Source organism: Canis lupus, chromosome 1, assembly GCF_011100685.1.
Source record: "Canis lupus familiaris isolate Mischka breed German Shepherd chromosome 1, alternate assembly UU_Cfam_GSD_1.0, whole genome shotgun sequence".
Taxonomy (NCBI): domain Eukaryota; kingdom Metazoa; phylum Chordata; class Mammalia; order Carnivora; family Canidae; genus Canis; species Canis lupus.
In genome coordinates this window covers 81606199-82182914 of record NC_049222.1, presented here as the reverse complement: position 1 = coordinate 82182914, position 576716 = coordinate 81606199, and the positions used below count along the sequence as shown (strand labels likewise).

The window sequence follows — 576716 nt, the reverse complement described above, 5'->3', positions numbered from 1 at the left end:
GGCTTAAGGAACTACTACTTTGCTTCCTTAATTATGTGCAATTATGTTTGCAGACCACGTTTCCCCCTGATGCTTTATGTCTACTATTCTATATAGGGGAGATAGGCTTTAGTCTGAGTTTATATGTACGCAGCCTTAGATCTACAACTTGCAGGATAGAGCTCACTCAGATGTCCAAAGAAGGCATCAATTTAGTGACTCACACTTTGCCTAAAAATGGAACCATTCAACCAAATATTGACAAAACTGCTTTGTTTTCATAGCATGCATTCTAAAAAAAAAAAAAAAATAGGGTGCATTCTAACACAACAAACGTGACCAGGACTTGAGCTAGGGTGCCCTCTGACCCTTGAGAGTTCATGAAATTTTCTATAGCCTCATCCGCTGTCCTGTGACAGACTCACACCCCTATCTCTCTGGGGACTTGTAGTCAGTGGCTTAGGAAGCATAGAAGGTATAGAGGAGGCTTTGTTGCTCTTAGTTATCTCTGACTTAAAACTCTAGCTCCCAGAGACCTGGTTCACTTTAAGGATCATCTCAACATAAAAGCATACTGCCCCCTTTATTTGCAACCATTCCAGGTGCAAAAAGCATGAAAAGCAAATGCCAATGTCTTGAAGATTTGACTTTACCTTACTTCATTGATTTAAATATTTATTATTCCTAAGAGAGAGTACTTCTATTCTCTCTCTACCAGGACTTTCTCTGATTGTCTTTGCCATCCAGTCGAGTCTTAGAGTTTGCTTGGCCTTGACTCTCTTCTTGGTCTATTTGATCTCTCCCTCCTCCCCAGCTGCTTACTTTGCCCTTCACCCTACTCCACCCCAAGTCCTACTAACTTCTTATGAGGGACAGTTTAATTCTCTTTCTTTGTAGACTGTGGCCATTGGGTACCTCCCCTCCACAGTAAAAGTGGTCTCTCAAGTTCTTTTTCTATATGAAGACAGTTATTTTTATAAGAAGAATTAAGATGTTAGCTATTAAAATCACAAGGGTTTTTTAAAAAGATATTATTTATTTATTGGAGAAAAAAGGGCAAGGGGAGCACAGAGGGAGAAGCAAACTCCCTGCTGAGCAGAGAGCCCAATGTGGAGCTTGATCTCAGGACCCTGGGATCACGGCCTGAGCCAAAGGCAGACGCTTAACTGAGCCACCCAGGTGTCCCTAAATCACAGTTTTAAATCTAACTACCCACACATCTCCATCCCACAAGCGTTTATTCAATACTGTAGTGCAGGAAATGTGCCAGGTGCTGACATTCCCTACTGCGCCAGTTATTTAGCTATTGTCTCTCATCTCCAAGCCTACCCTTCCCTGCTCTTCTCTGTGATGCTGGACCTGGGACTTCGCAAACCACATTTCCACTTTGCTTGCTGCCTATATGTTGAGTCCTGGTAATATGAGGCTCTAGTGGCAGTTAGCAAGGGTGGAAAAAGGAGGGAATTGCTCCTTTCCGCTTGTTCCTTCTGGGGCTTCCTTTCTGCTTGTGACTCCTGAAAGCATTGTGCAGGCAAAACTTCTTCACCCTGCTGTTTCTTCCTGCAGCAGCAGCTGCATCTAGTTAGAAGTTTTCCTAACGCTTTAAGAACCAACCTCATCACAGCCCATCTGGGAGATGCCAGCACCAGTTAGCGGGTACTCCCTGCAATCTGAGGTTTACCTCCACGGGGCTCACCTCTGAGTATCCAAGTGTTAATAATTCTCATTTTCTTCCCTTTGTACTCTCCAGCCTAGGCATGGTAGCTGCTTTCTGCAGTTGCTACAACTGTGATAGTTTGGAGTTCTCTTTCTACATCTTCAGTTATTAACATCTTTACACCTAGGTAACTATTCATTAGACTAAACTCTGTTTGTGAAAATAACCGGAATGGTTTCTGTCTCCTCACTGGATTTTGATTCATCTGCCCTTAAAGAACCAATAGTCTGAAGAAGGTTATCTCCTCTGACAAGGATGTGTACAAAGTAAGTGCAGGGAAGCATGTAGGAAAATGTTTTGGTTCAAATTTATAATATGAAACAATATGCGCAGGTATTGATATGCTAAACCGTATCAACCAAGAAAAACATTAAAAATGTCTTTGCTTTTATAAGTAACAAAATATACTTCTTAATAATAAAATTGTTAAAGCATGTATTTATAGTAGCATCACCTTGTGTTCTCTGCATGACTTCATCACAATGTGGCTTTGAAAAGTGGCATCAGGGGAGCCCTGGTGGCTCAATGGTTTAGCACCTTCTTCAGCCCGGGGTGTGATCCTGGAGACCTGGGATCGAGTCCCACATCGGGCTCCCTACATGGAGCCTGCTTCTCCCTCTGCCTGTGTCTCTGCCTCTCTCTCCTTCTGTGTCTCTCATGAATAAATAAATAAAATCTTAAAAAAAAAAAAAGAAAAAAGAAAAAGTGGCATCAGTTTGCAGATACGTTCTGCAACCTCAGTGTGACAGACTCAGTCCAGGAGCTAATTCCCCAGGATGAGCCTTCTCCAGACCATACTGTTTGACCTTCACTCTCCAGGAGTCAAAGAACAAAATTATCCCATCCTCCTGGGAAGGTAGGAGGCTAGAGAGCAAAGTGTTAAAAAACAATCAATCAAATAAAGTCAAAACTAATTGGATAGATTGAAGGTAAATAGAGTGTTTTTGGAAACTTCTGAATTTGACAATTCTGCTTATAGATATGTAATGTGGTATGAAGATATTGACTCTTTAAACTAGTTACAATAATAAAACTAAGTAGCTAGTGAGCAGCCAAAGTCAGAGCTCTTCACTGGAAGGATACTGGTTCACCTTAAGCCCTTTAAGATGCCTGGGTGGCTCAGTGGTTGAGTGTCTGCCTTTGGCTCAGGCGTGATCCCAGAGTCTCAGGATCAAGTCCCACATCAGGCTGCTTCTCTCTCTGCCTATGTCTCTGCCTCTCTCTCTCTCTCTCTCTCTCTCTCTGTGCCTCTCATGAATAAATAAATAAATAAATAAAATCTTAAAAAAAAAAAGTGTTCCATGAAGGTGCACCTTAGTGGCTCAGTCTGTTAAATGTCTGCCTTTAGCTCAGCTCCTGATCCCAGGATCTTGGTATCCAAGCTCCCCATTGAGCCCCTCATCTGGCTCCCTGCTCAGTGGGGAGCCTGCTACTCTCTCTCTCTCAAATAAATAAAATCTTTTTTTTAAAAAGTGTCCTATGAAATAGGCAAGTTGGAATAAACACACATGAGGGAATTTTGTATAGTTTTCTATTAGAACAGCAAAATATATTTAGAAATAGTAGTTTTGATAGAATCTTCAAGTGCTTTACAAACCAAATAGCTATTAAGGAGCTCAAGAGAAATTTGAGCACTATAGGGTCCATGCAAGATTTATTTTGATGTCAGAAAACAAGTTTTCTATTTCCTACTATTTGCTGCTTCAATATTAATATTTGTGGAAACTTTTTGAAAGTTTCTTTTTTTTTTTCCAAGATTTATTTATTTAATGATAGACACAGAGAGAGAGAGAGGCAGAGACACAGGAGGAGGGAGAAGCAGGCTCCATGCCAGGAGCCTAACGCAGGACCCGATCCCGGGACTCCAGGATCTTCCCCTGGGTCAAAAGCGGGTGCTAAACCACTGAGTCCAGTCGAGTCTTGCCATCCAGTCGAGTCTTAGAGTTTGCAACATGAAGAACCCAGGGATCCCCTTTTTGGAAGTTTCTAAAGGTATCTTTTTCATCTTTGTATCTCCATTGACTAATATAATACCTGACTCATGGTGAGTTCATAAGTTTTGTTGAAGAGGAAGAAGAATTTGGTTCATACATTCTACTATCCTGATTTAATGAATATTCAAATGTGTAGGCCATCTGCTTAACTGTTTAAAGAACAAAACCTTAGATAACTAAATCTTAGTAAGTTGAAATGGTTTCAAGAAAGACTGAGATTCAGCTACTTTGCCAAGGTCATTTAGCTACTTTGTGATGGAGCCAGGATTGGGTCCCAGGGCTGCCAAACTCACACGGAGCTCTTATCCACAGTGTTAAACTGCTTTGAAAAGTCTCTGAATCTCTGTGTGTTTTGGTTTTCACATCTGTTAAACTGGACAACGAATACCTACCTAACTAGGTTTAATTTAGCCAATAAATAAAATTCAGTTTGTTGACAATCAAAATTGAAATTCCTATTTTCAAAAACCAATTGAGAAATGTTTCTTAGTAACTGGAGACAGACTAAAAAAAGAACTCTCCTAAAAATTAGTATGATTTAGTAAAGGAGGCCAGCTGAAAGGGGGAAATTGTTTTGGACAACATTTTAGAAAAAGAGAAAAACTAGATCCAGGCAATATTTCTTACAACTTTTCAAAGGTACGTGATGATTTTAAAACCATATTTATAGAAACAATTTCCTGGCTTTAAAATTAATTTTGGTATTATATAGTATTTACTTAAAAGTAACTCCTCCTTATTTCAAAACTATTAAAAGCATACTAAAAGGAAAATTGTAAAATGATTTGAACATTATTTAGAATGAAATTTTAGAATATATCATGGCAAGAAGGCAAATCTTGAAACTGATGGTAATTAAAAGTTCATGTGAAAACGTGGACTCACCCAAGATGATGAGCAACAATGTGCCATATAAACTATAACTGCTCTCAGCACCACTGGCATATTTTTTTTCTATTTCTCTCTTGGACTCTCAATTCTTTATATATCCAACTGTTAAGCTGTATCTTTTCTTCAAAACCCAACTTAAAAACCAACTATTATAGTACCTCGTAGATTGCAGTAACACAATATTTCCTTTCTTTTTTCCCAAGGAATCTTACCAATTTTCCTCTACTCTCCTCTGGTCTCTGTTATTAATCTTCCTTATCTTCATTCTTAGAGCCTGTTAAATCCATAGCACAGTGTGCCTTGATTTGAGTTGGGTGTGTCACTGGTTCTTCTGCCAAATGAGCTGTAGAGTAGCATGGACTTCATCTTGATGGATATCTTTGTATTTCTCACTGCATGCTGTTTTCCACACAGTATGTACTGAATTAATGTGTGTGTGTATAATAGAATTACCCTTAGCTGGTCTCCTTCAAAGCTAATTTCTAAAGAGACAGGTAAATTCTCTCTTGTCCAATTCCATTTGTATCTCTTGATATCCATTCCATGTCCTGCAATTTGAAATTATGTGGGACCAATGGTCTCCATCTCATATTCTTGAATCAACGGGAGCGCTCAATTTAGAACATAACAGGTGCCCCAACTATAGGTAGGCAACTTGCTCCATAGCAGATTTAAACTGACAAGGAAGATCATTTTAAAGTTCTAACCCTAGACCTCTCACTTTGAGAAATTCTGGCCTTTGTTAGCATCATTCAAAGGGAAACATGGTACAATGAGAAGTGCTTGAGCTTTGAACCCCATATCTGAAATTTACTACCTCAATTACTTTAATGATAGTAATTGATTGAATATTTATAGTCTACCACTAATCCTCAAAATAAATGGAAGGAAGATAGTCTAGACCAAATCCCATCCCTATTTGCTAAAGAATCTGAGGATCAGAGAGTCAACTTTCTTCCCAAAGTGATGTAGCTAACTAATGGTTGCACTAGAACTGGAATTCAAGGCAATGAAACTCAAACCCCAACTCTTAACTTCCAGTGATACTGCTTCATTAAGTTCCTTAGCTTCTCTGTTTTCTCATCTTAAAAACCAAATAAATAATTTCTACCCCATTGGATTGCTGAGATAGCAGTCCAATGAACATTAGCTTCCTTTCACCTGGAACTGTGGAATTTCATCAACCTAAATCTATCTGAATTAAGATCTTTGGTAGAAACAAGGGAACCTTCTATGTAATGTCCTAAATTCTACCGCCTGTTTTTCCAACTGATTATTGACTTCCCAATGACCCAGGTGTTCAGTGGATGCAGAATTGGGTCTCCAACAGGGAGCAAGATGCCTTCCTTGGTCCTTAGCAATTTAAACACATTTACTGTGAATGATTGAGGACTTTAAAAGAGTCCCTGCCACATTTTATTGACAATAGCTTTTCTCTCTACAAATAGAAACAATGGTGTGAATTTACATATGTATCAAACCGAGCCAGGCTAGCTGGGTATGACATAGGTGAGGAAAACTAAAGTCCAGCAGGGAAACTGTCTTTAGTCTCACAAAGGAGAGGAAATCCTACTCCTACTTCCTACTGAGAAAAATAATGGACAAAGAAAGTACCAATGACCTATAGTACCCTCCTCTTTTTCCACAACAAACGGTCAACAACCAGTGACAATATTATGATGTTGATTTTTTAAAAAGCTGGCACATCATCAATTTTAATTTCTTTCTTCTTTCTTCTTCATATATGGTGAGATAAAGCCAATGAATATGTGCTTTATGATGAATCATTTCCTTTTGATCCTTTCCCTAACTCTTATTCAACTGAGACAACATGGAGAACATTTCCCGGGTTTACACATGACACAAACACACATACACACACACACACACACACACACACACACACACATAGTCCCTCTTGTAATAGATGAGAATCTATAGAATTTCTCTTAAATGTAGTATCTTCACTCACAAATGGTAGTTCTGCAAACATTTATCAAGCACTCCTTATATAAAACACAGTGTTCTGGGAGGTGTACAAGGAGAATAATGTTGCCCTGACTTCTCTAGAAAACCTTTGCAGGATGAAGTGCTCAAATGCTTCATCCAACTCCAAAGATTGATCGTTCTCATTCTGAAGAATGAAGGTAGAAGGTAGCTCCATGGAGCCTACAGCACATATATAAACATTGAGTTCAAGTTCTTAGAGATCAAATTCCTAAGATCTTGATTACATGTGTCAATAAACAGCTTAACACTTATTACAGACAAGATCCCAGGCAGAGTAAGGCAGAAACTCAGACATAGATGAGTCTGCTGTACTGCAGGTAATTTTCTAAGCTGTTCAATGAAATTTACAGGTTGAAATTTTTTCACAGCTTCTCACTGGGAAAAACAGTCCCAGAACTGATAACTTACCCCTCCACATGCCGTTTTTTTAGTACATTGAGTACTCTTTGCCATAAAAGATCAAAGTGAAGCACTTGACATCCATGCTAGTTTGCTCCTTGAGTTAAATAAGATTAAAATCTAGGAATGAGGAGCTTTTCTCTCTCATTTTTTTACATGTGATACCAATACAGTTTCTAAAAAGAATCCCAAGGTCATTACACTCTATTACTATCATTCTTGAAATAAATGTAATTGAGATTCCTGAATTTTTAAATTAGACAGCTCTATGTGTTTCATATCAGAGTTTGTGCTAAAACCAAGATTCAGAACTCCACAGTTGAATATCCACTTCATTTTATGTAATGATGTGTCACTGTCGATACATAAGTGTGCATAAGAATCTAAAATAAGAGTTTAAAATTAGGGACACCTAGGTGGCTCAGCGGTTGAGTGTCTGCCTTCGGCTCAGGGCATGATCCTGGTCCCGGGATCGAGTCTCACATCGGGCTCTCTGCAAGGAGCCTGCTTCTCTCTGCCTGTGTCTTTGCCTCTCTCTCTCTCTCTGTATCTCTCATGAATAAATATAAAATATTTTTTTAAAAAAAGAGTTCAAAATTATTTGTATAAATCCAAATGCTTAATGCCAGATATATTCATTTCCTATAACAGATTATCACAAACTTATTGGCTTAAAATATGGACTTTTGGAGGTCAGAAGTCCAAAATCAGTTTCACGGGGTTAACATTGAGATATTTGGCACAGTTGGCTCCTTCTGGAAGCTCTGACTGGAAATTTACCCCTTTAACTTTCCCTGCTGCTAATAGCCACCTGTATTTGGCTTGTGGCCTCTTCCTTCATCCTCAAAGACTGCTTCCTTTATCACACCACTTTCTCCTCTTCTGTAGTCAGATTTCCCTGTCTCCCTCTTGCAAGGACACTTACAATGATATTTAGGGCCTCCAGGATAGTCCCCCCAGTTTAAGATCTTTTATTCAAGCACATTTGCAAAATCCCCTTTGTCGTGTAAGATAACATATACAGATTCAGAGAATTAGGATGTGGACACTTTGGAGAGATACTGTCCTGCCTACCACAGGCAGGTGGCTCACTCATGATTGAGGGCTTGTATGACCTCACCCATATTTCCTAATAATAAAACAGCTTTTGATTTCATCAAAATGATGAAATCTTGATTTGTCTTGATTTGTTTATAACTGTGAGTTCTGTGGAGAACTACAGCTAGAGTAGCTGATCTTCAAGATCATAAGACAGGAATAAATAGAATAAAAGAGAAATTTGGGACACCTACCTGGCTTAGTCCATAGAGTATGTGATTCTTCTTCTTCTTCTTCTTCTTCTTTTTTTTTTGAAAAGCCCACTGGGGCTGCCCGAGTATGTGATTCTTGATCTCAAGGTCGTGAATTCAAGTCCCACATATAGAAATTACTTAAAAATAAAAACTTAGGGCAGCCTGGGTGGCTCAGTGGTTTTGCGCCGCCTTCAGCCCAGGGTGTGATCCTGGAGACCCGGGATCGAGTTCCACGTCGGGCTCCCTGCATGGAGCCTGCTTCTTCCTCTGCCTGTGTCTCTGCCTCTGTCTCTGTCTCTGTCTCTCTCTCTGTGTATCTATGAATAAATAAAATATTTTTAAAAATAAAAATAAATAAGAACTTAAAGAGAGAGAAAGTAATAAACTAAAAAATCCCATTGTATACCCTTCAGAATGAGGACAAGAAGATTTTATATCTGAAGAGATCCCTTTCTTGCCCTCAGTCTCCAAATGTTCAATTAATTGAAAGTACACCCAAAGCTGATTAAAAACCAGCCTGTGTTGAAAATCTTCAGGAGCAAACAAAACAAAAGCTACTCAAAGAAGATGAGAAGATGCATTAGTTCTTCATCCAAGTGGTTCCTCCTGGAACAATTTTTTCTTTCAGTGTTTGATACTGACATAATATAGAAAAATCAAATCAGAAATCTGATTTAGAACTATCTCCTAAAAAAGAAATTCGATTTTCCAGAAATAGTTAATTCCTGAAACTCAAAATGTGTCCTCAAATATCTAGACCAAGTGTTACAATCTGACTTGTCTGTCAGTATAACCATAAACTATATTGGAGAGAGCCCTTAACAATCTAATCTACAGTGAACAATAGATATTTAACTTGGCTAGGCAAATGCAAATCTATCACAAGAGATATCTTCATTTGACCTTTGAAGTGAGGATTACAAGGCAGGGAGAGTTTGATACTTCCAGCCTTTGGGATCTCATCCCTTAAGGGGTGGGGGAGAAAGGGTGAAGACTGGGGGGGAGGGGGAAATGTGACCTTAATCCCCGTAGGGTTGAGAACCCCAAGTATTGATATGCAGAGAAGCAGCAAGGAAAGGAAAAACTGTGAAGATAATTGATCCTCACTTCAATGAAAAGACAGAGGTTTACATTGTAACACCTGAGGATCTTCACATTTCCACATTTAAAGAAAATCTATGTGTGTGTGGGGGTTAATATTAAATGTAAATTTCTGGGTTCAGGTGCCAGAACTGAAGGCACCTGGAGTCTGGTGACTCCTTTACAAACCATATGATGGAGCAGATGTTGTCTGTAATAAGGCAAGTCTTCTTTATAAAATTGTGCAGGAGGCCATTTTATTTTCCAGAGGATTTATGATATGTGCTCAAGTAATACAGATCTGTGCATCTAAAACTTAACTTAAAGCTCAATTTTCCAAGCATGTGGAGAAAGTGTTTTGAATCCCAAATAGCATTTCCCCTCCAAACAATTTTATTTTTATTTATTTGAAATTTTTTTTTTTAGTAATCCCTATACCCAACATGTGCTTGAAATCGCAACCCTGAGATCAAGAGTTGTGTGCTCTACCAAGCAAGCCAGCCAGGTATCATGCACCCCCTCCCCCCCCAAAAAAAACAATTTTAATTATCTTTCCCAATAATAGAATGGGATGGTATACTCCATTGGTCTCATTAGTTGTGTTCTTAAAATACAAGCTCCATTTTTATAACGCAAATTGAATGTTAATAATCCTAAACTTCCACTTTGTAAAGAAATTGGTGTGCTTGTGTTAAAAGCAGATACCACAAAGATTATACATTATTTCCAGTAAACTGAGAAACTGAGGCACAAAAAGAATGAGTGGCTGACTCAAATATACCAGCAGACAATTCAAGCACAGTGAACCAATGTTTTACCTCCAGCCAGAACCATGAAAAATATATTAATTTCCCTCCCTGAAGCTGAGCAATTTTTTATTAAGATTATTAACTGCGAGTTTAAATGTTAAAAAAAATGTAATCCTTTTTAGTCTTCCAAGGCATTGTTTCGAACACTAAATTCCCTGGAAAATTACTTCAGTTGTGCACTTCTTCCTGTCCTATGTTGACCCAACCTTAGTTATCAACGGATTTTGGTTTATTTTATTATTTGATTAAGTCTCATCCAACTCCTCTCTGGCAGTCAAGGGAATCATCTATCCTGAATGGAACATTTAGATTTGCTACTTTTAAACTCAAGGATTAGCTTTGCGCTTGGGGAATCTTTGGGTAGCATCAAACCCACCCTACAGAATTCTGCAATTTAATTTCACTTATGAATTTAAAGGGCTTACAGCTGTCTTCACAGTTAAATCAGGATTTACGGAGATGTTGCCTTCCCCAGTGGCAGAGATAATTCCCCAACCAGCAGGACTTCTGCACTCCCTGAAGTAGATGTTTTGACCAAAGAGGGTGAAATTAGTACACACACGCACAAAACATACCATCTGAGACTTTCAGAAAATGCAGATCCAGGGGGGAAATCTTAGAGCATAAATTATTTCGAGGATTTTTGTTTTGTTTTGTTTTGTTTTGTTTTAGTGGTTGTTTTTTTTTCTAGATCTTAGTTGGAGAGGTTTGTGCTCCTTTGCATGCACAGCTGTGGAGTCTCTCTGGGGGGATTTCTTGCTCTTTTTCATTTTTGCATATCAGCCAAAAACCAAGACCTAAGCACCAAACGTAGTATCATAAGCCCCACGTGTGATGTAAGTGGATTCTCCAAAGGATGCTACACAAGCATCCTTTAGCAAAGGATGCTAAAATCCAAAGTGGGCATTGTAGCAGCTAGCCAGCCCCAAGGGCAGTGTGATGAGAGAAGCAGCTGAACAGGTAAGAACCAGAACTTTGTTTTGTGGTTGTGTTTGTTGTTACTGCTGTTTGTTTGCTTAATTCTCATTCTGGCTCTAACCATTTTTATAGACTTGGCCAAATTAATGGAATTTCTGTTCCATACTGGTGAGATAAATATCTGGTATGCAAATCAATAAACATCTCTTTGCTACGTGACCTTGGCTGAGCAATTTGATCTCTATGTTTTTATTTCTTTGTCTCACAAATTAATCTAAATAAACTCTAGGATTTATTCTGGTTCCAAATAGTAACAGTTAATATTACAGAGCACTTACTGTGGGTTACTTCCAAATACCAATCCCTTTAATCTTCACAAAATCTTAAAAATTAAGTAGTAGTATTACTCTCATTTAACAAGTAAGGAATCTGAGACAGAGAGGTTAAATAACTTGTCCAATATCAAATAGCTTGCAAGTAGCAAAATCAAAATTAAACCAGAAAGATCGACTCCAACCTTTATATTTTAATGACAATTCTATATCACCTCTCTAACATGCTATGGAAAAAAGTGAGGATGTGAGTTTTTATGCACTACCTCAAACTAGATCTCTCCAAAATGTAAACATTTTATTTTTATTAGCAAAGAATCTATTAACCTTAATCTTTGAATTCCACCCCAACCTGAATGCTCACTCCTCCCAAAGACCAATCCTATCTCTTGGTTCTACACCCTTAATGTCGTCTCTTAGTTTACATCATCTTTGATTCTTATCCTGGGTCTCTGCCTATGGTTCGGAGTAGGAGAGAAGCCATTGTCAATCATTGGAAAACTAACAGGAGCAGAAAGTTAAGTGTTGTGCTTTGGAGGATGCATAGGAATATCAAATGAAAGTCCAATGCGGCGGCGGGGGGGGGGGGGGGGCGGGGGGGAAGCGGGCGGTGCCTGGGTGGCTCAGTTGGTTAAGCATCTGCCTTAGCCTTGGGTCATGATCCTGGGGTTCTGGGATCAAGCCCCACATTGGGCTCCCTGCTCAGTGGGGAGTCTGCTTCTCCCTCTGCTCCTCACCCTGCTCATGCTCTGTCTCTCTCTCTCTCTTGCCCTCTCTCTCTCTCAATTAAATAAAATCTTAAAAGAATAATCAGGGCTTATGTATAAACAGACTATATATGTATAGGAAACTTAAGGAAACTACAAGGAATACACCAACCTGGGGTTAGTAGCAACAGAACTGTTACCACCCTCCTTGGGCTGAAGGGAAAGGAGTCATTACCAGAATCCTGAAGGAGAGTTTTGTTGAGCAGCCACCTTTAGGGGAATAATGACCTTGGATGGAACACAGCCAGCCTGAGGCCAGCTTGCAGAGAGAGGAAGAGAAATTAAATCCCTGACCTCACTTTTTTCTGTCTCTTCTCCTGAGAAGACTTCCCACTGGCCAAACCCAACAGGAAACCGGTAGACCAGGGAGTCAGGTTGTGTAATCCACAGAGTTGCCCCCTTCAGGAAGGAAGCAGGGTAGACACGAATGAAGAGTATACGATGAGGAGCAGATGCAAGATACCTGGCAGACCTACATCAAGCTGATATTCACTGAGAGAGCTGCTGTGGGTCCAGCAAGGTTATTTATCCAGAAATAAACTCTGAAGACCAACTGGTAGCTTAATATTACCTGTCCAAGCTCCAAGAGCCCTTAACACTTACCATATGGTTTGATTTTACCACCTTTTGTCTATACCGATTTTATAAGTAATTTTGAACAAATTTCTTTCTTTATGCTCTAGTCTAAGACTTAGAAGTCAAAATGTTATATATTTCCTAAGAACACTGTTTAAAATTTTCAGTGAAGTAACCAACGCAATTTCATCTCAAATCCATCCCTCCAACACACCCTGCAGCAAGCAGCAGGATATAGTAATTACTAGTTTTATTATCAAAGGATAGAGAACTTTCAAAGAAATGACATTCTACCTTCTTGTGGCACCCATCAATAAAGCACCTAGTAGCTTTATATCCTTTCCATTCAAAGCCCCTCTCCATTCTGTCAGTAGTGATCCTCTCATTATTTATTCAAAGAGGGGCATTTGTTTTGTTCTATTCTGGTCCCCCTGCCCCCAATTAATAAACCTTAAGAGCAAATAGATTAGGTGACTACAAAGATCATGCAGTAGAACAACATGGTGGTGGAAGAAATCTAGGAATTTAATTGATGTTAAACAGCAATAATACCTCACAGCAGCAACATCTAACCTGAGGTCGGGAATATAGCTAACAGAATAGTTTTTAGTGGTTCAGAAAGCAAGTAGAATTATGCATAGCCAGAGAGCTCTCCAGTTACAGAGCTTGTGTTAGTTCAAATAGGCCAAAGTAGCATTTTGGGGCATCTCTAACATCAGAGTGGCTAACACATAGAATCTTTTTTGTTCGGCCCACAAAATCTGCTGGAATCCAGCATCTTTTCAGATCAGCTCCCCTCCAAGTGGTGATTCAGGGATCTAGGCAGTTTTCATTTTGTAGCTATGTCATCTGGAATATGAGACGTTCAGCTTGCCACACAGGAGAAGAAAGAATTGGAATGCTTTAGCCCATAAGTGACACAGGTCACCTCAACTTAACAGCCTTTGGTTGGAGCTATTTACCTGGCCCTGCCTAACTGTTAGAAATGGGAAATGTGTCAAAGCACATGGATATTTGGTGAGAGGAAAGATCTCTGCTACAGTCTCATCTCCAGACTATTATTCAGATAGAGCAGAAGCTGCTGGAGTGGGTGTGGGGGGCTCCTTAAGGTATATTAAACAAAAGATACTTTCTAGTAAAGGAGCCTTGTTCTCTCTACCTTCTCTTGGATCTAAACTTCTTTACAAAAGAAAGTTAAAAATGGATATGGACTTGATAAGAGGTAGGATCTAGTATAGTAGGGAGAAGGAGGTGTGGAGAGTAGTTCCTAGGTTTTTGGCTTGCCTAACTGAATAAATAGTAGTACATCATTCCCTGAAATTAACCCTGGAAGGAGACCAGGTGTGGGATGAAAGAGGAAGATCAAGAGTTCACTTTTAGATGTTTTGAATTTTAGTTCCTTTGAGTAATTCAAGTGCAGATGACAAGAAATCTCTGTGATGTGTAAAACACCTAGTGTTTCTGGCACATCGTGCAAAAAAAATCAGTAACTGTTGTCATTTTTATTTTTTTCATTTGTTATTATTATTATCATTACTACTCTTATGGGCTTCCACAACCTGCACACAACTTACCCCTCCAGACTGAAACAATACTATTTGCTTTCAGATAAAATTTATATCTTATTTCCATCTAATCTATTTCCAACCTGGCCATCTTTTATAGCCCAGTTCAGATGTCACTGCTTCCATGTGCTAAGCTTTTTCTTATTCCCAATAAAATCTCTAGCCTCTGAAGTCCTGTAAAAATATGTGATTCTCAAGATCTGGATGTTGGCGTTATTCTAAATTGTGCTAGTCTCTGACCAGAATCCCTTATTTTTCCAGCTCTCACACTTGGTTATATTCTCTTAAACCAATTTTTGATGTTCCCTCTATTTTTCCTATCAGAACCCCCTCCCATCTTCCCTTCTTCCCCTATCCATCATTTCAACCACATTCTTATCAATGTGGTTGAAGTTCTATTTTTCAGTCTTTCTACTACAATTGCCTAGCAAAATCTAACTCAAAACCAATCATCCACCACCTCCAAGACTTTATCTAGGCTGTGAATACCACTGAAGAAAATGTCTCCTCACTTAGAGCAGTCAGTACATTGGAGCAACTCTACATTTGTGCTATGGTTCCTACACATGATTAGTTCCCTCCCTACTATCAAGCAATTCTTTTTTTTTTTTTTTACTATCAAGCAATTCTTATAAGTGTCCCTAAATTTCCAATCCACAACCTCTCCACCCCCTAGCTGTCAGCAGATGAGCTTGCTCCTGCAGGCCAAAAAGAAGTATCCAGATGAGGCCTCCATTTTCTGGTGCAAATGCATGAACACATCTGAATCCATACTCTCTTAATTTTCTTAGGTCATAAGAGGAAAAGGTCCCATCAATATAAGGCTGCTTATTATATAAACTCCATTTTCTACCTTCAAGTTCCCCTAGGAGCTTGATTTTCTCTCCTTTGTCACCAGTGTCTTCCTCTGTATGACTCCCTTCCACTATCCTTTAAACATGCTCAATTCTCTCCTATCTTTAAGTCAGAACAAAGTGTCCCCCGCAGGGACACCTGAGCATCTGATTCTTGGTTTGAGCTCAGGTCATGATCTCAAGGGTTGTGGGATCAAACCCATAGTGGGGCTCCATGCCCCCACAATGGGCTCGACACCCCACAATGGCCTCCACACTCAGTATGGAGCCTGCTTGAAAGCTTCTCTTCCTCTGTCCCTCCCCCTGCTCGAGCTTGCTCTCTCTCACTCAAATAAATAAATAAATCTTAAAAAAAAAATCTCCCTTGCAGTCACAAAAATATTGCTTTACAGTCCTGTGTCTCTCCTACTCTTCTCCCTTTCCCATCATTTGAGCTCAGCCTCCGTTTTATTTACTCTCTTGGAGATATTTGATCTTTCCTAAATCTCATTCTTCCCTTTCCTTTCATCATGTTGGGTTCACCTAGTTTTACTTTAACCCTTCCAAACAGTCCATCTCCATTATGGGCTTCTTTTTAAATGCTGGTGTGTTCTTTCTTCTTTCTTGGTGCTCTCTCTGGACAGTCTTACTACTCATGTGGCTGCAAATTACCACCTGTGCTGATGGTCCCCAGTGCATAAATATCTCAAGCCCAATTTTCCCCTTGAGATTCAGACTCACATATTCAACCATCTCCTGAATATCACTAATTGGTTGTCCCATGGGCACCTCAAGTTTATCAGGATTATCACATACTCATCACTTTCCCTCAAACTGCTCTTTCTTCTGTATTCTGTATCTTAACGAATGGCATTGTAATTTTTAGTACAAATCTAAACATCACATTTTAGTGTCTAAGTTCCTTAAGGAACAGATTGTATCTATTTGTTTACCAAAACAAATCACCTCCATCCAGCACATAGGGTGATGCTTGGCACATAGTAGGGACTCATTACATACTGAGGAAGTGAATTAATTACTCCTTGCTCTCTTTTATTCCTCATATTCAATAAATTACCAAATCCTGTCAATACTTCCTTCCAAATACTCTTAATCCTTCCTGTTACTGTGAATACTAACCTAGTGCAGGCCACTATTATTGCATTAATAGTCTCTGAATTAATATCTTTGCCTTCAGTCTTGTCTCCATCAACAGAGATGGCTAATTATATCCAATACTCACACTCCCTTCTTCTTTTTGTTGATTGAAGTGAGCACCATGCTCCCCAGCCAGAGACCACAATGCCCAGTTTCCCTGGCAGCTTTATACAATCAAGCTCCAATGTCACCTGGCCAAGGAGTTCTGGTCAATAACCTGAGAATGGAAGTGGCATGTGTACCTTCTGAACCACATTCTTAAAATAGAGATGTTTGCCTTCCTCTTCTTTCGCCTTTCAGCAGTCTGGATTGTGATGAGAAATAGTGATGAGTCAGGTTCATCATCACTTACAAGTAAAAACCTTGGGGATCGAAGGAACCACAAGATAAAAGGAACCCTATCCTCTTGGATTATTTGCCACCTCAAACTTTTATGAAAGAGAAAAAGAAATCTGTCTCATGGAAGCCATGTTAAAATAATGGAAGCTTCTGTTATAATAACCAAGCCAATGCCCTATTAATCCCTTCTTTTTCCCAGCCAGAATCCTTCTTTTGAAATGCAGCTAAAACAATGTTATTACATTGCAAATCTGATCAGAACTCTCCCTTTCTCTTATTTATTTATTTACTTATTTATTTATTTACAGTAATCTCCATGCCTAACCTAGAGCTCAAACTCATGATCCCTGATAGAGTGGCGTGCTCTCCCGACTGAGACAGTCACGTGCCCCTCCCCTTGTCTTATTTATTTTTGTAGACTACAGAGGGCTTAGTACATGATCTTGTCTATAGCAAACATTCAATAATGTTGATTATTGATTGATAAATTATGAAGCTCATTTTCTAGTGGAACCTAAGTTATGAAATTTAACTCTTACTTGTATGTGACATCACACATAATCACTGAATGAGATAGCAGCTTGAGGCTTCCTTAATTTCTGTAATCATCCTGGCTGGGCCTCATCACCCAGCTCCATTATCTGATGACTGATCAAAGAGCCAGTAATCTTTATGATGATGAAAATTATCCATAAAGGCAGGAAAGAAATACAATAAGAAATTAGGAGAATCAGAGGAAATAACAAAGAACTCTACTAAGTGAGAGGCAGTAAAAAGTCATTAGAAATTGATTCATACTTGGTGATGAAGTCTGTACTTCTGAACACTACAGATTGAGCCATTATAATATCTTGGGGTGCAACATTTCTACTGGAGGGATGATCATTACAAATTTAGATTTCTATTCAGCTGATGTTTGTTGAGGCCCTACTCTATGCCAAGAGCTATCCATGAGAAAATCTCCTAAATTATTCAATGTTTCATGCTCCACTCCCCCTTCAGGGAGGTAAACAACCTGAGTCTTAGTGGGATCTCCCAGAATAGGACTGTATTTGAAGTCCCCCCCACATGTGACCTCCTAAATTCTAATCCGCTCAACTGCTAGAGTTGCACTAAAATGGGGAGAGTGTCAGGGACTTCATCAAGTTCAAAGCTACCTTCTCCCCCAAATGTATGTTTTTAAATGATCTGTTAATTTTTCTACTTGTATAAAGTATTTTGTCTGATAACTCTGAGTTGTCAGTGAAATTCTCTCATAAGGTGTCATTTATAATGCAGTTGTTTATCACAAAGCACTCCATTACACTTGTCATTTGAAAATGAAAACCACATTTTTGTGTGACACACAGAACAAATTAAACCAGATGAATAAAGGCACCTGGGCAACTGATAACATTCAACTGGGTCTCAGCAATTCCCCATTAGTTTGTATTTACTTTCTCTTCTTGTTCTCTTTTTTTTATTGTTCAAATTTTACATGTCAAAGAAATGAGCTAATCTAGATGTAAAAGGCAATGAGGATCATTTGGTATCCAAAGTGTCCTTGTTCATAGTGAAGTTTTTAAGTGATGCAAGTTTTTGTTGTTTTCCCCAAGGATTGTAGTTCACAAGGCAGAGATGAAGTTTTAAAGCAATGTAAATAACCCAAATTCCCAATTGCTTTAAAAAAAAATTGCAGCTTGCTTTCTAAAAACTTATCTCAGTTTTAAACCCACTAAAGTTTTGAAAATTCCTGTTGTTGACCTGAGCAGAAGAAACACCTGAAGCCTTGAGGCAGAGTAGCTTTTGGAAGAAAAAAACACATTAATATTTCATGTGGAAGGAATTTTTCAAGGCGCATATCAGTTCTCCAAACCAGTGAGATCGCTCACTTTCATCGCCGGTATGTGTCTTCAGGTTTCTTTTGGTATAATTACCTGTAGTCTTATTTTTACTGTGTTTTACCTCATAAAGTATTTATCATTATATAGTAAAAATAATAATAATAATAATAATAATAAAGTACACCTAATATTTTCCCCCTGGACATTATAAAATAAGCATATTTTTGACTACTGTTACATATTCTTCGTGGTCATTTTAGTAGACACAATAATGGTTCCTCCAGAAGTTTATGTCCTAATTCCTGGTACCTATGACTGTTACCTTAGGTGGAAAAATCAAACATGCAGTTGTGATCAAGTTAAGGACTTTGAGATAGGGAATTATTCTGGATTATCTAATCAGCTGGGTCCTTAAAAGTGGAGAACCATTCCCAGGTGTGGTCAAAGGAGGTGACTGTAGAAGATTGGTCAGAGGGATACAACATTGCTGGCTTTGAAGAAGGAGAAGGAGGGCCATGAGAACGGTAGCCTCTAGAAGCTGGTAAGGTCAAAGAAACAGATTTTATCCCAGTAATGTTCAAACTTGAGGACATTTGTATTGTTGGTGTTGTATTATTTGTGCTATGCTCTGGTGCTGTACTCACATAATATTCCTAAAGAGCTGGACTGGCCAATTGAACAGGGCATAACTCAAGATGGAAAAAATAATAAACTACCAGTACTATATAATAATGCATGTTTCTAGGGATGCCTGGGTGGCTCAGTGATTTAGTGCCTGCCTTCAGCTCAGGGCATGACCCTGGAGTCCTGGAATGGAGTCCTGTATCGGGCTCCCTGCATGGAGCCTGCTTCTCCCTCTGCCTGTGTGTCTGCCTCTCTCTCTCTCTCTCTCTCTCTCTCTCTCTCTCTCTGTCTCTCATGAATAAATAAAAGTAAAAAATCTTTTAAAAAAAAGTAGCACGTTTCTAAATGTATAACAACACTAATGTGAACTTTCCAGAGTCAGATTTTCATTAGTAGCTGTGCAGACATGCTGGGGATATAACAATTCCCCTTGGAGCCTCATAGCTGGTTACTGCCATGGCAGACAAAAGAAGAAAAGTGACCTGGGTTGAAAAATACCAGCCACATTTCTCATCAGAGAACCATTCAAAATTTTGTCATCATTCTGAGAACCATTCAAAAATTTGTCAATGAAATTTGATCACCCTATCTGATTTTCAATAATCCACCAATGATAAGAAAGACAGCAACAATCCTAGCCCATGCTAAGCAACTGTCAAAGATTAAGAAAAAAAACAAACAAACAAACACAGCACTTTGCTCTTGGAGTAATAGATATCATTCCAGGACCAATACTGTACCAGCACAGGACAATGTTTATAAAAGGTTTAAAATTAGAAGCTAAATAGTGCCATGACTCAAGATGCTCAGAATACTTGAATTGAGAAATGTATGAAGAATCCATATTTTACTTCATCTGTAACTATCTGTTGAAGATTATCCTTGCATTACAGTACATATACAACATATAGTGTTCGAAGTTAGTCCTCTGACTCCAGAACTCATTGTTGCCTATGTAAGACATGTCAGAAGAGAAGAGAAAGTTGCCATAAGTGAAGATGGCCTGAAGTTACTTGTAATTCTTTCCCGTGGAGGTATGTGAAGGGCTGTCCATGTATTGCAGAGCGCCAATATGGTTTTTTGGGGGAGGATAGGACAGAATGTATACATGTATATGGAACACCCCCTCAAGTATGATTTTGCCAGCATTCAGGACTAGGTGTTGAATCAAAACCTTACTACAGCTCATAGAAATATTATGGAGTTGAAAACTCTGAAGAGGTTGGCATCACATAATATCCTTATTTGAGTTAGAATGGATTTTACTAGCATCAGTTCAAATACATTTATTGACCAAAATGGCAGACATTGAGTACAAACATTTTATTGATACAAAAAAGAAGCAGATTCAGCTGAATTTCTTCACTGCTGTATTTAAATCACTGGAGACTCTATTGTTGCAGAAGCTTAGACTTCTAGCTACAGTTCAGAGAAATCAGCAGTAGCAGTTCAAGAACAAAACATCTAGTTATGTGATTGAATTATTATCATACAACAGTGTTGGAAACAGAGTTTCAGGCTTAAGATGGCAGAATTTTTTTTAAAGCAATGCATTTGTAGTATAGTAAAGATATAGAAGGCAAGATCTGATATCCAAGTACTTTTTTGTAGTATTTGTCTTTTATAGAGAAAAAACACAAAAAAGCTTATGTCAGTCTTAAGGGTTCTATTCTTCAATTGCTTAGAAAAAAGGAAACTGGCCTGACCCATCCTGGTTTGGAATATAAAGCTTTCAAATCTAATATAGTCAAAGTTTCTTATGAACATTCATCTTCAAAATTAAATCTAAAAATATAGTCTTAGGGATTATCTGTATTTACATTGATACAGGTTTTATTGGATTTGTGACCAAAGCCACAATATAATAAATTCATTTATAAGTTTGCTTTCTCTTCTTGAAGCAGAATTACCAGCAGATTTCTGATTGTGGTGTGAAAGGCAGACAAAAGAAAACTGTAAGTACAACATACAACTAGCCTTAAAATGGTATAATTTGATACCACTGATTATACAAAAAGCATTTTCTTAATGTAGAACACTTGAGAGAAGCCTGACTCTAAATCTATAGCTATTGAAAAGAAAGGACATTTTATACAAAATTAGCTATTTATTTTACAGTAATTATATTGTATTGATGTTATCACTCTTCATAATTTTTTAAAAAGCAGCTTTCTTATTATTTCTATCATATGTGACCCTTCTTGCTCTAAAAAGATGGTCCTACTCAATTTAGATTTATAATCAGGTCTTCCCAGTCTAAGGATCACAGAATTATCATTCTTAGTGATACTAAACTTTCTCTAAAAAGTTGTTTGTTTGTTTTAGATTTATTTATTTATTCATGAGAGACACACAGAGAGAGAGAGAGAGAGAGTCAGAGACACAGGCAGAGGGAGAAGCAGGCTCCATGCAGGGAGCCCGACATGGGACTCGATCCCAGGTCTCCAGGATCAGGCCCTGCGCCGAAGGTGGCGCTAAACCACTGAGCCACCCAGGCTGCCCTAAAAAGTTGGTTTTTATATAAGTATTAAATTCTTATATTATTCATAGGAGAAATCTTATTTCAACATCAATGATTTCCATAAATTTCATCATCTACCAAAGACATCTTCAGAAGTTTAAAGGCTAATGGCCAAGTAGAGAGGTCTCAGATTTAATGATAACCCCTTACATTAAAATTTTTTACAGATTTCCACCTCAAACAAAACTTCACCAGACTTTGAAATATATAGGTGTCAATGCCCACTTATCATTTAAAAAAATATGTTAAGTAAATTTAGAAGCTAAAGTGGTATCTCTGAGTGCTTGGTATATAATCAATGAAATGACATCTCAACTGACAGGATCCCCAAAACGTTTGACATGGTGTCTCACGCAAGAAATGAAAAAACATACTTAAGTTTTTGTTTTCCAATGGCCATCAGCTAATTGAATAATGGTTTTACATTTCAGCACCTGCTGAGAAGGAGCGCTACCACTGAAAGGTGAAGAGCTTCTTTGTAGACAACAAGCCAGTGAAACACAGCACCACTGTTCCGTAGTGACAAAGGACAGTTGTGGTTCTTAGCTCTCTCCAGCTCCTGATCCCAGCTTTCCTTGGGATCTGGAGATGGGCAGCTGGTGCCAGATGTGTGCTGAAAGAATTCTCAGGAAACGCATGGCAATAGTTAAATTCACAGGAAACCTGATTTAAGTTACTGAGTGGCCAAAAATTTACTTTTGCCTATGGATGTGCTGAAGCCACAGCAGGGGACTACTTTTCAACTTGTTCCTAAGTGTTTACTTCCTTCTGTGAGTAATCATTATCATCATCATCAGTAACATTTTTGTTCTTACTCTTTGCTAGGTACTGTGCATGCATTATTTATTGGGTGTTCTTCTTATCTTCATTTACAAGTATAGAAAATGGTTTTAGATAGTTCCTATTTCACACAGGGGCCAAGTGGCACAGTGCAGTGTTGAACCTGGGCAGTCTAACTCACAGCCTACTATTGTATCCACTATTCTACCAACCACTCCACTCAATAAAGGAAAAAGTATTAATCATCATAGAAAAATTCACAGATTATAATTATGCCAGTGCTCTATTCATCACTACCAACTAAGTAACCATATCATCTTCTCTAAGAGCTCCTCTCTGTTTTATAAAATGTCTCATTCTTGCTCCAGGCATAAACAGTGGGGACTAGGGGAGGGTGGATGCAGAAAGAAGGGGGCCTTCTCATCACTAGTGAGCTGATTAATTTACAATTAGCAAAGGTTAAAAGGTCCCCTTCTGAAACTTTTGCTTGGGGGCCTAGAATTAAAACTTAGTCACTGAATCCTGTCTCTTTTTGGGGGAAGAAGATCCATCACTAGGTCTCAAGTTACCTCTCCACAGCTCAACTGAGACAGTCCCCTGATGTGGAGTTTCAGTGTGGAACCTCTACAGGTCATCTGATTCTCAAAAGTCGACCTTCTATTTTTTTCAACTGTGTATTATAAAAAAATTTAAATATACAGGGAAGATGAAACTATTTTAAAAAATAGTACAATGGACAGCCATAGTTTCATCATTGCCTAGAATCGATACCCATATACCTACTACCTAGTTGTTAACATATTTTGACATATTTAAATATATTTATTTATATATTTATTTATAATGGACCTTCACTACTTAATACTGTGGTGTAATCTTCCAAGAATAAGAACATCCTCTTACGTAATCACATATCTTTAACATATCTAAGAAAATTATTGTTCTAATATCATATAATACCCAGCCCAAATTCAGATCCTCCCATTTGTTCCAAACTTGTTTCATTTGGCTGTTTTTTTAAAACTAGTATTAAGACAAGCATTGCATTTGCTTGTTCCATCACTTTGGTATTTTTTATTCCAGAATAATTTTTCCCTATCTCTCCTTTTTTTGTGTGTGAAACCAACGTTTTAAAGAAACTAAGGGGTTTTTGTATGATGTTATACATTCTGTATGTGTTTGATTATTTACTCTTGGAGTTATTAATTTATTCCTCTAGCTCTTATAATTCCTATAAACTGGAAGAGTAAGGGCTTCAATAGATTTTGGCAGAAATACTTCATAGGTGATGCTTTTGTGCTTCAGTTACATGATGTCAGGTGTGTCATTTTTTCTAATCTTATATGAGAGCTTGCCTTTGTAAAGATATTTCTTGGAGCACCTGGGTGGTTCAGTTGGTTAGGTGTCCAACTCTTGATTTTGGCTCAGGTCATAACCTCAGGATCATGAGATGGAGCCCCTTGTTAGTCTCCATGCTGGCTGTGGAGTCTGCTTAGGAGTTTCTATCTCCCTTTGCCCTTCCTGCACCCCAGCTCACACATGTATGCTTTCTCTCTCTCTCTCTTAAAAAAAAAAAAGATATTTCTTTCTCTTTGAAATTAGCAAGAAATCTGTAGGATTATACTTTGACATCATTAAAATACACTATTCCACTACAACTTTTAATGGCTTTATAATCCATTGATGACCCTTCCATTTATCATTCCGTTTTCATTGACTGACTTTCATTCTTGTGTAGTGCTTGAAAGAATTATTTTTCTCCATGTGGTTATGACACCAACTTAATAGGTTCATGAGCTTTTAATTTGGGTGTTTGATTTCAGTTTGAGTTTTTCTTTTTAAATGATTTTACTTTTTCATATAAAAAATACTTAGAGTCAAAGTTCAAAGTATATGAAAATATATATACCCAAAAGAATTGAAAGCAAGATCTTGAACAGATATTTGTGCACCCATGTTCATTGTACCATTATTCACAGTAGTCAAAAGGTGGAAGGAATCAGTGCCCATCGATAGATGAATGGAGAAACAAAGTGTGGTACATTCACAGCCTTAGAATTCTTAGAATAATAGAATATTATTCAGCCTTAAAGAGGAAGGAAATTTGACATATGCTAAATGGATGAAACTTGAGGACATTATGATAAGTGAAATAAGCCAGTCACAAAAGGTAAATACTATATGAGCCCACCTATATGAGGTGTACCTAAAATTAAGAATTCATAGAAAAAGAAAGTAGAATAATGGTTGCCAGTGATTGAGGGAAGGGAAGAATGCGAAGTTGTTTAATGGATATAGCTTTAGTTTTTCAAGATGAAAAGAATTTTGAATATTGAGTGCATAACAATGTGAATGTAGTTAACACTACATGTAACATATAAAAATCAGTTGTATTTCTTTTTTTTTAAAAGATTTTATTTATTTATTCATGAGAGACATAGAGGAAAAGGCAGAGACACAGGCAGAGGGAGAAGCAATCTCCATGCAGGGAGCCAAAGCAGGACATGATCCCAGGTCTCCAGGATCACACCCTGGACTGAAGGAGGCGTTAAACTGCTGAGCCACTGGGCTGCCCAAAATCAGTTGTGTTTCTATATGCTAACAGTGCACTATTTGAAAAAGAAAATAAGAAAACAATCCCATTTACAATAACATCAAAAAGAGTAAAATACTCAGGAATAAATTTAACCAAGGAGGTGAGAGATTTATATGTTGAAAACTATAAAACATTGATGAAAGGAATTGAAAAAGAAACAAAAAATGGAAAGATAGTCCATGCTCATGGATTCAAAGAATTAATGTTGTTAAAATGTTCATACCATCCAAAGTAATCTACAGATTCAGTGCAATCTCTAAAGCTTCCAATGGTATTTTCAAAGATACAGAAAAAACAATCCTATTTTTGTATGGAAAACATATGGAACCCCCCCAAAAAGACCCCTAATAGCCAAAAAATCTTGAGCAAGAAGAACAAAACTAGAGGCATCACACTTCCTGATTTCAAATTATATTACAAAGCTATAGTAATCAAAGAAGTAAGGTGTTCACAAAAAAACAGACACTAGACTGATGGAACAAAATAGCCCAGAAATGAAATCTACACATATACAGTCAATTAATTTTTGCCAAGGGCACCAAGAGTACAAAATGGAGAAAGGATAGACTTTTCAATAAATGGTGTTGAAAAACTGGATAACCACATACAGAAGAATGAAATGGAGCCCTATTTTCCAACATAAACAAAAATCAGCTCAAAATAACTTAATATAAGAACTGAAACCATAAAACTCCTGTAAGTAGACATAGAGGGAAAATTTCTTGACATGTACATTAACAACGATTTTTTAAATATATAACACCAAAAGCACAAGCAACAAAAGCAAAAATGAACAAAATAAAACCTAAAAATAAACATCAAACTAAAATGCTTCTGCACAGCAAAAATAATAATAATAGTAATCAACAAAATGAAAAGGCAACCTGTGGAATGGGAGAAAGTATTTGCACACCATATATCTGATAAGAGGTTAATATCCAAAAGTACTCCTACAACTCAGCAACAAGAACAACAAGAACTTTATAAAAATAAATTTTAAAATGGACAAAGGACTTGAATAGATATTTCTCCCAACTAAACATACACATGGCCAGCAGGTATGTGAAAAAGGTGTTCAACATCATTAATCATCAGGGAAATGCAAATTAAAACCACAAGATAACATCTCACACCTGTAAGGGTGGCTATTATTATAAAAATAGAACAAGTGGTGGAAAAGATGTGAAATAAAGGGAATCCTGATACACTGTTAGTAGGAATGTAAATTGATACAGCTATTATGGATAATAGTATGGAGGGTCCTAAAACATTTAAAAATAGAGCTATCATATGATGCAGCAATCACACTTCTGGGTATACATGCAAAAGAATCAAAAGCAGGGTCTTGAAAAGAAATATACACTTCCATGTTCATTGCAACATTATTCACAATAGCCAAGATATGGAAACAACCTAAATGCCCATCAACAGATGAATGGATAAAGAAAATGTAGTATATACATAAAATGGAATATTATTATGCCTTTTTAAAAAAGAAAGAAATCCTGCCATTTACAACAATATGGATGGACCTGGAGGGCTCTGAATAAAATAAGCGAGAGTTGTAAAGACAAATAGTGAATAATCTCATTTTTATGTAGAATTTAAGATAATCTAATTCATATTTAGGAGAACTCTCACTTCCCATCCCTCTACCCTCCATTCCCATTGGTAATTATTTTTATTCATTTCTGATTTATCTTTCTGGAACTTCATTTTACAAACATAAGGAACTACACAGATGCATTCTTATTTTCTCTCCTTTCTTACGCATAAAGACAATGCAGAGTGTGAGGTGTAGAACCCTTTTATCCCTTTTCATAAAGATTATAATGAAGTAAATGGATTCATAGCTTCATATTTTTAGATGTTATATAAGTGTATCCCCTCTTATTGATGGAAACAGTGGACGTCACACAAACTTTCTTTTCTTTTTCTTTTTTAAAAGATTTATTTATTTATTTTGGCGGTGAAGAGTAGAGGAAGAGGGAGGGAGACTCTTAAGTAGACTCTGCATTGAGCGCTGAGCCTGAAGAAGGACTCCAACTCATGACCCTGAGATTACAGCCTGAGCTAAAACCAAGAGTCAGCTGCTTGATGGACTGCCCCCCCAAACACCGCCATACAAACTTTCTACAGTACAATCTCTGGCAACTTTTATTTTCACTGTCACTCAAATGGAGAAAACTGTTCCTGGTGCATTCACACACATACAACACGATATTTAGTCTTGTAAAGAAAAAAGATCTTAGATTTTGATACCAATTATCATCAATTTCTAATGGATAGTAGTTTCTTTCTCAAGGTTCCTACACTTGGGTCTGCTTTTCCCAATAACATTAATAATATAACCTTAAGAAAACAACAATGTGGGGATCCCTGGGTGGCGCAGCGGTTTGGCGCCTGCCTTTGGCCCAGGGCGCGATCCTGGAGACCGGGGATCGAATCCCACATCAGGCTCCCGGTGCATGGAGCCTGCTTCTCCCTCTGCCTGTGTCTCTGCCTCTCTCTCTCTCTCTGTGACTATCATACATAAATAAAAATTAAAAAAAAAAGATTAAAAAAAAAAAAGAAAACAACAATGTTTGCTATTCAAAACACATGCATAGAACCCCAAAATACATAAAGCAAAAGTGATATAACTGAAAGGAGAAACAGATAATTTTGCAATTATCGTTAGATAGTTCAGTGCCTCTTCTTCAATGATTGATGAAATAGAAAATATACAGAATCAGCTAGCTGGGCAGATCTTAATGATAACTGTTATTTTTCTGCTTAAGTTCTAGCTCTGACTACCAATGTTACTCCTAGATGTCTTGGCATGTGCATTCCATGTGCTCTGCATGGAATGTCCTTTCCATCGTCTTTCAGCTTCTGATCAGTTGAGAACTTGGAAAAATGAGAGCATGAAAGTTGCCTAACCAGCAGTATGGAGAACATGTTAAATAATCAAACAGTCACTTTCACAGAAACTTGTTCCAAGGACTGAGCTGATTGAAGAACATTACAAGCAACCCCATTTCCACCATAAAATACTCAGCATGGCCACCCTGAACTACAATGCTACAAGGACCTTCAAGGACCCCTTGAAGAATTAGAGTTGCTCCCTCTTTCAGTGTCCTGGAAATCACCCCAAGGTCTCCAGAATCCCATCAGGAAATGCAAACCTTTGACTTTAATGCTACAGGAATTCAGTCACGGTAGCAGTAGTGCCAGAAACTAGACTGGAAGAGGGTGCCCTAATGGAAGATCTAACTCTATGGTAATTAGGAAGTCCAAAAAGCTCTTCTCTAAATCACTCTGGTTGAAGTTCTTACATCTCAGACCTATTCCAATGATTCAGGAAATATAGAAAACTCTTAATGCGTCTTCTTTTGTTCTTATTAATTAGCAAAGATCAAGGACCAGGCCTAGAAAGAAATACCATGGAAGTGTATATATCAGTGTATGGGTCATCTGGGTCAACCAATGCCTGACTCATGATTGTGATTTGGCAGTGGGGCACACAGACACACATCACAGCTGTAGGTTCCCAACAGAATTGTCTACAAAGGCTGAGCAAGTACCTGGGGTCATGAGATGTCAACACTCAAGGCACAGTGATTCATACTTTATACCAGCCATGGACAGTTCTGAGGAAAATAGAAAAATTAAATAGATCTAGCTGTACCTTGGAAAATCAGTCCAAAACAGAAAGGATTTTTAAGATGTAAGAGAGAGATCTGTGGGGGCGCCCAGGTGACTCGGGTCAGTTGAGCATGTGCTTTTTGGTAGGGTCCTGATCTCAGGGTCCTGGGATCCAACCCCGTGTGGGGTTCCCCACTGAGCGGGGAGCTTCTCCCTCTCTCTCTGTTCCTCCCTCATCTCGTGCTCTCTCTCTCAAATAAATAAAATCTTTTTAAAAAGAAGAAATCTATGAATATCGACACTAAGCAAAAAGCAAGTTTCTTTACTAAGTATTTCTTAGAGAAGAGTCTCTTTTACCAGTTTCTAGTTCGTGACATTTTTGTAACTTGTCTACATGAGATTTCAAGCTCTGTATCTGATAATTTTTAAAAATATTTTATTTATTTATTCATGAGAGACAGAGAGAGAGAGGCAGAGACACAGGCAGAGGGAGAAGTAGGCTACTTGCAAGGAGCCCAATGCGGGACTTGATGCCAGATCCTGGGATTACGCCCTAAGTCAAAGGCAGATGCTCAACTGCTGAGCTACCCAGGCATCCCTCTGATAACTTTCTTAAATGCCTTTGGAAGTAGAAATTAGGAGGCCGGCACATTTCCTTAAAGAGAATAATAAATGAGTGACTTTTACCACATTTCCCCAAGTGACATATAAGGTAAGTATAAAATCATAAAACCAAGGAGTGTGTAAGCAGGTAAAACTCAGGCTGGAGAAAGTCATAGCTGTTCAGATTTCTAAGCTGTTGGGATCCTTTGGTTTCCTTCTTTAAATCTGTCTTTTCTAGAAAACAGTGAGACCCTTACCAACTCTCTCATAGCAAGGACCCATCCATTGGGTAGACTAGAAGGTTTAATTTTTTGTTAGACTGGATAAATACAAGGAGATTAGAGACGTCTTCAAATGTTAGGCAGAGCCATTGTCCGGAATGGAACATACCTGGCATCATGGGCTGCCTTTTTCCTTTGGAGATGCGCCAGTCATAGTATATAGACAGCAATGATAAAGACTCTGAAACTCCCATCCAAGGGAATACAGAGAGGAAATAAGAGCTTTTCATGGTTATTGAACGTAAACTACTGAGTTTGTCAGATGAACTCAGTACCTGCTACCTCCCTCCCCACAATCAAATCCTTTATTTTTTAATATTTTTGGTTCAAATGAGCCTGAATCTACAAAGTATGGAGAAAGGAGAAAGTGAGGAGGGAAACCCATACAGCAATTTTGTCCAAAAGCTGTGTTTATACTCCATACTTACTAGGTTTGGTGCTAAGAAAGAGTTTTCTAACAGCCAGTCTGTGTCATAAACCAGGCTGGAGCACTTCATTTTGGCCCTTGGGAGATTAACTAGCCACTTGAATGCTGATTTAGTGCTTAAAGGAGTAAAGACTTTAAAAGTCATGGGGCTGTAGCTTGCAGAGTTTTGAAAATAAATCTTTTCAGGCTGCCATGCCAGGCAGTACGGCCACACATATTTTTAAAGGGCCAAGGTTTTTATTCATCTCAAACAATTTCCGTGAATTCCCAAGTAAGAGAATGTCTTCAAATTATAAGTTTACTTTCCTCCTATAAACTTGCACCCCCAAAGAAACTATTTGTCACAACATGTGTAAGCCTATTCATTCATGGGAATACATCTGTTTCATATCCCAGCAGTACAGTGGGCTCAGAGACCGTAGTTTGTTATGGGGCAAGAAATTTGATTGACAAATGACATTAAAGGAAAGATCTGTTAATGATGATGAAGTTAAAGATCATTCTCCTTTTGCCTAAGAAAAATTTTTGTTCTGGTCTTTGCTGGTGGTAAAGGAAACCTAGTTAAAATCTCATTAAAGAACCATCCCAACATCACAAGGGCTTAAAAGAGAGACTTAACATATTAATTTGCAGAACAAAGCCCGCCCAAGCCTACAAACAATCTATTAGCACATTTGGCAATGCAGGGCTTTAACACCCAGTTATTACTACAACCTCAGGAAGCCAAGGCCTTCGTGCAGCCTTCCCCGGTGCCCCCCTTCCCCACTCTCACCCCGCCCCCAACCCCTTTGCACCTGGACCTTGGTTTTTTTGTGTGTGTGTTATGAAGAGGGTTATTTTGCCATGGAGAGAGGAGGACTTTCATGACTTCAAACATGGACATTAGATCAAGTTTTTATCTTCTCCCATAATCCTGTCTTTGATGTCACCAGACTGAAACCTCTCAGAATAGAAAGGGAGAGATGTGAAAAGCGGCCTAGTTAATTTATATGTTTAAGTGCTGCTACCCTAATTCACAGGGTAGCATTTTCATTGTCTTCTGCTTTGCATCCTAAAGGCAGGCTTACACCAGGCAATTATGAATGGCTCTTCTGAACAAATAATTGAAATTCACAAGTTGTGGGGTAGAGCTAAACAATGTCTGGGTTGGAGGTGTGAGGTCATCCATGTTCCCTAGGGCATTATTTAAGTTACAGGCACTCTCCTCACAGGACGAGTATTTGTCTTACATTAGCTGTAATGGCGACTAATCAGGTAAACTACATGTGCTAAGGACTAAATAATCTTGGGGAGTCGCTCCTCACAAGGCAATCAGGGATCTAGGGCTTCTGTGCCCTGTGAAAATAGCAAATGTTCCAGGAAATGTGGGGTTCCAATATGGCGATCCAGTTTCAAAATGGGAGTGAACATTAAATGGATTTAATGTCTGGAAAAAGAGTCTTTTGAAGGTAAGAAAAATGGTGGCCTAGGGAAATTCTAAGAGTTCTACAATTTTAACAGTTTAGCTTTTCTCTTCCATGCAGCCAGGCTAGTGTCATCTACAAAGGAGGCTCGGGGTGACGTTGGAAGATGAGTATATTTGCACATATGCATTCATGCTCACACACCCTCAGATGACTAATTAGAAATTAATTACTCCAAGCCCAATTCTGCCCTCTGCTGTGTATGTCCAAATTGCCTAATACAGTGGCATGTTCTCCAAGGAAAAGATTGATGCTGGCTTATAAACATAATAGGATCTTGCATTATCATGAGTATTGCAAAGTAGAATTCAGCAGAAGGCAGCACACACAACAGTCTTAGAATGGGTCCTGTTCACTGAACTTTTAAAAGAATCTCTTGTTAAGGAAAAGGGATTCTCATTTCTGAGGTTGTCTTCCTACTCAGGGCTCCTAATTAATGCCCCCGACCACAACCTAGTGAAAAAAAACAATGAATCTCAACAGGACTGTTATAATAAAAACAAACAAACAAACAAAAATGCTAATGAGGAATCCTGCCTTTTCTCCTTGTTTCTTAGTACCTATGGGCTACGGTGTGCAGTAAAAATGAAAAACATGCAAATTTAAAAGTATATGATAGTATTTACTGATGAAAATGGTGAATCATTTGGTCAATAAATGGTGATGCTTTTCTGGAAGATTCTAAACTCCAGTAACTACACCCGAGTGAAAGACTCTTTTTTTCTCTTTTTCTACTAACTACAAGAAAATTTGTTGTGTTCTTACAGCAAGATTTCCTGAAGCTAAATTTTAAAGCGATGAAAGGGACTGTCTCCTCTATCAAAAGCCTTAATTAATACTATGATCTTCTCATACAAAATTCTGTTTTCTCTTCTTTTTTCCAGAAAGTGTTTGATTTGTCAAGGAAATCTCAGAATAAAATGGAAGGATTGGACTTGCAGAAATTTATAGTCATCCTCACAGTTGTATGCATACAGGCAAGCAAAAATAAACAGATGCAGATATAGATTGTTCATTGCAATGTTGTTTGTAATCATAAATCATAAATTTTGTACATAACTCTTAACAGGGACTGATTTAAATATGGTACTTTATGAAATGGATGGAACCTTTAAGAAGAATGAGTTAGGGGTGACTGAGTGGCTCAGTCAGTTGGGCAACTGCCTTCAGCTCAGGTCAGGATCCCTGGGGTCCTGGGATGAGCCCTGTGTCCAGTTACCTGCTCAGTGGGGAGCCTGCTTCTCCCTTTCCCTCTGCCCAGCTGCCTGCTTATGCTTTCTGACTCTTTCTTTCTCTGTCAAATATATAAATAAAATATTTTTTAAGAAATGAATGAGTTAGATTCAGAGATAGTTGACTGACTTTAAAGCACTAAACATTGAAAATCTTATGGTGCTCCCCCAATACATAATTCCAATTTAAAATAAATTTAAACCATGAAACTCAGAACTCCTTGTATGCTAAATCAAAATAGCCTCTTTCTAGTTATTTTTAGATTCTGAAAGTATTTTGCAACACACTTGGTATAAATTTATCAAAGTTGGTTCCTTTCTTCCATCCTCCCTCCCTTCTTCCCTTCCTCCTTCCTTCCTTCTTTCCTTTTTTTTTTTTTTAAGATTTATTTATTTTAGAGAAGAGGGAGAGGGAGCGTGGGGTGGGAGAAGCAGAGGATGAGGGAGAGTGAGAGTCCTCCAGCAGACACCCTGCTGAGTGCAGAGCCTGAAGTGGGGCTCAATCCCAGGACCCTGAGATCATGACCTAGTTGAAACCAAGAGTCAGATACCCCACCGACTGAGCCACCTAGGCACCTCTTTTCTTCTCCTTTCCTTTCTCTGTCCTGCTTTGCCAGTGCCCCACATAGGTGCTCATCAAGCAATATAGCATTTGCTAGTTGTATATATATTTGTAGTAATTATGTGGGAGATGTTTTGTTTAAAAAAACAGAGGTTATGGATATCATACAGAGGATATCATATATAGTGTGGTAACATTAAAAAATATTAGTCGTAAATGCCTAGACACATTTATAGAGGTACCTATAAGCAATTGGTAGCAGAGGTTAAGAAACAGGATAAGATTGTGGGGAACATGAGAGAAATGGATATTCCTGTTTCACTTTCATACTATTTCTAAATGTATTTTATCATAAGAATGTACTTATTTAATAATTTGAAGAAAAATTAAAAGTTTAGGAAACTGAGAGTATAAATTTTTTTAAAACCCATTGGTGTGGATATAGCTGCCCAAATGAAGCCCCTAGACTTGCGGCTTTTTAACAACCAATGTTCAACCACCTGAATATGAATCAAAATCACATAGTGGGGACACCTGAGTAGCTCATGGTCTGCCTTTGGCTCAGGGCATGATCCCAGGTGCCAGGATCAAGTCCCACATTGGGCTCCCTGCATGGAGCCTGTTTCTCCCTCTGCCTGTGTCTCCACCTCTGTGTGTGTGTGTGTCTCTCATGAATAAATAAAGTCTTTAAAAAAAAAAACCAACAAAGTGAATTCTTCCAAGTCCAGCAAGAGGAACCGATTTACTCTGAAACAAAAAACAGAGTTTCCATTTTTATTATCATCTAGGTTTGGTTCCTTGGGACAAAGACTTTTATAATCCTCAGTTTTTCTGATTCAATAGAAGAAAACTAGTATTGGAAAACCAAAAAGCAGGACAGAACAGTGGCCAAGAGCAAGGCTATGTCAGAGAGCCTAGGTTTGAGTCTTGTCCTCAGTACTTACTTTGTGAACTCAGGCAGCGTTCTCTCTTCTTCAATGCCTTCCTCTGTATAATGGAAATAATAGCTCTCATTTATTTTTTTTAACAGATTTTATTTATTTATTCATGATAGACTCACACAGTGAGAGGCAGGGACACAGACAGAGGGAGAAGCAGGCTCCCAACAAAGAGCCTGATGTGGGACTCGATCTCCATCCCAGGATCATGCCCTGGGCCAAAGGCAAATGCCCAACTGCTGAGCCATCCAGGCATTCCAATAGCTCTCATTTCAAAGCATTGTTAGGAGCATTAAATAAGATGATGTACGATGATTGTACCTGCGCAGTGCACATAATAAGCACTTACTGATTACTAGCTAGGATTAGAGATTTTTTATCTTTATACATGCTAGATGCATGTATTCTCACATAGAGAATCTGATTGAATCCTCAAAGCAAGAGATAAGAGGTCCAGGACCTGAGTTACAGTCCATAAGGCTAGCCAAGGATCATTCTAGCACATATTTTATTCTTGGTTTTCCACAGATCTGAATGCATTTATTAAACAAGACCCCCCACGACTGAGATCCTATTTTCCTGTAGAAATTTCAGATGGATAGGCTTAGCACAGGAGACCACCTCAGGGGAGATGTGTCAGCAATATAGTATGAGACCTTATAGCTTGTATTTTCCTTAAGTAAATTTACCAAGACTCAGACTCAGCAACTTGGTTAGTGTTTTGTCAGGGGAAGTTCACTTTATTTGAGCTCCAAAGCCTGATGTATGAAGTGAAACCATGGGAAATATAACTGTGACGTAGACAAGGTAACTCACGTTGCGTGACCAGAGTGGGCTCCATGTGCATGATCTACACAGGAAACCAAATTAGAGGCCGAAGGTTGTTTGGTGCTTATGGACTCAGAGCTGGGGGAGTTAGATGTTGTACATTTTTACGAATGTTTTCCAAAGATTCCTCCTTGCCAAAATGACTGAGGAAGCTCCAAGGGCTGAGATTCCCTCTAGGATTGAAGTTAGGTGGGCTCCTTTTCTTTAGCTGATATAACTGTCAGCCCCTTCCAGACTGACACATTCTTGCCTTTAATATGTTAATACTGTGCCTTCTGTAAGGTCTGGGTGAGCATGGTTTTGGGGGGAGAACTTTTCCCGTCTCTGTGTACTCAACAATAAAACATTTTATAACTTAGTTCTCAAATGATAGATTTTTTTCCCCATTTTTTAGGATAAAAGACTGAGAGTTGTTCTTCTCAAAGCATCTGTAGTGAAAAACCAGCCCCTTCCACCCCAATCCACTATGGACTGATATTTTTTGTTAAATCCAATGAAAAGTCACAATTATGTCACTCTGCTATAAACATTTCTAGACTGTCACTATCACTTTTGGCACTTACCTTTTGGGATTGGTAACAGTTTGAGGACCACCGCCAGTCCACAAACCAGACTGTGGGGAGCACTGTCCTCAAAATACATACTTGGTTGAATCTTAAACTTTTTAATTTTTTTTTAAAAGAGTTTGACTTTTAAAAAAGATTTTATTTATTTATTCATGAGAGACACACAGAGAGAGGCAGAGACATAGACAGAGGGAGAAGCAGGCTTCCTGTGGGGAATCCAATGCGGGACTTGATCCCAGGACCCTGTGAGCTGAAGGCAGATGCTCAACCACTGAGCCATGCAGGTACCCCTTAAACGATTTTTTAAAAAAATAAACACTCATTTACTAAACATACATTTCTTCTTATTTCCTAAGCATACATCAGCAGGCTATTCCCCCTTCTCCTCTCAATAGGAGGTTCCTTCATCTTTCTTATCTCCACTTCTGGAAGTCTTGGCAAGTTTCTGAGGGCCAACTCAAGCAATAACCCAGCTGGACAATCATTTCTCCTCCTCAGATCAAAAGAGCACTTTGTTTCTCCCAGACTATACAACGTCTTAGTTTAGACTTCCCCATAAAAAGACTGAGTCAAGGATTCATATGCAAAGTATTTACGTGAGAAATGATTTCAGGAAACCCTGGTAGAAGAGTGGAGGGAATATGAGGGAGAGAAGGAAGGGAATACAGCCAATGAAGTGTTTATTACTTAGAATGAATATTCAAGCAGGATTCACATGTGTGATTTTCTTACTAGATAGATGTCAAATGAGTACAATATCAGCCTTCACACTTCAGAAGGTGTTAGTAGATAGATTAACTCTTAATATTTTCTTTAATTGAAAACAGACTTTGGCTTTCTTGCAATAAAACCCAAGTACTCCATTAAGCTGACTGCATACCCCTGGATGGTGAAGGTCCCTGGAGCGCTGAGTCCTTTCAGATGCAGATAGTAAGCTTCACATTCTAGGTGGAGCAGTGCTTCTCAAACAGGAATGTGTGTATACACCACTCTAGCATCTTGTAAAAATGTGGATTCTGATTCCGTGTATCCTGGGTAGGGTCCACGATTCTGCTTTTCTGTCCAACATCCTAGTGATGCTAAAGCTATTGGTCCTCAGACCATACGTTGAATAGCATTTGCCAATTTCTATGGTGTAAGTATTCTCTCCATAACGAATTTGCAACTACCCATTGTGTTAGCAACTGGCTTGTGAAATTCTTGAAAATTCAGCCACCTCTTGGGAGCTGGTATGACTTGGCTCCAGCTTAGCAGCAGACCTGGAGTTGAAGCCTTTGGAGTTGAAGCCTTTGGGAGTTGAAGGGAATATCTACAACAAAGATATTCAATGGGCCAGTAACCTAACAGATGATACAGTTAATTCTATTAATTGTGCCTTTGCTATTCAGTTTGGTTTAGTTTTTGTTGTTGTTTGTTTTTTTAAGTAATCTCTACACCCAACCTGGGTTCTAGCTGACAACCCTGAGATCAAGTTGCATCCTCCAGAGAGTCAGCCAGCCAGGTGCCCCTGAAGGCAATTTGTAAGAGACTTGACAGTCACTCTCCCGAAGTAATCATATCTATGCGGACTAAAGTAAGAAGTGGCTTCTCCATCCTCCAGGCAAAGGTGAGCTGCCACAGGGTTCTAGCTTGTTTCCTAGATCTCTCTACTTTTTGTTTCTCTAGTAGCCAAAAGATATCACATGGTTTAAATTTAAGATGTTGGCAAACATCTGACCTCTCTTTTCTTCGTGTTCATTACCAGCCAGTGTGGTTGAATACTATTCAGTTTCATCCTCTAGCACACATTCGTCTGGGAGAGCAATGTAGAATGGTTAGCCATTCAACAAATGCGTTAAGATTCCAAAGTGTAGGGGCACCTGGGTGGCTCAGTGGTTGAGCATCTGCCTTTGGCTCAGGTCATGATCCTGGGATCTGGTATCGTCCCTTATTGTGCTCCCTGCAGGGACCCTTCTCCTCCCTCTGTCTGTTTCTCTGACTCTCTCTCTGTCTCATGAATAAATAAATAAAATCTTTTTAAAAACCCAAAGTGTAGGAATTCTTAGGAAATATGTGTTGTAAATCCAGTATATACAAATACACACAAGGAATTTTATTCTGTGAAATACCATGAATTTTACCAGCACAGAGTACCAACTGTCCTATTAAATATAATGGACAAAACTCAGCCTTTTTTCTTTAAAAATGTAGCAGAGTGAAAATATCTCCAGATGGGTAAATAAATGACTTTGGGCTAACATATTATGAAATGAATTAGAAAAGATTGTGATAGTATTACTTTCGTTTTAAGATCAAAGGGGTATTTCCCCTCAGAAAGAGTCAATATTTGATTTTACAAATAACCACAAAATTGGAACAAAAAGTAATACTGCTCCAATAAAATTGTATGCAAGCATTACAAAATAGATTTTGCAGTTATCTGGTTGCATTTCATTGCTGGTTGGACAGGAAATTCAGGCTAGAAATCTTTCATTTCAAAACAAAGCTTAACTGAGTTCAAGTTGGTTTTTGCAAACAAGTATTTTTCATTTGAAAAATTGTCAAACTGAATTGACCATCTTTGTAACTTTCCATCTCCAAGACGCAAATAAATTGTCCTCTAGGTGCTTCTTGTATATTGTTACAAAACCTACATCCTTTTCACCTCCTTTATAGTCCCTTTTATGGCTATTAATTTTTAATTCTGGAGACATAGTCACTGTGTTTCTGGTTCTCTGGTGGGATATAAATGTGATTTAGATCCTGTTTTATGTATGCTTGGGGTTGATGGTTTTGATTGTATCTATTCCCCAAGAGAAAAATTGCTGGTTTCCACAACCTTTTCCTGGCTGGTCATAAAACAAATATTAAACAATGGCAATAAGCTATGAACCTCCTATAACCCTCCAATTTTCAATTAAATGATTGCTGATGAAGTATGGCTGATGCAAAAACAGATCCTGTAGAGAATTCACATGATGTACCCAATGTATAGACAACACATATTGCTTGGACCCCTGAGACCTACTATTGCAGGTACAGAATGTCAACTAGTATTTCTCAAGCCATACTTTTGTAACTTACAGCCCTCTGGCATGTTGGGAGCACAGACACCACCCAAGTATGTCTTCTCCAAATTGGATTTCAGATTCCCAAACACAACTAGTTCAGACACTTAAATAAACACTATAAATCTGTTACATTTAATATTTTGTGTAACCCCCAACAGCCATTTAATGTGAGGTTTGTGGAGGAGTAAATGTCTTTAAAACCTCCTGCTCTTCCATTATTTTTAGGAAAGAATCTACAGAAGAGAGCTAGCTAGAATAATTTAAAAACACAAGTATTCATGATATTCTTGAGTTCATCTGTTGACTCTGACTTAATAACTGATAATTTTGTTTACCGACCCATCATCCACTCATTGCTGTTGTGAGTCAACATTTACATATGTGATGTAAATCCATATCAGTCTTCTGCAACAATATCAGCTAAAATGTATAGGATCTTTCCTAAAATGCTGCAAAGAAATATGTTTAAGTGGGTATTATGATCAAATACTGTGTGTGCATATACATAACCCTCTGCACCTCCCCCCATAACCCCTTTATCCACAGTTCCACCTCTACCCCCCCACCACAAACACACTGTTAAGTCAAATAGGGATACTTTCTTTGCCATGTATCTGTAAAAGATCTTTTTAAAAAGGAAACTACTAGATATGTCTCTCACTCTTCTCAAATCCTTACAATGTATTTCTCCTCCCAAAATTATGTTAAATTTTTTTCTTTGTAGCAGCAAAAAATGTTCATGAACATAATTTAAAGCTAAATGGTACCACTTAAGTGGGGATCTTTTTACAGATTGCTACAATAATGAGCACTCATTTAGCCAATCCCAAATATACATTCAGTCTTTATCCATATGACATTAACCAAATGATAAACATTCACAAGGGGCAGAGGCCTTCCAGATAGAGTCAAATAATTGATTTGCAAAGAATCATAAAAAATTGATCTATTCAGAGCTGTGCCATGTTAAATAAACGTGGGATTTGGTTATGAGAAGAGGAGAGGAAGGTGCTTTGACTACTTATATATCATCATTTACCGAGAAAGGAAGGGACAGTGAGAAGGAAGGAAGAAGGAAGGAGGGAGGGAAGTAAGGTAAGAAGGAAGAATGGAGGGAAGGAGGGAAGGAGGGAGGGCAGGAAGGAATAAAGAAAGACCATTTTGTGAGGAGGGAAAAGAGAGCTGGTTTGGAGGTGGGGAGTGGATATCTAAAAATTCGTCCTGGCAATTTTTATACTGTCTACTAGCTGTGTCACCTTAGGAAAGTTAGTTCACTTCTTGAATATCTGTTTGCTCCACCAAAAACGGTAATGATAATACGCACCTTCCGGTGAATGAAATGAGAGTTTCATATAAGAGCTTTGGAAACCGCACAGCCACATAGGTCAATTCAGTGTGTTAAGTCAACTTCTGTTTCTCTTACATCCCCTGGGTGAGAAGTGAAAAGCCTTGTCTTCTTACTTTAGTTAAATCATATTTGTGATATGAGAGTTTTAAATCATGTCCTAAAAAGTTGGTGGCTTTAGACATTTGTCAGATCTTCTAGAGACTGATGTTTTTCAAACATCAATATTTATACAAATTGCCAGAGATCTTGTTAAAATGCAGGTCTGGGTGAGGGCTGAGCTTCTGCTTGTCTACCCAGCTTACAGGTAAGACCAGTGCTTGCTAACCCTGCTTGGTTCTTGATAACATTTGGGGCTGTTTCAACACGTCCATATACTGAGCACACGTTATTTATTGGATCAGAGCGCAGAGTTGTAAGTGCTGCAGCTGATGTCATTTGGGTTTTTTCCATGGTGATAAATACATCCTCTGGGAATGATTGCAGCCAACAAAGAGAACTGTAAATGGAATGACAGGGTGAGGCCAGCAGGCGGGAGAGTGGTCTGTGGAAGAATCTGCTGCTTCTCCTCCTTCTCCTGGCTGTCACTCATGATGAATGACTCTATGCAGAAAGATTGGACTCAAGTGCAGTGGTGACTTGCAATTAAATTCTGCATGCATCCTTTGCCATGCCCTTCATTAGCATACTATCCATAAGAGGTACCATAATTATGGTCCATAATACATACCATATCAAGGTGGAGACAAACCTTTATTTTGATAGCTTGTTACAAACCTGAGAGTCAGCCTCTCTTCTTAGGGACTTTAATTTGTTATGTTGAAGCATAAATTTTGGCTTTGTAACATCAAGATGAAGCAATATAAGAAATATGAATGCCAAATTAGCGTGAAAAGTACAAAGATCAGATGTTCTTCATTGAAGTCATTTATACACCATAGTCACCATCATTTTATCAATTTATTCATCCAACAAATATTTATTGAGTCCCTATAACATGCTAGAGGCTGTTCTGGGACTCAGGATGAAGCTGTGAACAAAAGAAACTCCCTGCCCTGATAGAGCTTACAGTTTGTATGAACAAATAAACACAGAACATGCCAAGTTGGGATAAATGGTATGGCAGGAAAAGATAAAGCAAAATAAGGAAGAAAGGGAAAGATGTGGGAGTTCTATTTTAGATGGGGGACTGGGAGTAGGAGTGGTAAAGGGCAGAAAGGACCTAAGGAAAGGAGAACAAGACACATGGATCTACTGCTGAAGAGATAATTAGGTAGAGAGAAAAGAAGGAATCAAGAACTCCAAGATTTCTGCCTCAAGCAACTGCAAGAATCAGGTTGCCACTTTAATGAGGACCTTATGTAAGTAAAAATGAACCAAGTATTAAAATATTCTGGGCACTATTCTTCTAAATTAAATTTAAAAATCAGTTTTAAATTGATAGGGAAAACTGGAGAAAAAGAAAATGAGCATGTTGTCTCTGAAAATCCAATGAGGTGATCCTCTTTAAAATATGTGCCAATGATATTTTTTAAGAATTAGAGAATAATGTTTCATATAAACCATTTTTTACATAAGTGGTAATTATTATTTTAAATACACAGACTTCTTTTTTAAAAGTTTGTCTAATTTGCATACGCATATTCCTATCATCTATTACATACATTATTTTTAATGATACTATGTATTTATTTTAGATCTATTATGAGCAATAATACCTCAATAGATCAAATCAATACTTCAAAGAGTTGAAAAGAAACATCATATCTATATATTTAGAAAAGCCTTCTGATAAAATTCAACATGGGAACTTCTGCTTCCAGGAATATAAAGTCGGGCAGCCCCAGTGGCCCAGCAGTTTAGAGCCGCCTTCAGCCAGGGGTGTGATCCTGGAGACGGAGGATTGAGTCCCACATCAGGCTCCCTGCATGGAGCCTGCTTCTCCCTCTGCCTGTGTCTCTGCCTCTCTCTCTCTGTCTCTCTCATGAATAAATAAATAAAATCTTTTAAATAAATAAGGAATATAGAGTAAACCCACTTTTCCCTATTCCTCCCACTAAATACAACTAAAAACCCTGGACATTATATATTAAAGAAATATTAAACAAATGAAAGGTAAAGAGAAGAAGGCAAACTGGCTAGAGAGGTTGGGACCATAGAATGGCACAGTGGTGAAATCTCCAGGTTTTCTTTTTACCTCATACATCCAGACTTAGAGATGAAGACAGTAAACCAGAAACACCAACGGGCACAGATGGAAAAAAAGTGACAACAAAGCCTGGTCTCTCTAGCCAAAGAACCATGAAATGGGGAGTCTTGAAAGATGCAAACTTCTTAGCTGATAACCTCCTACCTCAAGCAAGCATCACAAAGATTAACCCATCCTTACCCCTACCAGCAAAGACTAAGTGGGAAGCTTAGATTTCCATCTCTGTGAGGCAGCAACTAGTGTCTCAGCAACCTGCCATGCTGGGATCAGAAAATGCCACAGAAGGAGATAGGACTTTCATCCCCACCACTAGTAAGTAGGCCTTCCCCACACCTCTGCTACGTCAGTGGAGACCAAGAGGGGAGCCTGGACTTCCACCCCAACATGGTAGTAATGCAGAGCTTCTCCTCTCCCAGATGGGGTAACATCAGAGGATGCCAGTAACAAGTTAGGACTTTTCAGTAGCACAGCCACCTCCCCAGTGCTGGCATTGAGGACCATAGGAAGGGCCAGAACACATATCCCCTCCTGGAAGTCACAAAGAATCCTTGCAACTGAAGCTGAGTGGAACCAGACTTCTACCTTCACTTGGCAGTAATGAGGCAGCTCACCCTCGCACTCTGATGGAGTCGTGCCAGAGAATGTCAGCTGGAACAGAAGGCATAAATAAGATCCCGAGTCTTATAACACAATACGAAAATGTCCAGGTTTCACCTGAAAACCACTCATCATACCAAGAAGCAGGAAAATCTCAAACTGTATGAAAAGATAATAGATGCCAATAGAGATAGAATTATCTGGGAAATGTTTTAAAGCAGCTGTGATATTTGGTACCGTGGCAGGATACAAAATCAATGCCCAGAAATCAATGGCATTTCTATACACTAACAATGAGACTGAAGAAAGAGAAATTAAGGAGTCAATCCCATTTACTATTGCACCCAAAAGCATAAGATACCTAGGAATAAACCTAACCAAAGAGGTAAAGGATCTATACCCTAAAAACTATAGAACACTTCTGAAAGAAATTGAGGAAGACACAAAGAGATGGAAAAATATTCCATGCTCATGGATTGGAAGAATTAATATTGTGAAAATGTCAATGCTACCCAGGGCAATTTACACGTTTAATGCAATCCCTGTCAAAATACCATGGACTTTCTTCAGAGACTTAGAACAAATTATTTTAAGATTTGTGTGGAATCAGAAAAGACCCCGAATAGCCAGGGGAATTTTAAAAAAGAAAACCATATCTGGGGGCATCACAATGCCAGATTTCAGGTTGTACTACAAAGCTGTGGTCATCAAGATAGTGTGGTACTGGCACAAAAACAGACACATAGATCAATGGAACAGAATAGAGAACCCAGAAGTGGACCCTGAACTTTATGGTCAACTAATATTTGATAAAGGAGGAAAGACTATCCATTGGAAGAAAGACAGTCTCTTCAATAAATGGTGCTGGGAAAATTGGACATCCACATGCAGAAGAATGAAACTAGACCACTCTCTTTCACCAGACACAAAGATAAACTCAAAATGGATGAAAGATCTAAATGTGAGACAAGATTCCATCAAAATCCTAGAGAAGAACACAGGCAACACCCTTTTTGAACTCGGCCACAGTAACTTCTTGCAAGATACATCCACGAAGGCAAAAGAAACAAAAGCAAAAATGAACTATTGGGACTTCATCAAGATAAGAAGCTTTTGCACAGCAAAGGATACAGTCCACAAAACTAAAAGACAACCTACAGAATGGGAGAAGATATTTGCAAATGACGCATTAGATAAAGGGCTAGTTTCCAAGATCTAGAAAGAACTTATTAAACTCAACACCAAAGAAACAAACAATCCAATCATGAAATGGGCAAAAGACATGAACAGAAATCTCACAGAGGAAGACATAGACATGGCCAACATGCACATGAGAAAATGCTCTGCATCACTTGCCATCAGGGAAATACAAATCAAAACCACAATGAGATACCACCTCACACCAGTGAGAATGGGGAAAATTAAGAAGGCAGGAAACCACAAATGTTGGAGAGGATGTGGAGAAAGGGGAACCCTCTTGCACTTTTGGTGGGAATGTGAACTGGTACAGCTACTCTGGAAAACTGTGTGGAGGTGCCTCAAAGAGTTAAAAATAGATCTACACTAGGACCCAGCAATTGCACTGCTGGGGATTTACCCCAAAGATACAGATGCAATGAAACGCCGGGACACCTGCACCCCAATGTTTATAGCAGCAATGGCCACAATAGCCAAACTGTGGAAGGAGCCTCGGTGTCCATCGAAAGATGAATGGATAAAGAAGATGTGGTTTATGTATACAATGGAATATTACTCAGCTGTTAGAAATGACAAATACCCACCATTTGCTTCAATGTGGATGGAACTGGAGGGTATTATGCTGAGTGAAGTAAGTCAATCGGGGAAGGACAAACATTATATGTTCTCATTCATTTGGGGAATATAAATAATAGTGAAAGGGAATATAAGGGAAGGGAGAGGAAATGTGTGGGGAAATATCAGAAAGGGAGACAGAACATGAAGACTCCTGACTCTGGGAGACGAACTAGGGGTAGTGGAAGGGGAGGAGGGCGGGGGGTGGGGGTGAATGGGTGACGGGCACTGAGGGGGGCACTTGACGGGATGAGCACTGGGTGTTATTCTGTATGTTGGTAAATTGAACACCAATAAAAAAATAAATTTATTAAAAAAAATAAAGCAGCTGTGATGAAAATGTTTCAACAAGCAATTATAAGCATGCTTGAAACAAATGAAACAGAAAACCTCAGCGAAGAAATAGAAAATATGAAGAACCAGGGGCACTTGGGTGACTCAGTCAGTTAAGCATTGGACTCTTGATTTTTGGCTCTAATCATGATCTTGGGGTCGTGGGATAGAGCCCCACCTTGGGGGGGGGGTCCACGTTCATTAGGGAGTCTGCTTAAGGCTTCCCTCCCTTTCCCACTGTCCCTCCCCTTGCTTGCTCTCTCAAGTAAATAGATATTTATTTTTTTAAAAGGATGTTATTTATTTATTCATGAGAGACGCACAGAGAGAGGGACAGACATAGGCAGAGGGAGAAGCAGGCTCCCTACATAGAGCCCAATGTGGGACTTGATCCCAGGACCCTGGGATCATGACCTGAGCCACCCAGGTGCTCCCAAATCAATAGATCTTTACAATTTTTTAAAATATTACATATAAAAAAAGAAAATATGAAGAACCAAATGAATACTTTAGAAATGAAAATACAGTAACTGGAATAAAAAGTTCAGTGGTTGGGGGACAGAGGGGAAAAAAATCAGTGGACAGAAAGATAGAACTATAGGAACTGCTCTGAAGAACAGAGAGAAACAGACTGGAACGAAGGAGGAGGAGGAAGAAGAAGAGGAAGAAAAATAAAGCCTCAAGGACCTCTGGCACTAAAACAAAAGATCTAGCACCAGGTCGTCAGATTCTGGAAGAGGAGAAAGAGGGAAAGGCCCCAAAACAAGCTGCAGAAGTAACAGCTGAAAACTTGGCGAAGTTTCCAAGAGACATAAACCTACAGCTTCAAGAATTTAAGTGAATGCCAAAGAGACTAACCCAAATAAATCCATAAAAGACACATCGCAATTAAATTTCTGAAAATTGAAGATTTTTTTAAAAAGCTGTTTTGAAAGTAGAAAAATAACACCATACCTACAAGGGAAAAACAGAATTACAGTATATTTCTTATTAGAAACATGGAGACCCAAAGAAAGTAATAGAATCTTTTTCAAGTGAAATGAGCCAGAAAAAAACAAATATTGCATGCTATCAGTTATATGTGGAATCTAAAAACTAAAAAAAGTAAAACAGAAACAAAGCAGAAAAGTGAGGCTACTATGGGCTGGGGGGTGGGGGAAATAGGGACAATTTGATAAAAGGATCCAAGCTTTTAGGCATAAGATTAAGTTTTGAGGATCTGATGGATAACATGGCGACTAGAGTGGATAACATTGTATTCATGTAACTGAAATTTACTAAGAGAGAAAATTTAAATCTTCTACCCCTCCAAAAAAAAGAGTAAATATGTGAGGTGATTATGTTAATCAACTTACTAGGAGAGAGTCCTTTCACAACGTATATGTATTTCAAATCATCAGATATACACTTCAAATATCTTCTAATTTTGTCAGTTATACCTCAATAAAGCAAAAAGAAAAGAAGAATCCTTTAGTCCATTATGATAAACAAAAAGGAAAGGTAGAAGGTAAAGAACTTCTTTAGAGAAAAATGCCATCAAGCAAATGTAGGAAAAAATATAGAATTAGCAAATCACCATTATGCAACCACCTACATAATAATTGAGCCAAGCAAGGATCGTGAATGAATGTTAAAAACAATTTGATGGAGGGGCACCTGAGTGGCTCAGTCGGTTAAGCATCTGACATTGGCTCAGGTCCTGATCTCTGGGTCCTGAGCTCAGCAGGGAGTCTGCTTCTCACGCTCTCTCTCTCTCTTCCTCTGCCCCTCCCTCCACTCATGAATGCTCTGTCTTTCTCTCTCTCTCAAATAAGTAAAATCTTTAAAAATGTTTGATGAAATGTTGTCAGGGAATATTATACTCACGCAGTCTCAAGGTATGATGCTACAGAATCCTTATTACTTGTAAAGAGAAATATATATCTTTAGAGTGGAGAGATCTTGTGCACATTACCTTAATCAAGTCATCAATCTCGGCATCACCAATGATAGTACAAGCTGTTGTTATGTGCCTGCTCCTATGATATAATGGAAAGTGTATCACCCATATTGCAGTCCTACCACAAATGTTTAACTCTAAGATAATCATGAGTAGACAATTTTTCAAACCCAGATGGTGGAATATTCTACAAGACAGCTGTTCTGGACTTCTCAAAAGTATCATAACATGAAAGATAAAAAAGGCAGGAGCTTATTGTGCTAGATTAAAACAAGACTAAAGAAACTTAACAATTAAGTGCTATGCATAATCCTTAATTGGATTCTAGATTTTTTGAAAAGCTATACAAAGACATTATTGGAGTCATTGGTGAAATCTGAATGTGCACTATATATTAGATAATATTATTGTATTTATCTTAAATATCTTGAGAATGTTAATGGTAGCATGATTATGAAGGATAATTCATGCTGAAGTACTTAAGGTATTGTGATATTTGCAAGTTACTTTCAGAGTACGTATATGTGTGTGTGAGAGAGAGAGAGACACGGAGAGAGCACAAATGTGGCAAAATGTTGACAGTTGAAGAACATTAATGAAGGGTATAGAGCTGTCTTGACTATTTATTGATGCATATCACAGAAAACCAAACCTCAGTGGCCAAAAAAACAAAAAATCACTGTTCTATTATATTTCACCATCTTGTGGATCAAGAATTTGGGAAGGGCTTGGATGGATGATTGTTCTACTCTGTGTGGCATTACCTGGAGTCCCACTGTAGCTTTCAGCCACTGGATAGGCTGTTCCAGAGAATCCAGACCATGCCTAGTACGTTGGTGGGGATGGATGAAAGGCTGGATTTAGCTGGAACCTTCTATCTCTCCATGTAGTCCCACATTCTCTCTGTATTCTCTCCACCAGGGTAATTGAATTTAAATGATGACTCAGAGCTTCAAGAAACCATACCAGAAATAACCATTGCTCTTAAAAGCTAGGTGCAGGGGATCCCTGGGTGGCTCAGTGGTTTGGCGCCTGCCTTTGGCTCGGGGCGCGATCCTGGAGTCCTGGGATCAAGTCCCGCCTCGGGCTCCCGGCATGGAGCCTGCTTCTCCCTCCTCCTGTGTCTCTGCCTCTCTTTCTCTCTCTCTCTCTCTCTCTCTCTCTCTCTCTCTATCATAAATAAATAAACAAATAAATAAATAAATCTTAAAAAAAAAAGCTAGTTTCAGAACTGCTGCTATTTGGTGATATCAGGTGATATCTGGCCATTTTCTTCTGCTCAAAGAAGTTTCAATAACTCAGATTCGAAGGAAGGGGAAAGAAACCTTTGGTCTCAATGAGAAGAGTGTCAAGTAATTTGTTTCTATGTCTAGTCTTCCACAATAGTTTCTGTGGTTTTGAATATTTTCAAAATCAAAACTTAGGGTAGGGTAGGGAAACCTCAAATGAATGTATATGGCATTTTTTTGTATGTATGTTCATACCCTAAGCTCCTAGAAGTAGAATTACTTTTCACTTTCATAGATATTTCCAAGTTGCTCTCCGAAAAGAGTATATCACTTTATTTGCCTACCAAACATGGATGAATGGCTGTATTCTCCATACTTGGTGGTAGTTTTAAAATATATTTACAATGTGACACTCCTCTTATCATAAGATAGTCTAATTCTGCCAGGTGTAGTTATTTGCTTCTAAAGAACAAAGGTCAGCAAAGGTGACAGTGCATGATTTCCAAGGGTAGGTAGTAAAAGGAAAATCAGCTCCCATCTGTATCTCTATATTGTGACATGCACTCTGGAAGCCCTGAACTGGCAGATAAAAATTCTGGCTAGGAGTGGAGCAACTTTTTAGAGTGCTAACCCAGGGCACAGATATACAGATTTTTAAAAACCCAAAAACCATATAGCATAATATAAATAAGTATATGTAAATTCCCTATGCTGTATTTTTCATCCCCATGACTTATTACTTCAGCATAAGAATATGAAAAACAGATATTTATTTGAAATTATATATTCAGTATTATTTACTTTTATGCTAAGTAAATGCTGTTATTTAAAAATAAAACAGCAATACGCCTTGTTAGTGAAATTAGAAGTGATTAATAGTAGGACTAATTAAATAAGTAGTATGTGTGAGAAAATATAACAGTATGTTATGACGTTTCTGTCTTTTGATATAGTAATTTATTTTATTCTTTTTTAAAACTCTTTATTAGATTTACATTTTTTTCAAGTTAAATTATTGTACATTCTTAAGATCCACAAATGGAAGATATTTTTAAAAAGAGAACATAGGGTCACCTGGGTGGCTCAGTTGGTTGAGTGTCTGTCTTTGGCTCAGGTCAAGATCCCAGGGTCCTGGGAAGGACCCCAGCCCCAAGTGGGGCTCTCTGCTTAGCAGGGAGCCTGTTTCGCCCTCCCTCTGCCTGCTACTCCATCTGCTTATTGTCTCTTTCTCTGTCAAATAAATAAATAAAATATTTTAAAAAGAACATAAATACAATAGAAATAATAAAATAGATATATTTCATTAAAAAATGAAATGTTTCTTTCTGTCCCATGATACAGTAGGATATTTTTACTCTGTTTCCTTTTCCAGTAACACTTCTCCAACTGCCTGCCTAAAGCTTGCAGGACATCCTTTCTTTCTTTCTTTTTTTTTTTCTTTTATGCAGTGGTAAAATTGGCTACAGCAAAAAATAAGATATATTTTAAGTAATGGGGATGAAAAGTACAGCATCAGAAATATTGATAATAATATTGTAATACACTTAACCATGGTAAGTGTTTCATAATGTATAGAATTGTTGAATCACTAGGTTGTATACCTGAAAGTAACATTATATATCAACCATACTTCATTTAAGAACTTAAAAAATTTTAATGGGCAATGAAGAATTTATGGAAAAAATATCAATACTTGTTAGAAAGAGGCTACTACTAAAAAAGTAAAGAGATTACAAATATCCTAATTTCACCTTTTGTTTTTTGTTTGTTTGTTTTAAAGATTTTTATCTATTTATTCATGAGAGACACAGAGAGAAAGGCAGAGACTTAGGCAGAGGGAGAAGCAGGCTCCCTGCTGGGAGCTTAATGTGGGACTCATCCCAAGACCCCAGGATCATGACTTGAGCCAAAGGCAGATGCTCAACCCCTGAGCCACCCAGGTGCTCCTAATTTTACCTTTCGAATGGAGATCTACACAATTAAACTAAATGCCTTTCTGAATTTGCATTTTAATAAGAGAAAATTTATTTTCAATGTTATTCTTTACAAAACTTAAGACCCATTGTTGTCTTGGCTCTTTAATTAAAAGAAGAAAGAGAGAAGAAAGAAAGAAAGAAAGAAAGAAAGAAAGAAAGAAAGAAAGAAAGAAAGAAAGAAAGAAAGAAAGAAAGAAAGAAAGAAAGAAAGAAAGAAAGAAAGAAAGAAAGAAAGAAAGAAAGAAAAGATAAAATATACTTTGACTTGCAGTTCTGCTCTCATCAAGCCCACATTACACTAATGCCCAGTGTCAGTCCAATGGGATGACAGTCAAGTAATATCCTCCCAGCAAAGGCATTTAGCATAGAATACTTAGGATTTCACTTACATCAACAGCAGGATTTAGATAATAGTGACCTAATGATGGCCATCTCCTTTTCACTTACGGACTTGTTCTGGGGACCAGCTTGTCAGGGGCTTGGCACTTCATCATTATAAGCTATCCCTATCTAAATTTTCCATGATTTTTAAACACTCTGAAGCACATTAAATGTCATCACTAATTAAGGCCCTTTTTCTCAAGGCAAATGGTTTTAAAGCATAAAGCTAATTTGAACTTGTAAAACCAAAAGTAAATCTCAAATAAGTCACTGTTTTAGCAAAAAAAAAAAAAAAAAAAAAAGAAGAGAAGAAGAAGAAGAAGAAAAGAAGAAGAAGAAGAAGAAGAAGAAGAAGAAGAAGAAGAAGAAGAAGAAGAAGAAGAAAAGAAAAGAAAAGAAAAGGGAAGGAAAGGAAAAGATCCAGTTTAACTTGGTTGCCATTTTTCCCATGGCTTTTTTTTTTTTTTTCTAAATTTCTGAAGCAATCTGATTCCAAAACAAGAATTGTTGTGTTTTTTCCCCCACTTTAAGAGTTTTTGTTGAATCCTACAAATAATATCAATCAGTTGATCAGTCGGCTCATCTTTTATGAGTTGTCTTAATGACTTCTTCAGAAATCATTAAGCCAGTTTTGGGGAGGGACTGACTGGGTGAGTTCTGCTCTATGTGGCATCACCTGGAATCACTAAATGATAACTTAATTTCTATTTTACTGTAATCCTTTACTCAGTGTTCATTCTCAGTGTATTTCCTTTTTTTTTAGAGGGAGTAGCAGGCTCCATGCCGGGAGCCCGACGTGGGACTCGATCCCGGGACTCCAGAATCGCGCCCTGGTCCAAAGGCAGGCGCCAAACCACTGAGCCACCCAGGGATCCCCCATTCTCAGTGTATTTCCAAACTACATGGGACATTCTGTTTGTCTGACATTTTGAAAATCTGATTTTAGAGCAGGCAAACATTTTAACATCTTTCTTTTTTAAAGATTTTATTTATTTATTCATGAGAGAAACAGAGAGAGAGAGAGAGGCAGAGACACAGGCAGAGGGAGAAGCAGGCCCCATGCAGGGAACCTGATGTGGGGCTCGATCCCAGGTCTCCAGAATCACATCCGGGGCTGAAGGCGGTGCTAAACCACTGAGCCACCTGGGCTGCCCCATTTTAACATCCTTCTATGGCCAGCATCAACAATAGCCATCTTTGTATGTGACTCTGGGGGCTGGCTCCTTCTGTTTAGTTTTTTAGACAAGATATAAGCAATCTTTTACTTAATGTTTTCTGCAGTTTCATTAAAATCTTCATAGAAATATTTAAGAACTCATGATTTGAAACCCATTTTTTTTAAATCAAAGTACCTAGGAGATAGGAGGAACAAATTTTGTTTTTGTGATTCAACATGTCCATTTAGAATTTATAATATCAGAAATTAGATGAGGATCTTGAGTTTTCTATCTATCTATCATCTATCTATCTATCTGAGAGAGAGAGAGAGATCATGAGCAGAGGAGGAACAGAGGGAGAGAGAAAAGCAGACTCCATGCTGAGCATGGAGCCTGTTGTGGGGCTCAATCCCAGGACCCTGAGATCATGACCTGAACCAAAATCAAGAGTTAGACACTTACCTGACTGAGCCACCCAGGTGCCATGAAGATTTTGAGTTTTTAAATTTACATTTGCCTAGCCAGTTGTCTCTTCATTATTCCTCGAATAGCACATATTTTACCAACTCTGGTGGCTTTGTACTGTGTCAATTTAGCCCAGCTTGAACTGTGAATTATGCTTCCCATTACCCTTTAACTTGACAAAAGAGTTAATTTTTTAAGTCTTCCGGTATTAAATGACAGAAGAGTTATTTTTTTCTTAAGTCTTTATGGTATTAGACACTTAAAAATCTGGATTACACCATGCTAAATCAGGTTTTTTTTTTTTTTTTTTTTAATTTTTTTTTTAATTTTTATTTATTTATGATAGTCACAGAGAGAGAGAGAGAGAGAGAGAGGCAGAGACACAGGCAGAGGGAGAAGCAGGCTCCATACACCGGGAGCCCGATGTGGGATTCGATCCCGGGTCTCCAGGATCGCGACCTGGGCCAAAGGCAGGCGCCAAACCGCTGCGCCACCCAGGGATCCCAAATCAGGTTTTTTTTTTAAAGATTTCATGTATTTATTCATGAAAGACACAAAGAGAGAGGCAGAGACACAGGCAGAGGGAAAAGCAGGCTCCATGTAGGGAGCCCTATAAGGACTCGATCCCAGAACCCTGGGATCTCGACCTGAGCCAAAGGCAGACAGTCAACCACTGAGCCACCCAGGTGCCCCTAAATCAGATTCTTATAATATTTACCAGAAGATCCTGAAGCACATAGGACTTTGCCATGTTTCCTTGACTTTGGTATTTTAGCTACTTCAGGTTTACTAGCTCTTATTTTGGTGGATTTGTAGAAGAAATAGCAGGATTTGAAAAAAGCAGAGCTGTTGTAACACAGTCTACCATGTAATGAAGCTCCATATTTACTAGTTCTGTTCACTTATTCAAATTTTAAGGAAAGATTTGGTGTTTAGAGAAGTTGAAAGTGGTGGTGAATGAGAAATAGTGGCTTATCTCTGGCTTTTAACTTTCCATTTCCTCTTCATTAGGTGTGATTACGGGTGTCTCTTGGTTAGATCTGGCCTGTTTGCAAATGACAACCAAAAACCTGAGAAGAAAACGTAAAATGAAAAAGAAAACATGAAATTTCTTTTCAAAGCAATGAGTTTATTGTCAGCTAAAAGAGAATGCTATTGACGTGTTGGTTCAAGTGATATAATTGTCACTCTCAGCAAAGGAATCACCTCTCATTAGATTTAGCCTCATTTCTCGAATAAAACATCATCATAAATATGATATAGGATTCATTTCAAAAGATCAGACCTATTAAATCAGTACTGGAGACTGCTAGAAGATATAATTTTTAAGTACATTAAACACTCTTAAACACATGACCCCTTTTCCCCCCAGATACCTCTGAGAAAATGTAATTAAAATGTAGTCTGTTTTGTGGTATTTTCTTGAAGGGAAAACTCATCAGATCTTTACAACATTAGAATATTGCATACCACGAGTGTTTGACTTTATTCCACTGGATTCGACAATAAGTGCATAGTACTTATCTCTGCTTATAATGGAGAACTGAAATGTGTGAAGACATGCTTCAAATGATGAAGAAAATGTAAATGCATCTAGTTTAAGGGGAAATAGACTACTTGCTAATTGCTTCAAGAATTGAGTGATTTGGAAGACCTCAGGAGAGGGTTCATTTCTCTGATTTGCATACACTTCGCTCATGCTACCTGGCTTACTACAAATGCCTTGATGATGTGTGTGTGTGGAGTGTTCCTCATCAACACCAGAGATTGAGAAGGATCCAGTGACTCCAGGGACCAGAGAGCTTCCTCCTGCTAAAGAAGCTGCCCCTCAGTGATACCCAATCCTTAGGAGAGCAGACTTCATGTTTGATAAATGATCTGGTTTTCTTACAGGCCGTTGTTACTATTATTCTTAGTTTTTGTTTGCCAAAAACTAGTTGGCTTAATTTTCATGGTGATTCCAGAGAGCTTATTAGTTAACGTAGGACTTTATACTCTTGTAGAGACCCTCTCTTAGTCTAATAAAAGGGTAAAAAAGGAAACAATATTACTTTTATTCCCTTCCAGAGTTTTTAACACCTTGTGGTGTAAAGAATCCAGGACTCTTAAAACCACAACAATCAGGTGCAAACATGGTTTGTAGCCTGCCTTTTGCGCAGGTGGAGAGCACGAAGTCCCTTGAGGGAGATGAATGAGGCTAGAAAGCGAACGGTAGAAAGAAATAGTACAGAGAGGAGGAGGGAACCAGTGAGCACGCATCTGTAGAGAATGGGGACAGAGGAGAGCTGCAGAGAAGGGAATAAAATGAAGATGGAGAAGAAATTAAAAGACAGGGAATAAATGGGGCAGAAATAGGATAAAATAGAAGAAGAGAAAGGCAAGTTAATGGAAGAGGGAAACAGATTAAAGGAAGAAAAGAAGGAACTAAAAAGCCTCCATATTTGCCCCATTTTAAGTACACAGACTACGATAAAAATCATACCCTGTGTTCTAACGCAAGATTTTCTGAACTTCATAAACCTGTGTCTTCCAAATTGAGAAGATTAGCAATGCTTGAGAATTAAAGTACCATTTCCAGAGCAGACAAAAAAATATTTTTAAACAATGCCTCAAAGTAGCAGCTTCTAGATAGACATGAGGATAATCAAAATGTTAGGATTTTTCATTTATCTTGAGTACACAACCGTGATTTGAAACAGTGCAAAGGGTTGAAAAGCATGTCAAGGATAAAATGCACTTTAAAAATTAAGAGATTCATAAGGTTAACTTTCAGAGAAATCTGTTCAATATGAATGTAAAAATGAATAAAATATAAGGTCATAGGCAAATCACCCTGTTTTCATGAACCTTGATCATATAATAGAAGTTATATTTGTTACTGAAATGTGAATGGAGATGGAATTCAAGATAAGGTATTAATCATAATTAGAATAACTATGACAGGTCTGTGGTGACAAATACTTAACAAGTAGTAAGAATGCTTATTCATAACAAACCTCTTAATTCATTAAATTCTTCATTAAAAGGGCAACCTCTTAATAAGTTCAACATAAAGTTGGTATAACATGCTATTTGCATTTTCCCTCTTTTTATTTCCATTTTAGGGGTGTATTGTTAACAAATTGAGATAAATCATTTAAAACATATAATTACTTGGATATAGTCACATAGTAATTCCCTAAGCACTTGCGCGGTTATAAGTTGTCAGTGTGCATATTAATTTATCATACCCACCAGCCTCATCTTCATTGATTTGCTACTAGCTGTTAGAAAAACAGATTAAGAAGCACATGCTGTCCCCCTCTGAAAGTTTCATTGAGGCACAAGGAGGGCAAACACTGCTTTCCAATTAGAATCCTGCTGTTTGCCGGGACTTGACAATGACTAATTACTGTTCTAAATGACTTAATATGTTTGAATGCATGATTATTTATAAATACATTTTAAGATCTGCATAAAATAATCGTGCCTGTTTTAAATATGAAAGGCTACTTTTTGTGCGATGGCGGGCAAGGACCTGTTGAATGCTTGAGGTCAAAGGAAGAAAGACCTCTTATTGTTAACAGTAGAGCTTGCCTCACCAGCTCCACCCTGCAAGAGGAAACAACAGAAAAAGAGGGAGTTGTTCATGAGAAGGAAGTTGTAAGAGGATGCATGTCAGGTTTAAATCTCAGCTCTCCTGACTGTAAAACTTGGCCATCATAGGATTTGGGGAGGGATTTGTGGTTCTGAAAACATATAATTACTTTCTTAGCATTGTTGCCAGAATGAAAAGTTTAAAAAGATGTATAGTATGGCACATTGACCACTGCACGGGACAGAGCAAGCATTCGATAAATTTTCATTTTCATTGGTAGTGCTGGAGTGACAGTGACAATAGTAACAATTGTTAGCTATGGAGCAGGTCTGGCTGGAGAAGAATTTGTGGATATATGAGTCATTTTTGAAACATTTAAGGGAATTCTTTTCGTCATTAGGTACTTGTTGATAAGCTCCTAAATGACCAAAAGAATTAAATTATTATACATTATTAAGATCCAGGGATCTTAAGATGCAAGACTTTTTATTTTTTATTTTTATTTTTTTTAAGATTTTATTTATTCATGAGAGACATAGAGAGGCAGAGGGAGAAGCAGGCTCCACGCAGGGAGCCCAGTGCGGGACTCGATCCCAGGACCCTGGGATCACACCCTGAGCGGAAGGCAGACACTCAACCGCTGAGCCACTCAGGCATCCAAAGACTTTTTTAAAAAAGAGAACATAGGGGCACCTGGGTGGCTCAGTTGGTTGAGCTCTGTCTTTGGCTCAGGTCAAGATCCCAGGGTCCTGGGATCCTAGGGTCCTGGGAATGACCCCAGCCCCAAGTAGGGCTGTCTGCTTAGTAGGGAGCCTGCTTCACCCTCCCTCTGCCTGCCACTCTACCTGAGTCAAGCACTGTGCTAGGCATGCAAAATAAGATGGACCCTATGGGGGCACCTAGGTGGCTCAGTGGTTGAGTACCTGCCTTTGGCTCAGGTCTTGATCCTGAGTCCTGGAATCAGGTCCTGCATCAGGATCCCCATGGGGGAGCCTGCTTCTCCCTCTGCCCATGTCTCTGCCTCGCTCTCTGTGTCTCTCATGAATAAATAAATAAAATCTTAAAAAAAAAGATAGACACTACACACAACCATCAGATTGGTTTCCATTGCACTGTAAATCAGACGGATGATGAAACAAAGTGGATTTTGGGGTTGTTTGTCAATAAACTACTGCTTGACTTTAAAGTATTTGAAATACGCATGAGTAGAGAAACTATTATGTTAAACACCATGTTTGCACACCCAGGTTTAGCAAGGTTAACTCTTCCTGTATTTTGCACACACCTCTGTGAAAGACACCCCTACACGGGCCCCCACTGATTTCCCACCTCCTGGCATGCATGCCTTCCTGTAAACCCCCTCCCCTTGAGTGCAGGCAGGACCCATGACCTGCTTCTTACAGAGTATGACAGTGGTGATGGGCTAGACCTGTGATGGTGATGTTGTGTTACAAAAGGCTCCATCCTTGCAGACTCAAGTGAGTGATTCTTCTTCCTGGCTTGATGAGGTAAACAGTCTCACTGAGGAAGGCCACAGGGCAAGGAACTTGAGTCAGCTTCTAGGATCTCAAAGCAACCTCAGGCCAATAGCTAGCAAGATGCTGGGGCCCTCAGTCATGCATTCACATGGAAATAAATTCTGGTAACATCAGAATGAGTTTAGAAGCAGAATCTTCCCCAGTTGACCTCCGAATGAGGATATGGCCTATCTGACACCTTGAATGCAGTCTTGTGAGATCCTGAACAGAGGACCAGCTAAACTTGCCCAAACTTCTGATCTATGGAAACTGTGACATAATGAGTATGTACTGTCTTAAGCACTAAGTTTGTGGTAATTTGTTACATAACGGTAGAAAACTAATAGAACAAATGATATTACAAATGCATCAAAAGACAATGTGGCTCTCATTTTGGCTACACATTGAAAAAAAATTTAGAGCTGCAAGAGTTATTTGGTATACCCTTCTTGCCTTTAAAAGGGAAAAGAGGGATCCCTGGGTGGCGCAGCGGTTTGGCGCCTGCCTTTGGCCCGGGGCGCGATCCTGGAGACCCGGGATCGAATCCCACGTCGGGCTCCCAGCATGGAGCCTGCTTCTCCCTCTGCCTGTGTCTCTGCCTCTCTGTCTCTCTCTGTGTGACTATCATGAATAAATAAATAAATAAATAAATCTAAAAAAAATAAAAAATAAAAATAAAAGGGAAAAGACTTAAATAACTCTCCAAGAAATTTGTTAGTATCATAACAAAAGGTCCAACAATTCAAGTGTTTGATGAGTCTGCTGACTTAGATTTTTATGTTATCTCATCTGCAGAGCTAAAATTGATTCCATTATACTCTAAGCGTTTTTAATTTTTTTTTCTAAGATTTTTTAAAAAACCATATAAAATAGGTATTAAATTCTGGAATTGTTATCAATCACTTTGTCCTCTATGATTAAGAATTCTGATTATTTTAGTATTTCCTTTTCATGATGACTCCTTTTTTAGTTTTTATTTATTTATTACTTACTTATTTACTTTTAGAGACAGAACGTGAGCAAGAGGAGGAGTAGAGGAAGAGAGAAAGAATCTCAAGGAGACTCACCAGTAAGTGTGGAGCCCAGTACAGGGCTCAATCTCACGACCCTGAGACCATAACCTGAGCTGAAATCAAGAGTCAGACACGTAACCAACTGAGCTACCCAGGTGCTCCATCATTACGACTCATTTTTAAAAAATCATCTTTCCCATTCTTCTCTCAAATTTCCTATATTAGGTGTCTTCTATTTTCAGTTCTAGGTTCATTATTTTTTTTTTCTAGGTTCATTATTTATCCTTCTCCATTTTATTACTCTGGGTCCCAGGAGTTGACTTGTGTGGACCATACATGGCATTGGGTAGACTTTTCCAGTAATAACCATTCCAATTTCTTTAGATCTTTCTTCTAATATTTTAGTCTTTACGTATTATATGTTGATAGACTATAAATTTTGATTCTCTTACACACCACTGCCCCCCTACATATACTTTTATTCCTTTATCTAAACCAATTATATATAACCCTGTTTTTATTAGATAAATATTCTGTGTTTACATGATGATAAATACATAAATACTATTCACAGTGGTGTACATCAAATACTGACCTTTTCTGTCTTGCATACTTTTTTCATCCTGGATTTCATGATTGCATCATTTTCTGTCCATATTTTGCTCATGTTTATGAATCAATTACCAGTTCATTCCCAATCTTTCTAAAAGAAGAAAAAAGTCTTTTGATATGCCTAAATATATAAGATATGTATTTAGTTTATCTTTTTTTTTTCTGGGATATGTCCCACTTTCCTCCTGCTCCACTGTGGACTGCTGCACAATTGTAATCCTGAGAATCTTCTTCCACTGTCATCCTGAGATTCCTTTTACCCTTCTAGATCTAAATCCTCCATTTTTTAAAATCTCATTCTCTTTCTTTCCTGGTTTTCTTTCTTCTTTTAGTGGAATATATCTAAGATCTTTCTGATCAATGATGTATGAGAATAAATTTGGGGAGCATTCAATATCTGTAACCTCCTCACATGATGGATAGTTTTTCTGGGTATTGAAATCTAAACTGGAAGCCATTTCCTCAAGATTTTGAAGACACTTCTCCATTGTCTTCTAGTTTCCAGTGTTGCAGTATGAAATTCAAAAACATTCTAATAATTGGTCCTTTGTAAGGTGTTTTTGTTTGGTTGCATCCAAGAGCTTTCAGATTTTTCTTTTTCTGGGATGCCTGCATGGCTCAGTGGTTGAGCATCTGCCTTTGGCTCAGGGCATGATCCTGGTGTCTGGGATTGAGTCTCACATCAGGCTCCCTGTGAGGAGTCTGCTTCTCTCTTGCCTGTGTTTCTGCCTGTCTCTCTCTGTGTCTAAATAAATCAAATCTTAAAAAATAAGAATTTTCTTTTTCTAATGTACTAAAACTTCACAACTATGTGCTTTGAGGTGGGGTAGTTGGGCCTTTTTCCATTTGCTGTGTCAAATCTTCAATAGATTTTTCAGTCTGGACTTATGTTTTTCAGTTCTAGAAATTTAAAAATGTATTTCTTTGATGATTTTATCCCATTGCTTTTCTCTGTTCCTTCATGATGAAATGCTTAAAAGTTGTATAAATATAGGACCACATAGACTGAAGCTTTATTTTTCTTTTTTCTTTTGGTTTTACCATCTAGAATATTTCCTTGGATTTATCTTCAAATTCTTCTTTGAATTTTTAATCTCTCCCATGCTTTTAATTTTTAATATTCTTGTTGACAAAATGCTTTCCTTTTGTAGCCTCCTGTTCTTGTTTCATGGAAGGAGTATCTTTCATTTCTCTGAGGAAAATAATTATGGAGTTCTTTGAATGCTTTTTCTGCTGGGGAATTTTTTTATGCCCTCTGATTTCTTTTTATTTATTTCTTTTTATTTTGGTATCTGGCATTTACTTTGAGGCTTTCCTCAAGTGTCTGATGATCTCTTCCTGTCCAGAGTAAGGTTTTGAAACAATAATTGTAATTTCTATGTGAATGTGTGGAGCTTGAGGTTTCACTGAGCAGTAATCAGGTAATGGGTAAATGTGAGCACTCCCAAAATATCAGTATATATAAGTTTTTCCTTGGTCAAGTTTGCTTCCTCAGACAAAAATTCTCCAGCATTTATGGGGGAGGGGGGGTATATCTGTATGCCAGTATTCACAAATCTAGCATTGCAAAGGGATTAAGGAATTTATTGTTCTATATGTCAAATTTCTCTTGTTTTCAGTGTAATTCCTGTGAACAGTTGCCCTTGATGCTCCTAAGTCCAGAGCTTTTCTGATTCAAGTTCTTTCTTGTAAAACATACTGTCTTCTAACCATATGGTGGAGGAATATTTGTCTGGTTACTTGGGGGCAGAGTAAAAGAAGTAATAAGTGAAAGGGAGTCTAAATCATTCCTGCCCAATAGAAAATAACTTGTACCACAAATATGAGCCTCATATGTAATTTTAAGTGGTCTGGCCACATTTTTAAAAAGTTTTAAAATAAAGTGAATTATTTATTTTTATTTAAATTCAATTAATTAACATATAGTGTATTACTAGTTTCAGAGGTAGAGTTCAGTGATTCCTCAGTCTTATATAACACTCAGTGTTCATTACACCTTGTGCCCTTCCTAATGCCCATCACTTAGTTACCCCATCCTTCTCCTACCCACCCCCCCAGCAACCCTCAGTTTGTTTCCTATGATTAAGACTATCTACGGTTTGTCTCCCTCTCTGATTTCATCTTGTTTTATTTTTAAAGTGAATTAATTTCAACAATATTAATTATTTAACCTAGTTTATAAAAAAAATTGTCATTTCAATATGTAATCAGTATAAAAACATGAATGAGATACTCAATCTTCTCTTTGTCATATATTTTACATTTTCAGGATTTACATCTCAGTTTGGACTAGCCAGATTTCAAGTGCTCAAGAACCATACAAGGCTAGCAGCTAAGATAATGAACATTCCACTTCTAAGGAGTATGAAGTAAAACTATAAAACACTTAGCAGAAAAAAGGATAAAATCAGTGCAATATTCAGATATGTAAAGACTGCAAATAGATGTCATCAAAACTAAAAACTTCTGCTTCTCCAAAGACTCAGTTAGAAGAAATGAGAAGACAAGCCACCCACTAGGAGAAAATATTCACAACACATATTTGACAAAGAGCTTGTTTCCAGAATATACAAAGAACTCTCACAGCTCAATAAGAAGGCAATCTAATTAGAGGTTCCTATTGCCTGATCTTTTCAGGGTTCCCTGCTGGGCTTTGCTTGCTTTTGGAGCTTTCCATCCCTAGGAGTTTAGATTTCAGTTTTTCTCTGGTGTCCTAAGTTACTTAGCACTAATTATCTATCCTTCCTTCAATTTAAAAAAAAACTTCTTATCTCTTCTGTCTTTTCCCTCCTCTTCTCTTTGCTCTTGAGATTATGCATTCTTTACTCCTTTACTATCACTTTCTTGAGGTACCAAAAAGGAGGAAGATAAGACAAATACACATGTTTAATTTACCATATTTAACTGGAGGTCTTATCTTAGATGTACCTTTAACAAAACATTGTAATGCTTTTGTCTAATTACTTGTTTCCTCACAGACTGTGAATTCCTCAGCAGCAGTGATATTATTTTATTCTTTTATCTCCAGTACTCAGCACCGAATGGTTATGTGACAAATGCTTGTTGATTGAATGTCCATTTTATATGCACATATTTATTGTCCTTTATCCCTCTAAAATATAAGTTCCATGAAAGCAAGGATCCTAAAGATCTTCTTCACCACAGAATCCTTGTTTAAAACATTGCCTATTGGGGACGCCTGGGTGGCTCAGCCGTTAAGCGTCTGCCTTCAGCTCAGTGTGTGATCCTGGAGTCCTGGTATCGAGTCCTATATCAGGCTCCCCACATGGAGCCTGCTTCTCCCTCTGCCTGTGTCTCTGCCTCTCTCTCTCTCTCTAATCAATCAATAAATAAAATCTTTTTAAAAAGTGCCTGTTCATAGCAGGTGCTAAAAAATGATTGAAGGATGAATAAATGAATGAATGAGTTTATCCAACTTTGTAAGTTTTAGCACATATTTAATTTTTTCTATTTTACCATTTTGTTTAACTAGCAGAAATATACACAATATACATAATACATTTCCAGAGACTTAATTATATCTATACAATTTGCTGCTCAATGTCTCTAACTGGATTTATGTGCCTTGTTAGTTTGACTATTCAGAAATTATTGTGGTACCCTCAGTGACAGTAGCAAGTAGTTAATCTGATCAATTCATTAGTGTGATTCAAATAATTAGACATCAACTGGTCAAGAATTCAGAATTTTATTATTACAGAAATAATAAAAAAAAGAAGAAAGGACAAAAGGATTCATATGGACATGGCCTTCATTATTTTGTAGTACTATTTGTTAGGCATTGAAAGCCATATACTGTGGTACCTAGGTGCTTCAGTTGGTTAAGCATCTGCCTTTGGCTCACGTCATGGTCCCAGTCCTGGGATTGAGCCATCCGTCAGGCTCCCAGCTCACTGGTAAATCTGCTTCTCCCTCTCTCTTTTCCCCTCCCCCCAGCTAATGCTCCTGCTCTCTCTGTCAAATAGATAAATAAAAATCTTTAAAAAAAAAAAGAAAGAAAGAAGAAAGAAAGAAAGAAAGAAAGAAAGAAAGAAAGAAAGAAAGAAAGAAAGAAAGAAAGCCATATACTTACTTAAAAGCTACTCAGATGCTGTTTCAACACCTACCACAGCATAATGGAAAACATCTTACCTCAGCTCTAATAAGTTTAATTCATCTCATTGTGTGTTGTTGTTTTTTTAGATTTTCTTTATTTATTCATGAAAGAGACACAGGCAAGACACAGGCAGAGGGAGAAGTAGGTTCCATGCAAGGAGCCTGACATGGGACTCGATCCTGGGTCTCCAGGATCACACCCTGGGCCGAAGGTGGGTGCCAAACCGCTGAGCCCCCCGGCTGCCCATAATTCATCTAATTGTTATTAAGAATCCCACCCTATCCAAGGCACCTGGTGGCTCAGTGGGTTAAGCATTTGCCTTTGGCTCAGGTCATGATCTCAAGGTCCTAGGATTGAGTCCCACATTGGAGGCACCCTGCTCATCAAAGAGCCTGCTTCTCCCTCTCCCTCTGCCCCTCCACTCTGCTCATGCTCTCTCTCAAATAAATAAATAAAATCTCTAAAAAAAAAAAAAAAAAAAGAATCCCACCCCTTCCAACAGCCTTCTGCAAGACCCCACTGCGATTTCTTTCAGTATTTCTCAGGAGGATGGGGAAAACACATGACTATTCCCAGTTTACATTTCATCCCATTCACCCATTCACTTCAATCTCTTTTGCAAACCAAAACCTTTCCATTTCATTTATTTACATATACAAATGCCTCACCCCAAAGATTTTTGATGATTTAAATATTGTCACTTAACACTAACTTAAAAATTCCCTCTTTTTTCTTAGTAGGACTGAAATCATGGATACAAATATAAATAAATATTTACAGTAGTGCCTTTCAAACAATAAAGATCTTCAGAATTTTGTATCTTACATTAGCAGACAGACATAATTAGTATATATTAAGCTCTAAATCCTTGAAAGGGTAAACAGGCCTGAGAGGTCAGGACAATTGAGGTTTAAAGTTATAAGGTTGTGTCAGTTTTGTTTTTCCTAAGAAGCAGTTGAGAAACCAACAATGTAGAATTAAAAAAAAAAAAGGATCAAATATCTTAGGAATTCATTAAGATATTTCACAGATTCCCAAAACTATATTACTCATGCTTTTGAACCTGTTCTTTTCCTCCTTTATGAAATGATTCCTTCAATTCCAAAGTAAAGTTCACACTGAACTTGACTGTAAGATTGCATAAAATAAAATTTGATGAATTACATCTAAGAATAAGTTGTGCATTAAGAGCTATCTTTAAGAATGCTCATTTTAAAACAAAGGTGATTTATAATCCCACAATACCATGTATCCCACAATTTTGTCTTTGTTAGAAAATGGCCCAAATGTGGCTGGGCATAGATTGCACCTCTGAAGTGCTGCATTATCAAATCTAGTTAGGGTGTAAATTTTTTTGGCGATTTCTAGTAAATAAGGAAATCTTCTATCTGGAAGGCTTTCCTTTAACTTCGGGAGCCACATCGCAAATTCTGGTTCTTTTCTCTTTACAAGATAGGTTAAATCTCAGTTTCTTCTTTGAAAGAGGAAGTCTGGGGTTTTAAAACTTTGCTATGTGACTTCAAGGAGCTGCAGCAGAAATGCAAGTTTGGCTTTGGCGAAAGGGGGAGAATCCGGAGTTTATAAATGTCACAGGTATTTCCAATAAATTGGAGGTCACCAGAAAAGATGTTAGGATAATAAATCTAGCCTCTAAGTATACACTCCCTTTACCCAGCGGGGAGCCTCCTGGGATCATTTGTCTGCTGTTCATTATCTTGTCTGCATTATTCAACAGCTCTGTTCTTGCTCAATGGGTTTCAGAGAGCTTTTAACAGCTGCAGGAACCTCCAATTTTTACTTAAGTTCTTTTTCTCTTTGTAATAGGAAAAAAAAAAAACACCTTAAAGAACTGGGAAAGAAAGAAAACCTGTCTTTGATGCCCATGATCTACCTACATAATTGAACCAGTGTCAAAACTGAGCTTGTTTATTTATTTAACATTAACTGTATCAATGTTATAATGAAATACTTGGGATGCTAAAAGAAAACCTTATATTGAAATGCTAAGAATATAAGAGTTTAGAATATCTCAAACCATCTAAATTATATAACAAAATGGCATCTAAATTATATATATTTTTAAATCCCAAGCCACCTAAATTATACAATGAAATGGAAAAAAAATTTCAATGTATTTTCCTTTCAATTTTTTTTCCTTTCTACTAGAGTGTATTATGCCAAGCAAAGTCAGTCAGAGAAAGACAAATACCATATGATTTCAGTCATATGTGGAATTTAAGAAACAAAATCACTTAATTTCTTAGAGATGCCAAGGTTAGCTCTATTTTATGAAAAATCATCTTTTGTATAGGACACACCAGGGAAGTTTTTTTAAATCACAAAAAAATCTACTACTGGATTAAATGAGAAAATAAGCTTTGGAGGAAGGGGACGGGGGAGCCAGTTTATTAACTCACCAGGTAAAAACCTGTGCACTGGATTTGTTTCAATTAGGACATACATAGCTGCTCTCAGGTAAACTAGTTTTCAGGAAGATTGACATTATTTATGATCATGATCTAATTTAGTAGGACTCTCTTGAATCTAACTAACCTGAAGATGTAGTAACATACAGTATGATATTGTATTTATCAACTGGATGATGGATAAAGTGAGAGTTTTGGCAGTGACCAGAAGGAGGAAACCTACTTGAAAGTAAAAATACCTTATGACAAGAACTGCTAGAAATGACTAGAAGGAACGGACAGAGCAAGCATTAAACTGGCAAAGTGCTAATGGAAGTGCTTTGGGGACTTACCAAGTGCTGACTCTCACATAAGTTATGTGAGACTCAGAGGACCCATGAGTACCACCTAATCAAGACAGTGAAGCCCCACTATGATCAATGTGTAGTAGCCCCAAAATCTAAAGATAAAGAATATAAAAAGGCTAAAGTGAATGAAAGTTTCTAAACAAAACAGCATTTAGAAATAAATCTAGCACTGGGTGTTATTCTGTATGTTGGTAAATTGAACACCAATAAAAAATAAATTTATTATTTAAAAAAATAATTTAAAAAATGAAAAAAAAAAGAAATAAATCTAGTTGGAGCACCTGGGTGGCTCAGTAGTTGAGCATCTGCCTTTGGCTCAGGTTGAAATCCCACCATCCTGAGATCAAATCCCGAGTCAGGCTTCTCTCAGGGAGCCTGCTTCTCCCTCTGCCTACATCTATGCCTCTCTCTCTATCTTTCATGAATAAATAAATAAATATCTAAAAAAAAAGTCTAGCTCCTGTCCTTAATAAGGAACTATTTAGTTATCCAATGATAATGTGATTTGCAATTGAAACTACGTGACCCTCCATTTTTCTATAAAGGCCATGCTTTCAACTAAAATGTGTTCAGGATGAGAGTGGAAGGAAGGAATACTTGTGGACAAAATAAAGACATCTAAACTTGCTCCTGTGGCCCTGAGATTCTCTGATCTGCAGCAAGAGAATAAGGTCTGCAGAGGTGACAGTCCATGTCCAGAATGGAATGTCTTGATCTATGTATAATAACAAGGGACTGCAATTTCCTAGCATTAGATCATCATATTAAAAACCAAGGGAGCTTTTCAGCACCACCATTTGATCAGATTAAGATCCTTAGTGTTGTACAAAACACAGCTCGTTAGCCACCCAAAGTCTGAAAGCATCTCTAAAGTGGCATAGAAATGCTAAGTAGTCTCAGACACCTGGACAATGCCTGACATCCCAGTAAAAACCAAAGACCTCCTCAATTATCACGATATTTGTTAGTGCAGAAAATCTAGATAATAAGCTGACTCTGTGATTGGGAAATATGTAAATAAATGCCTGAAACTTTTATGCAAACCCTCCGTGGAGTTTTATCTGGGCCTCCCAAAGCACATTAAATACTATGGAAGCAAATGTGACTTTTGTCATTTGCTTTCTAAGATATAAGAATAGCAGTACAACAAAACTGTTAAAAGCTATACACTGCCTTTCAAAATTATTTTCTGAATTATTAAACATCCCAAATATGAAGCTACTTTCTGCAACTATTGGAATTCAGTACACAAAAGTTGCATTTGCTCTTGAATATCAGATTCAATTTTGCATTTGCTGTATGTATTAAATTCTTTTCTTAGTTTTGCAATTCTCATCATTGCCATTCTTTGGTATGCAGTCAGCGCATAATGAAAGGTTTAAAATGGGCCACCATTAAAGCAGCTCCAGCCCTACGAAGTGGGCACCAAGAATGACTTTGTGAAAATAACTTTAATGTTTTGTTTTTGTCCTTAATCTCACCAATGCTAGAGTTAAGGCTTGGTTTTCAACTGTCAGGGAAAAGATAAATAATTCACCAATATTTTCCTGGCTGATTTCGGTAGTTTGCCAACCACGACAACTTATATAACAGTAAGTAAAAGCCAGACTCTCCCAAATGTGGCATTTATACCCCAAATATCTTTTTAAAACCTTCCAATGTAAGAAAAGCGCTGATGTAATTAGGGAGAAAAGAGGGCAGTAGTTCCACCATTTAAGTATAAATAAACTGTGTGATGTTAAACGGACTTTTCTCTTTTGCAGGTTTACAGATTGCTTTTTACTCTCTGTACTTTTTGAGAAGATGCCCTGGCTTCAGGGTAACTGGAAACATCTTTATTCAGTTTATTGCTTACTATCAGTGGTTTCTGCTTCACTCCAACTTCCAGATCAGTCCATGAGAATCAAAGGGATTTTTTTGGAGGTGTATATGGGGCGGGGAGGGGGATGTCCTTGAGACAGTTTAATGCTTGCCTTTATCTATCTAGTTTGCCCAGAGAGTTTTGTGTGTGTGGAGCAAATTGTTGATAAAAGCAGACATAAAATTCTAATTTTAGTGTCCATAAATAAAGTCTTATTGGGACACAGCCATGTTCACTCATTACACATTGTCCCTGGCTGCTTTTGCAGTCGATGCCAGGGTAGAGTAGTTGCTGCAGAAACCATCTGCCCTGCAAAGCCTAAATAAAATATTTGCTCTCTAGCTATTTACAGAAAGAGGGGCTATACCCTATACTAAAGGTAATACGAATTTTATTCTATTTAAACAACTATAGCTCCAAAACTTTCTAGAAAATGAATTCATTCCTCACCATTGTTTAATCATTTGTGTATTTTCATTTCATTTAAAGAAATTTCTGCCTCTCGAAGAAATATATTGCCCATGTCAAACGTTTTTAAATTTGTGATTGCTAGAAGAATAGCACAAAGATTAGCACTTTTCTTCTCCTTATTTCTTGTCTTCGAAAAAAGCTCTCTTTTTATCTCTCCAAATTTTATAAAATTGACCTCTATAATAGTTGAGAAATTCCAAAACCCTTAGAAATGAATAAAAAATACTAGCTTCTTCTCAGGCAGTGCCAAGAGGACTATAATATATATACTTTCCCAAACAAGGCTGACAAACTTGGCCACTGAAGCAGCTGTAAAAATGGAAATGCAATCACAGAAGGAGTTATCAGCCTTATGAATTGAGGCGTCTTGACACTACTTGACATTCATTCTCAATTACCAAGTTCAGGCTTCTTGCCTTCATTGAGCAGCACTACAGAGCACCTCACATAAATGAGTGGATTCTGGGCAGCCATGATGGTGTAAGTAGCATGCTTCACTTCTTCAAAGGACTTGGGTCAGCCAACAAAGCTCTGAGCATTAAATTATTTCTGACAGCAGCCACAAGCTATTAGAATGTAACCCGCCTCTCTGTTTCAGATGTTTATCTTGGAAGAAATCACTCACATCTTTATTGCAATCGTAAAGTCTGTTGTAATGATAAAAATAAAAAAAGACATTTAATCTCTACCTACACTCTGGAGCAAAGCTCTGGATGTATTAATTGTCTTCCTTCACACTTTCTTCACTTCTACGTTATAGGGTAAGACTTGTAGAAAGAACAGAATGGAGAGGAGTCGCTATGGAATCAACAGGACGGGAGTTCAGGATGTATCAGATAACTTGTCTCCCTAAGAATAGAATATGGGTGAAAATGACTATAGAAAGTCATGTTTAGGGCAGCCCGGGTGGCTCAGCTGTTTAGCGCCACCTTCAGCCCAGGGCCTGATCCTGGAGACCCGGAATCGAGTCCCATGTCGGGCTCCCTGCATGGAGCCTGCTTCTCCTTCTGCCTGTGTCTCTGCCTCTCTCTCTCTCTCTCACTTTCATGAATAAATAAATAAAATCTTTTTTTAAAAAGTCATGTTTATCTAGACATGCATGGTTTTGTTGCAAAGCGTTTTTGGTAACCTCATGAATTATAAGATAAAGAAACACCTAAAAAAAAAAAAAAAAGAAACACCTATGTCTCCTTTGAGAATTTGACATTTTGTACAATGTTAGAACCCATAGGAATTTGTATTTTATGTACTCAACTTTTTATTGAACATCTAATATACACCAGACAATGTGCTAAACAAATACATGTAAAACTTTCAGTGGTGTTCAATACTTTTAAGGAAAGGAACATAGTACTTTGAGAGTTTAGTAGAAATGGTCTGCATCAAGTTAGGGGATGAGCAGGTGTCAAGGAAGCTTTCTCTGAGGAAAGGGCATTTTAAATTATGATGTGAAAGAAAAGATGATGATGCCAGGCAAGAAAAATGTTCCATAACCAATGGTCAATTCCCATTGGGAAGGAGTGTGGTCTTTTTGGGTGAGTGAACAGGTCAATAAGGTTTAGAGACATATTCCATCAATTTTGATCCAAAACATGAATGATATTACACTTCCCAGGAAGATATAGTGATTGAAATTGAGATTTTAACTTTTAAGAAAGAAGTGTGTTATGAGCTAAATTATTTGATTTGTAATTGTGCACTAGGTTGATTAAATCATGTGACTAATAGAAAAATTAAAGTTCTGTAAGATCCCTGACATAAAATCAACAAAATGGGTTCATTATCTGAATTTTCTCAGCTTTTCAGTATTATTCTAGTCATAAAAAGAGATTACAAGGTATGGGGATAGAAATTTGCTTCCTATCTGTGCCCACATTACCATGACCAAGATCCTTTGATTCTAGAAACCATTTCCCTAGGAAGGTGCTCAAGAAGAAGACCCAAGAGTTCTAGGGCCATGTTGCAACCTTGTTTCTTATAAAATCACATATGACAAGAAACCCCTTTCTTTCTTTCTTTTATATAGGGCTCTGACAAATAAATTACTAAGGAAAAGGCCAGCAATTCAATGGGAAAAAGTGAATAAAGGATTTACACAGGCAGTTTACAAGAAATACAAACAGCCTTGAACATGCAAAGATGTCCAACCTCCACTCCCAATGAAAGTAGGTCAAATTAAATTATTTTGAGTATCAATTTAAATGGCTCAATGAACAAAAGTGAAAACACTTGATAATGTTGAATTATGGTACAGTTTGGGGAAACTTCATCTTTACTGTTGATGAGAGTGCCAATTGGTACTCTATTTGTGAAGAAATTAACAGTGTGTATATGAATGAAAATTGACATATCTCTTGACTGGGTGATCTCCAATCTAAAATTTTATCTTATAGCTATCTCACTACTTAAAGAAAGAAATATATCCAGACACCTGGGTGGCTGAGTGGTTGAGTGTCTGCCTTTGGCTCAGGTCATGATCTCGGGATCCTAGGATTAAGTCCCACATTGTACTCCCCACAGGGAGCCTGCTTCTCCCTCTATCTCTGCCTCTTTGTGTCTCTCATGAATAACTAAAATAAAATAAAACAAAATCTGAAAAAAGAAATATATTCAAATGATTTTGAAGATATTGTGGTAGTAATTTTTGTAAAAGAAATAAGAACTGGAAGCAGCCAAATTGCTCAGCAGTTGGCTTCTGGATAAATAAAATACACTTTCCAGGTGATGAAATACTGTGCAGCCTTTAAAAGAATAAGGTAGGTGTAGCCCTGTTTACTGACATGAAAAGACCATCAACATATTGGAAATACAAAAGGCAAAATTAGTATTTTTCTAAAGGTAACCCAAACATATATGTGTATAGTGTGTGTGTGTGTGTGTGTGTATGTATATTATGGGGGCTGAATTTTGTCCCCCCCCCAAGTCATATGTTGAAGCCCTAACCTCTAATATCTCAGAATACAGTTAGTTATACTTGGAGATAGGACTATTAAAAGGGTAATTAAGTTAAAATGAGGCCATTTAGGTGGGCCCTAATCCAAACCTTCTGATGATGTCTTATAAGAAGAGGAAATTAGAACACGAGAGACATGAGGGACACACATACACAAAGGAAAGACCAAATGACTATATAGCCAGAAGGTGACTATCTGGGAGCCAAGGAGAGAAGCCACAGGAGAAACTAAACCTGCAGACGCCTTAATCTTGGACTTATTCTGATGCTTCTTTTTTTTTTAATTTTTTTTTATTTATTTATGATAGTCACACACGGGGGGGGCGGGGGCAGAGACACAGGCAGAGGGAGAAGCAGGCTCCATGCACCGAAAGCCCGACGTGGGATTCGATCCCGGGTCTCCGGGATCACGCCCTGGGCCAAAGGCAGGCGCCAAACCGCTGCGCCACCCAGGGATCCCTATTCTGATGCTTCTATGCCATGTTTTTTTTGTTTTGTTTTGGTTTGGTTTGGTTTGGTTTTTGTTTTTTGTTTTACCTAAAGCTGACAAACTGGTGTGTTCTGAACAGCAGGTTCTTTACCTCTCCTGGCAATTCATTTCATATTCTTAAAGTGAATTGCTACCCACTCATTAGTAATATCTCAGAGTCAGTATGTCTAGAGAAGAAAATGCTATCTGAGAGGTTTAGGTTATTCCTATAAACAGAATGGCTGTTTTCCCAAGTAGCAGAATTACCCCGACTAAGGCTTGGTGAGGAATATGGGACAGTGGAATCTTGCATGGGATAATTTGACTAAAGGACTTCTAAGGTTAATCTAGCATCAGATGCGATGCATGTGGGATTGTAAGAGTCCGAAATGAGAAAGATCGGCGAAAGCTGATATAGTAAAGAGGGGGAATATTCATAGAATTGTCAGAACTTGAGCCAAGACTTCAATGATGGACAACATTTGTATAAAAAGCAGAAAAGTTTGTAGGCAAGAGAAATATAGAGTTGTAAGGCCAAGTTCCCACCCTGGCAGGGTGAACACGGTAAGGCCATCCGCCCCAAGAACTTCTGCCAAAGGTGCAAGGTCCAAGACCAGATAAGTGACCAACACAGAGTTCTATTTCATAGATAGAGGCCACAGCAAAAGAATAGAGGGGTGAGTGACCACTTGGAGGGAAATCAGAGTTGTGCCCAGAGGAGCAGATAAACATTTCTGGTCTGAGAGATGAGGCAAAACCATAAGTAAAACAAACCCAAAAGTCAGAAGGCAAAATGATATAAGAGTTTGGGAAATGGAATGCAAGTCAGTTTAAGATAAAACATTCAAATGGAGGCCATGAAAATCTGACAGTGAAGTAAACTCATTTTTATACAGTGTTCTGGGATGGGTTTCCAGGGGTGAGGGGTGAAGGGCTGGCACAATCAGATGAGGTCTTGTAACAATTATTTTGCAGAAGACAAACTGGTGCCCAGAGAGGCTGGCTTGCCTATCATCATGTAACTTGAGGATGATAAGCATGCAGAGCAAAAAAGAAGATGAAACAATTGAGGATTTATGGTTTTTGTTTGTCTGTTTGTTTTGAACATATAGGAAATTGCTTGAACTACAATTAAGAGCGTGTCTAGGAAAATAATGGGAAGTAAAGTGGTTCTGATTTTGAGAAGCACAAAAAATGGCAGAGAGTAGACATAGAATGTTGTAAGAAAATATCAATTACTACAAGCTGAGAGGATGAAAACATTCATAAGAACAGAGAGAAAGATGCAAATAGGATGGTGTGTTGTGTGTGTGTGTGTTTGTGTGTGCATAATTATTTTTAATGGAGTCAGAGCTGATACACTCTCCCAGGGATAAAGCCCTGAGAAGGAAGGTGGGGAGAGTAGAATGTCACCCAGCTTTGTCCATTCAGGCATTTCAATCATCTCCTCAAAAAGAGAAATCATTTATGATTATACTGTACAAGTCTATTTATATCCTATTATTTTTAATTTTATTTTTAATATATTTGTACTGTATGATTCTATTATGGCATATATCATTGTGTATAAAATGACTTTTTATAAAAATGAGGACTTTTAAAATAAAAATGAAGACTTTTTATTTTTATTTATTTATTATTTTTTTAAATGAGGACTTTTTAAAGAACAGAAGCAACTATGAACTGTACATGTATTTGTAGTAAGAGGGGTGATACAACGGAAGTCTGTGGACGTCCTATTGCTTCAATGCCAGAAAGATGAAATAACTCTTATGAGAAGAGCTCTTTGAGGACATAAAACAGGTATTTGCCCTAAGGAATAAATGAGGACTGTAATTGACGTAAATAATTCTTTTTTTAAAGATTTTATTTATTTATTCATGAGAGAGAGAGAGAGAGTCAGAGACACAGGCAGAGGGAGAAGCAGGCTCCATGCAGGGAGCCCGAGGTGGGACTCGATCCCGGGTCTCCAGGATCACGCCCTGGACTGAAGGTGGCGCTAAACCTCTAAGCCACCTGGGCTGCCCCAATAATTCTTTCTTTAAAGTTAAAAAAAAATTATTTAAGTAATCTCTACGACCCAACATGGGGTTCAAACCCATAACCCCCGAGGTCAAGACTCACGCACTCCTCTAACTGAGCCAGCCAGGCGCCCCCAACATAAATAATCTTTAAGCTGTAGGTTTTTAGGTACATAGTTTGGTAATAAGATTCTTAGAGCAAGATTGGTGGTCAGATTCTTAGGGCAAGATTTTATTTGACCATTTGGAAGAAAAAAACACTGTTGGTCTTTAGTCTCGACAGGGTAGTCAGAATTGTCTTTACTGCTACAACTACTATTCTGTCTCTAGTGTTATTACTATAATTTTATCACTCCAGCCAGAGATGACTATCAAATTGTACTTTTAAAATGTTGTTACTGATAGGTGGTCCACACAGTATAGTAAGAATGATATGAATATCTCAGCATTTGCATAAGTAAGCTTTCTATAATGAAGCTCAGAATTTTTATAACATGCAAAGCTTAATAGAGTGCAATCTTATGAAGACTTCGCCTGAGCGTCTGACCATTTACTTAAATAACAGAAATTGCTAGTAATTTTTAAGTATGTGCAAAATAAATCAAAAGCTTAAGTTTCACAAGTTCTAGTAGCATAAAATTGCTTTATTTGTATCCAAAGCCTTAGAGAATCTATAGTTGACATGCCAACAAAATATCATAGGTGAAGTCAAATGGCCTAGGAGACCAATCAAAAACTCCTCTGTGACACAGTGGATCAAAGAACATTGAGGGAAGAAGACTGAAATAGAAATGGAGAAAAAATAGCAAAACTCCATAGTATTAATAAAACATCAACACTATTTGTAAATGTTCAGCAAATTATAGTCAGCCCTGGAAAGGTTTAACATAGGTAATGTGAGTCTTTGCCCTGAGCCTTGTGACCATATACAGTATATACTTCCCATTTCACCAAACACAAATATGGCTATTACAATGAAAAGAAGACAATTTCCTATACATCTGGCAGTTTCAATCATCATTTATAGCTCACAGGGGCAGAATTTTTATTAATTCAGTGTGTAGCATCTGCAGTCTACATCATTTAGTCAGAGTTCTGTTCCTGGACTCCTTAAGTGATGTAAGTGTCTACAATATTTCCAATTGTATCTACAATAAAGAAATAAAATTTCCAATCGTGTTTATAATAAAGAAATAAAATATTTTAATATATCATTAAAAGCTGTGAAGATATCATGGATTCTGTTGTGAAAAATTTACAGTAAGTATTCCAAATTATTATCTCATTCTTTGAATATTTTTATAGATAGGGAAGATAAAACTCAGAAGGATTATTTGGCAAAGTTGGAACTATAGCCTGTGCTCTCATTTCTAAACCAAATATGTTATTCATCGAACTATGTTATGTTCAAAAAAGCAGAGTTCCCTCCAACCTGTTTATAAAAGCACACTTTCACTACTATCCAGCATGGGAGTTCAGCCCCAACAGTCAAGTGTGGCAAGTGTCTGTTCTGCTTATTGATTATCTGTTCTGACTGAGTTTTTAGTATTTTAATATTATCCCCTTCAATATACCTATTCAGAGAGGGGCATCTGGGTGGCTCAGTGGGTTAAGCATCAGGATCTCAGCTCAGGTCTTAATATCAGACTTGTGACTTCAAGCTCCTCATTGGGCACCACGCTGGGTGTGGAGCCTACTTTAAAGATTAATTAATTAATTAATTAATTAATTAATTAATAGGCGGCACCTGGATGGTTCAATAATTAATCCTCTGCTTTAGCTTAGGTCATGATTTTGGAGTCCTGGGATCGAGCCCTGAGTTGGGCTCCCTGCTCAGCTGGGAGTCTGCTTCTCCCTCTGCCTCTCCCCTCCCTGCTCATGCTCTCTCTTCCTCTTTCAAATAAGTAAATGAAGTCTTAAAAAAAAAAAATAGGGCACCTAGGTGGCTCAGTCATTAAGCATCTGCCTTTGACTCAGGTTGTGATCCCAGGGTCCTGGGATTGAATCCCCCATAGGGTTCCCTGCTCAGGGTCTACTTCTCCCTCTGCCCCTCCCCGCCTCGTGGGGACTCTCTCTCTCTTGCAAAAATAAATAAATAAAAATCTTTTAAAATACAAAAAATAAAAGTAAATAAGAAAGAGTACAGGGAACAAATACATTCTGATTAATTGCATAATATAAACATTAGTCAAGTTACTGATTTTTGTTTAATGAAAGATATATGTAACTATTGAATCACTGAATAAACATTGGAATTTAACCAGTGTTCAGATTTATTACACAGGAATATTTAATTGAGAAGGCAATAAAATAGCAAGATGAACAAAATTTAATCCCTGAAATAAAAAGTAATTATTTTCATTGGATTCTATATGTAATCCTGAAGTCATATTTTAATATTGTATTTTATTCACTTTACATGGTTGTAAATATTCCCCGTCGCTACTTAATTTTTCTGATCGTATTTCAATGGCTGTATACCATGTATATAGTTTTGATGTTAACTATGGCATTATCACTTTAAGGTTAAATGTAGAGACACTTGGGTGGCTCAGCAGTTGGGCACCTGCCTTCAGCTCAGGTTGTGATCCCAGGATCTGGGATTGAGTCCCGCATCGGGCTCCCAGCGAGGAGTCTGTTTCTCTCTCTCAGTCTGTGTCTCTCAAGAATAAATAAATAAATCTTTTTTTTTTTTAAAAAAAAGGTTAAATGTAATGGTAATAATGTTTTTGGTAAACCTCTTATATTTGAACTTGTGTGATACAAGCCACTAAAAATGTTTTTTCAATTAGTTATGTGACGATTTAGGCTTTTGAAATCACTATAATCCTAAGGTGTGAACTTTTTTTTTTTTTAAGATTTTATTTATTTATTTGAGAGAGAGAGAGCATGAGCAGAGGGAGGGGCAGAGGGATAAGGAGAAACAGACTCCCCCTAAGCAGGGAGCCCCATGCAGGGTTTGATCCCAGAAACCCAGGATCATGACCTGAGTTGAAGGCAGGTGTTTAACTGACTGAGCCACCCAGACACCCCAAATGCCAACTAACTTATTTCAACTTGCAAAACATGAAAACATACCTTAAAGGTACAAATTACTTACATAATAAATACCAAATGGTTTTTATTTTTAAAAGTTTTTTAAAGATTTTGTTTATTTATTTGAGAGAGAGAGAGTGAGCACCAGTGGGAGAAGGAGCAGAGGGAAAAGGAGAAGCAGACTCCCAGCTGAGCTTGGGCCTCGACTCGGAGCTTGATCCCAGGACCCCAGGATCATGACCTGAGCCAAAGGCAGATGCTTAACCAATTGGGCCACCCAGGGCCCCAAATTATTTTGATGTAACATAAAACTTAAACCAATATGTTATGTGCTAGTTTGAGGATACTTTTACTTTTTTAATTTAAATTCAAGTTAGTTAACATATAGTGTATTATTAGCTTCAGAGTAGAATTTAGTGATTCATCAGTTGCATATAACACCCAGTGCTCATTCCATCATGTGTCTTCCTTAATGCCCATCATCCAGTTACCCCATCCTCCCACCAACCTCCCCTCTAGCAACACTCAGATTGTTAAGAGTCTCTTATGGTTTACCTCCCTCTCTATTCTTATTTTATTTTTCCTTCCTCTATGTTCATCTGTGTTTTTTTCTTAAATTCCACATATGAGTGAAATCATAATATTTGTTTTTCTCTGTCTGACTTATTTCACTTAGCATAATACTCTCTAGTTCCATCCACATCGTTACAAATGGCAATATTTCATTTTTTGATGGCTGAGTAACATTCCAGTGTGTACATATTACGTCTTTATCTATTTATCTGTCAAGGGACATCTTGGTTCTTTCCATATTTTGGCAATTCTGGACATTGCTGCTATAAACATAGAGGTGCATGTGACCCTTTGAATCACTATTTTTGTGTCCTTTCAGTAAATACCTAGTAGTGCAATTTTTGGGTCCTAGGGCAGTTCTATTTTTAATTTTTTGAGGAACCTCCATACTGTTTTCCAGAGTGGCTACACCAGTTTGCATTCCCACTAACAGCATAAGAGGGTTCCCCTTTCCCTTTATCCTTATCAACATCTATTGTTTCCTGACTTGGTAATTTTAGCCATTCTGACCAGTGTGAGGTGGTATCTCAGTGTGTTTTGATTTGTATTTCCCTGAGGATGAGTGATGTTGAGCATTTTTTCATGTGTCTGTTGGCCATTTGTTTGTCTTCTTGGGAGAAATGTTTGTTCATGTCTTCTGCCCATTTCTTGACTGGATTTTTTGTGTTTTGGGTGTTAAGTTTGATAAGTTCTTTATAGACTTTGCATACTCACCCTTTATCTAATAAGATATTTGCAAATATCTTCTCCCTTCCTGTAGGCTGTCTTTGAGTTTTGTTGATTATTTCCTTTGCTGTGCAAAAGCTTTTCTCTTGATGAAGTCCCAATAGTTCATTTTTTAAATTTTGTTTCTCTTGCCTTGGGAGACATATCTAGCAAGAAGTTGCTGCAGCTAAGGTCACAGAAGTTGCTGCCTGTGTTCTCCTCTAGGATTTTGATGGATTCTTGTCTCACATTTAGGTCTTTCATCCACTTTGAGTTTATTTTTGTGTATGGTGCAAGAAAGTGGTCCAGTTTCATTCTTCTGCATGTAGCTGTTGTTTGGGAATAGTTCTATACATTATTTTTGTGAGAGATAAAGATAAAATACCAACTTTGGTAAATTAAATTGAATGAATATGGAATAAAAAGAATGGAACCCTATTTGTGACCATCATCACGTTACTATAATATGTTATAATAGTAACATAACTGAAAATATTATTTAGATAGTCACGCTATCCTCGTTGTTTAATACTTTGATTGCCACCCCTGCTTCAGACCAACAACACTGTGATTTCATTTGAGGTCAAATCCCTTGCAAGCACAATCGACTGAAGCAAATTTTCATTTCACCAAACCATAACATGTTCCTCCAAGCCTGTTCATGCCAACACAGATCATTTAAGGGTATAATTGTCTGCGACTGGCACTCATGCAAGCTGTAACATTTTCTACCAGCCATTGGGTAGTATCTGGAAAGCAAAGAAACAATTAGATGCTACTGAAAGACAACTGGATTTGAGAAGGAAGGAAATAGAAAGCAAGCCAGCTCTTTTCCACTTCAAACAGGGAGTGATGAGGTTACAATACTGGCCATCCTCCCCTCTTCCAAAAATGTGAGACGTTGGGGAAAGAGAAAACACTGACTTGACTAATAGTAGGATGAAAGCATTTGGAATCTTCTGTTTAGAGAATCCAAATAAAATTAAGAGAATTTCAAGTAAAGGGACTTGGGGTGCCTGTCTAGTTCAATCAATAGAGCATATGACTCTTGATCTCAGGGTTGTGATTTCAAGCCCCAGTCTGGGTGTTGAGCTTACTTAAAAAATAAATAATAAACAAACAGACAAATAAATAGAGGGACTTAAAAACCATCAAAACTTGGGTCACCTTAAGCATCTCTTTAAAAAAAAATTGGGGGGGGGGGGCGGCCCCGGTGGCCCAGTGGTTTAGCGCCGCCTGCAGCCCAGGGCGTGATCCTAGAGACTCTGGATCGAGTCCCACGTCGGGCTCTCTGCATGGAGCCTGCTTCTCCCTCTGCCTGTGTCTCTGCCTCTCATTCTCTCTCTGTGTCTCTATGAATAAATAAATAAAATCTTTTTAAAAATGTTTATTTCTTTATTTGAGAAAGAAAGAGAACATGAAGGGCAGAGGAAGAGGGAGAAACTGACTCCCCGCTGAGCAGGGAGCCTGATGTGGGGCTCCATCCCAGGACCCTGGGATCATGACCTGAGCCGAAAGCAGACGTTTAACCAACTGAGTCACCCAGGCTACCCTAAGCATCTGACTCAAGCTTAGCTCACTTTTTTTTTTCTTTTTTTTTTTAGATTTTATTTATTCATGAGAGACACAGAGACAGAGGCAGGGACAGAGGCAGAGGGAGAAGCAGGCTCCCTGTGGGGAGCCCAATGTGGGACTCGGTCCCAGAATCCAGGGATCATGACCTGAGCCAAAGGCAGATGCTCAACCACTAAGCCACCCAGGCATCCCGATTAGCTCACTTCTTGACTTCAGGGTTGTGCGTTCAAGCCCAGCATGGAGCCCACTAAAAAAAAAAGAAAAGAAAAAAGACACCACCAAAAATTAAGGGAGATGGAAAATGACAATGACATAAAATATCATGGAATTGGCAAATCAAGGAGAGATAGAAAATCAGAAGGTGAATGGAAGAAAAAGGAATGAAAGGAATAAGCTAGGAGAGGGAAAACAAGTCTTAAAAAAGTGACCAGAAGCATGTCAGAAAATATAAAGCTAAATTAAAAAACTGAAGCACAAATACATTATATTTATGTGCTCCTTTTCTCTAATAATTAAATAAATGCGAAATAATATAGTAATGATGCATCATTTTGCCTAACCCATTGGCAAAAATTTAAAAGATTATTAATATCCAGTTTGGGCAAGTAGGTGGGTAAACAGTGTCCTACACTTTTGATTTATTATTTTATTCATTTATAAATAAACTGTGTGAAGGTAATGGGGAAAACCTTATCAAAATATTCATACCTGTTGACTCAACGATTCCCTTTATTGCAGAGATGCTTATACAAGTATGAAAAGATACATGTTCAAGGATATTCCCTGCAGAATTATTGATGAATATGAAAAGTCAGGTGAGAAAAACTGTGGATGAGCAGGGCATTAGTTAAATAATTTATTGTATATCCCTATAGGGAAATACTATCTATAAATCTAAAAGCATTAGGAAAATCTTGTATTAATAGAACACTGAATATATATTAGGTGAAAATGCCTGTAGTATTAGCAGCTTTAATGTAGTAGTTATTATACTACTAAATAACCATAATAAAAAGGTAGTATTTATTGAAAATTTATTTTGCACGTTGTACTGTCTTTTATACGCATTGTCCCCTAATTTTTGCAAGAACTTAATTATGCAAGGAAATGTCTTTATCTGCATTTGACAAGTAAAAGACCTGACATTCAGAGAAATTAAATAATTTGATGCTATTTAGGGCCCAAACTAGGTCCTGAACCCAGAGAAGCTTGGTTCCTAAGTATAGACTTTTACTGTAGACTCCCAAAGTATAGTATGATCTGGCTGTTGTCATTACTGTTTTTAAGAAAAAAATACTCTAGTAAATACATACAGAAAAGAATACAGAGTATTCACTAGACTGTTCATATCTTTCATCTGCTGAGGAGGAAATTTTGAAGTTACATTACATTCTTTTTTATTTCTGCAATGTCTGTGCCTTTATAATAACATATTGTTTTATAGTAAGAAGAAAATCAGTAAGATTAATAAATTGCTTGCTTTCTGAAAGTTAATTGCAAAACAGTATTATAAAATTATTGGAAATGTCTTTAAGCAGTATTCTCAGAACTTCCTAATCAAGGATTCCCCAATGCCAGTCCATGAGCTGAACACATCACAGCCACCTGAGGAGTATTTTATTGCATATACCTACTCCGTAGCCCCAAATGCCCCATCCTATCCAGTTCAGTATGTCTGAGACAGGGCTCTGGAATTTACATTTTTTAAAAGCTCCCCAGGTCATTCTGATACCCAGCCAGGTTTGGGAATCACTGTCTAAGAGAATGTGATTTATGTAGATCAAAAGAGAAAAGAGAGAAAGTGCACCATATGGTCTGTTAACTCTTTCTTTAATTTCATCTTAGACGTGGCTGCATAGGGTGTTACTAAATCATTGGTATGCATAATGCAGCAGATACCTATGCCCGAAAATGTGCCAATAGCTTTGTACATTGAAATATGACAATAACTCATGGTTATCATGGACTAGAGGAAGGGAAGATGTTTCGAAGGTTTTGTAACTGAGTAATTAAACAGGGTGGCATTAGTGCACAGATAGGCATCTAGACGCACAGAGCATGGTACAGAGCGCAGAAACACACCCAAGCACATGTGGGGCCTTGGCCTATTGAAGAGATGGCCACAGATCCCTAAGGATGGATGCATGGGCAATGAGCTGTCCCCATGGGGGAAAATTCATGTGAACAATTAGCAGAATGCCAGGAGCTTATTGGGTATGCAGATTTCTTTTTAAAGAGTGGTAGCTTTTTTTTTCAATCTCAATCTCTCAAATTCCTCTCCTTCCCTAACTGCTTGCTTTCAAGTGATTTCCTCAGCCTCCTTCAAATGCCAGTGTTTCTCTGAGTTCTTTCCTTGGTCACCTGCAATTTTCGTCACACTGTGTGTCCTCCTGGGCCAGCACATCCATTCTCATGACTTTGACAAAGTCCACATCTCTTCTATCTGTTCTTTCCAGGGGAGGTTTCCGTCCAAAGCTGGTTTTTCTAATGCTTAATGGATCTGCGAGTCACCTTACACTTAACACACCAACTCGTTATCATCTGCCACTGCGGCTTCCACCGTAATCACAATCTCAGCTAGTAAAATTACCACCCAACAGGTCTCCCGAGGTAGAAAATTGTGAGTCGTCCTTAACTCTTGCCTTCTTCCCATCAAGGGATCACCAAGTCCTATAATTTACTCTTCAATATTATCTGTTGCCACCTCTCCATCCTATAACCTGTGCCTTAGTCCCAGTTCACAGCACGCTCATCTCTAAATTACCAGTCTCCTGTATAGTGTCCCCACTTCCCACTTTCAGTGTATTCATCATATTCCCATGGAAAGCAGTTTGGCTGAAAATTAAGTGGGGGGAAAAACCCATGCCTGCTATTGCCCTTCTAAAAGGTCTGGTAGCTTCTGCAGATATCTACCTAATGAAGTCCAGATCCCTTGCTTGGCAAGTGACAATAGCAGCAATATCGTACATTGAGAGTACCCATTTTATATATGAGCCAAATGAGGCTCCTAGAGGTTAAGAATCTTCCCCAAGTTGACAGAACTTGTAAGTGGCAGAGCTGGGATTTCTGCCTACATGGACTCCAACCCTCAGTCCATGCTCAATTCCATCTTTTCCTTGACTTAATCCCTCTGTCTGCAGATCTTTCTCCTCTAATAAGCTGTGAAATCCCCAAAGACAGGAAAAATGTCTTATTCATCTCTGCATCCCCAGTATCTAACACTGTAACTGGCACAGAATAGGTGCTTAGTATATGCTTGTTTAGAAAAAGTGTGAGAGGGATGGTGTAGAAATGGCTTTATCCTCCCCGTAGTAGGGATGTTCTAACCTGAACTCCATGAATGAGCTCAGGGAATGCATTTTTCTAGGATAACAGTCCATAAGGTGCATAAATCTCACAAAGCCTTCTGTGACCCCCAAATAAAAATGTTTGGAACTATTTCTCCAGAGGAGAACCAATGAGCAGATGTTACTGTGAAACCAGTTTCAGATCTCTGCAAAGAGGAAATTTATAACAAGGAGAGCTGTTTGAAAATAAAATCTTTACAGCAAAATGTCAAAAGCTCCGGATCAGTGGAAGCAATCAAGCAAAGGGCAGATAAACATGTCTAAAGATATAGAAAAAGGAATCCATAGTCTGGGGGTCTGGAAGCTACCCTAGGAAAATTTCCACACTCCACCTCTGTGATTCTGTGATTCTAAGATGCAGTCCAAACCACATTTATCTTTTCTTCTTTAACTTCGCAAAGTTTTTTTTTTAAGATTTTATTTATTTATTCACAGAGAGAGAGGCAGAGATATAGGCAGAGGGAGGAACAGGCTCCCTGCAGGGAGCCCGATGCAGAACTCCATTTCAGGTCCCCAGGATCACGACCTGAGCTTGAAGGCAGATGCTCGACCACTGAGCCACCCAGATGCCCCTTTCACAAAGATTTGATTACTTTTAGAAGCATCACGGCATCCTTCTCAGTTTATTAATTTCCAGTATTCACCTTAAATGATTATCTTTAGGTTTCTTTGCCTTTCTTAATAAAACTAAACAACTCACATGTAAATTCTGTCAACATCTGCAGGGACTAGGTAGTTCCTATTTTTCAAGTCTGATCTTCTTACTCATTATGAAGCCTGACTGCTCATTTGTCATATATCTTGCTTCATGGTTATTGAGATTTTAGTTTACATTATTTAAAACTTTGAAGCATGAAGTGCAAAAATAACTGTTCTGCAGACCTAATCCCCTCTAATGCATGAATGACTTTATTGAGTGTGGTTATCTTTTCTCCTCTAAGACATTTACTTATTCCGTAATCACTGCTGACATAACAAAAACTGAAAAATATTTACCTTGCCTCTCTTTAACAGATGATACAACGAAAGTCAGTTAAATGGCACGTAGGAGATCTTCTCAGTATCTTTTTCTTACATTTATCTCGTTCTTTGTATCTTCAAGTGATTGAAAGAATGCCATGAATTTTTAAAAGGATGGATGTGGGCAAATGTGGGGGTTATTCATAAAATAATAATAGTAAATGTCTACCATTTTGTTTATTCCCTGAAGTCATCGTTGTCTACTTAGAAACATTTTAAAAAGCATAGTCTTTCATGAGGAGCAGCCCTCAGAGTAAATAAGTAATCCTTTTTATTGATATATTTTAAAGTTCTGTATCCTTGTGTTATCAAGATTCCTTGTTCCACTGTTTCAAATAGTTGATCTTTCGTGACGACCCTTCCAAAATGATAAACCAGCTGTAAAATGGATTATTTCCTCGCTTTTCAGTGCCAGAAGTAGTAAGTGAGGCAAGTGTAAATGACTTTCATTGTTTTTGTTGACACAAGTCAAAGAAAATCCTTGGAAAGAATATTAACTCTGAAGGTTAGATGGTGCCCACGCCTGGTCGATATTTGCTGCCATCTGCTGGTCAAAAGAGAAAGCTGCAAGGAATGGATAAAGGTGTAGAGGGAATTTGATCGGGAGTGTGCTGCGGCATTTTATGTAGGGTGGGAAGGGGTTAATTATCCAGAATGGTGCTTGTGAAAATACTGGCCACCCCAGCTTCTGAACCAGCCCCTTCTCACTGGCAGAGGGGAGATAAGGGCCAGGGGGCTGATGGGCTGCCTGTGCACAGGATATGACAATTTGCTCTGGTCCACGTATTTGGTCACTGACACCTTGATTTCAAACTCCTCCTCCTCCTTCAACTTCAATTGCAAAGCAATGAAATCCATTTCTTATTGCATGATGTAACATTTTCTAAAATGTTGCCCCCGGGGAAAACTGGCTTTTCTTCTTCTTTTTTAATATATATATTTTTAAGATTTTTTATTTATTTGGTGGGGGGATGGAGAGGCAGATAGAGAGGGAGAGAGAGAATCCCAAACAGACTCTACACTGAGCACAAAGCCCAACACAGGGCTCAACCTCATGACCCTGAGATCAGGACCTGAGCCAAAACCAAGAGTTAGACACCCAACCGACTTGCCACCCAGGTGCCCCAAAACTGGCTTTCTTCTTGATCAGAGATTTCAAATATGATTAGATACAGATTACAAAATTTAGATAGAATTTTATAAAAATGTGGGTTTTGATTTTAAAATAAGTAAAGTTCACATAAAAATCTGGATTGTCAGCTTCCCTTGGAAAATTGAAACATCAGACCATGTGGACTCCATTCCCATGTGGTTAGGGTAGGCTCTGGCTGTGTCTGTGAGAGGAGGACTCCTCTCCTGTTATTTCTCCATAGGAGCGCCGCGGTCAGAGGTCACCTATTAATCTTGCCATATATATATATTTTTTAAGTGGATATTTTTAACTTATGTGGGGCAGAGCCTACTGGTCGCCTACTCTTGCATCAGTTAGTAACTGATACCTATATTATCAGGCATCACATGGACCCAACTAAAAATTATATTTCCCTTATTTTCTTGCAGGGAGACAAGTATCAAAGTCTATGGGCTGGGCTTCTGGGACTATTTTTTTAAATGTATTTATCTTTTATTTATTTTTTTTAAAGATTTTATTTATTTATTCATGAGAGACACAGAGAGAGAGAAAGAGAGAGAGAGAGAGAGAGGCAGAGACACAGACAGAGGGAGAAGCAGGCTCCATGCAGGGAGTCCGATGTGGGACTTGATCCCTGGTCTCCAGGATCAGGCTCTGGGCGGAAGGTGGCGCTAAACCGCTGAGCCACCTGGGCTGCCCTTAAAATTTTTTTTAAATATTTATTTTATTTATTTATTTCAGCGAGAGCACGAGTGGGAGACGGAGGGGCTCTGAGGGAGAGGGAGAGAGAATCACAAGCTCGAGATCATGACCTGAGCTGAAACCTGGAGTTGAACACTTAACCAACTAAACCACTCAGGCATCCCTAGGAATATTTTTTAAAAATGTCTGACTCAGCCACAAGAAAATTACTTTTTCTGCCCTTCCATCCTCCTATTTTCTGCCTGAAGACAAGATGGCAGGAGCTCCCACAGCTAGCTTGGATCCTGAGCAAAAATGAGGTTGGGGGTCAGGAGCTCAACATGATGAAAAAAGAACAAACTCAAACCTCTGATAACCATGGAGCTACCTACCATTCCAGCCCTGGACAGTCCCCAGTAGAATTCTTTCAGTTGAGAAGAAAATCAAACTTTATCTTGTTGAAGCCACTTGTTTGAGTTTCCAGGTAAAAGCAGCTAAACCTGATATATCATATCTTTAACAAAACTAGGACAATGAGAGAGGGACTGAGAAGGCTGTGTGTTTCAAGAAATAGAGGAGGTTGCACCAACTCTGCGGTACTAGATCTTCTAACACTTGTAGCTCAGGTTTCTAATCAGCTGGGTTTACAACACAATTAACAGGAGGGGTATGAAAATTAGCTCTCTGAAATTCTGCTCAGTGAATGCCTTTTGCTCCTTTTGTTCAGGTGCTGTCTAGGTCAGTTTTCCTGGAAAACTCCATGCAGGAAGTTTACAGAGAGTGCTCCCAAGAGGGAGGAAGGGAAAGGGAGGGAAGAGAATGGATTAGAAAGAGAAGCCCAGCTGCAGGGCAGTTCCAACAGCTGATCCCCTGAAAGGTTCTGGAGCTGAGACAGCCTTGCCTATGTTGCACTGCAGCTGGACAAGGGGGCTGAGCCTTTGACTTCCCGCATCAGCCAGTCACTGGATGTGAGCTGCCCCTGGAGAGGAGGCATGCACGTGCAGGAGGAAGTGCTCTCCTGCACACTGGCAGTGCTCAGGGTGCGTGCAGTTCGGCTGTGAACCATCTGGGAGGATCAGAAGTTGCAGGAATGAATGAATGAGTCTTGGTCCTGAGAGGAAGCAGAAAGGTCCCTTCCAGCATCCTCCTAGTCAATTATGTATTAGGGCATAATTCATGGATTTTAAGTGTTACATCAGCCTCACTGATCAAATCAGCCTCATAATCAAAAATGATTATTTTCATTTCCCAGTGAATTGGGACTAACAATATTTTTGGCCCTTTGTTGTGTACTTTTGGATCAAAGATAAGGCAGGCTTACACCATTACTAGGATTAGTGGCTGTGAATCGTCAAGCTGAGTAATAATTCAGTGTGCTCTGCCCTTTTAGGTGAAGAGAATATTACCTGTAAAGAGTCAATGAGCAAAACTTATTCAAAGTACTGTATTTAGAGGGGCAGATGTTCAGGGCAGATAGATACCCATCATGAAAAGCAGCTGGGGACCAAGGAGCAGATCTTTGCTCAGGGCAGGTGCCTCTCAGTTGCCTCCCTGAAGTTTCCATAAGACCTTCCTAATCCCTGACAAGTCCCTTACCTCCCATCAATGATGGCTGGCATGGCACCCTCTGGCTTTCCTTGCAAAGCTCTCAGCTGCTCTGTGGACCTGCTGCCCTAATGATTCTGATATCAAGATAAAAATCACTATTGAAGTAGCTTGTTTTTTAAGCAAGGTGAGCTTGCCCACCATATGGGTGTTAATTACAGATCCATGTTAGTTCATTGACTTAAAAGGAGGGCAATTGAACGTATCCGTGGTTTCCACTGATCCCACAGCAATGCTCTTTAATTGCTTGCATAGACTAATGGCTTCTGTAATGCTGAAAATAAACCTTTAAAGTAGGTCATTTGGGAAAATAGAAATTTAAAGATTGAAGAGGAAATTGCGGTTGAGTTCATAGCAATTAAGTACACAGTTTCATAAACAGTATTGAAAAGGGTAATTTCAAAAGTATTCATATATTAAAATATGTATGTACACACTGTACACATATAATTTAATCCTTTACCAAGATTGGGCTCTAGTAAGACTGAAAAATAAGCTCGGTTAAATAGAGTTCCTTTATACGAACCGGATGCAAACACTTTCTCAGATTTACATGACATTGAATGAAATTCTTGACCAAGAAAATGTCTAGATTGGTTGAGATTTGTTAAAATCATTATAACTCTGACCGCATGTTTTATCTTTATTGGTCCTTTTAAGGTACACATACAGCAATGTGTAAAAAGTTAAATGTGCAAGGATTTCTGATTTTATGTCAATTGCACGTCTCTTCTGCCTAAGTGTAGTCAGGATAATATACTTCATAGAATTGAGTGAAAATGCTCCCGAAGAATAGGGACTCTGCTTTGTATACTCAGCACCCAGAATGTTTCTCCTGCATAATTGTAGGCAGCAACATATATTTGTTATATGAATAATGCATAGATGGTGAAATCAGCTACCTGGGGACCAATTCACCTTGATACCTCATAGGGCTGACATCATAGGAGTGGCTATGAAGGCATAAAGCCAGGATGGCTAATGAGATGACTGAATAAAAGGCAGAATCTAAGGGAGTGAAACGAGCCCTAGGAAAGCTCATCATGTAGGGAAGGTTTTCTTTCTTCAGAGATAAAAGCCTTGGCCCTTGAGTATTTCTGAGAGATATATTCACCAAGCCAGATTAAATGAAGTCATTTGATCTAAAGGTGCCTGAGTTGGCTCAGTTAATCTGATCCTCAAGATAGAGCCTACTTTTCTTTTTCTCTTAAGGCCCTGACTTTTACATCCAAAATGATTTCTTAACATTGAAGGCAGGTTTCTCCCCGGGTGGAATCTCTCATCAGTGGAATCTTGGTGTATCCTTTTGTGCTTCTTTCAGTGGGGATCAATCCCTTCCTGCCATTCTAGCTACATTAGCTGTGTTTGATCCCTGTAATGTTGAAGAATGCCCAGTTCTGGCCAAATATCTTGTGAGAAAAATGCTATGGCAGAGATCCTTATTTATTTCTGTCTCTATAACCCAAGTCCACCCACATGTCCTTCTCTGGAGCCTTCCTGATTCCCCCAAGGAGTCATAGGTACTCCTTCTTCTAGGCTTCTGTTACACTTTGAGCATGCATCCATCATGGCCATGAACATGTTGTGACATAACTGGTTGTATGTCTTCGCCCTATAGATTCAGAGCTCCTTGAAGGAAGAAGGTGTCTCTATAATAATAGAGATTGGTAAATATTGGTAATATTCATTAAAAGTAGAGATTAGGGGGCACCTAGGTGGCTCAGTGGTTGAGCATCTGCCTTCGGCTCAGGTCGTGATCCCAGAGCCCTGGGATGAGTCCCACACTGGGCTCTTCGCAAGGCGCCTGCTGCTCCCTCTGCCTATGTCTCTGCCTCTCTGTGTCTCTCATGAATAAATAAATAAAATCTAAAAAAAAGTAGAGATTAGTAGAGTTTGCTGGCTCTCTGGAAGATTTGTGGACTTCAATATACTTGCCAGGAGTAGAGGGAAGATTGGACATGTCCAACTTATCCTTAGGGGAATATATGTTAACTAATATTTATAGAAGTCAATAAAACTTTTTTCCACTGAAACACTTCACTGTTCTCTTCCAGATGATCTATCTTCACTCTGCTGTACAACCCACATTTCATTACAGTATCATATGGCTCAACTTAATAGTATCAGGGAAGATAGAATGTATAAACCCATCAATGCATCTAACAGCTCCAGAAGTATCATTGAATCTTTTCACAAGCTTTGGCATCTTCTGACATATAGAACCTTCCCCTCAGAACCAAAACGTTTTGGCTTGTTTGGGTGGCTCAGGCAGTTGGGTGTCTAACTCTTGGTTTTGGCTTAAGGCATGATCTCATAGGTGGTCTTGAGATCATGTCCTGCATCAGGTCCACTCATTGGGGAGTCTGCTTGAAGAGTCTCTCCCTCTAATCCTCCTCCCACATGTGCTCTCGGGTTTTCTCTCTCTCTCTCTCAAATAAATAAAAGAATCCTAAGAAAAAAAGGAGCTGAAAAGTTTCCATGTAACTCCGGTTTCCTCATAATCTTTGCACCAAAAATGTCACTTGGGTTTCCTCCTTTATGTAAAATATCAGTAGGTAATCTTTACAAGGGGAAAAGATGAAGGTAAAATGTTCTAAAACAAAGAAAAATACAGATGATCACTTGGTGGATTAGGAGATAGGCAACTTGGTGATGTCAGAAGATACTTGGTGGATTAGGAGATAGGCAACTTGGTGATGTCAGAAGATGATTACCGTTCCTAATCTGGTGAACGCAGGTGGGAAAAATACTAATTAATATTGTGCATATTAAAATAAGACATTGTAAAAAACAAAAGAATGAAAAATGTATATGTACATGCATGGATGCGTATATTTCGATTTTCTGTTTATAACTTTTGACAATTATCATTTGTTTTACAATGAAGTAAACTATCAAAATGAAGTGTACTATCAATAAAAAGGAAAAGAAAGAAGGAAGAAGAAAAAAGAAAGGATCTCTTTGTTTAGAAAAAATTAACCACTCGTTTGTGTTTAACAGAAAGAAGAAAAGATCTTGTTTTTTAAATAAAATTAACCATTCATTTGTGTTTAATGGAACAGAGCAGCTGCTAGGACCCATTGAGAGAAAACACTGTCAGCAATTCCACTGACCTCCCTGAAGTGAGCAAGTTGATAGTGGCAAAGTCAAACATGGTAATATCAAGTTCCTGGCTCAGTCATGTATCTCAAAGACGTATTCCTGTCACCAGAAATTACATCCTGCAGACAATAGCAGGCAAGGCGAGGGACAGGAGACAAGGATCAATATGAGTAACTCTGGCAAACAAATTCACTTCAGAAAGCTGGAGCCACCCAGGATCCTGCTGTGGTCAGAGAGGCACTGATGTGCTGGGATACAAGGATTTAGCAGGAGAGAGGGCTCTATTGTCATTATAACCTACATCCTTTGGGCTGTATTCATACTCCAGGAAGGGGAAATATGAAGACATCTGAGTTACATGTGTAACTCTGTTAGAGAAATCAGAAACCTATTTGACTGCTGTATTTCATTTGGTGGTTTTCTGAAATATATCCAACATTTTGAAAACTAAATCATGACTACAAGGACTTTATTAAAGAATCCACGATAAGATACGATGATCATCTTTTAAATTGTAGTGCTCTACTTAAAAAGATAGAAGGTTTAGAAAGATGGAAGCATAGCACACTCTCCTGGCTCATGTGTGTATCAGAACAATATAAATAAGCTCCAGTTACTTGTTTCATAAAGATTTTTTTCTCTTTTTTTTCTCTTTCATTTTTACAGTTCATTTTCCTGACTACGAAACAAATATATGCCAATTGAAATAAATTTATTTATTTCAAACAAACAAACAAACAAACACCTGGAGACAACCATAGTACAAATCCTCCCAGACTACTTTCTATGCAAATGCTTAGAGAGTGCAATAAACATGTCTAAAGTACTTGGCATAAAGCAAGTATTTTGTTTTTGTTTTTGTTTTTTAAAGCTATTACTATGACAATCTTTTTCTACCAGGTGTTTTAACTCAACAATGGGGCACCTGAGTGCCTCAATCAGTTAAACCTCTGACTCTTGATTTCAGTTCAGGTCAATATCTCAGGGTCCTGAGATGGAGTCCTCTATGGGGCTCTGCACTCAGCATGGAGTCTGCTTTAGGATTCTCTCCCTCTCCCTCTGCCTCTCCCCCTTCTCAAGTTCTCTTTCTATCTCAAATAAGTAAGCAAACAAAAAAAAAGTGTATCCTAAATACATTTCCTTTCAAAATTTATATGATTTTTGAATGGATTCAATTTATATAATATCCCCTATTAATGAATAACAAACACTATTTCCTACTTTTTTGTATGATAAACTTTGCAGTAAACATCCTTATTCTTATAGACGTGTATATATGCCCCCCCTTTTTTTCTAGAATTCTTATAGACTTACATATAAACTTCTATTCCAGCTGTTTAATTTCTGGCTTGTTGCTAGAATTTTCTGTGCATTAGTTTCTTCACCTGTAATAATTGATAATTAACATCTGTTAACAGAGTTGTTCTAAGGATTAAATCTTATTATGTTTGTAAAATGCTTGCTACACTGCCTGGCTCAGAGGTAAACTTCAATAAATGGTATATTTTATTTAGAATAATTTACTAAAAGTGGACTGTTTTGATTCAATGTTAAGCACAATTTATTTATTTTTTATTTTTAGACTTTATTTATTTATTCATGAGAGACCCAGAGAGAGGCAGAGACATAGGCAGAGGAAGAAGCAGCTCCCCAAGGGGATGTCTGCTCAACCACTGAGTCACCCAGGTGCCTCTGGTAAGCACAATTTAAAGACTTGTGATATATATCTTGTCAAATGACTGTCCAGAAAGATTATACCAATTTCCACTACTATCACTGATGTCAAGGCTGACGATTCACCATTTCCTTCAGAATGTGGCTACTATCAATATTTTTTATGTCTGTCGATTTCTATAGGTGAGAAGTGTTTTCTTGTTTTTATTTGTATTTGTTTTGTTACTTGAAAACTTGAACACTTTCTCATATATTTATTAAGAATTTATATCTCTCCTGTCATGTATTGTCTATTTAAATCATTTACATACGTTTCTGCTGGAGAGTTCTTTTAAATTTATAAGATTATATTGAATTTTAACATCATGATGTTGGGACACCTGGGTGGCTCAGCGGTTGAGCGTCTGCCTTTGGCTCAGGGCGTGATCTCGGGATCCAGGATAGAGTCCCACATTGGGCTCCTTGCATGGAGCCTGTTTCTCCCTCTGCCTGTGTCTCTGTCTCTCTCTCATTGTCTCTCATGAATAAATAAATAAAATCTTTAAAAAAAAATAACATCATGATGTTGAAAATCCTTTCCTCACTTCATCATTTGTCTTTAAATTTCCTTGGAATATTTGGCTTCAGTGCTATGCTTAGAAAATCTTCCCAATATACCAAGTATATTATTCATCTGCATATATGTCTATGTACAGACATAGATATATATAATCAATTTTCTGTTATTATGTAGATCTTCTGAATCTTTATTCCTGAGAGAAATATATTAAAAATTCTATTTAATGAAATGTCAACTTCTACAATATCTCAAATAGCATATGTATTATGATTCTATGTGGTTTGGTGCATAAAGTGATATAATTGTTCTATCTTCTTTGTAGATTGTACTTTTTATCAACATAAACATTTCTCTTTCTCGTAATAATTCTTTTTGGCCTAAATCCTAGTTTATTTTACATTAATGTTAGCATCTTGAATTTTTCTTGCCAAATTTTCTTATGTTAACTCTGCCTTTAATAGCAATCTTTTTGTGTTTTTTCTTTTAGAGGCATATCTTATGATTTTATATATATATCTATTGGGTTGTTTGACTCAGTCTGTGTCTAACAAGAAAGGAATTAACCCATTCACATTTAGTATAATGACCAATATTTTACTTTTATTCTTCCTATCCTACTTTATATTTTGGCTTAGTATACTTTATTGCCTTATTCTTTAAAAAAATACTAATTTTCTTTGGTATATTGATCATTTGATTCTTTAAAAATCATCCAAAAGCAAAACATAGTTTACAGTAGCTGTTTCACAAACAATTGTTAACTTAGAGAAGTGGTTTTCAACTGGGGGTGATTTTACTCTTAATGGGACATATAGCAATGTCTTGAAACATTGGGTAGAGGCCAGGCATGCTGGTAAACATTCTATAGCGCACAGGGAATCCCCTCCAATATCCAGCCCAACTGTTAATGTTAGATTTAGGTTGATAAACCTTGGCTTGGAGCTAATAACTTTGTTATTTGTTTTAGAGACAGAGAGCACGTGAATTTGAGAGCAAGAGGGAGGGGCAGAGGGAGAGGGAGAGAGACAATCATAAGCAGGTTCCATGCCCAGCATGGAACCCAACATGGGGCTTGATCTCATGACCCTGAGATAATGACCTAAGCCAAAATCAAAGGTCAGACACTTAACCAACTGAGCCATTCAGGTGCCCCAAGAAGCTAATAATTTCATAACCCGAAGCCATATATTTTATTTACCTTGGGTTAGGGGGTAAAAAAATTCTTAAAATGAGACATTTAATGAGTATTTTATTACTTATAAAAGAAAAGTGTAGGTGACAATTTGGTAATAACTCTTTTTCAAAAAATTTTCAGACTAAAATATTGTAGCCATACCACAGAACTTTGGTACCTTACTACTCATTCATCTTCATTTAAAATCTAGTTCAAAATGATCCCTTGCTTACAAGGTATACCTTGTGCCTACTTCTATGGGGAGGTAGGATGGCTTTCTTAAATTTCCTTGTTAGACTACTCAGTGATCATAAAAAGAAGCCAGTCACAACTCCATTCCATTAAGTTCATTATTATAGCATTTTACTGTGCACTTAAAATAGTTACATTTAAAATACTTGGTAGGGGTGCCTGGTTAGCTCAGTCAGTAGAAAGCACAACTCTTGATCTTGAGGTTGTTAAGTTTGAGTCCTACATTGAGGATACAAAGATAGACCATCAGAAAAGCTATTAGTTAAGTCATAATATAATATATGGCCTCACCCGATTCACTTATGCAACTTGCCAGGCACAGTAGTGCTGTGTGCTAGGGATGTAGCAATGAAGAAAACATAGAAAAGGCTTGTACCCAAGGAGTTTACAGTATAAGGAGGCTGTATGAGTTAGTTATTGCTACATAACAAACCACCCACAAATACCTTTAAAAAACCAATCATAGTTAGAATTTCCAAAACATAGGCTGAAAGGCAGCATAACTAAGTCAGTTGGGGCAACTGGGGAAACCCTGCTGACAAGGCACTGTCCCATGTATTGTCCATCCTCTGCTAGCTCACTCTAGGTGTGTTCTTATTGCCTCAAGGGAGAAAGCAAGCTCAATTGAGCCAGTGTCGTTCCAACTCTGCTTACATCTCATCTGCTCATATCTCACTGGCTTAAGTAAGTCACACCACAGAATGTGGTATCAAACAGCAGAATCCTACCCAGTTAAATGACAAGCTACAGAGATGGGTAAAATAATGGAGCCAATGTTGAAATTATTACAAAGGGGCGCCTGGGTGGCTCAGTGGTTCAGCATCTGCCTTTGGCTCAGGTCATGATCCCGGGGTCCTGGGATCGAGCCCCACATCAGGCTCCCAGCTCTGCGGAGAGCCTGCTTCTCTCTCTCCATCTGCCTACCACTACCTCTGCTTGTGCTCTCCTTCTCTCTCTCTCTCTCTCTCTGTCAAATAAATAAATAAAATATTTTTTTAAAAAAAGAAATTCTTGGGCAGCCCGGGTGGCTCAGCGGTTTAGGGCTGCCTTCGACCCAGGGCCTGATCCTGGAGACCCGGGATTGAGTCCCGCATTGGGCTCCTTGCATGGAGCCTGCTTCTCCCTCTGCCTGTGTCTCTTCCTCAGTCTCTCTCTCTCTCTCTCTCTCTCTCTCTCTCTCGATGTGGATCTCATGAATAAATAAATAAAATATTTTTTTAAAAAAATACAAAATCTGTAAAAAAAGAAATTATTATGGTGAGAGATATAAATACATATTATAAGAGCTAACGTTAAGTACCATAAGGGAAATAACAGGATATGGAAATAATGTCACAGAATAGAGGTAGGGCCAGAGGAATGGTGCTATTTTTGATAGGGTGGTCATTGAAAGCCTCTTTGATGAGGAGGTTTTTGAAGAGAGACTTTCATGTGAGGAGGAATCATTTAGGGAATTTGAGGAGTAGATGCTAAAAGGTACAGAACAGAAAAATAATGGAATAAGGGAATAAACAAAAGTGAAAAATTTTCATCCAGTAACATAAAATTACAGCCAATTAAATATCTTTTAAAAAGATATAAATCTGCATGAAAAGTAAGAAACCCCTGAGTATGTAATAATACTTAAGTGAGACAAAAATCAATTCAGTAGTTAAAATGTCATAAATGAATTATTGATTTTGATATTTAATCTTAAGTTTAGTTGAAAATATGTTTAGGATTTATTTTAGAAAATAAAGGAGTGGATTTGTAATCATTATTATTTAAAAGATAATTTGTATAAAAAATTTGACCAAATTTGAAGACCCAATTGGAAGGATCCTAAGTCAAAAACTCCACTAGATGGTGCTCTTTCAACTTCCTTTGAGGGAAAACCAAAGTTTGAATTGGTAGCCAAGGCTTGACTCAGCTAATTTAACATTAACAAAACCAAATTAGTGCATCTGACTCAGAATTTCCTTGGCTATAAAAAGCACAGTGTATAATCTAAGAACAGTATAAATGTGATAACTAATAGACGGAGACTACTTTTATTACTAGTAGAAAAATACCATGATTACTTTCAAGGAAGAGATTCTGGGAATATTGTGTTGTGTTCTTTGGGAAATAAGGTCATATAAAATGTGAACATTGGCAAACTTTAGACCTTATCAGGTTTTACTTAATAAGCAATTGTTGAACTAAACAGAGTATTTTAAATAAAAACACACTTCTGGTATACATGAGTATAAATGTGCCAGCAGTCCTTTTTGTTGTTGTTATTAAAAATCTATCCTCCATCTGTGATACTACATGTGAAACATATATATATATATATATCTACATATATATAACATGAATTATATATATAATGTGAATTGTGTGTGTACTGTGAAGTATATATAGTATGAAGTGTACATATAATGTGAATTATATATGTGTATATATAAAGTACATAAGCTATCTCCACATGACATGGACAATATTATTATTAAAATTCTGGTGCATACTACAACTTCTACATCACATCTGTCTATGCGGATACGTATGTAAACTGGGGAGCAAGGGGTTTGTTTTCTTGTGGCCCCACATACACGCCTGTGGTATGTTGTCAAGACTTAGAGAAGTACATAGATTTAGAAAATTGTTTTAGAAATAATTTGCTAAAAATCTACTTATAGATTAGCATATTTCCAGGCAAGTCGTTGTTAAATAAAGACAAACTGTGATTAAGGCAACCAGAAAATAGAATATGTGGAGGTGACTGTTTGGTTTATTTATAGATCAGTTTAGATTCTTACCAGGAATGTTGTTAGATTGTGATAATAAAAGCATATACTAGAACAAGAAGGGTTTAAATACTGCAAAGTTACAAAAATTAATGTGGATGTGTATTGCGTTAATTAATAAACCCTCACTGAAAATGAATTTTATTTTAATATTGAATTAATATTTTAATATTTAATATTTTAATATTGAATATTGTTATGTGCATTTAAGAATTTGATAGGTGTGGGCATGAACTTAATTTTCTAAATTAAGCATACTATTGGTAAACATAATGTTCAAATATTCTAGTGAAACTTTGGTGATTAAAATCAACTTTTTAAGTGACTGGTTTGGTATCTCTTGGTAGGTAAAACAAAAGACCTTTCAAATATTCACTAAACAGCTAAGTTTGGTTGTGTTTTCTCACTGTTTATCTTTTTTGACAACTCTACAGTTTTAATAGTGTTGACCGCCTTCCTCCTACACATCCATCTGGGATGTCTGCGGCCACCCACTTCAGGTACACTGGCTTCTTTCCTATACCTCCCCTCTCGTGTCCATTTGACTCTTCCATAAATGAGAACGTTTCTTCACTGTTCAATCCTTTGTCAACTTTCCTTTATCTACATTCCTTTACTTCTAAATGGCATCCACACATGGAGTATGGGTAATTGCTTCTGCGTAGGGAGCTCTCAAGTGTTCATATCTTGTCCTGGACTTTCACTGGGACCTCATTTCTTAGCTTCTAACTATCTCTAGATGAACAATACCGTGTCCTGGATATTTTCCCCTAGATTTCAGCTCTCATGGAACCAACCAAAAACAGAGCTTCTCATCATCTGCTATAAAACCAATACCTTGCTTTCATGTTCCAGTTACTATGAATGACACAATCTTGGGATTATTTTGTTTACCTCATCCACTACAGTTAGTTTTTAGAGTTCAAAAATTCTACCTTTATGTCCTCCTTTTCACTTATGCCAGTCTTTGTTTGCTTTCTTTTTCCTCAAATATTTATTTGAGAGAGAGAGAGCACGTGCTTGCACATACACAAGCATGTGCAAGCAGGAGGAGGGGCAGAGGGAGTGTGAGAGAAATCCTCAAGCCCACTCTCTGCTCCATCCCAAGATCCCAAGATCATGACCTGAGCTGAAATCGAGTCCCCCATGCTTAACCCACCGAGCCACCCAGGTGCCCCTTCTTTATGCCTTTCTATTCACTTAGATTGCTGTGACTTAGTTGAGATTCATAACTGCCTTATGCCTAAATGTCAACGACGGCCTTCTGGCTTCTCTCTAACTCAGGACTTTCCCACTCCATCCTGGTCAGTGACTCTTATTTGTGTATTTCAGATTACTTGCATTAATAGGTAAGGTCGGGTAGGCAAGGCAGGGTGACAGAGGCTGGCCTTAGAACTGCACACTGAGGTGGCCCAGGCTCTGGGGAAGGGTTCACGGGAGCAGGAACACACACACAGTCATACAGCCCCGTGTGCACTCAATGGTTTACAAAGGGAGGAAAGCGAATAGAAGCAAGAGATAGCGGTCAATAGTCAGAAGTCTAGATGGGCAGCGGGCTCAGATCCGGGAGGTCTTTCGAATACTGTCTAAATCAAGTTTGGCTCCGGAATGGGGGGGGGGGTAGGGGAGGGCTGGACTGAATAAACACGGAGGGCAGTGGTATCAGTGGACTGAGCTTGGAGTGAGTCTGCTCACCCCACGGCCCTGTGCCACAAACTGTTAAGACCAGACCCCCAGGTCTTCATAGTGCCGAGCCTGTCTGCAGCCTTCATCTTGACCCACCTCGCACCGCACTGCCTGACCTGCTCTAAATGATCCGAGCCCTGGATCCTTGGATTCATTACTATTCACAGTCCGGCGGTGGCTGCCAGTCCAGACACTTGATGCTCTCTCTGGCCGCGAGTGTGGCTTCCCTGCTCACCTGCGGCTTGCATCCCCTCGCCTTAACGGTACCGCCTCCCTCTCTCAGCCAAACGCGCGCCCGCGCGGACTCAGGGGCGGGTCCCCTCTGCTCCCCGCAGGAGGAGATCTGTACAGAACTCTCAACAAGGTGCAAACGTGGTGAGTAGTAAAGTGAAAGAGAGCTTGAACGTATGCCGGGAGTAGTTACCGCGGGCCGCAGACAGAAGCCCAGGGATGAGTGAACCAAAGGCCCGACGTGGACACCTGGAGGGGGCGCCCTGCAGCTGAAGCCTGGGCCTCGGAGGGGGATCCGCTTCGCTGCGTGCCTCCGGGATGGAGAGGCGGGAAGGCGAGGTTGCTGCCGCCGTCTCGGAGATGGAGCGAGGGTGAGGATTCTGCAAGTTGGGGAAAATGCAGGTCAGAGGCTGAGGCTGCTGAGGCTGCTGAGGCAGTGCAGCCGTCTGGGCCGAGGCGGGTTGCGCGGGAGGCTCGTAAGACACGGGAGGAGCCCGGCAGCCCCGCAAGGAGCAAGCGGCAAGGGGCGAGCGGCTCCTTCCTCCTCCAGCCCCTCTAGCGCCCCCTCTTGGCGGAGCCCAACCAGGAGCCAGCCGCCGGGCAGCCTGCGCTCCGCAGCGTCCGCCCCAGGCCGCAGGCGAGAATACCAGGGCGGGGTTGCAGCCGGCCTGCAGTAGCTCAGCACTTGGCAGGTTTGTCTCCTGCCTTCCACGAAGGTGTGAGTTCTAGGCACGGAGGATAGAATGATGAGCAAGACAATAATAATTAATTGTCCTCAAGTAGCTTATATGATATTATACACATTACAGTGGGGAGAGATAGATAAGTAGAAAACTGTGTCGGGGCGCCTGGGTGGCTCAGGGGGTGAGCATCTGCCTTGGGCCCAGGGAGTGATCCCGGGGTCCTGGGATCCGGTCCCGCATCGGGCTCCCCGCAGGGAGCCTGCTTCTCCCTCTGCCTGTGTCTCTGCCTTTCTCTGTGTCTCTCGTGAATAAATAAATAAAATATTTTTAAAAACCAACAACCCATAGTGTATCAGGTTGGTAAGTGCCCTGAGGAAGATAGAAGGCAGGGAAGATAGAGGAGTTCTGACGGGTGGGGGCAGGTATCAGTGTTAACCAGGTTGGTCAGGGAAGGGCTGAGGAACCGCAAGAGTCTACAAATACAAAAGGAAGGAGCATTCTAGATAAGGGTAGAGGGGAGTGGAAGGCCAATTCTGTAGGGCCTTATCTGCCACTGTGTGGGCTGTGGCCATTCCCATGATGATGCAGGCAATACAGTACCAGCTTTGAAGTACAGAAGTAACATAGCTTTTAGGGGATCCTTCTGGATACTCTTTTTATTTTTTTTTAATTGGAGTTCAATTTGCCAACATAGCATAACACCCAGTGCTCATCCCATCAAGTGCCCCCCTCAGTGCCCGTCACCCAGTCACCCCCAGCCCCCCACCCCCCTCCCTTTCCACCACCCCTTGTTCGTTTTCCAGAGTTAGGAGTCTCTCATGTTTTGTCACCCTCACTGATATTTTCACTCATTTTCTCTCCTTTCCCTTTATTCCCTTTCACTAATTTTTATATTCCCCAAATGAATGAGACCATATAATGTTTGTCCTTTTCCGATTGACTTATTTCACTCAGCACAATACCCTCCAGGTCCCTCCACATTGAAGCAAATAGTGGGTATTTGTCATTTCTAATAGCTGAGTAATATTCCATTGTATACATAGACCACAGCTTCTTTATCCATTCATCTTTCAATGGACACCGAGGCTCCTTCCACAGTTTGGCTATTGTGGCCATTGCTGCTATAAACATTGAGGTGCAGGTGTCCCTGCGTTTCACTGCATCTGTATTTTTCGGGTAAATCCCCAGCAGTGCAATTGCTGGGTGTAGGGCAGTTCTATTTTTAACTCTTTGAGGAACCTCCACACAGTTTTCCAGAGTGGCTGCACCAGTTCACATTCCCACCAACAGTGCAAGAGGGTTACCCTTTCTCCTTCTGGATACTCTTGAGATTATATTATTCTCCCTGGATTCACCTAGACCCTGCCGTTGGAATCTAATTCCGGGTCCAGAATCTTGCCTTCCGCATGTTTCCTCTTTCTCTCTCTATATCTGGCTGTTAGACACCAGCAGGGGGAAGTCCCAGCTGTTCCCAGGCCTCCTGGGGGCTGCAACCTCACTCCAATATCACAGCCTGTGGGGTTTTGTACCCTCTGAACAGTCTCTCCTTAAGTTGCTCATGAGATAGTAATCTACTTCTCTGGCAATGTGTTCAGTGTAGGGAGAGTTGGGTGTGGCTTCATATCCAACATTTGTTCATTCTTTCAACAAGTATGTATTAAAAACCTACATGTATCACATACAGAGTAATTGATATTTTAATATGTTCTGGTAAGGTATCACATTCACATACTTTTCCTTTGTGAATATTTTACCAAGCATCTTGTAGAATCTCTTACTTCCCAAGCTCATCTCATTCTCAGCAGTACCCCCAATCGGACCCCAAATTACCAGAGCCTTTAAGAAAATTATTTCAAAATAATTATACATTTATAGCAAGTTGCCAAAAAAACTACAGGAAGGTCCCTCGTACTTTTCACCCAGTTTCGTCTATAAATTATACATTTATAGTAAGTTGCAAAAAAAAATTACAGGGAGATCCCTCATACTTTTCACCCAGTTTCCTCACACTCTTCATCAGTTTTCTGGGTCAAAACCAGGATGGTACATTGGCACCATCCAGAGCTTATTCAGATTTCACCCATGTTATATGCACTCATTTGTGTATGTAGTTTTATGCAATTTTATTTGATCACTACCACAATCGAGATACAAATGTGCTCCATAAACACAGGTTCCTCCCTGCTAATCATTTGTAGCCACACCTGTTCCTCTTTCTCATACTAACCTTTGGCAACTTCTCATCTGTTTTATATCTCTATAATTTTGTTATACCTTTTGTAAATAGAATCAGCATAATGCCCTGAGATGTATCTTGAGGTTGTGTATAGCATTGATAGTTCTTTCCTTTTGATTGCTGAGTGGTATTCCATGGTTTAGATGTACTACATACGTCTGTTTCCATTCATCTGTTGAAAAGCTTTTGGGTCGTTTCCAATTTTTTGCCTATTATGAATGAAACTGCTATGAACATTCTTGTACAAGTTTTTGTGTGAACACAGTTTTCATTTCTCTAGGATACATGTCTGGAAGTGCAACTGCTGGCTCGTATGGTCTGTGCATATTTAGTTTTTCTGGTTTTGTTTTTATTTTTTTTTCCTTTTAGAAATTGTCAAACTGTTTTCCAGAGTAGCTATTACCATGTTAAATTCCCACAACGAATGCACACATGGTCAATTTTCTCTGCATCCTCACCAGCATTTGGTGTTAACTCACCTCTCTCTCTCTCTCTCTCTCTCTCTCTTTTTTTTTTTTTTTTTTTTTTTTTTACCATTTTGGTTGATGTATAGTGATAACTCATTTATGGTTTTAATTTTCATTTCCCCCATAGCTAGTAATATTGAACATATTTTCCTTATTTGCCATCTGTATGTCTATTCATGTCTTTTGGCAGATTTTTGAGAGTTAACACAAATTCACCATCAGGGTTAAGAACTTGCTCACAAACTTCAGTTGGCTCCAATTTTGGAGCAATTTTCCCTAAGAGTCACAGAAGAATATACAATATAATAACATTTCTGATACACCTCTCTTCACCAGTGTAGAGGAACAAATTAAGTTTACATCCACTTTTTAAATGTTCTAAGTGTATGGCATATTGTTGAATGTAATGAAATTCAATTTCCATGGTTCAAAATCTCCAAAGCTGATATGCTTTAGGCTAACAACATTTCAATTAGTATGATAATGGAAGTCTTATTATACTTCATTTGTAGTAATCTTATAATATTAAGCAGTTTTTTTTTGTTTTTTTGTTTTTTAAAAATCCATGCTCATTGTAAAAAAAAAAAAAAGAAAATGACCTAAGTCTCACCATCTAAAGAGAATCACTGTTATACAGATGGCTAACAGACACGTTAAAAGATGCTCAACATCATTTATCATCAGGGAAATACAAATCAAAACCACAATGAGATACTACCTTTCACCTGTCAAAATGGCTAAAATTAACAACATAGAAAACAACTGGTGCTGGTGAGGATGTGGAGAAAGAGGAACCCTCTTACACTGTTGGTAGGAATGCAAACTGGTACAGCCACTCTGGAAAACAGTATGGAGGGTCCTCAAAAAGTTAAAACTAGAATGACCCTATGACCCAGTAATTGCACTAGTAGGTATACAGATTAGAAAGGACACAAGCCCCCCAATGTTTATGGTAGCATTATCAACAATAGCCAAACAATGGAAAGATTCCAAATGTCCATTGATTGATGCATGGATAAAGAAGATGCGTTGTATTACTGAACCATTAAAAAGAACAAAATCTTGACATTTGCAACAATGTGGATGGAGCTAGGGTGTATTATGCCAAACGAAATGTTAGAGAAAGATAAATACCATATGATTTCACTCATATGTGGAATTTAAGAAACAAAACAGATGAACATATGGGAAAGAAAAAATGGAGAGAGAGGTTATCAAACCATAAGAGACTCAACTAAAGAGAACAAACTGACGGTTGATGGAGGGAGCTGGTGGGGTGGAGGATGGGCTAAATGGGTGATGGGTATTAAGGAGTGCACTTGTAATGAGCACCAGGTATTACATGAAAGTGATGAATCACTAAATTCTACATCTGAAGCTAATTTTACCATATATGTTAACTAGCTAGAATTTAAATACAAACTTGAGAAAAAATAAAGATAATTAGTATTAATTGGTGGTCATACTTTTACATTTGTCTCTGTGTGTATATATATGTATTTATATAAATTCTCTGCACACTTAAATATATTTATAATTTATGTTATTGGTGTGATGCTGTTCTGTCTCTTGTTTCTCACAAGCATATATTATTGACTTTCTTCCATATTAGTATAGATCTATCTGCATTTAATTTTAAAGCGTATATAGTAAGCCATTGTGTATGTGTACATTTAACCAGCTTCCCTATTGATAGTTCCAATTTTTTACTGTTATAAATAATGCTTTAGTGAATGTTCTTGTGGGGATAGTCTTTAAAATTTTTCTGTTTTCTTAAGAGTATATCACTAGAAGTGGGATTTTTGAGCCAAAAGTCATGTATGACTATATGTATATGACATATTTATGATACATATGTATATTCATATATACATTCATGTATATGCATATGTATCATAAAATGTCTATATCAGTTTGTAGATGTTTACAAACTGCCATTTAGAAAGATTGTATCAATTTAGACTTTTCCCAACACTAAGTAAAGTTCTTATAAATTTCTTAACCTTTTGGGGATCCCTGGGTGGCTCAGAGGTTTAGCGCCTGCCTTTGGCCCAGGATGTGATCCTGGAGTCCTGGGATCGAGTTCCACGTTGGGCTCGTGGCATGGAGCCTGCTTCTCCCTCTGCCTGTGTCTCTGCCCCTCTCTCTCTATATATATATATCTATCATGAATAAATAAATAAAATCTTTTAAAATTTTCTCTTAACCTTTTACTTATATTTCCTTTCCAACAAATTTGTTTTCTTTTTTTAAGGTTTTGGAACACATAAACCCAAATAATTTTGTTTATAATTTTTAAATCATTAACTGAGATGGGAGCACTGGGCTTTGTGAGGCTAGGTCAGTAAAACTTTTTCTGTAAGATGGACATTTTCTATAACTGTTCCTCCAGGAGCTGAATGTGTTTGGGAATGTGATCTGCTTCAATGGCTTTGTTATTGGGCCGCCCAGGCTGCTCCCACAGTGCTAACCTCACAAATGAGGTCAGGAAAAGCAGTACACAAATGATACTTATGGATGGAGGAATTAATTAGGAGGAAGAAAATGTCCAAGATAACTACCAGTATGCCAAAACTTCAAAGATGGAAAGCTGTGGCATTTAAAGCAAGCATAAGCCAGCAAATCCTAGTTACAAAGTTAGGGATTCATTGTAAAGTTAGATCATGTTGCAGTCAGGGTTCACTCAAAAAAAATTTTTAAAGGGATGCCTGGGTGGCTCAGCGGTTGAGCGTCTGCCTTTGGCTCAGAGTCCCGGGATCGAGTCCCACATCAGGCTCCCTGCTTGGACTCTGCTTCTCCATCTGCCTATGTCTCTGCCTCTCTCTCTCTTTCTGTCTCTCATGAATAAAAAAAAAATCTTAAAATTTTTTTTAAATCTGAGCAAACAATGAAGTACAGCATTTTAATTATGATCTGGAGGACAAAAAAACACCTTGACATATTCCCAAATTTGCAACTTGGAACACTTCTTTTTTGGAAGTATTTGAAATTATTTTTCAAGGTCCAACACATATTTGGTTTAATGGTTTAGTAAGTGAAATTATTTTTTACATGATGACATTACTATGTTTTGTCTTATAAATTTTCTCAGATTAAGCAACAAAAAGACTGAGTGCAAAATTGTACATTGTAGTAATTGGGAAATGTGCGTTCATGATACTGCACCTAACATTAGGTAAGAATTCAGTTACAATATGCATCTTATATATATATATTTTTTTTTAATTCATGAGACAGAGAGAGAGAGAGAGAGAGAGAGAGAGAGAGGGAGGCAGAGACAGAGGGAACCCGATGTGGGACTCAAACTCCAGACCGCGGGATCAGGACAGGAGCTGAAGGCAGATACTCAACCGTGGAGCCACCCAGGCATCCCCTTATATACTTCTAATACTTGCTCAGAAGAATTTCTTTCATTACCCTCTATCACTGAAATGCTTACAGTTCTATATTTTCAGCAGTACATCTTTCTTCATCCAATTCTAGAGGATTTTCCAGGATTATAGAAAACTAGTATGAAGTGTTTGCAAGCTATTTTAGATGTATTTTTGGACTGAGTTCTGGAGTTCTTGCACTTTAAATCTATGGTGCTAGATTTAATAGTGGAATTTGTAGCTTCTGTCTAGCTGGCTTCTTCTAAATAATACTACGGCAGTAAAATACCTAATTACGGGTTCTTCCCTTTGCTGGGCATTTCAGCTTCTATCTGTACGTAAAGGTTTCTGTGTTATTCAGGTGCGGTGGTAGGGCAGAGTCAGTAAGAAGTTCCAGGTTCCAGGTCTTTTTCTGCAGAACATTAGTTATGTCACTTGGGATCGATCCTTAACACCTCTGCTTCATTATTGTTAAGATCAAGAGATTGAATTGCTGACATAATAAAGATCCTTCGATATAATATTGTATGAAAATACAATTTATGAACTCATATAAAACAAGATTTATACTGTTTTTTGCCAGGCATTCTTACTTGCAAAGACAAATCTTAAACCTTAAAAAAAAAATTGGGTCCCTATATACAAAAAGTGCTAAAATGATATAGGAATTAACAGTCATCAGAGTCATTATCTGTTGGTGATACTGTGAACCTTAAAAATGAAATCGCCAAAAAAAAAAAAAAAAAAATCGCCAGTTACTTTACCAGCAAAGGATGAGTTTATTTGGGAACAGCAATGAATGACAACATGGGACAGGCAAGCTACTGCAAAACCATAGGCAAGTTCAACAAACAAAAACAAGGCACATTATTTTACGGAGGAGAAATTTGGGAGTTTTTTTTTTTTTTTTTTTTTTTAAGATTGTATCTATTTATTTGAGAGAGAGTCCTAGTGTGTGTGTGCATATGGGAGAGGGGCAGGGAGGAGCAGAGGGAGAGGGACAAGCAGACTCCCTACTGAGCAGGTAGTCACCCAGGGCTTGATCCCAGGACTCAGAGATCATGACCTGAAGGGAAAGCAGGTGCTTAACTGACTGAGCCCCCCAGGCCCCCCAGGAGGGGGGTGTTTAAACAAAAGTCAGCTGGAGAGAAGCAGGGGTTCAGGGTGATGAAAGTTTCTCATCAGCTGAGTGGCAGGGGTACCTGATTTCTCATAGGAGATGCAGCGTACCTCTTTCCCTGTTGGGGCCTGGTAATTGATGATTCCCTCCCCTTGCGATTCTTCCGTGAAGGGCTTATAATCGACCTTTCTTCCTGTGACTGACATTGGGTGCTAAGGCTCCTTGGCTTCCGCTTCTCGCATTGCCAGTCCCCTTGAGGTTTCCCTTTAATGTTCAGGATGCGAAGGGAAAAAAAGTTCAAAGTACACTCCTACATCTTAAAACCTCAAGAGGGTGGTGATTAATTATAGTTCTCCGTGTTTCACATCCAGCCTCTCTGCGAGCTCAGGCATTCGGTCCTACTTCTTATATAAGACCAAATGGGGGGTGGGATGGGGCTGAAAGAGCTCTTAATTATTACTTAGTTTCGGCCAGTCATTTGGTAAGACTCGAGGGCTGAGCCTCAGTATCACTATTTCTTGAAGGGCGCTCAGCACCTTTTGGACTGGTTGACTCTCTAGCTCTGAATCTGAAGAGGTTTTCTATGGGATGGAAGGAGCCTCCCGGAGAATAACTTGACCAAAAAAAGCGCGCAGGGAAAGGGGGCGTGGCGGGGCGCCCCAAGGCCGAGCCTACCCTTCACTGCCCTCGCTCCGCAGCCGGGCGGCGGGAGAAGCTAAGTCGCCCTCGGCTCACCCCGGGGCCGGGCGGGGCCGTCCCAGGCGTCCGGACGCCGTAACGATGTGGGGGAGGGGGCTCCTTAGGACCCTCCCTTGAGACGCCCGCAACGTGACGGCCAGAGGACCGGAATCCGCCCACGCCTTGCTTAGGGGCAGGTCCCGCGGGTCCGCGTGCGGGGTCGCCCCCACCCCCAGCGGGTGTAACCGCCGCGCCGGGCCCGCCCCCGCCCCCGCCCCCGCCCCCGCCGCGGGTCCGGACGCCGGCCGGCCGGCGAGGGCGGGCCCGGGGGGGCGGGGAAACTGGCCGCTCCCTACGCTCGTCGCGTCGCCTGGTGATGGGGAGGAGGCGGGTCCTGCTCGGGGAGGGGCGGGCGTCAGAGGAGCGGCCGCGCAGCCGCCCTCGCTGCTCTCCCGCGGGCGTGCCCGGGTCGGCGCCGAGCCCCGCCCCCGCCCTGGAGCGCGGCCTGCGCACGCGCGGAGCGAGCGGCCGCCCCCGCCCCTCGCAGGGCTCGCGGCGCGGCGCGGCTCGGCGTCGGGCGCCGGGGCTGAGCGAGCGGGAGCCGCCCGGGAGCCGGTGGACCGAGCGGTCTCGACGGAGGGCGGGGAGGTCAGGCGCTGGAAGAAGGGCCGCGGGGGGGCGGCTGCCGCGGCCCGCGCGGCTGAGGACGATGGTGTTCGAGTCGGTGGTCGTGGACGTGTTGAACCGGTTCTTGGGGGACTATGTGGTGAACCTGGACACGTCCCAGCTCACTCTGGGCATCTGGGGAGGTAACGAGCCCGCCGCCGCCCCGAGCGCCTGGGCCTCCCGCTTCGCCCTGTCGGGGCCTCGGGCCCCTCGCTCGCCCCGCGCCACCACCTGCCGCCGCCCTCCTCGGGCTTCAATTACGTGAAGCCCGGCGGCGGTTCCGGGGCCTCTGCCGGCGAGGAGGGCGCGGGGCGGGGGTGGGGGCGCGGGCGAGGCGTCCCCCCTTTCCCGAGGTGCCTGCCGGCCGCCCCGCGCGGTCGGGCTCCAGCTGTGCGGGCGTGGGGCCCCTCCCCCTCCCGGGCCAGCCTGCACCCCCGGGTTATGACGGAGGCTCGGGGCAGCCCACGGAGGCCGCACGCTGCCGCGCACGTGAGGCGAGCGCGGGGACCCAGACGCCCTCTGGCTCGGCCCCTGCCCGGCGCGCGGCTGGACCCGCGCCCACCTGCCTGCTGCGAACAGAAACCGAAACTCCGCTGCACGGCCAGCTCCTGCGGGTGGCGGGCAGGTTTCAGTTCACAGCCTGGCCCGGGACTGTGTCACCTTTGTAAGGCTCTGGGATCTGGTGGGTCGGAGTGAATTTTTTTTTTTTTTTTTTTTTTTTAAGAAACTAGGCGCGCTGTGCTACGTCTCACACCTGCAAGACGGGGATGAACAGGCGCCTAGGTGGCTTAGATGAAGGACCGAAGCTGTACTTTGTATCCGTTTACTCGGGTGCGCTTCCATATTTGGAGCGTCATTATTAGCGCTTCCATCTGTTTTCAGTATTCTACCCTTTTTTATTTTACACGCTCATTGTAAATTAGATTCCTTTTCTTTGTACGGAATGAGTCTCCTAGGCCAAAGTTAGGGTTAATTTTTTTTTTTTTTGGACTTCATATGCACACACTTTCGGCCTTCTTCTAGGATACTCCTTTATCTTGATTTTTCTCCTTTATGGAAGAGTGTGAGTAGGTAATTAGTTTGATAGAGAGAATCTGTAGTTACTGTGCTGTTGGTCCCCAGTACCATGGTAGTAGAGCCCGCAAGAGCTAGGGACGTCAGTGCTAACTCTGCATCTCTGACTGGGAGCAGAACCTTGAGGATTAACTTGTTCTGCTTCTCATTTGCAGAGTAAAAATAATACAGTCTGTCTTCACACACCTTAGAAGGAAGCCTTGAAAACGTTTTGTAGTGCGCTTTGATCTGTAGTGAAGGTTGCTTCTGCATTCAAGGCGGAGGTTGGTGATAAAGTGCGACTTATGGGTGAATTTGTTTAAAATCTGCATACAGTAAAATTCACTCTTGCGACTTACAGTCCTGCCTTCACAAATGCAAAGTCGAGGAATGTATCCACCATCACAGTCATGAGAGGGAAAAGTTCCATCAGGGCCGCAAAGTTCCTTCTGCTGCCCCTTTTTCAGTCTATCCTTCCCAATCCCCATTTCTCCTGGAAACCATTGCTTCTGTTTCCCATCTTTACGGTTTTGTCTTTTCTAAAGTACCACATAAATGGAATTCTATGGCAGATAGCTTTTGGTGTCTACCTGCTTTTATTTAATTTCACTTCCTCTGTAAAATCAGTCTGAGCGTCACCCATGTGTTTCATGCAGCAGTATTCATTCCTGTGTTTTTGAGTGGTATTTGTTGTCTGGATGTGTTATGTCTGTCTGCTGGTTTCCCTTTCTGGCCATAATGAATAGAGCTGCTAAGTACAGTTTTTTGTGTGAACATAAATTTTTATTTCCCTTGGGTTAGTCACTACCTCAGAGTGGGATGGCGAGGTTTTATGATAAGTGAATATTTAATTTCTGTGAAACTGTGGAGCTGCTTTTCAAAGCGGTTGTACCATTCTGCAGTCTCACCAGCATTGGATGAGTGCTTAGATGCTCTACACCCTCACTAGCATTTACTATTGTCATTTCAAAAACCTTTTTTTAGCCATTCTAATAGGTATACAGTGCTAAAGTATTGTTTTAATTTGCGTACCATTAGTGATTGAAGATATTGAGCATTTTTTCGTGTTCTTTGCTGTTCTTATAGTTCATTGGTGAAGTCTGTTCCAGATCTTTTGCTTATTTTAAATTGGCTTTTTTTCTTTTTCTATAGAGATTTAATTTACATACTATTAAGGTCACCCTTTTAATAGTGTTATTTATTAATATAGTTGACATACAGTGTTCTTAGTTTTAGATGTGGAACAGTGATTCAACAATTCTAAAGGTTATGAAATGCTCACCATGATAAATGTTGTCACCATCTGTTGCCTTAAAGGTTATGACAGTATTAACTGCGTTTCCTTTGCTGTACTTTTCCTCTTGAATTATCCTTCTAAAATGTACAATTAAGTGTTTTTTCGTGCATAATTTTTTTCACAAAATTATGCAGCTATGACCACTAATTCCAGAACATCCTCAAAACTCCCAAATAAACCTTATACCCATAACCATTAGCAGTCACTCCCAAATTTTCTCCTGATCCCCCCCAACCTCACCTCCAGCAGCTACTAATCTACTTTTATCTCTATGGATTTATCAATTCTGGACATTTAATTTAAATATAATTATGTAACATAAGTGGCCTTTTGTTTCTGGCTGCTTTCACTTCAAATTATATTTTCGAGCTACATGTTTTAGCATGTATCACTTCTTTTTATGACTGAGTAATATTCCATTGTCTGAATAGATCACATTTTATCTGTGCGTCAGGTGATGGTCATTTAAATTATTCCTACTTTTTGGCTTTTATGAATAGTGTTGCTATGATCATTTCATACACAAGTTTTTTTTTGTGGGGATATGTTCTAAATTTCTTGGGTATATGCGTAAGGGTGGAATTGCTGAATCATAGGGTAACTGACTTCTTACAAGGGAACTGCCAAACTCTTTATCAAAGTATTGTCTTATGGTTAAGTGTTAGAGTTCTTTACATATTATGTGTGAGTCCTTTGTCAGATATGTGATTTGAAAATGTTTTCTTTCAGTCTCTTCGAAGTCTGTCTTTTGCAAAGCAAAAGGTTTAAATTTTGATCGAGTCCACTTTAGCAGAAACTTTTCATGAATCATACTTTGGTGTCTGTGAAATCTTTGCCTTCCATGAAGTCACAAAGATTTTTCTCCTATGTTTTCTTGCAGAACTTTTATGATTTTATGTTTTTTATTTAGATTTCTGATGCATCTCTGTATAAGGTATGGTATAGGTTGACGGTTGTTCATTTGTTTGCATGTGGATGCAAATGTCCAATTGTTGCAAGCACCACACTTGTCTTGATAACACTAGCTTTATGGTAAGTCTTGAAATCAGGTAGTATGATCCCTCTAACTTTGGTGTTTATCAGATTTTTAAAACAACATATCAGTGTTTTATTTGCAGAAGTTGGTTATATTTTGATAAGTGAAGCTTTAAATAATAGCTTTTAGTTTTTTAAAAAATCCTTTGAGAATTTAAAAAGCAATAATTTTGATAAACTTTATATTTTTAAATTTCAAAATTAGAAACTGGATGCTACATAGGAAAATGGTTATTTTATGGACTTAATATTTTTATGGTTTAATGTCAGAGGGACCTGTTGGTTTTAAATGTATGCCTTTGCTAGATGTCTAATAATTCAGCTAATTTCACTGTTAGCATATTAATAGTGTTAATTAGTATTCAGGAGTTACATGGATTAACCTAATAATGGATAGTGCTCTGAAAATTTTGTTTCTGAGATGATTTTTTGAAAATTAGAATCCCATTTTTCCTAGAAACATTGTCATATATAAATGAGTTTACGAAAATCTACGTAATTATAATGTAGCAGAACTATGCTACTATACTGGGCCCTACAAGTAGAAGACTGAATATCAGAAGCCTCTATTTTGTGTGTGGCAGGGGAAGGAATTGAACTTTATCTCACACTCTTGGTGAATTTTGATGTTGGTATACTCTCTATGCACTACTAAAAATTCCCCACCCTTTTTATATGTCATCTACTTAGGTAGTACTATTTCATAGACTCATCTGAGATCCATCTAAATTTTATTTTATTTTTTTAGATTTTATATATTCATGGGAGACACAGGGAGAGAGGCAGAGACATAAGCAGAGGGAGAAGCAAACTTCCTATGAAGAGACTGATGTGGGACTCGATCCTAGGACCCCGGGATCACACCCTGGGTCAAAGGCAGATGCTCAACCACTGAGCCATCCAGGCATATCTCATTTAACTTTTCTAAGCAGTCTAGACCTTCATGATTTCTTCAAGAGCTAGCTGCATCAGAATCAGCCATATGTGCTTGTTACAGACAGATTTCTGAACTGCTTTCCAGAGATTATAATTCATTTATCTGGAATAGAACATGAACATCTTTTTTTTTTTTTTTTTTTTAACAAATGACAAAGGATTGTGATGTGCAGTGCATTGCATTTTTAGCGCACTTTTAGGGCAAAAGTATTAGAAATTCAGAGGCAGAAGTAGTAATAAGAGTGGCTTTTGTGATAGAATTATCATTTGTAATGGCAAGGAATACCTTATACTTTATAGTTCCTTCTGTAGTCTTCTGTCTCTTTCGCTCTTGTTTTCTTTAAAATCATAATACTAATAAATTCACTTTTTTTTTTTTTGGGTGGTGGTGGTTGTTACACCTGACGTTGTTATGTAATATTAGAAACTTGGATTTCGGGGCAGCCCCTGTGGCGCAGCGGTTTGGCGCTGCCTGCAGCCTGGGGTGTGATCCTGGAGATCTGGGATCCAGTCCCACATTGGGCTCCCTGCATGGAGCCTGCTTCTCCCTCTGTCTGTGTCTCTGCCTCTCTCTCTCTCTCTGTTTATGAATAAATAAATAAACTCTAAAAAAAAAAAAGAAACTTGAATTTCTTTCTTTCTTTCTTTTTTTTTTTAACTAGCATATATTGTTTTTGAACTGTGCTCTCCCAGTTTTCTCTTTACAGTAGAGTTTAATGTTCAGTGACCACTTACTGCATACCCCCAGTGTACTAGTGGCTCCATAGGAAGATGAAGATCAGGGCACAATTCCTTTCCTTCTTTTCAGTTTCATTATTTTCCATAATTTTATCTTCCATTTCACTTATTTGTTCCTTTGCTGCTTCCATCCTCCATGTGATTCCATCCAGTTGGTTTTGCATCTCAATTGTAACATTTTTTAATTTTGACCTGACTAGTTTTTAGGTCTTTTATCTCTGGAGCAAGAGTTTTTCTCATGTCTTCTGTACTTTTTTCAAGCCCAGCTAATGTTCTTATGACTGTTGTTCTGAGTTCTTGTTCACATACGTTGTTTATATCTGTTTTTAGCAAGTCCCTGGATGTGATTTCTTTTTTTTAAACTTTTTTTCTTAATATTTTTTATTTATTTATGGTAGTCACAGAGAGAGAGAGAGAGAGAGAGAGAGGCAGAGACATAGGCAGAGGGAGAAGCAGGCTCCATGCACCAGGAGCCCGACGTGGGATTCGATCCCGGGTCTCCAGGATCGCGCCCTGGGCCAAAGGCAGGTGCTAAACCGCTGCGCCACCCAGGGATCCCCTGGATGTGATTTCTTTTTCATCTTTTTTTGGGGGGAGAATTCCTCTGTCTTGTCATGGCTAAGTTTCTGTCTTTTCCGTGTTATGAAAGCTTGTTATGTTTCCTTCTCCTGAGAGTAATGCTATATCAAAAGGGGTCATGCACTGTCCAGGGCCTGGTGCTTCAGGAGGTGTTTTCTGGTTTATGCTGTGTGCACTTTGCTCTTGTGTTTTGACTGCTCTTTCCTGCACATCAGTCCTCTGCAGAGCTCCTCACTTGCACTGGGGAGTGTTTGGGCCTTTAGGTGGTGTGCTTTGATTTGTTAATTAAGATAAGTCTTGCAGGCACCATGTTCTTTTCCTCCAATTGTGCAGATTGTCTTCTTGATCCTCAGATCAATTTCCTAGTTGTTCAAAATGAATTGATGCTGATCTCACTATGTTCAGGGGTTGAGGCAAGGCCAGGGTCTTCCCACTACTAGACCATCCTAACTCCTTCAGTCGGGGCACAATTCCCGATATGAAAGAGTCATTTTTCTGTGATAAGAATGTGCTGGGGGAGCCAAACAAATGTTTATTTAAGTATGGTGGTAATTACCAATTCTAATTCTTTAAAAGTTATTTTTGCCTTTGCTTTTTGAAAAACTTGCATAGAACGTTAGAGCTAAAAGGGAACATTTTATTATGAAAAGTTCAAACATACAGCATGTTACAAGATTTTATAGTCCATATCCATATACCTACAACCCAGATGATACCACTGGTTATGTACTAACAGCTTTATTGAAATAATAATTGAGATAGTAAAATGCACATATTTAATGTCTACACTTTGATTAATCTTGACAAATGTATGTTCTTGGGAAATAGTCATCACGATCAAGATAATAAAAGTATCGATCACACTCAAAAGTTCTTTTGTCCCATATCCAGAGGTATCCAGTATTCTGATATTTTTTCTACTGTATATACATGAATTCCTGGTTTGCTGAAAGTTTTTTTTACCCCCCCTCTAAGAATGTGTGTTGGGTTTTATAAAATGGTTTTTCTATGTCTGCTAATATGATAATAAGATTTCTTTTCTTCAACCTGTTAAAGTAATGGCTTACATTTATTGATTTTTTGAATATTGAATGAGCCTTTCATACCTGGAATAAATCCCACTTGGTCTTGGTATATAATTATTCTTATACGTTGTTGGATTCAATTTGATACTTTGTTGAGGATTTTTTTCATCTATGTTCATGTCAGATAGTGGTCTGTAGGTTTTTCTTTTTTTTTTTTTCTCTTGAGACATGCTTATTTGGTTTAGGTATTAGGGTAATGCTGATCTCATAAATGAATTAGGAAGTGTTCCCTCTGCTTCTGCTTCCTAGAAGAGATTATAAGGGGCCTAGTATTTTTTTCCCTTAAATACTTGATAGAATGTTAGTGAAACCCATCTGGGCATTATGCTTTCAGTTTTGAAAGATTATTAATTATTGAATCAATGTCTTTAATAGATACAAACCTATTTATATTCTTGTGTGAGTTTTGTTGGAATATATCTTTTAAGGAATTGTAACTTTGGTTACAATTAACATGTTTTTATTCCTTTATCCTTTTAATATCAATGAGATCAGTAAGGATGGCTCTTCCTTTCATTTGTGATATTAGTAATTTGTGTCTTTTTCTTAATCTGGCTAGAGAGTTATCAATTTTGTTGATCTTTTCAGAGAACAGTCTTTTTGGTTTCATTGGTTTTTCTATTTTTCTCTATTGAGTTTCATTGATTTCTGCTCTAATTCTTTTTTTCCCTCTTCTGTTTAGGATTTAATTTGCTCTTCTTTTTCTAGATTCCTAAGGTGGAAGCTTAGATTATTGATTTTAGATCTGTCTTTTCTTTTCTTTTTCTTTTTTTAAGATTTTATTTATAGAGAGATCGGGCGTGTGTGAGTGTGTGAGAGCACATGAATGGGAGAAGGAGTAGACGGAGACAATCCCAAACCAGCTCTGTGCTGAGCATAGATCCTGACTTGGGGCTCCATCTCACCACTCTGAGATCATGACTTGGAGCTGACATCAGGAGTTGGTCACTCAAACTGCATGTGAAATTTTGAAATGTTATTTTCATTTGATTCAAGACACTTTCCAGTTTTGAGATGACTTCTGTGGCCTATTGTTATTTTAAATGAGCATTTATTAAATCTAAAGGTATTTTGGGAGTTTCTAGCTTTTTTGTTACTGACTTCTAATTTAATTCTGTTGTCTGAAAAGCAAATTTTGTATGACTCTTTTATTCCTTTCAATTTGTTAAGGTATATTTATGACCCAGAGGTTTCGTCGTCATTTGTTTTTTGTTTTTTTGGTGGTGAATGTTCTGTTCACACATATCCTTGGAAAGAATATGTATTCTGCTATTGTAAGAAATGTTCTACACATTTTTTTCGTTTTTTTACTCTACCAATTTTAGCTAGATCTTCGTTTTTAATTTGTCTATTCTTTTATATTTAGAGTGAGTTTCTTGAGGACAGTGTTTTTTTTTTTTTTTTATCCATTGTGTCGTTTTGTCTTTAATTGGTATATTCAAACCATTTATACTTAAAGTAATTATAGTTGGGTTAATGGATAGCTATTGCATTTGTAGCTCTTTTCTATTTCTTGCATGAATGTCTTTTTAAAATCTTCCTCTTTTTCTGCCTCTCTTGGTTTTGAGTATTTTCTATAATTTTTTCTTCTAAGACATTAATTATAACTCATTTTTTTGGTGGGGGGAGGGAATGCCTTAAAATTGCAGTATGCGTTTAAAACTAAGTCCAATCAAATAAAGCTGTATTGCTTCATAGATAGTGGAGTTACATTTTAACAGTATTCCATACCATTCCTTTTATTTTTTATAACATTGTTATCATTCATTTCACTTATCCATAAGCTGTAATCACCCACTGTGCTATTGTTACTATTTTGAATAGTGTTCCATTAGATCGTTAATAGTGAGGAAAATAAAAAGCTTAGTTTTACCTTCATTTCTTAATGCTTATTTATTTTTTAAAGATTTTATTTATTTATTCGAGAGAGAGAGAGAGAGAAGAGAAGAGAGAGGGGCAGAGACACCGGCAGAGGGAGAAGCAGGCTCCATGCAGGGAGCCCGATGTGGGACTCTCCCAGGACCCTGGGATCATGACCTGAGCCAAAGGCAGATGCTGAACCACTGAGCCACCCAGGCGTCCCCCTACTCTGTGAAAACTTTTAACATTTCTTGCAGAGGAGGTCTGGCAACAAATTCCATCAGTTTTTGTTTGAGAAAGTATTTTTTTATACCACCACTTTAAGAAAATTGTGGTAAGATATAAAATTATCTTAACACTATTTTTAGTTTCAGGTATATAGCATATAGATTCAACAATTCTGTACATTACTCAGTGCTCATCTTCAGTGTGGTCACCATCTGTCATCACCAAACAACATTTTTGCAACATGATGGATTATATTCCTTGTGCTATGCTTTTCATTTCTACCACTTATTTTATAACTGGAACTTTGTACTTGATTGCCTTCACCTATTTTACCTATCCCTCTCCCCACCTACTTTTCTTCTGGCAGCCATCCATTTGTTCTCTGTATTTAAGAGTCTTTTTGTTTTCTTTTTTAGGTTCTACGTATAAGTGACAGCATGGTATTTGTCTTCCTTTGACTTAGTTTTGCTTAGTATACCCTTTAAGTCCATCCGTATTGTCACAAATGGCAAGGTCTCATTCTTTTTTTTATTTATTTTATTTTATTTTTTATTTATTTATGATAGTCACAGAGAGAAAGAGAGAGGCGCAGAGACATAGGCAGAGGGAGAAGCAGGCTCCATGCACCAGGAGCCCGATGTGGGATTCGATCCCAGGTCTCCAGGATCGTGCCCTGGGTCAAAGGCAGGCGCCAAACCGCTGCGCCACCCAGGGATCCCGGTCTCATTCTTTTTTATGACTGAATAATAATCTGTATGTGGGTGTGGATGTGTGTATCCATTCATTTATTGATGAATATTTAGGTTGCTTCCATATGTTAATTATTATTAATAATGCTGCAGTAAATATAGAGGTTCATGTATCTTTTTGAATTAGTGTCTTTATGGTTTTTTTTTGGGGGGGGGTGTAAATACCCAATAGTGGAATTACTGGATCATATGGTATTTCTATTTTTAATTTTTTGACGAACTTCCATATGGTTTTCCATAGCAGCTGCACCAATTTACATTCCTACCAACAATGTAGGAGGGTTCCTTTTTCTCCACATCCTCACTAACACTTATTTCTTGTCTTTTTTTTTTCCCCCTAAAGATTTTATTTACTTGAGAGAGAAAGAGAGAGCATGAGGAGGTGGGGAAGAGGAGCAGAGGGAGAGGGAAAAAGCAGACTCCCCATAGAGCAGTGAATCTGATAGGGAGGAGGCTGATCCCAGGACCCTGAGATCATGACCTGAGCCAAAGCCAGCCTCTTAACTGATTGAGCCACCCAGGTGCCCCTCTTGTCTTTTTGAGTCTAACCTTTCTGACAGGTGGGAAATAATATCTTTGTTGTTGTTGTTTTAAAGATTTTATTTATTTACTCATGAGAGATAGACAGAGAGAGAGAGAGAGAGAGAGATTGATTGAGAGGCAGAGGGAGAAGCAGGCTCCATGCAGGGAGCCTGAGTCTCTCAGCCTGAAGGCAGCACTAAACCACTGAACCACCCGGGCTGCCCTCTTACTTGGTTTTGATTCACATTTACCTGATGGTGAGTGATATTGAGCGTCGTTTCATGTGTCTGTTGGTCATCTGTAAGTCATCTTTGAAAACCTGTTCCTTAAGGTCCTCTGCTGTTTTTAATTGGATTATTATTAGTATTTTTGGTGTTCTATTGTATAAATTTTTTTATATATCTTGGATATTAATTCTTCACTAGATATATCATTAGAAAATATCTTCTCTCATTCTGTAGATTGCCTTTTTGTTGATGGTTTCCTTTGTTATGCAAAAACCTTTTATTTTGGTGTAGTGCCAATAGTTTATTTTTGCGTTTTGTTTTCCTTGCTTTAGGACATTATACCTAGAACAATGTTTCTATGGTGATGTCCAAGAAAATACTGCTTGTAGTTTCTTCCAGGAGTTTTATGATTTCAGGTCCTGCATTTTAGGTCTTTAATCCACTTTGAGTTATTTTTATGTATGGTGTAAGAAAGTGTTCCATCTAGGTTCATTCTTTTTCAGTAGCTGTCCACTCTTCCCAGCACCTTTTGATGAAGAAGCTGTCTTCCCTCCATTGTATATTCTTGTTTCCTTTGTGGTAGATTAATTCACCATATAGGCATGGGTTTATTTCTGGGCTCTCTATTCTGTTCCATTGATCTGTGGGTCTGTTTTTGTGCCAGTATCGTACTGTTTTGATTAGTACCACTTCATAGTATAACTTGAAACCTGAGATTCGGTACCATCAGCCTTGTTCTTTCTCAAGATTGCTTTGGCTATTTGGGCTTATAGTGGTTCCATACACATTTTAGGGTTATTTGTTTTAGTCTTTTGAAAATGATGATGATGTTGGCATTTTGATAGGAATTGTGTTGAACCTATTGATTGCATTTTATAATGACATTTTAAGATATTCTGACCCATGAGCATGGACTATTTTTCCATTTGTTGATGTCGTCTTCAGTTTGTTTCATTAGTGTTTTATAGTTTTCAGAGTACAGGTCTTTTACCTCTTTGGTTAGGTTTATTTGTAGGTATTTTATTTTTGGTGAAATTGTAAATGGAATTGTTTTCTTAATTTCTTTTTCTTCTACTTTGTATTAGTGTGTAGAAATACAGTAGATTTATGCATATTAACTTCGTATCCTGTAAGTTTACTGAATTTATCAGTTCTAATAATTCTTTTGATGGAATTTTTAATGTTTTCTATATCAATATCCTGTCTTCTGCAAGTAATGAAATTTTACTTCTTCTTGCTAATTTGAATGCCTTTTATTTCCTTATCTTGTCTGATTCCTGCAGTTAAGAGTTCCATTATTATGTTGAATAAAAGTGGTGAGAGTGGACATCCTTGTCTTATGCATGGTCTTAAGAGAAATGCTCAGTTTTTCACCAGTGAGCATGATGTTAGCTATGGGCTTTTTGTATATGGCCTTTATTATGTTGAATCTATTTTGTTTTATTGATAATGGATGTTGCATTTTGTAAAATGTTTTTTTTTTTCTGTATTTACTGAGATCATCATAAGGCTTTTATCCCTTCTCTGGTTATTTATTTATTTATTTATTTATTTATTTATTTTATTTATGATAGTCACACACAGAGAGAGAGAGAGAGAGGCAGAGACACAGGCAGTGGGAGAAGCAGGCTCCATGTACCGGGAGCCTGACGTGGGACTCGATCCCGGGTCTCCAGGATCGCGCCCTGGGCCAAAGGCAGGCGCTAAACTGCTGCGCCACCCAGGGATCCCTTTTATTTATTATTTATTATTTATGTTTATTTTTTTTTACCTTCTCTGGTTAATGTGATATATCACATTGATTGATTTGTGAATATTAAACCACCCTTTTGTCTCTTGTATAACTTACTCAATTGTGGTCCGTGATTTTTTTTTTTTTCTTTAAGGTATTGTTGCATTTGGTTTGCTAATATTTTGTTGAGGATTTCTACATCTATGTTCATCAGTAATATTGGCTTGTGGTTTTCTTTCTTTTTTTTTTTTTTTTTTAAAGATTTTACTTATTCATGAGAGAGACTGAGAAAGAGGCAGAGACGTAGGCAGAGGGGGAAGCAGGCTCCCCGTGGTGAGCCTGATGTGGGACTCCCATCCCAGGACCCCTTTGCATTCCTATGGTGTCAGTTATTTTCATGTTAACCATTTTTAAGTGTACAATTCAGAGGCATTAAGTGTATTCATGTTGTATAGCTATCACCACCATCCATCTCTTTTCATCTTGCATAACTGAAACATTGTGCCTATTGAGGAATAACTACTCATTTTCCCTACTCTCATCTCCTGGCAACTATTATTCTATTTCCTATCTCTGTGAATTTGACTATACAAGTAAGACACCTCATATAAGTGTTATCATATAACATTTATCTTTTTGTGTTTGGCTTATTTTACTACCTACAATGTCTTCAAGGTTCATCTCTGTTATATTGTATATCAGAATTTCATTCATTTTTAAAGCTGAACAATATTAAATGTATATGCCACATTTTGTTTCTCCATTCATTTGTAAATAGACACATAGATTGCTTCCACCTTTTGGCTATTTTGAATCATGGTGCTACAAACATGAGCATGGAAATATACCTTTGAGTCCCTGCTTTCAAATATTTTGGTATATACTCACAAGTGGGATTGCTGGGTTTATATATGTTGGGGTTTTTTTTTTTTTTTTTTTTTTTTTAGTTTTTTGAGGAACTATCCTATTGCTTTCCATATGCACTATTTTAGATTTTCACTGATTGTGCACAAGGGTTCTAATTTCTCCACATTCTCAGAAACTTGTTATTTTCTGTTTTGTTTATAGTAGCCATCCCCCTCCCATGGATGTGAGGTATTATCTTGTTTATTTCACTTCCATTTCTCTGATGATTAGTTCTGTCAAACATCTTTCCTTTTGGTTCATGGCCATTTGTAGGTCTTTGAAAAAAAATGTCTTTTTGAAGACCTTTTGGCCATCCTTTATTTAATTGGGTTGCCTTTTTTAAAAATTGAGTTTTAGGAGTTTATATATTATGAATATCGACCTTTTATCAGATACGTGATTTGAAAATACTGTTGCCTTTTAACTGTTGATAATGTTCTATGATGCACAAAAGTTTTTAATTTTGATGAAGTCCAGATCATTGTTTTGTTGCTTCCTGTGTTTTTGGTGTCAAATCCATCCAAAAGAAATCATTGCCAAATCAACTATAATGGGACTTTTCATCTATACTTTTCTCTTAAATTTTTTATAGTTTTAGATCTGAATTTTGAGTCTTTGATCTACTTTCAGTTAATTTTTGGGATGGTGCATGGTAATTCAACTTCCTTCTTTTTTAAATGAATATCATTTTCCAATACTTTTTGGTAACCTTTCCAAGTTAAGTAGTCTTGGCAGCCCTGTCAGCATCATTTGCCTGTATATGTGAGAATTTATTTCTTTGCTCTCTGTTCTATTCCATTGGTCTACCTGTTTGTATACTGGTGCCACACTGTTTTGATTACTATGTTTTTGTATTAAATTTTGAAATTAGGAAGAGGGAGACTTCCAATTTTTCTTCACCCCTCTTTTTTAAAAGATTATTTTAACAATGGGGGTGTCCCTTGTGATTCCGCATTAATTTAAAGATGGATTTTTTGATTTCTACAAAAACTGGGATTTTAATGTGGGTTGTATTGACTCTGTAGTTTTCTTTGAGTAGTATTGTCATCTTAACAATATTAAGTCTTCCAGTCTATGAGCATGTCTTCCTGGTTGTATGTGCCTTTAATGTCCTTCAGGAGTATTTTATAGTTTGAAGGTACAAATCATTCACCCCTGTGGCTAAGTTTATTCCCAAATATTTTATTATTTACTGTGATATTTTAAATGGAATTGTTTCTTGATTTTTATTTTGGACTATTCATTGTTAGTATAAAGAAACAACTGATTTTTGTGTTTTGATTTTGTATTTGGCAATATTGCAGAATTCATTTATTCTAGCATTTTTTTATGGTGAATTTAGGATTTTCTTCACATAAGATTATGTTGTTAGTGAATAGAGATAATTTTACTTCTTCCTTTCCAACGTGGATGCCTTTTACTTTGTCCACTTGCTTTGGCTAGGACTTTCAGTACTATGTTTAATGAAATTGGCAAAAGCCTGCACCCTTTTTTTGTTCCTGATGAGGAAAAGACCTGTTTTTCACTATTGAATATGATCACTGTGAGTTTATAATGTGTGGCTTCTGTTATATTGAGGTTGTTTTCTTTTAATCCTAATATATTGAGTGTTTTTTCATGAAAGTGTATTGAAAAATTTCTAATGCTTTTTCTTCATTGATTGAGATGATCATATGTTTTTATCCCCCCTTCATTTTGTTAATGTGGTGTATTACATTGATTTTTTCTTATGTTAAACCATCCTTGCCTTCTAGAAGTAGTATTAGGGCATGGTGTATAATCCTTCTAATGTACTGTTAAATTTTCTTTGCTAATATTTTGTTGAAGATTTTTGTGCCAGTATTCACTGGGGGTAATGATCTGTAATTTCCTTGTGGCATCTTTGTGTGGTATCAGATTAATGCTGACCTCATAGATGGCATTTGGAAGTATTTTCCTTCTCCTTAGTTTTTTGGAAGAGTTTGAGAAATGTGTTTTTCTCAAAAGTTTGGTAGACTTCACCAGTGAAACCATTTTGTCGTGGACTTTTGTTGTTGGGAGGCTTTTGATTAGTGATTAAATCTCCTTACTTATTATAGGTCTGTTCTGATTATCTATTTCTTTATGATTCATTACTGGTAGGGTATGTTTTTCTAGGAATTTATCCATTTCATCTAGGGTATCTAATTTGTTGATGTATAGTTTTTCATACTACTCTTTTATAATCTTTTATTTTTTCTGTAAAATTGGTAGTATTCCCTCTTATATTCTTGATTTTAATTATTTTTTCTCTCTTTCTTGGTTCCTCAAAAATACAAACTAACTTTTGGTCTCATCAGTTTTCTCTATTGGGTTTTTTGTTCTCATTTTAGTTCTCTCTGTTCCCAGCCCCCCCCCCCCAAAAAGATTTTACCTATGTATTCATGAGAGACACAGAAAGAGAGAGAGAGAGAGAGACAGAGACAGAGACAGAGACAGGGAGAAGCAGGCTCCACGCAGGGAGCCTGATGTGGGACTCTATCCCAGGTCTCCAGGATCCAGCCCCGGGCTGAAGGTGGCGCCAAACCACTGAGCCACCCGGGCTGCCCAGTTCTCTCTGTTCTAAACTTTATTACTCTTGTAGCTTGGGCTTAGTTAATCTCTTCCTATTTTAAAGTGTAAATTTAAGGTGTTAATTTATTTTTTAGTGTAAACACTTAGAGCTGTAAGTTTTTCTGGGGCTGCCTTTATAGCAGCCTATAAATTTTGGTATGTTATGCTTTCATTTTTATTTTTAAGTTTTTAGGTTTTTCTTGTGATTTTTTTTCATTCATTGGTTGAGAGTGTTAATTTCCACTAATTTGTGGATTTCTCAGTTTTAGTTCCATAGATTTTAATTCCATTGTTATCAGAAAAGATACCTTTTAGGATTTCAGCTTCTTAAAATTTATTCAGATATTTTTTTTTTGTTGCCTAATATATGGCCCATCCTGAAGAATGTTCCATGACACTTGAGAAAATTGTGTTCTGCTCTTGTTGAGTAGAACGTTTCATATGTTTTTAAAGTTCCACTTGTTTCCTTTTACATTTTGTTTGTTATTGAAAATTAAATTTTCTAAGTTCTCTGCCTCTATCTTTCCTCCTTTTGGGATTCTTATAAATGCTTATACTGATCCATTGAATGATGCCTCAAGTTTGTTTGCCTCTGTTTACTTTTTTTGAGGAGGGGCATCACTCTACATTTTCAGATGACTTCAAGTTTGCTAATTCGTTCTTTTGTATGTTCAAGTCTGCTTTGGATTGTTCTCTGGTGAATTTTTATTTCAGTTATTCCTTGTACATCTGTCCAGGAATTTGCTTTTTTCTGCTTTCTTTCAAGATTTTTCTTGTTGACCTAATTTACATATAACAATGTGTAAGTTTAAGGTGCACAACACATTGATTTGGTAGTTGTATATTGCAGTATGATTATCACTGTAGTTTCATTAACACCTCTATCATGTCGAATAATCATTTCTTTTTTGTGGTAAGAACATTAAAGATCTAATGTCTTTGCAGTTTTGAAATATGTAATACAGTAGTACTGTTGACTATAATGCATAATGCTGTGCATTAGATCTCCAGAACTTACTCATCTCCTAGTTGCAAGTTTGTATCTTTTAATTTCCCCAGTTCCCTTATATCCTAGCCCCTGGTAACCATGTTCCTACTCTAAGAGTTCAGCTTTTTCAGATTTTACACAAAAACAGTACCATACAATATTTCTCTTTCTGTGTCTGGCTTATCTCAGTAAGCATAATGCCCTTAAAGTCCATCTATGTTGTCACATTGGCAGGATTTCATTCTTTATCATGGCTGAATAATTTCCATTGTGTGTATTTATATCACATCACATCTTTATCCATTCATCTGTTGATGGACAGTTAATATCTTGGCTATTGTGAATAATCAATCCTGTAATAAACATTGGAGGGCAGATATCTTTTCAACGTTTTGTTTTGTTTTTTACTTTGGATATATACCTAAAAGAGGTATTTTGGGATCATATTCAAATTTTTTTTGGTTTTGATCTTCTGCAGTTTGATTATGATACTTGTAGATTTTTTAGTATTTCCATGTCTTATGTTCTCTGAGTTTTTTGCATCTGTGGCTTGGTGTTTTTATCATTAATTTTGGGAGAATTTCTCAGTCATTACTACTTAAAAAATTATTTTTCTTCTCTTTTTTTCCTTCTGGTATTCCCATTATACATATGTTATAGCTTTTACAGTTGTCCTACAGCTCTTGGACATTCTGATTAAAATGTTTGTATACATTAACAGTGGGCTATAACTATGGAGTTCAGAATATACAACAAATGATGTTTTGGTCGAACATACATCTTAGACTAAGTTAAAGACTGAGGGTGAGGGACGCCTGAGTGGCTCAGCAGTTGAGCATATGCCTTTAGCCCAGGGCGTGATCCCAGGATCCGGGATAGATTCCCACATTGGGCTCCTTGCAGTGTGCCTCCTCCTCCCTTGGCCTGTGTCTCAGCCTCTCTTTCTCTGTCTCTCATGAATAAATAAATAAAATCTTAAAAAAAAAAAAAGACTGAGGGTGAACTAATAAATGAAATTATAGATTATTTTCTGTTATGCATATTATAATTTTTATATCATTTATAACATTTAAGGATGAAGTATGCCTTATTAAAATGGAAAGCATTGTATATTTTAATTTTATTTAAAAAATTTTTTTTAGGAGCTGTGGCCTTGAAGAATCTTGAAATTAAAGAAAATGCTCTGGTACGTTTTTTTAAATTTTAAAGTTCTATTTATATATTTTAGAGACAGCATGAATGAGAGTGAAGGAGGTTAGAGGAGTGGGAGAGGGAAAGAGAATCTTCAGCAGACTCTCTGCTGAGTGGGTAACCTGACATAGGGCTTGATTGATCCCATGACCCTGAGATCATGACCTGCCTGAGCTGAAATCAAGAGTTGGACACTTAACACCAACCAACATGCAGGCACCCTTCTGGTAGGTTTTGAGTATAAGAAATTTGTGATTCAGTGCATTTACAACTATATAGACTTCTTGATTTATTTTGTTGTCTTAAGTTATTCAAGTTTGAGAAAATTTTTTGAAAATAATTTTTGCAAAATGAATTTTATACAAAGTGGACTTTGAATCTCAACACAAATTGACAGCGTGATTTTCCTCATTTAAAAATATTTCCAATTTTTTTTCTTTTTATATGATTTTATTTTAAATGGTTAATTTCTAATCATCTTCAAATTTTCTTTTAATGACGTGGTAACCACATTTTTTTACCTGAGAATTCAGTGATATTAACTACATTCATGATGTTGTACAACCATCAACCAATATCTTTTCCTGTAACTTTTTTGTTAGGTCATAGGAAACCCAATAACCATTAAGAAACAACTTCCATTCCTGCTCCTTGTAGACCCTGTTAACTATTTCTTGTAGCTCATATAAGTGAAATCATGCTATGTTTGCCATGTTGTATTTGCATACCTCACTTAGGATAATTCCTTTAAGGTTTGTCCATGTTGTTGTTTGTATCAGAACATCATTTCTTTTTGTGGCTGCATAATATCCCACTATATCTGTATGCCACATTTTGTTTATCCATTCATATGTTGATGGACAGTTGAGTTTCTTCTGCATTTTGGCTTTTGTGAGTAACGCTGGTATAACATTTGCAATATGCATATCTGTTCAGTTCCTTATTTTTAGTTCCTGTGGGTAAATACCTATCAGTGGAATTCCTGGATTTTATGGTAATTTTATGTTTAGCTTTTTCAAGAACTGCATTCTTGTTTTCCATGGTAGTTGAACCATTTTATATTCCACCACCAACATATATAATTTCCACTTTATCCACATCCTTGCTAACATTTATTTTTTTAATGTTCTTTTTAAAAAGTTTTAAGTGTACTCCTCAGTGTGGGACTTGAACTCATGACCCAAAGATCAAGAGTCACATGCTCTACTGACTGATCCAGCCAGGCACTATTTTTTGTTTTTTTGATAATACCCATTTTTAAAAAATATTTTATTTATTTATGAGAGACAGAGAGAGAGAGAGAGAGAGAGAGGCAGAGACACAGGCAGAGGGAGAAGCAGGCTCCATGCAGGGAGCCCAATGCAGGACTCGATCCCGGGTCTCCAGGATCAGGCCCTGGGCGGAAGGTGGCGCTAAATCGCTGAGCCACTTGGGCTGCCCAACTTCATCCCATTCTTTATGTTGCCTTATGCCTCTGTTGACAGTATCCTTTGATGCACTAATGTTTTTAATTTGGTGAAATTTCATCTGGTTTTCTTTTTCTTTTGTTGTCTGTGTCATTGATATGATCCAAGAAATCATTGCCAGATCTAGTGTCAAGATTTTACCATGTTTTCTTCTAAGGGTTTTGTAGTTTTGGTTCTAATGTTTAGGTCTTATGTCCATCTTGAGTTAATTTTTATATATAGTTATAAGGTAAGGGTCTAACCTCATTCTTTTGTGTGTGGATATCCAGTTTCCTAAGCACCACTTTTTGAAAAGGTTGTCCTTTTCCCCGTTGGATGGGGAGAAATTTGGGGGTGGGGATATTTTTTGCAAAATGGCATATTAACCTCCCTACAAGTTAGTTCACTTAGTTCAGTGAAATTCCTCACCTCTGTTACCCCCACCCCATACAATGTAAAAGCAGTATGATTTTTGGCATGAGTGACTTAGGTGGTCTGTATTACTGTAGAACTATCCCTTTTTTTATTTAAAAATGATCAGTCTTCCTGAATTTTGTGGATTGAAAATAATATTATAATTGTGTATCTATAAATTTAATATTTGAGGACAAAGAGAAGGTGTAGGTTAACTTACACACTTTAAATAATTTTGGGAAGAAAATAGTCTGTTTTGTTGGCCTGTATATGTACTAATATTTTATATATGATGTTTTTGTAGAGTCAACTGGATGTACCATTTAAAGTTAAAGTTGGTCATATAGGTAAGCTGTGCTGCTTATTTGAATGTCCTCCTGGTTGGGCATACAATAAGAATGATATGCTTAGTATGTCTTTAATTTGATATTTTTAATGTTTCTGCATTAATCAAAAATCATGGAGAACTTAGGTGGGTAACTTAAAATTACTGTGTGGTCCGTATACCCTTGTTTAAAAACTATGAAATTATATATCTTATTAGGTGTTAAAATGAGCTAATCCACAGGGAATGTATTAAATCTAATAGCATAACTGTCTGTCTTGGTTTCTTAGGTTTCTGACTAGTGATTGCTATATTCTCATTGACCATGGATATATGGTGTAAGGAGTCAGGTCTAGATCATCTAGGCAGTGCGGCCAGAAACTTAGTTTCTGAGGTTTTTTGCATACCTCTCCTACCTCTCCTCTGTCCTAGCAGCTGTCATTCTTTCTTTTTTTTTTTTTCCTTTAGAGAGTGAGCGTTTTTTTATTCTTTATTTTTAATTAATTAATTAAATAATTCATTCATTCATTCATTCATAGACACAGAGAGAGAGGCAGAGACACAGGCAGAGGGAGAAGCAGGCTCCATGCAGGGAACCCGATGTGGGACTCGATCCCGGGTCTCCAGGATCACACCCCAGGCTGCAGGCGGCGCTAAATGCTGTGCCACCGGGGCTGCCCGCAGCTGTCATTCTTTAATATGATTATTTTTTTTCTTGTACTAGACAACAAGTTTCTTAAGTCAATTTTATTTTTATTCTTACTACTAGTACAATACGTGGCATATAATAAGGATAAAATTTGTTGAGTGAAAGAAATACACATTTTCAAATGAGCAGTATAGGGTTACAACTAGTTTTAATGCTATTTTTTTTAAAGATTTTATTTGAGGAGGATGGGGAATGAGAGGGAGAGAGTGGTAGGGAGAGGGAATCTTCAAGCCAGCCCAAGCCAAAACCAAGAGTTGGAGGCTCAACTGACTGAGGTGCCCCTTCCCTTGCTGCTATTAGATGTTGTTAATCTCAACTGATCTTTCAACTTTTTTTCATTTAGCATGTAGAATTACACATATAGCAAGTGTAAATATATACATATTTTTAAAGCATTTGTATTTGAAAGATTTTTAGGATTGCCTTTGTTTATATTTTTGTGTATTTTCCAAATTTTCTAGGAGTCTATACCTTATAATGGGAGGAAAAAAACTGTTTTGTTTTTAAAATTTACTGGTGAAAATGGTAAATTAGTAACTTTGTGTTTCTTTGATTACTTTAATGCTATTTTGTTACTGTTCTCTGTTTTGTTTATTTACTCTTGGATTATTAATATATGTGTGTATAAGCAGTCTACCTGGTAGATTTATAAATTGTATCAGATTTATCACAATTATTTTTTTCTAATGTGTTAATTTCATTCTGGTTATATTTTAGACCATACACAGATTTGAAATGGGTGCTATCTTCTCTGATTTAAACACTCAGAAAATCATCCATTTCTTATAAATCAGATCGTTTGTTTTATTCTGGATTGACATAAAATGAAATCTTTTTTTTTAAATATATTTTAATTTTTAAAAAAAATTTATTTATGATAGTCACAGAGAGAGAGAGAGAGAGAGAGGCAGAGACATAGGCAGAGGGAGAAGCAGGCTCCATGCACTAGGAGCCCGACGTGGGATTCGATCCCGGGTCTCCAGGATCATGCCCTGGGCCAAAGGCAGGCGCCAAACCGCTGCACCACCCAGGGATCCCTATAAAATGAAATCTTTTACTCATTTGGATTTTTTTTAAACATGGAATTTTGGGGTTATGTGATGGGATAAATCTAGGTAGATTTTTTTTCCCTTCCCCAAAAGCTAGCCAGTTAATGCAACTGTCATGTCGGTAATCTTTCCCTTTCTAGTCATGGCAGCTATTTCTAAATGAAGAGACTCATGGTTTATAAAAAGTCTTGAAGAATTTAAAAACTATTACGGATATTTTCTTTTTTTTAATCACCTCCCCCTTACTTCTATTATGGAAATACTCTAAATTCACAAGATAGAATCAATATAATGAATACTTTACATCACATTTTTTAGTTTTAAGAAGTCTAATGCTTTAAAAAATACTTTGCTTTTGGATTGTAGTAAAACATTTTCACTGAGTTTGAATGGTTTTCTAATCTTGTCCATAACCCTTGATTATTACCATAGAAATCTGCACATACATTCACTGAATGTTGATAATCATAAACACATGTTATGTTTGTATATATGTATATGTAGTCTCTGAAAAATACACTCAATTTTACTCTGTGGAAAATACACTTACATATATGAGATATACAGTAAATTTTATAGACTATCTTTTGAAAGTGTTATGTAAATTCTTATAGTGATTTAGAGTAATAATTGGAGAAATCAAAGTTATACCAAAGATTATTGGTTAATGGCAGAAAAGCATTGTTACATTTGTGTTGCAGATTGCTGTAAATAGAAACTTGTAAATTTTTAGAATATCATTTAGTAGTAGATTTTCCAACAGTACTAATACAAATAATTTCAGATTATTACAACAAAGGCTTTTATTGTTTTTGGTTGTAAAACAGCTTTCTGTAAAGTGACTCGTTTGTTATTTTGTTACTTCTACTAATGCCTGACAGACAATAGGCTGGAAGTAAATACAATTGAATGAATAATATTTTTTGTCCTTTTTAAAAAACATCATGTAGGTAATCTTAATCTTATAATTCCATGGAAAAACCTGTATACTCAACCAGTTGAAGCTGTTCTGGGAGACATCTATTTACTCATAGTGCCTTCTTCTAGTAAGTCAAATTTTAAACGTTGGAAATTTAAGTACTTTTATTTGTGGTTGGAAAAATCTTTGATAATTATGTTAAAAATACTTCTGATAAGTTTTTTGGGATACTTTTATATTTATTTTAAAAGACTCTATTTGAGTGAGAGAGTGAGTGAGTGAGAGAGGGAGCAGGAGCAAGGGGAGGAGCAGAGGAAGAAGAAGGAAACTCTGCTGAGCAGGGAGCCTCACTCCCTGCTCCATCCCAGGACACTGGGATCCTGACCTGAGCTGAAGGCAGTTGCTTAACTAACCGCCCACCACCTAGGTGCCCTGCTCTGAGGTACCTCTATATTTAAATTAGCATTTGGAAACTCAAATTAAATTGGTTTTCACTGTAAATTTTTACAGATTTTGAATTAGTGATTATTTTCAACTCAAGGATATTTTTGAAAGAGTATAAAGTAATTAAATATTCGTTTTATGCTTCCTGTAGAAATAAAATACGATCCTTTAAAAGAAGAAAAACAACTCTTGGAAGCAAAACAGCACGAACTGAAACGAATAGAAGAAGCCAAACAAAAAGTAGCTGATCAAGGTAAAGAAAGAAAACAGTAAATAAAAATGGTAATAAAAAACCGAGGAAAGACAAATACTTATCATTTGAATATTACTTTTCTCTGGAGGCATTGAAATTATTTAACAAATATGAAGGAATCTTATTACGTGGGGAATTTTAACGTGGTTTTGTATTTTATTATGTTTACAGAAATTTTACTTATAGAAACTTACCTTATGACAAATAATATACCTACCTTATGAGGGTAAGGTTAGTTTTTAACTGTAATAATTAATTTCATCAAGTATATTTTGTTTTCTAGCTTTATAAAAAAAAATCCCCTATATCAATTCTTAACCTTTTGGAGGTACTTAGTCCTTTGATATATTTGTTTTCCTAAATCTGTTTGTTTATTCTCTGGGTTCATATCCTTTCCTATTTAGCCTAGACCAAAGTCCATTACTTCAACCCTTTTCTCAGTGGAGGAGCTGTCCTGCAGAAAACTAATTCCTTTCCCCTTCTGCAGTGGTCACTATCACCAGGTACTTTTTGTACTCTGTTCTCTCTGGTAAAGCTTTCTCCTTAGCATGTAAATATGCTGCAGCCTGTCTTATCTTCAAACACAAAATGATCTTCCTAACCTAGTTATCTGTTTATATCTTCTGTTATTGTAAGCATCTTAAAAAAGTGTATACTTATATCACCAACCTTGCCATGTATTTTTTTTTCCAATAAAAAAAGTAAAATCTAATAATAAACATTTAACCTCTTGACAAAGAGGTAGAAGCTTTAAAGGAGATTTAATACAATTTTTGGTCACACTTCTTGTAATTGTTTCTTCTCTCAGTTCTTTCATATCCTGTGTAGTTGTTCACTAACATCCCCAATCATCTTTTCTTTTAATTTTTTTTTTTACTGTGGCATACATATAATAGAGTTTACCATCTTAATAATTTTTAAGTGTACAGCTCCCTGGTATTAAGTACATTTATAAATGTTGTGCAACCATTACTACCATCCATCTTCATGTCTCTCTCCTTGTAAAATTGAAACGTTATACCCATTAAACAATAACCCACCCATTCCACCCCCCTCACTTCCAACCTCTGGCAACCACAATTCTACTTTCTTGTCTATCGTTTTGAATACTCTGAGTACTACATATAAGTGGAATCCTATAACTTGTCTTTTTCCAATTGGCTTATTTCACTTAGCATCATGTCTTCAAGATTTGTCCATGTTGTAGCATATGTCAGAATATTTAGCTGAATATATGTCAGAATATTTAGCTGAATATTCCATTTTTTGTATATATCACATTTTGCCCGTTCACCCATCAGTGGACACTTGGGTTGTTCCTGTGCTTTAGCTATTGTGATTAATGCTGCTCTGAACATGGGAGTACGAATATTTCTTTGAGATTGCTTTCAGGTTTTTTTGAGTATGTACACAGAAGTGGAGTTGCTGGATCTGTAGTAATTGTACTATTTATTGACTTTTTGAGGGATCACTATACCGTTTTCAACAGGGTCTTGTATGATTTTACATTTTCACCAACAGTGCACAAAGGTTCCAATTCCTTCACATCCTTGCCTGTGGTGGTTATTTTGTCTTTTTTTTCATGGTAGCATCCTAATGGAGATGAAGTGGCATCTCTTTTCACATGCTTATTGGCCATTTGTATATCTTCTTTGGAGAAGTGTCTATTTGTATATCTTTTTTGGAGAAGTGTATATCTTCTTGGAGAAGTATCTTTTGCTCATCTTTTAATTGGGTTGTCTTTTTTGTTTTTGTTGGGTGGTAGGAGTTCTTTATGTATTCTGGATGTTAACCCCTTACTAAATACATGATCTGCAAGTTTTATCCCATTCTTTGTGTAACTATTCTGTTGATAGTGTCCTATGCACAAAATTTTTAAATTTCCATGAAATTCATTTTGTCATCTTCTATTGCTTGTGCCTTGGTGTCCTATGCAAGAAATCATTGCCAAATCCAGTATCATGCAGCTTTGGTCCTATATTTTCCTCTAAGAGTTTTAAAGTTATAGGTCTTTAATTAATTAATTAATTTATGATTTTATTTATTCATGAGAGAGGGAGAGAGAGAGAGAGGCAGAGACACAGGCAGAGAGAGAAGCAGGCTCCATGCAGGGAGCCCGATGTGGGACCTGATCCCCAGACTCTAGGATCACACCTTAGGCCGAAGGCAGGCACCCAACCACTGAGCTACCCTGAGACCCCTTAGGTCTTAAATTTAAATCTTAGTTACATTTTGAGTTAATTTTTGTATATATTTGTAGATAAGGCTCCAACTTTATTCTCTTGCTGTGGATATCTTGATATCCAGTCTTCCCAGCATCATTTATTAAAATTACTATCCATTCCTGATTGAATAGTCTTGGCCCCTTTTAAAAAATCATTTGACTATATATGCAAGGGTTTATTCTGTGTGCTCAGTTCTATTTCATTTGTTTACATGTCCGCATGACAGTACCACTTTGTTTTGATTACTGTAGCTGTGTTGTAAATATTAAAATCAGGAAATGTGTAAGTCTTTCAGCTTTGTTCTTTTTCAAGATTGTTTTTTGCTCTGTGAGAGCCCCTTGAGATTCCTTATGAATTTTAGAATGCGTTTTTCTGTTTCTTCATAAAGTATAATTGGGATTTTCATAAGGATTGCTTTGAATCCATGGATTGTTTTGGGTAGTGTTGACATACTAACAGTGTTTTTCAATCCATGAACTTGGAATGTGTTTCCCTCTGTTTATATCTTTTAAAATATCTTTTGATACGGTTTTGTAATTTTTAGTGTACAAATCTTTTACTTCCTTGGTTCTGTTAGTCTCAAAGTTATTTTTTTTTCTTTTTGATGCTTGTTTCTGTTTCTGTGATTTCCCTCCTCAGATTCTTCATTGTTAGGGAATTAATACGAAATTGATTTTTTAATTTTTTTTGGAGAGTAAGAGAGAGTGTGTGTGTGCATGTATGCGAGCGTGGGGAGGGGCAGAGGGAGAAGGACAGAAAGAATCCCAAGCAGGCTCTATGTTCAACATGGAGCTCAAGGCAGGGCTCAATTTCATGACCCTGAGATCACGACCTGAGCTGAAATTAGGAGTTGGTTCCTCAACCAACTGAGCCACTTTGGCACCCCTGCAATTGATTTTTTTGTGTTGACTACTTTGCTGAGTTTATTGGTTTTAACAGTTGCTTTGTTGGGTAGTTAGCATTTTCTTCATATAAGATCATATTGTCTATGAACAGAAATAATTTTACTCCTTCCTTTCTGATTAGGATGCCTTTTGTTTCTTTTTCTCTTGTAATTACTCTGGCTATACTTTCCAGTATTATGTTGAATAAAAATGAACAAAACTGGACATTTTTGCTGTCTCTGATTTTTCAAGGGAAAGCTTTCAGCCTTAACATTAAGTATGATGTTTGATGTGGGCTTTTTCTAGATGATCTTTATTATGTTGAGGTAGTTTCTTTCTAGTCCTAGTTTGTTGACTCCTTATTATGAAAGTATTGAAGTTTGTCAAATATTTTTTCTTCATTAATTGAGATGATCATATATATATATATATATATTTTTTTTTTTTGGTAAATGTGGTATAGTACATTGATTTTGATATATCTACTCATCCTTCCAGTCTAGCAATAAATTGTGAGTCATGGCACATAATCTTCTTAACGTGCTGTTGAATTTTATTTTTTGGTATTTTAGTATTTGCATCAATACTTATCAGGTAAATCTGTAGTTTTCTTGTAGTGTCTTTGTGAAGCTTTGATATCAGATCAATGCTGACCTCATACATTGAGTTTGGAATCTTTAATTTTTTTTGAGGAGTTTGAAAAGATTGATGTTTTTATTTAAGTGTTTGGTAGAATTCATCAGTTAAGCCATCAGTTCCAGGGCTTTTATTTGTCATGAGAGTTTAGGTCACTGATTCAGTTTCCTTACCAGTTATATGTATATTCAAATTTTTAATTTCTTTGTAATTTTGTCTTGGTAGTTTTGTGGTTCTAGGAGTTCCTTTCATCTAGTTAATCCAGTTTGTTAGCATGCAGTTATTCATAGTATTTATAATCCTTCTTAGGTCTGTAGCATTTGTAGTAATATTCCCACTCTTACATGTTATTTTGGTATTTGGAGTCTTTTTTCTTTTTTTCTTGGTCCACTTAGTCCACTTAGATATTTTTCAGTTTTGTTGACCTTTTCAAAAAACCAACTTCAAGGCACCTGTGAGTGGCTCAGTGGTTGAGCATCTGCCTTTGGCTCAGGTTGTGATCGCTGGGTACTGGGATCAAGTCCTGCCATCAGGCTTGCCGCGGGGAACCTGCTTTCTCCCTCTGCCTATGTCTCTGCCTCTCTGTATGTGTCTCTCATGAATAAATAAATAAAATATTTAGAACAAAACAAACCCAATTTCAGGTCTCATTTGTTTTCTATTGGTTTTATATTTAGGTTACCTCTACTTAAATCTTAATTTTCTCTTCTAGCTTTTGATTTAGTTTGTCCTTTTTTCCCCTAGTTGTTAAGTTGTAAGGTAAGTTATTTTAAGAACTTTTTGTTTTTTATAGCTATAAATTTCCTTTTTAATACTTTTTTATTGTGTCCCATAAGTTTTGGTATGCTACATTTTTGTTTTCATATCTCTGTTGTTTAATTTCCCTTATGATTTATTCTGTGATCCATCGGTGATTTTAAGTTTGTTTTAATTTCCACAAACATGTGAATTTTCCAATTTAATTTCTGTGTTTTATTTCTGACTTTATTCTGATGTGGTCCGAGATGATACTTTGCTTGGTATCTATATTTTTAAATCTGTTGAGACCTAATTTGTGTCCTAATATGTGGACTATCATGGAAACTGTCTTAAGTGTATCTAAGAAGAATGAAGATGCTGCTCTTGTGGAATCGTTATGTATATTATACGTGTGTTAAATCTGGTTCGTTTATTGGCTAAGTCTTCTGTTACCTTATCTTCTGTCTGGTTGTTTTTTGTTTGTTTGTTTGTTCTTACACATTTTTATTTATTCATTCATGAGAGATACAGAGAAAGAGGTAGAGATGTAGGCAGAGGGAGAAGCAGGCTCCCCCAGGGAGCCTGATGTGGTACTCAGTCCCAGGAACCTGGGATCACGACCAGAGCCAAAGGCAGATGCTCAACCACTGAGCCACCCCGGTTCCCCAGGCTTTTGCTTTTTGAAAATTATTTTCATCTTATCAAAATAATATATATAGCTTTGAAAGTTAATAAGTAATATAGCACCCATAATTAAAGCAAAAATGTTGTCTTCTGGCTTAGCCCCTAAGCCTACTCCATATAGACCTACTTGAAAGTTTTAGATCTTTTTTGCATTTATTTTCTTCACAGTAAATTCTTGCTTCTCACTAGAATGGAAAGGTACTGGAAGTCTAACTACTAATTACACAGACTTAACCAATCCTTGTATTATCATCCTTTTCCTACCATTTATGTTTTCTGAGGATTCAGTTTCTGAATTTTGCCAGGGTTCTGGGTTTTGAGTCATCTTTATCATTGGCATCTCCATTTATAGACATTTAGGATCAAATTGCTTCATCTCTGCTAAGTAGGTTAAGACTATCTGCATTTCAGCTTCTAAACTTTTGAAGGTATCTCTTATCTGTTTTGTTACTTGTATATTTGGCCTTAGGGATTATACATTTTTTTCCTTTACTGTTGCATTAGTGGGGTTTTACTGAAAAGTAGGGAAATAGATAATAATCCACCATGTTTAATCAGAAGTCTCTCCTGTTTTTACATAGATCTAAAATGGAAATGTTTAACAATGCTTAAAATTCATTAGTGATAGCTTATTGTTTTCAGGTGGAAGTTTAAACTGTTCAGCATGATACAGAAAAGTTTATAGGATTAAAATCCTGTCTACCTCTTCAGCCTAATTACTGGCCTCACCTCTTTCTCTTCTATTCTTTCTTCTGGCTATATTGTCCTATTTATATTTTATTGAATGTATCAATTTCTTTGTGAATATATCTCACTTACTACTTTAAAATACAATTGTGGGTTACCAGCTCTTTGGATGATAGTTCAAGCTGTAAGGTGTGCGTGAGGTTCCCTGAGGCAGCAGTATAGTAGGAGAAGAGAAGCAATCCTGGGACTGAGCCTTAAGGATATCCAGCATTTAATGATTGTATAGTAGAGGAACACAGATGATCAAGAGAGTGATCAGATAATTAGAAGTTTGGAGATTATGATTTCATGGGAAAAGAGTGTTTTGGAAAGCAGAGAATGTATCAGATCCTAATAAGGCATCGTATCCTAATAAAGTATCAGGTAAACTGAAGATAAAGAAGTAATCATTTTATTTATGTCATGCATGTTGTGATCCTCAAGGAATGATTACTGAAAAGGAACTTCCATTCTTCCAAAGTTGGAGGTGAGGGTCCCCTCAGAGTAAAGAGAGCAGTGAAAGGGTTGTTAGATCTTTGAGGAGAATCAGAAAAGAATTTTGACATAGCTATCTGGAGTGTGTGAACAAGTGGGGTGGAAAAATGTTGTAAGAGTGATGTTGGGGGTAAAGTCATTATAGTCTGTTCTGGTGTGATTTTTTTTTTTTCCTACTCCTATTCTCAACTGGCAAGGTATAAACATGTTTATATAGAAAATAGGTTTATCCAGGGTTGGAGCTTTATTGACACAGGAAAATGAGGAAAAGAATAAGAGTTTAAAAGGTTGGTGAAATAATAGATTATGGAATATGAGCAGGATAAGGAATTAGGGAACTACTAGATGAGGAAAGGAAGATCTTAAATTGAATGAATGGATTCATAAAGCAAAGGATTTTTTTTTAGGATATGGTGGTATTCAAAGGTTAAAATGCCTAGTCTTTCAAAGAGCTTCTATTTTGTTTTCTTATTAATTCTAAAGTCCTTTTATATTTGAGTGTATTTGCTAACCTGTTGTTCACTGACAGTTGGATTTGAATGTAAATAGATCTTCATCAGCTTGTCCTCCTGGGCCATTGAATTAGAGGAAAAGACATGTATGTACAGGTGGAACACGACTAGAAATAGGAAATGAGATAGTTTTCATTGGCATTTTCATTTCTTTTTTTTTTAATTTAAAGATCCTATTTAGAGTAGTCCGGGTGGCTCAGTGGTTTAGCGCCGCCTTCAGCCCAGGGCCTGATCCTGGAGACCCAGGATCAAGTCCCACATCAGGCTCCCTGCATGGAGCCTGCTTCTCCCTCTGCCTGTGTCTCCTCTCTCTCTCTCTCTCTCTCTCTCTCTCTCTCATGAATAAATAAATAAAATCTTAAAAAAAAAAGATCCTATTTATTTATTCATGAAAGAGACAGAGAGAGGCAGAGACTTAGGCAGAGGGAGAAGCAGGCTCCCTGTGGGGACCTGATGCAGGACTCGATCCCAGGACCTTGGGATCACGACCTGAGCCAAAGGCAGATGGTCAACCACTGAACCACCCTGATGCCCTCATTGGCTCCCTCCCTCCCTCCCTCCCTCCCTCCCTCCCTCCCTCCCTCCTTCCTTCCTTCCTTCCTTCCTTCCTTCCTTCCTTCGAGGCAGAACACAGGCAGAAGTAGGCTCCATGCCGGGAGCCCAACGTGGGATCTCTGGTCTCCAGGATCACACCCTGGGCTGAAGGTGGCGCTAAACCACTGAGCCACCTGGGCTGCCTCCTCATTGGCATTTTCAAATAGGGTTAAGAGATCGTAACTTGTGTTTATCAAAGTCATATTTTTTTTTCCAAAGATTTATTTATTTTAGAGAGTGGGGGGAAAAGGGAGAGAGCGAGTAAGCAGCGGAAAGGGAAGAGGGAGAGGAGCAAAAATTCTCAAGTAAACTCTACTATGAGCACAGAACCTGACCAGGCCTTGCTCCCTGGACCTGGATGTTTGACCTAAGCCACAATTAAGAGTTGGACACTCAACTGACTGACCCAAGCACCCCTCAAAGACATATTAAAAAAGAGATTAGGAACCTTAATCCTTTATTTTTCTATGCCCATGGAAAGTTTTGAAGCTGGAAATGGTTAAAACCTTTTTTAGAAAAATGAAACAAGGATGAACTTCCTTCATTCCTACTTGAAAGAGAAAAGGAAAGGCTCTTATAATTTCGTTTTGGATTCATCAGGAGGAGAAGCATATTCAACTGTTGTATACATTGAGCCACATACAACTTGTGATAGTATCACTAATTTTAAGGAACATTCCTACTTTCTGCTATTACTGGCTTTTCTAATTTAAGCCCATTATAATTCTTATCTAATAATCTTCATTGTTTTCCAAATCTTTATATACTCAGGTATAGTTAGCAGAAGTTATAAGATTCAGTGGCATTAAGTTCTACACAGTTGGCTTCCGTTTCATTTAAAAAATAGATTCTGAAAACTGTATGTATGTGGTTGCCTTTGAAAGTCTTTGGTAGGGAAGACTTTGGGGGAAAGCAGGCTCTTAGTGTTCTGTGTACAAATAGATTTTTTTCTTTAACGTGGTCATGTTTATGTTAACTTGATATGGGAATATTTATACAGTGTATTTTTCATTCAAGTTAAAAAAAGAATATTTGCTGTTGTAGAAAAACATCAAGTGGAGAAACAGGACACTTTTACAGAAAAATTAATTACTCAGATAATAAAAAATCTTCAAGTGAAAATTTCCAACATCCATATTCGGTATGAAGATGATGTAAGTGTTTTAATAGATGAAACTTGTTTTTATATTTATGTAAATATTTTACTGTTTGTTGATACCTGCTCTATAATGGTCAACCTATGGGATACTGAGAAGTGGAAGGATACAGAGCTGAAAATGACCCGATCTTTCTTTTCTGAATAATAGTTTTCATTTGCAGTATTTATTGCCTTGATAATACTTTCCTAAAATGTTCAGAAATCAGATAATGAAGGCAAATGCCTTTCTATGTTACAGTTACCTTTGATAGTTGGCATTATGAGTTTAGCAGTTAAGTATTTTTAAAATATATTTACCTCCCGGAAACTACACTGGTCTAGGAATCAATAGAGCTAGACTTGGATTGTTTATGTCTAGTAGATACTGTATTCTCTCAGAATTACATAGTTATTGACTTCTAGTACTACTGTGAGGTCAGTCATCTTTTTTAATAAGCTTTTTTTTTAATAAACTAAAAAACATGGAGATTTATTTACACCAATCCATTCATATTTGGTATTTTAATTAATATTAGGAAAAACTATAGGAATAAAAGGTGTAGAAAGTTGGTTTTTGAATGTTTGAAATGTTTTTGAATGTTTGAAATAAGAGTATGTCCCAGAAAATGAACTTTTTTCTATAAAGTGGATTTTGTTTAACTAAAAATCTGAGTAAAATTTCCTCTTTCCTCTTTAGATCACAAATCGAGACAACCCACTGTCATTTGGTATTTCCCTTCAAAATCTCAGCATGCAGGTACTTTGTTTTCAAAGAAATTTAACCATATTTAATTGTGCAGTATAGTTCATCAAATTCTTAATTATTTTTCATGTATGCCAGCATCAAAAATAGTTGTCTGAATGGAATTAGTATAGAAAGTGCATAGGCTGGATTGGAATTGGCGGTAGGTAGTTCAGCATTTCAAAAATGATTCATATTCAGATTTAGTTTAAAATAATGAGGGCCATGGGACACCTGGGTGGCTCAGTGGTTGAGCGTCTGCCTTTGGCTCAGGGTGTGATCCCAGAGTCCTGGAATTGGGTCCCACGTCAGGCTCCCTGCATGGAGCCTGCTTCTCCCTCTACCTGTGTCTCTGCCTCTCTCTCTTTCTCTCATGAATAAATAAAATCTTTAAAAAATAATGAGGGCCTATTATTTGCAAATTATAATATTGGATATTTTTTCTTAAAAAATACATTTCTTAAATAAGTAGAAAATAAAAGTAATGAATGTTTATCTCAGAACCTTTTGATAAGTCATGAAAAGCATAAAGAAACAAATTGCTTCTTTCCTTACCACCATTTTCAATATTGTGGTGAACTTTCTTCTCTAGTTTTTCAAATTGAGGATTTTTAAAAAATTATTTATTCATGAGAGACACACAGAGAAGCAGAGACAGAGGCAGAGGGAGAAGGCAGGCTCCTCACAGGGAGCCCAAGTGGAACTCGATCCCAGACCCCGGGATTACACCCTGAGCCGAGGGCAGATGCTCAATCGCTGAGCCACCCAGACGTCCCTCAAATTGAGGAATTTTTAAAGTAGAGGAGCAAATAGAAGATTATGGAACATTGGGTTGCATCCAGAACGGACAGTTGTGGAATTTGTCATGTGGTTTAAATTTTAAATACCTTTAAAGAATAAATAAACTCTTAAGGAATAAAGTTTACATCTGTTTTGTTTTCTACTCTCACCCTTCTCTCAAAGATAAACATCCTAAATACTATGTTCCATGATTTTTATATAAATTTTCATTTTCTCATCACAGTTTTTTTGACATTTACTTGTGTTGCTACACATAATTCAGTTTAATTGCTATGTAGTATTTCATTACCTGCTTTTTATTTGTTATATCCATTGGGTTTTTGTGTATAATTTCTTTTTAAAACATGGATCCACTACAAGCAAAATAAATAAGAAAAGCCAAATGATAAGTAACTGAATGATGTTGGGTGGGGTAAACTGTCAAATGCTGCTATAAGTTTGAGAAGTGTGAATGGGGAATTAGCCATTGGCTGTGAAAATGTGGAGGTGTAGTGGGTAACTGTGACTGCAGTGGTGTTGACCATTACCTTTGAGAGACCTTGGAAACTGGTCCCCTAGCCCAGACCTATTCAATTAGAAACTCAAGTTGGGGGCCCCACCAATCTAGGTTTTAGAAAACCCTCTGGGTGATTTTGATGCATGCTCAAGTTTGAAAACCACTGTTGTCATCTCTTCAGTTCTCTACCAAAAAATGAAAACCATCTTTGTAGAATAAGCATCTAAACACTTTATTCACCTCAGTGGCTTCTCATTGCTATTGGAATAAAGCCAATAATTTTGTTTTAAAATAGTTTATAGTCCTTTTGTAATCTGACCCCAGGTAACATCTGGTTTTACCTCTTTCCTTTGTTTGCTTTATGTTCTCTGGCCATACTGGGCTTCTTCAGTTCCCTGAATATTTTGCATGTTTGCATATTTTCCTACTCGGAGACATTCCCTACTGACTTTAAAATAAAAAATTTCTTTTCATATGTCATATATTAGACATCACTTTCTCCATTACACCTCTGAGTTTGAGGCTCCTACCTTATTCTGAGAACTGTGTATTTAACCTCTAGGATGGCACTTAACTGTTTGTGATTGTTTTTTTATGTTTTTTCAGTCAACAGTGAGCTCCTTGAAAGCAGAGGCTTTCTTGTGGTTAATATTCTTCCACTGAATGTTTTCAGGGACATTTTTATGGGAAATTGGTTAAGGGCACGGTTGGTATGGTTTATCAGTCTGCCATTTCACATGTAATTGACTTTTACTTTTTAATTTTTCTTTTCAGACAACTGATCAAAACTGGGTTCCATGTTTACATGATGAAACTGAGAAACTAGTTCGTAAGGTAAAATATTTTGTCAACCCACAGACTTAATGAAAGAAATTTTTAGAAAGGCAAATGGTAATATAAAGATTTATGTGAATTGTGTTTATTTGCTTAACTCTATTACAGTACTCAGTTGTTTGAGACTTCTGAAACTAGCATATATTAAAGATCCTTTAAAGGAAATGAGATGTAATAAACATGATTTATTTTCAGTTAGTCCGATTGGATAACCTTTTTGCCTATTGGAATGTGAAGTCTCGGCTGTTTTACCTTAATGATTATGACGAATCACTGGTAAGTAAATCTTTTTGATATGTGCATGTATACCTTTGTTGGTAGCATATTTTGCATAAGGTTTTATTCATTATTGTTTATTAACATACTATAGCCTGTGGTCTTTTTTCCTAGGCAAAATCCATTAGCATTTACAGAAATAGGTGAATGTATATGTGTGCCTATACACAAACATGTATAAACATACAAACATCTTTTTTTTTGTATAATTGACATGCAGCATTAGGATAAGTTTTATGTGTGCACCATAATGGTTCAGTATTTGTATGTAATGTGAAATCACGAGAAGTTTAATATCCATTATCGTACATAGTTAATTACAGAATTTTTTTTCTTTTGGTGAGTACTTTTAAGATTTACTCTCTTAGCAATGCTAAAATATGCAGTGTAGTATAGTTAACTATAGTTGCCATGCCGTATATTATATATACCCCATGACTGACTTACTGGATAACTAGAAGTTCTTAATCTTTTGACTTCCCTTTACACATTTTGCATATCTCCTACTTGACCTCTGACAACCGCCAGTCTGTTCTCTGTATGAGTTTGGCCTTTTTTTTTTTTTAAGTATTCCACATATGTGTAATACTTGTCTGTTTGACTTATTTCACTTAGCATAATGCCATCAAGGCTTATCCTTATTGCAAGTGGTAAGATTTCCTTCTTTTTAACGGCTGGATAATATTCCAACATATAAATATATATTTTTATAAATACATATAAATATATTTCAATATATATTATATATTACATATAATATTCCAGTATATAAATATATATTATATATATAAATATATATATTATTTCTATATACAGTATATTTTATTTACATGTTCCTTAATCAATGGACATTTAGGTTGTTCCCATATCTTGGCTATTACAATTAATGCTGCAGTGAACATGGAGGTGCATGTATCTTTTCTAGTTCCTGCTTTTCTTTGAATAAATATTCAGAATGGATTGTATTGTAGTCCTTTTAATTTTTTGAGGACTCTCCATACTGTTTTCCATGAAGATTGTATCAGTTTACATTTCTATCAACAGTGCATAAGAATTTCCTTTTCTCCACATCCTTGGTATTGCTTGTTATTTCTTGAGGGTTTTTTTTTTTTTTTTTTATAATAACCATTATGACAGGTGTTAGGTGATATCTCATGCTTTTGGTTTCCAATTCCCCTGATGATTAGTGGTGTTGAGTACCTTTTCATGTACCTGTTGGATATCTGTTTGAAAAATAGATAGAGAGTTCCTCTCTCATTTTTTTTTTTAAAGATTTATTTATTTATTCATGAGAGACCCAGATTGAGAGGAGAGGCAGAGACACAGGCAGAGGGAGAAGCAGGCTCCTCGCAGGGAGCCCGATGTGGGACTCAATCCCTGATCTGGGGATCATGACCTGAGCCAAAGGCAGGCGCCCAACCGCTGAGCCACCCAGGCGTACCATCCTCTCCCATTTTTAAATTGGATTGTTTTTCTGATATTGGGTTGTCTGTGTATTTTGGATATTGACCCCTTATCAGAAAATTATTTGCAAATATTTTCTATATAGTAGTTTGCCTTTGTATTATGTTGGTTTCCTTTGCTGTGCAGAAACTTTAGTTTGATGTTCTACTTGTTTACTTTTTTGTTGACTTGACTTTTTTGTTGTTGTTGGTGTTGACTTGACTTTTGGTGTCAGATCCAAATTATATCATCGAGACCAATTTGAAGGAGACTTCTGCCTATGTTTTCTTTTAGGAATTTTATGGTTCCAGGGCTTACAGTCAAGTCTTTTAATCTACTTGGAATTAATTGTTGTGTATGGTTTAAGGTAGTGGTCCAGTTTCATTCTTGTGCATATGGCTGTACAGTTTTCCAAATACCACATATTGAAGATTTTTTGGCTTGTATATTTTTTCCCCCATTGTATATTTTTGGCTTGTTGTAAATTAATTGACCATATATCAAGATACTCTGGTTATTCAGGATCTTTTGTGGTTCCATATATACATTAGGATCATTTGTTCTGTTTTTGTGAATAACGCCATAGGAAATTTGATTGAGATTGCATTGAATTTGTAGATTTCTTTGGGTAGTATGGACTTTTTAACAGGATTATTTCTTGCAATATAGATCGTGGAATGTGTTCCCAATTTTTTGCATCTTCAATTTCTTTTCAGTATCTTACGGTTTTTGGTATACAAAGCTTTCACCTCCTTGGTTGAATTTTTTTTTTTTTATTTAAAATACTTTTAGTTTTATTGTTTTAATTACCTAAAGCTACAAAATGTGAGTAACAAATGTCTTTATAATAGTTTCAGTTAATTTTCTTTTTTAAAAGTTTTTATTTAATTTCTAGTTAGTTAAGATATAGTGTAATACTGGTTTCAGAAGTGAATTTAATGACTTATTGCTTACAACACCCAGTACTCATTAGGACAAGTGCCCTCCTTATTCCTCATCACCTGTTTAGCCCATCTCCTGCCCACCTTCCCTCTAACAACCCTCTGCTCTCTGTGTTTAAGAATCTTTTATGGCTTGCCTCCCCATTTTCTTTTCACCACTTTTGTTCAATTATACATGAGTCTAATCGGATGGTATTTATCTTTCCTTGATTGACTTCCTTGGTTAAATTTATTCCTAGGTATTTTATTTTTTTTTGATGTAATTGTAAGTTGGATTGTTTTCTTGATTTCTTTTTCTGTTACTGCATCAGTGTACAGAAATTTAGTAGATTTTTGTATGTTAATTTTGTATACTGCAATTTTATTGAATTCATTTATTAGTTCTGACAGTTTTTGGTGGAGTCTTTATAGAGTTTTCTATAGAGTGTTATGTCCTGTACAAATAGTAACAGTTTTACTTCTTTTCCAGTTTGGATGTCTTTTATTCTTAATTGCTCTGGCTAGGTCTTGTAATACTATGCTGAATAAAAGTGGTAAGGGTGGGCATCTTTGTCTTGCTCCTGATCTTAGAGGAAGAGCTTTCAGGTTTTTTTGTTTGTTTGTTTTAAGATTTTATTTACCTTTTCATGAGAGACACAGAAAGAGAGGCAGAGACTCAGGCAGAGGGAGGAGAAGCAGGCTCCGTGCAGGGAGCCCAATGTGGGACTCGGTCCCGGGAATCCGAGATCACGTCCTGAGCCAAAGGCAGATGCTCAACCACTGAGCCACCCAGGCATCCCAGAGCTTTCAGTTTTTAATGTTGAGCATGTTAGCTGTGGGATTTTCATATATGGTCTTTATGAGGTTAAGGTATATTTATACCACTTTCTTGAGATTCTTTATCGTAAGTGGATATTGAGTTTTGTATACAAGCACATTTTATATATGTGCTTGTACAAATATGTATACAGATATGTACATATATAAAATGTGCTTGTATACAAATATGTAAAAACATACTACATATCTAAATAGTTTCAGATCATTCTTAAATAGTACTAATTTAATGGGATATTGTCTTACCACTTTAATATTTTTCATAGCTAAGTCCTCCTAAGTTTCAGTTGTTTATTTTTTAAATCGCTTTAAAACTCTGTTTTGGTATGTAAGGATTTTGTATGTAGGATTTTGTCTAATAAGGATATATTGGCATGAATGTAAATAAAAACAGTTTGTCTTTTAATAGGACAGCTTGAAGAATGGTATTGTCACTGACAATACTGTTCCAGAAGGTTATGATTTTGGTAAGTACATTTTATAAAATAAGAAGTGCAATTAAAATAATTGGTATAAATTTTAAATGAACATTGATAATGTCACTGTGATGTTTCATGTTAGTTTTGTCGTATAATTAAAAGTATATAATATACACAAAAACCCAGTTCTATGCCATTCATTGTTGGGGACCTTTTTGCTATTTTTTGAAACTATAGGAAAGAAAAATGCCTTATAAGAGAGAATGTAATAAATGTGGTAAATCTCTAAGTTTTATTTAGTTATAATCTTTTAAAGATGTTTTACATGGCAAATACAATTTAATAAGGCTAGCTGCTATAGTCCGTAGTGTTATCTTGTTATTTTAAAAATGTATATTTAAAATTTTTCTTCACATTTTTTTCTGGTTCCAAGTTTTCAGAAATGAACGTGTAGTACTTTTATAATCAGAAATGAGCAACTAAAATTTTGAGTTGAAAGAAGTACTGTTTTCTTTTACTCTGTATAGGCACTCGATAAATTCTGATTGATGGGTGGATAGTTTATTTATTGGATTTAGTTGTTTGATGTTATCAACCAGTGATTCTTTGCTATATTCTTCTGCCTTTATGATTATACTTTGTTAATTTCCTGAAGTGTTTTTTTTGTTTGTTTGTTTGTTTTTAAAGATTTGACAGAGAGCGAGAGAGCTCATCATGTACATGAGCTGGGGGAGGCACAGAGGGTGGGAGAGAATCTGGAGCCAAAAAAAAAAGCAGGCTTGAGCTCACCACCCACGATTGTGACCTGCGCCCAAACCAAGAGTTGGGTGCTCAACCAACTGAGCCACCTGGGCGCCCTTGATGTGACTCTTGTTGTCATATCTTGAAATCATTGTTTCACTCTTGAAACCAATTCAAAGCCAGGAAATGGGTATTTTATTTTCTAGATTTTTTTCCTGAAGGGAAACATTGAGAACAGATGAGATTGCCTACCGTGTCTTATTGGTTCTCCTATCACTCTAGGTTTGACTTATTTCTCCTTTGCCCTACTGTCGTTTCCTGCTGCATTAATGACAGCCTGATGAGTGAGAAACTACACAGTAGTTTGCACAGAGGAATTTTAATAGAAATACTGTCACAGGATTGGAGTAACAAGAGATTGGCTAATAAAAAGTAGAACTCTAAAGAGTATAGGAATAATAGGAAGAACTACCCCTACCCAAGGACAGAGATGGAGTGCCCAAAGAACAGAGTCTGCCTGCCTCAGCACTGAGATCTAGACCTTATTGGAAAAAGGACATGACTAGGGCTCACTGACTGCTGGGAAAGTCTTTGTGGTGCTGTGCCTCTAAACTTCTTGGACATTTGCCCTCAGAAACTAGCATTTCTCATGGAGCATTGTCTCAGAGGAGGCACTTCCCTGCAAAACTGCTGCCTAGCTGCCATGCACTCAGCAAGCTGGTGCTGAAGAAACCTGTTGTGCTGTAGGAGCTGGACAGTGGAGGAGCTGCCTTTCGTATGAGTCACTTTGTAGGATCTGAGCTGTGGAAAAGCCCTGGCACTTTCAGGAGTCTGAAATGAGCACATCAGAACCAGGAAGCATAACTCCTCCTGCAGTATCTCTCCAATGTCTAACACTATGCTACCTGGTAAAGAAAAGAATATTTAAAGGGCCCAAATTCAGTTTTTAGAGGAGGTAACCTAGGGTGAATTTGCAATTCACAGACAATAAACTGATAACTGGTATATACCTGCTAGGGAGAGAAGGCTTCTTTTTGTTTGTTTTTTATTTAATGGGAGAGAGACAACAGCTTATTTATAAGATGGAAAGGATCTATAGAACATGAAAAATGAAGGAAGAGAGAGAAAGGATGATTTCTTTATGACATATGGGTAGGAGGAGATAGAATCTCATGTGCAAGTGGAGTGCTTTGCTGCACAGAGGAAATGAACATGATTAGTTCATTTATGAGACAGATTTTAGGTATAAGAGAGAAGTCCTACTACTGGGTATTAGGACTTCTACTGGGTAGGAGTTTATGGAATTTCTCTTATGAGCTTTTATTTTTTAATATCTGAGGTACTGGGGATTTTGGAGGGAGGAGAGGCTATGAAATAGTCATGTAGATAAACAAGAGAGTGAATTGACTAGAGTAGTGTTTTCGAAGTGTCGTTCAGACTACTGGAAACTTACTAGAAATAGAAATCCTAGGTCTATTCCAGACATATCTGAATCAGATTCTCTGAGAGTGAGCCTTGAAAATCTATGTTTTAATAAGCTTTCCTGGTGAGTTTGATGATTTTGATTAATTACAGATTTTGAGAGTCACTGGCCTAGAATAGGGGTTGAGCAATTTTTAATTTTTTTATAAAGGGCTACGTAGTAAATATTTTTCAGTTTGAAGTCTCTGTCACATATTTTCCTTTGCTTCTTTTAAACAACCCTGTAAAGGTATAAGAATCATTCCTGGTTTACCGGTTGTACAAAAACACAGTATGTTATGCATTTGGCCTATCCTGAACTAAATATTTTATGATTGCTCAGCAACATTGAGGACCTTTGGGATTTATGATATTAAAGTGAGACCAATCCATGTGATTGTGTTTTTGTTTTTTTTTTCCCCAACCAAGTTCAACTTCTCAGGTAGGTTACAGGTATGTAGAGTAAATGGAGGGGGTTTTTATCCAGAATTAGGGTTTCGCCTGGTAAGTACTGACAAAGTGAGAAGACAGAGGAGTGAAGAGTGAATTCAGGGGAATGATTAAATTACTGGTCATAGAATTTTAATAGTGAAGAGAGGGAACTGAGAATAGGAAGCAGAGGTGAAGGACAGAGAAAAGCTACAGGATCAATGAATGTGGGTCCCACAGGATCTGAAGGTTTAGTATTGAAGTACTAGAGAGGTGGTGGTGGTAGGAGAGTTAGGTTCTGGAGACTGGGTTTATGGAGAGGTCTAGCATATAGATATGATAAGATCTAGAAGAGTACAAGGCTCTGAGAGGCTATGGTTTTGGAAAGATCAATTTGTATGTTGAAATCACTTGGAAATTAGAGTTGCCAGGAGCTAAAATCAGAGAGAGATAGGAGAGGTTGTAATCTAGGGATGGATGGAGATTGCAACCAGGGAGGATATAGGGGGTTGTGCAGTCTTGTACGTAACATAAGAAAGCCAGGGGAGAGGAATACTTTTATTTTTCAAATAGTGGTGGTATTGTTTTGTACATTTTTAAAACTTAAGAAAAATTATTTTAGAGAAAGACAGAGAGAGAAGGTGAAGGGGGAAAAGGCAGAGGGAGGGAGAAACTGGAGTAAACTCCATGCCGACCATAGAACCTGACATTGGGCTCAATCTCAACACCCAAGATCATGACCTTAGCTGAAACCAAGAGTTGGACACTTAACTGCCACCCAGGTGCCCCTAAACTTCCCTTTCTTTACTCTTTCCTTCCATTTATGTATATGTAAGTTTTTCTCCTTTTTCACTGTATGGTACTCATACTATTGTATAGATGTACCATGATGAATTTAACCAGTCTCTGTTTGTTGAATATCTTCTTGTCCTACACAAGTTCAGAATATATTTGCTCACTGTGTAAAAAAATTAAGTGCTGTGCCTCAGGAATGATTAAAACAAGAGGAACATACTATGGTTTTATATAGATTAACTTAAAATTTAATAGTTGATCTCTATATAGATTCTGCTATTTCTAGTCTTGCTCTGCAAGAATATTCTTATTCTTTTTGGCACTAAATATAAAGGGTTGAATTTAATCCATTTTAGATTATGGGTTGAACCAAGAAGTTATCCTGGGCTAACTCTGATTCATCTTCTCACCTCTCCTTTTACAAGTTAAAGCAGAGCAGATGGATACATAAAAACTGATCAGAAAAAAAAACTAATCAGAAATTCAGAAATTATAATTCTGTAATGGAAGTCAGTGGTCAAATAAAATCTTTTCTCCCTTAGCATTTTTAATATAAATCTTTTAAACTGTATATTTTTGTTAAGATTATATTACTATACTATTTTTGCCTTTTATAGTGTTCTTGCTTTTAAGGGTTACGTTGGTATTTTGAGGGGGAGTTCACATAGTCTTCATTTACTTAAAATATGAATTATAGGTAGGAAAAAGATAAAGAATCTTCTCCATTTATTAAATGACAGTTCATCTGACTAAATTACAGCAGTGTGACGGTCTGGGAAAGTAGACAGTATAAGAAATGAAAGTCAGTATTTTCCATTTCATCTCTTTAGTACTTTGGGACTCTTGAAATATAACTCAGTTTATTTTTTTGATATCTATGTTATCTTTCAGTGTTTCGCCCCATATCTGCTAATGCCAAACTTCAGATGAATCGGCGATCAGATTTTGACTTTTCTGCCCCTAAGATAAATCTGGATGTTGAGTTACATGATATAGCAGTTGAGTTCAATAAACCACAGGTGATTTTTTTTTAGATGAAATTTTAAATTGTGAGCTATAATTTGATAAAAGCAGAACTAAGATTTTAAATGTATTTCAAAGTTCCTCAGTGTTACATGAAAACATCCTTTAAAAAGTCAAGAATTTAACTTTTTTAACAGTTGAACAAAAAAATCTTAAACATGTAATAAAGAGGCTTAATTTTTTCCTTCTTTAGTATTTCAGTGTTATGGAGCTTCTTGAATCAGTTGATATGATGACGCAAAATCTGCCATACAGGAAATTCAAACCTGATGTACCTCTTCACTATCATGCCAGAGAATGGTAAAATGACTTACATTTTAAAAAAATTGAGGTCTAATTTGACATATGAGTTTCAGGTTTATAACTTAATGATTTGATATTTGTATATGTTAACTTTTTTCTTTAGAATTTTTAAGATCTCTTAGCAACTTTCAAATATGCACAGCTTAACTATTAGGACCACGCTTTACATTGTATCCTCGTGACTTATTTTATAACTGTAAGTTTGAACCTTTTCAGTCCCTTCACCCATTTCACTCACTGCCCTTGCTTTACCTTTGTCAACCACTAGTCTGTTCTCTGTATCTATAAGCTCAGTTTTTTGGTTTTTGTCTTTTAAGATAACATATGTAAGTAAGATTGTATAGAGTTTATCTTTCTCTAATTTCATTTTATATAATGTCCTCAGGGTCCATCCATGTTGTCACAAATGGCAAGGTTTCATTCCTTTTCCTGACTAAATAATGTTCCACTATCCAACTCTGTGTGTGTGTGTGTGTGTGTGTGTGTGTGTGTGTGTGTGTGTATGGAACATTTTCTTTATCCATTCATTCCTTGATGGTCATGTTGGGTTTTTTTGTATCTTGACTATTGTTAATAATGCTACAGTGAATAATGGGGAACATACATCTTTCTGTGCTAGTGTTTTCATTTTCTTCTTCAGATAAACACCCAGGAGTAGAATTGCTTGATCCAGTTTTTTTTAGATTTCTAAAATACGGCATAAAAGTGAATTTTCTGGGATTATTAAAAACTATAGTTTGTGTCAAGCAGTGTCTTTTTTTTTAAGCAGTGTCTTTTAAAAAAAATTCAAACTTTCATATTATATACTTTAAACCTATATGATTAAACTTGAACATCAGATTATATGAGTCTATAAAATACAGCCCCTTTCTAAAATTCAAAAGCCTTCTCATTCTGTTTATTAAGCTCTTGCTGTTTTCTAGAAGTTGCAGTTACTCTTTTAGTTGACTTTTTAATTACTGTTCAGGTGACTAAAGTGCTGTTTGCCAAGTAATACTTTAATAGTCCTTCTGTAGAATTATGTCTTTTTTCTAACAAAATTCAGTGGTTTTGCTTGTTTTCACTCAGGAAAGAGAAAAGATTAATAACGTAATCTTAATACAAACTGGGCTGGGAAAAATCAAGTGCTCAGATAGTACACCATTTTCATAGTCTCTGTACTATAGTTATGAATGTCGTTTTGGAGCAGAAGCAACTTTATTTTTAGTACTGTTGGTTGGAGGGTGTTAAGTGCAGGGTTTTGTTTCTGTTTTCTAACTAGGTGGTCTTATGCTATACATGGTATTCTTGAAGTAAATGTCTGCCCCCGGTTACGGATGTGGTCATGGAAGCATATTAGAGAACACAGGCAAAAGATGAAGAAGTATAAAGACCTGTATAAAAAAAAGATAACAACTAAGAAGCCAGCTGGTGAAATTCTCATCGCTTTGGAGGTTAGCATTTTTTAAAATTGATGAGTACAAAAAAATTTTGTACTTCATGACTTCTCAGTCTTTAGTGACTAACACTTCCTATTTATTTTTATTTTTTACTGACCATTCTCTTTTACTTAGACTGTTTTGTAGTCCTATTCTTCACTTCAGTTGGGTGATATAAACTCTGGTGATATTCTCCTGGGAGCTGTTGAAATTGGAGATTATTCTCAAAATCTGAAGAGATTTGGGTTCATGCAAATAGTAACTTGAAGCTTCACATTATGACTTTTTTAACCCAGAGGCCTATAAAGCATTTGCTACATTGGTTCCAGTCTTCTGTGTGTCAGTTTCAAAGCTTTATGTTACCTGTCACCACTTCATTTCTCCTGTTACCATCTAATGGCAGTAGTTAAATAAATTTCCTGTTCTTTTATACATACTATGCTTGGAATTATAGCCAAGTCCCATCTGCCTTTCCTCATCTCTGTTTATCCCAGTTTTACTCCTTCTCAAGCTCTACTTAAGTCCCATCTCTTGTATGAACTTTCCTGAATTTTCTGCCCAGGGAGTCCCTTTTCTTTTTATTCTTCTGGCATTTCTAGTCTTTACCAGCAACTTTACATTTCATTATCTGTTGAGGTTTCCCTAAATACTAGTCTTTTCTCATAGCATTATAGTATATTCTAGAAAGGATTGCTTTATGAGTGGATGATATTTAGTTTAGGGAGACTGAGGGGAGGTAGCCTCTGGAAATTAATATAACCATTCTGAATCTAGGCCAATTTCTGATTTGGAGCCCCCTCAAGGTTGAGTTTTATTTTTATTTTTGAGGTAAGAGACTTTTTGCAGACCCAGACTATTATGGATGTTTGGGTTTAGAGTGTTTTTGGGTGGTTACAGATTTCCTTACTTTTTTTTTTTTTTTTTAATCTTAACCTTAATCTTCCAAGTTCTACTGGATAGTAGAACCCTGAATGAAGGGTTGTTTTCTAGATAATAATAGATTACGGTTACTTCTCCAGGGGAGAAAAGATTTTAGCATGAAACTCTTAAAAGAGGTCATGGAAATAATGTGTTGATATGATGAAAGATTTATTTTATTTTATTTTATTTTTTTTAAAGATTTTATCTATCTATTCACGAGACACACACACACACACACACAGAGCGCTGGACACAGGCAGAGGGAGAAGCAGGCTCCATGCAGGGAGCCCGACATGGGACTCAATCCTGGGTTTCCAGGATCACACTCTGGGCTGAAGGTGGTGCTAAACCACTGAGCCACCCAGGCTGCCCAGATTTAGTTTAATTTAGTTTATTTCAGTAGCCATAAAAGCTTTGGAAAGTGTAGAATTTCAAAACAAGTTTAAGTGTATCTGGATCTACTTGGAATATACTAAAGATGACACACCAACTGTGCATATAATATGAAGGGTTTAGAATTGTGTTTTTACCTGAAAGTGACACTAATGTGTTTACCCTTAGTTGTAGTTAAAACCCAAATAAAAATCATTTTAAACAGTGCCTATATGATATCTTTTAGTATGTGTCTGTAAATCTTACTGTGATACTCATGTGCATGACATGTATGATTTCTTTAAGAAAGTTACTCTATCATTACTAATTTTCAAGCTGACATAATATACAAGCACAGCTTCTCAGAATGAAACAGAAATACTATGCTGATGGATGATCTATTTTCTGCATCCTATTATATCTTATTGTGTCAGTTTGTTAGCTTGTATATTGAAGTTTGATAATTTTTATAATCTTTGTGTAGACTATATGAAGTTACTCAAACACATTTTTGTTTATATTTTAAGGAGTTGGAAAAGACCTTGGATGTATTTAATATAACTATATCAAGACAACAGGCAGAAGTTGAGGTAATTCTAGATTATCTTTCAATTGGTAAAAATAAATCTAGATTCCATGTAGATTTGACAGATAACAGTGATATTATTAATGTTGTGCTGTAATATACTGTTTCCTAAAAGTTTACTTCTTCAAGTTTACTTCTTTGTGGTATAAGAAAATTGATTCAGTGTTTTGCCCCATCCATTTAAACTAGACAGATCCTGTGGTGAAAAATTTTATGTTAAATACTTTGACTAAATAATAATTCTTGCTAGATAATTATCAAACAATTCATATGAAGGTGAAAATCCAATTTTAGGAGGGTTGGTGAGATTACCATTACTTGTAAGACAGTAGGGTTAACTACCTGTAAATCCTAAATTTTTTTTTTAAGATTTTATTTATTCATGAGAGACAGAGAAAGAGAGAGACAGAGACACAGGTAGAGGGAGAAGCAGGCTCCCCGCAAGGAGCCCAATTTGGGACTCTATTCTGGATCCCGGGATCACGCCCTGGGCCAAAGGCAGATACCCAGGTGTCCCGTGGAAATCCTAAATTCTTATGTTGGGCTAATGTTGTAGTTACTGTGTTTTGTTTTCAGTTTGTATATCATTTACGTTTTTTCACTGGAATAAATTTTGGAAAAGTAGTTTTTCTCTTTCTTGAGATTGCTAAATAAAGGATAATTTATCATTTATTTGAAAATTTATGTATTTTAGGCAAAGAAAGCTGGATATAGGATTTTCAAAGAAGGTGCAAAAGATTCAGAGGAAAATAAAGGATGGTTTAGTTGGCTGTGGACTTGGTCAGAACCAAGAAGTAAAGAACAACCAGATGTTAAACCTGGAAGTATGTCCATTTCATTTTATTAGTAATGCAGTTAATCATCAGGTTAATTTAATGCAGCTCATCATCAGATGTAAAAATAAAATTTTGTAGAAAATTTTCTAAGATAAGCATATATTTATATCATATGTGATTTATCCTTTTAATCAATGAAATTACATTAAAACATTGGAAATGTATACACCAAACGAAAATTGAGTTTTTTATCTTAATGTTTACAAAAGAACATTACGTTCCAGATTTAATGAATTTGTGGTGTATAGTAATAAAAATTCCCAAGGGTATAAGGCATTGTAAATTTTTGTTGAAATTGTTTCTTAGAAAGGTTTTTATTTCCTTACCAAATGTTTAAGATCATAGCTTTGAAGACTTAGGGGCTTAAGATTATATCCTAGATCTATTACTTACTAGCAATGTAGCCCAGGCAAATTATTGAAATTCTCAAAACCTCAAGTTTATCACCTGTAAAATGGGAAATTATGATATTAATGCTTCTTGCGTTGTATGCTAAGTATGTTACTTAGCACAATACCATTAAGTTAATCATTTTGTGAACTTGCTTAATCCAAATATTTAGAAATTTGTATTGCTAAATTTATATATTTAGCAATTTATATTTTTGGAGACTAATCTTTCTAAAATTGCCAATCCCATCCTAACACTCAGTGCTTATGATTTCCTTTTTCTTTTTTTTAATTAAATTTTTAATTTCTTAAAAGTATAAAAACAGAATTAAATTTGCCAATTTGATAAGGCAGCTTAATTGTGGGTTAGTTTTATCTTACCAGTTAAGAGTGCAAAAACACTTTTTTTATGATTATAGTTCTTGAAGAGATGTTGACACCTGAAGAAAAAACTTTACTCTATGAAGCAATTGGCTATAGTGAAACAGCAGTTGATCCCACCTTGCCAAAAACAGTAAGATGTTTTCTTGCCTTATACCTGAGAGTTTAATAGTTAGATATGCCTACTTTTAATCCTTTCAGAAATATGTTATTTATTGTATTGTCCTTGCCTGGTCTGTACATGTTATATTTTAGTTTCCAAGGTAAGAATAAAAATTGCCCGTGCTTTGTAGTGTCAATGTGGTGATTCTTTAACATATAAAGGGTTGTTTTTAAAATATTTTTTGGTTATTGGAAGGAATAAGCTTTATGAATAAGAGTTTTTGTTGTCTTTATATGTATATTTCTTTTCATTTTATTCCTCTCAATATATTCTAGTTTGAAGCCATGAAGCTTTTTGTTCACTTGAAAAGCATGTCTATTGTTCTAAGAGAAAAACAAGAGACACCTGAGCTGTTGGATATTGTAGTAGAAGAATTTAGCACTTTGATTGTGCAAAGACCAGGAGCACAAGCCATTAAGTAAGTGTTTTTCTTTTCCTTGAAGGAAAATATTTCAGTGTGAGGTTGGAAGTTAGATTATAAGTCTTACGGTATTTTGTAAGGGTACTATGGTTTAATGTATCTTTATATATTTTTAGGAACTTATATTTTAGAATTATTAAAGTAATAAAGGTTCAATAGAAAACTATTGTAAGGAAATGTAGAAGGACACTGAAGAATAAAACAAAAATGTCAGCCATCACACTCTACAAAAAGAAACCGTATCAACAATTTGGTTTTATCTGGGAATATATTCTACTTTTGTTTTTAAAAATAATTTTATTGAGATATAATTAATATACAATGCAATTAATCTTAAAGTGTAGAACTTGTTTATCACACTCTTGATGTCATACACATGCATAATTTACGTGCAAGTTACCATTATCTTAATTCTAGTACTGTTTTACACCCTAAAAAAAAGAAATCCTATACCTGTTAGCAGTCTCACTCCCCATACTCCCCTCTTTCCATTGTATGATGACAAGTAATTTACTTTCTATTTCTAAGAATATGTCTGTTGAGGGCATTTCATATGAATAGGTATCATAAAATATATGGCCTTTTCCATTCGGCTTCTTTCATGTAGCATGATATTTTCCAGGTTCATTTATAGCATAGCAAGAATTAGTATTTTTTTCTATCGCATTCCATTGTGTGGATATACCACATTTTGTTTGCCCATTCATCAGATGATGGTATTTGGTTTGTTTGTACTTTTCAGCTATTACAAATAATGTTGTTATGGAATTTTACAGACCATATTTTGTATGGACAATAAGTCTTAAATTTTCTTGGGTACATACTTAGGAACAGAACTGTTTCCTCACATGGTAATTCTGTATTTAATTTTCTGAGGAATTGTCAGACTGTTTTCCAAAGCAGCTGCACCATTTTATATTCCCACAGTCAGTGTATAAGATTTCTTATTAATCTATATCCTTGCCAACACTTACCTGTCCTTTTGATTACAGCTATCCTAAGGGGTGTGAATTGGTATCTCACTACTCTTTCGATTTGCATTTCCCTGATACCTAACAATATTAAGCATCTTGTGCTTATTGGTTGTTTCTGTATATTTTTTAGAGAAATGTATATTAACTTATTTTGCCCATTTTTAACTTGAATTGTCTTTTCATTATTTGGTTCTAACAGTTCTTTATTAAGAGTCCTCTGTATATTATTGATGAAAATCTTTTATCTCATAAGAAATTTATAATTATTTTGTCTCATTTTTTTTCTTTTCATTTTTTTGATGGTATTCTTTGCCAGATGTTTTTGGTTTTGATGAAGTCCAGTTTATTTTTTATTTTGTTGCAATGAAGACTCAAGAAGTCTTTGTCTAACTCAAGGACACAAGGATAAATTTCTGTATATTCTTGTGAGAATTTTACATTTTTATCTCTTAAATTAGATTTATGACCCATTTTGAGTTAACATTTATATATGGTGTGAGTTTGGGGTCCAGTTTCATTCTTCTGCATGAGATTATTCATTTGTTCCAGCAACATTTGTTGCAAGACCTTATATCTCCATTGAATGATCTCCGTATCCTCATCAAAAAGAGTTTACCATAAATGTAAGAATTTATGTCTGGACTCTATTCCCATTGATCTATACAACCTTCTGCCAGTAGTACACTGTATTGATGACTATAGTTTTGTAATAAAATTTGAAATCAGAAAGTTTATCCTCCAGTTTTGTATCATTATCAAGATGGTTTTAGCTCTTTTAATTTTCTTGAATTTCTTTGTATCTTTTAGGATCATCTTGTCCATTGTTGCCAAAAAATTTCAGTTTACATTTGATAAAGACTTTATTAAATCTGTAGATCAGTTTTGGGTACTGAAATTTAAGTGGTATTTTTTTAACACCTATGAATATGGATGCCTTTCCATTTACTTAGATCTTCATTAATTTCAACAATTATTTCATATTTTTCAGAGTACAAGTTTTATACCTTTTTGGGTAAATATATTCTCTTGTATTTCATTGTGTTTGATGCTGTATGGGAGGAAAGAGTTTCCTCAACCCTTTTTGAGATTAACAAGGGAGAAGCATATGGATTTATTTCAATAAAAGTTTAATGGAAATGCATTCATAATGAAATGTAGATCCAAAGAACCAGTTAGAGTAGACTGTGTTAGGTCTGATGAAGAGTGGACAGTTGTGGAGGGATATGATAGGTCAAGGAGCATAAGATAGGTATAGTAGACTGGGGGAAACTTAGCAAGCCCTGTTCATTAGGACTCTTTTCAGTTTACCTTTGCCTTTAGAGATAAGGATGCCTCTTTCCTCTAGCTATAGAGAGGGAGAGGGTACATGTTATGTGAGTGTTTTATGACCTATGTTTGAGAGGGGAGAGGGTAGGGGAATATCGGAGTGATCTTCCTGCTTTTATTTTCTCAAAGCCCTTCAACTTAAAATACTCAGTATACCAAGGTACCATATTTTGGGGGCAGTATGTCCTGAACCCCATCAGTACTATTACACTTGGCATCATGTTCTTAATTTCATTTTTGGATTGTTTATTACAAATATATAAAAATACAATTGATTTTTGTATATTGATCTTGTACCCTGCAATCTTGATGAACTTGTTAATTAGTTCCAGTAGTTTTTAGTGAATTCCTTAGGAATTTTCTGCATACTTGAGCATTGCATCTGCAAATAGAAATAGTTTTACGTCTATATTTCCATTGTGGACACCTTTTCTTCATTTCTTAATTGCCTTTAGGACATCTTTTTCTAGTTCTTTATCTTAAGGAGAAGTGCTCAGTCTCTTAAATATGATGGAAAGAGTGGGTTTTTCATAGATGCCTTTTATCAGTTTTGAGAAATTTCCTTCTATTCCTAGTTTATTGAGGTTTTAGTATTTTTTTTGGGGGGGGTGGGGGTTTGGCATGGAAGTTGATTAGAGTTTTGTCAAATGCATTTTCTTTGTCCCTTGAGATGAAAGTGTAGTTTTTGTCCTTTATTCTTTTGATTTATGGTGTATTACCTTAATTGATTTTAACATGATAAAATAACTACATTCTTTTGGTCATATATATGGTCTTTTTCACATATAGCTGGATTTGGTTTACTGGTGAGGATTTGTACGTCTGTGTTCGTATGAGAATGATGGTCTATATTTTTCTTGTGATGGCTTTGTGTATTTTTTGTATTAGGATAATACTGTTTTTAAAAATGAGCTGGGAAGTGTTCTCTTCCTCTTTGGAATAGTTTGTAAAGAACTGGTATTGATTCTTTATTAAATGTTTAGTGGTAGAATTCACCAGTAATGTCGTAGGGACCTGAGCTTGTGGGAAGAAGTTTTTCAATATGAACTTAATCTGTACTTCTCCTTAGGTCTATTTAGATTTTCTGTGGTTTTTATTTTGTATTTTTTAGTCCGTTTCAGTAGTTTGTTCCTTTTTAGGAATTTGTCCATTTTATTTAAGCTGTCGAATTTGCTGACATGTAGTTATTTAGTGTTACCATGTAATCTTTTTCTTTGTGTGAGATTGGTTATAGTGTCTTTTTTCATTCCTAATTTTTCTGAATCTTGGCTCTTATTTCTTAATTTAGTTAGATTTCTTTTTTTAAGGAGCTTTGGTTTTGCTTTTTCTATATTTTTTCATTCTCTGTTTTATTAAATTATTTTCCAATCTTTTTATTTTTAAAATTTTGTTTGCTTTAGGCTTAGGTTACTTTTCTTTTTCAAGTATCTTTAACTGGTATGTTAGTGATTTGGGAATTTTTTATTTTTGTAGTGTATGCATTCACTAATTAATTTTATTTTAATGAATTTTCTTTGTTGGAGTAAAATTGACATAAAATTAATCATTCTAAAGAGTACAGTTTAGTGGGATTTAATATATTCATAATTTTGAATATTCACCACCCCTATCTAGTCAAAATATCATTACCACAGAGTAAAACTCCACACTCATTAAGAATTACTCCCCTCTTCCTGGTCCCTGGAAAACACGAGTCTGCTTTCTGTTTTTGGATATATCATATAAATGAAATCATACATTACGTGACCTTTTGTGTCTGCTTTATTTCACTTAGCATAATGTTTTCAAGGCTCATCTGTGTTGTTGTATATATCAGAATTTCATTCCTTGTTAAGCTTGCACAATACTCCATTGTACGTATTTACCACATTTTGTTTATTCATCTGTTCTATGGAAATTTGAGTTCTTTCCACCCTTTGGCTATTGTGATAATACTTCACAGTGAACATTCATGAATGTGGATTTGAGTATAAATTCTTTTGCTATGTACCTAGGAATAGAATCGCTGAGTTATAGTATTATTCTAACTTTAACTTTCTGAGGAAGCACCAATGTGGATTTCATAGGGCTGCACCGTTTTACATTTCCATCAGCAGTGTACAAGGATTTCAGATTTTCCATATTCTTACCAATACTTATTTTCTTGTTTGTGCTTTTAAATTACAGCTGTTTTTTTGGGTGTGAAATATGGTTTCTCAGTTTTATTTCCTTAATGTCTAATGATACTGAGCATCCATTCATATGGATGTTGACTATCTGTACATCTTCATTGGCTCCATTTTTTAGTTGAGTTATTCTTTGTTGAGTTGTAATAATATATATTCTAGACTCTAGATATGTGATATTTAGCTTGTCCTTACATTCTTTCACTTGTCTTTGCATTTTCTTGATAATGTCCTTTGATGCATGGTTTTTAATTTTGATAAAGTATAATTTATCTGGGGTTTTTGTGTCATCGCTTATGCTTTTGATGTTATATCTCAGAAAGTTTGCCTAATCCAAGATTATGGAAATCTAGTGCTATATTTTGTAAGAGTATTAAAGTTTTAACTCTTACATTTGGGTTTATGATCCACCTTGAGTTAAGTTTTGTATGTGGGGTAGACAGTGAATAAATACAATTTGATTAAGTTGTATGTGGATATCCAGGTATCCTAACACCACTTGTTTAAGAGATTATTTTTCCCCATTGAATGATGGGGATTGTTACCCTTGTTGAAAATCATTTGGCCATAGATACATGGCTTTATTTTTGGACTCTAATTCTATTTCCTTCCATTCTATAGACTCATTGTGTCTGTTCATATGTCACTTCCACACTGCTTTGATTACTATAGCTTTGTAGTAAATTTTAAAATTGGAAAGTGCAAGTCTTTTATCGTGTTCTACTTTTTCAAGAATATTTTGGATATTTGAAGTACCTTGCAAATCCGTATGAATTTGAGGATTTGTATATTCCATTCCACACACAAGGTACTTTGAATTTGATAGGGATTACATTAAATTTATAGATTGCTTTCAGTAGTATTGCCATCATAACAATAGTAAGTCTTCCAATCAATGAGTATAGATATCCTTCCATTTATTTATGTCTTTTTACATTTGTTCCAACAATTTTTTGTTCACTGTTCATGTCTTACACTTTTTTGGTTAAATATTTTCTTAAATGTTTACAGTTTTGGATGTTACTGGGATGGAATTGTCAGTTTCTTCAGTTTATTCATTGTAGGTGTATGGCAGCACAGTTGATTTTTGCATGTAAATCTTGTGAGTTGCAACTTTGCTGAATTATTAACTCTATTTTTCTTGTAGATCCTTTGGGATTTTCTACGTACAATTGATCCTTGAACAACATGGGTTTGAACTGCATGGGTTCATTTATCTGTGGATTCTTTTTTTTTTTTTTTTTTTTTTACAGTACTGCAAATGTATTTTTTTCTCCCTTATGATTTAAAAATTTTTTCCTCTATATTTTAAGAACATTGTATAAAACGCATATCACAAAATATATGTCAATGATTTGTTTATGCTATTGGTAAGGCTTCTCATCTGTGAGAAGTTATTAGGAATTTGTGAGACAGAAGTTATATCTGAAGTTTTGACTATGCGTATTGTCATTGCCCCTAACCCCTGTGTTGTTCACTCATGTAGAGTGATACCATCCATGAGTAGAGATTTTCATTTCTTCCTTTCCAATTAGATGCCTTTAACTTTTTTTTCTTGGCTAATTACCTTGGGTGGAACTTCTAGAACAGGGTTGAAAGTGAACATCCTTGTCTGTTCATGGAGGGAAAGCTTTTGATCTTTTACCAGTGAGTATGATTCTAGTTGTGGGTTGTGTTTTTTTTTTTTTTTTTTTTTTTAATATATATATAAATGCCCTTTTGCAGGTTGGGGAAGTACACTGTATTCCTTACTTTTGAAAAAAAATTTTTTAAAACGATTTTAGAATAAATTTTTTTTTGCATTGTTTGAGATGATCTTGTGGCTTTGTCATTCTATTAATAGATTGTTTTATTGCTTTTTTATTTGCAACCCCATCAAATAGATTCCTAGAATAAATCCTACCTGGCCATGATGTAGTCTTTTTAATAGGCTGTTAAATTTGGTTTGCTAGTATTTTAAGTGAGAGTGTGTGTGCATGAGCCAGGGATGGGGGTTAGGAGCAGAAGGAGAGCAGACTTGCCACTGAGCAGGGAGCCCAGTGCAGGGTGGACTCTAAGACCCTAGGATCATGACCTGAGCCAAAGGCAGATGCTTAACCAAATAACCACTCAGGCACCCCAGTTTGCTAGTATTTTGTTGAAGTTTCTGCATCTGTCTTCATAAGAGATTTTAATTTAATTTAATTTAATTAATTAATTTTATTTTTTTTGTTTTGTTTTGTTTTATTTCATTTATTTAATTATATTTATTTAATATTTAATTATTTTATTTATTTTATTTTATTTTATTCTTTTATTTATTTTATTTATTTTATTTATTATTTTATTATTTTATTTATTTTTTATTTTTATTTATTTTTATTTTTTATTGTTTTTATTATTTTAATTTTTTAATTTTTTAATTTAATTTTTATTTTTTATTTTTTAATTTTTAATTTTTTCATTTAATTTAATTTAATTTAATTTATTTTTTATTTTATTTATTTTATTTATTTAATTTAATTTATTTTATTTTATTTATTTTAATTTAATTTAATTTAATTTTAAAAATGGCTTTTAGTTTTGTTTTTTACTTTTTTCTTTCCTCATGATGTATTTCCTTGACTTTGGTATTAGGGGAATTCCGGCCTCAGAATGAATTAGGAAGTGCTCCCTCTTCTGTTTTCCGGATTAATTTCAGAAGGATTGATATTCTTCTTTAAATATTTGATAGAAATCACTGATAAAACCAACCATCTGGTCTTGGACTCTTCTTTCTTTGTTGGGAGGTTGATTACTTTTGGAGATTGATTACTGATTCAGTTTCCTTTTGAGTTATAGATCTTTTCTGATTTTCTGTTCTCTTGAGTCAGGTTTTGTAATCTTGTATGTTTCCAGGAATTTGTCCATTTCATTTAGGATATATATTTTCTTTATGTCCTATCATTTGCAATACATTTTTATAATTATTTTTTTTCCTTCAAGGTATGTAAGAATACTGTCACTTTCATTTCTGACTTTAGTTATTTGTGTCTTTTTTTTTTTCTTAGTGTAGGTAAAGATTTTTTAAGTATGTTTTTCAAAGAGGCAAGTTTTTGTTATCTTTATTATTTCTGTGAGCTTTGGGTTTTCTCTTTTCTAATTGAGGTATAAAGTAATGCTATTGATTTGATACGTTTGTTTTTTAATGTGGTTATTTAGAGATAAAAATTTACTTATGAGCATCACTTTGGATATATCCCTTAAGTTTTGTCATGCTGCGTTTAATTTATGTTCATTTCAAAGTATTTTCTAATTTTCCTTGCCCTTTTTTGACCTATTGACTAAGAATATTTTGTTCAGTTGCCACATATTTGAGAATCTTAAGTTTTCCCTCTGGAAATTTACCAGAAGCTTTTGGAATTTACTTCCAAGATTTCCAACATTGTTGCCATTGTGATTGGGGAGGATTTTTTATATAATTTCACTCTGTAAAGTTTTAAAGACCTGTTTTGTGGCCAAGCACATGGTCTGGATCTGTCTTGGGAGAGTGTTCCATGTGCCTACACTTGAAAAGAATGTGTATTCTGCTGTCGGGTGGAATGTCCTATATAAGTTAAATATAATTAGTTTATAATTTTGTTCAGATTCTCTGTTACTTTATTTGTTTCTTGGTCTAGATGTTCTGCATTTATTGAAGATGGTATATTAGAGTTTCCCGTTGTTATTGTAGAATTGTCTGTTTTTCTCTTGAGTTTTGTCAATGTGGGGATTCATATTTACATCTTTGAATTTACCCTTTATCAATATAAAGTGAACATTTTGTTATAGAACATTTTTTTAATTAAAGACTATTTTGTGTGATATTAATGTTAATAGTGTTCTCATTTGGTTACAAGTTGCACAGATTCTTTTTCCATCCCTTCACTCTCAGCTTTTGTGTCTGGATGTAAAGTGAGTCTTTTGTGCACAACATATTGAATCATGTTTTTTCATGTGTTTTGCTAGTCTCTATTTTTATTTTTATTTATTTATTTTTTATTTTTTTAGTCTCTATTTTTAAATTGGTGAGTTTAATAACATTGACATTTAAAATGATTACTGTCCAGAAAATACTTAAGACATTTTGCCATTTGTTTACTATATATCTTTATACTCCCCCCACCCCACCCCAGTGCCTCCAATTCTGCCTTTCTGTTGTTTGATTTCTTTTTGATTCTGTCCACATTTCTTTTTCTGTATACATTTTATTCACTGTCTTGGTGGATACCATGGAAATTACAATTAACATTCTAAATTTAAGACAGTCTAGTTTAAATCCGTACCAACTTAGCTATAGTAATCTACAGAAACTCTGCTCCTACACAGGTATGTTCTTTGCCTTTATGTTATTATGTTCACAAATTACATCTTTATATATACATTGCATGCCTGTTCATCTAGATTTATGATTGATTTGTGCTTTTTGTCTTTAAATCCTAGAGGAAGTAGAAGAGTTAGGAACCAGAAATAAAATAACACTGGCTTTTATATCCACCTATGTAGTAGCCTTACCATAGTTTTTTATTTCTGCATATAGTTTACAGTTACTGTCTATAGGGTACTGTCCTTTCATTTTAGCCTGTAAGTTCCCTTAACATTTCTTCTAGGGCAGATCTATTATTGACGAACTCCCTTGGCATTTTTTTCAGCTGTAAATGTCTTAATTTCTTTTCATTTGCCAGATAGAAGTCTTAGTTGATGTTTAAAAAATTTCAACACTTAGAGTATCATCCCACTGCCTTTCGGCCTCTGTGGTTTCTGATAGATTAGCTGTTAACCTATTAACTATCCTTTGCATGTGATGAGTTGCTTCTCTCATGCTGCTTTCAAGATTTTATCTTCGTTTTGGTTTTGACTGATTATAATGTGTTCTGTGTGTGTCTTTTTGAGCTGATCTTTATTAGAGTGCATTCAGCTTCTTTGATGGTTAGATTAATGGCTTTTATCAAATTTGACAGATTTGGGACCACTGTTTCTTCAAATATTCTTTCTTTTTTTTAAATTTTTTTTAATTTTATTTTACTTATTAATGATAGGCACACAGTGAGAGAGAGAGGCAGAGACACAGGCAGAGGGAGAAGCAGGCTCCATGCACCGGGAGCCCGACGTGGGATTCAATCCCGGATCTCCAGGATCGCTCCCTGGGCCAAAGGCAGGCGCTAAACCGCTGCGCCACCCAGGGATCCCTCAAATATTCTTTCTGTCCCCTTTTCTATTCTTCTGGGATGCCCAGAATACATGTGTAGGTCTGCTTGATACTCTCCCACCTAGGCACTGTGTAGTTCTTTGTTCTTTGTTTCTTCTTCCTTCCCCTCCCGTCCCCCCTCCTTTCCTAACTTCTTTTCTTTTCTCTTTTCTTTCTGTTCTTTTCAGAGGAAGAGAGAAATGGAGATGGGGCAGAGGGTGAGGGAAGGAGAGACTCCTCAGCAGTCTCCACACCCATCATGGAACCCAAAGCAGAGCTTGATCATATGGCTCCAAGATCATGACCTGAGCCAAAATCAAGATTCAGAGGCTTAACAGCTGAGCTACCCAGGCACTCTTCATTTTTTCATTCAATTCCTCAGACTCAGTAATTTCACTTGTCTGCATTCAATTTGACTTATTCTTTTGGCTTCTCACATCTGCTCTTGACCTTTTCTAATGTTTTTTCCTTTCAGCTATTATATTCTTATCTACAAATTTTCTATTCGTATTTTACACTTAATATCTCTCTATTTAGGGATGCCTGGGTGGCTCAGTGGTTGAGTATCTGCCTCTGGCTCAGGTCGTGATCCTGGGGTCCTGGGATCAAGTTCCATGTTAGGCTGCTTACAGGGAGCCTGCTTCTTCCTCTGCCTGTGTCTTTCCCTCTCTCTGTGTGTCTTTCATGAATAAACAAATAAAATCTTAAAAAAATAACTCCCTATTTATATTGTTTCTATATCTTTTACTTGATTTCTTTACACCTTTGTCCATGATTTCCTTTAGATTGTAGAGTGCAGTTAAGGCAGCTTGTTTATCTTTAGTACATTCTTCCTGTGTATGGTTTATAATTTATTTGTTTAAAAATTGGCATTTTGTATTGTAAAATGTGTTAACTACGGAAATTAGATTCTCCTTTTTCACCTGTATTTGTTGTTTATTATTGAGGGCTGTAGTCTTTCATTTGTGTACTGACTTTAGTGGGTAGAATTATTTCCTCCGAAAAGTTATGTCAAGTTCTAACTCTTGTACCTGTGACTGTAACCTCAGTTTGGAATAGGGTCTTTCTACATATAATGAAGTTCATAACTAACGAATTTGAATGAAGTAGATTAGAGTTTAATCTACTATAGATTCGAGTGAGCCCTAATTCAATGGCTGGTGGTGTTATAAGAAGAGAGAAATTTTAATACAGACATACAAGAAACAAGAAGACTGGAGAAGAAGATTTGTAGACAGACACACAAGAATGCCAGAGAGGTGAAAGTGATAGGCATAATATATGTGCAGGCTAACTTGTACCAAGGATTCCTGGCAACAGTAAGAATCTTGTAGAAGAACAAGAAGAAAGAGTAAGAGTAAGAATCTTGTAGAAGAAACATATTATCCCTCTAAGCCTCCAGGAAGAACCAGCAGATTTCAAACATCTGAACTCTATATCTGTGAAAGAATAAGTTCTTGTTTTAAGACACTCAGTTTGTGATAATTTATTATACCAGCCCTAGCAAATGAATACAATGAATTTTCCAAACTATTTTTTGAGAAGACTCTATTCTTTGTCATTTGTGATTACTTAAGTATCTGTTCCATTATTTCAGTGATCAGGCAGTTAATTGACAGATTTCCTTAAATTCTTTTTTTTTTTTTAAGATTTTTTAAATCTATTTATTCTTGAGAGACAGAGAGAGGCAGAGACATAGGCAGAGGGAGAAGCAGGCTCCATGCAGGGAGCCTAACATGGGACTCGATCCCGGGTCTCCAGGATCACACCCTGGGCTGAAGGCAGGCGCTAAACTGCTGAGCCACCCAGGTTGCCCTATTTCCTTAAATTCTTAAAACCCAAACAGAGAAATACTCTCTAGGTCCTTGTACTTGGCTCTGGGCTGTGGTACTTCAGTGCTGTGCCAGGCTTCCTACAGCTCTGCCTTAGCATTCACCCCCTGCTTGCATGGAGCTCACAAATCTGTTAGAAGTGCATGCCCAGGCTCCTCTCAGGTCTTTGCTGAACATACATTGGGTCCTCAGTATGTGTGTTGCTCTCTGGCATTCATGGTTTACATTGTGGCCTTTCTGAGCCTTTTTCCCCAAAGAAACTTCCTTTCAGCCTCATTCCTGGGTACTGGGATCTGGCTGGTATTTTCCCCATCTACTATCTCTTGTTCCAGACAGCTATCATTAATCTATTTCTTTAAGTTTTGGGGCAGATGTTACTTTTGCCTGCATGACAGGTAACAAAATAGAGGTCACCCTCTACACTGGTTCTTTAGGCAACTGTCAAACAGGTGAAAACACTTGACATCATTATTTTAAGGACAAGACTCCTGTCTTCCTTCATTTGAGCAGGAACAATAAGATACCACAGCCTGGAATTATAAAAAAAACTGAAATTTATTTCTCACAGTTCAGAAAGCTGGAAGTACAACACTAGCAGACCAACACTGCCAGGTTCTGCTAGAAACCCTCTTCCAAATTTCAGACTGCCAGGTTCTTGCAGTGTCTTCATAAGATTAAGGGGCTAGGGTTCTCTGTAGGGTCTCTTTTATAAGACCTCTAATCCCATAGCACTCATGACTTATTCACCTCCCAAATGCCCCAGATACTATCACAATGGGCACTACTCTTTGAACAAGTGAATTTTGAGGGAAACACACATTCATACCTTAGCATCTTGTATCAGTTTGCTGGCTCCAGCAGGCCACATCAGAATGTGGCCCACTTAGCATTCTCACTGCTGTGCTTGGGAATGGGGAATGGTAGAAAGTTAAATAAAAATGCCAAAGTGCTTCCTTTCTGAAAGAAAAGAAATGTAGCTGTCTTCATTAAGCACTTCCTTGGTTGATGTAAGTTTTTGATTAAGTTCCAGACTTGCAGAGATGTTGACTCTGGCAATTTTTGCTAGCTTAATGTAGAGACTAATTCTTGGAGCACCTTACTCTGCAATTTTCAATGATATTCCTCTATTACTTTTTTTTTGAAAGACTTTATTATTTTTATTTTTTTAAAGATTTTATTTACTCATTTGAGAGAGGGAGGAGCTGAAAGAGAGAGCAAGGGCGGGGGGATTGAGCAGAGGGAAGAGAAGCAGACTCCCTTCTGAGCAAGGAGCCCAATGCAGGGCTGAATCCCAGGACCTGGAGGTCTTGACCTGAGCCAAAGGCAGCCACTTAACCAACTGAGCCACCCAGGCTTCTGTATTCATTTATTTTTAAAACTAGGTTAAGTTTACAAAAAATTTGGGAGGAAGGTACAGAAGTTACCTCTCTACCTCCTGCGCATGCGCAGCCTCCTCCATTTTCAACATCAAGCACTAAAATGGTGTGTTTTTTTGTTTTATTAATGATGAGCTTACATTCATTGACACATGCTCACCCAAAGTTCATCGTTTATATTGCCATTCATTCTTAATGGTGTGTTTTCCTATGGGTTTGGACAATGACATGTCCATTACTGTATCATACAGAGTATTTTCATTGCTTTAAAAATCCTCTGTTGTGCTTATTCATCATCCCCACCTTCCAACCTCTGATCTTTTTACTGTGTCGGTAGTTGTTGCCTTTTTCAAGAAGGTCATGCATGTAGCTAGGATCATATGCTATGTATCTTTCTCAGATTGACTTCTTTCACTTAGTAATATGCATTTAAACTTCCTTTATGTCTTTTCATGGTTCATTAGCACATTTGGCTTTTTTTTGTGCTTAATGACATGCCATTATCTGGCTGTAACACAGTTCATTTTATTCATTCACCTACTGAAGGCAGTCTTGGCTGTTTCTAAGTTTTGGCAAGTGTGAACAAAGCTGCTGTAAACATTTGTGTACAGGTTTTTGTAGGGATGTAAATTTTCAGCTTCTCTGAGTGAATATCAAGGAGCCTGACTGCTGGATCCTATGGTAAGAGTATGTTTAGTTTTGTAAGAAACTGCAAAACTCTTTTCCAAAAAGACTATACCATTGCATTCTCACCAGTAATGTAGGAGAGGAGAGTTCCTGTTGCTCCACATCCTCACTCTTATTTGGCATTACCAGTATTTTAGATTTTGGCCGCACCTGATAGATGTGTCATGGAATTTTTGTTGTTTTAATTTGCATTTCTTTGATGACCTGTGATGTAGAACATTTTTTCATCTGTTTATTTGCCATATATATGTCCTCTTTGGTGAGGTGTCTGTGAAGGTTTTCGCCCCTTTTTTGTACTGTTTTCTTGTTGAATTTTAAGAGTTCTTTGTATATTGTGGATAACAGTCTTTTATCAGATGTGTCTTTTGTAAATATTTTTTTCATAGACCATGACCTGTCTTAATCTCTTAACATTTACCATAATCTTCGGTGTTTTCTATTTGTTCCTTTTTTTTTTTTATTTTTTGCCTTTCTTACCTTTTCTTTCTTCTATGTTTTTTTTTTTTTTTCCTGCCCCTTGTAGTTTGAGTATCCTTTTTTTTTCTCCCCTTTCTAAAGTAGGCTCCACACCCAGCATGGGCCCCAGCATAGGGCTTGAACTCCCAACTCTTAGATCAAGACCTGAGCTGACATCAAGAATCACACACTTAACTGGCTGAGCCACCCAGGCACCCCTGTTTAATTGAGTTTTGTTCTAGTTCCTTGTATCATTGCTGCTATTCATTTCACTTATATATGAACATACATAAGCATAAAAATATACATAAGTCATACTTATAAATATATAGAACTGAATACATTGTTACTATTATATTGAACATATTTGATTAAAGGTTTTTTTCTTTTCTCTAAATAACTTTTTACTATTTCTCAAAAGGCAGATGTAGTTAAATAATTTTCCCCATTTTTTTTGTCTTAGTCATTATTTTGTTTTAACTTTTGAAGGAAAATTTCATACAGTACAGAATTCTAAGTTGGTGATTTTTTTTTTGTCTTAACACTTTAAAATTTTCGCTACACTCTTTTTGCTTCCCTGGCAAATGTTATCCTTATCCCTGTTCCTCTATGTCTAGGTTGTTCTTTCCTTTGATTTATTTCAGGATTTTTTTCTTTACATTTTTTTTGTAGTTTAAAAATATAATTGGGTGTGGTTTTTTGATTGTTTGCATTTATTTATTCTGCTTGATATGCTCTGACCTTTGTGGATCCATAACTTAGTGTTGGACATTAATTTGGGGAAATTATCAGTCGTTCTTGGTTAAAATTGGTGCTTTTCTCTCCTGGTATTCTTTTTATGCATAGGGTGCATTTTTTTGTTGTTGTCTTATAGCACTTGGTATTCTGTTATTTTCATCCCTGTTCTCTGTTTCCTGTATTTTTTGACTCTGATACATTCTCCAGCTCAGGCATTAATTTTCTCAGATACATCTAGCCTCCTAATAAGCCCGTTAAAGGCATTCTTGTTATAGTGTTTCTGATCTTTAATATTTATTTTTGCTTCTTTCTTAGGATTTCCATCTCTCTGCTTATATTGTTCATCTGTTCTTGCATGTTGTTTACTTTGTCCATTATAACCCTTAGCATATTAGTTTTTAAATAGTTTTTTTCACTTCAGGTTGTGTTGTTTGCCTTTTGCTATGCTTATGCAATGACATTTTTCTTGATAGCCAAACATGATGTGTGATGTATGGGGTGAAATGAACTATGTAAATAAGCCTTTAGTGATTGAGTTGTAAGCTATAGGGGGAAAGGGAACAGTTCTGTGGTGCTATGATTAGCTCTCTGTTTTTTAGTGATCCCATGCTTCTGGTCTGTGAACTTAAGTTTCTTAGTACTCCCCTTCTCCCTGCCTCAGGTGGGAGAAGATAGCTAGCGTTGGGGAAATTGGGTATTTCCCTTCTCCCGTGTGGAATAGTAGACCTGACTAAAGTTGGGTATTTCCCTTCTCTAGGTATTTTGGCTTTAATAATACTTCATTAGGTTAGGCTGTAGCTAACTAGCTCCTCCAACGAGCATGCCTTTTAAGAAGAACATAATGTTATGGCATATTTTTAAACGGTTTCTTTTCGCCTTTCCTTTCCTGAAGCCTGAAAGTTTTTTTCGCTAATGCTTATTATAGGAAACTGTTCCAGTTCCTGGAGGTGTATCTCAAAATATTTTTGGGGCCCCCCCATGATTGGGAGTTGTCCACTTTGAATCTCCAGCAATTGGGGAGAATGAAACAGTTCAGGTTTTCCAACGTTGGCACTGGCTTACATGATAATTTTCTTTCATGAGCCTCTGGTAATCAGTGACTTTTTTTTAAATATAGAAGGTCAACATGTGAATAGGGTTGTTTGTAAATTAATCTTTGTCAATTCAGATCAAATAGTTGTATATTTTCTTTGACATGAATGGAATAGAAAGAAATGAAAATTGAAGTTGTTTTTTATTAATCTTCTCTTTATTTTCAGTTTGAAAAATACTGTAAAATGTAAAATTGTATTGATAGCTAATTTTTGTCCTGTCTTTTTCATGTAGATTTGAAACCAAAATTGATTCATTTCATGTTACTGGCTTGCCAGATAATTCAACAAAACCTCGCCTCCTATCTTCATTGGATGATGCTACTTCACTCTTCCAAATTATATTTGAGATAAATCCGTTAGATGAAACTGTTGCTCAAAGGTGTATCATAGAAGCTGAACCTTTAGAAATGATATATGATGCAGTAAGCATTTCTTTTTTTTTTTTTTTTTTGCAGTAAGCATTTCTTAATTCCTAAGTTTTAATATATTTCAATTTGCTTTGAGTTTGTGCCTAATGTTAATAATATTTATTTTAACAGAGAACAGTGAATAGTATAGTGGAATTCTTCAGGCCTCCAAAAGAGGTAAATCTAGCACAGCTCACGTCAGTGACTTTGACAAAACTTGAAGAATTTCGTGACAAGACAGCAACAGGTAAATGCTAGTATTAATGTTGGTTTATTAAAAATTGTATCCTACATAAACTTTTAGTCACATTAAACTGTTTTTAGTAAGGTATACTTTAAATTTATGCTTTTAGACTACATATAGTTTAGTTGAAAGTAATTGGTACTATTTTACTTAAATTCAGGTATAACAATAATCATTTCTTACACCCAGAAAGGACAAAACCTATTACCACATTCAAGTTAATTTCATGTTATGTTAGAATTTTTGTAATTCTATTTGTGAGAGAATGAACCTGGCATTTTCATTTCATGTAATGAATTCCATATTTTAATATATTGGCTTCCAAAAAGAAAATTCCATCCTTTTTTATCCTTTTGCAGAGTTTTTATAAGTTTTAGTGTTACTATTTTTTTCTTGCAGTATTTCACCTAATGAAATAGTAAAACCATAAGGGCTTGGAGATTTCTTTGTGGAAAATTTTATTATTTTGTTTTATTTTATTTATTTTATTTTATTTTATTTTATTTTATTTTATTTATTTATTTTATTTTTTGTGGAAGATTTTAAATTACAGATTCCCTTTTTAAAATATATATTTTAAATATATAAGATCATATAAAGTTAATCTATATGATTTTAATGCTTTGCAATTTGTTGATATTTGCTTTCTGGCTTAGTATGTGGTAATTAAAAAAATATTTAACATGTTTGAAAGCCTATATTTTTCATACCTATACATATTTTTAGGTCATATTTATCCTATATTTCAAATCTGTATCCTTACTGGATTTTTCCGTTTTCTGTCACCATATTCCAATAATTCTTTAGAGAATTATAGGAAAAGTAGTGTCACTGTGCATGTGCATTTGTGTGTTTCTTTTACATCTGTCATTTCTTTTCTTTATAAATTTGATGCTGTCAGTAGGTACATGCATAAATAAAATTTTTTCTCCAATAAGCCAAATCTTTTATTTCTATGAAGTTGACTGCATGTATTTTTAGAAACATTTTAATTCCAATTAAAATATTTTCATTTATTTTTTTAGGTGTTAGTATGGATATTCTAGTTTTTGCTTGGTTAGAATTTGCTTATATTTTTCATTCTTTTCCCCTATATCTTTTAGATGTGTCGTATCAACAACAATATAGTGGGATATTTTTCAACTTTTTTTTCTTGTCTTTTTTAGATAAATTCTAGCATTACTTTGTTTCCCTCCACCCCTTCACTATACCACTCTAGTAATAGTAACACTGTTTATCTCAAAATATAATTTTAGTAAAATTTTTTATTTTCCCTCAGTCATTACAAGGACTTGAGAGCACTAGAACTCCCATTTACCATCTTCATCAATTATGTGCTATTGTTCTTTCTTTGTTTTACTTGTCTCCATTTTTTTATTCAAGTATGATTGACATACAATGTTAGTGGTAGGTATACAACATAATGATTCACCAATTCTGTATATTACATTGTTTTTTTGTTTTTAGAGGGAGAAAGATAACGTGTGTGTGGGAGGGGCAGAGGGAAAGGAAGAGAGACAATTTTAAGCAGGCTCCACTCCCAGCATGGAGCCTGATGTGTTCGGTATCAGGACCCTGAGATCATGACCTGAGCTGAAATCAAGAGTCAGACAAGAGTCAAACACTTAACTGAGTGAGCCACCCATCTGCCCCAAGATTATCTTATCTTATATATTCTGTATCAGTGTGATATATCCAGCTGTGGACCATTCTGAGGATTGGTAGATTAAACAAATTTTAGAAATTTCATCCAGAAAATTTTTACTCATTAACCATATACATTTTTTCTCTTAAATCTTTTTTTGGAACTCTGGATTAATGTCCTTTAGCATTTCTTACTCTGCCTTTATTCTTCTATATCCTTTTTTCTTTCCTCTCTTACATGCTGGGTAATTTACCTTTTCAATTACTGACATCTTCTTAAACTGTGCTACTGTACTATTAAATCTTTTTTTTTTTTTTTAAGATTTTGTTTATTTATTTGAGAGAATGAGCAGAGATGAGGGACAGAGGGAGAGAGAGAGAGAGAGAATCAGACTCCCTGCTGAGCAGGGAGCCCATTAAGGAGCTCTATCATGGGACCTGGATAGAGGTCTTGACCTGAGCTGAAGGCAGATGCTTAACCAACTGAGCCACCCGGGTGTCCCTGCTATTACATCTTTAGGTTAAATTTTACTGATTATAGTTTTCATTTTTGGAATTCTTCTTTTGTTATAAATTAAAATCTCTTTGTTGTTCTTCAGAGTTCATGGATATCTTTAAACTTTTATTTCTTCAAACAGGATAAGTGTGGTTACATTTTTTCTCACCAGATAATTCTCTATTCAGATAGTTCAATTAAGTGACGACTTTTGTGGGTTTTTTTCCTCTTATCTTTTGTTTTGGCTGACTCTTATTCATAGTAGCCTTTGTTTTTATATACTTAGTGAGTTGATTGTGAGCTGTTCATTTGTCTTGGAAAATTATTTGGGAAAATTCTCTGGAGTCTAGGTTAAATGGACTTTCGTTCAAGGAAGAATTTTTTTTTCTTCTCTCTGTCTTGGGCATATTGGTGGACCACTTTGCTAAAGTCAGTACCTGAGATATTTTGGAATGCCAAAGAGATGTTGGGGTGTCTACCACTTGAGGACTCTATTGTGGTAACAGTCAGAGGGATACTACCCCCTTCTTCCAGTTTTTCTCTTTCTTTCCATTCCTCTGTGAGTAGGTTTTTAGAGAGAGGAAGGTTTAACTTCTGGATTACTCTTATCTTGAGTGGGTATCTTTTGAGATTCTAGATTTGTGAGAAGAACCCCTGCTGGACTCCTTACCTTTGTCTTCTGTTCCCTGTGCTCTGTGAGGTTGTGGAAAGGAATTGCTGGGTACAAAAAATGATCTTGGGATAAAATTTTTCTGGTCTGTTACTCCTTCAAATTGATTTTTGACTTGATAAATCCTTACTCTTTTGCCTCCTTAGTGTTTCTAAGTTTTTTGTTGCTGTTTTATCTTATGTCCAATGTTTTTGGTTGCTTTTAGTGGAAGAATAGGTCTTGGTACATACTCATTCATATTACCAGGATTTAGAAATTGAGTTAAATGTTTGAGTTTAAATTCAAGATTTTATCTTTATTAAAATTCATCTTTCTAGATTGATTCATTTTCCTTTTTTGTTGTTGTTGTTGTGTTTGAGTCATCTTTTGAAGCCTTGGGTGAAAGGTTATCGTTTTCTAGGTAAAACTGTTTAATATCAGTGGTCCTTATAACTTTCTGTGTCTCATGGACACCTTAGTCAGTTTGGTGTGAAGCTCAGGGATCTCTAATCAAAATATTGGTTTTTAGTACATAGACTACCTAGAATTACAAAGAAAGTAAATAGAACACAGTTTCAAAATATTTTAAGAATCTCAAATTTGTGTTAGTAGCAATGTATCTGTTTTTCTTTATTTATGGGTCAAAATAACAGGAATTAACAATAGATCAAAAAACTACCATTAGTTTGAAGGCATAAATGAAACTCCAGTTGTCTTCAGTTATGTTAGGGAACATAAATGATACACAATTTGTATAAGTAACAAAGTTTGTTGCTTACATTTATAGTAGAAGGAGATACTGAATGTCAGCTGTAGTTAATGAAAATAAAATTGTAACTTGTTTCCCATTCATGTGCATGAAATCTGTGAATTCCACTTGTGGACACTTGATGAACTGTGTCTGATATAGTCCATACTTTCATTTTCTCTCAAGAAGTAAAGGCAGAGGCCTTTGTGTGGCTCAGTCGGTCAGACATCTGACTTTTGATTTTTGTCTCAGGTCTTGATCTCAGGGTCACATGCTTACTTTCTTAATAAAAAAATTTAGGGCACCTGAGTGGCTCAGCCTTTGGCTCAGATTGTGATCCTGGGGTTCTGGGATAGAGTCCCACATCAGTCCCTGTGGGGACCCTGCCTCTCCCTCTATGTCGCTGCCTCTCTCTGTCTCTCATGAGTAAATAAATAAAATCTTAAAAAAATTTTTTTAAAACCCAAAAATTTATTTGGAAAAAAGTAAAGGCGTTCTTTAAGTATGTTGCTCAATTATTGATATATTACATCTATAATAGTTCTGCAATTTATTAGTTATCTGTTGAGTAAAAGTGGAAGAAATTTAGAAAGAAGAAATTTCGTTAACATAGAATACCTCAGTTTTATGAAATATACTAGCTTCTGATGATCAATGCTTTCCTTTCTAGTTGTGCATTAATTTATTTGCTTAAAATTTTTTCACAATCCACATTCACTTGACCAATTAATAAAATATTAACTTATTTTTTTTTCTTTCTAAGGAAGTATGGGCATTTGTCCATTTTAGTCTTCTAAGACTTCTGTAGTTGTCAGTCATTTCTAGGAAAGTGTTAATGCTGATCAAGTAATATCACCAGCTTAGATGTCTGGGATGTGGTAAAACTGTATCAAGTGTTTCCTTAAGTAAAAGTCTTACCAGTTAAGTTTAAAGTTCTCTTACCATGTCCTGCTTTTACAAGGTGAATGTAATCTTTGACAGAGAAGATGGATTAAGAAAACAGGAAAAGAAATACTCTATTTCCAATCATTTTTTAATCATTATATACTCCAAAGGAAGCTGGTTTGTTTTTGCTTCCTTAATAATGGTTATTTCTGCGTTGACTATAACTAAAGACTCCCTTTAAAGCAGTGAATTTATGCCCTCACCCAAAAATATACCAGGCATTTAATCTTAACTGACATTGCTATAGATTCATAAAAGTTTTATATTTGTTTTTGGTAATGTCTTTCCTGTTGTGTTTCCTTAAAATTTGAGATTGTTGCAGAGACTGCTTTTTTTTTTTTTAAGCTACTTTTGATTTTTTAATTCTTGACTGAAATTCTCAATTACCAGAGGCGCCTGGGCAGCTCATTTGGTTAAAAGTCACATTCGATTTCAACTCATGTCATGATCTCAGGGTCTTCCACCTCATTCTCTCTCTCTCTCTCTCAAGTATTTTTAAAAAATCAGAAGAATTACTAAAATAGGAAATATCCACTGTGTAAACTTCAGATGTTATATAGAAATGTTTTAGAAAGCTGAATTCTTTAGTATTTTACTTTCTAAAGGTAACATACTTAACTATTTGAAGTCTGTTGTTCTCTTTCTGTGCACAAATAGTATAGTTATTATGTAAAATAAAATGTTAATATTGGGAAAAAGTGGGGTGCTACTGTATGTATTGAAGTTAATTCAAAAAATTCAATAATAAATTTTTAATATTTTTCCAGAAGTTAAAATTTACCAATTTTGGAAGAGACTCATCTGTTACATAGTTTTCTTTTTTGGTTCTCCATTCATTCTCTCTTTCTGTCTTTTTTTCTGTATTAGCCTCTATTTATTATCTTTTTCCTCTATGACCTAATTTCCTTCTTGTATTATTTTCTTCATTCTTAGCAGTGAAGGTTTTCAGATCTTTTCCTTTTTTTCAGTTGGAGAGATCAGCCCCTAGAATATACACATGTTGTTAGTTACCCTTGTCAGATGTGGTCATTTTGACAAATGTGGTCATTTATCAAAACCCTTCATTTGACACATCAGGCTCTCTGATAGGATCATAGTTATTCATTTTCTTTCAGTGATCTCCTTTATTCATTCAGTCAGATATTTATCACAAGCCAAATCTATATAGGACACTGTGCTAAGTTTTGGAGAGCACAGCAGTGATAAAAATAGATGTAGTTTTTGCCTATTAATGGATCTTATAATTTTAAAATAGGACCGACATAAAATTAAGATTTATCTATTTAAATATTTAAAAATTCACTTTAAGAAGAAGTAATTTTAAGGAATACAGGGGAGCCTTGGGTGGCTCAGTCAGCTGAGTCTACCTTGGGCTCAGGTCATGGTTCCAGGGTCTTGGGATCTAGCCTCCTGTCCTATTGGGTTTTCTGCTCAGTGGAGGAGTCTACTTCTCCCTCTGCCAAATAAATAACATCTTAAAAAAAAAAAAAAAAAAACAAAGGAATACAGGAAGAGTAGCTGAAAGAAGTAGCCATTGCCATCAATGCAGACATTGCATTCCTTGGCAGGATATCCTTCTCTTCCTCCTGGTTTGCGATTCATGCCATTTTAGAGAAAGTGGCTGGAAACTTGCTCTCTGAAACTTTATAGAACTTACTTTCTGATGTGATGGAGAAAGCTGTTCATGGGACAGTACCTCACTGGGTGCGTTCTGTTGTGAAACTGACTGAAGGGGTTTTTTAGGGAAAGGATGGCTTTTGGATGCTGTTGGTAGCTATGCACAGCATGAGCCTGGTTTTGGAGAAAGTCACACCACTGTCAGATATTGCTGAGTGAGCATACTGACACACCAGGAAGCAACACCTGTCCTTCCTGCAGTCTCTCTCTTGGATTTCCTATCTCCTTCAGTGCTAATTTGCAACGGAAAAAAGATTTAAAAGGCTCAGATCCACTTTCACAGGGCAGGCACATGGGTGAAGTTGGAGCAGATGGAGGAAACAAATTGCTAAAGGGCCCAGATGCTGTGAAGGAAATGAAAATAATGAGTATCTCAGTATTGTTTTGGTGATGATGTCAGAGAATAGTTCTTTGACTTGAAGTAGCATTAAGTATGTGTGTTAAGACTAACACAGTTGAAGAGTAGAAGGAAGAGCCTTCAAAGCAGTGGTAAACTATGAGGGCCCCAGCCAGGGACAGAAGTGGGTTAATTTGGCAGTTGCAGAAGGCTAGGTTGGTTCTAATGTAGTGAGTGAAGGGAAGTGGAATGACGCAGTGTTGATAAAGCAAAACTTTGAAAGTCGTATTAAATAATTTGGATTTTCTTCTAAGTGCAATGAGAAGTAGAGAAGAGAGATACAGTAGACTTATATCCAAAACCAAATATTCACTTCTCCCTCTTTCCCCCCATTAAGAAACAAACTAGATAGATCACGGTTTCATGGCATCCAGGAAGCCTTTGTTGAAAGTAAGGCCAAAGGTAAGACTTCTTAGGAGTATAGGACTTGGATTTGTAGAGTCGGGAATACCATGATACGGATCATTTTGGTTGAGAAAGTCTTACAGTGGAAATGGAAATGAAGATAGAGAAATGCTTAACAGTGAGACAGATAATTGAATGCTAGATTGTCCTTAATGGCTGCTTCTTGGGACCATCATACCTGATTGACCCAGCAAACAAACTTGAGTATAATCTTGTCTGTGTTTGAATAAAGATCATTTGGGGGACAAAAATTAACAACAATGCTTTGAGTCAGTTCTATACTTAAGTTCTAAGCTTAGTGAATGTTTCATAGAACTTAATTTCTTAGATATGTATGTCCCTGATTTTACACAAATGGAGTTTGGGGGGTCACAAACATTTATTTGAGGAGCCATCATAATTCTCTTCTCCATTATATCAGGAATGTACATACATGTTGACCACAAATTACATTATGTTGAAGATATTTTGCTCAAGGTATTTTAAAACTTAATACTAATTGCACATTGTTCTCAATTTAACTTTTCTGCAGGACTGCTGTACATTATTGAAACACAGAAAGTTCTTGATCTCAGAATTAATCTGAAGGCTTCCTATGTTATTATCCCACAAGATGGAATTTTTAGTCCTACATCAAATCTGCTTCTTTTAGATCTTGGTCATCTAAAGGTACATACTAATGTTTGTTGTGTAGTTTGACCCTTAAGATGTTTCTTAAGGTTTAAAATGTATTTTGTTTTCAAACAGTTTGATTTGCAGTATTTACTGTTAGCTTTGCAGTAGATGGTAGGATTTGAGAATTCTTTCTTTTTTAGTAAATAATGTGCAGTTTCATTTAACTAAGTAGTTTTCGTACATTTCTAATAACAAAATGATCATTTTGAACTATGCAGGTTAGGGTAAACCTAAGAATTATATTATTTGAGAGTAATGCTTGAGGAGATTAATTCCTTTTCAGTGTAAATTTACTACTTGACTAATTAAAATCAAATGGGAGAAAGTTCTGGAAATAATTCTTCATCCTTCTGAAATTTTTTGTATATATCACTATAGATAGTGACATTTTATTTTTTTTTGTTTTTTTTTGATAGTGACATTTTAATACCTCTATTAAATAATCTTAATTTGAGATGGTCTTCTTGCATTTACCGGAGTCATTTCCCTTTCCATCCAAATGTGTACATTTTTCTTCCTCAGTTTTGAGTAGAGAAATTTTTTTTGGGTTACTAGATCTGCACCGTTCTATATGGGTACCCACTGACTATATGTAGTTGTTTACATTGATTAAAATGAAATAACATAAAAATTAGTTCTTTAGTCACATTAGCCACATTCAGGAATTTAATGGTTATAAGTGTCTTGGGTTGCTGTTTCAGCTCAGGTAGAGAACATTGCCATCCTACTAGAAAGTTCTGTGGCACAGCACTGCTCTAGATCATTAAATGTAGATTAAATAGAACAATTTAAAGACCCAAGAGGTACAGGTAATATTGGAAAGCTTTTCTGGCGACCTGAGAAATACAGGCCTTTCCTTGATATTGACATTGTCCTTTATGTTTTTACTTTCAGTTGGTAATTACATAGACACTTGCTGGATTTATATTTATAATAAAATTTATACATTTAATTATTCATATTTGACTTTAGATGTGGAATTGTTTCAAGGGCAGTGTGGTGTAATAGCAGAAGCATAAGGTCAGGAATAATATTTAGTATTGTTTCCTTAGGCAATTTGCTTGACTTTTTACCTAAAATTGATTACCCTTCAGAGGTAATAAGTTTGACAGTCTGCTGTGCATGAGCTATATAAAATAGAGGTGCAAATGTGAAGGCACAGACACACATATATGTATAGATGTGAATGAATAAGATCTTTATATACTCTGGTGGAGTGATCTCCAGGATGTTTAAGTGAAAAAAAGTAGCATGTGTAGTACACCAAGAAGGAGATGGTACAAATATAACTTGCTTGAGGTCATATAAATGGCAGAGTTGGGAGTACAGTTCAGCTATCCTAATATTTAATTCTGGATTCTTCTTATAAAAATATCTAAATATCTATCATCATGACATAGAAACATAGGCTATATTTGTCTCTTAATTTTGTTTTTAATAAAAAGGCTTCTTATCAAATATAAAAAAGTTTTTAATAATAAATTTATTTTTTATTGGTGTTCAATTTGCCATCATACAGAATAACATCCAGTGCTCATCCCTTCAAGTGCCCCCCTCAGTGCCCGTCACCCATTCACCCCCACCCCTCGCCCTCCCCCCCTTCTACCACCCCTAGTTCGTTTCCCAGAGTTAGGAGTCTTCATGTTCTGTCTCCCTTTCTGATATTTCCTACCCATTTCTTCTCCCTTCTCTTCTATTCCCTTTCACTATTATTTATATTCCCCAAATGAATGAGACCATATAATGTTTGTCCTTCTCCGATTGACTTATTTCACTCAGCATAATACCCTCCAGTTCCATCCACGTTGAAGCAAATGGTGGGTATTTGTCGTTTCTAATGGCTGAGTAACATTCCATTGTATACATAGACCATATCTTCTTTATCCATTCATCTTTCGATGGACACCGAGGCTCCTTCCATAGTTTGGCTATTGTGGACATTGCTGCTATAAACATCGGGGTGCAGGTGTCCCGGCGTTTCATTGCATCTGTATCTTTGGGGTAAATCCCCAGTAGTGCAATTGCTGGGTTATAGGGCAGGTGTATTTTTAACTCTATAAAAAAGTTTTATTTTATTTTATTTATTTATTTTTTTATAAAAAAGTTTTAAATGTATTGTTCTCCATAGCTGGCCTGGTTTCCCTTTTTTAATATACATCATTGAGAAAAACAATATGTAAAAATTCACTTTGTACCTGGTCTTATCATTATACATGTCATGGGTGAAGACATTTCTATTAGGTTTATATGTCTTGTGAGTGTTTCATTAAATTTTTGTTACAGTCTTAAAGATGAAGTATTTTCTTTTGAAGTGTTTTGCATCATCTAAACTTTTAAAAATAACTTTAAGGTGACAAGTAAAAGTCGTTTGGAATTGCCAGATATGAAACAAGGAGGAGCCAGGCTTGAAGAGATCATGCATAGAGCTTATGATTCCTTTGACGTTCAGCTTACAAGCATACAGCTGCTTTACAGCACAGTTGGTAAGCATATAATGCATTATGTATTGATTCATTTTGCTGAAATGATTAGCTAGGTCTTAAGATAGTTTCTCTTCAACCTTCATCCAAAACATATTAAAGCTTTTATGTTTTTGTGGTGCCTGGGTAACTCAGTTAAGCATCTGCCTTCAGCTCAGTTCATGATCCCACGATCCTGGAATGGAGCCCCGTGTTGGGCTCCCTGCTCAGTAGGGAGTCTCCTTCTCCCTTTGCCCCTTCCTCCATGCCTCATGCCTATTCATGCTCTGTCTCTTTCTCTTTCTTTTGCTCTCTCTCAAATAAAATCTTTAAGAAAAATAAAACTTTAATATTTTTGAATCAGAAGTAATAAATACTATCTAGGAGCAATAATAGCTCAGGTATTTGATTTTAGTGCTCAAGAGACAGTTTCAATATCAATTTTTGATGTTACAGGTAATGAGTAGGGGCATTACTAGCACCTAGTGAGTGGAGGTCAGATACGCTACTAAACATCATACAATGTAGAGGAAAGCCACCTCACAACACTTATTTAGCCCAAATATCAATAGTGCTGAGGTTGAAAAATCCTTTGGACAAGGTTGGAAAACATTGGCACATATTTAAAATATTTTATACAGGATAATCACATTAGGCTGCTCAAAACTAGATCTGTCCAGCTTAGGGCCTCTGACCCCCCCAGGCCATAAAGAGCCACATTGAGACTGAGGAGGATCATTAGGAGGATAGAGGGAGGGAATCATAGGTGTACCTATACCCCATTCACTTTTGATGGAATCTCTGATACAGATTTGGTTTTAGATGAAGTCAGCAGAGCCAGAAATTCAGTTGTCAAAGCAACTTAAAGTAGATAGTGAGAGATCTGAGACTAATTGAGCCTTCTTTGTACTGTGTCATACTGTTTCTGAATCCCTGGAGTGTTAGGAAACATTTAGAATTCAAGAGAGTTGGATTGGTGGATATTTTAGAGATTTGTATATATGGTAGAATTTTAATTATCAGAGCTAATAAAAAGAGAAACATTGAGAACCCTAAGTAATGGTTATTAAAAGTGTTAACTTATATAGTACTGGAACATTTTTATTTTCTTTGTATTTGCTTTCCAATAATAAATTTTATTTCTGTTTTATAAGATTCTAGTTGGTGTAGAAGAAGCCCAGAAGTGTAGTGGGTGGCAAATATAAATTATTTATATGAAACCTGTAAGTCTTTTTGCAAGGAATAAATAACAGTATTGTGGTATGTTTGGTACATTTTGGTCATTAATTTTTGAAATCTAGGAGGTATATTTAAGATATTGAGATACATTGTGAAAAAAATTTAGTATTCCATTATTGATTGAAAAGTACTGGAATTCCTTGGAATTGTTTATGATTAATGTTAAGTGTTCTTAAATAATTAAATATTTTATAGGACAGTGTATTTTTTGACTTTGGGGTTATTTTAGGCAGTTGTCATAAACTTTCTTAATACTGAAACACATACTTCTAAATATTTTTTGTCTGTAAATTGAGAAGGAAATATTTCATTATCTTGACACTGAATTTTAAAAATTGTAATAGAGTTGATTTTACTACCTTTCTCTACATCTAATCTTTCATTGACTTGGTTTTCTTTTTGACTGATGACTTTTTCTTATTTGAAATATTAGGCTCAAATGAGGTAAAATATATATGAAGATGGATTGTATCACACAAATTTCATGTTAGCAGACCTGGATGTAAATTTCAGCTTGTATCACACAGTAGCCTTTTGGCCATAAACAAATGAAAAATTCCTCTGAGTCTCAGTTTTCTAAAATAAAATGAGTAAACATAATTATGAGAACAAATGAAAATTTAAACATTGCCTAGAACAGTGCTTCTTACCAATCTTGAGTAACTGGTAGCTTTTTTTTTAACACAGAAGAACTGTGCTTTTCTCTACCTTTTTCATTATTGTCTTAAAGCCATGTTTTTTGGGTACAGTATCTGCTAGGTATAGTGACTGTAAAGGGATGCATAGTAAATTTGATTAAACTGTGTTATTGGTTTTTTAAGAAGCTGTTTCCAGTTGAAACAGTTCTTGAAACAGCAGAAGGAAAATCATAAATGGAATTTACCTGCTGATTGTGTATACTTGGGAAGGTGGCATTAACATTATCCAGATGGAGGAAGAATTTTCCATGCCATGAAGTATATGACCACAAAATATTAACAGTGATTTTAGTTTTAATGTATTTTTCAAAATTAAATGTGTGTTAAATAAACATGTACTTACTCTTTTCCATAATAGGTGATAATTGGAGAGAAGCGCGAAAATTGAATGTATCTACACAGCATATTTTGGTACCTATGCACTTCAATGTGGAACTCTCTAAGGCCATGGTTTTCATGGATATAAGGATGCCCAAGTATGTATTTTCTGTTTCATACGATTATAAATTTTTTAAGGAAATACCAAATTTCATTGATTATTTTTTTGTAGTAAAATATATGTAACATAAACTTTACCATTTTTAGATTATAATTGAATGGCATTAAGTACATTCACATTGTTGTGTGTGATGACCATCACCATCTATTTCCATAATGTTGAGGAACTGCCCTATTGTTTTCCATAGCATCTGTATCATTATATTACCATCAGCAGTGTGTAAGGGTTCCAATTTCTCCATCTCTTCAGCAAAACTTGTTTTCTTATTTTTAAAAATAGTCCTCCCCAATATGTATGAAGTAGTGTCTGATTATAGTTTTCAATTGCATTTCCCGAATGATTACTGATTAGGTAATTTTCAGGTACTTAACTGACAGTTAATATATTTCTTTGGAAAAATACCTGGTCAAGTCCTTTGCCCGTCTTTAATTAAAATTTTTTTAAGTTGCAGGAGATTTTTTATTTTTCAATATATTCTGCATGTTGACTCCTTATCAGATAAATGATTTGCAAATATTTTATCTTTTTGTGGATTGCCTTATTTATCATCCCTTTTAATAGTGCCCTTTGATGCACAAAAGTTTTAAATATTAAGTCCAATTTATCTGTTGCCTATGTTTTGGTATTCAAGAGGTTATTATCAAATTCAATGTCATGAAATTTCTGTATCATTGTTACAAAGAATTTTATACTTTCAGCTTTCATGTTTAAGTCTTTGATACATTTGGAGTTAATTTTTGGATATGGTATAAGATATGGACTCAGTTTTGTTCTTTTGTATGTGGATATCTGGTTTGCCCAGCATCATTTATTGAAAAGACTGTCTTTTCCATTGAATAGTCTTGTATTGTTGTGAAAATAATTTGGCCATATACATGAAGGTTTATTTCTGGGTTTTCTGTTTTATTTCCTTGGTCTCTATTTTCTGTGTCTATACCAGAGCCACACAGTTTGGATGACTATACCTTTGTAGTAAGTTTTGAAATCAGGAGTGTGAGTCATCCAACTTTGTCTTTTAGATTGTTTTGATTGTTTGGGGTCCTTTGAGATTCCATATGAATTATAGGGTGGCTTTTCTATTTTAAGATACTATTTTGATTTTGATATGAATTGCATTGAACCTGTAAATGCTTTGAGTAGTGACCTCTTAATATTAAGTCTTCCAGTCCATGAACATAAGATGTCTTTGCATTTCTTTGTGTCTTCTGTAATTTCTTTCAGCAGCGTTTTGGTAGTTAGCAATATATTTCTTTACTTCCTTGGCTAAGTTTATTCTCTTTGATGCTATTGTAAATGGAATTGTTGTCTTAATATCCTTTTTGGATTGTTTGCTGTTACTGTATAGAAACCGATTCTTCTGGAGTTGATCTTAATACTCTCTAACTTGGCTGAATTCATTTATTTCTAACTTTGTGTGTGGAATTGTTAGGGTTGTTTTTCTTTTTCTTTTTCTTTTTTAAAGATTTATTTATTTATTTATGATAGGCATAGAGAGAAAGAGAGAGATTCAGGAGGAGGGAGAAGCAGGCTCCATGCCGGGAGCCTGATGCGGGACTCGATCCCGGGACTCCAGGATCGCGCCCTGGGCCAAAGGCAGGCGCTAAACCGCTGCGCCACCCAGGGATCCCCTGTTTTTCTTTTTAAGATTTTATTTATTCATGAGAGACACACAGAGAGAGGCAGAGACATAGGCAGAGGGAGAAGCAGGCTCCCTGTGGGGAGCCTGATGTGGAACTCGATCCCAGGATCATGCCCTGAGCCAAAGGCAGATACTCAACCACTGAGCCACCCAGGTGTCCCGAATTGTTAGGGTTTTCTACATATAAGATCACTTCATCTATGAACAAAGATAGTTTTACATCTTTCTTTTCACTTTGGATGCCTTTAATTTTGTCTTGCCTAATAATTTTCACTAGAATTTCCAGTGCTATGTTGAGTAGAAGTGATTTAAGTGGTCATCCTTTATCCTGAACATAGAGGAAAAGCTTTTGGTTTTTCATCTTTGAGTGTGTTAGCTGTGGGATTTTTCATATATGACCTTTATTATGTTGATAGAGTTTTCTTCTGTTCCTAATTCGTTGAATGTATCTATCATGGAAGTGTGTTGAATTTTTTTCAAATATTTTTTTTCATCAGTTGAAAGGATTGTGTATTTTTTTCCTTCACTCTATTAACGTTGTGTATGACAATGATCTGTGTTTATATGTTGAACCATTCTTATGTTCTAGGAATAAATTCTGGGTTATAGCATATAATCCTTTGAATGTACTGTTGAGTGTTTTTTACTAGAATTTTGTTGAGGATTTTTGCAACATGATCCTAAGGGATATTGGTCTGCAGTGTTTTTGTTCGACTTTGGTTCAGAGTAATTGTGGCCTGAAAATGAGCTAGTTAGTGTCCCTTTCTCTAACATTGTTTGGAAGAATTTGAGAATAATTTATATTCTTTTTAAAATGTTTGCTAGAATTCACTAGTGAAATCTTTTAATCATGGGCATTTCATTATTGGGAGATTTTTGATTACTGATTCAATCTCCATACTAGTTATAGGTCTATCCAGGTTTCCTGTTTCTTCCCAATTTAGAGTTTTTGATAGATTTAGTTTTCTAGAAATTCGTTCACTTTATCTTGGTTTTGTAGTTTGTTGGTATAAAATTGTTCATAGTGCTGTCTTCCAATTTTCGTTATTTCGATCAAATTGGTAGTAATGCCCCTGCTTTCATTCTTGATTTTAGTTAAGTCATTTCTCTTTTTTTTCTCAGTCTGCCAAAAATTTCAACTCTGTTGATCTTTTTGAAGAACCCCTTCTCAGTTTTGTTGTTTTTTTCTCTATTATTTCTCATTTGTCTATTTTGTTTCTCTTTGATTTTTATTTCCTTACTTGCTTTTAGTTTAGCTTGCTCTCTTTCTAGTTTCTTAAGGTTAAAATTAGTTTGAGATCTTTAGCACAAGTGTTTACAGCCATAAATTTCCCTCAGTACAGTTTTGCTGTATTCTATAAATTTTGATGTTCTGCGTTTTCATTTTCAGCTGTCTCAAGATATTTTTTCCTTTTCCTTGTGATTTCTTTGACTTACCGTTTAATACATGTGTTGTTTAATTTCCATATATTTTTGAATTTTACATTTTTTCTTCTGTTGATTCCTAGTTTCATTCCATTGTGATGGAAAAAAATTCTTTTAGTAATTTCAGACTTCTAAAAAATTTGACGCTTGTTTTGTGGCCTTATATGTGGTTTTCCCTGGAGATTGTTCTGTGTGTACTTAAGAAAAAACCGTATTCTACTGTTCTATATATTTTTTCGGTCCATTTTGTCAATAGTGTTGTTCTAGTCCTCCCTTTTGGTTTCCTCTCTGGTTGTTGCATCAGATACTGAAGTCTGTTGACTGTAGATCAGTTTCTTCCCTCAATTCTGTCAGTGTTTAATTCATATATTTTTGATTGGGTGTTTGGTGCATATATGTTTTGTTACATTTTCTTAGTGAAATGACCTTTTTATTATTATATAATGTCCTTTGTCTCTAGTAACAGATTCTGACTTTACAAACTCGTTTGACTGCCTTAATTAAAGCTGTTCCTGATTTCTTATATTTATTATATGCATGGGATATTTTTTTGCCACTCTTTAATTTTTCAAACTATTTGTGCCCTTAAATTTAAACTGAGTCTTTGACAGACAACCTATAGTTGGATCTCATTTTTTTAATCCATTCTGTCAATTTATATCTTGGATCGGGAAGCATAAACCATTTATGTTTAAAGTAATCATTGATATTGAAGGACTTCTGTCATTTTGTTATTTATTTCCATATGTTTTATAAGCTTTTTTCTTATTTCCTCTTTTACTGCCTTCATTTGCACTTAGTTGACTTTTTTGTTGTGACATGGTTTGATTTTCTTCTGTTTTCCATGTGTAGAGTTATAACAGTCTGTTTAAAATTGGTACTAACTTCAATTGTATACAAAAATTCTTACTTTTTTCCATCTTTTTAAAAATTTTATTTAAATTCAATTAATTAACATATAATGTATTATTGGTTTCAGAGGTAGAGTTCAGTGATTCATCAGTCTTATGTAATACCCAGGGCTCATTACGTGACATGCCCTCCTTAATGTCCATCACCCAGTTACCCTATCCCACCACCTGCTCCCCTCCAGCAACCCTAAGTTTGTTTCCTGTGATTAGGAGTCTCTTATGGTTTGTCTCTGCCCGTGATTTCATCTTACTTTATTTTTTCTTCTCTTTCTCTGTGATCCTTTGTTTTGTTTAAAAATCTCTTTCTTTACTGCTCCCCCCTTCATTTTGTTACTGATGTCACATACTATATCCTTATATATTGTATACCCATTTAACATAGATTTATACTTTTATGCATTTGTCTTCTAAATCCCATAGAAAATAAAAAGTAGAGTTGTAATAGAAAACTATAATAAGTAATACTTGATTTTACATTTATCATATAAATACCTTTATGTTTACTGAGATCTTTATAATTTGTTACCTGAACCTTTTTTTTTTTTTTTTAAAGATTTATTTATTCATGAGAGACAGAGAGAGGCAGAAACATAGGCAGAGGGAGAAGAGGCTCCCTGTAGGAGCTTGATGTGGGACTCTATCCCAGGACCCTGGGATCATGACCTGAGCTCAATGCAGATGCTCAACTACTGACGCCCATGCATCCCTATTAGCTGAAACTTTGAGCTCAAGCTAATAAGTAGAGAAATCTGTTGAACTTGACTCAGCTGTTTAGCTGATTTGATCCTAAATAATTTGACTTTAGCTAACCCTTTCACTTCTTTCTTCCAGTACTTTTTCTCTCCCTTGTAAACATTGAAATCTCAGTCAGACATCTATATTGTAATTTAACCAAAGACTCATCCAACACTTGCCAAACAGCCCCAGGGGATCATTATAAGAGAATGCTCATAAAGTAGTGCTCAAGGCTTTGTTGTCTAAAATATAGGGAGAAGGATAGAGGTAAGTAGTAAATAGCCTGTCTTTCCCCATATGCTGTGGATGTGGCTGTTATTACTTAACTGCTCTTGTCACATGAAAGAGAGACTTTACCCTTCTGTGTTGCTTTTTAAAGTATAGTGACTCTGTCCACTAGCAAACATTGTGTAGTGTAGGAAGTCTTGTTCTCCTAGACTTCCCTTCTGTTAGGAAATCAAACTGCACTCTGAGAGTCTTAAGGCCAGAGGGATGTCAGGAATTTGGCTTGAGAAAGAGAGAAGGAAAGAAAACCATTCTACCCACTCTGCTTTGCTTTTTTTAATCTTAGTTTTTAATTTTTTTTAATAGTCCAGTACTAGGTGTTAAATCCATACCTCGATGGTCAGTTAAAACAAATGAGACAAGAACATAGAATGAGGAAAAGGCAATCTCTTCAAAAAAGGATGCTGAGAAAACTGGACAGCTACCTGCAAAAGAATGAAATTGAACCACTTTCTCACAACATACACAAAAATAAATTGAAAATGAATTAAAGATCTACGTATGAGATCTAAAACCATAAAAATCCTAAAACATAGTGATCTCTTGGACATCAGCCTTAGCAACATTTCTCTAGATTTGTCTGTTACATTTTTTGAAGAAAATATCTTTGCTTTATTTTATTGCCTTTGCACCTTTGTCAAAGATGAGTAGACTGTATTTATGGAAGTCTCCTGGGCTCTCTATTCTGACCATTGATCTGTCTGTTCTTTTGCCAATACCAGTATCTTGCTTACTGTAGCTTTATAGTAAGCCTTGAAGTTGGGGGGTGTCAGTCCTCCATCCTTGTTCTTCAGTATTGTATTGGCTATTCTGGATCTTTTACCTCTCCATATAAACTTTAGAATCATTTTGTCAGTATTCATTAAGTAGTGGACTGGGATTTTGACTTTAATTGCATTGAATCTATGGATCAGTTGGAAAGAACTAACATCTTGATGATACTGAGTTTTAATATCCATAAATAAATATGGAATATCTCATTTATTCATTTTTTTATTTCATTCATAGAGTTCTGTAGTTTCCTTCGTAAAGATCTTATATATATTTTTAGATTTATACTCAACTATTACATTTTGTGGGTGCTAATGTAAGTGGCATTATATTTAATTTTTAAATTCTACTCATCTATTGTTTGTATATAGGAAAACAATTGACTGTTGCATATCAACTTTGTATTATGCAATCTTGGTATAAGGACTTATTAGTTCTAGGAGTCTTTTTTTTTTTTTTTTCTTTTTAGATATTCTGTGTAGATGACTGTGTCATTTGTGAACAGAATCTTTACACCTCCCATTCAGTTTATTCCCTTTTCTTGTCCTAATTCATTGGCAGGGACTTCCAGTATAGTGCTGAAAAGGAGTGATCAGAGACCTCTTTACTTTGTATCTAATCTTAGTGGAAAAACAGACTTTCTTACCATTAAATATGTGGCTATAGGTTTTCTGATGATATTCTTTATCAATTTGAGGCAGCTCTCCTTTATTCTAGTTCACTGAGAGTTTTTATCATGAATAGGTGTTCGATTTTGTCATGCATCAATTTATATGATCATGTAATTTTTCTTTTAACCATAATTTAGATATATAATGTCATGGAGAAGTTACTTAAACTGGCTAAGCATTAGCTTCCTGATAGGAACCATGTACATAAGGGAACTTCTGAGAAACAGAGAACAGAAATTGATTGTCTATTTTACAGGTTGTGAGAATGTATGATAAATGTATATCAATGCTTTCCTTAATGTGTGTCATTAATAAATAATAATTAGTAATGATCATCCATCATTGGCAAATAGTAAAGGGATAATAAACATAACAACATTAAAAATTTTTGGAAAAAAGATGAGGTTAGTTCATCTAATGAGACTGGTCAGTAAGGGCAAAAAGAAATTTGATTGGAGATTGTGGAATAATATGTCTTATGGACTGTGTGGATAATTTTTAGAGCTTAAAATTGCATTTTATTATTTTTGGATATATTAAGGGGGAACACTTGTGTTTTTAATTAGTGCACTTAAATCAGAATGAAGTTTGCTTATACTGATTTCTGCTTTTTTGAAACAGATTCAAGATTTTTGGAAAGTTACCACTGATTTCTTTACGAATCTCAGATAAAAAACTGCAAGGAATTTTGGAATTGATTGAAAGCATTCCGAAACCCACACCTGCACCTGAAGCATATGCCCCTGCCAAACCATTTCAGGTAATGTTTTTTACAAAATTGATAAAAGTACAAATTTAAGGAACTCAACAAATAGTATTTGTAAGAGTCAAAAATTTTGGATAAAATAATTTTATTCGTTTTCAAAAGACCTTTAAAAATTACATTTTACGGGTACCTGTGTGGCTCAATTGGTTAAGCATCCAACTCAATCTCAGCTCAGGTCTTTTTTTTTTTTTTTTTTTTAAAGATTTATTTATTTATTTATCATAGACAGAGAGAGAGACAGAGAGAGAGAGAGGCAGAGACACAGGAGGAGGGAGAAGCAGGCTCCATGCCGGGAGCCTGATGTGGGACTCGATCCTGGGACTCCAGGATCACGCCCTGGGCCAAAGGCAGGTGCTAAATGTCAGCTCAGGTCTTGATCGCAGGGTTGTGAGTTCAAGCCCCACAATGGGCTCCATGCTAAACATGGAACTTACTTAAAAAAAATTGGGGTGCCTGGTTGTCTCAGCTGGTTGTGTCTGACTCTTTTTTTTTTTTTTTTTTTTTTGGCTCAGGTCACGATCTCAGGGTTGTGAGATTGAGCTCTTCCTTGGGTTCTGCAGTGGGCATGGAGCTTGCTTAAGGTCTCTCTCTCCTCTCACCCCATCCCCCAATGTTTCTCTCTTTCTCTAAAAAAATTTGTTTTTACATTTTAAAAGGAAATGATGAAAGAGTAAAAGGTGCAAATAGTAAAGAAAATTACATGATGAGTCTACTTTTCGTTACTTCTGCTTGCAGTGACCCTCCTTAATGGTAACACTGTTAACTACCACTTCTGTAGTTTTCCAGAAGTGTTTATAATATATACTATGGCATGCTTGTGTGTGTGTGTGTATTCTTAAAGTTTACATAAATTGGATCATTATACTTCCTGTTCTGAATCTGTATTTTTTCACCATTATCATATCTTATATACCTTAAAGATATTTTCATATTAACACATACAGATCTACCTTTTTTTTTTTGTATAGCAAATAATATTGAATTGTGCAAATGTACCTACCATCATTTGCCTCACATAACAGAGTTCCTTTTGATGAACATTCTTATTATTACGAATGCTCACAGTTCTACCCTACTGCTTTTGGCTTCCTCTCTATATATTTGGGTGTATTTTTATTCACTGGATCAATTTATACAAGTAGAATTGCTCACTGAATTTTATATTTTCATGAACTTTGTCAAATTTTCTTTTTTTTTTTTTTAAAGATTTTGTTTATTTATTCATAGACACAGAGAGAGAGAGGCAGAGACACACAGGCAGAGGGAGAAGCAGGCTCCATGCAGGGAGCCCGATGTGGGACTCGATCCCGGGTCTCCAGGATCACACCCCAGGCTGCAGGTGGCTCCAAACCGCTGCGCCACCGGGGCTGCCCAAATTTTCTTTTTTAAATTGAGTACTAATTTATATTCCCACCAGCAGTAAATGAGTGAAAAAAGGAACTCCTGTGTACGGTTGGTGGGAACAGCCAACATGGAAATAGTGGGGAGGTTCCTCAGGAAACAAACTAGAACTACCATATATGATCCAGCAATCTTACTTTCCTGGTTTTTCCAAAGGAGATGAAAACAGGATATCAAAGAGATACCTGCATTTTCCTTATTAGTGATATTGGGCATCTTTTCCTGTGTTTGTTGACCATCTGTGTGTCTTCTTTGGAAAATGTCCATTTCTTCTGCCCATTTTTTAATTATTTGTTTTGTTGAGTTGAATGAGTTCTTTATGTATTTTGGATATTAACACCTTATCAAATATATTATTTGCTTATATTTTTTCCCATTCAGTTTATTGCTTTTTCATTGGTTGATAGCTTCCCTTGCTATGCAGAAGCTTTTTAGTTTGAGGTAGTCCCAATGGTTTATTTTTGCTTTTGCTGCCTTTGCTTTTGGTATCAGATCCAAAAAGTCATTGCCAAGATTGCTGTCAAGGAGCTTACCTTTCTGTTTTCTTCTAGAAGCTTTATGGCATCAGGTCTTCCATTCAAGTCTATAATCCATTTTGAGTTGATTTTGTGTGAAGATAGGAGTCTAGTTTTATTCTTTTGCATGTGGTTGTTCAGTTTCCCCAGCACCATTTGCTGAAGAAACTATCCTTTCCTTTTTGTATATTGGCTCTTCTGCCAAAAATTAATTGACCATTAATGCATAGATTTATTCCTGGTTTCTCATTTTTGTTCCATTGATCTATGGATTTGTTTTTATGTTGGTGCCAAACTGTTTTGATTATTATAGCTTTGTAACAGAGCTTGAAGTTAGGAAGCCTGATGCCTCTGTGTAATATACCACTGGACTTTTGATAGAGAGTACACTGAATCTGAAGATTGCTTTGAGTAGTGTGAACTTTTTAACAATATTACTTTTTGCAAGCCATAAGTGTCAAATATCTTTCCACCTATTTATGTCTTCAGTTTCTTTCATCAGTGCTTTTATGGTTTTCAGGGTACAGACTTTTGACCTCTTTGATTAGGGTACAGATTTTTGACCTCTTTGATTAAATTTATTTGTAGGTATTTTATTCTTTTTGATATAGTTATAAATGGTAAATCTTGAAATAAAGTATGACATCTAAAATGTGTGCTTTACCCAAATAGCTTCCATTAGTTCTTTCCCTTTTCCTGTAGCTTTTAGAATCAGCTTTTCAATTCTATGAAAAATTTCTGCCAGGATTTTGATGGTGGTGATTTTATTGTATAATTAATTTGGAGAGAATTGACATTTTAACAATACTGAATCTTTCAGTCTATTAATGTGATATATCTTTTCATTATTTAGGTCTCTTTAAGTTTTTTCATAAGTATTTTGTACTTGAAACACATTTGCTTCACATATTTTGCTGTCCTCTGAAAATCCATATATTGAAATCTTAACCCTAGTACCTCAGAATGTGACTGACAGTATTTGGACATAGGGTCTTAAAAAGTGGTTAAGTTAATATGAGGTCACTAGAGTGGGTCCTAATCCAGTTAGGGTGGCATCTTCATAAGAAGTAGAAATTCAGACATAGAAAAAGACACCAGAGATGCACATGTACAGAGAAAACATCATGTGAGGGCACAGCAAGAAGGTAGACATCTGCAAGCCTAGGAGAGAGACCACAGATAAAACAAATTATGCCAACACTTTGATCTTGGACGTCTTAGCCTCCCAAACTATGAGAAAATAAATTTCTATTGTTTAAACCATCCAGGCTTTGGAATTTTGCTATGGCAGCCTTTGCAAACTAATATAGCTTTTGGTACCAGAAAGTGAAGTGGTGTTGTAATAAACATGTTGTAGTGAGTTTAAAACTGGATAATGAGTAGAGCGTGAAAAAGTTTTGAGGCAAGGTGATCCTTGTTATAAAGTGGTAAAGAGCTTAGCTGAATTGTTTTTTAGTGGGGAACTTGTAAATGATGAACTTAGATATTTAATTGAGATTTCCAAGCAAACTGTTTAAGATATGGTCTTATTTTTGCCTAATTGCTTATAGTAAAATGCAAGAAAGAGATGTTTTTAAGAAGGACTTGTTAATAAGCAAGTTGGTATTAGAACTTAAAGATTTGGGAGAAGTGCTCAGCCTATCTGTACTGCAAAAAATGGGAGTGTGTTACAGAGAGAAAACCAAGAGCATTTTGCACAAAACACTTGATAAAGGGATTAAGGGTGTGACTTACTGCTGTAACCCACCATCTCAGCAGAAGCCAGGAATAGAGATGGGACTATGCCAGCTGAAGTACTGCTAGCTTAGACTAAAAAGGGCAGAGTCAGGACAAAATGAAGAAGAAAAATCCCTTGAAGTTCTGGTACTACAGGGTAGGACAGTGGGGCCATCCATCTGGGAACATACTTTATTCTTCAAGAAAAAGGAAAAGAATGATCCCGAAGGCTATTCTGAGATCCACAGAGGTGCTACTACCTACATGGGCCCAAAAGACGTGGGTTTTGGGGGCCGAAGTTCCCCTGGATTTCTGAAAATGGTGCCACTTTCTCAAGTTTCAGTGATTCAGGCTGCTGCTACCCATGACTTCAATGGCAGGAATGTAGTTAGTTTTATCTTATTAAGTATAATAATAGCTGTAGCTTTTTCCTACGTATTATTTCCCAGGTTGAGGAGGTACTCCTTTATTCCTAGTTAGCTGATAGTTTTGTGTCATGATTATTTGTAGCATTTTATGTAATGCTTTTGCTCCATCTATTGTAATCACACTGTTTTCTCTATTCTTTTAGTATGATGAATTACATTGATTCTAATGTTAAACTAGCTTCGCATTCCCAATATAAACCTCCTTTGTAATATATTAACGTTTTAGTACATTGTTGGATTTATTTACTATTTTTTTTTGTTGAGGATTTTTATATTTATGTTACTGCAGGATACTGGTTTATACTTTTTTTCTTGTTACCTGTTTGCATATGATATTAGGGCAAGTTCAGCTTCATTAAATGAATTGGAAAATGTTTTCCTCTTATGAGATTTTTTGTAAGGAATTGATACTATTTCTGTCTTAAATACCAGTGAGGCCATGTATGCCTGGAATTTCTTTATTGAAAGGTTTTCAAGTTGTTAATTAATTTTTACAGGACTGCTTATAGTATTAGTTTATTCTTGCATGAACTTTATAAGATTTTGTCTGTTAAGGAATTTGTTCATTTCAACCAAGGTGTTGAATATGTGGAAGTAAGGTTATTTCTAATATTTCCTTATGCTTCAGGCGACTTTAGGATTTATAATGACATTTTGCTATTCATTTCTTATCCAGCTCTTTTCGGATCCAGAATTTCTCTTTGAGTTTTTCTTATGTTGTCTCTTCATTGATGTTTTCTATTTGCTGTGATATCATTGTTCTGGTTTCTTTTAGCTCTTTCTCCATGGTCCTTTTCAGCTTTCTGAATATATTTGAGGCATTAAGAAAAAAATCTTTCGTAGTAAGTCTAGTACTTTGCTTCCTTCTGAATGGTGTCTGCTGCTTTTGTCTGTGTATGGGCTATTCTTCCTTGTTTCTTTGCATAGATTGTCCTGCTATTATAATCAGACAAAAAGAATTATGAGAAAACTCAGACACATATATTCATTAACATTGATGCAAAAATCCTTAAAAAATACGACCAAATAGTATGATCTATATAAAAAGGATAATATACTATAAGCAAATGCACTTACTTTATGAAAGCAAAAGTGGTTCAACAGTCAGTGCTATCAATCCTATTCATGGAATAAAGGAGAAAAAATATATGATCATCTCAATAGAAGAGAAAAAGTATAGGCAAAACCAGCAGTTATTGATGATGTTCCCTCTTAACAAACAGGGAATAAAAGAATGTATCTTCAACCTGGTAAGGGACATCTAGGAAAAACCCATAGCTAGTTTTTGTACTTCATTTGAAAAAGACTGAGTTTTCCCTGTAAGATCTGGAATAGTTCAAGAATGAATGCCTTTTCTGACCACTTCTATTCAAGTTGATAGTGAATGTTCTAGCTTCTGCAGATGAATCAAGAAAAATAAAGACAAGATTGGAAAGAAAAAGTAAAACTGTCTTTATTTTTAGGTGAAATGATCATGCAGGAAGTCCTAAGGAACGTAGAAAAGTAATATTCGTAATAGTAATAAGCAAGTTCGCAAAATACATTATCAATGTAAAGAATTATTTCTAAAGATGAAACGAAAAAGAATATTCCATTCATAACAACATTAAAAAGGGCTAGTCAAGGGATCCCTGGGTGGCGCAGCGGTTTGGCGCCTGCCTTTGGCCCAGGGCGCGATCCTGGAGACCCAGGATCGAATCCCACGTTGGGCTCCCGGTGCATGGAGCCTACTTCTCCCTCTGCCTGTGTCTCTTCCTCTCTCTCTCTCTCTCTGTGTGTGTGACTATAATAAATAAATAAAAATAATTTTAAAAAAAATGCATCAAGATATTATAAAAAAAAAAAGGGCTAGTCAAGAACAAATTAACAAAAGAAATACAACACCTGTAAACCTAAATCTGCAAAACATTTCTGAAAATGATATTCATAGTCAAGGATTGGAGGCCTGATCACATTGAGATGGTAGTCCTCTCCAAACTCTGTAACTTTCTCACAACCTCAATCAGAATACAGAAGATTGCTTTTCTGGAAATTAACAATTTAATTATAAAGTATATATGGTCATGTAAAGGACACATATTAGCCAAAACAATTTATTATTTTTAAGGTTAATTCTGGTGTAGTTAACATACAGTGTTACATTCATTTCAGGTATAAGATACAGTGATTCTTACCTTCTGTGATCTTCAGTGATGAGCACTTCCATATATTACTCAGTGCTCATCAAGATACGTGTACCTTTAACCCTCTTCACCTGTGTCACCCATCCCTTTCTTTCTCATTAACCACCTCTGTTCTGTATAGGTAAGAGTCTTTTTTGGTTTGTCTTTTTTCCTTTGTTTCTTAAATTCCACGTGAGTGAAGTTATATGGTATTTGTCTTTCTCTGGTTTATTTTGCTTAGCACTGTACTCTCTAGATCCATTCACATTGTTGCAAATGGCAAGATTTCATTCTTTTTTTATGGTTGAATAATATTGCATTGCATATATATACCACATCTTCTTTATCCATTCATCTATCAGTGGATACTTAGGTTGCTCCATAATTTTGGCCAAAACAATTTTGGACAAGAATAATGTTAGAGATTTTCTAATACTTGATTTCAAGATTTATCTTATACTACTTTATTAAAGAAAGTGGGTTTTCTTTTTGATATGAGGATGAACTACAGATCAAGGAAATAGAATAAAGTCTGGATATAAATATACAATGTATACATGGTTAATATATATTTGATTTCTTACAAAGGTGCTGACCTAAATAAGTGGAGGAAATGTGCTAGTTCTTTCAATAAGTGATTTTTGAGATAACTAGATTTCCAAGTGGAGAAAAAATAAACATAAGAGATTTAGTTTGAAATGGAACATAGACATAAATGTAGATGCCCCCAAAATATAATTTCTTTAACAAAAAACATAAGAGAAAATCTCTAAGCACTTTGTGATAGGTAAAGATGTCTTGGGATAAAGCACAAATGAAGAAGAAAAATAAACTGATGAAAATTAAAATTTTCTACTTTTAAAAATGAAAAAGGCAAGCCATCTAATTGTGAAAAATATATGCAACACATTATGTACAAATACTTCACCCAAAGTATATAAGGAGACCAGTAACCCAGTAAAAGATTAGCAGAAACGTTGAAAAGGGGTTTAATTTTATTACTTATCAGGAAAGTGCAAAACAAAACCATTCTATCCTTGATGTAGATGTAGGCTTTTAACTATAAGAAACATACTGAAGGGTTGCTGGAGGGGAGGGGATGGGATAATTGGGTGATGTGCATTAAGGGGAGGGCATGTGATATGAGCACTGGGTGTTATATGCAACTGATAAATTATTGAACACTACATGTGAAACTAATGATGTACTATATGTTGGCTAAATTTCAGAACATTAAAGATGGAAATTAGGACAGCATAGTTTTGGGGGGTATGCCTAATGATCGAGAGGTTTCTACATTAATGGTAATGTTCTATTCCTAGTTCTGAATTTTGAGTGCATGGGTGTGTTTTCTTCATGAATACTTACTGAACCGTATACTTAGTTATGTAGTAGGTTTATGTTTCAATAAAAGTGTTTTCCCAAAAACAAATATGATTCAGAGAAGGACAAACTCATGAACCTGTGATATGATATGTAACTATAACACATTTGTGAAATTCTATTTAAAGCTAAGGTGAAATTGCCAGGAAGATTGCCAAAGTTTAAAATGTCTGAAAATACCAAGCATTTATAAGGCTATGGGGCTATACAAACTAATCTGCTGATGTTAGTTTACTGTTTTCCAACTACTTGTGAAAAGTTTGATACTACTTAGTAAGGTGAACATACACAATTTGACTCAGATATAAACACCATAAAAAAATCTTACATAAGAGCACCTGCAGGCATGTTCATGGATGCTTATGGTGGTACTATGAGTAAAAGCAAAAAATCTGTAAACAATACAAATATATATATCAATAGTGTAGTGGACATATGAGTAGTGGCTTATTCATCAGATATGCAATATAGTATAGCAGTGAAAGTGAGTGAACTATCAAGATGAATGAAATTGAAAGGTTTTTTGTAGAAGACTGTTCTAAGAAAATATATAATATTATTACCTTTTTGTATAATTTAGAAAGAAGCAGAGGATACACCATGTTATATTTAGAGAATCATTCATAGGGGGCTAAAAACAAGTAAATAGAAGTAAAATCATAATCAGTTGTAGGGAATGTAATCAAGGAGGATCAAAGAGGTGCTTCTAGGGAAAGGTATAGGACTGCTTAGTTTTTTGGCCTGGGTAGAAGATTGAGGTATGTCTTTTCTTATTATTTTATTAAATTGCATTATATGTTTTTATGGGCTGTATTTCCCAAAGCAGTAAAAAAGTCAGTTTAATGAAATGCCTCTCAAAAAATGAAAAGAAAAACTTCAAATTTCCCAACTCCGTAGGTTTTAAATATTGGGACTGGCTATTTCCCGTGGATGTCCTGAGATGGTTTTCTTCTTCAGTGAGACGTTGAGTGAACACAGAATCTAAGATCTTTTCCTACTCAAAGCCTGTCAAAACAATTAATACAACAATTTTACGTGTATATTTACCATTAAAATTGTAAAAGCACTTCTTTAAATCTATATTTTATAATTTACTTAACTAATTCTGATTGGCTTTTTTTCTTAGTTCAAAGTGAGATTTTTTTTTATATTTGTCAAAATTATCTTAAGACTTTGAATAAAAATCTTTGTGCTAATTAACAGTGAATTACTTTTCTTCCAGATTCAAAGGTCCACTTCTTTGGGAACATCACAGATTTCACAGAAAATGCTTCCTTTCTTGGAGCTTCCATGTGTTGAAGATGGTAAAGTGAAACTGCTTTTGCTGTTAAATTTTATTTTGTGGGGCACCTGGGTGGCTCACTCAGTTAAGCATCTGACTTTGATTTCCGCTCAGGTCATGAACTCAGGGTCATGAGATCAAGCTCCGCTTTGGGCTCCATGCAGGGCACAGAACCTGCTCATGATTCTCTCTCTCTCTCTCTGCCCTTCCCCACCCCCAGGTGGCACATGCACATGCACTTGCTCCCTCTCTTTCTCTCAAAAATAAAATAAAATTTTACAATTTTTAGACTAATAATTTTACACTTGATCTCAGTCAAAGACCGAGAAGCGATAGACTAATGATTTTAAAAGGTGATGTTCATTAAGCTAAAGATTAATTTTATATTTTCTACACTTTTTGTCATCAAAAATGTTATTTTCAGACATAAGCTCTGTATTCTTTTCTATTATTTTCTAATCTTCACATTCACATTTTGAAATGTTTTAAGACTTCAATGTATTAGTATTCATATTTACTTCAGAAAAATTATAAGACCATTGTTATTAAGTCAGTCATTTTAATTTTTGACTTAAACAATATTCTGCAATATTTAGATTCTGAAGAAGAATATTTTGATGCACCTTGTAGTCCTTTGGAAGAGCCTCTTCAGTCTCCCACTGGAGTTCAGAGTTATCAGCAGAAAAAGATTCAAAAGCCAGATTGTTCAAAAAATATGATTCAGTATAAAATAAGATTTGAAGTGCCAGAGGTATGTACCATGGTAAAATTAATATGACTTATTTAAATTGTCATTTCTGCTATTCAGTTTATTTATATAGTCTTATTGCTAATATGTACTCCTGTTTCATCCAATTTAAGCTGAATCCAGATATTGCTTTGTGATTCTTTCCTCCCCTTTTTGTGAAGATTAATTTTGTTAATCAAAAATTAGGGGTTTAGATCATCTATTATGGTCATTTGATAGGAATTTATTAAAGATAATTAACTGTACAAGATACATGTGTATGCATGTGTGTATATAAAGTCTCCTTTAAATTTTAAATACAGATCATGTGTATAACTTATCCATTCAAAACCACCATCCGCATAAACAATTTTTTCTTTTAGATAGTGGTAGTTTCTTTATTCTTTTTCCTCTAGGTTTTGATTCAGTTTTATCACCTTGTTGGAGATTGTGAATTACCTGTGGTAGAAATTGATGTTTTAGGATTGGGCACAGATGTTGAACTTAGAACATTTGATTTGAAAGCAAATGCCTTTTTGAAAGAGTTCTGCCTAAAATGCCCAGAATACTTTGGTAAGTATCTCAGTTTTTTAAAAATAACTTTTATTGTTTGACTCCCTTCTAAAGAGTTTAAAATTCTCTAGGCTTTAAATCAGTACATTCGGTAAGATATTCTCGAGGAAATCTTACGAGTTGGTCTTCAGTTTTTATCTTGGGAGTCTGGGAAGGTAGAGCAAAGAGAAAATGATAATTTTTTTCATAAAGGAAAATATAATAGTCCTGGTTTAATTTTATATCTATCTAACTGAATACTATGATGCTGAGTTAGTTTCCTATTGATAATGTAACAATTTACCACAGATTTAGTTTCTTACAACAGAAACTTCTTAAAGTTTATTAAGCAGTGGTCTGAAGTCTTAACAGGTAAAAATCAAGGTGCCAGTTAGAATTCCTGTATGGAGGCTCTAGGGGAAGATCCATTTCCTTGTTCATTCAGTTGTTACCAAAACGCATTTCCATGTGGTTTAAGTCTGTTTCCTGCTTATCTAATCTGTGAGGGCAGACCTTAACTCTACAGGCCTCTGTAATTCCTTGCATATAATTAGTTCTCTATATCTTAGAACCAGTACAGGGTGATAGATCCTTCTCATGTTGTCATCTCTGACCTCAATCCAGGCTAATTTCTTCTTTACCCAATTACCTTTGCAAAGTCCCTTTTGCTATATAATATATAAGGTAACATATTCTCAGGTTTTAGAGAGACAGAACATGGACGTCGTTGGGTGTCAGGGCGTAGCATTATTTTATTTACCATAAACACTTTATGTCCCAGAATCATAATGGAAAAATTTTGTGATACCTTGGATAATATTTCTATTTATTGTGTTAGGCATTTAGGAGAGGATATTATGTATATTTCTTCCTTTGTATTTTTGGGTTTATTCTTATAAGGGTTGATGGCTTATAAGATAATTCTCAATGGTTGATGGAATGATTATGACAAATGATTTATTTCTAATGCCTTTTATTTATTGTTCTTGTGTTATTGCTCTGGCTAGGACTTCCAATACTGTGTTGAATAAAGGTGACAAAAGTAGCATCCTTGTCTTGTCCCTGTTTTAGAGTAAAAGCTTTCAGCTTTTCACCATTGAGTAAGATGTTAGCTATGGGCTTGTTATATATGGTCTTTATTATGTTGAGGTGTGTTCCCTCTCTACACCGGTTTGGTAAAAGTTTTTATATAAGTGGATGTTGAATTTTGTCAAATGCTTTTCTTCATCCATTAAGATCATAAGATTTTTGTACTTCATTTTGTTAATGTAGTGTACCACATTGACAGATTGGTGAGTGTTGAACCATCCTTGAAATAATTGCTACTTACTTATGGTGTATCATCCTTTTAATGTATTGTTGAATTTGTTGTGCTTATATTTAGTTGAGAATTTTGCATCTTTGTTCATCTAAAATACTGGCCTGTAATTTTATTTTATTGTAGTATTCTTGTCTGAATTTGGTACCCAGGTAGTGCTTGACTTGTAAAATGAGTTCAGAAGTGTTTCCTCTTATTTTATTTATTTATTTATTTATTTATTTATTTATTTATTTATTTATTTTTATTTATTTATTTATTTATTTATTTTATATATATCTTTATGTTCCTTTATTGGAGCAAGATTCCTGACCGGTATACAGTGATATATTACTAAACAAGACCTGTGCAGAAATTACATACTATCCATCTAGACAGGTTTTCATTACACTTTGCCTATCGATGGAATAGTTCCATTTATAAGTTTTATTCATCAAAAAGTTTTGAATTTGACCAAGCTGTCCATTAATTCATCTCTGAAAAAGTTAAGTGGCATTTAATTTTAGCTACTATAATTTACAGCATTAAAAAGCTTATGCATTAGGTAGCTTCACAAAATGGTATCCTATGCACAACGGCATTAAGTAGAGCAGGGCCCGTCACCTCACCCGGATTCACACAGGCCTCACGTGAGAGCTATATGCTAAATAGCTAGTACTTTGAGACAAAAGTACTCCTGAGTTTCTTACCACCAATACAACTTCTTACTCTGAGAGTCTGTCTTCTTGGCCACATTTCATAGTACCAACGATGACATGCCAGTAACTGCCCTCTGTGTAAGTTGGCATTAGAGCACCAGGTCTGTCTGATGGTGGTGGCAGGCACTATTATTATATCCAGGCAAATAAAGGCCCGTTTTTAAAAATGCCATTTTGAGATACAAATCAAGGGCACAACATATTCAGAACTCAGTTTTGAGCAATCTGGTATCACGACTGATGTGGGAGAGTTCAGAAACTGACGGCAAACTACACCTACGATGGCTCCTGGCTTTGGAGGCATTAATACATTGATTCAGATCCCTTTCTCAGTTCACACAGCCCTGAGGTCACCCTGCAAAGTGCGTATCAAAAAATACGGAGTCAGGGTGACAATGTTTGACAATATGTTATACAAGTCAAACTTGGAAAATCATATTAAATACACCTGTTCTGAGAGAAAAGCATCAAATCCTTTGTGTACACATTTAGTTTTATTGTAACAAAGCAACTTGTACACTTTTAACGTTTAAAACTGAGCATCTTTCCTTTCCAGTGAAACAAAAAGAAAATTTAAAAATAAACAGGAACAAAATTACAATAGAGAATGTCAATTCCAAATAAGATCCTACAGGTTCTGCTGATTCTCCCGAGTGGCAGGGCTCAAGTCATCATTAGGAGAGTGTTATTTTAAAAGTGTCATCTTAAACTGTAAGGATGTCCATTAAACATCACAATTAAACATGCCAAAGGAGAAGCCATATTGTCAAAATGCCCGCTTAACCCACCCAAACATCTCAAACCCATCCTTTGCTGACCTTCTATAACCCCATTTTTTTAAGTTTTTTTTTCTTTTTTTAAACAAGAGAAAGTAGACAGGTACATGTTCGTAAATGCTAACTGTCCATATTCACATAGAGACACAGTGTAATCTCTGAGCCCAATATACAGAGAAAGGAGGAAAAAAGCTAGAATTCTATGCACTACTACACAGGGGCCTAGCACCCTCCAGCTTCCAACAGAGCTAAGGGAGCAGAAGGTTTTTCTTTTTTCCCCACAGAGCACGGTGGTGTTGATTCCATAAAGTTTTTGTTGAGACAGGAAGGAATAAAAATGAATTTGGAACAGAAAGGGGTAGAGATTCTTTTCCCGCTGTATTCTGCTCAAGGTATTTCCCCCCAAAATAAGTTGAGAACAGTGGTATAAAGGGAGAGAAAAGAGACTTCAAAAAAACAGGGTGAATGAGCACAAGAGGAGGGGGGAAAAAAGAGATGCAACTTTTTCCCAGGGAATGGAGAAAATTAAAAAAGGAAGGTTGGAATCCATCAATGTTCCATCAGTCATCTTCTCCTTCATCCTCCTCTCCTTCCTCCCCCTCATCATCATCTTCATCTTCTTCACCTTCATCCTCATCTCCTTCTTCATCAATATCTTCCAATCCTCCTCCTTCTTCATCATCATCATCATCTTCTTCTTCTCCTTCTCCTTCTTCATCATCCATATCAGGAACCAAGTAGTACTGTAATAGATTTGGCCAAATAACATCTTTGATGACCTCTCCTAACTCATCTGCACTTGCAGCAGAATGGTCAGTAAACCAGGTGAAGAAGCTCTCTGGTTCCTCGTTCTGTCTCTTCCTGCTGGCTTTATTCTGTTTTTGACTTGAACGTTTCGTCAAATCCTTTCCAGATTTCCATTTGATTTCAGTGGACTTTGACGATGGATCACCACTCTCATTCAGATGAAATTCTTTGGAGAGAACTTTATTTTCGAAGTAAGGGATTTCATCAAAATAAAAATCTATTCTGTAACCTAATTTAATATCTTCAAATTCTGTCACTTGACTCTTGTCAAATAATGCAGTGCCTCTTCATCCTCCTCCCCAAGCAGTGCAGACACCTGTGGATGGTTGACAAATGTTGTTACCCAAAAACTGGGGATTTGGGTGATCAATTCCGATCTCTTCTGAAAAAACTGGTTGGCGGAGTTTGTTATATTTCTGTTCTACTTTCAAAATCTCCTCACTGGCTTGTTCATTAAGTCTGTCTATTTCATTTTGTACTTCATCAATATGTTCAATTGCTTCTTGCTGTTCTTTTTCTCCCTTTGGCAAGTGCTGAGAGGTCGATGTCTCTTCTGGCTTGGGGGCCGGAGGCAGCCTCGGTTTCTTCGTTTGAGGTGCCAGCGAGGACTGGCGCTTGGGGACCATGCTGTGAGGAAACTTCACGAAAGCGGGAGAGGGGCACATCAGGAAGAAGCTCCGATTACTCTCCTCCTATTTTTTAGAGATGTTTCAGAAAGATTAGTATTAATTCTTCATTTAATGTTTGGTAGTATTCATCAGTGAAGCCATCTGGCCCTGGACTTTGTTTTGTTGGAGGTTTTTGATTACTGATTCACTTCTTTACAAGTAATTAGTCTATGTGTATTTTGTATTTCTTGATTATTAAGTCTAGGAAGGTTGTATGTTGTTAGGAGTTTATCCGTTTCTTTTAGGTTGTTCAATTGTCAGTGTTATGGTGTTTCATTGTAGTCTCTTATGATCCTTCGTATTTATGTGGTTATCAGCTTTAATGTCTCCTTTTTCATGTCTGATTTTATTTGAGCCCTCTTTTTTATTTTGGTGAATCTAGCTAAAAGTTTGTGCATTTTGCTTATCTTCTAAAGGAACCAGCTCTTAGTTTTATTGATCTTTTCAGTTATTCTCTTTTAGTCTCTATTTCTTTTATTTCTGCTCTGATACCTTATTTCCTTCTAATTGGGGTTTCATTTTTTCTTTTTCTAGTAGCCTGAGGTGTAAAGTTAGATTGTTTGAGATTTTTCTTGTTTCTAGGGCTAGGCATCTACTGGTTTGTGCTCTGCCCTCTTAGAAATCCTTTTGGTGCATTTCATAAATTTTATTATATTTATGTTCTCATTGGTCCTAAGGTATTTTTTAAAATTTCTCTTTTGATTTCTTAATTGACTCAGTAAAAAACTGAATATCTGAAGTAATTCTTTGTGACCCAAATAGTAAAACTGTCACTATTTGCAGATGACATGGTATTATATATAGAAAACCTTAAAAGGATCCACCAAAATGCTCATAGAATTAATCAGTAAATTCAGTAATGTTGTAGGATAGATAAACAGAAAATTCTTTTGGGTATCTATACACTATGAGGAGGAGAAGTTAAGAAACAATCCCATTTACAGTTCCATCAAAAAAAATACATAAAAACAAATAAGGAAGTGAAAGATCTGTATACTGCAAACTATAAGACAGTAATGAAAAAAATTAGACAAATAAATGGAAAGATAGTCCATGCTTATGGATTGGAATACTTTTTTTTTAAAGATTTTGTTTATTTATTCATAGAGACACAGGAAGAGAGAGAGGGAGAGAGGCAGAGACACAGACAGAGGGAAAAGCAGGCTCCATGCAGGAAGCCCGACGTGGGACTCGATCCTGGGTCTCCAGGATCACACCCTAGGCTTCAGGCGGCACTAAACCGCTGCGCCACCAGGGCTGCCCTGTTTTGGAATAATTAACATGATTAAAGTGTTCCTATTATCCAAAGCAATTCTGCAAATTCACTGCAATCTGTATCAAACTTCCAATGGCATTTTTTCACAAAAATAGGAAAAACAATTATGGGGGTGCCTGGTTGGCTCAGTGGTTGAGTGTCTGCCTTTGGCTCAGGTCATGCTTCTGGGGTCTTGGGATGGAGTCCTGCATCACGCTGCCTCTGAGGAGTGTGCTTCTCTCTCTGCTTGTGTCTCTGCCTCTTTCTCTGTGTCTCTCAGGAATAAATAAATCTTAAAAAAGAATTTCTAAATTTGTATGCCACCACAAAACACCCCAAATACCCAAAGCAGTCTTGAGAAAGGACAAAATTGGAGGAATTCATGTTCCCTGATATCAAAATATATACAAAGTTATCTATGCTACTGATATAAAACTCTATGATAACATAAAAACAGACCCATCGATCAATGGAACCAAAAACAGTCTAGAAATAAACCCATTCATATATGGTCAGTTACTTTCGGCAAAGAAGTTAAGAATATAAAATGAGTAAAGGATAGTTTCATAAATGGTGCTAGGAAAACTGGACGGCCATATGCAAAGGAGTAAAACTGGACTACTATTTTATACCATACACAAAGATTAAGATGGATTTAAGGCTTGAATGGAAGAACCTGAAACCATAAAACTACTGGAAGAAAATATAGGCAGTAAGTGCCTTTACAGTAGTCTTCTGTGAGTATTTTGGATCTGACTCCAAAAGCAAAGACAAAAATTAACAAGTAGGAATACATTTACCACAAAACTTCTGCACAGCTAAGGGAGCCATCAACAACTTGGCAAGGCAACCTTCTGAATGGGAGAAGATACGTGCAAATCATACACCTGATCAATGCTTAATACCCAAAATATATAAAGAATCCCTGCAACTCAATAGCAGAAAACCAATTCAATTAAAAAAAGGGCAGAGGATCTGAATAGACATTTTTCCCAAAGAAAATATACAGATAGCTAACAGGTATATGAAAAGATCCTGAAATCGGTAATTATTGGGGGAAATGCTGCTCAAAACCACAATGAGATATCATGTCACACCTGTCAGAATAGGTGTTATCAGAAAGACAAGAAATAACAGGTGTTGGTGAGGATGTGGAGAAGAGGAAATCCTGTGTACTGTTGCAAATGTCAATTAGTGCAGACATAATGGAAGACAATATGTAGATTTCTCACAGAATTAAAAATAGAATTATATGATCTAGCAATTCCACTTCTAGGTATTTTCCCAAAGAAAATGAAAACACTAATTCAAAGAATAAATGTACCCCATGTTCACAGCAGCACTATATATAATAGCCAAGATATGGAAACAGCCTAAGTGCAGTCAATGAGTGAATGTGTAAAGAAGAGGTGATAATCTTATTCACACATATACACAAACACACAATGGAATTCTGTTTAGCCATTAAAAAGAATGAAATCTTGCCATCTGTGATTACATGGATAGACCTTAAGGGCATTATGCTAAGTGAAATAAGTGAGAGAACGACAAATACCATCTGATCTCACTAATATGTAGAATCTTAAAAAAAAAAAAAAAAATCCAACCTGATAGGTACATAGGAAACTGGTGTATGCCAGAGGCAAGGGATGGGGGTGGGTGCCATTGACATGGGTGAAGAGGGTCCAGAGATAAAAATTTCCAGTTATAAAATAAATCAGGAGGATGGAAAGTATAGCATTGTGGCTATAATTAACAATACCAAATTGCATATTTGAAAGCTACTAAGATAGTAAATTTTGAAAGTTCTCATCAGAAGGAAAAACAAAATCATAACTATGGATGAGGACAGATACTAACTAGACTTATTGTGGTGATCATTTCATAATTATACAAATATTGAATCACTCACTATATTTTATACCTGCAACTAATACAATGTTATATGTGACTTTTACTCAATTTAGAAAAGAGAACTGATTGAGTAGATTAATTTTATAAAGCTTGTTTGGAGCAGAAGAGCATTGTATATGATTAGAAATGACATTTTAAAAATTTTAATAATCTATTTTTAAAGTACTTTTTGATTCACAGTGCAATTGAGCAGTTTAGGTATAGGGATTTTCCTCTGTACTTACACATGCATAACCTCTCCCATTATCAACATCCACCACCAGAGGAGTACATTTGTTGCCGTTTGTAGACTACACTGACATAGTATGCCCAATGTCCATACTTTATTTTAGGGTTCAGCTTGATTCTGTGCATTCTGAGGGTTTTGGACACGTATAGTGACATGTATTGAGCATTATATTATCATACACAGTAGTTCTGCTCTTAAAATCCTCTATATTCCACCTTTTCATCCTTCTCTGTCCTCTCCCACCTCCTGGAAACCACCGAGCTTTTTTACTATATCCATTTTTTATTCTTTTGCCTGAATGTCACATAGCTAGGATCATACCATATTTAGCCTTTCAGACTGACTTTTTTCAGTTAGTAGTATTTATTTCTATATCTTCTCATTTCTTGATAGCTCACTTTTTAGTCCTGAATAACGTTCTATTATGTACCACAGTTTATTTTTTGATTCACTTACTAAAGGATATCTTGGTTGCACACAAGTTTTGAGAGTTCTGAATAAAGGTGCAGTAAACATCTGTATGAAGGTTTTTGTGTGGGCATACGTTTTTAACTGCTGTTGGTAAATACCAAGAAACATCACTCTTGGGTTATTTAGTAAGAGTACATTTAGTTTTGTAAGAAACAAAGTGTCTTCCAAAGTTGCTGTACCATTTAGCGTTCTCCTCAGCAGTGAATGAGAGTTCCTGTTGTTTTATAGCCTCACTAATATTTGGTGTTAGTGTCTTTGGATTTGAGTATTCTGATAAGGTCTGAAGTGGTATCTCATTGTTTTTTTTTTTAAATATGCCTTTCGTTGATGACATGTGTAGAGTATCTTTTCATATGCTGATCTGGCTTCTACATAGTTTCTTTGGTGAGTTGTCTGTTAAGGTCTTTGATCTATAGTTTTAATGGTGTTTGTTTTTTTCTTGATTAATTATAAGAGTTCTTTGTATATTCCTTTATCAGATGTGTCTTTTGCAAATGTTTTTTATAAAGATTTTATTTATTTATTCATAGACACAGAGAGAGAGGCAGAGACACAGACAGAGGGAGAAGCAGGCTCCATGCAGGGAGCCCGATGTGGGACTCGATCCTGGGTCTCCAGGATCACACCCCAGGCTGCAAGCTGCGCCAAACCGCTGCGCCACCAGGGCTGCCCTGCAAATATTTTCTTATCTGTGGCTGGTCTTTTCATTTTATTAGCATTATTCTTTGCGGAACAGAATTTTTAATTTTAATTAAGTTCAATTGGTAAGTTTTTTTCATGGATCATGTTGGTGTTGTATCTAAAAAGTCATTGCCAAAATGAGGATATCTAAATACTGTGTTATCTTTGAAGTTTTATGGTTTTGCATTTTACATCTAGATCTGTGATCCATTTTGAATTGATTTTTTTGTGAAGGGTATGATTTCTTTGTCTAGATCCTTTTTTTTTTCTCCTGTGGGTGTCCATTTGTTCCGTCATTTGTTGAAAGACTGTGTAAATGCTAATGTAAATAGTATTGTGTTTTGAATTTCAAATTCTTCATTAACAGTTTGGATATATAGGAAAGCATTTGACTTGTATATTAGCCTTGTATCCTACAACCTTGATCTAATGGCATATTAGTTCTGTGACAACAACTGTTGTTGATTCTTCCAGATTTTTGCACAGATGGTCATGTTATCTGTAAACAAAGACAATTTTATTTATTTTTTATTTTTTTATTTTTTTAAAAGATTTTATTAATTCATAGATACACAGCTAGAGAGAGAGAGGCAGAGACACAGGCAGAGGGAGAAGCAGGCTGCATGCAGGGAGCCCGACGTGGGACTCAGTCCTGGGTCTCCAGGATCATGCCCTGGGCTGCAGGCAGTGCTAAACCGCTGCGCCACCGGGGCTGCCCACAAAGAGAATTTTATGTCTTGCTTCACAAAAATAAAAAGAAATACCTTTATTTTTTGTTTTAATGCATTTGCAGACACAATTATGTTTAAAATGCGTAAACACAGAAAGACCTCTTACTTGTTTCTTAGTGTGAAAACTTTGAGTTTCTTACAATTAAGCATATAGTTAACTGTAGGTTTTTAGAAGATATTCTTTATCAAGTAAAGAAGTTCTTTATTCCTAGTTACTGAGAGTTTTTATCATGAATGGTTGCTGGATATTGTCATATGCTTTTTCAGCATTGTTTATATGATCATTTAGTTTTCTTCTGTAGCCTATAGATGTCATAGATGACATCCATTGATTTTCAAATGTTGAACCAGCCTTGCAGTTTGGGATAAGTTTTACTTATCATGGCACATAATTTTACTTGTCATGGCACATAATTTTTTTTTATACTTGGTTGGATTGAGTTTGCTAATACTGTCTTGAGGACTTTTTAATCTGTGTGTGTGTGTGATCTGTTTTATCTGAGTTAATGAGAGTTACTGGCCTGTAGTTTTCCTTTTTTTCATTCTCGGTATTGCCTTTGTGTTGGTTGGTATTAGGGTAATTCTGATTTCATAGAATCAGTTAGCAAGCATTCCTTCTGTTTGTATCCTCTGAAAGGAATTGTAGAGAATTGGTATAATTTTCCCTTAAATGTTTATTAGAATTCACCATTGAACTCATCTGAGCATGGTGCTTTTTTTTTTTGGAGGTTATTATTGACTTGATTTCTTTAATAGATATGAACCTATTCAGATTGTCTATTCTTGTGCAAGTTTGGCAGATTGTATCTTTCAAGGAGTTGGTACATTTTATTAGGTTATCACCTTTGTGGACAGAGTTGTTCATGGTATTTTTTTAAATTATCTTTAATGTTCATGATACCATTATTTGTTTTATTTCTAATACTAGTAATCTGCATCCTCTTTCTTTTTTTCTTAGTTAACCTGGCTAGAGGCTTGCTAATTTTATTGATCTTTTCAAAGAAACATTTTTGGCTTCCTTAATTTTTCTGACGACTTGTTTTCAGTTTCATTTATTTTAATCTACTTTTTAATATTTCTTTTGCTTTGGATTTATTTTTCAGTTTCTAGTTTCACAAGGTGGAAGCTTAGATTATTTATATATTTTATTTTCTAATGTATAGCTTCAGTGTTCTGTATCCTTGTAAACAGTGCTTTTGCCATAGCCCACAAACTTTGTTAAGATGTGTTTTTATACGCATTTACCTTCTAATATTTTTATTTTTAAAAATTTTTTAAAAGATTTTATTTATTCATGAGAGACAGAGAGAGGCAGAGAGAGAAGCAGACTCCATGGAGGGAGCCCAGTGTGGGACTTGATCCCAGAACTTCAGGATCACGCCCTGGGCCGAAGGGAGGCTCAACCACTGAGCCACACAGGCGTCCCACTTTCTTTTCTTTTTTTTTTTTTTTTTTTTTTTTGCGTCCCACTTTCTAATATTTTTTAATTGCTGTTGAGATTTCTTCTTTTATCCATGTATTATTATAAGTATTTGTTCTCCCAATATTCTGGAATTTTCCAACTATATTTCTTACTGATTTGTAAGATTTCATTGTGGTCTGAGTGTAAACATTGTATTATTTTTATTTTTTAAAATTTAGTAAGCTGTGTTTTATGGCCCAGAATGTGGTCTGTCTTGGTGTATAGTCCATGGGAGCTTAAGAAGATATATTCTACTAGTCTATAGATACCCATATCCAGTTGACTAATGGTATTATTACCAAGTTCAACTATGTCCTTACTGATTTTCTATCTGCTGGATCTGTCCATTTCTGATAGGGGGAGTTGAAGTCTTTAACTATGATAGTGGGTTCATCTGTTTCTCCTTTCAGTATTATCAGTGTTTTGCCTCATGTATTTTGATGCTAGATTGTTAAGATGCATACAGATTAAGGATTGTTCTGTATTCATGGAGAATTGACCCCCCTTTTATCATATTATTATTTATTATGCTTTTTTTACATCAAGAAATAGTTTGTTCTTGTGATTGGAAAGAAAAGTGAACCAATTTGGTAGTGTTCTCCAGCAATCCAGAAGTATTATAGCAGTTTTTAATTATAATGTTTATTTTTTGTTTGTTTTCCCAAGAGCACGGGATACGAAAGCTAGCACACAGAGTACTGATACACAGTTGTCACTGCATCTATTTCTTTTTTTTTTTATTTTTATTTTTTTTTTATTTTTACTTTTTTTTATTTTTTATGATAGTCACAGAGAGAGAGAGAGAGAGAGAGAGAGAGAGAGGCAGAGACACAGGCAGAGGGAGAAGCAGGCTCCATGCACCGGGAGCCCGACGTGGGACTCGATCCCCGGTCTCCAGGATCGCGCCCTGGGCCAAAGGCAGGCGCCAAACCGCTGCGCCACCCAGGGATCCCCACTGCATCTATTTCTATAATATTTTTGCTTTTGGTATTTTAATGGGAGTAGGAAGAAGTGAATAGTGTAGTTTCTTATAAATGATCACTAAATCTGGAGATAAATGTTTGAAAAAATCAGGACCTTTTTAAGGTTGAAGTACAAATAGCATCTGCAGTAGAAGGCTGGCTTAAGAGCTAATAAACTTCTAAATCTGGAAGATCTGTGGAATAGGTTGCATTTTTTTCGCTCAAAAGTATTATGATTGATTTCTAACCTTCTATTGAGATGCTGATTTTGAACAGTCATAAGTAATATAGTGATGCTGGTTTTAAAACTCTTCTACAAACTGCTGTTTTACACTAGTGTTCCTAATATTTTCTTAAGTTTTGATCAGAAGCAAGAATACAACTAATTATACAGTAATTGGGTTTATTCTAATCTAAACTAATACACAGAAAAACTTAGTTTCTCATCACATACCTGATCTGTCTTTTCAAAAACAATAGCTTTTCAAGGAGTCTGACAATTTTCTTTCTAGGCATTTCTATGGCTCAGGGCCACGATTCTCTGCACGTCCTTTCATTGTTCCTAATAATTTAATCTATTTTTTCTATAATTGATTGCTACTTTTTCTTGCCTTACTTCCTATCTAAGTTTAGAATAATAAAATTGTTTCACATTGTGACATAGGAGACAGGAAGGGAATTGTGGGGAGAAATTATAGCCTCAGAGTTTAAAATAAAGGAGAAAGGAGAACCAAGGTAGAATCCAAGGCCCAAAGCTGATACAGGAAATTCTTCTTTTCCAGTTATGTTTTATTAATGTTTCTGTTATTTATTTTCCATTATTTTTTAATATGGAAGAGTAATTTTAAAAATCATTTTTAGATAAAAACAAGAAACCAATTTATTTGGTTACAACACTGGATAATACGATGGAAGATCTGCTAACATTGGAATATGTGAAGGTAAGCACTTCTGTTTGTATGTTTGCTTTGGTAAGTGTACTTCTGAAATGTTGTAATCAAGTTTTGTTAGTTAAGTTCAGCTTAATCTACATTGTAACGTGTTTCTAGAATTCCTGAAACTTTAAGGTTTTCTTCTTTTGTCATTCTTTACTGATACACTTAATATAGAAAAATAATAGACCTCTGTTCTAAGTGGAAATGACATGAAATTGAGTTTTTTTCCTCCATCAGATAACCGAAACCAAACAAACCCACAAAAAAAAAAAACAAACCAACAAACCCAAAGTTTTTTTCTTTTTTCAAAGACTTATTTATTTGACAGAGATAGAGTGAGCACAAGTGTGGGGTATGTGGGAGAGAGGCAGAAAGACAGGGAGAGAGAGAATCTCAAGCAGATTTCCAGATGAGCATCGAGCCTGGTGCTGGGATTGATCTCACAACTCTGAGATCATGATCTCAGCCAAAATAAAGAGTTAGAGGCTTAACCAACTGAGCCACCCAAGGCACCCTAAACCCAAACTTTTTAATCTTGATGGAATTTATTGTGATATACTATATGAGATGAGGCTTTCATTTGATTTCCCAGTGTTATCTGAAGTTAACCTCATTTTCCTGGTTTCCGTGACTCCATTCCTTTTCTATTGATTTATGATACTCATTTCATCAAGTTTTTATATGTATTAGGGTCTACTTAAAATTTGTTCCACGTTTTCACTGACCTGTTTTTATGTAAGTGCCACGTTAATTTAATAATTACTTTATCATAGAGGTACCTGGGTGGCACAGTTTGTTGAGCTTCTGACTCTTGGTTTCCATTCTGGTCATGATCTTAGAGTTGTGGAATCAAGTCCCACTTCAGGCTTTCTGCTTAGCATAGAGTCGGCTTGGAAGCCCCTCTGCTCCTTCCCCTTTCATTCATGTGTGTATATGTGTGCTCTATCTCAAATATCTAATAATAAAAATCTTTAAAATATTTGGGGCACCTAGATGGTACAGTCAGATAAGCATCTGACTGACTTCTTGGTTTCGGCTCAGATCATGATCTCACCCCACATGGGGTTCTGACCTCAATGAAGAGTCTGCTAAAGTTTCTCCCTCTCCCTTTGCCCCTCCGCATGCTCACATGTATGTTCTCTCTCTCAAATAAACCTTTAAAAAAATACTTTATCATAATAACAGTGCTGAAAGAGTATTTTATTGCTTTTAAGACCATTTTTACTATGACTGATATAGATATTTTAGGGTTTTTGTTTATAGCATTAGCTTTTTTTAATTTTTTAAATATATTTTTAAATTTATTCATTCATGAGAGACAGAGAGGCAGAGACACAGGCAGAGGGAGAAGCAGGCTCCATGCAGGAAGCCCGACGTGGAACTCGATCCTGGATCTCCAGGATCACACCCTGGACCGAAGGTGGCGCTAAACCCCTGAGCCACCCTGGCTGCCCCAGCATTATCTTTTATATGACAAAAGCATTCTAGATCTAAACATAATGCACAGTATTTGGATACTTGGTAGACAATTCTGTCACATGGAGGAAGAATTAGAAAGGACCTTACAGAGTTGCAATTGTATAGACTATATGTCTTCCTAATGTATTCAAACAGATTTGCTTTTTCTCTTTGGATAGGCTGAAAAGAATCTGCCTAACTTGAAAAGTACTTATAACAATGCTGTACAACTGATTAAGGTATGAGCGAGTAATATTTATTTTTAATTAGATACTGTATTTCTAAGTAAATATATTACGAAGACTATTTTATAACTAGAACTGTGTGATTCTTGAGGATGAAAATGGAATATTATAAACTCTATCCTTTATACCACAAATCATAGTGCCTGATACTGAGCAGCAAACAAATATTTATTGACCTATTACTAAAATGAGCTTTGTTCTTTAGGTGAATTTTTCCTCTTTGGATATTCATTTACATACCGAAGCACTTCTGAATACAATAAATTATTTTAATAATATACTTCCACAGTTGGAAGAAAAATCAGCCCCAGTGTCTGTTGCAGAGACTGAAGACAAAGGAGAGGTCATTAAAAAAATGCGTATGTTTAAAATTCAGCTTCAAAGTTTTGTACCCTGTCAGATTAATAATAAGTTAGCCTTTGCTTGATTATTCATGTATAACATTGGCTTCAAAATTCTCTTGCCTAGATTAATATCTGGAAAGATGATTATATCCCAGGTAAATTTAGAAAATAATAAAGATAATGATTACCAGTGAAGAAAATGTGGCTTTTATTTAACATATTTTTTAGTCTAATATTATACAGTCTATACAATCTATAATTTTTAGTCTAATATTTAGTATTTGATCTGGATTATAATTTATGCATTTATTATCATAATTTTAGATTAGAAAAATAGAACTAAGAAAATTTGAATCATTTTTAGAGTATATTCTTTAATCAAGTACTTTTTAAGTAATGAGAAGATGCAGGTTTGACAGTGAGAACTATTATCATAATCATTGTATCTCAAATGATTTGTGATTTTACAACTATAATTTTTTAGTTTCAAATATTAGTCTCATCTAGGAACCATTTTTTGTTGTGTCTGATTTGTTTGGCTTTGTTTTCATTATATTTGATTTTTTTTTTTTTTTTTTTTTTTTTTAAGAATTCCTAATTTAGTAGGGTATATCTTCCTTGCTTTTAGTGGAATTGCAGATCAGGTTTTCCTCTAGTATTATCATTAATTTTTCTTATACTTCAGTTACTTTATCATAGTAGTGAGGTGACTACTAAAAGTCTTTCTTTATGTTTTGCAGCTTTAAAACTATCGAAGAATGAAGATATTATTAACTTGCAAATTTTAGCAGAATTATCTTGTTTACAGATCTTTATTCAAGATCAGAAACGTAACATTTCTGAAATTAAGATTGAAGGTAATAAAATCTGAGAAAAATATATTCAGAATTATTAAATTAAAGAAAAGGCATTTAAGTTAATAATCCTTACATTCCCTTAGGGCTTGATTCTGAGATCATTATGAGGCCTGCAGCAACTGAAATAAATGCAAAACTAAGGAATATCATTGTTTTGGATTCTGATAAAACAGCTGTATACAAAAAGGTATGAATTTGTTCCTTTTACTTAATAGTGTACCTCATTAAATATGATTTTCTTGGGATCCCTGGGTGGCGCAGCGATTTGGCGCCTGCCTTTGGCCCAGGGTGTGATCCTGGAGACCCGGAATCGAATCCCACATCGGGCTCCCGGTGCATGGAGCCTGCTTCTCCCTCTGCCTCTCTCTCTCTCTCTCTGTGACTATCATAAATAAATAAAAACTTCAAAAAAAAATTAAAAAAAATGATTTTCTTTAAACATTGGTCATAGGTATAAATTTGTTGTCAGAATTTAGCAATGTAGCTTATTAAGTGGCTGGATTTGGAGTTAGGTGTAATTGGGTTTGTTTCTTAGCTCTGTTCCTTAGCAGTTGAGTGACTTAATCTAAGATTCTGTTTCTTTATTTGTAAAATGAAGATCAAATATCTCATAAATAAGTTTATATAATGCTCCTGAAACATAGTTGGGGGTTGTGAAGGGGCAGTTAGTAAATGCCTTTTTCAATTTTTTCTTTTTTTCTCTTCTCTTGGATTACTGTGAACTCTGTGATGCATTTTAGATTTCAACAGCAGAGAATATAGAGTCAGACTGAACAGATGAGATTATCTTTTACATTATTTTCATGGGTGCTTACTCTGGTATAGCTTTTCACAATGTTAACAGAGTCCTTTGAACTGGATGGCTAGTGGTTGAAGGTGTAGGTGTTAGTACTAGGTCTATAGGACAGTGAGATTCCAGATAGTGTTGTAGAGTTGGACAGGTAATTTTTGAACAGTGGAGCCTTTTGGTAAGACGGTATATTTAAGAGAGTAATAGAACATCAAGTAGTAGTATCAGGAAAGGCTGAGGTACTTCTTGAGTTATGAAGTCAGAGTTTGGAGTGTGAAAGGAAATAAGTGAATAAGCTCAGCCAATAATACCAATGAGATACAGTGATGCCCTGATTTTTATGTTAAATAAAAATCCTTACTCTTTATATTTTCTTATTATGACTTGCAATCGTGAGATAACAAGAGTGCCAAAGATGAGATGTGCATGGTCCATAATACTAAAGAACAAGAAATTTTCCAGAAGCCATGGTTTAATGTGCTTCTGTTGCTTTTATTTAAGAAAAAAAAACCAAAGTACTAAAGCATTAAGAAGTAAGAAGTTTTGTTGAACACTGACAGCTGTATAACTTCCAGCAACTTTAAGGATGATGGAGAGGACTCTCACCTCCCAGAGTTACTCCTGCCCTTTGTAGTTAACCCTTTTCCCCATCCTAGCACCGAGAAGTCCGTTTTTTTCCCCTGGAGTCTTGCCATTCTTATTAAATAAATGGAGTATTACAGTATGTAGCCTTTTAAGTCTGATTGTTTTTTGGCATATGCAAATCAGGGGTTTTTTTTTGTTTTTTTTGTTTTTTTTTTGACCAGTCTGACTAGAGATTCATGAATTAATGTCTTCAAAAAACTAGTTTCTGGTTCAGTTCAGTGTTCTTTGTTTTAAATTTCATTTATTTCTGCTCTTTTTTATTTTCTTCTGTCTGCTTGCTTGGGATTTAATTTCTTCTTTTTCCTAGTTTCTTAAGGTAGAAGCTTAGATTATTAATTTGAGATCTTTCTTATTTTCTAATATTAAGCATTCATGACTATAGATTTTCTTTAAGCACTGTTCTTGTATACATAAATTTCGATATATTTGTTTTTATTCATTCCAAAATATTTTCTAATTTCTCTTGTAACTTTCTTTTTTACTCATGGTTTATTTAAAAATACGTTGTTTGACCTCGAGATATTTTGAGATGCTTTTCAGATATCTTTCTGTTATTGATTTCCAGTTTAAATCTGTGGTCAGAAGAAACTTTCTTGGTTCTTTTAAACATGTTGGTGTTTGTTTTATGGGCCATAAAACATGATCAACTTTGGTGAATGTTCCAATGTTCTAGATATCGTGTATATCTGTTTGTTGTTGGGTTGAACGTTCCATAAATGTCAGTATCTCTATTTGTCCTTGGTAATTGACCTTATATTGAAGTTTGCTTTAGTAGTAATATAGCCAGCCACTCCAGATTTCTTTGGTTAGTGTCTACATGGTATATTTTTTAATATCCTTTATCCTTTAATCTGTGTCTTTATATTTAAAGTGGGTCTTTTAGAGGTAGTATGTATTTCAGTCTTGCTTCTTTATCCATTCTGACAATATCTGGCTTTTAGACTGTGTCTGTGCCATTTACAAAAATCCAATTATTGATATGATTGATTTGAAATTTGCTCTCTCCCTAATCGTTTTCTATTTTCTGGTGGTTTTGTTTTGTTTGTTGCATTGTCTCCTCTTTTCAAGGTGGTTTTGGATTAATTGTTTATCATTGATTTTATGATTTCCCTTGGGTTTATAATACATATTTTTACTCACACTCTACCTTGTAATACTGTTTTACCACTTCATGTATAGTATATCTTATCATACTATATTCTCAGTTCCTAATTTTGTTTTCCATGGTGTTATTGTACTATGTTTTATTTTTGTGTATGCTGAAAATCCATAATACATATGTACTGACTTTGATTTAGACAGTTCTCTTTAGAGCAATTAATTTTTTTAAAAAAAGATCTTACATATTTATCTTCCTTCTAGCTATTTCTGGAACTAATAAGACAGATCATATATGAGACAGATAGTTAAATGAATAATATTTGTCTGATAATGTTTTTTTTTTTTTTCCTGCTCGGCTATTAGCGTGGAGGTTGAGACAATTTAATGGAGAGCTGAGCTGGGTTTGAGTTTTATTTAATATGTTGGCCTTCCTTATACCATTACTTCAGATTCCTTCCGCTATGTTTTTTGCTTAGGACAGGCAACTTTGTCCCTGAAATGTTGCTCCATGCTCTGCTTTTGATCTTCCCTCTTATTTCCATACCTCAGAAATTTCTCTTTCTATCCTCTTGAATGTTTCTTTGATGATGGAGTTTACTGCTGCTTTTTCCTCAGTGCTTGCCTGCTCAATGGTGAGTATTTTGTTGGGGGAGAGGTGTTTTGAGTAGGCTTCTCAGTTGTCCTGGTCCTATTTCAGTCCTAGCCAGGGCTGTTCCTTTAGATATCTAAAATGGGGCATCCTTGGGGTACATGGATGGCTTAGTTAGGCATCTGACTCTTGATACCAGCTCAGGTCATGATCTCAGGGTCCCGAGATGGAACCTTGCATCAGGCTCTGCAGTCAGCAGGGAGTCCTCTTCTCTCTCCCTCTCTCCCCCTCTGCCCCTTCCTTGGCTTGTGCACACACTTTCTATCTAAAATAAAGAAATCTTAAAAAAATAAAATAAAACAAGACAATCTTGATGAATCTGACCCTTTTCCCTATGGCATCTGACTCATTTCTTTGGTAGTTCCTTTGTGAGAGAGAATATTCTTCCCTCTCCTAGGAGAAGGTGACCTAGAATGGTAGGGTCCCCAGAGGGTTTCAGCCCCCAGGTGTGGAAGGAGTTTTCTTTTTCCTAGCCCTTGAGGTATAGCATCTTCACTTGGTTCCAGAGGACAACAAAATATTGCCTTTCTATTTTTTTTTTTTTAAGATTTATTTATTTAGGGAGTGTGCAAGCCAGGGGAGGGGCAGGAGAGGAGGAGAGAATCCTCAAGCAGACTCCTCACTGAGTGCAGAGCCCAGAGTGCAGCTGGATCCCAGGAACCCAAGATCATGAACTGAGCCGAAATCAAAGAGGCAGACACTCAACCAACTGAGCCACCCAGACACCCCTTCTCCTAGTTTCTTAAGGTTCTGTTCTGAGAAGAGAATAATCTTGGAGGTCCTATGGTGCTTTTGTCAGTGAAGACTTCTCCCTCTTCTAGGGTCCTAACCAAGAAAAGACTTATCTTTTACTCTATCCCAGTCTTAAAAGCTCTCAGCAGAAAGCTCCCAGTAAAGTCCTTGCAACTGGGGGCAAACGCCTCTTGAGTCTGTGGCTGCCAGAGATTCTGTATATCACATTAGTCCATAGTCTTCCATTGCCATTTAGCTGAATTCTTCTTACCTAGCTAATATGGTGCCTGGTGGCTCTCTTTTCCCTTAACACAGGTAAGCTGGTGTTTGTGTTTTGTCTCTCTTGAAGGTACTTTTTTATCCTTAGATTTTAGGCTGCTTGGCTGGCTTATATCCTCAAATTTCTAATGGTTTTTAAGAAAAGTTATGATTTTATAGTTATCTGTGGTTCTTTATTGTTGTTAAGGTTTGAAATGGGTTTCTGCCTAGCGTTCTACATCCAAGGCAGAAGCAGAACTGTAGACTTTTTTTTCAACCTCACCTTGCACCTCAGCCTTCAGAGCTCCTTATATATATCTTTGGTTCCTTAGGTTTTCTTTGTTCCATGTTGGAATTCATTTGCTTGCTGATGGCTCTTCAGCTTTCTGCCTTCTAGTATTTAGGAGGGTCAGGAAACCTGTCAACTAAGTTGATGATATGTCTGTCTTCCAAAATATTTTTGACATTTCACATGTACTATTGTCTCTACCATTTTTCACTAGTATTGCAGAACTTGAGATTTTAAACTGCATTAGGTAGGTCTTGTTCAGCAGTTGAGATGACCTTCACAAACAATAAGGAAGATAAGTATAGTGATAGGAGGAGACTTGTTGAAGAGTCTGGAAAACCTATTCACATATCTCAAATAAAGAAAAGTAAATTTCATTAAGTTGCAGAGGTACATTGTTATTTGAACCTTTTACAGTGACCAAAGAATGTGTTTATATGGTGACTGTCATTACACAAGTATACACACTAAATGAAAATTTATGATCATTTTTTCTTCCGTTTTCCTCATTTATTTATTTATTTATTTTTATTTTAAATTTTTATTTATTTATGATAGTCACAGAGAGAGAGAGAGAAAGAGAGAGAGAGGCAGAGACATAGGCAGTGGGAGAAGCAGGCTCCATGCACCGGGAGCCCGATGTGGGATTCGATCCCGGGTCTCCAGGATCGCGCCCTGGGCCAAAGGCAGGCGCCAAACCGCTGCGCCACCCAGGGATCCCCGTTTTCCTCATTTAAAATAAACCGTTGCATCAGACCTACTAAATTGATTTCATGACCCACAAAGGAAACTTTATCACCAATTTGAAAAACTTTGCAGTAGAGGTTCTGATACATGTGCTTGGTGGCACCTGTGTGGCTCAGTGGTTTGAGCGTCTAACTCTTGATCTCAGCTTAGGTCTTATTTTTAAAGGTTTGTGAGTTCCAGCTCCCATGTTAAAAAAAAAAAAGAAAAAAAAAGAAAAAAAAAAGAAACAGTGATGTTAGAATTACTGCTTTATTTGTACTTCACTTGAATACTTGGAAGATTTTCCAAATATGTGTGTATGTTTTATTATTCTGAGCTGTATTTTTGTACTAAAAGCACATTTCAAAAATGGGTTTTGATAGTTAAATTTTCTCTCATTAAGGCTGTTTACATCACTGGAAAAGAAGTGTTTAGCTTCAAAATGATTTCTTTTGTGGATGCAACTGCTGGTTCTGCATACACAGATATGAATGTGGTTGATGTTCAAGTTAACTTAACTGTTGGTTGCATTGAAGTAGTTTTTGTCACAAAATTTCTATACTCTATATTGGTAAGTATGTTAATCAAATTTTTTATTTTTTTTCTACTAGTTGGAAATTGCTGTGTGTCACACATAGATAAAGAATAATAATTCCTGGCTTTTTCCCTCCCTGATTTTTCAAACTTTTCTGGTTATCTTTTATCATGACTGAAATGCATAGTGTTATTTATATAACATATAACATCATTTTTGTATAGGAGAATACTCAAGTTAATTCAAAAATATATTTTAATATATTAAATATATGTACATTATATACCATGTATAGGATTTGTTATATATATTAAATTCTTTATTTTATATATAATTGGTTTGTCTTTGTTTTACCTGACTTCTAATTAAAAATACTAAATATATAATTGAAATTTGTTTTGATCTCATGTAATCATTATGGAAATTTTATTTTCTGCTGCATATTGTAACTGTGATTATCTGGGGCTTTAAAGGGTTAAGAATTAGCCTTGTATGATACTGCCATAAGGTGTTTGAGTTCTTTTTCTCCTCTTCATAGTATTTTCCCCCTGTGTTTTTCCCTTGCTGTCAGCTGATACTTTTTTTTTCTGTGAGTGTCATACCTATCTCTGTGACTTTAGCGTTCACTTTTTAAAAATGTCTCTAAATTCTGATGTATAAACTGGATAATCATTTGATTCTAAATAAATTATTTTTGTGATCTTTTAAATTGAGGTTACAATGCATTTGTTAATAGACATAAGAATTTTTTGGACAGAAGTAGAAGAGATGAACAAGCATCCTTGGTCTAATTTTTATTTTTTTCTGATTTATTTTTATAATTCAAAATCATTATGTTCCTGAATCCTGCTGTGATAGTCTTTTACTCAAAAGTTACTGAAAATAAATTGCTTTGGAACATGTAAGTTTTAAAATTAAGTCTAATTCTAGATGTGTAATTTTAAAATCAAGTCTAATTCTAGATATAATTTATGTTACTGAAGTATTTTCTAGAGTTCAGAATTAAAAAATTTAAGAGTTCTGAACAAACATATTTTATTTTTTCCATTATTTTTTTTTATCTTACAAGCATAAATAAGCTGTCTGTCCATTGAGGCTGCATAGGGAAATACAGTGTGCTTGCTTAGCCATTAGGGAAAGTGAGATAATAAAGGGAAATAGTTTTCAATAAAACTTTGCAATATCCACATGTTGCTCTCTTCCAGGGACAAGATTTTTGTTTTTTCTATATCTTAGTGTTTCTTAACTTTTGTTGCAGAAAACTGAGATTGAATACAGACAACCAGACTTTCAATAAAGAATGGTTGTACCAAGAAAAATTTGTTCTCATGGAGATGAAATAAAAAACATCAAGATACATTTAACAATCATTTCTTAATGGTAACCTTAAGAATATAATTTTGTTATCTTTTAGGCTTTTATAGATAATTTTCAAGCGGCTAAACAGGCTTTGGCTGAGGCTACTGTTCAAGCAGCAGGAATGGCTGCTACTGGTGTAAAAGAATTGGCACAGAGGAGTTCTAGAATGGCATTGGATGTTAACATCAAAGCCCCAGTGGTAGTCATCCCACAGTCTCCAGTTTCTGAAAATGTTTTTGTTGCTGATTTTGGACTAATTACAATGACAAACACATTCCATGTAATAACAGAGAGCCAGAGCAACCCCCCACCAGTTATTGATTTGATAACAATAAGGCTGAGTGAAATGCGACTATACAGGTAAGCTTTTCTTAATTACAGTTGTGGAGAATGCAATCTTTTTCCTTTTTTTTTTTTTTTTTAAGATTTTATTTATTTATTCATGAGAGACAGGCAGAGGCATGAGGGAGAAACAGGCTCTCAGGTGACCAGGAGCCCATGGAATCACCACCTGAGCCAGAGGCAGGCACTGACCCGACTGAACCACCCAGGTGCCCCAAATGCAATCTTTTTCAAACTTTCTTCATTAAAGGTTTTGGCATCCTGAGTCTTCTGTCTATAGGGAGATTTTATTTTATATGACTATACTTCATTTTGAGATTTTTCTCTTCACCAAGCTTTTTGGCAAGATCTATTATACTCGTCTAGTTTTTTGAACACCTAGATGGTATTTGAAAATTACTCCTTAGGTAATTAGGAACACTGTACAATTTATTATTTGAGGATGTGTATTTGTGCTTATTTGTAGTTCTTTGTAAATCAGAAGGTTATGAAAGAAGTGAGGGAATTTCTAATATACATTTATTCACTTTGTAATACAGCTTTACTCAAACTACTCTATGAGCTTTGTACTATGGATCTGATGCTCTAATTTAAAACAAAAAAAAAAAAACAAAGAATACAGTCATACGTAATCATTGGGTTTAGGATTACAAATTAGGAGAATAAGTGAATCTCCTAATATAAATTAGAAGAATAAGAGAATAAGTGAGTGTTCCAGAACTTCTTACTGTGTTTCCATGCTATTTCTAGTCACCTATTCTAGATTTAGCACTGTATTTCTTTTTCAACTTGGATCCATCTCTGTTTATACCACTCACTTGCCCTTTTCTTCCTATCATTTTTCTTTGATCTCATTTTATTTTTCTCATTCCCTTTATTTTGCTACCTCTACTTCTCTCTTTTTAAGAATTTTAATTTCAAATTTTTTTTTTTTTTTTTTTTTTAATTTTACTTATTATTTATGATAGTCACACACAGAGAGAGAGAGAGAGAGGCAGAGACACAGGCAGAGGGAGAAGCAGGCTCCATGCACCGGGAGCCCGACGTGGGATTCGATCCCGGGTCTCCAGAATCGCGCCCTGGGCCAAAGGCAGGCGCCAAACCGCTGCGCCACCCAGGGATCCCTTAATTTCAAATTTTAAGTAAACTCTATGCCCACCATGGGGCTCAAACTTCTGACCCTTAGATCAACAATCACATGCTCTACCAACTAAGCCAGCCAGGTGCTGCTGGGCCTTTTTTCTATTAGTTGAATATTTTTAAGGCAGCTTTATTGAGGTATAATCGACATGTAATGAATTACATATCTTTAAAGTATACAATTGGTAAGTTTTGACATGTATACATGTGTGACAATATGTGTACAATGTGGTATTCCTTAAATATTGTATAGAGTTTACCACAGAGCCATTTGGGCCTGGACTTGGCTTATGGGAGTTTTTAAACTGCAATATCCATTTCTTTAATAAACTCAGGACTATTCAAATTATTTTTTTTTCCTCAAGTGATCTTTTTCTCAAGAAATTTGTTCATTTTATCTCAGTTATAAAATTTTATGGCATAAAGTTGTCCATAATACTCCTTTTATTCATTAATATCTATAGTGGTATCATCCCCTTTATTCTTGATATTTATAATTTGTGTATTTTTACTTGAACTAGCTTTTGATTTTCTCTCTTGTTTTTCTCTTTTCTGTTTCATTGATTTCTGCTTTGATATTTCTTTCTGCTGACTTTGGGTTTAATTTTGCTCTTTTTGTAAGTTATCGTTAGGTGGTAGCTAAGATTATCACTTTGAACATTTCTTATCTAATGTAGGCATTTAGTGTTAAAATTTCAGAGTTCCTCTCTATAGCTCTCTTCTCTCTGGCACTTTACTATAAACTATAACTGCCTTGCTCTTTTTGGACTGTGAACTCTGTCTTCTCAACTTGAAGACTTTGGTGGTCTTTTCTGGCTTTATCTCCCTTTGCCATGGCCTGTAAATTATCTCAAGAATTAGAAAGTTGGGGCAATTACAGAACTCACCTTGTTGGTTGGTTGGTTGCTGCTGCTGTTGTTTTAACCACTTCTCAGGAATGACTATTTGTTGCATGATATTGTATGTCTTGAAAAACACTTTTTAATATATTTTAAGTGGGGTTTTCTGATGAAGAGGAGTTTCAGTTAGGATGGTAAACTTGGTTCATGTTATCTCATCTTGGATGGAAGGAGAAATTCATCAATTGAATATTTAAGTACTTACTAAGCACCTAGTATATCCCAGGTACTGTGCTAGGGAACAAGAAGTATAATAATGAACAGTCTTTACAGGGGATGAATAAATAGTATCCACCTCATTGTCGAGGTAGGTGTTATTTAATGAATTTACTGATATGATGCACAAAAATAGATTCATAGTTAGGTTTTGGAAGGGTTATAGAAAACCCAGATCAAAAGGAGACAACACTGGAGGTTGAAAGAATGATTTACTAACTACAAGTGAGATTCACATAAGATTTATATGTAATGCTGGCTAGGGTAGAGAAGTGAGGTAATAGAAGATCTACTAGTTAAGAGAAATTTGAAATAGAATTTATAGTAAGAGCTTGTTGAATGGATGTCAGGGTTCAAGCAGAGAAGTTAAATTTTTTGACTCAAGTTGCAGGCTTGTAAAATTCAGTTTGGTGATAATGCACTTCACTGAGATAAGATAGAGCAATAAAGAGAAAAAGCTGAGTAGAGACACTGAGTTCTCTAGTAGGTAAAGTAACTTGGAAGTTGTCTGACTTTGATATGGAGAATTAGAGAAAGTGATTGAAGGACACTTGGACGTATGTGTATAGATGTTAGAGTGTTTGTGGGACTTCTAGATTTGGGAGTCCTTCGTAATATTTAGGTAGTTATTAAAGCCATGTCATACAGTGGGACATAGGGACAGAATGCTGACAAATGCCAATACATAAGGAACATATATTTCTCAGAAGAGATTAAGAAGGATAAGCAGAGAGATGCAATCCAGGAGGGTATGTTGAGACAATGTTGAGGGCTCTGTTGATATTGTTAACCACGAATTAATAGTATGTGATTTTTTTTCATGTAGTACTTGATATTTGTTGTTGGATTCAGGCAAGACTGAATTTTTAACAAGCAGATGTGACTGAAGGTGGTGGGATAGGATTGTTAAATATTGAGTCATGTTAATGGATAATGGAGATGGAAGAAATCAAAGGAAGCCAGGGTACTGTAGAGTAAAAGAATGTAGAGAGAGGTTTATAAATTGGAGATTTATCAAAAATCTTCAAAGACTTCTCCAAAGTCTTCAAAAGTAAGCATTGACTAGTTGTTGATTGATTAAAGCAAGAGTAGAAGATGATAAAACTGGTTGATATGCTTAAAGGGATAGGAGTCAGAGGTGACTCCTATCATTTGTATCATTGCAAATTAAGGGAAAGGACTTCTATATCTCTTAACCCTGAGATTAATAGGGTGTTGGAGAAAAATTGGCCTCTATTTAATAGAGCTCCATGGAGAGCTAGGTTTCAGTTAAGGTGATAGATTCAGTAAAGACATTGGGAAATGTAGAATGATTTGTTCAGCTAAGTCCAGAGAAGTCAGAAATCATAGGAAAATACTGAGGTGAGAGACTTCTGTTTTAATAATAGGCTATAGAGTAGCAATTTAAACTTTAAATGGCTCATTAACTTTTAAACTGTATAAAAGTCTAAATTTACTTGAAAAAAATATCACATTTTGCCTTATTTCAAGAAATAGTAGGTATAAATTAGGTGTGAATCGTTATTACAAATAGATTGTTTTGAAAAGAGTTTATTAAATATCTCTAGAGCATTAAAAATATTATTTTCATGTCCAAAAATGAGTTAACTTTTTATTGAAGAAATACATAAAATGATATTAAGATAAACAGAAAAGATTGCTGACAATATGGCCAAAGGTAAGTACTATTAATAATTTGGTGTGTTTTTTCTAGTTCATTATTTCTGTATATATATACTTGAGTAAAGTAAGAATTACATTGTATATTTTGGATTATAAATTTATTTTTTTCCTTTAACAATGTGCTATAAATATTTTTCCATGTTGAGTGCAAATTTTTTTTTCTTTTCTTTTTTTTCTTTTTTAAGATTTTATTTATTTTCATGAGAGAGAGAGAGGCACAGACACAGGCAGAGGGAGAAGCAGGCTCCATGCAGGGAGCCTGACTTGGGACTTGATCCAGGTCTTCAGGATCAGGCCCTGGGCTGAAGGAGGTGCTAAATTGCTGAGCCACCCAGGCTGCTCGCAAAATTTTTTCTAAATCATTTTATCCTGCAGGTTTTTAAAAATTCAGTTACCTATTGTTAGAAAGTCAATTTGATTCTGGTTTTTTTTTTTTTTTTGCTGTTATAAATAATGCTATAATGATGACTGATGATATAGTTCATCAGTGCTTATCTGATATTCTACTCATATGTTTAGGATAACTCATTTCCTGCAGACATGTTCTAGAAATAGAATTACTCAGTTAAAGAGCGTAAACAATTTTCTCTGAAATTATTTTAAAATTATTGATATTTAGAAATTCAGTTTGGTTACAGCTTCATAGAAAAACACACAAAGATAAATAAGCATTCATATTTGTGACCACTTGTGTTGAAATCGTTTTGTTGCAAAGCTGTTAATTGCAATGTAAAATTTTAAAAAGACATTTACAATACTTTTGTAAGGAAAGATGTAAAACTTAACCAATGGCCAGAAAGAAATCTTGATTAAATGGGAAGAGAATATTTTCCTAGGCCTAATGTTATAAAGATCTCAGTTTATATACATTAATTTATACATTTAATATATTCTCAGTAAAAAGTAAATAGTTCTTGTTAAAGTCTTTCAAAATTATTATGAAGTGTGTTTTGGAAATATAAATAATGGCCAAGATGTTGCGAAGATTTTTTTAAAAGAAGAAATTGAGATAGGGAATGAAGACATAACATTTGAGGTACTATTAAAATAGATTGAATTGTATTAAATACTTCTAAAATGTATTATGAAGTAAAATGATAAAAACAGTGAGACAGGATAGAAAGCCAGTGATTGACCACATGTGTGTATATGTATCTTCATTATTCATATCTATAGTCAGTCTTCATTATACACAGATTCTATCTTCGTGAATTTGCCCACTCACTAAAACCTGTTTGTAACCCCCAAATCAATACTCATGACATTTTTACAGTTACTTCTATAAGATGTATATAATCATGAGAAATGTTGATCTACCAAAGCCTATGTTCCCAACTGAGATGTCAGGCTAAGTGACACTCTGCCTTTTTATTTTAGCAAATAATTGTACGGCACACAACATATTGCAGTTATCTAAATGAAAGACTGGCAATAAAGCTAGAATAAAATAAACATAGTCCCTTCTTTCATGAACCTTTTATTCTAATGGAAACTTGACAATAAACTACAGTATGTTAAATAGAATGTGAGATTGCATAGGAAAGGTATCTACCTGAGATACTGGGTAGTACTGGTAAGGAGAAGTTTTTTAAGGAAGCAGTCTTTTGACACAGCAATTCATGTTTCTTGCAGTTTGTCCAGAGGAAGAAATTTACTCAAAGATACATAGAAAGATAAAATCCAAGTTTTTATTATAATGAAGAATTAAAAACAACATAACTTTTTAACAGAAGGTTGACAAAATGACTTATGATATAGTCATTTAATATTGCAGTTATTAAAATTGTACATGAGGAATTTCTAGAGAAAATGGCAGAATAGGAAGATCCCAGGCTCACCTCCTCTAATGGATAAATCTAGATAACACCCACAGTCAGTATAAATAACCCAGAAAATGACCTGAACACTGGCAGAGGAGACTGTCCACAGCTAAATGTAGAGAAGAGACCACATCGAAGAGAATAGGAAGGCAGAGACACAGTAGGGAGCCAAACTGACCCTCAGGACTGTCCGTCCATAGGTGGGAGGGACACCTATGAGCATGGAGAAGAGAGAGATACAGATCCCATCCCAGGCATGGGGGACCTCACTAAGAAAATGAATCTTAATAACATTTGGCTTTGAAAATCACAGCGGCATAACTTAGCAAGTTCTTAAAATCAGTGTGGCTTAATATCTGGAACTTTATTTTTTTTTTAATTTTATTTATTTATTTATGATAGTCACAGAGAGAGAGAGAGAGAGGCAGAGACACAGGCAGAGGGAGAAGCAGGCTCCATGCACCGGGAGCCCGACGTGGGATTCGATCCCGGGTCTCCAGGATCGCGCCCTGGGCCAAAGGCAGGCGCCAAACCGCTGCGCCACCCAGGGATCCCAATATCTGGAACTTTAAAAGTCAGCGGGCTCACCTCTGGGAGGAAAGTTGGAGCACAATGGGAAACTGAGTACCCACCATCAAAGAGATAGCACAACAAACAGCCCCCTTGAGATAAAGCACAGAAGCAACAGTTTGTAAAATGTCTAGGGTATACAGGAAGAAGATTTATTTACTAATATCAGAACATGTGCAGAAGGAATAGTGGGTCTTTGTGAGTCTTCTGCAAGAACAAAGAGGCTGACCGTCGCCATTACCCTTCTCTGTGCCACAGCCTATATACACGGACACCAGTGGGAACCAGCACAGCTCAGACACTTTCCACCAGCTTGCTAATTATGCGCCCTGTTACTGCATACTCTGCGGACCCACTCCAGCCATCATGGCTATGCAGTTTTCCTGGTTGAGTGGAGGTTCCCCTCCTGTAGCAGACCAGCGAAGACCTTATCTTGCATGCACCATATACTCTGCCCCTGCATTCTCCAGACGACCTGCTCCCTCCAACATACCCTTCGTAGGAATACATCCAAATAGGTGGCACAGACCTGGCAGTGTGCAAGCAGCTTGATAAGGGGCCAAAACCATTCCAAAATGACTCCTACAACAGGGTGAGGGGAAATAATCCACACACACCAGTTCACCTAGGGCCTCAGCTGTAGGCCAGGGGCAGACATCTGGTCGGATTGCAGCCCTACCCATTAAAAAAGCTGCATGGGGACAACACAGGGGGAGGCCCCTGTAGTTCGTTGCTACCGCTGCCTTGGCAAACACTTGGTCTGACGTAGGGCAGCCCAGACTGGACCACTAATAACACAGGAACCAAACTCTCCCCAAACAGGCAAAGAGAGCCATCTCAGGAAATTGGACTAAAGGCAAATTCAGCTCAGACATAGTATGGTGTACATACCACATAGAAGGTGCTCCTGAAGCACTGCTTTCTGGTGTACAGGAGACATTGCACTGCAGCATACTACAGGACTTCTTCATAAGGCCACTACTTTTAAGAGCAGGATGTATAGCTGATTTTATTAACACATGGAAATAGATAAAGAGTTAGACAATGAGAAGATGGAGAAAGTGTCCCAAGTGAAAGAAGGGGACAAAGTTATAGAAAGAGAGCTAAACAAAATGGAGATAATATGCCTGACAGAGGATTTAAAGTAATGATCATAAAGATACTCATTGGACTTAAGAAAAGAGGGAGGACTTCAGTGAGACCGTCAACAAAGAAAACAGGATCAATCAGAAATTAATAACTCAATAACTAAAGTTTAAAATACGTGAGAGAGAATAAATAGACTAGAGGAAGCAGAAAGATGATATACAGACCAGCAACTTGGAGGACAGAGCAATGGAAAGCAGTCAAGCAACCAGAGAGAGAGAGAAAAGGATAATAAAAAAAAAAAAGAAAGTAATTTAAGGGTACTCAGCAACACCACGAAGTGTAGTGACATTCACATCTTCGGGATCTCAGAAGAGGAAGAGGGAAAAGGTGGCAGAAAATTTGAAGGAATAATAGCTGAAACCTTCCTGAACCTGGGGAAGGAGGCAGAAATCCAGATCCAGGAAGCATCCAGAGAACCCCCAGCAAAATCAGCCTAAGAAGGTCCACACCAGGACCTCATAGTAATTAAAGTGGGGAAAGAGTAGTGATAGAATCTTAAAAAACAGCAAGAGAAGAAAAAACAGTTACATACAAGGGAAACAAAAGCAAAAATAAACAAACTATTGGAACTACAGCAAAATAAAAATCTTCACCCCAGGAAAGTAAGTAACCAACAAAGCAAAAAGACAGCCAGTGAATGGGAAGAGATATTTGCAAATGATCTATCTGGTAAGGGGTTGTTATTCAAAATCTATAAAGAAGTTAAACAACACACACAAACCCAGTTTTAAAAATTGGCTGAAGAGATGACAGACATTTCTACAAAGAAGACATACAGATGGCCAACAGACACATGAAAAGATGCCCAACATCTCTCATTATCAGGGAAATGAAAATCAAAACTCCACTGAGATATCACTTCAGACCTGTCAGAATGGCTAGAATCAAAAACACAAGAAGCAACAAGTGTTGGTGAGGATGTGGAGAAAATGGAACCCTTGTGCACTGCTGGTAGGAATGCAAAGTGGTACAGCCACTGTGAAACAGTATGGAGGTGCATCCAAAAATTAAAAATGGAATTACCATATGACCCAATAATTTCACTACTGGATACTTACCCAAATACTATGAAAAGCAAATTTGAAACTGTATCCACATGCACTCCTATGTTTATTGCAGCATTATTTATAATAGCCAAATTATGGAAGCAGCTCAAGTGTCCATCGATAGATGAATAAACAAGCGGTGTGTATGTGTGTGTGTAAGTAAATATTGAGATCTTGGCTTTTGCAACAAATTGGGTGAGTCTAGAGGATATAATGCTAATGAAATAAGTCATTCAGCAAAAGACATAGGGTTTCACCCATGTGTTTAAGGAACAAATGAACAAACTAAAAAGACTCATAACTATAGAGAGCAAACTGATGTTTGCCAGAGAGGTGTGTGGGTAGATGGGGAAAATAGGTGAAAGGGATTAAAAATGCACCTATTGTGATGAACATTGAGTAATGTATTGAATTGTTCAATAACTGTATTGTACACTTGAAGCTGATAATAACACTGTATGTTAATTATACTGAAATGTAAAAAAATTAAAAATAATTTTAAACATAAAACTGCATTTGAAATATTCTCTACAGGCCTTTTAAATTTCCTAACTTATTCCCATTAAGTGGAGATTGCAAGCACGCATGCATAAAGAGTATAGTGTTACTCTGTAGTTAATTCACAAAATGGTACGATGCTAGGCATTCTGAGAGATCCCTGATGATTCCCGTATTTCTCTTCACTTGAGTAAGTGAATCTAAAATTCTGTAGTCATAGCTTCATACCCTAATGGAAGGATTTGGAATTTGCTGCCAGTTAAAATCTAAGTACATTATTAAGGAGTACCACTTTGATGTTGTTACTTGAATGAACAGTGAGAGGCTTCTGTGGTCACATTGTCACTTGAAAGGGATTCAGTAACCTATTACTGCTTTCATCATTCCTGAGTGTCAGTCCTACCCTTACAAATATTTGGAAAGGCAAATATTGTTCAACTTAACAAATATGTTCAACTTGATAAAATCTCCCATATTCAACTTTTTTTTTCATCCACAGAACTAGAAATTGTATATGGTATAGCTTTGTTATCAAGGTAAGGGGATATATTGGTATTCTCCATATCTAAGCGAGTGACTTAAGTTATTTTTGTAATGAGGTCTTCTATAATGTATATATACCAGTTATATGGAGATAGTCCTCATTTTAAGGGTTTACTATCCAAATTATATATTTTTGGTACTTTTTAACACACTGCATAATCTTATTCTAAAGATTGATTTCTCTACAATATGGAACACTTGTGCTCAGAGAAAGTGACCTAAATTCACAGTGGGATGGAATATCTCTCATTTTGACTTGGGAAGCTGGGTAGATTTTATTTTTCTTTTCATACACAAATTACTGATTTTTATTATTTGTGTATAGAATGATAAATTAAAAATTGTTTTTTACTTTATGTATATATGAAACAAAACAATTTTCTTTCTACTTATAGGACTCAATTTATTAATGATACATACCAGAAAGTACTAGATCTGCTACTGCCATTAAATCTTGAGGTGATTGTTGAGCGGAATTTATCTTGGGAGTGGTACCAGGAAGTTCCTTGTTTTAACGTAAATGCTCAGTTAAAGCCCATGGAGGTAACTTTTTGGATGCTTGTTGATTTCTGTTTTTAGTTAAAAATATTGCTTGGGAACCTAAGATATTTTGGTGTAGATGTTACATATTGCTCAGCTTTTCAAAATTGAAATAGTAACAATAAAAAAGAAATAGTAACAATATTAAGTTAGAATTCATTGAATATTCTCCATTGATTAAATGTTTGAATGGCTACTCTGCGTTAGGTCCTGTGCTATATATGGAGAGACATTGGCAAAGAAACCATGGTATTATCTCTGGCTTCATGAGACCTAACTAGTCTAATGCAAGGGCTAGCAGTCATTGTGATCTAGAGGCATGATCGTTAGGCTATAAAAAGGTACATAGGCATGCAATTAAAATAGTTATAAATTGTGGTAAATTCCATACAGGAAACAAATATTAATTAGTCAGTTGGATATATTAAATTAGAACTTAGTGGAGAGATCTAAGTTAGAAATAATAATGTAAAAGTCCTCAGCATCTGCATAGTATTTAAAGCCATGACAACATGTGAAATAACCTAGAGAAGTTCCTAGAAGTAGAAGAGTTTGATGATTAAAATGGTAAATGGGTTAGTTCCTTACACATAACGTTACCTCCCTATTAGTTGATACTGCTTCACAGATTTCTAATGTACTTATCCACAAGTTCCCATCTGCCCCCTTGACTGCGTGGAAGTCAAAACTGTATCATATGCTTTGCTGAAGTGACAACAGGTTACTTTAAAAAGCCTGCTTAACAAATCCTCTTCCTTCCTCCCACCCCCAGTTTCTTTTCTATTTCCCCCTAGAAATTGTATTTAAAAAGAGAAAACCATCATTTTTAAAGGTTTCAGATTTTTAATTCAGAAATATATTTAGAATTTAAACATGATCATCTCAACTGAAAATCTGTTCTTGTTGTATAAGATCATATTAGACTCCTTAACTTATAAATGGAAGGCATTTTCTTCCTTTTCTTAAGATTTTATTTCTCCAGGAAGGAATGCATGTAGAATGTTGAGGTGATGTTGCAGATGATCTATAAAAGGCTGACTGCCTTCCAGGGCAGATGAAATTGGGTCTTCTCCTATCCTGATCCACCTGAATAGTCTGCAGATACGGACGTGGATCCACATATTTGACCCCTCTTGGATCAGGGAGAGGCTGGAATCAGTTACTCTAAAGCATCTAGACTAAGTGCTACAGCTTGTGATTTCTGACTTGTCAGACATTTGGGAGTAGCAAGATAGCCTGTCCTGACATGTAAGAGCCATAGACCAACAGTCCTGGGATCCTCATATTTCTTGCAACTTCCTGGACCAAGCTGTTGGTAAGAGGGAAGAGTGATGATTCATATTGATATTTGGGGGGCATCAGTATACATGTACTAATTAAAAGACATGGTTTAGGTGTGGTTGTTAATTTAAATGAACTAAATGAACATACTATTTTGCAGTACCAGATATATAATAAAAGGTTAATGTCATGAATAAGTGAAAAGACAAAAGGCACAGTATAAGTAGCATGAATAGGATATACATGGACTGAATCTTAAGAAAACACTAGATTATATATCATCTTAGAAATATAGTCAAAGGAATACTGGTATAAATAAAACTTAAATTTTGTGGGATTAAAATTATTTTCTTGAGGTGATTAAACATTATCAGTTTAAAATTCATGGGGTATTTGTTTTTCATGTTTTACATGATTGATATTGTATTATAGTTCCCAAGAGAAACCTAGTCAATAGAATGGGTATATTTGTGTGTGTTTGTTTATACACTTGGTCTGAATACAGTAGACTAACTTCTTGATGACTCCATTTTAGCCTCTCCTTGACACTGAGGATGAGATCAGGAAGGGTCATATATGTGGGTCCTGAGGTGGGCTGCAACAGCTGTTAACTACTTGGATGGATCATGAAGACCCAATTTCATCCTAGTTGGTCTGCCCCAGAAGGCAGCTGGGCATTTGTAGATGGTTCGTGCATTATGTATATATTCTAGGTACATATCATATTATGTAACATCTTGAATAATATTGAACCAAATATGTAGATCCTACGACCTAGTCAAGGTGACATAGAATTAACCATCACAGCTTTCGATACAGTTCTTATGTTGATGATTTTTAGGCTAAATTTGCAACACCTGGGGTTTTGAGGTGGATTTAAGTATGATATTTAACCATTTAAGTCTCAGATTCTTATACAATCAGGATGTATTCTTTATTATTATTGTTATTATTAAATATTTATTTATTTGAGAAAGAGAAAGCACACAAGCAGGGAGAGTGGCAGAGGGAGAGGGGAAGCAGACTCCCCTGCTGAGCAAGAGGGGAAGCAGACTCCCCTGCTGAGCAAAGAGCTTGACATGGGGCTTGATCCCAGGACCTCGAGATCATGACCAGAGCTGAAGGCAGATGCTTAACAGTTGAGCCATCTAGGCTTCCCAGGATATATGCTTTATATCCTATATATACCTATATTCTATATATACCTAGAACATTTATGAGGTTCAAATGAAATAATAACTCATGTAAAACACATTGTGAACTATTTTTCATGAGGCAAATCATTATTTTTAAGTAATTTGTATTTGTAAGTTGAAGTGCTTAGTAGCCAAAAAAAATGCAAAGTAGCTAGATAATTAAAGATGAAAGTTCATTTTAAAGGTTTTTAGTTATTAGGTTAATTGATCTATTCATAAGAAAACTTACCATTCATAGTTTCATTGGTATTGACATTTAGTACCTGTATTTCACTACTAAGGATCACATGGTCATTGAGGAAACCGAGTAATCTATTAGTAGAAATATCTAATGCATTAAAAAATTAGTTTGTAGAGGTCTGAAATGAAACACTTGCTTTTCAATATAAGAGAATTTTTAACTACATAGTAGTAATGTTAATGTTAACTGAATTTTTATTTTCACAGTTCATTCTTAGTCAAGAAGATTTAACAACTATTTTTAAAACATTACATGGCAATATATGGTACGAAGAAGGTGATGGTGCCTCACCTGGAGGAGTAAAAGATCAGAGTAGTGTTAATAGTGGAGTTACTAATGCTTCACACCATTTAGAAGGTATGTTCTTGACCTCAGATTAGCCATGCCATCCCCATTTCCAATCCCCACCTTTCTTCCTCCATCCTTTCCATTCTCTAGTTTGAGTTTTCAGAAAATAAGATTTAAAGATATTTTTTAAGTAGCTAATCCTATCTAGGTATCTCTAAATGGTCTATTACTAGACTTCCTGTTGATTTTTTTTTCCCTTTGAATTAAAATTCCTGGTTTTGTTGTGACAAAATTCCTTCATATTCTTGTTACCCCAACTACCCTATATGTTCTTATTCACAGTTTTTCTCCCCATCCTCCTCTTCTCCCTAATGCCTAGTACAACATATATCACAGATGGAATATTTTATACTAAATTGGGAATATCAAAATATTAAGGATGTCAAGAAGGAATGATCATTAGTAAATGATGAATTTCAACAAGTAGCTGGAAGATAGATGGATAGAACAAGGCAGAGGAAACTGTAACTCAGAAAGTGGTTGCATCTAATATTGGATTTAATGTGCTTGTGTGGAACCTGACTGGGTTCTAAGTTCAGCACCAGCACATAGAATTGGCTCATTTAGGGCTGCTGGGATGATTGTGCTTTGCAAGAATAGAGCTCTCATTCTGACATTTTAGGGATCCTCAAATCTACTTACCTCAAAATGAAACCTATTAGTCCACCAGACCTACTCTTGCAAACCCCTGAGATAACACACACCTTTTTCTAGTCAGGGAGAATCCTAACACAAAAACAACCCTACATTATTACGTTATAGGAAACTTGATCTTTATTGGGTAGAATAATCACTCAGTCTTTTATTGATAAAATATTCATGGCCAGGTTAAGAAAATAGTGAGAACCTAAGCATAAAAGAAACCAGGATAACAGAATACTGTTTTCTGAGTGAAATAGAAATGAAGTAACAAAAGAATATAAACAAACATAAAACAAACATTATCTCATCCATAATCAGAGGATTTTGAGAATATAAAAACTGAATCCTACCATCACTACCTTCCACTCTTTCAAGATAAAGAGTTCTTGGAACCCAAAAATATGATTGGTGAAATTTTGAAACAGAACAAATGCAGTAAACATGAGGTCAAAATGTAGGTGCTGAGTTGGAATATATAGTTGATGTAATTTCCCATGATACAGTGGAAAAATAAGCCACAGGGATATAAAATGAGATACAACTTAAGAATTTAGACCTTCAAAAGTTGCAAAATCCAGAATAATAAGTATCTTAGGAGAAAGAAGGAAATGGAAGAATCTTTCAAAGAAATAATAGAAGAAAATCTCTAGAGCTAAATAAATATTGAAATTCTATTATATAGGGATCCCTGGGTGGCGCAGCGGTTTGGCACCTGCCTTTGGCCCAGGGCGCGATCCTGGAGACCCGGGATCGAGTCCCACATCGGGCTCCCGATGCATGGAGCCTGCTTCTCCCTCTGCCCGTGTCTCTGCCTCTCTCTCTCTCTCTGTGACTATCATAAATTAAAAAAAATTAAAAAAAAAAAAAAGAAATTCTATGATATAAAAAAATCTAACATGTTTCAAGGAGATTTAATAAACAAAGATTGTGCAAACACATTTTCATGAAATGTCAGAACAACAAAGGTCAGATTTTTAGTTTCAGAGCAAAATCAGATTATTAGGGTCTTGGAAAAAGAGTGATTAGAATCAGATTATCATGAACAGAACTGGATGGAATGGGGTAGATGGATGACAAGAGACAATGGAGAACTATAGTCAAATTTCTTTTTCTTTTTTTTTTTTTTTTAAGATTTTATTTATTTATTCATGGGAGCCACAGTGAGAGAGAGAGAGAGGCAAAGAGACAGGCAGAGGGAGAAGCAGCTCCATGCAGGGAGCCTGACGTGGGACTCAGTCCCAGGTCTCCAGGATCACGCTCTGGGCTGAAGATGGCGCTAAACCGCTGAGCCACCCGGGCTTCCCTATAGTCAAATTTCTAAGGAAAATGATTTTGAAGTTAGAATTCTATTTTATTCAAACCATAAAATGTGAAAACACAGTAACTCACATTTCTAATGACTCAAAATTTACTTCTTCCATACTCCTAAAGCAATTAGTTTGAAAATGTAATCTAGCAAAACAAATAAGGAATCCAGGAAAAAGGAAAACATGAGATCTAAAAAACAGTGGGTACTCCTTAGTAGTCAGGAGTGCACTGAAAAGGGATCCCAAAATTAGGTTTTACTGGGCTAGACAGTCCTTGGTTTTATTACAGAGGAAGTCAGAATGCCTTAAGAAAATTTTAAAAAGTAGAAGAATGCCTTTAAAAAGAAAAATAGCATAAATGTCATAAAATATGTAGAATGAGTTGATTAACTACATTATATAAGTGATATAGAAAGGAGGACATGTTTTTGGTTCCTAAGGAGGGAGACATCTCTACTACATAGTCTAGTCTAGAGGTAAAGTGGATTAAGTTTTGTACAATTTTGAGCCACTGTTAGAAGAGATTCTTCTTTTTTGAGAGATGCTACTAGTGATGTAGCAGCAGAGAAAGTGTTACATAATAAACTGTTAATTCTCTTCATTGAAAATTATCACATAGTTATAGTTAACACATGGAATATTTACTGTAAATAAGAATGTAAATATTATTAACCATGTTAACATAGAGATGAAGAACATAACTGATCAAAGCTGGAAAATAGGAAGATAGGGTAGAGAAAGTGGTAAGGACTTAATGGGGAGTGTATAGTATAAATAATGTCTGAATGGAAACAAAAAAATAGACATTTAAGTATATTACTGTTTTAACAATTTTCTTGAAATAGGCATATATACACCAAAAGGGAAGGAATAAGGTAATGAACCCAAATGTACCCATCAACACAGTTTCAACAATTGGTATCATGTGGCTGCCTTTATCACAGCTTTAACTCTGCATTTTCTTCCCCATCCCACCAGATGATTTTATTTTTTTTATTTTATTTTTTTTCATGTGCATCCAATTTGGACTTTATTTTTATATATATATATATATATAAATTTATTTTTTTATTGGTGTTCAATTTGCCAACATCTAGAATAACACCCAGTGCTCATCCAATCAAGTGCCCCCATCAGTGCCCGTCACCCAGTCACCCCCACCCATCGCCCACCTTCCCTTCTAGCCACCCTAGTTTGTTTCCCAGAGTTAGGAGTCTCTCATGTTCTGTCTCCCTTTCTGATATTTCCCACTCATTTTTTCTCCTTTCCCCTTTATTCCCCTTCACTATTTTTTATATTCCCCAAATGAATGAGACCATATAATGTTTGTCCTTCTCCGATTGACTTATTTCACTCAGCATAATATCCTCCAGTTCCATCCACGTGGAAGCAAATGGTGGGTATTTGTCGTTTCTAGTGGCTGAGTAATACTCCATTGTATACATAAACAAAGTCTTCTTTATCCATTCATCTTTCGACGGACACCGAGGCTCCTTCCACAGTTTGGCTATTGTGGACATTGCTGCTATAAACATCGGGGTGCAGGTGTCCTGGCATTTCATTGCTTCCCACCAGATGATTTTAAAGCAAAAATGAATTTTGGATCCTGCTTTTCAGTGAAACAGTTTTTAAAAATATCATCTAAAATATTTTGTTTGGTTTTTTTTGAAGTAAAATTTGAATATGAAACTATGTGTCAGGTAGTACTTAATCCCCTAAACAAACCCTTAGTTATTAAGGTTAGTTCTATTATTCTCATTTTACAAAAATGGAAATGGAAGCACCAAGCATTTAATTATTATTCTCAAGTTATCACAGAAAAAAGTCTAAGCCAGCAGTTACTGAGTTCAACATCTGAATTTCCTCTTATTTTCTTGAATAACATCATACTACATATTTTAGAATTCTGTTAAACCTATTTCAAACCTATTTTAATGACTTCTACCTTTCTTGACTTTATCTAATAACTTTTAACTTTCCAAGGAACAACTGTAGTGACCGCTGCTGTGGTAGAAGTACATTCACAGGCCTCTCAAGTTAAGACAACACTGAATATGAGCTTCAGAACGGACTATCTCACCATGGTACTGTATAGTCCAGGTCTTGAAAAGGTAGGGAGGACAAAATAATTTTTCACCAATTGTTAATATTTCATATGTATTTTAGAATATCTTTTCCTCTAAAAAATGTTATTGATCATTTCATTTTAACAACGAAATACATTGAACCACTACACTTTTAAGATGTTATCTTTCCTATAGGCAATGATGGAAAAAATAACCCTTTAAATTATTTTTTTTGGCCTTTCATTAGTGAGCCCTATGGAGATAGAAAGTGTGGTAGTTCATCTCTTAAAATGTGTTAGACTTTGTTTTTGTATATAATTTGTATTGATTTCCTCTTCCACAGACTTCCTTTACAGATGTTCGTGATCCTTCTCTGAAACTTGCTGAATTTAAGTTGGAGAATATCATAAGCACTGCAAAAATGTATACAGATGACTCAACATTTTCTTCCTTCTCATTAAAAAATTGTATTTTAGATGATAAAAGGCCTCATGTCAAGAAGGCAACTCCTAGGTAATAGTGTTCTTACTTTTTACTTGAGAAAGGGTTGATAATATCTTTAAAAAAACATATTCCCAGAGTTGCATGTTTATTTTCTGGGTGCATCCTAAGATCTTCAGAGTTTCAATTTAATGGAGTCATGGTTCTCCATCAACCATTTCAAATGTCCTGGTTCAGTTATGTGCTGTTTTTACTGGATGGTTGATGGATTGGTTAAATAGAAATAATCAGTGCAGTGAGATTGGTTTTTAAAATTAATTTCTATTATCTAAGTTATTCTTGATCTTTGCAAGTTGTAATGGGAAAACATGAAAAGAAGTCAAATATGTAGACATTATAAGTTCTAATTTCTTACAGATGTACTTCCTAGTTTATAAAAGTTTTGCTCTAGAAATTCCTAAGTCTGTTATTTTGAGTACTTTGTGATCCTTCTAGGAGAAATAACTTCAGAATGCTGGTTTGCTATATTAGTACAATGGATAAGAGGTCTTTTGACTTTCATTGGTGTGTTTGGTTACTTTTAAGATTCTCATAGGAAATATTATTATGTTTTTCAGAATGATAGGACTGACAGTTGGTTTTGACAAAAAGGACATGATGGATGTAAAGTATAGAAGAGTCAGAGATGGTTGGGTGGCTGATTTAGTCCTTCAAGAAACGTATATTTGTGCAAGTGTGGAATTTCTGCTGACAGTTGCAAATGTCTTTCTTGAGGCCTACACCACAGGCACTGCTGTAGAAACCAGTGTTCAAACATGGACTGCTAAGGAAGAAGGTGAGTTATTAGCTAAAATATTTCATATATCTATTACTGAAGTGCTATAATTGCACTGACCATTGATGATCTATCTAGATGATGAGGTTAAGTGACTTACTAAATTAAAATCTTTGTTTTTTAGAGGTAAGAGGAAAACTTAAATGTGCTTTCCAGGATGTGTAGTTTGCGTGTTTTTCAAGATATAAATGTATATTGGATTCCAAAATTATGAGATTTATAATCAGCAAATATACTTCCCTAAAGGCAGCAAGTCAAAATATTTTTTTTGAAAAAACAGAATAATGAACCAACCATTACTTTTCATAATTAAAAATAGTATTTTAACTTAAGGTACTCTTTTATTTTTTATTTTATTATTTTTTTGGTTATTTTTATAGCTCTCCACTATCTTTTACGTATTTCGTTCATTGTGGCATAGCAGTAGTAGTATCAAGTTGATAGTTGGAAATTGGGTTAGTTTCCAGTTTGCCATTAAAGACTTTTTCCCTCACATTTTAAGATGTTCTGAAGACTATAGCATCTTGAACACTTACACTAGGAGAATTTCAGTAGATTTCTTTGGGATCTAAGAATCTTTTATTTTTTTACTTGGAATGCAAAAACATTTTCTCATAAATAATTATGCATAAATAATATGTATCACAAAGATTTATACATATTTTAAAATGTGAACTTGTTTTTGTTTCTGGTTAGTACCTGTACAAGAATCAGTAAAGTGGGAAATGAATATTATTATTAAAAATCCTGAAATTGTGTTTGTGGCTGATATGACAAGAAGTGATGCTCCTGCCTTAGTCATTACAACACAGTGTGAAATTTGTTGGAAAGGTGACCTTGAGAATAATACAATGACTGCTGCCATTAAAGATCTTCAAGTGAGAGCCTGCCCATTTCTTCCAGTCAAGAGAAAAGGCAAAATCACTACTGTGAGTTTACTCTTTCATTATCGGCTTAATTGTAAACTCTTTTGTATTTATTATATACCACTTTAGAAAATTACCTACATACTCTCCAGCCTTTCTCTGTAAAATACCTTTCTTTCTTCTCAGAGAGCCTAGTCTAGATTATTATTACCAGCTTTGAAACTCTTTCTTTCTTCAGTTGCTCCTCAGTGTTGTATGTATTTTGGGGAATAGCCTAAGGTGTTGATTTCACTTCTCAAAGACCTCACCTTCGCTTTCTGACCACGTATAAGCTCTTCACTGCTCTTGGGCCTTTGAGAGTTTCTACCAGTTGTTTGCTTTGTTGTTTCAGTTTTATAATTAAAACATTTTTTCTCCCATCTTGACATTTTTGCTCAGTTATGTTTTTCTTTTTAACAGCTTGAGTTTAGCAGTATGACCACACTTAATCTTCAAAAAGGGTTGGGGAATGTGGTCTTTTTTTCTGAGCTACTTTATGCTCAGATAAAACTTTTATTTCTGTAGAAGAGGAGATGTCAGGTGACAATTAGAGGTCCTTGCTCTATTGGTCCACTCAGAGGTTTCTTCCTTTGTCCACACAAATAATTCGTATTTGTCTTTTTCTCACCCATGGAACATATCCATCTCTTCCTCAGACGATATGATCTCCAAATCCAGGATCTTTAGATGGTAGTTTTCTTTGTTCAGGCTGCTGTGAGTTCTTCTTTTTGATGATCTAAGAGACAAGCTGTGGCATTTCAGCAGTCAGTCACCATACACAAAACTACTATATAATGGTGGTATAAGGACAGGATAATTGCAATTTAAAAACCCATTCAGAAAAGTAGGGAGTGCTTTGTGGTCACTTATCCATAATGATTGTCATATCTTTCTGAGCAGAAATGTGAAAACTTGGAACTCTTGCATGGAGTCAAGTTCCTGGGATATGCTATATTGGAGTCTTCCATTTTCACTCCCATGGAAGATCATTGTCATTTTCTCAGATGGCCCTGGCCTTCCCCTCTAAAAGATTTTTTTTTAACCATTATTTACTGTAGACACATCTGAAGTGGCTATTGTCTTTTTTTGGGAACTGCACTGTTTTCACAGCTTACTTTCTACTGAGTTGGTTACTTGGAGATTGCTCTAATAGTTGAATTAAAAACAGGTTTTGCATGGCTGATAATGGTTTCTCTGGCATTCTTCATTCCTTGAACATTTAGTTTACATCTAGGTAGTTCCGGGTGTAAGCAACTGTAACCAAAGAATGCATTCATTCATTTATTCTAGAAAACTCTTTATTTACTAATCTCTATATTTCTACCAATTCTGCCTTCATCCTGATTCAGTAAAGGCTATTTGGATTATAGGATTTGTTGAGGGGGACAGTCACTATCTGTACTCTAATATTTGTTGTTTTTGCCACAGGCTAGTTACCATGTTTGATTTTATCAAAAAAATCAAGGAGCTGCAGTCTTATCTCTTGCTGAGGTTCCTCTTTAGAGCCTGAGTCTCCTCAATATTTTCCTTCCTCTTCTAGGGCTTTGCAAACAGCAGAATGAGGGAACTAACACATAGCAACATTCTGAATATTCCAAATCTGTCTGATGGAAGTTTTAGGCTTTTTTAAAAGTACATTGTCTGCCTTCCTAAGTATCACCAGTAGTAGTTTTACCAAATATTTTGCTGAGGCACTGTTAAAGTCATCAGCTTTGTATTTTTGTAGCCAGAGTGCAGGTGTCCAAGAGCACCTGGCTTTGGAGCCCCAAACAGATAGCACTCAGTTACTGGCTGCTTGCAAAATCCAAAGGCAGAGACATGGATGGTGCTGAAATAAGAAAGGAATTTATTTATTTCAGTGAGGCCGACACTGGGAAGACAGTGGGACAGTGGAACAGTATCTCAAAGACTGTCTCCAAAATGCAGAAAATGTTTCTAGGTTTATATAAGGAAAATGTGGGACAGAGGTGAGGGAGGGGGGTAAAGGTCAGGTCAATCATTGTCTTGGGGTCAGTCACATGGGATCTTGCAGGCTCACGATATTTCTTCCTGCTTGAGGGGATGCTTTGCCCCAGGGTCTTTTGCCTGAGTTAAGAAATAAGATGCATGGAAAAACTTAATCATTTAGAAAGTACAGATAGAGGTTAAAATGGAGGTAGTTTGACATCCTCTCTCATTTTGAATATCCCATGTCCATTTCAGTTGCTAAATCAGTCAGATATTTTGACTTTTTACAGTGTGCCAACTATAAGGTATGAAATTCTGTGCTAATTAGGCTGCTGTAATAAGACATACCCCCCAAAAAAGGAGCTAAAGCATAGTTTAACTACCCATCTTGTTGGGCAATTCCTAGGATACAACTTAATCTACTTGTTCAAAGAAATTGATTTTTTCTTTTTAGTCCAATTCTGTGGACCATTCCACTCTACTTAGCAATAGCCTTCTGCTTAGTATAAAGCTGAAGAATTTGACAAAAAACTAAAAGGTGAATCACTTACACATTTTGAGAGAATTTCTCTGCTCCTTCTTTTTTCCCCTTCTGGACTTCGCAAGGTTGCTTTGGTAGCTTGCTTATATTGTGAAGCAGACTTTTTAAATGACTTTCAGCTTGTAGATGGATTATTACTGTGCTACAAGTTGCTTCCTGCTCAGATGGAAATAGAAGTCTAGAAAAGGAGATCTTCCACTGGGTAACCATGTGTTAAGGGAAACTTCTATAATTATAGGGAACTTTGAGAAGTGTATTTATAGCCAACCTGCATTTTTGGCCACATACATTTTGATAAGTTGTAGTTAGTGGAACTTTAATTGATGCTGTAGTCATTTTATATTAACAAGAAACAAAATTTCATAATATTAACTGGGGTCAATGGATGCTTAGTAGAACTTCATGAAACTTGTAAAAATGTATGTAAAATGTATACATTCATTTTTTAAAACAAAATTTACTTAATTTTCAAAGGATATATGACACCAAATTTTTCTACCCATTTTAACATATGGGATGTTCTCATCTTTGCTTCCTGTAGAGTATAAATTTATATTTGTCTGACCTTATTTCATCCATTAAGGTTTTTTTTTTTTAAATTTATTTATTTATTCATGATAGACATAGAGAGAGAGAGAGGCAGAGATACAGCCAGAGGGAGAAGCAGGCTCCATGCCAGGAGCCCGATGGCGGGACTCAATCCCGGGACTCCAGGATCATGCCTTGGGCCAGAGGCAGGCGCTAAACCACTAAGCCACCCAGGAATCCCCCATCCATTAGGTTTTATAATAATTTTTGAATAGATTCCTAAATCCTAATAAAAGCTAAATGATGATCCAGTTAATTGAATTTATTTTATATCCTAATAGCTGTCAGCTTTTTAAAATTCAAATTCCAGTTAGTTAACTTATAATGTAATATTGTTTCAAGTGTCAATATAGTGATTCAACACTTCCATACAACTCATGCTCATCACAGATGCTTCTTAATCCCCATCACCTACCTCCTCTCCAGTAACCATTAGTTTATTCTCTGTAGTTAAGAGTCTGTTTCTTCGTTTGCCTCTTCTTTTTCTTCTCATATGTTCATCTGTTTTGTTTCTTAAATTTCACATATGAGTGAAATCATATGGTATTTGTAGTTCTCTGACCAACTTATTTCACTTAACATTAATACTTTGTAACTGCATCCGTGATGTTGCAACTGGGAAGATTCCATTCTTTTTTGTGTCTGAGCTGTCAGCTTTTAAAATGAATTTATCTTACTCTATAATTTTCCTAGACTTGTTACCTGTAATAATATTTTAAATGATGTTAGATTTTCTAAAAATCACCAGCAATAGTAACAGTGTATGTTTCTTGAATGATGATAATAATTCATCCTCACTCTATTCCTGTTGTTAAGTTAGGTGATATTAGTATGATTTTAATATTTGCTTGTGAATTTATGTAGAAAACTTTAGTATGTTGAAAAATTTTCCATATCTAATTTTGGAAGAATCTTAATCATGAATAAATGTGGAATTTTTTTTTTTTTAATTTTATTTATTTATGATAGTCACATAGAGAGAGAGAGAGAGAGAGGCAGAGACACAGGCAGAGGGAGAAGCAGGCTCCATGCACCGGGAGCCCAATGTGGGATTCGATCCCGGGTCTCCAGGATCGCGCCCTGGGCCAAAGGTAGGCGCCAAACCGCTGCGCCACCCAGGGATCCCAAATGTGGAATTTTAATGAGTGCTTACTAACATCTATTGAAAGAAGTATAATATTTTTTACTATTTTTACAATAAAATACATTAATAGTTTTTCCTATAGCCTATGAGCCTTACATTTATGGCTGAAATATCCTAAATTGGAGACTATTTTAATTTCTTCTATATTTTGTTAAAAAGTACTTTATTCTATAATAGAAGACTGTATAACTCCTGGAAGAGTAGCTGAGGGAGGATTCTCAGTAGAAATGACATTTATGCTGATACCTGAAAGGTAAGTAGGTATTAGCTATTTAAACTTCCACAGGAGAGTCAACAGGAGTGTGTTTCAGGATGAAAGGATAGCATATGCAGAGAACCTGGGTTCCAGAGAGCACAGGTTCCCACTCCACATCTGCTTGTGTACCAGCACCTCTACCTCATATACTCTGCCTTTTTCCTTGTCGTTTTTGTTATTCAGTCGTCTTCAACTTAGGGCAGTCCTCCCCACCATCAAGGTAGTGTTTGTAAAGTAGGGAATTTATAGGGAACCCTTGTAGGTTTCTGAAGATGTATGTAGCCTAAAACTGCTTCTTTGAAGGGGAAGTAGTAGCATTGGGGAAGGAATGCATCGGTAGTGAAAATCACATAAGACTGGGAACACTTAGGTGAGAGAGTGAGGAGGAAAAAAATGACAGAAATAGCATTGAAATCACAATGGCTATAGTTGGAGACATATAATATACTAAGAAAATAGTTCCATTTTAAATGTTTTTATGGGGACACCTGGGTGGCTCAGCAGTTGAGTGTCTGCCTTTAGCTCAGGGCGTGATCCTGGAGTCCTGGGATCGAGTCCCACATCAGGCTCCCTGCATTGAGCCTGCATCTCTCCTCTCTCTCTCTCTGTCTCTAACAAATAAATAAGTAAAATCTTAAAAAAAAAATGTCTTTACATCATTAAATTGATCTGTATGGATTGTGTCACTGACAACTTTAATGTAGTTTTGTCATAAACACATTTACTGTTAATGACTAGCTGCATTTTTAATCTTCAATAACTAGATTTGAAAATAAAGGAATTGGGTAAGGATCAACATATACCTTCATATTTATTTTGGGAAGGGACTATTTAAAAAAGTTTCCAAGTTATAGAGAAACTTTGATTAATTTTTTAAAAGATTTTATTTTTTTATTTTTTTAATGTTTTTATGTATTTATTCATGAGAGACACGGAGAGAGAGAGGCAGAGACACAGGCAGAGGGAGAAGCAGGCTCCTCTTGAATACAGGGAGCCCGATGCGGGACTCGATCCCGGGCCTCCAGGATCACGTCCTGGGCTGAAGGCGGCGCTAAACCGCTGAGCCACCTGGGCTGCCCTAAAGGATTTGTTCATTCATGAGGGAGAGAGAGAGAGAGAGAGGCAGAGACACAGGCAGAGGGAGAAGCAGGCTCCATGCAGGGAGCCCGATGTGGGACTCGATCCCAGGACGCCAGGATCATGCCCTGGGCCAAAGGCAGGTGCTAAACCGCTGAGCCACCCAGGGATCCCCTATAAAGAAGCTTTTATATGTAATTATAATAGTATTTGGTTTTGTCTTCTATAAGATGAAGAGAGAACACAAATCTTATGATGAAAATCTTGACTCATGTATTGTAAAGTGGTTATAATTTCTTGTCCTGGAAGTTTAAAGAAATAATTTACTGAATTTTTAAGTTATGTACCAGTTGATCTTGCTGATGTTATTAGAATAATGGTAGATTTTAGTGTGATTTCATTCAGGAATGGGTTTGGATCTCTTTTTTCCTAATTCTTCATTGTCAGTATAGGCGAATTCTAAAAGGAGTACAAGATTTCTATTTCCTGCTGCATGTGCCCAGTAGTCTTATCGTGAACGTGTACAGGATCAATAAATATAATTAAGTCACTAATTAGTTAACTTTGAGTTAACCAAAGAGAGATTCTGGGTGGGCCTAACCTAATTTTTAAAATGGTGAAACCCCACAACCATGCTTTTCTGCTGACCTTGAAGGAGTAAACTGAGGAAAAGACTACATGACAAGAACCTGTGAATGACCAGTAGGAATAGAAATAATCTCTGGCCAACAGCTAGCAAGCAAATGGAGATCTTAGTCTTTGGGCCGCAAAGAAATGAATTTGACAACCTGAAGGAGCTTGGGAAAAGATCTTTCCCTAATAACAGATGTTTGTACCAGTAGTAAGATGCTGTGGTAACCATTTATTCAGAATGTTGAGAGCAGCTTTGGAACTGGGCAATATGCAGAATCTGGAGGAATTTTATGGAGAATGATAAAGCCTCATTTGTGTTGAACAGACTCTTGGTAGAAATATGATCATTGGTGATGCTGCCAAGAGGACCTACAAAGAAGGTGAAGGTTGTGTTATTGGAAGCTAAAGGGATGGCTGGAAACACAGTGACAAGGAGCTTTGCAAACTGTGTTTTACAGTTGTCTGGAAAGCAGAACTCTTGAGTGACAAACATGGATATATACCTAAGAAGATTTCTAAGCTGCCTGATTCGAAGATGTTGCCTAGTTTCTTATTGTGTATAGTAAAATGCTAGAGGAGAGAAATGAATTGAGAAAGAATAGTTAAAGAACCAGACGACCAGAACTTATGATTTTGATATTTCTTAGCATTCCAAATAGCAGAAGATGCTAAAAGTCAAAAATGGTTGCCAAAAGTGTAGCATAGAGAAAAGACTGTGTGATGGTATAAACTTTTGCTAAGTCTTAGGCCAAAAAAATGGTGTTCAGACACACAAGAGAGTCCTTTCAAGAGATTTACATGTTTCACACAGAGGGTGTCTAGGAATCATAAAGGTATCACCCTTTAGCTGTCTCAGGAGACCATGATTATCTCACAAAGATCAGTGGATGTTGCTTTTGTCTAATGGAGTAAAATTTATAGAAGTCCCTCAAGGTTCTTGAGAAAATGGTTTCGGCAGAAACACTGCCAGCATGGACTGACAGGGGCAGGGAGTACAAAATGAAGAGAGACTCTTTGAAACCCCCAGATTTCTCCTGGCAGGAAGCAGGATGATAAAACCACTTGGTTGCAAATTTATGCTACCTTTTCTAGAAAAGGAAGGATGATTCAAAAGGTAGAGGGGAGAGCCACAGAGAATTGTTCCTAGGCTTTGAAACTTTATCAAGAAACTCATTTACTTGGCTGGATTTCAGATTACTTTGGGCTAGTGACTTATTTTTACCTTTGATTTTCCCCATTTAACTGGAATATCTGTAATTGTTAACCTGTGTCTGCCCCACCATTTTCTTTTGGGAGGATGGGAGCAGATAACTCCTTTCCCTTTCACAGATCTATAAAAGGGAAATTGTGCCCTAGTAGCTATACTTAATATATTACACCAAGGTACTTACACCGGATTTACATTTTAGACCTTGAGCTGATAAGAGATAGATAAGATTTTGGATTTTGGTGAGAGATAAAGATGAGATCCATATATGATGAGTTAACAGATTTAGATGATGAAATTTTAGACTTTGGGCTATAATGGGATGAGGCTATTAGAAACCTTAGGAGGTGAGTGAATACATTTTGCATTTGAGAGAAACAGGAGTCTTTTGGTGTTAGAGGGCAGAATTCTTCCATAATTAGAGAACATTTAATCAATTTATGATTATACTAAGTTATTTTATAAACCTAATATTTTTATAATTTTTCCTCATTTGTAGCTGTTCCTGTATAAGTTATTTTGTTTCAATTTTATAATGGAAAAGATTTTTATATAATTTTAAGTAAAATAAAATACATAAGTTTTATGGGGTTTTGCATATTTAAAGATATTCTTTTGGGCAGCCCAGGTGGCTCAGTGGTTTAGCACCGCCTTCAGCCCAGGGTGCGATCCTGGAGACCTGGGATCAAGTCCCACGTCGGGCTCCCTGCATGGGGCCTGCTTCTCCCTCTGCCTGTGTCTCTGCCTCTTTCTCTGTCTCTCATGAATAAATAAATAAAATCTTTTAAAAAAATAAAAATAAAGATATCCTTTGACTTACTGTTTTATTAATGTTGTTACTATTGTTAATGCTTTCTATTATAAATCATAAGTGTAAAAGATAACTGGTTTTGAGTCACTTGTGTTTTTAAAAAGTTACTTTAACTTATATACTTCATATATAGTTAGCTATTACTAGGAATGTCTTTAAATAAAACTATTTTAAAACAAGGTTAATTTGGTGGTATTGAATTTTTTTCTCCTAGGTTTTGCAGCCCTGTGATTTGTTCTATCAAGCTACTCAAGTACGTACAGATCCACAAGTGATGGATATATCAGTAAAATCCCTCACACTAAAGGTAAGTTAATATGTAGTCAGTTTTTCATATCTTTGGTGCACCTTTTTAAAAAGTAGTAAAACCTAGAAATAGGCAATTATTATATCAAGTCTTTTAATTGTTAAATAAGCAAAAAACAACATCTGTGTTTTTGAAAATATTTTATGTGGCAATGTATTTATTGTTTTACAATGTATTAATATACATTTTATAATGAATGATGTATATTTTATTATTAGTGTTTGACTTCTTCTATAGTTAACATCTAATATTCTTATGGTATACATAGTTGAACTTCTACTAAATCAGTCTAATATCTATAAGATCAGATAAATACTTTAAAAATTGAAGTTAGGGGCACCTGGGTCATTCAGTTGGTTGAACATTTGACTCTTCATTTCGGCTCAGATCATGGTGTTGGGGTTGGGATTGAATCCCGCAATCAGACTCTGCAATTAGCTGGGGTGCTGTTCCAGATTCTCTTTCTTCCTCTCCCTCTGCCCTTTCCCCAGCCTGTGCACATGGGCATGTGCACGCACTTGCTCTCTCTCTCTCTCTCAAAAATAAATCTTTTAAAAAAATTTGAAATTGGTTATAAAATTTTGTAGGCAATAAATTATATCTACTATTTCATGATATTGATAGTTTAATATTATTTTCATGATCCTTCAAGTATATTTAATATTTTTTGAGGTACCTAATTTTTTAAAGTGGTGTGGGTAGATTTTTTATTAGTTTAAATTTTTCCCTAGGTTTCACCAGTCATCATAAATACTGTGATTACCATAACATCAGCACTTTATACATCCAAGGACACCATCCCACAGGAAACTACTTCTACAGCATATTTATGGGAGAAGAAGGATACAAAGAATTTAAAAATGTGGTTTCTTGAAGAACCAAATGAAGTTGAAAACAAAGCTCCCACAACTGAATTGATACTTAAAGGAGAGATCATAAGAATGAACATTGATTCTATCTTTATAGTTCTTGAGGCTGGAATTGGTCATAGAACAGTGCCTATGCTGCTGGCAAAGTCACGTTTTTCAGGGGAAGGCAAAAACTGGAGTTCCTTGATAAATCTCTACTGTCAGCTTGAACTAGAAGTAAGCATATGTAATTTTTTTCCAGATTCTATAACAAATAATGCTACATGTGGAGTATTTTTGAAATCTTATGTAGATATTTTAATTAAGCTTATTTTAAATATGATGTTGGCTCACAGTTCTTTTGGAAGAAAGTGTACAAATTTATGCCCTTGGTATGGTTTTTATGTGTACATTATTTTATTGTAATATAAACTTAACTTGGATATTTCAATTGGTTTTTATTAACTTAAACGTGATATATTAATAGTGTGGATTAGACTAAGAATTCTTATTGTTAAGAATTGAATATCTTTTTTCCTTTAAAAGGATACTAGATTATTTTCAAATCTCTTCTAAAAGAGTAAGTAATAGAAAGAATTAGAAGGATATGCCTCAGGCAGACCAGGTGGCTCAGCGGTTTAGCGCGGCCTTTGGCCCAGGGCCTGCTTCTGGAGACCGGGATTGGGTCCCAAGTCAGGCTCCCTGCATGGGGCCGGCTTTTCCCTCTGCCTTTGTCTCTGCCTCTCTCTCCCTCTCTGTCTCTCATGAATAAGACAATGAATGTATCAATAACACATGATAAATGGACACAGTTTTTGATATTTAGCCCAGTCTGGAGGTCAAGGAGAGATACTTAAAAGAGAGTTTTATCTGGATTAAATTGTGAAGACTAGACAGTGAGGTTAGTCAGGTGAGGTAAGTGCTGAGAGAATGTGTATAAGAAGCTAAGTAAAGGCATGGAGAACAGTTTTCATATAAAGAAATAGCAAAGCCAAAAGGAATAGTGGTGGGAAACAGCAGGGAAGATCATTTTAGAAAGTATAAGAATGTCTTATTTCAAAATTTCTCTCTATAGGTGCATTATTACAATGAAATGTTCGGTGTATGGGAGCCTTTGCTTGAACCCTTAGAAATTGATCAGACTGAGGATTTTAGACCATGGAATCTTGGAATCAAGGTATATTTGGAGTCTGAAAATTGCTTTTCAAAAACTTAGAATGTCCACACCACAGAAAACAGTTTAATAACAACAAAGTTCAAGTTTTCTCATTGGGAGCCTTGCCTCATGCTTCACTGTTTGACCTGTGAATGTGATTTTCAGACCCAAGGCCAGTGTCTCCTCTGCTACTAACAAACAATCGTGTAACACTTATTGTGTTCCAGACACTGTTCTAAATAATGTACTTTTGCTTGAACCGTTTTGAAGTTAGAGGTTTTAAACTCCATTTTAACCTGTGAAGGAGCTGAGACTCAAAGCTTAAGAGCCTTCCCTGAAGTGGAAGGAGGGACTCTGAGGAGTCCCCACTCAGACCTGCCCTGTTAAATGCCTCTAGCATCTTGTAGGTTGTTTTCTACCCTGCATTTCCTTTGTTCTTTTTTTTTTTCCCCCTTTGTTCTTCGAAGGAAGTACACTATTACTGGTTTTTCAGATATATTGTAAATTTATGTAATTATAAGAATCAGGACCTTTAAATGGATGAAATTGTGTTTCAAAGCAGGGAACTGAAGAATTGCTAACTTATCTCCTCTTAAATAATGGTTCAATCACCTGCAGACAAATTATCAGTGGTTGAAAGCCAGTTAATATAGCAACAAAGGTGACTAGCGTGTCCAACTTTTGGTATTAGATTACTATGTTTATTTCGTACATATTTCAGATAAAGTAATGGATAAAGGAACTTCTTTGGTGTTTTTAAGGTCAGAATATATGTGGGCAGTGGATCTATGAATCCTAAAAAAAAATTCTTACATGGTATTGATTCTCAGGAGTTGTAGGTTCTAATGGTACTGTTCTGCAACTGTTGTTGGACTAATAATAAGTCTCTGGATTTCTAATCTTTATTTATCCCATAACCAATAAGCCAAATGGTTTTTCTTGTTCTGAATGTCCATAAGCTATGAAGTATGTGCTTTTAATCTTTATTCAGATGCCACATATATTTAGTAATTTTAGGGTTTATTTTTCCTTTTGAATTGTACTAGCTATTTTAGTATCACTGAGGAGAGAAGTATTTTTTCTCTAATATTGCTCCTGTCCTGTGTGACCTTAGTTGGTAGATATCCAAGCAATTCTAGTAAGGCTGTGGAACTGATAAAACTTACTGTTGTCTCTAATGTTATTATTGAGATTTGTCTAATTAGTTTTTTTCTTTGCAAAATGAGTAATGTGTTCCCAGAAACAAATTTTCCTTATATTTCTATAATTTGTCATTTTAGATGAAAAAGAAAACAAAAAAGGCCATTGTTGAGTCAGATACTGAAGAAGAAAATTACAAAGTGCCAGAATATAAAACCGTTATCAGTTTCCATTCAAAAGACCAACTAAACATTACATTATCCAAATGTGGCCTTGTAATGTTGAATAATTTAGTCAAGGTAAGAAGAGAATTTTGAAACCTTAAGTGTTGGTGTACTAGTCTGAGCTAACCCTTTTTTTCATTGAATTAAAAGCTTTTTATTAACTTAGTTGTCATACAACCATTAGTGTTCTGCATGTCATTTAGTTTTTCACATTTCATTTTATTTACAATAACTCTTCCTTATTAGGCATTTACAGAAGCTGCCACTGGAACCTCAACTGCCTTTATACGGGATCTAGCGCCATTTATGATTTTGAATTCTCTTGGACTTACTGTCTCTGTTTCACCAAGTGATTCTTTTAGTGTACTCAACCTCCCATTGGCAAAATCATACGTATTGAAAAATGAGGAGAGTTTAAGTATGGACTACGTGGGAACTAAAGACAATGATCATTTCAATGCAATGACCAGCCTAAGCAGTAAACTCTTCTTCATTCTTCTTAGTAAGTAATAAATTGTCTTCCTGGGACTTTAATTATGTTACATTTTTACATAGCATTTTACTCATATGTTGTGGTATCTTACGGGTTTTTAAATCTCCTTCCAAGTAAGTCAGGAATTTTGCTTTTTCATTTGCTTATTGTCACTGTGTATTTGTATTCCAAAATGTGACTTTATCCACTGTGTTATCCAGGGTATGGAACTCACCACTTTGTTTTTTTAGGAGGAAAAATATTTTTTTTATAAATTTATTTTTTATTGGTGTTCAATTTGCCAACATATAGAATAACACCCAGTGCTCATCCCGTCAAGTGCCCACCTCAGTGCCCGTCACCCAGTCACCCCCATTCCCTGCCCACCTCCCCTTCTACCACCCCTAGTTCGTTTCCCAGAGTTAGGAGTCTTTCATGTTCTGTCTCCCTTTCTGATATTTCCCACTTATTTTTCTCCTTTCCCCTTTATTCCCTTTCACTATTTTTTATATTCCGCAAATGAATGAGACCATATAATGTTTGTCCTTCTCCGATTGACTTAATTCACTCAGCATAATACCCTCCAGTTCCATCCATGTGGAAGCAAATGGTGGGTATTTGTCGTTTATAATGGCTGAGTAATATTCCATTGTATACATAAACCACATCTTCTTTATCCATTCATCTTTCGACCTGCACCCTGATGTTTATAGCAGCAATGTCCACAATAGCCAAACTGTGGAAGGAACCTTGGTGTTCATCAAAAAAGATTTGATCCTGTCCTTATTCAACTTTTACAGACTCTAGCTATTTGCTGTTTTAATTCAGTAATATTCCACTAGTTTTACAGCTGAATGAATTCAAAATAGTTTGAATTATGAAAATGGCTCACTGTAATGGTGTTGGGTTTTAAATGGTATTTATTTTCTGCGTGTTGAGGTGGAAGGTGGTTCTTTGTTCTAATTCTCAGAAGTCTTTCGTTTTTATCAGAAATGAAAGTAAAAAATTCTTAAATGTCATAATATTTATTCATTATGAAGTTACCTAATCCCAAAGCCTCATCCACACCCCTTTCTGATACCCTGACAATTAAATAATTAGGAAGAAAGGAGAAAATCTGAAAGATTAAATAGACATAGGGGAGAAGTACTAAAACTGATAGTGCTTTTGCTTTGTCAGGAAATGTTGCTGAGCCATGGGTAGGTTTCCAGTGTCCCAGCATTGTCAGTGAATTGTTCTCAGTTTTACGTCACTTGTTTTTGAACTAACATTTTTACGGAGTTAAGTGTGGGGTATATGGAAATAAGTAATTCATACTCCCAGTAAAATGTAATATGTATATTAAATAAATGTATATAAAATTTTGTTTAATCAAGTCTTAGATATCATAAGGTATCACAGGTTGTTGGAATAATGAAAAACTGAAAATTTACAGTTTTTTGGTAATTGCCAGTAACTGTCTATAGATATTAGGCTCTGGTTATTATGACAGCCAACCAAAGATCAATGTTCTTATAATAATTTCTGTTAGTCATTAGAAAACATTAGTATTATTCACTTAGGTTAAACTAATGAATGAATTTTTTTTCCAATTAAAAATTTTTTTTGGTAAAATGCTTAGAAAGTTTTAGATGAATGCTGTGGGAATGTATTGTGGCTTCTTAATATATCATTTTATATAGATTATATGAAGAAATAGCCCTTTTCTATAGTCTTATATCTAAAGACTTCAGTGAGTAGATTTATGAGTTTAAGAAATTATCTGATATATCTGGCATGTAACATCTAGTTAATATTAGTATATGATGATTTATAGTAAAAACTTTCAAACATATGTATTCCATTTAGCACCTGCCAACCACTCTACTGCTGATAAAATTCCTTTAACAAAAGTGGGACGGCGACTGTACACTGTAAGACACAGAGAGTCTGGGGTTGAAAGATCAATTGTTTGTCAAGTTGATGGAGTGGAAGGAAGTAAGAAGGTAACAATTCGCTCCCCAGTGCAGGTACGAAATGATCCTTTATTCTGTGGGGTCATATTACACATATTTGTGTGCTAATAAAATAAAGAATATAAACTATAACAGTAATACAGTGAATATAAAAAAAACCATTACCAGTGACTGTAGTACTCTAGTATGAACAGTGATAGGATTTTGTTTGATATTTCTCATAACTTTTTATAGGACCCTTTTTATAATATCTTTTCAGACAATTTTTGTAAAAAGATTTAATTATTTGAGAGAGCAAGAAAGCAGAGAACATGAGCTGGGAGTGGGACAGGCAGGGGAAGAAGCAGACTCAATCAATGTGGGGCTCAATCCCAGTACCCTGGGATCATGACCTGAGCCAAAGGCAGCCACTTAACCGACTGAGGCATCCATGCACCCTGTTGTTGGACTACTATTCTAAAAACACCTCATCAATATTTTGTTTTAGGTCTTGTGGATAGTGTATATTCTTTGATTTTATTTAGAAAATATGAGGAAAATTGTGTACATCTTTATTGATGTTAAACAGATGTACTCCCTACCCTGTTCTTAGGGTATGTTCTATGTTCTTATTTGTATTATTCACACAATACAGAATTTTGGTAAATGGAGTGGAGTACAAAAAAGAGTATGGGTTCTTTCACTCAGCATAATTTTACCTTTTGTGTATTAATATTATATATAGTTACATGTTGTTTAGTAATCTGTTAAATGGATATTCCAAATACCATTTTGAATGAATCTTTGTATATAGTGTGAAGTAAGGATTGAGGTTTATGTTTTGCCATATGGCTGGCTATTCAGCTGTTCCAGCCAAGATTATCCTTTTCCTGTTAAATTGCCTTGACACTTTTGGCCCAGAAAAACCAAACAGCTTCATATCTTTGTGGATTTATTTCACAACTTTCTTTCCTGTTTCATTGGTCTATTTATCTTTATGTCAGTACCACAGTGTCTTCATTACTATTTTATCCTGAGTCTTAAAATCAGGTAATACAGGTTGTCCCACCTTGTTTATTTTCAAAGTTGTTTTGGCTATTCTGAGTCCATTCTGCTTCCATTTAAATTTTAGACTTAGATTTTCAGTGTTTCCTACAAAACTATGATTAAATTGGCATTTTTACATATTTCTGATTTTTCTTTGCTAATAGAAGTACAGCTGATTTTGATATTAACTTATATTATGCAACTTTACTAAATGCACTTATTCTCGTAGCTTTTTTGTAGACGTAATTTTGGTATTTGCAGATAAAGATTTTTTACTTTTTCTTTCAAATGTGGATATGTATTATTTTACCTTTACTTGCCTGTTGCACTGGCTAGAAACTCCAATACAATATGAGTAGATGTTCTGAAAGCAGATGTTTTTTGCCTTGTTCTCAGTCTTAGTGGTGACATATTCACTCTTTTGTCATTAAGTATGTTTTGACTTGTAGTTTTTTTTGTAGATGACCTTTCTTAGGTTGAAAATGCTCCCTTCTGTTTCTAGTTTACTGAGAGTTTTTTTTTTATCAGAAATGGATGTTGGATTTTGTCAAACAATTTTCTGTTTATTGAAAGGATTTTTTAAAAGATAATTTATTAATGTGAATTACATTGAATTTTAATCTCTGGACTCAGTAACAATTGATTTTTATTTTATTTTAAAGTTTTTAAATTCCAGTATAATTAAGTGCAGTGCTATTCAAATGTACTGCATAGTGATTCAGGAGTTCTATACATTACTGATTGCTCATCATGATATGTGTATTCTTAACATCCTTCCTGTATTTCACCCATCCCACCACCCACCTCCCATTTGTTAACCACCAGTTTGTTCTCTATACTTGAGTGTCTTTTTTTTTTGTCTTTTTTTTAAACCTAAGAGTGAATCATATGGTATTTGTTTTTCTCTGACTGACTTCAATTAGTGTTATATTCTGTAGATCCATCCATGTCATTGCAAATGGCAAGATTTCATTCTTTTTTATGGATGAGTAACAATATTACAGTGTTTATATATACTCCACATCTTTGTCCTTTCATCTATTGGTAGACACTTGGGTTGCTTCCATAATTTGGTTATCATAAATAATGCTGCAATAAACATTAATTTATTTCAATTCATTTCAAAACATTTCATAGAATATGTTTTCATATTCTTTGGAGAAATACTCATTAGTGCAATTAACTGGATCATACAGTTATGCTACTTTTAATTTTTTGAGGAACCTCCACACTGTTTTCCAAGTAGCTGCACTAGTTTGCATTCCCGTGCATGAGGGCTTCTTTTTTTCCACATCGTCACCAACACTTGTTTCTTGTGTGTCTGATTTTAGCCCTTCTGACAGGTGCCAGGCAATATCTCAGTGGTTTTGATTTGCATTTTCCTGATGATTAGTGATGTTGAGTATCTTTTCATGTGTCTCTTGGTCATCTGTATGTCCTCTTTATAAAAACATCTATTCAGCCTACTTTTTCATTGGATTGTTTTTCTCTGATGTTAATAGGTATAAGTTCTTTGTATATTTTAGATCCTAAGTCCTTAGTGGATATGTCATTTGCAAATATCTCCACCCATTCAGTAGGTTTTTTAGTTCTCTTGATTATTTCCTTTGCTGTGTAGAGAAGCTTTTTTATTTTGCTATACTCTCACTAGTTTAGTTTTGCTTTTGTTTCCCTTGCCTCAGGAGACATATATTGAAACATGTTGCTATTTTCGGTGTGAGAGAAATTACCACCTGTATTCTTTTCTAGGATATTTATCGTTTCAAGTCTCGCATTTAGGTCCTTTTTTTTTTTTTTTTTAAATTTTTTATTTTTTTATTTATGATAGTCACAGAGAGAGAGAGAGAGAGAGAGAGAGAGAGGCAGAGACATAGGCAGAGGGAGAAGCAGGCTCCATGCACTGGGAGCCCGACGTGGGATTCGATCCCGGGTCTCCAGGATCGCGCCCTGGGCCAAAGGCAGGCGCTAAACCGCTGCGCCACCCAGGGATCCCTCGCATTTAGGTCCTTAATCCATTTGTGTGTGTGTGTGTGTGTGTGTGTGTGTGTGTGTGTGTGTAATGTATGAAAGTGATCCAGTTCCATTCTTTTTCAAGTAGCTATCCAATTTTCCCAATACCATTTGTTGAAGAGACTCTTTTCGCCATTGTATATTCTTGCCTTCTTTGTCAGAGATTAATTAATCATAAAACTGTGGGTTTATTTCTGGGCTTTCTGTTCTGGTCCATTGATCTATGTTTATATGTCTTTCTTTGTGCTAGTACCATACTGTTACTGATTACTGTGGCTTTGATATATCTTGAAATCTGGGATTGTGATAGCTCCAGTTTTGTTCTTTTTCAAGATTGCTTTGGCTATTCAGGATCTTTTGTGGTTCCATATTAATTTTAGGATTACTTGTTCTAGTGCTATGAAAAATACTGTTGCTATTTTGATACAGATTACATTATATCTGTAGATTGCTTTAGATAATATCAACATTTAAATAATATTTGTTCTCCCAACCCATGAGCATGAATGAAGTATCTTTCCAGTTATTCCTGTCATCTTCAATTTTTTTTTTGTCACTGTTTTATAGTTTTCAGAATACAGGTCTTTCAACCTCCTTGGTTAAGTTTATTCCTAGGCATTATATTATTTTCAGTACAATTATTAATTTCTCTTTATGCTACTTTATTATTATATACAAATGCAACAGATGTCTGTCTGTTGATTTTGTATCCTGTGATCTTACTGAATTTATTTATCAATTCTAGTAGTTTTTTGATGGAACTTTTGTTGAAGACATTTGCATCTCTGTTCTTCAGAGAGATTGGCCTGTAGGTTCTCTTTTTTTGTAGTGTCTTTATTTGGTTTTGATACCAGGTAATGCTGGCCTAATAAAATAAATTTGGAAGCTTACCTTCCTTTTTTTAAGTTTTTGTAATAGTGTGAGCTATCAAAATAGCAATATTTTCATGAGTATTTTTCATAGCACTAGAACAAGTAATCCTAACAAAATGAATCCAACAATGAATCACACAAAATCATTCACCATGATCAGGTGGTATTCCTTCCTGGGATGCAAAGGTGGTTCAATATTCACAAACCAATCAAGGAGATAGATCACATCAACAGGAGAAAGGATAAAAACCATATGATTATTTCAATATATGCAGAAAAAGCACTTGTCAAAGTACAACATCCATTCCTGATAAAAATCCTCAGCAAAGTAAGTTAGGAAAGAACATACCTCAACATAATAAAAGCCATAAATGAGAAACCCACAGCTAACATTATCTCAGTAGTAAAAAACTGAAAGTTTTCCACCAACATCAGGCACAGCACCAAGGAACTGGTATTAACTCTTCTTTAAATGTTCAGTAGAATTCATCTGTTAAGTTGTCCGATCCTGAGTTTGTGTTTGTTAGAATGTTTTTAGTTGCTGGTTCAATTTCGTTGATGGTAATCGGTCTGTTTAAATTTTCTATTTCTTCCTGCTTCAGTTTTGGTAGGTTGTATGTTTCTAGGAATTTATACATTTCTTCTCGGTGTCCAATTTGCTGGCATATAATATTTCATTATATTCTCTTGTAATTTTTGCATTTCTCCTCTTTCATTTCAGATTTTGTTCATATGAGAGTCCTCTATCTCTCTCCTTTGATAAGTCTGGCTAATAGTTGATCAGTTTTATTGATATTTTCAAAGAACAGCTCCTGGTTTCATTTTCTGTTCTATTTTTTGAAATTTCCATTTTGTTTATTTCTTTTCTGATCTTTAGTATTTCCTTCCTTTACTGGTTTTGGTTTTTGTCCATTTTCCATCTTTTTTAGATGTAAGGTTATGGTTTTTTATTTGAGATTTTTATTCTTGAGGTAGGCCTGCATTGCTATAAACTTCCCTCTTTAGAACAGCTTTTGCTGTATTCTAAAGATTTTGAACCTTTGTATTTTCATTTTCTTTTTTTTAAACTTATTTTTATATTTTAATTTTTAAAAATATTTTATTTATTTATTCATGAGAGACACACAGAGAGGCAGAGGGAGAAGCAGGCTCCATGCAGAGAGCCCAGTGTGGGATTCGATCCTGGGACCGCAGGATCACACCCTGGGCTGACAGCGGCACTAAACCACTGAGCCACCTGGGCTGCCCTGAACCCATTTTTTTAACGTTTATTAAAAGCACTAGATGTTTACTCCTCTCCTCCCCACATTTTAAGTATGTGGTGTCATACTCTATGTTCTTTTGTATTGTGAATCAGTATACGTATTTTTATAGATATACTTAATTTTACTTTTCTTATACTTCTCTTACTCTTCCTTACGGTCTTTCCTACACACTCAAAGAGTCCTCTTCAACATTTCTTGTAAGGCTGAGTTACTGGTGATGAATTCATTTAACTTTTGTTTGTCTGGGAAACTCGTTCCTTTTCTGAATTGCCATCTTGCTGAATAGAATATTTTTAGTTGTAGGTTTTTTCTTTCAGCACTTTGAATATATCATGCCACTCTCTGTGTCCTACAAAGTGTATGCTGAAAAATCAGCTGATGAGCTTTATGAGATTTCCCTTGTATGGAACTGTTTTCATTTCTCTCACTACTTTTAAGATTTTCTCTTTACCACTGTATTTCCCATTTTAATTACTATGTGTCTTGGTGTGGATCTCCTTGGGTTGATATTGTTGAGGGTTCTTTGTACCTTCTGGATCTGGATGTCTGTTTCCTTCCCCAGACTCAGGAATTTTTCAGCTATTATTTCTTCAAATAAATTTTTGCCCCCTTTTCTCTCTCTTTTCCTTTGAGATCCCTATAATGCATAATGTTATTATATTTGACCACATCAGTGAGTTCCCTTAACCTATTCTCATTTTTTATTACTCTTTTTTCCTCTCCTGTTCAGTTTGATTGCTTTCCATTGCTTTGTCCTCCAGATAACTGATCTGTTCTTCTGCTTCCTTTGGTCTACTATTTATTACCTCTAGTGTATTTTTAGTTTCAGCTATTAAGTTATTCATTTATGGTTCTTCTTTTGTTTTTGTTTTTTTTTTTTTAAGATTTTTATTTACTTATTCATTAGAGACACAGAGAGAGAGGCAGAGACTTCGGCAGAGGGAGAAGCAGGCTCTATGCAGGGAGCCTGATGTGGGACTTGATCATGGGTCTCCAGGATCACACCCTGGGCTGAAGGCGGCACTAAACCGCTGAGCCACCTGGGCTGCCCAATTTATGGTTCTTCTTAATGTTTTCTATCACTTTTTTTGGGGGGGGGGGGGGCCTGAGGTTGAGACCCTGTTCTCTTTCCTCAAGTCCTGTGACTATCTTTCTGATCATTACTTTAAATTCTCTATCAGGCATCTTATCTCTCCATTTTTTTAAAGCTTTCTTTCCATGATTTTCATGTTCTTTCATGAAAGTGACATATTTTTCTGTCTCCTCATTTTGTCTAATTCTCTGTATCTGTTTCTGTGTGTTGGAAAAGTCAACTATGTCTTCTGCTCTTGAAGGTAGTGACCTTGTGAAGAAGAAGGGGTCTATAATGACTCTCTTTGCCTGTTGTGAGCAGGGTGTAGTCCCTGTGTTGCTGGTGGATCAGTCTGGGGCCACCTTGAAGTTGAGTTGGTTCATACCAGGCTTTTGCCAGAGCTGTAATTCCACCCAACTGTAAGGTACTCTCCCTGTTTTGTCCCCCAAGAAGCTTTTGTTGGTAGGCAAGCCCGCAGTCAGACTAGTTGTCGGCCCCGAGCCCACTGCTGAGCCTGTAGTTGAACTGGTGTGTATGGTTATTTTCCCTCTCCTGGTCACACTAGCCCCTTTGGAGTGATGCTGGCCCCTGGGGTCTCCTTGCACACTGCCAGGATCGTGACACCGTTTTGAATGGACTCCCTCTGCAGAACATGGAAGGGTGCACGGTGATAAGCCGGGTTTGCTCAGTTCTGCTGTGGGAGGAGACCTGAGCCACTTTGGAAAACTCTTGTTGAGAGCAGGTTGGTGGTCAGTCTTTACTGAGCCTTAGATAGTTTACGGATAGTCATATTTCAGTCAGTACCCATGTGAAATTTGGACAACGAGACACTCTTAAATCTGCAGCTAATTGCCTCTCCACGTGGCTTGCTCTTCAGTGTGCTGTGAGTTTAAGAAACATTGGCGTTCCCGAATTCTCCTGTCTCTTTGACTCCAGCAGACTAAGGCTCTGTTTGACTCCCCCCACACCCCGCCCCCCGCATTTTAGGCAGCAAGCTGAGGCAGTCTTAGGGCTTATCTTTGTAGTTTCTTTTTAATTTTTTTTTTCCTTTCCTCTGTTGTGTGCTCTTCAGTTTTTGAAAACCATTGTTTAATGCGGGTTCTTTTTTCCCCCCTGTGTTTTAGTTGTGTATGTTGGGAGGGTTTATATGGTCTCTATTATTCCGTCGTGGCTGGAAACAAATTTTTCCCTTTCATTTTTGATCTGTAGTTAACTGTTCTAAAAGATTGGGCTACTTTCTCTATTGTTGATTTTAAAATTTTTAAATAGTTATACATTAATTTTAAATTCCTTATACTATTTATAGAAACTTAAATGTTCATATTGCTTCAGATAGAGTAAACAATATATCTAGAAATAGAGTGTATTTAGGATTACCCATTTATCAGTTCTTAGTTCTTAGTATGTTTCTCATTTTGATACAATTTTTTGAAAATAGGAAGATTTTACTATTTTACTAACAAATTTGTTTTTAACATCTCAAAGGTAGTATAAGTGTTTGGAAGTTTATCTGGTAATATATATTAATCAAAATGATGTTAATATTTACATCATTTTTGTATGCTGTTCTCTGGATGAGATACTCCTACAAAGTGCATGGAGAGTAAGTATCTCATCCAATGAGCAACATACAACAGTGTTGTAAAAACGTACTCATTTCCCAGCCTGTGTCCTTTTATCCACTTTTGTTATACAGACATTTCAAATTTAGATATTCTTTCCCATGAGTTCTATTTTTGTCTGAAGAAGTTAATATTTATCTGAGGGTCAAGAACATATTATCTTCCTTCTAAGATTTTTAAAGGTTTTTTTTGACACACCTTTTCTTGTAATTTTTAGGATAAATAATAGCATATTTGTTTTTTCTTTCTAACTTACATTAGCAAGATAAATATTGCCCACTAATTTCTTTGTTGGGATATTTCAATTGAGTTTTTAAAGATGTCTTAAATGCTTAGATTAATTGTGCTAAATATGATTTTTTTTTCTTTCTCAGATAAAAAATCATTTTTCAGTCCCACTTTCTGTTTATGAAGGGGACATTTTGTTGGGAACGGCCTCACCTGGAAATGAATTCAACATACCATTAACATCTTACCGGTGATTTTTTTTTTTTTTGTCTTTTTACTTTAAGGTGTCTTGTAGAATTTTTAGTTTCTGATTTTGTAGGGCTACTTGTCTTTAAGTGATCAAAGTTTAATAAAATTTTTTCTATTAATAACTTGTCTAACTTATTTAAGTTTCAGGGTACTTGAAGGTTTGGGTTTTTTAAAAAAAATATTTGATGCAATGTATTTAACTTATACTGTATAAATTATTTATGCTTTTACTAGTAAATACAGTTATTACATGCTTATAGTATAGCCATTATAGCCATAATAATTTATACATGATTTTTAGAAAATGTTGAATTGAGCATGATTGGTAGCATTTGGATTTATATACAACTATTATGAAATCATTTTCATTTTTCAAAGGTTTTACAGTAGAGTTTTTTAAATCCCTTTAGAAAACATTTTATCTTTTTATCTGCATATTAATTGTTCAGTGATAGATTATATTGCAAATAGTGACATATAGTACATCGATCTTAAATATTAAAAATTAGATTGAACTTGATAAAAAATCTTATATGTAAAATTCTTACAAGATACTAATGAGCGGCTAGTCTTTAAAACTATAGGATTAATATCACAACAAGTATTCTGATATTTATTTTTTTATATTCTGGATATTTAATCAGGAATTGAAAATAATCTCGGGGATATTGAACTCTACTGGAAAATATTATCTCCCTGGGGATAAGCACTGTAGTTTGTCTAAGTACCATTTCAGAACACACACTAGCCCCGTGCCTAGACCTTTGCTGTGGGAACAGTGCTGAAATACCCTCTGTGTCTCTTCTGATCTATGTCCAGAGTTTATGATTGGCTTCCCGATGCTTACAGAGTCTGGGCACATAATTTTTAGTTAGGATATCTGCTAATTCCTTCTAATCCTAATGAGTGTTTTATTGCTTAGTTCAAACTTGCTAAGAGAAAGAATTTTGTTTTTCAGAGAATAACAAAGTAGTTGTTTATTAATATCTGATCTTATTCTAGGAAAGATTTTGGGTGGGTTACAAGATTAGATTAAAGATAGCATGTGGGATATGTTTAAAAATTTCTGTGAAGTTTATACTTCATCCTATTTTATTTTTTTAAAAAAATATTTATTCATTCATGAGAGACACAGAGAGAGAGGCAGAGAGAGAAGTAGGCTCCATGCTGGGAACCCGATGTGGGACTCGATACCAGGTCTCCAGGATCACACCCTAGGCTGACGGCGGCGCTAAACCGCTGAGCACCCCGGGCTGCCCTATACTTCGTCCTGGAATGAGAAAAGTTAATGGCATTCTGCTTTATTTTTAATAAATTATTGCTATCTATTTTATGACTCTGTCCATAGAAGAGAAAATTTAGGCCATTAGAGTATCTTTACACTTTCTTATTCAAGGCTAAATATTAATTTGTCAACTAGAAATTAATTAATTTTAATTAGAATTATTAGTGATGAACCAGCTTGTATTTCACATTAGATATGTTTCTAATCCAATTCTTAGATATAGGTACCCTTACATTTAAGGTATGAGATCTTAAATTAAGAAATGACTACCTTTCCCTGAAGAACTTAAATATACTGATTTTTATGTTTAATTCATTTAACAAATATTTGTCAGGTGTTTTGCTGTGTGTAAGGCACTACTGTGGAATACCAAGATGAGTTGGGCATGGGTGACCTTTGAGAGATTGATACATTATGTAAATATGAGATTGATACATTCCATGAATACAGTAGGAAGAAAACAGTGGGTTGTAGGGAGTTACAGAAAGGTAGTTGCAGAAAACCACGAAAACAAAGAAGGTATAACGATGGACTCCTGGGTGAGATACATGAATTAAAGGTCAAATATAATGAATAATGAAGTGCAGATTAGCAGAGAAGGGCAATCTTAAGTGGAAGGAAAGTATGAGACCTGAAAGCACAGGGTTTGTATGAGTCTATTAAGAATAGTTGGGGGATGATTGGAGTGTGCATCTGTAATATATAACATTTGAAACATAGTTTAAGTTCACATTGAGGAACTTGCTCCCTCCTTTTCTTGCCCTCATTTATGTTAATTTTATCTTTGTCTTTAATATCATCTTTTTCTTTGTTCTTCTCAGAACATTTGATGTCCTGTTTTAAAACCTTTCATTCCATCAGCTCTTCTCATACAGAACCTCTTGCCATTGATCATCTTTCTCTCACATTTTCTTCCTGTTAATTTCTTAAACTTTCCTTTAACCTTGCATATTTCTCTAATTCAGGTCTTCTGTTCAAAATAAAGCTTTTTTGGCAAAATTGTTACCTCTACAAAATGCTCTGCAACCGTCTAGAAAGATTTCACACTTTCACACACTCAGGCGCCATGCACATGTTTTTTTGTATCTATCACAATGCACAAGTTCTAACATTACATTTCCCATCTGATTGAGATATCTGTAAGAGTAAAGAATGACTTACTCATTTGTTCATTTCCAGTTTTACCTTCTCATTGATAAATAATGGGTCCAGTCAAGGTTTTGATAATCTGGATGAGTTTATTGGCATTAGTTTAATTTAGAGAAAATCAAGTTTTTTAAGTATTAAAAGAATGAAAAAGAGAATGAAAATTACAGAGAGAATGTAGAAACGAAATAGGTTAAATCTGATAACTGATTTAATAGATGATTAGACTTATGTGTATGTCAAGGGAGATGGAAAAGTCCTATTTTTTTTATAGTCCACAGTGCTAATATAGTTGGAAGTCCCTGAAAAGGGACACACAGAGAAGTCCAAACCATTTTGGAGTTCAGGTTTGGAGTTTAGTCTATCAAATTAAGTCACCATCACACATCATTATAGAAGTGTGTAGTGAATATTTTAGGACTAGGGCTTAGGACAAAATCTGTACTGGAGCTGATATTGATAGTTGTTCATTTGCAAGAGACAGTGTCACAATTATAGGCAATTGATTTTACAAGTATAAAAATATTTAAGTGTTTATATTTGGACAAGTTAGATTTGAAAAATGATTAAACCTAAAATATAATTGAAATAGTAAACAGAGTGTGTGATATTTAAATATAAGAATTAATCATACATGATTTTATCACTGTCTTCTTGCAACAACTTCTGCAACTATGCTCAGTGTTTAAGCAATAATCTATTGAAAGCTTTTGTTTGATTAACATTGAAAAGCTGATGGTTATTTGTTTTTCAATAGAAATGTGTTTTTAGTTTCTGAATTCAGTTATGCCATGTACTTCTTATTAGCACCACATTTTCAGGAAAGCCAGTATTTTTAAGTTAAATGTGCAAATCAACAAATATTGTATATGTTTGCTTTGCATATAGGATCTATTAGATTATATATTTTCTGTAGGAAACCAGGTATTGTGAACTTTATGATAGTAAGTTTCTAAGAAAAATGTTCTCCTAAGAACCAAATAACTTGATTAGTTTCTAGAAAATTAAGATATGACAATATCTATTTACCAGTCTGTCTTCACTATCTCTGAGAAGAAACTATAAAAAATTTATTACAAAAGCAGGGAGTGATGTAATTTTATTGTTCCAAAATAGTAATCATTTATGTTTCCTTTTAAAGCAAAAGCATATTGTTTCACCCTTTACCACAGATCACCCCTTTCTCTGAGGCCAGAAGATGAGGACTATCAAGCATGTGAAAGAATTGACTTTGAAGAAATTATAAAAAATGATGGCACTTTTCTAAAAAAGAAATGTAGATCTATAAATGCTGCTAAAAAACCATTTATCATTAATGTTGTCCCAGAAAAAGATAATTTGGCTTCTCTGTCCGTGTATTCAGAAGATGGTTGGGATTTACCATACATAATGCATTTGTGGCCACCTATCCTGCTTCGAAATCTTCTTCCTTACAAAATTGCTTACTATATAGAGGTATTCTTTAATTTTTTTTAATGCCTTCCTGTCTTTGATTTTATAGTTTTGGTTATTTAAAGTTATGAGCAATAAAGCAACGTCTTAATGTTACCATAAAAATGATAATACTGGTGAGTGGGTAGTCTAGATGTTTTTCAAAAAGAAAAAAAAATACATATTTTCCACTGATTTACCATAGAAATCTGGCTATTAAATTGAATATAAGTTACATGCACAAAGGTGATAATGCCATTTTGAAAATCATTTATGAAAATGATATATATATTTGTTTTGTTTTTTTTTTTTGTTTTTTTTTTGTCGTGTATATTTTTTATTGGAGTTTGTTTTGCCAACATACAGCATATCACCCAGTGCTTATCCCATCAAGTGTCCCCCTCAGTGCCCATCACCCAGTCACCCCCACCCCCCACCCACCTCCCTTTCCACTACCCTTTCCACTACCCCTTGTTCGTTTCCCAGAGTTGGGAATCTCTCATGTTCTGTCTCCCTCTCTGATATTTACCACTCATTTTCTCTCCTTTTCCCTTTAATCCCTTACATATTTTTTATATTCCCCATATGAGTGAAACCCTATAATGTAATATTTCTATTAGAAAATAGAGCTAATAAAAATTGCCTATAATTACATCATCTGAAAGTTGCATGTCAAATGAAGATAGCATCTCAGGTTTAGAATACAAGCATACCTCACTTCATCATACTTCTCAGAGAAACTGTGTTTTACAGATTTAAGGTTTGTGAAAATCCTATGTCAAGCAAGTCTGCCAGCATCATTTTTCCAACAATATTTGCTCACTTCATGTTTTTCTATCATATTTTAGTAATTCTCACAGCATTTCAAATTTTTCATTCTTAATTGTTATGATCTGTGATCAGTGATTATGACTTGCTGAAAGCTCAGAGGATGATTAACATTATTAGCAATAAGTATTAAGGTATTTACATTGATTTCTAGATGTAATGCTATTGCATACTTATTAGACTACAGTGTAGTATAAACTTGACTTTTATATGCATTGGGAAACCAAGAAATTTATCTGACTTACTTTATTGCAATATTTGGTTTACTGTTGTAGTCTGGAACTGAACCCGCCGTAGTATCTCTGAGATATGCCTGTATATATTTTTAAAATTATTTCCATGAATGTACATCTCATTTATTATATATTTAAAAGATGGACACTAGCTTTTGAAACAAGTATGAAAATTAGTCTTAAAATAATATTCAAATACTAGACTTAAATAGGTGGAGAAAACACTCTTATATTATTCTCTAGTTTTTGAAAAAAGATTTTAATGCCCTATAAAAATACTTTTTCTTTTTTAATACTTTTTAACAGATACCATCTCATTCCTTCCTTTTGCTATAACAGGGATCTTTTTATCCTAAGATTCTAAGTAGACCTTGCATTTGCCATGCTTGTCAAATATAAAAAAGGAGTTCCTCATTTTAGTCTATTAATTATTAGTTTTTATTGTCTATTAATAATTCAGATTTACTATATGTTTAAACTTGTCTGATAAATTGTGGGGGCGGGAGTTAACATATCTGTGGTTTAAGTTATCAATTTTCTATACATTTGGCAGATACCATAGTGGCTAACAATTTAAACTTTGCTAGCAGACAGATTTGAGATTGAATCCTAGCTCTATCATTTACTAGCTTTATATTTTCAAGCAAGTTGTATCATCTTTTTAAATAATTTGTCCTAGTCTATAAAATAGGGAGAGTAATGAAACTTGTATGATTGGGATATGGGAAACTTAAATGAGGTAATACCTGTAAAGGACTTAGCATAGTGCCTCACAGGCACATGGTTGCCATTTATTTAACCTCCCTCACATCACCACCAACCACTACTATTCTTATTTTGTGGAATATTAATTATTTTCAATTAATAATTTATATAATATTTGCTTTAAGTAATTTAAAATCTTAAGAGCTTCCTGTGTTCTAAAAACAGGAAGGAATCAGGCTAGAGATAATGGAAAAACTGGGGATGTATCTATACATGTCCCGTTCTTACAGAACTTTTGATACTTTTAGAAATCACATTCTATTTGCTGGTTTCTGAAGGATATAATAAATTTTTAGGAAGACCGTTTAGCCATGATATTGAGAGAGGATTATAAGGGACAAGAGCAGTTAGGAGACTCTTAAAGTAAGAGGTCACAGTGACATGAGCTATTGAGGGTAACGAAAGTGTGGGCAGAGATAAATGAACAGCTTTGAGACATGTAAGATGCAGTATCAATAGTGATTGGAAATGGGTGATGAGGGATTGTTAAAAAACAATAGGAATTAGTAGGGATTGCTTATTTTGGATTACTGTCATTTTTTCATCTTGTAGTTTTCAAAACTAAAATCACTAGTGGATAATATTTTTAAAAATATTTTACTAATTATAGTGTTTTATTCCATCATAGTTTTACTTTATGTTATTTAATTTTATCCTCACAATAATCCTCTGAAGTAGATCATTTGTACCATTTTACAAATATGATTCAAATCTCAAATAATTTATAGTTTACACAGCTGGCAGAGTTAGAGCACAAATATAAGTCTTCTGTCTTGCTCTGATAGAGGTGTGTCAAAAGCCTTAATGTGTATGACATCTGGAATCATTATATAGAATTTTTTGGCATATTATTCTGACATGTTTAAAATTTTACTGTATTTTTTTATTACAGGGCACTGAACATAAAGTTTATACTCTAAATGAAGGACATTCAGCCCATATTTGTACTGTGCAGTTGGATAAAGCCAGACTACATTTAAAATTACTTGACTATCTTAATCATGATTGGAAAAGTGAATATCATATAAAACCTAATCAGCAAGATATTAGTTTCATCAATTTTACCTGTGTTACAGAAATAGAAAAGACTGATTTAGATATTGCTATCCATGTGACTTACAATACTGGCCAGACAGTTGTGGCATTTCATAGTCCTTACTGGATGGTCAATAAAACTGGTCGAATGTTACAGTATAAAGCAGATGGAATTCATCGAAAGCATCCACCTAATTATAAAAAGCCAGTTCTCTTTTCTTTTCAACCAAAGCACTTTTTTAATAATAATAAGGTATGTAAGGTATTAAAACTTTCGTTCTTCTTTAGCTATTTTTCATTCCTTTTAGTTTCTAGAGTTTTGAAGAATATTATGAAACATAACATTTAAATATTTGAAGTTTTAAAAGATTAGAACTTAGTATGGGAAAATGTTTAGTGCATTAATATAATATTTGTATTAAAAATGCAAAAAAATTTATCAATTGAAGGAGGAATTTTTAAAGGTACCTAAATTGTAATGTATTCGGAATATTTTTTCCTAGGTTCAGCTGATGGTAACTGATAGTGAATTGTCAGATCAGTTTTCGATTGATACTGTTGGTAGTCATGGAGCTGTTAAATGTAAAGGTCTGAAAATGGACTATCAAGTGAGTTCATTCTTTGCTTGTGGAGAAAGTTCTACTTAAAGTGTGTGTACTAAATTTTTATAAGGATGTTGTAATAATGTAAGAGTTTTTGAAATGCTGATTTTTTTCCCTTTAGGTTGGTGTCACTATAGACCTCAGCAGTTTTAACATTACCAGGATTGTGACATTTACCCCTTTTTATATGATAGAAAACAAAAGCAAGTATCATATATCAGTAACTGAACAGGGAAATGATAAGTGGCTCTCTCTTGATTTGGAGCAGGTGGGTAGATACATTTCCAAAATATACCTCTTTGGATTTTCATTTTTCCTTGAACTTAGATACCTGAAACCACTATGTAGGTTTTTAATTGCCTACCTATACCCTGTTTTGTTTGTACCAGGCTCTAGATATTTAATTTTTAAAAACCAAACCTTGTCATTTAGGAATGCATTGCTTGATAAGGGAAGTAGATATTTAACAGCTAGTAACCAACAGTGTAAACACAGCAATAGAAGACTAGATAAGGTATGAATGCAGGAAAGAGTAGGAAATGATTTACTGTTTCCACAAAGCTGTTAGGAATGTTTTCGTGGAGTAAGTTAAGCCAGTTGTTTTAAGAAGATGGTAATGACTTAGGAATGAAATTTTGATTCTATTCCATCGTTAGCTATCAGACAACTGGGTAAAAGCTTTCTAAAGGAATGCCTGAGGTTACTGGAATATTTAATTTTTGAAGAAATTTTATTCTAAATATGTTAAGATTATAAGAGAAGTGTTTGCTATTTATAGTCACTGTTCTTTCTAGCTTTTAAACCATCTTGCTGGTATCATTCTTCTTGACATTCTTTAAATTTTCCTTCAGAGCTCATTTTGGAGGGAAATACTGTCTGTGTTAATCCATAAAAGTTTTTTTAATCTATCTTTTATAATTTATCTTGCTAACCGGTTCTATTTTCCCCCAACATTTGTTGATTTTACTCCACTCCTTTATGGCTCCCACTTTAAAAATTCTTAAAAATTCTGCTATCATTCCTTAGAAGTCATTTTTCTTCCTAATTGCCTCATAATCTTTATCTTTTTTTTTTCTTTTTTACTGTTGTTTTTAATCTTTGTCTTTGATATTCTGTAGTCATACTACTGTCTACATGTGGGTTCTTTTTATATATCCTGCTTTGAGATTTGTGGATCGATCTATTTCATACTTGCTGTATAATTTGTAACTGTGTCTCTTTAAATATTGCCTCTCCTTCATTGTTCCATTTGCTGCTTCTTGACCTTTAATCAGACAGTCTAGACCTCCATATTCTATCTTCCATATCTCTTAACATTTTTTGTTTTTAGTATTTTCCATCTATTTAATTCTCTTTGCTGCATTCTAGATAAATTCTACACCTGTATCTTTAATAAATTTTCACTTTTACTCTAAGTTGCTATTTAAGACTTTAGTTGAGTTTTCATTTGAATAATTATTTTCAGAAGTTCTATCTTTTTTGAAGTCTGCCTATTCATTCATTAATGAGTATTTGTATGTATTCTTTATGTGCCTTTTGATATACACCTGTTAACAGAACCGCAAGTCCCTGTGCTTGTGTAGTTTACAGTTCATTGGGGGAGGGGTGTAGAAACATTAATAGTATCATAATCAATTAGTAAAATATATAATATGTTTAAACGTGAAAAGTCTAATCAGGGAAATGCAAATAAGACAGGTATTAAGTATTAAAAGTTCTAGGAAGCACAGAGTAAGCTGTACTTTTATATAAAACTTGTAGGAAATGTGGGAGGTAGCAGTTGCCAAGAGCTCAGCTGAGCTGCCATGTGTTGGAGTAGCTGATGAGGACAACAGGTCAAAATGAAAGTAACAGTCGGGCCTTCGGTCACTAACTGGCATAGTATAAGCAAGAGGCTAAACTGGAGAAAGCGTCAGCTCTCCCTCCACCCACTCTATCCCTGCCCTGTACCAATTTCCCTACAGAAGAGCATTGGTCAGGGATCAGGTGGATCAGCACAGACTTAGAGATTGTGTCACTGTCCAGGGAGCCTTGAACAAAAGATTCATCCAGTTTTAGTGACCTAGAGGATGAACAATGACCAAGGGGAAGAGCTAGGAGTAGAAAAGTACTGAATACTGAGAGGAGAAGAAAAGCATCTTCAAGGTTCTCTCTCTCCTCTATAAAGAGGATCAGCCAGGGTAGATGCCTTGAAGTGGAAAGATTTTGGCATGTTTGTGGGATAGCAAAAGAGGCCAGTATTACTAAAGAGGGGAAAGTAGTGGAGAACAGGACATGTAGAACTTTGGGAGCCATTGCAAAGATTTTAGCTTTTGCTCAGCATGAAGTGAAGACCTATCAGACGGTTTTGAACAGTGATTAGTAAGCTCTCAATAAATAATTATTGACTGAATATATAATTTATCTTTGCAGATATTCCACATCTGCTTATTAGATCTAGGATTCTTGGTTGGTTGGATATAGAGCTCTCTGTATCTAGCCAGCCAGATGCTAAGATTACCAACCCTAGCTTTGTTTTGCTTTAGAGATTTTCTAGGTGTATCTTCCTCCATACTTAGAGCAGCTCTATGTCTTGATTTTATATGTCTATTGCAGATAACATTGATGGGTCTTGGCTTTTTAAAAACCTAACTTATAGCCTCTGTCTTTGAACAGTTTATATTTACATTAAGTGCAATTGCAACTGCATAACAACTTATTTTTTATTTTACTTTCTCTGTTTCTTATTTTCAATTTCAGCTTTTCTTTAGATAAAATTTCTTTGCTAGTTTAGAACTTTTACATTTTAATTTGTAGTAGTCAATCTTAAGAGGTGTACTCGCAGTTATTGCTCCTGTTGATTGGTTAAACTACCTAGATGTCTGCCTACTACAAAAGACAAGTATGTTAGCACTTTCTCTAGTCACAAGATTTTGAGCACATGACTCTTTAAAATGATATAGTGGGTATCTAAGCATATATCATACATTTTTAAGTAAGCCAAGGCTACCAGGGAAGAACAGGCTTGGGAAAATTTAGAAAGCACATTGTTTTTAGTCTTCTCAGTTCCTCGTGGGAAGTATAACACTTCAGTTAGTATTGCTGTCTTCTAACTCTCCCACAGAAGTTCTGCTAGGTTTCAAGAAGCCCTGAGTTCAGAGCATTTCTAAGTTTCTTTTTTTTTTTTTTTTTGTTTATTTATTTATTTATTTATTTATTTATTTATTTATTTATTTATTTATTTATTTTTTATTGGTGTTCAATTTACTAACATACAGAATAACCCCCAGTGCCCGTCACCCATTCACTCCCACCCCCCGCCCTCCTCCCCTTCTACCACCCCTAGTTCGTTTCCCAGAGTTAGCAGTCTTTACGTTCTGTCTCCCTTTCTGATATTTCCCACACATTTCTTCTCCCTTCCCTTATATTCCCTTTCACTATTATTTATATTCCCCAAATGAATGAGAACATATAATGTTTGTCCTTCTCCGACTGGCTTACTTCACTCAGCATAATACCTTCCAGCATTTCTAAGTTTCTTATGGCCTTAACCGTGTCTCATAACTAGTTCCATTGTTACCACTTAAGGTCAGATAAGGCTGGTATTAACAAGCTAAAGCACTTGGCTTTAACATCCAAGTTCCTCCCACATTGCTCCAGGCCACATCCTGGTGATGAGTGTCACACATGAACAGTGTCACTGAAGTCTGTGAAGTCATCAGTCTGGTTGGGACCTGTTGCGGTAAGACAGGTGTATGGAACAGTTTACAGACAGCTTCTCCTTTCCTCTTCTCTTAGCTCTTTGTTTCTGTTTCTGTTGTCTGGACTTCTCCTTTGGTGCACTGCCTGCCTCTTGATTTATTAGTTTGGATTCCAGATCGCCGATGTCCATGTTGTTCCTTAAGTTTTTTTTATTATTTTTTTATTTTTTTATTTATTTTTTGTTCCTTATGGTTTTGAGCTGATTTTCTACTCTGAACTTTAGGTATTTCTTTTACTTTTTTTTTTTTTTTTTTTTTTACACTTTTATTGAACTTGGATTCATACATGACCTGATTCAACATTTGCATGTACTTTGTTGTTTAATTACCAAATGATACCCACAACCTGATGATGAGTTTTAGGAATTGAATATACCCTTGTTTCAAACCAACACTTGCTTCTCAGCTGTTTTCTCATGCTGATTTTTCAGCCCTCCTCTAGATCTCTGGACCACAAGGAAGTCTCTTCTCCAGCATTCCACTTACCACAGCTCCTCAACTTCCCACCCATCACTGCTTGTATTCGCACTGTCCACAGGTGGTGTCCTGTCTCTAAGTAGGCAGTTCATAGCTCTTCATAGCCAAGCAACCCAGTAACTAGAGCAGTGTTCAAAGAGATTTATTTTAAGTCTATCCTGGTGGGTTTATTAAAATGATAAAATCTTGATGATGAGATCTTTTTTAAAAAAAATAAATGTATGCAATATATGTTTTAGTGTATCCCCTTTTGGCCTGAGGATGCTTCTAATGCACTTCTTATTCAAGTTGAAAGACATCAAGGCCCTCCCAAAAAGATACATTTTAACAAGCAAGAGAATTGTATTTTATTGCGCCTGGATAATGAGGTGGGTGATCTGGTGCACGTGTGCGTGTGTGTGTGTGTGTGTGTGAGAGAGAGAGAGAGAGAGAGAGAGAGAGAGAGAGAGAGAGATATTAGAGAAGCTGTTATATACTTGTAATTTTGTTCATATCTTTGATTTTTTTCCCTTTCACCAAAAAGGAACAAAAATTTTCTTTTTTGTAAGGGGGAAAAAGTCCTAAAACGAAGCAGAGACATAAAACAATTTAATTGTTAAACAGAAAGCTAGAGTGTGTGAATACTAGAATATACCACATCTGAAATTTGACTCATCTGTATATTCTAATTGAGATTCATGATTTTCTGGATACGCAGTAGAAAATCCTGACTTGCTTTCTTAATCATCAAAAAATATATTAAGTTATGAACAGTCTTATTAAGTGTTGTTAGTTAATATTCTTTGGAAAATGATCACATAAGAGAATATTTTTCGGGCAGCCTGGGTGGCTCAGCGGTTTAGTGCTGCCTTCAGCCCAGAGCCTGATCCTGGAGACCGGGGATCGAGCCCCACGTTGGACTCCCTGCATGGAGCCTGCTTCTCCCTCTGCTTGTGTCTCTGCTTCTTTTTCTCTCTCCCTCTCTTGTTTCTCATGAATAAATAAATAAATTTTTAAAAAAGAATATTTTTCTTTCTTTCTTTTTCCTAGCTTGGAGGTATTATAGCAGAAGTTAATTTGGCTGAACATTCTACAGTTATTACATTTTCAGATTATCATGATGGAGCAGCTACATTCCTATTAATAAATCACACCAAGAGTGACATTGTTCAGTACAATCAAAGGTAAGAATATTATCACAAATATGGTGTGCCCCTGATTTTAGCTGAGTCTAGGTGATGAGACACTGACTTTATGATTATTTCTTAAGAATAACTATTATAAATAAATAAATAAATAAATAAATAAATAAATAAATAAATAAATAAATAAAGATAGATTATTTCTTAAGAATAACACTGATGCGGAGTGCATGGGTGGCTCAACTGGTTAAGTGTCTTACTTTGGCTCAGGTCATGATCTCAGGATCCTGAGATCCAGCCCCTTGTCTGGGCTCTGCACTCAGCAGGGAGTCTGCTTCTCTCTCTCCCTCTGATCCTCCCCCCCCTCCCATGCTTACTCAAGAGTTCATGCAGTCTCTCTCTTAAATAAATAAAACACTCTCTCTGTCTATGTGTATATATATATGTATGTAAGTATGTATGTATATATACCCACACATATATATTCTGATAATACATATATAACTGATAACAACATTAAAGCTATATAAAACAATATCCTCATTTTTTAAAAACAGATACACTGAAATATGTAAGTATAAAACTGACATTAATATCTGTAGTTTACTTTTTAAAAATTTGATGTAACTGATGTAACCTTGTATTTCGGGAATACATTGTAGTGATTCAATATTTGTATATATTGCACACTGATCACACAATAAGTCTAATTAACATCCATCACCATGTATAGTTTCTTGTGATTATAACTAAAATTTACTCTTTCCTCCACTTTCAAACATAATATATAAATATTATGTTTATACTAAATACTAATTATACTTTGTAGTATACTTCTATATTAGTTTATACTAATATTAGTTATACATAGTATACTAATTATAGTATACTTATTAGTATAGTGTATATATAGTATAGTATACATAAGTATATACTAATTAGTATATACTAATATACTAATAAGTATATTAGTTTATACTAATACATAAATATATGTTTATAGTAAAATATAGTATTAGCTATAGCCATCATGATGCTGTACATTACAACCCCATGATTATTGTATAACTGGAAGTTTATACCTTTTGACCCCATTGTCCACTTCATCTATCCCCATCTCTAACAACCACCACTCTCTCTTTTTTTTTAAATCTATGTGTTTGGATTTTGTGTGTGTGTGTGTGTGTGTGTGTGTGTGTTTGGCTTTTTAGATCTCTCTCATAAATACATACATATCATACAGAGTTAGTCTTTTTTTGTCTAATTTCACTTAGCTTAATGCCCTTGAGGTCCATCCATGTTGTCCCAAATGGCAAGATTTCATTGTTCTTTATGAATGAATAATAATTATGCTATGTACACATCACATTTTCATTATCCATTCATATTATCCATCCATTTGATGGGCACATATGTTGTTTTCATGTTGTGGCTTTTGTAAATACTGCTCTAGTGACATGAGGGTTCAGATTTCTTTTTGAGTTAGTGTTTTTATTTCACTACCTCAATCTACGCACACAGTTTTCAGTTGTACCTTTGCATGACCAAAGCATTTTTCACATTGTGTTGTCATTGTCTTGTGAGTTTAAGGCTGTATATATGTATAGTTAACATTATATGAACATTATAGTTTTATTTTCTTTTTCATTGCCTATCTAAGATAAATTTGAGATGAATTTTCTTTTAAGAAATATTCTGCAGTGATCTAAATAGATTAAAATTTACATGAATTAAGAGCATTTCTAAATATTTTTAAACTAATTTATCTGGTTTACATTTACAACTGATGGTTTTTTTTTTTTGTGGAATACACAATGCCTATAGGGCTGTTATCTCCCTGCTTTTCTTTCCTTGGCTTTGTTTTTGTTGTTAATATGATTGTTCATTGTCTCCTACAAATATAAATTATAGCTCTCAATTTTCTTAATTCCGTAGAAAAACTGTGAAAAGAAAACCATAATCCTGAAATCTCAATACTGTCACCATTTTGTTGCATTTCTCTTCACACTGTTTTACTGTTGCTGTCTATGTTTCTGAGTCTCTTGTTTTTAATAGCTATTGTGAACATGTAAATTTGCTTTAAAACAATTTTTAGTGAATGCTTTATATCCCATCATTTAGATGTGCTATGAATATTATTGAGATTTTTGGTTATTGTCTAATTTTATAATGTTAGAATCTGTTTCTTTTAATAAAGATCTTTAACCCATTTTTTGTAGTCCTTCTGATAACTAAGATTTCTTCCTTTATTTTGGTAATATGGATTATTCTTTTCTAATGATGATTTGGAAAATTCTGTTTTTGTTGTAGATTGCTACTTTTTTGTTCATGAAGATTTTGGTGCATTTTAAATTTTGAGTGAAACAAAATCTGCTAATTGACCCATGGGGGATAAATGGAATATTTTCACATTTTCAGTTTCTCTTTCCAAATTCCCAGTTTCTTATGAATATAATTTGGAATTTTTGATTCATATTAATATAAAACAGTTTTTCAAAAATGTATTTATTTAAGGCTTTTTTTGGCATTTGACAACTCAGTTTCTCTGGTTTAGTTGCTTAATATTTTTATGTCCCAGTTTTACTTATTTAAGTAATGGCTGCACCTGATGTGGAGCTTGAACTCAAGACTCCAAGGTCAAAAGGATGAACTTCCAGGTGAGCCAGCCAGGTGCCCCACATGCCAATTCTTTAAATTTTCTTCTGAGTTCTTTCTGGCTTGGTTGGGAAAAACCTTTGAGTTAGGTTTTCAGTAAAGGTTTGTGGATATTATATTATGCTATTGCTTGTTTGAGAATGTCTTACCCTTGCAAATTAATGAATTTGACTTAAAATTTTAAGTCCTAAACTCTTTTTTCAAAATTGTATGGATACTGTTCCATTGTTTTCTGGCATTCAGTATTGTAGAAAAATGTGAGAGCAGTCTTATTTTTACTCCTTTGTGGGTAACTGTGATTTTCCTAGATGTTTACTGGCAGATTTCCCTATATTTCGGTAAAACTTAAAATTTTTACAAAGATATGTCTAGGATAATATTCTGTTTTCATTAGTTTTCTGTAATGCCCACATTGAACTTCTGGAGTCAGCTGCTGCTTCAGCTCAGAAAAGTTACATTCTGTTATTTCTTTGGTTTTGTAAGTTCTCCAATTTTTTGTTTTTCTGGGAATTATTTTGTAAGTTGATTGACTTTTTTAGATTTATATATCATGTCTTAAGATTTTTTAAAAGATAATTTAGCTGTCTTGTTTTTGCCAGAATAAGACTAATACTTAGGAAAGAGTTCCCAATTAAATTCTCTCAGATTTAGTATAGATAATAGTTGGAATAATTTCCTTCCATAATTCATTTGTATTAAAACAAAAGTTCACAAGTTTTAAAAACTTGAAACTCTTTATTTTGTGACAAATATTTCCCTTGAAATAGTCTCATTTTCTTAGAAAACCTCTTTTTCATTGTATAAGGAAAAAAATTTCAATCTAGTCTTAATCAGGACTGTTACAAGTCTCAACTAGTGGATTTAGGATTAAGTGTTATTTTAGATTCCTTATATATTCATATGCTTGTACTTAGTTTAATGTGTATTTTTACTGTTTATGGTAGTTCTCTCAGTGAAATAGAAGATTCCCTCCCTCCTGGAAAAGCAGTATTTTATACATGGGCTGATCCAATGGGCTCTAGAAAGCTGAAGTGGAGATGTGGAAAAAGCCATGGTGAAGTAACACAAAAGGATGTACGTATTGGGTTGAGTATTATGTTATTCTAAACATCCTTTTTTAAAGATATTATCTTTCAGTTTTGCTAGTTAAAAGGCCTGTTGTGTGCCTGAACTTCTAAACTGCCAAAGCTAGAATTTAGTGATTCATCACTTAAATTCAACATATAAGTGAAATCACATGGTATTTGTCTTTCTCTGACTTATTTTGCTAAGCCTAAGTCTCTAAGCAGTAGAAAGAGAAATCAATCCCATTTGTAATTGCATCAAAAACCATAAGATACTGAAGAATAAACCTAACCAAAGAAGTAAAAGATTGTACATCTTATGAAAGAAATTGAAGATGACACAAAGAAATGGAAAAACATGGAATCCCTGGGTGGCACAGCGGTTTGGCGCCTGCCTTTGGCCTGGGGCGCGATCCTGGAGACCCGGGATCGAGTCCCATGTCGGGCTCCCTGCGTGGAGCCTGCTTCTCCCTCTGCCTGTGTCTCTGCCTCTCTGTCTCTCTCTGTGTGGCTATCATGAATAAATAAATAAAATCTTTAAAAAAAAAAAAAAGGAAATGGAAAAACATTCTATGCTCAGAGATTAGAAGAACTAAATCTTATTTAAAAAACTGCCAAACATTTTAACTAAAAATTCAAATTCAAACTTTAACCAAAAATGTTTAAAAACAGAAAGGGTCCTGTTTTGTCTACATCATTATTCGCTGCTATTATGTTATAAAAGATACACTGGGGTTAGGTGCTTTCAGCATTTATCTCCGATACAGGGCACTGCCAGTCATTTTAGGACAGTGAGGCTTCTGTGAGGATCATTTAGGGACCAACTAACGAATTTATTTTTTGAGTGGTTTGGTTTTTATAATGATAAAGTTATATATAAACATTTTCCAGTGACATTTTGAATGACTTTCAGGAATTTTTATTAAGATGTTATTAGTTTTTCAGGACGGGACGCGTGGGTGGCTCAGCGATTAAGCGCCTGCCTTTGGCCAGGGGGTGATCCTGGAGTCCCAGGATCGAGTCCCACATTGGGCTCCCTGAATGGAGCCTGCCCCTCTCTCTCTCTCTCTCTCTCTCTCTCTCTGTGTCTCATAAATAAATAAAAAGCTTAAAAAAAAAAAAGGATTATTAGTCTTTCAAAATTCATCTTAATTTAACCCCTCTTCTAATTTTTTCTTTTCCTTACCACTGATTATTATTTCTTCTTACCAATAGACCGGTGGTTATCTCCCATTTTAGAGGGAAAACTGAACATTACATCACTAAGTGTGTTTTTATTGTGGGTTTGGCTTTGTTTAATTCTCTATCAAATTAAGGCAGTTATCTTCTAGTTTGTAAAAATATGTGTGTATGAAAAAATGAATGAATACTGAATTTTTATCATTTGTTAAGCTTTTAATTTTTTTCTCTATGAAAATGATTTGTGATATTTGGATTTCAACTTATTTGAGAGGATGATTTATGTGGTTTTATATAGTTTTATATATTAGACTAGTCTTGTGTTTCTGGAATTGACTTGCTAATATTTTCAGACTTTAGCCTGTATTCATGAGAGTAATGTCCGTACTAGAATTTGATATTTAAGGTTATGCTAACGTTTAAAACATGTTTGGAGATGCAATTTTCATATTTTCTTGAAGAGTGTATGTAAGATTCATATGTTTTCTTTCTTGAATGTTTGCCAGGTTTACCAGTGAAGCCAGGACATCTTAGCCTACAGTTGTTTTTGAAGGAAGATTTTAAATTATGAAATTCTGTTTTGTTAATATGTTAGGACAATTCAGTTTTCTATTTCTGCTTGTCATTTTGCTAAGAGGTTTCCCAAGAATGTGTTTATTTCATCTGATTTTTCTAATATGTTGATTAAAATTTTTTATCCTATCCATCTTTTTAATATTTATAGTGCTTCTCTTTTTCATTCTTGGTATAGTTTATTTGTGCCTTCATTTCTTTTCCCTTCATAAGTTTTACTTAAGATTTCCCAATTTAATTCTTACCTTTTTCTATCAGAAAACCATTGTTTTGCTCTTTTGATGATCTCTTTTATACATTTGTGTTCATTTTCGCCTATTTCTACTTTATATTATATTCTTTCATCTTTCCTTTCTCTAAATTCTTGAGATAGGGGCTCCTGGGTGGCTAAGTCAGTTGAGCATCTGCCTTTAGCTCAGGACATGATCTTAGGGTCCTGGAATCAAGCCCAACATCAGGCTACCTGCTCAACTGAGAGCCTGCTTCTCCTTCTGCCTGCCACTTACCCTGCTTGAGCTCTCTCTCTCTCAGATAAATATATAAAATCTTTTAAAAAAAATTATTGAGATAGATACTGTGTTAGTCTGCTTGGGCTGCCATGGCAAAATACTTTAGACTGAGTGGCTTAAATAACAAAAATTTATTTCTCAGTTTGAGAGCTGGAAGCCTGAGATCACAGTGCCAGCATGGTGAACCTGGGATGGACTCATCTTAACTTGCAGTTGATCACTTTCTCACTATGTCCTCACATGGTGGAGAGAGAAGGAGTGAGCTCTGTGATATCTCTCATCAGGATACCAGTCCTGTTGGATCAGATCTCTAGCCCCTCCTCTGTGGTGTCATTTAACTTTAACTACCTCCGTAAAGGTCCTATGTCCAGAAGAGTCACAGTGGAGGTTGGGATTTCAACATACAACTTGGGGCAAGTGAGGGAGTACAGTTGAGTTAATAGTAGACACTGAGATCAGTGGTTTTCAGTTTTTCACCACTTTTTATATCAGATCACTTCAAGTTACAGATTTCCCTCCAAAAACAGCATTAGTTTTATAGCACAAATTTGATATGTCTTATACTTACTATCCTTTAGTTCAAAGTATTTCTTAAATTTCATTTTTATTTATTTTTATATTCCACATATATTTTTTTGTTTTTCTATTTTATATATTTTTCTGTTTTGTGATTTGTTATTTATATTTTGATTTCATGGCTACTTAGGTCATTGCTTAATTTTCAAAAATGTGGATATTTTCTAATTGTGTTTCTTGATTTCTATCTTAATTCTACTGATTTGAAAAGAACATACTCAGATTCAGTCCTGAAATTTAATGAGATAGATTTTGTGGGCCAGCATGTAGTCATTTTGTGAATATTTCATGTATATTTGAAAAGGATATATATTCTGTAATTGTTGGTTACAATGTTCTGTATATGTCGGTTTGTTCAAATTTATTAATTACAGTGTTTAAATCTTCTAGCTCATTACGGGTTTTTTTTTTGTGTGTGTGTATTTGCTTGTACCATTGTATTTAAAAGTTACCATAGGTATATATGTTCATTTTTTGTTAATTTTGGCTTTTATGTTTTGAAACTATGATTAGGTTGATAAAATTTAGAATCGTTATATCTTCCTGGTAGGATGGTCACTTTAGCATTTAGTCATGTATCATTAGTATATAATTTTGCAATGCCCACCATTATATATTTTATAGATTTAAATATTTAGATTCTCAAAACTATCATAGATTACAGTTTGCAGCTGCCTACTCAGAAGGGTACAGGCCAGGTAACAGTATGCCAGCTGGGAGCATCAGACATTTTGCCCATCAGTTAAAGAACCATTCTCTTTGGTCACCTGTAATGAGAGCTTTGTAGTGATGGAACAAGGCTCACTTGGGTGTGTTATGAGCCCCTGTAACCTACAAATCCTATTCCTCATTGCACATATCTCTTGTAACAACACATGAGCATAGCTTACTGGTGTTCTGCAGGATAGGTAGACATCATCACACTCAAAAGAAATCTGTAGCTTCTAATGCTACTACAGCATGCATTCTGTAAATTAGTACTGGTGCCATTTTTCCAATAATATGAGGACTTTAGAACTCTTACTCTGCCCCCTTTCATCTTACATACTGTTGTTGTGTGTCTTATTTCTAAATACATATTATATATATTATGTCTCATAAAAAGTATTGTTACTGCTTTCTGCAACTAACAGCGCATTTAAATTAACTCACGTTTTTCTTCTGTTTTTCATTCCAGCTTGTGTCTCCATGTTTCCATTTGTGTTAATTTTTCTTCTCTTCAGTATTTTTCTAATGCAAGTTGACAGCTGACAAATTCTTTCAGTTTCATTTGTCTAAAAATGTCTATATTTTGTAATTATTTTGTAATCTTAATTTGATCTGTATCTGCGGATTAGTATTTTTGAATATTTATATCATATAATGATAGTTAAACTTTATAAAGATAAATCTGAAATTTACTACAGAATATTAGAAAGACTTCAGAATTACTTGGAAATAGTTTTCTTATTTTTCAATGTAGTTTTAGTGCTGTGTATTTTTTTGAAAGTATTATAAATAGCTTAACTCCTCCTCAATACTGACTATATAGTAACCACTCCGCTTTTTAATTTCACTGCATTATAACATGAATGTTTACAATACAACATGTCCCACCCTCCCCCTACCATCTTGGAGGAGACACATTCCAGGACCCCTAGTAGATATTCAAAACCACGGATAGTACTAAATCCTATATAAACCCATGTGGTTTTTTTTATGCATACATATCTGTGATAAAGTTTAATTTAAAAATTTCACAGTGAGAGATCAACAGCAAATCTAACAATAAAATGGAGCAATTATTTACTGTAATAGAAGTCCTAGGAATGTGGTCTTTCTTAAAATCTCTTATACTCCATTTATCCTTATTCTGATGATGATGAGATGATAAAATGCATACATGATAAGATGAAGTGAGATGAAAGATGTAGGCACTGGGGAGATGATAAAATGCATACATGATAAGATGAAGTGAGATGAAAGATGTAGGCACTGGGATGTAGTATAAGACTACTATTGACCCTCTGGCTGTACGTTTAGGAGGAGGATCATCTGCTTCTGGAATATAGTTTACCACAAGTAGCTGAAACTGTGGAAAGCAAAACCAGAGAGAACTGGACTACTGTATATTAAAATTTGCTGTTAATCAGAATATTCACTAGAATACTGACTAGAAATTCATGGCTGTTATTAGAATTTGCTGTTATTTATTTTGTTGAACTTCAAGACCCTGATATTAACACAGTGCTTATAAATCAGGGCTTCCTGCAGAATTAACCATGTGGTGAATATCTGTGCTTTGTAGAGCATGCAGCGGAAGTGTCAGTTATTTTTTATTCTATTTAATTCCGCTTTGTAAGGAAATACAAATTTCTTACTGAATAATTTTGAATATATAACACATTGATTAGTCTTAGAATAAAGCAGAGAAAATAATACTTTGCATTACTGATTAGCTTACAAAGGAAGACTAGATTTTATTAAGATGTTGAAAGAACAATAACACTTGATCTGTCTTCATGATTAATAACTTCATAATAATGGCATAAGCTAACATCAACTGATTTTAATTATGTAAATTTCTGACATTATATAAAAATTCATTTAGTATGTCCAACCCTTTGAAGTAGTTGCCATTATAATTCTCATTTTTCAAATGTGAAATCTAGATATCCTGATTAAGACTCTAATTTTTTATTTTTTTGATGGTTTTGTTTTAGGATATGATGACACCTATAAATTCGGGGAAAAAGACCATTTATTTAGTTTCATTCTTTGAAGGCTTACAACGCATTATTTTATTCACTGAAGATCCAAGGGTATTTAAAGCAACATATGAAAGTGAGAAAGCAGAGTTAGCGGAGCAAGAAATTGTGTTGGCCTTACAAGATGTTGGAATTTCTCTCGTCAACAATTACACAAAGCAAGAAGTAGCCTATATTGGCATTACAAGGTTGGATACATTTAAATGATTAGCTCTTAATCATTAAGAATGGTGATTATAAAATCTAAAATAACATAGTTTAAGTTTTGTGTTTTAACTATTATACTAAGGTAGTGCTGATTTAAAAATACTCTTGAGATTTTTTTTTGCCTTTTGAGATAAAGATATATCAAAAATCAAATTTACAAATCCTGTCTTAGGTTGATTCTTAAAGCTTTCAAAAAAGTTAGCTTTACTCAGCTTTTCAAAAGTATACTTTAGCATGCCATAAGGAAATATTTAATTTTCCATTACCACCTACCACAGTGTACAGTATAGATGCTTCATAAATAGTTATTGAATATAGCCAATCACTTTTTAATTTGATCTTGACACTTTAAGATCTAATAAGGTAATATGGAATATATCATTCCCGATGTAAGTCATCACCAGTAAAACTCTTTTCTTTCTGCCTTTAATCTTCCTGTTCATAAATATTTAATACATAATACAGTTAATTTGTTTGTATTAGTGCCTAATTTGAGGGCATCCAGTCTGTATAACCAGGATAATGTTTTAACCCTTGAAATTAAACTCTAAAATAAGCATATATAATATCAAAAGATTATGGCATAGGGCAGCCTGGGCGGCTCAGCGGTTTAATGCCGCCTTCAGCCCAGGGTGTGATTCTGGAGACCCAGGATCGAGTCTCACGTCGGGCTCCCTGCATGGAGTCTGCTTCTCCCTCTGCCTGTGTCTCTGCCTCTCTCTCTCTCTCTTTCTCTCTCTCTCTCTCTCTTTGTTTCTCATGAATAAATAAAATCTTAAAAGTATATGGCACAGGTTTAAATTTATTTTTCTATATAAATTCATCTAGAAACACCCTTGACTTTTCATTGAATGGAATCAATGCCATTTAAAAAAGAATATTAAAAACTGGGCAGCCCAGGTGGCTCAGTGGTTTAGAGCTGTCTTCAGCCCAGGGCATGATCTTGGAGACCTGGGATCAAGTCCCAAGTCGAGCTCCCTGTATGGAGCCTGCTTTTCCCTCTGCCTGTGTCTCTGCCTCTCTCTCTCTCTCATGAATAAATAAATAAATCTTTAAAAAAAATATTAAACACTTTTCATACAAATTTTTATTATTCTCAAGAAATGTTTATTATTTGCTAAGTGCTATATGCTAAATGATGTGATGCAAAGGGGAATAATACACAGTTCCTGCCTCTCTGTTTATTAAGTGAAAATAAATTTTAGAGGGAATTAATAAATAGAATACTTAAATAACTTACATAGGTAAACAGAGTGAAATAATTTTAGAATGTGGATGGATGCTTTTATTATGTATTTAAGTCTTTTAGCAATTTTTCAGTAAATGAGATTTGTTCCATTCTCTCTGGGATTACTATTTCACACTTTTTCTCATTTTTTAAACCCCCATTTTCTCTCACACCTCACTGCCTTGTATCTCATTTCACTGAGGAAATTGAAGCAGTCAAAAAAGAATTTCCAAAGACCTATTCCCCTAAATCACAACTTTCTACCCATGAACATTTTTTACCTACATACTGTGCCAATATCTTCTCCAAGGTTATCATAGATACATGTGCTCCTATTTTAGAATATTTTCAACTTTGCACTCTATTTAATTTCCTTTTGGCTTATTGAGACATTGATCCTGCAATTCTCTTCTTTCTCTATCAATAATTTTTGGCTCTCTCTCAGATTATTTTCATCAGTATTATTCAGCTCAATGTAAAAAATTCTCTTGAGCCTACTTTCTCTGCTACCTACTGCCCATTTCTTGGCTTCCCTTTATAGCCAACCTCCTCAAAAGTGTTAATCAGTTACAAAAGAGTTTAATATACTCACTATCTCTGATTATTATCTTATCCATTCTTTCTTTAACTACTCCAGCAGGGTTTTGCTTTCAACACACCTTGAAACTGGTCAAAATCACCAGAGACCAGTCCTCATGGTGCTTAAGTTTATAACACTTAAAACAGATCCCTTCTTGATAGTAATGTTTGTTGACTTCCAGGATACCTCACCATCTTGGTTTTTCTTTCTTTCTCAGAATTCCCCATCTCGTGTTGGTTTCTTATCTTCTCAAATGCTTAATATTGGGTGCCCTGAGACATGAGTCCCTCTTCTCTGTTTCAAATACCACTTATTAGCCAATAGTTTTAGCAGTATATCTTTAACGAGACTTTTATTCTAAACTCCACACTTGTACATCCACCACCTACACAAAATATCTACTCTTGTATCTGAGACTTCTTAAACTTCATATGCATATAACCTAACTCCTGTTGTCCTTCTCCCAAATCCTCCTTCCCTATTGAAGCTAATGGCAATTCTCTCCTTTTAGTTGCTCAGGCCGAAAGCTTTGGAATCATCTTTGATTCTTCTCTTTGTCTCACACCCCACATCTAATCCATCTAGAAGCTCTGTGTTGACCCTATCTTCAAGATAGACACAGGGTCTGACCATTTCTTACTACTTCACTGTTGTACCCAAGGCAGAGCCATCAACATTTTTCTCCTGGCTTACTCCATTAAACTCCTAACAAGTTTTTCTGCTTCTGACCTGCATGGACCTGCTTCTCCGTCTGCCTATGTCCTTCACTCCCACTACTTCCCCTGCTCTGTCCCAGCACAGTGTATTCTTTACAAAGCTTAAGTAGATCATGATGATCTCATTATCTTCAGTGATTCCTCATTTCACAAAAAAACTCAAAGTCTTTATAATATTCTGTAGGGCTTTACATTATCTGGCTTCCCACTGTCTTACTTCATCTTCTACTCTTACTGTGTTCCAGGCAGGCCTGCCTCCTTGTTCTTTGTACACTACAGGGGCGGGTGCTCTGCTTTTGAGTTTTTGTTCTAGCTGGTTCCTGTCTCAGAAAAACTCTTCTCTTCTTGTCTGCTGGGTAACTCCCTTATCTCCTGTGAGGTGGCTCTAGTCTCATCTTCAGTGACACACTGGCTCACCACTCTAAGACTGCAACCCCCATTACTTGGTGTATCTTAGTACTCCAGATCCACCTCACTCTGTCTTTTTCTTTTTTCAAAAGCATTTTCACCTCATACTTCATTCAAATATACTAATTTATTATTTACTCTTTATTGTCTATCAACTAAAATAAAGCTCTAGGATGGCAGAGATGTTTACTGATAGTATCCCTACCACCTAAAATAGTGTCAGAGTAAAAGTCTGTATTGATTGAATGAATTCATACTTTTAAACCTGTAGTATTCTTGCATATAATTGAGGTTATTGTAAATTATACTGAAAGTTTTGCAATTCATATAATAAACCAGATAAAATGAAAATGTTTATGAATTAGTACCATGGTTTTTGCTTTCACATGTAAGTTCTGATGTGGTTTGGGAGACAAAGCCCAAGAAGAAGGCAAGATGGAAGCCAATGAGTATAAAGCACACTGAGAAGTTAGAGAAAGAATTTAAGGAATATACTGAATCTTCACCTTCAGAAGATAAGGTTATTGAATTGGACACTAACATTCCGGTAATGTTTTTAAGTACTGATGTGACGTTTTGATTTTCATCTGTTGTAATCAGATGAATCACTAGTGAACTTTTAAGGAAAGTCTGGTTTCCTTGCAAAACAATGAATTCTATCATATATACTTTATATAAACTACTTTAAAGTCCGTTTTCTCTTAAGATGCTAATGATCTATTCCTTAGTTAACAAGAAGCCAATATGTTGTTTTATTTTGCTTTTTAAATTATTTTTTCTTTTGTCACTTTATATATTTTTTAGTATATTATATAAAAAGTGATGCAACTAAGCTATAAGTATATGAATATTTTTGTGAATCGTATTGGAAAGATCTGATCTAAAACTAGTCAGATTGTAAAATCCAGTCTAACTATTTAGCCTATTGTTTTAACTAATGTTATCTTTAAAGTTTTGGGTACATAGTCCTAATTTTAATCAATTATGAATACAGAGAAATTCAGTGCGTTTTCGGTGGTATATTTTTCAGGTTCGCTTCACACCTAGTGGTACTAATATGAAAATTCTGCAACCACATGTAATAGCTATACGAAGAAATTATCTTCCAGCATTAAAAGTAGAATATAGCACATCTGCACATCAGTCATCATTTAGAATTCAAATTTACAGAATACAGGTGAGTCTGAAAAGATACACTACATTCATAAAGAACATAGCAATAAACCAAATGTGTTTCCATGCTTTCTTTCTTTTTTTTTTTTTTTCCATGATCTTTCTTACCTAGTACTTCAGTTTCAGTGTTAAACTAAACTAGACAGCTTGTTTCCTTCTACTTACTAGTAAATCCTGTTTTTCTAGTCAGGTACTATAACATAATGATATACTGACCTGTTTTTTATTTTCTTAGATCCAAAACCAGATTCAAGGTGCTATATTTCCATTTGTATTTTATCCAATTAAACCTCCCAAGTCAGTCACCATGGATTCAGGTTTGTTTGTATTTTTACATCACTGTAAAAATGTTTGTATCAGCTCTATGGTTTATTGTACTATAAAAATATGAAATGAAACTATTCTCAAGTCTAGTTTCTGTGGGATCATAAAAAACTAAACCTCTTGTAAAAGGAACAAGTACTCAACTAAAGTCAACAACATGTTGACTGAATTCTGAGGAAAAAAATAATTAGAAATACATATTTAAATATTTAGAAATATTACTGATTTGTAAATCCCTGATTTAAAAGCCACCTGGACCTTTGAATAAGTTGTGAAGAAAGTCAAATTCATATAGAATTTGACAAAAGATAGAAATTGTCCCGTATTCTCCAGATGAGTGTAATGACAAGTCCATTTTTCCATCCTCCTCTTCTCCTTCACATACCTTCTTTCTCACTATACCTCTGCCCCTCACTTTCTCCTTCCCTTCTCCTCCCCTTGCTTTCCACCTCCCACCTCCACACCACTGGCTCTGCGCTAAGGCAGTATTGATAATCTGCTTGGAAGCTTTTGACCTTTGTACATGCCTAAGCCCCTCCACCTGGAAGTCCAGGACAAGACCCTGGAATCTGTGTTTTCACAGTGCTTCCCTGGTGATTCTAATGCATACTTCTACTTTAAAATCACTAATTTAAAGGATTAGTTGTCCTTAAAGTGATCACAAATAATTTTTAAAAAATCCTGGGGTCTGAAATTAAGACTACAATCAATCTTACAAATAGTGATTTTAATTGATACCTGTGATTTAGTAAATTATTTAGTTCTCCATTGTTATGTGTATTAAATTGCAAGAAAATGCTTATCTTTTGCTTAAAGCATCATGGGAGTAATCTTATTTATTTATTTATTTATTTATTTATTTATTTATTTATTTAGCTCCAAAGCCCTTTACAGATGTCAGTATTGTCATGAGATCTGCTGGGCATTCCCAGATATCACGTATTAAGTAAGTGTCTTAATGTATTTCTGTGTCTTTATTTAATGTATGTGAATTAATTATACTCTTTAAAAATGTATTTCAGATGAGTCAAAGGTTTAAGTGTATAAAATATTATAAAGATCATTAGGAAAATCTATTTTATAATCTTGAAGAGTCAGAAGTCTTTGAATGAAATATACTTAGATATTAACTGTATCTTATTACTTTATTTATTGTTGTCTCATTTTTCTGTAATTAACTGCAAATTGTTTTAGAAACAAGAAAAAAATATTTTAAAATTGTCACCAGTCTAAGAAATAGAATATTGACAGAAACATCCATTGATGCATTACTCCCATTTCTTATTTTCTCCACCCTATCAACTACCAATAAGTACTATTTTCATCCCTTTCTTTTTAAAATATAGTTTTATTGTATAGATGTACCTAAACATTATGCTTCTTAGTTTTCCTTTCTTTTCCTCTAATAAATTTTTGTTGTTGTTGTTTAAGTGAACATACAGTTATAGGACTGGATTTTTTCATTCAACTTTTTACTAAAATATATTATTTTTACTGATGTAGCTACAGTTTATTATTACTAATGTATAATATTCCGCTGCATGACTGTATAGCAGAGTTTACTTGCCAGTTTTCTCTGTTAGGCATTTTCACATTTTGAGTTTGGTGCTAATTATTATGAACAGTTGTGCCATGACTTTTTTTTATTTGTTAATCTAGAAAATCCTGAATTTCAATATTCTGATAGTTATCTAATGTTTTTCTTTTTCCTCATCTGATTTTCCTAATGCACTTAGGTTTTTAATGGTTTTCTATTTTATATGATTTTTAAATGTTTTCTGTTTTATATTATAGGTACTTCAAAGTGTTGATCCAAGAAATGGATCTCAGATTAGATCTTGGGTTTGTTTATGCTTTAGCAGAACTTATGACAGAAGCTGAAGTGAGTGAAAAAAATGAGGTAAGACTTAAAATGATAGCATTGACGGGGAAGAGTTGGGGAAGGAGGAGGACGAAAACAATTATAAATTTTTAACGGTATTAAAATGGTTTTGATCTGTCTTAAAAATAAAGTTTAAAAATTTTTCTTATGCTGCTATGGTGGGTAAATTGGTAGAAATTACATTTTCAGATTATAGATGAAAGTTAAAATAGCCTTTTGAAGTTGAGTTAGCCAATAGGAAAGGTTTTAGGCCAATAGTGAGGAGAAAGTAGTCATGTTCACTTAACTATTTTTCCCTATTTTATTTTCCTGGATTACTTTTGATAATAACTTAGCAATTTGGGTATGACAATATTCAATGAGAGAAGGGATAAAAATTAAAGGTAGTATCTATTTGTGACTGATGGAAAGACTGAAATCACAGTGATTGGTAGGGTAGATCAGATAGGATCTCTTTTTCAGCTGTCCTCAAAAAAATTCTGAAGACAAGACAAATTACATGGATAAGATAAGGGCAAATAATGCCTTTTTTTTTTTTTTAAGCAATATATTGGGATGCCTGAGTAGTCAGTGGTTGAGCATCTGCCTTTGGCTCAGGTCGTGATCCCGGGGTCCTGGGATCGAGTCCCATATCAGGCTTCCTGTGGGGAGCCTGCTTTTCCCTCTGCTTATGTCTCTGCCTCTCTCTCTCTCTCTCTCTGTCTCTCATGAATAAATAAATAAATACAATCTTTAAAACAGTTTATTGGGGTACAGTTCACAAATCATACATTTTTAATCATCCAGACTATATAGTGCACTGGTTTTTAATGTATTCACAGAATTGTACAACCATCATTACTGTCTCATTCCAGAACATTTTCATCAACCCAAAAAAGAAACTGTGCCAGTCCCATACAATCACTAATATACTTTGTCTGTAGGATTTATTGTTGTTCTAGATATTTCATATTAATGGAATCATATGCTATTTAGTTTTTTTTTAATGGGCTTCTTAGCATCAAGTTTACAAAGTTCATTCAGGCTGTAGCATGTTATTAGTAATTCATTCATTTTTACGACCAACTAATATTCTGTTGTGCATGTATTTCATATATATATCCAGTACTCTGTGGATATGCCACATTTTGTTTATCCATTCATCAGGGATGTTTGAGTTGCTTCCACATTTTGTCTATTATCATTGCTATGAATATTTATGAAGTTAAAATCTTACAAATGTATGATTCTAATTTCAGCACTTCTTAATCAACACTTGTTATTATCTGTCCTTTGGATTCTAGCCCTCATAGTGGTTGTGAAGTAGTATATCATTGTGATTTTGATTTGTATGTACCCTGAGTAATGATGTTGAACATTTTTTTGATGTGTTGTTTGATCATTTACATACTTTCTATAGATAAATGTCTTCAGATCTTTTGCCTGTTGTTAAATAGGTTGTCTCCCCTTTTTTTTTTGAATTGTAACAATACATTCTTAATACAAGTCCCATGTATTGCAATCAGGTACATGATTTGCAAATATTCTCTCATTCTGTGTGTTGTGTTTTACTTCCAGGATGTCTTTTGAAGCACAAAATTTTAATGTTAATGAAATCCAAGTTCTGTTTATTGCTTATGTTTTTGTTGTCATCTTTGAGAGTCTTTTGCCAGATCTAAGGTTGTGAAGGTTATGAAGATTTAGCCCTATCTTTTGAGAATTTTTTTTATAATCAGGTTTTTCATCCATTTTGAGTTAATTTTTGTATATGGTGTGAGGTAAGGGTCCAACATGAGTCTTTTGCATTTGGCTAATTGTCCCAGTACTATTTGGTGAAAGACTATTCCCTCTTCATTAATGGTCTTGGTACCTTGGTCAAAAATCAGTTGATCATTAACATACAATTTTATTCCATTAATCTAGAAGTCCATCTTTTTACCAATACTGCACTGTCCTGATTATTGTTGTTTTGTGTAGTAAGTTTTGAAATTAAGTATGAATCCTCCTACTTCAGTCTTTTTTTTTTTTTCCTACTTCAATCTTAAGATTGTTTTGACTATTTTGGGTCCCTTTGTAATTCTGTATGAATTTAGATTGAGCTTGAAAACTTCTTTGGTGAAGTCATCTAGGGGCTTGACTGGTATTATGTTGAATCTACATACCAGTTTTGGGGTTCTGACATCTTAACATTATTAAGTCTTGTGATCCTTAAACATTGGATGTCTTCCATTTATGTAGCTTTTTATTTTCTTTCAGCACTGTTGAATAATTTTCAGAATATAAGATTGGCTCTTCTGTTAAATTTATCATTGAATATTTTATTCTTGTTTATAGTCTGAGCAAAATGGGTTTTTAAATTTTTTTTAAGATTGATTTTTTTTTTAAGATTTATTCATGAGAGAGAGAGAGAGAGAGAGAGAGAGAGAGAGGTGGGGCAGAGACACATGCAGGGAGCCTGACATGGGACTCGATCCCGGGTCTCCAGGATCACGCCCTGGGCTAAAGGTGGCACTAAGCCGCTAAGCCACCTGGGCTGCCCCAAAATTGTTTTTTAAATCTCATTTTGGTTTGTTCATTGCAAATGTATAGAAATATAATTGATTTTTTAATACTGACTTGTATTCTGCAACCTTACTGAACTCATTTATTAGCTCTAATAGATGTTTTGTAAATTCTGTAGGATTTTCTGTATGTAAGGATCATGCCATCTGAGAATTACTTCTTCCTTTCTGATCTACTCTGGATGGCTTTTGTTTCTTCTTCTTGCCTAATTGCCCCACTAGAACTTCTAATACAACAGTACAGTATTGAATAAGAGTGCCAAGAGCAGATATCCTTGCCTTGTTTCTGTTCTAAAAGGGAAAGCTTTCAGCCTTTTACTTGAATTATGATATCAACAGTAGATTTTTTTTTTTTGTAGATAACCTTCATCAGGTTGAGTTCTCTAATAGTCCCACTTTGTCAAGTGTTTTTTATCATGAAAATGTGTTGAATTTTGTCAAATGCTTTTTATACATCTGTTTGGATGATCATGTGGTTTTTGTTCTCTTAATTTTATTATATTGGATGTTACAACAACCCACTTGATCATGTGTATAATATTTTTAATATTTTGCTGGATTTGAGCTAGTAGTATTTTGCTGAGGATCTTTGTGTTTATATTCATGGGATAGTGGTCATTACAGGTGAACACTGTATTTTTTATTCATATATAGTCAGTTGCTCTTAAATTAGAAGAAGAAAAGATTATATACTTTTACCATTTTACATAATTGTCTTTACCATTTCATTTTTTTTTTTTTTTCATTTGGATTCCAATTACCATGTGGGGTCACTTGCTTTCAGCCTGAGGAACTTCCATTAGTATTTCTTGTAAGGTGGGCAGCATGGGTGGCTCAGTGGTTTAGTCCCACCTTCAGCCCAGGGCCTGATCCTGAAGACCCAGGATTGAGTCCCACGTCGGGCTCCCTGCATGGAGCCTGCTTCTCCCTCTGCCTGTGTCTCTGCCCCTCTCTCTCTCTCTCTCTCTCTCATGAGTAAATAATCTAAACAAAGAAAAGAAAAAAAGTATTTCTTGTAAGGCACACCTGTTAGCAATAAATTCTCTTAGTTTTTGTTTATCTGGAAATGTCTTCATGTCCCTTCACTTTGAAAGGTAGCCATACTGGGATTCTTTCTTGGCACGTGGTTTTCTTTGAGTACTTTGTATATGTTATCCTACTGTATTCTTGGCTCCTTCTTTCTGCTAGAAAGTCAACTATTAATCTTTTTTTTTAAGGTTCATTTATTAGAGCATGTGTGCACAGATTGTGGAGGGGGTGGAGGGAGAAACTCAAGCAGACTCTGCACTGAGTGTAGATTCTGACCCTATAGGGGCTCTGTCTCAGGACCCTGAGATCACAACCTGAGCTGAAACCAGAGTCGAACATTTAACCAACTGTGCCACCCAGACACCCCAACTATTAATCTTATCAAGGTCTTCTTGTATGTAATAACTTGATTTTCTCTTCTTGTTTTGAAGATTTTCTCTTTGTCTTTCACTTTCAGCAATTTTGTTCGATAGGTATTGTGAGCCTCTTTCCATTTCTGTACTAGCAGTTCATTTTTTTTTTAAGATTTTATTTATTCGTGAGAGAGAGAGAGAGAGAGAGAGAGAGGCAGGCAGAGACACAGGCAGAGGGAGAAGCAGGCTCCAGTGCAGGGAGCCCGACCTGCACTCCGTCCCGGGACTCCAGGATTACGCCCTGGGCTGAAGGTGGCGCTAAACCGCTGAGCCACCCAGGCGTCCCAACTAGGAGTTCATTTAGCTTCCCAGATATGTAGCTTACTGTTTTTCACTGAATTTAGAAAGTGTTCAGGTATTATTTCTTCACGTTTTTTTCTTCTTTTTCTCTCTTTTCTCCTTCTGATACTCCCATATTGTGTATGTTAGTATGCTTAATGATGTACCACATTTCTGAGACTTCATTTTTCTTGACTCTCTTTTCTCTGTTCTTCAGAACACTATCTTCACGTTCACTAATGAAATAGTGAATTTAATTTAGGATATAATGAAGTGTTTATATTTCTTCTATCAGCTCAAATACACTGTAAGGTCCTTCTAGTGAATCTTCCATTTCTGTTACAGTTTTTAAAGTTGTTTGTTTTTTTTTTTTACTTTTTTTTTTAATTTTTATTTATTTATTTATGATAGTCACAGAGAGAGAGAGAGGCAGAGAGATAGGCAGAGGGAGAAGCAGGCTCCATGCACCGGGAGCCCAACGTGGGATTCGATCCCGGGTCTCCAGGATCGCGCCCTGGGCCAAAGGCAGGCGCCAAACCGCTGCGCCACCCAGGGATCCCCTGCTACAGTTTTTAATTCCATAATTTCTTTTTTTTTTTTTAAGATTTTATTATTTGAAAGAGTGAGAGAGAGAAAGCACGAGCTGAGGGAGAGGCAGAGAGAGAGAGAGGGAGAAGCCGGCTCTCTGCTGAGCAGAGAACTTGATGTAAGGCTTGATCCCAGGACTTTGGAATCATGACCTGAGCCAAAGGCAGATGCTTAACGGACTGAGCCATCCAGGAGCCCTTCAATTCCATAATTTCTAACAGGTTTTTTAATAGATAATTTTTCTCCCTCCATGTTGATATATTATTCTATTTAATAAGACATGGTCGTCATAATTTACTTTTCTAAATAAGATCTTCTTTACTTGAACATATTCACAGTGGTTACTTGGCCATGTTTTTCTTTTAATCCATTCTGATCACATCTCATATGCGATTTCTTTTGTGTACTTTTTCCCCAGTGTATGGGTCCTAAGTCTGACATTCCTATGTCTTTGCATATTTTATAATTTTTGGTTCAGACTGGACATGTTACATGACATGCTATAAAACCCAGCTAATGGTTCCTTTCTCTCACAAGCTTATTTGTTCATTTTGTGACCTGCAGTATTTATTGACTTCTATCTTACCCATACCCCTGACTTTTCCTTCATTGTTAAGCTTTTGGTGTTGCTCCTCAGAGAGGTGAGGATTTGAGATACTTCCCTTTACCCTGGAATGACTGGTTTTGGAGCTAAGAGGACGTCTTTTCTTTTCATAACCACACCCAGCTATTGGGCTTCACTAATTGCTGGCTGATTGCTTTTTTTTATTTTGTTTTTTCCCAACAACACCTTAGGCCATAAATTGCTCTGCAAACTAATCCAATCAAACTTGGGCTTTTTTCAGAGGAACTGATCTGGAGATCAGTTTTTGATATTAATTATGACCCCAGGAGAATCCCTCTAATACTATCTCTTTCCCCATTTCATTCATAAAAACTAAGAGGCCTACAGTTTAGTTTGTATCTTCATTGAATCAGTGATTTTCCTTCTGTTACCTTTCTGTTTGACATTCACTGTTTCCTAAAGCTCAGGCTTGAACTTCTTAACACTCTCTTGCAGTTGTAGGCAATTTCTTTGGGAAAAGATTAGGAGTTATTTTAAGGTTTCCTTGTCACCCAGAGAAAAATACCTGAACCAGAGATTCAGAACTGGGGGTTGAATAAGAGTGATCAGAACTCAGTTTTCTCACTGGTTTCATACCCAGTTAGAGCCTTTGTTCCACGAGTAATGGCTTGGTAGCAGGATGGAAGCACCCACCTCCCTCATAATGTAGCATTAGCAGCTGGTAACTGGAGGTAGGATGAGAAATGCTGATATCTTTGCCTCCTAGAAAGTAAGTATTCCAACTGGACACTGGGCAGAGAGGGAGCTCTGTGTTCTTGAGTGTAGTAGTCTAGAGTTTAAAGAAGGCTTGTTGAACTAGGAGGGGGAACTAAGAGAGTGATCCTTGTTCAGATACCACAGATTTGCTTTTTTTAACCAAATTTTTGTAGATTTTTGTGAAAAGATGCTTTATTTGCATATACCATTAGGTTCATTCATAGAAACCTTAAATACTTTCTTTTTATTTTTTTAAGGATTTATTTATTTTAGAGAAAAAAACATGTGCCGCCAGGGAGAGGATACTCTCCCTGCAGACCTAACCACTGAGTATAGTGCCTGATGTAGGGCTTGATCCCATGACCCCAAGGTCATGACCTGAGCTGAAACCAAGAGTCAGACCCTTAACCAGCTGAGTCACCGAGGCACCTCAAATGTTTATTTGTTTAAATAAATTTCACCATTGTCACTGGGGAACTGGTCTTAAGAGCCCTTCACGCTGTCATCCCAGAAATTAATTTCCAGATACTATACTTTTAATAAGCCCATCATCTTAATATTGTTGATGATAGAGCACAATGCGTATGTTGGAGCCATTTCTTAATACAAAGAAGTAACTTAAATTTGTGAGTGTTTGAGAATTAATGTTGGGATACCCAGGTGGCTCAGTTGGGCATCTGCCTTCAGCTCAGATCATGATCTCAGAGTCCTAGGATTGAGCCCCGCCTCACACTCCTTGCTCAGTGGGAAATCTGCTTCTCCCACTCCTCTGTCCCTCCCCCCGCCCCCATGCTTGCTTTCTCTCTCTCAAAATAAATAAAATTTTAAAAAGAGAATTAATGATGATTATCAGAAATGAAAGCCATGATCATCACTTCATGCAACATCATTTTCAGTGCCTTCCCGTTTTTTATTATATTATGGGTCTTTGTAGATGTCAGTGAAGTATTTACTAAAAAGCTACAAATAGACTATGATGATATTTAAAGAAACAAATATTCCTAAGTGTTGATGGATTGGATTATAGTAGCCTTATTGGGATAACTTGGTAATCCCAAGAAGAAAAGCTTAGTGTTTTTTAATGAATTAGATGGAAACAAGGAAGATAGGCTTATCAGTTTGTGACTGAGGGACAAAGCTTTACCAGTAGGTGTTAGGTTTCCTTGTCATGCAATATATTTTTAATCATGAACTGTGTGGAATAATGGATGTCACAGGGGAGTGTTATGCAGTGTCAGAGCTATTGACTTAAATGCCTCATCCAGATAGATCCCTTAAGTTTGTAATACTTTTTGTTTCTTTATAGGTTGAACTTTTTCATAAAGATATAGAAGCTTTCCAAGAAGAATATAAAACAGCTTCATTAGTAGATTCATCACAAGTTAGTCTCTATGAATATTTCCATATATCTCCTATCAAGGTAGGGGGAAATATAAGTCATTTTTATTATCCTTGATCTCTCAGTGGTAGCAAATTAACTTGATCTGTTTGGGGAGATGAGCATTTAAATTCTATTCGCTAATAGTATATAAATTCTGTAAAAAAGTAAAATAAAAGGAATAATTGTTTGAAATTTTTACTTATAACAATTTTTCACTACATGAAAATAACACTGGAGCCACCTACAAATGTGTTTGTAGGTTTATATCTTGATCTAACATGTTACCTTAGTGCTGTTAACTATTTAATGACAATTTTAAAAAATTTTATGTATGGCATAGGTGTTTATTGAGGTATAATTGATATATACATTAGTTTCTGATGTATGAGGTAATAATTTGATATTTGTATACATTGTGAAATGATCACCACAGTAAGTCAGATTATAATCACATCCATCACCATACAGTGTTAAAAAAATTTTTTTTTCTTTTGAGAACTTCTAAGATTTATTTACTCTCTTAGCAACTTTAAAATAATGCACTAGAATATTATTAACTATAGTCTGTCGGTTTTAATTCATAAACTTGATTTAAGAACCGAAGACTGAATGGAATTAAATATGTTAACAGTTTCTGAATTACATAATACTTGTAGAAAATTATTATATATATATGATGTATATGCATATGATACAAAAGTGTGAAAGTTTAACTGGTTTCAACACGCTAACTTAATTCTAATAGTTGAAACACTAGTTATTTTCATCAACTTCACCTTCTAGATTATTAATATTATTTTAAAATGTATAAAAATTATTTTCATAGCTTTACCAAAATAATTGGATTGAACCTAAATACCACATGAGTTTATGTTGCTGCATTTAACATTTATTTTTTTTTTTAATTTTTATTTATTTATGATAGTCACAGAGAGAGAAAGAGAGGCAGAGACACAGGCAGAGAGAAGCAGGCTCCATGCACCGGGAGCCCAACGTGGGAATCGATCCTGGGTCTCCAGGATCGCGCCCTAGGCCAAAGGCAGGCGCCAAACCGCTGCGCCATCCAGGGATTCCCATGCATTTAACATTTAAAAAGAGCTGTATTCAATTTTAAATTCCTTTAATTTTTCACTTAATAATTTCAACATAGAGGTAACTCTGAAATCTTACTTAGGGTAGTAAATTTAAAATAAGATTAAGTTTTAAAAGTTAAAATTCTCATTTTGAAGATAGTGCTATAAATCTTTATCTCTTTTGTCTCCTTAGTTGCATTTAAGTGTTTCACTGAGTTCGGGCAGAGAAGAAGCCAAAGATTCAGAAAAACATGAAGGACTGGTGGCTATTCATTCTTTAAATCTTTTGCTGAAGAGTATCGGTGCCACTCTTACAGACGCCCAAGATGTAGTTTTTAAGTATGTTTAATACTCACATTTATAAAAGTCCATTTTACATTTACCTGAAAACTTTCCAAGTTGAAAAAGTATGTAAAGGACATTGGAGGTCATAGACAAATACGGATTTTACTGTTAAATGGAATATAATTTAAGTAACATTTAACCTGCAAAGCCTTCACCTTTAATGAACAGAATAATTATTAAACAGCTTCCTTAAGAAAGAGGGACAGAGGCCTACAAGTTTGTGCATTATCTAAGGCCTTTCTGGCCTAGAGAGGGATTCCTAGGAAGCTGTATACACCAAAGGTATGCCGCTTAAACCATGTGGCTTCAAGGCTTCTAGGATCAAGATTCTTTAAAGCATATGTGACTAGAACAAAATGAATGTAAATGCCATGATAAGGGAGATGAAAGGATTCACTAAAATGTTACAACCAAGAATAGTATATATATATATATTTTAATGTGAATCATAATGGAAGCTATTAGAGTATCTGACCAGAGACTGAAAAGTCTTAGTGGAGACTTCAGGTGAGAATGACCTTTTTAGGTAGCACTGAGAAATGTTATTAAGAACAGTAGTAAGGAGCAATGAGTCCAGTAGGATGTAACTCTAAGTCTAGATGAAGTTAGATAACTGTGAAATTAAAGAACATAAATTTGAAGACCTTGGGAATAGGATGAGATTTCTCATCCAGCTGCTGTCCTATCGGCTGACAGAGCTTCCCAAGCATTGGATCTGTATTTGCTATGAATAGGTTAGCAGTAAACCCACCTTGGTTCCTCAGCTGTCAGCTAGTCAGACAGGACCTGCAGCAGCTGAAGCCTGGCCATTCTTGAGCAGCCTGTTCCATTCTCAGGGTGTCAGACGTCTTCTGTGTGGGCCGTGACGGGATAGTTGAAAAATACAGTCCATGTCCATCAGTGGGATCCAGAAGGTCTCTGAATCCCCTAAAAGTGTGCAAATATGTATATATTGGTGGCTTTTCTGAAGATAAGATCTATAGCTTTCATGAGATTCTTAGAGGGTTCTTTGACCAGCATGTGCAGAGGTATATGTGAAAGAGCAAGTTTTCTGATTGGCATGGGAAATGTACGGAAAGGAAAGCTTTAGAGAAAAATTCTAAAAAAATATGAAACCATTTGTTAATATTAAAAACATTCTTTTCCCCTTTCTCCCTCTTCCTCTCCTACACACACCCACACACATACTTATATGTGTTTTTCAGGCTTGCATTTTTTGAACTCAACTATCAGTTCCATACAGCTTCTGAACTACAGTCTGAAGTAATAAGACACTATTCAAAACAGGTTTGTCTGAGATTATTTTATAAAGGAACAGATTGATATAGTGAAACTCTATCTGTATATGTATTGACAAGGAAGTAAATAGCCATTTCAAAATCTTAAACCTTTTTTTTTCCTCTCAGAATTGAGAAAGAAATTGAGCCCTGCCAACTTTTCAATTTTTTGCCCTTTTATTTTTTAGCCGCTGACACAAGTCTTTTGTGGATCAATGTGGGCTTGGATAAACATCTTTAAGTAAAATATTAACTAATTCAACAAACTTACTTTAGAAAAATAGTATCGAGGGAAACTATTAGTAACTGGTGAACAGGCTTTTTTTTTTAAAAAAAAATATTTTATTTATTTATTCATAGAGATGCAGAGAGAGAGAGAGAGAGAGAGAGAGAAGTAGCAGACACAGGCAGAGGGAGAAGCAGGCTCCATGCAGAGAACCTGACGTGGGACTCGATCCATGGTCTCCAGGATCACGCCCTGGGCTGCAGGTGGCGCTAAACTGCTGCGCCACCGGGGCTGCCCTGAACAGGCTATTTTTAATGTGATTGTGTTGTCAAATCAGCTAGATATGTTATTTTAATGGATTTTTTTCCACCTTCAGAAAGACTCCAGTATCTTATGATATAACTTATAGAGCCTCTGAGACTACAGTTGTATAGTGGTCATATCACGATGCCTGACTCAGGATGTCTGGGTTTGGATTCTAGTTTTGCTCTTTATCTACTGTGTGACCCTGGGCATCATTTTGACCTATATGTTTCTCCACTCTATAAAATGATGGTGGTAATAGCAACTGTCACATATAGTTATAAAAATGAAAACATCTTGAATATTCTGAAGCTTTATGTAAACATGTTATAGAAACATGTTATTAGAAATATCTAGTACTCTATCACCAAATCAGTTTTTAAAAACAAAACTAGTGATGAATAGAGTGATATGGTGTAGGAATTGAAATTAATGATAATAAGGATATTAGCCTAAAAAAAACATGGATGTGTGTACTGAATATTAAAAAAATTTTCTGATTGATGATTAATGTTCATATTTCATTTTTAGGCCATTAAGCAAATGTATGTACTCATTCTTGGACTTGAAGTTTTGGGAAATCCCTTTGGCTTGATTAGAGAATTTTCTGAAGGTGTGGAAGCATTTTTTTATGAACCTTACCAGGTAATAAAATAATAACTCTTGCACTGTGTAATATATCACTAATACTTTTGAATAAATAATGCATTCCATTTGTTTACTTGAAGCATAGGCATAAATAGCTTTTGGGAGATACAACAAAAAGATATAATTTTTGTAGCAAACGATGGTAAGAGGTTTTGAGAAATTTGGAGGGAAATTTTACCTTTTTGTTCAAAATTTAAACTTAACACTTTACTAAGATGTACTGAATTTTAAGTATTCTGTTGGAATATTAAAGGTGGATAAACTTCACTCTATAATAGAAGTAAGGTCACCATAGATAGGCAGTCTTGTTTTTTGCACAGTTGTATGGGACAGTAAAAATAACTGCAGGCAGACACTGTGCAAAGCAATCTTAATCAGTGGCAAAAATTATGATTGTTTTGTGTCCCTTAAAATTTTCTTTTAAAACATTTAAAACTCTTCTACCTTGACTTTTAAATGTAGAGGGTAATGAAAAAGTAAAACTGTTATTTATATTGTACAGTATAATTTAAAACATAAAAAAATAATAAGAATTAAAGTGCTGTTACATCTTTTGCAAGAATTATCGAGAGTAGTTTGTGCTTAATGTTCTCATCCTATAGCTTACAGTACAGAGCAAACATCTTTTGTACACTTTGGCAAATAGTCCTGTTCCTAAGTTTGGATCAACTTATTCTTTGTACTTTCAATGTCATGAAATATCTCTGAGAATTTTGTTAATGGGCATTTTTTTTTGCTAGGTTCACTTCCTCTGGGGTATTTTTATTTTTTGTCATTATTTTTGTCTTCATTTATATCAATTAGTTCACCTTTAAAAGATAATGTAGCCTTTGTTATTATTATTTGACCCTTTAGGGAGCCATCCAGGGTCCTGAAGAGTTTGTGGAGGGGATGGCGCTAGGACTGAAGGCGCTGGTTGGTGGAGCTGTCGGTAAGAAAGAAAATGCATACCAGGTATGATTATGCTAGCAAGTAATGATGCCTTTGCTTTTACTAAAAATCATTATTGTTTCTGCTAGGTGGATTAGCTGGTGCTGCCTCCAAAATCACTAATGCTATGGCTAAAGGGGTGGCAGCTATGACTATGGATGAAGACTACCAACAGAAGAGAAGAGAAGCAATGAATAAGCAACCAGCTGGTCTTAGAGAAGGCATCACTCGTGGAGGAAAAGGCTTAGTTTCTGTAAGAAATTTCCTAGGGTTGTGAATGCATCAGAGAATATCTTTTTTTTTTTTTTTTTAAGGATTTTATTTATTTATTTGAGAGAGAGTACAAGCAGGAGGGAGGGGCAAAGGGAGAGAGATAAGCAAACTCCAGACTGAGCAGGGAACCCGATGTGGGGCTTGATCCCAGGACTTGCACCAAAGGCATACAGTTAACCAACTAAGCCATGCAGATGCCCCTTGGAATATCTTTTAAAGCCACATTCTGTGAATAAGAAAATAGACATTTAACTTGCACTCCTTCAAGTATTATTTAGCTATTGGAGGAGCAGTGGGTTGTGTCCAATATAAAACATGTCAGTAGCCTTCTGAAGCATTCTGTTTTACTAAAATACTTAGGCAATATATGTCTAAATGTATTTGTTTCAGTGCTTTCTAGAGTCTTACACTATCTAGAAAGCAGAATTCCTCTAATTTTTTATAAGCCAGACTTGGTTCTTCAAAGCATTATGTTGAAAGTCTTACAAATTTTCACTTGTGCTTTTCCTGTAGGGTTTTGTAAGTGGCATAACAGGAATTGTTACAAAACCAATCAAAGGCAAGTATGTTCCTTTGGGTGGTGCATATTACCAGGTCTTTCACAAATTGATTCTACTTTTATTCTTGATCTACTTACCTAACCTTGGTCTTCTTTTCTTTCTAGGAGCTCAAAAAGAAGGAGCAGCTGGTTTCTTTAAAGGTGTTGGGAAAGGTTTAGTTGGAGCAGTGGCAAGGCCAACTGGAGGCATCATAGACATGGCCAGCAGTACATTTCAGGGAATAAAAAGGTACATTCTCTTTGGTGGAGGATAATGAGTAAAGTGCTTAAACTGAAAGAAATAAAATAAATCAGCTCTTTGGCTCAAAGCCCTTAGTAATGAACCTTATAATATGGCAAGTTGCATATGATTTTCCTAATTACTTTTTAAGTTGTTGCCTTTGTATCATTTCAACTATATAGAGTTCTCCTTTATTAGTCATTCATTCCCAGCAACCTTGACAGGAAAAGTTTGGCAAATTAAGCAAGCTTTAACTTATTTACTATAAGTATATTATAATAATGTAATGCTATACACACACATGCACGCGCGCATGAGTTACAGAATTAGCAAATATAATCTGTCTCCTTTTTAAGAAATAATGGCATTTATATTCCTGATTCAAATTCAGCTTTTGTTCCCCTTCCCTTAATGATCTTACTTTGTTATGAAACTATTACATTTCCTCTATTTTTCTTCATTTGTGCAAATTATTTTATTTTATTTTATATTATTTCTTAAAGATTTTATTTATTCATGAGAAACAGAGATAGAGAGAGACAGAGACACAGGCAGAGGGAGAAGTAGGCTCCATGCAGGGAACCCGTTGTGGGGCTCGATCCCGGTCTCGAGGATCATGCCCTGGGCCGAAGGCAGCACTAAACCGCTGAGCCACCCAGGCTGCCCAGTGCAAATAATTTTAAAGCATGCTCTCTTTTCCTCCAAGGTAAATTTAGCTTAGGATTGAAATTTGATAGTTGCATTATTATTATTATCTGTGCTCTAGAGACTTGTACCACATACAATAATTGATTAAATTCATGCTAATGAGACCTTAGAAAAGTTAGGTGGGTAGATATTTCCCTAATCTATTTCTTGTTTCCTGCTTTATAGAGATAGTAATGTCATCATATGAGCTGCTTCCCTTAAGTCAATATTTCATACTGCTTACTATTACTAGTTTCATAATTTAGAATTAAGATGGAGGAAAAAAAGGTTCCATCTCTTCTACATGTAACTTTAGAGTCACAAATAGAATGTGTTGAATTGTAGTAATCAGAGAAGCACAAAACTCAATGAAAGGTAAGTAATTCAAGGTATGGAGAGAGAGCTATACTAGTATATGCCCAGAGTTGATAAAATAACCTTCTGTTTTTCTGAAACTTTATAATCTGTACTGAGCTGCATTACTTTAAGGATTAAGGGCAAAGTAAAACATTTTTATAAAAATAAGACTAACAACTATTAAAGATGTACTTGTGTGAAGAAGGATATTAAAACCAGAAAGGAGAAGCCGATTATGAGAATTAAATATAAGAATATAAATGGTTGAATAAATCTAATTGAACTGTGTAAAAACAATATTGAATCAAAATACTAACTTGCAATTTGAGAAGTGAATAATTGGTATTAAGCATTTTCATATATTATTTATGAAGATGATACACTTTTTATTCTAGATAGATATGTATCAATTAGACACTTTTTTAACCAAGGAACTAGAAACAGATATGATTAGCAAAGCTCCTATCCACATATAGCTTACATTCTCCTGGGAGAGCAATAAATGAAAATAGGTAAAATGATAAATATGTGATGTGCTAAATGGTAAAAGATGCTATGAAGAAAAATCAAACGGAGTGAAAGAGAGAACATCCAAAGTGGTGGGGAGGAAAGTCATGATCTTTGTATATAAGGTGTTGAGGGAAGCTTCACTGGTAAGATTAAATTTGAGAAGAGATCAGAAGGAAGTAAGGGAGTAAGACATGTGAAAAGAATACTCCAGGCAGTAGGAATAGCATGTAAAAGTCCTGATACAGGAGTATGCTAGGCCTGTTTGAGGAATAGCAAGACCAGGATCCCCAGAATAGAGTGAGTTGGAGAAGAGAGTTGGAAGAGTTGATATTGCAGAATGAGCAGGGAATCAGATCATATGGGCTGGTAAGCCAATGATAAAGACTTTAGCTTTATCTTGAGACAAGAAACATTGGAAGGTTTTGGACAAGAGGAATGATGTGAGCTGGCTGCTGTGTATATTGAGAACAAGTCATAGGAGGACCAGAAAAGACACAGGGGAACACAAAAGATACTGTTGGAATAATCAAGATGGGAGGTGGTGGTGAGGAGACCTGTGTAGGCTAGACAATGGTAAGATGGGGTCACATTCTACATGTATTTTGAATCTAGTGATAACAGGATAACTTAATTAATTGGATATCAGATATTAAAGAAAATCATCATGGGTAATTCTAAAGTTTTTTCTGAAATGATGGAAATGTCATATTGTCATTCCATTTAGGGAAAGAGTGGATTAGAAGTTTTGTTCTGAGTATATTAATTCTCTCGGATGTCCAAATGGGGACATTAAGTAGTTGCTGAGTCCAGGAGTCTGAAGTTCTAGAAGGTGCAGCTGGAATTAAAAATTTGAAATGTGTGAGTCTATAACAGAGTGTTCAAAGTTAAAGTGAGATTAAATGAGATTACCTAGGGAATAAGAAGAGAAAAGAGAAAAAAAAAATAGATCCAAGGACTTGAATCTAACACTGGGAAGTTGGGGAACTATAAGGAGGACCCAGCAGTGGAGACTGCAAGGAAATGACCATTAAAGTAAGGGGGACAATCCAGAACGTGGTGTTCCCAAAGCTGAGAAACAGACAGTCCCAGCTAATATTATTGTTGAAGAGGAAAGGGAAATCCCTACTTCCCCATTCATCTTATGTGAGGGTATTCTGAGTTGAAAAACAGATGTGGAACTTAAAATGGGGGTACTGTACCCACTCCTTAGCTTTGCGTAGAATACTCTTCTGTCATGTGTGTCACTTCTTTATTTATCACCTATCTTCCCAGTGAAGTCTTTCATGATGACCCTAAAATTTGATTGTATCCCCTACCCTGCCCCAGATACTTCATATCTCCCTTCCTTTCTTGATTTTCCTTTCTCTTTAGCTCTTTTCACTACTTCATACACATATATTTTACCTTGTTTATCTGTCCTGCTAGAATTAGTTCTGTGAATGCAGTATCTCTAGTCTGTTTCCACAGCACTTAGAATGTTGCTTGACCTGTGGTAGGTTGGATTTTTTTTTTTTTTTTTTAACTGAGATCATTGGAGACTCACCTGCAGTTGGAGGAAATAATGTGGAAAGATCCCTTGTACAGTGTGTTGTGCCCCTCTGGGTGTTGTCACAAATTACCATGAACTTGGTGGCCTGCACCCTTAACATTTCATCCTCTTAGAGTTCTAGAGGCCAGAAGTCAGAAGGCAAGGTGGCAACAAGACTTTATAATCCCTCAGAGGGGTAGAATTTGCCCTTTGCTTCCTCCTGCTTCTAGTGGCTTGTGGCACATAGAACTCCAAGCTCTGCCCTCCTCTCCATATCACCTGCTCTGTAGGCCTCATCTCCCTCTGCATCTCTCCTACGGACACTTGTGGTAACTTTTAGGGCCCACTCAGATAACACGGGATTATCACCTCATTTCAGAATCCTTTGGTTAATCACATCCTCGTAGACTTTACCATATAAAATGACATTCAGAAGTTCAGGGATCTAGCCTGATTTCTTCGGGAACCACCATTGAGATTGTCACATACTAGATCTTAGACTAGTAACATTTTGCATAACCTAGTATAATATCACAACCAGGATATTGACATTGATGCAATCCATCGAATTTATTCAGATGTCCTCACTTTAACTTGCACTCATTGGTGTTTGTATGCTCTCATCCTGTACAATTTTGTCACCTGTGTATGTCCACATATCCACCAGTCTGGATACTAAACAGTTCTAGCACCACATAGATACTTAGAGTTGTCCTTTCACAACTCATCTACCTCCCTCCCACAGACCCCAGAAATCTTAAATGCTACTTTATATACCTTAATATAGTCTATTTAAAATTGAGATAAAACTCATATACTTAAGAAATCGCCTTTTAAAGTGCATTTTGGTTGTTTTTAGCATTCACAGGATTCTACAACTGTCAGCATTTTTCTAATTCCAAAACATTTTCACCCCAGAGAAACCTTGTGTTTGTCAACAGTTACTCACCATGTCTCTTCCTCTCAGCCGGAAGCAACTACTATTCTACTTTCTGTCTGTAGATTTACCTATTCTGAACATTTCAAATAAATGTAATCATACGATGTTTGGCCTCTCCTAGCATTATGCTGCTTTCAAGTTTTATCCATGTTGTAGCATAAATGAGACCTTCATTCCTTTTTATGGCTAAATATTCCTTTGTATGAATAGATGACCTTTGGTTATGTGTTCACTAGCTGATGGGTATTCAGGTTGTTTTAACTTTTTGTTAGGAACAATGATGCTAAAAACAATGTTTAAGTTTTTATGTGAACATATGCTTTCAGTTCTTGTCAGTTTTTCTTTCGAAGTGGAATTGGTCATTTCGGTAACCTCCATGTTTAACTTTCTGAAGAATTGCCAAACTGTTTTCCGCAGCAGCTGCATTAATTTATATCCCCACCAACAATGTAGAAGTTTCCAATTTCTCCACATCCTCTCTAATACTAGTTATTTTCCATTTTGATCTTTTAAAATAGTCTATTGAATGAAGTAAAATCATGTTGTGGTTTTGATTTGCATTTCTTAATGATACAGAGCATTCATTTCATTTTGCTTATTGGCCGTTTCTGTATCTTTCCTGGCTAAATGTCTACCAGATCCTTTTGTGTTTTTTAATTGGGCTGATTTTGTTTTTATTGTTGAATTTTAAGAGTTCTTTATATTGTGTGTGTGTGTGTGTGTGTGCGTGTGTATACACACACACACACACACACACACACACACTGGAAACTAGATCCCATTTTCTCCTATTTGTGTATTGTCTTAGCTTTTTCTGCTAGTGCTTTTTGATGAAGTCTGATTTATCTTCTTTGTGCTTATGCTCTTGCTGTCATACCTAAGAAAGCATCACTTAGCCTGAGGTCATGAAAATTTACATCTAAAACTGAGTTATAGTTTTAGCTCTTTTAAATGTTCAGGTCTTTGATTCATTTTAATTTTTAAATTTTGTATGTAATGACAGGTTGGAGAGGTTGGATCCATACTTACTCTTTTGCATGTGCAAATCCAGCTGTCCCAGCACCCATTTGCTGAAAGGACTACATTTTCCCTACTGAGTGATCTTTCCCTACTTGAGTGGTGATGTGGGACTCAATCCCGGGACTCCAGGATCATGCCCTGGGCTGAAGGCAGGCGCTAAACTGCTGAGCCACCCAGGGATCCCCCTCATATAAATTTTAGAATCAGTTAATTTCTGCCAAAAAGGACAGCTGGAATTTTGAATAGTGATTGTACTGAGTCAAGATCAGTTTGAGGATTAGTGCCATCCTGACCATATTTAGTCTCCCAATCAATAAAAATGGCTGTCCATTAATTTAGGGCTTTCATTTTTTTCAGCGATGTTTTATAGTTTTTCAGTATTCGTGTCTTAAATGTATTCATAAGTATTATTTTTAGTGCTATTATAAATGTAATTGTTTTAATTTCATTTTTGTACTATGTATTGCCAGTACATAAAAACACTAGTTTTTGTATATTGAACTTTTATTCTGCAGCCTTACCAAGCTTGTTAGCTCTAATAGTTGGATTCCTTAAGTTTATGTATATATAAAATCATGCCATTTAAAAATAAAAGTAATTTTAGTTCTTCCTTTCCAATTTGAATGCCATTTGCTACTGCTTGTTTAGTTACCTTGGCTAGAACTCTAGTACAATGTTGGATACAAGTACCAAGAGCAATCGTACCTATCTAGCTCCTTTCAGTCTTTCACCACTAATTATGATATGAGCCATGGCTTTTTTGGTAGGTATTTTTTATCAGGTTGAAGTTCCTTTCTATTTTGCATTTGAGTGCCTATATCATGAAAGGATTTTGGGTTTTGTCAAATGCCTTATGTGTATTAATTAAATTGACATTGTTTTATTAATATAGTATCATACTGATTTTCATATGTTGAACCATTTGCATACCTGGAATAAATCCCACTTGGTCATGGTATACAATCTTTTTTAGTCCTGCTAAGATTTAGCTTGCTGAAAATTTTTTTAAATTATTTATTTATTTATTCATGAAAGACACAGAGAGAGGCAGAGACATAGGCAGAGGGAGAAGTAGGCTCCCCACAGGAGCCTGATGTGGGACTCAATCCCGAAATCCTGGGAGCACACCCTGAGCCAAAGGCAGACGCTCAACCACTGAGCCACTCAGGCGTCCCTAGCTTGCTGAAATTTTGTTGAGTTTTTTTTACATATGTATTCACAAGGGACATTGGGCTGTAGTTTTTTTGGTGATATCTTTGCCTGGTTTTGTATTAGGGTAATACTTTCCTCATAGAATGATTAGGAAGTGCTCCCTTCTCTTCATTTTTTGGAAAGAGTTTGTAAAGGAATTACATTAATTTCTCTTTAAACATTCGATAAAATTCACCCAGTGAAGCCATTTGGATTTGACTTTTATTTCTGGTCAGTTTTTTGATTACTAATTCAGTCTCTTGATGCAAGTCTGAATCCAGTTGTCTGCTTCTTCGGTAAATTTAAATCTTCCCTCTTTTTTTTTCTTTGTCTACCTGATGATTTGTCATTTTTGCTGACTATCAAAGAACCAATTTTTGGTTTCATTGATTCCCTCCATTGTTTTTTTTTATTTGTCTCTGCTCTAATTTTCTTACTTCTTCCTTCTGCTAGCTTTGAGTTTAGTTTGCTTTTATTTCCCCCACTTTCTCAAGGTGTAACTTTAGATTGTTGATTTGAGATCTTTTTAAGTGGTAGGCAATCACAGGTATAAATTACTCTCTGAGCACGGTCTTAGCTACATACCCTGTTTTGGTATGTTGTGTTTGTTTTCATTTGTTCCAGAGTAGTTACTTTCCTTGGTTATTTTTTCTTGGACCTCTAGTTATTTAGGCTTCTGCTGTTCATTTTCCACATATCTGTGAATTGCCCAAATTTCCTTCTTTTATAAATTTTATTCTATGTAGCCAGAAAACATACTTTGTAAATCTCAGTACCTTCCTATTTATTAAGACCTGTTTTAGCACCTAATATATAGTCTGTCCTGGAAAGTATTCTGTGTGCACTTGAGAAAAATGTGTCATTTTCTGTTGCTGAATTAAATGTTCTCTCTTATAGATGTCTGTAGGTCTGGTTGAATTATAGTGTTATTCAAATCTTCTAATCCCTTGCTGATCTTCTATTTTGTATTCAGTATTGAAAGTAGGATATAGAAATAACTTATTGATTTTTTTTTTCCTCTTTGCAGTTCTGCCAGTTTTTGCTTCATGTATTTGGGAGCTCTGTTGTTAAGTACTTATATGTTCATAATTTTTATAGCATCATGATAGACTAATTCTTTTCTTGTAAAATGTATTTCTTTGTATTTAATGAGAATTTTTTTATTTAAAGTTTAATTTTTTCTAAACTTAGTATGGCTATTCTAGCTCTCTTTTGGTTACTATTTACATGATATATCTTTTTCCATCCTTTCATTTTCAACTTACTTGCATCTTTGGCTCTAAAGTGAATCTTTTTAGGACAGCATATGGTTGGATCATATTTTTATCCACTCAGCCTATTTCTGCTTTTTAATTGGATAATTTACCCATATGTATGTGTTACATGTATGGATACATTATGTGGTAAGCTTTTAACCAATATTTATTGAGTCTGTGAATATTTGTTGAATGAATGAACAAACAAATGGACCATTCTCAATTGGGTCCACGCAGTCAGAAATGTTAAATAAATTATTACAGTACCAAATTTAGCAATTCCTGTATATTTTAAACCATGCATGTCAAGCCCAAGTAGGACTATGAGGAATGTTAGGGTATTTAAACATTAGAAAACTGTACATGTAATATAATTTATAGCAGTAATAGATTGAAGGAGATTAACTATATGATGACAGCAATGACCAGGAAAGGAATTTCTAATTTAAAATTCATTGCCTCCAATAACAGTAACAAAGAACTATAAGCAAACTAGGAGTAGAATTGTACTTCCTTGGTTTGACAAAAGGTTCCTTTAAAAAACAAAAGAAAACCTTTGTTAATACTGGCTCTTCATGTGGAACTCTTAGATGCTTTCCCTTTAAAGTTAGAAATGAGACAACATTGCTTACAGTCCCCTCTTATATTTAACATTGTATCAGTGTATTTAGCAATGAACTGGAGGAACCAGACATTATAATAGGAAAAGAAAAAAATTAAAAGTCTTAAATCAGAGAAAAAAGAAAAAAGCAGTATTCATTTGCTGATTCTCTTGATTATTGTCTGCAAAGAAAGTCCAAGACAATCTCTATAAACACACTCTTTCCAAGTCAACGTTTTTCTAGAATACTTACATTATTTGTGTAATAAAGACAATTTTAAAATAGAGAAGTGATGTAATAGTCTTAATCCAAAAGAAGATTCTTTTTAGGGTATCCCTGGGTGGCTCAGCGGTTCAGTGCCTGCCTTGGACCTAGGGTGTGAGCCTGGAGTCCCGGGATCAAGTCCCACGTCGAGCTCCCTGCATGGAGTCTGCTTCTCCCTCTGCCTCTCTCTCTCTCTCTCTCTCTCTCTCTCTCTGTGTGTGTGCTTATCATGAATAAATAAATAAATATTTTTTTAAAAAAGAAGATTCTTTTTAGTAATTGCATTTTAAAGTGAAATAAGAGGTTTTTTTTTTTTTTTTCTGTAGAGCTACAGAGACTTCTGATGAAGTGGAGAGCCTTCGACCCCCTCGATTCTTTAATGAGGATGGAGTTATCAGACCTTACAGGTTGAGGGATGGGACTGGAAACCAGATGTTACAGGTGAGTGAAGAAGTATCTTACACTTAAGATTAATTTAGTCAAGTTGCTTTATTAAAAGTAGCTCTATAATGTTTCAAATATTCGTTAGGTTATTTGGGCTTTTGTGTGTTTTGCTTAATTCTATTTACAAGTTTCTTATATTTTACTTAGGTCTTAATGTACATTTATTTACTATAAGATTTTTTTTTCTTTTTTACAGGCATCAAAAAGTTTGATATGAAAACAGTTAATGCATGACTTTGCAAGTGAAAGCCAACAGTAGATTTTAGTCTTAAAATTTACAAACTACGTACCACTGTTTCATTATTTTGAATACAAAGAAAAGCTTTTGTATTGGTAACTTTGTGCATAGGATTTTACTGAATCTGATCTTTTAATAGGGTATTCTTAGCTCTGACTGGATTTACTAGATTTGTTAAAAACCATTGTGCCTTATGTACCCTCATCGTTCATGGTACTTCTTTAACCAACTAGACCATTTCTGTTTAGGATACTTCCTTCTGCATATCAAGCCATTAGTAGCTTTTATACAGTTCTCCTGTCCATTTGGGCATGGGTAGGGAGAAAACCAGTACCACTGCTATTGGAGAAATTCTCGGGTTCTTAGGCTTTTCTTTTGAAGATACTCAATTGGCCTTGACCCTCTTCCTGCCTTATACTTGTGTAGTCTATTTAAAACCTGTGGAATCTGATAAGCAGTTCACAGAAAAGCCAACATCTTCTATGAAGGAAAATTAGCTTTTGAAACAAAAGACCATTTGGAGGTAGAATATTTTATCTATTTAGATACTTTTCTTACTTTGAAAATTGGACTTTTTAAATTTCAGATTATGGTATAGGTAACATACCATAACAGATTATACCAATTTAAAGTTATTTCATCTGTGGTTTAGATGTGGGTTACTAAATTAAATCATTTTTTGACCCAAAAAAAGTCATTATGTTATATAGACTTGAAAATATTCATGGTAATAATAAATGTTGGGGATATGGTCCTTCCCTTATTACCCTTGATATTTTAAATATTGTCATGTTTAAAATGATCATGGTAAATATTTAAAACTTTAATATTTTTCCCACCACATGCAGAGTATATAATTTTTCATAAAATGTACTTCCATCTAATATAGTAAAACATAAAATTATGGGATAATGTGTATTATTTAATAAAGTGGTAGTGTCTTTAAAAATGTTTTTATAAAGCATCAAAATAATTGCATTTTGAGACAGAACTGGCAATTTAGTGAGAGGTTGTGCTCTAAAAGGCATTTTGTGCAATCTCTACAATGACAGTATATCATTCTTTGGAAGATGGAAATGGTGCAAAAATTACCTGTGGTTAATACAATTGAAAAATACACGTCACAGTTCCTGCCTTCCCTTTTTAGGGAAGTAACATATTACTTACATTGGTAGCTTTTGTTAATAACATATTACTAACATTTTACTGGACTGAATAGTTATCAAATCACCTACTGAAAAACAGAAACTGTTTCTTGAGAAACTTAATGAATTCAATAAGAAGTAAGGATGGATAATGAGAATTTCAAAATACATCCTCATTATTAGGAAATAGATTATGATAAATAAGAAAGCCATGAGATACCAAAAATTTCTCTTAGTTGATAACTTGATTTTAGTGACAGGTAAATTTATTTCATACCTTCGTTAACTGCTGAGCTTTAAACTTTGGGATTTAAAGGTGATAACCTTTGACTGTGTTTTTAAAGGTGCATATTATTTTTAGTAGGCCAGTCTTAGTATTAATTGCCGAAAGAGCTATTTAAATGACTGGAACTTCAAAATCTTGTCAGGGTTTTACTTGTTTTTCAGCAAGAGCATTAAACACAACGTTAGCAAGATACTTCTAACAATTCACCAGAGGCCTCAGGACAATTGTGGTTATTAGCATTGTTCTTCTATAGGTGTAAGAAGGTGTATAGGTGGTTTGGTGGTAATGGTGCTTTTTTAATCAAAATTCTATTATTAGCAAACAGTTTACAATACATGAGTGCCAGTAGTTGGAAAAAAAAAAATAGGCAGAAGTCATAGAAACAGGATTTAAAATCCCCTCTGCTGAGATTTAATCTGAGTGATTAAACAATGGTGTCTTTGAAAATGTTTAATATTTCAAATGTTTCTCCTTCCATTTTCTAATTCTCTAAAAAAGGTACTTGGTTCGGTAAATTATATGGGCCTATATGTAATTAAATATAAAACACACTGTTTAGTTGTATGCCTTCATATCTAGAAAGAAGTACCATATTAAAGTGCTTCCTACTAGTCAATTCAAGTTACCTACTAGAGAAATAGAATGATAATTCTCACATATTATTTTATCCATTGAGTATACCAACCAGTGAGGTTTGGTCTTAGGTGTATTAAGATATGGAATATTATATCTATAATTATTGCCCTACTCAGATCTGAAAAGCCTACCTCAAGATTTTTCTGACTCCTTGAACATTTCATAATTTTACATGTTTTGCAAGCATTTTGCCATGCTTAACTAACCTTTGTGCTTCTTCTCTCCTTTACCATGCTTACAGAAAATTCAGGTCTACAGGGAGTGGATTATGACTCACAGTAGCAGTAGTGATGATGATGATGGTGATTAGTCAGATCTGAAATGTTAAATTCATATGTTCTTTGTCATTTTATTTGGAATGTTTCATTAACATGTTTTGTATGACTGCTACCATAATGCACATATGTCCCGTTTTAGGGAGTTAAAATACTTTTTCCTTTTAAAATGTTTTTCTGCGCATTTACAGAAAACAAAGTAATTGCATTATTTAAGCACAGAAAAAATCTATTCTACATCCAAAGTAGGGTATAATATATATTTTAGCATTTGCTTGTATATATATTGTAGCTTTGTAATGTAGAGTTTGTCATTAGGATTTAAAGTTAAACTAAAATATTTTCTTAATGTTCACTAGTTTTATTTTCAGTTATCAGCTTTTTAGCAAAATGCCATTTTTAGTGCTCTATAAATTTTCTGGGCTGTAATGTAATGCCATTGTATAAAAAAAAGAGTAGTAATAGCTAGCCAGTATTTTACATTTAGCATTTAAAAGTATTTTTGTCAAATTTCTTTTAATAATAATAAACTTATGTAACTTCAAGCAGTATGAATTTGTTGTTCTATTCCAAAACCATATAGATTATATCACTCTTTAAGGAACATTCATGAGTTGTTATGGAAATTAGTTACATAATTTTATAGTGTTAGAATGAAAAAAAAAGTTCTATTTTCACTTATTTCATTATATATACACACACACACACATATATGTCAACAATGAACAAAGTTGGTTTTATAGTCATTATTTTTACTTAGTAACCTAAATATCCAGATGCTATAACCCTATTATAAAATATTAAAATTAATTCAGGACATTAAAAGAATTTTTATAGTAAGCATAATTATGTATTTTTTACTTGGTTATATTGGAAAATATTATCAATGTCTCAAAGATCTATGAGCAAAACTGTTTTGTGCACTGAAGGGTTTTTTAAAATTCCAATTTAGATAAACACCATCCTGTCCTGATTCACTAGTAAGTTAGATGAACAACAACAACAAAAAAAATCCTCTAAAGAGTGAACGACTATTAATATGTTTTTTTAAAGTTTTTATTTTAAATTCCAGTATACAGTGTAACATACAGTGTAACACTAGTTTCAGGTATATGGTATACTTATTCACTTCCATTTATCACCTGGTGCTCAACAGAATAAGTGCCCTCCTTAATCCCCATCACCTATTTCACCCATCCCCCCACCCACCTCCCTTCTGATAACTACCAATTTGTTCTCTATAGTTAAGAGTCTGTTTCTTGATTTGTGTGTGTGTCTCTTTCTTATAGTAATATGATGTTTAATCCTTATGACTGCTGTGCTTTTGGATCAACAAAGAAACATTTACCTTATATTAATCAGTTTATGTATATTGAGCTTATATTTAATTAGATTGTAGTAAATAATTGCCTTATTGTTCAATTTATGGCTTAATTGATTCAGCCCATGATTTCTGAGTAATTCTTAACTTTACCAATGTTATTTCTATAAATCAATTTCTTCTCTATTAGAAATTGACTCTTAATTTTTTAATATTGAGCTTACAAAAAGTATAAGATACTTCTTTTGACATGTCTACCTGCCTAGCATTCATTTAAATTAAATAAAAGTCAAGGTTCTGTGTACTAGGACTAAGAAATACGTGAGTGCCAAGAATGTAATTACCGTTTACATCAAAATAATATTATCATCTTTGGGGGATAGATAATTGAGAACAGTGACCTTTAAAATAGTCATGACTGAAAAAAAAATAGTCATGACTGGTGTCAGAGACTGGTATCTTGTTGTCCCCACTATTCTCTCTCACCCTGGCCAAAACCAAACAAAACCTGCTCCTTCAATAAGAGGCTAGAAAGAACACAGCCTATTGTTACATATTGTGTGCCTTAGGAAGGAGAAATCTGGAAATGTCCTCATTGGCCTTTTACAGTTCAGCAAGGCACAAGGCCTTTCTAAAAGGGAAAAACGCTAAACTTCTTGATTGCAAAGCAATTTACTGAATTTCCTGTGGTTGGTCTGTGACACTTAATACTATGGTATAGTTTTTAAAAGATTCTTAAGAATTTATTTGGAAAAAAAAAAGAATTTATTTGGAAAAGTTCTGGGTATTTCAGCATTGACTTGCCATTTTAATGCAAAAAAAATTGTAAGCAAGATTACATTTATTTAAAATCCCTAGAATAGTGAAATGATTTAAAATAATATTCTAGTAGCTAGTAAACTGTTATGTAGGTCGTGTGGCTCTAAGGATTCATCACATTTAAGTTTTTAACCTTTACAAGTGAAATATGTTTTTTAACAGTATAATTGCCCTTGTTCTGTTTTCCTGCCACAGTGAAAAAAATCTTTTCAAGCTTCTTTGACCACAGATACTGTTTTTCTGGCTAAAAAATTTTTGTTGCTTTTATTAGAGGAAAATTTGATATTTAAAATTGCACTATTGGGGCCAGCCCAGGTGGCTCAACGGTTTAGTGCCACCATCGGCCCAGGGCGTGATCCTGGAGACCCGGGATTGAGTCCCACATCGGGCTCCCTGCATGGAGCCTGCTTCTCCCTCTGTGTCTCTCTCTTTCTCTCTCTCTCTCTCGCTGTGTCTCTCATGAATAAATAAAATAAAATAAAATCTTAAAAAAAAATAAAATTGCACTATTGTTTTATATTAATGTGCTCTTGTTGGAAGTAAAAGACATGGACAAAAATCTCATCAAACAGAAAAAGAATTCAACTTTTGGCACTTTCATGAGATGAATAGTTCTTTTGTTTATTGGAGGCTCTATAACTAATTAAAATTTTAAAATGGGAGTCTTATCTAATGAGAAAGTCTAGGGAGAAAGCCGCATTTGAAAGATCGATTATGAAATACCACACCTTTCCATATCCTTTATGTATATTCTGAATTTCTACATGGTCACTGCTTACATATAGAAAAAGGGAAGGAGGGTCCTTCTCTCTTCTCTAAGGGAGTAATCACTCATTCTTTATTTGCCTTTGTATTTACTTGACACCGAGTAACATACTGAAAACTAGCAGGAAGAAAAACTCATAAAAAGTTTGAAATTATGGACACTTGCCACGATGGATAAATTTATAAGAACAGCCTATAAACGAAATAAGATGAATTGGATATTAACAAGTGTAAATCCAATATAATACAGCTGTCAATATTCCTTATAAAAAAGGAAGTCAGAATAAATTACAGTTTGTTTCTGTATTTAAAATAATCTAGATTTTATAAATTTTACTTTTTGAAGTTGTTCAAAACACATATTGATGTTAAGTGTTGATTTTCAGGTCATGTTATTAAAATTTGCAAATGGAGCCATTGTAGATCTATTATTAAGACAACAATATTCAACATGAAATATATGCTACTCTATTTGTGTCCAAAAGCCATATATACTAGAGAATGGTAGTCACTATAGTAATTTGTCTGATTTAAGTCCTGCGGCAAAATTTAGCTTTCATACTTCCCTGTAGTCATGGGAGGAGGACCAGAAACAACTGTCCCAAGTGTTATTGTATACTCTTACACTATATCTTCAGTCTTTGGTTTTTGTTTTATAGATTTACTTGAAAATATATAATTTATTATTAATTTATAATAGTAAAAAATATTAAGGGTCCTATGTGATCCAAGTAAGATACAAAGATTATTCGTTTAGATCAAGTAATAATTATGATGGATATATAAACACATGTCAATTTGATTATTCTATCCCTGCACCTTTGGGATAAATGGAGATTTAGTTATGTTGAGATCGTTAATCTTTAATTTCAGTAGATGAATGTTTGAATTAATGAAGTGCAATGAATACCATTTGTATAATACAAAACATTACTATAAGTCTTGAATCAGAGAAGAATAAAGCGTGTGATTTCAAATAGGTCTATGTTAGGGAGCTAATTAGAATAATTTATAATTTTCATAATACAAGTTTATGGTTGGTTGGTTTTAATGTGGCAGACCATTTTCGTGTCCATTATTATCTCAATCAGTGTGATGAATTTATTCAGCAACAGTGTACCTCTAAAAATGAGCTTTAAATGTCTAATAACTTTTAAAATTGATTTTTAGTATAGCCCTCTTTATTACATACAAATATTCTAAGCAGTGAAATGGTAACAAAGATACGTACTAAATTGCAGTATGCCATTCTTCTGAATCTTAGAGATGCTTAAATATGTGAGCACTCAAAATAATATAGTCATTATTAGCAGGTTTTTTAAAACATAGGATCGTCAGAAATTTAGCTAAATATATAATTCTTAATTGGGTATTTTGTGTTTTTCTACCCTAAGTTACTGTTTATCAATAATCGATTAACCATATATGTCTACAAAGGTTTTCTGAATGTAGAACTTGGGATTTCTTTGAAATAAAGAACTTAAAGACCCTCACTTCCATGGAAAGAGCAAATTCCTTTTGTGAATATCAATTAGCTAACATTGATTCTCATTTTACAATTGCAGTATTTTATAGGAGATAGGAAAATTTTCAAAAATTATGTTTTTATACATTGTTACAGTAATATATGCTTAGTAAAATAGAAAACTATAGAGGAAAAAAAAAAAGAAAACTATAGAGATAAAAATTATCCTGTTTCCCTACTGTTTCTGGTATATTTCCTCTGAAAATTTTTTATTAACATGATTATGATCCAAATACATAATTTCTGTTGTATATTTTTGTTGTAAATTCTTATAAATATTAACTTCTAAAGTTTAAAAAAGTGATCTATTAATAGAATAATTCCCAATGTGAGGAAACTGGTCTTTATTTCTGGAATACATAAAAGCCAGCAAAATCTTTTCTTAATTTTTATAATTTTTATAGCTATAGCAGCTTTCCTTTTTTGTTTTTTGTTGAACGTGTTTCTACCTTTTTAAAAAGTTTTCACCCCTTGAATAAATCTTCACCTCTCAAAATGAGTGTGTGTGTGTGTGTGTGTCTGATCTTTGTGTCCTTCACTGTGTGTGAATGTTGTTAGCTTAGTTACCCCATGAGGATGGTAACCATGCTCTTAATCATTTCAGATATTTAAAATTTTTATCTGTGTTGTCTTTGAATCTCTTACATCTCTTTCCATGATATCATAGTTACCATTATGTGAGTTGTGGAGGGGAGGCTGTTTTTGTTTGTTGTATATTTCTTTTCTTTCAGAAATTACAGATGTTTATAATTAGCTTCAAACACTGCCTAAATGGCAGTTGGAAGATAGCTGCCTTCAGCCGACGCGGTCTTTCTCTTTACCTCGGGAGGAGAATTACAGCTGATCTGGAAGAAAGGGCTTACCATAGGCAGTCAGATCACCAGAGTAGTGCCGAACATTCTTCCCGGCTTCATCTGAAATTTTGAGTAAGTGGAAAAGAACTAGGAGACAAAGGCTTATTGGATTCACTCTTCATTTTGTAACTCTTCCCCTCCAGAAGCAGACTTCTGAATGGGATGAGAAAACCGAAGAGAGCCATATCCTGTTATCCAGGGAAGTTAGACCTCTTAGTGTCCCAAATAAAGCGAATCCTATGGGAAAGGAGATTACCCATCCAACCTAGATACAGTCTCATACCTCATTTATCAATTTAGCAGAGGTTTCTTGGAGCTTTGGGTCTATCATTTTCAAAGGCCCATATTTTCTAACATTTAGTAGTAAGTCCCACTACCTACTCTTTTGCATCACAAGAGTATTTCACTCTACTTAGAACCTTCCAGTATTACATAACAGTACTTTTTGAATAAGACTTAGAAATTACATCCTTTTTGGAGATGATGGTTCCACTTAGCAGAGCTTCCAGTTTTCTCTTGGTCTCCAGCATAAAATGATTTTTTAAATTCTCTTTTTTAATCCAGTAACTTGAATGAGACCAATTTTTACCAGAATAATGAGACTTGAATGAGACTATTTTTACCAAAGTAGTAAAGATCTTTACCCTTTATTTTAGCTAACGGTGCTAAATTGTTACTTGGGACTTCTCTACTTACGTGTTAGAGCTCTACCTTGTATGACTTCCCCTGGTTACTTTGGACAGCACAGAGATTCTCAGCATAAGTTGAATTTAGTAAAGCTCATTGGAAGCTCTGACTGTGTGCTCTAACAGTAATGTTAGAAAAAATTAGTATTAAATTATGAAGTCTATTTTTTATTGGCAAGATATGAAAGATCTCTCTTGCCAAGTGAAACTGTTCCTTTTCATACAAAATTAAATGGGAGGCCACTTTGATTCATCTAAAAATAAACTTTAATGTCATCTATGAAAGGAAGCACTGTGTATACTTCTGCCAGTTAAGAGTTTCAGTTATAAAATCACATGAAATTGATATCCCAGTTACTTTGAAGATGACCCTAATGAATTGTAATGTCAAATTTCTAGTGAAAAACCACCACTCTAAAGAACCCTACAGGAAACAATGTGGAGAAGCATGTGTGAGGCATTTTGTGGCACTTCAAGTCTGAAGTAGCTGTTTAAGTTAGAGATATCATGAAGCACCAGTGTTGGAATGTGCGACTCTGGGAGTCTGTATATTTCTTGTAAAGGAGAATTGCCAGAAGAGTAAATGTATAATTATATATGTATAATTGAATTTTTCTGTTAAATGATCTAATAGTATAGTTCATGTGAATACAGAAGAAAAATGGAATGCCATGTATTTATTCTCTGTACAAGTATTTGTTCAACTCTTAATTATGTATTAGACACCCTTCTAGATCTTCAGATTACAGGCCCGAAGACGATAGTCAAGATTCCTGCTCATCTCATGAGATTATAACTGTAGTGACATTTATTGTTCTGGTGATTTGAGGATAAAACAAGAGCTGTGTTAGAGGCCAAACCTGTCATGTCAGTTCTTCACAGTTTCATTCCTGTTGACTGATTAGCTGCTGCCTGCAAGGCTCAGAGGAGCTGTAAGAATCAGAGGAGACATAAGATATGCCCAGACATCCGAAAAAGATAATGATTCCTAGGCATTAAGTGACATTGAAGCATTGACACAGGACAGCTTGTGGGATATATGAATCCATCTTCCAGTGAGTTGTTAGAATGGCATGAATGGCATCTCACTGCATCCACTGGATGTACATCCACTGGACTGTACGTAGTTCTGTGCTAATCCATTTTTACAATAAAGAGTATCTGAGCTGCAGTAATTTTCCTGTGGCTCGGCCTGGATTCTGGAACCAGGTAAACCTGAGTTCAGTTCCAACTTTTCCTTCTGCTAGCTTAATAATCTTCTATTATGCTTATTTAACCTTAGTTTTCAGATTATAAAGTGGAGATAACTACATTACTTGACAAAGTAGCAGTAATCTTGATGGTGTTGCTAGGATTAAAACAAGTGAGGTGATATGTATGATTATCAGCACAGTGTATACTAAGAACTCGTTATATTTTCATTATTCCAGATGAATACCACCTGGTGCTAGTTCTTGGTCATCATTATATAAATTTTATTTTCATTTGTCCCCCTTTTTTATCTGGATAAAAGCATCAATAAGTCTTACCCCCCTTTTTTCCTTTCAACATTAATAGAATATTTGAAAAATAACCACAACCATTTCCACACATTAAAACAATAAAACCTCAGTAATTTGAACTGCTCTGAAACTCATAATATATTAGAAGAACTGTTAAGATACTTAAAAGAAATTGTTGTTTTCAAGTATGGATAGCATCACGGATCAGTAAATACTGCTAAGCAGATGTTCTGCTGGAAATATGTTAGACTTAAAACTATCCACTTAAATTATTTCTGACCCACCTCTGTGGCCCTTCTAGAAGAAATGTATTAGGTAGGTTAATTAATGGTCCTTTGTTATCAGTGTACATAATTATGTTATGAGCATAATTCTGTCCTTTGTTCACAACTTTTAGTTGAGCCAGTTGATGACAATTTACATCTCTTAAGGGTAATAGTTTATTTTATTTGGTTTTATGTCACAGGGTTATACTCTGCTTTCCACCCCTGTCTAAGCTGTTAGATAGCATATCCTTTGGTTAATAATCAAAATAGCTCATTAGCTTGGGAAGAGACAAAGGTATTGGAGATTCAATAAGGACTAATTGCTTATCAGATTTGATGACAGATTTTATTTATTATTATTTTTTTACTCCAGTTTGCCTCACAGAATAGGCCAAGTATCACTTCTGCACTCTTAAATGTGTTTAATATAATGTGAAATCATTGAGCTTTGAGGTAATGAATTTCTTACATTTTATCATGAAGCTTAGTTGAATATCTTGTTTTTCCTGGCCATGGCCCTCAAATCTTTCCTATTTGAAATATCCCTAATGTTTTTTTTTTCTTTTTTAAGATTTTATTTATTTATGAGAGACACAGAGAGGCAGAGACACAGGCAGAGGGAGAAGCAGGCTCCATGCAGGGAGCCCGACGTGAGACTCGATCCCAGGTCTCCAGGGTCATGTCCCGGGCTGAAGGCGGCCCTAAACCACTGAGCCACCCAGGCTGCCCTCCCTAACCGTTAATCAGATAACTCTAGGAAAGTTAGTTATACTTATTGACTACTTCTTTCTCTAAAGATTGTTTTGAACATGTCTATTTATTTCTTAAATAACTTAGAAATGGTAGCATTTACCACTTTGATTTACAGTTACTTTCCTAATTTTTGTTTCTAAAAGCAAACTTAATTTTTTAATGTTTATAAACCTTTCCTCTTTCCCCATCGTCTCCTGACTATTCAAATTAGCCAATCTATAGAGTCATCTATTTGTTGTCCAGTAGATTTTCTTGCCTGATGGCATTCTTACTCTTATTTTTCATCTAGATGAATTTAACTTTCCTCTTCTGCTTCATGTTGCTATCTGAAAAAAAATTTTTTAAACTCACACCTCCATGAGACTCTAGTCTTCCCCAAGAGTCAGCTACTTGATTAGCTTTTCTGTTTTTTGCTAAACTGTGTGTTCTTATCCTTTATCCAATTTCCTTAAATATATTTCCCATGAATATTAGCATTTTATATTGTTTGGGATTTAAAGCCTTCCATGTTAGTGATTTATTCCTGATACCTGTGTTTTCGTATTTTGCTTTTTTTTTTTTCAGAAATATTTTTGTTGCAGAACTTTGCTGCTTCAGAGCATTTACATGATTTGAAAGTGTTAGCAATGTTTTCTGCATTACTATAGTTTCCAGCTTATGTTCTTTTTCTAAAGTATTGAAACTTACCTGATAGGAAATGTGGCTATTAGTAAAGGGTAACCCCGACACCGCAGTCTTACAAGTTCCTGCTTAATGTGTTTCTAAGTTTGCGATCATTTTGGTTTTGATATATTTTTATCTAATAAACTGAGGTCTACATATTCATCTTTCTAATGCAAAAGGAACCCTTTTATCAATAATCGTACATTTTAATTATCCACAAATTCTGACAATTATCTGTAACAGTTTGTGTTTTTCTAAGAAAGTTCACAATGATAAGTACTTCACATGTACTTTAAGCCAAAATTTTTTCTTATCACTCACTGCCTCATGTTAAATGAGGCTAACGTGTGTAATGTACTGGCTAATGTACTTGATATTTCAACCTAATTATTTGATATTTCAGCCAAATTTTGGTCTTTATGCAAAGGCTCTACATAGTGATTTCTAGTTCTTCATTTCTTTTAAAGGGTATCACAAAGTATTTCAATGGAAACATTGATATCTAGTATCTGTTTCGGAGAGTAAAAGATAGGTTATGAATACTGAACTACTTGGGCCCAGTTAACCTAAAAATAAATCAGCCTGCCTGTGCTGCTTTAGCAGCCTGCCTTCACAACATCCACGTCCAGGGATATTGAAAATGTTTTTGAGGTACCATGGGAAACATGTAACTGACACCATCAGGGGAAATATTATAGTATAGTGAAAAACACTGGAACGAGAAGTGAAGAAACCACTTCTCTGAACCTAGTTTTACAGCTGGCAGTATGATCCTAAGCAAGTTATTTAACTGTTACATTACCTATACACAAGGTTGTTATGAAGATTAGGTAGCTAAGACATACCTGATCCTCCACTGCTTCATGTGTGTATGTGTTCATGCTTGGATGAACAATAACTTTTTGTAAGGTCTAAAATCCTCAGGTTTTTTTTCTAAAATAATTTATAATAATGTTTTGAAAAGTGTAAGTCTTCATATATAGGAAATTTATAAAGACAAATGATTAGGAAATTGTGGCCAAAGGCATGACATTTGTAAACTTTACGACATGATGGCAGATGATGGTTGATAAACCATTAGATTGTCTCTCAATCATTCCCATTCTTTGGAACTTAGTTCCAAAATTTTAGTTTCTGCTTATAGTGCAATTCTTTATTCCCTATGCACTTGTTTGTAATGGGGATGACCAGCAACATTTTGCTGTATAAGGAGTTAGCTTTGATGTTTATTCAAATATATCCACTCTGACAACAATACAGTTCACTGTATGTTTCAAAGTAGACTCCTATGACCATAATGCTCAATCATCTTTCAAGTATTACATTTAAGGTTTCTAGTGAACTCCAAAAAACATTGAGGGAATGACTTTTGAGATTTTTAGCTTTTATTTATATCTGGTACTATTGTGACTATTGACATTGTTTTAATTGTTTATATGCAGAGGTTAGATTTTTAAGTTTGGTCTGAAAAGTGGAAAGTGATGAGAAGTACAGTCAGCTGCAATGCCCAGATTTATAACAATAGAAATAGAAGCTAGGTACAGGTACTTAGAGGCAAACCATAGATTTCAAGGTATTTGAAAGTTGTGATCTATTAATGGATCATATAGACTCTTGACTCCTGGTAGTAGTGATGCTTGTGAGGAGATCAACATTTCTACTCTTGATTTTTTAAACTTGATTATGTAGGACAAAAATAAATACTTTTAAGCTGATTTCTTTTCAAATACAAAAAATAACTGAAACAAAATGTTGTAAAATTAAAAATAAGACTCCATTTCCACCTGCACTATTATACTTTTCATGCCCAGTGATAACTGCTATTAGATTAGTGTGTTGCCACCAACCATCCTAGATAATTCCTATGGAAATATACATAAATATACATATATGTGTTTCTGGTCCACCCCCCCCATTCATTCCCAGTAATTTAATTTCTTTTCACTGAATATATCTGTACATCTTCGATATCAATATGCCCATCTACCCTTTTTTCATGACCATATAATATCCCATTTTATGGCTATGTTATAATTTATTTAAACAGTCCCCTTTAATGAACATTTAGATATTTTGATTTTAACATAGCATTACCATGAGGATTGCTCTATGTATATCTTGGTATATTTTTGCATAAGATAAAAATCCTAGCAGTTGAGTTCTTGAATTAAAGGGTACTTCTAGTTGATTTGCTTTTTCTTGATTTTGAGTTAAGGTGAACATTTTCTTTATGCTTAATTGATCAGATTTTGTGTTTTGCCGAACTACCTGTTCATAAACTTTTTACATTTTCCTATTGGCTTACTCAGTTTTCTTCTATTAACATACTCATATTCCTCTGTTATGAACTTAGCTCCATATCTCTATTCCTAATTCTTTTATTTTTATGTTGTTATTTACTTCATAATTTATTTGCTTACTGTCTTGTTACTCCATAGCATTTAATTTCCAGGTACACAACAAATTTTTACATTGTTTTATGGGCTTTATGTTTTATATTTAAGGCTTTCTTTAAGATTGTTAAAATGTTACTTTTTCTAGTACTTCTATAGTTTCATTTTGTACTTAAATGATCCATGTGGAATTAATTTGGTATAGACCGAAGTAAGGACCCAGTTTTAGCCAACCAGTTACCTGAAATACCATTTATTAAAACGTGCTTTTCCCTAGTAATTTAAAATGCTATCTTGATTTTATATATTCCTATTTTTGGATATATAGGATATATAGAATTTTATAATATCTATGTGCATGGGTCAATTTCTAGTGTCTGTATTCTTGCTGTTGGTATGTCTGTATATAACATCCAGTAGCACCAAACTGTTCTACTGCAGCATATTAATTGTGTTAATGTCTGCTAGTGTAGTTCTCATTTACCTTTTAAAATTTATTGGATATTGTCACTTTTTTCTAGATAAATTTTAATATAATTTTATCAAATCACTTCCCTCTCTTGCCCCTAAAACAAACTAACACATACCATCTTGGGGTCATATGGGGATTGGGGTGTAAAAATTGGAACTGGGGCAGGGAGTAACAACATCATTGTGAAGAATTTTTCTATCTAGGAATATGATAGGGTTTCCCATTTTCACATTTTCCATTATTCCCCTCGGTAGTGTTACAACTTTTATCACATAAGCGCTGCATATTATTTGTTAAGCTGACGCATAAAAATCTTTTTTATTCCTCTTGTAAACAATTTTTTCCTTCCATTTTTCAATTTGATATTGTGTTCATAAAATAAAATTACTGAGTTTATATACTTGGGTTTCCAGACAATACTATCATCTAAAAAATTTCTACTTTTCCTTTGCAATTTTGATGCTTCTTTCTCTTAATAATTTATATTTTCTTAAAACATGCCCCACTTCACCTAGCTTTTCAAAGTTATTTCTATAATTTGTTATCTAATCATTCTTATTAAGTTCTTTTGAATCTGTGCTTATATCCCTTTTTTGTTTGTAATTCAAGGAATTTGTGTTTACTTGCCTTACCTACTACAGCAAATAGTAAAGATACTCTTTTTTCAATATTATTATCTTTGAAGTTAGAAAATTCTTCCATGCAGTTAATCTGTATGTTTCATCCTGCTTGCTGTAGTTACTGCTTTTCTTTAACTTCATCTCCAATAAAATGAAGACAACTCGGATTAGCTTTTTCTACTAAGATTAATATGAAGTCACTTGTTAGCTTTCTTCTAAGCAAAATAATTTTAGTTTATGGATAGAGCCTCATGGAATACAGTTTTCTAAAATCTTTATATCTCTTTGGGAATTTCTTCAAGATACCTAACATTTTGGCTAAATTTTTAACATACTTCCTATTGAGGGATTTTAGTCACAATTATATTGTTTGCCTTTAAAATGTAGGTAGTCTAGCCTACTATATATTGTGAGTAGCCAAAGTAACTCCACCCTCAGAGCAAATAGTATTTAGAACAGAACTAAAAATGATGTGTATTTCGTTTATATAATTATTTTTATATTTTCTGGGAAAAAAATTGTTCACAATGTCATGGATAGACAGTGTTTCAGCAATCTTGAAAATAAAGATTGTTACATAAGCTAGGTAGGTTCTGGGGTTCCATGTTTGTCCAGAAACACTCTGCTTCTTGTTTTTGAATGAGTTATGAGTTTGGCAAAGGAAAACATGTTTGTAAGGTGATAGGAAAATTTCAGGGAAGATACAGGATGAAGCTAATACTAATTTATGTAATATATACGTTTAAATATATGTTAGCTTGTGTTTTTGTACAGATGTGATCAAATAGAATTATGTTTTCCAGGATAAAATGAATGTGGTAACTTAATAGGTTCAATTTAAACTTTGTAAGGTAGTAACACTATCTTCTAAAAAGCCAGCATTAAAAGATTGATAGAGCTGCAATTGAGTCATCTTAAATAAAGCTGTGCAAATAGGTGCTTTTAAAAAGGAAGCAATGATTTTTGTGAATATCAATTTTATGATGATGTATTTACTGTATGTTAATAATTTGCCCCTACTGAGAAATGGCTTCTAGAGGATCACAGTGCATTACTTGCTTTAAAATAGAAATAGTAATGAAATTCTCTCTCTCTCTCTCTCTCTCTCTCTCTCTCTCACCTTTTTTTAGGTCATGGAAAATGGAAGATTTGCAAAATACAAGTATTTTACCCATGTCATGATCAATAAAACAGATATGTTAATGATAACTAAAAGGTAAATTTCTTTCTTGATGAGAGGTTAACTGAGAAGCCACTCATGAATTTATTGCAGGTAGTTAACACTGATTGCTGCTGACTCTTGTCCTCTTGCTCTGTAAGCCTCTTATGAAAACCTTACATAAATTCATGCTTAGCATTGTGCATGCAGAGAGATAAATGCATACCCGTGCACAAAAATAAATAATTTAGTATTTTTCAACCAATTTGAATAATATAGAAATTCCCATAAAACTATCCTCACAATACCATTTCTTCCCTTTTAAAAAAATACACAATTTCAGAGTGCCCTGAAGTTGTCTGGGATATCTACTTAGCATACATAGAAATTCACTCAGGTAAGTACATATACCATTGGAGACAGATCAGTTCTTTTTTGTTTTTAACATTTTATTGAGAGAGAGTGCACATAAGTGGGGAAAGGGGCAGGAGGGCAGAGAGAAGCAGACTCCCCAACTGAGCAGGGAACCCAATGCAGGGCTCGATCCCAGGACCCTGGGATCATGACCTGAGCTAAAGGCAGATGCTTAACCAACTGAGCCACCCAGGCGCCCCTGAGACAGATCAGTTCTTATGTGGATACTCCCAGCTACGGCCAAATACTCAAGTAGACCATGGGCAGTAGAGGTGCATACAAAAATACATAGTGGCATAGCCACTGTGTCAGAGGGGCTAGCTTTTGTAGGAGTCACTGTTAAACTGAGGAGAAGAATGAGCTGATGGAGTATGAAAATGGAGATTTCTGGATGGATGGCACAAAGTGAAAATGTGCCTGAGGGAAAGAGGTTATGGCTGAAAATAAAGGAGTGGTCAGTAAGCCTATGTGGTTTTGTTCACTATCAAAAAGGTGAAATTACATATTAACATTTGTTAGTTAAGTTCATGTTGAACCTAGCAGTCATTTCTGATGTTTTTCATCCTAATCATTTCTGAGTTTAAAATTTATAATATCTAATTTTTTTATTTAAAAAGTAACACAGAATTCACACAGTATTAGAAGATGTACATGTAAAGTTAGTCTTCATTCTATTCCAGATACCAGTCCTTTATCCCGGGTCCCAGAGGCAACCACTTTTACTTGTTTCCTTCTTGAAATATTCTTTCTTCTTCTTTTTTTTTTTTTTTTCTTCTTGAAATATTCTTTGCCTATACAAGCATCACACATATGTATCTTAACGTAAATGGAAATCTGTTGCATGTACCATTCTGTACTTTGCTTTAATTTTTTTGCTTTAGATCTGTGTCTTGGGGACATCTGGGTGGCTCAACGGTTGAGCATCTGCCTTTGGCTCAGGGCATGATCCCAGGATCCGGGATCGAGTCCCACATCAGGCTCCCTGCATGGAGCCTGCTTCTCCCTCTGCCTGTGTCTCTGCCTCTCTCTCCCTCTGTCTCTCATGAATAAATAAAATCTTTTAAAAAATGTTTAATAGTTTATGATTCAGTTTGCAACATTTAAAAAAATGACCTTCCCAACACAGTAGACCTCTTTAAAGAAAGTCCTATAAACCTTGATAAAGTAAGGGAGGTGAGTGAGTTGTAGTTGACTGGAAGGTGATATTCATCGTTAGGATTTCCTTTCTTTCCAAGTTTCCAGCTTGACGATTAAAGGGAATCAGAGAATGAGAACCAGGTGCCTGCTACAAGATTAGCCTATCTTTGATTTTTCACATGGTTCAAGATGTGCAGGAGAACCAGGAGGTTTGTTTGAACAGTTCCTATAATCCAGGATTAGTGAAAGAGGGGACAGAAGATTGATATGAGAGATGTATGTAAGTCCAGCCAGGAACCAGCTCTTTAGCATAATTCCATGCCTTCAAATAGATATTACTTAAAAAAAAATCTGTTGCACCTAGAATTGGTGTTTCAACTAGAAAGAACTGGAGAAGAATAGGTCTTTGAAGGAAAGAGTGAATAGAATTATTATAGAATCTATTTTTCATTTCTTCATTTTTTTTCCCCTCAAGATGAGAAAATAAGAATTTTAAAAGCCTTTTTTTGGAGGTAGGTTGGAAAGCCTATTGCATGGAGCCTTAGTAATAAAAACACTTATTCTAAAGCATTGATGCACCCAAGTTCTCCAAAATATTAGCTAATAATAGGTTCGGTGAATTTTTTTCTAAGGTGTATAAAGTGCCGTATATATTTGACTGTAGAAGTACTTCATTTTTTCTAACATGAGTATGTTGTACTATAAATTTCCCACCAAGCATTGCTTTAGCTTCATCCCACAGATTTTATTATGTTGTGTTATATTTTCATTCTCATTCACTTCAATGTATTTTCTAATTTCTTCTGAGATTGTTTGACCCATAGATTATATAGCAGTATGCTAGTTTCCAAGCATTTAGAAATACTCTTTCTGTTACTAGTTTCTAGTTTAATTCTAGTTTAATTTCATTATGCTCTGAGGACATCCTTTGTATGATTTCAGTTCTTTTATATTCCTTAAGGTTTTTTATAACTCACAATATAGTCTTTCTTGATTAATGTTTTACGTGCACTTGGCAATAAATGTATATCTTGCTATTATTGTTGGAAATAAGTGTCTATTTCTACAGTAGATTCTCTTTTTTCCCCTCAGTGGTGTATTGTTTGTAACAAAAGGAACATTTGGACAGCTTACATGTGAGTGGCAGTATAGTTTTGATGAATTTACCAAAGAGCCATTCATTGTTCATGGGAGAAGATTACGCATTGAAGCAAAGGTATGTTGAATGATTTTTTTGGAAACTTGGAATTGAAAATGATGCATTGAAATTGTCCTCTTTTATAATTTTTCTATCTCTTTTATAGATATTGCTTTGTCTTATTTGGGTTTTCTTTTATACCTCCTTTCTTACTCAGGCTTAAGGAAAAACAGGCTAGGCCAAGAAAAAATATGCTACTTTATTAACAGCATGAGCTGTTCCTGAGCCTTCACTTTCTAGAAACCCAACTTCTCACTGCTGTCCCAGACACAAAAATGAGAAAATCATTTGTATTCTCAGAATCCCTAGCAGTTAGGTACAAAATGTTTTTCCCTGAAAATCTTAAAAAAGGACACTTAAAAAGTTACTTCTCTTTCTAACAGTTATTGGTAGTTCTTCTTCTTTTTAAAGATATTATCTTCCCAACTCCATTTTAATCTTGAGGGCAGAGACCATTTCTCACTCCTCATTGGTTACTAGCATGGTGCCTAGTACGTGGATGTAGATACAATGAATTGCTAGTCATTTGGCAAATCAACAGAGAGTCATTATCCATTGTAAATTTAAAGTTTGTACGAGGTATTAAGGTATTAGAAAATAGAAGGTATTTGGCCTCAAGGTATTTCACCAGATACCTATGTGTATGGGCATGTTGGCACAGGCTGTATTAGTAGAAAATATTGTAAGTGACACAACCCAAATAAGTTTATTCTTTGTTATTTTTGTTTGATTTTGAGGGATTAATTGGCTCCTGTACTGAAAGTGTAAGTCTGTATCTGCTAGTTTAGATCTGTTAGCAGTTACTCTGTCTCCCTTCCTCTCCTCCAATCTCTCCTTCTTCGCCATAGCTTCTAGGTTCTGCTTTCTTTAGTGTTGGCTTCATTGTCAAGCCGGCCAGCATAAGTTCCAGGTTTATATCGTACTAGCTCAGTGGATTGAAAGCTTCTCACTGGGACACCTGTGGTCACATGGCTATTCCTGAGCCTGTCACTTTGGTCAGAGAGCTGGTAGGAGCCAATTGGCCAGGTGAGGGTCATGGGATCACCAGTAGTGCTAGAAGAAGGAAGGGTCAGCTCTTTCTGACGTATTTGGAGTGAGAGAAGGTGAGAAAGTTGTCTCTGGAAGAAGGGGCAATAGACACAGGCAAGCAGAAACAGATGTTTTTTGGGCTAGCCTGTCAAACAGAACCACCCCTAGGTTATTGTTTTTAACCATTGAAGTTCATGTCTTTTGTCTTACCACTCAGGTCCAAAGACACAGGCAGCTTCTGAGTAGTAGACTGGCTATTTGTTCTTGAGGATCTTAGACCAACTCACACATTAAGAATTTCTCTGAGGACACCTGGCTGGTTCAGAGGTTGAGCGTCTGCCTTCAGCTCAGGGCGTGATCCTGGAGTCTCAGGATCGAGTCCCACATTGGGCTCGGTGCATGGAGCCTTCTTCTACCTCTCTGTCTCTGTCTCTGTCTCATGAATAAATAAATAAAACATTAAAAAAAAAATTTCTCTGATTCACTCAGAAAATGAAATGCCCAGTGGCCTTATTATGCAAAGTAATAGATAATGGCTATTTTTGTTCTAGTCCATACTACTTTCCTGGCTTTTTTCATACCTTTTTCTCTCTGCAAAGATAAGCTGCTTCTTATCTTGGTTTCTTTCTTTTCTTGAAACCTTTTGTCAGCAAATACCTTTTTTTTTTTTTTTTTTTAAGTAAAAGAATCTGATTTCTTCTGGAGTCTCTATTTACATGGATGTTTGAAATACTTAGAGAAATTGTTCAGCTAATGAGACTCCCAACATTGCTGCTTCTGTAGCTCTGCCCATAGTTAATAGAGGTAAACATTGCCTGCTCCTCAGTAGTCCCATTATGTCTGTTTGTCCCTCTCATTCTTACCATCCACTATTAGCTCTCCCCACAAACACTGAATAGAATACTAGAGGAGTGTAAAAAGTGGAGGACACTAAAAAAAAAAGGCATTAAGCTTAAGCTACATTCTTATTGCATGACTGATTTAAAATGTCAGAAGTTACATATAACATGTATGTGTATATATACAAACACACGTGTATGATGATGAGCTGAGCTCATCATGAGCAATCTGAGAAACTCCTCAAGAACAATCTGAAAAACTATTTGGAGGGGAAAATACTGCTCTGATTTACCACCTCCTCTGCATAAACCTTACATGGCTTTGGAAATTAAAATCTCAAAACTTTTTAACTTAAGCTTAATGATAATGGATATGTTAGAACCTAGTCTTTTCTTTCCATTTGTGTTTGATTCTTGTTTCTTAATTCTTGGCTGTTTTAAAGGCATATCATTTGTGTAAGAGGGACACTTTAAGCACAGATTCATATAACTGTGGCATTCTTTGATCCTATTTCTACCAGATTGTCATTTTAATTAAGTTACTCTGTTTATAGGAACGGGTGAAGTCTGTGTTTCATGCCAAAGAGTTTGGAAAAATAATTAACTTCAAGACCCCAGAGGACGCTAGGGTAAATATAATGAATATCTTTTCCTTAAACCGATAGCAGCTTCTCATTTCAAAGCCATGTAATAAGTTGGACTGCTTTTTTTAAGACAGAAAAGTTTTGTTTTTAATTTTTTTTTTTTACAGTTTTACTATATGTAACTAGGTAATGTTTCCTAAAAACTATTTTTCATTACCACCTTTCTCGGTTTCTCTTTCATTTATCTCTGTCACCGTGTTATTTTATCCCAGGAGATTGGTTTTTAAATCTTCTTGCTCTGCCAGAAACATCCAGAGAAGGCTACTGGGCTCATTTCTTGTTCTGTTTATCATAGAGACATTTCTACTAAGTTCTTATGTTAATAGAAGCACAGATACCTCTGCTGAAGCTTCTCATAATTAGATAACCCTAGTATTGCCTCCAGGGCTTTAATCTGTCACACAGCCCCAGTGATAATGGACATTATTGGTAAGAAGGTTTACACTATATTTGCATTTTATTTTTGCAATTTCAAAGCAAAATAGAAAAGATCTATATCATGAGAATACCTAAAATGCTCAAGAATATGCTATGCTGCTAGCCTCTGTAGAATTACATGTAATTATTCCTACTCCATCAGTAGAATCCTATATATGGAATCATGAAGGTTTGTGATACAGAATTGCCATAGGTTGGAAGAAAGTCTGTGTGGATAGTTTTCACGCTATGCCACAGTTATTCAACCCAGCTGCCAAATTACCCTTCTCTCTCAAGATGGTTTATTTTACTTTTCTTATTCTGAAGACAAACCTTCAAGTCCAAAGACCTTAGAAAAACATTATTCTTACTGTTAAATCTGGTACCACTGTATCTGAACTTCTGGGCTATTTAACTGAGATGAATGATGTCTTATGCATGAGAATTTAATTATTGGACACGAGTATACCCTTAACTAGAAAGCCAACTTCTAGATTTACATTCATTACATTTTGAGTTTCGTTGCGAGTTCTTGAAATAAGCAAATGTTGGTTTATTTCTCCACGACAGTGGATCCTCACAAAACTAGAAGAAGCAAGAGAACCTTCCCCGAGATTCTGATGGAGAATACTACCTGAAGAGACACAGCAATAAATCATTAGAATTTCCACCTTGTACCTTCCAAAAGCAGTTTGGAAAGTATACTACAGAAGTAATTTCACGTACGAAAGAAAAAAAAAAAAAAAACGGTTACAATCAGGTAAAGAAACAGTCATGTGATTAAAATATTGCAGCTCATTGGGGATCCCTTTGGTTTTCTAACTTGAATCATGCATCTGGTTAAAATTCTAACTACTTTATAAAAGAAACATTTCTCTTTCGAATCTTAAATATTTGCTCCGAGTGATTCTTTGCAATGTGGAGAAATTGCCCGTATTCACACCCCTCATGGAGCTAAGTTTAATGTTTCTTGTTCACATTTTAAACTTCTATCATGCTTACTTTAGACACCCTGAATCAGTGCTGGGTAAATGATCAAATCATTGCCTCAATGGTATCAAGAGAAATTTAGTGGTGGTTTCTTTAGAGGCATGAAGTTCTTTTTACAGATAAATATTTTGGTATTATTTTCCTTATTTTTTTATAAAGGATAGGTTTGAATTATACTTTCATAGCATGACTATGAAAAATGACCTTTTTTAATATTATATAATACAGATTAATACCCCCTTCAAGCCTCATCTTAAGAAAGGCTAGAAGAAATGAGTGTCATATCCAAAATGGAAAAGCCCCTTTCAGAACTTTGAAGCCTTAGAAATATTTCTTCAAGTCAACTTCATGGGATCTACTTGGTTTACCCAAGTCACATTTTTAACAGATTGCTGACTTTAAAGGAAAATCCCTCAAGCCTTAACTTTCCATTCACTGATAATATGAAATAAACAGAATTCCCACCATCTTAAGATACAAATTATGCTTCAAAACAGACAGCTCTTCTTGTAAGTAAATGTCTGTATCCTAAAGTGTCCATTGCCTGTTCTGTTAGCAGAAGATGGGGAATTGCTACTGTGCTTTCTCTAGTTATTCAAGTGAGAATCACTTGTAAAAGCTCATCAGAACAAAAATCATGGGCTGTGGCATTAGTGAAAATAAGGTCATAGGGTTTTTTTCTTGGTTTTTGTCCAAGATCCTTATTCCTTAATATTAATGGACTTTTTCCAGTGAAATGGGATGAGTATATGATTGTGAACCATGAAGAGAATGATGCGGTGTCTTATTTAGTTATTGAATAATACAGAGTATTTGATGCATGTTGTATGTGCCATGAAATTATTATAAACTGTTTCTGGGATTGGAGACTCTGTATAGTCAGTGATTGTGAAAATCTCCTCAGGGTCCTCAAACCCTTGCTTTGTTGTAAAAGCTAAAATAAACAGCATGCCAGACTTTAATTGTATTTCTTCCTGACCGAATCCTACTACTGATTTTCCTTTGATTATAAAAATACATTGTTTATTATCAATAGTTTCCCCCAGAATTTTTTCTTTGCTGAACATAAATTGAATCGCAAGATGACAAATTTCATACCCCATTGTAGTGTGTGTTCCCAAGATGACCTTTGTTTAAAGTAACATAGACATTTTCTCTGTTGCTCAGCTCCTCTAATTTTATAAACATTAGAATTAAAACTAAGAGTAATGGCCAGAAAACTTTCAGTGATTGTCCCCACCTGCAGTGTTGCTTCACTGAAGTTCCATTCCGTGCCATTAACCAAGTACCTCATCACCTATTACAGTTTCATGATTTCATTCTCAGAAAAAATACAGACTCATAACTTGTTCCATGGTAAAAGGGAAAGGCCTAATAAAAGAGTAAGCATAAAGGTTTTTCTGGTATCTTCTGGAGAGCAACAAGGAATGGGTCTTGTAACTAGTACAGATGCAAAGCCAGCCTCCCTGTCCCTGTTCTTCCTGTGCCCTTACCAAGGAGGACCTAGAAATAATCTTTTCTTGTTCTTTAGTGGTGGTCTGCGGATCAACACTTCCTATCACTTCCTTTGTTTCTAGCATAGAAGGACCCACAGTTACCAGAGCAATCATTTATCAATTGTCTTAGAGGACTGTCTTCATTTAAATAAGGAACATCAGTAGATTACTAGCTAATGAGTCAGTCTTTGTAGCATAACATTTTATAATTGTGTGTTTGATTCTGTATTTTTTTTTCTTGAACATTAGAGTCCATTATCTTACTGTATTTGAAAATAATCTTCCCCAAATTATATTTAACAACGGCTCTCTGTTTGAGAGCTTTAAACTTCTCTTGGTTGGTTGGTAGCTGGTATGGAATGAGATCCTGAGTATTGTGTCCCTTCTCCAGCCCCAGCCTCTTAATTCTAGAACAGCATATATTGTGGTCTGTGATTTACTGTGTAAAGCCCAAGGCAATGTGTCTGTTCTTTGTCAGCTCTCCTCCAGAAAACTATGACCATTAGAAATAGCAACTTTGATTTCTGGTACAATAAGAACCATGTGATTTCTTGACATTTACAAAATAATGCCTGAACCTAGGAGCATATGCGTTTCTCCATTGGCTTCCCTCTTACTGTGTTATGTATTGTATGCCTTTGCCCTAGTGTTAGCAAGACCTTGGGATTATCCCCAGGTTAAGTTTAATATAGCCAAGTTATTTTCTGGTCCCTAAATCATGAGCTGCTGTAGGGAGTTCTTCCCTGGACCACCCTCCTCCACAATCATAACTCATGACAAAACTGTCCTGTAGCTTCCAAGTAAATAAGAATTTCTTCTTATATTACCATTTCTATCATAATTATCTTGTTGGGGTTTTTTTATGATTGTAGTAACTAAATTTTCCCAGTGAATATACATCTAGCTTATCTCTTAGAAATATCATAGTATTTTATTCCTATCTGATAAAAATACAGACTCTACTTAGTGCTGAATTTTCTGCACCATTCATTCATCAATTGCCAGTGTTAAGTGATCCTTCAGGCCAAGCCAAGGCCCCTGTATTAAAAAGGTTGGGACAATACCCACCATTTGCTTCAATGTGGATGGAACTGGAGGGTATTAGGCTGAGTGAAATGAGTCAGTCGGAGAAGGACAAACATATGTTCTCATTCATTTGGGGAATATAAATAATAGTGAAAGGGAATAGAAGGGAAGGGAGAAGAAATGGGTGGGAAATATCAGAAAGGGAGACAGAACATAAAGATTCCTAACTCTGGGAAACGAACTGGGGGTGGTGGAAGGGGAGGAGGGCGGGGGGTGGGGGGTGAATGGGTGACAGGCACTTGGGGGGGGGGTGCTTGACGGGATGAGCACTGAGTGTTATTCTGTATGTTGGCAAATTGGGGATCCCTGGGTGGCTCAGCGGTTTGGCGCCTGCCTTTGGCCCAGGGCGTGATCCTGGAGTCCCAGGATCAAGTCCCGCATCGGGCTCCTGGCATGGAGCCTGCTTCTCATTCCTCCTGTGTCTCTGCCTCTCTCTCTCTCTTTCTCTATCATAAATAAATAAATAAAATTTTTTAAAAAAACTAAAAAAAAAAAAAACGAAGTTGGCAAATTGAACACCAATAAAAAATAAATTTATTATTAAAAAAAAAAAGGTTGGGACAGAATATACTAAGCTAGGTTGCCCATAGTAGTTGAAACTGGGTACCGAATACACTGCAGATACAAGTAGCTGTTTGGAACTGGATGTTTTTGTGTTCCTGCCAACACAATTGAGAAAAATTTGTTTGGGTTCCAAGGCCATTGCGTTTTACCTTTTCTCAAGATCTGTCAAACTCCTCAAGGACAGTGTTTTCCAGACTGTAGGTCTTAACACATTAGGGGGCCATAAAACCAATTTCACAGCTCAAGGCCAGCATATTTTAAAAGTGGAACAGAAATAAAAATAAGAGAACATTGTATATAACAAGGTTAAATATTGTTTGCTGAAATGTTTCCTAGTTTATATACTGTGTGTACTGGGTCACAATATAAAATGTTATTTCCTGTTATGAATTGCAGTTTAAAAAAAAAAAAAAAAAAGACCTTGTGAGCCACTGCTGTGGGAGGCGTCGGCCATCCACTGATGGTTGGAACAGTGTGGATTGTGTGGGCCCTAACCTTAGATCAGGAGCAGCAGACCCGCACTCAGGGATATCTTCAGATTGTGAACACTTTTTCTTTTGAGTAAGAAGGTAGGATGGCTCTTGTTTTGCTTTTTATAAGGTGTTTTCCTTTCTTGGTGTGTACCAGATGCCCTCAAGGTACCACAAAAAACATAGAAAAGTTAGATCTGCAAACGGCACCCAAAAAAGGCCACAGGCTATCATTTAACTAGAGATATTTCTCTCTCACTAGGCATTTTACTAGGACTGGGGACAGAAGTTCTCTCCTTTTATGAATTTGCTCGATATGCCTTTGATGTCACTCACTCACTTACAGGTGGTAATGTCCCTTAAAAATGGGGAGCTTAGATAGAGGTCACACTTTTATAGGGTCGAAGTACTCATTCTCTGGAGGGTGCTGTATAAATGTCAGTGCAGTCGATGTCAAATCATTGGATTTCCTCATTTCTATAGATTTCCAGTAGAAATAACCTGCATTCCTTATTCAAAGTTCAGGACAAAATTCACTCAATATGATTTTCTTTGGTGCTATTACTCAGGATCCCCTGTAGCTCCTTCACATGCCTTCAAAGAGGGCCATTCACCCAATGCTTTAAATGTACTTTTGAAATTATACCTGACTGCCAATCCTGACCAATCCAGTTAGTATTAAGCAATTAAAATTTTTATGGTTCATTCACTCTGTAGTTTTGGTTATTGGCCAATACAGCTATTAATGCAGACCTTTGCTCATGCTTCTTTTCTTTTTACCACAATTGGTGTAAAACGAAGTACTTGTTGCAGGGTTATTCAGCAAGCAGGCCAGCACATGAACTGAGAAGATGCTGGATCCTACTCTATTAGAAACCTCCTTCATGTTTAATTGAAACCTTTTCTACTTTATTTCCTGTTTTGTTAAAATAAATTGTTCCATGTCATTTTTTTTTAAGTTTTACTTTAGAATTACACGTTCTTTTTTAAAGCATAAATATGCATTTTCAAAAAAAAGTTGGTAATTTTGGTTACCCAAAAGCTACATAACTAACATGTAACTTCAGATTTTATAGTTTGATATGTGTGTAAAGTTTTTATTACCTTATTCAAGTTAATATGTGTTCTAGCTTAATACTCGCTATGGTAGGTACTTGTCAATCTGAAAACCCTCTCAACACCACTCATTATTATAAGTATCGCTCTGATACCTTAATAATGAATCCTTTCTAGTAAGGTCCTATAACAAGTCCTATGAGAGTTATACATTAAAAAGTCTAATAATCAGAAATGTGCTTAGAACATGTTGGAAGGCCCCCATATCCCTTATTATGCCATCATACCATCAGTGTTCCATTGACTACCCAGAGGTTCTCCATTTAGAGGCTGAAAAACCCTCAAATGAAGATGTAGACTACATTGAAATGTTCCTCAATATCAGTAATTTTATACATAAACTGTTAGTATCTGGGATTTATTTCAAAGTCAAGTAGACTGTTACAGACTTTAAAAATGATCATCTCTATATATGAATATGTGTGTGATATATGAAAATGGATTTTTCAGGAAATGTGCACTTTAAAAATACTAATTTTTGTATTGACCAAATAGTGTGTGCTTCTTTGGGATGCTTACTATTAATTGGTAAAAATATGGTTATTGATGATGTTAATTCATTTTTAAAATATCTATTTCTGCATCGCTGCAATATTTCCTTCACTTTTATATATCTTATACCCTTTATGTGGGCTCCTGACCCAGTGGCCTGTTACAGTCTTTGCCTTCTTGTTGTTGTTTTTTTATTCTGATAATTTATAAACACAGATATTTACAGTGAAGTTCCTTGTCTTGAAATTGGCCTTGGTCTCTTTTTTTTTTTTTCCCAAAAAATTGATTAGCCATGGTCACTAATGACTTTAATATATATATATATATTATCATTAATTTTTGCTCTTGGTAGAATTAGATTTCTTGGTCAGATCGCTCCTTAGTTTATGTGTATTTTTTCCACATAAAACAGATCAAAAAAAGATTTCTGATCTTTAGTCTGCCTGTTTTTAGTTCCTGGGTAGACCCAGAAACATTACCAATAAGTCCTCCCTCACCTATCTAAAATCTCCCCTTTTGGGGGCCTAAATAAATGTTGATGACAAACAGATGGCCCAAAGTCCTGATTTTTCTATAAGACAGCATTCCAGCCCAGCATGGTCATTGGAAACTAAAAGCTTTTGGTTAATACTTTGTAGATTGTAAAGCAAAGCACTGAGATTGTGCCTCTCAACCTCAGCAAACTTCAAATGGCTCATTTGCTCAGTAAGTAAGGAGTATATTTGGAAAGAAGTGTTAGGAGAGAATTTTTTTTTACTTGCATAATTGATTAATATTGGCAGAGATGATTAATTCATCTCTGATATGGAGAGTTCAGCCTTTGCATGACTTAAGAAAATACTTTGTTATTACTATCTTTTGTTACGATTTACTAGATAGCTTTCTTGCTACTAGAAGTGTTTGAAAGCCATCACTTTCTAACATGCTTTGTCAGCCAAAGGTAAAAAATGACAATAACTCAGTGCTAGCAAGAACTTAAAAAACAAAATCTTGCATTAATTCCCTTGATTACTGGTCTTGAGCACTTTGCATAAGTTAGCTGATGATCCGAAGCTGTTCGTGATCTTTAGTGTATGATGTGTTTTCACTAGAGGGAAGATGCAAGTATGAGTTCATATGTGGCAGCCAGCCGAATAAGTTGGGGATCCAAGACATAAGTGAGAAGCAACATTCTCTCTCTATCCCACTGTGCAAGTTCTCGGGAGTTTGTCTTAGGAGTTCCTAGTCCATAAGGGGCCTGTCGTCTCAACCTTGTCTCCATACCAGAAAAGTACCTTTCCAGGGGTATGTTTCTGCAGTCACAGATTAGCAGGTCTGGGACTGGAGGGGTCTCACATTCCCTTGAGAAACAAGAGACATCCTTTCACTACATCATTCTTATTGCCCGTGACAAGGAAGGTCTTTACTTTCTTAGACTAAGAGTGAACTTTCTGGAACCTGTAACAACTTCATCTTTTCCAGCAAAGGGTTGGTTACCTCTTATCTGCTCAAAGGGGGTACCTCTTGGCATCCACAGTTAAGCCATAAAAAGGCTTATGGGTTGGAGTCCCTATGGAGATTAATACAAGATTCTACTCCTCAATAGCCAGATGATGGACCTTTTGAATGGGAAAAAATGTATATATTTGAAAATGTTCAGAGAGCTCTCAATCTAAACAGTTGCTTTACTGGCATCTATGGAATGATCAAATTAAAAAAGACATGAAGGAATGTAGCATCTAGCCTTAAGGACTCTCTTAATAAGGTGAAACTACAAAGCCCTTTTTATCCAGAAGATTCTGTCAGATTTAAAGAGGTAGATCAGTGACCATTCACAACCCCACTCACAGGGACCTTGATTGGCTAGTCAGGGATCCTCTTCCCACCCATGTTTACAGTGCAGTGATCAGGCCGGCCAGCCAGCCCACTTGGGGCAGTCTCCCCTCACAGAGGAAATGGATGACCAGAATTTCTCTCAGGCCCTTCTGCAAATGATCAGGAAAGGATTGGCCAAAGCTGATGTTCATGGACCGATAGAAGCAAGAGTAGTCTTTTCCCCCTTAAGTGAATTGGTCCAAGGTTGGATTATACACTCAAAAAAGGAGAGCATCAGAGTGTTGAAGGCTTTATATATCTACTCTACAAAGGCATACTGCATTCAGCCCTGAAGCTCCTGGACCTAGAAATCTTTTGATTTCCATTTTGAATGGAATATTGATATAAAGAAGCAAATTGAAGATAATGTAGTTGGATGGACGTGTTAAGCCCACAATATCATTCAGGCTCCCCTACTTCCTTGACGAATTAGAAATACTATATCTTTTGACTCTTTATAAAACTAGAAACATGGTTCTAGAAGCAATCCAAAGTCCCATCTATCCTTACCAATCTCCAAACCTCCCGTTCAATTCAAAATGCTTGCAGATATCATATAAGATTGGGATATTGGGGCAGCCTGGGTGGCTCAGCGGTTTGGCACCGCCTTCGGCCCAAGGCCTGATCCTGGAGTCCCGGGATCGAGTCCCATGTTGGGCTCCCTGTGTGGAGCCTGTTTCCCCCTCTGCCTGTGTCTCTGCCTGCCTCTCTCTCTCATGAATAAATAAATAATATTTTTTTAATTGGAATATTGGAAATAGAATGGTCCTACACCTAAGAAAAGGAAAAATTTTAATAGTAATTACTCTAGACTTCTGATAATAGGCAGATAGACACCCCCCCCCCCCAAGCTCCTTAGAGGAAACTTGGATTCTTTCCCCAGGCCTGTGATGTACATTATCTACCCCCATCTTCCCTAGGACCTGAGAGCCATCTCTTTGATATGAAGACTTTAGGGAGATGGTTCTCATCAGAAGGAAAAAAGGAGCTAATTGGAAATTGGACAAAATTTTTTTTTAAAAGCGTCTTCTCTACAAATATTGGTTAAAAAAAACCAAACACTTTAGTGATCTGAGTTCACCATAAGTAAACTTAACTCCTTCCATTGCCAGAAACATAATTTGGATCCAACTGTTCTTTCTACTGAGTTTTGTATTATTGTACCTGATTCACAGTTTAAAACATTACAGTGTTAGGTATAAGGTCTCTGTTTGTATCTATGTGTATGTCTATAGATGTATGTTGTAGATGTGATATTTTTCTACCGCCGGATGGTATTGCCAAAATTAACTTGTAAACCAGCTCTACTTAACTGGCTCAGAAATAACTGCTTAAATGAATTAAGCATTTTCTAGACTCAGAAATACAAAAACTAGCCCAAATGTTTTCCAAGTTTCATGCGATCTGGGAAGGTATTCAGTAAATAAAAGCTAGTTTAATTTGGTTTAATTAAAATAGGTATGTTTTCAGGTTGTCAGCATTGGATGTAGTGCATTTTTTTTTAAGATTTTATTTATTCATGAGAGACACACAGAGGTAGAGACACAGGCAGAGGGAGAAGCAGGACTCGATCCCAAAATGCTGGGATCATGCCCTGAGCCCAAGGCAGACGCTCAACCACTGAGCCACCCAAAGAGTTCATATTATCTCTGTTAGAAAAATTATCAGCAAGAAAAATGACAGGATCTTGGCGTTAATGTCTCATGAAATTTTTAGAAGTAATCCCAATATGATCAAGAACAAGTGAATTAAGTATATTTAAGTGAGATTGAAGTTTATGAAATTATCAACAACGATCAAGCTTTATAACATACTTTAACTTTCAGAATCTTTTTTGGTAAATTTTTAAAAATTTATTTGAGAGTAAGAGAGAGAGAAAGCCAGCACAAACAGGGAGAGGGAGAAGCAGACTCCCTGCTGAGCAAGGATCCCAACGTGGAGATGGATCCCAGGACCCTGGAATCATGAGCCAAAGGCAGACACTTCACTGACTGAGCCACCCAGGAGTCCCTCTTTTGGGTAATTTTAAGCCATAAAATATTCCTATGTTAATGTATGGAAATTCATTGGAATACCTAAATTTCCAAATATGATAAAACACTGAAACATTACTGAATGTAGGTTTATCTACTTTTGGCTCAATACAGAGAAACTAAACATATTTGGGTCTATTAGTAAATGTCTTGTACCACATTGAAAAATTTTACTAGGAAGAAGCATATGCTTCTAGAAATTATGAAATGTACTTATAAATTTGCCAAACTATAGTTGATAACTGCTTCTTCTAGAAATTAAGGTTTCAGAGAGTTGGGAATACTAATTATAATTAACATATGTAATTAAAACTACTAGAAATAGTAAGGAAAACCTCTCTGTATACAAGGAAAATAAGATGTGCTTTTGGTAAAGAAAAGGTATGAGGTACAAAGATGCATTTTTGGTATAGGAAAAAGTTTTCTCCTAGAATAGAATGAGTTGTTTCAGAAGAGGAAAGAGGAGAATAAGGGAAAATTAATTGGCTATATAAAGTTGGAAAGAGAGAGAAAAACCTTATGTAATTAAGCTAGCTAAAATAGAATTCATAAATGTATAAAGATAAAGTTTACTATCAATAGTCTACTCATATAAAACTAAAAGTTTTCTTCCATCTGGCAAACGTGGAACTAAACCAGCTTGACTTTGCTCCTTGGCCAGTCACAAGATCAATACTACACCAGGTTGACTGACTTGTTGCACAAGGTAAAATTTGCAGCAAAAAAAGTTCACAGGGAGTAACTTCCAAAGCGGTGACTCTGTAAGCAAGGGTGGATGGGTTCCTTTTATTTAGGGTTATGATGAATATTTTAAAAATGGATCTCTTGGGGTGCCCAGATGGCTCTGTTAAGTGTCTGACTCTTGATTTTGGCTCAGGTCATGATCTCAGGGTTGTAAGATTGAGCCCTGTGCTGGGCATGGAGCCTGCTGAAGATTCTCTTTTCCCTCTCTGTCTCCTCCCGCTTGTGGGCATGTGCTTGCTCACTCCCTCTCTCAAATCTTAAAAAAAAAAGGGGGGCACCTGGGTGGTTCAGTTGGTTAACCACCTGCCTTTGGTTTAGGTCATGATCTCAGGGTCCTGAAGCAGAGTCCTGCATCTGAATCCTTGCTTAGCTTCTCCCTCTCCCTCCCCTGGCTCATTTTTATTTTCTCTCTCTCTCTCAAAATCTTTTTAAAAATTCCTCTAAAAAGGGGATCTTTTGTCATAGTATGTGGAGGCAGGCATGAGCATAAGAGGACAATTGTACTTTAAAATGCCTGTCTTACATTGTATGTTATGTAAATGAGGCTTGTGCTCCTCCTTGGAGGCCAATTTTAGTATTACAATGGGGTAAAGGTAGTCGTAGGTCATTCTAGAGGTCTCTCCATGGTCCTGTGCAAGTGCAAGTCGGGGGTTAAGCTCAAACTGGTCTGGGTGGTCTTGGCCAGCTGAAGGTCTTGTCAGGGCAAGTGCTATGTTATTGCTCAAGGGGCAGTTTTGGACTGTGTGAGTTAAGAGACAAACTGGAAAGAAGAGCCTAAGGAAAAAAGGACCAAGATCGGTGAGTTCAAGCAAGTAGGAAGTAAAGGTCAGGTCTTGGGGTCTAGCTGGTGACAAGGGGACAAAGTTCTCTCAGACTTTGGATCTGCTCCTGATCAAAAACCTTAAAAGATTCTTACCTTTTAAGGAAAGCAAAAGATTTTGTGTTTTACTGAAATAACTTCCTGTGTTTCATGTTATCTTCATCATCAGGTCTTTGATTACTTATGAAAACTGAGTCTTCTCAATATTAAGAGCCAAGTTCTGCTCACAATTATGTAACTTTCTGTATTTGCCTTTAAAATCCATTTTCACTTTGGTTAGGTAGGTAATCAAGAAATCCTAATTCTAGTCAAGTGTTTCAAAACTATTGATATTTTTGAAGAGCTGAACCTCAAAATCTGGATGAAGTCTTTCTGACTTTAAACTAACTTAGGGATATTCCAGAAGGCCCCTGAAACAGGTCAAGATTTGTCTCTCTCCTTGTAAAGAACTATTAAACTAATTTGACTTTTGTTACATTGGAAGCACTTGTAAATCATTGATGCTTACCTTTGTTTAGTTTGTATTTGTATGGATATATGTTATTAATATAAACGTTCCAGAAATTGTATGTAATTCTTGAAATCTGTTATGTCATAGTATAAGTGCTACCACTTATAATTCTACTTATTTTCTTAAAATAATGTTACAGAAATAACCAAAATTTCTTATCAGTTAGTTGTATTATAGTGAATGCTCACCAGATCTTTAACCATGCCATATTTAAAGTGTTTTGCCATTTATAGAAGTTACTGTTTTGCTTTTGCGAAACTGCTTCATCTTCAAGGGGATTCATGGAAAGGGCTCTGATAAGTACAGGTTTTCAATAACTTTAAAATTGTACCATTCAACTTACAAAACTCAATGGAAAAAGTGAAATTATAAAATCTCTAGTAAAAGATCAACAAGAATTACATGGACATCATCATCATGAGGATGGTTTTAATTTTTATGACTTTGTTGGAAATACTGCTTGTTTCTAGATTTAAGGAAACTTTTCTTTAAGTTACCTATGACTTACAGCAATTTGGTAAAGTATACATTAATGAACAGGATGAAAGAGTTACTCTCTCCCTCAATGATCCCTCCAGAATTTGAAAACTCAGAGACCATTCTTATTTTCATGGTAATAGTTATTTGTATAATCTCAATAAGAAGCTGTTCTCCTTGACACAGGACACAAATAGAAACACTAGTTATATTACCAAGACTTTGAGTGGAATGTCATATTTGAGAATGTCCATAGAATCAGACGTGATTATACGGTTTTAAGAAGATTAGGTTGACTTCATGGAGTCAGTATAGCTCCCTTCCTCCAGGGTTCCTATAAGAAAGATTATTTCCTGGCAGATGCAGGAACCCTAGGATATTTGGGAGATCTTGAGAAGAGAGTGACTAACTCAAATCTATAGGTACTGTAGTCAAAGAGTGAGGGTAAGATCTTGGCTTTCTAGCCTCAGGAGGCTCTTATTGAGAGTCCTTATAAAAAGTTCCAATAAAGCACATTTAAAAGAGTCTATATGGTCAATCACTATTCTTGTTATGTAAGTAATCAGGCCAAGTGTAATTTTATTGTAATTATCCTTGGTAAAAGTGTGGATGATTACAGAGCAAGATGATGCTTCAGTAGAAACTATAATACACTCTTGTGGGTATCTGTATCTAGTTGTGTTGTCTGAGGGTTTATTTACCTGTAAATGGACTTAATCATTAAGTCTTCTAGTTTCCTCACATAATCTTGCTATTGACCTCTTCAAACTCGCATTCCTAGTTTTCCTCTGCTCTTTTTTGACTTGGAATCACTAAAAACAAACTGCATGGAAATTCGATATCTCCTGGTGTAATGCTATCACTTAAAATTCTGCTTATCTTAAAATGTAGGTCACAGAAGTAATCAGATGTCCTTGTCAGCTGCCTTGCAGTGTGAACTCATCAGATCTTTGATGATGGCCATTTTGTAAGTCTTTCATCATTTTCAGAAATTATTATTTCAGTTTTGCAAAAGTGTTGACCCAAGCCTGCAAACTAAATGTGAAAGACTTGATATAAACTCCACAGAAATGGCCACAATAGCTCATGTTTACAGTTGTCACGCTTGTTGCTTTGTGGGCCAAAGTTTACCTCAACACCTGATGACAGAGACATTCAAACTGCAAAAGATCCTCTGATCCCAACATGTAGAAGTCTTCTGACCCACTGCCCTCAGGACCGAGGTTTAGTGTATAATTTGCCCCAACTGTTAACCTTTTCCTTTTTACCATAGAAATGCTTATTAAATACCTGTTTGTAGTAAAGAGGCCTAACTGGGCTTCTACTTCCTGAAAGGAGACACAACTTGTTAACCAACCTGACCTGTTCTCTCTCAAGACTGAGACTGGTTCAGTGAAGCTACAGGCAATCTGTCGATCAACTCAGCTTCTGGGCTGTGAAACTAATTTGATATTTCAAAGGCAGACCCAAAGGGAAATAGACTGGCACCCTAAAGTATGCCTCTTTGGCATAAGGATTATTTTGAACTAATTATTTTTAAGAAACAGGAGATCCAGCAAAAGCTCTGAAAACCTAGTAAAAGCTACCCTCCATTTCCTGAGGGAAATGTACTTGTATAAACGAAATCTCCATTTGTGAGGGTCTCTCCCTCTCTGTGCCAGAAAGAGGAGGCTGACTCTACATTCTAACACCCTTACTCTCCCCTTTACTGGGCTGCACCTGATTAACCTCCTTCCTAGTGATTCCTCCTCCCCCAACATCTTTAGCTGAAGAACTTACTCAAGGGGAGAGCCTGGCCTACTCGGAAAGTTACTCAGTTCATCTCGTTATCTCTCCTGTATACAGAGGCACACATATGATTAAACTAATGTGTTTTGTTTTCCCTAATCTGTTTGGGGATCTCAGGAACCAAGAAGGTAAAAGGAAATTTATTTCTCCTTCCCTACAAGGACATTTAGAAAGTTTGAGTTAGAAAAATGCTGTGACTTTCATAGTATATCAATCAACCATAAGCACAAAGAAACACAACATAATCCAATGCTAATGGCAGATGGTATATTCTTAGCCTCCTCAGAAAGGCACAGCATATTGTGGTTCAAACAGCAAATCTGTGGTGGCCATCGGAACTTTGGCAGGGGTTACATTACATTTGTTAAACAACTTAGGCTTTCAGCCACTTCATAAGTTTACAAGACTTGGTCATATATACACACAGATACACATTTCATCAACACAACATATATGCTATCTAGAGCCCATTTATGTCAACTTTGGCTGTATAGTGATCAAAATATGGCAAAATTAAGATATACTGATACAGTCATGAATGTGGCTTAGAAATATTTAAAAAAAAAGAAATATTTAACTCAAAAAAACTTTAAAAATCTTTTGATGACATGTTAAATGCATGCTTCAGCACAAAGAGAAAAACATTCAATTTAGAATCTCAAAGTTAAAAGATTGAATAAAAAGCTTCAAACCCATTAACTTTCTTTTAAAAAAAAATTAATCCTAGAGGTCTCAAGGCATGATCTATAAATTAACAGATCCCTCCATTACAGGATGTGTTAAGGACTATTATTAAACACACTTTAACTTAAAAAAAAAATAGTAAATCACAGTGGCTTTTAAAAAATTCTATAAAATATCAAATTCAAAACTTACATGAAATCTTATAGCCAAAAGTCAAGAAAAGAAATATAAAAACAATTTAGAAATAAAGACTTTGAAAAAGTTTGCTTTACTCAAATATCTCACAAGGTCCATCACCTGTCCCTGTGGCCTGCGTGATGGACTTGGTGCTGCCAGGGGGTGGGTTGATGTCACGAGCACTTGCAAATAAAATGTGAGGAGCTTGCAGGTTCTGTCTCGGGGAATGGGTGAGGAGTAGGCAGCAGCTTCTACACCAGGTTGAATTCCCTAAGGTTGAGTTGGAGAATTGTGTCTTTCACAGCAGCGAACACAAAGCGGATATTCTCTGTGTCTGTGGCACATGTGAAGTGAGAATAGATGACTTTTTCTTTGTCAGGATTCTGATCTTGATAAAGCTTCAGGATAAAGTCTCTGGCAGCTTTGACATCCTGCTTGGGTCCTAGTCAAGAGTGCAGTTACAGGAGTAAAGAAGAAAGATACTAACTACCAAGTCCTCCCCAAATCAGTTTTGATGGACTCCCTCTTTGAGTTCTCTTATTTCTAGAGAATCGCTTCCCTGGAGTGTTGTTATATCTCCTAATGAACCCGTAAGAGAGACTTTTAAAGCATCCACTGCTATCTAAAAAGTGTACTTTAAAGCAAATTGTTGAAAAACAGTGACCCAATTAAACATTCTGATTTGGGCCACTCAGGCAGACAGAAGTGGACTAGGAGCAGGAAAGGGGAGAATGTGGGAACATGAACAAGTCTGATTTTAAAGGGTGAGGTCTCTCAACCACATGGCCCATGCAGTTAATAAAAGGAAAAAGGGCGCTACCCCACAGTACTCTATATATCAGTATCAGACTTGCTGCTGTTTGAGACCTCCCGTACCAGAAATAATTAGCAACAGGACATAAAAACTTTGCAGCCTGGGATTGGTCCTCTGTGTAAAAACTTCAGCATCTACCATGTGCCCAGGAAGGAGGCTGCCACGGTAACTTACACATAAGAAGGAGTGGGTGCTCTGACAGGGTCTGGGAGGCAAAGATAGACCAAGCACAGCCTCTGCCTCAGAAGCTGCACACACAGCACTATGGAGTGAAGGCCAAGCGAGCACGGGGAGCATGAGCAGGACTCCCCACCCGCTCCCAAAAAGGATGTGCCTGAGCTGGGTCTTGGAGGACAAAGAGTTCACTAATGGGTTTGGCACGTGTGGAGATGCTGAGGCGAAAGAAGAGGGACGTACCTGGAACCCCTGTGAGAAAGTCTGTTAGAGGCAGAGACCCCTGGGGCCCTGTAAATATTGCTGGCTGAGTGCCAGGGCGGGCAGCAGGGACATTTACTCACCTGTGTATTCTGGAAAGTAGCTAATTAGATGAGAGTACATGATTTTCTCCTCCAAAAGATCCTTCTTATTTAAGAACAAAATCACAGATGAGTTCAGAAACCAGGGGTAGGTAATAATGGTTTTAAATAAGGCTTTGCTTTCTTCCATGCGGTTCTAAGTGAGAAACAAGGAACTTAGGGTTAATAAAGAAAAAACAAACTTTGGAAGCAACAGGCCAAAGGGCTGGTTCCACCATGTGTCCCCTCCCCTAGCTGCCAGCTCCACACCACTGTCTGCTGGAGCAGGTGAGCACAAAGGGCCCCCCAGGACACCAGGTGCTTCTATTATATAGCCTATTTCTATTCCCCCTGACTCCCCACTTGGCTCTTATCACCCCTTCTGGATCTGTTCTGCAGCAGCACCCCCAAATAAACACATAAAATGGAAAAAGGTTCATACCCATATTTGTCAAAAGTTTTCTATTTAATTATGGGGGTTACTAAGTGGGGGAAGTGCATAACTTAGACCAGAGACACCGCTTTAACTGGGGATGGGCTTCCAGACCACGAGAGGAAGGCTTCTCCAGCACAGCCACTGCCCACAGGAGTTGGTCACACAGAGCAAGGCACTAACGCTATTGGGTGCCTGCTCCAGCCACGTGTCACAGGTGGGTAATACAGGCGAGGTCTACTAGGGGAGCAGGGTCCCCACTTTATGGATGAGCATACTATTGTTCACAAATTTAAATCATGTCCCAAGCCTATGTAATAGTACGACCTGGTCAAAATTATGTAGAAAAACTAAAAATTTCTTAACAGTAGACATTGGCAAGAATATATCAAAGGTTCTTAATTTAGGGAGGTTGGACAGGGCACAGAAATCTCTGGTTGACAATAATTGTTCTAGATTGCACTCTGCTCTGAAGTATTTTTTAATAAATATTTTATAAGTAAGCTCTAGCCCCAACGTGGGGCTTTAACTCTGAGATCTGAGTTAACTCTGACCCTGAGATCAAGAGTCATATGCCCCACCTGAGCATATGATTGAGCCAGCCAGGCACACCTGAGTAAAGAAACAAGAACTTTATAGAGGGAAGAGATCAGGCAAAAACATGAAAGCCTTGCACACCCACTCCAGAGGGACTTGCGATAAATCTGTTTCCCTGCAACTTCTGCATACCGAGGCTCATTCTCCTATTTAGTACATTTTTGTCAATTAAGATGGGATTTATTACCAGAGAGGTAACCCTTCAGTTGTTTTTTAAAGCTTTTTAAAAAAATTATGATCAGTAATGATCTCCAAGGAACTACAGCACAGTTGACCCTTGAACAATGCAGGAGTGGGGGTGCTGACCAGCTGAAAATGTGCATATAACTTTTGACTCCCCCAAAAGCTTAACTACTAATAGCCTACCGCTGATCAGAAGTCTCACCAATAACAACTGGTTCCCACATATTTTATACAGTACAGATATTACATCCATGTTCTTACACTAAAGTAAGCTGGTGATAAATATATATACATACATATATATATGAAGAAAATCATAAGGAAAATACATGTACTGTACCATATTTAGGGGGGAAAAAAAGCCCATGTGTAAGTTCAAACCTGTGTTGTCTAATGGTCAACTGTAAATGAAGAAACCATTCCTGGACAGCCCCATGAGTGGACACCACGTATCTACACCCAGGAGGGCAAGTCTGAAGAAGAATTTTTCTCCAAATTTTTAAGAGAAGAGAAAATGTCTAATTTCTAAGCATACTGGGCTGAGGCACTGGTCCCTTGCCCACCTGAATAGTCCTCTGAGTTTCCCGAGAAACATCATTAATCCTGAGACGAATTTGGAGCTCATTTTTCATATTGATAACTTGATGCCTTTACTTTTTTTTTTTTTTTAAGTGTCTCCCCTGGAAGAGCTGGGTGGCAGCCAAGATTGCTATAGACACCAGTAAATGGGTTAATCCTCCACTAATTAGCTAATGTAACTCTGCTCCTCAGAGAAAAGCCTGCTCTCAAGAAATACAAGATATAATTTGGTCATGGTGACTGCCTAATCCTGGGCAGCGTTCTTTACTGGTTTACTACCCACCACCTAGAAGCAAGAGAGACATCTTTCTATGAGGTCAGGATATCTCGTGAAGGGTAAGGAAAAGACCAGGGGAGGCCGATGGTATCCCACAGAATGCAGCCCCACCTCACAAAGAAGTGAGAATGATGGCTCTTCTCACTTTCTGGGCAGATAGGGTTAATGCCATTCCATGCAGCTAGCACTACGGCGGCTCTGCAGAGGACACAGAATGCCTGACCAGGGGGGTCAGGCCAGATCTAAGCACCTGGCTCCACTCCCCACCCAACTCAGTTAGGGACCTAACTTGGGAGCACCATGGACTGGGAAGCCTGTTCTCAGATACTTCTTAGAAATAGTACTGCTCAACTTTGGCTGTCCATTAGCACCCCCAAGGGGCTTAGAGAAGACACCCCCGATTCAAACCTAGGAAACACAAGTCCCTACTGTGAGGTCCAAAAGATGGTCTGTTTTTAAAATTCCCCAGGGGATTCCAATATGTAGCCAAGGCTGAGAACCAATGCTTTTGAGTGGTTCCACCCTTGGCAATATAGGAGATTAGATCCCAGGCTCAGCCCACACCCACCCCAACTATATCAGGACCCACATGCCAGGTTCCTCTTAAACATCCCCCAGGAGGGAACCTGAGTGGCTCAGCAGTTGAGCATCTGCCTTCGGCTCAGGGTGTGATCCCGGGGTCCTGGGATCAAGTCCCACATCGGGCTCCCTGCAGGGAATCTGCTTCTCCCTCTGTTTCTGCCTCTCTCTGTGTGTCTCTCATGAATAAATAGATAAAATTAAAAAAAAAAAAAAAAAAGATCCCCTGGGAATTCTAGTGTGTATCTAACTTTCAGAACCAGGTTTCCAGGCCAGCAATTCTCAAACTTCCATGTGTATTTGAATTACCGGACTCGTTAAAATACAAGTTCTGAATTATTCAGTGTGGGTCGATTGACTAGGCACGCATTTCTAACAAGCACCCAAATGATGCTGGTGCTACTACTACTCCATAGACTACACTTCAAATAGTAAGACAGTTTAACCTATACAAGAGTCTAATGCCAGAGCGGCTGGCTTTTTGCAAACTGCAGAAACAGGTCTTTGTTTTCCATAGCTACAAGCATACCTCATTGTCACACTCAGCCAGGACCTGGTCATATTCACTCAGAGCAACCAAAAAAATTATGGAGGTGACACTCTCAAAGCAATGAATCCACTTCCGTCTTTCAGATCGCTGGCCACCAACATCTACCATCCTGTTGGATAGAAACAGCATTTCAAAGGTCGGCATACATGGCTCTTTGGAGAAAAAGGACAGGAATCATTATATTGTAGAAATCAACACTCGTTAGGGTCCTCAATAATTTTTTGAGTGAAAGGGGGTCTTAAGATGCAAGTGTGTGAGCACCACTCCCTTTGGCAGAGAGGAACCCTAGGTGTTTCCTAGCAAAGGAAGCACAGAATGTAAGTGAAGTTACTGAAGAGAGCAGCAGAGGTCACTCGCGGGGAGCCTGCTCAGGGACACTGGTTTGGAAGCTGCTGCATTGGTCCAGACAGAAAGCACAAGCATCCACCTAGGTGTCGCTCCAACCACTGTAGAGTGCCAGGACACTAGACATGCGAGGGACATAGAGGCGGGCAATCCTCCAGGTCCACCGGCTGCCTCCAGGCCCTCACCCTGCCCGTTTTTCACCACTCCTCAGATTTACCCATGAATCCTTTCTGCATTACATGGATGCTACCCCTTCTGGCCTACAAGGAGCTGCAAGTTTCCTCTGTCCTGTATGGCAATCCAAAGGCTTTAGCCGGGGCTTTGGGAAAGACTAGAGAGAATCACAGCCCAAAGATGGCTCGTAAGCTCCAATGCTCCAGGAGGCAGGCAGTTCATGGAAATGGTCAAGTAGGCACCTTCGAGAATGCTAGGGACCCCCTCTGGAGGGCTGACTGGTATGGAGCTGCAGCCAACCGCTGCTGAACAGAAGTGCAGGCACACCGCGACCAGACCCTCAACCTTTCAAGAGGAGCTAAATATCAAATGCTGTAAGCACAATGGACCACTTCTAAGACTGGCTCAAAAGCTGCTTAGAGAACAGCAAGGGGGCCAAAGAGAATAATACATCTGTGGACCAGAACCAGGTTTTGTTTTGTTTAAAGATTTTATTTATTTATTCATGAGAGACAGAGAGAGAGAGAGAGAGAGAGAGAGAGGGAGGCAGAGGCACAAGCAGAGGGAGAAGCAGGCTCCATGCAGGGAGCCCGACGTGGGACTCGATCCCAGGTCTCCAGGATCCTGCTCTGGGCTGAAGGCGGTGCTAAACCGCTGCCACCAAGGCTGCCCAGAAGAGCCAGGTTTTGGAAGCAGCAAGCCTCGCCGATTCTGAAAAAGGTCAATGTCATAAATTCATGGGCACTCACATGTGGACTTCCAAGTGGCTCAACCAGAGGACTCCCCAGTGCCACAGTGCTCTGGAAGCCCTGAGATGGAACGGGGTTTACAGACAGAATCCAGCATGGCAGGATCGGACCTGCATCATCTTGACTAGAAAAGCATAACGTAATAACTGATGAGCAGGGGAACGAAATACGAAAATGCTTTGAAAGTGCTGTGCCTCTGTACCATGTCCTTCACTCTGTGCCATAATTAAATGCAGTGAAGATCTACTAAAGTCATCCTAAAAGTACTTCTTATATTTGTATGTGGAAATTCATACACTTTTGGCAGTAGTGTACATATATGTGTAGCATATATACACACACACATATAATGTAATTTTTAATACACTTTTTGTACTGATTCTTTGTTTTTTCTTAACAGATAAATGTTAGAGAAGGGACTCTAAGGGAAGAGAAATATTCAAGTTTAGGGAAAAGACATCAGTATTTCAACTCATAGTTACGGAAGTGTGTGTGTCTTACACATAAGGGTCATTCCAGACTTCAGTAAGGAGACTTCTGTTCTAAGAGGATAGGAAGGTGAGTTCCTCTCCATTCTAGGACTTGAGTCCTCTTGTAGTTCTAAACATTGCATGATGGAGAGCGCCCTATGGCTCTATGAGACAGACCACTTTAGGAATAACGCACTTAAGAATCCATTTGGTGAGGGACGTCGGGGTGGCTCAGCAGTTTAGCGCCTGCCTTCAGCTCAGGGTCTGATCCTGGAGTCCTGGGATCGAGTCCCACATCCGGCTCCCTGCATGGAGCCAGCTTCTCCCTCTGCCTCTCTGTGTGTGTCTCTCATGAATAAATAAATAAAATCTTAAGAAAAAAGAATCCATTTGGGGGCTACCAAGGCCACACACATTCCAATGTCTTACCGAAAGATGATGTTTTCCAAGTCAAACGGATACTCGATGATGCCAGTTGTGGGCACTCGGACACGAAGCACGTCTTGCTGTGTTGGCACGAATGATGGCATGGCGATCCGGTCAATGTCCGTCAGGTAACTGGGATATCAGACAGCCAAGCCCAAGACTCATTTTAGAAATGGGAGAAACGACCATCCCACTCCAGGGGAGACACCCCAACTCACAGTGCCCCCACTCGGCTTCGTGGATTCCATCAGTGCCTTTCTGGAGAGGTGGCTCTGGACCGGGTCTGTCCACCCCAGCTATGAGTGTTGGGGAGAGGATATGGATCAGGAGCTTCCATGAGGCCTCCGGGAAATCTATGAGTCAGGCCATGTCTTCACGCAGCTCTAAGCTTTCTCTCTCCCCAGCCGGTGAGGGACCCAGCAGGTCAGAAGGAAAGGATGTTGGGGTGGGGTCTCTGACCTCTCAGCTGCCTCCCCCCTCCCAACACTCACCCCCATCCCCCAACATTATAGAAAGTAGATGCTGTTCCTGAAGGCTTTGCTCAACGAATTTTAGTTTCTATGAGAATCCGAGGGTATAAAACAGGCCAATTCAAAGTCCCTTCAAAACAACAAGAAAAAGTTGACGGCTTGTTGGGAAATTACACATCTAAAATAAGCCAAAACTTGTCTCGGATTATTTTTGGCTGCCTATTAAACGCCTGAGCTGAAAACAAATCACTTTTTCTGCAGTAAAAGGAGAATACACTTTGTTTTACCTCTTAACTGTAAGGTCTTATAAAAGCCGTTTCTGAGTAGAAGAACTGCAGCCTCGGCCCTGGCCAGTGACGGGGGCGGTGACCCAGGGCGTCCCGCACAGGAGGCTTGGCCTCGCCGCCTCCCAGGGCTGCGGGGCCGCAGGTGGCATGTCGGGGAGCCCGGGGGTGCAGGCAGGGGGCGCAGCAGGTGCCGGCTGGGGAGGCCGCCCTGGACTCCGCCGCTCGGCTCGGGCACCGCTGGGTGTCCGAGGGCCCCTGGCTCCGCCGCAGCTCGGCCCCCAGCCGTTGCCCACGTTCCCCTCAGGGCACTAGCCCCGGATTTCTGGGCTCCCCTGAATCTCCAGCGGGTCCAGCGGGGCTCTTGCAAACGGATCTCCAGCGGGGGCCCCGGCCAGTCCCCAGGACCCGCCCAGCAGCCCTCGCCGACCTGGAGCGGCCTCTCGCTCCGCAGGGCCAGGGCAGCCCCCCCCCCCGACCCCCGCCCTCCCCGGGACGCTGCCTTCCTTCTCGGCTCTCTCCGGAGCTGACCCAGCACTTCCCCGGCTTGCTACTTCCTGTTGCCACTTGGCTGCTCTGCTGCACCGAGAGGTTCCCGCACTCAGACCTGTCGTGCCAAGCCCGGGTCAATGGCACTAAACACTCGGCCTGGGGGCCGCCCGCGGGGCTCGGCGGTCTAGCGCCGCCTGCAGCCCAGGGCGCGATCCTGGAGACCCGGGATCGAGTCCCACGTCGGGCTCCCTGCATGGGGCCTGCTTCTCCCTCTGCCTGTGCCTCTGCCTCTCTGTGTGTGTCTCTCATGAATAAATAAATAAAATATTCGAACAAAAAAGCCCACTCAGCCTGGCACTAGCAGCAAAGGGAGGCCACTGAAACTGCAGGTGAGAGCGCAGGTTTCCCTCCTGCCCACTGCCGTGTTGGGACGACTGGGGTGACCCACGTACCCACACCAGCCCCGAGGGCAACCCCCAAAGGGAAGGGGGTGGGATTCTGGGGCCCACAGAGGATGCGAGAGGACGCGGGGCAACGGGGGAAGAGCCGAGCTGCAGAAGCAGGGAGAATCGCCTCTTCACGAAGGGGCACGACCCATCCGTTTGTCCAGTGACCTAGCGGACGGACGCACTGCCTCCAGAAATTCTTAAAGCAACGAAATTCTGTGACCTCCGTGTGCACGCAGGCCCATCTATTTCATTTTACCTTAGGGAGCAAGGATTTGAGGCTAGAGCTTTGTGAATCAAAAAGACAGGGTGTAGGCCTTCCCGGGGCGTCGACAAGCAAAGGAAGGGCTCGCGGCCTGGGCGGCCTCCCCGCGCCGCGCCTGCGGAACCCGTGTTGCCCACGAGAGGGCAGCACCGGATCGGCCACCGCCGCGGCCTCGGGCTCCGCGGGTCTCGAGTCTGAGGTCAGGTGGGAGCGCGGCTGATCCCGCGGGCGCCGGGCGGGAAACCGAAGGCCGAGGGGAGAGGAGGAGGAGGAAGGCCGGAGCCAGGGAGCCAGGGGCAGCGGCCGTCCGACTTCAAGTCAGAAGATTTCAGCGCCCCAAATGAGATGAGGCCCCTTAAAGGGACCCCACGTTTGATGGAGCCTCTCAGTGAAAAAGACAGAGGCGTGGAGAAGGGCGAAGGACGGGGATGTGGGGCGGCCCCGGTGCTCAGGCCGCGGCCAGGCACCCCGGAGCCCGAGGGCGACGCCGCCCCGCGCCCCGCGCCCCGCGCCCCGCGCCCAGTTTTGGAGGCAGCCGGCTGGGCCCCAGCGGGCAGCATCTTGCGGGGCCAGGCTCCCCGGGGGCGCGCCGCGTACTCACTACTTGGCGGAGTCGGACAGCTGGTACTCCCTCCTCCTGTCGTAGCACTCCTGGATCCCCGGGTCCCGCCACAGCTGCTTGATGGCCTCCACCTGCTCCCCGGAGAGGGCCACCACCTTGTCCACTTCCACCTCTCTGATGAGCTGCGCATTTTCCTACGCGAAGGAGAGAGAACCTTGCATTGGGCGGAGACGACGGAGCGCCCCGTGGTGACCCGGGGACAAGGCCCCCGGCCTGTGGACTAGGTTAGATCTCCGTCCCCCCCGTCCCCCCGTCCCCCGCCCGCCTGCCCCGCAGCTGCAGCCACCGCCGGTGCAGGCGACGCGGCCGCTTCACCCAGACCGGCCCGTCCCACCAGCACCCAACACCCACATGTGAACAGAGAAACCCAAGGGCAATGGGGCGTCAGTGTCCTTTGAAGGTCAGCATAGCGGCAGGGCAACGTGGAGGTAACCACGTTCCTTGTCCTGGCGCGTGCACCCACCTCGGCGCAGCGGGAAGCGCGAGCCTCGCCCCCGAGAACAGACCGACACTAGCATCGCCAGCCAGGTGTGTCGCTCGGCTTGCTTTCTCCTCTCTTCTTTTTTTTAGAAATAACTTAGTAGAGTCTATTCCTTATTACATCAGTTTTAGTTCACAGCAAGACTAAGAAAGTACAGAGAGTTCCCATTCAGTCTGCTCATTTATCGTCATACATCACTGATAAAACCCCTTTGCAGGCACCCGGGTGAGCATCTCAGTAGCTGAGCATCTGCCTTCGGCTCAGGCCAGGATCCCGGGGTCCTGAAATCAAGTCCTGTGTGGGGCTCCCAGCTCAGCAGGGAGTCTGCTTTTCCCTCTCCTGCTCCCCTGCTTGTGCTCATTCTCTCTCTCTCTCAAATAAATAAATCTTTTTAAAAAAGACTTTATTTACTTATTCATGAGACACAGAAAAGCAGAGACACAGGCCGAGGGAGAAGCAGGCTCCCTGTGGGGAGCCTGATGTGGGACTTGATCCTGGGACTCCAGGATCACCCACGCATCCCTCAAATTAATAAAATCTTAAAAAAAAAAAAAAAAAGATGTGGAAAGCCACTCCCATTTCAACCCCCAATGCCAATGATTGTCATAATATTATATTTATTATTACTCCCATTAAATAACTATTGCTCTAATACTACTGCTCCATTATTACAGCACTTAAGATTATTGCTGTAATTATTACTATTATATCAGTTATCATTTATTGCCCACTTCCTGTGTGCCAAGAGGTGTATACACATTATCTCATTTAATCGATGTCAGGTTAGCATGGGGCCAGAAATCTTGCCAAACCCAAGGTAATGAAAATAGTATGATTGCCTTACATCCTCAGCATGTCTGTGTGTTGGCCACAGAGATCCCTCATCCCATCCCTTGGCTGCAAGTTGCACAGACAAGAGAATCCTGCTGAGACAGAGAGAGGAATTCGGCCCTCCTCTGCTCCCCCACCTTGCCACATCTCAGGGCAATGACATCACACAGAGCTGGCTATTTGCCAGCAGCTGTGAGTCGGCAAAGCATCTGTTTGGCAGCTGTGATCTGCACATGTGTATATGGTACTCCCTGAAAAGTTGCTCATATCTTGCATTATTCATCCTCATTAACAATCAACAGGAAGCTGGAGAAAAGGGAGATCGTAGAGATTTACTCCACTCTGGGGCTAGAAAGGAGGGTTGTGATGAAGTCCACATGGCTTTGTACCACTACCCATCAAGAGTGGATATAAACTCTTCCCCTGGACTGTGGGATCATTGGCAGGGAGAGGATCCCAGTTGTAGAATCTCCAACAGCTCTTGGCATAATGGGTTAGTGGGAAGTACCCTGGATGGGGAATAAGGACCCTGAGTTCTCCTAGTGCCTTTGGGATGTCTAAGGACCCGAAAGGGTATGGAGGGACTCTGACTTGCAGTAGACCTCAGTCTCCTTAGAAACCCAACAATTAGGATCTGAGTTTGGAACCAACTGAATTCAAGGAGCCTAGACGTACATATTCCACATTTAGAGTTCTCCCAGCTAGGTCTCACCTACCTGTCAAGATGGTTCTTTTTATTTTGAAATAATTTAATACTCACAAAAATGTGGGAGAAATGGTACAAGAGTTCCTCTGTGCCTTTCAGGATGGCCCAAATGTTGACAGTTTATGACCATGCCTTATCATCCATCCCATCCCGCCAAATGTGTGCCAGGCACACATGTACACAAAGACCTTCTGCCTGAAGTATTTGAGAGGAAGTTGCAGACACAATGCCTCTTTACCACTCAAGACTTTGGTGTGATTTCCTAAAAATGGGACAGTGGACCATAACATCATAGGATAATGACCAAAACCCAGAAACTAACACAGACACAATAATGTAATCGCTTCTTGAAACCTTATCCCAAGTGTGTCCATTGTCCCCTTAATGTCTCTCCTCTGCCCCATCTAGGGTCACATAATGCATTGACTTGCCTCTCTGTGATCTCTCTCTCTGGAAATGTTCTGTGGTCAGGAGTCATTTTGTCACCCAAATCCAGAATGGCCTGACAAAAATATGCAGAGGGCTGGTAGGGCAAGTGGCACAGCTGAGGCCCCAAAGATCATTCCAGGAAAAAATATTATGATGGGCAGGGAGGAGTGAGGAAGAGAGTGACCTGTCTTTAAATAAATGTAACTGGTATATGGAATGACTTCTGTACACTGTGAATGACGTCTGTGTGTTACAGAAAGTGGGGTTTTGTGCCTATTTCCCTGTGGCTTGGCTAAATACTTTCATGCACAGCAGGACCATGGGCAGTTGGATGAGCATGTTCGAAGCTCCTGGAGAGCGCACAGCATCAGAACAGAGGCTCCTTCTGGATGTGGGAACAAGTGTCGTGTTGTGTGAGACTGGCTCCTTGAGCTGACAGTCTAAAATGGCGATGGCAGGAGGACCCCAAAATCAAGTCCTGCGGGCCACTCTAAACCTACACCTATTTATAGAGCAACTACTCCTGATGAAAAACCAAGGGCTGGGGCACCTGGGTGACTTAGTCAATGAAGCATCCAACTATTGATCTCAGCTCAGGTATTGATCTCGGGGTCGTGAGTTCAAGCCCCACATTGGGCTCCATGCTGGGTGTCGAACCTACTTAGAACAAAACAAAATAAAGAAATAAAAAATTGACAGCTGACTGGACGGCTTCTGCACAACAAAGGCTAGCGAGGCCATGTAGAGAACAGCAAGAGAGACAGAGACACATTAATGAGGGGAAGCCCACCCCGACGCTGCCAACTGCAGTGGGGAGAGGTAGTACTGGGGGACCAGGAGCAATTATCTGCCCTGGAGCACAGAAAAAAACTGTAGTTTGAAAGAACAACTAGTTATAAAAGATCCAGCCTCCACAAAACAGCAGAACTGTTGGAACTCTCTCTAGGTGGGAGGGGTGGTGACCACAGGTAATATTTGCCCTACACTTTCATATCCAGACAGGAGCAGAGTCCAGATGGCATGGCCACCCTGCTACTCAGGGAGCCCCAGGCCGCTAGCCCACCCCAGGCGTAGCTGCTCCCACCAAGGCAGCTCCAGCATGGTGCCCACCAGGGCACCTCGAGTCAGCACCCCCCACAGCTCCAGCCATCGCATCAAGGTGACCCAGGCATGAAGCACACTAGAACACACCAGACCTGCTCCACCTTGGCCCCAGGTGGCTTGCTAGGCCACCCCCGTCCCAGAGCACTCTTGGACCTCCTGGCTCATGTCTGCTTTGTCTCCAATTCCCCCACCAATACAGCCCCTGTGCTAAGCACCCTGAGACACTCTGTCCCCTGTGCCTGTCTCCATTCCAGCTGCCCCACCAAGGCACCCTGTGACTGGAGCAGCCTGAGACTCCTGGCCCCCATCCTGCCTTTGTTTACCCTTCAGGGTGCTGTGTGCACAAAGAGCCCCGGAACACCCCAGCAAGTTGCCATCCTCAGCCCAGTTATCCCACCAGGGTGCCCACTCCTCTGAGCACTCCAGGCCAGCCTGGCTTCCACCCATTTCAGCTACTGCTGTCTTGCCTAGGTGCCCTCTGTGTGGACAGCCCTGGGATAGCTCTGGCCATCTTACCATGGCACTCCAGTAAGGAGGGCCCCAGGACCCCAAGCACACACCAGACACAGCTCCCACGAGCCAGCCCAAGTCCCAAGGCACACACAGTCTACATAAGGCATGACCATACACAAGACCATTCCTGCAAGTTCAGAAGTAGCTGTTCTGCCTAATTCAGAGAAACAAACACAGAAAATCAACCAACACAGGGAAGCAGAGGAATATGTGCCAGATGAAAGAACAAGACAAAAGCACAGGAAAAGAACTAAATAAAACAGAAATAAACAAAATGCCTGATGAAGAATTTAAACTAATGATCATAAAGATGCCTGCTGGACTAGAGAGAAGAGTGGAAGATTTCAGTAAGAGCTTCAACAAAGAGAAAATATAAAGAACCAAAGAGAAAATATAAAGAACCAATTGAAGTTGAAGAACACAATAACAAATAAAAAATACACTTGAGGGAATCAACAGCAGATTAGCAGATACAGAAGAACGGCTCAGCCAGCAATCAGGAAGACAGAGTCATGGAAAGCACCTAAACTGAAGAGCACAAAGAAAAAGGAATTTTAAAATGAAGATAGTTTAAGGGATCACTTAGAAAACATTGAGTGAAAAACATTTGTATTATACAGGTCTGAGAAGGAGAAAAGAGACAAAAAGGGGGAGAAAACGTAGTGAAGAAATAATAGATAACTTCCTTAACCTGGGGAAGGAAACAGATACCCAGTTTCAGAAAGCACAGAGTTTTCAATGAAATGAACCCAAGGAGGCCCATAATATATTAAGTGTCAAAAGTTAAAGAAAAAGAATTTTAAAAGCATCAAGAGAAAAGCAAAAAGGGGAAACCCCCTAAAACTATTAGCTGATTATTTTTTTTTTAGCAGAAACTTTGCGGGCCAGAAGTGGCATATATATTCAAAGAGTTGAAAGGAAAAAACCCTACAGTTAAGAATACTCTATCCATAAGATTATCATTTAGAATTAAAAGGAGACATAAATAATTTCCCAGACAAAAGTTAAAGGAGTTAATCACCACTAAGCTAGCCTTACAACAAATGTTAAAGGGGCTTCTTTAAGTGGTAAAGGCCAAAAGAAGAAGAAAATTATGAATTAAAAGATGTAAAGTATGACAACATATACATAAAACATGGAGGAGTAAGTAAAAAGGGTCTTTTACAGTGTGTTTGAACTTACATGACCATCAACTTAATACAGACTGCTATATACTTAGGCTACTATATATGAACTTCATGGTAATCACAAACCCAAAACTTATGATACACAAAAAATAAAGAGAAAGAAATCCAAACATGACACCATAGACAGTCATCAATCATTAGACAGCAAGAAGAGAAGAAAGGAACAGAGACTCACAAATCAACCAGAAAAGTTAACACAATGGCAATAAGTACATACCTATCAATAATTAATTTAAATATAAATTGTATAAATGCTTCAATCAAAAGACACAGCAGGGTGAAATAGATTTTTAAAAATATGACCTATCTATATTCTACCTACAAGAGACTCCAGACCTAAAGACACATATAAACTGAAAATGAAAGGATGGGAAAAGATATTCCCCGAAAATAAAAGTGGAATGAAAAACCTGAGGTAGTAATACCTATATCAGACAAAATAGATTTTATTTTTTAAAGATTTATTTATTTTAAAGATAGAACACACGCAAAAAAAAAAGAAAAAAAAAACACACGCATAAGCAAGGGGGAGGGGCAGATGGAGAGGGAGATTCTCAAGCAGACTCTGCTCTGAGTATGGAGCCTGATGCAAGGCTTGATCCCACAGCCATGAGATCATGACCTGAGCCAGAATCAAGAGTTGGCCACCCAAAAGAGCCATCCAAGTGCCCCTGGACAAAATAGATTTTAAAACAAACACTGTTTTGTTTTAGTAAGAGACCAGGGCACTACATAATGATAAAAACATCAATCCAAAAAGGGGATAAAACAATTATAAATATATATGCACTTAATATTGGAGTGTCTAAATATATAAAGCAAATATTAACAGACATAAAGGAAGAATAGGACAGTAATACAATAACAGATGACTTTAATGCCTCACTTACATCAAAGGAGAGATCATCCAAGCAGGAAATCAATAAGGAAACAGTTTCTTTCAATGATACACTAGACCAGATGGACTTAACAGATATACACAAAATATTCCATCCAAAACAACAAAAAAAAACACGTTCTTTTCAAGTGAGCATGAATAATTCTCTAGGAGAGATCACAAGTTAGGCCACAAAACAAGTCTCATTAAATTTATGAGTAAATGCATATCATGCATATTTTCTAACCACAACAGTATGAAATTAGAAATCAACCAAGGAAAAAAAGGAAAAAAAAATACATGGAGGCTAAACAATATGCTACTAAATTGCTAATGGGTCAATGAAGAGAAATCAAAGAGGAAATCAAAAAATGCATAGAGACAGTTGAAAATGAAAACACAACAGTCCAAAATCTCTGGGACACAGCAAAACCAGTTCTAAAGGGGTAATATACATCAATATAGATCTACCTCAAGAAACAAGAAAAAGCTCAAATAAACAACCTAACTTTACCCTAAAGGAACTAGGAAAAGAATAAGAAATAAAAAGTTTAGTATACGGAAGAAAATAGTAAAGATCAAAGCAGAAATCAATGAAATAGAGACTAAAAAAATATAATAGAAAAGATCAGTGAAACTAAGAGTTGATTCTTTGAAGATAAACACAATTGATAAACATTTAGCTAGCTGCAGGAAAAAAAGAGAACATGAATAAAATCAGAACACAACCAACACCATAGATATACAAAGGATTATAAGAGAATACTATGACAAATTACATGCCAAAAAATTGGACAACCTAGGAGAAACGGATAAATTCCTTGAAACATACAATCTTCCAAAACTGAATTCAGGAAGAAATAAAAAATCTGAACAGATCAATTACCCAATGAAATTGAACCAGTAATCAAAAAACTCCCAACAAACAAAACTTCAGGACCAGATGGATTCACAGGTAAACTCTACCAAACATTTAAAGATAATACCCATTCTCCTCTAGCTATTCTAAAAAACAGAAGAGGAAGTTTTCAAATACATTCTACAAAGCCAGCATTACTCTGATACCAAAACCAGAGAAAGATCTTACAAAACAAAACAAAACAAAACAAACAAAGCAAAACAAAAAAACTTACAGGTCAATATCCTTGATGAACAGTTTCAAAAACCCTCAGCAAAACAGCAAATCACATTCAACAATACATTAAATGGATCATTTGCCAGAATCAAGTGGATTTATCTTGGGGATGCAAAGATGATTCATATTCAAAAATCAATCATTAACAAAATGAGGGATAAAAATAATATAACCTCATTAGAGGCAAAAAAGGCATTTGATAAAAGTCAATGTCTATTCATGATAAAAATTCTCAATTACGTAAGTTTAGAGGGAACATACCTCAACATAATAAAGGCCACATATAAAAACCCACAGCTAACAATATACTCAATGGTGAAAAACTGAGAGTGTTTCTCTAAGATTAGAAACAAAACAAGGATGTCCACTTTCACCACTTTCATTGAACATACTACTGGAAATCCTAGCCATAGCAATCAGGCAAGAAAAAGAAAAGGTATCCAAATTGGCAAGAAAGAAGCACAACTATTTGCAGAGGACATGATACTGTATATAGAAAGCCCTAAAGACTCCATCAAAAACTATTAGAATAAGTACATTCAGTAAAGTGGCAAGATGCAAACTTAATACACAGAAATTGGTTGTGTTTCTATATGCTAACAACAAGGTCGTAGAAAGAGAAATTGAGAAAAAATGCCATTCATAATTGTGCCAGAAAGAATAAAATACCTAGGAATAAACTTAACCAAGGCAGTGAGAGACCTATATTCTGAAAACTCTAAAACAATGATAAGATAAATTGAGGATGACACAAATAAAAAAGATATTCCATGATCATGAATTTAAAGAATATTGTTAAAATGCCCATACTACGCAAAGCAACCTATGCATTTAATGCAATTCCTCTGAAAATACAAACAGCATTTTTTCCCCACAGATTTGTATTGAATTACAAAAGACCCAGAATAGACAAAGCAATCTTGAAAAAGAACAAAGCTGGTATCACAATCTCAGATTTTGAGATATACTACAAACCTGGGATAATCAAAACAGTATGTATGGTATTGACCCAAAAACAGACACATAGATCAATGAAACACAGTAGAAAGCCCAGAAATAAACCCCTGCTAATAGGGTCAATTAATCTATGACCAAAAAAGGCAGGAATATGCAATGGGAAAATATAGTCCCTTCAATACGTGGGGTTGGAAAAACTGGACTACTACATGAAAAAATATGAATCTGGACCCCTTTCTTACACTCTACATAAATTTAAAATGGATTAAAAACCTAAATGTGACACCTGAAACCATAAACATCATAGAAGAAATCACAGGTGCAATCTCTTTGACAATGACCTTAGCAACATTTTTCTAGACATGTCTCTTCAGGCAAGAGAAATAGAAGTAAAATTAATCTATTGGGACTACACCAAAATAAAAAGCTTTGGCATAAGGAAGGAACCCATTGGTAAAACAAAAGGGCAATCCACTGAATGAGAGAAGATATTTGCAAATGATATATCCAATAGGAGGTTAGCATCCAAAATAGATAAAGAACTTATATAACTCAATACCAAAAAACAAGTAATCTGACTAAAAAATGAGAATACCTGAATAGATTTTTTTTTTCAAAAAAGATATACAAATGGCCAGCAGACACACGAAAAGATGCTCAACATCACTAATCACCAGGAAAATGCAAATCAAACCACAATGAAGTATTACTTTACACCCATTAGAATGGCTAGACTCAAAAAGACAAATAACAAGTGTTGTTGAGGATGTAGAGGAAAGAGAAAGAATCTTGTGCATTGTTGGTGTGGATGCAAACTGGTGCAGTCACTATAAAAATAGTATGGAGGTTCCCCATAATTTTATTTTATTTTATTACTTTTTTAAAGATTTTATTTACTATTCATGAGAGTCACAGAGAGGGGCAGAGACAGGCAGAGGGAGAAGCAGGCTCCATTCAGGGAGCCCGACGTGGGATTCGATCCTGGGTCTCCAGGATCACGCCCTGGACTGCAGGCAGGCGCTAAACCGCTGGGCCACCCGGGCTGCCCTCCCCATAATTTTAAAAATAAAAATACCACATGATCTAGTAATTCTACTAAAATGTAATTACCCAAGAAAATAAAAACACTAATTCAAAAAGATAAATGCACTCCAATGTTAACTGTAGTATTATTTACAATAGCTAAGATATGGAAGCAACCTAAGCATCCATCGATAGAAGAATGGATAAAGTAGATGTGATCTACATATACAATGGAGTGTTATTCAGCCATAAAAAGGATGAGATCTTGTCATTTGCAACCAACCATATGGATGGACCTAAAGGGTATCGTGCTAAGTAAGTCAAACAGAAAAAGACAAATACTATGATCTTACTTATGGGTGGAATCTAAAGAAACAACACAAACAAAAAGCAGAAACAGATTTGTAAATACAGGGAACAAACTGATGGTTACCTGAGAAGAGGGGCTGGAGGAACGAGCAAAATGGGTCAAGGGGAATGAGAGATAAAGGTGTCCAGTTAAGGAATGAATAAGTCATGAGAATGAAAGGCGCAGCACAAGGCATGTGGTCAATGGTATTGTAACAGTGGTGTATGGTGACAGGTAGTTGCCACATTTGGCAGAACATAACATTCAGACTTGACAAATCACTACACTGTGCACCTGCAACCAATGTAACATTGTGTGCCGACTATACTCCAATAATAAAATAAAAACCTTGACTTCATCTCATGAAAAGAGGAGAAGAAAAGTCAGAAGAGAATCAGGTTTAGGGAAGTGTTACAACTTGTGTAGGGGACATGCTGAGTTTAAAGTGGCCAACATTTAAGTGGAGATGTCCAGGCAGCAGGTGAATAAAATGGCTTTGTAGTTTGTAGGAGGGTCCTAGGTTAGAGTAGCATATTGAGCTGAAATTGCCTAACACATTTGTTTCATTAAAAAAAAAAAAAAAAAAAAGAGGGACACCTGGGTGGCTCAGTGGTTGAGTGCCTGCCTTCGGCCCAGGGCATGATCCCGCAGTCCCAGAATCGAGTCCCACGTCGGGCTCCCTGCATGGAGCCTGCTTCTCTCTCTGCTTGTGTCTCTGCCTCTCTCTCTGTGTGTCTTTCATGACTAAATAAATAAAATCTTAAAAAAAAAAAAAAAGAAAAATCTCAAAAGAGTATTATAGGAGCTATTCAGTAGATGAAGAAACATGACCAGTTTCCTAAACACTGAGCTCCTATTTGGCATTCCTTCTTTTTCTTTCTCAAACAAAACCACCATTTTCACTGCTCTGAAAGAGGAATATAGAAAACAGATGTCCTACATGTGTGTTTCACTCAGAAATTCCCAGGGTGACCATGAAAGAAGCTGCTCATGAAGAGGCGCCTTGCTACTTTCACGCATGGATCCATGGCTGCCTGGGTGACAGTCCCTGTGGAGCCCAGCAAGCCCCTCTGGCTGGAATTCAGGGCCCAGCAGGGCAGCCTTGTTCTCTGCCAGATTCTTACTGGGAGAGCTCCTTACACCATTAACCTCCCAGGGCTGCGAGGCCCAGAGCTTTCTCTGTAAGACTGACTTTCTTACTAACTATGGCAGATTCTTCTGGGAGCCAGAGTTCTTTTGTCAGATATTCAAGCATTTTCGATAAGATGTATACTAATATATTCTGTACAATAAAAATCTAGTAATAGTTCAAGCGTCTACTGTCATACGTGGCTCCTGTGAACTTTACAAATTTTGTGACAACAAGATTAAAATAAAATGTATGATTAAAAGGAAAGTTCCCTGTAACATAGTATTGCTGATTTTTGTACAATCACCGCTAGTTTTGGCATCTACATCAAAATCCAGAGTTGCACCTACATATTAAACAAAATATTAAACAAAAACTATGAAGTAAAATTTAAATGCTCCATTACGATCAGTTTTTAAAGCATCTCAAACATTGTGTTATAAAGAAAATGCCAGTCAATTATGCTAGACAGAATTTTTTTCTTTTTTTAAAGAATGAATTTATTCATTTATTCATGAGAGACATGGAGAGAGAGGCAGAGACAGAGGCAGAGGGAGAAGCAGGCTCTCTGAGGAGAGCCTGATGCGAGACTCGATCCCAGGGCCCCGGGATCACAACCTGAGCCAAAGGCAGACACTCAACCACTGAGCCACCCAGGTACCCCAAGACAGAATTTTTTCTATAGAAAAAGAAAGAAAGAAAAGAAAGAAAAGAAAGAAAGAAAGAAAGAAAGAAAGAAAGAAAGAAAGAAAGAAAGAAAGAAAGAAAGAAGAAAGAAAGAAAAAGAAAGAAAGAAAGAAAGATGAGAAACTTCTATTTCTGGTAAAGGACAACTAGGAAATTTGGATCAAGTCTTCCACTATGGACAGCTAGAAATGATAAAGTATTTTCAAAAATACACCTGGAAATATCATAAAACTAATGAAATAGTAAATAATTCCTGGGCAGAATACAGATAGGGAAGAATGGCATCTAAACAGCTGACCCAGCATTTGAGAAGCCTTTCTCGCGGGGGCTTCTGCTTATTCTGGAAGGGGTAGTACTAAGGTGGAGCAGCTCCTTTTTCAAGGTCACGGGACTAGGGATTGAAATTCAAAGGTTAGCAAGAGCCAAAGGCCCTCAGAAGCCCTCCGGTTCTGAGTTGGGACCCCAAAGGGTAGCCGTTAGGGGTTGCAAATCAGCATGAACTCATCACAATCAGAATGGAATATCCCCAAGACACCTGGCAGAAGAAATAGAAATTCTTTTTTGGAGTCGAGAAGATAATATCTTCCTTACCCTCAAATTATTTTTTCACATGTGTCCACCACACGGACAAAAATAACCAAGCATAGAGGTTCCAGAGGAAGAGGTTAGGGATTTATCAGTTGCATATAACAGCCAGTGCTCATCACATCACGTGTCCTCCTTAATGCCCGTCACCCAGTTCTCCTGTCCTGCCACCCACCTCCCGTCCAGCGAACCTCAGTTTGTTTCAGTGTCTAATTGAGAGATAGGAATATTTTAAATGAGAAAAAGGGTTAGAAAGAAATAACAAGGGCAGCCCGGGTGGCTCAGTGGTTTAGCGCCGCCTTCGGTCCAGGGCCTGAACCTGGAGACCGGGGATCGAGTCCCACATCGGGCTCCCTGCATGGAGCCTGCTTCTCCCTCTGCCTGTGTCTCTGCCTCTCTCTCTCTCTCTGTCCTCATGAATAAATAAATTTTAAAAATCTTTTTTAAAAATCTCAAAAAAAAGAAAGAAAGAACAATTTTAAAGTTCTATGTTATTAATAACATAGGCTCAAACTAGATAGGGCAAAATTTCTTAGACCTAAATGGCAAAGGAGACAAATCTTACAGGAAATTTTTTAAGTTTTTTTTTCATTTTGATTCCAGTATAGTTAACATAGTTATATTAGTTTCAGGTATACAATGTAGTAATTCAACAATTCTATACATTACTCAGTGCTTGTCATGACAAATGCCCTCCTTAATCCCCATCACCTATGTCACCCATTCCCCCACCCCCCTCCCCTCTGATGACCCTTAGTTTGTTCTCTCTAGTTAAGAGTCTGTTTCTTAGTTTGCATTTGTCTTTTTCCTTTGCTTCTTTGCTTTGTTTCTTAAATTCCACATATGAGGGAAATCATGTGATTTTTTTTCTCTGACTTATTTCACTTGGCATTATACACTTTAGCTCCATCTACATTGTTGCAAATGGTAAGACTTCACTCTTGTTATGGCTAAGCAATACTCCATGGTATATTCCAGGGTGTATGTGTACCACATCTTATTTACCCATTCATCTATCAGATAGATACAGGGGTATCAATAGTCATAATCTGGCTATTGCAAATAATGCTGCAGTCAACTGTAGTGTGTCCATATTCCTTGGGTAAGTACCCAGTAGTGCAATTACTGGACCAAATAGTAATTCTACTTTTAATTTTTTAAGGAACTTCCTCACTGTTTTCCATAGTGGCTGCACCAGTTTGCATTCCCACCAACAGTGCATGAGGGTTCCTTTTTCTCCACATCCTTGCCAATGCTTGTTTCTTATCTTACAGGAAATTTTAACATAACTCAGTCAGTAACTGATAACATTGAAAAAAAATCAGTAAAGATACAGTCAATTCAAACATAATGGTCAGTAAATTTGACCTCAGGGACACATGTTGAGTCCTATATTCAATGAAACTGTAGAACATATGCTTCTTTCAAGACACCTGGAATATTTTCAAAATGACTCTTACTAAGATTTCACATAAAAATTTGGCTGTCCAGCTTTTTTGATCCAATTCCAGCTCCTTTGGCAACTCTTGGCTCCTGCAGGCACATATTTTCCATTGGCCACTGTTGCCATCAGGACACCCCACTCACTGTGCAGGCACTTGAATAATTCACCCGTGGTCTAAACCTACCCAGAGAACCCAGAGTTCTCCTTGTAGAGAAGAAATCTTCCACCACACTCAGAATGGAAATTAAGCTTTCCTAACTCAATTCAAAATTCAAAAGAAGTCTTTATTTCTACTCCAATATTTGTCTTCCTCTTTCTCCTCATCTTTTTTTTCCAACAAAAATAAGTAACAGAATTCACTGGCCACAGAGTGTTAGCACAAAAGGCCAAGTTACTTTATCTTTTCCTGTCAGTCAAAACTTGAGTGAGTTTCACTAAAAAGGCTCTTTGCAAAGGCTCCTGCGATAAATTACTTTGGCACAAACATCTGTAGGTACAATGAGTGTTAATGATACAGTTGAGAGATGCAATCTGTGGCCTTGTGCTGTGTCAACTTGGCTCAGCTGTAACGATATTTCCCAGCACTCCCTTCTTTGTACGATTCTGGGTTAGGTTTGGCCACAAGAGGAATCTGAAAGAGCTTTGGGAATCGGAGGTGAAACACAGCCATTCTGCTCTCAAGGTCAGAGCTCTGCTTCAATCCGCGCTGTGACTGCTCCTCTGCTCAACTTCAGTGGTGTGGGCAGCAGCTGGGCCCTTGGCACCCCAGCTCCAGCTTGGAGCTTCTCCTACGGCTTCTCCAAATCCTGGGGCAGCTCCTCCATAGCGAAGTTAGCCTAGAGCTATGTATTGGCCCAAGGCAAAGGATGGCAGCTTCTCCTACAATCACCTGCGCTGTCAACATAGAGATGGTGAGAGACACATGCACGTTCCAGTTCGTCCCTCTGGGCTTCCATTTTGCCTTCATGGGTTTGGTTTGTCTTTGCTCTGCCTGCTTCACATCCATTTCTCCTGCCCTACTGCCAGCCCTGCTAACCAACCACCAGATAGTAGACGGAATAGCCTTCTAGCACATTCTTCAAAGCACCACAAGTCACATTCAGTGAAATCCTGACAGTAAATCCATTATTCCACATCACTCTGAGTGACTGATTTCCTGATCAAACCCAAATTGATGCACAGAATCTTCCATTCTGGTCCATTCAATTCTTTTTAAGGGCAAAATCCCCTCTAACCTCAGGTTCAGATGGTGATAGTGGTGTAGGTCTCAGTTGGGGTGACAAAACGCCCCAAACTCAGCTGGGCTCCGGCAGCCAGACTCGGTCATCTTTCAGGGCACAGTATCCCACACCTGCTCCATGTTAGATCCAGACCTGCCATCTGGGAATGTAAAAAGGACCGTGACCCTGCCCTTGAAGATTTCAGCATACAGCTTTGCCTGTTGTGTGGAAACCACATGAGATCCCCACACAAAGGCTAGCAGACAAAAGGAGAGATTTCAACTGAGGATGAGGGAGGGGATGAGCTAACGTTTCCCACCAGGGTGGCCTGATATTTGTAAAGAGAAGGGGGCTGCTGTATCCCCTTCCTGCATAAATGTGGACTCTCGAACCCTTGCCAAAGACAGCACTGTGAGAGGGTGTGGACCAGGCCAGCTCTTTGCTGTATCAACTTTTACATGGCATTTTTCCCCGGAGATGCTTTGGAAAGCATCCAAACCCCCTCAGGTCCTAGGGTAGCTGTACATATTCGGGGAGAATTTACCAGTGGCATCTGGAGGCCTTCCCTCTGAACAAGAATAAGTATGTTCGGCCAATGGAAGCTACTCTCAGAAAAATCACTTGTTTTGATGCCAGGTTAACTGCATGTGTCCAGGGGCCTGTATTATGCAGCAAGATGGGATTTTTTTTTTTTTTGGTTCCTGTCACCATCTTGTTCCTGGCCACCCTGCCCCAGTTGAGAGAAGTTCTTTTAGGTATTTTTTAGCACATCAAAATTGTGTGGAGAGACAGTTCACATTCTCAAGAGGAAGAATTGTCTCCTCCAGGCCTGCACCCATCTGCGGAACCTGATGGGAGGCCCAGCAGCATCCATGCCACTCTCCACCCAGGTGCTCCCAGATAAAGCCAGAATGACTGTGGCCAGGTCCTGGATGTTGGGAAGGCCACGACCTGCAGGGAAAGGCAGAGTAGCATAAGGAGGAGAGAGAATAGAGAGGAGGGCCTGGCCCTAGACCAAAAGATACCGCCCACCGCCACCCACCGTCTGCAGACCCCCTCACAGGAAAGGTAACAAGTGCTTTGCTCCTCCGTGAACGCCTAGCACCCTCTCTGCCTCACACATTCTCAGAATCCCTTCACCACAGTGATCTCTCAAGGTTTGGGGGGTGGGGGGCTACATGTACTTGGGTAATAAATCAGGGTAAACTCCAGCCCGGGGCCAAATCCGGCTCTGCCCGGTTGTGTAAGTGGAGCTCAGCAGGAACACAGCCTCGGCCCGTCGCACTGGCTGATTTCACAACCAGGCCAGCAGCGGGGACTTGTTGTGACAGAGCCTGTATGGCCCACGAAGCCTAAAATTCTTACTCTCTGACCCTTTACAGAAACTGACTGCCGAGCCCAGGTGTAGATGGGTAGTGTCTAATTAAGTGCGTCCAAGAACCTAACCACCTCATTCATTGAGTCAGTGGCCGTGTAATTGTGAAGCACCCACTCTTTGCCGGGTAGGAGGCCAGGTCCGCGTCTACAACCATGACAAGAAATTTCACATCTATGCAGGAACAATGGTAACCAGTGTACAGGACATGGAGAAAGAATCCTCTGAACAAAAACCCTACTTATTTAGTGTAAAAAGCATGAGAATCCCACTGAGGAAAACCCCCCCGCCACGTCTTCAGAATTTTCTTTTGGATTGTGGACCTGGCCTGAGACTTGGAAGCCTACCATAAAATACAACAAAAACACCACCCAGTGGAAAAAGCCGGAATTGATTCTGATTCCGACTCCTTTTCCCCAAATTTAGAGAATGTTTCCTTTTTTTTGTTTTGTTTTGTTTTGTTTTTGTTTTGTTTTCCTTCGTGACTCCCTTAAGTGGGCTATTTTATTACGTGCTAGTGTCTTGAGATGTGATATTCTGCGGTCTGTTTTTGTACAGTCTACGCTGTGCTGACCAGCCTGGGACCAACAGCCAGATGTTTCCAGAAACCCTCCAATCTAAGACAAGCAGGCTGGCCCTTGAGTGGACAGTCCCCATATTCTCCCTGGGGCACTGCAGACATTCAGGAGAAGCCAGTGAAGGGGGAAGGGAGGGAGTTTCTTTAAGGCAACTCTAAAAAATAAAGAAGATTCATCCCCTCCCCCCAAAAAAGTAGGTTTTCAACAAATGCAAAAGCAAGGAAATGCCAGCTTCTTAAGTTCAGCAGCACCAGTCAGGCAAGTACATCCAAGGCTGAAGGATGAACATTAAGAAGGTTCTTCCAATGATCCTGACCAGAGCCTTATCTGGACATCTCTCTGTCTCTCTCTAAAAGCCAAGTTTAGGCCCAGGCATAAATCTAGAAATTCCTTGTGTGTGCCTCATAGTGATCAGATACCCCCTCCTCCCTGCCTGGACAGGAACATGAGACACAGCAGAGAACATGGAAACTTAGCAGGATTATAGAGTCCCACCGGGACCGCCTGGAAGCTGGGGCTGGGCAGAAGGACATTCCGTGTTCTGGGGCCCTTTGCGCCCTGAGGGCTCTTGACCCAAGGACAGCAGGATTCTGGGACTTGGAATTCAGGTTCCCCGCTGTTCGGCTATAGAAATGGCCCTTTATGTCTCCATCCTGGGTTCTTCATGCTCACTGGTCTTGAGCCCTGATTTATAAAATGGGAGACCCCACATCAAGATTAGAGGTTCTTTTTTGTGTCTACACATTTCTGTTCATGGGCTTCAAGTCAGCCGAGCAAAATATAAACTGCTCAGCACAGTGCAACCCTGCCCATTAATAGATGGTGGTGATTCTAACCTTGCCCTTCCTGCCTGTCTTCCTGAATGCCTGGTGCTTCTGCACCACCCTGAAATAAGGCAGACATTCAGCTGGTCCTCACTATTCATGGATTCTGGATTTGTAGATTCACCTACTCGTTAAAATTTATTTGTAACCCCAAATCAAAACTCACAGTGCTTTCACAGCCATTTATGGGCATGCACAGAGCTGAGAAAAATTGGAATTGCCCGATGCCTACGTTCCCAGCTGAGACAGGCACCAGCTTCTCGGCTCAGCTCTCATACTATAAACAAGTGTCCTTTTTGCAGTCAATTTAGTGCCATGTTCTTGGCACTTCTGTGCTGTGTGTCAGTGATTTTGCTGTTTCAGAGGGCCCCCAGGACAGTGTTGAAGTGCTATCTATGTTCCTAAGCATAAGAAGGCTTGGATGTGCCTCATTCAGGCAGGAGGGGACTCAGGATATAACTTCAGCTCATCGACCAATAAGGATCTTTAGATCATTTCATCCTATGCTAGGATCTCAGTTTTCTCATCAGGAAAAAAGGGTGGGCAGGTGGCAGGGGGAGGTCTTTTCAATATCAGCATTCTACGGTGAAGAATGTATCTGATTCTATGGCTTTGTAAACATTTCATCTTGTGGACGCCCTTCTTTCAGAGTATAAAGGAAAACTCACTCTTTCTAGGAAAAGCAATCACTGTAATTTCCAAAGGGAGAATGAATGAATTGCACCTAGATGAGCACATAGGGATTGCCTCCATTAAAGTACATGGAACACACAGTACAGAACTGCAAAAGATGACAAGAGGACTTTTCTGCTCCAGAGACCCAGGGTCATAGCCATTTTGGGTTGGCCTTAAAAATCCTCAGCATGAACAATGTGTGATCCCATGTCTCCCATGTCTTACCTATCTTCAAAATAACCAGGAAGGCAGCATCACAGGCAGTTATCTCAAAAGATGTTATCACCCCAAACCACTTTCCATTCTTACCACACGTCCCTCAGCAACGTGGATAGCTCTGGAAAGGGCCAAATGCCTCCAAGTCATCAGCTACTCTTCCAGCTATAATATGAGACTCTTTGCAGGAACTGGGTAAGAAAACCTGTTGGGATCAGTACAATATGCCTCTCCCCTCAGGCACCTCAAAGTTGTACAGACATTTAACAAAGTTGTATGCTTCCTCTCAAAAACTCCCAACCAAGCAAGTACATGCAAGTGGTGGGTACTGTCTGTTTGTATTAAAAAATAGGACATGGTTTCTTAAAGTTTCTTTTAAAATATTTTTAAGTTTTTATTTACTTATTTAAGAGAGAGAGCGCGCACAAGCTAGGGAAGAGGCAGAGGGAGAGGAAGAAGCGGACTCCCCGCTAAGCAGGGAGCCCCACTCAGGGTTTGATCCCAGGATCTCAGGACCATGACCTGAGACAAAGGCAGATGTTTAACCAACCAGGCACCTCTTAAAGTTTCTTGAGTCCAAAGGATTCTGGGACTTGGAATTCAGGTTCCCCGCTGTTAGGCTATAGAAATGGCCTTCCTCTATTCATCTTACTACGTGCGAGGTGTCACACTAGGTGCCGGGGGATGCAGATAGAAATCTACAGCGGCTGGCTTAAGGGAGTCACAATCCAGTAGGAGACAAAGATCATACACATCCGACTGCAACATGGCTTGATCCAGGATCTCTTAGAAATATCCTGGGTCTTGTCAGCAGATGTGGGACTGACATCTGGTCAGTCAATAAACAGTCTCAGATAAGGCCTCCGTATTCACCAAGTCACCTGCTCATTGGACACGTGTAACATGTAAATTTCTTTATAAGCAGCAACAAAGAATATCCTTACTCCAGACGCTGGTGGAAAATTTATCAGCAATCTTTCTGCTGACTCCTATCAAATGTCAAAACACATATTTGTGGATATTTTTTTCTAAGTACACGTGGTCCAGCTATGCTTTCACCAGCACATTATAGAGAACACTACTCTACAAAATGTTGTAAGGATATTGAAAAAAAAGTGCCTTGTCCAAATAAGTTTAGGACAAGGCCTGAAACAGTCACTTAAGTTTTTCTTAAACTGCAGGACCTCCCAGAAGCTTCGTGCGTACACACACTTGGGCGTGTGTTGTATGCACCCTTGAGGGCAGGGATCTTACTCTCTTGGCTTCACTGATGTACCCCAGAATGGTGGCTGGCACATCAATTGTTCAAATGAATAAATGACTGACACGTGAAAACCTTCCCCTTCAGTCAACACTGATAAAATACGTTGCGTGTGCATTAACAGGCTACAACAGCTCAGGAAAACATGTAACCATGCATACCAAATTCTTAAACATTCAATCATTTGGAATGAGAATACACATATGTGTGATGGGGGGGGGGGGGGAGCCAAAAAACTACCTGAGGAGCCCACAGTAAATGCAGCATTTAGTAATAACTCACCTGAAGAGAGACGACATTGGCAGTCTCAAGCCCGTAGCACAACAAATAGAACCCCATCCAGTTGGGACACCCAACAGAGCACAGAACTAGTAAGAGGCCATTTCACTGTGAGTTTCCAGAGAAGGGATTTGGGATGCAGAGCTTGCTAGACTCCTGTGGCTTAAATGGCAGCTGGGGCCCCACTTTCTCACAGGGTCTAACTGGCTCGACTCCAGCCAGCCCCACGGCTCATGAAAATCAGCAGCTCTTCCAAAGCTTAGCCTCCTCACCCCTTACACAAAGCATCCAATCTGTTCAAAATCTTGGGTTTCATAAGGAAGGGTCACACCTTCTCCCTTCTTGGCAGTTCCAGCATCTCTGCTTCCTTAGCCCTCTCTCCCATGCTTTGGAGTTCAGGAGCTCCAAATCCTTCACCTTCTCTTGGAAAAGTGATTTCTTCTTTCCTCAAAGACTCAGATGAAGGCGAGAAAAATTCTGGTTCTACGCCAAACTTACAAGCCCATCCTACATCTGTGAGCACCGCTCACACCAACCCTTTGCTTCTTAGTGGTCCACTACCCATTACCCCTCCCACTGTTTACAATCATCCTTGGGGGATCTATGTTAATCCAATTCAGGTGTCCTGCTCTCTTGTGACTAACTGCCAGGACACCCATACTTCACTGAGACCATGAACCCCAAGCAGAGTGATAATGGCAGGGACAGGGGACCAGAACAGATGAAATTCTGTTACCTTGATGACAATGGAGCCATTGGGGTTCTTCCTGGTAATGTGACCCTAGGAATTTTCAGGTTCCTGTCCATTCTCAGGCTGTTAATTCAGCCTTTTTCTTTGATTCCATTATCTCTACAACAGCCTTTCCATAAACTCTCTTCTGCATGTGCTAGCCTACTATTTCTGTTGCTTACAACTAAAAAGCCTAACTCATACCACCACTAGAACAAAGACCTTTTCTCTGGCGTGGTCAGGGTATACAATAAAAAGTTCCTTTTTCTCATTTCCCAGCTAGTCACATCTTCCTCTATTCATGTGATATCAAATTTAGTTTCAGAGATGCCCTATTGGCTCTAGGCTTTATTTCTGAATCTATCCAAAAGGTATAGACTTCAGCCTTAGTATCTGGATGAGTTTTCTACTGATGTGTAACAAATAGCCCCAAACTTACTGGCTTAAAACAACTCACCTTTAATATCTCACTGGTTCTGGAAAGCACGCACAGTGCAAGTGAGTTCTCTGCTCAGGGTCCCAAAAGACTGAAATCAAAGTTTTTGCTAGACTGTGTTGCCATCTGGAGCTCAGGATTTTCTTCCAAGCTCATTTAGATTTTTGGCACCAGTTTCTTGTGACTATAGGACTGAAGTCCTTGTTTTCTCATTGGCTGTCACCCAAAAGTCATTCTTGGCTCCTAGAGGCTACCCTCAGAGTTCTAGCCCCAAAGCCCCCTCCTAACATGGAGGCTACGTCTTTGACACTAGCAAGAGAAACTCCATACCTCACGATTTTCTTCTAATGGGCTGATTAGTGCAGGCCACCTGAGATTATTAAAGTCAACTGATTAGGGACTTCAGTTATACCTACAAAATCCCTCTGCCTCTGCCTTATCAAATAACCCAATTATGGGAGTGACGTTCATCATGCCCCTGCTCACGCTCAAGGGGATTATGCAGATCAAACATGGGGTGGGGTTTGAAGTCTACCGGGCCATCTTAGAATTCTGCCTACCACAGACACTTAATCATAGTTCTGGGTCCCATAACTACCTTTTACTTTTCTTTTGGATGTAATAAAGGAGTGCTTATGACATCTCATATAGGGCCATTTTGGGGGTTACTGTTTCTTACATTAGTTAGCGTTAAGAACCAAGGAAAATTATGCTTCCTTGAGCAAATGGTCATTTTTACCTTGTGATCTATAGGAATAATTTAACTAAAACCGATTCTCTTTTTGCTTTAGCTAGTGGGAAGCTCAACAACAAACATGTAGGTAGGTCTAAGTAACTCAAAAGTTTATAGGTACCTGTGTCCCGTGTCTTACAATACCTGTGTCCTCTTCTATCCCCCTCCATCTTCAATCTTTAAATTCAAATTTTTTTGGCATTGAGTTGTTTTTTTTTTAAGGTACATATTTTTATAAGTAGTTTCCAAGAAATAGGGCATTAATACCAATGAATATAAGCAAAATGATAATAATAGCCAGTATAAACCGAGCCACTATTACGTGACTGTCCTGTATAAGCATGGTCCCTTTTGATCATTACAACAATCGTATGAATATAGATGTTTTGACTATCCTGATGATACAGATAAGGAATCTGAAGCTTAGTGAGAAGAGGTAGGATTTATGGAACAGCTATTCAAGCCCAGGAATGCCTGAAGCCAGTTAACCACCCGCTCCATCAATTTTAAAACCTTCTTATTTTAAAGAGGGTAAAGAGTGGAGATACTGATTGCTCCTGAAACCCTCAGGCTAGACACAGATCACAGATGGGAGAACAAGAATCATTTTCTGCACACCTTGCTGCCAACTGCTCTTCTACAACCTAAAATGAAGTTCTTTGGAATAGAGAATTCAACAGCCAAGTCCTTCTCAAAACAAAGAAGGAAAGGGGCCTTCAGAGACAAAACAATGATTAGAAATAAGAACTTTTTTTCCATGGTGAATTGCAAGCAGGTAAGAGAGCATCGGACACCACGCTCCAAGTACAACGTGACTGTTTCCTAATAGAAGGCTCTCCAGTATACACCAGGCTACTGAGGAACAAATGTGTCCTTAAGACAGAAGATGGACACCAGAGTTAGAAATGCATGCTCTGAAGGCACATCACTGATGCCAGTCCCTGGATCTTTAACATCTATTTTCAAGGATATAATTTATACAATAAATTCTTCTTAAAGTCAGCTAATGACTGCGTTGGTGGTTTGTATCAATATCACTGTGAGGTTTATAGGAAAATAAGCATTAGTTATTAGTTTGTGTACCTACCAAGCCCATAAAATACCCAGGATTGGAGTCTGGCCATTTGCCACCGTGACTCATGGCGCCATCTAGTGACAGCTTCTCTGACTGCATGCACTGACAGGAGCGAGGCTCTTCACAGGGCTTGCTTTATAGCCCCACACCTATCAAGGTTCAGCCAGAATCACGTGGTCTGCCTTTCATCCTGGAGTCTATCTCAGAATTAATAATATCCAGGCAAAGACTGAAACATTCTCACTCTTTGAGAGAGAGATTAAGAAAGAAAGATTCAGAGTGTGCGGAAGGCACATCTTTGCTGCCGCTTTATGGCTGGTAGGATATTAACCACTTGGAGGACAGTGCTCAAGAATTCAAAATTTATTGGTCTATCTTTGGAAGTGCATAAAAATTGGCACGAGAGGTTATGTTGCTTCCACTAGCCATAGGCAAAAGAGTGGTAAACGGCCTGAGGCCCACTGCCCACATCCCCAAGCTGCTTCATAGTCAGCTCTGTGAAGCTAACAAGGCCCCTCCAGAGTGTGGATCTGCACGAGATCGCCCTACTCTTTGCACTGATTTTGCCATTTTCGAGGTGCTCATCTTTCCCGTTGGCGTGCCCTTCATTTCAAGTGCACATCCATCTGGGCAACAGACACCCTCGCTCTGCTTTGTCACCCTTTCAACTCTCAAACTCACGCACCAATCATGCTTCCCATCTTGTTCTACAGTTCTCCCTCCTTGATGCAGCATGTATTTCTGAAAATGAAGAATTGCCACAACTCCCAGAGAGTCATCCAATAACATTCCTGACTCTGGGTTTTGTTTTTGTTTTTGGTGTTTCACTTTTTCCGTTCTTTCCAATAGTTTGAAAAACTCTTAAGCACACCACAACAAATATGTGGGTCACAGCTTACTCTAATGATGTGCTTTCAAAACGGTGGTTTTAATCCTGGATGCATGTTTGGTTGTTTTTTAGTAAGAGAACCACAGGCACTTCTGCTGGGAGTGGCATTAGGAGAGTAGGGCGCCCCAGGTTTCCCAAGGGTCCCCTTATCCTTGGCTCTGAGGGAGACCCTTTCAGAGCCCGCACCCTGCAATCTTCAGGGTGTGTCCTGGGCTCTCTCTAGGTGGGACAGTGGAGAAGAAGGGTCGGCCTCTAGGGGGCGGTGCCAGAATGGCCCATCTGTCCTGTGTCAGCGGTGACCTACTTCCCTAATAGGTGGAACTCGGTCCAAGAGGACTTGGAAGGGAGAAGAGGCAACTCCCTGGCAACTCCGTGGGGACTGAGGGGTCTGGAGGACACATGGGTGCTTTGTCTTGGTAGCACTTGTGACACAACAGAGCTGGGGCTAGCAATGGGCTGTGAGTGTAGATGAGCCCGCAGCATTCCCAATGGGTCAGGGGCTGGGGGACAGGGACAGCAGACAGGTGCGTACATTTAGCCGAAGTCCTGGATTTCATTAGTCTGGACATCAAAGTTCCGCTGAATACAGTTACCAAGTAGAACTAGAAGACCCCTGGTTAAGTGTGATGTTTAGATGCACAGCAAGTTCTCTATTGGTATAAGGGTGCCCCAGGCATTTGAAAAGAAAACAGTACCTTTTTAACGTATTTTTTTTGTTTTGTTTGTTTGTTTTTTTCCTTTTTAACCTATTGTACTTTGTGGTGGTAATAAAACTAAAGAAATCTGGGTACTTCTGTATCAAGGCCTTTTTTATGAACACTGGGGGTGTTTCCCTGGCATTCAAAGCAATTTTGGCATTAGCGAGACTCCCCCCTTCAAGGGGTGAAAGCAGAAATTGGTGCTCGCTTGCCTCGGAATGATGGCTCTACTCTACTTTCCCATGTCCTCAAAAGTCCACTTCTCTGCAGAACCCAATCTCTTTCTATCACAAACTGCAGAAGGATCGGCTCTTTTCTCCCTGCACTCAAGCCTCCAAGTCCACCTCTTTAAGGGACCTTTTCTGTCACCAACTCCAAACACATGCACACCACACACCACGGCCTTCCATCCCTCACACGTGATAAGAAGGAACACGCACAGTGTGAATGTATTTAATGCCACTGAACTATGCACGTAAAATGGTTACAATGATAGACTGTGTGCAATGTATGCTTTACCACAATTTTAGAAAAGAAAAAGTAAGGCATAGAGTTATGTCCTACCAGAGGCTGCCTGACAGTGCAGCACAGCCCGCATGCCCGGGCACCCTCCTGCCGGGGAATTTCCAATCAAAATGATGTCTGATCTCACCTCCTCCTATCTGCCTCCAGGTGCTCTTGACTTGACCCGTGTGCAAACCCACAGCCTTTCCTACTTCCATGATGCATCACCATGTGGCTCTGCCCCCACATGGGGCCCCACCCCCCTAGGACTCTCACCTCCAAGACCCTACAGCAAGCTCTTTCTAGAGCTCTCTTGTGCTGATCCGACTGGGGAGGCTGAGCCCATGATTCTTCTTTCTATTTATGAAATATTAGCAATGCCTGATCCCTCAAAACTTTCTTTCTCTTTTTTTCTCCTGAATAGTCAAATCAGCTTCTCAGTAGCCAAACACAATAATGTGTCCTTACTCAACCCCCTAACACTCCTGACTTGCAGGTAATAAAGTTTTCTCACAATCCATGGGACCCATAAGGTGCCTTTTTATCCCTCTAACATTTCACAGCCGCCCTCTATCCCCTCTGCCAGGGTTTCGTGCCTGGCCCTTTCCCCCTACCTCACAGCAGCCCTGGCTGAGGGGATCGGCCCACTGAGTCGTTTGAGGTCCTGGGAGGCCACCAGTGAGCCACATGGTGATTTCCCCCACCTGCGTCTCTATGCCAGGAGTCCTCCATGCACTTCTCCTCAACAAGCTTATTTCTTTCTCTGCTTTGTTTTCCCTGCTATAGTCTCCCACCATATAAACCTCCTGTCAGAAAGCTTTTTCTAGCTCTGGTGAGTTGAAGTGTCCCCGCTAAATTTGTGTCCATCTCAGAATGTGACATTATTTGAAAATAGCATCTTTGCAGGTGTAGTTAAGGTAAAGGCAGAGGTAAGATTATCCTGGCCTAGTGTGGGCCCTAAATTACTGACAGGTCCTTAAAAGAAACAGAAAAGAACATGCAGACCCTGGAAGGAAGGTGCTGTGAAGATGGGAACAAAGATGGGAGGGATGCATCTGGAAACCAAGGAATGATGAGGACAACCAGTACCACTAAAAGCTAAGAGAGAGGCATGGCACAGATTCTCCCTTAGTGCCTCCAGAAGGAACCAATGCTGCCAACATCACAATTTCGAACCACTGACTCTTCCCCTAGGTTGTGCTCGGCATGTTTGATCAGGAGTCTGTGTGTCTCAGGAAGGTAGTTCTTTTCCTCTGCAAGCTCATCTGCACCCAGGTCTGGTCACTAGAATATCAGTAATGGAGGAGTGGTCCTGCAATGAAAGGCCAGTGGCTTTTTTTTTTTTTTAAGTAGGCTCCACACCCAGCATGAAGCCTACTGTGGGGCTTGAGCTCATGATGCTGAGATAAAGATCTGAGCTGAGATCAAAAGTCAGACACTTAACCCACTAAGCCACCCAGGTATCCCAAGGCTGGCACCTCTTGTTGTCAGCTCCCTCTTGAAATAGATGGATGCAATCTCTCTGGAGGTGTCTGGTCTCTCCCTCATTCTCCTAACTTTGGTTAGGAAAGACTGTACACTCTTTCTGTAGCCTCTCTTAGCCTTTTGGGTTGAGAGAGAATGGGCAGCTTCAAACTTCCCTCCAGGATCCACAGATCCCCAGACACCAGCTTCCTCTAGCAGATGTGCTGTTTGTGGGCCTCTGATAGCCTCTCCAGTAGAAGGTTCCTCTCATGGGGGAGGAGCCCACTTGGGATCCCTCATGACCTAACTCAAGAGTGACTTCAGCCTCATTCCTACTCCATGGCCCTCTGAAGACAACAACTCAAGGATATTGAACAGCTTGGGGTTGGAAACACCAAGTAAGAGTGGCATTTGGAAGACCAAGCTCTTTACCCTCTGCTTATACAAGACACGCTATTCCAGAATACACAGTTGTGTACCGGATCCTAAAACTCTTACACCAGTGCACAGACTCCTTTGCTCTTTGGATGAGAATAGATACTCTGGATCTCCACCATAACCAGACACAGCAAGGATACAACCAGAACAGCTGCCACAATTTAGGCAAAGCCAATAATAGCTCTCTACTCTAGATACCTAAGACCCAGGACTGCTCATGCAAACAGTTTGGCATCAGTTGATGTCATTTAAAAAAGTTGCATTATACATGGACTGGTCAGTTCTGACAGATGTTGACCTTTGCTTTAGAAAATCTCCCTGTGCAGCACAGGGCAGGACCATGGCCAAGGGGATTAGATCTGAGAAAATGGACCTTTATTCTTAACCTTTAGTTCTTAACTCCAGCCAAACATTTCTGTCATTTATTTTTTTTTAAGATTTTATTTATTTGAGAGAGGGGGGTGGAGACAGAGAGAGAAAGTATGAGTGGGGGGAGAGACAGAGGAAAAGGGAGAAGCAGACTCCCCGATGAGCAGGGAGCCCGATGTGAGGCTTGATCCCAGACCCTGGGATCATGACCTGAGCCATAGGCAGACATTTAATCTTCTGAGCCACCCAGGCACCCCAGAAACATTTCTGTCATTTAGAAAGTGTGGCTAGATTCAGTTTTTTCTTTCCTTCAGCAGAGAATGTATCTAACTTCTCAAGCAATATCAAAAGCAATTAGAAATGTCTCAAAAAAAATGATGATTTGGTTTTTATTTCAGGAGTGGGTGGCGTAGAATAATGCCAAATTCAATAGACCAATACCGCAATGAGCCCTGAGAAAGGCCTAGAAATACTAGGATTAGGGAACATCTGCGAAATCAGACAGAACCAGTTAGAGTGAATGGCTAAAATCCAGAAGTGATGCTGGGGTCATTCTGGTTTCATGGGTAAAGTCATGCATGGAGTCTTGTTATACAACTGCTTTTTATATCAAAAGAAGAAAAAATACATAATTACATTGCTTTTTTTTTTCAATTACCTATATTACCACCTTTACTGGAACTCTGATTTTTCATACCGGATACCAATCACTTGTCTGGTGTCCCTAGCTTTCTGCCTGAAGACCTTTGGTATTTTTAAGGAGGGCCTGCTAGAGCTGTGAAGTCTCTGTTTTTTCTCTTTAAATGTGAGAATGTCTTGATTTCTCTTTCCTTTATTTTAAACCAATTTTATTCAGATATAATGCACACACCATAGAGCTCACCCACTGAAAACATACCATTCAATGGTTTTTGGAATTGTCAAGAAGTTTCGCAACCATCACCATAAACAATTTTAGAACATTTTTTATTGCCCCCAAAAGAAACCCTGTATTCATTAGCAGACTGTTATGGGTTAAACTGTGCCTCCCTCACCCCTCAAAAAAGAGAGAGGTGGAAGTTGAGTATCAGTTCCTGGTATCCGTGAATGTGATCTTATTTGAAAATAAGATGTCTACAGATATAATCAAGTTAGGATGAGGCCATCAGGTGGGCCCTAATATATCTGATGAGCAATTTTTTTTAAAGATTATTTATTCATGAGAGACACGAGGGGGGGGGCAGAGACAGAGGCAGAGGGAGAAGCAGGCTCCTTGCAAGGAGCCTGTGTGGGACTTGATCCCTGGACCTGGGATCATACCCTGAGCAGAAGGCAGACGCTCAACCGCTAAGCCACCCAGCTGTCCCCTGATGAGCATTCTTACAGGAAGAGTGAAATTTGGACACAGATACACAGAGAAGAGAATGCCATGGGAAGCCAGGTACACACGGGGAAGATGGAGACAGAAATTGGAGTGATGTAGGGGTGCCTGGGTGGCTCAGTCAGTTAAGTGGCCAACCCTTGATTTTGGCTCAGGTCCTGATCTCAGAGTCGTGATATCAAGCCCTGCATCAGGATTCATGCTCAGCAAGGAGTTTTCTTGAGATTCTCTCTCTCCCTCTTCTTCTGTCCCTTCCCCTCACTCATGTGCATGTGCACACAAGCTCTCTTTCTCTCTCTCAAATAAATAATGAAGGAAGGGAGGAAGGGAGGAAAGGAGGGAGGGAGGGAGGGAGGGAGGGAGGGAAGGAGGAAGGGAGAGGGAGGGAGGGAAGGAAGTGGAGTGATATAGCCACTGTGATTGAAAGATCACCCAGGGCCACCAAAAGCTCGAAGAGGGGAAGAAGGATCCTCTCCTACAGGCTTTGGAGGGAGCATGGCCCTGACAACACCTTGATTTTGGACATCCAGCCTCCAGAAATGTGAGAAGCAGCTTTTGTGTGAAGCTGCCCAGTTTGTGGTACTCGGCTCGGGCAGTCCCAGGAAAGTATCACACGGTCACTCCCTGTTTCCTACACACTTGCTGGGCTCTAGGAAACCGACATATACTCGTCTCTACAGAGTTGCCTATTCTGGAAATTGTATATAAATGGAAACATACAACTTGGGGTCCTTTGTAATTCACTTCTTTCCTGTAGCATCATGTTTTTAAGGTTCAACCTTGTCATACCATGTATCAGTACTTACTTTTTACTGCCTAAAAACCTTTCATTATATAAATAAGCTACATTTATCCATTTGTCAGTTGATGGAAGTTGGGATTTTTTTTTTAATGCTTTTTGGCTACTGTGAATAATGCTGCTATGAGCATTCATGTATGAGTTTTTGCGTGGGCCTATGTTCTTACCACTGTTGGGTATATGCTTGAGGGTAGAATTGCTGGGTAACTGTGTTTAACTTTTTGAAAATTATCAAACTGTTTTCCAAAGCAGTCTCCCCCATTTTTTTTTTATTTCTACCAACAATGTCTGAGAGTTGCCTTCATTTTTCAAAGATTGCTTTGTTGGATATAAGATTTTGGGTTGACAATTTTTTTTCCTTCCAGTACTTTGCATGCCTGTACATAACCTTCTGGACCCCTTGGGTAAACGTGATCTCAGGAGTGTTACTCTTGGCTGTTTTCAATCTGCTATTTTACTTATTGCTGCTGGTATTATTAAGCTACCAGCAAGCCCTTAATTGCTCACCACCAAGACTCCCATTGTTTTCAACAGTGACCTCAGCTGTAAACTCCTCCATGCTGTATTTCAAGTCAAGTCACTCCTCTCTGACAGACATGCCATTTTTGCATCTTGCCTCTCCCTCATGATGGAACCCCTGGGCTAAAACTGGGGGTAGGAGGGGAAGAAGCTAAAGTCTTCTCATGGAATGAAATCTCTGCTCTGTAAGTGGGCACTGTGTATTGGGAAGGGTGTAAATAATCCTTGGTCTTCTCTTCTAGGCCCTTTTGACATGGAACCTCTACCCTATAAGCAGGCTTGGGTGGGGGCAATAAGAGGCCTATTTTGAGGGGGGGCACATCTGCCCCATGAGTATGAGCTAAACAAGGAAAGGAAGCCCAGATCTCTCATATTTGCCTCAGATAGTGTTTCTACACCAGGGCTGGAGAGGATAAGACACACTGGCAGCCTGCCCCTGCCAGAGTCAAACTGTAGCCCTAGACTAGGAGAGCTGGGAAGAGAAAGCTAAAAAAAAAAAAAAAAACCCTAAAAGCTGTGGTCCCCATCCTTTCAGCTACACCTCTGGCTTACAGCTTCCATCACATGGAGCTGGGGAACAGGGGTGTGAGAATGGATCATGGCTCAAATGCTATCAACTCTTGATGTCCTTACTGAGACAGATTTTCTCAAATAAATCTTTCTCCATTTGCTATATATTCTTAGGATAATTTCAAGAGACTTTGAATGATTGTAATTTTCACCAGTTAAATGGTTTCACTGGAAAGAGGATCTACTGCTCCTCACACCACTATTCTGAAGGTCTGAAAGCCTCCCTTACATTCAGGTGTACAGAGGTAAATCAGATTCTTTCTAATACCACTTAAAACACCCTTCAAGGGGCACCTGGGTGGCTCAGTTAATTAAGCATCTGCCTTGATGCCACTTAGGTCTTGATCTCAGGATCGTGAGTTCAAGTCCCATAGAGGGTGTGGAGCCTACTTTAAAAAAAAAAAAGAAAGAAAAAGAAACCAACAACAACAACAACAAAAAAAACACCCTCCCAAACCTGAAGTGTCTATTCTGCCCTTGTACCATGTTTACTATGTGGGATAGACATGTCTAGAATTCAGAAACATTTCAGGTGCTTCTCTTTTTCCAGGAATATGGAAAGATTACCTTTTCCTACCCTCTTTGAAACTGAGTATGACCCTGAAATCTTCTCTGGCCAAAGAAATGTTAACAAGTTTGTTACTTTCAAAAAGAACCATTGGCTTGAAATTAATTGCCTCATTATGGCTGTATCCTTCTCTATCTTCTGTGTTGTAATAACTCTTGGAGCCTTGGGATGAGATGATGGCATATCAACTGGGGAAGCCTCTGTTACCCTGGGTCCTGAGTGGCAATCGTGTAGAGCAGAGCCTTTACTCCTGTGCTTGCACATGTGGCATGAAAAGTAAGTAAATCTTCAATGTTCTAAGCCGCTGAGACTTGGGGATTGTTTGCTTCTGCAGCATAGTCTTAGCCTATCCTAACTGATAAGAATGTTATTTGTTTTAAAACTATCACATGTGGGCAGCCCTGGTGGCTCAGCGGTTTAGTGTCGCCTTCAGTCCAGGGTGTGATCCTGGAGACCAGTCCAGGGTGTGGTCCTGGAGACCTGGGATGGAGTCCCACGTCAGGCTCCCTGCATGGAGCCTGCTTATCCCTCTCCTCTTCCTCTCCCTTTGCCTGTGCCTGTCTCTGTCTCTGTCTCTCTCTCTCTCTCATGAATACATAAATAACATCTTAAAAAAAAATAAAACTATCACATGTAGTAATTTTTTCTGAATTTCAGAAGATCCTGGTGAAGGTCAATTTCATCCCTTGGTATTATGTATAAGATCCAACTCCTTAGCAAGTCCACAATTTCTAAGCCCTGCCTATCTGTTGGTCTCAGCTCCTTGGAGAACTCGCTACCTCTCACTCCCTCTCTTGTGCGTAATTGTATGAGGTTCCTCCTTCCACAAATATCATGTGTCCTCTCTTTTCCTTTGCATGGTCCCACCATCCATCCTTCCAGATTCACTGTGTGCCCTTTTCTAGGGACAGGAAAGGTGGGGAGAGGAAGGTGGAATGAGAAGAACCAATGAAAAAGATGTGGCATTCATATATAAGTTGTGAAAGTGGGAGAGCCTAGAAACAATCTTAAGATAACTACATTTAAAAGAACTTTCCAGAAAAAAATGCTTACAAGTATTTGTCAAAATTGTATTTCAAGCTCTGTAAGGAAAGACTGACAACAACAACAAAAGACTGGTTAAAGATTATTAGGTCAGTCAGTCAGTTGGGTGGACAACCCTAACTTCCCAGAAGTTCTTAATCACTTCGCAGTATCAGAGAATTGCCCAAGCATTTAATCAGGAATGTAATTACTTCCCAGAAGGAGTTTGAGAATTACATCATGCAGAAAGTTCTGTGGCAGACCTGGTTTGGACAATTTTTCTTTCTCAGGAGGCTATAAAGAGACAGTCTTGGCTTGATTGGTTGTGGTTCACTCATCAATTTCCTCTTTAGAATTAAAAAGCATTCCTGGATTTTGTTTTCATTCATTCAAACATTTATTGACTATCTGCCAGGTGGCTAGATGCTGATGTTATAAAGACAAAAAAGAAAGCCTCTCCTCTTCAGGGAGTTTGTTGCCTTTGGAGGAAAACAGATATGTCCCTCCACAATTGAGTAAACAAACGAAACTGTGCCTTGGTATGTTCAGGAGGCTAAGCAAGCTACGTAGAAGAGTGCATTTATTTGCACTCAGTAGTGATGGCAGGACAAAGGAAGGGGCTTTGAGAAAAAAACATCTCCATTTTGCAGTACAGCAAAGTCACTAAGGCATTCAGGCACTTTGAGAAGTAGAGCCACTCAAAGGTACAGAATGGACATCGTAGGTTTGGGATGTCCCCTAAGCCTGAGGGGTGGGAGGGGGAACAGACAGACAGAAGCAGGTAGGTGTAGGGAGCCTGGAATGAGTTCTGAGGACATGGAGTGGCATCAAATACTAAGAAAGGAAGTGCTGGATCGGTCACTCTGGATAGTATCTTCAAAGATAATAAACTTCAAAGAAAAGTATGGGAAGTTGGGAGATGAACACAGGTGACTATAAAGCATATAGGAGAAACGATCAGTGTCTGATCCCATCGAATAATAATGTCAACCATGTTGGCTACTGAACAATCTTGTCATGGACTCAATGTCCATTCCTTTGCAAAGAACTTAGAGGTGACTAAGTTATTCACATATCTACAAATGTAACTAAAGTTAAGACAGTAAGTTAGCAACTGCAAAAGAAAGCTATAGCTAAAGTACTACATGGCCTTAGAAAGTACATGAGATGACTACCAACTGGAGAGATGAAGAAAGGTTTCAGAGAGAAGGAAGCAGTAAGAGCACAACAGGATAAATGCTAAGATGGGGAAGGCATTCAAAGCTGAAGAGACAAAGCAAGCAAAGATCTGGGAATAAGAAAAGCAAAGGGACAAAAGTGGAAATGGTTGAGGTTTGGCTTCGGTGAGAGATTAGATGGAAAGGAAATGCTGGGGCTACTTCAGAGAAAACTTTGTGTGCTATGGATTTTGATTAGAATTTTACAAGAAATGGAGAGCCATTGTGGTCATATGAGCAGGAAAGAAATAAGATCATATCAATGCTTGAAGGCTAATCAACAAATTATTACTGATGGAAGAAAAAGATGAATAGAGGCTGCTCTGACAATCTGGGCTACCCTATAATGGAGGAGAACCCTGAGAAAACAGGGAGAGGGAAATATGAGTGCATTCAATAGAAACCAAATATGACCCATTAAAGACTAGATAAAGGAGGCGAGCAGTTAGAAGATGTCGACATTAAGTAAATGTGGGAGACAGACAAAAAGTGTAATGGCATCATCATGAGAAATTGGAAATCTTAGGGGAAGAACAGCCTTATCAGAAACACCGAGGGGTCAGTTCGCTACAGACACTTTTTGAGATACTAAGGACGCACTTTAAGGAAGATGTTCAGAAGGGAAGATGAAAGCATAGGAGAAAAACCAGGCTGGTATTAAGAGTGGCAGATCCAGCACTCAAGTCATCAGCTACAGTCCTGCATGAGCTAGGATGCATCATCCATGAAATATGTGTACTACACCACACCAAGTGTTATAAAGGTAATAAGAAGGTTTCTGTTCTCAAGTATAATGGGAGGAGAAAGTATACCCTAAGAAAATTATTATGAGCAAGTATCAACAAATGGTAATGTATGTGCCAACCACAGCAGTGAGATACAGTCTATCAGAATTATTTAGACGTCTGTTTCTCCATGTAATCACCACATTAATAAAACTATTATTACTGGCCAGTGCTATTGGAATTGGATTTGCTTCTTCTGGCTTTTAATGAAGTGCTGAATCTGGTAGTGGTTGCCCAAGTGAACTCAACTCAAGGTGGCCTAACAGCACTGTTGTCCAGCACCTCCCTCTCAAATTATTCACAGATTAAAATACCCCTGCCAATCTGTGCACTAGAACGTCCACTGATAACTTGGAAAATGGATGACAACACATCAACCTTTTTTGTTCTAAGAGATTTTGAAATGTCATCATGGGAAGGTATGTTAAGTGGAACCATGCTACTCTTAGTTTCACAAAGCTCCTCTCTATTCATTGAATCTTCCATGGAATGGCCTCAGTCATAGTGATGGAGGACTATATTTTTGAACTCTAAACTTCCAACAAAAAAATATCATACTGGAGATTCTGGCCAGGACAACTAGGCAATACAAAAAAATAGCCTCAAATTGAAAGGGAAAAAGTAGATTACATGATCTCGCATGTAGTAAACCCTAAGAAATATACTTAAAAATTATGAGAATAAATAAGTTCAGCAAGGACACAAGATACAAGAAGAGTATTTAAAAAAATCAGTTGTACTTTTATATGCTAGCATCAACATTTCAAAAATAAAGAATTCTGTTTGCAACAGCATCAAAAAGAAAATACTTAAGAATAAATTTAATAAAAGTGCAAAATTTGTATGCCAAAAACTACAAAAGGTTGTTGGAAGCAATTAAAGATCTAAATGAATGGAAAAACATCTCATATTTACGGATTTGAAGACTTAATATTTTTAAGATGACAATATTCTCTAAACTGATCTACATATTCAATATAATCCCTACCGAAGTCCCTGCTGGCTTTTGGTGGTTTGTTTTTGTTTTTCTCATAGAAATTGACAAACTAATCTTAACATTCATAGGAAAGTCTAAGAGACCCAGAATCACCAAAATAATCTCTAAAAAGAACAAGACAGAAGAACCCACAGTTCTCAATTTCAAAACTTACTAAAAAGCTACAGAAATCAAGACAGTATAGTACTGGCATCAGGACAGACATACAGATTAATGGAGTAGATAGTCCAGAAATAAATCCTTATATTTATAGTCTTTTTTTTTTTTTTTACAAAGTTGCCAAGACAATTCAGTGGGAAAAGAATAATCTATTCAACAAATGGTGTTGGGACAACCAGATATTCACATGCAAGAAAATGAATCTGTATCCTTATCCCACCCAATACACAAAAATTAACTAAAGATAGATCATCAACATAAATTTAAGAGCTGAAACCATAAAATATTTAGAAGAAAATATAGGAGTACATCTCTGTGACCTTCGATTAGGCAATGAATTCTGAGATAAGACACCAAAAGCAAAGCAACAGTAGAAAATATGATAGGTAACTTAGACTACATAAAAATTAAACTTTTGTGCTTTGAAGGACATTAGCAAGAAAGAACAAAAAACAAGCTACATAATGGGACAAAACATTTTAAAACCATATATTTAGTAAGAAATTTCTATTCGGTATAAAGAACTCTTAACAACTCAGTACTAAAAAGATGAGCAACTCAAAAAGGAACAAAGGATTTGAATAGACATTTCTACAGAGAAGATATGCAAATAATTGATAAGCACTGAAAAGATGCTCAACATCAGTAGCCATTAGGGAATTTGAATCAAAATCAAAGAGATACTGTTTATATCCACTGGGATTGGTACATTTAAAAAGACTGAAAATAACACGTGTTGGTGGGGATGTTGAATCCACATACAATGCTGGCAGGATTAGAAAATCATGCAGCGCTTTGAAAAACATCTTGGCAGTCCCTCACCTGGTTAAATACAGGGTTACTCTCTGGCCCCGCAATTCCACTCCTAGGTATATACAAAAGAGAAGTTAAGATATATGTCCACGAAAAGCCTGTTCATGAATGTTTATTGCCACATTATACATTATAGCCAGAAAGTGCAAACAACCCAAATACACATCAACTGACAAATGGATAAGTGAATGTGGTATATCCATACAACAGAATATTGTGTGGCAATAAAAAGAAATTAAGTACTGACAGATGTTACCTCATTGAGAAATCTTGACAACATTATGCTAAGTGAAAAGAGCCAGTCACAAGAGGCCACCTACTGTATGATTCCATTTTATGTGAAATGTCCAAATAGGCAGATCTATAGAGAAAGAAAATTGATTGGTGGTTTCCTAGAACTGGGAAGTGGTGAGGGGGAACAGGGTTTCTTTCATGGGGGACAACAATTTTCTCAAAAAACAGTTATATGCTTACTTTGGAGGGGTGAATTGCATGGTACGTGAATTATACCTTCATAAAGATGTAAATTTTTAAATAGCTTAGAAAGAAGAGCAAGAGGAGACAAGATAGAGAGTTCTGGAATTCTGGACAGTGTGAAATGTAGCTGGAAGCAATAACTCAGACTGCTTAATGAGGATGCCATCTTCATTCTGCACATTCCTCCTTCTCTGATACTCAGCTCTAAATTCAAGCCATGGGTCAGAAGGACTATTCTACTCCAGTAGTTCTCAAGGTGTGCTTCATACAAGCAGCATCTGCATTACCTGAGGACTTGTTAAAAAAAAAAAAATCAAATCTCCTGCCCTGCCCCAATCTCCAATCTTTCTGAGGGTAGGATCCAGCAATCTGTTATTACATGTGCCCCCAGATTATTCTAAGTCTGAGAACTGCTGCCGAACTCCAAAAAAGGCAGGAGGGACCTTCACCTGCAGCTGGTGTTGATATAAGACCAGAGGCAAAGGAGATACAACTTATCTGTTGCTTACCACTCCCGAGTGATGGCCAGTCACATAGTAATAATGGAAAAACAAAATAAGAAGAGGGTCTGAACTGGAAGATGAAGTATTGATATAAACACTCTTCTCCAGCATGGCTATGCAAAGGAACTTGCTCACCTGATAGTCACCTATACCTATAGTCATGTTCGGTTTTTATAAAGATAACTAGAAACACGTTTCTCCCATTAAGAAAATTTTGGTCACTAGGACCAGAATTTGAAAAGCTTTAGGTAGATTAAAGTTCTTATAACATTGAAGCTAAATGATAACATCAGTACTTAGTATTTATTTGCATCACCTAAAATGTATCCTGGGGCTGTGGGGTTCAGGAGAATGGTGCAGAAAGGCTAGAAGAATGGCTCTGGTCCTTCAATAAAAGAAAGCAAAGAATATGGCCTTGGAACTAGGAGTGGTCTGGCTTCAAGTAAAGGGGAGAGAATTGAGCCTACACACTTAACTCCCTGTTAGCTCCCCTAGCTCTCACCACTCTTCATTCTTTCCCTAGCATCCTCCCAGAATCAGGCTAAGACAAGCAGAGTATCTAGGGCACACAATTAAAGGGCACTTAACATGGGCGCCCCATGGGCCTCAGATTGTATTGTGTCCCTTGTTCACTAGAGGCACCTGAAGAAGGAATCCAAATGAGCTCTGGAAGTAGCTCAGAGCAGTAGGTAGGAGATTCAGAGGTTCCAGCTCATGCTCCAGGCAGGCATGTCCTGTTAGCCTCTTAAAGTCCCAAGTAGGGTACTCTAGCTTGAATCTTTGAGAACTGAATTGGGTTGACAGAAATACACATGTCTAAGATTTGGGGGAAAAAATGGTGCACCTTACGAGTAATTTGAGAAATGGGAATTCATTCAGTAATTTAGCACAGAAGGGTTTAAGCAGAGGAGGGAATGGTCAGCATGTTTTAGAAATGAAAGAATCTTATAGCATCCAACTTCCCAGGGAAATGATTCAGATTTGAGATTTTTCAAAATACTGAAATGACAAGATTTTACCAACAAAAATACTTGTTTTGGTACTTTAAAATAGCAGAGGTATCAGGATTCTGAAGACTGGAATTGCCATCTGTATAAATGAGGAAGAGGCTCCCTGAGGACAGGAAACAACATCATATTTTAAGTAATCAAAAAACCTAACAGATGGTTCATCTCTTTTTTTTTGAATGAACAAAACCAGAATAAAAACTCACATATGAAATAATAAAGTTCACACTCAGAAATATGGAGGATTTCACATTTGGAGAGGAAACATTAGCCACATAAATGAAGAATATTTGTATCAAAGAGATGGTGTGGAAAGAATGTGAGCTAGTATTTTTCTTAAATGGATATATTAATTTTTCTGCTCTGCTGTAACAAAATATCACTGGTAGGGTGGGATCAACAACAAAAATTTATTGTCTCACAGTTCTGGAGGTTGAAGTCCAAAATCAAGATGCTGGAAAGTTTGCTTTCTCCTGAAGCCTCTCTTTTTGGCTTACAGATGGCAGCCTTGTCACTGTGTCCTCATGTGGCCTATCCTCTGTGCACATGCTCCTACTGTCCCTTCCCCTTCTTTTAAGCCTGCCAGTCCTACTGAATTAGGTCTTTACCCTTATGACTTCATTTAGCGTTAAGAACTTCCTTAAAGGTCCTACCTACAAATAGAGTCACACTAAGGGTTAGGGCTTCAACATATGAATTTTGGGAGAATTCAGTTATGAATATATTAAATTATGAATTCAGTCCAGAATGCATGTTTAACTCTACATATATGCCCTCTCCAAAAATCTCACTATAATGAAAAAATAGTAATTAAAAAAATACTGTCAGCTCAAAGGGACAAACTGCATTGGAGATGTTGTAGAGAGGCAGTAAGAAAAATTGTGGAAGTGGGAAGCAGATGGTACATGAGTGAGTGCTAAGTACTTAACAGTAGAGAAAGCCATAACTTCTTACCTACTATGGAAAGAGATAGCTAAAAGAAGCCAGGTGATTCATTCCTCAGAACACCTCAGAGGCTCCTGAGAGGCCCACCATTTAAAAAGTAGATGCCCCTAAAGGCAGTGTGTTAGCAGATGGAACATCTGTATGAGTAACAATCATCCTACGTCATCAGAAATCTAGAGTGTGCTCCCTTACCCAAAAAACATAGAGGCACCAAGCATGGTTTGAGGAGCAAGTGCATTTTGAAAGCAGATATTTAAGTAAAAGACTATGCAGTGAATGAATAGTGAGTTCCCCAGCCTCACTCTCTTGCTTGTAATATGGCAGCTGGACTGGAAATCAGTACATTCCCTTCTGGGAAAATAGATATGCCCAGGAGAAAATACCTATAATTAAGGCACTTGAAACACTATAACAAAGCAGTCTACCATCTATTCACCCAACCATAACGCAGAACCTTCTATGATCTTTTACCATGCCTGACTCTTCAAAAGCAACAATCAAGGGTTAACAGTGAAAGACAAGCTCCAACATAAAACAGAAAGATACAAAGAAAAGGAAGCACTTTAGGAGAAAACAGAAACAACACACAGAACAAAAGAACAATTTTATATAAAGTCTTATAAAAATATTTTAGGAATAAAAGAAAAATCTTTTTAAAAAAGGTTTTATTTATTTTTTTATTTGAGAGAGAGAGAGACAGCACAAGTAGGGTAGAGGGGAAGAGAGGGAGAAGCAGACTTCCTGCTGAGCAGGAAGCTAGACATGGGGCTTAATCTCAGGACCCTGAGATCATAACCTGGGCTGAAGCACATGCTTAATCAACTGAGCCATCCAGATGCCCCAAAAGAAAAAATCTCTGAAGAAAGAACAGGGTACCATAAAAAAGGAATACTTAGAGAACAGAAAATTTTTAAAATTCAACAGATAGGTGGGAAAAATTCCAAATATAGAATAAAAGATAAAGATGTAGAAATTAGAAGTAAAATAAGAAAAAATAGAGAATCAGGGGCACCTGGGTAGCACAGTTGGCTGAGCTGCCAATTCTTGGTTTTGGCTCAGGTTGTGATCTCAGGAGTGTGAGATAAAGCCCCACTTTGGGTTCTGCACTTAACATGGAACCTGCTTAAGATTCCTCCTCCCTCTCTCTCACTCCCTCCCCTCTGTGTGCTCTCTCACAGATAAATAAGTATTTAAAAAAAGAAAGAGAATCATCCACACAATCTAGTATCTGGTTGACAGGAGTTTAGAAAGCAAAAACAGAAAAATGGAGAGACTTTTTCATACAGTCTTATATGAAAATTTCCACAAATAAAACATTATCTCTCTCTGTCTCCCTCTCTTTCTTTCTTTCTTTCTTTCTTTCTTTCTTTCTTTCTTTCTTTCTTTCTTTCTTTCTTTCTTTCAAGAGAGAGTGTGCCCAGGGGCAGGCAGGAGGGGCAGAAGGAGAGAGAGAATCTTAAGCAGGCTCCATGCCCAGTGCAGAGCCTGACATGGGGCTTGGTCTTGCAACCCTGAGATCATGACCTGAAGTGAAATCAAGAGTCAGATGCTCAACTGACTGAACCACCCAGGCAACCCAAACACATAAATTTTCTGAAAGCACTCCAGAGCTTCCAGCACAATTCATGAAAAATACCCACATCAACAACAGCAAGGATAAAAGGAGAGGAAATCCTTTGAGAAAGAAGATCATAACACAAGAATCAGCATGCCATTTAATTTTCAAAAAACGAATTCTTGCTAAAAGAATAATGCCTTCAAAATCTGAGGGTGAGTTTCAACCAAGAATTCAATACCCAGACAAATACCAATCAAGCATAAAAGTAAAATAAAAACATCTAACACATTTAAGAGTAGGGGGGAAAAAACACCATCTTTCATGCTCCTTTTGTTAGGATTCTATTGAAGGATGTGCTCCAGGTGAACAAGGAGTGAACCAGAAAAAAAGAAGTAACGCCTGGGACACAGAGGCACCACAGGAAGAGGTAAAGGAAAGTCTCATGATCAGAGTTGTGTAACTTACCAAGAGAATAATTAATCCATTTTGAGCAGGAAGATAAAGGGCTTCAAGTAAAATGTATCCAAGGGAGAAAAATGGTATGGATAATATAGTTTGTTTTAGAACATTAAAAAGGATTTAGTATGTTTGTCTGACAGTTCACAAATGTACTAATGATTGTACTAATGATTGGCACATAAAATCATCTTGAAAAAAAATGTGTTCAAAAAGAAAATGGTAAAAAATGGTTAAAAAGTGGTTCAGCTGTAAATACATAATCATAAAAGTGATAAATGATTTTACCCCAACTGTCTTATAACAATTTAAGAAAGGTGTGTGTGTGTGTGTGTGTGAGAGAAAGAGAGTTGGAAATAGGCATAAATTGTTCCTATAATATGAAGTGAATAAAAGTGTAAGATTAAAGCTTCAAAATACAGAGATTATTAACAAAAGAAATAGCTGCAACTTTGAAAGTGATCATTTGTGGGCAGTTTGAATCAGATAAGAGACAGGGAATGCTCTTTTCAGTTTATGTCTTGTGGTATAAAATTTGAAAAAAATATATCCCTGTTACTCTGATTTAAAAATAAATAAATAAAAATACTTAGGCAGTTGAGGGAGCCTGAACTACTGAGATATTCAGGTTAATTAAAAATTGTGGCAAGTAAGCAACTGCGATATTTGCCATTCAAAATTACTGATTTTAAAATAATTACAAACACCTAACACTAAAGCCCTCCTGAGCATGACCTAATCTTGCTTTAGAGTTTCAGAAGGCAGTTCCAGGTCTCACCACCTTACAGAGTCATCCCTGTGAATATCAATGTGCTAAACAAACCAAGCCGGGCTCTGCAGACCATTAATACAAAGCCAAAAACCTAGCTGACATCACATTTGACACCAGGACCACTATGTAAAAGGGAAATAGATAATTTGGAAGAATCAGAGAATAAAGAAAAAGACTTAAAACCTTGTATCTTAGAATGTATTCTCCCAAACTTTCTACCAATCCTACTTCTCCAGATGAAAATTCCACCATCAAGAAAACATTTGGGAAACACTATAGAGTTTATTTCCAGACACTCGCAATGCCTGTTAGCATATCAGGGATGCCAACGTCCTCAAAAAAGAAACCAGTTTTACTTTTTTCTAACACAGTATTTCTCAAAAACATTTGACCATTTTAGGTTTAACACTCATTTAAATCCCATCTGAGGACCACGTGTTGGGAAATTCTGATTTCAAAGAGGAAATTCCTATCTACAAGGAATATTGAACCGGAAGTATTCAACTTTCAAAGAAAAAACCAAAGAGAGAAGAAAGGGATTTCAAATTTGTAGAGTTGTTCTTATAAATATTGGAAACTTCTACATTGCTGGAAAAGAGAACACAAGGAAACAGGGCTCAGACTTAGTAGAGACTTAGATTAGAGCAAAGGAAGAACTATGTAAGATGCAGTGAGTAAGCTGCTTTAGGGGAATGGAAAACAAAGCTCCACCCCCCAAAACCCTAAAAGGAGGATATAGTTGCTCATTAGCCAAGAATAAATTCTTCTCAATCACAGCAATACAAAGATGTGGGAAGGTAATCTCTTGGCTAATTAGCCTTCTGTGCCATAGTGACATGCCGTTAACACTTTGAAGATAGCAGAAGTACCAGACGAATGCAGCCTGGATCCCTGAGTCACTGCTTGGAAAAAGAGTTTCCTGATTGGGTCCATGGTTATTATATGAATAAGAAATAAACTTCTATTGTGTCAAGGCACTGAGATTTGGGGACTCCTTGTTCAATAGCTAATATTACTCTCCCTGACCATGTAGCAAATGTGACTAATAGATTTTAACAAAGTGGACACAAAGGCATTTATTATATTTTCTACAGTTTGCTATGTATTTAGAATATTTTCTAATAAGTAAGTAATCAGGATGCTCCATAACTTAGGCTCTCTGAGAAATGCACTAGGCTATAGTTTGAAAAAAGAAAGTGAATGAGAAGGGGAAAGTATATACAAGGGGCTTCAACTGTATTTTCATACTCTATTTCTTTAGAAACAAGTTGCTCTGAAGTAACTTAGCCAAACATAAGGAATGGCTACTTGCCCTATTAAGCAATTAGAAATCCTATTCATCATCAGTTGGCTTTCTTCCCAGAAAGGATAATTTTTCATTAAAGGGATGGAGGGTGTGCTGATATCACAGAAACCCTGGACTTGTTCTGCAAGAACAGGATCCCAACACAAGCAGGAGTGGGGTCCAGGTCACCTCCTACATAGGGAAGTGCTCTGTGGGAGGCAGCATATCTATGTCCTTCTTGGAACCCTTTATATATCCTCCGAAGATGAGTAAATTGGGGGATGCCTAGGTGGTTCAGTGTGAGCATCCACCTTCGTCTCAGGGCATAATCCCAGGTTCCAGGGATCGAGTCCTGCACTGGACTCCCCACAAGGAGTCTGCTTCTCCCTCTGCCTATGTCTCTGCCTCTCTGTCTCTCATGAATAAATAAATAAAATATTTTTTAAAAAAAGATGAGTAAATAGGGAAGGAATTTACTGTTTTTCCTTCCTTTGGCAAGTAATGACATTTCAAGTCATGATGGTATTGTTTTTGAAACAGTTGACTTTTAGGAAACTTTTATGTAATCATGCCTGCATGATCAAAGAATGAACACTGGCTGGGTTACTTTCCCCTTGATTGATCCATCTAAAGCCGCAGATTCAAGAGTCAAAGTTGTCACAGGACATAACATAGTGGTTCTCTAACCACTCATCACTAAGTCCTTTCAAGAAGAGCTTTGCCTCAAATGCTTATTCAGAGCTCAAATCCATAAAATCTTAAGGACAGTCTTACCCCCTGAGATGTTCCTAAGCACCCTCTGTGGTCTGGCAATAGGAATGGAAGGAAAGGGTTTCTCCTTTCTCAAAGAGGTTCAACACCTTTGACATCAGTCCCTTCAATTTCGCTGCTGGTCCTGATATGGTGTTGTTAGTACGTGTTCCTCCCATGATTCTGTGCTTTATATTGACAATATTCAGCTGCAGTGACCCACTCAAGGAAGTAAAATTTAAAACTCTCAGAGCTAAAACTATTGAACAACAGGCTTCCATTTCCAGCATCAAGACTCATTCCTCCATTTAGCAAACTGATAGACAATTCCCTGAGCAATGTCCTGGTCTCTGGGCTACCCAGATCAGAGTTGGACAAGACTGTGTAGTAGGAGAGGTGGGACCTGGTTCTGCAAAGAAAAGGTACTATTTTGTCTAGCAGGAATTCACGGGCATATTCTTTCAGCCACAAAACGGAATCGGGTGTTTTCAGGGAGGAAGTGAGATTTGAACTAGACCTTAGAGTTAACAATCAACCTGTAAAGGAAAGATCAGGGTTGCAGATAATCAGTAAAGTACTCACTGGGGGTTGGGATTAATCCACATTTTATGACCCATTCATGGTATGCTTTATATTTTTTTAATAATAAATTTATTTTTTATTGGTGTTCAATTTGCCATCATACAGAATAACACCCAGTGCTCATCCCGTCAAGTGCCCCCCTCAGTGCCCGTCACCCATTCACCTCCACCCTGCGCCCTCCTCCCCTGCCACCACCCCTAGTTCGTTTCCCAGAGTTGCTTTATATTTTTAATGTGATATTTCAAATAAAAAGTTATAAAGAATAAGACAACATATGTTTTTTTGTACCTGCTATATCCCACTTTGTCAGATTTTAACACTTTATGGTAGTGGCTTTAGGTCTTAATATCACATAGAAGCTTCCTAGGGAGCCCTCCATTTCATTCTCTTTCTCTCCAGAAGTAACCCATTCATTTTTCTTATTTGGAGTTTGTATCTCCATGGCAGACACTGCTAATAGAATATTCATTCTTTCCCATGAACCTTACAAAAGTTCTCCACCTAGGACTCTACCGAGCGAAGCTGAAATGAATGATAAAGCCCACTGGCCTGGCCTCTAACTCCAGACCTTTAATGGCTTAGAACCTAAGAGACAGAGGAAAAACTTAACTGGGTCTGATCCACCCTTTGGCTTTGCATTTTTGTCCAAAAGCTAATCTGGGCCTGAGGTGCACACTCCAGAAATCACACATCAGGAGAGATAAAGACTACACTAGACCAACAATCAGAAATCCCAGGTTCAAACCATAGCTCCTTCAGCTCCTAGCAATGTGACCACAGGCAGGACCTCAGCCTCTTAGAGCTCACTTATTTACCTGTAAAACGAAGAACCACATACCTGAGCTGCCAGCCCACTAGGGCTGGCTGTCTGCCTTTGGCATGCCTCCTTGGCACATTCAACCTGTCTCTATTAGAGCATTTCACAACCCTGTAATAATCATTGATTCACTTGTCTCCTCTAAATTGTGAACTTCCTGAGAGTAGGAACCATGTGACTGACAAATAGCAGATACTCAATAAAAAAAGGATAATTTAATCTGCTCACACATAGACATAGGATCTGACATGTCTATATATATACGTACAATCTATAAAGCATGCAAACAACTACCCCGTATGATTCTCACTTGGCAACACTAATGAGCATACATGACGTTGGTAGCATCACCCCATGTGAACATTGATATTTGGAGTCTTGTACTTGGAAATGCTCCTGTGATGGTGACCTCTGACACTGGGCCGTCTAGGGTCAAATATGGGCATTGCCACTAACTTGTCATGGGAAATTATTTAACCTCTCAGCTTCTCAGTTTCTTATCTGCAAATTAACCCAAATGAACACAAGTTGGACCAAACAAGTTGGAATAGGGTATATTATATTCCCTAACTTAACACATGACTTAAATGGGGTCAGGCCCATAGTGGGAAGTCAATACACAATATAGTTAGTGAATGACTGGCTTCTAGGACCCACCTCTTAAGGTCACATAGAGATTACATGATTTAATGTGTGTGGAAGTGCTCAGCATGATGGCTGGCATGTAATGAGCACAGAACACACTTGTACCTCTTTAAGATAAGGGTTTAATTAAGTTTATGGCCCTGAAAGAATGCCATAATGAGTCTTAATCTCGGTCTCCTAGCCCCCAAAATTGTCTCACACTGGGGGATGAGATGAGCTTCACTTCTCCCATAGTGTAATGACCAATCTTAGAGGTGCTGATGGGTTTCTCTGGTTCTCTTGGCTTTGTATGGTGCAGTTCCTAGGATCCCATGAGGAAAAACCAAATGCAGTGAGTAGATGTCTGTTCTTACCCTCCTCCACCTCCACCTACTTCCCCATTCTATCAAGCTTTCTGCGCATGCAAGTGTCCAGTAAACTGGATAATACGTACAAAAATCCACAAGCTGGCAGAGAAGCACTAACAGCTGTGAGGAATTACATGAGTGGAATTTTTTTGGCACTTTGGCCTGATGTGAGGGAGTAAATGTCAAGTATGTTCTAGATTGGAGAAGATAATAGGCAAAATGCTACAATGTGAGGAATTCCACAACATATTGGAAACAAGATGGTATTAAGAAAAAGGGTAAGTAGTTTAGCCAGGTGGTGACTAACCTGAGCCCTTCAGCCTTGCCATTTTTAAGCATCCCCTTCAGACCCCTGCTTTGTTGAGTAATATTTGTATTCTTTCCTGATTTTAAAAGCTCATTCTACTTTGTAATAATTATAAAAGTTCATTTTTAAAATTCTGGAAAAGACCAGAAGAATGATTCAGAAATCACTTTCCCACCAGAGATGTCCACTGATAACATTTTCAGAAGCCTCCTTCAGTTTTTTGTAGTTTATATTATTACTTTTTTAAAAAACAAACTCAAGACCATATTGCTAAGAATTAAGTATAGCATTTTTTTTAAAGATTTGAGAGAGAGAGAGAGAGAGAGAGAGAGAGAGAGAGAGAGAGAAGGGAAGAGAGAGGGGCAGAGAGAGAATATCCAAGCAGATTCCCCCACTGAATGTGGAGCCCAATGCAGGGCTCTATGTCACAACCCTTAGATCATGACCTGAGCTGAAAACAAGAGTCAGAAGCTCAACCAAATGAGCCACCCAGGCTCCCCAGGATAGTGGTTTTTTTTCCATCTAGACCATGTACATCTTACCACATTATTAAACTTAAATTTTTAAATGTTTTTAGTCTATAGAAAGACATACATACAAAAAGGACTACAGAACATATACGTACATTGCAAATATAAGAATAAAAGAAAACAAAATGAATACCCTAAAGTATGGTTCTTGCTGATTACATAGTATTTAAACACATTGATGTGACATAATTTATTCTTTCTTCTGTTACATATTTAGGATCTGGGATCTTTGTGCAAATCTCTGGTTATCTCTTTAGGATGAATTTTTGGGGTGAACCTATGGGGCAAAGGGTACATAATAATTTTTAAATTTAAGTTTTTATTTTGATAGAATTATAGATTCACGGGCAGTTATAAAAAAAATAATACAAAGAGGTCCTGTGTACCCTTTACCAGTTTCCTCCAACAACCAGGATACTAATACTAATACATTTCCACCATCACAAAGGTCCTTCGTGTTGCCCTTTTATAGCCACAAACACATTCTGCCCCCATTCCACCCATAACTCCTGGCCACCATTCATCTGTTCTCCATTTCTAGAAGTTTGTCATTTCAAGAATATTGCATAAATGAATCATACAGTATATAACCTTTTGGGACTGCCTTTATTCACTCAGCTTATCCATGATTCATTCCTATTTATTGCTGGGTAGTACTCGATGGTATGGATGTATCGCAGTTAACTGTTCACCGGTGAGAAATTTATCTGGGTTGCTTCCAGTTTGAGGCTATTACAAAGTGGCTATGAATACTTGTGTACATTCTTTGTGTGAACATAGCTTTCATTTCTCTAGGATAAATGTCCTCCAGGAGTGTAACTGTGGGTTGTAGGGTAGGTGATTTAAGACACTTCCAAATTGTTCTCCAGGGTCCCACTTTATGTTCCCAGCAGCAATTTAGGAGTGATCTAGCTTCTCTACATTTCCCCTAACATTTGGTGTTGTCACTGCTTTTTATTTTAACCATTCCAGTAGGCATAGAGAGATATCCCACTGTATTTTAATTTGCATTTCCCTAATGGCTCATGATAGTGAGCATTAGTTCATGGGCTTATTTGCCATCTGTCTATCCTCTTCACAGAGATGTCTCTCTGGGTGTCTTTTGGATATTTTCTAACTGGATTGCTATTGTTGTTATTTTGAGCATTTTTTAATACATTATTCTAATTCTAGTCTTTTGTTGGATATATTGTATGAAAAAGTCTTCTCCCTGTTTGTAGTTTGTGTTTTTTTAAGTGATGTTAAAGTCTACTTTTCATTTGTTGTTTAGACTGGGTGACTTCTATTATTCTTTCAGTTCGTGGGTTCCTCCTGCTGTTCACTGCATTCTGCAGTGGAGCTTTTCATGGAGTATTCTGTTTTGGCTACTGTATTTTGTCATTTCGAAATTTCCACTTAGTTCTTGTTTACATCTTTGATTTTCGTTGTTGTTGTTGTGACTTTGTTTTTAGCATGTTTGGAATTACCCATTACAATATTCTGATCATGGCTGCTTTAAAATCTTGTCCTGGGATCCCTGGGTGGCGCAGTGGTTTAGCACCTGCCTTTGCCCCAGGATGTGATCCTGGAGACCCGGGATCGAATCCCACGTTGGGCTGCCGGTGCATGGAGCCTGCTTCTCCCTCTGCCTATGTCTCTGCCTCTCTCTCTCTCTCTCTGACTATCATAAATAAATAAAAATTTAAAAAATAAAATAAAATCTTGTCCTATAATAGTAACATCTCAGTCATTTGGCATTGGCATATATCGATTATCTTTTTCATTCACTTTGAGATCTTCCAGGTACTTAACATAATGAGTGATTTTCAATTAATCTGGAAATTTTGGATATTATATAATGAAACTCTGAAATCTGTTTCGACTGGCTTACTTTGCTCTGGCAACAGAGGTGGTCAGAGCTCCTTGCTACTGCTCAGAGAGGATAGGAGTTCCAGCTCCCTTCTGACCTCCACTGGAAGAGGTAGGAGAGCCTCATTTCTCCTCCCCATGTGATATCCATCTACACCACCAATGCAGCAGTGGTCTTTTTACTCTTTGCATTAACCATGCCTTTTATTTTCTGATGCCTTGACATCTGGGTGCCTTGCTGACTCTGGCGGGATGGCTTCTCCCAGGGTTTAGCCATTTCCTAGAGACAGTAAAAGATATCCTTGCAGTACCTTTCATACACAAACCAACCAATCCAGAGCCCATATCCTCAACAACCTCCTTTGTTGGGCTCTTCCACTCTGGGCCACTATTCTTCTGCCCTCAATACTCCAGGATAAGGTATCAGACAACTCAGGACAACTCCGACAGCCCAAAGAACTGCTGAAATTCTTCAAACTAGCCAATTCTAATTCTGCTTACTTAGACTCACCTGTTCCCTCACATGAACACCACAATAAAGGCTCTTGCCCATGTTTCACCTGCTCCTTCTGCCTGTTGACACACTGGGGCTTCTCCATGTGGCCTTACATGGTGCATGGGCTATGCCTATTTCCTAGGAACTGTCAGTATAAACTTCTCCCTCATGACAGCATGTTCCCATGTCAACATGTTTTAACACACCTGATTAAAACAGATTCTGAGTACCCTTAAAACACTGTTGTGTAGCAGTGAAAGTCCCAGCTCTCAACTGGGCTTCCTCTGGTATCGACCCAGTGGAAGAGGAAGCATCCCTTGTTACCTGCCTGTGGGGATTTAAGTCCCTTCTCTGAACTGCCCCAGCAGAAACGTTGGGGCACCTTGTGGCAGCCTGGTGAGCATGGACATCTCAGTTGCCCTCTGGGATTTTGCTGGCATGGGTGAGATAAGCCACAGATTTTTTTTTAATGGTGTTTGGCTGGAGTAGAGTGGCTTTATTTAGAAGTTTTCTGTCTTGCTAGTGTGCCTTTTCCTGTTCCTGTGGTTAGAGAGAGTATGGTTTTTTATTTTTGTTTTTGCCTGATCTGGTTGTATTGCCATGTTACTGGCATCTTCAACCCCAAAGTCTGGAACACATGAGGCAATATGGAAACCCAAGAAATCCCTACTTTGTTCTTGAGTTCTGAGGTCCCTGCAGGTCTTCCTTTTTCTCTCCACCTTCCAAAGTCTTATTTTAACAACCAGGGCTTTTAGTTGTACTCAGCACGAGGAAAAAGAAAAAGTATAGCTACTCCATTTTTCTGAAAGTGGAAGTCTTCATCCCCTTTTTTTTTTTTTTTTAAAAATGCACAAACATGACAGGACCTGTTCTAAATGCCAATCCTTACAGGTTGACCAACTGTGCCCAGTGGGGTATGAGCAAATCAGTCCTCATAGGTGATCTTTAAACAATTTTAGGAAGAGAGAAAAATGCAAAAAAAAAAAAAGCAAAAAAAAAAAAAAAGGCAAAAAAAAAAAAACAAAAAAAAAACGCAAAAGCCTAGTAGGAAGGCACCAACAAACCCTTTCATATGGAACCATACGGAACTTTCATACGGAACCAACCAGTTCTGTACAGGTGTCAAGGATTTCAAAAGTCTCAACTGCACTTCCCACAGAAATACAGAGAAACCAAACCTGCTAAATTAAAAATGATTTTAGGAAATATGCAAAGTTAACGTTCCTCCCCATTTCCCCATTCCTCTGGACACATGCTATGGGCTTACACTGAATTCTAAGAATGTACTGTGGAAATGTAACAAACACCTAACTTGACTGAGTAAGTACACAAAGATACTTACACCCCACATTGGCCAGAACACCAGGATTCCAACACAGAAGACAATGAATGAGATGTGTAAAAAAAACAAGTATACAAAATCACCTCCAGTAAGACCCTATCACCTCTACTTATTCTGGCCCCAAATCATCCATTCCCACAGGCTTCATCACCCACTTTTGTTAGTTTTCCATCTGAGAAGTGAGAATTTAAACAAGTCCCATCACAGCAGACTTAAGTTATGAGTAATGGAAACAAATCTTTCTCACCACCTTCCATCAGAAATTCTTTTCAAGGACCCTTATAAACACTGTCATTTTTTTTTAAGTCTTAAATATTTGATCACTTGCTTGAGACTATACAAACCAGATTGTTTCACAAGGTTTGCTGTTTCCCATAAGCCCTCAGCCTACATGGCAACCTTGTTAAGACCACACAGAGCTCACTTCTGAAGGCCAAAAGCCAGAAATGTTTAAAGAAGGAAAAGGTCCTCAGAAGACTCATTACCATGACCAAGTTTTCAGTATATTCCTAACCAAAAGAAACAGCCTGTAAAAGTATGATCTTCTCCTCCATCCCACGTCTTTTTCTTTTTTTTTCAAATGAGAAACAAACCCACATTCAACCCAACTGACTGTGTCTTCTGTTGGAGAATCCCATGGCTCTACTGGGCTATGGCATTCTGGCTGTCTGGCCTACTTAAAATTCTTTTCAAGCTAAAAGCCCTTGATCATTTGTACTCACCCTTGCCTGAGAGGACACAGAATTAGATGTATGGATCCAAACAAGGGACTCTCAAAAGAATCTCTCCTGACAAACTGGTCATCAATAAATAATCCATGTCTGCTCTCACAGAGAGTGAGTCTGGCCAAGGTACAGTTAGCAGACAGACTAAATTTCAGAGCATAAGTAGAACCAGCCTGATGAATAAAAAATATTTACAATAAAGATCTTTTGAAAGTGCAGATTGAATAAGAAACTATTTTAATTTTGTATTTGCTATCCTTCAATCTCTTTAAATAAACTTGGCAAAGCCTCTTAGAATAACAGTATGAATAATCGAATTTGAATTACCCCAAAGCCAAGCCAAAACATGGTCATCGTTTTCTCTTCCCAGTTACATTTTGCACAGAGCTCCAGATCTGGGATCATAGTACTGTATTCTAAATTATTAGGTCTGCATGGCTGACAGTCTTCTCCTCTTCCATCTCCCCAAAGACTGAAATTGTTAAAGGCAGAACTGAGTCGTAATTCAACCTTATACTCTGAAGACACAACAGAGAACCTGAATAAAACTCATGGATTGAATAAATCAATGTTTGAATGAATGACTAATGAGGAATAAATTAGCAGATTTTATGTCACATATAGTTTGCTAGTCAGGATTTCCATATATGACAAAGATTTTCCAACAGGGAGAAAGGACTATAGTTTTAGCAAGGTACCACCATTTTGGCCCTATTTTTATAGAAAACTTTTACATCTACAGCTCAATATGAATGCATGGCAGGCTGACAAAACAAACTTTTTTTTTTTATCTTGAATGAAAATAGGTTAGACCAGCACTGAGAGAAATGTAATGAGATGTTTAGAAAATATGTGCTGTTAATGTCTCTTAAGAAATTTAAATTTTTCTAGTAGCCACTAAAAATATAAAGAGAATCAAGAAAAATTCTAATAAAATATTTTAAAACTTGATATATCCAAAGCATCATTTCAATGTACAATCAGTGTAAAAAAATTGTTGTGATAATTGCTTTTACGTATACCAGGCTTTTGAAACCCAGTGTGTATTTTACACTTAGAGCATATCCTGATTCCAACTAACTACAGCTGAAGGACTCACTTACCACACAGAGCTAGCAGGTACCATATTGAAGAGAAAACTTTATGCTCACATCTGGGTAGCTACTGTAGTTTGGGCTTCTGGTGTCATTAATATTTCCTCCACCCATCCCCTAACTCTTCATCATCTATCCTGACATTATCAGATTGGTTAGACTTGTGTCATTTCTTTTAAGTTCACCTGAAATCTTTTTTTTTTTTTTTTTTTGGAAGTGTGTAGGGCACCAAATCAAAATGAAAGGAAAAACAAAGCAGGTTTTATCCTCATCTCACAGTCGAAGAGTTGAAGCTCAGATCTTGAAGTATCTAGAGTGACCCAGCTACTAAGTCTCAGGCCATAACTAAAAACTAGCTCATGGGACTCTTGCTCTCGAGTGTCTTCACTTCTATATCACCATCTCTCTTAGAAATCAGGAATATGAGGCACTTGGGTGGCTCAGTGATTGAGCTTCTGCCGTTCACTCAGGTCATGATCCAGGGTCCTGGAATCAGGTCCCCACAGGGAGCCTGCTTCTCCCTCTGCCTATGTCCCTGCCTCTCTCTCTGTGTCTTTCATGAATAAACAAATAAAATCTTAAAAAAAAAAAAAAAAGAAATCAGGAATATTTCTTTCTTTCTTTTTTTTTTTTTTTAAGGAATATTTCATAGCAGGAGAAAACAGCTTGTTTGGGGGTTAGTGAAGAAAAAGAACCTCTTGTTTCAATATGCTTACCCAACTCCTACACAAAAGGCCAAACGGCTCAGTGGGGTGAGAAAGAGGTTAGGTCTCCAAAGGAAGTTATTTCCCCAACTTGAAAGAGATATTTGGTTCTCTTCCAAAGACAGGGGAACCTTTTAAAAATAAATCAATTCCTCATTTTAAGAACAACCATGTAGAGCATGTATGCTGGATCAAATGCCACGTCTGAGAAAATGTCATCATCAAAGCAACTGAACCCCCCAAACAGGATAAAATCTTATCAGTAATTCATAAAAAACAGCTGTCTTTCCCTCTATTTTCACTGTATTATATATTTTTAAGTAAACAAACAAAACATTTGTTCCAACAGTCAAAGAAACAGATTTTTAAAAAATGTTTCTTTTGACTCCTCTCTTCCCAATTCTTACCTCTTATACATCTTCACCCTGATTTAGTGTACGTGGTCATGTAAGAGTCTTAAAAGTTGAAAAAGCTCTCTGTCCTTATCTTTCTGCCTCCAACCTACCCCCATCTTCTCTCTTCCCCATCAACCCCCATCTCTCTTCCTTTTTCTCTTTTTTATTTTCCACTGTCATCACTATCTCAATTCCAACTCCTCTCACCTGATAAGAAATAAAGGAAAACACGTTCAGAAAATGCATACACCACAGCTAAGAATTGGTAGATGTGAATTTTATTGCTTTAGTGTTTAAAATGATTTGTGGTACTGGTAAATAAAAAATTATGCTGTTTACTGAAGGATGAAGCAAATAAGTAAATGTGTTGGTATTTCGGGGAACGAGAGCTGTCACTACTAGCAAAAAGTAATAAATATGGATTGCAGTGAAGTGGGGGAAAATGTGGTGTTGCATTCAAATTGGAGATTAATGATTAACATGCCTGAATATATTTGTAAGTGTATTATGAATGCATGTGTGCATATTACTGAGTGCATGGACATGGGCATTTGTGAGTACATGTTTCTGTTGTCCCGGCTCTGTCCACTGAAAGGGTGAGAAGCATCTGATAACCAAATAGCAATGAGCTCACCCAGCATCCAGATCTTGATTTAGGATTACAATTCCCTGAAAATGGAACCGGTCTGCTTGGATAAAGGGCTGTGTCTACAACCAGGACAGAGGAAATCAAAGTAGTCCTGAAACCTCTTGTGCCGAGGAGTTAAAAAAGAAACAAAAACACTCAAAGAATAATGAGGAACACAGGAGAGGCATGAAGGTGCTACCAGTGGCCTCTTTTTGACAACAAAAAGCATTATGACATTTTATTGAAATAAAAATAAACAAGAACCTAATAAGAGAGTTTTTTGGTGGTAAAATACACATGCAATTTATGATCTTAACCATTTTTCAATATACGGTTTAGTGGTCTTAAGTGCATTAACATTATTGGACAAACATTGTGTTGTTCCCTCCCTTCTCCAGAACTTCTTCAATTTGCAAACTGAAACTCTATACCTATTGGACAATAACTCTCTATTTCTTCTTCCGTCAGCCTCTGGCAACCACCAATCTATTTTCTGTCTCTACGAATGTGACTAGTGCTTTGAACATGAGTGTACAAGTATCTGTTTGAGTCCCTGCCTCTAATTCTTTTGGATACATACCCAGAAGTAGAATTGTGGATCAGAGGATTATTCTATGCTTAACTTTTTGAGGTCTAGCATAATTTTTAAAAGAGAGAAAAGGAAGACTTTCTCTATGGAAAATTACCAGCTGCCTGGGAACCTCACTCTAAGATTCATGTTTTATGCCAGGCTACATTGACACGAAACAGAACCCTACTGAGATGCTTTTCAGTCCTTCTAACTTGCCTTGGGCACACTATCTAATCACTTTAGACTTTGGTTCTCTGAACCTTGAAAAGATCTAGGTTGACCTAGAAAATACTTGTGGGTCCCTTCGAGCTCTGAAATTCTATGACTCCATAATCACACTTCTTAAGTAGAATTCAGGATGAAACTCCTTTTGAATACATTCTTTTGGAGGTGACATTTTAGGACTTTTCTTCAGAAAACTTTAGATGGAATGAGCACCTTATTTTAATGTTAACCAAAAATCTTTAATCACACTTGAACAGATCATCTTGAGAAACATCCCATGGCCCTTATGCCAAAGCACAATGCCCTGAGATGGGTTCTATTGTACATTTAGGTTTGGTTCCCAGTCAGTGGCCTCTGGGCATCTCACTAAGGAGCAAACCTCCATCTATGACCTAAGATGCCCCTGGGACATCTAGAGAGACAGAGATGGAATGTTCCCTTTGGTTCTTTCTATATCAGGATCCTAGGATATAATTAGGAGGCAGCTCCCAGAACAGATGTGCAGGGAGTTAAGCTGGAAAGTGTCCACAGAGAGAAGGGGGAGAGGAGTAAGGAGGCATGTTGTCAGGAGATTCTAGGATTCTAAGATTATCTGATAAGTGATGAAATAGTCCAGCTCTTAGAGGAAGAGGAGATACACTCAGAACTAGCCATAGTAAGGGAGGAGCCAAATTGTCTCCATAGTAGAGCTGCCCAGTAGCACTGAATCTCAGACCCCTGAGTCACAGGACATAAGACATTTTATCATCTCAAAAGAAAAATTATTTTTTAAGGCAAAATGAAGGAGGGAATTTTTAAAGGAGGAAATGAAGTTAAAAGAACCTTGTCCCCAAGTTGACCATAATCTTACGAAATCCAAGAATGTCTTCATTTTATTGTTTTCCAGTTCTAAGACTTGCCCTCCCTTCCTCTAGAGTTCAAAAGCTAAAGGTAATCTAGTCTAGTTCACTCATTCTACAAACAAGGAAGCAGGTTCAGAAAAGGCCAGGAATGTACCCAGGTTATCCAGTTCACAGACCATAAAAGCACAAACCCCAATTCTTGCTTGAATCCCCAGAACAGACCTTACTTTTAAGTCTCATGAACAGAGGCACCTGGGTGGCTCAGTGGTTGAGTGTCTGCTTTTGGTTCAGGTCATGATCCCAGGGTCCTGGGGTTAAGTCCCACATCAGGCTCCCTACAAGGAACCTGCTTCTCTCTCTGCCTATGTCTCTGCCTCTCTTTCTCATGAATAAATAAATAAAATCTTAAAAAAAAAAAAAAAGAACACTTTGATGTTCTTGAGATTTATTTATTTTTGAGCTTTATTTATTTTAGAGATTTTATTTATTTATTCATGAGAGACACAGACACAATCTCAAAAATAAATCTCAAGAACATCAAAGTGTTCTTTAAAAAAAAAAAAGATTTTATTTATTTATTCATGAGAGACAGAGAGAGGGAGAGGTAGAGACATAGGCAGAGGGAGAAGCAGGCTTCATGCAGGGAGCCCGACATGGGACACAATCCCGGGTCTCCAGGATCAGGCCCTGGGCTGAAGGCGGCGCTAAACCGCTGAGCCACTCAGGCCGCCCCATCAAAGTGTTCTTAAAGTAGCACACAGAATTGAAGACGAGCTTCATATGGGTCCCACCCACCAGCTCATTGAAAGGTGCTGGAAATCAGGGACTATTTCTCAATTAGAGAACTTGGAGGTGCAAAATTTGTATGCCCTTCCACCTAAATTAAACCAAACTCATGAGAAAGTCTGAGAGTTTGAACAGATTGAAGGTGGAGCTAGCTAATACTTATAACTGCACTTGAAATATAATCCAGGCAGAACCTTAAAGCTAAAATGAATCCCATTCACACCACTATTAGAATATACTCTTTAGGGGATCCCTGGGTGGCGCAGCGGTTTGGCGCCTGCCTTTGGCCCAGGGCGCGATCCTGGAGACCCGGGATCGAATCCCACGTTGGGCTCCCGGTGCATGGAGCCTGCTTCTCCCTCTGCCTGTGTCTCTGCCCCTCTCTCTCTCTCTGTGACTATCATAAATAAATAAAAATTAAAAAAAAAAAAAGAATATACTCTTTAGGTTTTATTTGATCTTTCTGGACTCTCCAGCACTGGTTCAAAAGTCATTGTCACGTTCTGATTCTTTTGGTTTGCAAAACAATTTTGAAGTCATTTCTGGCTTGTTTACATTTCTTTTGTAAGCTAATAAGAAAATTTTAAAATTTTGAAAAATATTCTCCCTGCAGCTGTTTCAAATCCACTTCATAGAAAGCTCTTCAATCCTCAAACTTTATCCAATGGATGCTCTAATTCTGATATTTCCTTTTCTAAATTGCATGATCCCTTTGTGTGAATATTGAGAGATAATTTGACATTATGAGCTAGTTAGATCTCAGCCACAAAGAAAAAAATTAATACAGTGGCCAGGAATAGGTATTTTGAGACAGAGAACCCTCAATTCATATCATTCACTACTTTGATAATCAAGCCTTTAAATGATCTCTCACTAGACATGGTCTTATATTATTGTAGAGTGGCATGAAGCATCATGGTTAACAGCTTTACCTGTGAAGTCAGGGCACCTGGATTCAGCTTCCAGCTCTGACATGGAACACCTGTGCAGCCTTGGGGAGACTATTTAACTCCCATAAGCCTCAGTTTCCATACCCCTAAAGAGGGGCAACTGATAGTACCCATACGGAAGAACTATTTAGGATAGAATGATACATTCTCAGTAAGGCATGGAACAGATTCATACTCATTTTGGCACCCAGGAGTACATACAGCCCTCACCCTCAGGAGCATACTAAGCAGGAGAGGAGGTGGCCTGTGATAAGTGTGATAGCACAGGTGACATACCATGTAGAGGCATGTGGGTTGAGTCCTAGTCCTGACCTCTGCGCTTTCCTCTTCTGTGCTGTTAGAAACCTGGGGTACCTTGGGGGTGAAGTCTGGGGTCTTCCAGAGCTAATGATGACCTCATGGGGAGTCTACCACATTCTGGCTCAGTATTAGGAATCTCATGTGACCCTGTAATGAGCCACATTCTCTACTCTCAGCTTTGGCACTAACATGATATTTTGGTTACCAGATGCCATACTTGTCTTATTTCTCAATTACTTTAGAACTTGATGAAGAGGATATGATTTACTGAATCTCTCTTGTATCTCATAAACAAGTCATTCTTCCTTACAGCCCCATTTTTTGGCCCTATGTGGTTCTAAAACAGCTGCCTGGTGACTCAGCTTGAAAAGAGTCATTGCCACTGACCTAACTTTGACAGGCGGAGTACATCTGCAGTTCACCAAACACATTTCAAGAGCTGCTCTGGTCAATCCCAAGCTTCTTACACTAGATTATGGAGTCCAATGACTGTGCAAGGCTTTTTGATTATCCTGCAAATCAGAAGCAGTATTTCCAAAAGCCAATATCTCTTTGCAAGAAGAAAAGCATGGCCACATTGATTGTTCCTTTTTGCTCAGTATTATAATCCCAAAGGCAAGGAGGCAAAAATTAATCATAGGAAAGAAGAGTTCAGTCATCCTCTGGGAAATTGTAGAGATCACCCCTTGGACAAAGCTCTAACACAGCATTGAATTTATGATATTATCTTCACATGAGGTTTTAATGTCACTTCACAATTATTGAACCCAAAGAGATGCACAGATCAACAGGACATGGTTCTTAATCTCAAAGAACCCCTACTCTGAAATGGAAGAGATGCATAATTAAGGAATTATAACGTAATATGGTAAATGTAAGGTATTATATAGGTACACTGGAAAAGAGAGCCTAACCCAAGGGAGCTGCAAGAGGAAGGTTGTCAAAGTTTGCTACAGTATTGGATGTCTTATTCAAGATGAATAAATGAAGTTACCTATTTATGAGTACAGAGGGAATTGGTAGCAGGATGTTCCAACAGACAGAGGAAAAATGAGCAAAAAAAGGCATGGGATATGTAGGAAATCACAGTCCATTAGGGAGGACAGATGAGGCTGTAAAGTCTCAGAGTCAAGTTCAGGACAGGCTAGAATGTGCCCCTAAGATCACCTGCATGGACTTATAAAAAAGCAGATTCCTTTGTTATAGAAATTAGCAGAAAGGGTTTTAGCAAACTGGCAAGCATCCCTGTCATACACGGGAGCTACCAAGGTGCATATAAACAGACATGGTCCTGGGCCTTCATGGGCCTTCCATTCTGCAGGAGGACAAAAAAAGACTTGGCTAGGCAAGGAGAGAAGGGAAAAGTATAGGGGAGAGTGTTTGTAAAGTCCAGGACTTGAAGGAATGTCGTCAATACCAGGCCAAAGGAAAGGAGTTCACTGTGGTTGGGGCTGAATGAAAAAGTACCAGAGTAGCAGAGATGCTGCTGCTGCCAGGAATCATAATGCTGGTTGGGGTTTTTTTTGTTTGTTTTTTTGTTTTTTTAAATCTGGTCTGTATTATTTTGTTGGTTTCTTTTTAATGCTAAATCTATGACATCGCAACTTGGGATTTCTGATGCCATTCACCTGGAATTTTAAAAGATCAGGTTTTTGTTTTGTTTTGTCACCATCTTTGAGAGCTGGAGGAAACAGGCATGAATACAAGTGTTGCCTTTGAGGTGCTCAGAGTGAGCTGGAAGAGACAGCCATGTAATAGCCTCATACCATGGGGAGAAAGAGAAGTACTCGTTGAGGCATGCGGTACATGCCCTGGAAACATGACAGAGCCACCGAGGACTTAAGGGCCACTGGGAGATCTTCATTCAGGGGACCCTATTTCAAGGGAAACAGAGACGTTTAAATCCTTGAAACCCTAAGATTCTAAATGAGTTGTCCATTTTACCTTCTCTTGGGTCCAACTTTCATTTAGAGAGTTCTTTTAGCTTGTGCCATTCGTTTAATTCCTAAAATGAATATGTATTGAGTACCTACTACTGCTGTGGGCTAGATCTTCACTTCTAAGCTTCCCAGGTAGAAATGTCTATTAGGTATTACCAGCCATTTACATTGGTGTATACTGGCAGAAATATCACCCACTCAGAAGCAAGGAAGAAAAACTATCATAAGCAGTTTTTCTTAACCAAATTAAGGGAGGACAACAGTGACAATGATCATTTCTGGCCAAAAAAAAAAAAAAAAAAAAAGGAAAGAAAGAAAAGAAGAAAAGAAAAGAAAAGAAAACCACCCTAACTACAGTAATGATGACCTATCCCTTGTAGATAAAAGGTGGAGGGCATAAAAAACAAATAAACAAACAAAAAAAAACCCCTTGGTTTCTTTTAAAATGAAGCCCATTGTCTGGGGATTCTTTTTTTTTTTTAATTTTTTTATTTATTTATGATAGTCATACAGAGAGAGAGAGAGAGAGAGGCAGAGACAGAGGCAGAGGGAGAAGCAGGCTCCATGCACAGGGAGCCCGACGTGGGATTCGATCCCGGGTCTCCAGGATCGTGCCCTGGGCCAAAGGCAGGCACCAAACCACTGCGCCACCCAGGGATCCCTGTCTGGGGATTCTTAGCCATATGGATAACCAGAACCTGGTCCAGCCTGGACCTTTCTCTTTGAGTGAGGGAGTCAAGAAATCACCAGAATTAGTGTCATCTGTTATGAAAGATACTTTCTCCAATCCTTTAAGTTTGTCATTAAAAAAAATTTTTTTTTAAAGAATCAAGCAACTTGAAAGACATTACATGGATTCTGCTTCATACTTCTGCCTTTCTGATCGACAATTTCTGTGAGGAATGATCTTGTCCACAGATGTTTATTCTCACAGTGATAGGGCTGAACATGTGGACACCAGCAGGTGTAGGAAGGAGGGCCACTCATTCATTCATTCCATTTTTTTTCAAAAATAAGGATTAAAGACCTAAAAATTGGTATTATCTATCTATCGATCGATTGATTGATCTATCATCTATCTATTTATCTGCAAACCACACACATTCTGGAATATGGATTTTTCATTTTAAGTCTGGTATATGTGTCTTTCTGTACTTTTTATCTGAAAAAAAAAAAAAAAAAACCTCCTGGATTATATTAAATAAAACAGCCTGTGTTGATATACAAACAATGTACTTCAGTGAAGATGCATATAAAAACAGAAACGAAGGAGGAGAAATAACAACCGGCACCACAGAAATACAAAGGATTATAAGAGAATATTATGAAACATTTGTTATATGCCAACAAATTGGACAATCTAGAAGGAATGGATACATTTCTAAAAACAGCTAAACTTCCAAAACTGAATCAGGAAAATATAAGCATGTGACAAAGTACAACATCCATTCAAGATAAAAACTCTCAATGAAGTTGGATTCAAAGGACCATACTTCAATATAACATATGGCCATATATGAAAAATCTACAACTAACATCATACTTAACGACAAAAAACTGAGAGCTTTTCCCCTAAGATTAGCAACAGGACAAGAATGTCTACTCTTACCACTTTTAGTCAATGGATTACTAAGAAATCCTAGCCATAGCAATCAGACAAAAAATAAAATGCATCCAAACTGGTAAGAAAGCAGTATTTGCAGATGACATACTAATATATATAGAAAACCCAATAGCTCCACCAAAATACTACTAGCACTGATAAATGAATTCAGTATAGCTACAGGACACAAAATGAATATACAGGAATCTATTGCATTTCTAAACGATAATAATGAAGTAGCAGAAAGAAAAGGTAGGAAAACAATCCCGTTTATAACTACACCAAAAAGAAAAAAAATACCTAGGAATAAACTTAACCAAGGGGGCGAAAGACCTGTACTCTGAAAACTATGAAACACTGATGAAAGAAATTGAAGATAATGTAAACCAAATGGAAAGACATCCCATGCTCATGGATTGGAAGAGACCATACTGCTGAAATGTCCATTACTAACCAAAGCAATCTACAGATTTAATGTAATCCCTAGCAAAATACTAACATTTTCCTCTGAACTACAACAAATAATCCTACAATTTGTATGGAATCACAAAAGACCCCAAAAAGCCAAAGCAATCTTGAAAAAGAACAAACCTGGAGGTTGTCCCAATCCTAGATTTCAAAATATACTACAAAGCCATAGTAATCAAAACAGTATGTTACTAACACCAAAGTAGACACATAAATCAAGTGAACAAAATAGAGACCCCAGAAATAAAACCATGTTTATTTGGTCAATTTATCTATGACAAGGAATCCAAAAATGTACACTTCAGGAAAAGATGATCTTTACAACACATGGTGCTGGGAAAACTGAACTAAATGTGAGACCTAAAATCATAAAAATCCTAGAAAAAAATATAGGCAGTAATCTCTTTGACATCAGCCATCACATTTTTCTAGATATGTCTTCTCTGGCAAGGCAAACAAATGCAAAATTGAACCAGAAGAAGAAAAAAATCCCTATCAAAGAAGGGATTTAGAAGAAAGAAAAAATTAAACTACTGGAACTATATTAAAATAAAAAGCTCCCACACAGCAAAGGAATCACTAACAATACAGAAAAGCAACTTACTGAATGGGAGAAGATATTCTTAAATGATATATCTGATAAAGGGTTGACATCCGAAATATATAAAGAAATTATACAACTCAACACCAAAGAATTCCCAAATAATTCTATTAAAGATGGGCAGAGGACATGAATAGACATTTTCCTAAAGAAGATATGTAGATGGCCAACAGACACCGAAAAAGATGTTCAACATCACCAAGCACCAGGGAAATGCACATTGAAACCATGATGATACCTAGAAGGTGTAATGCTAAGTGAAATAAGTCATTCAGCAAAAGACAGATACCTTATGACTTTTCTTTTATGTGGAATTTAAGGAAAAAATCTTAAAAAACTGGGCAGCTCTGGTGGCGCAGTGGGTTAGCACCGCCTGTAGCCCAGGGCGTGATCCTGGAGACTTGGGATCGAGTCCCACTTTGGGCTCCCTGAATGGAGCCTGCTTCTCCCTCTGCCTGTGTCTCTGTACTCCCCCACTCTGTGTAACTCATGAATAAATAAATAAAATCTTTTAAAAAAATTTTTTTAAAAAACAGGAAAACAGACTCAAACACAGAGAAATGGTAGTTGCCAGAGGGAGGGAGGTGGGAGAATGGGTGAAACTGATAAAGGGGATTAAGAGTACACTAGATGAACACTGAGTAATGTATAGAGTTGTTGAAACATTATATACCTGAAACTAATATAACACTGTATGTTAACTACACCTCAATAAAAATGATTGTACTTTGATGTAGCCTTATTAACTAGGAAGTTAATAAAGTAATAACTTCTTTTTAATTTTGGTGAAAAAAGTAATGTATTCAAGACACTGCAGAATACTATTTTTTGCTTTTGTTTGTTTGTTTTTGATTTTTTGCTTTTGAAGGTAGATTACCCACCTCTTTACATTTTCTATTATCATCAGGAGCCAACCTTGCTCTCAGCTAAAGAAAAAAAGAAAAACACTAAGAGCTTTGGTGATCTGCCCAAGGCTATGAAGGATGTAAATGACAGGGAGGGTAGGAATTCAATTTTATGTCAGCCACTGTCTAATTCCAGTATGTCAGGAGCTAACTTGACCTTGGAAAGAAGACTTTCTTGTTTGAGGTAATTATTAACATTGTTAAGGCTCTACACAACAACTGATTAAAATCACGATGACCACAATGATGATAAACCCTAAAGTGAAGCCTCCACACAACTCAACAGGAAGAAATCCATGAAAAACACAAAGCAGAGATATAATGGGAGGGGATAGGAGTTCAGGGCCCTATGGAGACGATGGCCACTACTCAACCACAATGGTCTCCCACATGTGCCATCATCCAACCACTTCCCTTACTCTCAATATAAAAGAAAGGGAGGGAATACAGAGGCACCCAAAATATAATCAACATCATTCTGATCATCTTCAACCTTTTTGCGACTAACCACAAATTACTTAAGTGATTAAAAAATTAGAAGTTGGTTTTTCTAGATTTCTAAAAACTCATCTTTCTAACCTTTGTAAATCATACGCTCACATACAAAAGCAAACAATTTCCTAACCAGATACTGTAAATAGCCAAGTTAAATACACATATATCTTTATTTTAAGATTTGATTTAGGCAAAATACAAAGTAATAGCAATGATGTGAAACTACTTTAGACTACTTTAGATCATTTTTTAATTAAACCCAACAGAGTTTTGTGTTAGTAATTAAGATGAAGTACATGACATGCAATGTCTCAAAGCTCCCTGAAAATATCTGAGCTTCCAAAAGAAAATGTCAATGGAAAAAAAAAAAAAAGCCAACTGTTCTGGCTTATAACAAACATGGTTTTTACTCTAAAATTATGTTTGTTTGTAAACACACCTATGTACCTGCATGCACACAAACACAACCTATTAATAATATGTTTCTGTTGGATTCATTATTGTATCCTATTTGAGTTTCCCCCACCCTCAATAAAAGCTTTTAATACAGAAATGATGCTTTCTAGAATGTTTTGCCTAGGGTAATATTGCAGAGCTTAATAATCAGTTAAAAAGAAAATCTATGTCTAATAAATTCAAGAATCCAGAAGAACACATGTCTCCCTTGGCAGGACTCCAATATAAACCCAGGGGATAATTTATGTTTGTCACATATTTATGGCATTTCTTCATCAGCATCAGTGATGTAACTAACTGTTCAGTTCAGAGAAGGTAGGTCTGAGAAGAGTGCAGGGTCATCACACCATCACCTCTATACCATCAAAAAATGAGATGTAGCTCTACCAAGAGAAGTTGTGAAGGACTTCAGATCTAACAAGATTTAGCATCACCGAGGGCCTTTGTATTTTAGGATAACAAAGTTGGATGCAATTCAAAACTCAAGGCAAATATTTCACATGTTGGGTAAATGGATAGATGTTCAAATAGATTGATGGTCACATTAGTCTCTGGATTCTTTGCAACTTTGTGAGATTTCCCCCTTTTCACCAGATTTTTTATAGTATTTCCTTGGATGTGGTAGGTTCATATCTAGCCTTGAGGTGGGGGAAGAAATGAATATTTCAATGGTCAAATCAATCTCATTACTCTTCATTGGCCCCAAACCTTCCTCAACTTCCAAGCCAAACTGAATAGATAGTAGGGTTAGCTTTACCTATAATGGTGGTGAAGGAGAAACCCAGTTCTTGCTCCATCTTATTCTTTCCTGTTTTCCAAACTCTTACATTTCAAGCTCCAGGTACAGCAATTTTCACAATAAAGTCAGCACTGATTAATCAGAGAACCATTGGCACAAATGGAAAAATTCCAGCCCAGAATTTTGGTGGAGAATTACTTATTGTTGTTGTGACACTATCTAGAACTCCAAGTTCTTAGTAAGGAGAAAAATGTACCATGCAATTTTTAATATCCAATGGGACACAAAAAGAAAGAGACTGAATTTAACATTTGCCAAAGAAACAGCAACCCTGGGCTATCGCCAAAGTCTGAACATTGGCCTCCCTGTTCCCAGAAGCTCATGCAAAAGCTGACTTTTCAAACTGAATAAGGAAGTGGGACTGAAAAATATATTTAAACAGATGTTTTAAAAATTAGAAAATAAGAGGTTCTTAAAATACTTTAAGCCCTGAGAAACTTTTATATAAAAAGTGGCACTAAGTTGACCATTTCCACTTAACTGTGCCTGATTTCCTCACGTGAGTCTTTAATAGACCTACCTGGAAATTCAGGCCCTTGCCTTCTGAGAATGAAGTGAAGCTGGAAGACTTATATACACCCAGATATGAAACATTATCAAAGCTCCTTTTGGTGTTAAAAAAAAAAAAAAAAGTAATGTCCTGTGATCCTGCCCCATAAACACTAGACTTTAGGGCTTTAACGTGAAGTTGGATATTTGATGTTTAAGTTGTATACCTAGTGAATTGCCATCTCAATACATAAAAGTATCTATTAATGATGAGTAAAAATATTTAATGACTTAATTTCCTAGTGTAATTTCCTCCACTTAACAACATTGTAAGGAATTTTTCTTACAGATAGCATCTATACTTTGGGTGGATTATCAACCTAACCTGCATCCCTGATTCTTTACTGATTTTAAAAGAAATGATAATTTCTGTGTAAACAACAGTAGGAAAAAGAGGATAGAAAGCACCATTGCCATGACCTCCAGAGATTAAAATGAAGCTCCTTCTTCTCCTCTGACCCCCACCCAATCCCTGGAAGCTCTTGGCATGAGGCTGTGCTAGGCCCCCATAAAGAGCAAAGGAAACACAGAACCTGCCCTGAAATAATTTATGTCACCTGGAGATGCTACCGCCACAAAAGTCAACAAGGAAGCCAACACAGCTGAACAAAACAAACATCTTCAAGGACAGCCATTCAGTTTACCCTTGGGTGGAAATTAATTGGGTCATCACATGGAAAAGATTACCAGCAGTCTACCTCCCCATTATGGAAAGGGTGACAGTAGAATTCAGAGGTGTTCACACCTCCAAATAATGGTAAGATACTTTTATCAGTGGTTCTCAATCTGCCTAATCAGAAGCACTGGGGGAAGCTTCTAAAAGTTGATCTAAAAACTCAGGCTGCATTCCAAGAATATTTAGCCTTGACTCTCTGGGGTGGTACCTTGGGTGGCAGCAGCAAAACTCCCCAGGTGATTCCAATGTGCAGCCAAGACTGAGGATGATGGTTTCCAATGTCCTTTGTGTGATAAACCTAGCAGTCAGGAGTGGGGGATGTGGGTGCCAAAACTCAAGACACTGCAGGAACTGATGACAAAGGCATCCCATTACCCAAATGCAGGACCTGCAGAACTAGCAGAGGTCCCTTGAGTCAATTCAACAGCCCACCCCTAACTCTGTAATTCCCTCTTGGCAGGATGGCCCAATCCCATCCTCTCAACTATGCCTTGGAATTCAGCAAAAGCAACCAATGGAAGAATAAGAAGCTTTTGGAAGGGAATTTCAGAGCTCACACATTTAGAAACACTGAATCATAAATTAGGTACTTGGAGTGGAATGGCAGGCAAAACAGTCCTCTTACTGCTTAATTATTAACTCTACTTTTTAAAAATGTTTGTGTGATGAGCCCTTGCAATTAGCTGTGCATAATTACATGCAAATATGAGGTGACCCCAGTGTAGTGAAGAGCTTTCATATACAAGAGGGCAGGGAAGAAGCTGGGGTCTGATGCTGAAAAGCCTGTAGACATTTTTCCAGGGATCATTGACTATAGAACGAAAAGGCTTTTGAGAAGTCAGGCAGAGCTGTCCTTTGCCCTTGGGAAATGCTTAATCTACATTATCCACACAGATTCTGCAGAACCTTTAAAAGGATAAAAAAATATTTCCTTTACTGCAGGCCAGGCCTAGAATGAGAATTTCCCAAATTGGACACACTACAAATGGCAAAAAAAAAAAAAAAAAAAAGAAGCTCTTCAGGCTTCAGTGAAATCATCACTAGTAAACATGAGTTATAAACTGACTCCAATTTAGGAGCCCTGCCACTGAGTGATTGCCTTTGTAATATTTATTCAAGAAGTCATAAATTTCTACTATGTGCCCATACGACACTCTTGAGAGACATTCACAAAAATTAAGGCTTATCAACACAGTGAGCAAACATATATGAATCATTTCTTTTTAAAAAAAATAGGCAAGGTATACAAAAATAATCTTTCAGGCTATAGTTCTTTTTTTTTAATATTTTATTTATTTATTCATGAGAGACACACAGAGAAAGAGAGGCAGAAGGAGAAGCAGGCTCCATGCAAGGAGCCCGACCTGGGACTCGATCCTGGGTCTCTAAATTCACATCCTGGACTGAAGGCAGTGCTAAACTGCTGAGCCACCGGGGCTGCCCTCAGGCTATAGATCTTAATTGAAAAAAAGTGTGGGTTACAAACCAAATTGCTGAACTAAATTCCTGATAAATTTCCTTTCATAAGCAGCCTATCAAGTAATAGGCAAAGTTTTTTTTTAACAACCTGGCTAAGCAATAAAATCACTAACATTTAAATAAGACCCTCTAGGGGTACCTGGGTGGCTTAGGGGGTAAAGCATCCAACTATTGATCTCAGGTTCATAAGTTCCAGCCCCACACTGAGCATGGAGCCTACTTGAAATACATACATACATAAATACTCCCCCAAATCACTTAATGCTCTTCTACATACTTTGAAGAAAGTGTTCCCACCTCTGAAAAAAACAGGATAATGGAATTAAATGGTCAATAATAAGCAACAAAAGGATTGCATGTCTGTGAAACAAAAAGCTATTTCAGGTTCTATTCCTCTCTCCTAACCATTTGTTTTGAGCAATGCAATATGCATCACGCAATACACGTGTTCTTGGTAAAGAATACCTGTATCATGCTTCCTAAACTCATTATTTAATACATGAAGACTAATCATTTTATTTATTTTTTTTAATTTTTATTTATTATTTATGATAGTCACAGAGAGAGAGAGAGAGAGAGAGAGAGAGAGAGAGAGAGGCAGAGACACAGGCAGAGGGAGAAGCAGGCTCCATGCACCGGGAGCCCGACGTGGATTCGATCCCGGGTCTCCAGGATCGCGCCCTGGGCCAAAGGCAGGCGCCAAATCGCTTTGCCACCCAGGGATCCCTAATCATTTTATTATCTTATGATCTAAGCATGGCACTTTGTTACTGTTTCACAATTGGAATCAGGACTAGCCCATAGAAAAAATTATTCTACAAACAATGGAGAAGGAATGGATGACAATGACCTAAACAAGTAATAAAAGCAACAATTAGTCCATTTTTGTTTTTTGAACTTGCCCCAGTAATCTTGTGTTTCTTGAGTGCCATTTCATTTGTACACCACTCTCTTTTGCTCATGTTGGCTTAGGAAGTAGACAGAGCATGTGTTGTCTGCATTTAACATTTGGGGAAATGTAAGACCAGGGAGGTTACATGGCTTCCCAGAGGACTAGGGTGGGCAACCACAGCCTGTGGATGAAATCCACTCGAGGCCTGTTTTTGTATGGCTCGTGAGTTAAGAACAGCATTTACATTTTGCAAACAATTTCCAAGTAAGCCCACTCATTCATTGATACCTCTCCTATGGGAGATTTTTTTGCACGATGACATCAGGGCAGAAAAGAGATTATATGGCCCCGAAAGCCAGAAATGTTTATTCTCTGGCCCTTTACAGAAAAAGATTGCTGACTCTTGCCCAAGACCCACAGGGGAGCCATGAACAGAGCCCAGATTTTTGGGAACTAATCCAGTGTTCTTTTTACTCACTCTTGTGCCTCTCCGTAAGCCTGTGGTTCATCCCAGGCATTTTTCTTTTTTTTTTTTTTTTTTGAGGGATAAGAGGAAGTTTATGAAGCATAAATGTAGGTACTTGGAATAAAAAGAAAGAAGGCATTGAGAAGGGAGCCAGATACAGCAAATGAGGAGGAGACTGGAGGTATGTAACCTCAGCACAGACCATATCCAAACTCTTACCTGATTTAGATGATTTAAATGATGAGATTTGGAATCTTTTGAGTTGAGATTTTGGATTAGATTTGAGACAGAGTTCCTGCTGGAATGGGACAAATATATTTTGCATGTAGAATTAACATGACTTGGAGAGACAGAGGGCAGACTGTACTGGTTGAATAATGCCCCCCTAAAATTCACGCAAGCCTCATACCTCAGAAAGTAACTTTATTTGAAAATAGGGTCTTTGTAGGTATAATCAAGTTCTGATGAGGTCATCCTTGGGATGAGGGTGGGCTCTAATCCAATTACTGGTGTACTTATAGGAAAAGGGAAGTTTGGATGCAAAGAGGGGAATGCCATGAGAATAGAGTCATACAGGAGAGATCTCTCTGTGAGGACAGCAGGGACTGGAGTGACATGTTTATAAGACAAAGGGTTCCAAGGATATCCAGCACCACCAGAAGCTAGGAGAGAAGCATGAAACAGTAATTGGAACCAATCAACCTTGACTTCAGCCTTCTAGCTTCTAGAACTAGGAAAAGAATGTATTTTCAATTTAAGCCACTCTGTTTGAGGTACTTTGTTACAGCAGCCCTAGGAAACTAATGCAGATTAGTGGTCAAGTGGAGACCACTTAATTCTTTGAAGAAGAATTAAGGCCAAGAGAAAAGGAGAAAGTGGTGGAATGCCAAACCCTATAAAAATGTTTTTGTTTAAAACATAAACTCAGAGTACCTCTAGAAGACCTTGATGGAAAACAAAATGAAACAGAAACCCCGAGACCCCAATTATTCAATCTGATTGGGTTTTACAAACAACTGTTGCCAAGATAAGTGGAATTGACATACATTTGAGCTTCTTCCTCCCAGTGGATGTTTGCAAGTCCATCCCCTAAGTTCCAGGCTTTTTCCCAACACCCCTCTATGAATGGGAAACAAAATGCCTTTTACAATGTAAGAAAATAGATTAACGAAAATCTCTGTAAAGACGTTCCTGACATACCTCTTTTCTGAAATAATCTGAAATTTCCACAGATGATCTAATTTTTAGAATACTTTATACAGCAGACCCTTGAACAATGCAAGGGTTGAGGGGCCTATCCCTGTGCAGTCAAAAATCTGTATAACTTTTGTCTCCTCAAAAACTGCCAAGATAGTCTATTAACACATATTTTGTATATCTATACTGTAGATATATAGTAAGAATACTATATACTGTATTCTTACAATAAAGAAGCTAAAGAAAATGTTTTTAAAAATGTTAAAACCATAAGGAAAATACATTTACATTACTATACACTTTCTATTAAAAAAATCTGTTTGTAAATGAACCTGGTAAACAAACCAGTGTTGTTCAAGGGTCAACCGTATGATTAAAAAAGAATTATACCCCTTAAAAAAAAAGATTTTATTTATTTATTCATGAAAGACACACACAGAGAGAGAGAGAGGCAGAGACATAGACAGAAGGAGAAGCAGGCTACCTGTGGGGAGCCCAATGTGGGACTCGATCCCAGGACCCTGGGATCACAACCTGAACCAAAGGCAGACGCTCAACCACTGAGCCACCCAGGTCCTCTATACTTTTTTTCCTGAGATCTTATTTATTTAATTGACAGAGAAAGAGAAAGAGAGAGCACAAGCAGGGGGAGTAGCAGGCAGAAGGAAAGGGAGAAACAGGCTTCCCATGGAGAAGGGAGCCTGATGCAGGATTAGATCCCAAGACCCTAGGATCATGACTGAGCCAAAGGCAGTCACTTAACTGAGTCACCCAGGTGCTGAATTATATACTTTTTTAAAAGATTTATTTATTTGAGAGAAAGAAAGAGCACGAGTGGAAACCAAGAGTGGGCAGCTCAACCAACTGAGCCACCAAAGTGCCCCAGAATTGTACACTTTCAATCAGATACAATATATGTATCAAAACCAAGGTATCATGGAACCATCACAGTCCCTTCTAGACTCTCCCAGTGGCTCAGTATGCACCTCTTACATTGCTTGGCACCAGATACACTAAAGGCTAATTCTCTACCCCACCCTGCCCCCACATGCACATATTTTTCAGCATAACGTTCTTGAAGGTTGAAGTAAGATACATGCCTTCATTTCTACAAAAGTGTAAGGAAATGATAGTAAAAACATGAGGTTGTAGACACAATGGAAAGAAAGTCAAAAACTGGGCACATGCTATGTTCTTATGTAATTCAGTCACTGAATAATAAAAAATGTAGAATGACTGCTTTGAAACTCTTTGTAGATCATTTCTAAAAATATACATAAATATAAGTGCTACAAGTTCATGATAAAGTTGTCCTTGGGGGTCCACACTAAAGCCCATGCAATAATGGCATTTTAGCAGCTAAATTATTTTTAGTAGACCCACAAGAGACTTCTCTGAGACAGAATTTTCCTCTTTATCATGATGTCATGTTATATCTTGGTATCAGTTGTTTTAAATAAACTATTTCTGATATAGATTCTTAATGAACTCAGACATAGTTATTTTGCAATGGATTTGCCTTCCAATATACTGTATAAAATTTTATTTGCCGCCTCCTCCCACATTATTATTTTCATTATTTTCCAATGTTTTGAAACATAATTGTATTTTTAAATTTTATTTATTTGATATATACATAGAGAGAGAGAGTAAGTGCATGAGGTTGGGTAGAGGCCAGAGGAAGAGGGAGAAGCAGACTCCCCGCTGAGAAGGGAGCCCCACACAGGACTCAATCCCAGGCCCCGGGAATCATGACCTGAGGCAAAGGCAGACACTTAACTGAGCCACCCAGGTACCCCCAAAACATAATTGTATTTTAAATAACCAATGGTGATAGGAAAAGAAATGCCAGCTTTATACTAGTACTTTACGAGAATGCAACAGTAGTTGGGACATAAGTATTACTCTCCTAAACCATCACTTAGCTTCAAAAGAAAGAAAGAAAACCCACCAATTGTTCTGAGTGATCTACAGGGCATTTACAACACATTCCTAAGATTGGGAATTTCAGAAAAGCCCAAGATCTCAATTGTGCCAATGGAGAAATTAATGGGGTATCTTAGCTGTAAGAATCAACGTATAAGTCCTCCTTTTCTTAGCACCTAAAAAAAGCAATCCAAATGCCTGAGTTTCTGAATTCCAGGGCACTAGAGAATACCACAATACCCTCATGATGGAACTCATGCAGAAGACAGACTACAGAGCTAATTTTATCACACTGGGGTTTGAGCTCCAGAGCTTCTTTGGCCTCTGACCAAAACACTGTAAATCTTTCTGTCCAAAGACATATGCTACCTAGAGAAGGAAAACATGCATCCACAAGTAGGGCCAACACCCCTGTGGTGCTTTACCTTATTCTGCTCACACACATACTGTATCCTCAGGGTATCCATGGCTCTGATCATGGCTTGCATGGCGGTAAATATGTTCTGGTAAACCAGCTTCGTGAACCCCTTTCTATCTTCATCGCTGTAACCAGACCCATGGATGATTCTCATTTGCTTGATAAAGGTGCTTTTGCCACTTTCACCAGTTCCTAGTGAGACAAAAGAAGAGGAAAATACAGTCAGTGGTCTTTGAAAGGAGTACACTGGGAAATAAAGGACCTCTTGGCAATGTTGTTATTATGATGAATAGGTTGACTGGGTGAACTTGGGAAGGGTCTACCAGTACTAGTATCCTAGACCCCGGGCGGAGAGGTCCTTATCTTGTACCTATGCTTTAGAAGGCCTGAGGTATCTCCCACTTTCTTCCTCTCTCTCTCTCTCTCTCTCATTTACACATGGGCACGCGTGCACACACACACACACACACACACATGCTTTATTAGGGGTAAATTAATGTCTCTGTCCCTTAGAGTAATTCCAACCACCAACTCTTGTAGCTAACACCATTTTGGCCCAAGGGAACTGCTCCCCCAACATCCCTTGCCCTAAGTTCCTTCTGATAATTGGCAACTGTGTCTGAAAGCACCAAACATTTGAGGGTTTCACCACTGCCAGTACTGCAGTGGTGGGGATGGAGGCTGCAGCAGAGCTCAGAGAGCATTTGAACAGTAGGATAAAAGTCTGATTCACCTGTCAATTCCCGCCTTTCAGATACACAAATACAAGTGATCCCTGAACAATCACCATCCTCAGTTGTGCCAATTGTCTGTATTCTTGCTTTTCCTCCTTTTCCAATTTGCACATAGCACCTCATGAGCAGTTTACAGTATAAAACCATTCCTACTTCTCTGAAATCTGTAGAGATGTCCAGACATAACATGTGAAATATGATGCCAAGACTTCACTTTAATATCAGACGGAGATATTGCTTGAAAAGATAATAATTATAGTGTAAATGAAAGATTTATATGATGAAATTAAAATATTTTTGTAACATTTTCTGTGATAATTTATTGTACCTAAAACTAATATAATATGTCAATTATAGCTGAATAAAAGAACAGATAATTTATTGTATAAGATCCTATTACTATGTTTGTATTCTTGCTCCTCCTCCTACTTCAATTTGTAGTTCAGGAGCTCCTCCAAATTCACAACCACGTGTTATACTTGTGGTCCATTTTCAACTGTCAGTATTGCTTTAAGAATTTTGTAACAGGGACACCTGAGTGGCTCAGCAGTTGGGTATCTGCCTTCGGCTCAGGTCGTGATCCCAGGATCCGGGATTGAGTCCCATGTCAGGCTCCTGCAGGGAGCCTGCTTCTCCCTCTGCCTGTGTCTCTGCCTTTCTCTCTCTCTCTCTCTCTCTCTCTCTCTCTCTGTCTCTCATGAATTAATAAATAAATATTTTTTTAAAAAGAATTTTGTAACAATTCTGGTTGAAATGCCTCCAGCAGGGTTAAGTTTCTTCAAACTGAAATTAATGAGAAATTACCTCAGAACTAAAACGATTCAAGATAAGTTGTAACTTTGAATGGGTGAACTGTACAATAGGTATATTTTAACAAAGCTATTGCAAAAAGGTTGTCTCAATATTCGTCAAAAGAACACAAATTGGTAAGAGGATAGAACATATTGATAGTAGTTTGTTAGTTTGATTATAACCCATAGCTATTTGGACTTGTGGGATGTGGGTCCCTATGTAGACTCTTTTTTTTTTTTTTAATTTATGATAGTCACAGAGAGAGAGAGAGAGAGAGAGAGGCAGAGACACAGGCAGAGGGAGAAGCAGGCTCCATGCACCGGGAGCCCGACGTAGGATTCGATCCCGGGTCTCCAGGATCGTGCCCTGGGCCAAAGGCAGGCGCCAAACCGCTGCGCCACCCAGGGATCCCCCTATGTAGACTCTTGCCTGAATCCTGTAAACATCAGGGTAGGGCCTATCACAAGGGCCCTGAGAAATACTTAGAGACTTGTTCAATTTTTCCACATGGATAGTTGAGATACAACTGTTAGTGTTTGATAAGATTTTTCCTTGCAAGAAAAAAAATGTTCCTTTAGATTGAACTTTTCAGAATAGAAATCTGCTTTTTGTCTATCTCTTCACCCTCATTCAAAATCCTGAACAGTTACCTTCCCAGTCTACTCAGGAAGACAGACAAATCTCCTCACTATGGCCACCATGCCTGTGTGGTCTGGCCCCTGGGTCTTCACCAGCCTCTTCTCATATGTGCTTTCTCTACCTTCTGCCTTCTGGCACACAGGCCTTCTTGTATGTCCTCCCTTCTCGCTGCCTTTGCTCATGCTCTGCATATTCCTGGAATGGTCTTCTTTGGTCCCATTTGCCTTGGCTTTTGGTCTGGCCTCCCTAATGAGGTTAGGTTCCCCGACTGGAAGCTCTCATGATACTAATTGTAGCACATGTTCTAGTTGCACTTCTGTCCATTAAAGTCATTCTGCATTTCACACGTGTCTCTCCTACCAGTCCCTAAGCTCCATAATGGGAGACGGGGGCCATGTTTGTTTTTACTCACATTGTCTCCCCTTGTATCAGCTATATTGTCTGAAACTTGGCATGTGCTTAATAAACTCTTAAAATACTTTTTTAAAATTGTGGCAAAATATACATATAGTTTACCATCTTCATCATTTTTAAGTGTTAGGTACATTCACAATATTATATAATTATCAGAACTCTTCCTCCTGCATACACATTAAACAACTCCCCCTTACTCCCTGCTCTGGCTCCTAAGGACCACCATTCTATTTTCTGTCTCTATGAATGTGACTACTTTAGATATCTCATATAAGTAGAATCACACAGTATCTGTCTTTCTATGGCTGGCTTATTTTACTCACATAATGTCCTCAAGCTTCCTTCAAAATGTTGCATGTGACAGGATTTCCTTCCTCTTAAACACCTGAATAGTATAGCAGTATTTTTTGAGTATGTTATAGTAATTAAGAATATACCCAGTCTCAACTCCCCTACCCAACTACAAGTATGGGTGACAAGGTAGGTTATAATCTCCCAACCATCCAATGAGCTCTGTAAGTACCATGACTTCAACCACAGCAGGAACCACCACAAAAAGTGGTCAAGCAGGAGACTTATCCGGATTCTTTGTGACCCTTTCTGGGTTACTCATCCTTCCCAATATTGATGACTATTCAAATAGTTTGTATAAAATAGCCCCCACATGGTGACTATCTCCTTTCTCTCTCGAAACCACCCTACAAGGTTTGTACTGTCACTTTTGTTTTACAGATAAGAAACCTGGCACTCACCAATGTCCCTCAACAGATGAATGGATGAAGAAGATGTGCATACACACATATATATGCACACACACATATACACACACAATGGAATATTACTCAGCCATCCAAAATAATGAAATCTTGCCATTTGCAATAATATGGATAGAACTAGAGGATATCATTCTAAGTAAAATAAGTCAGAGAAAGACAAATACCATGATATCATTCATATGTGTAATTTAAGAAACAAAACAGATGAGCACTCAGGAATGGAAGGAAAATAAAATAAGATGAAAATTGAGTGGGAGGCAAACCATAAGAGATGCTGAACTCTAAGAAACAAACTGAGGGTTGTTGGATGTGAGATGGGTGGGGGGATGGGGTAACTGGGTGGTGGGCATTAAGAAGGGCACTTGATATAATGAGCACTGGGTGTTACATGCAACTGATGCATCACTGAATTCTACCTCTGAAACTAAAAAAAAAAAAGAAAAGAAAAAGAAACATGGGATCAGAAAAGTTAAGTAGCCTCCACAAAACCATACCATTAGCAAGAGAAAGACAGGGCTTTATTCAATCAGACTAATGACAGACTCTTGTCAGGGAAAAAAAAGTCAGGATCATGACCAAGAGGACTTAGGTATCCTGGTCTAATGAAGACAAATGTGAGGTTCACAGCCACACATTCAATCCAGGCACTGGCAGAGCCATTATTTTGTAAACACACGCTGCAGAGGCTCAAGAAAGAACCCTCAGACAGGTGAGTGTTCTTACAAGCGGCCTCACTGCTATCTCATGTCACCTCCGGAGGCAGAAAAGGTGGGTGCTCTCTTCTTATGTCAGAGATGAGCAAACTGACTATGAGTCAGCAAAAAAGGCAAGGTTGGTGCCAGTTCAGAGCTGGAGCTAGAAGCCACACTGCCTGTGCCTTAGCCTTCAGGTTCACCAAAGATATCACCTCCCCTGAAGGAATCTTTTCCCCCCTCCACCCCCTCGAGTCAAGCTAACACTTAGTTTGGGGCTAACACCTGGGACACCCTAGTCATACCCCCTAATTGCTTGTTTGCGAATCTCCCACTACTTAGTTCAGCAAGGGTAAAGCTTGAGAGTCATGTATTTGGGTACCATGAACACTGCCTGCTGCATAGTTGGCTGTCAAAGAATGACTAAATGCAGGTATGAATGGAACAAATATGAGAAGTCACAGTGCTCTTTTATAGGTCTTATATTATGGTCAATCACATAAAAATAAGATATGAATTGTCTAGAGGATTGCAATAACACGAGGTGTCCCTGAAACCACCATTTCATAATGACTCTTATGCTGCCCAAATTCCATACAATACAGAGAGGACCTGTGGGAACTGTATACTGTTTGAACTTGGTCCAAAGTCCCATATTACATTCGATCTCTGCTCTTACAGATCCTGGGGTCCCTGAGTCTCCTTTAATCTATGATGCTGCCATGCATTCTTCTATTCTACCCCAGCAGGATGGATTGACCCATGGTCCAGTACTACCTTATCCCAAGCAAATACTAATCCTTCTGCATTTTAATTAGCAAATACTAATTAAACTGATGAAACTGATATGAAAGGAGAGATTATGTAAGTATCTTGAGGCAAGCTGCGATTTTGGCCCTGAGACCAGAAAAATCACTTAAGACTCAGCCCAAAGTTCTACCAAGATAAAGAACATTTGTCATTATAAAGACCGTTCACCTACAAGAGATTAAAGCCAACCCCACCACCAGTCCCAAACATTGAAACATTTATTAAAAGTCATTGCTTTTTGCTTTTAACAGGGAACATTTCAAAAAGAATTGTTAAAAATGATTTTAAATATTAATAAGATAAACTTATTTGACAAATATCAATTTTTTAATATCAATATTTTAAAATATTCTTCAGTTCTATATTGTGGTTATTTGAAGAATAAGAAACCAAATACGGAGAAAAAAATTCACATTAAAGGCAAAAAAGAGAGATTGAAAGACATGCTTCAGTAGGGGCTGAGGTCCAGAGAACAGTCTCAGGAGGGGAAGCTCCACTGCCTCTCATGTAAGCCGCAACACAACCCAGTTAGAACTTTCTCCAAAAAGGAAACTGAAAATTAGATTACATGGTTTACTTAATCTTTGTCCAAGTTTGCTCAGCTTGGAAGGGTTGGGTCTTGGGTCTACATTCAGGTCTGTGTTGGTATGCACACTTCCCATGATAACACCATGTGGTAGTTTTACACTGAGTGTTTCCCCAAATAAATGGGCAAGTCCCACCCTCTTATCATTTTAAGTATTGTCTTCTTCTGGTACCGACACTGCAACACTCGGGACTTTATCTTGAATTCTTCAGAGCTCTGCTCTAAATGAGATGTTTCTAGCAGAAGATGGGGGCAAGAGAGGGGAAACGTGGGGTTCTCTGGTGACTGGGACCCACAGGACCAATAGATTCAAGCTAAGGACCTAAGCTGAGTTTCCTCATTTGTTCTCAGCAGAAATTCAACACTGTCTCAAACATTGAGTACAACTATTAATTCTGTGCAAGTAAGAGAAAGATTTAAAGGATATGATTTTTAGAATGAAAATTATCAGTGACTGGGGGATCAGGTGACTTAGCTTTTACTTCCCGCCTAATCACGTTTTAGCATGTGTGGTGTGAGTCAGTAGCATGGGCTACTCTGCTTTGTTTGTCTCTCTATGAGGACTCTCTCTGGGCTTCCCTCACAAAATCACCATGCTACAACAGATAGTGAAGACAACCTGAGCCCTCACCCAGGGAGCAGCTTTTTAGTTCACAGGGAGGGGGAAGCCTTTGGTAGGAAGGTAAACTTTGGTATCAGGTTACCAAGGGATTCAATTAGAGGTGACTGGGGAGGGTGGAGGAGGGGCAGAGATGGGGAGTCAGGGAGGGGACCAGAGACTGGAAGGACTTTCACTCCTGGACCCAATGCTGCTAAAACACCAGATGGGCAAAGGAGTAAAATTACTTCCATTTCTAGATTCTGTTCCAAATATTAATAAAATAAATGGCTCTTTTCCCCATTTAGTGTTTACGTCAATGTTTTCATATTTAGAGAAAAAAATCCAACAATGTTTATAAGTACTTTTAAACTTTCACTAAGTTTGAGGTTCTTGCTCACCATTATCCTACTACAACTGTCCTCTGTAATAAAACCAAGAGGCAACTTCTTGGTAAGCCACTCTGGTCAGTTCCAGAGATTCCCACTCCCCTAGAAGCTCCAGGATCAGTTCTCTGCCCCCTTGCTCTCTGGCTCAAACTGCTTCTCAAGTAAGGCTGAATACTTCCAAGTCTCTCACTGTAAAGCTCTGCCTGGGCACTCTGCCTCTCCCCAGCTCCTTAAATAGGAGTTATTTCCTTTCCCAGAATAGCCACTCAAAAAGTGGCTAAACTGAACACACATAGCTTGCTTCTTTAGCATGCTTAGCATATACCATATGTGTTCTGTTTCATATAATTTGTGTTCTATTTCAAGTTAAAACCCACCCCCACAGGCTTCTAGCTCTCTGTGGGGGAAGGGTATGCACCTTTGACCTTGCAGGGTTGCAGGCTATCCTAGGAGACTCTTGCCCCTGACATTTACTTAATTATTCTCTCCAAAACTCCAGAATTTGTAATATCCATCTTGTGATTTTTTTTTACCACACTAATATACCACCTGTATGATTTTTTATTATTTAGAAAAATCTTTTACTCAAATAAGCTTGTTATGAAAGGAAATATAAATATTATAAGTGAAAAACCAATACCACTTGCCATAATGAATCTAATTAAATGTACTATAACAAAGTAAGACTTCAGCAATATTCCATCTAAGAACATCTTGTCTACCAGTGATCCAGGTATCATGCTTTAGGTAAGTAATACGCACAAATTACTATCCCCTGTATGTGATATTTGCCCTTTTACTTGAAGGAAACTCCCCCTCTTTTTCCTCTAGAGACTTCTGGAATTCTACACATGAATCTCATCCAAATACAAAATTGAACAACAACAACAAAAAAAAAAACACAAAAACTGAGGGTTAAAACTTATGTTACTGAAAAGGGGCCAACAAAATGTCTTAGCACTAAAATTCTAAACTCTTTCTGAGATTTGAGAAAGCAATGTGAGATTCAACTTTCAGTTTAACTTTAAATACACAGAAAGACTCATGGGAAAAAAAATTTGCTTTTTAGGAGCCAAGAAGGAACAGAGGCCAAAGCAAAATAAATTCTTTGCAAGTGATAGACCAAGGACATCTGAACAGTAAGCCAATTGTTTTAAAGTTCACCTACAATCTTTTGTAAAGACAGCTTCCCCAAGAGCCAAAGCAAGGAGCTGATAAAGCTTCTCAGATGGGCAGAGCCGTCTCCAATACTCTGGGATGTTTTCTGAAACCATCTGTGAGAAGCCATTGTTTTTTTGTTCAGCTTTACAGAAGACAAAAACAGAAGAAAATGTAAGTCAAAACATAAATGGGGACACAATTCTGGATGTTGGTGTAAATGATCTGAGACCTACAGGCAGACAAGAGTGTGGACCTACTGATGTGATTGGCAGGCTGGCTCTATGGGGCCTTATTTCTCTTGTTCTTTTTTATCTCTGAAGCCAAAAACACAGTACACAGTAGTAACCTAATAAATACTTGTGAATGGGTATCTATTGACTAAGATAACCAGGATGATCACAATTTCGAAAAGCAATAGGAAATAGGTTTGTCTGGCCAAGAGAAGATTCAGGACTTGGATGAGTCCATTGAGTAGACAAAACAACCCCACACAGGAGCAGGGATCCTGCAGCTTGCCCTTTCTGATGAGGACAAGCAAGACCTGGTGCCAGCCAGGCAGGGAGGCTCAGATTCCATATCAGGGTTTCCTGGTAATGGGATAAATGAGTTAAAATTCTTTTCATCAAATCTTTAAGCAAGACCAGTTTTCAGCAGCAAGGAGGGCTGCCCCAGGAGAGTGTCTGGACTTGGGGTATTATGGTCCCTATAACTCAGAGCTGACATTGGGCAGCAGCCACCCCACATACAGTCCTAGTTCATGTTATCCTCAAGTTACTGATGGATGACAGAATCTGGCTAATACTGGGAAAACTTCCAAATAATTTCTCATCACAACATTGGAATGAATGTTTGTGTTCCCCCAAAATTCATCTGTTGAAAACCTAATGCCCATGGTGATGGTATTAAAAGGGCCTTTGGGAGGTGATTAGGTCATGAGGATAGAGCCTGCATGAATGAGATTAATGCCTTAATAAGAGAGACCCCAGAGAGCTCCCTTGCCCCTTCCACCATGTCAGGACATAAGGAGAAGTCTGCAAACTTGAAATGAGTGCTCACCAGAACCAGACCTATGCTGGCATCCTGATCTCTGACTTCTTGCAGAAATCTGGGAAGATGCATTTTTAACCAGAACTCCAAGGGTTTTAGTAGACCCATCCACAAGCCCTTTAAGAAGCCCTTTTCTCCAGGGCTCTTCTGAGGGCAACACCCACTAATATCATCTACCTGGGACAGGAATGCTCAATTTTTATATCCTATTTGATTTAATTGGTAGGTTTTTACACCAAGTTCCAATTTAATTTCTGCATGGGTAAAAGATCCCCATGGGAGCTCTGTTTTTCAATTGCTAGAGGGAAAACATTTTTTAGAGTGTCGTGAATCTTTATGACGACAAGTCAGTCCTGTCTGCTTCTGTCCAACCCCCACGTCACCATCACAACCATGTCACCTTCTCCAGCTTCTGTACTTGCAAACACAAGAGGTGCTACTTTTCACCATAAAAGGGAAGCAGCAATGTCCTAGGAACAGAGAAATGGAAATAAGTGAAGACAGGATTCATAGCTGTTCTCTCAACAGAAGAGGTGAATATAGGGCTTTTGAAACAAAGAAAAGGGAAGCTGCAAGAAATTAAGTGAGGAGGTTCAGTAAACAGTTTGAGATTTTTTTAAAAACCTGATAATAAAACAATGGGGAATTCAAAAGATGCTGTATTATATTTTATAGTTTTTCTGTTTCACAATAACCTGCAAAATCTTTTTTTTTTTAAGATTTTATTTATTTATTCATGAGAGACACAGAGAGAGAGAGAGAGAGAGGCAGAGACACAGGCAGAGAGAGAAGCAGGCTCCATGCAGGGAGCCCGACGTGGGACTCAATCCCGGGTCTCCAGGATCAAGCCCTGGGTCAAAGGCAGACACTCAACCACTGAGCCACCCGGGCTGCCCACTGAGCCATCCGGGCTGCCCGCAAAATCATCTTTATTGACTCACGAGAAGAGCAGAATTCCAAACAGTTCCAGTGGCAAGTCTTGCCATTTGATGTCATCTTTGGGCCTTATTTTGATCAAGAAGGTATTTAAGTTCAAACATGACTTCTGAGTTCTTATATCAAGACAAAGCTAAAAAGTCATGCTAACAATTGTAATCACAAAGAATTTTTTTTTTTAAAGATTTCACTGGAGACAGAGAGATAGAGAATGAGTGGGGTGAGGGGTAGGGGGAGAAGGTGACTCACCATTGAGCAGGGAGCCCAATGTGGGGCTTGATCCTGGGACTCCAGGATCATGACCTGAGCCAAAGGCAGATGCCCAACTGACTGAGCCACCCAGGCACCCCGGTAATCACAAATAATTTTTGAATAATTATTTTTATGATTTCAAGTATCAAAAACCATGTACTTCTCCTAGTTGTCATAAGAGTATTTTGAAGTTCAAATGCAATGGGAAAACAAGTCTAACTTTCACTCTAAATTGAATTATTTACCCCGACAACCAAATTTCTATAGTTTGTTTTAAATGTGATATTCTTTAAAAATTCCATAAAATGTATTTACCTTAGTATTAACTGCTTTATGTCAAGAAACAGTTTTCATTGATTGCTGTAATTGATCCCTTGTATGTAGTCACATGATCTAGCAGTATTAGCTACTTACCAAACATTATAACTAACCCTTCCATAGAGTTACCCAATTTTGTTCATTCTGTACCAATAGCTCATCTGTGTAAGATTCTGGAAAACTAACACAATATACAGAATCTTAATAATCAAATGCTTGTTGGTGAGAAAATTCTATTTTGGAAAATGCCCTGGACATCAATTACTTTTCCCTAAAAATGGAAAACTATTCAAATAAACTCTATGGCTGACAGCTAAAATATTAGCAATTTCATTAGAAATACAACCCATTTCACTTGTAAAGGAGGGTCATGAGATCCCTTCCTGCTCCATGATTTTGACTCATCATTGTTTTACTTTCCAAAAACACAAATTGTAAGCATTTTCATAAATGGTTTTAGAATCTTCCGCTGTTCACCATGCATCCTGAAAATTAACATTTCCCCCCATTCTTACAGAAATGTTCACTAAGAAATCATAACACCTGGGCACAGATAAGACTTTGGCCTCTCAACCTTTGAAAGAATATGAGGAGTAATTTTTTTCAAGTTTTAATTTCAATTCAGTTAGTTAACATACAGTGTAATTTTAGTTTCACAGGAAGAATTGAGTGATTCAACACTTTTTTTTTTTTTAAGTCTTTATGCTCAGCTTGGAGCCCAACACAGGGTTTGAACTCATGACCCCGAGATCAAGACTTGAGCTGAAATCATGAGTCAGATGCTTGACTGATTGAGCCACCCATGTGCCTTTGGTTCAACACTTTATACGATACCCCATGCCCGTCACAAGCACTCCTGAATCCCCATCACCTATTTAACCCACCTCCCCTCCAGGAACCATCAGTTTGTTCTCTATATTTAAGAACCTGTTTTCTGGTTTGCCTCTCTCCCACTCCATGTTCATATGTTTGGTTTCTTAAATTCTACTTATGAGTGAAGTCATACAGGTTTTATCTATGAAGAATAAGTGAACACTCAAATGTTTAACACTACAGTGAGTTTCACATGAAAATTTGTTCTTGTACAAGTCACCATTGTCTGAAAGTTTGATTTTGTTCATGTTGATAAAAAAAGAAAGAGCCCAGCAAAGACAAAAATTACTTAAAGGAAAATAAAGAAGCACTTAAAAGAGAATGCATTTAAAATCATCAGGCTCTGGGGCACCTGAGTGGTTCAGTTGGTTAAACATCGGCCTTTGGCTCAGGTCATGATCTCAGGGTCCTGGGATTGAACTCTGCATTGGGCTCCCTGCTCAATGGGGAATCTGTTTCTCCTTCTCCCTCTCCCTCTCCCCCTCCCGCACTGCTCTTTCTCTGTCAAATAAATAAATAAAGTCTTTAAAAAAATACAAAATAAAATAAAATCCTTATGACCCGGTAAGAGCAGTCAAGGAGGGTAACCATTTTGAAACACCAAAGCATTTTGCTAAAATAGCAGCAACTCCCTGATCTACTCTTCTTTCCATCCCCTCCCACCCCAAAGATAAATTTAAATGAAAATAAATTGTTAAATAAAAGTGTAGTTACATGTAAAATAATATTAAGAATGAAAACTATAGCAGCATTATTTGCAATATCCAAGATATGGAAGTAGCCCAAATGTCCATTGATTGATGAATGGATAAAGAAGATATAGTGTGTGTGTGTAAATACATACACATATATGTGTATATATATATACATATATACACATACACACAATGGAATATTACTCAGCTATAAAAAGGAATGAAATCTTGCCACTTGCAACTACATAGGTGGAGCTAGAGAGCATAATGCTAAGTAAAGTAAGTCAGAAAAAGACAAAAAAAAAAAAGAAAGAAAAAGACACACCATATGATTTCACTCATATGTGGAATTTAAGAAACAAAACCAACAGGTAAAAGGGAAAAAATGCAAGATAGATGGTCAAAGCAAGAAATAGACTCTAAATTATAGTGAACAAACTGTTAGTTACTGGGGGGGGTGGGGCGTAGTAGGGCGGGTTAGATAGGTGATGGGGATTCAGGAGTGCACCTGTTGTGATGAGAACTAGGTGATACACGAAATTCGTAAATTACTATATTGTATACCTGAAACTAATATAACACTGTATGTTAACCATAAAACTTAGAGTAAGAAATAAATTAAAATAAAAACTTAATTAAAATAAAATAAATAAAACTTAGAGTAAGTAAAGAAATAAATAAAAAACCTAGAGTAAGTGAAAGAAATAAATAAATACTTAAAATAAAAACTTAGAGTAAGTAAAGAAATAAATAAAAAACCAAAGGAATTCTGAAACTGTAGGGCCTTAAAAGTACAATGCACTATCACTACGTTGGATAAAAATATTAGAAAGTTATTCCCTTTTAAAATAAAAACTTAGAGTAAGTAAAGAAATAAATAAAAAACCAAAGGAATTCTGAAACTGTAGGGCCTTAAAAGTACAATGCACTATCACTACGTTGGATAAAAATATTAAAAAGTTATTCCCTTTTAGTTCTTTTCACCATTTTGGCAGAACATGGTATTAGTTTTATTCAGACTTAAGTAGATATGCAAACAGGTATATAGTGATGTCCAGTCCACCACTGTGATCAAAAGACATATATTTACCTTTGAAAGGTCTAAGAACAAAAGGGTTAAGTAACAGTTGTATACTGGCAAGGTGATCAAGACTGAAAACTCAGGCCACATCATTTTTGCCTTCCTTCCTCTCCTGCAATGGTCTGCCAATGTCCAACTCCTCCTCACACTGCTCCAGCATCATTTTTTCCACAAGTCCCCAGAATTCCCAGAGAGTCATAACAGGAAGAAGAGAATGAGTATTTCTATTTCCATATCACCACTGTTACATTTATCATGATGTTCATATGTCTACAAGTATTCAGTAGTCTGTAATTTCCCTTAGTTCAAGAACTCTCTTCTACCTTTGTATCCCAGGACCTTGGACAACACTTGCCATAGAGTAGGTACTCAATAAATGTCTGAATATTTGAAGAGTTACCTAGTATCATGTTCCCTAGCATCCCTTATCTGATAACTCCACAGCCTTGGAATCTTTACTACCATTCAATTCAGAGGGGCCTTTCTCAACATAAATGAAATACCTCTTCTTGCTATAATTCTCCTCTCAACCCCTAAATCAACAAACAAGTTTGTGCCTACTCAACTCCCAAGTTATCATCAAACTTTTGGCTTCATTCTCTGAAAAAAAAAAAATCCTTGCTGGTGCACAATTGTGAATCAGGGAAGAGCACAGTCCAATTCAGGATGTGCTTAGAGTCATTTCAATCATGATTTACTGAGCACATAGTAAGTGCCTAGGCTGGGCACTAGTTCTAGGGCACAAACCTCCACCCATGTGGGGAAGGCTAACCCCTTGGTTTCCTTTCCTCCAAGCCAAGATTCTTTTGAGCGTCAACCTCCCCAAAACTATTAGCTCTAGAATGATTTTTTAAAAAGATTTTATTTATTTATTCTCTCTCTCATGAGAGAGAGAGACAGACAGAGAGAGAGAGAGAGAGAGAGGCAGAGACATAGGCAGAGGGAGAAGCAGGCTCCATGCAGGGAGCCTGATGTGGGACTCCATCCCAGAACTCTGGGATCACGCCCCGAGCTGAAGGCAGGCACTTAACTGCTGAGCCACCCAGGTGTCCCTACTCTAGAATGATTAAGACTAAAACATTAAGGTAATTTTTCAATGTGGCTTTTACTGATATCCAGAGAAGTTACTTAAATAGGTATATATTTAGTTTCCAAGGGACAATTTAATGATTCATAAGTAGTAACAATCTCCAACCCCACTCATCAAGCTCTGTTTGTGGAAATAGGCTTTCAAAAACTATCTAGACTTTTTTTATCCCAGGATGGATTACAATGACCAGGATGATCATGTCTTCCAGTTGCCTAAGACCAGTCCTAGTTTATACCTGTTGTCCCTAGGTAATTATTAATAGCATCCTTTTTCATTCTCAAATGTGTTCTGGCTTAGACAATAAAGTATTTGATCATCTTAGTGTAACTGTCATAGGGGGTTGAGAGACACCTGACAGCACCTTCTGACGTTATAACTCTAATTTATTGTTTAGCCCAAGGTAAGAAAACTTATCACTAACCAGCTTTCCCTTTTCATAAGCCTCCACTATAACAACAACAACAACAACAACAACAACAACACCCAGCTTTCCAGTAAAACAAACATGTTTCTTATACTGGAAGGATATACTTTTTGACATTGCTGTAAAACTAGCTCAACAATGTTACCCAACTAGTTGCCTTGTTACACAGTGGGAAAATGTATGCAAAAGAGGTCAACTAAACAAAATCTGTATATGGGTTGGCGATTATCTCTATTAATTATATATATATATTTATATTTATGTTTATATATATATATTTCCAGTGACCTACTTATGAAGAAAAAATATCTTTCCACCAAAAGCCAATTTGATGTCTCTTCCAAGGCTATAATTAAACATATGAAAGAAATTGTTACTCTCATTTCTTGTTCTATCAACACTGCTTTGCTGTGATAATAACAAGGCTTAGTCCTCTAAGGTGAGGGGAAGCAAAAAAAATCATTTGAGGACTATTTTCATCTTACCCCAAAGACACACGAGTTCTTAAAGTTTTTATTTTGGAATGATGGAGATAGCACAATGACAGAATAACTATAACCAGGTGCTTCATTTCGGGTTGAGTATTTTTTCTTAAAGCTAAAGGGCCTATCTTTCTGGAATCTTAGATTTTTATTCATGTATTTATTTATTTATTTATTTATTTTTTTATTTATGTATTTATTTTTAAGTAGGCTCCATGCTATGCATGGAGGCCTTGAACTCATGACCCTGAGATTAGGACCCAAGCCAAGATCAAGAATTGGATGCTCAACCAACTGAGCCACCCAGGTGCCCCTGGAATTCTAGATTTTTAATGGACTAATCAACTATGTGACTTTAGACCAAGTACTTAAACTCTCTGAACCTCAGTTTCCTTATCACTTAAGGGGGCAGAATAATACCACCTGTCATTATTTGTTCTAAGAATTAAAGTCACTTTAATTCTAGAAAACAATATTTATATATTATTTATTATAATATGTGGTGCTAACTGCGGAAGTAGAAAGAGACAATATGGTGGTTTGGAAGACTGAATGCATCTGCAAGACAAATTTAGAAACAAAAATTATAACCTTTCAGACCTGGACATTGGTGTCATTTTTAATAATGGGGAAGTTAAGGAAGCTGTGCCTATATTCATTTCCTAGGCTGCTATAACAAAATACCATAGACTGGGTGACTTAGAACTATAAAAATCTATTCTCTCACAAAGGCTTCTGAGGAGAAAATCTCCTCCTGACTTCTGGTGGTTGCGTACAACCCTTGATGCTTCTTAGTCTGTGGCAGCTTAACTCCCATCTACCTCATTGTCTTCACTTGGCCATCAGTCCTCTGTGTCTCTGTGTCCTAATTTCACTCATAAGGAGACTAGTCATAATGGATTAAGGGCTCACTCTAATCCAGTATAACCAAATCTTGACTTAATTGCATCTGCCAAGACAGTATTTTCAAATCAACTCACATTCATAGATTCCAGATCATCACAAACTGGGGGCACTCTAGTCAACCCAGCTATCTGTTTGAGAAACATCATAAGCTCAACACCCCAAGAAACTCCATGCAATAATTACTGGTAGGATTTTACAGAAATTTAAAGGACACTAGGGGATGCCTCCATATTTTCTAAACATAGGAAATCTTTTATACTTTCAGCATGAAAGATTAAAGGGCTCTTCATTGTTTCCACTTGTCTTACCCACCATTTGGAATGTTTCTGGGATGCTCAAGAATTTTCTCCTCATAGTTTTTGCCCTGACACTTGTGATTTATGTGAAACAACCTCTTTCACTAAAGTTACTTTATTAGAAGTAAATGTGGGCGAACAATTAAGATTCTGCAGCAATGTGGCAACACTTTAATTTCATCATCAACAAGCCCAGAAGTTTATCCAGGGTCCGATTTCTGATTCTCATGTTATTTGGACAAACCATCCAACTTTTAAACTTTCAGTGCAAATGTCTTTTGATAAGGCATACATTTGAGAAGGCATACAAACTCTCCCACATTCTATCCCTAGTCCCCACTGTCTTACACCAGGTCCCGTCACTCATTTATGGTATCTACTAGAGCCCTGGAAGCAGGAGTTTGCAAGCCCTGAACTCCGTTTTCTCATAACCTTATGGCCCTGAAATGAGCTCTCCCCACCCCAGCTACGATCATCACTTTACTCCATTTCACCCCAAATCCCCTCACTTGACAATCATGGGGCTAACCATTTTCCCTTGTTATTCAGTTGTTTTGTAATTATTCTCAGTTCAGTTTTTGTCTCTCCCACAACTAGATTAAAAATAGCTTTGTATTTTGTATCCTCCCACAGCACCTAGCCTAACAATCTGCACAGAACAGACATTCAAATGCGTGCTGGCTAAAAACCAATGGCCAGCAAGACAACATCCTGCTATTATTCTTATCTTCCAGGGCTCAACACAGTGCCAACCTTAGAGTTAGAGAAGCTTCCAACTATAGAGGGCCTTGTTCTGAACCTCATTCATCCCTCACTGACCAATCGAATGGAGGCTCTAGGACCAAGGGGACTTATAGTCCATGTCCTCTCCCCAGCTTCACAGCCATGCTCCAAGCACTTAATAACCTGGAATTCCACTAGCCTTGGGTCCACTTCCATGACCTATATGAGCCCTTCTTCAATTCACCCTTTTGAGCATGAAAATGCTACTAGAATGCATATTCCTAGTCTTGAAGGGTAGCCAAGGGACAGATATTTTTAGGGGGTGTGGAAAAAGGTTGGATATGCTGGCCTTCTGCACTGTGGGTGAGGGTGGGAAGGGCATCCAGCCTGACTTCTAGCTTCCATTTGTACCCTTGTCTGGGTCCAGCAAATGTTAAGTGATTCAATGGTCATTCAAGGTTGAAGAGTAAATATTAATGGCAAAATTCTCTTATCTCTAACTTTTACACAGGACATACTCTCCAGCCTCAATATATTTTGATATAGATCTACTCATTAGAGAAATAATGGACTTTTAGTTACTTGCTGAAAAGATGACAGATTAAAAAGGGCACTTGTTTTCACCCAGGGCTTCTAAGAGCTGAAGAAAACTTCAAAATCATGTACCAATGGTACATAATATTGACTAAATATGCTAATATTCTTCTGAGTTAGCCAGTGTTTCTGGACCAGCCAGATTATCCAGGAAAACTGGGAATGATGTCAATGGTCACATTCAAATCAATATCCTCTCTGAAATAACCATCACTGCAGAGCATATCTAGGTTCCAAAAGCATGAATTATTATAAAATACATTCAAGTTAGGCACTACAGTGTGAAATCATTTTGACAGTGCTAATGAAAAGTGCATTTAAAGTATCTTTGAAGTAGCCATTAAATCACACTTTATATTTTTTCCTACAATCCAACCATTATCTATACTTTGAAACCCAAACAGAATCTCATGGGAGATGGAAATGAGATGGCCTTGGCAAGATTTTGCCGAAGTCAGGTTGTCCACAGGAGAAACAAGATTAGTTATAGGCTACGGTGTGCATATTAAAACAGTCATTTCCATATTCTCTTTCATACACTGTAAAATTAGTTCCAGTAGGTCTCAAGCTCAGACCTGAGATTTTCCCTTACTGGTAATGAGGCTATGAGCCTGATTCCTGCTTTAAATCATCTATGGAAATGACAATTCAGCTTTGATTTTCCTGATGAACACAGTATTTTTAAGCCCCCTAGTCAGTCTCTGCTGTCCCTGCCCCCACTCCGACCTACACAGATGCATGTTTTTCCACTGTAGACTGAAGGAAAAAATGTCAACCTCTTTGGTAGATAAGCTAAGAATTTTCATTCAATTTTGTGCAGAACTTACATACCCACAAACCAACAATAATACAAACCAAGAATCCTTGGCTAATGCTCTCTCTCACAGGTTGATGTATATTCTCCAGCTATCTTTTCTTCTTCTCCCTCCTCTTTGTTTCTCAAATTCTGGATCTTCTTGGGTTCCTGGAGGATACAATTTTCATTCATCCACTAACTTCTTTTACAATCTAAGCTCTGTTCTACAGATAAGGAGGGTTTTTAACTTTCTTTATGGTGATTGTGACATCTGGTCAACCATCACCTGACACAGACTCATCCTCTATCCACCCTAGCCTGTCCCTTCCCTCCATGAAGTACATCTTGCTAAGAGTCTGGACATACACATACACTCACTCATCCATCCTTTCATGTGACTTCAAGTCACCAGGCCATCAGGTGTGAAAGATGCATATAGATTGAAGCTGAGCCCTCTTTACATGGAAACTTGTCCTGCTCCTAAAGTCTGGTCAGTTCCAGCCCAAAGGAGGAAATGTAGAGAAAAAAATACATGAAAAGGATTGTTTACCTACTAGATCTTTGAAATACAATTTTTTAAAGAAGGGTTAATAGTATGTTATTCATTTTTCTTAAAGAATAGTCATTTTCATTTCTCTTGGCTTACCTGGTAGAAAATATATGTAGTGGCTTTAGAATGAATTATTTGCAATAAAGCATGAACTTTAGCCAAAAAGTTGTAAGATAAAATAGAATCTATAATGTTCAGATTTGGGGGGATTATTTATTTGCTGGCGTTTTTTTGTTTGTTTGTTTTAGTGGGAAGTTACTGATGAACAGTGAGGGAAATGTGGAAGCCTTGAGAGATGAGTAAATCTAAGAAAAAGATTTAGATGTGAAAATAATGGAAGAAGAGATGCTCTGAGAATTTTTAGGTTTTTAAAGCTTTGGTCTGGGGCACAAAACAAAGAACCTGTTGATGAACTCTACTAACTGGAGTTAGAGACTGACAAGCTCTTATTGGTCTCTCAGGGATGTCACATGTTATACCAGGTAGTAAATTCAATATTTTTTTTCTTACATTATTTACAATAATTACTTTCTGTCCCTTTAAGAATTCCAACATCACCTCACCAACTGTATATTCTGATATAATAAAGGAATCAAATATCACAAAAAACCCAGTTCATCCAGCAAGCAGAGGCAATCTATTCCAGAATCATCTGCCAGTGTAGTCCTGGTTAGCTTTGTTACCTCAGAGAAATAGGAGCAATTTAAAACTAACCACCATTTTCCCTTAGGTTTGCTTTTTAATATGCCTCAGATATTTTGTGTTATTATAACTAAATTTAATTCATCCTGTTAAGTACCACAATTAAAATGCCTAGAACAACAGGATTCTCACCTACTTTCTATGTAGCATCAAGCAATGAAAATCTTGCCTGATAAGGGAAGGCTGTAATGTTAGTTGACTGGTAAAAGCAAGGGTAACCAATCCAGGGTTTTCTAAAGGTTGCCATCTACTGTGTCATCATGAGAATTCAGAAAGGACCACTGTCATTTACCTAGTTGTGACATGACCTGCTGGGAAAGTGTGTCCTAAAAGGCTTATCAAAATCCCCAACTAGATGGGACTCCTGGGTGGCTTGGTGATTGGGTGTCTGCCCCCGGGTCAGGACATGATCCCACGGTCTGGGGATTGAATCTCACATTGGGCTCCCTGCATGGGGCCTGCTTCTCCCTCTGACTATGTCTCTGCCTCTCTCTCTTTGTGTCTCTCATGAATAAGTAAATAAAATCTTTTTAAAAAATCTCCAACTAGCTTTATGGAAGCTAACAATCTTCATACATCATTCAGAGGAACTTCATAAATATTTATTATTAATGAAATGGTGAATCCTCAATTTATTAGTCTTGTCCTTTGTGTCTCCTCCTCCAACCTAAGACTACGCAAGAGACAGGGAGAAAGTGAGGAAAGGTTTGTTTATCTATAAACTGTGAGCCAGCCACCACACCCACCATTCTTATAAATGGCATCTCAATATACTGTTGTGATAGATCTTAATCATCTGGAAAAAAGTCACATCTGTATGGCACATCAAAATAAAACCCAGATGAATTAAAGATGTACATGCAAAACAATTTCAATATTATTATACTTCAAGGAAGTAAAAGTGAATATTTCTCCAATGTTGCATGGGGAAATTCAGATTATTTCAATATAAACAAAATGTAAAGCACACAATCAAAAAAAAAAAAACATGAAAAAAACAAAAGGCCTAGCTAGGGAAAATCTACTCCAACATAACAAAGAATTTACATTCTTCATTTAAAGAGCTATTGAAAATCAATTTTTAAAAGACAGTATCAACAAAGTACAAAAAGGCAATTCACAAGAAGAAAATACAAGTAAGCATATATAATATTATTTGCTTCACTATAATAAAAGAGTACAAATTAAGACCATAAGATACCGCATTTTGTCTATTACAGGGGCTATTTGTCTATTAGTAGGAACATAAGAAAACATACAATTTCAATCCATTCCTATGGTGTCTGGGTACAGCAGTGTGACAGACACGACAGCTTGCATCATCATTCAAAATGTGATACTATTGGGGATCCCTGGGTGTCTCAGCGGTTTAGCGCCTGCCTTTGACCAAGGGTGTGATCCTGGAGTCCGGGGATCGAGTTCCACATCAGGCTCCCTGCATGGAGCCTGCTTCTCCCTCTGCCTGTGTCTCTGCCTCTCTCCCTCTCTCTCTGTCTCTCATGAATAAATAAAATCTTTTTTAAAAATGTGATACTATGTCATCCAGAATTTCAAATTATAGACTATATAACCTAAAGAAATTGCTGGACATGCAGCAAAGATATAGATCATAGGCCAGTGATTGCAATGTTATATGTAAAATCAAAAAAATTAATTTAAAAAAGTACACAGTGGTAGGAGATACAATCGATCAGTTATGGTGATGCTACCCAATGAAAATATCAATTAAGAAAATCAATGCAGATGCACACTTAGTAACAGGAAATGAGAAAGTAACACATAAAACCTATCCTGCCAGGAAGGAGAATTTGAGCCCAGGTTAAGAGGGCTCCCTGGGCTCAAATTCACCTGCCTCCTAACCTTAAACCTTATGGCCTTCTCAGGAAAATGGGGGTCATAATAGTACATCCACTTAAAAAAAAAAATAGTACATCCACTTAGACCAGCTTATTCCATAATTAACACTCATCAACTGTGTTACCTTAAAGCAAACCAATCGGGGTTATTTCTTATGCTTATGTGCACACGCATACACACACATATAAAGTGGAATTATAGTCACCAAATAAGAACAGTGGCAGTCACCAGGTAGGTAGTAGGAATACAGTGTTTTTGTTACTCAGGGATTAAAAAAAAGTAAACAAAAATCCCATTCCCATTTGGTTATGAGTCTATCACATATATTAGTTGTCAAAGTACAAACGTAAGAGTTTTTGCTAAAAATTTAAAAAAATAAATAAATAAATAAATAATTTTTTTTTAAGTGTATCAGTGTATCCTCCCCATTCTCGATGGAAGGGCTTCATATCCTGTAGGCTATTTTAATACTAAAGTTATCCATTTTATATGAATTTAAAATGATATTCATTATTAATAAAAATTTCAGATCTCCAAGATAATTGTGTCAAAACATCCTCTGATAAGACTTTTGCTGAAAGGTCTACATTTATAAAATGAAGACCTGAGTTGCATTATATTTATTACTAAACTTGCAGAAAAATATGACATCCTACTCTAAATTGCTTACAGACATGGAGCTTATTACCCTTGCTGGAAGCCAAACCGAGATCTCATTTCTACTTTGACAATTAAAGATAAGATCTTGTACTTGAATTACATGTTTTTGTGGGTGATTTTTCTTTTTTTAAAATGCCAGTATAAAAGTGATACTTTTTATCCATCTGACTAGCAAAAATTAAAGTCAGATAATAACTAAATGTTGGTGAATGTATAGGAGAGTTGAAATTTGCATGTGTAGCTGTTGGGAACAATAAATTAGTATGGATGCTTTGGAGAGACTCTGACAATATTTATCAAAATAAAAATATTCCCTAATCTAGATTTGTCTTATAGGATACTATGGAATTATTTTATTTTCTTAGATGTGATCATTTTATTGTGGTTACATAAGAGAATGACCTTGTTATTAGAAGATTAGATGACGGAATATTTAGGAGGAAGGTCTAAAACTTTAAAAGACTCAGTTAAAAAAAAGACCTTTAAAACACCCATATATGTATGTAGATGTGTGTATATTCATATATGTGTGTGTGTATCAATCTATATACAAAAATGCTATAGACTGAATATTTGTGTGCCGCCCCCCTCAAATTCCTATGTTGAAACCAAATCCCCAAGGTGATGGTATGAGGAGATGGGTCCTTTGGGAAATGCTTAGATCGTGAATGGCATTAGTGCCTTTGTAAAAGAGACTCCAGAAAGATCTCCTTCTGCTATGTGAGGATACAACAAAAAGCAGTCCATGAACCATGAAGTAGGCTTTCACCAGACATAAAATCTGTTGACAATTAGATATTATACTTCTCAGGCTTTAGAACGAAAAGATATAAATTTCTATTGTTCCTAAGCCACATAGTCCATGGTGTTCTGTTATAGCAGACTGAAAATACACACACACACACACACACACGGACACATGAGCATGCTCATGCCTACATGGACACACACACAGAGGGAGAGGAGAGAAACCTTCCATGGTAAAATTAAACAATTGGATAATTTAGGTAAAATGGAAGCAGTTGATTATTGTATGCTCTTTCAACTTTTCCACAGGTTTGAAATTTTCAAAGCCAAAGAGTTGAAGAAAAAAACATGGCATGTCTTCGTGTGTACAAGGCAATATGCACTATTGCACTGTTTGTCATTGTGAAGAAATGAACATGGCCCAAATGTCCAAGCAAATGCGTATTTGTTGGATGAAATGCTTTACAACAATGAAAAGAGAAGTGTGCTGAATCTGGAGTATAGCTACATAGACAGATATGATAAATTAGTGCTGAATTAAAGTTAAATAAAAGCAGGTTGCTAAATGAGTCTTTTTTTTTTCTAAATGAGTCTTATATCTTATGTATTTAAAAGTTTTATAAGCACACACAAAATTTGTTTCATAATTGCAAAGCTATAAAAAATATGGAGAATGGATTCATAGAAGTCATGGTAGATATATGAAGGTAAATGCTAATGGGGTGCATGTGGGGGATCATGAAGGAGGGGCCATGGCAGGGCTTACAGGTAATACTGATGAAAGCAATTAATGAGGTACACCACATCTGGGGCAGGGTGTTATTTATTTACTTTTGCTTAATAAAATGTTTTAGAAAGCAATAAAATGGACTTATCACACAGCTGAATCACATCAGCCACCACCAAGGCATCACAAATGCATCTCTCCATTTGTAGGTTAGCAAATCCCAAAGAACCAAAACCTTCCTCCTCTTCACAACCCAGGCCAGTCACAACACTGTGCTCTGAGCTCTCCCTCTTCTCTCTCCTAACCAATTCCAGGTGGGTTTTTTTTTTTTTTGCTATATATATATATATATATATATATATATATATATATATATATATATATATATATAATTGAAGTTTGATTTGCCAACATATAGTATAACACCCAGTGCTCATCCCATCAAGTGCCTTCCTCAGTGCCTGTCACCCAGTCACCCTGTTCCCCCACCCGCCTCCCCTTCCACTACCCTTTGTTCATTTCCCAAATTTAGGAGTCTCTCATGTTTTGTCACCCTCTCTATTTTTTCCCCACTCAGTTTCCTTCCTTTCCTTTATAATCCCTTTCACTATTTCTTATATTCCCCATATGAGTTAAACCATATAATGACTGTCCTTCTCCGATTGACCTACTTCACTCAGCATAATACCCCCCAGTTCCATCCATGTCGAAGCAAATGGTGGGTTGACAAATCAGAAGCTCAGAAGCTTGCTTGGAAATTGCTTTGGTAATAACTAATATGCCACACACATGCCATGCGCCCCTTTTCCTTTTCATAATGGTAATTGAGCAGGCTCTTCAAGTCAAGGACCCTCTTGAAACCATCTCTCCTGATATGGGCTATGGCCAATGTAAAAATGAACCAATGGGTAGTAATGCCCCTCCACTGCAGTCCTGCCCTGTGCTTGCTGGTATGTACCAAATAAACAAACGGATAAGTGAATGAGAAAGAAAGGAGAAAGAGAAAAAAAATAGATAAAGAAGCAACTGATTCAGTGGGGCCATGGTCAGTTATCAAAGCCAGCCACATTTCTCAGATTTATTAAACCCAAAGCAATTCTGGATCCTTGGGTAAACAACCAGAACATGGTGCATATCAATAAAATCACAGAGAAGTCAGAGAAGACCATGCTGTTATTTCCAGTGGCTTTATGTTCCAGGGCAAGAACAGACATTTTGCTCAGTGCTCTCTCTCAATAACTGCTCAAACAATATTTTATTCTTATTCATTAAGAATAAAATATTGGTTAGCAGGGAATAGGAATGACCCACATTAAGGAATCTTTCTGGCAGGGGATGAAACTGTCATTTCAATGACAGATAAAAATATAATGGAAAAACAAGAGCAGGACTGGAAAAATGGTTCAAAGACATAAGCAAAGTTTAAAACTGTTCCTTCTCCAGTGGTACAAGGGATACAGTGATTAAAAGATGATTATTTCATGGGAGAAAAGGGTACCATAGAAGGGTAAGTTACCTTTAGCTTCCATCCCTAAACTAGACAATCCCTAATCAAAAACCAAGAGGAAAGAAAATAAAAAAGCTTTCCAAGTGAGAGTATCATTTATAAAATGTTTTTACATTTGCAATTTATACTTCAATTTTTTTAAAGATTTTATTTATTTATGCATAAGAGACACCAGAGAGAGAGAGGCAGAGACACAGGCAGAGGAAGAAGCAGGCTCCATGCAGAGAGCCTAAGGTGGTACTTGATCCCGGTCTCCAGGATCACACCCTGGGCCAAAGGTGGCGCTAAACCGCTGAACCACCCAGGCTGCCCTATAATCCATTTTTTTAAAAAAAGATTTTATTTATTCTTGACACACACACACACACACACACACACACACACACACAGGCAGAGACACAGGCAGGGAGCCTGACATGGGACTCAATCCCAGGTCCCCAGGATCAGGCCCTGGACTGAAGGGCGGCTCTAAAGCACTGAGTACCCGAGCTGCCCTGTAATCCAATTTTTGAAGGGGAAATCAGAAGGGACTTTAGGGATTATTTTCCTCAGCTCCCACATTTTGCCAATGAGCTCAGAAAGCTAAATATCTCCTAACAACCTAGATGTGCAACCCAGAACTCTAGCTCTACGTTTCCCATTTTCTGCCTGGTACCACTTCTTTCTTTCCCTCACATTCTCTTTCTTTGAAAATCTGCCTCAGTTTCCCAGTATTCTGAGGCTTCTCATAGGAAATAATTTTTTTAAATTATTCTTAAGACAGTAAGGATATTTGCATTTAGATGGGATATTCTATGTTATTAATATTCTTAGGTGGGATAATGGTATTTTATGTGGAAGAATGTTCTTAAGGAGTATTAGAAGTGCCGTGCCATAAAAGTCTGCAACTTTCAAATGGTTCAGAAAAACAGAATAGATCAGTAAATAAATATGGGAAAATGTTTATAATTATTGAGTTCAGATGGAAGAGAAGTTCATTATATAATGGCTTCATTTCTTCACTTTTAAAATGTTGAATAAAAATGAAGAAAGGGTTTTCAAAAATAATTCTTTTAAAGTGTTCAAATTATGAGTAATAGACTTAGACTCCTTACAACTACCCTATAAGCTTTAAGTTGCCTCACTGTAAGAGGGAAGGATAACCAAGGGTCACTGGTGGCCTAGAGAGGGAGGAATTCTTTCTAGCTGTGGAGGAGACATGAGGGTTCAGTATGCAGACACTCAATTATATGTGATGACCATTACATCTAGGAAGACATGGGGTGGGCAGAGGAAAATGAGATTGGAAAGCTCAGGGGAGTTATTTCATTCAACACTGTGGAGATAAGTTTAGACAACAGTAGAGTCCAGAGAGGAGAGGCTGAGGTCCCAATAACAGGGACCATTTTCCTTGCTCTTTTCAACACCACAAGGGTACAAGCAGTAGTACCATTCCCATTTAAGTACAACACTGGACAGGCAGGATCTTGGAGTCTGAAATATGAAATATCAAGGTGCATGCACCATACTGGAATGTTACATAGGCTTTTTCCATATATAAAACTAGGGATTTTTAAAAAAAGATTTTATTTATTTATTCATAAGAGACACACACAGAGAGAGAGAGAGAGAGAGAGAGGCAGAGACACAGGTAGAGGGAGAAGCAGGCTCCCTGTAGGGAGCCTGACATGGGACTCGATCCTGGGACTCCAGCATCATGCTCTGGGCCGAAGGCAGGTGCCAAACTGCTGAGCCACCCAGGGATCCCCAAGACTAGGGATTTTTGTATTTCAAGCTCAGCCGTAATTTTTTAGCTCTTGGTGATTGTTACATTCTGGCAATAGTTCACTGTGATTCTGTTTCTTCTAACCATATTACTATTTAAACCATGTCTTAGTGCTGAAATCTGTCCCCTCTCTTTTGCCAGTGTTTTTCCAAATGAGATAGCAAAGTCTTGGCAGGGAATGGTTGTTACAGAACTATTAGACATAGCAATACCTTCAGCTTCCTTACTTCTTGAAATAATGTAACACATAAATTCTCTTATTTTCATTTTCTTTCTATTTAAGCTTTGAGTGGCAGAAAAGTAATCTTTAAAACAAATCTAACCCTAGATACAACATTAGTATACAGTATATGGGCAGTAACTGAGAATAAGAGACTTTTTTCAAGCCTGTAAGATTGGTTCAGCATTAGGAAATATAATGATCCACTACTGGAATAGCTTTTCAATACATTTAAAAACAATCTAATAAAATTCAGTACCTGTGCCTGATTTTAGTAAACTGGGAATCAAAAGCAACTTTATTAACTTCATAAAATATATCAGATATTATTTCTAATAGAAATACATTTAAAGGATTCCCATTACAGTCAGGTGTGAAACAGATCTGCCATCGCTCCTACTATTCTATGTTGTATTGGAGGTCGTAGCCAAAAAAATAAGACAAGAAAAAGAAATACACAGTATCAGTACTAGATAGGAAGAACTAAGACTGCTGTTTGACTGATTAGAAAATTCTAGAGAGATACTTCCAGCAAAATGGTAGACTATATTGATGCACATGGGCACTCTTCTACCACAAATAGAAATTCTGGATAAGATACAAGAAGCAAAGTTTTAAATCTGAAGCCAAGGCTGAAAGAGAAATCATTTAGGAGTAGGAAAAAATAGATTGTGGCCAGAGTCACCTCTGTGCTCGGATGCTTCATGTAACATAACTAATCAAGACTTTCAGAGTATAGGATTTGTGTAGGTCTAAACCTAATGATAGCAAAATAATTTCAAAAAATGTGTCTAGGGAGCAGTAGAAACCATGTGAGGTTGTCCAGTCAGAGTAATAAGGAGACTCTGTACCCAGATGTCTTGTATACCACCCCTCCTATAAGACTAGGGCCTGGGGAGGATGGTGGAGGCTGGAGCCTACCTTCTACAGAAAGTCAGAAGCAGCCTAAACTATAGGATTCAACAGAAATGATTTTCCACAAAGCTACTCATTGTTTTTGCTTATAGTTGTATTCTAAAGAAGCAACTTCAAATCATCTAACTCAGTGTTGTATTTCCCCTAGGAAGTACCATAGTGAAAATAGGAAAACCTCCTCTGAGCACCTGAGCAGATGGAGCTGAGTATCTGCTCCATCCAGTGCTGGCTGGACCTGTTCTTACTCCTCCTCCCTTTGAACCTGATTTAAAGTCTATTACTCTTATCACGTCTACATGAATCAGAGGACATATCTTCTCTGGATTCTTAGCTATGATTACACAAATTTCTCTGAACCTAAACTCTTATTATGTATGAATAAGAAATGCAAAAAAAAATGAATAAGAAATGCACTTGTTTCTTTCTTCCTATCAATTAACCATTTAAAGCCCAATCACTAAAAATGGAATCAATCTTTCCAGAGGCTGTTTATATTAGAGCTTGATCCTAAGCTTCATCTGCTACCAATCAGCACAGTTCCTAAGAGGACTCTGATGTGGAAGTAGCTATGTCCATCAAACTGAGAAGCACATAGAAAAAAGGTACAAGTGATGGCGTCTGCTCTCAAAGAAGCTTACTGTGAACTGAAGAGATGACAGGTCACCAAAAACATAACATGAAATTCAATGCAAAGACTACCAAGGGAGTGAGACAGAGGACTCGTGCAGACTGAAACAAAGGACAGGGCACCCCTTCCTAGCCAGAGGGCAGAATGGAAACGGGCAAGGAATCTTCACCCTGACAGATAGGTGGAAATGGAAGTAAGGTGTGTTTCCAAAAAGAGCATGCACTTACAAAAAGGTATTTAAGTAAGAAAGTGTACATCATGGAGTGATGGTGACCTTGTGTGTGTAGGCTTATGTGCATGCTTGTGTTGAGGGAAGAAATTCTTTTAGCAAGTTCTGAGCTTGCTAAAGTGAATAAAGATTGATTCAACCAAAGCAATTTCCTTGGCCATTTTCCTCATCAGATTTTAGAAAAAAGGGGGGGGGGGGACTATAAAACAGAACATTATATATGCAAATTATCCCTTAAATTACTGAATATTATAGTGCAGCATAAATGGTCCTTCCATCTCCTTTCTTTGAGGATCAGTCATGGATTGATAGGTTCACATTTTTAGCCTCAAATTTTAAACTGTTGAACTCAACTTGCAAATAGAAAATGCTTCAGTCAGGTGGTGGTAAGTATAGCTTTGTGATGTGAAATACACCACTGGGGTTTAGACCAGACAATGATTCTCAAAACATATTAGATCAGTGATCCTCATACTCATCATTGGGGAGCTTTAAATTATATGATGCTAGGGCTCACCCCTAGAAATTCCCAAGGTGATTCTATCATGTTGTTATGGTTAAGAATTTCTGGACTAGAGTTACAAATTTTTTCCACCTTAGTTTTTTTTTCTAAGTTTCTGAAAATAAGTAAAAATAAACTATATTTAATATATATCAATCAAAACTGAGATAAACTATTTAGATGAAAACGGGTGCTTAACAGTCTCACCAACTTAATTCAAACAAAATGGGATATATATACATACAATGGAGCATTATTCAGTCTTAAAAAGAAGGGAATTAGGACCTATCCTACATCATGGATGACCCTTGGAAACAGTCTGCTCAGTGAAATAAGCCAGGGAAAATATGATTCCTCTTATCCAAGGTACCTAGCTAGAATAGGCAAATTTATAGAAACAGAAAGAAGAATAAAGGTTCCCAGGGCCAGGAAAGCAAGGGAACAGAGAATCATTGTTTCATGGGTACACAGTTTCTCCTTGGGATGATGACAAAAGTTCAGGAAATGGAGAATTGTGATGGATGTATTATGTTTGAATGTACTTTATGACTGGATTTTATGCTTAAAAATGAGCAAGACAGTCAATTTTGTTATACATATTTCATCACAATAAAAAAAGTATGTTTAATAACAAGTATCTTCTAACTCTTAGGCCCATCCTTTAGCACAAAACCCAGGAAGCTAGAATCTGATTACATTTTCCTTAAGCTGGCTAATTTATTACTGCACTAAAAAACCACCAAATCTAGATCTCATTTTACTATCGCCTGGTTTCTATCAATCAAACAGGGCCGTATAGAGGACTCTTCTTTCATAGGAAAACTCCCCTCTTTTGCATTGCTTCACCTTTCTTTTAAGATAGCCAAAGAATATATTACTGACTTTCTTTGGAGGGTCTCAATGCCTAATGAACTACAAAATTCCCAAACTACGGTCAAGGTTTTACCCACATGAATTACCCATATATATCAAAAACTGGTTTCCTCTAATAATCTTGTGAGTTTGTAGACGTTTCTGGAATATCTATCTATGGGATTTCACTGTAAAACTGAGGGGCTCTTTTAGAAAAGCAAAATCATAAGTTAACATGATATATTTAGAAAACTCGGAAATTACTTGAATGAAATACAGCCGTAGGATTTAGTAACACAAATGACTTTATGCTAGAGTCCTGGAGACATACTGTCTCCTCTCTCACTGACACTGTATAAGTACACAAGACAATAACAATACATCATTTATGTGGTGTTGGGAAGTACCGTGCGACCCAGGGCCACAGTGAGTGGAACAGGTAAGCGCTATGGAAAATCTGAAGAGAAAAGGGAGGAATAGGGTCTCCATAGTTCTAACAAGGATGCAATGAGCACCTAGAGTGAATAAGGAATAAGGATTAAGGACAAGGACAGTGAATAACATAGAGTCAGAATACAAAAGGATCATCACACGTGAGGTAGGGGGAGGGCATAGAAGAGTCACCACACTAAACTAGGGGAATTATTCTAGGAAGTAAAAAATGACATAAAGGTGGGGTCTGAAATCAAATGGGGGTAAAGAGGGAGTAGTCTACTTATGTATGACAAAGGTCTCATGTGCTGGAAAGTACCTATTAGGTATTAAATTCTCCTGGAAAATCTGTAACAAAAAAAAGCAATACTTTGTTTTATGTTGGATTCAACCTATTTTCAACCTTCGTGGATAGTAAAACCTAAAATTTTTTTTCAATGTAAGATCAACTATATGGTCATAATTTTTGTTTCCAAATGAAATTCTAATTAAGCCACTCCCACTCCCAGTATTTACTAGGAAATGTTGGGACCCATTGTAAATGGGCTCAGTTCAAGTGGCCTTTTCTCCCAATTAAGCATCATCTCATCAGGGAGCCTCCAGCAGGTCTTAACTAGTTTATTCTAGCCCCTGCCCAAAGTTAGATCCCAGTATCAGATTTCTGGGCCGCTGAGAGCAAAACAGGTACCTGTTATCAAATATCTAACAACTTCAGCAACTGTATGAAACCAATGCAATATTGGGGTTATTCACAAAAATTCAGTAATTCAGTGGCAAAGGATTACACTATCAAACCTCTCACCTTGTACCATTGCCCAGTGAACGTAAATGCCCCTAAAACAAAATGAAGAGGAGATTCTTGGAACTAGACAACACCATAATCTCAACAATGCAATTTAATGTAGATTCCTTTTTCCCTTCAGAGCTCACCCTATATATTATCAGGAAGGAGTTACTGAAGCTGGTTCCTTAGGATGTGAGTCTGTTTCCATGGTAACAAGAGTGTGTGCTTTTAAACTCCAGGACAAATGAATGGAGCATTCAGTAAATCAGGCAATTTCTGGGTATTTTCAAAGCCTAGGAAAAAATAGATAATGGCTGTAAGTCTTGCCAAACACTGATTTGCTTCATTTCTAAGTGCAGAGAAGGCTAATGATTGAGAAATCTAAGAGAACTGCATTCCAAATCAATACTGACCCTGCATTGAGTGTAAAATATGCCTGATTCTCAGAGGGTTTATCTCGTCAAATGAAATTTTGTTGGCTTCACCCCAGAGGGCACTGACATTGTAATTGTCATGCATTTACGGAGAACACAGCAATAAGAAAAACTTTTTTTAAATGAGGGTTTTTTTTTATCAGTCTAATTGAAGTGGTGCTTTCTAAATACTGAGGATGATTTATCTTGTGTTTTCAAATGGGGACAATGAGCTCATGAATGTAACTGAACAAATTTTTTTTGAGTCCTCTCTTTTTCTTGATGAGTCTGGCTAAAGGTTTATCAATTTTGTTTATCTTTTCAAAGAACCAACTCCTGGTTTCATTGACTTGCTCTATTGGTGTGTGTGTGTTTTTAATCTCTATTTCATTTATTTCTGTACCAATCTTTATCAGTCCCTTCCTTCTGCTGGCTTTGGGTTTTGTTTGTTCTTTATCTCCTTTAGATGTAAAGCTTAGGTTGAGATTTTTCTTAATTCTTGAGGAAGGCCTATATTACTATAATCTTCCCTCTTAGAACAACTTTTGCTGCATCCCAAAGATTCTGGATTGTTTTCATTTTCATTTGTCTCCACACATTTTTTATTTATTCCTTGATTTCTCAGTTGACCCATCCATTATTTAGTAGCATGTTATGTAGCTTCCATGTATTTGTGTTCTTTCCAGAATTTTTCTTGTGATTTCTAGGTTCATACCACTATGGCCAGAAAGGCACAAGATAAGATTTCATTTTTTAAAAAAAATTTACCGAGACTTGTTTGTGGCCTAACATGTGATCTATCCTGCAGAATGTTCCATGAGTACTTGAAAAGTATATGTGTATTCTGTTGTATTTGGATGGAGTGTTCTACATACATCTGTTAAGTCCATCTGGTCTAAAGTGTCATTCAAAGCCACTGTTTCCTTGTTGATTTTCTGTCTGGATGATCGATCTATTGATGTAAGTAGGGTGTTAAAGTCGCCTACTATTAGTTTATTACTGCCAATTTCTTCCTTTGTGTCCATTAATAATTGCTTTATGTATTTAGTTATTCCCATGTTGGGTACATAGACATTTACAATTGTTATATCCTCTTGTTGGGCTTTTTCTTTTTATCATTATGTAGTGTCCTTCTTTATTTCCTGCTACAGTCTTTGTTTTAAAACTGATATAAGTCTTGCTACCCCAGCTTTCTTTTTGTTTCCATTTGCATGGCAAGTATTTTCCCATCCTTTCACATTCAATCTGCCTGTGTCTTGTATGGGCAGCATGTAAATGAGTCTTGCTTTTTATTTTTATCCATTCAATCACCTTATAGTTTTTGACTCAAGCACTTATTTACATTCAAATAAGACATGTACTTATTGTCATTTTGTTACTTCTTTTATAATAGTTTTTGTAGTTATGTTTCTTTTTTCTTCTCTTGCTCTCTTTGTGGTTTGACAGCTGTTTTAATGTTATGCTTGGATTCCTTTCTCTTTGTTTTTTTTTTTTTTTATAGGTTTTGGACTTAATGGTTACCATTAATTCAATATATATAATAGTCCATGTTAAGCTGGTCACTTAAGTTGAACCCATTCTAAAAGCACTAAATTTCTACTCTTCCCCCCTCCATAGTTGATGTACATGTTACCATACTTTGCATCCTTTTGTGAATCCTTTGAATGATTTCTGTAAATATAATTGATTTTACTAATTTTGTGCTGTAACTCCATACTGATCTTTTAAGTGATTTATCTACTACCTTTATTATATGTTTTCATCTACTTGTCAAATTTTTTTCTTTCCTAAATTTCTTATTCTTAATTATGGCCTTTTCTTTCCAAAGAATTCCTCTGACCTTGTTGTAAGGCTGGCTTTGTTGTAAGAAGATCCTTTACCTATTGTTTGTCTGGGAAACTATCTCTTCTTCTATTTTGAATAGCAACCTTGATAGGCAGAGTATTCTTAGTTGCAGGTTTTTTCCTTTTCAATACTTTAAAGTATCATGCTACTGCCTTCTGGCCTGCAAAATTACTGCTGAAAAATCAGCTGATAGCCTTATAGGGTTACCCTTGCATACAACGATTCTCTTGTTGCTTTTAAAATTCTTTATCATTACCTTTTGCCATTTTAATTATTATGTGTCTTGGTATGGACCTCCTTGGGTTAATTTTATTGGGGGATTTCTGCATTACTTGGATCTGGATGTCTGCTTCCTTTGCCAGATAAGAGAGAATTTCTGCTACTTCTTCAAATAGTTTTCTATCTCTCTTCTCCTCTGCAATCCCTATAATGTGCATGTTATTATACTTGATGTTTGAGTTTCCTTAACCTATTTTTACATTTTATTATTTTTTGTTTGTTTCTCAATTTGGTTGTTTTCTACTACCCTGTCTTCTGGATTGCCAATCCATTCTTCCACCTCCTCTAGTCTACTTTTGATTCCCTCTAAGTGTATTTTTAATCTTAGTTATTGAGTTCTTCATTTCTGGTTGGTTCTTCTTTTTATATTTTCTATCTCTTTGTTGAAGATCCTCCACTCTTCTCAAGTCCAGTAAGTACCTATATGACCATTACTTTGAATTCTGTATCAGGCATATTGCTGATACATATCTCCATCTCATTTAGCTCTTTTTCATGGTTTTGTCCTGTTCTTTCATTTAGGATATATTCCTCTTCTCCTTATTTTGCCTGACTCTGCATTTGTTTCTACATAATAGGAAAGTCAGCAATGTTTCCTCAACAATAGTGGCCTTATGAAGAAGATATCATGTGGTGCCATATAACTTAATGCCTCCTGTTCATCAGAACCAGGCATTTCAGAAGTGTCTCCTAAATGAGTTGTGTGCCCCCAACTGTTATAGCTGAGATGAGCAGCCTTTACCTTTAGTCTAGGTGGCTGCCATGACCAGTTTACCTATTGTAGGCTACTATGCCTATAACAGGTCCCTGTACTGTTAAGGGGCCAGTCTGGGAGTGGGTTTGTAACTGAGTAGTGTCAGCAGCCAGACCAGATGCCTGCCCTCAGCCAATCTACCAGGGCTGCTATCACACCAAACTGCAGGACATCTTCCCTGTTTGTATCCTGTAAAGCTTTTATTGATACTTTCTAAACAGTAAGAATGGTTAATATCATGTTTTCAAATGGGGACAATGAGTTCAAGAATGTCTGAACAATTTTTTGTCAGTGAACAATTTAAGTCTATAACCCTTTCTTTTGGTAACTGCCTTATTGACAACTTCTTATGGAGTGCAACTTCGGAGCCTTGCTGTCCAGTATGCTCAGTATGTTAAAGTGTATCTAGAGTTGTTTTAACATAAGACCAGCATGACTTTCACAGGTTCTCATAGCCAAACTTACATGAAATTGGATGACTGTGAATTAAAAGTCTTGCCAGGCACTGCAATTTCCACAAAATGATATCAAACCCATCCCTCTACTCATTTGAACTATTTTATCTTTAAAATATGGATCTGCCCTAATTCAACAACAGAAAACCCTGACCAGATAATGTGCCTTAAAGAATCTCCCATTTCATCAAACTCTTTTTTTCAAGAATGTTCACAGATACTGTTTTAAGGACACAAAGTTTACCCCTTTTTTCCATACTTGTGGTTCTCAATCCTGGCTACGCTTTAAAATCATCTGAAGAGCTTTAAAAGCCTGACGTTCAGGGATTTTTATTTAATTGGTTCAAAATGGGTGTAGGCAGGATATTTTTTATAAAGTTTCCCTGGTAATTTTAAGGTACAGCCCATGCAGGAACCACTGGAACCCAGAAGCTGTGGGAATGATCAGACCTAGTAAGCTTATTTTTTAAAGCACAAATTACACAAGTTATACATAAATATATTCCTCATTTTAAAAGTTAAAATATTATAGTTAAATCCTGCCTTGGTCAATTCCACTGTACCCCCTTCCCCTTGCCTCAGTCCTTTCTCAGTGATGGGCACTCTTCCACAACTTTTTCTACTTGTTTACATACAAGTAACTGATAAGTGAAAATGCATATACATTGCATTTTTCAAAATAATTTTTAACATGTGTCATAACACACATATTGTTCTGCTGCTCTGTTTTCACTTAACAATATGCCTCTGAGCTCTTTCCATGCAGTACTTCTCTGCCTCATTATTTTACACTGCTGCATAATATGAACATACCAGTTATTTCTAAAATCCATGCCAACCACTAAGGTGGCCACTGTGTGGTAATTGAATGCTTCAATGAGGCTGGTATGAATGGGGATGTGCTCTAAGTGTAAAATACACACTAGATTTTGAATATTTACTGCTAGAAAAAAATATTCATAAGATACTTTAATTTTTATATTGATTACATGTTAAAATGATATCCTGGATATTTTGGATCAAATAAATATAACATTAAGATCAATTTCAACTGTTCCTTTTTACTTTTATTAACACAAAGAATAGAAAACATGAAATACAGTTTTGTGGCTCATATTACACTTCTATTAAATGGCTTGGTTTTGAATGATGGGTGTTTAAGATATTTGTAGTTCATGCAACATCACAAAGTACCCTAGTAGGGATGCCTGGGTGGCTCATCGGTTAAGCGTCTGCCTTTGGCTCAGGTTGTAATCGCGGGGTCCTGGGATGGAGTCCCACATCAGGCTGCTTCTCCCTCTGCCTATGTCTCTGCCTCTCTCTGTGTCTCTCATGAATAAATAAAATCTTCAAAAACTTAAAAAATAAATTTAAAAAGTACCCTCGTAGATATTCTTATCTGTTGCTCTCAATGGGGATGGGGGGCAAATTTTGTTCCAAGGGCATGTGGCAATGTCTGAGTGCATTCTTGATTGTCACAACTGGACGTGCTACTAGCATCTAGTGAGTAGAGGCCAGGGATGCTGCTACACATTTCACAATATACATAATAACTCATACAGCAAGAATTGTCCAGCCCAAAGTATCCAAGGTCCCGAGTATGAGAAACTCCATTATGTATGAATCCTTGTCCACCCATGACAGTTCTTCTCAAAGGTAAATCTTAAGTCATGGAATAGCCTGTGCTTTTGAAATGTTTATAAATACACCAAACTGTCTTCCAAAATGCATATGCCAGCTTCGTCTCACAGCAGGACATGAAGATATTCTAATGAGTCATTTAAGAACAAATAAATAAATCTAGCCGGAAAAAGTTCAAAAGGTCCACTGAATATTCTGAGTTCTTTATATCAACAGAAATGACAACCCAACTCTAAAGCCCAGAGTTTCAATATTTTAAAAATTGTCTTCTGTGATTTCAAAACATAATTCATTTGGGGTCTGTGCATTGTTAATATATAACTAACTAATCTAGCTAATTAGTATCTCTCTTTGCTTTTCAACTGTAGCCAAAATTAGAATCTTGGGAGAGTGAGCTGCATGTCTTAAACACTGAGCCAATTTTCAAAAAATTGCTTGTATTTATCTTACACTCAGGCTCTAAAGCACTGTTTTCCCAGCAAATACTGCCCTTGGGATGACCTTCATGTGTAGTAACTGATAATACAAGTCATGTGCCAGGGCCAGGTGTTTATTCTCAAACACACTATGTATTTATTAGCTAGAGATGATCCTAACAATCAGCAAGTAGAAATACATTACAGATTTAAATCTGCTATGCAAATCCAAAGGTAAAATTTATAGGAAATGCATTGCTCCCATATTTGCATTTTATCCCATCTTTCTTTAGGATGCAAGATTATTTATCTTTCCCAATTTTCAATTTCCATATTCACAAAAATGCAAATTATAGCAAACATGGTTCATGTTCCAAGTTTTTTCCATGACAAGTCAAACGTAAGGTACTCAACAGTCATAAGCTTTTCAGCACTGTGACTCTTATAAGCTTCCTCTGCTATGAACTCCTAATAAGTAACTCATTTTAACTTTCTTTTTGGAGTGAAGTTGAATCATGAATTTACTCTCAGAAGAGCATGCAAATGGAGTCCTAGAAACAATTACAATTAGTTCTGACAAGTCACCATTACCCCCCACCCCAAGAATGTTTGTAAAACTGTCTTATGGGGTAGTTTCCAGAGTGAAAGTATTCAAACTATGGCCACCAAGAGCTGTGATGACCTTCACCATGTCTTGATCTAAACTGATGTTTATTGAGTTTCATATTTGGGGCTTAAAAGATTCTAGATAATAAAAGAAAGAAGAGGGTTATTGGAGGGGGAGAAAAAAGAGGGAGATGAGAAACAAAGAAGAAAGCTTGTCTTGTGAACCCCTCAAAGAAAGGGAATGATCTCTCTTGCTCATCATTGTATCTATAGCTCCTAGCACACATCCTGGCACATCTAGCATAACCTACATACTTGATTAAAGAAGATGAGATGGAGAAAAATAGTTACCCATGTTTAAAAAAATACTAGTTAGACCAAAACCCTGATTCAGAAACATTGATGAGGACCTGGCAAGGCTGTGCACACTGGATGGGCTTATGGAAGGTGGCAGGATCCCCCTCAACAGTTATCCTGAGGAGGAGATGCTAGCTGTGTCTTCCTGGGATGCACAAGGCTGGGTAGGGGTGGACAAGTCTCTCAGAATCTGCTGAGGGCCCCTCCCATGTTCTGTGCCCACTCATCTCACCTAGTAGGCTCCAATGTAAACATGGCTGGCCCCAGCAAACCCCCTTTGGCAGACCTGGTGGATGTAGCAAGGATGCAATTTAGGCAAAACTACCTTTCAGAAAACTCTTATGAGATTCACTTTGGAAAGAGAATGTCATACCACTTGTGAAATCAGCAGGGGTCTCTGCTACTTGATATTTTCAGTTTGAACTCCAAATTAGACAAGTTTGCCAATGCCCAGGCAGAAAGGGCCTTCTGTTTAGCCTTGATGAGAAACCCAAAACCCATAAGCTCTCTCTTAGTCTATAAAAGGACTCTAATGGCACAAGTGAATTTTAAGCTGAATATCTATCTAGGCTCATGTATCTGCCTCTTTTTATGAAATGGGATACAAAAACCTGTTTCTTCCCTGCAGAAGGTGGCTTGAACTTCCTTTTGCCAATAACATCTTCTGAAACATATTTCAGGCATGCCCTTTTCTTGATTGTGGCAGTGAGTTTATAAATAACAAGACAGAACAAGAGGTCTGTGGGTCCTGTTAGCACAATGGCATAGAGGTTATAGGTACTTGGGCCTTTAAGATGGCACAAGTCACAAAGGGAAGCAGACATTGTCAGGTGTAGGGAGATAGAAAGTTCTGGTGCTTCAGCCACTTCTCTCTATCAGGTCTTGTGAAGTTACTATGAAGAGGATGACAAAGTCTGTGCATCCAGCTCAGTGAATGGTGAGGCAAGGACAACTCAACAGGAGACCATTTCAGTGTGTAAAAAAGGGAGGATCAATTCAGGGAGAAATTAAGGTTCATGGCTACCTCAGACTTCAGTTTCTCCCCTGGTCCAGTGGATTTGAAGTTCTGTGTCTGGTTCCCCAGACCAAAAGAAGAGTTGTCTTCTGGGGAGAAATCTATGCTTTTCTTCACATATATTGCACAAAAGAAAATGTCCATAAGCTTAGAATAGTTTTATCTTGATGAGCTTTTATTTTGTTATTGTTTGCTTGTTTAGGGGAACTTGTTCATCTCTCTATAAGGTAGACAAATATAAATGCCCTTAATTTGAAACCAATTTTCTCCCAAATTGAGATCTAATCTATACACCATAAAGTTTACCCATTTAATATGTATAATTTAATGGTTTTTAATATATTTAATAAAGTATGAGTTATACAAAGACCATAATCTCATTTTAGAACATTTTCATCACACACCCCCCCCCCCCGAAACCTTGTACCTATTAGCAGGGATTCCCCATACCCAACATGCCAGCCCAGGCAATCACTAATAGACTTTGTAGAGATTTACCTATTCTGAATATTTCAGAGTGAGACCATGCTATATGTGGTCATTTTACAAGTAGAAATTTTCATTTAACATCTTGTTTTTTGAGGTTCATCCAGGCTATAGCATGCATCAGAACTTCATTCCTTTTTACTGCCAAATAAGATTCTGGGGCACATGGGTGGCTCAGTCAGTTAAGCCTTTGACTCTTGATTTTGGTTCAGATCATGATCTTAGGAGTTGTGGGATTAAGCCCTGCATCAAGCTCCATGCTCAGTGGGGGAGTCTGCTTGAAATTCTCTCTCTCTACCCCTCCCTGCACAGTCTCTCTCTTTCTCAAATAAATAAACCTTAAAATATATTCTATTGTATGGATATACCACAATTTGTTAATCTATTAGTTTATAGAAATTTGGGTTGTTTCTACTTTTTGACCACTATAAACATTCTTGTACAAGTCTTCTGTGGACATAGGTTTCAATTCTCTTATATAGATACCTAAGAGTAGATTTGCTGGATCATATAGTAGCTCCTTTTTTAACCTTTTGTGGAATTGCTAAAGTGTTTTTTAAAGCAAATGCATCATTTTACCTTCCCACAGCAATATCAATATATGAGCCCTCAAATTTTGATGTTTCTGAAATAATTGCAGTAATTTATAATCCATATGCATATTTAATATAGTAGATCTATTCCTTATATTCTCTAATAGCTAATTATTAAGTTAATAGTGTACCTTAAATTAGTGGCATCCTAGAATAACAGAACTATAGTAATAATTTATTTGCTGAGCCCCAACTTAGTATTAGGCACACCTTATTTAATGTTCATTGATCCTTTGGGAGTTATTATCTTTATTTATAGATGAGAAAACAGAGGCTTTTAAAAAATAGGCTTTAACTATAGTGCCACCACCACCACTTCAAGGTGGCAGTACTAGCATTTGAATTTGAGTGGGGTTTCTGCCAAAGTCCAATTTTCTTCTCTATTTTCATGGTATTTTTTCTAAGATAAACAAGGGGTAATATGTACCTTTCTATGAATTCACAGTCTTAAAAAGTTCTCTGAAGAGGCAGAGATTAATTTTGATGGAGGGAATTTGGGATGAGTATCTTGGGATAAGTGGGACTGAAGGTGGGCCTAATTTGGCAGATAGGGTTAGGACATCTTAAATCAATGGTTTAAGACTGTGTCATCTCATGCAGTAGCCGCCAGCCACATGTGGCTCTTGAGCACTTGAAATGTGGCTACTTCAAACTCAGAAGTGCTGTAAATACACATTGGACTTCAAAGACTTAGAACAAAAAAAGTATAATATGTTGGGGTGCTGGGTGGCTCAGTTGGTTTAGCATCTGCCTTCAGCTTAGGTCATGATCCCTGGGTCCTACGATTGAGCCCCACATTGGTTGGGCTCCCTGTTCAGTAGGGTGTCTGCTTTCTCCCTCTCCCTGCCACTCTCCCTGCTTGTGCACTCTCTGTCAAATAAATAAATAAAAACTTTTTTTTAAAGTACAATATCTCAATGTTTATATTGAGTACATATTAAAATATTTTTTTGTGTATCGACTTAAGTAAAATATATTATGAAATTAAAGATCAAGTACTCCTCCAAAGTTTTTTAAAATGCAGGATCAAATATAATACCCTGCTCACTGCCCTGCATATAAAAGAATGAGAAATTGAATCATTCGCATAAAATTGATACTAGAAAAACTGCTCCCAGTGAAGTCAAGGAGAGAAGCTTGGAAAAGAGAAGTCAGTAAAAAGATAAAGGATCCAACTCAGGGTCTTGTAAAGGAAGAGCACCAGAAAATTGGGAGATGGGGCTGCCTAGTGAGTTAAGACGGTGTCAAGATGGACGGCCAGTGGTGTCAAATGCTGAATGGAAGTAGAAAAAGACAAAGATGATACAGTACCTCTGATCTGGTGATTAGGAGGTTACCTAGTCTTCAGAGATAAATATCTGTACAGTGGCTGGAGCAGAAGAAAGCAAGGAGGAGCCAACACTGACTTCTCTGAACATTTTAGAGGTGAATTACAGAGATAGGCTGTTGGTCACCTCAAGAAAGGAGCATATCAAAGGAAATCTTTTTAGCAAAAAGAGCATTCAGAAAAGGTCAGAAGGGTGATTCTGAAGACCAAAGCAGGAAGAATCAATGCAGGAGCAGGATTAGGGGATGATGATGATAATCTCAGATATGACCTTCAAAAGTAAGGGCACCAATGTCACCAGAGGTACAGAATCATACTCATTTAGGTAATGGAGCTACTGGATTGAGAGAAAGGAGTCCCCATGAACCGGGCTGAGTGTCAGGGAAGGCTGGGCTGAAGTAAAGCCCCACTAAGAATCCAGAATGCAGACAAGTGAAAGCAAACCTAGGCAGATGCTGAAATATAGAGCTCAGGCCCAAAAAAATACAGCCCAGGGCAAAGGCCAGCCTGTCCTGCTTACATAATTATATGCAGTTAATAGTTAAATGAAAAAAATACTAATTTTGCCACTTACATTTACATTCAACAGTGTAGTCATTTGCATAAGTGGTAAGCATATGTCAATTTATAAGTGGGAAAAACAGAAATATTAAGATAGCAATTGTTGTCCTTCAACACTTTTGCTTTTCAATTCCATCAGTCTTTCTGGCATTCCTCTAATATGCCAGGTTCTAGAGGTTGAAATTACGGAGAATATGCAAGAACAAGAGAATGCAGAATGCACATTTTTATTTAGCCTGAAACTAAACTTTTATCCTGGGAATTCAAATTCTATGAGCTGAAGCTTGTGTTTATAGACAAGCCAAGAAAATAGTTATTAGTTTTTCCATTAGGAAAACTGGACAAAGGGCACAGATGGACAGAAGTCAGGAGTCTGACTTTAATGCTAGTTTGCTGTGTTATAAGAGAGTGTTTTCACCTCAAGCTTATTTACACTGAGAAAATGTTGGTCTTCTAGAAATACTGAGGAGCAATCAAGAGAATGGTGGTAAGACCAGAGGGCTAAGGGGAAGCCCTGGAAAGCCCATGAAAATTATCTAAGTTAAGCAGAAAAATCAGGTCATTTGAAAAACTACAGTTGGTCTTCCTTAGCAGTGGATGATTTTTTGGCCGGCAGGTGATAAGGAATTGGAAAGGGACAATTATAGTGACAAGAATGTTTCACGAGAAAAAAGTATCAGGGGAAGACTCCACACAGAGGGAAAAAAGATTACATGTCTATGAAACTATTTAGACTGTGAAATAATCCAGAACAGATCCAAACTAATCTTACATCTTCCCTTTATCTTGGATGAGTCTGACCTCTTGACATTTTTTTCCACTTCTTTCATCCATAAAATGAAAATATGTAAATATAGATAGATATCTTAGTTCTACAGAGTATGTAACTAGACTCTAATACTAAGGACATCTCAAAAGATGTCTTAGAAGAGGCAGCTTGTTTCAATATGCAATCAATTGATATAGGACCTGCGACCTACAGCTTTTTAAAATATTTATAACAAAATCACAATCTGTAATTAGAAACTGAAATTAACTAGCTACAAATAAAAAAATAAAATTAATTTGAATTAGCCAAGGTAATTGAGTCTATTAAAGAAATTAAATATTTTAAAGCAATAATTAGCCTAAAAGGTATCCCATGACTTGAATATCCTGCAAAAACCAGCTGTCTATGTGTCTCCTGGGGACTCTATGCATTTAAAAATAAGGTCAGGCCAAATCCAATTAGAAAAGTGAACGCAGGATGCTTCTGAATATTTTGGGATCAGAGTTTAGTGAACTACTGCAATAATTTGTTAAATGTTCCATTGGTGGCTTCATGGAAATATTGCAGGTAGATAAGCACAGGTCTATAGAACTAAGTAATTAGACATTTCAATTGTAAGCTGTGAAGACACTGTTAGTGGTAAATAAATACTTAGTGATGTTATTTCAGCTAAAATTAGATTATGGGTTACTTTAATAGTCTGCTTGAAAGTTACTTTTCTCAAACTCCAAAAATTTCCAGAGAACATTCTAAGTTGACTAAATATAAAGGATACTGGGTTTTCAGGAGAGGGGACCATTAATAGTGAAGACCTAGCTTTCAGCTCCCATTGGGATATAATCAACCTATGTTCAAGAAGGTGAGTATTAATAAACTGGCTCCATTTTTCAGGGCATCTGCAAGCTCTGTGATGGAGTGACCAAGAAACAGGGGAAGGCAAAGGAGGAACAATAGAATGAGGAAGATCTTTCATCAAAACCTCCAAGAGAGGGATCCCTGGGTGGCACAGCGGTTTGGCGCCTGTCTTTGGCCCAGGGCGCGATCCTGGAGACCCGGGATCGAATCCCACGTCGGGCTCCCAGTTCTCAGAGCCTGCTTCTCCCTCTGCATATGTCTCTGCCTCTCTCTCTCTCTCTCTGACTATCATAAATAAAATTAAAAAAAAAAAAAAACCTCCAAGAGACTAGGATACTTGACAGCAGGTTAAGAACCATTATCACAGTTCAAAGATCATCAGTGGCCAAAATAACTGGACTCCTTGTACTGGCTAAGCACCACTTTTGTTTCTTTGTTTTAACCTATCTCTGCTTCTCTGTGATTATTAGACTAGATGTTGGGGGAAATTTGGAGGTTGCATACTACCAGCTTTACCTCAGGGAAGAAAGGAACCAGGAGGGAATGTAGTACACAATCAGTTCAGCAGAAGAGAACTGGAAGGAACATGGGGGAGCCAGTTGCCACTGACTATAAGCAAGGGTGTGGCCTTAAAACTAGTCTCAGTAACAGAATGATCCAACTTGATCTTAAGAGTATTCAAAGTATAAAGAAAGGTAAAATAAGGTCAAGAGAAATCATGATTTTTAGTGCCTTACTCATGATTTAAAGAAGTTGTTTGGTAACTCCAAGTAAACTGAAGGATTTTTTCCCAGGTTGCTATGAATATGGAAAGGGAGGTAAATATACGCAACAGGAGAGCTAATAATGACTAATGGGGAAAAAATTTATAGTCTGGAATCTATAGTGCTCACTTCGGCAGCACATATACAATCTGGAATCTATATATTGTAAATACTGTTTCTCCTCTTAATATGAATAGATGGGAACACAGAGATTCTCATTAGCTCAAAGTCTGAGGAATATTCATGAATCTTTGAGAAACTCATTATATAATTAGCAGCCACCATATTGGTTAGGCTCTGATACATAATCTCAGTAGCTTTTCTTGTTTTTTTTTTTAATTTTTATTTATTTATGATAGTCACAGAGAGAGAGAGAGAGAGGCAGAGACACAGGCAGAGGGAGAAGCAGGCTCCATGCACCGGGAGCCCGACGTGGGATTCGATCCTGGGTCTCCAGGATCGTGGCCTGGGCCAAAGGCAGGCGCTAAACCGCTGCGCCACCCAGGGATCCCTCAGTAGCTTTTCAATCTACTCTCAATCTCATGTAGGCAGGCAGCTGTCCTCCATGTTGAAGTGAGGGGTGCGACCTGTGATCCATCCAATGTTGGCACAGCAAAAAAGAGAAAAAAGGAGAGGGTGTGGGAATTCTTCTACCTCATATAAGAAAAGACTCCATGCTCAGAATCACATGGCTCCCATGTAAATGCAGAGAAGACTGAAAACACAGGGGGAGAATGTCAACAATTTGTGAGAATGTAAACACTGTTGTCTGCCACACACTCTCAACTTACTAAACAAGAGTAAATAAGCCAAAGATATATCCTATTTGGGCAGCGGGAAACAGTATATGAAGCTGCTAAGGTAACTTTTAACTTCTCTACAGTTTGAAATCTCTAGTGTTAGCTGGAGACAAAAGATGATTATGATTTCATACTTTATGCTCTTATCTGACATTTAGGGCTAGGGCTTTGGCCTAGGCAAAAAGTGGAAGGTAGCTTTTGGAGTCCCATTTGACTGAACATCAGGCTAGAGCCAGAGTTTCTCAACTTCAAGTCCAATGTCATGAAAACTAGATATTGCTTCCTTCTAGAATGTGGGACTCCTATTGAGATATCAAACTTGCCTAAATATCCCACATGAAAAAAATTTTAAAGTCTTGCTCTAGAATAGTGTTTAATCAACCCTTATATACTAGAATCACCTGAGATATATTTAAAACTACTGATGTCTGTGCCCCAACATAGGCCAACTTAGCTACAATGTCAAGGGATAAGCATAAGCAATGATTTGTTTTTAAACTACCTGGATAATACTAAGATGCAATTAAGTTTGAGAACCTCAATAATCACTTCGAAATTACCACTTCAGTGGTTGCAAGGCTGGGAGGCTTTAAGAATTAATGCAGGGGACCCACTTCAGATATTCTGATTTAATTGGTCAGGATGGTGAGGGCTGGACTTCGGTATATTTAGAGTTCTTCAGGTGATTTTAATGTGAGGCCAAGTATAAGAACAGCCATTTTATGGTAACACAGGTATCCCTAACCACCTTGTCAGACCAGAGGTAGCATGACTACAATTGGGGAAGGGGGGATGTAGCGCTGGGTGGTGCTCTCCGTGGTGCTGAAATGTCAATGACATTACCTTCAGGGATGATGAGCATTTACTAAGATAATAAAACATGATTTTTCACTGTTTTGTGTTTTTAATCGAAGAGATATAAAATTTCTGCTAAGCTAAGAATTGTTCTGTGGATTTTCAGTTCTGATTTTGGCTTGTCAAGGGAGACAGATTGAGGGATACAGTAAGGAGTGGATGAGGGAGAAAAGAATTATGTTGAAAGAAGATTCTTTGCTGTTTGTCCAGAGATTAAATAGGGCAAAGATTAAAATAAGTATGACTGTCATTCTTGTAAAGTCCACATATTTCTTACATATTTCTTTAGTGTCTATCCTGACTATTCTTTTTACAGTGTAAAATATCAGAATTTTTAAAAATGAGACTTTACTTCCCATCTATAATTAGAATACATCCATGCTTATAGTTTTTAATTTTTTGCTTAAGAAGATAGAAGTTACATTCTTAAAGAAATAGCCCATTTTCACAGAGTAACAACTTCATCTTATACTCTTTAATCATACCATCACTGAAGATTTCCAGTTCATGAATTTGGGTAGTTTTATTTAAAAAATGAAGTAACAGGGCAGCCCAGGTGGCTCAGCAGTTTAGCACCACCTTCAGCCCGGGGTGTGATCCTGGGGACCTGGGATTGAGTCCCATGTCAGGCTCCCTGCATGGAGCCCGCTTCTCCCTCTGCCTGTGTCTGTCTGTCCCTCTCTCTCTCATAATTTTTTTTAAATGAAGTAACATGGGGTTATAAGCCCAGTAATTAGATATGTCCTAGCAGTTAATGATGTATGAATGTGGAAGGAAAGATGGGGAGCATTATCACAATTAAGTTGTCTATTTGGTAATTTCTGTTCTCCATGGTCTAACACTCATTCCCTCAAATTTTCATGGAGATGCAATGTACTCCATGACTCCATCCAATAACAACTAATAAAAAGGTTGGATTAATGTGTTAAACATTCCCAAATTTATAAGTATTCTCAGAAACAGAGAAAATGTCTTCCAGAATAAATAACACCAAAAAATGAGCCTGATCTGCTAACCTAAACGTGTCATACATATCAACTCACATCATCAGCAAATAGGTCACAAATGTATGCCTCTTCCCCGCTAAAATCTAGCATGTCCCATAAGGCAGTAGTATATGCATGCACAGAAATCTAATAATGCACAAGTATCCTTTTTAACAATTATGTTCCTAGTCTTCTGCAAGCAATTAGAAAATAAGAGCTTTATACTAGACACCAAGGCACTTTTAAATATGCAGATCCAGAAGATGTTGAAGAGTTAATGGGCAGGAGAGATGGAAAATTACTCAAGAACTCAATTTATTTATTACCAGACTATATGAGCTTTGACACCAACAGTTGCTGCTCTCTTCAGGCAGAGGAAATAACTGACACATACTTTCTTCAACACTCAACATTTCTAAAGAATCTGATAAACCCCATTTTCCCAATTATCAAAGTTCACAGCTTTGCCAATCTGGTTAGTATAACAATAAAATAGAGTACAGGGGATCCCTGGGTGGCGCAGCGGTTTGGCGCCTGCCTTTGGCCCGGGGCGTGATCCTGGAGACCCGGGATCGAATCCCACATCGGGCTCCCGGTGCATGGAGCCTGCTTCTCCCTCTGCCTGTGTCTCTGCCTCTCTGTCTCTCTCTGTGTGACTATCATGAATAAATAAATAAAATCTTTAAAAAAAATAAAAATAAAAAAATAAAATAGAGTACAGTTCTCAGATCTTGACCATAGCTTACCCTTCATCTATTCAGACATTTAATGAGTGGGTCTGCTAGCCACAAGCCTTTAGTGGATCCAAGTCAAGGTGCTTAAAAAATAAATAAATAAATAAAAATAAAAATAAAAATAAAAACCCAAGTCTAACCATCTTCCAATGGTGGGGCACCTTCCCACCAAAACTACCATCTGTTAGGTAAGACTTCTCTTTACCAAAAGGGTTCTCAGGAGGGAGTGAGTTTACCATCATCACAATTAGAATCATTTTAGCATAGGCTCCTTACACTTCTGATATTTTCTATCAAACTCTGTAACCTATTTACTGACCACTTCCAAAGAGGGCTCTATATAATCTAGAAGCAGAAAGACAGAAAAAGATTTTAAAGGAGAATTTTGGAATTGCTGGTAGCAGTATCAGGGCTCCAGGGGGCTGTTTTGATGATGAACTCATTATTTCCTCAGGCTCTCATAGATCCCAGTACTCCAGTGACTGGCTCTGCTACTTACACAGTTCTGAGTAAACTCTTTTTTCCCATCAAATGATCTCACAACTCTTTTTCTCTGAGGAGTTATGTCTTTTATGGAAGTAAAGAAAGAAATCATAAATACTCCCCTCTCACCATTATGTGTTCTTATCACTGCAGTGTGAGGACACTCATCATCAGAACCTACAAACAGGAGGCCAAGGGTGATGGAGTGAAATGATGAATGATCACAGCAACAAGATTAAGTCTTGTCTCGCTTTTATCTGAGGACCTTTGGGACCGTCTTGTATCAGTAACTCTGCGGTTTTGATCTCTCACGTAATTCTAGAAAACTGTATTATTATGTCTAGGGTCAATGACAGTTTTATATCACTTGAAAAACTTGTTTAGAACTTGTTCTACACTGTGCTTCCAATGTGACTCAACTGTTGGAATAGAAACAATGATGAAACACAGCAATCTATAAAGTGAAAAGAGTAAGTTTGTTCACATGCTGCTATCATCTTAGGCCACAGATTAGCAGGGATGCCTTAAAACTCACAAAATTTGGGGCACCTGGGTGACTAAGTCAGTTAAGCATCAGATTTAAGCTCAGGTCACGATCTCAGGGTCCTAGGATGGAGTCCATGTCAGGCTCCCTGCTCAGAAGGAGTCCACTTGTCCTTCTCTGCCCACCTCCCCACCCGCTCATGTTCACTTGCTCTCTCTCTCTCTCTCAAATAAATAAAGAAAATCTTTAAAAATTTTTTCCCAAAATTTAAGAGATTGAAGGGACGTTGAAAAAAATATCATGTAAGTATATCCGGGTCTTCTGTTTCAGCAGTGGGATGACTGTTCTTCCAACACTGATCTCACTTAAATATTGCCTTCATACAATATTTCCCATATTGTAATTTACATAAAACTTTCACCTTATTTCTGATAAACTTTTGTCCTTAGGAAGAGACAGACTTCAAACACAGTAACACAAAGAAGATTTTATTACCTGGAAAAGGAGTGAACCAGTTGGGAGAGAGGGTTAGGAATGTTAAGTCTACCTAAAATACTCCCATAAGAATGGATATCCATTGTTTTCATAAATAATAGATCCTTCAGATAGACTCTCATCCAAAACATAGCCTCACAGCCTAGAGAGTGCTACGGCCCTTATCTCAGATTATATGATGATACTGCCTATAATATTTGGAGAACTTGCTAAGTTGCTGCCTCTATCCTGTTCTCGGGTCATTAAGCCCTGGGAGATGCAGGAAATGGGAGTGGGGAGGTCTCTACCAGGGAACTCCAAGATGTGGGGTGTCAGTCCCACCCTATGTCATTCCTATCAAATTGGGATACCAGACCATGTGGCCGGCCCTCATACCAGACCATGTGGCCTGGTACCTGAATAAATTAGGGTCTTCCCTCTAAGCCTGAGTACAACTGAATACAAAGAAGAAAGCAGGTGGAGTTGATAGTTGGCTTCAGGAGGGAATATTTTGTGCTAACACAAGCAACTCACGCAGGTACCTCAACTATTCTCCCAAATTCAAATGCTACTAGAAGTTTTAGTAAGGAAGGATGCCCCAAGTCCTGTCTTCCCTCAACAACAAAAAGACAAAAATTTGGAGCCAGAGACTAGCTGCTTGTCCGTGCTGGTTCTGGTTTCATGACTACTCAGGCACAGAATGAAGTTTCTCCAGCTTTGTAAAGTGATGTTAGCTTTGCAAATTCAAAGGAAATACTGATGCTGGCAGACCCAGGTCCTGAGCTTTTCAAAGACCTATTAATCCTCCCCTGGCCACTTAATGTTGCTTTCCATAGCAGGAAATGCTGTGTGGACATCAGGTTCTCCTGTAGTTACAGACATTTCCATGACAGACTAACAGATGTAAAATAGGCTGGATTTTATAAGTTTCCTTTGGGTCTGCAGACTATTTTCTTAAAGTCAATGGCACGCATTAACTTGTTCAATGTGAAGTGCCTGGACAGAAATATTGCTAAGAGCAGCCTGTTTGCACTTCCAGCTATTCCTCTTCCTTGCTCCCAGCCTTGTTTCTATCCTTCTCCACATACCTCTTTGGAACAGACTGAAACCCAGTCATTTATTTACTCAAAACTATTAAGCACATGTTATGAATCAGGCCTTTTGAAATTGGGGATTTGGATGGAAATTTTGTCTTCCTCTGGCAGGTTGGAAATATTATGAGTCCACTTAGAGCTTCTTTCAATTCTCAATTCATAAATATAAGGAAAGAGACCCTATGTCCTGGTTTATCCCAGACAGTCCTAGTTTGTGCTGCTGTGCTGGCACAGCAATTAATTGTGCCCACTCTTACTCTCAGACTGTCCCAGTTTGAATGGCAAATTATATTGTCACCCTCCAGATGGCCAAGTCCACTTGCAGTTCTCACAAGCCTTTTGTGGGGTGTGGGAATGTGAAGGTGTGTAGGAGGAGAAGGACCCACATTTAACTTAGTTGTTTGCTAGTCTGTGATAGGCTACGGGAAAAAACCGTGAAGCCTGCTGCCACCTTAAACATGTTTGGAATCATGTCCATATGGAGTAGCCATGTAACCTCTCTATGCTTGTTTCTTCACATGTAAAAAGATAATGCTAGTACCCAAGTCATGAGGTTGTTATAAAGGTAGCATGACTCAGTGTGCCTGTGCAAACTAACTGCTATCAAGTGTTTTCTGCCACAGATGATGGCCCTGGATCCAGATTCCAGTCCCACACAGCTTTATTGGCCAGACAAAAGGGAGGTCCACTTTCAGAGGAGATTTGGTGCAGGTGACTTTAGATAATGACACTACGAACCAAATCAGATTCTCTTTTAGGAAATAAATGCTCAATAAAAAAGATAGGTCACGGGCAGCCCGGGTGGCTCAGTGGTTTAGCACCACCTTCAGCCCAGGGCGTGATCCTGGAGACCCGGGATTGAGTCCCACGTTGGGCTCCCTGCATGGAGCCTGCTTCTCCCTCTGCCTGTGTCTCTGCCTCTCTCTGTGTGTCTCTCATGAATAAACAAAATCTTAAAAAAAAAAAAAAAGACTGGTCACTGCAGCTGAATCTCAAGTGACAAGAAGCTCCTCTTCCCACAGTTTAGCCTACTTGTGGACTCTTTACGTTGCTGAATTCCCAGAAGAAACAGCTCGATTCCACATTCCTATAGACTCTTGTTATAATCTCCCATTACTCAACTTCATCTGTTGGTGGACCTCCCCTGCCATCCCTGTGCCAGGGAGACAGGTCAAGCTCAGTTCACAGAGGAAGAGGTACAAGGGAAATGTGAAACCCCAACCTTGACACCAGCTGGAAAGTTCCACTTGTGAAGTATTATATTTATCATCTTACTCTCTGACCACAACTTCAGATCAGCTCAGCTCCCTGGAGCTCATAAGTACTTTGGGTTCCTCAAAGCCTCCACTGTTCCTCAGATTATTTTTCCTTGTGGCTTCATTTTCTTTTCTGCATAACCTGGATCATGTGTTCTATCATTTCAATGCTTTCCCTGGCGCTGGGCGTCATCTCCCTGTGTTTGTCTGCCCAAGGCACCCAAAGCTTCCAACTCTGCACTGATCCTACTCCACACATTAAAAGCCCCTAAGAAATTACAGAATACTTGGAATATGTGCTGTCAGTCAATTACAGTTCGCAATTTCAGCAAGCCCTTAGAGCCATGCTTTCCCTCTATTTTGGTCAATTCTCCCACCTTGATCACTGCCCTTCTACAATCTTACCAAGATTTCCTTCCCTTCCTCTGTTTTGCACCTTATGGAGGTACACCTGATTTAAGAGACACTGTCCACCAAGATAAAATCCAGTCTCCATCTGCCATCTGCCACTCCCGAGATCCTATCCATCACCTTGGCCTTGCAGTTGGCCAACAGTCAATGCCAATTTGCACATCAATCTGCTATCTATCTTGGACAGTCCACTGAACAAAGACGATCTAATTTTTCAAAACCCACCCTGTTTGCCCCATCCACTTGGCTACCACAAAAGGAGATCATTTGTTTCACTCTTAACATCTGACACCTTCTACACATTCTGGTTGTTGTGCAATATATCTATGACTGTGACAGTATCTATGTATCTGTATTTGCCACATGACATTGGGCTCCACAGGGTCAAAGGTCTGGTCTTGCTCACTTTCCATTGAATTCTCAGGACACTAAGCAGTGTCCAGGAGGTGTGTAAAACCTTGATTGTACTGATAGAAACCTCCATCTGGCTGGCAGGGCTGGGTTCTCACACCTCCACTCAGCCATGCTAAGTCAGGTTCCCCACTCCTTGCTGCAGTGCCATTTTCATTTGTTTTGGTCAAATTGCATACAGAAGGATGTGCAGTGATTTCCCAGCAGCACTTGCTGCTGCAAGGCCTAGTTGCCTTGAGATGTGCAAAAGCTTCACCCCATCTCTAATTGGCCTAATTCCCAAACAAAATAAGAGATAGCAAAGTCTTTTTTGTGACTCTGCCTAGGACATAGAGGCAAGGTTTTCAGGACTGAGCTCAGGTTTGAGAGGATGGGAAAGAGAAAACAATCAAGGGAGACAGGAAAGCATTAAATTTATCCCTGAGGTCATTAGCGCTTCAGCTATGAAGAGTGATAAATTGCAGGCAGTTGGGAAATGTGGAGAGGCTTTGGCAGCCAAAAAAAACCCCACTGGGGGAATCTGGACTCCTCTGACTCCAGATTCCAAAACAAATGCTTTCTCTGTAAGTTCATGAAATTCCGGTAAACATTTATTTGCAATTTTCATTGTTTTTGTTTTACCTTCTTGTTGGCAGAAGAGTTGGGGATTTTTTTTTAAATACCTTTTCAGATTAGTTCTATTTGGCTCCAACTGACCCATTTCTGAGCATGGGTCTGAGCAGATGCTTAACACCCTAACTGCTGTTGTTCAGTGTCTACAGAGTTATGATGAGACCCCAACAACTTTTCTTCATGCCTTTGGTCCTCCACTGTCTCCTCCCCGCCCCACCAAATCCTTAGCTGGCCCCTTAATTAGTGTTTCTAAATCTTTTCTGTGCATATAAATCTCCTGGGACACTTGCTAAAATGCAGATTTTGACTGACTAGGTCTGAGGTGCAATTGAAGAGTTGGCATTTCTGGCACATTCCCAAGAGATGCCTATGCTGCTTTGGGGACCACTGCTTGAGAAGCAGGGCTCTACCCCTCCCACCAGTGCACCCAACAGGGGTCAGAGGACAAAAAAGCAAAGTGTCCCATTGATGCCCAGGAAGAGAGTATTAGGATTCATTCACATTAATTTTATCTAAAACTTGTAAGACTTAACAATTCTGCTACCTTCACCTGTCTGATGAGCTCCCATCAGGTTATGTGAAAGGAATCCTGGGGAAAAGGCAGAAACAAAATTCTGCAGCTCAGAGGGGTTGACAGAGGTGGACCTAGTTGTTCATCCCCACTCATCTTATTGCAATATGCTGGACTGTGTATGTCACAGAGCTTATGGAATACATTATCTAGTTTCAATAAAACTAACGCTCACAAAATGTAGAAGAGGCTTAAATAATGCCAAGAAACTGCTAATTAAAGATAACATTAAGCATCTGTATCTGCCAACTGAAGAGTTGGCCCAGGAATCCAAACTAATAATGAAAATTATTTGGAACAGGGACGTATGGTCATCTTTAACTATGACCTTGCAAGTATACTGCATCTGGAACTAATAGGAGTATATGCATATAATTTTTAAGTAATTATTCCTACTTTGTGGGGTACAGATGCCAATATGAGGTGCACAGTCAAGGCTGGGAGACTACTGCTCTATACTGCCAGCTGTCCCCCCATTCCACATGGAATAAATATCTTGAAGTCTTTTGGTATTGATGTCCTCTCTCTGCCCACCTATTCTCTAGTGCTGTGACCTCCCCCATCCTCCACTCCAACCAATGTTTCAGCTGAAGTGGCAGTAGGGAAAGCCAGTGATACCAAACTCGCATGACTGTAACCATCAAGGAGGGATCACAAAATCTTAAGGAGGGAACAGTGTAAAAAATTGACAGCATAAATGCGACAGGCAGAGACTGATTCTAGTTCTCAGCACAGCAAAAATGGTAGAGAGTGGTAGAGACTGTGGTAGCATGAGGAATGCTTGCCTTCCATTCTTCGCCCATACAGACATGCAGACTCAGTTGCTTGATCTTCTATTTTTAGGAGAACCTACATCTAGAATTTTACTGGATGCACAATGTTTAAACATGGTGCATACACACACACACACACACACACACACACACACACCTTGAACTTGCCATGACCTCAAGCCACATTTGGACTATGAGCCATCATTGTGGTATACCCACTGTATATAAAGTAAAACTTAACTGCAGCCACATAATCCTAATTAATGATTATGAGAGCAGAAAGGAAGAGCAAGGTTCAGAAGTCATGAAACCAGAGTCAACATAAAGCTAAGCCCTGTGAAGGGGAAGGAAGAGACACATAAATTGAAGGGAAAAGAAAGATGAAGAGGCCAAGCTAATGCTAACAAATGAGCAAAGGCAAGGATTACTATTTGCTTCCTCCTCTTTTCCTCCTGGAATCAATAATTAATCAATCTTAACCTTCCCAGAGTTGAGGACTTGTGTGGTCTTGCTCACTGAAGTCCATGTCACTATTTTTTTTAAGCAGCAAGACCACATTTCCCAGCATTCTTTGCAGTGGGTGTGGTCATGTGAGCGAGTTTTAGCTCAAGGAAGGTGAGAAGTAATGTACAGAATGGTCGGGCATGGTCTATGAACACACATATACACACGCATGCACGCAGGATCCTTTTTTTCCCCTCTTCCCTTCCTTAACTGCATGCGGAAGCAAAGGTCTGGATGAAGGTGGAGCCCTATGATCCAAGAAGCTGAATTCAGCTCTACCACAGACCCACCTGGGTTGCGAGATTAATACAATTTGTCTATCTCTTTCTTAATTACGGAGAATGTGGTCTTAATCCTCCTTGCTTTGAGTACATATATCATGGTCTACTTCCTCTTACCCAGAATCTTCCCTTCTTTAGTTGAACATCCCATTTTCTCTATTACTCCAATGGCATGATTTCAGTCTCTGGACCTCTCACCTCTAAGAATGCTCTAGCTAGCCTGTATGACTCCCAAAGTAGAGGGCCCAAAATGGAATTCCTCACGTGAAGTAACATGTGACCAGTGTCGAAAAAAACAATTGCCACCTCCTTTTTCTCAGATGGTATGCCTCTATTGATCTAGCCTGTGTTGTTTATCCACTAAACCTTCTATGTTGTTTTTCTGGTGCTTGTTTTGTGCTGCATGGTCCCCATTTTATAAAGCCAGATTTACCTCCTGGACTGTTGAAGCTTTTGAAGTCTTCATCATATTAGGTTTGTTATCCTGCAGTATGACCTGCTTTGTATGCCTATGTAGATCCTTTTTATTTTTGCCTTTCCAGCTTCCATTTGCCCTACTTCTGGTAATAACACTTGTATTTCAATTGATGCAGTCTTAGTGGTACTAACAATCAGGGAAATCTGAATTCTTCTGATACAGCAGTTGAACATTATTCAAGCTATACAGTCACTCTCCTCTTTTAAATCAGAGACACAAGAATTGAAGGCAATTAGAATAGATACATCTTAAAAGGAATGTCTCAGATGGATCAGCCATTAATTCCTGATACCGGAAGCCCAGAACATCTTTTCCACAACTTAGTTGTTCAATTTTTCTTTCAACTCTGTGAGTCCTTCTGTATTAGGGTTTTTGTTTGTTTGTTTGTTTCCTGTTGTAACAAATTACCACAAACTTAATGGCAATGGCTTAAAACAAACAAGTTGATAATCTAGCACCCAAAGTATCTAAATAAAAAACAACTCTTACAACTCAACAAAAAGACCAAAAACTCAATTAAAAATAGTCAAAGGACTTGATTATACATTTATACAAACAAGATATGCACATAAAAATTAACACTTAATATCATTAGTCGTTAGGGAAATGCAAATCCAAACCACACTGAGAATCTCCCTATGATAGCTGTAATTTCTTTTTAAGTAGGTTCTGTGCCTTGTGGGGCTTGAACTCAGGACCCTGAGATCAAGGGTCATCATATGCTTTACCGAGCTAGCCAGGTGCCCCAGTATATTTTTTTTTTAAAAAAGAAAATATTAAGCATTAACAAGGATGTGGAGAAATTGAAACTTTTGTGTATTGTAGGTAGGAGTATAAAAGGTTCAGGTGCTAAGGAAAACAATTTGGCAACTGATCAAAAAGGTAAACAGAGTTATCACAAGATCCAGCAGTTTCACTCCTAAGTATACACCCAAAAGAATTAAAAACAAGTGCTCAAGGAAGTACATGCGCATGCATGCTCATAGCAGCATTAGTCACAATAGCCAGATGATCGGAACAGACCAAATCTCCATCAGTGGGTAAGTGGATAAGCAAACTGTGGTGTGGCCATACAATGGAGTATTATTCAGCCATAAAAAGGAATGAAGTGCTGATACATGTTACAACATGGATGAACCTCAAAAACATACTAATTGAAAGAAGCCAGACACAAAACATCAAATATTATTTTAATACGTTTATATAAAGCACCCAAAACAGGTAAATTCATCGAGACAGAACACAGATTGGTGGTTACTAGGGGAAAAGGAATTGAGGGATGGAAAGCACCTGCTGAATAGCTACAAAGTTTCCTTTTTGGGGTGATGAAAATGTTTGGGAAGTAGATGGAGTAATGGCTGCATGACTTTGTGAACCTATGAAAGTTCACTGATTTGTTTACTTTAAAACGGTTAATTTTATGTTATGTGAATTTCACCTCGATAAACATACATGCATGTGCACACACAGGCACACTTACTATCTCACAGCTCTAGAGGCCGGAAGTCCTAAAAATCAAGGGGTTGATACATCTGCATTTCTTCAGGAAGCTCTAGAGATTAATCCATAAAAAGCTTGATTTTTCTACCATCTAGAGGCAACTTGCATCCTTTGACTTCTGGTCTGCTTTGGCTATAGCATCCCTCTGACCTCTTCTTCTGACCTTCTTGCCTCCCTCTTACAAATACCCTCGTATTGGGACACCTGGGTGGCTCAGTAGGTTAAGTGTTGGTCTTTGACTTAGGTCAGGATCTCAGGGTCCTGGAATTGAGCCCCATGTTGGGCTCCCTGCTCAGTGGGGAGTTGGCTTCTCCCTTTTCCTCTCTCTCTGCCCCTCTCCCCCACTGGTGTTCTCTCGTTCTCCTTCTCTGTCTCAAATAAATAAATAAAATCTTACCAAAAAAAGGACTCTGTTATTACACTGGACCCACCGGGACAATCTAGGATACTCCCCCCATTTCAAGATCTGTAATCCATCTGCAAAGTCCCTTTGGCATGTAAGGTAATTTTCACAGGTTTTAGGGATTAGGACATGGACATTTTGACGAGCCATTATTCCATCTACTACACCCCTGTCCCTTCGATGAAATTTTTTTTTTTTGGTTTAAGTTAGTATCTGTTGCTTGTAACCAAATAATAATAAATAATAATTTTTTTTTTCAGCATCTCTTGTTGAATGGGTAGGGGGCATGAAAGCAGCCAGCAGGGTCTGGTGATTTCTTGACCACCAAGCAAAGTTTATAGGGATTTTATGTTTGGCCACAGTACTTTCCCCAGAAACAAGGAAGCCAGATGACCAGCTGCTTAATAAGCAGCGGAGGGCTGAATGAATACAAGAACTTGAATAAAATATGGCAAGTTTAACAGATGCACTTAATCAGAGGCCACAGAAGCACGGATAAGACTGCATCACAGACAGTCAGGAAAGAGGACAATGTGCTCAATATAAAATCCAAGTTAAAGCACAATTGAGCACATACAGCATGCAAGCTGCTACCCTGCTACCCACCCTTCTTTGCAAACTGACACCCTCCTCCTCTGAAGTCTGAATCGGAGGCAGAGGTCACTCAGCCCAGGAAGTCCTTCTGCTGTCCTCAGACAGAATTAATGGCTTTCCCTGCTCCACATATGTATTGAGTGCTTACTGTGTTGCTCTGAACTATTATGGTCATGGCCAATTCTTCAAAGGAGAGACCACATTTTACTCCTCTGAGCCATTGCCTGGAAGTGCCTGGGGACACAGTGGAGGGAAGGGGGGGCGGTGGTTTCCACATGCTAACCACAATAAGGAAAGCAAAGTGCCAGCAGAGCCAAAAAGGAGAGCTGTTTTGCTTTAGATAGCACTCAAAGACATCTTCCTTTTTCTTTTATTTTCTACAGACTGGAAACTGGAATACATTTTAAAAATATCAAGTTTGGAATCACAGAACCTTCGGATGCCCCAGGGATCTTCCATTAACTTTTAGGACCAGTTCACCAAAACCTGGCATTGGTTTTCATAGGTATGGGTTCCTGTTGGCCCAGTGAGCAGATCATTCATTGTGGGGAGAGTGTACCTCTGTGATAGGCCAGGACACTTTATTTTCCTGAGACTTTTAAGAGCCCATTTAACTGCCTCTGCCTTAAACAAACTGTTAGTATTGCCAATTCATTTGACTTTGACCTTGAAATTTTATTCATGCAAAACGGAGTGAGCTACGTTTTTATTAGGAAGCCAGGGTTCCTGGAAGAGCAAAGAACACTCTTTGTTCAGTGTATCTTCTTGGGGTTCAGGCATCATTGAATTTCATTCTCAAAAGCCATAGCATGAGTCAGCTCTGCCTTTATAGATATGTGTTTGTCAAGAAGGAAGGGGGTGTTTGCTCATCCAGGGTGGAGAAAGCACGGAGGGTGGCTGGATATTGCCTTTTTCCTCTTCCCTTGGTTATAAACCCTTAGTTGGTAAACACTGGGTAACCTCTAGGTTACCTAAACCAACACTGATAGTTGGAATTAATTAAGTATAACCATCAGAGTTATTGCCTTCCATGCTGAGAACTCCCTAAAATGATACTCTGCAACTTATGTTCTTTAGAACCAGAAAAACATTAAGAGTAAAATCTGGGGATCCCTGAGTGGCTCAGCAGTTTAGCACCTGCCTTTGGCCCAGAACGTGATCCTGGAGACCCGGGATCAAGTCCCACATCGGGCTCTCTGCATGGAGCCTGCTTCTCCCTCTGCCTGTGTCTCTGCCTCTCTCGATCTCTCTCTCTCTCTCTCTCTCTCTCTCTCTCTCTCGCTCATGAATAAATAAATAAATAAATAATCTTAAAAAAAAAAAAGAGTAAAATCATGCCCCTTGTCCCCAGAAAGGATAAGAAAACTAACGCTAAGGATATGGAAACCAGTACAGCATCAGTTTTAAACTCAGCCAAACTCCCTATCATTTTCCTCACCCTTTGTAGTTAATTCATGAGTTCTCCCTGTAAAATAAAGTCTCCAGGCTCAGATTTCCCACTGCAGGAAACCAGCGTGTCCATATTGTAGAAGAGGGCAGACAAGCTTCCCAACAAACCCAACATGACCCTAAAGACATAGGTGGTAAGCAAATTTTACAGAACTGCCCCTCCCTCTGTGTGTCTCTGCAGGGGAAATGTCATGGCATGGTGACCAGATGTCCCACCTTTTCCATGGCAGCCCTAACTTCACCTGTCCTGTCCTGCTGCCCCTATGTGTCTGCTGACAGTCGTCTGAACACGTGAGCCAGTTTCTCTCTCAGAATGAGAGGCAGACCTAGGACAGCACAGGAGTAACTTTTCCAAAGATCTACTTACTCATGGGGACAAGCAAACATCTCTCTGGGTCACACACATTTAAAAAAAAAGATGAAAAAAAAAAAAAGATGATGCATGAAATCATTAGGAAGATACTATTACTTATCAATACAAACATCCTCCACAATCAACTCATTTTCAAACAATAAATTCTGTAATGTTAGTGGATCTTAGACCTTATCTTATTGACTTTTCCATTTAGAAAACCACACGCCAAGCATACACATAAGAATGGTATGTTAAACATATTTTTAAACACTTGAAGTCACTACTGACATAGATTAGGAGCACAGACAATATGCCAGACCAGACTTTGGGGTGAGCATGTCTACATCCTTCCCACCACAGAGGGAGATATGGGTCATAACCTTGAAAGAATCAGTCAGCTTAATTACCTGTTTAGCGGCAGGTGATGAACAGCAATATTAATATGCTCTAAGTGATGAGCCTCACCCTCCAGGAAGGCAGGCATCACATTTTCAGGACCATCTCCCATTATCCCCACAAAGAGCTGCGCTTCCCACTGCCAGGGCTCCATCTTGTACATCATATTGCTACATAACATCAGCTCTGCCGGTGGCAGTGAATGCTTCACCCCTGCTTTCAGATCTTTGAGGATATGGTGAAGTTTATAGGAAAATAGTTATTAGATTAAAAGAAATAATATAGGGGCTTCTGGGTGTCTCAGCCAGTTAAACATCTGCCATTGGCTCAGGTCATGATCCCAGGGTCCTGGGATTGAGCCCCACATCAGACTTCCTGCTCAGTGGGGAGTCTGCTTCTCCCTCCGCCCCTCCCCTTGCTTATGCACGCTCCCTCTCTCTCTCTCAAATCAATAAAATCTTTTAAAAAAATAAATAAGAATTTTAAAAAAAGAAAAAATTTAGTTCTTTTTTAAATCTGAGTATATCAGAGAGGCTAACTATCCAAGATTTACAGTGTCCCTGGGATTCAAATTGTAGGCCTGCCCTCCCTAGCTGCAAGATTTTAGGGGACTCCCAGAAGCCTTCATTTGTCAAGTGTTAAACAAACCTAATTAACACTCACCTCTACCTTAGTTTGTTAGGGTGAGATGCTGTAATTTGTGTAAAACATGTGGCATAGCAATATGTAATAAAGTAGGATAGTGCCTAGCTCTCTGAATGCATCTCCTGGAGAGGATCAAATTATTCTTCCATCTGGTAAATATACACCCGTGGTCAAAAACCTTCATTGGCTCTCTGTTCTGAGATGAGGTTCAAACTTCCTACTTGGCATTTAAGGTCCTCTGACCAGCTTTCCACATAGATTTCCCACCAAGCCCTTCACGTACTCAATGTTCCAGCTTTTTATGAACCACCCAAGTTTCTTATGCACATCCAAAACTCTGTTCCCTGTGTCTAGGGTGCTTGAATCTATCTTCTAACACTTAATTCAGAAGTTATAGCCTAATAACCACATGTAAGTGCACAAACACACACACGTGCAAGTTGACTCTCATGGGACCTTAGCCTGTTTACTCTGATTGGATCTTAGCTTAGCGTGTTGTCCACAATGGGAACATTTCACCTCTAAGACTGGATTTCTCCATTCTCAGGAAATAATATATCTGGTGGCTTTGGGCCTTTATTTCTAGGTGGCGAGAACTGGCTTGGCATGAGTGGTGGCCACCTCTGTAGGAGAGACAAACTTCTTCCAGTTTATCCCAGTGACCACCACTCCCTATACTATTACACTAGCCTGATTCACTCATGAGGTTACCTGCTTGGCCCTCTGAAGGCATTTGAATTTGCCAACTGTCATCTACATCTGATCCATTATAAGCCCCTTGTACTTCTTTTTTGATTCTTCTATATCCAAAACAATTTTTTCCCATTTTCAGATGCCACAGCTATATCTGTTAAGGCACATGTCACTGCAGTGACTAACACTGCAGTATAAGGTAGGTAATACTTTAAATTTTTTGCTTTACTGCCCTACCACAACTACAAGCGCTTGAACTGGAACCCATGACTGGACTGTGTCTGGCTTAGCACCAAATACAAGCAGGCATTTGATTAATCATCTTAATTAAACAAAAACCAGACAAATTTCATCGTAGGAAAGTCACATCTCACAAGGCATGTAGGCTTTTTTTTCCAGGCTATGTCTTAGTCAATTCCTCCTAGGAAAAATTAACAGGGAGCTGGGGACAGAAGAGGAGGAGGTACACTTACAGGCCTGATGTATAATTTCAAATTTTGTCCCAGATCCAATTGCATGAAACAATTCTATAAACTCTTTATTAACAGATGTGTTGCATCCCTGTATCGGGTTAGCATGTTATTTTGTTCTATGTATTGTCACAGATACCGTTCCTTTAGAATCACACAATACCCCGAGCTGTCCTTTGCACAAATGAAACGTCCTAACAGGGCCTGCCTTCTGAAGGCTGAAATGATGCCCCGATGCATGTTGGGCAGGGCGTAGCAGTGAGGACTCCGACGTCTGATGTCTGAGCCGACCACAATGTCCGGCTTCACTCTGATCAAGGCTGTTACAACACATCCTGCAAAAAATCACAACCACTCTCTTTTCTAGGGATTCTCGTTTTCAGCTACATCTTGGCAGAGACAGGCTAAGAGAAAAACACACTCAGGTCAAATATGTACACAACTTTTAAAACTTGCTTTGAAGTTTTGGGCTTTAAGGTTTTATTTATTTATTCATGAAAGACACAGAGAGAGGCAGAGACACAGGCAGAGGGAGAAGCAGGCCTCTTGCGGGGAGCCCAATGTGGAACTTGATCCCAGGACCCCAGGATCACAACCTGAGCCAAAGGCAGAGGCTCAACCACTGAGCCACCCAGGTGACCTAGAAGTTTTTGGGGGTGGGGGGTAGTTTCCACTGTTCTGTCCTAGTGAGCAAATGGGGAGGTTTGAAAATGCTGAAACCACTTTGTATTGTGCCAGTGTGGACTGTGTACAGAGTACTTCTTAGAACCACTTCCATTTGCCTAATGCATCAGCATCTAAAAAGCCTGTTTGTAGCAAGGCTTCTTTGCTGGAGTCTTCTGGTGAGGGGCCGTGGGGGGTGGGAGAGGACGCATCACTGCACAAACAAAGTTAGAAACAGTTACAGGGATAAGGAAATAATTCAGCAGTAAAATGTTGGAACAGCGGGACACAGGAGGGCTCACGGGCCAGAAACAGATTAGAGAGTAGGGGAGGCCCAGTTCTTGTATCTGGGTTTGTGTTTTTCCAAATATTCAGTTCTTCCAGTCTAAGACACAGATTATATCTGCTCTGCTTAAAGGGTCAGGGGCACCTGGGTAGCTCGGTAGTTGAGCATCTGCCTCCGGCTCAGGGTGTAATCCCTGGGATCGAGTCCCACATCAGTCTCCCTGCATGGAGCCTGCTTCTCCCTCTGCTTATGTCTTTGCCTCTCTCTGTCTCTCATGAATAAATAAAAATCTTTTTAAAAAAAAAAAGAGTGGGGGTCAGACTTTCAGAAGTACATCAGCACTCACCAGCCTTCCCCACTGTAGTTCAGAGCAGTGGAAGGAAAAGGTAAGCTTCCGTGGATCATCCCAGTGCTTGGATCTCTAAGGGGCCCTAAATCTGCTACCAGCTAAAGTCACAATGGTCTTACACCCCACGGTTCAGGGGTCCATGGGTAGGCTTCTGGCTCCTGAAGGAGCTTAGAGGACCAGAAGCCAGAGAGCCTGTCACTCCTGGCAAAATGTCCTTTAGTTTCTCCATTTTGGAAAGGACCCCTATGCACACTTGGAAAACTTACAACTTTGGAGTCTATAAAAAGGAGAGAAATTTGAAGGACTCGTCAAGGGTCATGAGAAACCCTCTCCTGAGTGATAACTGAACTTGTAACCAGCAACCCTTTCTTAGAAATAAAGACACCGGGGACACCTGGGTGGCTTAGTCGGTTAAGCATCCAGCTCTTGATTTCAGCTCAGGTCGTGATCCGAGGGTTATGAGATCAAGCCCCACGTCAGGCTCCATGCTGGGTGTGGAAGCTGCTTAGGATTCTCTCTCTCCTTTTCTATCTGCTCTGCCCCTTCCCTGCTGATCTTAAGACAGACCGATAGGCAGGCCCTGGACCTGACCCTGACCTTCCAAGTCTGCTCAAGTTTCCATGTCCTCCCCACGTGTGTGGGAGATCAGAGTGCACTCGGCAAGTCCCTGCCTACTGCAAACAACTTTGTTTTGGTTTAAAGCAAGAAGACACTGTTATGAAGAGCATTGAAGGCCCCTGGAAGCCAAGGGATGGACCAGCATTTGTGTGCCGCTGCAGGAACTGAAACTCGCCTTCATTATTGCCCCTCTGCCTCACAATTTCCTCCACTCTTCAATGCCCAGCTCAAATGCCACCTTCTGCAAGACATCATCTCTGCCAAGTTCCCAACTGCCACATACCTGCCCCTCACAAGGCACAGGTACACCCAGGGGGTGCAGCTGTTTGCCAGGCCTCGTGCCCCCACTGGGCAGTTTGCCACTGTTTCCACATCTTTCCTATTTGCATTCTCCACACCGTTTGGCACGAGCCCCAAGTACACAGCTGATGCTTGATGAATATTTGTTCAATTAATGTCTGGATTTATTCCCTGGCTTCGCTCAGTAAGGATTTGAGGAGCTAAATGAATGAATTACAGATGGGAATGTGTCTGCTCTACCCCAAATGGGCGATCACAGCTTTGTGAGCACAGAGGAGGATTCTCGTGACAAATGCCTTCGCTGTTTCTTCCTATTTATATTAGTGGTAACCACCGTGCATCGAGGCCTTTCCATGGACATCGTGCTGAGGGCAATCCACCCAGTACCCTCCCCCCGGCCCCTGCCATCTTGCAGAAGATGAAACCAGCAGCTATGTAACATCTCTGGACCAGAGATCACACAGTGAGGAAGGGGCAGCGGTGGGATTCGGCCTCAGAGCCCGGGCTTTGACCCAGCCCATCATACTACTCCCTTCAGAAACATTGTTCAAAAGCAAAATGCTGATGGTGTGATTAGAGAACACTGTGCTTCTCATTTCCTTTTCGCTTCCTGCTGCTCTCAACTAACCCACGCTAGCACTTGATAGGCATGTGAGTGTGATAAAGTAAATCTGGACAGCACCACCACAGGAAATGAATTTCACTCTGGCAAAATTCAAACTGCAACCATTTTAACAAGATGAAGATAGGGAAGGAGCATTCCAGGCTTTTAGGGATGTTTTCAAAAGACAAGCACCTCTTCTGGACCAGGCTGGTGGTGGCGGGGCGGGTGGGGGCGGGGAGGGGGATGTTGTTGTTTTCTAAAACAGAGACAAGATAGGAGTCCTTTGGAAGACTGCCCAAGCCCAGGGCTAGGTTTATCTTCCAGGATGGGGAGAGTTGGAAATGACACGTTGGGGCCTGCAGGGAGGGAGCAGCTCCCTCTGAGTCCCTAGACACATCGCTAAGTGTGCTGCCTGAAAAAGTCCAGCACTATGAGTGTGAGTGTTTTTAATATTTTATTTATTCATCCATGAGACACAGAGAGAGAGAGAGGCAGAGGGAGAAGCAGGCTCCCCGTAGGGAGCCTGATGCGCGACTTGATCCCAAGACCCCAGGATCACGACCTGAGCCAAAGGCAGATGCTCAACCACTGAGCCACCCGGGTGCCCCGGCGAGTACTTCTGAGCAGAAAAATGCAAAGTCACTTCATGTTTTTCTACACTAGGCCATGCTTCTCCTCTAATGCCAGCTATACCTAGGCTCAATGTCTTCAGATAATGTCCCTAAACAAATGTTATTTACTGCACCAAGCACAAACATTGATATCAAGATGGATTTTTTTAAAAAAAGGAAAATGACATTTTTTAGTAGAGAGGTGGGGAAGAGGGAGAGAAAGAATCTTTTTTTTTTTTTTTTTTTTTTTTTGAGAGAAAGAATCTTAAGTAGGCTCCATGCCCAGGGTGGAGAGTAACATGGGGCTCAATCTCACGATCCTGAGATCATGACCTGAGCCAAAACGAAGAGTTGGATGCTTAACCGACTGAGCCACCAAGGTGCCCCTAAAAAAGTATCATTTTCTTAATGATTGAAATTAAATCATGTTCATTAAACTGATGGTAAAAACCTCCCAAGAATGACAGTGTTTACAATCGTTTCTTTGTTTCTGCCAGAGGGACTGGTTGTACATAACACAGCATTGCACAATTGATATTTGTTGACTGTTTTCATCTAGGATTAGAAATAGAAACCTGACTGGGAAATCATAAAGGTTCCCTTTTAACCAAGGTTCTTGCTTCCCTCTTTGTGTACCCCCAACCCCAGCATCCTATAAACAGTGCTTCAGATACTATCGTGATGTATCATAGATTAAATGCTCCTTAGAATAGTCAGGTGGTAACTTAAGAGGAAATAAACTGGAATAGGGGATTAAGTAGACTCCCCAAGTATGCACAATGGAGAAGAAACAAGTTTGGCCTTTTTACTATCTTATTTCCAGCCTTGAATTTCAGACCTGGTTGAATTTGTTCAAAGATTATTTCATAGGTATTGGCTGCACTCCAAACAAACAACATTCTTCAGAAGGACCTACCTTAACAAATCCGAACTGCTCTGACAAACCAGACCTCTTGCCCACATTTAGGTCCCTTCTAAAGATATGACACCTGTACTACATGAAATACTGTTGGTCTCACAGCCTGAGCTCCTTGGGAGGAGGCTGAACAATTTAGCAGAAATGACTATAAGCAAGTGGACTTGAACAGGCATAGGATAACTTTAAAGGTGAAGTTGAGTTTTGCTAATACAACTGACAGTGTTGTGACCAAACATGTTGATGAACTTGACCAAAAGCCTCTACCTCAGTTCAAGATTCTCTTCCTAGCCCATCTTCTTCAACCAGTTTTAAAATACTGGTCTTGGAACGCCTGGGTGGCTCAGTGGTTGAGCGTCTGCCTTCAGCTCAGGTTGTGATCCCAGGCTCCTGGAACCAAGTCCCACATCAGGCTCCTTGGAAAGAGCTTGCTTCTCCCTCTTCCTGTGTATCTGCCCCCTCTCTCTGTGTTTCTCATGAATAAATAAATAAAATCTTAAAAAAATAAAATACTGTTCTTGCTTGGTGTTCATCCACAGTGCTGTTAGTAGAAGGTTTTCCAAATATACAGAAAAATAAGATTTGATAGAAATCTCCCTTTTAACTTTCTCCAAAATTCTTTTTATTCAAAAATAATTTTTTTGTTCAACACATGGAACCATTTTCCTTTTATTTGTACTAAAACCTGGCTGGGGAGATCCCTGGGTGGCTCAGCGGTTGAGCGTCTGCCTTTGACTCAGAGCATGATCCTGGAGTTCTGGGATCGATTCCTGCATCAGGTTCCCTGCAATGGAGCCTGCTTCTCCCTCTACTTGTGTCTCTGCCTCTTCTCTGTGTTTCTCATGAATAAATGAATCAAATTAAAAAACAAAAACAAAAACCTGGCTGGTATATTACTGAGCCCCTTTAGTAATTTGTGTTAACTCAGCAATATTTCCTGGAGTTGAGCATGGAACTCTACTATGTTGAGGGGCCCTACCACCTCAAAAGTTTGCAGTGGATACCAATATACTCCTGGCTGAGCCATCCTCGGACAGAATGTGGCACATATCAGGTAAGTGTTTCTATGCTGAATGAACAAATTGAAGTCCTGCTCATCATTCAAGATACAGCTTAAAATCCACTGCTGTGAGGTCTTCCCTAGTCACCAAAGGTTGTGGTGACTCTAACCTTTTGCGTAGCTTATCACTATATACTTTCATGTCCCCAGCTAGTGCCTACATTACCTTGTACGCAGTGCTTCCTGAGCAATGACACTGGTAAGTAAACTTGAGCTATAAATCTGCCTCAAATGCAGGAAGCCAAAGGATTTCCTGGCATATATTTGGAGGTTCCATTGTTCCTGAGACTCAGGCAAAAAAACCAAGGAGCAGGGATAAAACCATGCTTTAGAGTGCTTACTAATTCCTGATCCAACCATGAATGAAATGCAGAAAATCAACCAGACTCCAGGCAAAGAACCACGAGGGCTCTGTCCTTTGGGCCATTTATGTTTTGATCAGCTGCTTTAAAAACTAAGCCTGACTGACCAGTTCATTCAACACCAGTATTACCTGTATTCACCTCTAAATAATAAACCATGAGTTGAGGATATAAAAATGAGTAACACTCTCTGAACTCAAGGTGATTATCTCCCATTAGGGGAGACTGATAAGCAAATACTTGCAAAGCAATAAAGAAATATGCAAAGAAATTCATACACCGAGCGCTACAAGCAATCAGAGAGGGAGCTAAGTCAGTTCACAGCACCAGGAATTTTCAGAGTAACTGACATCAGAGTGAAGCTTTGCAAAATGAGTAGGGTTTTGTTTTGTTATTTTTTTTTCTTTTTAACCAGATGTAAAGTCAGGAAACAGCATTCTGAACAATGAAAACAGCACCGGCAATATAACAGCCTACCTGGAAAATACACCACTATTAACGTCTTGGTTTGAATTTATTCATTGTCTGATTAGGTCGTGTGGTAAAATGAAGACCCTAGAAGCAAAAACCACCCAACAGGCAAGTTTTGAGTAGGGGGAAGGAGAAAGGCTAAACCTGGAGCAGTACTGAGCATCCTTGTAAGGGCAACGCACATGTTGCACTAAGGGTAGTAAGCAGGGCTGAATCTGGCCCAGTGTATTGGTTCCAAGGGGAACCTGTTCCCATTTCCCACAAAGCGATAATATATAGGCTAAATGCACATCTGTTGGTAAACAAACTTGGTCACCGTGCAGAAGACAGGTGAATGGGCACAAAAGCCACCAGTTTTGTAATTTAGATATGCCCAGCCCTGCGGGCACAGCTCCTGCTAACCCCTGGGGAGCCTGCTGTGGTATATTCCCACTAACAGTCAAGGACAGATGTACTGGTCAAGTGTGTGCTGGGTCGGGAGCTGACAGCTGCCACTGCACCTCCTTCAATCCATGGCATTCCTCCTGCTGAGACATCCTTTCCCTCCACCATCATACCAAGAAACATCAGAGTTTAAGATTACAGGTATCTCTTTCCCAGGACATGGTGGCTAGGGACAGAATTGAAGAAAATTAAATCTAAAAAACTAGCAAAGCAGAAAATTCTGACTGTAGAGTACATATTTGCATCATAAATGATCTCATTTTAAGTGAGATAACACTTCTTATCTTGTTTTTAATTAAGAGCCAGCTAGAACTAGACATGAATATCCTTGTACGGGGGCCTTTTCACAGCTCTCTAGTTAAAAAGATATACATTAGAGGTCCAGATTTGATGATGTCCAAATGCTGTATCTACCTAATGAGTAGAAGAAGAGAGGAAACCTGAAGCATATCCCTTTCCATCCTTGTGATTCAAATCAGGAAAAGTTAATGATGGTCAAGTTCCTATTCTGACAACAGAGTTCAAGCATTTAGTCAGAGCTTTTGTCAGTATAACTGTTTTTGTTTTTTGTTTTAAACATTATTTTCTCAGGACAGTTTGAGAGCTATTTCTCCTTCACTACTCCCTGGGGTACACATGTATGTGTGAAGGTTCTCAACACAACTGGGAAACCCGCGACCTCCAATTTCTCCTTCCAGTGCCCCAAATGGACAAACTCTCTACTGCTTTTCACACGATACCCAGAGTGGCTGAAATATTCTCAAGCAGTTCCCCTTGGGAGACACAAGGTAGTCTGGAGGAATCAGAGCATGGAAAAGAGTATGAGTGAGGTAGAGATTTAGAAATCTTTGGCAAAGGGAAGATAAGTCAGAGAAGAATCTTTTTTACTCAAGATTGATCAGTTACTAACATCAGTGCTCCCAGACAGAACCTTTATTTATTCTGATAGGCTAAACATCATTTGAATAAAATTCTCTGGCCCTACACACTGGTTTAGGAAATATGGTTTCCAGTATTTTCAAATAGGGGAAAACACATTCATGTAACAATGGGGTTTTGCTCTACATAGAAAAAATACATCATTCTTAAGAGTAGGTAACTGCAGGAAGAGAAAATAGGATGAAACTCAGGTGAGTTTATACAGAACAATAAAAGAACAACTTCCTGACTAGTCATTAAAATCTACTGGATTATGAAAGTAGCCTGTGGAATCTCTATTGGCAAAAGTATGCAAAGCCACTTTATGGACAAAGGACAACATAGGTGCTGAGCAGCTGAGGGCAGGTGTATGCACACCTGGTACCTGCTGCTTGGTTGGAAGCATCATGCTCATTGGAGGATACTAATTGTCTCTTAACCTCTTCACTGCTGGTAGCAAGGCTTCACTTCAATACTTTCCAGGGCCATTGATGGGTCTCCTTTTTCCCCCTAAAATTCATCTATCAGGAGTTGTAAAGTGACAACCAGGTAATGAAACCTCACCTATGGAAGGATTTTGCTCTGTGTTTTAGAATTATTTGACTCCGAGTATCTTTCAACAGGCTCCATGCTCTCTGGCTTGCTTTAGTCACCATAATTCCTCATTGTCCTCACACATACACCTTCCCTGCCCAGTCTTGTTTGAGTTTGGTCCTCTCATCCCATTAATGATGTTGACTGAACAATAAATGAGCACTGCATTTGATTACCATCTGCCATAAAGCTTGCATCACACTCATGGCCTTTACACTTCACTGATGTTCAAGTTTGTATCTGTTGAAAAGACATTGACATCCCCATCCATGCCAATTGCCTGACTCTCTCCACACTACAGACTAAATACTTTTCCAAGGTGGATAAAACCAATAGTAATAACTCATTCACAATTCTCTGACTTCATGTAAATGCAACTAAATGCCACTGAGTTTTCATGAATGGTATAAAAGAACATTTTTCAACAAACCAACAATACTGTACTCTGTGTGCTATTCTGTCCACTAAGATGTAACCAATAGCCCTTACAGCCAACTCCCAGGAGAGACCTGATGTAGAACACTGCTGTTCCATCTGTTTTCATTCTCACCAGCCTGCAACATTCTCCTTTCATTTCCTACCCGTGCTACATGGATCAGCCTTTATGTAGTCCACCTACAAGAAAAGTTTGTTCCCCTTGTAATTCTCCTTCCCTTTTTTCTCTTAAAGTCTTTATATTTGTGGTTTCTTTCTTCACTCTTAGTTACACACAGAGTTACTTGACCTAAGAAACTTTATCAGGCTGACAATTGTATAGGGCTTCACACCGAGAAGGGCCCTATGCTTGGTTTAATGCTCTGTTGTTGCCATCTTGAGATCTTTAATTTTTGCACAGAGGATCCTACATTTCCATTTTATACTAGGCCACAAATTATGTAACCAGTGGTGAATATTATTTAACCCACCACCCAACTGTTACAGATTAGATTTTCTCAATTGCCAGCTCTTTATGGCCTTCTTTAAAGTAGGGCAAATAACTGGGCAGCCTGGGTGGCTCAGTGGTTTAGTGCTGCCTTCAGCCCAGGACCTGATCCTGGAGACCTGGGATCGAGTCCCACCTCGGGCTCCCTGTGTGGAGCTTGCTTCTCCCTCTGCCTGTGTCTCTGCCTTTCTCTCGCTCGCTCTCTCTCTGTCTCACTTGAATAAATAAATAAAATCTTTTTAAAAAAATGACAGAACTTCAAAAGTTCAAGTTGAGCCACTCTCATCTTGGTAAAATCCTAGGTAGAGGTCCAAAGTTGGCAAAGGAAGGTGGGATGATTTGGGGCTGATGTTATTCCTTACACACATCATCATTAAGGTAAATCTAGCCATGTGGGCAACAAGACCAGCCAATTACTCTCTCAAGTCAACGTTACCATAGATATTGTCTGAAAACACAGCAAAAGCAACTCCACCTGGCTTCTCTCATCACTAACCACATGGTAGTTCTGCTGGCCTACCTTTCAGTTCTTACCAAGGAATCAAAGACTTGAAGCAAAAACATACAATCCACAGTCCCAAACCATTAGTTAAATGGCATCTGAGTTTCTATAATACTAACTGGCAAACAATGACTTGACTACTGATGGGGTCATTTTAAGGATCAAATTAAATAAAGGAAATCACTACATGAACTATAAAGTACTAACAATTATTATTCTGTTTACTCTCATTGATTTCAGCATTGTTCAACAGTCCAACTTTGGAAAAATTGGTATTTAGCCCTATAAAAACCACCTAAAGGGATCCCTGGGTGGCACAGCGGTTTGGCGCCTGCCTTTGGCCCAGGGCTCAATCCTGGAGACCCGGGATCGAATCCCACATCGGGCTCCCGGTGCATGGAGCCTGCTTCTCCCTCTGTGTCTCTGCCTCTCTCTCTCTCTCTCTCTCTCTCTCTCTCTCTGTGACTATCATAAATTAAAAAAAAAATTAAAAAAAATAGCTCACTGTTAATTCTTTAACTAAAATATTTCAATAGAAAATCCACTGGACTACAGTGACTAAGGGAACCAGTACTCTTAATTGTCCATAAATTTGTCAAAATTCCTCCAGGAAAGAGTCCATATGCATCTTAACTATGTTGACTGGAGAGACAACAAATCCTTGGATAGAAAGATGGCCACAAAGGACTCCTTACTTTAAGACATTGGAATAAGATGTTGGTACATAGAAGACCTCACAGCCACTCCAGATTTTTAAAGGTCCCTCCCCTTCCTTTAAAAAAAGTTTTTCCTTCCACAAATTCTGGAGGTTAGGCTTAAAAAATTAACAACTCTGGTAAACAAGAAAGGCTTAAAGTGTAAGCTGCAAATGCACAGCAATGGAGTCTTCCATGCATGCAGCTATGAGCAAACAACAGGTACATGGCAGAGTATGTTCCAGGGTTTTGGTGAGGGAAAGAATGAGCAGAGGGTAAAAAGGTCATGGAAGAGGGGGCTGGAAACCCCTAGAGCAACTTCCTTTGGGCTAATTCAAAGAGGGACAATAACCTAGCACATAGCTTAAAACTCGCTCATGTTTCAGGTACTGGATTTCTGCTCTCTGAGTCACAATAAGTCCTTATCATTTCCTCACTGGAATAACAGAGACCTCTACAGAATAGAGTCACAGTCAGGATTTTTCTTCCCTCCACTCCACCAGGAAGGGTCTAAGCAAGAATGTTTGCTTGGCACGATCGTCACGGACTGCTGTGGGACCTACATAGTGTGTGGCACAAAGAAAAGATCAATAAATGTTTGTGGAATGTTTCCAGAGGCCAACATCCCTGTCTTCTGGTGACATGTTGTGGCCATCTTTGAGTCGAGGAGAAGGCTCAAAAATCATCATTGCATCAACATTGCCATGAGATCTGCCTCTTGTTTCTGTCATTTACCATGGATGAGGATAAAATATGGATGACAAAGACCCATCCAATGAGAAAAGAGGTTAGTATCATGGGTCAGAAACCACAATGAACTGGAAGCCAACTTGGTTCTAGTTCTGTTCCTTTTTAAAAAAAAAAAAAAAAAGATTTTATTTATTTATTTATAAGAGACTGAGAAAGAGAGAGAGAGAGGCAGAGACACAGGCAGAGGGAGAAGCAGGCTCCACGCAGGAAGCCTGGTGTGGGACTTGATCCCAGGACTCCAGGACCATGCCCTGGGTCGAAAGCAGGCACCAAACTGCTGAGCCATCCAGGAATCCCCCTCTAGTTCTGTTTCTTTGGGTGCCAGTTACCTTGAAATTATTAATTTGAACTGTATGATTTCTAAATTCCCTCCATGTTTTCAGATTCTATTACAAGCAGTATGATTTTTCCATTCCAGAAACACAACTAGATAAGAGACTATCCATTGGTAAAGAGTAATTCTTGATAAGTATAACATATTGAGATACCTCTCCCTTTCCCTTTAATAGAGGCTTAGCAGGGAGAAAGCTCTGATGAACTGGATTCTTCTAGAAAGATGAACTACATTCATAGGTAGGCAGCTGTGAAATCAAATAGAAACATTATAAGTGCTTTATTATTCTCTCAAAAGGAGGAAAACCATTCTCTCCTTTTAAGATCTTGACACAGGTAAAGGCATCTAATTGGTCTCAAAAAATTGCCAGCAATTAAAAGTTATTGTTTCCTAAAAAGAAAAAAAATACTATCTCCTACCCTAAAAAATTCAAAAAGGTAATTCTTTAGTTACCATAGTTTTAAAAAACCCTCCTTTTTACTAAATATTTTTAGTGCAAGTATGTACAAATCTCTTTCAAGTCAAGTGATGTTTCTCCCTACAGACCCATTAAGTTGGTTGTTATTTTGGGGACTAGTTAATGAATATTGTTCTGTGATTATACAAAATCAGAATCTCAACCTCTTGGATTATTCCTTCATTAACATGTATAGCTATCTTCTTCTTAGGAGGTGAATGGCCATTATCATCAAAACAAGTATAATGAATATCAAAACTGAGACCTGTTTTCAGACACTGTGTCTCCTGCATATCGGTATATCCACTGTGCCTTAGCAAATTCTCAAAAGAGAATTGTTACATAAATGCTGCAATGAAATGGACTAGAAAGGTCTTAATTAGTTGTAGTTCAAGAGGAGTAGTTTTCTGGGTAGGTGTTGTGAAAGTAAAAATGCTGGATGGTTCAAAAACTTCAACCTAAGCCTTTTGTTTTCCTATGAATGTCTGGGTCCATGCAAAATTCTTATGTTAAATCCCTAAACCTCAATATAGTAATAGTAGAAGGTGGGGTCTTTGGGAGGTGACTTGGTTTATATGTGGTCATGGGGATAGAGCACCCATGATGAGATCAGTGCCCTTCCAACAAGATGGAGAGACAGGAGAGTTTCCTCTCTTTACTACATCAGAATACATCAAGAAACTGTCATCTTATATCTGTAAGCCAGGAAGATGGCTCTCACCAGAATTTAACCTTACTGGCACCATGATCTTGGTGTTCCCACCTCCAGAACTGTGAAAAATAAATCTATGCTATTTTAAGCCACCTAGGCTATGATATTTTGTTATAGTAGCTCAAACTAAGACAACTCCCTTTTCTTATCTGGAAAATAATGGATTTGTATGGAATGATTTGAGATTCTGTGGAGCTCAACAATCTATTATAGTAAAAGACAGACTGATTACCACAGAAGTAGAGTAAAAGAATTTCAAGTTAGTCACTGGCTCATATGTACCAGAGATATCAAGTGACATGCTGAAAAGACACAAACAAGAAATCGGAATAAGTGAAATTCTGGAAACAGAAGTTACCATAAATCCATGAACTGGGAATATGGCTTCAGAAAACCGCTCTTTGAAGCAGATGATTCAAATGAGCATGTATGGGAACTGAGATGGCTTAGTCAAAGTTCTAGAAGAAGTCATGCTGGATCCCACCCATTCAGATGTATCTTAAGCAGTTTAACACCATCTGTGCCTCATAAAGAATGGTTGTGAAACCAGAAGGTAGTTTCTTAAAGAGACCAACTCCAAAGGCCTTCAAAAAATTTTCTGACTGCCAAATATCTTTTCAGTGCCTGCATGCTGCTCTATATTAGTTTCTTAGGGCTGCCATAACAAAATGCCAGACTGGGTAGTTTAACCACAAGAAGTTTCTCCTATTTCTGGAGACTGGGAAGTCCAAGATCAAGTGCTGACCATGTCCTTTCCTGTTTAGAGCTTTCTTCCTGGCTTGTGGATGGCCACCTTCAAACTGTGTCCTCACATGGTGGAGGCAGACAGAAACAGAGAACAGGAACTCACAAGTTCTCTGGTGTCTCTTTATAAGGGCACTAATCTCATTAGACCAGGGCCCCATTCTCATAACCTCATTTAACCCTATTTATCTCCCAAAGGCTCATTTTCAAATACATCACTGAGGATTAAGGCTTTATCATATGAATTTAGGAGGGACATAATCATTCAGTCCATAACATGCTCCTCTACTATCAAGCTAAAGCTAAATAAGCCATTTATTCATTAATTCCAACATCTATAAGAGTTTGATTAAATTAAAGGCAACTAAACTGCTTCTGTTAAGTATTTTTGTTATGTTATTGACTAGAGCAGAGAAAAACAAGAATTATCTATTAAAAGTATTTGTGAGATAAAGATTGGACTCTTGCTTGTGATGGAGCAGAGAGGACTTAACGCATGAATGCCACCAATTTTTCACCTCTCACTTGTGTTAAGAAGAATTCTGGTTTCAATCAAGGTTGTCCCCCTCTCTTGCCTTCAAGGATGTTTTTGCCCTTGTCAAACTAGGGTTTTAATAATGCAATATCAAGATAAAGCAGTAGAAGTGGTTAAAGACACACTCAGTCTACACCACATAGCTCATGGCTTTAATCCAGTTACATTTGTTTTAGCCAGTGTTATTCTCCAGTACTTTTAAGGCAGCTAGAAAACTAGTAACTAAGATGGTGGCTGTCAAGAATTAGGAAAGATCTGAGACTTGACTCTACTGAAAGCTGCCACAGTTTTCATGGATGATGGCAGAGGACATGATATTCCAGGGTCCAAGCAATGGATTTTATTGCTTGTAGTACAGAAAGCATGAGCATTGGCAAATTTTTGTCAGTTCTCCTGCCCCACAATCCCCAAGGAGCCCACGTGAACAGGTCCAGATGGATACCTAAAAGCTCTGTGGCTGCATTACAAGAGAGGAACTCTGAGCTTAGGAAACTTGAATCCTATATAGCAGGTCAGTGAGATAGATATCTGCTTTTTATCTGGAGAAAGACACTTTATCTTTCAAGACTGTTTATTATACCAGCATCCTTGAAACTAAAGTCCTCAAAAAGGGCAGTTAGTAGCTGGCTTACAAGACTTATGCAGAATCATGAGAGGTCCATGGGAAATTGCCTCCCAACACTGGCCATGGAGATGGAAAGCAGAAGTTCCAGACAATGAATATCCCTTGGCTTCAACTGTCCTCCTTTTGTACTGCCCTCTTGGCAGTCTTTTCTTTCATGTCATCTCCAGAAAAAAGAAAGAGGCAAAGACTAGGTAATGAAAGTGAGAATTCATTCTTTTGCTGGTGGTGAATTTGAATAATTTCTCTTTCTTCTTACACCCATTACAGCCTGATATTTGAGATAAAAGCGAGGAAAGATTATTCTGGGTGACCTAAACAGCATGTAGTGTTTGGATTTCTACACCAAGCTTGTAGAACATGAACTAGCTTCAGGAAAATTCCATTATAATTTGGTATGTACTAATCATTTGCCTATCTAGCTCCCAATGCATCCGACCTTGTGCCACTCCCCGCCAACCCCAGCTTCTCTTTGAACAAAACAGGATCACTAAGATTTTTAGTCCAATTGGAAAACATGTTGGGGATGAGAGCAACATACTCATTAAAGATTAGCAGCTGTTCCTCCCATAGTATAAGAAAAGAAACAGCAGCTAACAGTGTAGTCAGTGAGAGGAGCAGAAGGGTTATTGCTGCACTTGCTTAGAAATAGACTATTAAAGTAGGCTAGGCTATGTTGCAGTAACAAATAAAATCCAAGATCTTGGTGACTTAGCATAGTGAAAACTTATTTTTCACTCATATATCAAATCCAGTGTACATGGTCATAGTTGGGCAGCTTTCCTCTAAGTGGTGACTCAAACCACAGGGCACTGTTCGTCTTGTAGCACTGCTCTCTAACTAATGGCCTCAAATAGGATTACAGAAAGCGATAAAAAGGACTGAATAGGAGATTTACTATGGGCTATATTTTTTATTGCCAAATAGGTGGTACTTCCCTAAGTAGAAATAAGAGATTGTAAATAATCTCCTCGATTTCCCTTTAATGGCTGAAAAAAACATCTTCTCCTGATATCTCAATTAATAAAGAAATAGTGCACATCACTTCCACCCACATTCTAATGACCAACACTAGACATATGTCCCATGCACCTGTAGCTCACTCAAGGTCAGCCTAAGTGCCCTAGGTACCCCATTCTTGGGGCATCTGGGTCAAAGTCTCCTATCTTAGTGTTCCCAGTATATTTCCTCAAACCTGGTACCCCATGCAGCTCAATTTTGATGATGTGTCACAAACAACCAAAATGAGGCAACTAACATGGATTTAATTCTCCAATTCTGTCTCAATGTTTACAAAATGCCAACAGGAAGGTGAATTATTAATTTTCAGAATGTATCCTCAAAATTTTCTCTCCTTATCATGTTCTACATATCTTCCACACAGAGAAAATACTCCTTGAAACTCTCCTAGTCTCAACACATCATCCAGAAAAGCCTCCCTGACATGGTTTTTCCTCTTTATTCTCCCCTACTTCAGTTCATGCTGTCAATCAACTTGGCCTTCCTCACTTCCTTAGCATTCTCTTTGAATCATCCACTACCTAGATTCTCCCCATTTGGAGCTACCAGCCTATCTAGTCAGAAAGAATATTATCCTCACAGAGGAAGGTGGGGGTAGTAGATTGCAAATACTCCCATAGTCATAATTTACTGTAAATGTTGAAAGTTTGTAAATCAATAGGAAGCCAGCCACCACCTCTAAAAGGTCACGAACTTGGAAAGACCAGAGGGTTTAAAAGTCTAATTAACCAAAAAATCCACTTATATTTGTCAGGTCTTTCCTCTGTACATGCCGTTCTTGGCACAGAAAAAGTTCTCAATTGCCTATGGAATAAAGTTCTCAAATTGCTGAAACAAATGTGACTGGAGCACTATCACAGAACCTGTACCCAGTAAGAAATATGACTGGCCATTTGGTTCCATTGGTCCCCAAATTAAACATCAACTTTTTTAGGTATAAACTCTCCCGTGCCTCTCATAAATTATCCCAAATTGAGATATCAAGAAAAAATGCTTCTTAAGCCATTAATGAGAAATCTGTCTTAAGGGACTTTTTCTTAATACTCTAGAATATCAGAAGCACCTTTTCTTTTCTATTTAAGTACCACAGATTTGAGACGCCTGGATAGCTCAGCGGTTGAGCGTCTGCCTTTGGCTCAGGGTGTGATCCTGGAGTCCCAGGATCGAGGTCCTACATCAGGCTTCCTGCATGGAGCCCACTTCTCCCTCTATGTCTCTGCCTCCCTCTCTGTGTCTCTCTTGTGAATAAATAAATAAATCTTTAAACAAAAAAAGAGGTACCACAGATTTATCAAGATCTTGATCAGTTCTTCCCACCCCCACGAACACTTGGCGAAGCCCGAAGCCTTGGGAAACAGCTCATTCTGCTTTGCCCTCACCAGGTCATTCCTTCTTCTGTAGATCACCAGTACATGTCTGCATCCCTTCTCCAAAAAGATGGAGCAAGATGGGGATCCCTGGGTGGCGCAGCGGTTTGGCGCCTGCCTTTGGCCCAGGGCGCGATCCTGGAGACCCGGGATCGAATCCCACGTCGGGCTCCCGGTGCATGGAGCCTGCTTCTCCCTCTGCCTGTGTCTCTGCCTCATTCTCTCTCTCTCTCTGTGACTATCACAAATAAATAAAAATTAAAAAAAAAAAAAAAAAAAAAAAAGATGGAGCAAGATGACCAAGCAGGAATATACTCTCCGGACCCCATTCAGAAGTCTTTTTGTGCCTTTACCAACCTATCATCACATACAGTCTGTACTTAGAATATCCCAACTCACTGTTGGTGGTTGAAAATGAAATTACACAGATTACTGCATATTAATGTTACATATTCATATAAGTATATTCATTTAAATAATGAGTGAAGAATTTTAGCATAATCAAGGCTTCATTTGAATGCAAGCCTTCAAAGTAGTACAGAATCACCAGTTCTTTTGGTTTTATTTTCATTTTTTATCAGAGAAAGCCCAAAGTACAAGAGATAACAGAGTCAAAGGGGGCAAGCATGATCTTTTGTTTCATTATAGTAACTCAAATATTTCCTATCTCAGTCTGAGCGCCACATTTTATGGTATAAATGTGGAATGAAAGAATTAAGGTTCTGTCTGAAATTTCATAGTTCTCAGTCACAGAGTAATAAGGGCAGTGTTCAATCTGTAGTATTTATGCCAGGATACGAGTAATTTAAGCATGTAAGACCTTGTCAACCTCACCAATGGCTACTATAAAACATGTGCAGTGTTCACAGAATAAAGTAAATGGAAACATAATTCACACAAGAGATCAAGGATTCCACCATTCTGGATTTTTGCAAGTGATTGATTCAAGGAGGTGACTTCCACATTTCAAAAGGCTTGTTCATGGCCTACCAAGGGGAGAACCATGGGTGAAATTCACAAGATTAGCAACGGATATGGCATGAGCACTGACCAATCAGAATAGATGCTTTCCACTATAGTGGCTGGAATAGAGCCAAGGAAGCTAAATGCAGCATAAGGCATTACTTAGTAGGGAGAAATGTGGAGTATTCCAGAGGTGAGGTCCTGATGGCTAGGTTGATAGCAGCAGGGGGAGAGGGCACTCTGCCTAATGGCTATTTACCAATTAGCATAGAAATACATCAGTAGTGTTTAATACCTAGTACAGGTGTGCTCATGCTCACCAGCTGATTACCAGCACTGGTTACAGCTCTTTCTCAAGCACAGAGCCAAAACCCTATAGCAACAGAGGGAAAACATTTATCTATGTCATGATTCCCAGCCCTGTCATTTATATCATTATCCAAAGCTCAAAATCATAAAGGCCTCATCTTAATCCTGAAGTCAGTGCCCAGATGAAACCATAGCTCTTCTTCCAGTTTTGGGGGGTTTGTTTTGGTTTTTTTTGGGGGGGGGTGGGGGGTTTAGGAGCGACCGTGAGAGAGTGCACATGAGCAGAGAGGAAGGGCAGAAGGAGACTGAGAATCTTAAAAAGGTTCCATGCTCAGCAGAGAACGTGACTTGGGACTAGTTCTCAGAACCCTGAGATCATGACCTGAGCTGAAATCAAAAGTCAGATGCTTAACTGACTGGGCTCCCAGGCACCCCACTACTTCCTGCTCTTTATGCTACAGCAAAGTCCTCTCTCTGAATACCTAAGATGAAGACAATAAATCTTGTCCCCAATTTCAAGCCTGTTATCTACATTTATATAAACATATCAGTCTGAAAGTCTAAAAACAGAACTGTTGCTTCCCTGACTCCTCACCTCCTGGTTGCTGCCAAGCCCATTTTTCCCTCATTCTCACCCATCTAAGTAAATGGCACCACTACTGACCCAGTCACTCAAGCCAAAAACCCAGGGATCATTTTGATTCTGTCCTTGCATACCCTTGGGCCATCTACCAATACACCCAATCAAGTCTATATTCAACAGATATATGAAATCTAACCAACTCAACCAACCTTCATAATTCCTATGCTAGTCTAAGTCACCATGACAGGTGACCTAGACTAACCCGTAGCACCTTGACTGGTCTTCCTGTTTCCACTCTGACTACACACAGTCTATTCTCTGTCCAGTAGTCAGAGTTTTTCTTCATAAAAACAATCAAATCACTTCCCTCTGCCAACCTTTGTTCTCCCTTGGCCTTCCCAGCACTTAAAATAAAATCCAAACTCCTACTTCCCTAACCATGCTTCCTGTTACTTCCTCTCTCACTCAATTCAACACAGTGCCTTTAGCTCTCTCTCAAAACCACAGAGCCCACTTCCACCTCAGGCAGTCTTCCAGGTTAGACTGCCCTGTCACTTCCTGGTACACTGCTTCCCAGGTCTTCATATAGCTTGTCCCTTCTCTCAACCCCATCTCCCTTCAATAGTTACCCCCTCAGAGAAGCCTTCCTATTAAAACTAGACCCACTAATCTCCCAGGGCTTCAGTCTCTTCTCTCCAACTCCTTACACCACTTTATTTTTCTTCATGGTACTTGGCTAACCTAAAATCATCCAACATCTATTTATTGTTGCACTTCAGCATAAACACCATAAAGGCAGAAGCTATAAATCATTCTCTTCTGAACCCCAGAAGTCGAGAACAGGACCTGGCCCACAGTAAGCTCTTGGGGATTTGTAGAAGAAAAAAAAAATTTAAAGCCACTAGAGCATGTTCACTTGCTGAAATTCTTTCTTTGATATACACACATTATTTTGACATTACATTGCCTTTCTGATGCATTAATTCTTATCTTAGAGTGCATTCTCCATGCTACTTAAGCAGAGAAGAAACACGTAATCTCCTGGCAAGTCATTTAAGGGGTACAGGTACTTCTCATTACAGATTTCTAGAATTTCAGAGTTAACATTTTAGATGCCATCCATCACCCACCAAGGTCTCATTTTAGGGTAGCTCTCAAGAGTTCAGAGCTGTGCAATCCAATCCAGTGGCCACTAGCTAACTGGGCCACTGAACACTTAAAATGTGGATAATCTGAACTGAGATGTGCTTAAATGTAAAATATACATCAGATCCCATAGTTTTAATATGAAAAAATAGAAGATCTCATTTTTAAGTAGTAATTATTATATGTTGAATAATTATATTGATATATTGGGTTAAATAGAATACATTATTAAAATTAATTTTACCAGTTTTTCTATGTTTTGGTTTTGTTTTTTAATATGACTACTTCGAAATTTTAAATTACATGTGTGTCTCACACTTCCAGTTAACATTATATTTCCATTGGATAGCACTGGTTCAGTGAGATTAAAGGACTAACCCAAAAACACACTGCACTATAATGGAGAACATAGGACCACACACCAGACCACTGCCTCCATTCAGACTTACTTCCAATGCCTAACCCAGTCATGGATGCTCTACAGTGAGTTCTTTAGCGGGCAGTAGGGAAGAGTGTTAAGAGTAAGGAATTCCGGGGATCCCTGGGTGGCGCAGCGGTTTAGCGCCTGCCTTTGGCCCAGGGCGCGATCCTGGAGACCCGGGATCAAATCCCACATCGGGCTCCCGGCACATGGAGCCTGCTTCTCCCTCTGCCTGTGTCTCTGCCTCTCTCTCTCTCTCTCTCTGTGTGACTATCATAAAAAAAAAAAAAAAAAAAAGAGTAAGGAATTCCTAGAACCAAACTGCCTGGATCAATCAAATCCCAGTCCCACACTTAGTGACTGTGGACAGCTCATTTAATCTTTCTTTACCTCAGTTTCCTCATCAGTATTATGGGAAAAAAAAAGTTTATTGCATACCTCACTAACTGGCAAGTATGAAATGAACATAAGAGATACGTAACACTGATTATATGCCAGATATGAGTTTAAGGAGTTTTTAAGTTTACTGATATTATGATTATTAAAATGCTCTTCTACTTTAAAATAAATTGCAGCCTGGAAGACTTCTAGCTAATGACAAATAGTGTTAGTTTAGGAGTCTTTTTTCTGTCTAAAGATACTTCTAACATCAGAAGTTAGATTAGAAGTCAGATTACCAATGGGATACATTTCTGTCCCTGACAAACCTGTTCTAACACACTGAGATTATTGCACATGTGAAGTCTCATGTTACATGAAAATTCAAAAGCAGTTAGAGAACAAAGGAATATGAAGAACTTTCTGCCACTAAGACAAACAGCAACCAGATACTATTTCTTCAGTTGTGCTGGAGGCACACAACACACACAAACACACACACACACAGTCAGTGTCTATCCTCAGTGATCAAGGTAATCAGCACTTCCACTATGATTGAAAAGTTACCATGGCAATTCAGAGCTAGAAGAATTTATAGACTGCTCAGTATAGCCTCCTCATTTTATGGATGAAGAGCCTCCATGATTTTGTGACTTGCCCAAGGTCACACTACAAATTAGACGACAAACCGGGGTTCCTACCAGAGATTTTTGGCATCTCACCCACAAGGCTTTGACAATATACAGCTTTTTCAGGTACTTAAAAGTTTAAAAGTATTAAGGGGGAAAGCAATTCATTAAGCAGGCAATGAAGCAAGTCTAATAAAGAATGTTTAGGATTCTGGAAAAAACACAAATCAGAAATATTTCTATTTATAGCTCAAGCAGAGCTAATACAAGTTAAGATACTGAGTTTTCATAATCGCAATAAACATAAAACCCTTTGTTTTGGCCAACATGGTTCTCCTTAAAGAAGGAGAAGACTTCAAGCAGAAATCAGATGCTCAAGATGAACACTTTAAACCAATGAGTGTACTTTAAACCAATGAAACTTCTCTATTTTCTGGTTTATACCAAGATATAAGTCCATTGTAGAGAGAAGTGGCTTAATTCTAACAGTAAATTCTAATTGCCTTGTAAGTGCTAATTGATTTCAAATCATCTGGTGGTGACCACAGTATATGTGCACGGGTATCTCCACACCACTCCCCCTACAAGGATAAATTAGTTTCACTGGGGCCATTCCTCATTGATAGAGGTTGCCTTCAGTATCCAGTCTTATCCTCAAGAGCTTATGTCAAGTAACCAGAGCTTCCTCCTTATTTTCTCCATCTGTCTGTCCCCTAATATTGACACAAATGATCAGGCAAGGAAGAAAAACTTCCTCATGACCTTAAATGAATGGTAATTTGAAAATGGTCAGGGGAAGTTCAAGTAGTTTTCTCAGGCCTGGGCTACCTACAGATGGTCCACAATTCCACAGCGACAAAGACAAAGAGAAGCTATTAAAAGGAGTGATTCAATCAACCTTTAGACATTTTAGAAACCACAGCATTTAAACCCAAATACCGGCAAGGTTTGCAGCTGCTGTGGAGCTTTTGGTAGTTCATGATTTATGATTAAGACTTTGTATTTAATCACAAGACTTTGCATCTTGTGTTTTTTTACTTATTTATGTATTTATTTTTCTGAGAGAGAGAGAGAGAGAGAGTATGCACATGAGCTGGGGAAGGATGCAGGGGTAGGAGGAGAGGAGAGACAGAAGGAGAATCCCAAGCATATTTTACACCCAGTGCAGAGCCTGACTCAGGGCTCGCTCTCATGACCATGAGATCATGACCTGAACCAAAAACAAGAGTCAAATCCTTAACCAACTGAGCTACCCAGGTGGCCCCTCATCTTGGTTTTTTTTGTTTTTTTTTTTTTTTTATGATAGTCACAGAGAGAGAGAGAGGCAGAGACATAGGCAGAGGGAGAAGCAGGCTCTATGCACCGGGAGCCCGACGTGGGATTCGATCCCGGGTCTCCAGGATTGCGCCCTGGGCCAAAGGCAGGCGCCAAACTGCTGCGCCACCCAGGGATCCCTCATCTTGTTTTTTAAAATCATTCTTAAATGGCTTAACATTTCCATAGAAAGAGGGGAAAATGTGTATAAGACTGATGAGTTCAAACTCACCATACCCAAAAGCAGAATACAGACAAGCATTAAGAAATGATCCCATCTCTCCCATCTCCTGAATCTGTGATCTGAATTTTTCCTCTTAAAAGTCCAGGGACGGGGCAGCCCCGGTGGCGCAGTGGTTTAGCGCCGCCTGCAGCCCGGGGTTTGATCCTGGGTACCCTGGATCGAGTCCCACATCAGGCTCCCTGCGTGGCGCTTGCTTCTCCCTCTGCCTGTGCCTCTGCCTCTCTGTGTGTGTGTGTGTGTCTCTATGAATAAATAAATAAAATCATTAAAAAAAAAAAAAGTCCAGGGACGATGAAAGAAATGATAGTCTCATGATGGAAGAGCTTTAAAAATACAGAATCTCTTTAACACAAATTAGGTACAGAAGAAACTAGTTCCCATTGCAGGTGGAAAGCCACACAGAATCCAGGGAGTTAAAATTAGGTAAGATTTTTTTTTAATAGTAAAAATTGGAATAAAGGAATAAGTGATGCTTTGGTTTGCAAAGGAAGGAAGGAAGGAAGGAAGGAAGGAAGGAAGGAAGGAAGGAAGGAAGGAAAAATCTTTAGCTGGGTGTCCTTGTGCCCAGATAAAATTTACAGTATCACAGAAGGAGGAAGAACATATATATTCAGGAGATTGCTAGCAGTCTGTGCTACAAATATGTCACTGTTCAAGTTGTTAACAAAAATTCAACACAATACTTTTTTAAGATTTTATTTATTTATTCATGAGAGGCACAGAGAGAGAGAGGCAGAGACAGAGGCAGGGGGAGAAGCAGGCCCCATGCTGGGTCCCCAGGTCTCCCGAATCACACCCTGGGCCGAAGGCGGCACTAAACCACTGAGCCACCAGGCTGCCCCAACACAATACATTTTAAAGATCTAATTGGTTTTATTAACCGATTTGTGAACTGAACAGCATCAGTGGGGAAAAAAGGAAATTATTAGCAAAAATTCTGTTGTTTTAGACCAGGTTGCCCTCATAAGAGGAGCAGAAGGGGTCCATCAGTGAATTTCCTAGTGCTGACCAGGAAATTCCCGTGTTAACCAACACAGACTGGTTACAGGTTACATTTTTAGAGGGACTGAAACTGCAATTAAGTTAGGTATTAAGTCTTGATTTGCTCACTTAGGGCCTTAACATAAATGATGTCATTTGGGGGCCTATGGTTTTCTTTTCAACAAAGTTAAAAAAAAAAAAAAAACTTAATATCGCAAGTATTCACTTCAGTGCATAAATCTGAAAGCTTAGGAAACAAATAAGATATGCACAATAAATTGTTGATTCCAGAACATTAGCCCTCAGGCCAATGTCAGTATGCAAAAAAGTTCATTAGTTTTAAAGTAAAAGTTTAAAAAGGACAAACAGTCATAAATAGATGTTTATTTGACGTAAAACACTATCTTCTACAAAGAACAAGCCTTTGGCACTTCTGGAGATTATAATGTCACTTCTTTGATGTGCTAGTGTTGATACTATGTGGCAAAATATTGTTTTTTTTTTTTTTTTCAGCAAATGTTTCTGGAACACCCAGGCACTATACAAAATGCTGAGGAGTCACTGGTCCCCATAGTCCCTATGCTCGGCAGATTTAGAGACCAGAAGGGAAGATAGGAAGTACGCTATCAGAAATAGAGTTTCAAATTGGGAGGAGGAGGAGGAGGAGGAAGAAGGGAGGAGGAGGAAGAAGGGAGGAGGAGGAGAAGGAGGAGAAGGAGAAGGAGGAGGAGGAGGAGGAGGAGGAGAAGGAGAAGAAAGAAGAGAAAGAAGAAAGAAGAAAGAAAAAAGAAGAAGCAACCTAGAGGAGGTCAGGATGATGGCAGAGTAGGAGGATCCGGAGCTCACCTTGTCCCACAGACACACGGAGGTAACTGCAAGCTCCATTCACTGCTAACTGGGAAAACAGCCTGCACGCAGGCAGAACAGACCTTCCAGAGCGCATGGCAGAGGGGGACAAGGGGCATGGACCAGCCCCCCAAGGCTAGTTACAAATGGGAGGAACAATGCAAGCAGGGAGAAGTGCAAGAATCAGGTGTACCCCAGGTGCCCCAGGCCCAGAGGACCCATGCAGGGAAGACAAGTCCCCAGAATATTTGGTTTTGAAAATCACTGGGGCTTAACTCTGCGAGCTTTTAAAAATCAGTGGGGCTTAACTTCAGGTAACTTTGAAAGTCAGCAGGGTTTAACTCCAGGAGAGCCAGAGGGTAGTAAGAAACTGGGTTCCTGCCCTTAAAGAACCAGCGGAGCAAATAACCCTGCTGAGAGACAGCATAGAAGCAGCAGTTTGAAAAGTGCCTGGGGCATACGTGAAGGAGATTTATTCTGTAATCTCAGGAAGTGCCCTAGAGGGCCAGGGCTCTTCAGAAGAGTTCTCTAAAAACCTCAGTGCTGTGGAGCACTGTTTCTTCTCCCCTCCCCAAGCCAGCCAGCTAGACACCTGCAGGAACCAGTGCAAACACTCTCTACCTATCTTTCTAGGACCCCGTGCCTTGCCCCTGCTTTCCTCCTCAGGCCTGCCCATCCAACCCACCCCACTTGGCAGCATTCCTCCAAAGCAGCTCCTGCCCCAACATACTCTGCAAGCAGCCCTGGATGGAACTAGCACCACTTCAGAGTGCATACTGCCCTAAAGTGAGGGGGGAGATTACCGCACACACCAGCACACCCACTGTTATGACTGATGACTGCCACACTACCACAAAGGCAAGCCCTTGCGGGGGGGAGGGGGGGGTGCGGTGCACACAGAGAGTGCCCTGCCATTCAGTGTGTATGTAACTACAACAGATAGAGGGCAGACTGCTGACACCACCCACCTACAAGCCTGAAGTAGCCTCAGACAGACTCCTCAATAGCTCGGGGACCAATCATGCCCAGTGCCCAGAGACTAGGCAAAGGAGGTCATTGCAGCTGACTGGACTGAAGGTAAACACTGCTCAGCCACAACAGTAGGGCACATATAATCCACATAGCAGATACCCTGGCACACCTGGTGCTGGTGAGCAGGGGACACTGCACTACAGAGCACCGAGGACCTCTTTATCCTAAGGCCACTACTTTCAAGATCAGGAGATGTTGCTGACCTTCAGAACATAGAAACATGGAGACACAAAATGATGAGACAGAGGGAGATGTCCCAAATGGAAGAATAGGATAAAAATACCGTAGGAAAAGATCTAAATGAAACAGAGATAAGCAACATGCCTGACAAAAAAAATTCAATATCATGCTTATAAAGATACTCACTAGGGCAGCCCCAGTGGCTCAGCGGTTTAGCGCCACCTTCAGCCCAGGGTGTGATCCTGGAGACCCGGGATCGAGTCCCATGGCAGGCTCCCTGCATGGAGCCTGCTTCTCCCTCTGCCTGCGTCTCTGCCTCTCTCTCTCTCTCTCTCTCTCTCTCTCTCTCTCTCTCTGTGTCCGTCTCTCATGAATAAATAAATAAAATATTTAAAAAAAAAGTTACTCACTGGACTTGAGAGTGGAGGATCTCTGTGAGGTCTTCAACAGAAAGTTTAAAAATATAAAAAGGAATCATTCAGAGATGAAGAACTCAGTAACTGATATTTAAAAACACACTAGAGAGAATCAAGAGCACGTTATGAGATGCAGAAGAATGGATCAGCGATCTGGAAGACGGAGTAATGGAAAGCAACCAAACTAAATAGCCAAAAAAAGGGAATAAAAATGAAAATAGGTTAAGGCAACTCAGCATCATCAAGCATAATAACATTTGTATTATAGGGATCCCAGAAGGAGAATGAGAAAAGGGGGCAGGAAATTTATTTGAAATTTATTTTTAATCACTGAAAACATCTATACTTTTAGAGAATAAAACAGACATCCAGATCCAGAAAGTATGAAAAGTCCCTAAGAAGATTAATGCAAGGAGATGCACACCAATATGCATAATAACTAAAAAAGTAATGATAAAAAGAATTTGAAAAGCAGTGAAAGAAAGCAGTTATGTACATGGGAAACCCCTTAATGCTCTCAGCTGATTTATCAGCAGAGACTGAATGCATGAATCATGCTACTCCCTTCTGGCCTGCAAAGTGCTGAAAGGAAACAAAAAATGCAACCACAAATATTCTACCTGGCAAAACTATCATTCAGAATAGAAGGAGAGATAAAGAGCTTCCCAACCAAACAAAGGTTAAAGGACTTCATCACTACCAGACCTATAAGAAATTTTAGAGGGAACCCTTTAAGGGGAAAGAAGAGGCCAGAACTGGAAGTAGGAAAACTAAGAAAAAAAATTTCATAGGTAAATGCAAACATATAATAAAGGTAGTAGATTAATCGCTTATAAAACCAATATGGAGTTTAAAACACAAAAGCATTAAAAACCAATTGTATTTACAAAAATCCATCAAGGGATTCACAAAAGGATGTAAAATAGGACAAATGTATAAAATGAAGGGAAGGAGTAAAGATTTCAGTGCTTTTAAAATGGGTTCAAATTTAAGTGATCATCAACTTAACATAGACTGCCATAAGTGAAGATGTTATATATGAACTTGGTGGCAACTACAAGTCAAAAGTCTATAATAGATACAGACAAAAAAATAAAGAGAAAGGAATCCAAACCTAACACTAAAGGTAGCCATCAAGCCACAAAGGAAGAGAGCAGGACAAGAAAAAAAGGATAGAACTGCAAAAACAACCACAGAACAAGTAACAAAATAGCAATAAGTAAATGCCTGTCAATGAATTTGAATCTTAATAGACTAAATCCTCTGATCAAAAAATACATTAAGACTGAATGGCTAAAAAAAAAGCAAGACTCATTTATATGCTGCCAATAGGAGACTCACTTCAGACCTAAAGACATGCAGATTTAAAGTGAAGAGATGGAAAAACATTTACCATGCAAATGAAAACAAGGAAGCTGGGGTAGCAATACTTGTATCAGATGAAATAGACTTTAAAACAAAGACTGTAGGAGAAGCAGAGAAGGAGACTATAGAATGATAAAGGGAACAACAATGCTAGAGGGATATAACAATTTTAAGCACCCAACAGGGGAGCACCTAAATACATAAAATAACTGTTAACAAACATAAAGGAAACAATTAACAGTAATACAATAATAGTAGGGGACTTTCAAACCCAACTTAGTCAATGGATAGATCATCCAGATAGAAAAATCAACAAGGAAACAGTACCTTTGAATGACACATTAGACCAGATGGGCATAACAAATCTATACACAAAGCTCCAACCAAAAATAACAGAATACACATTCTTTTAAAGTGCACATGGCACCTTCTCCAGGATATATCATACTAGACCACAAAACAAGTCTCAACAAATCCAAGAAGGCTGAAATCCTATCATGCATTTTTTTCTGACCACAAAGGTATGAAACTAGAAATACAAAAAAAAAAAAAAAAAAATCTGGAAAGAACACAAATACATGGAGGTTACACACTATGCTACTAAACAATGAATGGGTCAACCAAGAAATCAAAAAAGAAATTAAAAAAGACCAAGACTAATGAAAACGAATCAACAATCCAAAATCTTTGGGATGAAGCAAAAGCAGTTCTAAAAGGGAAGTTTATAGCAATATAGGCCTACCTCAAGAAACAAGAAAAATCTCAAGTAAAAAATATATGGAAGAATATTCTGGGAGAACTAATTTGGATCAGAGTCAGTGAAGGCTTCCGGGAGAAAGGAATATTTAAGAAGCATTCTGAAAATAAGTAGCAGTTAGCTAGAAGACTATGAAGATCTCATGTTGGAGGTGGGTAGATGAGCATGTACTGAGGCCTGAGGAGGAGGTTGGCCCACTGACGTTCCTGAAAGAAAGTCCCACAGGTAGGAGTGAGTGATCACAGGGAATAATGGCACAGAGGTGGCAGGGGACAAAGGGTGTCACACACACCATGCACAGGTTTTAGATTTGCACCCAATGTCAAAGAAAAGACATAGAAAAATTTTGTGCAGGAAAACAGTAATCTAATTTACATTTTTACAAGGTCACTTTGGCAGCAGCGTGGAGAATGGACTCTGGGTGAGGGAGAGGTTGGTGAATTTGGACAAGAGATGTTGCAAAGAAAATTCCAAGAAATAGCATTAGAGCTTGGGCCTTTTGGAGTAGATTTTGGTGAGGCGCTGGCTCTAGAAGATAGAAGCAGGACTCTGATTAAGAACCAGGGCTCCAGAGTCAGACTGCCTGGATTCAAAACCCTGGCTCTGTCTGCCCAGTGAACTTTATTTTAGGGCCTGAGTTGCCCCATCTGTAGAATGAAAAGATAATACTAATTGTACCTCAAAGCATGGTGAGGAATAAATGCAATCATTCATTTCAAGTGTCTAGAAGGAAGACTGGATGAACAAATATTAACTTTATTATTATTATTTCATTTCTAGTGTTAGATGCAGCAAAAAAAAATCAAGGAAGACTCTCAGGATTCTGTCTTGGGCACCTGAGTAGTAAGTGGTACCATTTATAGCATTTATTGAGATATAGACAGGTAGGACTGCATGAATCAGGGAGAGAAAAGGAAGACCTTCCCATTTCGTTCAAGGAGTTCCATTTTTAATATATGAAGAAATGAGTTAACAGTGTCTAATGGCACTTTTTATTTTATTATTTTTAGATTTTATTTATTTATTCATGACACACACACACAGAGGCAGAGACACAGGCAGAGGGAGAAGAAGCAGGCTCCATGCAGGGAGCCTAACATGGGACTCGATTCTGGGTCTCCAGGATCAGGCCCTGGGCCAAAGGTGACGCTAAACTGCTGACCCACCCGGGGCTGTCCTAATGGTACTTTTTAAATGTTTTTTTAGGTGAGTATGCTACAATATTTTTAACATCCTTACTTGGCAAGTTTTGTTAACTTTCTCAAATTTTTTTTTATTTTTTTAAAGGTTTTATTTATTTATTCATGAGAGACATTGAGAGAGAGAGAGAGAGAGAGAGAGAGAGGCAGAGACACAGGCAGAGGGAGAAGCAGGTTCCAGGCAGGGAGCCTGACATGGGACTCCATCCCAGGTCTCCAGGATCAGGCCCTGGGCTGAAGGTGGCGCTAAACCACTGAGCCACCAGGGTTGCCCTCAAATTTTTTTTAAAACAAACTCAAAATCCTAAAATTTTTAAGCCACTGATTTAAATGATAACACAAATTTCAAAGGCTTATATCAATAAACGTAATATATGTGGAGCACATCATGCCTTGCCACTTCAAACATCCCCACTTAGGGCAATATAAGATGATTATTTCTGTTACCTGCACAGAAAGAGGTAAATTTCTATGAGATTTGCTCAGGGTCCTAACACACCAAACTGGGTCTTAAGCTTCAGAAGATTTAAGTCCCTATAATGACTGATTCTCTTTTTAGAGCTTTGAAATTTCTTATTGATAAAATTAAGTATGAGATAAGCCTCTAAAATCATAAGGCCTAATTCTTTTATTTTTATATAGGCAGATCTACCACCTGTTTAGAAAAGTTACATGGAAGCTATGATGAGTTAGGATTTTTTTTAAGTATTTCAGAATAAAGCAATAGAGAAGAAAAACTAATAAATTTCCCAACTATAGTTCCAGTTACCTATCAAAATCTTATGTAGTTATTAGGAAAAGTCCTTATGGAACTACAAGGAATTTATTTTACTAATATATTTCATTCCAGGATTGATTTCCATATTTTGAGCTTGATTTCCATATTTTGACACCACTATTCTAGGCATAAATGTTCAACATGAGTAGGTAGCTAAGATATTGGACATGTAAAAAAAAAAATCAATTCTGAAATTTTCTACTTTGTTTTTCTTCAAGATTCAACCCATGCCAGTCTTACTTCCATGAATGTTTCTAAAGTACCTCAAACAATAGAGACCTCCAGCTACTATAAGGAATTCTTCATCCTACCATCCTCTAGTTCACGGAGAGAAAGAGACATACATATTTATTCAACCAGTATTTAAGCTAAGGTCTGTACTCAGCACTGGGGTGGGGAAGTGGGGGAGCAGGCGGTCAGCAGTGAATAAAACTTCCATGGAGTTCAAGGTCTCGTGTAAAACTCTTCCCAGACTGAATCATGTCTCTATCATCACTCAGTCACTGGAACTCTCACAACGTTTGGTAGCTTTCATTTTTTTCCTTAACCTTCTTTATATCTAATAGCCCCACTAATCCAGAAAACAACTTTTTTCAAGTTTTACTTGAAATAGAAGTGGGATGATGGCAATACACAGAAATTTCTTTTTTAATTTCAGCACTTATACTGGTTTCATGAATTCAATTCCATGTCAGTAACTGGAGTACTTCAGCTTTGTTTTAAATTTGTACTATCTGATTAGAGAGGAAAAAAGGAAAAATAAATAGCCTTTAAATCTTTGATTCCAAGACTTATTGGCACACAAATTAACATTTTTAAGGTCGAGATGCCTTTGCATTGATGTCTGCATTTATTATGGTGTTTGCTTTCCTGAAAAGCTGTTTTCAAATCAATGACACGTCTTAGAATCAATGTTGCCTTAGAAAGTAAGAAATTCAACAAAAGAACTCAGACTGACCTATGAAAAAAAATGAGTTGGCAACTAAGACTGGACTCCTAGCCTTGGCTTTTTGCCAGTTAGTTACTAGTCACCAAGCCTCGTGACATCTGCTGAGTCTCTTCACTCCTCTGGACCTTTTCTGCTCCATTCATAAAATGCAAGTTTGCACTTCTGTTTCTCAAACTTTGTAGTTAGAGATGAGCTCAAGTTTTTCCAGTCAGTTGCAGACATCCATTTATGAAATACACACTATGTAGATTAGACAAGGATTCTACACATGATTTATCATCTTCATTTATCTGATACTGCTGAGTAATATAATTGCTTGTATTTCTCAATTACACAATAGCTGAGTACTAGAAACAAAAATTCAGGGAATGAGTCACTCAAAATGAAGGTGTTATTCACAGCAGAGTCAAGAGAGCAGCAGCATGGTTAATCAATCTGTGGGTCATTGACAATGGACCAACAATCCAGAAGATACCTTTCAGGCAAAATAATAAATGTTCTCTTTTCCTATTATTCATTTTTAAAAAGTACAAAATATGGGCATCAGTTACTTAAATTTTTTTTAAACAATCAGGAGTAATACCCTTTGGTTGGAAATATCAGCCACTGTTCCGTGTGATTTTTCAAAGAGAAGACAGATATATAGCTGCTCTTACTAAAATATGCTTCCTTTACACCACTTAGTCCGTGGTAGAAAGTAACTACTTTCTGGATATTAGCCATAAGGCCACTGCAGTTTATAGAAACACCTCTTTTTGAGTAGTACATCAAATCATAAGGTTTCATATAAATGGGAATACTCGGGGACACCTGAGTGGCTCAGCAGTTGAGCATCTGCCCTCAGCTCAGGGTGTGATCCCGGAATCCCGGGATTGAGTCCCACATCCGGCTCCCTGTGAGAAGCCTGCTTCTCCCTCTGTGTCTCTGTCTCTCTCTGTCTCTCATGAATAATTAAATCTTAAAAAAAAAATAAGAACACTTGTTTTTATAAGGACTCTTACTGAGGCAAACATACACATGTGCTTGCTCCTTGTCCACCAACCTGGCACATGGGGACAAATGCTAAATAACCATACAAATTACCTAACTCTGAACACCCTTCATCAAGTTGATGAGAGAACAATTTATTCAACTTCAAGAAAGAAATCATCTCCTAGGCAGGTCAGTCTCAGGGGCCTCCTGGATATTTGCTGAAAAATAAGAGTATCTGCCTTAGAGCCTAGAGGTGCAGACAATCAGAAGCTGGTTAGTTCTGGGTGCCAGACCAATGTTATAAGAGAGGTTCTCACACCTGAGCATGTATCAGGACTGTCTGGAGGGCTTATTAACATACAGATTGCTGGCCCCACTCTTGAACTTGATTGAGAGGGCCATGATGGAAACTGAGAGTTTGCATTTCTCACAAGTTTTCGGGAGGTGCTGATGCTCCTGGGAACAGAGTTTGAGAACCACTGGTATAAGATATTTGATGGTGGAATTGGAAAGATATCAGGGGTCACCTAATCCAAACCTTTCATTTTCCCGGTGAGGACCGTGAGGTTGAGAAAGAATATCTTCTTCATGGTTATATATCCAATACTCAGAGCCTTCTCCAACCACCCCCACACACACACACACACAAAGGCAATTTTATGCCTTAACATGCTGCTCATTTCATGGTTGTAAGTTACGGCCACATATCAGGACCCTGCTCTCTGAAAAGAGGCACCAGCAGAGTCTTCAGCAGAGCCTTCAACAGAGCCTGCTTTTGACCCTCCTATCCAGGTGTCCTTCCAAGAACATGTTACTTCTACCAGTGACCTCAAAATGGAAGGCAAGTGGCCTTAGCCCAGACAGGGTATTGGCAGCCCAATGGGACATACTCACCTAGATTTTTAAACCCAGGAATACTGGCTCCAGAGAACACATCCTTACCATCATGCCATGCTGCCTGTCCCCCGGCTCCCTGGAAGCTGAGCACAAACAGATGGCTTGAGGTTTGCAAAGTGACACATGATACAGGAGATGGTCACAGATGATTTACCGCACTGCTGTGGAGGTAAGTGTCCAGTGAAGCCTCAACTGCTATTGGAGTCCCTGGCTGTATGCTGGGCAGTGTAGACTGATGGCAGTGTCAAAACTCCCTTGGATCATGCCGTTTTGGCTGAGCCTGTTGTCCAATTCCCATCAGTTCTGTGAACTTCCTCCTTCTCCTCCAATAAATTCTTCTTCGCAATAAATGGCTTGTAGCTAAGAACCCTGGCTGACATGACAACCCATTAATTTACCCATCAGCAGAAAGACAATTGATCCTAATCTAAATTAGGGCTCCCGCAAAGACTCCTGTAGTGCCTTCCACCTTTAGAGCCCTTGGATTTCTGTCAGTACACTTTGATTCCTTTGACAGTATTTGCAGCAAGGGCTGCTTGACCATTACAGAGCCCCACTCCAGGCCATCAATACTCAGATGGCAAAGCACATCTTGATTTATGGCTCCTGGCCAGAATCGATGGGTCCAGGAGCGTACCTTCATGTCACATCAAGATCTTAGGCTTTAACCAGGACAAGAAAGGTTCAGAGAGCTCTTGAGCTTGGAAGAAAATGGAGCCAACCCATGCTGAAGGCTGGACCCTGTAGAAGAGCCTCAGAAACACTCTGGTATTTGGGCTTTTCCTGTCTTTATTATTCATTTCTTTCCATTTCATGAGACATCATGGTGAGAATTCTTCCAGTAAAGTCCCCTTTTTGCCTGAATTTCAACCTTTGTCCTTGGTAGTTTAATAGCCTTGCTACACTGACTCATTAAAAATCCCTCTCTGCTTTCTCCATTTAGCTACCCACCTCCCTGCAACTCCCACACATGGGTGTTCTTACAAGAAAACTTTAATTCAGATGTCACCGGAAAAGAAAAGGTTTTTATAAACCATAAGGCATCTCTTAAGGGGGAGGGGGGACCCTTTAAGGGTTAAGACTTCTTTTTTTATATATTGCTCCACTGTCAGATTTTTCTCATATTTGCTCATAGCATTACAGGCTCAAGATGTTCATCCTCCAACTCCATGCCTTGAGGAATGTGGTTCTTCAGATACATAGATATTGGTGAGTGATTTGAATTGTGTATTTGCTATCTTTGTTTCCAGGGCCCTAAACATCCTAAAAGGTGCTATTTGCCACCAAAAGTAACCAAGGCCCTGTAGAGAAATGGCTGACTTCCCATCTGGGAAGGGTGGTCACTGAAGCTCCAGGCTCATCTTTATGCCAGAATAAGAAAGTATTCAAAAAAAACTGATGTAGCATGTTGCAGTGGCGCAAGAACCTGCCTTAAGGGTGTCTCATCGCACAAAGGAAGTACAATTTGAGTGTCAAAACAGTTATGTACAATGATGAAGTAAAAGCCAACGAATCATGAATATGTACTGATATTAAATAGGGGTGATAGGAAGGCTCTTTCATGTAAATTATCCAGTGCCAAATGGTAAATGTGGAGAGTGCAGGACTTGGAAAATCATTTTGTAGCCATCATGGTATACATGTGATCAGGAATTATCAATGGCTACTAAATTTAGAAGCATAGCTTGGTGAGGAGCAGGATATTTGCCTAGCCTTAAAAAGTGTCTCCCTACAAAACTGTTAGACAGTAGAGACAACATGCAGCATCTTGAAAAGTGACTGAATTTAACATCGCCAATGAGGGGCAGATGGACATGGTATGCCTCCAGAGAGGACTTTCAGAGGACACAACATCATATATCCAGAGTTCTACATTGGATATAAATTATACCTCAACATACTTTATTTGAAAATGTACAAAGGGTGAAAGTCCATGGTTTGAAAAGGCTCTGTAGGGGCAGCCCTGGTGGCGCAGCAGTTTAGCGCCGCCTGCAGCCCGGGGTGTGATCCTGGAGACCTGGAATCGAGTCCCACGTCGGGCTCCCTGCATGGAGCCTGTGTCTCTGCCTCTCCCTCCCTCTCTCTCTCTCTCTGAATAAATAAATAAATATTTTTTAAAAATATGAAAAGGCTCTTTATTAAAGGCAAAAGGAAGAGCTTCTTGAGATGTCTTCAGAACTGCTGTGTCATGGATGGAAGCAGACTACCTAGTGAGGTTAGTTTACTCCAGCCAGAATGAACATAAGCCACAGATGAAGTCACACAGTCCCCTATTCTGAAGCACATTATGGGACCAAAAATGAAGCATTTTTATATTAACATCTATTTTGTAGTGAACACAATATTCACATAAAAAGCCAAGAAGAAACTCAATGAAAATTTGCCTCCAAGGACCCCTCGAAGGGCTTTTTAAGAAATATTTTATTTATTCATGAGAGACTGAGAGAGAGAGAGAGAGGCAGAGAAACAGGCACAGAGAAAAGCCGGCCCCATGCAGGGAGCCTGATGTGGGACTCTATCTGCATTCCAGGATCCTGAGCTGAAGGCAGATGGTCAACCACTGAGTCACCCAGGCGCCCCCCCTCCAAGGACTTGTGAACAGACACCTCCAATTTAGAACTTCACCTACAAAAGATCCCTGGCACTGAGCAGTGCCTGGCACTTGGGAAGTGTTGGATTGAACCAAGTGACGAATAAAGGAGCGAGGGCATACTTAACCATCTCACTCCTTTTCCTCTTCATAGAGCTAAAATTTTGTCATTTTCTGAGAAAACCACCCTCCTTACACTATTTCCTCTAATAGATTTCCAGCCTAGGAACATGATACTTAGTCTCCAAATGAGATTTTGCTATAACCAATGCAATAGGATTTTAGGGAACTCAGATTTTCACCTATTCCAATGTAAGTAGGAAGAGAGACTGCGAAATCTCTTATGGCTCAGAAAATAAGGGAAATTCGAAGCAAAACATTACTGTTAAAGCACTACTAAGACATTTTAGACAAACTGCTAGGCAACCTGCAACTGATCAACTAAAATAGAAAATAACACCTCACTGTTGGCTAAAAATACTCAAAAATAGAGTGAATATAGCTGACACCACTACCAGACAAACCCAAGTGAAGCTAGACAATGGCTAAAAAGGGTATAACCAGGGTTTGAACCCAGGTAGTCTGGTCTCAGAGCTTACATTTTTAATCCCTATGTCAGCATAAATTAAATACCAATTCCCTAGTATACATTCCTTCCAGACAGTTCCAACATGAGGCCTGCATCCAAAATTAAGCCATCAGTTTCTGGAAACACTCAACTCTATTAACAAGCAACACTTCACTAAACCTCATTTAATATTAAAAATAAAGATCCCATTTAATTGCTACTGTCCAAACACTTTCTTCCTGCACTGAATAGTACTCATCAGGGTTCTCAGCAGAACTTCTTTTGGTCCTACTTTTATCTGAGGAACTGATAAGGAATTTCTTTCTACTAAATTCAATCATCTTTATTCCCCGCCTCCTCCTCCCCCCCCCCCACCCAATCTCCTTCAGCTAAAGGCATCACACTGACATCTTGCAATTACTAGCTCAAACCAGATAGCAGCTTTTATCTTTCCCTGCGGACACTGACCTGTGCTTTTATTAAGTGTAAACAGGATACTGCTCTATCGAATGCACTTCAGAAACCTCCTCAAATTATTTTGTTGCAAAAATCATGCTTCCTGTGAAAGAGTTGGTGGCTTTTCAGGTCATTCCACACTCCACACAGGATGCTCAACTCCCATTCGCAAAGTGGAGTTTTCACCGGAGGCATCTGAGCAGTGGATTATCTAATTCATCCATTATGGAAACTCAGGTGAATTTTGCACTCAGACTGCACAACTTGGGACAAAACAGCATATACCATGTCCTGATTCCCTTTTTTTTTTTTCTAAGATTATTTATTTATTTATTCATAGAGACACAGAAAGAGAGAGAGAGAGGCAGAGACCCAGGCAGAGGGAGAAGCAGGCACCATGCAGAGAGCCTGACCTGGGACTCCAGGGTCTCCAGGATCAGGCCCTAGGCTGCAGGCAGTGCTAAACCGCTGTGCCACCGGGGCTGCCCCATGTCCTGTTTCCTTTATGTTTGAGGTCACTGCCTCCTCCTTAATCTTGGGGAGAAATGGAAGTGGGCCAGGCTCCCTTACCTTCCTAGGGGTTCCTGACAGCTCTACGTGGTTTGGCAACTGTTTCTTTGGTTTTTAAGTAGCACTGAGCCAGTATGCTAGTCACAGCAGTACACAATGAAAATGGGGATCCTGGGAGATGAGGCAGTGCCTGGGGGGTACAGGAAGAGGGTTTGGGCAAAGGCCTGGGGGAGGCAAAGGCTGGTATTAAACATGACCTCCAGGGCAAACATTTCTTACAAACATTTCTCCCTTACTTTGTGTGTAAATATAAGCATTTTACTCCCAGAAAGTAGGCTTGTTCTCCAGGCTGGCTGCACACTGAGCCATACCACCTTTGTCAAGCTCCTGGTGTGTTCCAGACACTGTACCTCATACACTGGCACAAATCAACATACGCCACAATGAAAGAAGGTACAGACTGCTTTTGAAAAGAAAAAGTGTGCAACCAAAGCCAGGCCCACTCCTATCATTTGTGGGGCCTGGGGCAAGAGTAAAAATGGAGGCCCACATAATTGCTTAAAGGAGGTCATCAAGCTAGCCAACTGTCACATAATCCTGCTCCCTTGACAAACGTAGCGTTCCAACAACCTGGAAGGCCAGGTACAGTTTAGAATTTGCAGACCCCTGGGGGTTCTGGGCCAGACACGGTTGTTTCAACAGCCCTGCCGATGGACACGATCTCTTCCCTCCCCAACCCAGGCTCCCTCTCCCCTCAGGGAGGCCTTGGGGCACACCTGCAGATCCTCAGTCCACATTTCCAAGCTCTTCCATCACCCCACCATAGCTGCCCTTTGGCCACTCTCAGGGATGAGGTCTGCCCCTTCCCCTGTTTGCAGAGGCCATGGAAGCAGGCTTGGGGCCAGGAATCCATGGGAGTCTGGGAGGGGACAACATGTATTCTGGGTGGGCAGTTCCCCCACCTGCAGACACTTAGCCCAGTGGGGAGACACACAGACTGGTGAAGGCCAGACATCCCCATATACACCTTTTAAATCCCGGTGGGGAATAAATGCAAAAACGGTTCCTTTGCCCAGGCCTGTAGCCAATATTGATGAAAAGCTTTCTCCATTTTATTCTAACTAGATCAACTTTTCTTTCCTTGAAGCTTTCTGGGAGGGTGACTCCTAATATTCAAGGTTAATAAAGTGGTACAAGGCAGGATTCCTGTCTGGAAGGGATGAAAGAGTTGAAACACTTGGAACTATCTAGAAAGATCTAACTGCTAATATCCTTGTCTGAAGGAAAAGGTAAATATTTCTCAGATAGCAAATGGATTGAACTGGATTCTAGAAAGTCAGAAAAGGGGAGATCCTTGCCCTAGGACATAAATTGGGCAAGCCTTAACATTTTCTCTGTTTTGGAGAGTTAAGAGCCGGATGAGTGACTAGTCAACGCAGCTGGGGCAACCAGGTCCGAACTCCAGGAAGGCGCACACCCGGAGGGAAGCTGAGCTGAGCCGGGAGGCTTGGGCCTGCTACAAACACTGGCCGGGCCAGTCACCAAAAGGAGGTGATTGAGGTCACAGTAGGGTGAGTGGCCGGGGCTGGGACGTCCCCCCACTACTGATCCGGTATCTGCTTTGTCTTTTGTCAAAGCAAATTTACCAATCTTCAGGGCCTTCATTTTTAATTCTCCAGGACGGGGAGAGGTTACTACCTTCCCAGGTTACGGCCCAGTGATGCGAGCACAAGTGAGCACAGTCCACACTCGGTAAGCACTCACTCAACCGCACTACTTAAAACGGAGCACGGCGGCCAGGGCTCGAGCTGCGTGTTCACCAGGCAGCTCCCCACCACCTGCCCCAACGTGCAAGACCAGGCTCTGAAGAAGCCGTGCGCGCCGGGGGCAGAAGGATGGGGTAAGGGGCTGTGGGGGCGGGGGGCAAACAAGGCAAGACCTGATCGCATGCTACGTCTCGTCTGTTTGGGGGTAGGGAAGGGTGCCTTCTAAGGTCGCCCAACTGGGGAGTGCGTAGGGCCCCGAGTGACCGGCCCGCGGGCCCCCAGGGGGCAAGAAGGAGCCGAGCGCGGGCCGCGGGGCCGCGGAGTCGCAGCCACTCACCGAGCAGCAGCAGCTTGAACTCGCGGCGCGCGTCCTTCTTGTCGCGGCGAAGCTGCCGCTCGATCTCGGCGCTGATGCGCTGCGACTCCTTCTCCTCCGCAGACAAGCAGCAGCAGCCCGCCATGGCGCGCGCTGCCCGACGGCGCCCCGCTCCTCCGCCGGCTGTCGCCCGCCGACCCGCCACGCGCCCCCGCGTGCGGAACGACAAGGACAAGGCTGCCTTGACTTTTGAAATGGGAAGCCTGGCCTTTTGAGGCTCCGGTCCCCTCCCCGAGGATGGACTCGGAGCACTGCACAGGCGAGGCCCGGCCGATCCTGGCTCACGCCAGCCCCTCAGCGGTTCCCGGAGCAGGGGCCCGCCGAGAGGATGGGGGCGCGGCCGGCACCCGGAGGACGCGCACGCCCCTTAGGACAGGAGCCCGACAGCCAGTCGCGGGGCGCAGGCCGCGCGTAAAAAGTTGGGGCGTCGGTGCCCGGCGGTGGGGCGGGGCGGGGGCGGGGGGGGAGAGCGGGATCTCCCGGCCCTGGTGGGGTCCCAGGCGGGCGGCAGGCACGGCGTCGGTTGGAGGCAAAGGGCCTAGCTAGTCTTTGCCTGGAAAGTTCCGAAAGTGACCGCAGATTAAGACTGAGCGCACGGGTTCCCGCTGGCGCTAGTGGCTCTAAGTGGCAGAAGGAGGCGGAGCGTCTCGGACCTGCAGCCCTGGCGTCCACCCAGTTGGCCTTCGGGGTGCGCCAAACCGAGGGTGCCTGGGGGCAGCAAGGAGCTGGGGGCAGAGGCCTGGAGTTTCTGGGAGTGGCCCCCACACCTGCCTCCCTGGCAGTGTGGTCCTTGCACCCGGAGGGCGGCGGGCGGAGGTTGCGGTAACCAGCGCGCCCCGGCCGCAGGGCCCTGCTTCCTGCCCAGGTGCGGGCTCCGACAGGTGAGCGAGTTTCGCCAACTTGGGCCTCCGCTCCTGCCAGCTGCTAGAAGAGTGGGACCGAGCCCAGCGTCCGCGGCGGGGCGCAGAGCACCGGGGGCGAGGTCGAGCTCTCCACCTGCACCGAAGTTGAGGCTCGCACACGAGCGACACGACCACACACCCTTGGGCTGCCTAGACGGGCTCCTTCCGCTTCCCGGACGCCTCAGCCCAGCTCGGGGTTGGCCTAAGCGGTTGGTCCGCTGGGCAGCCTGACCCCGCTGGCACCGCGCTCACGGAGGCAGCTGCCGCTGGGTTCAATTAAATAGGAGCGCGCCTGAGCAGAGAGTAAATATCCTCCCGGCCCCCCCTCCGTCGGAGCACCTGGTGAGGACGGCTGGGGATGGGGAAATGGGACACGGCTGGCTACTTTGCATTTTGTGAGGGGAATGACTCCTGCTTTGTAGAGAGAGGGCTGACACGTTTGCAGCAGCACCTGGCTCGTTCGTGCCCCAGCCCTGAAGCCCGACGGCCGCTGCCTTGCAAAGGTGTGTCCGCACAGCCACACTGACCCGGCTCCCGGGACGTCGGGATCTGTTTGAGCTGCTTAATAAAAACTTAAAAAAATTTTTTTTTTGAAAAGCACCTCTTTGTCCTCAAATGCTACAGTTGAATGCACATTGCAACATCTGGTTTTTGTCTTCCGTGGAGATAGCTTTCTGAAACAGTGCAGAGAGAGGTCCACGGGAAAAGCAGAAATGGGAACGTGGAGGGATGGATCTTGTCCACAGCAATGAATGCCTTGTCCTTCCCCTCTTCAAGTCACTGTATGCCCGTAAACACTTTATGGCGTTAGGCAATTAGCTAATGCCTCCTCTATTAAAAAGCAGGCATAAGTGCCTTTCATACGAGTGGCATATATTCCATCAATTCAAACTAAAGAGCATATTGAGTGGAAAGAGTGGTATTTGTCATTATATAAGAAAGTTGGCATTGTGATGCTATCTGGCTTCAAGGTCTTATTATTTATTTTACGGTTCAGGGAATGGGAACGGATCAGACATTAAAAATGAATGTGCTTACATTCTTAAATGTGCACTTCTTTCCTTGCAGGCATAAATTGACAGTAACAGTGACCCCTACAGGAGACCTCCTGAACATTTCTCATCTGATCCTTAGCCATTTAATCACACTTTTCTCGATTAGCTCTTAACAGCTAAATTTATAATTTGAGAATAAGACCTCCTAGGGATCCCTGGGTGGTTCAGCGGTTTAAGCGCCTGCCTTCAGCCCAGGGCATGATCCTGGAGTCCCGGGATCGAGTCCCATATAGGCTCCCTGCATGGAGCCTGCCTGTGTCTCTAGCTCTCTCATGAACAAATAAATAAATCTTAAAAAAAAAAAAAAAAAAGAACTCCTAAGAGGCCAAGAGTATCATCATTATTAATATTTTTTAATGATTACAATCATTTGTGTTTTAAATGATTAAGATGATTTAAATGTTGAAATGATTTAAATGATCTAAATGGACAAATTTGAACTCTAAGTTAGCTGGAACGACGGACCTATTAGGTCCAGTATTGCTAAGATTCCAAAAAAGATATGAAACCTATTGCTTATGGCAAATCTGAAAAACTTTCCTGGGCTGATCAGCTTGGCAGTATGTATCAGAAGTCTTGAATGCATCTACCCCCTTTTATTAAACTAGTAATTCTCCCCTTGAGAAATAATCAGAGAGAAGTCATGATTTATGTATAAAGGTGTTTATTTCTAATAACAACAATAACCCAAAACAACCTAAATGCCCAACAACCGGAAATAAATAGGTCAAACAAATGATCGTGTATACATACAATGAGATAAGTCATTAAATATTTGAATATGTAGCTTATATGAATACCAATTAAAGACTTTGGGGGAAAGCTCAAAATATATTGAGTGAAAAAGGCAAGATACAAAAATATAAACAGTATGATACAAATTTTACTATGGGAATATGCATACACACTTTTAAGAGACTAAAGGGGCATCTACGAACAAGGTAAGTCATGCTGAGTCATGGCTTTTTGGTTGATTTTAATTCTCTGGTATAAAATTGTTTGGGGCAGCTCACATAAAGTTATTTAGCCTTCCCCTTCCTCAACTGTAATGTAATGAGAAAGATAAACCAGAATAAGCTCAAAGGGATCTCCCAACCCTGACATTCAATTATTTCTTTGGTGACTTTCACATTTAGTATTAAAAATAATCATAAACCTAAATTTGTTATTGAGCAGTAATAATTAGTGAGAACTATAAAATGAGGATATCACAAGACATTTATTTTCATGTCTATTATTAACAACTCTATCTGCTTGATCTTTAGGATCTAGGGGTGGGATGAGAATAATTTTAAGTTATTAAACTATTTGCAATATCTTTCCTGGAAGGGGTACTTTTGAAAAGAGGCCTTAGTAAAAAAGGATATTTCTTTTCATGGGTTATTCCTGCAATTCCATTTAATCCCTGTTGAAGATCAGAGCACAGCATGGACATGAGTTTCAGCTACCTGGCAAGTGCTGGGCCAGAGATGAACTATATGTCTGGGAGTCCTCTGATGTCCCTTGAGTCCATGCCGCACCCTGGACCTGGCCATTCCAGGTACAATTCCAGGCTTCAGATAGTCTATCACTCTAGTATAAAGGAGTTAAGGGGATGCCTGGGTGACTCAATGGCTGAGCATCTGCCTTCAGCTCAGGTCATGATCCCAGGATTCTGGGATCAAGTCCCACATTGGGCTCCCCCAAGGGAGCCTGCTTCTCCCTCTACTTATGTCTCAATAAGATATTGAGACATATATATATATATATATATATATTTGGCCTGTGTCTCTCATGAATAAATAAATAAAATCTTTTTTAAAAAAGAAAGTAATTAAGACTGAGACCCTGAAATCTGAACCTATCCCTCCTTGCTTCTTCCCAGGGAATAGACAGTGAGAGCATGGAGTCACCAGGGTGGCTCTCCACAACCCACTGGTGTACAGAGTGGGCCCCTCAACTAACCTCCTGCTTTAGCTGAGCCTCTTTCACCTCCCATCACTCTCTCAGAACTCCAGAAAAATGTAATTACATGTTCTCCCCACCTCCATGTCTTGACCCATGCAGTCTCCTCTTCTAGGAATGCCAGCTCCCACCTCATCCCAGGCAAAGTTTGGTACTTTCTCTCCCAAAAACATCTCCTTGGAGAAACCAACTCCACCCCTTGGCAGGTGGGCCCTTCTTTCCCTGCTGCCTAAGAAACCTTGTATGTTCCTCTCTTCAACATCTTGCTCTATTACATCTGTTTGATTTTTCTCCTAGTTACTCTGTGGGTAAGGGAGATTTTCTTGTTCATCCTTGTATTTCTAAATAAGATTTAGTTAATGGAATAAAGTTAAAATTAAAAAGAATTTGCCTGAAATAAGAAAAAGAAACTAGAAGAGAGAAAAGAAGGCTCTTGTAGTCAAAGACAGTGAAAAACCAATAAGCAAGTCTGCAAGAATCCATGTATGATTTAGAAAACACTTATGTGTAATGCAGCCCCAACTTGCTTGCTTAGAGGGAATGACTGCCCTGTGTCTAATTCAGAACTCCAAGAAATGTGCAAACAGAGGGCTGGAAAGATGCTGTTCCCTTCAACAAATGCAGCATCTTAGAATTTTAACCAGTAACATGGAGTCAAAATATGACGTTGAAGTTCACGAAGCTAAAATAGCACTAATACTAATGCACACAAGCTGCTTGCTATTCTTTGGCAGTGTTTTTCAGACTACAGTTGTGACCCATCCCTGGTTATGACAGACTTTTTTTTACTGAAAAAGAATAGAATAGAAATAGAAAATATCAAAGTATGCTGTTGTGTGTTATTGATGAAACATTTGTTTCAGTCGTATACATGAGTATTAACTCTTTTTAAATTATTTATTTATTTACTTACTTACTTATTTGAGAGAGAACAAGGAGAGGGACAGAGGGAGAGGGACAAAATCTCCTGCTGACTCCACACTGAGTGCAGAGGCCAACAAGGGGTTCCATCTCAGGACCCTGAGAGCTGGATGCTTAATCAGCTGAGCCACCCACGTGCCCCTACAGGAGTATTAACTCTTAAGCAGACCAGTTATCAGTAGTGTTTGCTTGTCCATAATCCAGAAGAGTGGGTCCAAGTGATTCCCAATTTTCTAATTTGTTCTTCGGAGTTCCTAATTTCTCATTCAGTTTTCTGAGCCCGGTGTGTTCTCCATAATGTTTTAAGTCTTTCTCCCCACTCTCCACTTTTCCCCTACCCCGACCCAGTGATTTTCACTTTCAGATGAGTGGGATAGGTAAGAGTCAGTGGAGTCATGATAATTTGGATGAATGGGTAATAATTATAGCTGGTGGCTGGGTATACTCAACATTTATGTTTCTAAGGTAGCCAACATGTCCACGTGTTGCTCCAAAATATTCCCTGCCTGAAACGCAGAAACTGTTTATTATATAACTTCTACTGAAAGGCTAGAATTAATGACAAGGAAGCCTGCCTTCAAATACTGTGAGTGGGCAGGAATCTCTACTGTTTGTAGTGACTTTGGCTATGGCAGTTAGGTATCTTTTAGAATTTAAGGAGTAACCATCTTTATGATGAGAAGTTCAGAGATTTTCATTTTGCCTGTTTTCTTTTTGCTTAAATGCCTACCTCTCCTTATATCTCTCCCCTCCTGAATAAACCAGTGTTAACAACCTAGTATGTTTTCTTCTCTATTTTTTATACTCTTATAATCTTAAGATATCCTCAATCTTAAGGATAAAAACACTTATAAGTATACATAAACTTCACAGAAGCTTGGCATCATTAGTTTAAACATGAGGCCATATTACATGGACTCGATATTTTGCTTTTCTCATCAACCATACCTTATGGGAATCTGAGTAAACTGCTTACTCCTGATTCAGTCATTCATACATTCATACATTGTATTCCATCATGTGAAAGGACTATATCATATTCCATTTAGCTTTTTCCCTCCAAAAGGCATTGGTTTTTATTTCCGAGTTTTGGCTACTAAAAACGAATACTGTAATAGCATCTTTGTATATAAATCCTTGTGCACTGGGGCTTTTATTTCCGTGGGATAGATTCCCAGGCAAAAGACGTTGAACTGAAGGATATATACATTTTTCATTTTTAATAGATGTAGCCCAGATTCCTTTCCAAAAAGACTAAAACAATCCACATTTCTGCCAAAGATAAGAATATCCGTGTCTTTACCAGCAATAAATATTATCACTCATTACTTTTTGGCAGCTTGAAGGGATTCAAATAATAATAAAGTGTTGCTTTCTTTGTGTTTCTCTGGCTACTCATGAATCTGTACATTTTTTCATAGTTTGTAACCATTTGCATTTGCTACTCAGTGAGTTTTCTGTTTATGTCTTTTGTTCATTTTTTAAAAATTGGGTCATTTGTCGTTTTCTCGACAGCCTGAAAGATTATATATCTTCAGTATTGCATGTCACCTTTTTGCCATTTGAATTGCAAATTTTCAGATATATTGTTCGTCCTTTATCATTTTAAATGGAATCTTTTGCCACAGAAAATATTTTATTGTTACATACTCAAATATTTTTCTTATGGAACTTCTGGAGTTCCCGTCTTTGTAAGATCTTATTTCTTTTTTAAAATTTTTAAAAGATTTTATTTATTTACTTGAGACAGAGAGAATACAAGCAGGGTAGAGAGGCAGAGGGACAGGGAGAAGCCAACTCCCCACCCAGGAGGAAGCTCAACGTGGGGCTCGGGCCCAGGACCCTGAAATCGTGACCTGAGCCAAAGGCCGATGCTTAACCTACTGAGCCACCCAGGCACCTCTCCTTATTTCTAGATTGTACATGCAGTATCATAGAATCTTTTGCAAGCACATCTATTATTTTATTTTTTAACATTTAAATATCCATCTGGTGTTAATTTTTGAAAAATGTGTAAGACAGGAGATAATTTTATTTTCTTTCAGATGGATAGCCAGTTGTACCAACATCATTTACTGAACATTCCTTCCTTTTCCCAATGAATTGAATTTTGATCTTTCTATGACATTCTTGTATTGACTGAAATTCATTTCTCTGAGTCTCTGTTCTTCCAGCAATCTATTTACTCCTATATCAATGCTATCTTGATATGATTATAGGTGCTCTGTGGATTATTTTGATATCTGATAGGGCATATCACTTCAGCATTATCAAACTCATCTTAGTTGTAGTCAAATATTTATTCTTCTATAAGAAATATATCATTTACCAATGACTTCTCCCCCGAACTTCTAAGCTTAACTTCAACCCTAACTTCATCTGCCTTTCTGACACATTGGCTTTGGGATCTAATAGGCATCTCAATAAGTCCAAAATAAAATCGTAAATTTGTTTTCCAAAACTCATTTCCCTGCTATCTTTTCCATCTCCGCACTACCAAATATCCAATTGACTGCCTCTTTGCACCACTTCCTATACCTTAATCTTAGCAATTATAGCTTCCTCCTTTAAATCATATCTTGAATTTGTTTTGGAACCACCTTTCACACAGGGCAGCTCCAGGAATATCACACACACTTAATCTTTGTGAATGAGGCTCCCTATTATGTCACATATGGCTCCCCAGGTATATTCATTTCTGTATTTGCTGCCACCACTTCTGTCCAAGCCAACAGCACCTCTCACATGACCTAAAACAAGAGCTTGGCCATCGGTCTTCTTGCTTCCATTCTTGACCCTCTAAGGTCCACTTATCAAAGGATGGCACAGGCAGAATGAGCTTTTAGAATCCCAAAACATATCCCATCATTCTCTCGATTAAAATTTTCCAATAGATTCCCATCAGAGTTTAAAATAAAATCTTGTTCTAGACCATGAGGACGTACATGAGAGGGCCATTGCCTATTTCTCTATCTTTCTCTAATATTCTTCCTCTTGTTCAAATATACTGTAGTCACACCTATACCTCAGGGCCTTTGTACTATCTTCTCTGCCAGCTGGATCATGCTTCCTCCAGATCTTGAAATATTTGGTTTCTACTTGACATATAGGTTTCAACTTAAAGGTGACTTACTAATGGAAGAATTCCCTGACAAAACTTAGCCTAAAAAAAAAAAAAAAAAAAAAAAAAAAAGGTTAGCCTAAAGTAGCCACTCCGCCTTGCACCATTCACTCGGTATCATCATATTCTTGTACTCTTCCAAGGTAGCATTTGTCACTACCTGGTTTTTCCTGTCTTTTTCCTTCTTTATTTGTTTATCATCTTCTCCTACCAGAAAATGAAGGTAAGCTCCATGAGAAGAGGGATCATGATTGTCTTATTCACCACCATATCCTATGGTCTGGATCAGGGGAAGCCACATCATCTTAAAATTGTATCACTGAACTCTGTTCAGATCCCATTCTCAACATTAAAGTTAAGTCGTGGAAAAATCAGTTATATGGGACTTATGTGTGTGTATGTTTTTTTACATAGAGATGGAAGGGGGTAGAGGCAGAAGGAGAGAGAGAAAGAAAGAGAATCTTAAGCTGGCTGCACACCCAATGCGGAGCCCAAAGCAGGGCTCAATCTCACAACCCTGAGATCATGATCTGAGCTGAAATCAAGAGTCAGACATTTAACTGACTGAGCCACCCAGGTGCCCTGGGATTTGTGATTTTTTTACTTGTCTGTTTTATACTATATTATGTAATATCAAGTAAAACAAAATACCCCTGAGGACACTTGATTTGTGGACATAGGATTCTGTTTGTGTTTTCAGGGCTAATTTTAAGTCACAGAGACAATGTAAGTGGACAAGTTAAAACAGAATTTATTGGCTTTTAGCAATAACCAAACTGGAAGGAGCCTCAGTGTCCATCAAAAGATGAATGGAAAAAAAAAAAAGATGAATGGATAAAGAAGATGTGGTCTATGTATACAATGGAATATTATTCAGCCATTAGAAACGACAAATACCCACCATTTGCTTCAACGTGGATGGACCTGGAGGATATTATGCTGAGTGAAGTAAGTCAATCAGAGAAGGACAAACATTATATGATCTCATTCATTTGGGGAATATAAAAAATAGTGAAAGGGAATAAAGGTGAAAGGAGAGAAAATGAGTGGGAAATATCAATGAGGGAGACAGAACATGAGAGGCTCCTAACTCTGGGAAACGAACAAGGAGTAGTGTAAAGGGAGGTGGATGGAGGGTTGAGGCAACTGGGTGATGGGCACTGAGGGGGGCACTTGACGGGATGAGCATTGGGTGTTATGCTATATGTTGGCAAATCGAACTCCAGTAAAAAAATATACAAGAAAAAAAGAATTTATTGGCTTTTAGGACTGAGAAGTTCTAGGATGATCTTGATTTGAAGCTCTGTGAAATCTCAGTGCTAAAAGTGAAGTCTTATGGAAGCTATGTAGTGCTTAACAGGTATCTGTTGAATGAATGAATAACACCTACATCACTGGGTTGTTATGAAGATTAGAAGAGATAATACATACAACTCCTTTGGCTCCTTACCTGAAACTAATAAGCACTCATTAGGAGTTGACAGTATTATTTTTTGTTAATATCATCTTCATCATCAAAGACTTCATTTTCAACACCAAAGATGCATTCATGATTACTCTCATACCATGTGGAAAAGGAAGAGTTTGTACTTTGCACAGTCATTGGGAATGATTTGGGCTATCTGGGAGTGACAGCAGACGGGAATCGTTTTTGCAAGGCTTCCCAGCAGAGGCAGAGAAGTAGACAAACACCCTGCATGGCTTATCTGGTCCACATGGGAATTCAGCATTGAGTCCTCTTGAAAATGCATGTTGACTTTCAATATCTGAATCAAATATGTGGTTTTTAAAGACCATCATGAATGGAACAAACATCAGAAAGTGCTCCAAGTCCTTGTCTCCTAAATATTGTATACATTTAGTATTTTTCTTCATGATTTTAAACTCTGTAAACTTGGCCAATACTGGATAGAAATGTAGATTTGAAGAAAAAAAATATAGCTGTCTTCTATCTTCTTAAGTACCTGAGTCATTCTTTGATAAATGGAAAATAAATGAAAGTCCATTCCCTTCCTTTTTAATGTCGCTGTGGTGGATTAAACGTGGCCAGCAATTTGGGAAAGCATCTTCCTTCAAGAGGTGAGGCATAAGTTCCCTCCTCTTAAAGCCAGGCAAGCTATATGGCTATTTGGACTGACTGATTGTAGTAGAAATGCTTCCGTATCATTTTGCAAGTCCAGGCCATAAGGGACTAGCAAATTAGATTTCCCAATTCTTGAATCACATTCCCGATGCCCTGAGCTGCCTCATAAAAATCTGGGGAGAGACTCTGAGACTACATGGCTGAGATCCTCCCTCCAGCCAAGGTGCTAGGGATATGAGTCAAGCCGTCTAGGCTCTCCAGCCCAGCCCAGTTGGATACCGCTACACAACCCCTGTCAATACCCCATAGAGCAGAAGAGTCACTAACTAGTCAAGGGCTGCCCTAACTGCTGGCCCACAGATCTTGATATAAAATGAAAACGTGATTGTTTCAAGTGACTAAGTTTTGAAGTGGTTTACTAAGCAGCTGTGAGTAACCTGACCCCTCTGGTAATATTTATATAGTACAACAGTTAGTAATCTGATAAATCAAGTTACTTCTGAGCTGATACATCCCCGGGAGAGCACACCAAAACTAACCACAGAAATCTCCTTGAAGTGGGTTTGATATCACAAATGGAGTGGTTTGGTAGCCAGGGAAAGCTAAAACACAACAGTTTCCACTTTGTGGAGAGTTTGTCTCTTTCTTCTGAGTATGTAGCATAAACAGGAACTGTTGTGTTAGTGAGGGTATGGCGGACCCAGCACACACAAGCAATCCAAAGAAATTTTATATTCATACTCATATGCTAACCTTTTGAAAACCCGCTATGTATGAAGCACTGGCATAATGAGAACTGGAAGAAGCAAGATTTGCCCTTATGTATCTCATAATCTACTGGAAAAATGTTCAAAATTATTTGCTAATGATATTGGAGGATGGAGCTGCAGTGGGGAAAAAAAAAGCTACATCATCCTAAAATTGTACTACTGAACTCTATCCAAATCCCATTTCCACAAAAAAGTTAAATCTTCAAAAAAATCAGCAAATTGCAGTGCCTCATATATAAATACAAAATATATATAATATATATAAATATAAAATATATATGTATAAATGTATATATATATATATATATACACACACATATGGTTTGTGGTTTGATATTTGTTTGTCTTGTACTATATTAAAGAATATTAAGGAAAACAAAATACCCTTGATTTGTGGACATAGGATCTCATCTGTGTCTGCCAGAACATGATGATTGCAGGCAACAGAGGGCTGGTATGAGCAGACAAGGTAAAAATGGAATTGACCAGAACTTAAGGCTCAGAGGTTCAGGGATTGTCTTGATTTTAGGTTCTGCTGAATCCAGATGCTCAAACATCATAAGGAAGCCATCTTTCTAAATGTTTTTGGCTAGATTTTCCTCCGCACTCTACTCTCAGGTAGGCCTCTCTCAGCATGGTGGCAAGATGACTGCTAGAAAATCCATGCTTATCTATATTTATTGGCAACTCCAGTAAAAAAAAGAGTTCCTCCTTACTGATATTCCAGCAAAAAGTCCAAGGTTGAGTGTAATTAATTGAGCTTGAATCAATGGCTCCTCCCTGAACTGATTCAATATGCCCTGACAAAAAGAATATTTTCTTGGACCAGGTCAAGATCATGTATCTACTCTTCAAGGGTAAAGTTATTTTTAGTCATATATTTTATTTAACCCAATATTCAAAGCATTATCATGTGTTCAATATTAAAATTACCAATGAATTTTTTATTCATATTAAACTAGAGTTTCAGTATGTATTTTATGCTAACAGCTATCTTCATCTGGACCAGCCACAGTTCAAGTGTTTGACAGCCAGTAGCTGTATCGGACTGGGTGATTATAAAGACTTTTTTTTTTTTTTTTAAGAGCATGGGAGGGTGGGACTGAGAGAGGGAGAAGCAGACTCTCCACTGAGCAGGGAGCTTGACAGGGGGCTTGATCCCAGGACCCTGAGATCGTGCCCTGAGCTGAAGGCAGATGGTTAACTGACTGAGCCACCCAGGTGCCCCGATTCTAAAAAATTTTTGTGGTGTAAGAGGAATAGAATAGAATAGAATAGAATAGAATAGAATAGAATAGAATAGAATAGCAACCTGGAACTGGTAAGGGAAGAAAACCCGTGTTCCTGTGGCTCTGGAGCCCAGAGGAAAAATATCTGAAAGTTGGTATAACTTGTTAGGACAAGTTAGGTGTAGGTGTAGTTGTACGGTGTTAGGCAATGGAACAAGAATGGCTGTGGGGCAGGGTTATAGGGATCTAGTAGGGGACACCAGGATGGATCACAGCACTTCTAATCAGAGAAAGGAATCTGGACATCTGAGCAAACACCACAGAGAAGAGATGCCTTGGCTCAAGACTGGTTGAGAGGACAGAAGCAGTATGGAAACTGGCTTGGACAAATGATAACCTCAGACTAAACCACCCTCCGACCACCACCCTGTTCCTTCCTCTGGCACTTAGGGGAAATGAAAGACAGATGACCATGAGTTGACCGAGAAAGATCTGAGTTGTCTGAGCTTACCTTGCACTGACTGGTTTGTGGAGGAAGTCTCAAGACAGGAATTAAGTTTGGATATAAAAACTAAAGTTATACACCTTGCATGTCTGAGAATATTGGCCCGAAAATACCATTCCTGGAGCAGTCTCAAAAACCTTGTGTGCTTGGCAGGAAAGCCACAGCCCTTTTGCCCTGCAGGCAGGGGATTTGGGCGGTCATTCTTTACTAGCCGGTGGATTTTGCACACACAGACCCCAAGGGAATATTTGGCAATATCTGAAGACAGTTTGGGGTGTCACAAGTATGGAGGAGATGGCTACTGTGGGCGGAGGCCAGGGATGCCACTAAACATCCTACAATGCCCAATTGAGCCCCTACAATAAAAGATTACTCAGCCCCAAATGTCAGTAATGACTACACTCAGTGGTGAGCGTCAAGTAACGTAAGGAACTGTTGAATCAATATATTGTACACTTGAAACGAATATAACATCGTGTGTCAACTACACCTCAATAACATGAGTAATATTAATAATGATAAAATGTCTGTGGGGCCAAGGTTGAGTAACCTTGGACAAAGTCAGTTTAAGATTCTTGAGAAGCGTGAAGAGAGAGGAAAAGCAAGTTCTTTTCTTCTGTGTTGGAGTCAACCTTGTCCTAAAAGGGACGGCAATCCTGGGGCTGCAGGTGATGCAGTTTCTGTAATACTGAGGTAGCGGAATCCTGTGTCAGAGTAGCAAGTCTGAGGACGAACAACAGGGTGAACCAGGCCCAGAGGCCGAGGCCCCAAAACGTCTTGCATCTTTCTTCCCCCCTCCCCCATATCTCTTCTCTCCCCCAGTAGTCCCCTCAGAGAAAGTTTCCCCCTGACTGAGGTGGCGCTGAGGCAGAATGAGGGAAGTAGCAGGTGGCTGCAGAGCCTTCTCATCCCTGTGTCCTCCTGGCTTAGGCAGAGGCAGACGCCTGCTCTCCCAGGCCCCAGAGGCTCTAGTTTCATTTCCACATGGCAGCTGGCACCCAGGAAGCAGCTGTGGAGAGTAAGGAGCCAGGCTGGACAGTTTTCTCACTCTGAGCCTCTGCTCACACTTTATTCTCCTCTAGAACAGGGCCTCTCCGGTGTTGTTTAAGAATCACCCGGAGGGCAGGTTAAAGCACAGATTCCTGGGCTAGCTTCCAGCATTGGAATCAGCAGGTCTGCTGTTCAAGGGTGTCCAACATGTCCCAGGGTGCCTGGGATTTTCCATTTCCGGCCGGAAGCCCTGCATCCCTGGCAAACCCAGATGGTTGGTCACCCTAGGTAGGGCCCAAGATTTTGTATTTCTACTCGTCTCCAAAGTGATGCTAATGCTCCCATCAGGTGAGCACAGTGTGGGCTGCAATGCTGGTCCAGCGCACCAGGTCTATGAACTTTACGTGCGCTCCCAGGCCCAGAGCAAGTTAAACCACTTCAGAAAGGGTTACCTGTAGTGCCTACCTTCCCCCCATCCCCCAACTCTTGAGGCAATCATGGTAACACTTCACACTGTAAGGTGATATGATGTACTTGGGTGGTTTTTTTTTTTTTTTTTTGCGGACATACTTCAAGTTTCCCAAGGGCAGAAATCATATTTTCATAGCCTACCTATTGCCATGGGAATAAATCCATGGTATCAAACATTTGGAAGATAATAAATGGATTTGTTGAAGGGACACAGCTAAACAGTTTTTGAGTGCTTCCCAGGCACCAGGGACTGTGTTTAAACATTTTATAGAGTTTAACTCATGTCATCTTGTGTGGCAGATGCTATTTCCCCCATTTTACAGTTGACAAAACTAAGGTTCGGAAAATTTAAATGACATGTTCACAGAACCAGAAAGCATTAGAGCTGGAATTCTAACTCCACTGTGATATCAGAGCCCATACTCTTAACCATCATGTTCTGTTACCTACAATGAACAAATAAATACATACATATTTGTATAATCAGGTGTAGGAGTCATTACTATTTATTTAAGATATATTTAACTTTTTTTATTGGAGCCCACATATCTGAACTGTTTGTGTGTTCAAAATAGATTCACATTGTCTTTCTGGGAATAATGCTGGTCTGTTTAATTTTGAGTCTGCACTGAACATTGATTCACCATTGTTTATAGTGATTTTTCAGTCCAAGAAAGAATGGGAGATATTCTGAGTGAAACACGATCGGTCAGCACCCATCTACCATTCTTTGAAAATCCAGTGCCATCTATGAGGATGACAAAGGACTAATTTCGCTTCTGAAAGAGCACAGGACCCAGGACTGCTGCATCAGAGCCCTCCACCATCTTGCCCACAGAGATTATTTTAGAGGTGAGCACATGACCCAAGCCTGGACACTGAGAACACACCATCCTTTAACTACAGAGACTGGTTCATGAGATGCTGAACCAAATCATTCCTGAAACTTCTCTGAGCCATCTGAAAATCTGTGTTCCCCTTCCTCTAAGATAACAAGTTAGAAAATATGAAATAACCCTGGGGCTTCTGGCAGCCATCCTTGCAAAGATATGGAACATTTTTACATGAGTATGACACCAATATCAATAGACTATGATCAATGAGATGAAGAAAAAGAGAGTTCTCCTACCATGACTTGAACTCCTGGATCCAGTTACTTGAGCCAGTAAATTTCCTTATTTAAGCTAGTCTAGATTGGGTTTCCATCACTTGCAACCAAAAGAATCACAGCTAATGTACCTGATCCATGAGAACTGAAGAAGCAGGTATTAGAGGTTGGGAAAACTCCAATACCTTGGTTTCCAATAATAATTATTTTATAATGCCCTAATATTTTAATACCTTCCTACCTTATTACCTTACTAATGGTAAATGGCTATCAGACTCTTCCTACTTTGTCATAAGAATAAGCTGAACATAGACTAGAGAGTAGCTGATATAAATGAGCAAATAGGCCTTTTTAGAGTTGCCCTGGGGATGATGATTTGGTTTGACTATTTACCTGACTTTCTTCTCTGATTGTGTCTTTAGTTACTAGTTAAGGATCTGTGGTCAGATAGGTTTTTAAGAATGCATTCCGTAGTAAACTTTTTACATGCAGTGAGTTCATAAAATTTTCTGAATATATAGAAGCATATTTAACTGTTAAACTTTTTCTGAACCAGTTCTTACAACAAACTTTCTCTCATATGTTCTCAGTTGATGCTTGAAAGCCAACTTCTCAGAAAGAACTGTACATGTATCAAGACTATGTAGTTGAATCTAAAGAGATAAAAGAAATAAGGGTATTGCTAATAAGGCTAGTCATTCCAGCACTGGTACAGTTGAACCAGGAGAGCACAAGAGTCCTGGTAAATGATTATATAATCAAACTAAAAGACTTCTTTTCAATCTGAGTGTGTTTTGTTTCTGTTTGGATGATTATTTAAGAGGGACATGGTTTCCCTCTGGCCACTGTCTTTATTTTCTTTGGATCTTTATTCATTGTGTATGCCAGGTACTGACTAGGACCCTGACGTTGTTAAATGCCTCACAAGGAATTGGCTCCAAATGACCTGCTTGCCAGAGCAAACCCGTCTGACAGGTTTAGTGACCCCACTGTGCATAGAAGTAGCTGAACCGGCCAAGCCCAGGCTCTTCAGTGGTATGCAACCAAGCCCAGGGTTATTTCTGGTTTCACATCCTGAATTTTGCTTCCAGGCTCTTTTCCAAACTACAGCAAAAGTTGTCAGTCAATTTATGCTCTCTTTCCTGCTTTCACAAATGTTTATTGGGGTCTATGGCTGTGGTAATAGAAGTGAATAAGACTGTCTCTTTCTTGATAGAACTTCTGGTCCTTTCAGGGAGACAGGTCTATCAATGCATTTGTAGTATACCTTAAACGTGTACTGTGAGCTCTGAGATCATGGAGAAGGGGAGCTCTTTGAGAGAGACAATGTTTCCTGCTTAATGCATATTTGCTTGAAGAGTACGTTATAGTGTGCAATGCCATTGCTTGGAAATGGCCCTTTCTCAGAACAATCCTAAATAAAAAAAGAAAAGTCAATTCCTAGCTCTATGTGCTATGTAACTGTAATATGATTAACATTTGCCTTACTTCTTATTTGGAAACTTTTCAAATGTACAGAAAATCTGGAAAAACAATACAGTGAACACCTAGTAACTCTGCCTGGATGGTCTGTTAACATTTCCCCTCATATTTGTTTTACCTTCTCTCTTAGTCTCTCAAAATACATATTTGTTGAACTATTTGAAAGTTGCAGACATCAGAGCACTTCCGTCCTGAGTTGTTTAACTTTTTGTAAAGATTTTATTTTTATTTATTCATGAGAGACACAGAGAGAGAGGCAGAGATATAAGCAGAGGGAGAAGCAGGCTCCCCACAGGAGCCTGATGCAGGACTCCATGATCCCTGGACCCCAGGATCATGCCCTGAGTCGAAGGCAGACACTCAACCACTGAGCCACCCAGGCATCCCAGCTGTTGTTGTTGGTTTTTTTTTTTTTAATCCAGTATATAATTGAGATTTTTAAATCTTTTTTTGAGATTTTAAAAATCTTTTTTTTTTAATCTTTTTTTTTTTAATCTTTTTAGTTTCAAATCTAGAACAGTCCTCACCTTTTGTGATTTTTCATGCTATTGAGTGCTGGACAAGTTTAGTCCACTTGTAGAATATCCCATAGATTCAATTCATTTGATGGTTTCTTCACTATTTCTTTCCAGTTTAAAAATATTGGCAAGAGGGAGTGCCTGACTGGCCCAATCATGCACTCTTGATCTCAAGATGTGAGTTCAGGCCCCACATTGGGTGTAAAGATTACTTAAACTTAAAAATTGGCAAGAAAACCATGGGTCATTAGAATAGTTCTTTTTTTAAAAAAAGATTTATTTACCTGACAGAGACAGTGAAAGCACAGGGCAGAGGGAGAAGAAGAGAATGTCTCAAGCAGCTCCTCGCTGAGTGCAGAGACCCACAGAGCCCATCTCAAGGAACAATCTCATGACCCTGAGATCACAACCTGAGCTGGAAACAAGAGATGCCTAACTGACTGGGCCACTCAGGTGCCCCTCATTTGAATAGTTCTTATTTCATCATATTAGTAGGCATGTAGTGGAAATATTTAAATTTTAAACTCACACATTAAAACAAATCCAAAACAAGAAAATAGTTTATTTCTTTTTTTAAAAAAGTATTTTATTTTTAAGTAATCTCTACACCCAACATGGTGCTCAAACTCCCAACCTTAAGGTCAAGAGTCACACCTTCTATCCACTGAGCCAGGCAGGAGCCCTGAAATAAGTTGATTTCTAATTGATGAGAAGATCCACTGATTTTAAGACCTTACTATTCAAAGTATGGTCCGCAGAACATTTAAAAAATTCAGACTATCAGACTAAAATCTGATTTGTTGAATCATGATCTGCATTTTAACAATACTCTCAGCTGATTTGTATGCACCTTAAGGTTTGGGAAGTACCTATGCAAGATACTGATGAGAGGTCAGCTTCTGTCATACGGGGCTTTCCAAATCAAAGGGCTATTTGTGGATGACGCTCCTAGGACATAATATCCATTTCCTCTTTTTCATGATTAGCAGGGAAATGTTTTACCTAGCTAAAAAGTATACTTTCAATCTCTCTTGAAGTTAGAAGTGGTCATGTGACACAAGTTTGGCCAATGAGATGGAAAAGAAAGTGAGGAGGTGAGGTGGGTGGAGATTTCAGAAAAGAGCAGGGATTCATCTGGCACATTTTGCCCTTTCCCTTTTCCTTCCTGATACATAAATACGAAGGTGGAGGTGGAGATGCTGTTTGTGACAATGAGGCATCAAACCACATGCCATTGGTGGCTGCATAGAAAGAGCCCCAGAGAACTCTGAACTGCCTACCTCTACACCTCCTTTCTACAGGTAAAATAAGCCTCTGGTTTAAATCACTGTTTCATGGAGTTTCCTGTTATTCATAGTCAAACTTAGTCCCTGATACTCACTATTCAAAGAATCTCTTGACAGAGATTTTGGGGGAACCGCTGGTATAGAGCCCTACATATGGAGGGAGGCAGATGTTTTCTTATTTTTTGGCATCATTTATGATTTTGTCCATTAAGGGAGAGTGAAATTGAAATGTGAAATGTGTTCCTTTCTCACTTATGAACAGGAATGGCTGGACCTCCTCCAGAGGATCGTCAGAAGGGAGATAGATTCCTGCTGTAAGAGCATTTTCATTTAAATTCTTGGATCCACGGAAGGCAGTAATGCACACATTATGCTGCATGTGAAGACTATCTCCTAATTAAGAAAAAGGGTTGAACAAAGACTTGCCCTATCTTGCAAATGTTTTTTTCTTCTCATATGACAGCAATTCAGTCTCCTTTGGTAGCTCACTATCTGTTAGTTTCTTTAGACATCACCAACAAAAGGAAATGTATGTGTGTGTGCACAGTATGGCACAGAGATTTCCAAATGATTATGCATCTTATTCTAAAACCAATCTGAGATACTTCTTCCATCTCAGCTTTCATCCCATTCAGGACTTACCTTTGCACGGAAGAATTTTTAATCTCTAGTAGTTGGCTTTTTCTCAGCTAGGTATGATTTATTCTTGCCCAGGTGTAATAAGTTCTCACTCATCTTTGAGACCCTTGCCCACCCCATTATGTGTGTGTGTATATATATATATTTATATATATCGATAAGCACCTTGTACTCAGTAGAAGAGTTAAATATTTATTGAATAAATCTATTTGTTAAACATTTATCAAGCACTCTATTTTTATACTGCACCTGGCCACAGGGGTTGGCAAACTTCTCTGGAAAGGGCCAAATAGTGTTATTCTGGGCATTTTGAGTCAAGAGGCAAAAAATGAGTGTATTACATAGACATTTTAGTAACACCAAAAATGCAATCATTTAAAAATGTAACAACTGGGGCGCTTGGGTGGCTCAGTGGTTGAGCATCTGCCTTTGGCTCAGGTGGTGATCCTAGGGTCCTGGGATCAAGTCCCACATTGGGCTCCCCTCAGGGAGCCCGCTTCTCCCTCTCCCTATGTCTCTTCCTCTCTCTGTGTGTCTCTCATGAATTAATAGATAAAATCTTTTTAAAAAACTAAAAAAAAATTTTTTTAATGTAACAACTACCTTTACTTCACATCATATGAAAAGGTAAAGTCAAGATGAATCAAAGATATAAGAGCTAAAACTATAAACATTTTATTTTTTTTAAGATTTTTATTTATTCATTAGGGAGAGAGAGAGTGCTCATGAGAGAGAGAGAGAGAGAGAGAGAGAGAGAGAGCAGGGGCAGAGGGAGAGGAAGAAGCAGACTCCCAGCTAAGCATGGAGCTGGTGTGGGGCTCAGTCCCAGGACCCCAGGATCCTGACTTGAGCCAAAAGCAGAGGCTTAACTGACTGAGCCACCCAGATGCCCCTAAAACCATAAAACTTTTAGAAGAAAACCTGGAAGTACTTCTTCATAACATAACCTTGGATTAGGCAATGGCCTCTTTCATATAACACCAAAAGCAAGTGCAACAAAAGAAGAAATAAGTTATTTGGGGGGAGAAAAGAAAAGAAAAAGAATGGATAAATTGGATTTCACCAAATTGAAAATTTTACAGAAAAAAAAATTGAAAATTTTAATGCATCAAAGGAAACTATTAAGGAAGAAAAAGGCAACCTACAGAATGGAAGAAAATATTTGCACATCCTATATCTGATAAGAGTTTAATATCCAGAATAAAGACCTCCTGAAAATCAACAACAAAAAGACAAATAACCCAATTTGAATTTTGAAATGGGCAAAGGACTTGATTAGACATTTCTCTAAAGATACACACATGGCCAATGATCATGTGAGAAGATGCTCAACATCACTAATCATCAGGGAAATGCAAATCAAAACCACCCTATCATTTCACATCTACAAGGATAGGTGTAACTTTTTTAAAAAACGGAAAATAAGTTTTGGTGAGGATATGGAGAAATTAGAACCCTCGTGTGTTGCTGGTGGTAATATAAAATGGTGCAACTGGCATGGAAGACAGGCTGGCAGTTCCTCAAAAAGTTAAACATAAAATCACCTTAAGAGCCAGCAGTTCCACCCCCGCAGTGCGGGAGTCTTGACTGGTAGTGAGCACTGTTCAAAGTACTTGCAGTTTCAATATTTCTTTTGATTCTTAAAACACTTTAAGGTTGGTGGCAGAGTGAAGGGAACCAAATCTCCTGCATCCCTACTGGGCACCCTTTCGTCATGTTGCACAGCCTCACGGAGAGGGCTGTTCCATGCAACCACAGGCTTTCCTGTAGGAATAAATATGTCAGGCCTTGGCCAAAGTCAAGGACATTCTCAATGCTGGAAGGAGTTTCTTCATGATGCAGCCAAATGCTGAGGCCTGAATCCAGAGAAAATATATGAATAAGGAAAGGCTGTTATGCATTAATGTGATCAAACTGCATGATTTATTTGCTTAATGGTTGCTGCAAAAGAATATGGCACTCAACCATTCCCTTCTTCTCAAATCTTGTGTCAGTCCTTTTAAATTCAACCAGTGAGATAATCTAACAGAGAACCCTTTTGATTTCCATTTGCTATAATTCATGTAAAAATAAATAAGGAACAAGCCATGATGACACCAGTCACAAAGGACCATGTACTATATTTTTTTATACCATTTGTATGAAAGGCCCAGAATAGGCAAATCCAGAAATCCAGAAATAGGCAAATCCAGAAAGACAAAGTAGCTTAGTGCTTGCCAGGGGCCTGGAGAGAAAGAGAATGAGAAGTGACAGCTAATAGGTATAGGTTTCTTTTGAAGCTTAGAAAATGTTCTAAAATGAGAGTATGGTAATGATTGCACAACTATGTAAGTATATTAAAACCCACCGAATTGTGTATTTAAAACAATGAATTTTATGCCTTGTAAATTATATCTCAATAGAGCTGTTTGAAAAATCTCATAAAAACCATTACTGTTCTGTCCTCATAACTATAACTTCTGCACCGTTAATGGAAAACACAAATCACCTTAATATCAATGTGTCAGTCACTATATTACCTAATTATCCCAACAACACTATTAGCTAAACATTATGATTATCCTACAGTAGAGATAAAGAAACCAAGGCTTCAAGAAACAATGTCATGGGCACCTAGGTGACTCATCTGACTCTTGGTTTCTGCTCAGGTCATGATATCAAGATTGTGAGATTGAGCCCGAGTCGGGCTCCACGCTTGGGATGGGAATGAGATTCTCTCCATCTGCCCTTCGCCACCCTGATCCCTCTCTCTATCTCTCTCAAATAAGTAAACTTTTTTTTTTTTTTTTTTTTTTTTAAAGAGAGAGACAATGTCATTTGTTAGTGTTACCTGGCTACCTAGAAAGCTGCATAGCTGGGAATCAAATCCAAATCTATCTGATTGCAAAGCCCTGGGCTTAACACTTTGGTTTATTTGTTGAGTATTTGTTTTGTTGTTGTTGTTATGGTATATATGGTAAAAATCATCTACTGAAAACAAGGAGATACTCCCCCATTTCTGAAATATCCTGAAACACATGTCTTGATAAAGTAGTTATTAATCATGTCTCCTGTAGCTATTTTATCAAAGGCTCTCTTTGTGGGTGGCAGGATGGCTGAATCAGCTCACTAGAGAGTAAGAGGGATAAAATGACACAACTTTCCTTGCATCCACCAGTTTTTTAAAACATTGAGTTCAGTTATCTAGGGTTATTATCAGAAAGCCTGCCTGTGGCCTTGTGGGTCTGTCTGCACTCAGCTCTGTGCACCCCATTTGGATAACATTGTGTTCTCAAGGTCTTTTTGAGCTGGACACTTTGTCCAGCCTCTGATTAGGTTGAAAACCCTCACGATTTCCCTGTGTTTCAAAGATTAGCTGCTTTGGAATCACTAAAGAGTTTCTCCTATAGTGTACACTTAAATGTTCTGGTTCTCATTTTCTTTCTGCAAAATACAACTTGGATTTACAGGATGTAAGAGGTTCTTCTTGGCAGAATGTAAAATCTGTCTTAAATCTCCCCATATTTGGCAATGCAGTATTCTCTTCTGTCCCTCTCTCTTCCTCTCTCTCTCTCCAGTTCAGCAGATTTCCAATTGTACTTCATAGATGGATTTCAGTTGGTCCTTTTTCCCCATTGTATAAACTTGAGAAAGGTTATTTGGACTATATTTCAAGCCATTCTTCCTCAAACTTCAACCACCAAACACTGCTAAATGCACCAGAAACTCTAACTGTAATTCTTTGCCAGAGTTTAGAAATACCACTTGACACTTTTCATCATCAGCATTTCCACTCCCCTATGGATTTTCAGACATTTAGAAGACCTTTTCTTAAAAAAAAAAAAAAAAAAAAAAAGACCCTTTCTTCCTGTCTATGCCTTGAATCTCTTTCACTGCCTCATTGCTGGCCAGTAATTCAGATTGCCCTCTCATTGAGAGATGTAGAATAAGAGAGAAGTGAGCCAGGGAAGAAAATGGATTTAAACCTAGGAGCTTGTTTTGTTTTTTAAGATTCACTTATTTATTTGAGACTATGAGCAGGGGGAGGGGGAGGGAGAAAATCTGAAGCAGACCCCCCACCAAGCATGGAGATTGCCGTTGGACTTGATCTCAGGACCCCAAGATCACTATCTGAGAGGAAATCAAAAGTCAGAGGCTTAACCCACTGAGCTACCCAAGTGCCCCTCATGAAGTTTGTCTAAAAAAGAAAGTTCACACTAGTGACCAGGTCTCAGTAGAGACTCAGCTGGTGTCCGTCAAAGGGGAAGCTTTTTAAGTGCAAGCCATCCAGCAGCCGTTGAATAAAGAATGCTCATTTCAGCACTAGCAGCTAAGCCAAAGATTTGAGGAATGGTATGTGTTGGGGTGGGGGGTGGTGTGGTTGGGAGCTAAGAATAGTTTGATACAGTTGTCACTGTGGAATAGCAGTGCCTCCCCCCACTATTGATAATCAACATCTATTATGTCAAATGAATTTTTCCAGAGACCATTCATGCTTCTACTTGATATCCCTTATTCCCTTGTGTGTTTCCATGTGAGCATGACTTCTTGAAAACCCGGCAACAGATTTAAAAGACATCATGCTGTTTATCCCCTAGGATTACGTTTTGATGCATTAAACAAAGGCTGTTTTTGATGTATATAAACAAGTATAAGAGCACAGACCCCTCTCACTTCAGGGAACGAAAGTCATTTGTAAACTGACAGTGGAGAGATCCTGAGAACAGAGTGTTTCAAACAGACTTCCCACACAATTGCTACTCCATACATCATCTCCTGGCACTGAGTAAATATTTTAAATTGCCAGTTATTCACTGAGATTGACAATAAATTCAAGAAGGAATATATTTAATATCCCTATAGAATTTTGGTGAAAGTGACTTTTGCTTCTCTGCTATTCAAAGCCAACAAAATTGGTGTTTTAATGTTATTTCCTTTCCTATCATAGAAACCAAAGTAATTGTCAAACAAAAGAGGCCAGGAGAGAAATGTAGGAAAGTAATGGAATTACTGGAGGGCAGAGCCCTTTTATTTTAGAGATGAGGAAACTGAAGCCAAGAGAGGGAAAGTGACTCGACCAAGGTCACACAAATCAAACACATCCATGGAGGGGGCGTCAGATTCATTTGACTGGATGATCATCAGATTCTCATATGGAGGTAATTTGGTCTTTCACATCATCTGAAGCAGATCAACACTCAAACTAATGGATGCATGTGTCCATGGAGGGCGTCTGATAATGAGGAGAGGAAATTGTGTTAAATGCTCACAGTAAGAAGGGGAGAACTGAGGAAGAAGGCAGTACCTCCAGAGTGGCAGAGAAGGAATAGAGAGCAAGCCAGATGGACGCCAGCAAGGTCTCCTGGATCCCACTCCACATATCAGCTATCACTCAAAAGATGGGATGATAGAAATGAAGACTTCATGTCAATGGCTTTCAACCTTGGCTGTGTTTTAGAATCACCAGGGGACCTTTTAAAAACTGGGTACCCAGGCTGCACCCTAAAACAATTTAATCAGTGTTTTCAAGGTCGTCCCAATTATGTGCAAATCAGCTGCTCTAGATAAATCTAGCCTAGGCCCATTAAAGAAATGGCTTGCCCCAAAACTCTTTTTTTTTTTTTTAATTTTACTTATTTTTGATACACACGCAGAGAGAGAGAGAGAGAGAGAGAGGCAGAAGGAGAAGCAGGCCCCATGCAGGGAGCCCGATGTGGGACTCAGTCCGGGCCTCCAGGATCACGCCTGAAGGCAGCGCTAAACCGCTGAGCCACCTGGGCTGCCCACCCCCCAACTCTTGAGGCGGACACTGGGCTTTCCTTTCTAGAGTTCCTCAGTGCTGCTGTCAAAAACAAGGCGTTATCCCCTCACACTGCTGAGATATGAGACTCTCCTTTTGGCAACTGCCTCAAACATTCTCCAATGGCTTTAGTAAAACTTCCTTATATACTTGTACCCTATCTTCTCTCCCCTTTCTTCTTCACTCAGGATCAGACTTGCATCAAAGCCACTGTCTTCCTTTTTTTTTTTTTTTTTTTTTTTAAGATTTTATTTACTCATGAGACAGAGAGAGGCCGGCTCCATGCAAGGAGCCTGATGTGGGACTCCATCCGGGTTTCCAGGATCACGCCCTGGGCTGAAGGAGGCGCTAAATCGAGGAGCCCGCCGGGCTGCCCAGAGCAGTCTTTAAATATCAAAAGTTTCCAAGAAACTAAATCAGTATTTTTAAGCAAAATGTTCATTTTGAAATAATTGTAGGTTCACATGCATAAGGCTTAAAACAAAGAGATATCTTGTGCCTTAGTTTTCCCCAGTGATACCTTCTTACAAATTTGTAGTATAATATCACAACTGGGATGTTGACAATGACAAGTGAAGGCACAAAATATTCGCATCACCACAAAGATCCCTCATGTTGCTTTTCTGTAATTGTACCCACTACCCTGCACCCTCATTGCTTGATAATCCCTGGCAACTGGAACACTGTTCACTTCTATAAATTAGTCATTTCAAGAACATTCTTGAAATGAAATAAAGGGACTCCTATATTACAATCTTTTGGGGTTGGCTTTTTTTCATTTAGCATAATTCCCCACAGACTTATCCAGCTTATTGGGTGTATCAACAATTGTGTCCATTTTATTGCTGAGTAGTTGTGTGCCTATCTCAGCCTGTCCACAGTAATGGTATCCTATGGGCTAGAAGCACCTGGAGGCACTCACTGGGCCCCGGTAAGCTTCCTACAGACATTTCCCCTTTCCAAACCAACATTAGGACTGGACTGACCCTTATGGCTGCTTTTATAGTTACAAGACCCCCTTTAGCAATACCCATTGGGGCACTATGAAGAGAAAAATAGTGTCTTACCTACATACATACAAGGCACACCAGGGTGTACACCTCGAAGTTGCAGGGAGAGAAAGAATGTGTGCATGAGCCTGGAGCCCTGCTTTTATTGGGGTCCAGGGTAGGGACCTAGAGTCTCACCAATTCACTCTTTATAAATGAATGTAAAATATACAAATGGTAATTTGAAGGATGCAAAGAGAAAAACCAAGTGGACCAAGTGGTCCATTATGGAAATCAACCAAGAACTCTAAAACAAGAGAGCCTCAGTGGGGGAAGGTTGCCTGATTTTTTTTTTTTTTTTTTTTTAACTGGCTCAGTCACTGGCAGTGCATTTATTCAAGATAGCAGGTCTTGAAATGGATGCCTCAGCCAGGCACTTGGATTACAAAAAGAAAAGCCAACGGTCAGGGCTTCAACTACAGTACTATGTCATGGTATGGGTTACTACAGTTTGCTTAACCATTCATGAGAAAAGACATCTAGGTTGTTTCCAGTATGGGGCTATTAACATGACGCTGCTATAAACATTCATGCATGAATTTTTGTGTGAATCTAAGTTTTCACTTCTCTGGGATAAATGCCCAGGAGTGCAATTTCTGGGTCGTTTCGTTGTTACATGTTAAATTCCTAAGAAACTACCAAACTGTCTTCCAGAGTGGCTGTACCATTTAACATTCTCATCAACAATGTGTTGTGATTGAGTTCCTCCATGCTTACCCTGGCATTTCCTATTATTACTGTGTTTTATTTTAGCCATTCTGATAGGTGTTGAGTGACATCTCATTGTGATTTTTTTGGCATTTCCGCAATGGCTAATGATAGAGAACATCTCTTTGTGTGTTTATTTTCCACCTATGTATCTTTTGGCGTGAGCTATCTTTTCATGACTTTTACCTGTTTTTCTAATTGGATTGTTTGCTCTTTTCCTGTTGAGTTTTTAATTCTATCTATTCTAGATAGTAATGTTTTATCAGATAAAGGATTTGCAAATATTTTCTCCTCTTTTCAGCCTCATGACAGGGTCTTTATAAAAGACAAAGTTTTTTAAAAATTGACATTTTGGTGTTATTGTTTTTGGTTTTTATTGTCGACATGCAAGGTTGCATTTTTTCCATGTGTACAATATAGTGATTCAACAACTCAACTCTATATGTTATGTTATGCTCACCAGAAGTGTGGCTATCATCTGTCACCTAATACAGTATTACCATACCATTCACTGTATTCTCTACACTGAACCTTTCATCCTGTGATTTACACCATAACTAGAAACCTGTACCTCCACTTTCCTTCAATTTTGCCCATCCCACTCTGGCAACCATTAGTTCATCATTTATATTTATGGGTCTGTGCCAGTTTTTGTTTGTTTTTGTTTTTCTGGATTCTACATAAAAGTGAAGGTCTATGGTATTTGTTATTCTCTGACTTATTTCACTTAGCATAATGACCTCTGGGTCCATCTACATTATTGAAAATGGCAAGATCTTGTTCATTTTTTTTGACCGAGTAATATTTTTCTATGAGAAATACTCCATTGTATATATACTACATCTTCTTTATTCATTTGTCTTTAGATGGACAGTTGGTTGGCTATTGTAAATAATGCTGCAATAAATATAAAGGTGAATATATACTTTTGAATTAGTGTTTTTGGGGGTAAAATACCAAGTAGTAGAATTACTGGGTAATATGGTATTTCTACTTTTAAGATTTTTTAGGAAACTCCATACTATTTTCCACAATGGCTGCACCAATTTACATTCCTCATCAATACATATTTCTTATCTTTTTGATTGTAGACATCTTGACAGGTGTATTGTGGTTTTGATTTGAAATTTTTTTATTAGTAATGTTGAGCAACTTTTTATGTATCTATTGGCTATCTGTATGTCTTCTTTGGGAAAATGTGTATTCAGGTCCTCTGCCCATTTTTAAGTGGATATCCACTTTTTGTTTGTTGAGTTGCAGAAGTTCTTTGTGTATTTTGGATATTAACCTTTTATTGGATATAATGTTTACAAATGTCTTCCCCCATTTAGTAAGTTGCCTTTTTGTTTTGTTGACAGTTTACTGTGCAATGTCTTTTCATTTTGGTGTAGAGCTAATAGGTTATTTTTGCTTTTGTTTCTCTTGCCAGAGGAGACCTATCTAGAAAAATGTTGCTTGTCAAAGGAACTATTGCCTATGTTTTTTTTTTTTTCCTTTTCCTAGGGGTTTTATAGCTTCAGGTCTCACATTTAGGTCTTTAACACATTTTAAGTTTATTTTTGTGTATGATTTTAGAATGCAGTCAAGTTTCTTTCTTTCCTATCTAGCTTCTAGTTTTCCTAGTACCATTTGCTGAAGAGACCATGTTCTCCTATTATATATTCTTGATTTTGTTCTAGATTATTGACCATACAAGCATGGGTTTATTTCTGGGCTTTCCATTCTGATTCATTGACCTCTATGTCTATTTTTGTGTTGTACCGTACTGCTTTGATTACTACAGCTTAGTAGTATATCTTGAAATCTAGGGTTTTGAGGCCTACAGCTCTGTCATTCTTAAGATTGCTTTGATCTTTCGTGGTTCTATACAAATTTTTAGTGTTGTAGTTCTGTGAAAAACACTATTAGTATTTTGATAGGGATTGCACTGAATCTGTATATTGTTTTGGGTAGTATGGATATTTTAACAATATTAATTTTTCAAAGCTATGAGCATGGAATGTCCATTTGTGTCATCTTCAATTTCTTTTATCAAGTTTTATAGTTTTTAGAATATAGGTCTTTCACTTCCTTGGTTAAGTTTATTCCTAGATGTTGTATTCTTTTTGGTGCAACTGTAAATGGAATTGTTTTCTTAATTTCTCTTTCTGCTACTTTATTATTGTGTAGAAGCTCAATGATTTCTATATATTAAAAGTTTATAAAGCATTAAATTTTAAAATTTTTACTTAGTCCAATTTATCAGGGCTTATTTTTTTTTTTCCTGTTAGGAATCTTGCTTTTGGTGTCAAGCCAAGAATTTTTTTTTTTTTTTAATTCATGAGAGACAGAGAGAGAAGCAGAGACATAGGCAGAGGGAGAAGTAGGCTCCGAGTCTGATGCGGAACTCGATCCTGGAATCCCAGGATCATGACCTAAGCCACCCAGGTGTCCCTAAGAAATCTTTGCCTAAGTCTAGAACCCAAAGGTTTTCTCATATTTTTTCTAAAGACTTGATAGTTTTACATATTACATTTAAGTCTGCGATTTTCACATGAGATTTATAGATGAAGGTTCATTTTTAACCTATTTTTGTCCAGTTGCTCCAGCACTTTTTTCTAAAAATGCCATCCTTTCTCCATTGAGTTGCTTTTATGCCTTTGTAAAATGTCAGTTGGGCATATTTGTATGAGTCTAATTCTGGGTTCTCTAATGTGTTCCATTCATCTATATGTCCCTTCTCCAATACCACATAATCTTGATTATTTGAGCTCTATAATACATCTTGACATCTTTTAGACGGAATTCCCCTCACTTTATTTTTCTTTTCCAAAACCATTTAAGCTATTTTATTTTCTTTGCTATTCTATCATCCCACATAGAATAATCTTGTTTATTTATATAAAAATCTTGGAATGTTGATAGGAATTATATTGAATCTTTATATCTACTTGGGCAGAACTGACATTTTCACTACGTTGAGTCTTCAAACCCAAGAACACAGTATGCCTCTCCATTTAGATTTTATTTAATTTCTTTTTCAGCATTTTCTAGTATTCATCATATAAGTCTTAAAAATATTTTGTTAGATTTACACCTAAGTATTCTAGCAATTGTAAATCAGAATACAGTTTTAATTTGGGGGATCCATTACTAGTATATAGAAATAAAATTGATTTTTGTATGTTTGTCTTGTATCCTATAACTTTGATGAACTCACTTATTAGATCTAGGAGATTTTTGTAGATTCATCAAGATTTTAATTTTTTTAAAAGATTTTATTTGTTTTTGAAAGAGAGTGTGAGAGTGTGCAGGGACATGGGAGGAGGGGAAGAGGGAGAGGGAGAAGCACATTCACTGAGCAGGGAGCCCAATGAGGGGCTCCATTCCAGGATACTGAGATCATGACTTGAGCCAAAGGCGGATGCTTAGCCAACTGAGCCAACCAGGCACCCCAGAGATTCTCAAAAAATGGAACATATCATTTGTTAATAGGAATAGTTTTCTTTTTGATGTGTAGACCTTTATTTTCTTTTGTATTGCATCAGCTAGATTTCCCAGTATAAGGGTTAAGAAGAAGAATAAAAATGAACATCCTTGCCTTTTTTCCAATTTTAGGAAAAAAGTATAATGTTATTTGTAGGATTTTTTTTTAGATATTTATTTAGAGAGAGTGTGTGTGTGTGCAAGTAGGGTAAAGTATAGAGGGAGAGGGAGAGAGAGAATCTCAAGCAGACTCTGTGCAGAACATGGAGCCTGTCATGTGGCTTGATCTTACAATTCCAAGATCCAGCTCCAGCAAAATCAAGTCTGACACCCAACCAACTGAGCCACTCAAGCACCCCTTGAAGATGCTTTTTCATGAAGTTGAGGCAGTCCTCTATTTCTATTTTTGAGAGTTTTTATCATGAATGAGTACTGCATTCTGTCAAATGCTTTTTCTGCATTGATGGATAGAACTATGCCATTTTTCTTAATTAACCTGCAAAAATGATATATTTGATTGATTTCCAAATATTAATCTAGTTTTGTTTCCCTGGAGTAAACTCCACTGGATCATGGTGCATGATTGTTTTTTATATATTGTTGAATTCTATGCTATTTTATATATTGCTGAATTCTATTTTGTCAAGGAATTTTATATTTATGTCTTTATGAATTGAATGTTTGTGTTACCACTCCTCAAAATCCTCTGTTGAAGCCCTAAACCCCATTGATGTAATATTTGGAGATGGAGCTTTGGGGGAGTAAACAGAGTTCAATTAGCTCATGAGGGTAAAGATTTGTGATGGCATTAGTGACCTTAAAAGAAGGGGAAGAGCTCTTCCTCTCTGTCCACATGCACACCCAGAGAAAAGATCATGTAAGGATGTAGCAAAAAAAAAAAAAAAAGACGACGACGACGACAACAAAGAAGAAGAAGAAGAGGAGGAGGAGGAGGAGGAAAGAAGAAGAAAAGAAGAAGAAAGAAAGAGAGAAAGAAGAAGAAGAAGAAGAAGAAGAAGAAGAAGAAGAAGAAGAAGAAGAAGAAGAAGAAGAAGAAGAAGAAGAAGAAGAAGAAGAAGAAGAGAGGAAAAGGGTATCTGTAAGCCAGGAAGAGAGCTTCCCAGAAACCAAATTGGTTGACACTTTAATTTTGGACTTTTCAGTCCTCAGAACTATGAGAAATACATCTGTTGTTTAAACCACCCAGTCAATGGTATTTTGTTAAGGTGGCCCAATCAGGTTGAAACCTATATACATGAGGGATTCAGTCTGTAGTTTCTGTGTTGTGCTGTCTTTGATTTTAGTCTCAAGGTAACATTCCTTCATAAAATGAATTGTGAAGTGTTCCCTCCTTTTCTAATTTCTCAAAGAGAGTATATAATCAGGATAATTCTTCTTTGAACATATAGAATTGTCCAGTAAACACAATCTAGGCCTGGGAATTTATTTTCAGAGTTAAGATAAAATTTCAATTTCCTTGAAGAGCCATTAAAATTATCTATTTAATCTTGAGTTAGTTGTGGCAGTTATGTGTTCTGAAGAAGTGATCCCTTTTATCTAAAATGTCAATTTTATGTGTGTAGCATTGTTTATGGTATTCCCTTATTATATTCATTTCTATTTATTTAATTTTTTAATAAAGATTTTATTTATTTATTCATGAGAGACGGGGAGAGAGAGAGAGAGAGAGAGGCAGAGACAAGGGCAGAAGGAGAAACAGGCTCCATGCAGAGAGCCTGACGTTGGACTTGATCCCTGGTCTCCAGGATCAGGCCCTGGGCTGAAGGCGGCGCTAAACCGCTGAGCCACCCTGGTTGCTCTCCTTATTATATTTTGATATCTGTAGTGATAGCCTTGTTTCCTTCCTGATATTGGTAATCTGTAATTTCTCTGTTTTTTTCTCTTTTGGTCTTGCTAGAACCTCAATGTTACTGGTCTTTTCAAAGAACCAGCTCTTTGTTTTTGTTTTAGTGATTTTTCTCCATTAGTTTTTTTTTTTTTTTTTAGTTTAATTTACTTCTGCTCTTATTTCCTTTCTTCTGCTTGCTTGCCTTGTTTATTTTGTCCCCTTTTCCTCCTTTGTTCTTGAGATGAAGCTTAAATTAGTGACTTGAAACATTTTTTTGTTTTCTAATATATACATTTAGTGTTCAGAATTTTGTTCTCTGAATCCAGTGTGATATGTTAGAGTTTAATTTTCACTCAGTTTTATGTGTTTTGAGACTTTGAGATTTTCTTTTTGACCTATGGGTTATTTAGAATTATGCTGATTCATTTCCAAGTATGGGGTAATTTTTCTGTTTCCTTTCTGTTATTAATGGTCTAATTTGATTTATGGTCAGAGAATGTACTCTGTATGATTTTATTCTTTTAAATTTGTTCAGATTTATTTTATGGCCCATGGATGTGCATGTACACATATATATATGGGAGGCACATGAAAATAATGCATATTCTGCTGTTGGATGGAGTGTTTAATCGATGTTAAGATCCTGTTGTTTGATGGTGTTGAGTTCTTCTATATCCTTGCTAGTTTTCTGCCTAGTTTTTCTTTTAATTGTTGAGAGAGGTGACATCCCCAGCTATAGTGGACTTGCCATTTCTCCTTTCTCTCCAGTTTTTGCTTTGCATATTTTGCATCTCTGTTTGGTGCATACAAATTTAGGGCTGCTAGGTCTCCTTGGTGGATTATGTGAATTCTTCTATTGTTATGTGATATCTTTGGTAATTTTCTTTGCTCTGAAGTTTATCTCCTATTAGCATAGTCCTGTCTGCTTTCCTTTGACTAAAGTCATCATGATATATTATTTTCCACCACTTTACTTTCAAGTTGGCTGTATTACGTTTCAAATGAGTAAATAGCTGTGATGCCAGCAGGCCAGGTCCAAGGACCTAGGGGGTCTCTGGCTGTGCAAATGCAAACCAGCAAGAGGTGAAAGAAGAGTGTATTGACAATATAGAGATGATGCAGGTTCTGACAGAATGTCTGGGAGACTCAAGAAGGAAAAGAGAGTCTCATCTTTGCTCGAGGTCTAGAGTTTTTACTGAAGATCGTGGTTTGGTTTACTTGTCTTCTCAGGCATCCAGGAACCAGTTAGAACAAAGACATGAGCCTAAATTATTCCTTAGAACCAAGGGGTCTTGCATCAAGATATCTAGCTCCAGTGGTCTAGAATAGGACTGAGATGGCTTTATCTGGTCATTCTTACCTAGTTCTTCCTTAGACATTATCAATTCTAAAGAAATCATCAATTCTTTGTCCCTCACAAGGAAAGCATAGACTATTTGCATTCTGAGGCATATGTAAAATGGAGGTACAGTCCTACCGAGAATAGAAGGAGGAAAAGGAGCAAAAAGTAGATTTATATGGAGTTTCCCTATCTCACCTGGGTCATGGCTTTAATCCATTTGCTAATCTCTATATTTTAATTGGTGTATTTAGACCACTTGTATTTAAATGTAATTAGTATGTTTGGGTTTTAGCATGCCATCTTATTTTTTTGTTCTTTCTTTTATTTCTTTGGGGTTTTTTCATCTACATCCTTGTGGGTCACTGGAGCATGTTTTTTTGTTTTTAACATGTTTTTGAATTCCATTTTGATTTATCTGTAGTGGTTTTGGATCTATCTCTCTGAATAGCTTTTTTAGTGATTGGTCTAACTGGTACATATATATATCCCAGTCCACTGGCATCATCATACTGATGCAGTATAGAAACCTTACTTTATATCCTTTCCTCTCTCTGATTTAAAATATAATCACCTTTAACTATTTCCTCTGCAATGATTAGGAATTACATAAGAAAGGGTATTTTTTTTCTACTACAAAACATACTTCAAAAAATTAGGGACGCCTGGGTGGCTCAGCAGTTTGGCGCCTGCCTTCGGCCCAGGGTGTAATCCCTGAGTTCCAGGATCGACTCCTGTGTCAGGCTCCCTGCATGGAGCCTGCTTCTCCCTTTGCCTATGTCTCTGCCTCTCTCTCTCTCTCTCTCTCTCTCTCTCTGTGTCTCTCATGAACAAATACAATATTTAAAAAAAAAAAAAAATGGAAGCGTAGGGGAGCCTGGGTGGCTCAGTCAGTTAAGCTTCTCTTGATTTCAGCTCAGGTTGTGATTTCAGGTTGTGAGATTAAGCCCCTTGTCAGGCTCATCAGGTTTAAGATTCTTTCTCTCCCTCCCCTCTCCACCCCCCACTCCCCCACCCCCACTCTCTCTCTCAACATAAATGAATGAATGAATAAATAAATAAAATACATTTCTAAAATTGAAGTGTAAAGGAAAAACTATTGCATTTATTCATACTTGTGACTCTGTTCTTTCCTCCTTCTTGCTGTTGCAAATCTACTTTTAAACTTTGTGTTTAACCTCCTTTCTGTTTAGAGAACTTCCTCTGTACATTCTTTTAAGGTAGATCTGCTAGTGACAATTTGCCTAAGACCTTGTTACATGAAGGAAAATTTTCTCCTTTTTTAAGTGGGCTCCACTTGACCCTGAGTTCAAGACCTGAGATCAAGAATCAGACACTTAAACAACTGAGCCTCCCAGGCACCAAATTGGGAAATTCCAGTCTGTATTTCTTGGAGACTTTTTCAGTCCTATCCTCTTTTCCTCTCTTCTGGAATTTCAGTGACATGAATGTTATCTTTTGTTTTATTACCATAGATACTTCAGGCTCTTTTTTTTTTTTTTCCAGTTTATTTACTTTTTGTTAGTTTCGTTATTGTTCTATCCTTCAGTTGATTGATTCCAAACCCACCCTGACTATCCCCTTGATTTTGCTGTTGAGCCCATCCACTGAGCTTTTGCTTTTATTAACTAGTTTTTTTTTTTTTTTAAGCTATTTTAGTAATCTCTATACCCAGTGTAGGGCTCAAGCTCACAACACTGTGATCAAAAGTCACATGCTTTTCCAACTGAGCCTGACAGGCACCCTGAGTTTTTTTATTCAATTATAGTTTTCAGTTGTAAATTTTTACTTTTATATTTCTTTACTGTGGCTTTTTATTTTTTTGAACTTTTATTTTTTCATTTTTTTCAAGCAAGTTTATAATTGCTCATAAAAGCATTTTTATTATGTTGCTTTAACATTTTGTCAGATAATTCTAATATCTTTTCTTATCAATGCAGTATCTGTTGATTCTCCTCTTTCATTCATTTGAGATCTTCCTAGTTAGCATGATGAGTGATTTTCAAGCAAAATCTGGATGTTTTATAGTACATTATGATACTTAGGTCCAGCTAAAATAGGTTTAAATAAGAACCAGCCACCACTCCCGTATGGTAAGGTGTAGGTAGAAGTTCAGGTTCCTACATTGACACCAAACGATGGAGGGTCCTCCTTACTGTTGTGCAAAGGAAGAAACTTTGGCTCCCATGTGGTTGTTACTGACACCGGGATGGTTGTAGCCTCATTACTATTAAGCAAAAATGAAAGTCTGAACTCTCCAGTATGCTGCCTCTGACACCACCTCAGCAGGGACAGGGAGAGTTATTTTCCTACTGCTGAATGGAGGTGGAAGTCCAGGCTCTCCATGTGGTCTCTACTGGTACTGTCTGGGTTGGAGAGAGCTTATTATCAGCCAGTGGGGATTAGAGTCCTGGTGCCCTATTTGGCCTCTTTGACATCACTTTTACAAGGACATTGAGATGCCTCATCACAGTTCCATGAAGGTGGGAGTCCATCTAGGTTCCTTACTTGACATTGGCAAGATCAGAGAGGAGCAAGCCCACAATTTCTGTGGGATATTTGGTTGCAATAGAGCAGTTATTGTCTAAATAGAGCAGTTATTGTCTTGATAGGATGTCCCTTTCCTGGCTAGAAAGAGTAGACTGGGGGGTGGAGGGGTGCTTTTTTTTTTTTTTTTGTCTTTACCTATTGGTGTTTCTGGGTAACCAGCTTCTTCACCTCCAAATTCAGGATAAATTAAGCAAAAGGAAAGACAGGGAACTCACTATTGTGTCATTCCTCAAGTTCCAAAGTGTAGTCAGTCTGATTTTTTTCTCTCTACCTTTCAGATTCCTGGGTTTATTTTATAATGTAAAGGTTTTTTAGTTGAACTTGATGAGAAGAATAGTGAAAATGTTTATTCTACCTTCCCAGGAGCCAAAGCCCAATAAAATCAATTTTGATCAAATTTCAAGCATGCTTTTCAAATTCTAGTTGGGTTAGTTATTGATAGAAGTCTTTGTCCATATATTCTTAACTCTTCTGTTATCTTTAAACAATATTATAAAGATCACCTAAATTCTTCTTGAATACTCTTGATTCTTCTCATTATGGATTACTCAGATTATGAGGCTGATTGTTTTTGTTCCAATATATCCATTATAATTGATATTCTAGAGCCCTTAAGCACAGTGTAATCATAATAAAGCCCTCCTCAGGTTTTTGTATATAAAGTCAAAAGGAGTGAGAACTCTAAGAATTCAAGCTTCATTTCCTTCATGATTTCTCTTTCAGCTTCAGAGATAACTTTATCTTTCAAATTTAAGAATACATTCTGTATAGCTGAGTTTGACAGAGATGTGACTTTCACCTGTACATCATGACGTCTATCACAGGATTTAGAGCAGCTTAGATGGCAGAGAGAAGGGATGCATGCCACAAGATCCATTCCTGACATTCACAAGAATGCTTGATTTAGCTCAAAGGGTCTATTTTGCTATGTGTGGACTGAAGGGATCACTGTACTCCCTAAAGTTCTTTAAATGCAACAGAATTAGTTATAAAAAGTACTTTTAACCACAGATTCATTTAATCGCCTTAAATTTTGCATTCACAGCAGAGAGGCTTAGAACTTTGAAGATATAATCTATG

General features: G+C 37.7%; 2 protein-coding genes, 1 long non-coding RNA gene and 1 pseudogene across 9 annotated transcripts; 2 read left to right on the top strand and 2 right to left on the bottom strand.

Annotated features, from left to right (window-relative positions):
* Positions 1–107683: 107683 nt before the first annotated feature.
* Positions 107684–342975, top strand: VPS13A (vacuolar protein sorting 13 homolog A). Of its 6 annotated transcripts, XR_005354104.1 has the most exons (73): positions 107684–107891; positions 125397–125440; positions 127609–127651; positions 130338–130433; positions 130902–131003; positions 139542–139651; positions 140333–140392; positions 142449–142508; positions 142704–142784; positions 146394–146451; positions 150721–150848; positions 151046–151152; positions 152417–152588; positions 154394–154456; positions 155147–155276; positions 156097–156191; positions 156497–156639; positions 172708–172897; positions 173015–173129; positions 180620–180756; positions 183113–183245; positions 185517–185634; positions 192716–192854; positions 201688–201769; positions 202344–202498; positions 202891–203047; positions 215860–215939; positions 217571–217630; positions 217842–217995; positions 218721–218837; positions 218921–219024; positions 224431–224598; positions 225977–226281; positions 236223–236370; positions 239292–239442; positions 243366–243493; positions 243792–243961; positions 244507–244724; positions 245421–245653; positions 254048–254140; positions 254872–255225; positions 256064–256165; positions 257425–257583; positions 257755–258010; positions 259829–259989; positions 268177–268280; positions 271883–272165; positions 274860–275255; positions 275506–275610; positions 275726–275872; positions 280061–280189; positions 280851–280984; positions 284542–284671; positions 290201–290433; positions 293778–293931; positions 294415–294561; positions 294793–294874; positions 295758–295827; positions 296676–296781; positions 304240–304353; positions 305581–305726; positions 306938–307019; positions 308070–308183; positions 309042–309117; positions 309206–309369; positions 309903–309948; positions 310054–310177; positions 318850–318964; positions 326709–326903; positions 335317–335402; positions 337989–338112; positions 340517–340591; positions 341594–342975. XR_005354104.1 is itself a non-coding variant. In XM_038527037.1 (72 exons), the coding sequence occupies exons 1-72, from the start codon at positions 107792–107794 to the stop codon at positions 341642–341644; spliced, it is 9516 nt and encodes a 3171-aa protein (XP_038382965.1). In that variant the 5' UTR covers positions 107685–107791; the 3' UTR covers positions 341645–342975. The 6 variants fall into 6 exon arrangements, 5 of the variants coding, with proteins under 5 accessions (XP_038382966.1, XP_038382967.1, XP_038382965.1 ...); XM_038527037.1 differs by lacking the exon at positions 326709–326903 and having other exon boundaries at positions 107685–107891; XM_038527038.1 differs by lacking the exons at positions 326709–326903; positions 335317–335402; positions 337989–338112; positions 340517–340591; positions 341594–342975 and adding an exon at positions 321514–322098.
* Positions 206364–207266, bottom strand: LOC100684680 (annotated as a pseudogene).
* A 12734-nt stretch (positions 342976–355709) lies between the features above and the next one.
* Positions 355710–540951, bottom strand: GNA14 (G protein subunit alpha 14). The gene is made up of 7 exons (XM_038527036.1): positions 539835–540951; positions 438371–438555; positions 365575–365729; positions 363020–363148; positions 360832–360961; positions 357658–357811; positions 355710–356767 (listed from the first exon to the last, which is right to left on the bottom strand). The coding sequence occupies exons 1-7, from the start codon at positions 539956–539958 to the stop codon at positions 356577–356579; spliced, it is 1068 nt and encodes a 355-aa protein (XP_038382964.1). The 5' UTR covers positions 539959–540951; the 3' UTR covers positions 355710–356576.
* Positions 539031–559107, top strand: LOC111096633. Of its 2 annotated transcripts, XR_005354103.1 has the most exons (5): positions 539031–539302; positions 539411–539483; positions 554521–554716; positions 558157–558273; positions 558521–559107. It is a non-coding gene; the product is annotated as an uncharacterized LOC111096633 (long non-coding RNA). The 2 variants fall into 2 exon arrangements; XR_005354102.1 differs by lacking the exons at positions 539031–539302; positions 539411–539483 and adding an exon at positions 539490–539631.
* Positions 559108–576716: the final 17609 nt, after the last annotated feature.

Coding starts and splice junctions, on each gene's coding strand:
- VPS13A (XM_038527037.1), top strand. CDS start 107,792: ATGGTGTTCGAGTCGGTGGTCGTGGACGTGTTGAACCGGTTCTTGGGG. Junction 219,025..224,430: donor AAACAGCTGTATACAAAAAG/GTATGAATTTGT, acceptor TCTCTCATTAAG/GCTGTTTACATCACTGGAAA. Junction 305,727..306,937: donor GCCCAAGATGTAGTTTTTAA/GTATGTTTAATA, acceptor TGTGTTTTTCAG/GCTTGCATTTTTTGAACTCA.
- GNA14 (XM_038527036.1), bottom strand. CDS start 539,958: ATGGCGGGCTGCTGCTGCTTGTCTGCGGAGGAGAAGGAGTCGCAGCGC. Junction 360,962..363,019: donor TTGGAAAACATCATCTTTCG/GTAAGACATTGG, acceptor TCTATCCAACAG/GATGGTAGATGTTGGTGGCC. Junction 356,768..357,657: donor CTACTTTCCAGAATACACAG/GTGAGTAAATGT, acceptor ACTCTTGACTAG/GACCCAAGCAGGATGTCAAA.